At 45.3% G+C, this 454,748-nt stretch overlaps 5 protein-coding genes, 6 long non-coding RNA genes and 1 other non-coding gene across 22 annotated transcripts; 6 read left to right on the forward strand and 6 right to left on the reverse strand.

Moving 5' to 3' along the window:
- The first annotated feature begins 30,678 nt into the window (after window positions 1-30,678).
- CAPRIN1 (cell cycle associated protein 1) lies at window positions 30,679-67,518 on the forward strand. Of its 7 annotated transcripts, none has more exons than XM_081541661.1 (19): window positions 30,679-30,865; window positions 31,441-31,650; window positions 44,472-44,534; window positions 44,640-44,726; window positions 47,059-47,297; window positions 47,382-47,464; window positions 50,261-50,398; window positions 51,626-51,678; window positions 51,756-51,842; window positions 54,625-54,780; window positions 54,880-54,988; window positions 56,863-56,924; window positions 57,398-57,515; window positions 57,713-57,858; window positions 58,963-59,113; window positions 62,937-63,131; window positions 63,609-63,712; window positions 64,092-64,155; window positions 65,688-67,518. In XM_081541661.1, exons 2-19 carry the CDS (start codon window positions 31,441-31,443, stop codon window positions 65,750-65,752), a joined length of 2,130 nt encoding a protein of 709 aa, XP_081397787.1. In that variant the 5' UTR covers window positions 30,679-30,865; the 3' UTR covers window positions 65,753-67,518. The 7 variants fall into 7 exon arrangements, with proteins under 7 accessions (XP_081397787.1, XP_081397789.1, XP_081397788.1 ...); XM_081541663.1 differs by having other exon boundaries at window positions 57,398-57,512; XM_081541662.1 differs by having other exon boundaries at window positions 57,398-57,508; window positions 57,709-57,858.
- A 4,350-nt stretch (window positions 67,519-71,868) lies between these two features.
- Window positions 71,869-112,071, forward strand: NAT10 (N-acetyltransferase 10). Of its 3 annotated transcripts, none has more exons than XM_081541658.1 (29): window positions 71,869-72,503; window positions 74,434-74,556; window positions 74,897-74,988; window positions 78,081-78,252; window positions 79,637-79,759; window positions 81,429-81,490; window positions 82,895-83,009; window positions 83,106-83,213; window positions 85,716-85,849; window positions 87,838-87,931; window positions 88,069-88,167; window positions 93,261-93,397; window positions 95,859-95,983; window positions 96,417-96,567; window positions 96,851-96,947; window positions 97,824-97,940; window positions 98,802-98,903; window positions 98,999-99,073; window positions 99,642-99,758; window positions 100,605-100,738; window positions 100,904-100,952; window positions 103,740-103,836; window positions 103,923-104,033; window positions 104,941-105,113; window positions 105,633-105,752; window positions 106,056-106,154; window positions 106,535-106,608; window positions 107,537-107,620; window positions 111,252-112,071. In XM_081541658.1, the coding sequence occupies exons 2-29, from the start codon at window positions 74,449-74,451 to the stop codon at window positions 111,361-111,363; spliced, it is 3,081 nt and encodes a 1,026-aa protein (XP_081397784.1). In that variant the 5' UTR covers window positions 71,869-72,503; window positions 74,434-74,448; the 3' UTR covers window positions 111,364-112,071. The 3 variants fall into 3 exon arrangements, with proteins under 3 accessions (XP_081397784.1, XP_081397783.1, XP_081397786.1); XM_081541657.1 differs by having other exon boundaries at window positions 71,869-71,927; XM_081541660.1 differs by lacking the exon at window positions 98,999-99,073 and having other exon boundaries at window positions 71,869-71,927.
- Window positions 74,656-78,514, reverse strand: LOC145526304 (uncharacterized). The gene is made up of 2 exons (XR_014068836.1): window positions 78,429-78,514; window positions 74,656-74,961 (listed from the first exon to the last, which is right to left on the reverse strand). It is a non-coding gene; the product is annotated as an uncharacterized LOC145526304 (long non-coding RNA).
- Window positions 112,072-114,413: 2,342 nt separating the features above from the next.
- LOC145526307 (uncharacterized) lies at window positions 114,414-118,131 on the forward strand. The gene is made up of 2 exons (XR_014068838.1): window positions 114,414-114,481; window positions 114,807-118,131. It is a non-coding gene; the product is annotated as an uncharacterized LOC145526307 (long non-coding RNA).
- A 1,031-nt stretch (window positions 118,132-119,162) lies between these two features.
- On the reverse strand, window positions 119,163-303,735 carry ABTB2 (ankyrin repeat and BTB domain containing 2). The gene is made up of 18 exons (XM_081541669.1): window positions 303,573-303,735; window positions 301,264-302,820; window positions 169,539-169,685; window positions 162,075-162,288; window positions 139,185-139,337; window positions 137,717-137,882; window positions 134,772-134,861; window positions 134,098-134,199; window positions 131,770-131,866; window positions 131,374-131,509; window positions 129,057-129,286; window positions 127,164-127,342; window positions 126,655-126,760; window positions 126,431-126,533; window positions 125,808-125,898; window positions 121,431-121,499; window positions 120,676-120,789; window positions 119,163-119,422 (listed from the first exon to the last, which is right to left on the reverse strand). The coding sequence occupies exons 1-18, from the start codon at window positions 303,706-303,708 to the stop codon at window positions 119,225-119,227; spliced, it is 3,888 nt and encodes a 1,295-aa protein (XP_081397795.1). The 5' UTR covers window positions 303,709-303,735; the 3' UTR covers window positions 119,163-119,224.
- On the reverse strand, window positions 257,712-257,784 carry TRNAR-CCU (transfer RNA arginine (anticodon CCU)). Its single transcript has one exon. It is a non-coding gene; the product is annotated as a tRNA-Arg (tRNA).
- Window positions 299,667-306,811, forward strand: LOC145526306 (uncharacterized). Its single transcript, XR_014068837.1, has 3 exons — window positions 299,667-299,931; window positions 304,017-304,183; window positions 306,352-306,811. It is a non-coding gene; the product is annotated as an uncharacterized LOC145526306 (long non-coding RNA).
- Window positions 306,812-317,597: 10,786 nt separating this feature from the next.
- LOC145526308 (uncharacterized) lies at window positions 317,598-326,773 on the reverse strand. Its single transcript, XR_014068839.1, has 3 exons — window positions 326,103-326,773; window positions 322,143-322,317; window positions 317,598-319,729 (listed from the first exon to the last, which is right to left on the reverse strand). It is a non-coding gene; the product is annotated as an uncharacterized LOC145526308 (long non-coding RNA).
- Window positions 326,774-341,159: 14,386 nt separating this feature from the next.
- LOC145526310 (uncharacterized) lies at window positions 341,160-349,268 on the reverse strand. The gene is made up of 2 exons (XR_014068840.1): window positions 344,314-349,268; window positions 341,160-344,207 (listed from the first exon to the last, which is right to left on the reverse strand). It is a non-coding gene; the product is annotated as an uncharacterized LOC145526310 (long non-coding RNA).
- CAT (catalase) lies at window positions 341,179-374,746 on the forward strand. 2 transcript variants are annotated; one of them, XM_081541670.1, is made up of 13 exons: window positions 341,179-341,298; window positions 352,804-352,997; window positions 354,119-354,264; window positions 355,310-355,440; window positions 355,905-356,009; window positions 356,600-356,725; window positions 360,944-361,135; window positions 361,602-361,754; window positions 365,329-365,467; window positions 368,055-368,185; window positions 371,611-371,718; window positions 373,459-373,542; window positions 374,046-374,746. In XM_081541670.1, exons 1-13 carry the CDS (start codon window positions 341,233-341,235, stop codon window positions 374,109-374,111), a joined length of 1,641 nt encoding a protein of 546 aa, XP_081397796.1. In that variant the 5' UTR covers window positions 341,179-341,232; the 3' UTR covers window positions 374,112-374,746. The 2 variants fall into 2 exon arrangements, with proteins under 2 accessions (XP_081397796.1, XP_081397797.1); XM_081541671.1 differs by having other exon boundaries at window positions 352,804-352,975; window positions 354,154-354,264.
- A 7,569-nt stretch (window positions 374,747-382,315) lies between these two features.
- Window positions 382,316-414,153, reverse strand: ELF5 (E74 like ETS transcription factor 5). Of its 2 annotated transcripts, XM_081541673.1 has the most exons (7): window positions 414,095-414,153; window positions 406,855-406,979; window positions 395,088-395,321; window positions 390,912-390,962; window positions 384,396-384,464; window positions 383,232-383,427; window positions 382,316-382,550 (listed from the first exon to the last, which is right to left on the reverse strand). In XM_081541673.1, exons 2-7 carry the CDS (start codon window positions 406,973-406,975, stop codon window positions 382,454-382,456), a joined length of 768 nt encoding a protein of 255 aa, XP_081397799.1. In that variant the 5' UTR covers window positions 406,976-406,979; window positions 414,095-414,153; the 3' UTR covers window positions 382,316-382,453. The 2 variants fall into 2 exon arrangements, with proteins under 2 accessions (XP_081397799.1, XP_081397798.1); XM_081541672.1 differs by lacking the exons at window positions 406,855-406,979; window positions 414,095-414,153 and adding an exon at window positions 395,861-396,023.
- On the forward strand, window positions 396,472-441,829 carry LOC145526312 (uncharacterized). Its single transcript, XR_014068841.1, has 3 exons — window positions 396,472-399,789; window positions 440,099-440,194; window positions 441,093-441,829. It is a non-coding gene; the product is annotated as an uncharacterized LOC145526312 (long non-coding RNA).
- The last annotated feature ends 12,919 nt before the right edge of the window (window positions 441,830-454,748 follow it).

The raw sequence follows: 454,748 nt of genomic DNA on the forward strand, positions 1-454,748 counted from the left end.
TATAATCAAAATACAAAGCATATAATCAAAATGCTTTGTGTTTTTAGGGTGCTAAGCTAGTGTGCAACAAAATTAAGACCATATCCATTTTGTGCAACAAAATTAAGACTTCATGTGTCTGGAGTCAAAAGTTGATTATAGATTCTACCTAGATTGTAGATTCTATTTAGATTCTTCTGCTTTAATGGGTCACAACACTGAAATTAGATTTGCTAGACTTGAGTAGAAAGTGGTCATCCCACAAAGCAACAAAATATTAAATCATGAGATGCCATACATGTCTAAAGTATATATGGTTCAAGATCCTTAAGCTTCAAGATTTAAGTAATCAAATTGTCATTTGTTTAGATTTTGTTCAATCAGTAGTGAGATGCTGTTTACTTCCTTTTGGATGCTTTGCCTGCAACCAAAATAAAGTCATCAGTGAGCGGTTATGTCTCAGGTATCATCAACAGGTGTACATGGCAGGTCTTCCACCTCAGGTGTGGGTCACTGAGAGAGAGCAGCAGAGAGGAGCACTCGCCTTTAAAAGACTAAGCAAAAATTCTCTCTAAAATGACATTTATCAATATTGGTTATGTGCATTTGTTTTAACTTCAAAAGCAATTTTAGAAATCAGTATTGAAGTATAATTGGATTCTTGCAAATTCCTAATTGTCACGCCTTTTGGTCTTCTTTGGAAAGGAACGCTTTTAAGAAACAAGCACTGCAACTCACAGTGAGAGCAGGAGAAAAGTGTGTCAGAGTGGCCAAAAACAAAAGTCCCTTGTTCTGAAGAAATGTGTGGATTTGAAAAGATTAGCAGAAGACCAACTCAATTCACCTAATGGCATACACATTCTCCATAAGAATTCAAAATGCTTTGTGTTTTCAGGGTGCTAAGCTAGGGTGCAACAGATTAAGGCCATATCCGTTAGACTTTGTGTGTCTGGAGTCGAAAGTTGATTTTAGATTCTAAAGTTTTCTTCTCTGTTAGGCAGTGAGATTTTCAAAGATGAGTTTCAGGGCGCATGGTGACTCAGTTTTTGTGGGGATGGGTTGACAACTGCAGCTATATTTTGAATTCATTGAAGGACTCTTTCATTCTGGGGTAGTTGAGAACTTGAAACTCATCAGGTCAGGACTATCCATGTCTCATCATTCTGTCGTTAGATGAATAGCAGTGGGGAATGAGGCCAGAATACCAGCAAGGGAGAAGAGTCTGCTGCAATATGGATAAAAGAGGAAAAAACACCTGAAATCATCCTATTTGAGAAGTTGGGTGGGAAGTCTTGCGAGGGCAGGACAGAGTGTTTGTAGTGGCCATTTCTTCTGCCGGTAAGAGCCCTCAGGTTTTATTTTGAGGAAAGCACCCCTCTGCCATTATCAGCTGTGTGGTTTGCATGGGATTGACCCCGGCTTCAATTCTGGGATGGACTGTAATTGGTTTAAGCCACCCCGTGCCCTTTGGTCACCATCGTCTTTCCAAAATGGACACACAATGCAATCTTAGACTAGGTACAAAGAGATATTGTGATATGGGGGGGTGTGAGGAGCGGTGGGTTCCTTCTATTCACTCGGAACTCTCTTCCCCTGAAGAGTGATTATACGGAATTCCCTGGCGATCCAGTGGTTAGAACTCAGTTTTCACTGCCATGACCTGTGTTCAATCCCTGTTCGGGGAACTAAGATCTAATAAGCCACATGGCATTGCCAGGAAAAGAAAAAAAAGAGATTATAAAAGCTAGAGGCCTGGCCCACTTGGTAGTCATTTTCTTATCTGAGTTTGGTGATGCCCAGAGCTGCCAGGAAGCTACTTTATGGAGGATAGAGTCAGCCCAGCAGAGGGCAGAGGGAAAACGTGAAGAGAAACAAGTCCTTAAAGTCATTTGAGCTACTGGATCAAACTATCCGCAGTATCAGATACCACTGTACTTTCAGTTAAATAAACCAATAAACTCCATTTATTGCTTAAATGAATTTTCTATGACTTGAAACTAAAGAGTCCTAATTAGTCACTGATCATTTTATAAGGTTTGTGGATAGCCCTAAAATATGTATAAGATTAAAATGTTAAATGGTAAGTTGTATGTTGTGCTGTGCTGTGCTTAGTCGTTCAGTTGTGTCCGACTCTTTGTGACCCTATGGACTGTAGCCCCTAGGCTCCTCTGTCCATCGGGATTCTCCAGGCAAGAATACTGGAGTGGGTTGCCAAGACCTCCTCCAGAGGACCTTCCTAACCCAGGGATTGAACCCAGGTCTCCCACATTGCAGGTGGATTCTTTACTGTCTGAGTCACCAGAGAAGCCCAAGAATACTGGAGTGGGTACCCTATTCCTTCTCCAGGAGTTCTTCCCAACCAAGGGATCGAAATGTTATGTATATTTTATCATAACTTTTTAAATGCAGCAACATCTAGAAAAAAATGCCCAAGCTTATGAGTCTAGAGCTTCTGAGTGTACCTAAAAATCCCTGGAGAGGTCACCTAATTGTTCAAATTCACCTTTGCCAGAGTCCTCTGAAAAGGCTTTTTTTTCCCCAACAGGTCTGTATAGGCATCCCCTCAATGGTAGCAGCTTTTTTTTTTAACTATTCTTTTTTTTTATTGACATATAATTTACAGTGTTGTGATAGTTTCAAGTGTACAGTAAAGTGATTCAGTTATATATACATGCCTATAAATAAATTCTTTTTCAGATTCTTTTCCATTATAGGTTATTATAAGATATTGAATATAATCCCCTGTGCTATACATTAGGCCCTTGTTGATTTATTTTATATATAGTATTGTAATATATGTTAACGCTAAACTTCTCATTTATCTCTCTCCCTCCCTACTAATCTCTTTGGTAACCATACATTTGTTTTCTATGTCTGTGAGTCTATTTCTCTTTTGTAAATAAGTTCATTTGTGTCATTTTTTAGATTCCACTTATAAGTGATATCAACTGATATTTATCTTCCCCTATCTGACTTACTTCATTGAATATGATAATCTCTAGCTCCATGAATATTGCTGCAAATGGCATCATTTCATTCTTTTTATGGCTGAATAATATTCCATTTGTGTGTGTGTGTATACATATACTCCATTGTATATATGTACCATATTTTCTTAATTCAATCATCTGTCAGAGGATATTTGGGTTGCTTCCACGTGCTGGCTCTTGTAAATAATACTTCTATGAACATTGGGGTGCATGTATCTTTTCAAATTAGAGTTTTCTCCAGATATATATATGCCCAGAAATCAGGCTGAAGGATCGTACGGTAACTCTATTTTTAGTTTTTTTAAGGACCCTCGATACTATTCTCCATAGTTGTGTAGCTTTTATTCTTTTATTATTTCCAGACCATTTGGGCCCTGTAAAAACACACACATAGACACACAACAACAACAAAATTAGAACTAGCTCTCATTCAGTTGGGTGCTTTTTCTGTACAGGTACTGTGCTGATTAATTTACGTGTTATTCAATTTTTTTAGTAACCATTATACTTATTACCATACCTATTTTATACATTGAAAAACTGAAGATTGGAGGAACTAAGAAGCATGCCATGCTTGCACAGGAAGCAAATGACAAGGCTATCACTTGAACTCTTTCAGGACCACGTTGAAGAGTAAAAGCTCCCTCTAACAACGTTAGCTACCAATGGAAGAAGCCAAAGAGGCTGGTCCAAAGCCTCTGAGGCATAGAGATGATCTAGCCAATGTTTCCTCTTCTCTAGGCAACAAAAACAGAAAAGCAAACATTGGTTAGCAGCACACATACTTGCGCATAAATTACATGAAACCCCAGGATCATTTATTTCTGATTAGAAACTTCCCAACAAGCTCACTTTGATGAGAAAAAGGATTGAATTTCTTCTGCCTTTGTTACTTTTGTACAGTCACTATATGTGCTAGATTTGTGGTCAGCTGTGGGGTAAAGGAGATGAGAATGGGACAGGACAAGAGCTGGGAAAGGAGCCCGAAGAGAATCTTGAAGGGTCCTGAATAGCTTGCCGAGGTTGTAGATTTTGATCATGGTAGTGACTTGGACAGTTACCCAAGGACACAGGTGAATTTGAGACACTGCATGAGATGAACTGGGGATGCCTCAAATTCTAAAATGGGCAGATTCTGTAGCAGAGAATGGGCAGATCAGTGTCCAGATCTCCAAGTCTGGGTGTTGTTGTTTAGTTGCTGAGTTGTGTCTGACTTTTTAGTGACACCATGGACTGTATCCCACCAGGCTCCTCTGTCCATGGGGTTCTCCAGGCAAGAATACTGGAGTGGGTTGCCATTTCCTTCTCCAGGGGATCTTCTCTACCCTGGAATCGAACCCAGGTCTCCTGTGGCTCCTACATTGGCAGACAAACTGTTTACCACTGAGCTACCTGGGAAGACCCAAGCTTTACTTATCCTATCTCATTTAATCCTCATCTATGATGTAGGTGTGTATGAGGAAAGTGTAATTTAGAAATCCATTTAACTCACCAAGTTAACTCAGTTAACTTACGAAGATGCCCTATCTGTCTAGCTACAGACACCTGGTCCTTGACATAGTCTCCCTCGGTGAGGAACTGAGACGAGACCTTGGGACTAGGAAGAGCATCTTGACTATTGGTCTGGGGATGAAAGCTTGACTGTGGTTTTCAGTTAATGAGAATAAGTCAGACTCTGGAGGTCCCGATAATTGCAAAAGCAGAATTTATTTTTTGGGTAGTCGTAACTTTCATAATTTGACCAAAAAGAAATTGCTGAGCTGTATCATAGCCAATTATCATAAATTATAGTGCTTTGAAATTTTCTGTCTCTTGCATCATATGTAGGTGTATTGATTCATTCAGCAAAGATGCCCTGATGTCCTACTCTGTGCTGGACACTGTCCTAGGAGCTGGGGGTGTAAAGATTAACAGGATTCAGCCTCTGTTTTCAAGTTTACAGTCTATTGAAGAAAATAAATATTGTAGAGAATAAAATACTATGTGCCAAGTGCTACAATAGAGATATTTGAATAACTCTGTCACAGAAGCTTCAAAAAGGTAATGCTAGAACTGGGTCTTAAAGAATAAGCAGAAATGCTTCAAGAACATTGTTGTTGTTGTTTAGTCGCTAAGTTGTACCTGACTCTTAGAGACCCCATGGACTGTAGCTTGCCCCCTTCTCTGTCTATGGGATTCTCCAGGTAAGAATATGGGAATGGGTTGCCATTTCCTTCTCCAGGGGATCTTCCCAACCCAGGGATTGAACCCACATCTCCTGCATTAGCAGACGGATTCTTTACCACTGAGCCACCGGGGAAGCCCTCAAGGATATTACAGGAAGGAATAATGCTAGGCAGAGAGGAATTGGGGTCTGCAAGGGTGTGGAAGAACACAGTCTGTCTATAGATCAACATCAGAGCTTGTGATACTAGAGTATAGATTATATCAAGAAGGATTTGCTGGGGGAAATGGGTAGTATGGAGGAAGTAAAACTCCAGCACAGATCAGATGTCAAACGGGTATTAAAATGCAGTGCACATGTTCACCCTTTTTGAGCTGGCTGAGAGGTAAGAGAGCAGGGTATAAGTTGTGATTTGTATCAAGGTAAAGAAGTCTGGGTATAATCAAGGGAGATAAACCGTAGAGTAATTAGTAGGGAAAGTCTAATATAAAGAATTATTAACTATAACAGGGGTTTGGAGTCATGAAGATTGGCTCTAAAGAATACGGAAACAGTAGATTTAATGTATAACAGTATGTTTATTATATAATAGCCCTCACCCCTAGGATTGAGTTAGAGCACTGAAGGAAGAACCCCCACGGCCACCAAGGTTGAGATCCAGATCTTGCTGGAGAGGGCATGACCATGGCTCTCTGGATGGCACAGGAGGTGTTGGGATGCTGCACCAGCAGGACTTACCAGCTGTGTCATATCATTATGCTGGACACTTGCAACGTATACAGTGCAGTACGTTGCTTATATCTCAATAAGGCTGGAAGAAAAAGATTAAATGGAAAAAAGATGTGTGTCTTGAAGTAAAAAATAAACAGGTAGATAGATAAATAAAAGCCTCTTGAAGGCACTAATTACTCGCTGGCTAGGCCAGAAATAGAATTCTGGTTTCAAGTTTTAGTTGAATATTCTTTTTACTAAACCCTGAAGTGTGAAGAATGGTCATTAACTCACATTAAGTGTGAGCTTTTAAAAATGATCAAGGAGGGTAATTTTGCTTAAAAAGGACAATTCGCAGTTACTGCTGCTACTGCTAAGTCGCTTCAGTCGTGTCTGACTCTGTGCGACCCCATAGACGGCAGGCCACCAGGCTCCCCTGTCCCTGGGATTCTCCAGGCAAGAATATTGGAGTGGGTTGCCATTTCCTTCTCCAGTGCATGAAAGGGAAGAGTGAAAGTGAGGTCGCTCAGTCGTGTCCGACTCTTAGCGACCCCATGGACTGCAGCCTACCAGGCTCCTCCGTCCATGAGATTTTCCAGGCAAGAGTATTGGAGTGGGGTGCCATTGCCTTCTCCATTCACAGTTATATGGGTTTTAAATTAATATTCAATTTATTAAAATTATATATTAAAAACAATTTTCTTAAATTTTTTAACTTTACCTTATAAGTGTTATTTTAGATACAAATCTAGTAATATTTTTTGACACTCGATTACTTAAAGTTTAGCAGGTTTAATTCTCCCAAATAACTAGTCTCAAATTTACTGTGTGTTAGTCACTTAGTTGTGTCCGACTCTTTGACACCCCATGGATAGCCCGCCAGGCTCCGCTATCCGTGGAATTCTCCAGGCAAGAAATACTGGAGTGGGTTGCCATGCTCTTCTCCAGGGAATCTCCCTGACCCAGAGATCGAACCTGGGTCTCCCACATTGCAGGCAGATTCTTTACCATCTGAGCCACTGGGGAAGCACTTCAAATTTACACATGTAATAAATACTTTAAGCAGAATTTGCATAATATCTCCCCAAGCACTTCAGATAATTTATAGGGAAGACTTACAACCTTATTTGCAAGATCTTTTTAAGCACGTCTTACAAATGCAATAAATAAAATGCTTTAATGTAGTAAATCAGTTTCTCTTGCAAAGAGTAATTCTGTTAATAATTATCATATCCTTCAGTTTAAAATAACAAGTCTAAAATAAATCATATATTTCAGATAAAATAAGCTGTCTGATTCTCTGATATGCCAGATTCTCTCACTGTATTAGGCACTGTTATCAGTCAGGATATCCTCTACATTATTGCTCAGTAAGAAACAATTTCAAAAATCTTAGTGACTTCAAACAAGAATTTGATTTTTCACTCATATGTCATGTTCACTTTGTGTTGACTGAGGGGTCTGCTCCAGGCCCTGCTCACTCTTGGACACAGGCTGATGGTGAAGTCACTAAATGGACTGTTGCTGGTGGCAGAGTGAGAGAAAGTGGCAAATTGTGTCCTAGTTCTTAAAGCTGTCACACCAACGTGACATGTTATTTCTGCTCACATTTGCTTTGCTAAACAAGTTACTTGGCCACCCCGAATCCCAGAAAGGCAAGAAAGTACAATCTTGACCATATTTCTCTGCTCTGAAGTGGAGAGCTAGAAACACTTCATAAGGACAGCATCAGTAGTCATCATAGACACTCTAAATAGGAAATGTACATGTGATCTTAATGACTAAAAGCCACGATACTAAACTTGTTACTGATTTGACTTACCCAGTGGTCTGTTGGAGAAACCAACTTGTACCCACTTTTAGAGCTGACTGTTAAATTTACAGGAAATTTGCAAACCTATAGTTAAACAATCACTATGAAAAATTATTTTTTAAAATTAAATTATTTAAACTTACCATTAAATAAATTATATTTAAAACAGAAGTAATAAATACTCAAAACACTTTATTTTCAAATTATTTACATATTTTGATGTTATCTATTTTGTTGAGATTATTTCCATCTATTGTACCTGTAATGGTAGAAATAATTTATAATTTTGATGTTTTATGGTGCATCCTTTTCCAACTCTGCACTCAGTAACATCTCGTTAGATTATAATTGGCCATGGTGGGAGTATATACACCATGGAAATCAGCACACACTATACATCAGGGTTTGATTTATTGTTATGTCAATTATCTAGACTTAAGGTAGTGAGGGAACAAATGTTAGTAATGCAGTTTAAACTTCAAAGTATGTGATGTCTGTAACCATTACACTGTGACTAGCACCAAAAAAATTGAAGAAATATTCTTCCAGTGTTTTAAAACCATTATCTCATTCAGTAATGACGCCGTTAATCATGTTATCGACATGACTAATAAGAGAAGTCCTGACACACATCTTTTTTGTTTTGTTTTCATCTTACCAGTTCATGTGAAGGAAAATATTTACCAACATTCATGTTGAAACTGTACTTGTCAGCAGCAACCCAGTGGTTGGCTGTGGCTGTCAGATTTAGGTAAAAATCAACCAGAGCATTTTGTGACAATCCATTGTTATATAGAATTTAAAATAAGTATTATATCTCACTTATAGGTTGTGTTCTAGCCTTTTATAGCCTTAAAAATAGCAATAAAATATATCTATGTATGTATATAACATACACACATGCAGTCACACACTTTGTTCCAGAGAACTGGTTGTTGATAATTCAACAGCACCATGGGGCTTATCTCATCTCAGTATGCTGCTGCTGCTGCTGCTAAGTCGCTTCAGTCGTGTCCGATTCTGTGCGACCCCATGGACGGCAGCCCACCAGGCTCCCCCGTCCTTGGGATTCTCCAGGCAAGAACACTGGAGTGGGTTGCCATTTCCTACTCAGTATACCTTACTGAATTTGCAATCTTCTGGAAAAAGTTCATATCCTCAATTCTTTGAGTCTGACATTGGAAGTCATTAAAGTCTACCAGAGGGTTTAAAAAAAAAAATCTACCAGGGTGTACTTAGGTAATCCTTGGATTCTTGTGATAGGAAAAAAAAAAAAATTGCAGTAATAAAATTCTCCATGAGGAAAGAAAGACCCTGAACCAATGGACTTACTTCTGTGTCATGCAAAGGAAAGTGAAGATACTGGGTCCATGAGAAGGCCCTGACTTGCCCTCCTAAAGAAGCAGTCTTTAAAAGAATGACGGTGTAGATGACACAGAGGCTGTGGCATAGGGAATTCAGGGTGATCTTGGCCTAGAGCACCTTGGGGATAAAGACCAGCAGTCCTAGCCCTGACTCTGCCTTGCCGGGGTTTCAGCAGGCCTGGCCCCATGGCAGTAATGTTGAGCAGAAACTTCTCCACACACAGGGCCAGTTTTGATGCCAAAAACTTGGCCTCTGTGCGCTGGTGCTGATTCGATTCTTGGAGGCAGAGTTTGGGGTGAAGTAGAAAACAATAGCTTTACTGCTTTGCCAGGCAGAGAGGGACACAGCAGGCTGGTGCCCCTCAAAAACTGTGTCCCAACCTGAGAGGATTTGATGAGTTTTCAGGGTGGGATTCAAGGTTCGAGGGTGGGGTTGCTGATAAGCTTCCCAGGCCTGCAACACCTTTCATCTGGTCTCAGGTTCTCCTAATCTTGAAGCTCTTCTCTGGTTCCTTTAATCTTGCCTCAGGTGGTTTCTTGGCTGTTCTGCTCAGTATCCCCTCCCTTCCCCAACCAGCAACTGTTCGAATCTGCCCTTTGGAACTCAGGGAAGGTCACGTAGGCTGAAGTCTGTTTCCTACAAACGAGAAAGATAGGAAGGTTTCTGTGCGCAGGAGCCCCACAGTTTCAGTTTTAACTGAGTGAGCAGATAGCATCCAGGAGCAAATGTAGAAAACTTGAGGCTCCAGCAGGTCAGTCTGGCTTTCAGCTGCAAAGCTTCAGAAGCCAAGCTATGCTAATGACCCAAGTCCTGAAGGTTTTTGGCTCTGAATAAAGTTTTTGTGTCAGGTGAGATTCTTTTTCTAGAGACATAACAGAAGTTTGACTCTGAGAAGGAAGAGGGGAGGAGGAAAGAGAAAGAAGAGAAAGAGAAGTAGGAAAAACTTGGTCTTTAAGACCAACGTGAAGTTGGGATTGAAATCTAGCACCATGGCAAAGGGCAAGATATTCACTCTTTTTAATAAATTTTTTTTAAATTATTTATTTATTTGGCTGCACCTGGTCTTAGTTGCAGCACGTGGGATCTAGTTCCTGACCAGGGATCAAACCCAGGCCACCTACATCGGGAGCATGAAGTCTTTCTTAGCCACTGGACCACCAGGGAAGTCCCCAGGAGGTTCACTCTTAGTAGAATGGGAATGAAGGTACTCACATAGACAAATCTTGGTAGGTTGTCAAACAGCAATGTCCCAGCCTACAGGGGAGCTTGCTACCAAAGCTAGAAGTACAGAAATATAATGTTTCCTAAAGAAAGAAGTACTTTAAAATATATAGTCTTTTAAAAGAACTGTTTTCTTGCTCTCTAAATTCTAGCCCCAACATCAGAGAAAGCCTCAGTTACTCTGACCTAAATTATAGCTCTAGATCTTGCATAACTGCTCAGTCATGTCTGATTCTGTGTGGCACCATGGACTGTGGCTTGCCAGGCTCCTCTGTCCATGGGGTTCTCCAGGGAAGGATATTGGAGTGGTTTGTCATTTCCTACTCCAGGGAATCTTCCCGACTCAGGGGCTGAACTTGGTCTCCTTTGTCTCCTGCACAGGCAGGCAGATTCTTTACCACTGAGCCACCTGGGAAGCCTAACTCTAGATCTTAGATAAGTCATTAAACTCTCCAATTCTCCATTTTCTCATATTGGTAAAAGAACACCCACCTCACTGGATTATTGTGAAGATTCAGTGAAAACACATATGAAGTGTTTGCACATAGTTAAGTGGCCAATAACTGGTAGCCATGATTATTTCTATGTAGGCCTTTCAATCAGAATTAGACTAGCAATACTTCATACTACATTCTTTTTTAAGTCTAAGAAAGTACTTGACATTGCTCAGGGCTTATTTTTTAATTATTTCCTTAAAATTTATAATTGCTTCTTTAATGATTTCTAAAGAAAATTTATTAAGAAATCTTGGCAAGGACTTCCCTGGCTGTCCAGTGGTTGGGACTTTGGCTTCCAATGAAGGGGGTGTGGGTTTGATCCCTTCTCTGGGAGTTAGGCTCTCATGTCCCTTGTAACCAAATAAAACAAAACAGAAAACAGAAGCAATATTGTTGCAAATGTAATTAAGACTTTGAACATGGTCCACATCAAAAATCTTAAAGAGAAAAAAATAATGATTAGAGGAGGAGGTTACCTGGGACTTGGGAAAAACAACCCAGTTTGACATGTAGTCCTATACAGGTGCCATCACATCTTTTTTATGTGACCTAAATTTCACGTATAGTGTATAAACAGAGGGTGACAGAGGATGAGATGGTTGAATGGCATCATCAACTCAATGGACATGAGTTTGAGTGAAGTCTGGGAGATAGCGAAGGTCAGGGAAGCCTGGTGTGCTGCAGTCCATGGAGTCACAAAGAGCTGGACAAGACTTAGCGACTGAACAACAATAAAAAGGAAAAAGTAGCCTCTGAAGGACTGTGCAAAGCAAACTCATTAAGATGTGTGATTTTGGGGAAGAAAATACCCCTGGTGATTGTGATGTGTGCTCATAAATATTAATTTGAATGAATGGATTTCCAATCCCCTAGACTCCACGGTGGAGAACCTCTGGGAGCAAAGTCAAATGCTGTTGCCAAGTTGTGCTTAGTTGCCCTCATTTCCAGTTAACTTTATCATGCCCAGAGGGTACAAGGCACACTTCAGACCTTTTAAAGAGTTACCAGACAGGAAAAAAAAAAGACTTACCAAACAGATATTTTACTTCCTGGTAGGTCCTTGCCTCTGCAAGGGCTTGTCCTGCCCATGCCTGGAGCCAGAGTACACTAAGGTACTCAGGAGTGTCCCCTTTCTTTCCCATAGCCAATCAAGGGGAAGGGAGGGCCCAATATAAATCCAGTCTTGTCTGGAGAAATTACAGAAGTGAGCTTATTTTTTCTCTTTTCGTGGAGACTAACAGGCTAACTTAGTGTAATGTTGGGTCATCGGTCTCCTCTAAAGACCCCATGGAGGTTTTTGTGCCCCTTTAGAACACTGGTGTCGGAAGTGGTTGGGCTCTGACTCAAAATGCCACTCCTTTCTTTACTGTACTTCTTGCACTGTGCTCAGACTGAACTTCCAGCATTAGTTTGACTCACACGCCAGTGTTTCAGTCTGAAAGAACTCACATGACTTTTCCCTCTACCGGCTGGCTAGCAGCAAATGATGGCCAGGAGTGATTCACAGACATGTGTGATTTTCCCTGGGAACTTCACAAGTGTTAGGAGAGAGAGGGAAATCTGAGACGTACCATACCATCTTCATATCAGCTATTAATAAGTTAGGGTTTGGAGCCTGGAGATCCTGGAGTTTAGGTTCAAAGGTGTTGCTAGAATTCAAGTCAAGTGTCAAGTGTCAATGAGGTTACTCTTATATGAATATTCCAAATGTCACTTCTCCAATCCTTCTCAGATAGTTTCAGGGAAAACATTAGAAACTATTTGGGCCCCTGCCAATCAATTAGGTAAGGTCTTGGAGCATCAGGATTACAGTTATTGGTGTAATTGTGACTCCACTTATATAATCCAGCTTGTGAAGTCTGAGACCTCAGAGTTATCAGTAGTTCTTGGTTGTTCAGGCAATCTCACTGCTTCTTAGTGGAGCCAGACGCCTGATTCAATCACTGCTGAGACTTCACAATCAAAGCCCCAACAATTTCACTGGGATGCGGCTTTAGGCCAGCCTCTAATTCTACTGGATATAGTACTAGTCTCCTTTAATTCATTAGGTAGCACTGCTCTGTGCTAGGCTCCTGAGGCAGTTGCTCCAAAATATATCTCTGGGCTCCATAGTATATTCTCTGGAACTAAGCTGACATCATTTGAACCAAGACCAGATCCTCATACTGCCCCCAGCCTGAATGTATTAAGGTCATGGGTGTCAAGCTGATACCATCTAGAGTGAGTGGCACCAAGCCCTTTGCGCATTCGATCAGAACCTGACACCCTCTGGGACATGGCTGGGACTAATCTACTCTGAACTTTCATTCCTGTTTTCACTGCCACATTAGTGACTGGTCTTCCATTACATCCATAGTCTGAGAGTGTGGTCCTTGGATCAAAATAGCCACACCAGCTGGGAACTTGTAGTGCGAATTCTCAGCTACTCAATCAGAACCTGTGGGAGTGGAGCCTGGCAATCTGTGTTTTAACAAGCCCCCCGCCCGATTCTGATGCACTGGAAAGTTTGAGAATGATTGCACTATGCCATCACCCCCATAATCCTCCCTATTTCCTTGTTCCTGAATTGGTTCCCCACTGTTCTAATACACACCTCCCCACCCCAACTCTTCAATGTGCCCTCGGGAGCACCTGCCCTGCAATCAGAAAATCCCCCTGTAGCTACTACAGGTTCCAGGAATGTTCTCCACATCTCCTGTCATCAGTTGAAACCTGCTCCCTTCTAGAGCAGCCCTCTGTGATGGTGGATCAAACTCATATCTGTTTACCCGGGGACAGGCCCTTGTCCTCCTTCTCCGCATCACCATCTCTAGGCCATTACTTCTACCCCATCCTCTTGTAAAATCTCCTATTCCTTTGAGGCTCATGCCCTGTGGTTAATCCACCCTTCCCCTCCTCAGCATTTAAGTCTTTTGTACCAGGTTCATCTTGGGCCACTTCCAAGTCCATAGTGATGGCTAACACCCAAGCCCCTCTATTTCTTGACCATCTTATCTCCAATGACTTTCTCCTTTGTCCTCTACTATTGACTCCCACAGTTACATTGAGAACCTTTGCACTTTGAAATTGCTTTCCCTCTCAAATCACAAATATAAGTATCCCATTCCCCAACCACAGATTCTTGTGTTACAGTTTGTTTGGTGAGGTGTTTCCATTATGACCAGTCTCCACCCTCTTTGGGATACCTTGGCCCCAAAGCTCCCCTTTAACTCTCTTTACATTGTCGTCAACTGCTTGGTTCCTTACCCAACTTTGATCAGATGGTCTATCACTGCAATCAGTCTCTTGCAATTATCTTCATTTGCTTTGTTTTTCTGACCTTTCGTCACTACTCTGGTCAAACCCAACATCGTTGACATCAACCATTGATATATCACATATTGAATAAGCATCCAATTTGTGACAGGTGATTTTATAGACACTGAAGATGCAAAATGAACAAGACAGATCATGGCCCTGACCTTGTGGAATTTATATCCTGCAGAGGTGGGAGGGGTGCTGATGGTGGCAGAAAATAGACATACAGAGGTTTGATGCACATTACTTCATGATAAATGCTTCGAGAAAATATAATTTCTGGGAAAGGGGACAGAATGTAATGAGGATAGGAGGGCAGAGAGTGGAGGGCAGTGCTATTTTAGATGCAATAGTCTGGAAAAGAACAACCAAAGAAGTGGCTTTTGAGCAGAGAATTGCAGTGAGGTTAGAACCATGGCATGGGAGGACATTCTCAAGAAGACCAGGTGCAAAGATCTTGCAGTGGGAGTGTGCTTTGCCTGTCAGAAGAAGAGCAAGAAGACAGCTTGCCTGGAATGCAGAGAAGAGTAGAAGATGAGGTTGGAAAGACATCCAGAGGCCACATCATGAAGGCATTATAGACCCAAATGAGGACTTGGGACTTGGTTTGTCCAAATAAGCCACTGAAAAGTTTTAAGCAGCTGATCAAAATAGTCTGACTTTTCTTTGAAAAAAATACGGTGTAGAAAATATACTGTGGGGAAAGCATGGATGTAGCTGGGACATAGTGAAGGCAATGTCACTGTGGTCCAACTGGGAGATAAAGGGATTCAGCTGTGGAGGTAACTGTTGAGGCAGTCCCAGCATGGGTTGGAAAAGAATTACCAGACACAGGGCATTTCAGAAGGGAGTGAGTTAATTAAGAACAAAGAGCAGAGATAATGTGGGCACTGGGAGTACAGCGGGCTGACCTCCTGACAGACCAGGGAGAGTCGACTATCTTTGTGAGAAAATTCTTGCTTCAAGGTTGGCATTAGGTGATTGGTTGGGGCACCCTAGGGTGTTTACTGCAGTGGGCATCTTTGTCTAATTGGGAGTCAGGAAGCTTGTTAGTGATGATCCGAGGGCTTTTGGCAACAATTCCAAAGGAGTTCAGTCAGCTTTGGAGGCGTCCTTGGTTCTGGACTCCTCTTCTGTGGCCTTGGTGCAAGGCCTCGCACCTGTGGCCTGGGGCAGGACTCAACAGTACCCATGTGCTTTCTCTGTACTTCTCTCTGAAAGTGCAGGCCCTGAACTAGCTTCATCCATATCCCCTGGAAATTTATAAAGCAAATTCCTAAAGCACCCCCAACTCATTTATCTACATTTATTAAATTTCTGATCTCTTACCTCTCCCCTCATTCTCAGCAATTAGCCCTCACTTTCTGCTTCATGGCAGGCAGTGGGTGTGATAAAAGAATCTATCATGCAAAAATTCCTTCAATTTGTGGCTACCATATCTATAAAATTATTCCCCTCTAGTCATACTAAATAGGTATCCCTCCTAACTGTAGCCTTTCCTTCTACCTGTGAATGGCATTCATGAAGCCTTGTCTGCCAGGATGTTAAAAGTAAATAATTTCCCCCACTTCTACCACCAGCCATTAGTCTATCTCAAAGCCAAATATCTTAGAACATGTACTCTCTCTATCCTACAATCACCTTGCTTTCTTTTTTTTAATTTTTAAATTTTTATTTATTTATTTTTGGCTGCACTGGGTCTTCATTGCACTGGGTCTTCAAAGCACATGGGCTTTCTCTTAGTTGCAGTAAGTGGGGACTACTCTCTAGTGCATGGGCTTCTAATTGCAGTGCACCTTACTTTCCTAACCTGCTTGAACCTGGCTTTGATTCCCACCATTCTCCGGAAAGATCTCTCACCAGGGTCCCCACTGATCTCTTGCTGCTGAAACAATAGAGAACATTCAGCCTTGTCACACAAGTATGCCTGTATTTCAGATTAAATTATCGGAATAATTTTGTATCAATTTTATAAAGAGCTGCCACCCCAACTCCACCCCAAAACTTCCACTCTTCTCACTCAGACCCTTCCCCTTAGTTATCATCATCTAATAACTAAGAGGTTAATGCCAGGCCCAGAAAGGGTCTCCTTACCCAACTCCTGTGTCAGGCTAATACGCATTCTCCTTGGTTTGTGCCCAGCCACACCAGTTGTTAAACATTAAAAAAAATAAATAAAAACTCATCCAAGTTAAAGTCAACATGTTTTTCAGACTCCATCTTCACTGTTTAGAATTATTTAGCACAATCAACTGTTTAACACAATCTCTTCCTTTGATTTCTGTGATGCTACATTCTCCTGGTTTTCTCCCTGTACCTCTCAGTTTCCTATTTTGACTTTCCTTACTGACATCACCTTTATTTGTTTATTTTTATTGGAGTACAGTTGCTTTACACTGCTGAGTCAGCTTCTGCTGTATGGCAAAGTGAGTCAGCCGTATGATATATATATGTTAGTCATTCAATCATGTCTGACCAACTCTTTTCGACCTCATGAACTGTAGCCTGCCATTCTCCTCTGTCTATGGAATTCTCCAGGCAAGAATACTGGAGTGAGTAGCCATTCCTTTCTCCAGGGAATCTTCCTGACCCAGAGATCGAACACAGGTCTCCTGCATTGTAGGCACATTCTTTACTGTCCGAGCCACCAGGGAAGCCCGTATGTATGTATGTATCCCCTCTTTTGGGGACTTTTTTCCCATTTAGGTCACCACAGAGCACTGAGTAGAGTTCTCTATGCTATACATTAGGTTCTCATTATTTATTTTATACATAGTAGTGTATATATGTCAATCCCAATCTCCCAATTCATCCCATCCCCCTTCCCCTTTGGTGTCCATATGGTTTTTCTCTACATATGTGTCTCTATTTCTGCTTTGCAAATAAGATCATCTATACCATTTTTCTAAATTCCACATATATGCATTAACATTTAATATTTGTTTTTCTCTTTCTGACTCACTTCATTCTGTATGACCGTCTCCAGGTCTATCCACATCTCTGCAAATGACACACTTTTGTTCCTTTTTATGGCTGAGTAATATTCCATTGTATATGTGTACCACAATGTCTTTATCCATTCCTCTGTTCATAAAAATTTAGTTGCTTTCATGTCCTGGCTATTGTAAATAGTGCTGCAATGAACATTGGAGGGCATGAATCTTTTTGAATTATGGTTTTGTCCAGGTATATGCCCAGGAATGGGATTGCTGGGTCACACGGTGGTTCTGTGTTTAGTTTTAGAAGAACTTCAATACTGTTCTCCATATTGGCTGTATCAATTTACATTCCCACCAACAGTGTAAAAGAGTTCCCTTTTCTCCACACCCTCTCCAGCATTTACTGTTTGTAGATTTTTGATGATGGGCATCCTGACTCATTGAAATTTCTAAAAAGATATGTTTGTCATTCTGATCATTCAGGCCTCCTTTATTCTAATAATACCCACATGAATGGGCAATTTCACAACAATTTAACCTTCCTTTTCTTGCATGCAGTGGCAGGCTGTGGAGTCATCAAGCTCTAACGAACAGAATAACATTGACTTTATCTTACTTATACAGGTTTACAGTATTTCTGGTGGGAAAAAGCATAGATTGTATTCTTTAGCCACAAGACATCATCTTTAAATGTTGTTATTGTCCTGGGTTTTCTTCTCTTTCTCAATAGATCTCACTTATTCTTACCTCAGGACTTCAATTAATATCTGTACATGAATGAACCCCACATTAAACATTTAACTAAGACCTCTCCTCCAAGCTCCAGACCTAACTTAAATATGTGCTTAGCAAGTCATTTGGTGTCTCATAAAACCTACAAATGAAATGTACGAAATTGAACTTTTTATCTTTTGGTTTCCCATCTAGTCCTTCTGCAGAGATGGTTCTATATCCACCTAGTTGCACAAAGCAGAAACCTAGGAGTCATCTGTGACTTCTCTCTCTCCCTCACCACCCCCTCATATTCCATCAATTACCACATTCTATTTATTCACCCTCTAAGATACATGGAATATTTATTAAATCCATTCCCCCTTTATCTACTACCAGTCTCTGGTTCAAGCCATGATCACCTATTGCCTCACTGATTAAAGTGGCCTCTTGTATTCCTACATCCATATTTGCCTCCCTCCAAATCCATTTTCTATAAAACAGCCAGAGGGATCTTTTAAAAATGCAAATCTGATTAAACTTGTATATCCTGTTTCACTCCCCTGGGGTTCAAAATAAGGTCACATTCCTCTTCATGTTCAAATCAGGTGACTGGGAGCCTTCAACTTATCTCCCTTGTGTGATAACTTCACATTCCAAAGGTTCAGATTGTCTTAATAAATGGAACTGGAAAACCTGATCATATTCTTTTTTCAAATTTTATTTATTTATTTATGGCCGTGCTGGATCTTTGATGCTGTGTGCGGGCTTTTCTCTAGTTTCAGTGAGTAGGGGCTACTCTAGTTGCAGTGCATGGGCTTCTCATTGCGGTGGCTTCTCTTGTTGAGGACCATGGGGGTCTAGGGCACATGGGCTTCAGCAGTTGTGGTGCATGGGTTCAGCAGTTGTGGCTTTCAGGGCTCTAGAGCACAGGCTGAGTTGTGTTACACAGGCTTAGTTGCTCTGTGGCATGTGGGATCTTCCTGGACCAGGGATCAAACCCATGTCTCCTACACTGGCAGGTGGATTCTTTACCACTCAGCCACCAGGGAAGCCCTGCTCATATTCTTTTTGATTGCTGTGACTGTCAGTAAAACACCAGACTTCACTGGTCCTCTGTCCTTGTGTAGTCCTTATCTGTTGCCGCATGATCTGCCGTTCAGTTCAGTTCAATCGCTCAGTCGTGTCCGACTGTTTGCAACCCCATGAATCGCAGCACTGCAGTGACCAGGCACAAATGTCCACCAAATAGCCCCAGGTAAGCCTTATTCAGGAAAAGAGTATTTTGATGATCTAGGTTCAACAGTATTCAGTTCTGGAAATAGGGGAAAATATCTTTCTTTCCAAGTGTTATATTTATCTATAATGGCACAATGCCATGGTGGGCCTGGGACTCAAGTGTTCAAGCTCTTCCCTTACACAGATCATTTCGTTCATAAACATGGGTTAGGAGTGCTGGTAGGTGTCAGAAATTGCTTACATTTCCCTGGGGCGAAACCTCAATGCCTTTATGAATTCAGTTCAGTTCAGTTCAGTCTCTCAGTCATGTCCGCCTCTTTGCGACCCCATGAACCGCCGCATGCCAGGCCTCCCTGTCCATCACCAACTGCCGGAGTCTACCCAAACCCATGTCCATTGAGTCAGTGACGCCATCCAACCTTAGTGTATGCAAATTGATTTGTTCCTGCCCAAGTTTACTCCTGTAACATTTAAGGCCTAAATGCAAAGGGTGTCACCAGAGGCTGGCAGCGTGACGTCCGTCCAACGCTAATCAGGATGGACTTGAAGCTAAGGAGTTAGTTTAAGGGTCTACTTATTTCTGAGAAGTACTGTATGAGTTTAAAGTGTACAGCTTAATGAGTTGGCTTACATACATCATGAAATGATGATTTTAGTGAATAACCACCATCTCATATAGACACAAAATTAAAGAAATAGAAGACAAATTTCTTTCCTTGTGATGAAGATTCTTAGGGTTTACTTTCTTTCGTGGGTAACATACAGAAGTGTTAATTATGTTTATTATATTGTACATTACATCCCTAGTACTTATCTTATAACTGGAAATTTGTACCTTTTGACTGCCTTCACAAAATCCCCCCTCCCCCCAACTCTCTGCCTTTGGTAACCACAAATTTGATGACTTTTTCTTTTCCTTTTTTTCAGCCATGCTGTGAGGCATGTGGGGTCTTAGTTCCCTAACCAGGGATTGAACTCATGTCTCCTGCATTGGGAGCATGGAGTCTTAACCACTGGACCACCAGGGAAGTCCCTTGAAGTCTTTTTCTACAAGTTTGTTTTTGAAATATAGTTGACCTACAATACCATACTAATTCTTGTATACAACATAGTGATTCAATATTGCTATACCTTTCAAAGTGATCACCAAGAAACTCATTTTTAACCAAAATGTTTCTGTCACCTTCTAGTTCCTGTCTTTGGTAGGCTGTCTGATGACTAACTCACAGGAGATTCCCAGAAGCTATCACTTCCTTAACTTCTCACATCTAATCGGTCACTAATCCTTCCTTGATGATTCTATCTATGAATATCCTTAGAATTCAACTCTGACATTGTTTTAGTTCAAGCCTTTATCTGTTCTCTTACCTTCTAATAAGTTCCTACAGGTCACCCTGTCTCAACTTCCAATCCAACCTCCATGCTGCATTCATTGATCTTTCTAAAATATGAACGATCCCACCTCTGTTCCCTTTAAAACTTTTAAATTAACACCCAGTGCCTATTGCAAGGATAGGATTCTTAATCTGAGAAGCATGAAGTGGAAGTCCAAATGAATGGGCATCAGAGGAACTGTGGATTATATGCATATTTTATGTGTGCATTTTCCCAATGAGATGGCCCATTTTAATCAGAACTTCAGGGGAATATATTTCCATAGAAAAGCTAAGACCTACAGTTTGAGCTCAAGTTGTTTAGCTGAGATGAAAAAATTTTTTCATGACCTGGCCAGTCGTATCATCTGTATCTCCCTCCTGCCATCTCTCTCCAGTTCTACTCCAATGATATAGAACTGCTATGATTCCTAAAACACGCTATATGACTTTATGCCTCCATGTGCTTTTTAGCAAAGGTCTGTCTAGTCAAGACTATGGTTTTTCCAGTAGTCAAGTATGGATGTGAGAGTTGGACTATAAAGAAAGCTGAGCACTGAAGAATTGATGCTTTTGAGCTATGGTGTTGGAGAAGACTCTTGAAAGTCCCTTGGACTGCAAGGAGATCCAACCAGTCTATCCTAAAGGAGATCAGTCCTGAGTGTTCATTGGAAGGACCGATGTTGAAGCTGAAACTCCAATACTTTGGCCACCTGATGCGAAGAGCTGACTCATTTGAAAAGACCCTGATGCTGGGAAAGATTGAGGGCAGGAGGAGAAGGGGACAACAGAGAATGAGATGGTTGGATGGCATCACCGACTCAGTGGACATGAGTTTGGGTAGGCTCCAGGAGTTGGATGGATAGGGAGGCCTGGTGTGCTGCAGTCCATGGGGTTGCAAAGAGTTGGACATGACTGAGCAACTGAACTGAACTGAACTGTGCTTTTGAGCTTGTTGATCTCTTTGCAATGTCTTTCCTCTTTCCTTTATCAACTTTTGTCTGCTCGTAAAATTTATCTTTCAAAATCCAGCTCTGGCTACATCTCCAGAGAGCCTTCCCTGGTTCTCTCCTACAAAGAGTTAACCAATCCCAGTTATGAGCCACTTCTCTTTCATATACAGGCAACCAGTTTTGCCTATATTTTTGATTATAAAAAACTGAAATATTATAAGGAGACATTTTTTATGCTATATAACATACCTGCAAAAGTGATCAAACCATAAACATGTAGCAGCTCAATAATTTTTACAAAGTGAATTTTACCTGTGTAACTACACCTATGATCAAGAAATAGAACATTTCCAGGACACCCAAAGCCCCTCTTTTGCTTCATCCTAGTCATTACCTAACCCCAAATATAACCACTGTTCTGATTTCATCACAAATTAGTGTGCCCATTTAAAAAAGTCTCATACTCTTGTATCTAGTTTCCTTGATTCAACATTCTGGATGTTAGACCGGTCCATGTTGTTTCTAATGGAGGTGGCTTGTTGATTTTCAGGGCTGTATAGTATTTCTTTGTATGAATATACCACTTATATATCCTTTTTCATTATTGATGGACATTTGAATTGTTTCCATTTTTAGTTACTAAGAACAATGTTGCTCTGAACATTCTTGATCATGTCTTTCAGTTACCATATATATGCATTTCTATTAGGTGTATGTAAAAAAGTGAAATTTCTCCATTAAAGGGTATGTGAATATGCAGCATTGGAAGACACTGCCAAATACTGTTCTAAAATGGTGAGGTCAATGTATACGCCTGTTAATAGTGTATAAGAGTTCCAGTTTCTCTACATTCTCACCATTATTCATCCATTTGTTTCCAAATTTTAGCCACTTTAGTGAAAGTGTAGTAGTACCATGAGATATATTACATGTTTATTTCTTTATATGTCTGTCTACAACTCCCTCCTCTTTTTTCTGTCTATCCTTTTCAATCCTACTTTCCTTGAGGCCATGAGACTATGTCTCATTCAGCATTGTGTGTTAACATGGACAGTTTCTGGCACACACAAAGTACTGAGGAAGTGTTTCCTAAGTGACTACACTGTTTTCTGAGAAGTAATAAGGATCTGAGAAGACCTTCAAATGCCAAAATCAAGCTTTTTAGGTAACCGTCCATCTACCCTGCCTAAGTTTAAGTCAAGTGCTAATCATCAGACGTGTTTGAGTGTACATCCACTGCCAGTACTATTCTTCTGGTACTTTCTCAAGGATTCTCTAGTTAGGTACTTTATAGCATTGACCAGGAATGTATATACCAGAACTGTGACAGTTCTAAACACAGAGTTAAAAGAGAGCTTGAAATACAATTGTACTTTCCCTGCTTTCTGGCAAAATCTAAGCCAACCAAAGCAGGGAAGAAGCTATTCTTGTTTAAAGATACCCAATGAAGCAAATCAAACCCACAATGAGATACCACTTCTCACTGAGACACATTCACTAGGATGACTATAATAAAAAAGATGGATGATAGCAAATATTGGCAAGGACTGGAGAAATTGGAAATTTTATACCAGACTGGTAAGAGTGTAAAATAGTGTGGCTGCTTTGGAAATCAGTTTGGTGATTGCTCAGAAAGTTAAAGGTAGAGTTACCAGAAGACCCAGAAATTGTACTCTACGTATATACCTAGAGAATTGAAAGTATGTTCACATAAAAACTTGTAATGTGAATATTCACAGCAGCATTATTCATAATAACCAAAGAGTGGAAATAAGCCAAATGTGCATCAGCTAATGAGTGGTTAAACAAACTGCTATATGTACATACAATGGAAAATCATTCAGCCATTAAAAGGAATGAAATACATGCTACAACATGAATGAATCTTGAAAATATTGGGCTAAGTGAAATCAATGAGACACAAGGCTGCATATTGTATGTGTGTGCTAAGTCACATGTCTGACTCTTTGCGACCCCATGGACTGTAGCCTCCCAGGCTTCTCTGTCCATGGGGTTTTCCAGGCAAGAATACTGGAGTGGGTTGCCATTTCCTCCTCCAGGGGATCTTCCCAACCCAAGGATCAAACCAGTGTCTCTTAGTTCTCCGATACTGGCAGGCAGGTTCTTTTCTACTAGCACCACCTGGGAAAATGAAAGTTGCTCAGTCATGTCCTACTCTGTGACCCTGTGGGCTATACAGTCCATGGAATTCTCAAAGCCAGAATACTGGAGTGGGTAGCCTTTCCCTTCTCCAGGGAATCTTCCCAACCCCAGGATTGAACCCAGGTCTGCTGCATTATAGACAGATTCTTTACCAGCTGAGCCACTAGGGAAGCCCAGCGCCACCTACGAGGCCCCATCAATATTGTATGGTCCCATCTATATAGAATATCCCAAATCGGCAAATCCATAGAAACAGAAATTAGTAGTACCCAGGGGCTAAAGGAAGGGAAAATGGGGAATGATCACTTATGAGTACATGCTACCTTTAGAGTGATACAAATATATTAAAATTGGATAATGATGATGATTGCATTACTCTGTGAATACACAAAAAACTACTGAACTGTACAATTTATTTGACAGGGTGAATTTTATGGTGTTTTAATTATACTTCAATAAAGCTATTATACAACACATTAAATTTTTTGCATATTTTACTTATTTGTATAAACTTCTGTAATTTAAAAAAAAAGTTTAAATATATTTATGATTTGTATTTTTCTTCTTGTGAAGATGTTGCGCAAACATATTTCTTGACACATGAACACCTCTCCCTCTTCTCTCATCAAACCAGCCTGGAATCCTAAAGCACTGGTGCCTTTCTTTTGTTGGTGGTTATGTTTTTAATTAACTAATTAATTCTTGATTGTGCTGGGTCTTTGTTGTGGTACTTGGGCTTCTCATTGCGGTGGCTACTCCTTGTTGCAGAGCACAGGCTCCATGGGCTTTAGCAGTTGTGGCTCATGGGCCCTACAGTGCACAGGCTCCAGTAGTTGAGGTGCTAGGCTTCAGTTGCTCTGAGGCATGTGGAATCTTCCCAGAACAGGGATCGAACCCATGTCCCCTGCATTAGCAGGTGGATTCTTATTCACTGTACCACCAGAGAAGTCCTGGTGTCTTTTTTCTTTAGGTGGATGTTGACACTGCATTCATGAAGTGTCACCAGCTCTATCCCAGAAGAATGCCAAGGAATGTGATCTTGCAGTAGGACAAGGTAGCAAGCAGCATTTGGTTTATACAAGAGCAGCCCAGGCAAAGGAGGGGCTGGTTCCTTCCCTCAGTGTCCTCTGGAACAATGGCTTAGTGGAGTTTGACTAACCTGTCCAATATCCCCATCTGTTTAAAATTTTTAAAAAAATTATTTAAAAAAGATTTTATTGGAGTATAGTTGATTTATAATGTTGTTAGTTTCAGATATACAGCAAAGTGAATCAGTTATACACATAACCACTCTTTTTTAGATTCTTTTCCTGCAACATCTATTTTCTTCTCTTCTGGCTTCTTAAAGAGGAAAATACAAAACAAACAGCAGCAGAAACTGTGATATTCTAACATATTAGAATATATTACTGTCATCATTGATGACTTTTAAAAATTTCTTCTCCTCTAGTTTTTCTTTGCTCCAATCTTTAAAGAAAAAATTTCTCTAATCCTGTGCTTCTCAAAATGTGGTTTCTAGACCCACAGCAGCAGCACTAGAGGACTTGTTAGAAATGAAAATCATGGGCCTTTCCCACATCTGCATCAGGCTTCTGACACTGTGGGGGTGGGGCCCCGTGAGCCCAGTGTTATGAGTCCTCCTAGGGATTCCAAAGGACAGCCCACACTGTAGTACCACTAAATCGTGCCCCCTTTTCTTAGCCAGCAGCTTTTCAGTATAATATACAGCAGTAGGCAGTATAGACTTGCTGAGTCACCTCCCCTCCCCTTAACCCTGAGCAGTCCATTCACCACTCTGGATTCTCTCCAGTGAATGTTTCCTCAACATTTTCTCTCCAATCTTGGAATCCGATTGCTCCTTCCTGAATAGAATTTGCGGTGCTTTTCATTGTTTCTAGGGATTGCCAACAATGCCCTACTTAAGAGATCCTCACAGTACTTCCTGGCAAGAAAGATAAGAGGATGTCATGAAAAGAGGTATTTTTGTTTGAATGTTTATGAAACATTATGAAACATTTTTTTGTGAAAATAAGTGCCTCACTTCAATTCACAAACTTGAATGTGCAAAGGGGAATTTGATTTTTAAAATACATATCCCTAAGTCTCAGATTCTGGGATGTAGATGTACTATCTGGGGTGGATAGTCTTCACGCTCACAAGTGACCCTGGTGATTCTGAAGGCGGTGGGCCTTGCTCCTTTTGAGAAACACCACACAAAGCAGGAGATTTAGGGTGGGGGTGGGGCTTCCAGAACACTCCCCTTTGCAAAGTTGACACTCACTGGAAAATTCTACAGTTAAAAAAAAAAAAGTAATACAGGACCTACACCTTTTCAGGACCTTTTTCATATCTTTAGATTTAGTGACTTAATGTTTAGGAAATCTTTTAGTCAAGTTCTTAGACTCTCAAGATTTAAAACAAAAAAGTTATTAACACCTGAGAGGTAAATCATTAATGCAGCAGTTGTTTTTTTAGATGTGAAAGTTATTCTTGAATAATACATATCCTGACCAGTTGTAGAAACTATCCTGAATAAAGTACCTTTATTCTATACTTATATTCTCTAAGTAACTTTGAGACATAGAAAGTTATATTCCTTCTAAAGTTTGTGTGGCAGTTGTCACTGTGAAGGAAATTCTTTTTCTTAGATCATTGTTCAAAGTGGATTGTATGTATCAATATTAGTGGGTGAAATGAATATATGTTTATATATATATATATATATATATATATATATAGCCTGAAAGAGACCATGATTATGCATTTAGGATTCAAGGTGATTATCTGTTCCCAGTTTAGTGTTACATCCTTTCACACTTTCTAAGGATTTTTTTTCTGCCAATGTCATCTCAATATTTTTACTTGTAAAGCACTGGGAAAATGACTGCATTTTTAGTCTCATAAAATAGAACAGAGTTGCCAACCTCCCCATTATTGGCATTTGGACTTGGATAACACTGTGGGGTATTTAGAAGCATCCTTGGTCTCCACCCACTAGATGTCAGTAACACCTCCCCCTCAAGCTGTGACAATTTATAATACTCCAGACATTGCCAAATATCTTTAGGGGGGCAGTATCACAAGTTGAGAACCACTGAAATAGAAACATCAAGTTAAAAGAATGTACAATTCACTTAAGTAGTCATATAGAACATTTTAATGCCTGTGGTCAAGGTATTTTTGCTTTTATGTTGAAAATAGTGCATCGCTTCTAGGAGTGTTCAATAAGAAACACCACTATTTTGTGAAATCTGAAAAAACTATTCTGGACATATTGTACCTCTGTTAAATAAGAAGCGTATTTCGAAGCATAACATTACAATTAAGAAAAAGTGGACATCAGAAAATGTAAGTGGAAAAGATTATCACAATAGAACAGGGAAAAGAGCAGTATGGACCAGTGATAGCAATGTTGCAGTGATACAATGATATACTAGTAGGCAATACTGACAAAATATTTGTGCCAGGCATGTTATTGCTTCTGCAGATACAGAGAGAAAAACAAAACAACTGTTTTCTTCCGTTGAAAAGCTCAGAGTTCAGGGACACAGACAAATTATATTATCATACAAAAAGAAGGTACTGGAAAAATTATGATAGAAATGTCTACTGCTGACTTGCAATGACTGAAAAATAAGAATCCTAGCTGTGTGAGCAAGGTGATTCACACTTGGCCAGGTTTGTCAACTTGACACAGAAAATCAGTTAAAATAATTCAGACTAAAGTTCTCTTCTGCAACAAATAAGCTTGAAACATTAGCTTATTGGGTGATGTGAGTCGAAGCAGCTGAACTATTTTGCCAAAATGATCAGGATAAGTGGTTCAATTATTCACTTCACTAGACTGTGGAGATGTCAGAGTGCTATTGTCTAATGAATTAAACAAATGAACTTCAACTTGGGAGATTTGTGTTTTTAAAACATATTAATATTGGGTATAACTTTAATACCAGGGTTTTTGGAGAAAGTATTTTCCATTTTTAGACATATTCTGCTCTCCCACTGGCTTACTGGGAAAACCCTTTTAATTCTCCTACTTCTTCAGTGATACTATAACTCCAAAAACCACGTGGCTCTTCAGCAGAAGAAACAGCAAAAAGAGAAAGTATTAAAAATTCACATACATGTAGCTTCAGTTGCCTTTTTGTCAGGTGGGATATAGACAAATTTGGTTTGCTGGGATGGTGGCTTTGGGCTGAGCAGAGGTTAAAGATACTGCTTTGTCTTAAATTTGTTGGTCTTTCTGGACCTGTAGACCTGAATAAACAACTACAAGAATGCCAGAAAACCAAGGACATGGGACTGGGATAACACTGCTGGAAGTGAGAACACAAGAGCTATGTATGTCCACCAAATATTTCTGGTTCACCTGGCTTCCTTTTAGGCATCTGATGCAATAGCATCTCTTGGTTGGATGGGGTCATGTGATTCTTCTTAACTAATGAGGTGTGAGCACACAGGACACAAGTCTACCTCTCTGGAGTATCCGACTACTTGAGAAACCCTCAAGCTCTTTCTCCTCGTGGCATAGTAATTAGCAACACTTGAGACATGGTTTCCCCATCAGCTTGAATCTGAATGCTGTGAGCAGAGCCCTCTGCTGAACCATGACGGGTATGTGTCATGTTCTAAGCCAGAGTTTGGCAAAGTTCTTCTGCAATGGATGAGACAGTATTTTAGGTTTTGCACATCATAATGTCTCTATCACTATTCCTCTACTCTGTTCTGTGGCATGAGAGGCCTTAAAAAAATATGTACAAGAATAGATGTGGCTGTATCCCCTACCTCCCCGGACTATTTACAAAAGCAGACAGAGGGCCATTTGGTTCAGGGCCTATAGTTTGCAGATCCCTATTTTAAGTCACAGCTCTCAGGACTGTTACTGCAGCATATTAACCTAGCCTATCATGATATCCTGTGGGCTGAGATGAATCCCCAAATGAGAGTCTTTATCATGTGTTGTCATCTATCCTCCCTTTCAACAATCCACTTTCTCTTTTCTTGAAGCCTAATTTAACTGACCAGTCTCTTCATGTTTCAGTAACTGCTATTTCTTATGTGCCAAAGAAACGCAGAAAAGGCCTTTCCTTCTCAACACCTAATCACAAGACCTCTTCTGCTCAAATCTGAATCACCAAAGGTCTCCAAGTCACTGGTTCTCATATTTTAGCAGGTATCAGAATCACCCAGAGGGCACAGATTGCTGGATTTTACCTTAAGTTTTTGATTTTATAGGTTTGGCAAGAATTTGTCTAGTAGTTCATGTCTGATGTTAAAGACAACAATCAGGCTCTAATAAAACAGTAAAAAACTTTTAGACTTCACTGGGCATACAAATTGGCTGAGAAGCTTGTTAAAATGCAGATAACCTCAGTAGATTTGGGGTGGGGCCTGAGATTTTGATAGTGATAGTGGTCAGGCTGAGGACACTAATTGCTACAAGAAGCTAAAGAGTCTAATCTTCCTTTCTACCCCTAGGTTTAGCATAGTGTTTAGATTAGAGCCAAGTACAGTTCTGTGCTTAAGTCTTAAATAATCTCAGGTCAAATTTGACTTCACTCACACCTAATGAGTTAGCAAATCCTTTTGGTTCTGCTATCACAATGTATTTATAAAGCATCCAACCACTTGTCACCACCTTTACTGTAACACCCTGACCTTGGCCACCACCATCTCTGGGCTGGATTATTTCAACAGCCTCTTAATTGGGCTCCCAGCCTCCACTCTTGCTCCACCCTCCCTCTCACTTCTCACATTTACTGTAAATTCTTTATATAGCAGCAAGAGGGTTTCTTTAAAACCCAGGTTGATTAGGTTACTCCCCTGTTTAAGACTATGCACACAGTGACTCCCCATTTTATTCAGCAAAAGCCAAAGAGCTTCAGTGGTCTATCAGGCTTTACCTGCTGGCTCTCTTTTTATATCTTTGACCTCATCTCCTACTCTGCTCTTGCCACTCTGGCCTCCTTGCTGTTCCTTGAACCCACCAAGCACACTCCCATCTCAGATCCTGGCACATGGTTTACCCTCTACCTGGAAAATTCTTCCTCCAAGATGTGACCTTTTTCCTTCAGTCTTGGCTCAAATGTCACTAACGCTTTTCCTGACCAGCTTTTTTTCCCCCTCTACCTCTTCACTCTGATATATATTTACTTATCTTCTCCCGACTTAAGAATGTAAGCTCCATGCACATAGAAATTGTTTACCATCCCTAGCGTTAAAGAGTTCCTAACGCATAGTAAAGTGCCCTATAAATATTTGAATGAATAGACAACAGACTGCAGCTAACTGGAATATCTTGAGGATGTAGGCTGCTGCTTCTCCAGGCTCCCTCAGGATACATGTTGCCAACCAGTATTACTCATTTTATTTCCCAGTAAACAGTGGGTTTGGTAGCATCCTTTCCTAAATCCTTTTCTTGGAATTTAAATAATAAACTGAGTCATTTACTGTTGTCATACATTGTGCTGCTGAATTTTCCACTGCTTATATTCCTTTTAATACATTTTCCTCCAGCATTTGGCCTTTTGTTCACCGTCCACAACCCTACTGCAAGGCTGGAATTTATTTCCCTTGGAGGAAAAAAAAAAATCTAACGTTCACTTAACATTTGCTTAAAAGTTTTAGGTAAATCTAAAACAAAACAAAAAAAGTCTGATTCACAATACTCAGGCCTATTGGGTACATGTTATCTTAAGATAGCTGAAGATTATTTGTAACGTGAGTCCAGAGTTTTATAACTTAAAACCATCCATCTTGCTCATTTCCAGCGCGTTCTACAGAGAACGTCTAGGTTACCAGGTGATTGTGTTGTAGGGGAAGCGGCAACTTCTCTTTAGACCTTCTGAGGTGTGTGTTTGCTTGCTCTGCATATAAAGGAATTCTAGACGCTGGGACTGCACCACCCACCCCACGCACCCCTCACTTGCAGAAACCTCCCCCCCCAGCCCCCCCGCATAAGGGCTCTTCGTGGGGCAGTTGCCAGCTCCAGATACAGCTGCTTGACACCTATTGTCTCAGTTTGGACGTCCAGCGACTTCGCCTGAAGGACCCTAGCTTCGATTTCGCCCCAAACTCAAGCTACCGCTCCGGCAGCCTCCCCGGGCCCCTGCCGACCTGTCCCGGGCGGCCACCCCTCAGGCCAGGGCCTCGGGCAGGGAGGGCGGGAGGCCAGGCGGGCCCTTCCTCTCAGGCGTTCGCGCCGGGCAGCCCGAGCGGCCGCGAAGGCCCCCCGCCCGCCGCTTCTCCCGCCCCCTCCGCCCCAGAGGGCTGGCTGCCTAAGTCCCTCTCGCTCCCGGCTCTCCACCTCACTAGCAGCGGCTCTCGGTGCAGCGGGGACAGGGCGCAGCAGCCTGTACCCACGGAGCGCACGACACTGCTCGGAACGCACCGCCACCCTTGCCCCTTCAGCCGCCCACTCGGGATCTCCAGCGGCCTCCGCGCGCGCACGGTGAGCGCCACCCCGGGCGCTGAAGGGCAAGCGGGCCGCTGCCCCGAGTGTCCTTTACCTCCGGATCGTCTGGACCTGCGCGAGGGGCTTGCTCCTCAAGTCTCCTCTTCCCCACCCTCACCCCTACCCCCGGTCATCTCCAGGGCCCTTCTCCACCCTACTCCGCCTCTCAGCCCCGACCTCTCCCCTCCCTTCCTCGCAGGGAGGCGAGGGCCGGCCCTCCCCGGTGGGGACCGTTGCTCTGGCCGTTGGCGGCCGGCGCTGCGAGGCCCCGCCCCCGGCGCGAGTCTTGGTGCCCCGGGGCCGGTAGGCCGAGCCGGTGGCTCGCGCGGGGGAGGGGCGGGGCGGGGCGGGGGGCGGTACGAGGCCGGTCCGGGCGCCCCGCTGGCGGGTCGCGCGCGCGCCCGCGCCCCTTCCTGCCCCGGCGGCGCGCGTCGGCCCCGTCCCCACCCCCACCCGCTCGCGCAGGCTCCCGCCCGCTGCGCGTTTTGTCCCGCGTCTCGCCCCGTCCGCCGACTGACTCGCCGCTCTTGTCCTTCCTCCCGCTTTTTCTTCTCTCCCCTCACGATCTCAAGATGCCTTCGGCCACCAGCCACAGCGGAAGCGGCAGCAAGTCGTCTGGACCACCACCGCCGTCGGGTTCCTCCGGGAATGAGGCGGGGGCCGGGGCCGCCGCGCCGGCTTCTCAACACCCCACGACCGGCACCGGGGCTGTCCAGACCGAGGCCATGAAGCAGATTCTCGGGGTGATCGACAAGAAACTTCGGAATCTGGAGAAGAAAAAGGTGCCAGGAGCTGGAGGGGAAGGGAGGGTTTGGTGCTCGGACCCTGACTTGCCGCAGCCTTTACACTTCCAGTCTCGGACGCTTCCCCTTCGCCCAGGCCCGGCCTCCGCAGTCAAGCGGAGCTTCGAGCCCAGAAAACGGGCTCCGCGGGGAGGTGCTTGTCACCTGACGCGGACGCGGCGCTGGCCCCCAGGCCTCTTTATTACCGTCCTCCCGCGGGGGCCAGGCCTCCGGCCTCGGCGACTGGGTTGTGTGAGGGTGGGGGCCTGTCCCGTCGCCAGGCATTTAACTGATGCCCTGCTCTCGGTGGCGGAGGCCCCTTTTCTGTGACGGGCGTCAGCGGGGGGAAGGGAAGAGGTCCCGGGTCCCAACCGACTGCCTCGTGGAGTCGGGGCGGCCTACGTCCTGGAGCCTTGGGGCTTGTCCGCTCCGTTATCGTGTACTTGAGTCCTGCGCAGGGGCCCCTCTGCTCCCTCAAGAGGGAAGTGTTTGGGGTTCTTAAACGAGAGTCGCTTCTCCCTTCGGCCCCTCTCAGGCAGGCCTTGGATTTGCTACCCCCCCTCCCCTCTGACGGGCGCCCCTTCCTTCTTTGTTTCAATTGTCCGGGTGTCCCCCCGAGCCTCACGCTTCACCCGACCCCGAGAAGATTTTCTGCAGCCTCTCTCAGCCCTTTGGGGACTCACTGAAGAGGGCTGGGAGGGAGACTGCACAGGTCGGGACTCGCGGGGCGGTGGGTCCGGGTAGGACGGAGGGGCTCGCTGGGTCTCGGGGCACATGGAGAGCGCGTCTAACATGGCGGCGGCTGCGGGGAGAGGGAAGCGCTGTACGGGAGCTGCATTGTGAGCACAAAGCGAAAGAGGGGGAGGGCAGAGAGCAGGCAGTCGCCCGACTGGCCTCCCTCGATCCCCCCTCCAAAAGAAAAATCGAGCCACACCCACAAATTTTGGATTGAATATTTAACCATTCCTAGGTCACACTATTAGGTTTATCTTCAAGTTGGTCTTTTGTTTTATGCTTTCAGCGCAGGACTGTGCCGGCTCTGTTTAGAGGGACACGTGTGTGTGTGTGTGTGTGTGTGTGTGTGTGTGTGCGCGCCTGTGCCTGCCTGTGTGTGTTTGTGTGTACGCGTAGAGAAAGGGTCTTAGCAGAATGAATAATTCAGCCTTCAGTAAGATTGGAGGTGGAAAGGGAAAAAAATCAGTAGTACAAAAAAAATGGGGTAGTTATAGTTACATCAGTGACTATTATGCAAACTTTTACCTTTTACCTTAAAAAGGAAATAACTTGCTTTAGTAGCTTCTGTTTATCTGTCTCTAGTAAAACATTTATTATAACATCTTGAATTTTGAAGAAGTCACTTTAAAATGTTTATTTTGCCAGCCACAAAATAGTGTTAATTAAGATGTAATGGTAACTACTTGGCTAAAATTCGGGCTGTGGGAAATAACTTGAAAACTGGTTATATTTAGGCCTTAATTATTTTGATTGCTTGTTTAATGATTCATTTTACATTTTCGGGAGAGTTTTAAAGCATTTTTAGAGTTTTTAAGTTCTACTATGTTTGGAATTTGAACTTTATTTGAAATTGAGAGATGCGCTAGTTGTGGATTTCTACCTTTTGCTGATCCTTTATTTTGATTAAATAACTGTGATTTATTATAACTGTTTGAAATAATAGATTTGTCAGTACTACCAAAGCAACAAAAGCATTTTTATTGTTAAGGAGCTACATTCAAGTATGTAATAAGATAAGCGTGCCCAAGACCAGTGTCGTCTGAGTCTGCCATTTTTGTTAACTGTGTTTGAAATTGAGACTTAGCTACGTTATAAAAATCTCTTCATTCAGTAAATAACCCTGTCAATCTAGTACTTAATACCCGAATGAAGAACAGTTGTAATGATGTAATATTTTAAGTGTAGACATCTTAATATAGATATTTATGTTTTAATGACTGAAAAATGATTCTTGACATTTATAATATAAAGTCAGGCACTGATTACCAGGTAACTTGGTTGTGAGGTAAGTTGGATTCTAGTGTTCACGTGTATCTGAAAAAATTAGTAAGCTAGTTTTATGAACCCTATGAACGCCTGAACTGTGACAGTTCTTTCGTGTGTATAGGTTTGTAGTACTATACATTGCCTACTCCCTTCCCCCCAATTATAAAGGAGAAAATAATGTAGTTATTATTATAGAGATTATAGACAAGGCTAGTAAGTAGTGAAAAGTTCCCTTGTAATGATGGAGATTTAGTACACTACACAAAGCAACAAATGCCTTTCTTGTCTTTTTTCCCTGTCTTCCCAGTGTTAGGGTGCTAGGTAGCAGAAAGGTCAAATTTCAGTTACGTGAGGCTTTTTGGTAACTCACTGACTGAGCTACCTACTTGTTAAATAGTTGAGTTGGTAGTACCAATGTTGTGACTTACTATTAAAACTGTAGGTTTTAATTTTTGAGAATCTCGGGGCATTTGGGTTTTCCTCTATAATTTAATCACACCTAGTTTCTAGTTTAAATAGAAATTTTTCTATATCTAGATGATTACTGTATGAATGGATTTAACTAGGATCCATTTTTTAATAGTGCTTCTAATACACCTAAAGTAGGATTTACTTTACAAATCAGTTTTCAATCTTTTTATTTCAGTTTCTTTAGCAAATTATATTTGAGTTGTATTTTAGTTTTGACCTTTTCATAGGTGCCTTCTGGACAAATGCCTTTTTCCAGGGATTCTCAAATTAAGTATCCCGATAAAAATTACTGCTTGATAGGTAATACCACAAGACACACAGAATTGAAATAATTTTATTGTACTTCAATGAAAAAACAAAGTTATTTAGAGGAAAGCTAAGCATCTGTTCAGTGAGAATGCATACTTTACTTTGATGAAATATGATCCTGTTATGTAATGCAACTAAATAGGCGGGTGGTTTTTTGAAATTTGGGCTTTTAAACTATGTGAGTGTTCAGCAAAGAGAAGAAATGCAGCTATAATAAGCAGAATTATGTCAAATTCTATATCCCAATCTTTCAACTGATTAAAGTACAAGTAACAATGAATTGAGTGATTGTCTAGTTTTCATCAATTGGCATAGAACTGGGCCCTTGGCTATGCAAGATGATATTTTGAAACAAAGTCTTAATTTTAACTCAAGGTGGTGGGTTTAGTGGCTAAATTGTGTTCCAACCCTTGCGACCTCATTGACTGTAGCCTGCCAGGCTCCTCTGTCCATGCGATTTTCCAGGCAAGAATACTGGAGTGGGTTGCCATTTTCTTCTTCAGGGGGTTTTCCAGACCCAGGGATTGAACCCTGGTCTCCTGCACTGCAGGTGGATTCTTTACCAACTGAACTACCAGGGAAGCCTTTAACTCAAGGGAGAGCTCTTTTATCATTTTTATGAGCTCTTTTATCATTTTATCAGGTAATCATTTTTGAGGTAGAATAAAGGATGTTTTCGGAGAAGGCAATGGCACCCCACTCCAGTACTCTTGCCTGGAAAATCCCATGGACGGAGGAGCCTAGTAGGCTGCAGTCTATGGGGTCGCTAGGGGTCGGACACGACTGAGCGACACGACTGAGCGGCTTCACTTTTACGCATTGGAGAAGGAAATGGCAGCCCACTCCAGTATTCTTGCCTGGAGAATCCCAGGGACGGGGGAGCCCGGTGGGCTGCCGTCTATGGGGTCGCACAGAGTTGGACACGACTGAAGCGACTTAGCAGCAGCAGTAGCAGCAAAGGATGTTTTAATAGATGACATTTAAAATTGTTATACTCTTTTGCAAGTATAGTAAGTTTAGACAGTAGTGACTTTGGTAGGTGAAAGGTTAATCAGTGTTGTCTCGCAAAATGACCTGGCAGTTTTTAACCAATATGACCAGAAGTGATAGACAAGTATACTGGTTTTCATACTTCCTAAAGCCTTTTTGCTCTGTGTTAGTTTGCAGTTCGTATTATTCTGAGAAAAGGATTGCTTATTGTTAGGATAACATTTCTTTACAGACCAATGCGGTGTGCCTCTCAAGGATTTTCAGTGCAGGTGTCGTACAGAATTCTCAGTTTTTTGAAATAAAAACGTTCATAACTTGTATAAGCAAACCCTTTTCTTGGGGATAACATCTGAAGTTTTTCTTGACAGTTAAAATCTCTGAAGTGCTAGTTTCTCCATTGGTTGCATGGACTATTCCTCTGCAATGCAGAGAGCAAGACTGCTTTGTTTTGCATTCACCTTGTCACAGAAGAAAAAGTATAATGCTTAATTTGTTTCCCTCTGGTTGTCTGGGTGTGCCCTGTGAGTGTGTGACATAGAAAAGTATTTAAAAATTGAGTTTGAAAAGAAAATGATATGAATTATCTCATGTGATGACGCAAATACCTTTTCTGGAATGAGAGTAGAATCCTAAGTATGATAATAAGAATGTGTTGTTTTAAGCTGGCCATATTTTACTCTAGGATAATTCCTATGTTTGTATCAGAATATTTTTATCAGATATTTATATCAATAAATTTTGTCTGACTTAGAGATTAAGCATACAGTTTGTCATAATTTTATGTAATTAATTTCTTAGTTTACGTTTAGAACTAGACAAGGACTAACCTAGTACCACTTCATCTTTTAAAAAATTAATATTTGCAAAAGTTTAAACTTAAAACAGTGTGCTTTTAAGTTTATTATAATACTGTTATCGAATCTTTCAGATTTGTTAAGAGCTTAAAGCCATTTTAGAATTTATTCCAATTCATTTTACAGAGGAAGAAATTGAGATGCTCATGTAAAAGGACCCAGGTTGAAATAGGTGAATTCCAAGGTCTCTTGTAATGTTTTAGAGGGGTAATTAGAATTTGTAATGCTTTGCCACATAGTGTAATTTTTCAAGTTAAAGCTGATCCTGTGGAACCAAGCTTTTTACTTCAAATAACTGAATTTTATTATTATTTTTTAGATTTTTATTTATTTTTTGGCCGCACTGTGACATGCCAAATCTTAGTTCCCAATGGGATTGAACCCTTTCCCCTTGCTTTGGGATCATGGAGTCTAAATCACTGGATTGCCAGAGAAGTCCCCCCACATACTTTAATTTTAGAGTTACTCTATTTAAAAAAGGTGAAAGCAAAAGAAAAAAGCTTTTTCTTCTGTAGACCTATATAGTAACATCTCATTGCTAAATTTGTGTTTGTAGGCTGTCTAGGTAATGGCCTCCAGTGAGGAGCAGTACAGGTGAAGTTCCATTTAAAGTTTCTCTTCATGCTTAGTTAAGCCCCAGATGCACATTTGCTAGTCTCTACTCAAGCTTGGTATGTTATAGGCCAGAAAATCTGGGGATAGCATTACCAGTAGAGAGAAAGAAGTAGGGAGATGTGTCAATATTTACATCTTAATTCTCGTATTCCAAGTTTCTGGATTTTTTTTTTTTTTTTTTAATAATTGGTTCCTTTTGGGGGAGGAAATGAATAGTATGTATGCAGTCGAGGAGAATGAGAGAGGAGTAGCAGAAGAGAAAGTCAGTCAAAGTTGAAATTGTAAGGTGCTTGACTTCTCATCTGTTTATTTCTCCCACTAGCTATATACTAGTGCTTTAGTTGGCTAGAGTATGGGTGTAAAAACACAGATGAAAGAGACCTGATTGAGCCTCTGCTCAATTGGTATTTCTGAGGAAAGGGTAAGATGTGCTTCTTGACCATGCAATCTGTTTCCTTTAACTTCTTGTGCTACCCATTGTCTGTACACTTTCTTTGAATTTTATATTGTTTTATGTTCTCACTTTATGCATTTTTTCTAATAGGTAGTAAACTGCTGGAGGGCAGAGACTATTACTAGCATCATACTGTGCCTTACACATGGCATATGCTAAATAAATATTTGCTAGATTGACTAAATCATTACATAGCAATACTTGTATTTTCATCAATAAAATCCTGTTAAAATGGATTCATCCATGAGGGGGAAAATGCTTTTTTGTACAGAGTTGTTTACTTGCACTATTTTTTTTTTTTTAATTGAAATGGGTTTTTTCCCCTGGAGGATTTTATTTTTTTTAAGTGAGTAAAGTTGATGAGTAAGCAATTAGAAAACTCCTATCTTAAAATCTAGGTAGTGTAAACAAGATTTGTTAATAGTCTTGGGAAGGAGGACAGATGATTTTTGCTATTTGAACCATTGTAGATTATTAGAAATTTCACTGCATTCCCCTTAATACTCTTACCCAAGCATAGAGATAGCTGAAATATACTAATCATTGGGGAAAAAAATCTTTGGTCTCCATTTTAAATGAATTAACTGTTCACATCTTTCTATCAATAATTGAAGTCCCAACAGAGTATATAAACCATTTAGTTGTACCAACTCATCCCACTGAGTAGTTTGGCTAAAGCAACTAATAATTCAAAAGACACTTGTTAAGGTTATCTCTGGTCAATTGTTTCTTTCTTTTTTGGATTATTTGTTTTTCAAGTTCACAAGCTTTAGACTTTATAAGAATATAATTCAAAGTAGGTGATGTTGGAACTCTAAACTTTTTCATTTTCTTACTAAGGTTAGATGCTTTCTTTCATTCAGTCTTAACTACATAATTACTGCCATGGACAAGAAATAAGTTTTTACCGGATTGTCTTTTTTTTTTTTTTTTCCTCCAATTGAATAAGTGAAAATGAAAGTCGCTCAGTCGTGTCCAACTCTTTGTGACCCCATGGACTATACAGTCCATGGAATTCTCTAGGCCAGAATACTGGAGTGGGTAGCCTTTTCCTTCTCCAGAGGCTCTTCCCATTCCAGGGATAGAACCCAGGTCTGCCGCATTGCAGGCAGATTTTTTACCAGCTGAGCCACAAGGAAAGCCCAGTTGGACAAAAGTCTTGTCAAATTATAACTCCTGGTTAGTTACCTGCCTAAAAAATTATCTTACAGTGGGACGTTAGATAACAACTGATTTAGCATCCTTTTACTGTTTCTCAGTGTTCAGGAATCCTGCAGTCTTGATACTAGTGAGCTTCTGTATTAATCAGTCTTCTAGGGCCTGGTAGAATGCTCATTTCTCAGTGAAAGTCTGTTTCATTTTTGGACAACTCTTAAGTTCATAATGTTGGAGTTACATCCCTGCCACCACTGTTAAATGTTTTGTTTTCTGTAACACCTCAGACTCCTGCAACATGTGAAGGCTTCTAGCATTTGAAGAGAGCTGCTATGAATCATCTATGGATTGTACTCTGTGTTCTCTCTACCCTCCTTTTAAAAATTGAAGGAACTTGATTCTTGATGCCTTTCCTGTCTGCTGTGAATTTTACTAGCAACTCATTCTCATTTGAATTGAGGAACGTTTGTTGAAGGCAGAGTCAGCTGCCTACCACTATGTGGGCAAAGTCAGAACTCATGTTTCTAGATGAAGAACAGGAATGCAGGAACTGGGGACTTGAAATGCCTATAAAGGGCCACGGATGATTACGGAAAGATGAGAGGAAAAGAAATCTTTGTCTTGCTGTATTTACATTGTCATTCTACAGGTTCTTACAGTACTACAGAAGTGATTTATTTGGCCTGGAGAGAAAGTAATTTGAGATATAGCTAGGTGTTCCTACTATTTTTGTTATTTTAGGCTTCATTTTTTAAGTATTCTCCTATAGTTTAGAGATTTCCTTAATTGAGAACAAGAGTTACATGGTTTCCTAGATAGTGAAGCTAAAGATGGTGTCTCTCCTAATTTTTCTTGTTGTGACTGTTTACAGTTGTCTAGCTGGTAAAGAATCTGCCTGCAATGCAGGAGATCCAGGTTCGATTCCTGGGTTGGGAAGATCTCCTGGGGAAGGGAATGGCAACTCACTCCAGTATTCTTGCCGGGAGAATCCCATGGACAGATGGACCTGGCAGGCTACATACAGTCCATGGGGTCGCAAGAGACAGACACGACTTAGCGACTAACCCCCCCCCCCCCAGTTGTCTGGTTGAAGAATCAGTGGTTTTTTGAGTCTCTCATTTCTTTTGCTATTTCTTTTTAACTGTCATTTTTTTTCCAATTATTACTCACTTACTAACTTTGTTGGTTATAATAGGAAGGAAGGGAATCTCTGGAGAACAGTCATTTTGAATATTTATCTGGTGGCACCCTCATAACTTCCCAGGTGACACTAGTTGTAAAGAACCCGCCTGCCAATTCAAGAGACATAAGAGATGCAGGTTCGATTGCTGGCTTGTGAAGATCCCCTGGAGGAGGGCATGGCAGCCCACTCCAGTATTCTTGCCTGGAGAATCCCCATGGACAGAGAAGCCTGGAGGGGCTACAGTCCATAGGGTTACACAGAGTCGAACACGACTGAGTGACTTAGCACATGCCCCTGTAGCACGAAGTGAATTTTTGAAAAACGTTTAGATAAAGCAGCTTTGGTGATGAAAAAAATTTTGGGGGAGAATGGAAGATCTGGGTGTACTGCAGTTCTGGAGAAAGGAAGACAGCAGCAGGAGGGCAGAAATGAAGTGTAGCAATAGCTGGAACAGAGCGGAAATACAGTGCTGAGGCACAAGTGATTTTTCTGGGATATGTGACCTTCAGTTCATTTCAGTTCAGTCGCTCGGTTGTGTCCGACTCTTTGCGACCCCATGGACTGCAACATGCCAGACTTGCCTGTCTATCACCAACTTCTGGAGCTTGCTCAAACTCATATCCATAGAGTCGGTGATGCCATCCAACCATCTCATCTCATATATGACCTTAGGCAAGTTATTTAATTGCCCTTTCAGTTTCCATTTAGATGAAATGTGATTGATAATAGTGCCTTCATGATACTTTAAATTTGAATGCCAGTCATAACAAATACTCTGAACTATAGGCAGCAAAGAAACAGAAGAGTGGAACTGGTTTCTTGGTACTACATGACAATATAGGCTTTGACATGTACTGGGTAGTGTCTAATTCCATGGTTCTGCTTTAGAGATTCTGATTATGAGTAACCTGGAAAATGGCCCGATTTTTATCTGGCTCATGTGTGCTGTGCTCAGTCGCTCAGCTGTGTCCAACTTGTTGCCAACCCCATGGGCTGTAGTCCTCTCTTTGTCCATGGAATTTTCCAGGCAAGAATACTGGAGCGGGTTCCCATTTCCTGTTCCAGGGGATCTTCCCGACCCAGGGATCAAACCTCCATCTCTTATGTCTCCTGCATTGGCAGGCAAATTATTCACCACTGTGCCATCTTGCTCATATGTGGTGCTATAAATGAATTTTTAATACATTAGGGATGCTCAGTTGAAAAAGGAACCCTGAATTGAATTTTCAAGATGGATATTTCAAGATAGAATCTAAGAGGGCAGGTTTCAGTTATATCAATATTGTGGTAGGTTTTCTGACGAAGATATCTGATGCTAGAAAAACAACTCCATTCTGCTGGGGAAAAAAGTTAATATTCATTTTATGTGGACGATACGAATATTCAGCAAATTTGTCTGTAACACTGTATGTTAGAAACTGTCTTCGAGCTTAGGGAAGAAAAAAGCTGTGTTTGTCTGGAGTACTTTATTCCTGTCTTTGCCCCTCTGTTTTTGTGGGGGTTAATGTTTGACCCATCAGTTTGACAAGTAAATCCTTCTTTATGTAATGATCTTAGTTTGTACTGCAAATTTTAACTGCAAGTGGGCAATTTTTCTACTTGTATTTAATGCATAGATCTTTATTTTGGCTACACAGAGATCTTGCGGGTGACAGTATTTCAAGAATTTGTGCACTATGAAGCTGAGTTTCACATAGTAGCTGCTTTCTCTTTTCATTGATCTCTTAGCCGTCCAGTTATTGCTGTGAGACAGATTACTCCGGCACTTACCTCATTTCATCATGCACACAGATGATGCCTGTTAGGGATTCAGGGCATACAGTGGGGTTGACCTGCTCTGTGATGCCTGGGGTCTCAGCTGGGAAGACTCAACCTTGTTTACTCACATGTCTGATGCCTGGGCTCGAATGACCTAACGCTAGAATTGCTGACCAGAATTCTTATTTGAGACCTCTCTTCATAGCTTAGCTTCCTCATAGCATGGCAACCCCAGGGTTATTGGACATGTTAAATGATGGCTCAGGGCTCCAAACGTGATTGGTTTAGTAACCAGCAAACAGGGCAGAGATGCATTACTATTATGACTCAACGCTGGAAGTCACCTAGGATCATTTCCACTGTTCTCTTGGTTGAAGCCCGCTCAGTATTATGGCAGAGGAGTTAGACTAGTTTTCAGTGAGAAGTGCCAAGGTCACATTGTAGAACGGTACGTGGGAGTCGTCTTTAGAAAATGTAATCTGACGTAGATCTTGGGGTTGGATGAAGAGCAAATTTCCTATTGTGTAGAAAATTGGAGCTTTTCTACCATAAGATATCTTGTCCTAGGATAATATAGATTCATACTCAAGGATTATTGTAGGTGAAAGTCCTGACAGTATCCTGAAATCTGACAATCTTAACATTTTTGTGTAGCACAAGATTTTAATTTTTTTATCACTAGTATATAAGCTATGTCTTTGCAAAATAAGTGTACAAAACAGAAGGAAAAGATTCTACCTGTAATTCTACCACTCAGGTACCATTCTTAACACTTTAAAAAATCTTTATATGTATGTGTACATACATACACACACACAGACAGTTTTTAGGAGTTTTAAGGTCTCCAGACATTTAATGATAATACTAGGTATGTAAAACCATCCCATGTGGGTTTGTAGTACATTCATTGTGTGCTAATGTCCTGATTTAGCAACAGTTTTCTTTTTTTCAGTTTTCTTGAAAAATGTATAATGCCATTAAAAGGGGGAGATAATAAATGTAAGGTATAGCTAACAGCAGTTTTTCTTTCGCCTAGTTGCTAGAATTTTTACTGTGTACTGGCACTCAATTTCAGGCAGTACTGTTTGCATATCTTCTATTTATATATTTCTAAGTACTGGAATACAGGTTATAATGCTATTATTGCATCATAAATCATAATTAAAAGCAAATCTTTAACTTGTTTAGCTTTTTATTTTTTTAAAGTAGCCTGTCCTTTTAAAAACATGAACTGTCTTTGTTCATCCTCAGTGTTTGAGGCAGCTGAGCTCTCATATGGGGTTAGGTGTACTGTATCAGTGCAAAAATCTTGATTCGTTTACTTAAAAGACTAAGCTTTTTTTTTTTTTTTTTAAACAGTAAGTACCACAAAGTCTGACTTCCCTGGTGGCTCAGAGGTTAAAGCGTCTGCCTCCAATGCGGGAGACCTGGGTTCGATCCCTGGGTCGGGAAGATCCCCTGGAGAAGGAAATGGCAAACCACTCCAGTGTTCTTGCCTGGAGAATCCCATGGACGGAGGAGCCTGGCAGGCTACAGTCCACGGGGTCGCAAAGAGTCGGACACGACTGAGCGACTTTCCCTTTCCCACCACAAAGTCTCTCATGGTTGGAAGAAATTCAGAATAATATAGTTCACTTTCCTAAGGTGTCAGATTTTTTAGTTAAGACATGGACATGTATTAGTAAAGTTTTCTTTCATCTGATTACTAAAGAAAATCTCAAATTGGTGACAGTGTAATTCTAGATTTGAATTTTATATGAACTTAGTTGGAGGCTTATTTTTTTAATGTATACATTTATTTAATGTTTTAATTATTATAAATGTTATTTTTGGCTGTTCTGGGTCTTCATTGCTGTGCAGGGGCTTTCTATAGTTTCGGAGAGCAAGCTTTTCTTAGTTGCTGAGAGCAGAGGCTGCCCCTAATTGTGGTCTGTGGCCTTCTCCTGTTGCAGAGCATAGGCTCTAGGGTGCAGGTTCGGTAGTTGTGGTGCATAGGCCAGGTTGCCCCGGGCCATGTGGGATCTTTCTGGACCAGAGATCCAACTGGTATCCCTTGCATTGCAAGGTGGATTCTTAACAACCACTGGGCCACCAGGGAAGCCCTGGGGGCTTACTGTTGTGTAAATAGGTCACCTAAATAAGATTGAATAGTTTCACCATCCATTAATGTTTTAATGATTGTACTGATTTTATTTACCTTCAGTATATCTAAAGAAGTTAAGAATAGTAGCCTAGGAAACCTCCCGACTTTGGAGGGGTGGAGGGATGGGAGAATGATCTTAAACCAGAGGCTTAATTTTCTTCCCCCACTCTTGCTCATTTAGTTACGTTTGTGAGAAAATAACAAGAGCAAAGCTGTTGACTAGGGTACTATGACTGTAAGCGATACGATAGCTTGAAGTTATTTCATTTTTAAGGGAAATGAGTGGGACACATCAAAGACAATATGCACATGTGTTTATTCAGAAAAACAAGTATACAACATACATGAATTCTTTGGTGAGGAAGGGAGGAACAAAAATTTAACACTTAGTAAAATAAGGTACCTGATATGGTCACTTGAGTGTAAGTGGAATCCTCATTGAATTGTGGCTGTCACTCACGTGGATGGGTATCATATGCTTGGGCCGTCTGATGCACATCTTTTTTGGGAAACCCAAGGATGGGGGGACACACGTATACCTGTGGCTGATTCATGTTGATGTATGGCAGAAATCATCATAACATTGTAAAGTAATTACTCCAATTAAAATGATTTTTAAAATAAGCAGTAACTTGTCATTGACTTATAATACGATATTTGGTATCAGCATGGCTGGGATATTTAAATTCATTTTTTAAACTCACAATTAAACTAAAGCTATTTTACATACTAACTTAAACTGTAGTTTATCTAAAAAGTATATAAAAAGTATGTTTAGGGCAAGATTTCAGACAAACTTAGAGAATTATATGGGTTTGTTGTTTTATCATTGTTAAGCTGGAATATACTTCCAGTATAGAATATAATTATTTTTTTCTTTTAATATAGGGCAAGCTCGATGATTATCAGGAACGAATGAACAAAGGGGAGAGGCTTAATCAAGATCAGCTGGTAAAGATGTTATATTTTATTTAGGTTTTTATGTAACTTAATAAGATTAATTTTGTGTTTCTTTGTGTTTCCAGTAAAAGTTGGATTTTCTTTTTGTTATTTTAGGATGCCGTATCTAAGTACCAGGAAGTCACAAATAACTTGGAGTTCGCAAAAGAATTACAGAGGAGTTTCATGGCATTAAGCCAAGATGTAAGTAAAAGGTGGCATATATGTTTATAAAATATTAAAAATGAAGGCAGAAGATTTTGTTGTATTTTTTGAATTTTAGTTTTTGCATTACTGTTGATAAGTTCTCTGCAAGGCAGAGAGGATTGGATCCAATTATATCTAAGTTACTTTACAATTCTGTAAAGTTTAATGTAACACCTGGAAGATGCCCTTTAAAAGGACTGAGTTTCATATATGACGGACATGTATCATTGGTTTAAGAAATTATCTGTGCAAGTATATACAGTCAGCCTTCTCTATATCTGCGGGGGTCTGGATCTGAGGATTGAAATCCTAGGTTGGTTGAATCCGCAGATACAGAGGGTATACTGTAAGGTACTTGGAACATCTATAGATATTTTGGCATCCATGAAGCGCAGAGTAGTGTGTCCTGGAGTTGAGTCCCCTTGGATACCAAGAGATGGTTGTATAAACGTGGTAGATTTTTATCTTCCATGTGTTCCTTTATGCCTCAGGACTATCTTACAATACTGTTAACTATCAGAAAATAAAGAGGCTTGTTTATATAATTGGTTACTACTTTCTCCATTAGGGATCTTAAGGTATGTGGCTGGCTGATATGTTGCACTTGTTTCAGCCCTTTATGCAATGAACGAGTGTGTTTTTCCCCAACATCTTTTGATGTGACTGAAGTCTTTGGGAACAGGATAAAAATTAAATACAAGCAAAGTCAAATGCTTTCTTGAAAGTTGAGACCAGAAAGTTAATATCCTTCTGAATTAGTGTTGGCTCCTTGGAGAAAGGCTTGCAACAGCTTTGAAATATAAAGTTGCCTCTGATTTGTTGAAATAAACAGTTTATTATGTGATGAGAGACAATGTAGTACATAGATGAAAAGTTCTGATTCTGGAACCACATTGCCTGGTTTGAATCCTGATTCTGCCACTTTTACTTAATAGTTGTAAGACTTTAGAGAAAGGATTACTTAACTTTTCTATACCTGTATCAGTCAGGGTTTTCCAGAGAAAGAGCTGGTAGTTTAGAAAGGAAAGGGAGAAAGAGAGGGAAGAAGCTGTCACATTGCTTCAGTTTTCTAATCTGTAAAAAAAAAAAAAAATAATATAGTGCCTACTTCATTATAGGGTTGCGCTTAGAACAGTATTTGAAGCGTAACTAATGGCTCATGCACTTAATACTAGTGTTACTTATTAAATTTGATTGAAGGTGGGAAATATTGATGATACTCCTAAAAATGGAGTAGGGGTTATTTGATTTACATCCAAGTAGGGATTTGTTCCATTTAGCTTAGGTTGGAGCCTCAGACTTGAAGAACCTTGCCCAATTTCTTGTTTGTGATTTTTTTTTTTTAATGAGTCATAGAAGTAGAATTGCCATATACAATTTAACATAGAGAATCTATTTCTGAAGCTACTGTCACAGTGTAAATGAAAATACTTGTATCTTCCTTTGATTTTTTTAACACTGGTTGAAAAAGGAACTTTTCACTGGGCCTTTAACTTGGTTGGCAGTCTTTTATTTTAACTCTAATCCTTTGTTGCATTTTCCAGTTATTAAACACGTTTTTTTTGTTTTGTGGTCAAGAGCTTCTTTAACCTAGTTCAAGCCTACCTTTTCTAGTCTTCATATACTTCCCTACCTGAACTGCTCATTTCATCCAAAGTGGCTTTCTTTATTGTCATACTTCTTTTGCTTTCTCAACTTATTTTCTCATTCCTGCCTTTCTTCCTAGAATGGAAGTGGTGGATGGATTATTTGGGATAAGAGGGTAGTAGTGGGTTTGACATCTCCTTTTAAGTCAGTAGTAGGCAATTGAAATTAGAATTTTGAACCATGTTTTAGTAAAGATAGACATAGATAAGATTTTTTTTTTTAATTGTGGCTGTGGTAGGGTTTCTTTTTTAAAATTGACTCTGAACCTTAATGAAAATTTTTAGTTTATATGCTTTAAGAACTAAAGACTATAATGAACTTACATTTACCTATGCCTAGCTTCTACAGTTAGCATCGTTTCATGAGCAATTATATTTTACCTATACTCACACTTACTTCCTCATTCCCTGTCTGCTAGATTATTTTGAAGCAAATATTTGCTTCATTGGTACCATTTCCGTAGTGTAATACCTTTTAGGAAAAGATGTGTTCTGAATTTCTAATAAATAACTACTTAAAACAGTTACATTTATTAAACTTTTAAAGTTGGGAGTCATTCTTTTGTATGTCAGAGTCACATCTAAGTGAGTGAAATGTGTCTTCTTTACATTGGACCTGAAATTGAAGTAAAGGAGTTTTTATAAAATTTATTTCTATGTCTTATGTTTATGTCTTTATGCAGATTCAGAAAACAATAAAGAAGACAGCACGTCGGGAGCAGCTTATGAGAGAGGAAGCTGAACAGAAACGTTTAAAAACAGTACTTGAGCTGCAGTATGTTTTGGACAAACTGGGAGATGATGAAGTGAGAACTGACCTGAAGCAAGGTTTGAATGGAGTGCCAATATTGTCTGAAGAGGAATTGTCGTTGTTGGATGAGTTCTACAAATTAGCAGACCCTGAACGAGACATGAGCTTGAGGTATAGTGGTATGATAGAAACTTCTAAATGTTGTGTTGAGTTGACAACTGAAAAGTAATTAACCAGATATTTTATTATTATTAGGTTAAATGAGCAGTATGAACATGCCTCCATTCACCTGTGGGACTTGCTGGAAGGAAAGGAAAAACCTGTATGTGGAACAACTTGTGAGTATCACTGATAACTTTTGATTTTGTGACTAAGAACCTTTAAAGTTTAATTTCCTATTTAAAAGTAATGTTAATTGAAGAAAACTTTAGAAATATGTAAGTAATATTCATCCACTGTTTACTTTTTTGGTTTGTTTCCTTTTTGTATGTTTTTGTTTTTTGCAATTTTTTTTGTGTGTGTAAATCAAAACATCAGCATCAAACAACCAAAAATCGGTAAAGATGGGAGTCCTAAATTAACATGATTTTGTTCTTAACTTATCTTGTTTTAGGGGGACATATTAACACCAAATTGGCTTTCATTGTTTTTGGTGTGAAATGGGGACTGGTTTTTCCTTATGGATGAAATATTGTGAAAAACATTTACTCCACCCCATGCATTGTATTCATGGTCATTGCCTTAGTCTTTTTTTATTTTTTCTTAGACTTCTGCTAATTTCAGATATTCTTTTTTTTGTATTTTGTAAAAGCTAATTATCTAGACCAATATGCTATATATGAGCTCCTTAACTGTAAATATGCAGTTGTATTTTTTAGATTTTAACCACTTAGTAAAAGGGACTGGATTGTTAGCTGTTTTTAATGTTGATTTACGGAAGTAGATTTTTGAACATACTAAGGCAAAAGTATCTGTTTGTATGCCTTGTTTTTAGCTATTATGATTGAAAAGAAATTACAAGATTTTTTGGCAAAACTGTATGATATAATTTGGAGTGTATTTGCTTTAAGGAAATGGGTAAATCAAATATAAGGAGCCAATCCTTGTGAATCTTTTCATGTAAGAAATCCATTTTCTTGATTTGTTGACTTGTGTTGTTTGTAATTCTTGGTTAAAAAAAAACAAAAAACTTCTTGATTTAGTTCTGCTACAAATATGTACTCAATTCCCCACTTAAAGTTTGATTAGAAAGTAGATGACATGGGTATAAATTTGTTAGATTCAAAAGTAGCTTTAGGTCATGCCTAATAAAATGTTCATGAGCTCTGTTGAGTAATAAGGGTTAAAGTCTAAGCCTGTAGCTTGTTTTGATGTTATTTTCTACCTACCCTCATTCTCGCGTCTTAGGAATATAACATCTTTATAGTTAGTAGAAAGGTGTAATTTATTCAAATTAGTGTGTTTTTTTGCATTCAGTTTTTATAAGTTTTTAAAACAGCTCTGAGGCAGGAGATTCTGAAGGAGAGGGAGAGAGAACACGTGAAGTATTCTGTTCAGCATTCAAAAAATTGTTAAATAGTTTATTTGGCCATGCTGTCCATCTTGTGGGATTTTAGTTCCCGACCAGGGATTGACCCCATGCCTTTGGCAGTGAGAGCACAGAGTCCTATCCACTGGATGGCCAGGAAATTCCCAGTAGTTTTATATCAAAGGAGTGTAGGATTAATTTTATACTCCTTTGATATAATGTCTATGAAGTTTCTTTTTCTGTATAGTTACCTATTAATAGTTCTTGATCTACATCTACTATACAAGGCCAGGAAATTAACTCCTGACATAGACCTTCACCTGCTGCCCTGACACCTTTATGTACCAAGTTCTGACAATTATATTTGCCTTTTAAATATCTTTTGAATCTACTTTCTCTACTTTTCTCCTTTTTCTATTCTGTAATGCTCTCACCTGAATTTACCATCCATCCCTTTTTAGAATCTTTTAATGGTTTTATTTTAATTACATTTTTTATATATATAGTTTGTAAGACCTTACAAATTCTGACCCTTAACAGTCTCTTCAGACTCATCTTTCCTTATGCTTTTTCCTTATTACTTTTGCTTCAGCCTCAATGCATACTTAAATTGACTTGTATTTGGCACCCTTCTTTGTAAAGGGCTTTGTAAATGCTATTGCCTCTGCCTTGAAATACTTTTTTCCTTTCTACTACTCATCTTCCAGATCTCAGCTCTTGCAATCCTTACACCAGGAAAGCCTCTCGTGGTTTCTGCTTGATTAGGTCCAGTGCATGTAGTTCTGTGTAGTTGTTTTCACAGATGTTATTTTACTGTTTTTGTAAGTAGTTGAGAGCTCTTCTCTGTTGGGCTGTTGGCTTAGGGAAGACAAATGGTATATGTTTTACGTACCTTTCTGTAGCCCCAGTGCCTAGTACATTATCTAACATATAGTTAGGTGCTAAATAAATGCTTATTGAAGGAATAAATGATAATCAGGAGGGCAGATACTATGTCTTTTACATAGCTTTCTGTAGTGCCAGTGCCTAGTACATATAGACACTCCTTCATATAGTACTAGATGCGTAACATATAGTTAGGTGCTGCTGCTGCTAAGTCACTTCAGTCGTGTCCAACTCTGTGTGACCCCATAGACGGCAGCCCACCAGGCTCCCCCGTCACTGGGATTCTCCAGGCAAGAACACTGGAGTGGGTTGCCATTTCCTTCTCCATGAAAAGTGAAAAGTGAAAGTGAAGCTGCTCAGTCATGTCCAACTCTTAGCGACCCCATGGACTGCAGCCTACCAGGCTCCTCCCTCCATGGGATTTTCCAGGCAAGAGTACTGGAGTGGGTTGCCATTGCCTTCTCCGATATATTCTTATTGAAAGAATAAATGATTTTATTTTGGACTTTTTTTTGGACTAATTTATTTAAAATGCTTAAAATTTAACACAAATAATTTCTTGTTCTCTTTTATTCTGTAATAAATTTCTTTTGGAATTTAATGTTTTAATTTTTTTAAATTAACAGTTGATGGGTTTTTTTTTGTTTACTACTATATCTTGTAGAATGTTTAATCTTTTAAGTCAGATAGTCTAAGATTGTAATTCATAATGTGTTTTTAGATAAAGCTCTAAAGGAAATTGTTGAGCGTGTTTTCCAGTCAAACTACTTTGACAGCACCCACAACCACCAGAACGGTCTGTGTGAGGAAGAGGAGGCAGCCTCAGCACCTACAGTTGAAGACCAGGTAGCTGAAGCTGGTGAGTGGCTATGAACTTTAGTTTAGGTTCTTGGTTTTACTTTCCTTTTCCACAGGTTCAGGCTAGACATATATTTAGTTACATTTGTACACTTGTACACTTAGAGAAACTTGAAGCATGACCAAATACTGACAAAACACATTAAGAGTAATTCCCAGAGGTATTAAATATCAATTATTTATCTTATTGATCTTTATCCCTGTTACAAGTGTCTTTCTCTTGCTGTATTATTGCTCAGTTGGAATATGGATAAGGGGGCAACTATTGTATGTATGGCTTTTCAAATAGATTTTTGACTGATGTGTGCTCATTTATTGTGGCTTATTACCATGCCAGTATTTGAGGTGAATGATATGAGGTTTTGTTGTTGTTGTTTTCTATGATGGAGAGTTAACAACTATAAATTTCTCAGGCACCAGAGATCTATTCTGGCACCTAGTGTATCACTAATATGTAGATAAACAGTTACTATGAGGACTTTTATGATAAGTTGATGAGTAAAATTTTGAGTACTGTTGGAAGCATTATCTAAGAACTATTAGTTTTGTGATGGGTAAAAGCATGGATTCTAGAATCAGATTGCCTGGATAAAATCTTGGCTACAACACGTGTTAGCTATGTAAAACTTGGGCAACGTACTGAACTTCTCTACCTCAGGTTCTTCATTTAGGAAGTAATATGTATATGATGGTAAGCATTTCATACAAGTGTTACCTATTAGGTTGAAACTAGACAGGAATATTGCAGATTGGTGGAATTTATGGTTGCAGATCCATATAAAGCAAATTAAGTCAGGGGGTGTTTTTTTGTGTTTCTGTTTGGGGGCAGGGGGAAGGGGCTTGCAAGATCTTGGTTCCCTGAGCAAGGATTGAACCTGGGCCTTGGCAGTGCAAGCACTGAGTCCTAACCACTGGACTGCCAGGAAATCCCAAGTCTTTCCCACCCCACCACCACCACTTTACCAAGTAGATTAGTGTGGAGACTAGGATGCTGTTTTATTGGCATTATATTTGATCCAGAATAATTACTGCTGAAACTGAAGTAAGCCTGGAATACATGGTAAAAAAAAAATGTTTTCTACTATTGTAAGAGTAATGAAATACAGAAACTTATTATTAACTATAACTTTGTAAATTCAGACTATATGATGGAGAACTGGATTTAAATGAATTGTTAACTTTAAAAAATATATTTTACACTCTTTTGTATCATTTTTTAACCTTTTAGAACCTGAGCCAGCAGAAGAATACACTGAACAAAATGAGGTTGAATCAACAGAGGTATGATTTTTATTTTATGCTAGCTTTTCCTTTCTGTCTTTCAAACGGAGGTCTCAAACATTTACTTTGCTTTGCAGTATGTAAATAGACAATTTATGGCAGAAACACAGTTCAGCAGTGGTGAAAAGGAGCAGGTAGATGATTGGACAGTTGAAACAGTTGAGGTAAGAGTTCTCTGTTGTCTTTTGTCTTTAATTAGTACTTTTTATCTCTCCTAAGAACAAATTTAGATTTTTAAGTATTTTGCATTATTAGTACATTTATTCTAATAATAAACTCATGATAATAGGACTGTTCTGTTTAAAAGGTGATTTGTTTCTGTGGGTATTTAATATAATCACCGCTTTACTGTTCCAATTACAAGAAAATATACTAGAGATCTCTTCAAGAAAATTAGAGCTACCAAAGCAATATTTCATGCAAAGATAGGCTCGATAAAGGACAGAAATGGTATGGACCTAACAGAAGCAGAAGATATTAAGAAGAGGTGGCAAGAACACACAGAAGAACTGTACAAAAAAGATCTTCATGACCCAGATAATCACGATGGTGTGATCACTCACCTAGAGCCAGACATCCTGGAATGTGAAGTCAAGTGGGCCGTAGAAAGCATCACTACGAACAAAGCTAGTGGAGGTGATAGAATTCCAGTTGAGCTATTTCAAATCCTCAAAGGTGATGCTGTGAAAGTGCTGCACTCGATATGCCAGCAAATTTGGAAAACTCAGCAGTGGCCACAGGACTGGAAAAGGTCAGTTTTCGTTCCAATCCCAAAGAAAGGCAATGCCAAAGAATGCTCAAACTACCGCACAATTGTACTCATCTCACATGCTAGTAAAGTAATGCTCAAAATTCTCCAAGCCAGGCTTCAGCAATATGTGAACCGTGAGCTTCCAGATGTTCAAGCTAGGTTTAGAAAAGGCAGAGGAACCAGAGATCAAATTGCCAATATCCGCTGGATCATCGAAAAAGCAAGAAAGTTCCAGAAAAACATCTATTTCTGCTTTATTGACTATGCCAAAGCCTTTGACTGTGTGGATCACAATAAACTGTGGAAAATTCTGAAAGAGATGGGAATACCAGACCACCTGACCTGTCTCTTGAGAAACCTGTATGCAGGTCAGGAAGCAACAGTTAGAACTGGACATGGAACAACAGACTGGTTCCAAATAGGAAAAGGAGTATGTCAAGGCTGTATATTGTCACCCTGCTTATTTAACTTATATGCAGAGTACATCTTGAGAAACGCTGGGCTGGAAGAAACACAAGCTGGAATCAAGATTGCCGGGAGAAATATCAATAACCTCAGATATGCAGATGACACCACCCTTATGGCAGAAAGTGAAGAAGAACTAAAGAGCCTCTTGTTGAAAGTGCAAGAGGAGAGTGAAAAAGTTGGCTTAAAGCTCAACGTTCAGAAAACTAAGATCATGGCATCTGGTCCCATCACTTCATGGGAAATAGATGGGGAAACAGTGCAAACAGTGTCAGACTTTATTTTTTTGGGCTCCAAAATCACTGCTGATGGTGATTGCAGCCATGAAATTAAAAGATGCTTACTCCTTGGAAGGAAGGTTATGGCCAACCTAGATAGCATATTTAAAAGCAGAGACATTACTTTGCCAGTAAAAGTCCGTCTAGTCAAGGCTATGGTTTTTCCAGTAGTCATGTATGGATGTGAGAGTTGGACGGTGAAGAAAGCTGAGTGCTGCAGAATTGATGCTCTTGAGCTGTGGTGTTGGAGAAGACTCTTGAGAGTCCCTTGGACTGCAAGGAGATCCAATCAATCCATCCTAAAGGAGATCAATCCTGGGTGTTCATTGGAAGGACGGATGTTGAAGCTGAAACTCCAATACTTTGGCCACCTCATGTGAAGGGTTGACTCATTGGAAAAGACCCTAATGCTGGGTAGGATTGGGGGCAGGAGGAGAAGGGGACGACAGAGGATGAGATGGTTGGATGGCATCACCGACTCGATGGACATGGGTTTGAGTAGACTCTGGGAGTTGGTGATGGACAGAGAGGCCTGGCGTGCTGCAATTCATGGGGTCGCAAAGAGTCGGACACGACTGAGCGACTGAACTGAACTGATCCAATATCTATGTATAGTTTACGTGCTCAATCTATGAAAGTACACAACCTGTTAATCCGTTGCACTATGAAAATCTGGTCTCTTGCATGGATAGCCTTCAGAAAGACTACCTAACAGGGGATACGTTGAAATGTCATCTCAACTCTTCCTTTACCCTGATGCTGTTGATTACCAAGTTCTGTTAGCTCAGTATTGCTTATAAAGGAAATAAGGTTGTGACTTGCCCAGGCTTAACAGCCAGGCAGAGAGATATGTAAATTTGTAGTAATAAAAATTAGTGAGATTTCTTAGCAGAGCAGGGAATTACTTAAAACAATAATTAGGAGAAATTATTAGGAAGATGATAGGTAGAGTGAAATTTGGCTTCTGTAGCAGTTTAGACAAGATGTGATCGAGCTTGATTCTATGGTACTGGTGGAGAGTGAAATGATAGGAACTCAAAGCTTAATGATAATAATAGCTAACGTTTTCTTGAATGCTTAGTATATATCAGGTACTAAGATAGATATATATTTGATATAGGTATATAGGTTTACTTACTGTAGAAGGCTTAACAGTTGAAGCAAAATACTTGGTTTTAGGACATAGACGCAGTAGTCTTTTTTTTTTTTTTAAGCAGTTTACAAGGTAAACCTGAAATGCTATTAATATGTGGCAACCCTGTGGAATTGGGAACACTGTAGAAGTAAGAGCATTGATCAGAATGTTAACTTTGGCTTAATTTGGTCAGGTTGACTACATTCAAATCTGTTACTCTGTTTATAGTATACATGTATATGTAATTTGGGGACAGTCATGATGGTAATGGATGGAGCTCTGTCATTCTACCAACCTGTCCTCCTCTTCTGTTTTAGGTGGTAAATTCACTCCAGCAGCAACCTCAGGCTGCATCTCCTTCAGTACCAGAACCCCACTCTTTGACCCCAGTGGCTCAAGCCGATCCCCTCGTGAGAAGACAGCGAGTACAGGACCTTATGGCACAAATGCAGGGGCCCTATAATTTCATACAGGTAGGTCCTAGTCAAACACTACAACAGATGGGTTAAGTGTTTACATTAACTTAATTACATTATATTCTACCTAAACATTATACATTATATCCTACCTAGGATTCAATGCTGGATTTTGAAAACCAGACACTTGATCCTGCCATTGTATCTGCACAGCCAATGAATCCAGCACAGAACATGGACATACCCCAGCTGGTTTGCCCTCCAGGTTGGTAGTGATCCATGTTTATGTGGGAAATATAGAACCAATGTTTTTAGGTTATGTAAAGTTCGTGAAAATTAATCCTTTTATTTTTAGTGTTTACTTTCAGATCTTGTATCTTTTAATTTGATAAGAAATGTTAACTCTTTTTTCCTATAATACGAACCATAAATGTAGTTCCATCGTTTTTAGTGCTGGGTTTTTTTTTTTTTGTAACTTTATTGGCATATGGACATACAGAAACGTACATGCAAATTTATAGTGTGATGAGTTTTTACAAACTTGAACTCACCAGCACCCAGAAGTGGAACATTACTAATACCCTAGAAGCCTACTTGTGTTCCCTTGTAGTCATTAGTTACTACCTCTTCCCTTGCGCTATAGCAGCCACATCCTGACTTGTACAACTATAGATGTGTTATACCTGGTTGTTGTGGGGTTTTTTTTTGGTATGATGAAATTTTGATTGGCTTTTTAAATTTCAAAATTAACCTAGGAATGGACTTCCTGGTGGTCTAGTGGTTAAGACTCTATGTACCCAATACAAGGGGTGTGGGTTTGATCCCTGGTGAGGAAACTAGGATCCCACATGCTGCATGACCAAAAAAATGTTATCTATATTTGGAAAAAGGAAAGACCAAATTATTTTTTAAAAATTAATCTAGGAAAAAATATAGGTGTCTTTCTCTGAAGGATGATTGCAGCTTTCTAGGAGGATTTCTGAACATTTTATTACTTAAAAATGAGATGGAGTAGGGAGTGGGTGAGGAAATGCTTAAGAGGAAAGTAGAACAGATGGAGTAGAAGACAGCTGAAGTTTCAATTTCTCACTCGTCTTACACCATTATTTGAAACAGCAGCACAATAAAGAGGGTTGGTGCTTTTGTATTGGGTTAAGTGGAGCATCTCTTAAAGACCGTTAGTAATTTTGAGTCTTGTTTTTTTCTTACAACATGTCAGCATTAAGGGCATTAAAGTAGAACAATATGAAGTAACACATTTAATGTCAATCTTAAATGTTATAAAAGGAGTTGCTGGTAAAAGTATGTTTAATGAACATAGTTAATATGGTAAGTTAGGATTTTTCTAAAGGAAAGGGAGCTCATATCTCTACCAAGAGTTAGAAAACAGATCAGGGACTCACAGTTACTAGTGTTCACTTTTTGAGCTCTACCAGAGGAAGAAAATACATAGTTTTCTTAGCTACGCCAGTCAACACTTGCACCACTGATGTAACCTGTAAAGCTATTTAGATTTTCAGGTGATGGTAAGTCAGCTAGACTCTCCAATGAAAATGGGATGATTTCCAAATGACTAACCAAACATACTGTATTTTTGATTATCTGTTTAACCATGATTTGGAAGAGTAGTGAAAGAATGATGAAAGTTGATGATAACATGCACACTGAATTGAATATAGGCTTTTTAAAAATAAATTTTAATTTTTTCCAGTGGAAGCATTTGAAATTATATTGAAAGTTGATAGTTAAAATATTTCTGAGTGTATTATCTATCTCAAAGTTTTGACTAAGAGTAATGCTCCTTTGTAGTTAACTGCTTTAAAAAGCTCTTTTTCAGGGATAATTCTAGCATTGATTCTTATTCTGCTCTACACCTATTTGTTAGTATTGTTTCACTAACATTGCAAAAAAAAGTGAAAGGCATGTGACAGTTGATTAATAATGAGTATCAGTTAATTGAAAATGCTCACTTGAAAGCTAAAATCCTTCCTGTACTTCCCCATTTACTTTCATAATTGCTAAGTAGTTTATTAGGATTTGGCTATAGAAAATTGACTTTGGAGACTAAGTAAAAGGTATTTATACATCTCTGAAGAAATTTGATTTTGTATGACAGTATTTTTTTGGTCAATTTTACAGTTCATTCTGAATCTAGACTTGCTCAACCTAATCAAGTTTCTGTACAGCCAGAAGCTACACAGGTAAGACTGATAAATATTTTTGCAGTTTTTGTTTTTAATCAGTTCTTTTGGTCTCTTTCTTAGCTAGCTTATGAAAACCAGGTATGAGTTTGATCAGTGTCAAGTCTGGTATGATTAGCTATCAACTTTTATTTCCATGTTTACGTTTATTTTTCTTTTAATGAACTAATAAAAACAACTTATTTGTTAATCCTTGTGGTTTTTAATTATAATGAAGTTTTTAAATTTCAAACTGAGAATTTGAGAAGACATAGTTTAGATTTCATAATTTTAAAATTTAGTGTAGATATTATCTACATTTGTAGGGAAATTTGTAACTGGGCTTGGGTTTATTAACTTTGAGCCTTAATAATATATGTATTTTTCCAGTTGTTACATTTTATAGTCTCTTTAACATGAGTGTCTGTTTCTTAGCCCTGTATGGAATGAAGTTGGTTTATAACAGAGTGAAGCTTTGATTTCTTCTTTGTTAGGTTCCTTTGGTTTCATCCACAAGTGAGGGATATACAGCATCTCAACCCTTGTACCAACCTTCTCATGCTACTGAGCAACGACCACAAAAGGAACCAATTGACCAGATTCAGGCAAGTTGTGTTACTAGGTCATATAAACTTGATGAGGCACTTGAATTGGGTGGAGGCAAATAACTGTTAATACATTATCTCTTTGTGTTGGACCTAATGCATTCACTATATTATTTTTATTTCATAAAATACTTGAGTTTATTAACATATGTATGGGTCTTAGTTTACCACTAAAGTGCATCTATTCACTTTGTGTTTAGGCAGCGATCTCTTTAAATACAGACCAGACTACAGCATCATCATCCCTTCCTGCTGCTTCTCAGCCTCAAGTATTCCAGGCTGGGACAAGCAAACCTTTACATAGCAGTGGAATCAATGTAAATGCAGCTCCATTCCAATCCATGCAAACGGTAAGCAGATTAAGTCAATTGACATTAAGTGCCTGATGTGTACTATCTTCATGGTAGAGTCTCAGCAAAAAGTCTTTAACTTTGTGCTTGAGTCTACATCTACTGTAACTTTAGGGTATGTTTAATTGAACATAACTCATTTTTTTCTGTTCACAGAGATAGACTTGAATCTGGAGTTATGTGCCTACATCTTGTTTTGTAGTTTCACCCTTTAAAGTAACAGAATTTTAAATTTGAAAAAAGTAGATTGATATATATCATTGGTCTTCCCTGTGGCACAGTGGTAAAGAATCTGCCCCCCAATACAGAAGATGTGTGGGTTCAGTCCCTGGGTCAGAAAGGTCCTCTGAAGAAGGAAATGGCAACTCACTGCAGTATTCTTGCTTGGAAAAATTCCATGGATAGGAGCCTGGTGGGCTGCAGTTCATGGGGTCCCAAAGAGTCGGACACGGCTGAGCACACACACAACACAGATCATTACCTAGAGATAAATTGTTTACCCTTTGTCATATTTTCTGAATCTTTTAATTTATTGAATATATCTCAGAGTAATAGATGTTATGATACTACACTTTGGTTCTTCAGTGAGCATCTCTAAATTGCAGGATTTCTAGAAAATAATGATAATGAAAATACTGTGATCAATGGAATATAGCTAAAACATTGCTCACAGGAAATTCATAGAGTTAAATGCTTAAAATACTAATTTTCAATTAAAATATAATTAAATATTTAGCTTCAAGTTCATAGATTTAATTTATTCAAGTGATATTGTATCAGGGGTTTTCATCTTTTAAGATTTCTCATTTATAATAGCATTTCCAAGGATTCTGTTCTTGTGTCTTCTCAGATTTTTAATCCCTGTTTATACTGTGCTAAAAAGTGCTATATGACGTGTGTGTGTGTGTGTATTTTCCACACTGAAGTGCATGAACTGAGGAACTTGTGTGTGTGTGAGAGAGAGAGAGAGAAATAAATGTCTTGAGACTTTTGTGAGGCTCGTTTACATTTCAGTTAAAACCAGCATTGAGATCTGCCATGTTAAAAGTAGGAAAATGATTACCATAAAGGGAAGAACTAATCATATACTTTATTTACTTATAGGTGTTCAATATGAATGCCCCAGTTCCTCCTGTTAATGAACCAGAAACTTTAAAACAGCAAAATCAGTACCAGGCCAGTTATAACCAGAGCTTTTCCAGTCAGCCTCACCAAGTAGAACAAACAGAGCTTCAGCAAGAACAGCTTCAAACAGGTAGGAAAACCAGTGTCACCTCCTTGGCTACTTGCTTTCCACTACAGTGATTGACACTGTTAGGCGAGTTTGGACTTCAGAGTGGCAGTGACCAAGAGTTTTTATTTTGGTAGTAGTCCAAAACAAATTAATTTTTCATTGCTGATTCTGAGTACAATCAAGTCCATATTTGCTGTATGTGAATTATGTGCAGATTTTGGAGACCATATGCCCATTTTCCTTTGGTTAGTGAGTTTTCATAATAGCCTATTTCATTGGTGATTTTACTGGAATTAAACTTGTTATTTGAATTATGATCAACTTTGGTTTTAATCACTAATTAATTGAAGCCTGGTAGCATGATATCTGGCAGCAAGTCAGTTATACAAAGTTAAGCAGTAAAGGCATGGTGAGGCTACGTTTAGTAGACTAGGTTAACACAAAGTCCTTGCCAGCAAATAAGGTCATAATTTGGCCAGTTACCGTCTCTCTCAAAATAGTAGGTTTCTTACATTTGTAAGACATAAATATATTTTTTGGGGGGGTCTTTAGTTATTTAATTCAGATAATTAGAGATTTAATTAGAATTCCACAACAAACTAGCAAACCTGACTGATGTGAATAACTCTAATTGTCTGATTTCTTGACAGACTTGGGTCAACAATAATTTTTCTTACATATCCCTGTGGTAGTTAGCATCGCTAATTAGTAGAGTTTGAATCAACCATAGTCTGATAGAGATTTGGCAGTTATGCAATCTGTGCTTCTGAATGATAAAATTGGACTTCTCATTCTCAGGCTCCTTTAATTATTCAGTGCCACGTAAAGGCATACCTTGAGGAGATTGCAGGTTTGGTTCCAGACCACTGCAATAAAGCAAATACCTCAATAAAGTGAGTCATATGAATGTTTTGGTTTCCTAGTACATATAAAAATTCTCCTAACACTATACTGTAGTCTTATTAAGTGTGCAGTATTATCATGCCTAAAAAAACAGTATACATGCCTTAATTAAAAAATACTTCATTGCCCCAAAATGCTAACCATCCTCCAAGACCTCACTTGAGTTGTAACATCAAAGATTGCTGACTGCAGATCACCATAACTTATCTAATAATGAAACAGTTTGAAATATTGCAAGAATTAGCAGTATGTGATTTATCATATTGATAAATTGATTTATCATTTGATTTGGTTAGTTTTGCCCTTTGTGCCAGTTGAGTTCAAGCTATCTTATGTTCTACTCAGCTTCACTAATTGACTATGAAGCATTGGTTCTAGATAATCTTTTTTTACCATGTCAAAATATATGTTATTAATGAAAATTAACTTCAAAACATTTATAGATATTTTCAATAAAAAATAAATCAGCCCATATGCTTTGCTTAAATCCATCCACTACCACTGTAATCTAGGCAGCCATCAACTCTTATCTAGAGTATTGTAACTCTCTCCTTTGACTCTTATGTTAGCCCAGTCTGTTTTCCACACAGTAGCTAGAGTGATTTTAAAATGTAAATCCGATGTCTCTCTTCCTGTTCAGAGCCTCCCAGTGACTTTCAATTATATTTAGAAAAGAAACCCAGTCTTTACCTTAGTTTACGAGATCCATGATCGAGCCCCCTACCTTGATCCTGTTGTATGTCCTATTTTCTTCGTTATGTGCCCAAACAGCCACAGACACAAATTCTCTTCTTTCTTTAAAGAAAAAGTCCTTTATGCGTTGTTTTCTTTTTGACTGAAACTTTCTTCCACTGATGTTTGCATAGCTTGCTTTGTGACTTTTAAGCCTGTGCTCAGATACCACCTCACAGAGACCTCCTCCCTTCATTGCCTTGTCCAAATATAATGCGCTTACTTTAGTCCTTCACTTACCCTACTTGGTGTTTCCCTTAATCTCTTATTACCTGAAATAATATAGATGTTTTTTACATGTATGTATATTTTATTCACTTACTATTTCCTACTATTAAAACATCCTTATGGGCAAGGATTATGCATTGGAAACTATCTCATCCCTTGTGTCTAGGACCTGGCTTGGCACGTTGAGGGCGTTAAATGATATTTGTTGAATAAGTTAAGTGTATCCCATCGTTGTAGAGGTTTTTTCTTTTTTTAATGTTTATTTGGCCACACTGGGTCTTAGCTGTGGCATGTCGATCTTTAGTGGCAACATGTTGGATCCAGTTCCCTGACCAGGCGTTGAACCCTGGCCCCCAACATTTGGAGCGTGGTGTCTTAGCCACTGGACCACCAGGAAAGTCCCCCGTCATTCCAGAAGTTTTGAATTAGTATCTCATCAGGAACGACGTGAAAAAAAGATCTGGCAAGGATATTTGACTTTTTTTTATGGACTAAAAGTGCGTGTATGCTTTACATGCACTTAACTAGGATCTTTAAAATAAAGATCACACTTTAATTGTTCTGCCTTGAGTTTCTTGCAGTGAGATTTGACCAAGGACAATAAAGTTCTTACTGACAAAGTCAAAAATTGACTTCTTCTGACCATTTTCTACTTGCGTATGAATTAATCTTTTTATTTAAAAAATTTTTTTTTTGGCCACACTGTGTGGCATGGCGGGATCTTAGTTCCCCCTCTAGGGATCAAACCTGTGTCCTAACCACCGGATCACCAGGGAATTTCCTGAATGAATCTTTATAGATAGAAAATGTGATATTTGCTTTATAATTATGTTTTGAGAATGTAGTGAAAGATAATTTAGAAAGATCACATTGTGCTTAGCGTATTTGGTCCATTACATAGTTCAAAAAAGAGCCTTTTCTTCCTAGGCATTCTCTAGTTTTTTTCATTGCAAAATAGCATTCTAAGAATTCATAAACATGGATTTCTTGTAGATACAAAGTAGGTCAGATAGATTTTTTAAGACTCAAACCACCTTTTCTGTCTGCCCAAACAGGAGATTTGGGCTGACTGAAGGCTGCTGACTGTTTTTCTTCCTGGCGTATGGGCCTTCCTTTAGTCTATACCTTCCTTATCTCCCAAAGTTACTGTTAGCATTGTTTTTCTCTCCTGTGAATTATGAACATTGGGGTAATACCAGGAATGTACCTTGCTATTTTATTTTTTAAGGTTTCTAGATTTTAGGCTTCTCCCCATTGTGGAAGAAGGAGGGATCTAAGGTATAATAGTATAGACCTTGTAGAACCTTCACTTCGGGGGGTTAAGTGCCGGTGTGAGTACTATATAATTCTTTTCTAAATTGACTGTGCTTTAAAAATACTTGAAATGTACTCAAGTATGACAGGGTATATGTTGAAGGCCTCTGCTGATTTATCTTTGTAATTCAGTCTAGCTATAGCTGCTTAGCTATGGGAAGGTATGTTTTTGTATGTTTTAACAAATATCAAGGGAAATTTAGAGGAATAAGAAAACTAGCAATAGGAGCTTTATAATGAAAAGAAATAATTAAATGGTACAAAATCTAAGTATTTCAGTACATAAAATCTTTTGATTATTGTAGGTCATTTGTGCTTCACAGAGGTGCCTCTCAGAACATGTTTAAATAATACAGCCTTTCAAGTCATTTGGAAGGATAGAATGGTGTCCTTTCACACAATGTGTGCTCTAGAGGTTTGGAATTGGAGAATTTCATTCTCTTAGCTTAGTACAGGGGTAGGAGCAAGACAGGGATTTCATTAATGTGTCGTTTTCTCTGTTATTAATATGAAAATTTAAGGACAGAATTGAACTTTGAGGAGACTGTGTAAGACATTTCTTAAGCCAGAAAGCATATAGGAAATCAGGCAAATTGTAATGAGCTGTGTGTGTATCTGTGTGTGTGTGTACACATGTATATATGTATTTTTTTCTTTCTGTTAATAGTGGTTGGCACTTACCATGGTTCCCAGGACCAGCCCCATCAAGTGACTGGTAACCACCAGCAGCCTCCTCAGCAGAACACTGGATTTCCCCGTAGCAGTCAGCCCTATTACAACAGTCGAGGCGTGTCTCGTGGAGGTTCCCGTGGTGCTAGAGGCTTGATGAATGGATACAGAGGACCTGCTAATGGATTCAGAGGTAAAGACAAAAACCCCCAAAAGAAAGTGCACATTCTTTTCTGATTTGCGTAGTATACAGAAATATGTCATGTTTTTTATGAAAAAATTGTATCTCTCTGCATTAGCTTCTTACATACAGTGTAAACTTTTTTTTTGTATGTGTTGATGAGAGTTATTTAAATTGGCAGAATTGGGACTGAGTATTTTGTATGTAATAAACCCATATCTACCACTGTCCTGTAGGGGCTAGTGCTTTCTATAAATTAGGAGACCTTATGGAGATATGTTGGTTTTTGTGTGTATGTGCAAGGATGGGTAACTATTTCATCTTCTAAGGCAATAGAGACAAATTAGATCAGGATAAGAAATTAGAAATTAGTTTGAATAACTAGCATGACTTACAGTTTTTCAGTTCTTCCTTGGTCAGTAGTGAGAAGGTAAAAATTCCTTAAGATAATGAAAAAAAAAAATTCTTTTTTCTCATCCTAAATTGTAGGAGGATATGATGGTTACCGCCCTTCATTCTCTACTAACACTCCAAACAGTGGTTATACACAATCTCAGTTCAGTGCTCCCCGGGACTACTCTGGCTATCAGCGGGTAGGTGAAATTGTTTAAAAATATAAACCTAAGTACTGCAATAAAAGGGACTAATGTAGTTGCTTGATGAACTAGAGTAAGTAATTTGGGGCTAATTTTGAACCTCTGTGCAAGATTTTGTGGAGGATGACTTTTGCTTTTCTTAGCACTCAATATAGGGATTCATTTAATAGAGTTTGATAAACACTGATTTTTATGAGCAAAGAAGTGTATCTCATTATCTTGAAAATAAGAGAAGTACTATTACAGAATATCTTGTAGCAATGCTATGTTTAAATGTCTAAAAGAATAAAGAATTCTGTATTCTATAAAAGACTGTAAGCATAGAGTAAGCATTAAAAATTACCTTTTCTTGAGTACTAACTAGCTTGTCTTTTAGGATGGATATCAGCAGAATTTCAAGCGAGGCTCTGGGCAGAGTGGACCACGGGGAGCCCCACGAGGTAATATTTTGTGGTGGTGATCCTAGCTCCTAAGTGGAGCTTCTGTTCTGGCCTTGGAAGAGCTGTTCATAGTCTGCATGTAGGTTACATGTTAGGAATACATTTATCATTTCCAGAGTTGTTGCTAGGGATTAAATGAAATGCTCTGTTTCTAAAACTTCTCTTGAACCCAAATTTAATTTTTTGAATGATTATCCCTGTTACTATATAAACTGTCTTGAAAACTAGAACATTTCTCCTCCTCAGAAAGTGTTTTTCCAACTGCAAATTATTTTTCAGGTCCTAAAACCTGCTAAATGTTTTTAGGAAGTACTTACTGAAACATTTTTGTAAGACATTTTTGGAATGAGATTGAACATTTATATAAATTTATTATTCCTCTTTCATTTTTGAAACATGCTTATTATATTTTAGGGCCAGAAACCCTTTAATGGCCGGATAAGCCATAGTTACATTTAGAGAACCATTTAGAAGTGATAGAAAATTGAAATTTCAATGCCTTTTGGACCACTATTAGTGATATAAATGTCATTATTTCTGACTTTTAAACAAAGCCTCCAAATTCATAACCAACTTGCAGAATTATACTTTAAAATTATAGGTTTTAAGAGTTTTTTGTTTTATCTCTTAATATAGGAAAACAACTTCCTATTTGGGTAGGAAGTCAATCTGTGTAACAATTAGAGGTAGCATTTCATATGATCTGAAGTTCTAAATGGTTCTCTGATTTGAGGGAAGTTGAATTGATTTCCTCTAGACATTGGCCATAATATGTATACAAATGTATATTAAGGAGGAATTACAAAATTCTTTAATTTCAATGCTAGTAGAAACTGGCCAGCAAAAAAGGTGCATTTTTTTTTTTTAATTATGGGTCACTTGGGAATTACTGACTTGAAGTATCAAAGGATATTTGCATGTGAATGTGGGTTATGTTCTTTCTCACCCTGTAGCATATTCAATGAAAGTTGAGTTGACTGGTAGCTAAAAATCTGTTTTAACAGCATGTAAAAAGTTACTTTATCTGTTACAAGTCATTATACAATTTTGAATGTTATGTAGTTTCTTTATAACAGTTTAGGTAATAAGGTCTGTTTTTCATTCTGGTGCTTTTATTAATTTTGATAGTATGATGTTACTACTGAAATGTAAGCTAGAGTGTACACTAGAATGTAAGCTCCATGAGAGCAGGTACTCTTTGTCTGTCTTCACTGCTGTATCTATTTCCAACGCCTGATGACAGTGCCTGGCACATAGTAGGCACTCAATAAATACTTGTTGAATGAATGAATGAATGAGTACTGGTGGAATACTCCATTAGCTCTACTCTTCTTTTAACTAGAGAACATGAGCAAATTTGCGCATGACAACTTCCAGGACAGGTGAAACTTGAACACTGAAGAATTGACCTCTTAAACCTAATAATGTGGTGACAAGCTGCCCACATGCTTCTTGACTTCAGATGAAAATCTGCTTGAAGGCAAAACAAATAATATTTGAAAGAAAAACCAAATGCCATTTTTGTCTTCTAGGTCGTGGAGGGCCCCCAAGACCCAACAGAGGGATGCCGCAAATGAACACTCAGCAAGTGAATTAATCTGATTCACAGGATTATGTTTAATCGCCAAAAACACACTGGCCAGTGTACCATAATATGTTACCAGAAGAGTTATTATCTATTTGTTCTCCCTTTCAGGAAACTTATTGTAAAGGGACTGTTTTCATCCCATAAAGACAGGACTACAATTGTCAGCTTTATATTACCTGGATATGGAAGGAAACTATTTTTACTCTGCATGTTCTGTCCTAAGCGTCATCTTGAGCCTTGCACATGATACTCAGATTCCTCACCCTTGCTTAGGAGTAAAACATAATATACTTTAATGGGGTGATATCGCCATAGTTATTTGAAGTGGCTTGGATAAAGCAAGATTGACTTCTGACATTGGATAAAATCTACAAATCAGCCCTAGAGTCATTTAATGGTAACTGACAAAACTAAAATATTTCCCTCGAAAGGAAGATGGAAGGAGTGGAGTGTGGTTTGGCAGAACAACTGCATTTCACACCTTTTCCAGTTAAATTGGAGCACTGAACATGTAGATGCATACCAAATTATGCATGGGCCCTTAATCACACATACAAGGCTGGGTACCAGTCTTAGGCTTTGACACAGCACTATTCATCCTCTGGCCAGACGACTGTGGTTTAAGACACATGTAAATTGCTTTTTAACTGTAAGACAAAGCCAAAATGCAAAATTAGGCTTTGATTGGCACTTTTTGAAAAATATGCAACAATTAAGGGATATAATCTGGATGGCCGCTTCTGTACTTAATGTGAAATATTTAGATACCTTTCAAACACTTAACAGTTTCTTTGACAATGACTTTTGTAAGGATTGGTAGTATATATCATTCCTTATGACGTACATTGTCTGTCACTAATCCTTGGATCTTGCTGTATTGTCACCTAAATTGGTACAGGTACTGATGAAAATCTAATGGATAATCATAACACTCTTGGTCACATGCTTTTCCTGCAGCCTGAAAGTTTTTAAAAGAAAAAGACATCAAATGCCTGCTGCTGCCACCCTTTTAAATTGCTATCTTTTGAAAAGCACCAGTATGTGTTTTAGATTGATTTCCCTGTTTTAGGGAAATGACAGTCAATAGTTTCACTTCTGATGGTATAAGCAAACAAATAAAACATGTTTATAAAAGTTGTATCTTGAAACACTGGTGTTCAACAGTTAGCAGCTTATGTGGTTCACCCCATGCAGTTGAGTGTTAACAAATTTTATGGTTATCTTCAGCAGCTATTTCTACAGTACTTGCACTTATCTTTTGTCTAACCCTAACTGAATTATCTGTTTCACATGGAGGTATTTATATTCGAAGTGGTGATTCCTTCCCATAGTTGTATAGGGAGAGTCCCAAGTCTGATGACGATGGACAGTTTAGTAATTTATGTACGATGTTGAAATTTGTGCTAGCAGTTGGAGCACTAGTTCTGTGTGCCTATGAACTTAATGCTGCTTGTTGTATCCCATTTTGACTTCATGGGGAATTAATCCCACCTTATATTAAGCAAAGGCTACTAAGTTAATGGTATTTTCTGTGCAGAAATTGAATTTAGTTTTCAGCCTTTAGCTAAGGACTTTTTCCAGTAGGTGCTCAGCTACTTAAACCCATAAAACTATTCTCAAACATTCATCATTAGACAACTGGAGTTTTTGCTGGTTTTGTAACCTTCTAAAATGGATAGGCTATTGAACATTCCACATTCAAAAGTTTTGTAGGGTGGTGGGGAAGGGGGGAATCTTCAATGTTTATTTTAAAATAAAAGAAGTTCTTGACTTTTCTCATGTGTGGTTGTGGTACATCATATTGGAAGGGTTATCTGTTTACTTTTGCAAATAAGTATTTCTTCTGCTAGCACCTCCCCTTGTGTGCTTTAAATGACATCTGCCTGGGATGTACCACAACCATATGTTTGCTTTATTTTAGGCGGATAGATAAAATATTTGTGGTTTACTGGGTAATCCCTAGATGATGTGTGCTTACAATCTTTCTATATATAAAACTAAATTTGCTATCTGTGTAGAAAATAATTTCATGACATTGAAAATCAGAATTGAAATAAGTTCTTTATACAGTGATCTCTGAATCAGTTCAGAGATGGGATGGGGGAAAAATGCTTTCTAGGTTTCAAACTTCTATGCATTAGTGCAGATTTCGTGAATGTGTAAAGGTGTTAGTAGTTTGATTTTTTTTCTATGTATGTTTTTAAAAGAATCATTTGTTCTTTTTGAGATACTATATCTTTTTTTGGCATTCTACCATTGTAGTCTAAATCTAAAACTTCTATGACTCAATTCAGACTATATTTTTTAAAGGAGCACCTCTCTATGGGGCAGAGAACTTTTTAAAAAGTCCCATTAAGATCTGAGTCTTGGTACTAAGTGTTCTGTATAATTCGTGGATGCTTGACACTTGTCCTCCCTGCAGGAGGCCTTGCGTGGGCAAATGCATATTCTAGCAGAGTTGAAAAGAGATGGTTGTCACATGTGGCACTGTGGCTTGGTATAGCAAGGTGCCATATATAAAGTACTTTCATTTAAATGCACAGTATCAATCATCTCATGTGAATAATGAGACTTCTGTTTTAAAGCTTTAAGGTACAGTGTCATTGATGACCTTGGCTAGGGCAATTTTATTTTCAGATCTTAATATCCCTAAAGAATATTATTGAAAGAGGTTTTCTGATCATCGTTATCTTCATATTAAAACAAAATCTGTTAAGTATTTTTAATCAGCTAGCTTCTGCTGTTCTTTAACCTCCTATGTATATATATGACTCCGTGATGTGGGAGACGTCACTTAGAGACATGAGAATGTGTATTTATTCTCAGAAGGTTAATTAACAGATGTTCTGTTAACAACTAGTTCATAAAATGTAGAAAGTAGTTGAATATTAAGCCTCCTAAATGTCTTAGGAAATTTGTATTGTTCATTATATTTTCAATAATATATCTTAGGGGGAATGGGATACAGGTAAGCACAAAGTTAAAACCCATCATTTCATCTTTAAGTTTCTGAATCTCATCCCATTTGAGTTTTTATTAAGCACTCTTTGAAGTTTTATTGACTGTAAGTTATATAAAAAAAATCAGTATTGCTCTTAAGCTTATCCCTTCTAACGAGTTAATGGGGGGGAGGGAAAACCCTCAGGAATATGAAAATAATTTGTTAAGGCTCATTCTATACTCTTTCCCATTTTGAATTCTACAAAAATACTGGAAAAGACTAGTGAATGTTTTAAATTACATTAGATTAAATCATATTAAAACCTGATACCTAATTGTCCTTGAGTGAAGTTTGCTTTAGTTGTTTATACCACTGAGCAAAGCTCTTAAGTGAAGAAGTGCTACTTATGAGAAGAGAGGAAAAACCTTAAATTTCTGTTAGCCTCACCTTGTTAGACTACTACAATTCTTCTCAATTGGGATCTTAACATAAACAGCGGTTCTGAAGCCTAATCCAGTCTCATGCAGAAGACTGGCTCCTTGAGTATGTAAGTAGTGAAAGATAACCTGATTCAGTGAAGGCAATTTTTAGTGTTCTTTTTAGTACTGGTTTTTTCTAAGTACTGTATTTATATTAGGGAGCCACTGTATTAAGTCAGTACATCAAAGCTTCATTCAGCAAATTTGGGTCGTCTTTGCCAGGTTACCATTCCAAGCACTAAGCATTCAGTGGTGACAGAATCACTGGTTCCTGCTTTCATCAATCTAATCAAAGATGTATGTCATGATACTAAAATACAGCAAAAGCCATGATGCAGCAACATGGCTGATGATAGATGTTAAGGCTGTGACAGGATATGATCTAGTCAAAATGATCAGGAAAGACATTTTTGATGTGAATAGTTAAGACTTGAAGGATGAGGAGTAGTAAACTGGTAAAGTACGGGAGAGAACTGCATGTCCAAGTCCAGTCTCCAGTGACTGAGAAACTGGCTTGAGTGAAAGTATAGGTTTTATAGAGCTAGAGAGAGGCTGAGGCAACAGGTAAGGACTACTAAGAACAGCTTTGTAGTTATATTCCATAGTATGTTTTGTCTCTTGAGAGTTGGAAACTGGTAAGTTTTATGCTGTGTGTATAGTGGTTGGGATTGGGTGAGGAGAGGATGGTGGGTCACTTAATAAAATTGCCATTTAATAACACTCAATGTAGGGGATTCCCTGGCAGTCCAGTGGCAAAAGCAAAAACGAGTGTTGAGAGCAAAATAATATGGTGCAAGAGATGACTATCAGTGTAGCCCATGTAAGAAATGATTACAACATAAAGTGCAGGGTGGTTGTGAATGGGTTCTACACATTTCTCTGTAACTGGCCACTGCTCAGTATCCTTTACTGAGTTTTCCAGGATTTGGTTGCAGACTTCATCCCTAGCTAACATTCTTCCCTAGTTGATCTTAATCCCATGACTGGCTACAGTCATCATTTTAGTCACTCAGAAGTGTTTCTAGGTCCCAAACTCCCCCCGGATACACTCAAACTTGGTGTCTTGATTTGAATTTATCAGTATTTCAGATTTATCTCTTCATGAATGTATATCCAGTTGCTCAGGGCAAATACTTTGGATATCATTGGTTTCCTTTCATACCTTGTGTCTATAGTCCTTAAGCAAATGCATATGATTCTACCTTAAAAATATATCCTAAGTCAGCGAACACTTGTGACCACCACCATCAGAACAGGTAACAACAGTAGCTTATGATGGTTCTGTTTCTACTCTTCCTCTCCTGTAGTCTAGTTTTCTTGCACAGCAGTCAGATTGAGCCTCTAAGGCAAATCAGAGTTTGTCACTTCCCTGTTATTCAGACTCCAGTGGTTTCCCTAGAAACCGTGCCACACCTAGAATCCTAAATCTGGCCCATGTGCCCTTCAAATATTAGGCCTCCTTTCCTACAGTTTTCTCTCTTGCTTACTGTACTCTGGCCACACTGGATGCTTTGCTGAGACTTGCACCGTCCTGGAAACTTCATGTGTGAGAAGCTTTCCACTCAACTGTTAGTTAAGGCTCATTCTTTTTTAAATTAAGGTCTTTGCTCCAGGTCACCATTTCACGGTCCTTCCATGTCTTCTATGTGCGTTAGATTTTACTCACTGGATACTTTTTTCTGAACACATTTTTCTTACCTAGACTATGTTAAACCTCAAGAGGGATAGGAAAATTTTGGTCACTTTATCTCGTCTAGCATATTGACATTTTGTTGGAATTATGAAATTATGGGTGTTGGACCACATGGGTGGTGCCGATTACGTTAGGTTTGTAGCTACAGAATTACATTTTGATTTGACGAAGGAGTTTAAGGTAGAAAGGCAAATGAGTTCGTTGAGGGAGGCATCCGAGAAAAGTTAAGCAGTTAGAATGCGTTAAATTCAACGTTCTAGCCCCCAAATTAATGACTATATGTGGTCTTTTAAGTCAACTGCTTGACAGTTCATTTGGGGGTGGGGTAGAGGGAAGTAACCAAATAGCAGAATCCCAGAGCTGGTTTTCTTAAGAATTCCAGCATTTGACAGGCCTAAAGAGCCCGCAAAGTACAGCGGCAACAATAGTGGGTAGAAAACCTACGGAATCCCAGACAAATCTACGAGGTCATTACTGAGGATGAGGAGGGTCAAGTGAGCTGAACGAGAAAGGTCTGCTGATTGAGTTTCCCTATCTTGTCACATTAAAATAGGACGTTATTTAAAATAACAGGACTCAAAATTATGTACAAATCTTGGGAGCCAGTCATCTCGCATAACCAGGCTAACACTCAAAACACGGACCTGTCTGGGTACCCGAGCAGGCCTCACGCAGTGACAGGCCATGCAGGTGCGAACATCTACTTATTCTGCCCTCCGTAGCCACGGTATCTTAATTCTAACCTGAAGAGGCAAACGACGCCCAGCACCACCGCTACAGCCAGCAGAGAACCGTACAGCCACAGTTGCTACAGCTCCGCCCCGCGGGCTCTGACGTCATCACTCAGCGACCGGGTTGAAAAGGTCCCCTCTCGCCGTGGCCGCTCCGTTAGTGCGCCGGCGCACGCCCCGCCTTCAAGCGCCCGACCGAGATGCGCGTCGCGGAGGGGTGATCTGTGAGAGCCGGCGGCCAGGCATCCGCTAGTCTGCGCCCGCCTCTTCCGCAAAAGTTCGGTGTCCCCACGTGCTTCCGCTTTGCTGCTGGCTGGAGTCCGCCGGGCTCGGGGCGCAGGTATCCTTTACGGGATGGCTGGGGGCGGGTGTCGGTGTCCTTCTTGGGCCCGGATGAGACTGGATCCAGGACGGAGGCTTTGTATTAGTGCTGATGCCCGACACATGCCGACTGCCGCTCCATCAAGACTGCCGCCTCATCCGGGTGCTCCTAGATGACAGGACCCTCTGCTTCTAAGCGCTCTTGCGGGTTGCGTGACTGGATTGCTTCCCTCTAGGGTCTCTAGTTGGGATGGAGTGGGGTGGATTGAGTGGGTGAGTGACAACACTTTTGCTTTCCGTGGAGCTTGTCCACAGTTCCTGATGGCAGCACCTGGCGTTGAACAGAGACAATCTCATTTCATCCATATCCTCCAAGCTGGTAGCTACATCACTGTGCTCATTCGTTTACACTCCGTATTCAGCAGGAACACTCAGGACTTTATTTTGTTTACCAGTGCACCTAGAATGATGCCTGGCACATAGATAATATGTATATTTGTTTGACTAATAGATGAATAACTGAAAAATAACTATCTTTCTCTGCCATCAAGACCTTCCTCATCCATTAAGCCTTCCTTGGCAACTGCAGCCTACGGTAATCTCAGACTTTCACCTATCTGTAACAATTAGTTTTACATCTGATTTTATCTGTCTTTAGGCAGATTATCCCTCATTTCTTTCTCTTAAATATTTTCTCTAAGGAAAATGAAAACTCCTTGAAGTCAAGACTTTATTTGGTACCACTTCGGGGACTCCCGCAGTAACTAGAACAAAAAGCAATAATTGGTTGTTGGTTGGTGGTGGGGTTTTTGTGTGGCCGGCAACTGAGCTCACAAGCTGGTTGGTGAACTGGAAAGAGTTCAGACTTTGAAATCAGGAGGGCACCTGAATGTGAATCATGTCTCCCATCATTTTTCTTCCTTGGTGGTATTTGAGTATTTATACTGGGTCCTTTCTTTATAAAATAAGAATCATTGGTTGTGACATAGTGTTTTACAGTAAGAAAGAACTGCTAAAATCCATGTTTGGATTGAGAGTTTAGGAAGACAATGCAGGGTGAAGTTTTAGTTAATGAGTTTTGTGTGTAGAATGCAGCTAGCACTGGAGTTTCTAAGTAACATGTCATTTCTATTTTTACATTGTAGAAACATAATTGATATTTCTGGTGTTTCTTGGTGTATCTGTTATGATAATGATGCAATGTTCTATCATGTGTAATTACAATAACTTGAAATCTCTTTGTACATGCTTAGGTATAGCTTTCCTTCCCTTGAGGAAGCAATTGTACACATTCCATCATAGTAATAGTCATTGATTTCTTCTTCTGATTTTGTTAGTAATATATGTGAATTAGAAAAAAAAACAACCCAAACTCCCAAAATCAAAAGAACAAAGAATCACCCATTATCTCACTGTCCATTAATAACTACATTTCATTTTTTAAAAAATATATGTATATATAATGTATATACATATACACATATACATATCTTGCCGTGTTATCCTCTAATAAGCATCTATATCCATATCCTTAGCTAAATCTTGAAAGTGATTTTGAACAAATATTTTTGAAAAGTTCCTTATTTTTCCATGGATATATCATAGGTTTTAATCATTTTTTTTTTTTAACATTGTTTCTGATTTTTAAAAAGCTCCTCCAGGGGGTGTGAATTATAGCTTTCCATGCCAAGGGGACATTTTCTTCACCTTTCAAGCCTAAGTGAAGTGAAAGTTGCTCAGTTGTGTCCAACTCTTTGTGACCCCATGGACTATACAGTCCATGGAATTCTCTAGGTCAAAATAATGGAGTGGGTAGCCTTTCCCTTCTCCAGGAGCTCCTCCCAACCCAGGGATCGAACTCAGGTCTCCTGCATTGCAGGCGGATTCTTTACCAGCTGAGCCACAAGGGAAGCCTAGGAATACTGGAGTGGGCAGCCTAACCCTTCTCCAGGGGATCTTCCTGACACAGCAATCCAACTGGGGTCTCCTGCATTGCAGGAGGATTCTTGATCTACTGAGCTATCAGGAAGCCCAAAGGGACATGCCCTGGTCAACTATTTAGTAATGTTTTTAAGCTAAATATTAAATGGCTTATTATTAAGACTCTATCAAAACAGCTATTTCAAAACAATGTTATCAAAATGTCCTTAGCATTGTGATTAAGATTAAAAGCATGAAAATGCACAAAAGATACATAATGAAGTCGCACAGTTCTTTTAATCTATACATTTCTTGAGGTATTTTTAGAAGTTCTGTTTCCTGAATTTTTCTTCCTTCATCTCTTTTTTTCTGAGCCTCAGTGATGCTGTGATAGAGTCAGATTACACATTTGCAGTTACAAGCCTGTTTCCTAATATAAAAAACGAGGCTGATGTCTTCCCTAGGGAGCTGTTTGAGGGTTAAATAAAATAATAGTTATAATGTACATAGTTAAGCTCCTGTCCCACAGGAGGCAGCCAGCTAATGGTTTTCACCCAGAACCTGGATGTTCATGTCCAGTCGTGTTCCCTTTCCTTCTGTTTTAGTGATAATTTTTCACCATGCATCGGAAGAAAGTTGATAACCGAATCCGGATTCTCATTGAGAATGGGGTAGCTGAGCGGCAAAGGTCTCTTTTTGTTGTGGTTGGAGATCGAGGAAAAGATCAGGTAAGACCTGGCAAATGCTTCCTGACTTTGTGTCCTGTTACATAGAGTCAGCATGTTATGGACCATCTGGGGTTTTACACATAATGACATTAAGGTATCTTTGGTTTTCTTTAAGTGAAATGCCTAGTGGGAACATTCCTTTATTTCTTGAAAGTGATGAATACTCAGTATTTAGAATTATTAGCAAATAGGTTAACAGCTTTTGATACTGAGCACAAGAGTAAGTGTATGTGATCTGGTTTCTAGTCCCATCCTGGGCGCTGCTTGCCGTGTGGTCTTGGGCCTGGCCATCCCAAGGTCTCTTTTGGCCCTAAGATTCTGTGGCTTTTTTCTTTGGCAGGTAGTCATACTCCATCACATGTTGTCCAAAGCAACTGTGAAAGCTCGGCCCTCGGTGCTGTGGTGCTATAAGAAAGAGCTGGGCTTTAGCAGGTAAGCCGTGCCCCTTTGAATGCCCCATCCCATTTCCCATCCCTGCTCCTTAGTTAAATGCCAGGAAATGATTCTTTGACCTAGGTTTTAAGGGATTGTTAGTAAAGGTGCTGTTTCTGAGGACACTTCCCAGTAGAGAAAATAATAGAGCTGATGTTCATTCTTCATTCCTGACAGTAAATTTCAAAATCTTTTCATGCTTTTTTATGTTCCCAGCCCAATTCCTTGCTTTCTGCATGCCATTTTTCTTCCTAGTTTTCTAAGCTGATCGAGTGCATCTAATAATGCTGGTTCCACCTGATGCCCAATGCAGCAGCTTTTCTGTTTCTCCTTCTTTTCAGAGCTCTTCTACTAGTCTGCTGTCTGACAGTTGGCTTTTTTGTGTGTGTGTGTGTGTGGAACTTAAGACTTCTTATAGTAAATATGAGACCTCTAACACAAACATACTTAGGCACAAATGGAATCTATTGAAGTACAGTTGACCCTTGAACAGTGTGGGTTTGAACTGCAGGACTCCACTTCTATGTGGATGTTTTTCAGTAGTAAGCTCTACAGTACTCTGTGGTCTGTGGTTGGTTGAATTCTCTGGTACAGAGGAGCTGTGGTTACAGAGGGGCCTACTCTAAGTTAGACATAGGTTAACCCAGGTTTTTCAAGAGTCAGCAGTATTCGGGTTAGCTCCTGAAGCCTCCGGGGGTGCGATTTCAGCTTTGCCTGTGGGTGGTGTGCAGCCGCTGTGCTGACACCCTGGTCCTTGCTCTGCCCCTCGTCTTGGTGTCATCCCTCGTGTCTGCTCTATTCTTTCCCACTTCAGGACAGCTTTCTGCCTTCTGTGGTCCCCAGTGCAGAAATCGCCCTTGAGGTTTACATGGTTTGGGTTCAACAACACAGAAATCCGTCTTTCTTCCAAATTCTTTTAGAAAGATATCCAGCCCTGGGCCAGAGGAAATGGGGTGGGCCACCTAGTGGGAGCCTGGCAGTTCTACCTACACCCATATGTGGGGAGGAGTTTGGGGTGTGGGGTGCTGATCCTTGGCAGATACCCCACTATAGTGTCACCTCAGAAACGCTCTCCTTTTACTCCAACCACCTTCCTAAGCACTTCCTTCTCTCTGATCTCATCTCTCCCCACCACCTGTTCACCTGTGTGGTTCCGTCCTTGGGCCTCTTCCCCCTCCATTATCCCCAGATGTCAAGTTTGTCTCTGGGGTGGACTCTGAGGGTACGTCTCCAGCCCCGGCTGCTCTCTGCTCTGGCAAAGCCCCCTGCCTTTGCCCCTCCCTGCTCCTTCCTCTGCTTGGGGTGCCATTTCCATCTCTGTACTCACCTGCTAAGGGGCTCCCCTTGGATGCTCCCCTTTGTTCAGGGCCTGCGTCCTGCAGGAAGCTTTTCCTAAGGCCCTCAGACTTAGCGCACGGCCCCGCTGCCCTCTTTAGCCCTTGTCTCTTTGTACAGTGCTTGTCACCTTACCTTCTCTCTCCCTCAAGATGTGATCAGTTGCCCACTGGTAAGTAAGTTCATTTAGCGAGGAGGCCTCTCCTGCTTATCTGTATATTTTCATATTTTCAAAGGATCTGCCATGTTTTACTAGGTGCTCAGTTACTATTTGTTGAGTCTCTAACATTTTAATTTTACTTACGTACCAAAGGCTAAATTTGATTAGTTCTTATCCTTTGGTCTTTAAGAGACCTGCTTCTGCTTAAAAGAAACTAGATTTTGAATTAGATAGTTTTGCCTTTAAAAACATTATAAAAGCTTTATTGTAAGAATATGAAAAATACAGAAAAACCACAAAGGTGAAAATAAAAAGCACCATATTTTCAATACTTACGCATTGTTAGCATTTAGCTGTATATGCAGTATGTAGTTTTAAGCTGTAATTGGTGTATTCTTTCATAATGGGGCAGGTAAGCATTTTTAATGCAGATTGAGAATAAGGGCTGTTGCCTGTCAGCAGAATTTTAAGTTTCTGGTGCTCTGATTCTCACTGCTGTACACTTGGTAAATGTCAGAATGGCAGTTCAGGGTATTCTGGGCAGATTTGCCTTTCAACTTAACCGACCTGATCTCACTTTTGAAAAGATCCCTCCTGTGCCTCTTGTAGCTCTCCCAGCCCTGTCTAGATGTGGCAGAGCATCAGGTTAAAGCTGATGGTAAGTCACAGGCTGAGGAAGTGGAGGCCCAGGGGGAAGGCCTTGGCCCTACTTTTCAGTTAGAAAACTGTGATAAAATTTTGGTGTGCTGTACCCCTTGGTTCTGGAGTTTTCTTGTTCTCTGTTTTCTCTGAAAGAGTCGGGACTTCCCTGGCAGTCCAGTGGTTAAGACTTTGTCTTCCAGTGCAAGGGCTGCAGGTTGAGCCCGTGATCCAGGAGCTAGGATTCCATGTGCCCGGAGGCCAAAAAAAACCAAAATGTAAAGCAGAAGCAGTATTGTAACCGATTCAGTAAAGACTTTAAAAACGGTTCACAGCAGAAAAAGTCTTAAAGAAGTTAACTGACATTTGGGTATTCAGAGATCTTTAGGACAATAGAGAAGTTCAGGGATGTCTGGGAGATGTCCAGATTCCGTTCTAACACGTGTACCCTCTGTCGGTGTTGTCTTAGATTAGAACTGCCCTTGAGGACTTAATACAGCCATCTTGGAAGGAAGTGGATGAATTCATTTAGAAAAAATGAATAAAGTAACCCACCATCATGATGCCTCTCCCTGGTTCTCTGGGAAGGAGTGCCGTGAAATTGAAGCATTGGCTTGAGACTGAGATAATGAGCCCACCAGGGTTTAGTTTCAACCTCTGGCTAAATGTGGGGTTTAGGGACCCCCATTACCCTTCTTGTTAAGTGACGTATCAAAATGGCAGAGTTCACAAACAGACATAAATTATCTTCCTCTGAAGTCCTTTTCTTCTAACGCTTCTCCAGTTTTGTGTTTTTTTTTTTTAGCTTTAAAGCAAGGGACTTAGCCCTACAATTTCCAAGTTCCCTTCTAGCTCTGAAAGTCTTAAGTGGGTGATTGTTGAGTCTATTCCCTTCTCCCAACTCTAGCCTCTCCATTTAACTGGCTCTCATGGGATTGGGGGGGTGGGGTGATTGCAGTCATCGGAAGAAAAGAATGCGACAGCTGCAGAAAAAAATAAAGAACGGGACGCTGAACATAAAGCAAGATGACCCGTTTGAACTCTTCGTAGCTGCGACCAACATTCGCTACTGCTACTACAACGAGACCCACAAGATCCTGGGCAACACGTTTGGCATGTGTGTTCTCCAGGTGGGTGACTTCCCCCAGCCCGCAACTGGGGGCAGAGCACTGAGGGGCGCTCGGGCTGCCTGGTTACCCACGAGAACAAGTGTACAGAGAGGAGAGAAGATTCACGCGTATTCCCCTTCCCCCAGACTTTATCAGTGGAAGACTTGGCCACTTTCCCAAGGAACTTGATAACTCACCGTCATAAAAAGAACATTTTCTATCTAAAGCAGCACCTGTCCAGAGATACCCAGACTGGTAGTGATGTTCCATCACACCTGGGTCTAACCAGCTTGATAGAACATGGAACTTTACATGACCCTAGAACCCCAGACCTTGTTAGAACCAACTGAAGGCTTTTGTTTTATTAGAACTTATTGTCTTCTTAGAACTAACTGAAGACCAGACAGGAGTAGGACTTGTTTTAACTCACTGGGTACAGACCTGAGCACTCTTAAATCCTATCCAAAGTGCTTGGTTGAATAACTGGCCCCCACAGTCAACCTTCTAATCCTTAAAGTCTCCTCACTCCACACACTCCCCTCCCCGCAGAAAACTATCTGGTGAATTTCTTCACTGGCATGTATTTTCTCTTGCCTGGCAAGTTTATAGATGTTTCACATTTTTCTTTGTTTTGAGCTCTGGTGGTCTTTGTTTTATTCTTTGATACTTTGACACCTGTGATTTCATTCTTTCCCCCCACTCCTGCCCCCGAATGAAAAGATTTAAGTACAAATCTCCACATTTAAGCTCAGGTTCCCACTGTTTGATCATATATTTATTATATGCATGCACTGCTATAATTACATGTATTATAAAACATACCTTATAAAATATAAATTAAGAAATGAGATGGGAAATTCTGAATAGAAGTTCTGGTTTTTTCTTTCTGCAGTCCAGTGGGTTGTCCATGCATTGCTGGGTTACATCCCACCTTGGAGGCTGAGGAGAGCGTTTTGCCTCTTCTCACCCCATCACTGCTAGGGAGTTGCTTCTTTTCACCAGTTACCAGATGCAGTGGTGATGGCCCCCTTAGGCAGTGGCTCCCCCATGTGGTACAGTAGAGTTTTGTCAGTTTCCACCTATGAACATAGCAGAAAATGAATGTGAGATATTTCTGAAATTCATGTGAGAATCAATGAAGACTGGAGAACTTCTTTCCAAATAAGATTTTATCAGGGATGATGGGAAACACTTTGACATATGAAACCAGATACACCTGTTCTCCAGGGCTGGGCTATCTTCTGTGGTCCCCTAAATAAGAACTGTGTGTGTGTATGGGGTTCCTGGTGAGTTGGTAGGTGGTATCATCTTGAGTTTGTACTCTGAAGCCCTCCTTGCCTCCTGGTTAAGCTTCCCCGCCATGCTCTTTGCATCATCAGCTAGTTCTAAGGTCTCCTTCTTCCAGGATTTTGAAGCTTTGACTCCAAACTTGCTGGCCAGGACTGTAGAAACAGTGGAAGGTGGTGGGTTGGTGGTTATCCTCCTGCGGACCATGAACTCACTCAAGCAGTTGTACACAATGACCATGGTAAGTCCCTGTTTTCTTAAACTTGATTGTGGGGGTTCAAGTCAATCTATGTTTTTCTACTTTCTTTTAAGAATTCTTACTGAGCAACTGCAGTGAACAGTCAGCATCATTCTCTGGGCTGGGAGCTCTTTAACTGCAACTAAGGAAAAAGTGACTGCAGAGAAGTCTCAGTGGCCCTGGGTATGCTGGGGAATGTGAGTTGTGCCTTTGCTCTCAGGCATTTGCAAATACTACACCAGCAAGATGCAGATAGGATGCAGCTGTTGTGTAGTTAAATTTCTGAAGTAGTATTCCACAGAGAGCCACGCCAGGGCCTGCACTTATGCACTACGAAAAGGGGACCATGTCCTCCCCTGCCCTCTCTCAGTGGGTGATGAAGGAACACTGCCATCCCACTCCCAGGTTGGCAGAAACTTCGATTCCAAGCGGTGGGGGCGGGGTGGGGGGATATTTTCTGCCCAAGCTGTGGACCTGGCTGTAAGTGAGGAAAGTGTCCCCCTGGCTGCAGAGCTGGTCTCTGACTCATCGGCTCTGCCACGTCGGTGTCGTGTTCTGCACGGCAGGTTTTGAATCATGTCCACGGCCAGCTGCTCGGGAACTGTTAGGATTGGCCTTGGGGTTTCATGAGCTGTCCTCAGCTGGTGAAATGGGCTTTCCTCAGATCTGGAGCCCGTTTCTTGTCGCCTGCCCCCACCACCGCTTCACCTCACCCCAGCCCCTCTGGCCTCCTCAGAGGTCCTCAGATGTGCCTTCTCCCCTCAGCACACTCTCACCTGAAGGCCTTCCCACTGGCTCTTCCCACAGGAATGTCTGCTGGCTCACTTCCTCACTGCAGTCCAGTCCCTGCACAGATACCACCTCCTCAGCGTGGACCTGTCTCTCACTCCCTGTAGAATATGTGTTTCTCCCATCACTCCTCAACCTGTTTTATATTTCAAAGCATGTTACAAACCTCTAAAGTTAGACATTACTTGTTTATCATCTGGCTTCCTGTGCTAGTCTCCAGACTTCACGGGAGCAGGGGCTCAGTTTTCCTCTGTGGTATATTCCTCAATCCTGGAAGAGTGCTTAGCCTTTAGTAAGCCCTCCTTAAAATATCTGTGAACGAAGGTGTCTCTTTATTCTTCCCCCTGCTCTTACTTGGCCACCTGCTTACCCCCTCAGAGGGCCTTCCCTCACTGCCCTGTGTAAGTAGTCCTCATTCCCACCCACCCCCGTCAGCTATCACTACACTGTTTTTCATTTGTAGCGTTTGCCAAAATTTCTGTCTGTTTACTTGTCTCCTCCAACCATTTGATGATAAGCTTCATGAGAGTAGGGGTCATGCTTGACCAAACACCGGTGTGTACCCATTATGTCTGGTGTTGGCGTGTGCGTTTTGTTGAGCAAATGAATACATTTTGAGATGCTGGATAAAATGTGGGAAGAGCTAAAGATGAAGTGAGGGGATGTTTGTTGTGATGAGAAACACTGCATTTAACGTCTGATTCCAACTCCAGCAAATCGCACTCAGCCAGGTTAGCACAGCAGGTTAAGTAGGAGTGGATTTCGATTCTAGCAGCATCGCTGGTGCCTCTTTTATCCCAGGGCCGCTTGCTGAAACTTATTCACATCTGGACGCTGAGCTTCAGTGCCATTAGCCTCTACTAATGGACGTTGTCTCTTTTAGGACGTGCATTCAAGATACAGGACAGAGGCCCATCAGGACGTGGTGGGAAGATTCAACGAGAGGTAGGTCTGAGCACATTTTCCACTTCCTCAACTGTGGGAGCCACAGTGGGGGCGGGGGGTGTGTTTTTGTCTTGGACACAGCTGAAAGCCATGCTCTATCTGAGTGCAGGAGCCCCAGACGGTGAGGTCCCCAATCACAGCGGTAGTCGTGCAGCTCCCTGGAAGCGGTAAAGTGAGTGGAAGGCTAGGGCCTGGATTCTGTCTTGCTTCTGGCCCTCACCAAGTCGCTGTCCGCTCTGGCTCTTAGCCTGCGCAGCTGTCAGAGGGGTAATTTGTCTGGATCCCTGTTTCCCCAGATGTGTTTCACAGAACACTGGTGTTTAAGAGGGATCTTATGACAAAAGGGTTTTATGGCCCACTGTGTCTAGGAAATGGCTGATACAGTTTTTCCTTTCTGAAGAATCATGTGAGCCTGTTGTAGCCTCTGAAAAGTCTCACAGCACGAGGGACCCCAGTTTGTTTGACCCAGAGCCCTGTTTAGGGAATACCAGTTAGCAACTTTTGAAAGCTTTACGAAGGAAGAAGCCATGGCCTAGAGCAGTGGTTCTCAACCTGAGCAGTCTTGCCCCCGGGGAGACTTGGCTGTGTCTGGAGACACTTGGATAGTCAGGACTTGGCTGGGTGGGGCGGGGCGGGGTGGGGGATGTTGGAAGGTACAGGCCAATGATGCTGCTAAACAGCTGAAAAGGGACCAAAAAAGCACCACTATCCCCCGTTAAGAAAAATGATCTGGTCCACAGTGTTAGTACTGCTGTAGTTTAGGAATCTTGGCCTGGGTGAATTGTGGGGCCTGGTTTCAACCGCCTCTGAAGCTGCTCAGTAGAAGGTGTGGGTCTGGAAGTCACCCAGTGCTACTGGATGGAAGTGAAGCCTGTGCAAGTAGTGCGGGAGACCCTTTTCTTGCAGCTGTGGGAGAAGCTTGGATTTTACAGCCAAACACATGTTTTTCTACACGCAGAAATGTTTGTGCACTATAGCTAAAGAGAGCTGTCTTCTCCACCCTTTTCTTTATTTTTCCCTCCCTGTGGCAGAAGGGCTGTCCATTTGTGTGTTTGTTTGCCTCTGTGGTTGGTGAGAATACATGGGGTGGGTTTGGGGTTCCCCGCTCAAGGAGACAGCTAGTGCTAAAGGGTGAGCCTGAGAGGATGTGGGAAGGGCCAGGAGACCCGGAGCTGCGGAGCTCTGCACAGAAAAGCACTCATAATCAGTCTCTCAAGAGAGTTCCCCGTAACTGGTCTCCTCTGCAAAGCACGTTCAGGTGCCTTGCAAAGGAGGCGGGAATCATCCGGCCCTGCTCTACAGACGATGGTGTAGAGACGTGGGCTGGATAATTTTCCTGAAGAAAAACCCTTCCTTGTGTTGACATTGCTCCCAGCCCTTACCCACGGGGGTTTTGTTCCTCAGGTTTATTCTTTCTCTGGCCTCATGTAAGAAGTGTCTTGTCATCGATGACCAGCTCAACATCCTGCCCATCTCCTCCCACGCCGCCAGCATTGAGGCCCTGCCTCCCCAGACCCCGGTGAGCTGCCAGGGTCCAGGAATCTGGGGGAGGCTGTGTTTCCTGGGCTGACCCTCCGATGGCAGTGGTGAACCTTCTCCTCCTCCTGTCTGGTAGGATGAGAATCTCGGTCCCTCTGATCTGGAGCTGAAGGAGCTGAAGGAGAGCTTGCAGGACACCCAGCCTGTGGGTGTGTTGGTGGACTGCTGCAAGACCCTCGACCAGGTGAGTGTGCGTTCGGAACACCCGCATCCCTGTCTGAACCACGCAGAGGGAAAAGACAGCAAGCAGAGAACAACAGAAGCCAAGTTAGGATGAGGCTTGGCTCCTTGGTGGGGCAGGGGCCTTTTCTGTTGCTCACACTTGGGCATGCAGCAATAGCATAGCCTAGAAGTCTGGGATTACCTCCCCCTTCCCCCTTGTTAACAGTTCAGGGAGCTGGGGTTGGGAGGAGATGGATGACGTTTAAAGAGGAACCCCTCCAGCACAGGCTGATGGACCTGTGTCCTTTCATGCTCACTGAGTTTTGATGACATAAGATTTTTGCTTATGCCTTGATCTTAAGTGAGGAGAACTGGAGGCCCCTAGTACTCACCCTGCTCCAGTGTGAGCGCTGAGGATGGCCCTGTGATGACGGTACCTTGTCCACCTGGTCCCTAGGTACAGCTAGCAGGCTGGGAGGGAGCTTCCAGGATACATTTCTGTGCTCCCGGGAGTGGCCAGGGCTGGTAAACTTGGCTTCTCTGGTGGTTCTTGGATGGTGATGGGAACTGAATGGACATGGCCGAGAGACCTGCAAGCTGTAGGTGTGTTCAGAGTTCTGATCCAGCCTGAGCACACACTGGGCTCTTCCCTCATGATGGAAAACAGCTGTGGTGATGCCACCCACTCGGGGCTGAATCTCAACAGGCTGGTTTCCCTTTTCTTTCTGGAAATAGAATCACCAGCTATGCAGCGCTCTCTGTGGCCCAGGCTGCAGGCTCCAGGTTGCTCTTCAACTACTTCCTGGTACCTTCTTTATCATAAGAGAGGGGGAGTGAGAGAGAGGATGGGGAAAGGGCAGAAGTGACCACTACTGGCAGCACCCCTCCCTTCTCCTGGCACCCCCTGCCTTCTGTGCTGCTCTTCATGTCTCCCCGTGTACACAGCACCTTCTACTTTCACGACTGGGCAGTGACATTTAGGCCCAGGCAGGAGGAAGGGGAGGGGCTTGAGGAAGCTCAAGTCTGTCCAGATGGAAACACTCAGAGGGGATCCAGGTCCTACTCACCTTAACCTGGCCTTTGCTGAACCCTGTATCATATCCTTTTTTTTGCTCTAGAGTAGAGAAGTGAAGCACTCTGATAAAATGTACATGGAAAAATCCATGAACATAATAAAAGGGTATGAAATTTGGGCTAAAAATGTACTCTAAAATAATATTCTAAAATAAATGAAAAACCAGTCCAAAAAAGACAGAGTAATTTACAAACAAAATAGATAGCCAGTAATTGTATTGATTTGAAAAAGGTGCCTGCTTCTCTCATAACTGAAGTAACCCAAATTGAAACAATGATCCTACGTTCCCATTTCTGGTTGGTCGAGACTTACAAGATTAGCAGTACCCAGTGTTGGCAAGTGTGAGGAAAGAGCAGATTAGCCAAGATGGTGGTCGTCAGGCCCCCTTGCCCCACAGCCTCTCACTCTCGCCCCACGTTTTGTAAATACATGGTTATGTAACAGCTGAGTTCACTCATAGCACTGCACGTGCGCATCATGATGTATCTGCTTGGCCACGGGCCACTTTTGCTCTGTAAACATACGTAAGCTCCATCTGAAAAGCCTTTGCCACTACGTTGGGTCTGCATTATGGCTGTCTGACGGCTGTGTCCACTGGGTCAACCATGAGAGGAGCGTGCAGCATGTCTGCTGCTATGGCTGCTGTGCCAGTCAGGAGAGAATAAACGTATCTGCAGTTCCTATGACTCCTTGAGTTTTCTTCCAGCTTCCCTGCTCACGCCTTCCCTGCCGCAGGTTCAGCGAACAGTGTGAACAGTGGGACAGTTGGCGTAGTTGAGACAGCAAGGCTGCAGAGAAGGCCTTTCATACATGGGTGGGGGTTCCATAACTTGGCGTGACACCCATTTTAATGCACACGTACTCTAACTCAGCAGTTCTCCTGGAAATTTATCCTAGAGATAATGCCCACCGCTCTATCTGTAAAAATGGTGGCAGGACACAGCGGTGGCTTCAACCAGAGTGGTGGAGGAAGAGGACAGTGAAGAATGTGGGATTTTTATATTTTGAAGGACAGGATTTGTTGATGAATCGGGTATGAGGAGAAAATGGAGGTGACTTTTGGCCTGAACAGTTGGACACTAGCTGAGCTGGGGAAGATGGTAGGTGGAGGAGGGTTGGGGGAGCATTAGGTGTTGAGTGTGAGACGGGTAGTAGACGTAGAGGGGGCAGTTGCGTGTGTGGAAGAGTCTGGTGTGGGGGAAGAGGTCTGGATGGAGATGTGAACTCGGGTGTTATCAACATCTGGTTGGTGTTTAAAGCCTGGAAACTGCGAGGAGATGATCAAAGGAGTAAGAGTCTAGGTGCTGGTCAGTGAGAACGACCCTCTGTCCCCTGCTCTCCCCGACTCCCAATTTAGCCTCAGCATCAGCCTGACTTTGTGGTGATGGTAGTAAGTGGCTGGACCTTGGCCTTTCTCACAGCTCACCCAATACGTTTCTCTTTCCACAGGCCAAAGCTGTCTTGAAATTCATTGAGGGGATCTCGGAAAAGACCCTGAGGAGTACTGTTGCGCTCACGGCTGCCCGAGGAAGGGGGAAGTCTGCAGCCCTGGGACTGGCTATTGCTGGGGCAGTGGCTTTCGGGTACGGGGGATCACTGTCTTCAGGCACCCTAAGCTCTGCGGGAGCCGTGTGCAGGACGAGGGGTCAGGGAGGCTGCTCCCAGTCTGAACGAGTTCCTGAGGGAGTTCTCTAGATCTTGGGCACCTGTCTAGAGAGAGCAGGTGTCCCTGGGGGCTCAGTAGTAAAGAATCCACCTGCCAGTGCAGGAGATGCGGGTTCAATCCCTGGTTTGGGAAGAGCCCCTGGAGAAGGAAATGGCAACCCACTCCAGTGTTCTTGCCTGGGAAATCCCAGAGGAGCCTGGCAGGCTACAGTCCATGGGGTCACATAAGAGTTGGACACAACTTAGTGACTTGTTCAATTGTTGTTCAGTTGCTGACTCTTTTCGACCCCATGAACTGCAGCATGCCAGGCTTCCCTGTCCTTCACAACCTCCCAGAGTTTGCTCACACTCATGTCCATTGAGTCGATGATGCCATCCAAGCATCTCATCTTCTGTTGCCACCCCCTTCTCCTTCTGCCCTCAATCTTTCCCTCAGTTTTTCCCAGCGTCAACTTAGTGGCTAAACAACAACAGCTAGAAAGAGCAATGCTGTTACCCCAGATCCCAAAGGTACACATATATGTTTCCAGGCACACAGATACCAGGGCCTTTGTGATCACTATTTAGAGTTGAACAAACACACAAGAGCAAAGAAATGGAGGTAAGAAACTTTAAAACTCTCAGGAGATGAGCCTGTGTATGACCAGCTTTGCTGATTGAGAAAAATACAGGTTTGTCATTTTAATGATTTTGATCAATAGAAAATCTTGTTTGCATTGAGGAGCTGCCTTTGAGTGTGACATCACTTGCCATTCTTTTGTCCTGGACTGATGATTTATGCAGCTGCCAGGAGAGCATGTGCTTACAGCTTCACAGATATAAATAATGGACTGTAGGATTTACCATGTCCTATATACATGATCTTCCTTGGTGCTCCTCAGAGCAACGTTAGCATTTCATAGATGGATAAACCCAGGCTCAGGGAGTTGCAGTGACTCACCCAAGGTCCCCCCAAGTCGGTGCTGGTTGTGCTGGGACTGAACTCAGCTCCTGACTTTGTTACCCTGGCTGCTCTGGTGGTACCACTTGGCCCCTCTGCCTTTAGCATCCTTTACACCGAACAAGGATCCCTCAGAGGCTCCCTGTGGCCCTCGCCTGCTCACAATGGAGCACTTTGGCTTCATGATTTGAAAACCTCTCAGCACAGCTAGTGATGAGAGTGAAACCCTCTCTGGGCCAGGGGTGCAGGACTGGGGAGCCATGTGCCGTCTCTGACACGGAGGGAGCGGTCACCAGAGCATCCTCTTGTTGTTAGTCACTAAGTTGTGTCTGACTCACTAAGTTGTAGGTGACCTTGTGGACGGCAGCACACCAGGCTCCTCTGTCCTCCCGTCTCCCGGAGTTTGCTCAAATTCATGTCCACTGAGTTGGTGGTGCTCTCTAACCACCTCATCCTCTGCAGCTCTCTTTTCCTTTCGCCTTCAATCTTTCCCAACATCAGGGTCTTTTCCAGTGAGTCGGCTCTTCACATCAGGTGGCCAAAATATTGGAGCTTCAGCATCAGTCCTTCTCATGCGTATTCAGGGTTGATTTCCTTTAGGACTGACAGGTTGGATCGCCTTGCAGTCCAGGGGACTCTCAGGACTCTCTTCCAGCACCACAGTTTGAAAGCATTGTGCCCTTAGCAGGGTGCCTTCATGGATGCTGGTAGCTAATTGCTGGGACATGCTCCCTGCAAATTGGCAACTCGTTTTCATTAGTTTGGGAGCAAAAATACCCTCAGGTCTGGAGTTGTTTTACTTTTCCTCCTCAAAATGTGTGTCCTGACTTTTTTTTTATCCCCCGCCACTGTCTCTTGTTATCACCTGTGTAACAGGGGCAAACAAAAATATTTTCTTTTTTTAAATTCTCTTAACATTTCTTCAATTTCCTAATTACTTAAAAAAATCTTCCTTTTGTTCAACAGGTACTCCAATATCTTTGTTACCTCCCCGAGCCCGGATAACCTCCACACTCTGTTTGAATTTGTGTTTAAAGGATTTGATGCTCTGCAGTATCAGGTAGGAAGTTAGGATAAGAGCTTATTTTGATTCCATGCTGAGTATAAATCCAGGTGAAGTCTATAGAATGCAAACTTTTTTTCGTTTCGAAAGCTTGTTTCTGATGTTTGGTATTGGTTTGGCTCTTTCCCCGTCAGGAGCATCTGGATTACGAGATCATTCAGTCTCTAAATCCTGAATTTAACAAAGCAGTGATTAGAGTGAACGTGTTCCGGGAACACAGGCAGACCATTCAGGTGAGGCTTGTTCTAAATCCTGCCACGTGGGGCCAGTGTCCTGCTGTGTATAAATGTTCTAAGATGTCTCCTTTTAAAGCTGTTTTATGTGATGTGTAATTACGTATCTTTTAGACAGTGTTGTTGCTTTACAGTAAAGCGTGCTGTAAAGCATGTACAGTAAAATATGCTGTTCCATATTTTCAGCCTCTTCTAAAGAAAAACATTCAAGTGAACTAACAAATGTATGTAAGCCAGATCGAAAAGTTGTAGTTTTGTCCCTTGAAAACTGAGTGAGTATGCTAATCAACTAAGAGAAATGGAATCATTTTTCTCTGACATCATTTCTAATTCTGCTTAGTTACAGCAGGTTTTGAAATGATGCATCTATAGTTAGAACAATAATCTTACCATTTAAAAGAAAAAAAGGTCTTTGTGAGATGTACTCTGAATCTTTGTGGTTTAGCCAGTGGCCTACTTTCCTTTTTAAACAGTGTTTCCCTGAAAGCTCTATAAATCTCTTGTGCTTTGTAAGCCTGAATGGTCTGTACTTGTCCAAAGGCTACAATTTTGTTAAATCATGACAGGCTTGCAGAAGGGATGGGGCCCCATGGGCTTCTAATGGAGTAGGTCTATTGAGTAGTTTTTGGAGCTGGGCTGGGGTGGGAAGTGGGCCAGGTAAACGTGGCAGGTTATACCCTTGACCTTTGTGTATATGTCTGTCAAGGAGGTATACCTTTCATCAAAGATCTAAGCTATAAATAATGTTAAGTGCTCATGCCTTTTCCCTCAAGGACTGTAATTTTTTTTCTTGCTGAGTCTCTAGACTGTTCTTTCTGTAATTTCTTCCTACTTTGGTCTGGTTCTCTCAGCTGCGAGGAGGAAAGGCCAGTGTTGGGGTAGGGGTGAGGGGCAGGCTGCAGGCAGTGAGAATACAGAGATCTGTTGAAACTTAAGAGAAATACACAAACCAAAGAAGGGAAGCCTTTCCCTGAAATACCTGGCTCAGCCCTTGCCGCTCCTGGGGTCTGTCTTCAGAGACCTTCTTGTATTACCAGAGTCGTTTTGTCTCCAGGCTGGAGTTGAAGTGCAGAAGAGGTGACCTGACTTTATGAGGCTGCATTTATGTCCCTTTGAGGCCTCTTCTGGTTGGAAATTGAGATATAGAAGAATATTAGGTTTAAAGTCAGCTCCGCCTCTCCAGGATCTGCTGCTTTTAAGAGGTGCTTGTTTAATTCTTCTCTGTAAAAATCCAAGACATGGGGCCCCATTGAGGGTGTGTATCCTACTGTTGGAAATGAGTGGGGTCTCTGCCTCTTTGATCCTTCAGCTTCTTGCAAAACAGTTACAAAATCTTATTTGTAATGAAATATTTCAAACTATAGAAAAGCACAGAGACCAATGTAACATAATACTGAGGTGCCCAGCACTCAGGCTTAAGAAATGCTAGCATTTTGCTGCTTGCTGTGTTTGTTTCATATCTTAAAAGCCATTTATATTTTTGTTTTAAAGATCTAAAGCCTCAGTGTGGAAGTCCCTCTTGTACCCTTCCCCATCCGTTCCCTCTGTCACTTCCCTTAGATAACTCTGCTCTGAGATTGTATATCTCCTTTCAATTCATGTGTTTATATTTCCCTACATAATTGGTATCCATAAATGGTAGCATACCGTACTTGTCCTTTTTCAGCTTGCCTTTTTTCCCTCAACATTTGTTTTCGGGTTTGTCCAGATTGAAGGTTGAGATCTGATTGATTCATTTCTAAGCACTATGTGAGTACATTATAGTTTATATGTGTCTAGAATTGGAATTGTTGGGTTTTAGAGCATGCATAGATTTCCATCTTTCTCGGATTTTGCCAAATTCTCTTTTCAAGTGTTTGTGCAGAATTACCTTCACCCCGGCATTTTCTTGAGTTCTTGTTTCCCCATATCCTCACAAACATTGGTGTTTTACTGCTAATTAAGTTTTGCCCATATGCATGTGAAGTAGGATCTCCTTGTAGTCTTCAGCATTGTGCTAATTACTAGTGAGGTTGAATACTGTTGTTTATGTTAACTGAGTGTTCAGATTTCCTCTCCTGTAAAATGCCTCTTCATGGTCTTTTGCAAACTTGAAAAAAGTAGGAACCATCGAAGGAACTGAAGGTTCCTTCAGAAGGTTCCTTCAGGAACTGATGTTCCTTCGAACATTGAAGGTTGTTTATACGCGTAAGGGAGCCAAGTTCATGACGAGTTTGTGACAAGCTAATAATACTTATGTGTGAGCACTAAGAAGGCTATGAGTCTTAGAAGTGTCCCCACTGGTGCAGGAAGACTTGGGCTTTATATTGACGGTGTCAAAGCAGGACACACAGTACGCAGCGTGTTGGAGATGCTTGGGAAAGCTGAAGTCTTCCACTTCAGCCATTGCTGGGGCCAAGCTTGCCTCTGGCCCACAGGCCAGAGTGAGGCTGGGGGAAGCATGAGAAAGAGGGGAGAGAAAGGAAATGGAGGCATTGCCTATCACTCTCCAGGTCCCAGGCAGAGCATTGCTGCAGTTCAGTTCAGTCACTCAGTCGTGTCCGACTCTTTGCAACCCCATGAATCACAGCATGCCAGGCCTCCTTGTCCATCACCAACTCCCCGGAGTTTACCCAAACCCATGTCCATCGAGTCGGTGATGCCATCCAGCCATCTCATCCTCTGTTGTCCCCTTCTCCTCCTGCCCTCAATCCTTCCCAGCATCAGGGTCTTTTCCAATGAGTGAACTCTTTGCATGAGGTGGCCAAAGTATTGGAGTTTCAGCTTCAACGTCAGTCCTTCCAATGAACACCCAGGACTGATCTCCTTTAGGATGGACTGGTTGGATCTCCTTTCAGTCCAAGGGACTCTCAAGAGTCTTCTCCAACACCACAGTTCAAAAGCATCAATTTTTGGTGCTCAGCTTTCTTCACCGTCCAACTCTCACATCCATACATGACCACTGGAAAAACCATAGTCTTGACTAGATGGACCTTTGTTGGCAAAGTAATGTCTCTGCTTTTAAATATGCTATCTAGGTTGGTCATAACCTTCCTTCCAAGGAGTAAGCGTCTTTTAATTTCATGGCTGCAACCACCATTAGCAGTGATTTTTGGAGCCCAAAAAAATAAAGTCCGACACTGTTTCCACTGTTTCCCCATCTATTTGCCATGAAGTGATGGGACTAGATGCCATGATCTTAGTTTTCTGAACGTTGAGCTTTAAGCCAACTTTTTCACTCTCCTCTTGCACTTTCATCAAGAGGCTCTTTAGTTCTTCTTCACTTTCTGCCATAAGGGTGGTGTCATCTGCATATCTGAGGTTATTGATATTTCTCCCGGCAATCTTGATTCCAGCTTGTGTTTCTTCCAGCCTAGCGTTTCTCATGATATACTCTGCATATAAGTTAAATAAGCAGGGTGACAATATACAGCCTTGACGTACTCCTTTACCTATTTGGAACCAGTCTGTTGTTCCATGTCCAGTTCTAACTGTTGCTTCCTGACCTGCATACAGGTTTCCCAAGAGACAGGTCAGCTGGTCTGGTATTCCCATCTCTTTCAGAATTTTCCACAGTTTATTGTGATCCACATAGTCAAAGGCTTTGGCATAGTCAATAAAGCAGAAATAGATGTTTTTCTGGAACTCTCTTGCTTTTTCGATGATCCAGCAGATGTTGGCAATTTGATCTCTGGTTCCTCTGCCTTTTCTAAATCCAGCTTGAACATCTGGAAGTTCACGGTTCACGTATTGCTGAAGCCTGGCTTGGAGAATTTTGAGCATTACTTTACTAGCGTGTGAGATGAGTGCAATTGTGCGGTGGTTTGAGCATTCTTTGGCATTGCCTTTCTTTGGGATTGGCATGAAAACTGACCTTTTCCAGTCCTGTGGCCACTGCTGAGTTTTCCAGATTTGCTGGCATATCGAGTGCAGCACTTTCACAGCATCATCTTTGAGGATTTGAAATAGCTCAGCTGGAATTCCATCACATCCACTAGCTTTGTTCACAGTGTTGCGTTCTAAGGCCCACTTGACTTCACATTCCAGGATGTTTGGTTCTAGGTGAGTGATCACAGCATTGTGATTACCTGGGTCTTGAAGATCTTTTTTGTACAGTTCTTCTGTGTATTCTTGCCATCTCTTCTTAATATCTTCTGCTTCTGTTAGGTCCATACCATTTCTGTCCTTTATCGAGCCTATCTTTGCATGAAATGTTCCCTTGGTATCTCTAATTTTCTTGAAGAGATCTCTAGTCTTCCCCATTCTGTTGTTTTCCCCTATTTCTTTGCATTGATCACTGAGGAAGGCTTTCTTATCTCTCCTTGCTATTCTTTGAAACTCTGCATTCAGATGGGAATATCTTTCCTTTTTCTCCTTTGCTTTTTACTTCTCTTCTTTTCCCAGCTATTTGTAAGGCCTCCTCAGACAGCCATTTTGCTTTTTTGCATTTCTTTTCCATGGGATGGTCTTGATTCCTGTCTCCTGAACAATGTCACGAACCTCTGTTCATAGTTCATCAGGCACTCTATCAGATCTAGTCCCTTAAATCTATTTGTCACCTCCACTGTATAATCATAAGGGATTTGATTTAGGTCATACCTGAATGGTATAGTGGTTTTCTCCACTTTCTTCAATTTAAGTCTGAATTTGGCAATAAGCAGTTCATGATCTGAGCCACAGTCTGCTCCCTGTCTTGTTTTTGCTGACTGTATAGAACTTCTCCATCTTTGGCTGCAAAGAATATAATCAGTCTGATTTCGGTGTTGACCATCTGGTGATGTCCATGTGTAGAGTCTTCTCTTGTGTTGTTGCAGATTTACTTAATTTTACCTAATTTACTAGATTTGCCTAATTTTTTTCTTAAGCAGCCATCAGTATTTCCTCCATTTTCTAGAGAGGAATCTGAGGCTCTGAGACGAAGGGCCACACAGTCAGTGGTTGAACTGTTAGGACCCAGGCATCTGATTCTGAGCTGTCCCTGCTTTGTCCTACCAGGGAAGGAGGAATGCGAGAAAGAAGACAGAGGACTGGGGAGAGGGGAGAGAGACTCACCAGTGACTGCAGCCATGGTGTCAGGCGGCCAGGCTAACAATGTACCTTTTTTCTTCCCGCAGTACATACATCCTGCAGATGCTGTGAAACTGGGCCAGGCTGAGCTCGTTGTGATTGATGAAGCTGCTGCCATCCCCCTTCCCCTGGTGAAGAGTCTTCTGGGCCCCTATCTTGTTTTCATGGCATCCACCATCAATGGGTAAGCACCTCGGGCAGGAGCCATTGCTTCCTTTACAGGTTGTTGCCAGTCAGGTAGGATTTAATGAATGTGACCTGGGCCTGTGTGGATAGGGCTGATTCCTAAAGTTTGAGTCTTTGGGCCCACTTTGATCTCTCATTGGCGTTCTCCGTCACCCTTTCATAGTAAACTACAGCTCCTGCTGGTGTGAGCAATAGACCACCAGAACAGGCAACACCGGACAGAAGAATTTCATTACCCAATTGATGAATGTCTCCTGTCTAGGTCTGACCAGGTTCTAGATAGCAAATGAATGGCAATACCAATGTCTTGGGCTTCCCAGGTGGCGCTCATGGTAAAGAACCTGCCTGCCAGTGCAGGAGACATAAGAGACTTAGGTTTGATCCCTGGGTTGGGAAGATTCCCTGGAGGAGGGCAAGGCAACCCACTCTAGTATTCTTGCCTGGAGAATCTCATGGACAGAGGAGCCTGGTGGGCTGCAGTCCATAGGGGCACAAAGAGTCGGACATGACTGAAGCGACTTAGCACAACACTCACCAATGTCTTATCCCCTAGAATTATGTGAAAATGTAGTAGTAAAGTAACTGTGTAATTACCATAAGAAAGCAGACTTGAGCTTTTTTTTAAATTTTGAAATATTTAGTTGTTTGCTATGGAAAAGTGAGAAAGGGAAGGTAAGCAAAAAGAAATCTGGTGATCTGACCCTCTAGAGACAGCTTGTTAGAATTTTGGTGTACATTTATTTTACTTTTTCATTTTGAATAAGAATATAAACATAGTTTCCATAATGGTTTTGCATTTGGTTTTTCATGTAAAAATATACTGGGAATTCCTTGGTGGTTCAGTGGTTAGGAATCTAAACTTCCTCTGCTGGTGGCCTGGGTTTGATCCCTGGCTGGTCAAGGAGCCAAGATCCCACAAACTACACAGTGTGGCTAGGGGGAAAAAAAAAATACTATGACATCTTCCCAGGTCAATGAATACTTGCCTTCATTGTTGATTTCTATATGGAAGTCACATTTTGAAGAAATAATTCTATATTTTAAATTTATTATTTAACTGCTTTACTTACACTGAAAATAGTTAAATAAGATGGATTTTACTTTTCTGGTAACAACTTTATTGAGATATTATTCACACACTATACAATTTACTCATTTAAAGTGTGTAATTCAGTGATGTTTAGTATATTCATAGAGTTGTGCAGCCATCATGACAGTTTAAAACATTTGCATTTTCCCGGAAAGAAACCCCATACCCTTTAATTATCATCCTCCAATTCCTTCCTTTTCCTCAGTTCTAGGGAATCACTAGTCAACTTTCTGTATCTATGGATTTGCCTAGTCTGAACTCTTGATTTAAGTGGAATCTTTGAATATGTGGTGTTTTGTGATTGGCTTCTTTCACTAACCATAATGTTTGCAAAGTTCTTCCATGTAGCTTATATCAGTACTTCATTCCTTTTTTTGGCCAAATAATTTTCCATTTGTCTATTGATGGTCGTTTGAGTTGTTTCTCTTTTGGCTAGTACAGTGCTGCTGTGAACATTCATGTGCAGGTTTTTGTGTGGACACATTTTCTGTTCTCTTGGGGGTATATCTAGAAGTGAAACTAGTGGGTCAAATAGTAACTTTCTAACTGAAGAACTGCCAGATTGTTTTCCAAAGCAACAATACCATTTTACATTCTCACCAGTAGTGTGTAAGGGTTCCTTATCCTTGCTAGCATTTGTACTTCCTTTTTGACTATAGCCGTCCTGTCCTAGTGAGCGTGAAATGCTGTCTCATGTGATCTTCATTTGCATGTCCCTATTAGTTAACTGATGTGGGGCATCTTATCATGTGCTTTTTGGCCATGGTGTATCTTCTTTGGAGAAGTATCTATTCAGATCCTCTGCTCATTTTTCTAATTGAAAATTAGATAATTTTTCTAGTTTATGTCCTCTTTCAAGGGAAAGTAGTCATGAAAAAAATTACTTAGATGGTGGATTTGTTTAATCTTGATTTTTCCAAACTGGAAATGCTCTCTGTTCATTTTTCAAGCATGCAACTTCTTATAGCAGCTCTCATTAATCGACCATTCATCTTTGTTCCAGTCCATTATGCTAAAGGCTTTGTTTGTGTCCTCTTTTTGGTCTTTGTTTTTTAGTTCGTAGTACAGCCCTGTGAGCTGTGTACACTAATCCCCTTTTGTGGAGGAGGCTAAAAGAGGTTGAGTTCCTGGCCCAGAGGTACTAAATGGACATGCCAGGACTTGAGCCAGGCCTGGATAGCTCAGAGCTGAGCATGCAGCCCTCCTTCCTTTGGGCGTGCACATGCCCTGCTGTAAGTTCAGAGGTGAAGGGCTGTCCTCAGCAAGCAGGAGTCTGGCGTTTCATCAGGACGAGGAAGGTAGCTGTCTGTCTCCTCCTGGAGAGGTGATTTGGCACCTCGAGCCTAACTGCCTTTGCTTTTTCTCCTAGCTACGAGGGCACTGGCCGGTCCCTGTCCCTCAAGCTAATTCAGCAGCTCCGTCAACAGAGTGCCCAGAGCCAGGTCAGCACCACTGCTGAGAACAAGACCACGGCGACAGCCAGGCTGGCATCAGGTACCCCCGGAGCTCTGGATGGGCCTGCAGTGCACAGAAAGTCACTTCACACTCTTACTGGATCCTTCCCCTCATGACATTATGGGTGATAGCAGACCTTCTGACCATCAGGCAGAGAGGCTGAGTCCCCAAGAGATGAAGTTTCTTTTCTCTGAGGAACAGCAAACCAGTGACCAGACGGGGGGCTGACCTGGGCCTTCTGGTGACTGGATTCTTGTTTGTCACCATCTAGGGGCATTGGTTGCATTGACGTAGTGAGACCTTTGGGGATTGGTGTCCAAGCAAGTTGAACATCCACCGGAACAATTTAAAACCACTCAGTTTAAATTCTTGAGCTATATTTATGTGGGTATCACGTGACAGAGATAAAGTAGAACATTTGCCTTGATCTCCTGGACAAAAACGTATTTAGTCTTGTGTGTGTTTTGAACAGTGCGAACCCTGCATGAGGTTTCCCTGCAGGAGTCGATCCGATACGCCCCTGGGGACGCCGTGGAGAAGTGGCTGAACGACCTGCTGTGCCTGGATTGCCTCAACATCACTCGGATTGTCTCCGGCTGCCCCTTGCCTGAAGCCTGTGAGCTGTATCCTCCTGGGTTCCATTCGTCCTGTGAAAGGGAGAAGGGGTGATGGGAGAGTTAAACCAAAGGTTCTGGCCCTTTGCTTCATAGGCTGCTGCTCTGGGAAGAGGAGAAGGTGGAATGTTCTCGATTTTCCTTCTCTTCCTTCCCTAATATGTTTCTGCTTAGAACCAGGGCCTCCTCTTCCCAGGCTGAGGGAACCCACATATCCAGGTTGTCCTTGGAAGTAGCGTGTCCTGTTCGGGGCTCTCTTTGATTTGTTTTGGTTGCTTAACCTCTAATCCAGCTACTATGTTAATAGAGATACCCTCTTTTGCTACCACAAGGCCTCTGAGGTTTTCCTCCAACGGCTTATGGCTCTCTACGTGGCTTCTCATTACAAGGTAACTGAAACAAGCCCTCAAGTGGACTTCAGCAGTGAGTTCCAGCACTTGGCAGTGCCTTTTTACTTGACTTTTTGCATCTTGTGTTACCCAGTGGCTCCGGTGACCATTCCACTGGGACTAGAACATCCTGATGTTGGCAGGGGCCAGGGGTCCTACTTCAGGGTTGCATTTCCCGTTGTTGTTCAGGCTTGTCTTGGGCTCCAGCTTTGTATATGGAGCATGAGATTTCTGCATGTAGCTCCATGTGTGGTAGCTGGAGAGGGTGGTAAGTTTCACCCATTTTGAAAGGGGTACTTATATTTCTTGCCAGTCGGCTGAATGGATGGGCTGAGGTGACATAGCAGTTGTAATCTGGGGGGGTGCTCTGTGACCTGAGACCAGCCTTACACCCCCGGCTATGTTTAGGGATCAATGAATGAGAATTTAGAATATTTGGAAGTCTTAAAAACTAAAAAGATAACATTAGAAAGGACACTTTGTGTTTAGGTGGCATTTTTATGAATACCCTTTAATAGAAGGCTGAAGGATCGGTGTTAGAAGCCCTGAGACGTTTTCCTAAAATAGCAGCCTCTTATCAGGAGGAATTTCACTCCCCAGCTGCGAGGTACCTGGTGCTAACTAAGCGGTTCTCCGCCCTGCTCTGCAGCCTCAGCGCTCATGGTGAGGTGACAGCGAACACAGGAGGCTCGTCCCACTGAAGCCCTGATGGAGAGTGTCAGGCTGGCCAGCCAAGTTGCTGGCACGCGCTTTCCTGGGTTTCAGCACTTCACTTGGCTTCAGGGAAGGCAGTTCTCCAGTCATGCTTCTGGAGTAGCCGCTCGAGTAAGGACGGGATGAGGAGTGGTTCTCACTGACCGTGTTTGTGCTCCACAGAACTCTCCCAACGACCTCCAGATGCTTTCTGATGCCCCTGCTCACCATCTCTTCTGCCTCCTGCCTCCTGTGCCCCCCACCCAGAATGCCCTTCCAGAAGTGCTTGCCGTCATCCAGGTACAGAAGCTGAGGTGTCCTTGTGACATCGGTTTGGGAACCGCTTAGGCAGTCAAGGATTAGTGGCTCAGTAATGGGAGTGCGGAAGCAGAAGCTGTTGATTCCTGGGCTGGAGCCAAGTGACTGGGTGTATCCAGGCAGGCAGTTAGGGTGCAAAGGAAACCACCACCCTGACACACACCCAAAGCCTCACTGTTCACGGGTGGCTGAAAGGCAGAACTGGCTTCGCGTATTTTGACTTACAGCTCCTGAAACAGAACTTTGTTTTCCTCTTTATTTCAAAAGCAATCTGTGGTACTTGTAAAATTAAAAGACAGATTGGCAACATGTTTTTAGTGACTGGCATGTATTTATGCATTTCTTTATCGTTTTTCTTATTCACAAACATGGGATCATAGTATTTGGTGATCTTTTTTTCCAACACGTCAAATATTCATAAAGTGCATAATTTTTAAGGGTAACAATCGTATTTCATTACAGGCACATACCATGTTTAACTGTGTTTACCCATGAGTCATTGTGAATTTGCACAGTTCTGGGCAGAGCCATGTGACCCTCCCGAGTCTTAATCGATGAGCTCATGTGTACACTGTGTGTGGAGACCCTCGTCTAGTGTGGTCTTGCTTTCTGGGCCAGGAGGGTGTCAGTATTCTGCCTCCTTAGGTGACGGTGTCAGGATGCCCACGGGACGTGGTAATGAAACTTCCCTTGGAAACAGATGAGTTGGTTACAGAGTTAAGTGTGAGCAGGAGTGGAAACAGCTGGCCTGGTCAGCAAGGGCAGAGCGCTGGTGAGGTTCTGTGGGTGGGCGCTCGACCTGGAGCCTGCCTCTCTCTCTGCACCATCCTGCTTTCCCCACAGGTGTGCCTCGAGGGGGAGATTTCTCGCCAGTCCATCTTAAATAGCCTGTCTCGGGGCAAGAAGGCTTCAGGTGACCTGATTCCATGGACAGTGTCAGAACAGGTGAAATGCTTTCCCTGGTGTGTTTTGGGGGGTAAGCTGGCAATGTTGGAGGCTATCTTTTGTTGCTAAGTTACTGGCTTGTGCCTCCCTCACAGTTCCAAGACCCAGACTTCGGCGGTCTCTCAGGTGGAAGGGTGGTTCGCATTGCTGTTCACCCGGATTATCAAGGGGTAACGTGTCCTCATGCCTTCAAACCTGGCATGCTGTTATTAGTTGCAGGCGTGTTGCTGGCCGCTCATTAGGCTAGGTGTACTTGGTTGTTTAAATAGGAAGCTGGTCAAGGAGTAGCAGACTCAAGTGCTGTGGGCGCTTTGCCCAGGGGCTGGGTGGGCAGGCAGGATGCTTGTATGCGGTCGCTCTTCCCTTTGTGAGGACAGGGGGCTGGTGAACCAGATCTGCTTAACTGTCATGAGTGCCTGTCTTGGAAGTCTCCACTGAGGAGTTAGCTGGAGAGTCACCAGTTTGGAGTTGGCTGAGCTGTGGACCAGAAAGCGTGTCTGGCTGGCCTCCCACTCAGGTGGCAGATGGGTGGACTAGATGGTGCAAGAGCAAGGGTCTTGCTACACGAGGTCTTGAGGGTCTCTGCTTTGACCTTGTTGGGGGGTTTCATTGGTTCTCTTTGCCAAGGCAGTGTGACCTGGAGTGAGGCTTTCTAGAAGCGGTACAGGGGTGCAGAAGTGCTTAGACGCTGAGGACATCTCTGCTCCCCTCGCCCGTTTCCCTCGTGTGTGCTCACAGATGGGCTACGGCAGCCGAGCCCTGCAGCTGCTGCAGATGTACTATGAGGGCAGGTTCCCTTGTCTTGAGGAGAAGGTCCTGGAGACGTCACGGGAGATTCACACCGTCAGCAGTGAGGTAAGCGTCTTCTGGCCGGGCTCCCAGTTCCTGGCAGAGACCAGGTTTCTCTCTGGGTCTTCGGGATCGTCCTCAAGAGTGGTCTTGTGGTCTGGGCTACTCTGGCCCGCAGCAGCTGAGCTCCTCTCTGGTTTTGGAGATGCTTCTCTCTCTCCAGCTAACACTTAAACCGAGGCCCTCGGATCAGCGTCATCAGCCTCACCTGGAGACATGTTAAGACTATCAGTCCCTCAGTAGGGACTGGGGTAGGACCCAGTAATCTGGGTCTTAACAAGCTCCCAGGTGATGCTGATGCACCTTGGAGCTTTTAAAGCCCTGGCTCTGCAGCCTCGTCCCCTCAGTACTGAGCCCGGACCCAGGGAGGCTCTGTTTTCCTGGATATAACACTAGGAACTGGGGTGACTTTTCACACGGGTTCATTTGATTTTTCACAACGTGCCTGTTCAGGAGGTGAGGAGGGCTTATATCTAAGGTCAGGCTCAGAGGTTTATCACTTCCCAAGACACTAGAGCCATCTGGTGGCAAACCTAGATCTTCAGCCCCCGGCTTCAGAACCCTGCCTCTGTCTCTTTGTAAATGTGTTCAACGTTTCTAAATATGTGGCTATTTCCTGAATTCTGGGTTCTGAGAAGTGTGATTCCAGGCTTGTCTAGGGGTTTGGGATTCTTGGGAATGATCACGGGGCTTAGTGTGTTTTCATTTTAAAAACCATGGGAACAAACCTAGAAGCCTACCCCAGTTTTTGGTGTGTTCGTCCAGAGCCTGGGGTGGCTGGGGTGCTTGGAAATGTCGCTAACCTTCCTCTTCCTCTGCTGGGTGGACATGCCCTCCCCTGGCATCCTCCAGGCCGTCAGCTTGTTGGAAGAAGTCGTCACTCCCCGGAAGGACCTGCCTCCCTTACTTCTCAAACTGAACGAGAGACCTGCTGAACACCTGGACTACCTGGGGGTGTCCTACGGCTTGACCCCCAGGCTCCTCAAGTAAGGGTCCCCTGGGCCCTGGTGTCCTGAGAATTCAGCGTTCTGTGGGCTGTGTCTGTCTGTCTTGGAGCGACAGCCATCTGAGACTCCCCGTGGCCCTTCCCAGCCTTGTATGTCAGCCGCTCCCGGAAGGCGCACAGGGTGACCTGCTCTGTGTCTTTGCAGGTTCTGGAAACGAGCTGGGTTTGTTCCTGTTTATCTGCGACAGACCCCGGTGAGTGAGGCGTGTGGCAGAGAAGGGGCTGGTGATGGGTGTGTCCTTGCAGAGCCCTGGTTCCTCCGGCTCCACCCTGAGCAGGCGTCCCTGTGCTGCCAGGAGGTTTGCTCTGACGGCCCCCGGGGCAGCCGACCTCACTGAGAGGCCACGTGGTCACACTCATCTCCCCCCAACACACACAGTCTGGCGGCTTTGTGCTTGACTGAGATGGCGGAGGTGCATGTGGCCTTGTTCCCCTGGTTCTGGAATCCTGTCACTGGGGGCCTTCTCGAATTTGTACTTTTTAAAAAATAGGAAGGAAAGTGGTTTTAGCAATGCTTACATTAAGTTGGTATCTGAAGGAGGAATGCGATTGTGTGGTCAGCAGAGCTGTAGAGAATAAAGTGGAAGGTGAGAGAGCTAGTGAGGTCATTAGAAAAAATATTCAGCACCTGCAGTGAATCAAGCAGTGAGCAAGATAAGCCATGAAAGCTTGTTTTCTAATGAGTGGAAATAGGCAGCAAAAAGTGAGCAAACGACAAATGCTCTCAGGTAGTGATGGTGTGAAGAGTGGTCAGGCTTCTGGGGGTGACCTTTCAAGCTGCAGCCTGAACAGTCAGAGTGGACCAGCCGTGTGACAGTCCTGCCTGCAGAAAAGAGCGTTTCTAAGCAGAGGGCACAGCAAATGTGAGGACCTGAGATGGAAAGGAGATTGGTGATTTGAAGGAGACAAAAGGCCGGTGTGGCTGGAGGACCCTTGAAAGGGTGGTGGTTCCTGGTAGGGCAGCTCCCTGTTCAGGTGGAGGGAGGGATTAGAGGGAAGGTTCTGGGGCTGCCATGTGGCCAGTGGACCACAGTAGAGGCAGGGAGATGAACGGATGAAAGGGGTGACGTGGCTCAGGGGGACGTAGTAAGGGGAGAGAAGGGGCCAGATGTCAGGGGTGTTTGGAAGGCGAACTGAGTAGAGTTGAAGGGTGGAGATGTGGAAAGTGAGTGGACAGAAGGCTTCAGGGTAGTTTTTTGATTTTTGGCTTGAGAGAGACTGGGTGTTGGAGGTGCTGTTCGCCGAGATAAGACTTAGTGGGGAGGACCAGATTTGGAGGTGGAAGTGGGAACCGTTTTGGGGTCTAATATCTCCAAGTGGAAGTAGGGAATAGGCAGTTGACCACAGGAATCTGGAGTTCAAAGGAGAGGCTGGGCCTGGAGACAGAGATTTGAGAATCATCAGTGTCCTGTTAATAGAATATACTCCCGGGTAAAGGATTTTGGAGGGGTCAGTGTCTGTTTTCTTCACAGATGTAACCCCAGCACTTAATAGCATCTGCTGTGTATAATATGTGTTCAGTAAATACTTTTGTTCAGCAAATAAGTTTTTAAAGCTGTTGAAAGTAGGGGCTGAGAATAAAGAAGGTGAGTCCTTGGACGTTCCAGCGTTAGAAGAATGAGTCAGAAAATACAGCAAGGGTGGGGCCTGAGGAGGAATAGCTGTGATCTGTAGAAAGGGGCTGTGGTTTAAAGAAGGGGAGTCCTTGCCCTCAAGAGAAGGAATAAGTTGAGGACAGTTGACTGTTGGACTCTGGCACTGGTGATCTGAGCGAAGGTGGCTTCTGTGGAGGGGTCACCCTGACAGGAGAGAGAGGGAGGTGAGAACATAGACTGAATAGGTGGTTCCTACACGAGGCAGAGGGGCCAGAGGAATAGGTTGCTGGAGGGAGATTGGAGTTGGGGTGGGATCGTCAGCCGGGAGATTCCAGAACATGCTCGTCGGCTGCAGGCTGTGGTCCTGCAGAGCTCATGCAGACACAGGTGAGGGGGGCTGATGACAGAACTGCAGGCCCGGAAGAGGCTGGAGAGCAGGAGAGGTGGCCAGCGCATTGCCCACAACTGGAGGGCAGCGAAGAGTGTGGGCACAGAGGGTGTCGGGTGGCTGGTGGAGGTCGTGGCGGGAGGGTGACGTTCTCCTGATCGCTCTGTTTCGCCTGAGAGGGGAGGGCAGCAGCTCAGAGGGAGTGTCGGAGGTGTGGTTTTGGAGAGCTCAAGGTCAGTGTCCAAGGGAGATGCCCATTTGAGAGCCCAAAGCTGGACTGGTGAGGACCACTGGGTGTGTGGCTGCTTCCACGTGGCTGGAGGGGCTGGGTCCTCATCAGCGAGGCTGGTCGAGTCTAGGGTGTGGTCTTGGCCATCGACTGCAGGGAGCACACTGGAGCCAGTGAGTTCAGCACAGACCTCGGTGTGTCCCTGTGTTCTGGTACCGTGCACTGCTTGCTTGTGACTTGGTGGTGGCATTTTGTTACTTGAATGCCCTTCAGTTGAAATCTTTTAGATATTTTTATGGTGTTGGGCTGTGTGGTGGTTGTGTAGTAAAAAACTTTAAAATCTGTGGTCACTATTTTAGAACCTAAAGGAGCCTGCCCTTGTAAACCTGTTGCCAGCATGAGAACCCTCGCCATGCTGTTTTCTGGCCATGGAGTCTTTGCTGTGAGCACCCAAAACATGTTGACTGGGTCATGTGGTGTTTAAGCTGTAATGCCTCTCGGCTCATAGTCTGAGCTGGTGTGAGCCAGGGGCTCACAGCAGAAGGCGTGCTCTGAAGGTTCAAGCAGCTTTGCTCCATCGCGGGGGCCACCAGGACAGAGTAGCCTCTGGAAGCTGTCGTGTAGCCAGTGGACCCTGCGAGAATGAGGGTGAAGCCGCCCCTCCCTCTGAGGAGGAAGCAAGGGTCCGTAGAGCGTGCTTACCCATGAGCGTTGACAGGGACTTCATAAAAGGGGGCCTTGGTGCCAATCAGGGATCTGTGTTCCCCAGAATGACCTGACTGGAGAGCACTCGTGCATCATGCTGAAAACACTGACGGACGAGGAGGAGGCCGACCAGGGCGCCTGGCTCTCTGCCTTTTGGAAAGGTGAGTGGGGAGTGGACGTGGGGGGACAGCCAGGTGATGGGCCCCGGGCCCTGTGGATCTCTGACTCCGTCTGGTTGGACCCGCAGATTTCCGAAGGCGGTTCCTAGCCCTGCTGTCTTACCAGTTCAGCACCTTCTCTCCTCCCCTGGCTCTGAACATCCTTCAGAACAGAAACATCGGGAAACCCCTGCAGCCGGGTGAGCTGGCTGGGTGGCGGACCGGAGGGCTGGCAGGGCTTGATCGTGTGGAACGAATGGGAGGCAGGCATGTGGTCCAGGAGGAGGGCTAGACTAGGCATGGAGGGACGAGCTGCAGGCCTGTATCCCCCTGCCCCATCCCAGGGCCTCCGTCATGCGCTGTGCCTGTCATCCTCACAACAGGACTAGAGGCGCGTGTGACTTGGCTTCAGAGACACATGTTAGGCCTGCAGCTAGTCAGTTCTGGAACCTGTTCTAAATCCTGTGAGCTAGGGCAACTAGCTCAATTCTGAGGCTCTATTTCCTCATTCATGAAGTTGTAAGAAGAATCTGCTGCCAGCCTTCTGTAGCCAACACATAGAAGTGCTTTGGGCGCATGGATTCTGTTTGAATACTTAAAATATAAAAAAGGTGTAAGGGATCATTAGTGCTAACAGCTGTGAGGTTTTTTTTTTTTTCCTGCTGTTGGTTGTTATGTGAATGTATGTCTCTTTTGGGATCAATTATATTTGGGTGGAAAAATCTGTTTCTGGAGCTGGGGGGTGAGCGTGTGTGCTGCCTGTGAAGCTGGGTCCTGAAGAGAAGTGACAAAGTGGGGAAAATGCTGGGGTCCTCTAACCCCAGGGCACTGGTGCTCAGAGTCCCACGCCAACACGAGGGTCACACACCACTCGCCCCCATCACACGGCCCGAGCCGCCTCCCCTCTGCATGAGGAGGTCAGGGCTGCCCGAGGCGGGGTGTTGTATGGGTGGGCAGGCACTTTCAGGTGGTCCTCCCCTGCTCTGGCTGAAGGCTGGTGGAGGAACAGCTGCTGAGTGCCACCCGGGGACCCTTGTGCGTGCCATGTGGGAATTCCAGCAAGGGTGTCGGGCTGCCCTGACCCGTCTGGCTCTGTCGCATGTCCAGCCCTACGCCGGGAGGAGCTGGAAGCACTCTTCCTCCCCTACGACCTGAAGAGGCTGGAGATGTATTCACGGAACATGGTCGACTATCACCTCATCATGGACATGATCCCAGCCATCTCCCGGCTATATTTCCTGAACCAGCTGGGGGACCTGGCCCTGTCCGCAGCCCAGTCGGTAGGTTACCCGCTGCTCGTGTCCTGGTTTTGTGGAGCAGTTTATATGCTGGGAGTTGGTCAGCTGCTATGACATAACTTTGGGCATTTAGTTCTTCATGGTTCTGATAGCATTTACTTTTTTATGGTTCTGATGAGGGGGTAGGGGTCCCCTTTTGCAGGTAGGGGACCCTTGGGCTCTGCAGTCAAGCCATGCGCCCAGTAGAGCAGTTAGTAGAAGAGCTGCTGTCTGAACCCACATTCTCCAACCCCACCATGTGCCTCGATTCTTTCTCTGCTTATCAGAGGTCCAAGAGCACCCTGTACTTGTAACACAGCTGTGAAGCGGCTGTTTGCCAGGATAAGAAGTTAGTCTGGGGATTTTAGGAGGAAGGCGTGCTTCCTGGTGGATGAGCGGGAAGATTTCCCAGTAGTGCCAGTCGATGTTTTGACCAAGGGAGAGTAATTCTGGTTCTTGGTGCCATTTTAATGGATAAAAGCCTGTCCTGGCAGCCACTCCAACAGATTTCCTATCCCCTAGGCTCTTCTCTTGGGGATTGGCCTGCAGCACAAGTCCGTGGACCAGCTGGAAAAGGAGATCGAGCTGCCCTCAGGCCAATTGATGGGACTTTTCAACCGGATCATCCGCAAGGTTGTGAAGGTAACCTCAGCTGAGGGCAGGGTTTTGGCACATTTTCTGCCCAAAGATACAGAAATGTTAACATTTCGTTCTGATTGCCTCAGAGCCTCTCTTTCACACACACAGAAATGGGGGGCTTCAGCTGTACCATTCTTTCCCAGAGGCACCCCTGGTAGGAGTGTGACTTGTCTCCAGTCTGTTTTCCTGCTCCTGCCATGAGTGGCCTCCTAAACCACGCGGAGTGTGCGCTAAATGATTTAGTAACGAGTGGTTGGGTCTCGGCTGCTCCTTCATCTTCTGCTTCTCGGCCTTGGTCTTTTGTAGCTGTTTAATGAAGTGCAGGAGAAGGCCATCGAGGAGCAGATGGTGGCAGTGAAGGACGTGGTTATGGAGCCCACAATGAAGACGCTGAGCGACGACCTGGTACAAACATGGAACATCTTCCCTGTCCCTTGGAGGAAGAGCTCTCGGCGCTGGCCCAGCTCAGGGGCGCTGGGGTCCTAGGGGTGTGAGGAGCACACTCCCCATGTTTCCCTGCCTTTGTGTGGGCTCCCGGCCCTGGACGAGGCCTCCCACTGAGTGTGTGTGACAGCTGGCAGTCTGGCAGCTGCTGTTACAATACTTGTTTGTCCTTCTAGATTTTCAGAAGGCATGTTTTAACGTTCATATACACTTTAGTAAGAGCGTCCTCTGCAGGTGTGGGAGGTGGTGAACGTGGTGAAGGAGAGGTCTGCTGGTGGTCATGACGGTGTTCCTCCCCCTCACCTCCGTCTGATTTGTCCCCTGCCTAACTCTGACCACAGGACGAAGCGGCCAAGGAGTTTCAGGAGAAACACAGGAAAGAAGTGGGGAAGCTGAAAGACATGGACCTTTCTCAGTAAGGCCCCTCGGCTGCTTGCGGGAAGCACAGAGACTCTCCTCGTTTCCTCTAATTCACATCCTGGGTGCCCCAGAAGCTGTGCTTCATGGGATTGTTCTTAGAAGCAGTAACAGCTGAAAACCTCCCCATTCACTGTTTGCATAATTTTGAAGGATTTCTTTTCCCCAGGTCCGCTCTGCCACTTTGTAAGTCATGACTTGCAAATGGTATTGTGTCCCAGGCCCCTCAGGGGAGGGGGCTACTGATCCATGAGCACCCACTTTCAGTGACTACTTTTTAATACTTGGCTTTTGATGTGAATTTGAAGAATGGATTCTATTGCCAACGTTCCAACAAAACTCCCTTGCTCTCCAACCTTTTGTGCCCTGGAAGTTACAGTCCTTTTTGAGCTTTGCTACAACGGTGCTGCCTGCTCCATAGCTTGTGAATAATGCTTCAAAATTTGGTGGCCTCTGAGCCTTTTTGACCCGTAGTCCCATTGCCGGGTCAGTAGGGACGGTGGTTGGACATCACATGGAGGCAGCCTGGAGGTCCGAGCGCATGGTATTGAGCTTTGTCCTCGGCTTTGCAGCATCAGACCCTTGACTTGCCAGGACTGCTAGATCCCAGAGGTGGGGCGGGCAGGGCGCGGTCCAGGGGCTTGTGGGCTGTGGAGGTGGGAGTGACAGGAGGCTTCTCCTGGGTGGTTGGTGAGTCAGGTGGGAGAAGCTGGGCGGTTGCCTTCTGTGCCGATTTGACCCCCGCTGGCCCTGCTTGCTCCGGTGCCATTCCCGTCCCCTGCTCTCTGATGTACAGACGCTGGCATATCTCAGCCTGGCTTTCATGGCAGGACGTGTGGGATGAGAACATCACCACCCTCTTACTTTCTTTTAAGCTGTCTTCTCTTCCTTTGAGCAGACTTTGATATTTCCTTTTATTTTTTTAGATATGTAATCCGTGGGGACGATGAAGAATGGAATGAAGTTTTGAACAAAGCTGGGCAGAATGCCTCGATCGTCAGCCTGAAAAGGTGAGGGCCCGGCATCCACCAGGCAGGGGAGGCCTGCTGGCCTTCTCTCTGCTTCCCTAGTGGCTTTCACCTGGGAAAGGAGGCTGGAGCAGGTGCTTTGAGGAGTCACTGTTTCTCCTTTGAGGTTTGTTACTTTTATATCGTATCTCCTACTGATCAGTTGGAGGCTTGGATCTCTGCATCCCTCGTATTCCCAGACATGCCGGGGAGCCGGGCTTGAACAGCCTGGAGTTGCTGCTGACTGAGCACTTCCTGGGAGCTTTAATGCAGCTTTCCCTTCATGCTCAGGACAACAGAGGTGGCTTTGTTCTAACCATCGCTTTTCTTTTATTGAAGCCTGATTGACTTATAGTGTAGTGTAATTGACTTATAGTATTGCTGTACCACAGTAAAGTGACTCAGTTATACATATATATACTTTTTCGTATTCTTTTCCATTGTGGTTTATCACAGGATGTTGAATGTAGTTCCCTGTGCTATATAGTAGGACCTTGTTTATCCGTTCTATATATACCAGTTTGCATCTGCTAATCCCAGACTCCCATTCCATCCCTCTCCTACCTCCCTCCCCCTTGGCGACCCACAAGTCTGTTCTCTGTTTCTGTGATTCTGTTTCATAGAGAGGTTCATTTGTGTCACATTTTAGGTTCCAAATATCCGTGATATCATGTGGTATTTGTTGTCCTCCTCCTGATTTATTTCACTTAGTCTGATAATCTCTAGTTGCATCCATGTTGCTGCAAATGGCATTATTTCATTCTCTTTACGCCTGAGTATTATTTCATTGTATATGTGTACCACAGCTTCTTTATCCATTCATCTCTGGGCGTTTAGGTTGCTTCCCTATCTTGGCTCTTGTGAATAGTGCTGCTGTATACGTAGGGGTGCATATATGTTTTTGAATTATAGTTTGTCTGGATATATACCCAGGAGTGGGATTGCTGGATCATATGGTAATTTTTAATATGCTGAGGAACCTCCATGCTGGTTTCCATTGTTGTTCAGTCCGTCTCTTTGCGACCCCATGGACTGCAGCACTCTAGCCTTCCCTGTCTTTCGTCATCTCGTGGAGTTTGCTCAAATTCATGTCCATTGAATCCGTGATGCTATCCAATCATCTCATCCTCTGTTTTCCATATTGACTGCACTAACTTACATTCCCACCAACAGTGTAGGAGGGTTCTCTTTTCTCCATATTCGCTCCGGCATTTGTTAATTGTAGACTTTTTAATGATGGCCATTCTGACTAGCATGAGGTGGTACCTTACTGTACTTTTGATTTGCATTTCTCTAATACTTAGCAATGTTGGGCATACTTTCATGTGCCTGTTGGCCATTTGTATGTCTTCTTTCGAGAAAGGTCTCTTTAGGTCTTCTGCCCATTTTTTGATTTTTTTTTTTTTTAATATTGAGCTATATGAACTGCTTGTATATTTTGGAAATTAAGCCCTGGTTCATCACATCATTTGCACATGTTTTCTCCCATTCTGTAGGTTTCTTTTTGTTTATGGTTTCCTTTGCTGTGCAAAAGCTTGTAAGTGTGATTAGATCCCATTTATTTACTTTTGTTTTTATTTCTATTTGGGAGACTAACCTAGGAAAACATTGGTATGATGTTTGTCACAATGTTTTGCCCATGTTCTCTTCTGGGAGTTTTATGGTTATATCAGTGCTTTAAAGATGAAGTAATAACCAAGGCTCTCAGGTGTTAAGTGACTTCCCAAGAAGCATATAACTAGTAAGAGACAAGAGCCAGAGTCAGGACCAGGTCTGTCCACTTCGAAGCCCAGTTTTACCTGCTGTACTCTCCTTCTTCTAAGCCAGGTTCTCAATGTTTTGGGTTGTGGACCCCAAGTGGCTTTTGTGCATGTTGGTTGTATCTATCAATATTTCCCATTTTAGAAATGAAATACTGAGAAGTTAAAAAAAATTTTCTCATTCAAAATTAATAGTCGTGGACTCATGGGTTTTTAAAATTTTTTTAAATAGCTTTTTCATAAAAATTTCAGTAAGAGGAGTGGGAATGTTTTACATTTATGTTTTTCCAACTCTCTTTAATATCTGGGAAACTAGAAAGCAGCTGGATTCTCTTGTCTGCTTCTGCCTTCAATCTGCTGTGCTATCTATCATATGGCTTGTAGCCTCTGGAAAATAGAACAGTTGGGAGAGAATGAAAGTGGGAAAAGGCAAATTATGTATTAGGATTGTTTTGAAAATAGTTTTGACTTTGGGATCCACCTGGAGAGATCTTGGGGAGCTCTAGGACTCCCTGGACTGCTTTTTGATAAACCTTTGCCCCAGCTACTTCTCTGTAGAGCCATGTGTTTGAGGATGACAGTAGTTCTGTGGGCCGGAACCTTCACTGCAGGTTCCCTGGGGAACACGGAGAGGCCTCTCCTGCCCTGGGCCTCTGGAGATGAGGCTTCCAGGGCTGGCTTGGGGGTTCGTGGGGAGGGTGAGTTGTTGGCATTGCCATCAACAGGGTCCCCTGAAGAGTTCATTTAGATAGAGGACATCTTGTGACTCTAGGAGCCATAGACCCCCGAAATCAGATATCCTCTTCTGCCATCTCCATAAATCACTGTGCTGCATGGACGTTTCCATCAGTGCTGGCCTCGTTTTCATGATGGTCTCTGTCATGGCACAAAAGCCTACTGTCAGTGTGGCCTAATTTCTGGTTTGGACGAAAAAGCAGACGTGGCCCAGGGCTGATGGTGGCTGCCACCTTGACTGTGGTGGCTTTGGAACGATGCCGGCTGTGCACCCGGTATGTGACGGCCTGGTTGCGTGCTCCACCTCTCCTGCCTTTGGGTTGGCTGTCACTGCCTGGAGGAGCCTTCTGCATTACTACCCAGCCTGTGTGGCTATTCATGCGTTTGAGGTTCAGTGTTAACGTCAGAGCTTGCACTTTTGGAGGTGAAAACACTGATTGTCATTATGTATGCATTAGAGGCCTCTTTTCTTTGTTTTGTTAGCAGTGATGTTAATGGTCTCCGGACAGAATTGTTCACGGTCTCCTTCTAAGGAGGTGTGTGTTTCCAGGGCAGAATGAGACTGGGGAGAAATTTGTAACCTGTAAGGTGGAAGGAAGGTGGCCGTTTCTGAGCTGTTCTCATGTTAATCTGTCAGTGAGGGACCAGTGGCCAGCTGAAGTGTACCTATTGCTTTGGGTTTTCTTCTCACTTAGGAAAGATAACAGCACGTCAAAAAGGACTGTATGGTTTTTCTGGGAATTCCATGCTTTGTCTTGGGGACTATCTTCACGGTCACTGGGATAATATGTCTGGTTTCCAGGGTAATTCTCAGTGGTAATTGATGGGAACAAATTTTTCTTGTGATGCCTTGTATTTTTCTTTAAGTCTTAGGAGGGGAAATGTACAGATTTCAGGAGTTAAGGTGTAGGTTTTTTTTCCTCTATAGACTACGAGCTTGGTCAGGGCGGGAACTGGCTTGGTGCATTGTGTCCTCAGCCCCCAGCACAGTGCCCTGCAGGCTTACAGAGAAACACGTCTGTGTAATTGCACATTCTTACATCAAGTTTCAGATGACAGATTCAGACAAAGCAGAGCTATCTGCAAGAGGTTGCAGATCCAGCGTGTTTTTCTTTCGACTCTTGTTTTTTCATTTCCAGTGACAAGAAAAGGAAACTGGAGGCCAGACAAGAACCCAAACAGAAGAAAAAGTTGAAGAAAAACAGAGATACGAAGGACAAAAAAGATACGAAACTGAAGCGGAAGAAATAGTGGGGAGACACTTGGGCGTCGGCGGCTGACTCGCAAGGAAATACCCTGACTTTCTGGACTGTCTCCGACGGGACTGAGTGGCAGCTGATTGGACTATTGAAAGCAACAGGAGCCCCCAGGAAACCCAGAGGCTGGCCAGGAATTCAGTCTATGGGCTGAGCATGGCTTAAGGCAGAGTCACTTCCGAGTGGGTCTGCTTAGAACTCAACAGCACACGTCCGGGCCCCATCTCTCCTCCCCTAAGTCCAGACCTGCCTTTCCCATACGTTCATATTTCACTTTGGGCCCAGCTCTCTCTCTCCCTTCCTGCACGTGTCGAAGCCATGCTGGCTCTCGTCTCTTCTCGAGCATCAAGTACACGGCTGTCTGGAGACGCTGGGAGTGGCCGGGGGAGCGGAGCATCAAGGCCTGTCGTGATGAACTTGCCCAGGCTCCCTGAAGCCTGGAGTCCCAGGAGCGCTAGTCCAGCCGTACGGCCCTGTCAGCCACATTTAAGCGCTGGGACCCACACTGCCATATTCTGACCCTTTCCTCCCCCAGCGGTGACCCAGAAAAGCTTGACTTCTCAACCTGGGGAATGATATGATGTCTGAGTCCCCGATACCTGTTATTTCATCCATTTGGGAAAAAAATGTTGGGAAAGACCCTTTTGCTAGCAGGGATGAGGGGAGATAGAGAATCTATTTTTAATAAATAACATCGTAGAAAGACCAGCGTCCTGTGTGCTCGTTGACTGCACCTAGCTGGGAGTTGACTTGGCTCATTTCTTCTGGTGGATCTTGGCTGCACTTGGGAGGGTGTTGGCATTGAGGCTTAGGGGGGCCAGGGCTTACCGAGCCGGGAGCCCATGGGAGAATTGACAGTGCTGACCCGTGCTTGCTGTGGTCATTCCAAAGGACTTGGTGCAGTACCTGGAAGCCAGCCAACTGGGCCTCTCTTCACCCCGAGCTCCTGTCAGGTCGTTTGGTTCCCTTCGTCTCTCGTGGACAGGAGTGCAGTGGCTTCATGGGTACTTTGGAATGTTTGGTATCTATTTTCCAGTCCCAAATCTGATACCATTGTTACTGAAACCTGGACCCTGCATCCTTGACCAGAGATCGAACCCAGGCCCTCTGCAGTGGACGCTTGGAATCCTAACCACTGGAGCGCCACGGAATTTCCCCTCTGCTGGTTCTGTACAATCATTCCCTGTTTGCATCACCAAGCACAGGGAGAGTTCAGAGTGGAGGTTGGCGCCGTCGTGCTCTGGGTCTAATCTACCTTTCTCCTCACCTCTGCGTGTGAGTTGCTGGTGATCTTTCTGAGCTCCCTGAGTCAGATTTCAGCTTCTGTATTTTTTTTTTTTTTAATCTAAAAAATTCCTGCTGTAGCCTTGGTTACTGTTCTTCCTTGGTTTTTCATAGACTTTAAAAGGACTGTCTTCTGTGAGTCCAAATAGATCCTTTCCGCAGCCCTGGCAGGTTATCTGCTTCCTGGAAGTCTACTGTGTGGACAGGGAAGGAAGAGGAGCTTCTGGAGCAAAGAGGATTAAATGTGCAACTCCCAGGACAGATGGCCTCAGAGAGGGGAGAAGATTCTGACCGCCTGTGCCTGGGACCACCACGCCTTCTCCCCATCAAGTCTACAGGAAAGTTTAATGAGATGAAAAAATTTTTTTGATCCATTTTTCTCAGGTGAGTGCCTAAGCCTGCCTTTCAGAGAGGATTTTTTAAAAAATTTACTTATTTGGCTGTGCTTGGTCTTTGCTGTGAATGCTTTCCTCTAGTTGTGGTACAAGGGCTTCTCATTGCAGTGGCTTCTCTTGTTGCGGAGCTCAGGCTGTAGGCATTCTAGCTCAGGCTTCTAGTCTCACAGGCTCTAGAAGAGCACAGATTCAGTAGTTGCGATGCACAGGCTTAGTTGCTTTGCAACATGTGGGATCTTCCTGCATCAGAGATTGAACCCATGTCTTCTGTGTTGGCAGGTGGATTCTTTACCACTGAGCCACAAGGGAAGCCCATCAAAGAGGGTTTTCTTAAAGAGAGTGGCTAAAATTCAGTCACAGCCCCAAATGATCTGAGCTGGATGGTGTGTTAAAACCTCTCCAGCCACATCATCTTACAGGTGCAGGACCCAGATCGGCCGAGTCCTTGCTCAGCACCTCTAGTGTCAAAGCCTGTCCTCTGCTCTGTTCCATGGACTCTTTCTGGCCTTGATGCTGGCTCTGCCTGGCTCTTGCTGTGACCTGGAGCACACTTCTTTCTTCCACCCAGGTCCACATCTGTGTAAACTGCAGGTGGTAATGACAGCACTTCCCTGGAAGGGCTGCCGTGAGGAGCAGAGAACAGTGCATGGCGTGGAGCAGGCGTTCACCAAGCCTCTCTGCGTTCTGGAGCACGTGTAACCCCAGGGAGCTGCTCTGTGGCCCACAAGCGCTGCGATGGACTGAATGAGGACTGGCTTTGTTCTAAAACCACAGCCTGTGCTATGGCCTTCCCTGTGCACATGAGAAGGAAGTGAGCGTTCTGCCTACTGTGTACAGTCTTGGCCGTTATATTTGCCAAGTGTGTTCCTGAACAGGTCTCTGCACTTGGTGTTGTGATCTTGGGTTCTCCTTCAAACCTGAAAAAGCGCTCCTCCCCCAGACCTCACCATCTGGCCTCCAGACAGAGTGACATCTGTAAAGCTCGCTGTCTCAGGAAATCTCACTTGCAAAATGAATTCAGATAGGCCGCCTGTGAATGCTGCCACCAGGCTGGGGCAGGGGCCGAAAAAGCCTGAACAAAGAAGATTCCTTGATGGTCTCATCCCCCCGCCACTCCGCCCGAGCCAGGAGGGGGCCAGTGCTGGCCTGCTTCAGCGCTTCCACTGCTCATCTGTCCCCCGCAGTCCCAGAGGACCCTCGAGTGACCGCGAGTGACACAAAGGGGGCTGCTGAGGCTGGGGGAGGGGAGGAGAGGAGTGACCGTCACCTTGGATAAATGTAGACTCATTATCTGAGGCCGGCACACCAGCCGCCAGTCCCCCGGCCCGGAGGGGGTGGGACTGGCCTCCCCTGGGCCTGAATAGGCGACTCAGACTCCAGACATGGAAGTGGGCGCTGCCCTCCATTCCCTAAACAACTGGTGAAAGCCGAAAGGTGGTGTAGATTGTGCAGAAGGCAGGGGGTTGGTGGGAAAGGGAGATGCTGAGGTTCTTTTTCTTGGGCTTTCTGTGGTTCGGCTGAGGAGAAAGCTGTGATAATCCCGACATCTGGCTGCTGTGGGGCAACCAGCAGGAGCAGAAGGGAGAGGAAAGTATCAGGAGTGGGGCGGGGGCGGGGGTTGGGGGCAGACTCGGCTTTAGCCTTGGTGGCCCGTCGGGACGAGTTTCCTGTGGAGACTCCAGCTGAGTCAGCCTGGCTTCTCGACTGCCTGCAGGGCAGCTGGAGTAGAAGGAAACCACCCCCTCGTTTTCCCTAGCAGGTGGACCCTGCTAAGGAGAAGTTCACCGTCCTCTCCCCAGCCTGCTTTTGGCTGCTAACAGCCTGAAGTGGGCAGCAGAGGAGAGAAGCCCCCACGCTCCTGAGCAGTGGCCAGAGGAGGAAGCCCGGCTGCCGGGGCAAGGTAAGGTGACAAGACAGTCCCGTTTCCATGCTCGTTTCTCCGGCTCCTTGGAGAATGTCTGATTTTTTTTCTAGTTATTATTTAAGTGCTTGCTTTAGAATATGTTTCTGCTGCACGCAGGCTTGAAGGGGCCCTGCCCCTCTTCTGCTACCTTCCCTTCAATCTTCTGCCCCTTAAAAAGAGAAAATATGGCTGAGCTGTAAGGAGACAGCTGGTGACTAGACCTTGCCTCTTAGGATGCCTGCTTGACCGAGGCACCTCCTGCAGGGGTGGGGGAGCTTGTATGGAGGGTGGGCACAGACCTCTGAAGGGGAGCCTCTGGAGATGGCGAGTGCTGGGAGGGACAACGGACCCCCAACCTCCTTCGCAGCAGCCTCTGCCCAGGAGGATGGTGCCAAGGGGTGTGCCTCCCATGTGAAGCCACCAGAGGGCGCCATGGGTCCAGCGCAAGCCCTCTCCCCACAGAAGCCAGGGCCCCAGGCTGGGCCTCCAGCAAAGCCCACAGTGGGTCTTTCCCAGGACTGACTGACCCTGTGGGGTCTTCGGGTTGTCCCCCAACTCCAGAGTCCTGGCCTGTCGGTCACTGAACCACAGCCACTCCAGTCAGTGTTTTCAGTGACCTTAGGAATTTCTCCTCCTGCTTCAGACGGGAAACATTTTAAAAACCTCTATTTCTACCTGGACTTTGCACCTAAGACAAACTACCACCGACCCCAGAAAACCTTTGGACCTGAGTCACTGGCTTCCCGTCCTCGGTCCATTAACAAGTGACACAGCCAGCAAGGGCTCAGCAGGGCCTGAAGGCAGCAGCCACCAAAGGGCAGGTGTCCCTCATCAGGCCCTCCTCCTCCCTGTGCTGGGCCACACAGAATTAGATCGTGGAAAGATTTGCAAACTATTCTGACAACCCTAGCAGGAGTCCTGCACATCAGGGCTGTGGGGCCTGGGTGGGGCTCAGGGCACAGCAGAAAAGACAGCTGTCTTTTTAAAAGTTTTATTGAAGTATAGTTGATTCACAATGTTAATTTCTGCTGTGCAGCAAAGTGATTCAGCTTTATATATTCTTTTTCATATTTTTCATTATGGTCTATCATAGGATATTGACTATAGTTCCCTGTGGTATACAGTAGGATCTAATTTTTTATCCATTCTATATATAATACTCTGCATCTGGGAATCCCAAACTCCTAATCCATTCCCTCCCTGCACCGCTTGGCAGCCACAGGTCTGTTCTGAGTCTGTGTCATAAATATGTTCATTTGTGTCATATTTTAGATTCCACATGTAAGTGATATCATATGGTATTTGTCTCTCTGACTGACTTAGTATGATAATCTGTAGGTTCATCCATGTTGCTGCAAATGGCTTTATTTCATCCTTTTTTATGACTGAGTAACGTTTTATTGCATATACGTACCACATCTCCTTCCATTCATCTGTTGATGGACATTTAGGTTGTTTCTGTGTCTTGGCTATTGTAGTGCTGTTGTGAACATAGGGGGTGAATGTACCTTTTCAAATTAAAGTTTTGTCTGGATATATGCCTGGGAGTGGGATTGCTGGATCACATGGCAACTCTATTTTTAATTTTTTGAGCAACTCCATACTGTTTTCCATCGTGATTGCACTGACTTACATTGCTACCAACAGTATAGGAGAGTTCCCTTTTCTTCACATCCTGTCCAGCATTTGTTTGTAGACTTTTGGATGGTCATTCTAACTGGGGTGAGGTGGTACCTCATTGTAGTTTTGATTTGCATTTCTCTGATTAGTGATGATGAGCATCTTTTCATGTGCCTATTAGCCATTTGTATGTCTTCTTTAGAGAAATGTCTCTTTAGGTCTTACTCATTTTTTGATTGGGTTTGCTTTGTTTTGATGTTGAGCTGTGAAAGCTCTTTCTATATTTTGGAAATTAAGCCCTTGTCAGTTTCATTTGCAAATTTTTCTCCCAGTCTGTAGGTTGTCTTTTTGTTAATGGTTTCCTTTGCTTTACAAAAGCCTGTAAGTTTGATTAGGTCCTGTTTATTTTTGCTTTTATTTCTATTGCCTTGGGAAACTGACCTAAGAAAGCATTGGTATGATTTATGTCAGAGAATGTTTTGCTTATGTTTTTGCCTAGGAGTTTTATGGTGTTATGTCTTACATTTCTTTAAGGCATTTTGTAAGGGAGTGTTCTAACTTTATTGATTTACATGCAGCTGTCCAGCTTTCCCACTACCACTTGCTAAAGAGACTATCATTTTTCCATTTTTATTTTTTCCATTATTCTTGCCTCCTTTGATGAAGATTGACCATAGGTAAGTGGGTTTGTTTCTGAGTTCTCTATTCTGTTCCATTGATTAATATGTCTCTTTATATGATAAGTGCCAGTGCTATGCTGTTTTGATGATTGTGGCTTTGTAGTATTGTCTGAAGTCTGGGAAAGTTTTGCCTCCTGCTTTCTCTTTTTGCAGGATTGCTTTGGCAATTCTGGGTCTTTTGTGGTTCCATTATAAATGTTTGTTAGGATTATTTGTTCTAGTTATGTGAAAAATCTGACAGCTTATTCCTGGCATTGGGCTCCCGTCCTTCCAGTCCAGCTCAGTGCCATGTAAGTACTTAACAAATGGGAACACGCCTACCCCATTGGACAGATCAGGAAGACTCAGGCCCAGTTGAGGGTTGGATCCAGGCTCAGGTCCTGGGTGGGGCAGGGCAGGGGTTAAGCGGCTGGCCATGCATAGCTTCCGGCAGGGGCTTTGTTCCCTCTGAGACACAGGTGTCTCAAGTAAGCAGGGAGTCAGCTCTAGGTTCTCTTCCTGGTCCTAAACGGGCTCCTCCCTAGCTCTGAACTTTGGGTAACCCTCTATAAGGAGCTGTGAGGCCAAGGTCATTGTTAACAAGTGTTTATTGTTAATAAAACCATAGTACATTTACAATAAGTGACAACATTAATGTATAGTTACAGTATCATACAATATTACAGCAATAAAATAACGCCTATTCCTTTGTACATCCAGCTCAAGCAGCTAGTTGAAAATATTTTCCAGGGTTGCAAACCCCCAGGGTTTTTCAAGGTGACTGAAAGGACACCTCCTAAAGTGCCTGGGGCTTCTGGTGAATAAATAGTTCCTAAGGTACGGCCAGACAACCGAAGGGAACATCCGGCACCAGCTGTTCCGGAAGACGCCCCCGATGTCTGGTACATAAATACGACAAGGGTCCGGGCCCAGCAATGCGTCCCCACCCAGGAGAGCCTAGAGCCTAGAGGATGGCAGGGGCAGGTAGCAGGGAAGTAGAAGGAACTTTTCTCTCAGTCCTTCCCGTCTACCCACGCCCCGACCTTTAAGTTCCAAGTTCCCCAAGACCTGCAGTTCCCAATGGGAAGTCTGGGCCCTGCTCTCCAGTCCAAATTAAAGGACTCTTTCACTGGAGAGACTGGACCGGCGGGATGTTTAGGGCTCTGCCTAATTCTAGGCTTAGGATTTCAGAATCAACCCCTTTACACTGGCCCCTGAAAACAACAGCAGCAATAAAAGCTGAGGCCACCAGGCTCCTCCATTGTGCCCGTGCCACCCTTGACTCAGACCAAAAGCTTTGAAGACGCAGGTGGGGGGAACTAATCTGCCTTCTCTACTCCTCACTGAGCAGCCGGCGGTCCCTCTGCCCAAAGGAGCCCAGACACCAAGGAAATAGACTGAAAAGGACCGTCTTCGCAGGATCCTCAGGCTCCCTGGAGGCCACATCACGTCTTTCAAAGGCACAGCCTTAAGTTCAGGTTTGTCGGACATGACACTGAGGGAAAACACCAGCTTCTGACTGAAATGGCCCGGGGCCCAGATAGAACATACATTCTCTACATTCATAAGGATGCCCACACCCCCCAGGAGCCCCATGAAGGACAGACTGAGCTGCCCGAGGCCCCGAGGGTGGGCTGGTTAGAGCCTGGAGGGCACGACCAGCAGCTGTGCCGAGCAGAGCGGGATCGGTGCGGGCCTCCAGGAGGGGCACACGAGGGTGAGTGCATGGCAGCCCTCCAGTCCAAGCAAGCGGCAGGTGTGGGGAAGGGCCGCTTGTGGCCACACCTGCCCTTGGCTCATCACTGGTTGAACAAATGGTTAGGCTCTGGGCCTGCCCAAGTCTGGCTCCAAGAGTGCCGGTAACCCGTCTCAGCCCAGCAGGGCCCCAGCGTGTCCACTGGTCCTGGCTATGTGCTGACCCAGACACCCCCAGGAAGCTCGCAGCCTTCCTTACCCGCCGGGAGGCCTAGTGACAGAGCCCGCCGCCCCCCCAGCTCACACCCGAGAGGTGACGTAGAGCGAGTGCACGCGCTCGGCCAGGGCGCTCTGCAGGTCCTGCAGCGGGTCCAGGCCCTGCACTTTGCTGCTGCGGCCGTAGATGAGCTGCCGGAAGGAGTCCCGCTCCAGCAGGGCCTTCATGTGCTTGAGGAAGAAGCCCTCGCAGAACAGGGCCAGTTCGGGGGCGTTGTGGATCTGTGGGGGCAGGGAGAGGGGTGAGACCCACAGCTTCAGCACAGCGCCACCTGAAACTGCCCCCAAAGTGTACTCACGGGCAGAAGTCCAGCTTCAAGCCCCAGACCCAGGGAGGCAGGCAGGCCCTATCTCTGCATTTTAGGGCAACTGAATTCCTCATCTGAATTCCTTCCATGAGCATCTCCTCGGGTTAGACTGATGTGGGTTCAAATCCCAGCTGTGCCACCAGGAGCATCCTGGCATCTTGTTCTCGGCCTGGGTCCTGCTGTTGATGGCTTGCTGAGGGGCAGTCATCATCCCCACGGGATTGGAAGCTCCCTCCCTAAGGGCAGGGGCTGTCCACGGTGGGATGTGCAGCATAAGGCCCAGCACACAAGTGTTCATGTGGTAAAATGCTCACCGAACACTGAGCGCCCTCTCTCTGGGCTGGGCACCTGGCGCAGGCCCCGAGGCCCAGGTCTGGGGTGCTCACTGAGAACTGATGTTCCAGATCAGGGAGCCAAGAGAAGCCAAGGAACCAACCAGGCCAGGTGGCCACGGACAGCAGTCAGTGCTCTGAGGCAGTGAGAGCGGGCGAAGGGGCAGAGAGGTGTGTGACTTGGGGGCACCTGGGGGAGGAGACTTACTGGAGGACTGCAGGAGTCCTGGGGTGGAGATGAGAGAGATGGGGGCCGGGTGAAGGGAGAGGGAGGCATCGGAAGGGGAGATGTGAGAGGGTCCTGAGGGCCTCGTAAGGGGTGACAGATAAGGGCTGGGTCTTTAGTTTGCAGTGGGAAACCTTTGAAGAGTTTCAGTAGGGGAGTGGCGGGGTCTTCACACTTTTCAAAGAGCCTTGTGGACTGCAGGGCGAAAGCTAGGAAGTGTTGGAGGCCAGGCCAATGCGATCGTCCAAGAGCAGGGAGAGTGGAGGTAGAGGGAAGGGGAGGGGTGGCTGATGCATTTCGGGTGTGGGAGGTGACCGTGGCATCTGCTGCGAGGAGGAAGACTAAGGAGGGCCAAGCTGGGGAGAGACTCGAGTAGACTCGGAGGGTTTCAGCCCTTTGCCGCCCCAGGTCTCACTGCCCATTGCAGCACAGCTGGCACGGGACCTGGGGTCCACCCAGCTCAGAACTCGGCTCCCCAGCTGCTGTGCCGCCCCACTGGGCAGCCATTACCTCACCTCAGGCCACAGAGGGGGTGACACTGCCCTTCAAAGCTGCCAGGGCACAGCAGGGTGAGTGATGGGGGGCAGGGGCTGCAGTGGGCGCCCTCACCTTGGCATACTTGTAGGTGTTTACGGCGCTCTCCACGCTCAGGGTCTGGGAGCACAGGATCTCACAGTGCCGCTGCAGGGCGTCCAGCTGGAACAGGCTCGCAGCTGACAGCAACTGGCGGGAGGAAAAGAGGCCATGGGTGAGCGGGGCCAGGCCCTTAGCCCTGGTATCACAGAACAGAGAGCCCCTTTGTGCTGTGTGCCCTCCTCACCCCCAGGACCCTCCCTGCCCACCTGCCAGTTAAGTCCGATGGCCTTGATTTATTTCTACTCCAGGCCATCTAGATATTTGCTAGGACACCTCGGGAGTTATCTGATAGGTGACAGACACTGCTTGGAATTTATCACGTCAGGAGGCCCTCAACTATGAGCTGCCTGCTCATCTGCACGACCTTCTAGCCAGGCACGTGGGCAGCAGTGGGTATGTTCTCTAAGCAGTAACCTGGTAGGTGGGCAGGGGGCGGGGGGCACCTGCTGCCTTCTGATCCTCCCAAGTGGCCCTTTCTAACCCTGAGGAGTCGCCTGGGAGGCTGGGTTCCACAGGCGCACCATTTCCCACGTGCTCAGAAGACTGAGGACATGCAGGGAAGCAGGGGGTCCTTGCAGAGGCCCCCTTCCTTCCCTCCTCATGTCTCCAAGGCTGTGTTTCTGAGAGTAGGGTGGGTGAGACCTGGCAGATGTCTCAGGCAGGGCACAGGCATGGTGGATGGGCTCAGGGGCTCTCCCCTAGCCCAAGCAGACGGGCCAGGTCCTCACCTCCAGGATGTCACCAGTGGGGATGTCCATGGATTCTGTTCCTCCGTAGTACAGATACTGCATCATCATCTGCAGGAAAAAGGCCCCATGTGAGCGCCAGGTGGACCCACAGCACCAATGTCCTCACCCAGCGCCCCTGGAGTGCCCCCCACCCCCAAGTGCTGCTCCAGGCACTCCCGGCTGGTCTGTGCCCTTAGATGCCCACCCCCTGGCCTCTGTGTGCTGACATCGGCACACCCCTCAACTCTCATCAGGCATTTTTGTGCTCCCCCTGGAATGCGTATGGCAAGCTTCCTTCCACAGAGTGGCTTTGCCTCAGTCCTCACAACAGCCCTGTGAGCCCAGGAGGGCAGATACTCGTCATGGCTCGGGAAACTGAGGCCAGGGAGGGAGGCTGACGAGGCTGACCCCTCCCCCTCCTTCCAGCACACCAGGCACCTCACAACTCATTTTCTCCTCTTGCCAAAATTCTAAACATGGAGCTCTGAGGGGGTGACGTCCACCCTCAGAATCCCGACTCCTGACCTCCCCGTCGGTGCTAGCCAGATCCCAACTGCCCCCCTGGAAGCCAGTGCAGCGCTGGGGCCCGGGACCTGGCCCAGAGGTCACCCTGCCGACCAGCGTGGGCCCCTCGGGGTTCTTGAGAGCAGAGGCCCTGCGACACCACATGAGGTGGCCTGGGAAGGGGGCTATGTTTAGTTCTGCTGAGGTCTGACTGACAAGCTCTGCCATCACGCTAGAGACTGGGGAGTTTCCAGCTGGAAAAAGAAAAATGATTCTCCCTGGTTGGCTGAAGAAACGGCCCCAGCAAGGAGCTGGCAAGGGTATAAGTAAACATGGCTCCAGCCGGCACAGTTGGGCTCTGTTAGGACTGGCCCCCAGGCTGGAAGAGGCACCAGAGGGTCTAGAGGAAAGGAGCCCAAACTGGGGTGGGTGGGGGGATGGAAGAGGGCTTGCCAGCCGCGTCCATGCCCGAGGCCTGTCCAGGAGGCATCAGCCCGCCCCTTCCCCTCAGAGGAGCGTGGGCCCCCAGAGGTCTTGCGCAGCCCCTGCTGGAGCTCAGGTGGAGATCTTACAGTTACACAGATGTACCTGTGTCCCATTACTCCAGGCAGTGTGTGCCTCGGGTGGGCTTCCTCCACCATCCCCCACACTGGGAGCTGAGTGGGTGCAGGGCAGTCCCAGATGATCAGGGCAGACGCCCCTCACCCTTCCCTAGGACTGGGAGTGAGGCGGCTCCCATCTCCAGGGATTAATTCTTAGATGTTAGCCTCAGGGCAGCCCGAGGTGGGAAGGGGCCCAGGGAGAAAGGCGACAGCTTACATCTCATCTTCCTGGCCTAGAAGAGGACTTCTGCCTAGCTAGTCAGGGCCAGGCCCAGCTCTCATGGCACGTGGATCTCCCTGAGGCATCTGAATGCAGATGAGCCCACAGAAGTGGGACCAGAATCACCCTCTTGGAGCCTCGCTGGGGGAACTGGGCTGCTGTCAGGCAGCTGTGGACATTAATTTCCCATAGCCCAGCACCCCCCGGGCAGGACGTGCGTTACCTGCCTCCCAAAGCAGGCAGCCTGCAGGGCTGGAGCGGGCAAAGGACTGCTCCCAGTGAGGCCCCAGGCAGGACCAGCTGCGGGGATGGCCTCGCTTCCTTCTGCCTGGAGTGGGCCACCAGGAGCATGACCACAGGGAGGCCCTGATACTGCAGGGACAGGACTGGGGCCAAGAGCCACATCAGAATGGCAGGGCTATCCCCCAAAGGCCCAGGTTTAGTCGGCAGTGACCCTGGCAAGAGTCTACACCTGTGATGTCTAATCGATAGCCACTGGCCACCTGTGACTTTTGAGAATTTGAAACATGGCTGCTCTGAATTAATACGTGTTATGTCAAAACTGCATTTCAAACACTTAGTATAAAAAAAACATTTCATTAAATTTTTATATGTGGAAATGATACTATTTTGGCTACATTAAGTTAAAGAAGAATAAAATTAATTTCACCTGTTTCTTTTTACTTTTTCCTTCATCTATTAGGCAATTTTACATAACCTATATGCCCAGCATTATCTTTCTATTAGAGATAGCACTGCTTAGATCTCCTTGGGCCTCTGTTTCCTGTTCTAGAAAACAATGATCTCAAGTTGTCTTTGTGTTGTGAGAGGCAATGAGATGTCTGGGAGCTGCTCTGAAACTTAGGCTTTTTTAGGAGGCCTTGGCCCTGGACTGATGGCTTCAGCCGCCTACCCCACTTGCAGGATGGCGGAGCTTTGTTCCCAGAGAACCCACAGGGCCAGGCCAGTGGCTAACATGCCCCAGGCCCACATGTGCCCTGAGGTTAGACCTGTTGTCTCTGTTTACCCCTGTGACAACCCTGAGAAGTCATCAAGGGCTACCCAGCCTCTCCTAACACGGGCGTCATCCCCTGCTGAGCAAATGCAGCCTCGATGGCAGGGGTCACCCTTGTCACATGTGTGCCCTTACCCCCAGCTCCTGCCCAATCCCTGCTGCCCTTCTCAGACCCACCTCCTGTGTTGGGTCGTGACCCCATCTCACGCTCTAACTCACCTGGACTTTGGGCTTCTTAGCCAAGCAACTTGCTAGAGTTGCTCCCCTCCCCATGGAGTTTGGCTCAAGGGATGGGAAGAGGTGAGGGAAGATACCCTATGCCCGACCCTGGGCCTCCTCCAACCCCTGTCATCAGTTGATGCCAAGTCCCCCACTCTCCCCTCATCCACATCCCTTTATCCTGCTGCCTCTACCGGGTCGCCATGATCACTCAGCTGGATTATTCCTCAGCCGCTCACCTGGTCCCCTGGCTGCAGTCCTGCCCCTCTCAAGTCCTTCCCTCACCCTCCAGAGTGCGCGAGGTCACGCAAACTGGATCATTCCACACATCCTAAGATTGAATCCTGGCTCTATCACCTCCCAGCTGTGTGACCTTGGACAAGTTATTGAACTTCTCTGTGCCTGCGACACCTCATGGACCAAGGGGGGATAGTAACTTATGTGCACCTCCCTGGACTGTGCTGTGACGCTTAACTGATAAATGCACTTAGAACCATGCCTGGCTAAGTGTCAGTGATGGTGGTGGTCTCATAGTAGCTTCTAACTATCCTTGGGTTAAAGCTCAAGCCCTTCATGCGGTGGCTTCTCGGGGGCAGCCTCAGCCTCATTTCTGGATGTTCTTCTGAATGGCTGCCAGGACTTGGCCAGAGAGCGTTTCCTGAACAGGTTGTGGTCTCTGGTGGTCGTGGTCTCTGCATGCATTGCTCCGTCTACCTGGAGCTCCCGATACCTGCCTGGCTGACTACCCTGGTCGCCAGGAAACTTGCTCCTCCACAGCTTCGGTGCCCTTTCCTGCACTGCCAGGGCCTCCCCCACCACTCCCAGTGTCACATTCTTTCATAATCCTGTCTCCTGGAGGGCAGGGTCCCTATCCTATTTACTGCTGTCTCCATGGTATCCATAAGTGACTAAGTACTAAAGAGATGACTACAGGGAACAAGGGACAGGGACTAAGTCCTTTTAGATGGTGGGTTCCTCACGCTTCTGTGAGGCTGTGATCTCTCCTATTAGGTCATAAGCCTGTCCTGGGCAAGGCCAGGTCCTGGGCTCACATACCAGCTGCCTCTTGGCCTCTGTCTCAGCCCCTAAGGGTTACCCCTACAGCTTGAAAACCACTTTCTAGAAAGGAGCTCCCCACCGGGGCTCAGCTTAGACCCCAGCCAGTCCCTTCCAGACCTCGCCTGCCACTCCTGGTGGCCAGCCTGTGGAGCTTCCATCACGCAACCTCTGACGTTTTCTGAAGCTTAGAGACTGAAAGTCCTGACCTTCATCTCGCACAACCAGGATGGGCTCACCGTGGCTCTTTCTGCTTGGCCTGCATGGCCAGGGTCTGATGCCGGGGAAGGGTGAAGGGCCTACACCGGTTCACGTGCATGTCACCCTCCACCCACCTGGGGTCTTGTTAAATTGTCAGGGGGCCTGGAGTGGGGCCTGAGGCTCTGCATTCCCAACAAGTGCTCAGGCAGTCTGTGCGCTGGGAGCTCACTCAGGACAAGGGCTCACAGGCTGCATGTGTGGTGTGTGCCTGTCCTTACATGCCCATCAGGCTGCCCAGACCCCTTGCCCAGTGGTTAGAGCTCAGGGCCCATGAGACAGACTCTGAAGCTGCAAACTCACAACAGAAAGTCTACCTTGGCTGGGAAAAGCCTAGCTGCTCCAACCTGACCACCAAGTCAGCAAAACATAGAAGGTATTACGGATGAAGGGGAAGATTATGACCGACTCACAGCTGACCACACCAGATGGACCAGACAGGGTCAGGGTCCCGGGGGGGAGGGGCACCCCTAGAAAAGCCTGCAGCGCTGAGGTACACACACCTGGAAAATGTGGTACTTCATGTCGCCGATCTCGATGGTTTTACTGCTGTCACCATCTTGCTCTGATTTATTGGTCATCAGCGTCTTGAACCTGGAGCCAAGGAGATGAGACAAGGAGGGGCTTGAACATGACTTTTATTCCACTGCCACGTGGCAAAGGCCCCATCCATTGCCTGATTGGTCACCAGGGGACAGAAGCATTTTAAAAATCACTGCTGTGCTTGCAAAAGAATTCTGGGCAAGTGGCGTTTTACATTGTCCTGGGCTGACAGACGGCTGGGCTGAGCCCCGATCTGTCCCAGCTGCCCTCTAGCTTAGTGACCATGACACCTGTGGCTGGAAAACTGACCTTCATGCTAGAACATTCATGTTTTCTAATCATCAAAAGCAATGGCTTGACCAGAACAATGACCAGCTCCTCTTGGAGAACTCTGGGTCCCCTCGTGACTGTCCCCCTGCCCCCTGTGGGGTGGGTGGGTGGGTCCCCTGCTCTGTGACCACCCTCTTGGGGGCAGAAGCTCTTCTCCAGCCTGCCCGTCACCTCATATCTAAATGAAGCTGCCCCCCACCTCTCCCGGGGGCAGGGGGTGGGGGGCAGAGATTTTGTTATCTGGGCTGCCTACCTGTTAGAAGCCGTCACCAGCAGGACTTTGTGTGCATAAAACAGCTTTCCTTCCACGAGGAAGGTCACATCTGACATCTCCTTGTTGTTCAGAAAGTGAGGATCTGTCGGGGGGGGGTGGGGAGAAGGGGATGATGGAGGCGCCCACCTCCCATGCACTTGGGAAGGGGAAGCAGGACAGAGATGAGAGGGCGGGAGACAGGAGAGGAGGCAGGGAGGCCTCACCGAGCCTGGCTGGCAGCGTCTTGTGGAGCTCGGGGATGCGGGGGATGGGGCTGCTGCCGTAGCAGTGCATGAAGATGGCCGCTAGCTGCTGCGTGACCGAGTCGTTCTGTGGGGGGAGAGGCAGGGAGGGGCGTCAGCTCGACCCCCATCTGGTGGCTGTGTGTTTATAGCTCCAGGTACGCCCAGCCAGCTTCAAAAGTCCCTCAGGCCAGGATCGGTGCAGCGCTGCCCTTCATTCCCCCTGGATCTGGTCTGGCGAGGGAGGCCCGGTCCTTCCACACCGACTCCCCAGATCGCTTTCTTGGCCAGGCTCCGGCCCAGACAGACCCCTGGCCTCTGCAGTCAGGCAACGGGGGTCCAGGTGAGGGCTGGACGTCCACCTGCGGGGTGCCTGTGTCCTTCCGTCCCTGTGAGGGGGGTGTCCCTATGTCTGTCTGCGTGTGTATCAGTCTCCTGGTCCGTCTCGTGGTCTGTCCTGTGATCTGTCGGGGCCTCCAGGGCTGTCTCACCTTGCTGGTCTTGAGGATGTCGAACATGAGCGGCAAGCCCTCGGTCACCAGCTCCTCGTTGTACTCCTCTTCCTTGATGGAGCTGAAATCCCGCAGGAGGCTCTGCACCACCGAGTACCGAGACTGGGAGAAGGACGTCCTCAGAGACTCGATCCAGATGTGCAGCTTCCAGGGGACGCCTGGGCCAGGAAGGGGCAGGGCAGTCACCCCCTGGGCAGAGCGTTCCCCAAAGGGACCACTGAGCCCACCTCATGACAGCCCCCCTTTCCGGCAGGCCAATGCGCCTGATGCCTGCCCAACTGGGGGCACCCCCTCTCCCCGGCTCAGTGCAGCCAGTAAGGAAAGCGTTCGTTCACCCTGACGGGCCTCCCTGAGACATAAAAGGGTCTCCAAGTTCCCATCAGATGAGGTGGAGGGATGGCTTCAGGCCAAGTGCAGGGAGCCTGAGCTCTGAAAATCTACAGCTCAGCCTGGGAGCCTTCAAGTGCAGGCCCAGCACCCACATTTGCCCCACTGGCTTGCCGGGCCCTAGAACTACCTACTGGGGAGGAACCGTTATAATTAGGAGGGGTGGCCCCGGAGACTCGAACGCCCGGAGGATAGGCAGGGCGCTTGGGGACAGCAGGACCCCATGCCTGTCTAGAAGCCTGAAATGACCCCTGCTCTGTCGCCGAGGGCTTTTCCCAGCGCCTGGCTGCCTGGAGTGTTTGTGCACATGCAGTGCCACGTAATCACTGTTCACCAGCTCCCCGGAGTGTGTCACTGGGGCCGCAGAGTAATCCCAAACTACTCTGTAAAGGTCATGACAAAAACTAGCGATGTTTCCGATAATTAGAGATTGCTTCCTACTCCCCAGCCTCACTGTGGATTTAAAAAGGACCGATGGCATTCCCTGGGGACATGGTGTCACAGGTAGCATCGGCATCCCTGGTTTACTGACTGTGTGCAGGAGTGATATTCCTATTTCATGGAGAAGAGCACTGAGGCTGGCCTGCCACCAGAGGGCCGTGTGGCTCCCGCTCCCTTGGCCCAGCGCGGGGTGATCCTGTGTCGTGGCCCCGCAGGAGAGGAGCGATGCTGTCATCATGCACTGAGCTCCCACGGTTAGCGGGCACCGGGCCCTGTGCTGTGTGTGACAACCTCACATTCACAGGGGAGGAGCACTAGGGAACATAGCAGGGCTGGGATCTCCTCCAGGTCTGTCTGTCTGTCTGTCTGACCAGCTGCCTGGGAGGAAAGGAGAAGTCTGCAGGCTTGCAGGCCAAGGAGGTGGGGAGGTGGGCTGACGGACTGCAGAGCATCTCATTGACTAGCAATGTGGACCCTTGGTGCTCTAGACACTCCCACACATCCCCGGCCTCGACCAGGGAAGCTGGGGGCCCTGAGGACACAGGGCTGGGCTGAGGCTTTTGAGATATGTCCCCACGGAGGACTGTCTGAGGCTCAGGGCACCACCTGTCCTGGTTTGAGAGGACTGAGCCCCACCCGGCACTCCGCTGCCTCCTGGCCTGTCTGCCCCTGTGTGTGTGTGTGTCTGTGTGTGTGTGTGTGTGTGTGTCTGTGTGTGTGTGTGTGTCTGTGTCTGTGTGTGTGTGTCTGTGTGTGTGTGTCTGTGTGTGTGTGTGTCTGTGTGTGTGTGTGTATGTGTATCTGTGTGTGTGTGTCTGTGTCTGTGTGTGTCTGTGTGTGTGTGTCTGTGTGTGTGTGTGTGTCTGTGTGTGTGTGTGTCTGTGTGTGTGTGTCTGTGTGTCTGTGTGTGTGTGTGTCTGTGTGTCTGTGTGTGTGTCTGTGTGTGTGTCTGTGTGTGTGTGTGTCTGTGTGTGTGTGTGTCTGTGTCTGTGTGTGTGTGTCTGTGTGTGTGTGTGTGTGTACACGCACTCCACGTGGCCTCACCCAGCGCCCTCAGCTCCATGGTGATGTCCACGTAGCCGTGCTCCGCACTGTAGTACATGGCCTCCTGGAGGGCCTTGGTGCGCGTCCGGCTCAGTCGCACAGGCCCCTCGCTGCCGCTGCCCTGGCTGGACGCATCGCTCTCTTCCACGCCCTCAGCCAGGATCTCCTCCAGGGACAGCACATCCGCTTTGGCCTGCTGTGGCTGCGTCAGGAGCTTCCTCAGGACGTTCCTGCAGGGAAAGGGATGAAGGAGAGTGATGTCCGAGGCTCCCGCCATAGATGATGCTCGCCGAGCTGCCTTCCAGCGCCCTGTGGCCCAGATGGGCCAACTACGGGGCATCTGTGGGCACAAAGGGCTCATGGTCTTCCCTTCCCAGGCAGGCTGGGCCTCCGGGTGAGTCAGAGAAAGGTGCAGAAGACCTCTCCCTTCTGCCATCCGGGTACTGCTGAGAAGTCATGAGCTCTGGGGCCAAGCAGGCTCTGTCACTGTAGCATCAGGATTCAGTATCATCCTCTCCCAGTTAATGTGAGGCTCACGTGACATCACATGCAGAGCCTGATACACAACAATCGGCCTAATAGCAGCCAACGTGCATATTCCCACGTTGTTGTTCAGTTGCTCAGTTGTGTCCAACTCTTTGCGACCCCATGGACTGCAGCACACCAAGCTTCCCTGTCCTTCCCTCGCCACCTCCAGGAGCTTGCTCAAATTCATGTCCATTGAGTCGGTGATGCCATCTAACCATCTTGTCCTCTGTCATCCCCTTCTCCTCCGGACTTCTATCTTTCCCAGCATCAGGGTCTTTTTTCCAATGAGTCGGCTCTTTGCCTCAGGTGACCAAAGTATTGGGAGCTTCAGTTTGGGCATCAGTCCTTTCAATGAATATTCAGGACTGATTTCCTTTAGGATTGACGGATTTGATCTCCTTGCAGTCCAAGGAACTCTCAAGAGTCTTCTCCAACACCACAGTTCAACAGCATCAACTCTTCTACGCTCAGCTTTCTTTATAGTCCAACTCTCACATCCATACATGACTACTGGAAAAACCATAGCTTTGACTAGATGGACCTTTGCTGGCAAAGTAATGTCTCTGCTTTTTAATATGCTGTCCAGGTTGGTCATAACTTTTCTTCTAAGGAGCAAGCGTCTTTTAATTTCATGGCTGCAGTAACCATCTGCAGTGATTTTGGAGCCCCCCAAAATAAAGTCTGTTACTATTCCATTGTTTCCCCATCTATTTGCCATGAAGTGATGGGACCGGATGCCATGGTCTTAGTTTTCTGAATGCTGAGTTTTAAGCCAGCTTTTTCACTCTCCTCTTTCACCTTCATCAAGAGGTTCTTTAGTTCTTCTTCACTTTCTGCCTTGAGAGTGGTATTATCTGCATATCTGAGGTTATTGATGTTTCTCCCAGCAATCCTGATGTTACCATGTACCAGTGCATTTAACCCTCCCTGAGAGAGGAACCTCGGTATTCATGGGTGATGACTACATCTTGCTCAACATCACACCAAGCGGGATGCAGAATCAGACCCAGGGCTCCAGCCCCAGGCTCTTCTGTCGCATCCTGTGGCCTGGGGCTCCAGATGACTGTCTCATGGGCAGGCCCCCAGGCCACTTGGGGGTGGAGCCGTCTCCCTGAAGACCTGCCTGCCCCTCCTCCACCCCTTCCCCACCTTGTGATGGAGGCCAGGCTGTGCCAGACTAGGTACTCCGTTAACTCACTGAGCTGACAGAGCAACAGCAGGATGACCCAGGACCCTCAAGGGAGTCCATCTTTGTCTTCTACTCACCTCTTCCCTGTCGCCCTTTAACCCCAGAGCAGCCTAACTCTGGTCTCACCTTTGCCCTGTCACACCCCAAGGAAGGCCTGGCCCCTAAAAAGCAAGGTCCACCATCTGCTCCTGGAGCAGGACGTGATTTCTAGCAGAGCCACCAGGAGCATCTTCATGGTGGAGCTAAAGTCTGGGTGGAAGCCCCTAGCGCTCCAGGTTGTGGCAGGCAATGGAGAAGGAGCCCAGGCACAGGAAGGGATGGGGTCCTGGGGCAGCCCTGGCTGGCTGCAAGCAGAGGGTCTTCTGGGGGAATGGGAGGGCCTGCCCTGGGCACCCACCATTCCATGTCTCCGGGCCTCCACCCTCTGGGGCCCCCATGCTGCCTGAAGACCTGTATCTTCTTTCTGGCTGGTGTGCAGGCAGCTACCCTCTATCCACCCCTCCCTCCATCTCTGGAAAGATCTCCAGCCCTAGCTCTTCTGCTCCTGAGAGCCTGCTTCATGCCCCACAGAACAGGGGGCAGGAAGCCCCGGGTGGGTACCTGTGGCCATGGGCAGCCGAGTGGCTGAAGCAGTTCATATCCTCATGGAGGGAGGAGGCCATGCCGTTGGCTTCAAGCATGCTGAGGAGGGGGTCAGCGCCCCGGCTAAGCAGCAAGCTGACCAGTTCGTAGTTCCCTGAAAGAAGAGATGGGCCAGGAATGCTTCCACTACCCACGTCGCTGCCCCTCTGCTGGGCCTGCCTGGGCACTGAGCACTGTAGAAACACTGACAATGGACTGAGGGGCAGCCCCCGGCACCCTGAAGCAGGGGTTTCAAGGCTTGCCTTGAGGGTCTCTATGTGCAGCTCAGCCAGGCAGGGTGACACCGTGAGGAGGGGCAGGTGGAACCGCAGGGCAGTCAGGGACCCTGGCTGGGCAGGGCTGTGGTGCACCTACCAGCCGCAGAGGCCAGCTGCAGGGGCGTCTCCGCATAGCTGTCCTCGCCGCCGTTCACCGCCGAGCCCTCCACATGGGCGCCAGCATCCAACAGCAACTGCCAAGGCACAAGAAGGGCCCTTGAGCATGGAGGGGAGTGTCTGGGCCATGTGCAGGGGAGGCTTTGGGGAGGGACCTTTAGTTTCCTCCTGGCATGTGACCAAGAACCATCTTCCTTGGGCATCCAGAATGGTAGAACTCCTGGTTACCTTCATGGCTCTAAGTGTTCAGAATCGTCCCCTCTGCTTTTTGCGGTCTTGGACCAAGCCCCTGAGCTCTAGGGACCTCTGAGCTCTCTTCCCCTTTCAAATAGTTTCCTATAAACTGGCTGCAGTGATCTTCCTAAGAACTCACTGAGATGACCAGAATAGAAGGTGCACGTGTGCTAAGTCGCTTCAGTTATGTCTGATTCTTTGTGACGCCATGGACCATAGCGTACCAGGCTCCTCTGTCCATGGGATTCTTCAGGCAAGAATACTGGAGTAGGTTGCCACACCCTCCTCCAGGGGATCTTCCTGACCCAAGGATTGAACCCACATCTTTTATGTCTCCTGCATTGGCAGCCAGGTTCTTTACCACTAGCACCATCCGGGAAGCCCAAGAATAGAAGGGAACACCCTCCAATCAACCAGGGGAATCTGAGGCTCTTGACACAGCAGAGGTTGTGGGAAAGGCAGAGCCAATAGGGTCAGAGCTGAGTGGCAATGCTGGCCACCAGCAAGTGGGTGAGCTGGGGGAGGTATCTCAACTCCCCAATCCTCTGTCTTCCTCATCTAGAAAATGGGAGAGAGGCCTGCCCTGCAACATTGTTGGGGATTAAGTGAAGAGGTGCTCAATTCTCCATAGGGGTTCAGTAACCAGTGGCTTCTAGGGTTCCCTTCAAAGAGGTTCCATGAGCTGCCCAAGGCTGGGCAGTGCAGGGCTGGAGAAGAATCTGGCTGTCTGGGACACCAGGTGGCCTCTCCCAGTTCTGGCAAGGGCAGGCCTTGCAGGGCACAGACGGAGCAGGGCTAACAGATACCAAGCAGTTCCCACTGGGCCAGCTGGCTTTGCCTTGGGCGGGGGTGGTATCAGCACCACCGACAGGTAACTTCAGTCCATCTCACCTTTCCTGACTGGCTGCTCTGGAGGGAGCCGCCTTTCCAACCTCCCAGGTTTCCAGAGACTGAGCTTCCTCAGAAACTGTGCTTGACCAATTAGGGCAATCCTACCCACCCCTCACCTGGGACCAGGTGCGAAGGGTCCAGGCTGACCTTTCAGTCTCCCCACAATGTGGGTGTGGGGGTGGCTGTTGGCGGAAGGCTCTCATCAGTCAGACAGCAGCTGCAGCAGTGCTGTCTGAGCCAGAGCCCCAAAGCAGCGGAGGAAGACAGAGACCTGCCCGACAGGGTGAAACTGGGCACCAGTCCAGACAAGCCCAGGCCACAGCCCTGCAGGCCAGTCTGGGCCAGGGTGAAACTCTGCTCAAGGTCTCAGGAGGACAGTCACCAAAAAGCAGGCAGGATGTGGCAGCCAACCAGCTGACCACCGGCTACAGAATCTCTCGTATAGGCCAGGGCTGTGTGGACAGCAATGAACAGGCCGACATGACCCCTGCCCTCGAGGGACCCGCAATCCAGCAGATGGCAAGGGTGTCACGCGAACTCCCAGGAAGGAGTGCTGGAACCCTGCAGGCCTGAGGAGTGAAGGAGTCTGGGAGCCAAGTGGCAGTGTTGCCATGCCCCGTCCACGGCTTCCACTTCCAGGCCTGGCCCGACCTTCAGCCAGCCACAGCTACCGGGGCCAAGGTGGGCACGGTGTGACTTGGCTGACAGGCGAGCATTGCCAATCTGCGTCTTCTCTCAGGAGCTGAGATGCTGAGAGACTATGGCTGCTAACGGGGAGGGGCAGAACCAGAAGGACAGCACAGTATAAGCCATAGAATTCATGAGAGTAAGAACAGTTAAGGGTTGGAAGGATGGTTGGAGGAAAGAAACGGAGCACATCTGCACTGATTCCAGATTCTAGCAACACCCCAGGACTCACCCACAGATGCAGGGAGGCCAGGCAGGCTTGGTATTGTTTGGGCCTGAATCTTGTTCCCTAAAATCTCACATTAGAGCCTGCTCACTAGAGCCTGCTCCTTGGGGCAGACCAGTTGGGTCTCTGTCCTGCTGACCCAGTGAGCTGGCCTAAACCAGTACCTCTGGTGTCTCTGATCCCATTCAACACATGTGAGGCTGGGGCTATGCTTGGGGTTCAGCCCATCTCGCAAGCTGGGGGCACACGGCACACCTGGCAGGAGCTCACCTGGACCACAGAGATATGTCCGTGCAGCACAGCAAATGTCAGTGAGGTCCAGTGCCGGCTATCAGGGTGGATGGAAGGGTGCCTGGGAGAGTTGCTTGGAACCTGGGAAAATGCCACAAGGGATCAGTGTTTCCAAGGTGAGTGACATTCCTGGGCAGGTGACCCAGGGGCCTGAGCTAAGGGGGAGCCCTGCAGGGATGGTGGCTAGGGGTCAACTCAAGTGCTTTCTACATTCTATTGGCAATGTCTGCCTGGAGTACCTTGTGGACAAGGCTCAAAGGGATGTTCGTTCAATTAGTGATGTCTGCCCTGGGCAGACAGATGGCAGCAAGGGAACACGTTATGCCTTGGAGGGAAGTAGAGCAAGAAGTGTCCTGAGATGGTAGGGATGGCTGGGGACTAATTTGATAAAAGGGGAAAGGGGCTACAGTAACAGAATCATGGCCTTTCTCTCCAGTGGACTCCCCTCTGAGCTCACTTCTCTGGCAGAAAGCCTGAATCTTGAGAAAAAACCGTCTTTGCTAACTATGATCTCGGTGTATCTTATATTTCCAGTCCTCTGAGACATATCTACTCTGTTGTCCAAATCATCACATCCAGCATGGATGATGAAGACCTTGGGGTGTTCTCTCACTGGGTTGGGGGCCTGGTGCGGCCCTTTGGGGCTTTCTCACCTGGATGTCCAAGTTGGCTCCAGCATCAATCAACATCTGGACCATGGCTTCATCCCCAGCAGCACAGGCATACATCAGCGGCGTCATACCCTAAGTGAAGCAAACGCAGATGCTAAACTGTCTGGAAATAGAACATGAGGACATATGTTCCATAGGTGTCTGCCCTGGAAACCAGAGAGAGGTCTCCTGCTTGGCCAGCTGCTCATCTGGAACAATCTTGGGTCTTGTGCTGGACAGAAGGGGCTGGGCCTGCCCCCTCCAGGCTCAGGGGACATATGACACCTGAAGGATGAGTAGGGGACATTTCCATGAACACTACAGGTCACCAGAGGGGCAAAGGTCACAGGCCTTACAGCCAGACTCCAGTACAAAGGCAACCCCTGATGTAAACTTTGTACAAGTTACTTGTACTCCTTTGAGCCTCAGTTTCTTTATCTTAAAAATGGGAATAACAACAGTATCTACCTCACTGAGTTGTTGTAAAGAGTATGAGTTACTATGTATAAAGTGCTTGGCCCAGCTAACTAAGGATGAACTAATTAAAATAATACAACACCACCATCACGGCTACCTTGCTACACTGACACATCCAAATCTACCCCAGGCCCTGGGCTGGTAAATCACCGTGTGAAGTGGTTTACATGCATCATCTCATTTAATGACCATACCATCCCTATTGGGGAGGTTCTGCTATTATCCTCGCTTCACAGATGAGGAGCAGAGAAGGGGACTGACTTGCCCCACAGTCACACAGTATGTAAGAGGATGAACTCAGACGGAACCCAGGCCTGCATGAGCCGAGAAGCTCTTCTCCCCAAGGCATCTCACACAGGGTGGAGAGGTTGACATGAACGTCTTGTGCTGTGAGCAGTTCTGAGCTTTTCTGAAAGCTGAGGCCCAATCCCTACTCGAATTTAGGTGGGCGGTTAACAGAGCTGCCCCCTCGCCAGGAATCTTCTCTGTGGCCAGTAACAGCAAAGGCCACAGTGGAAAGCGTTATTCCACAGCTGGATGCTGGCAAGCGTTTGTCTGGAGTCCCGCGATGTTATTTATTAGGTTATTTGTGTGTAGACAAGATCTCCCTACCTCATAAATCCTTGCCTAGCACCCAGAGATAAAGAAATGGCCCAAGATTAATCATGGCTGAGAGGTCTGTCTACCCCACAGATCATTCTACAAACACCGAGGCTGAGGGAACAAACAGGACTGGAGCATTGAGAGAAAAGCCACTGAGTGAGAACTTGACTTTGTTTTATTCCCCTTGGCACAAGCTTGACTTCTTTTTTCTCCACACGTCTGTATGTGATTCAGACTGTAAGCCAGTCGATGCACCTTGTAAGGAGAAACTACTTTTTTTGCATGTTGGTCCCTCCCCCTCAAGAGGTTAAATCAAGAGACACTGAGGGACAGATTTCAAGGATAATCATCCTATTGACACCAATAAACATGGAGGCACCTTTACGGAGCATTTACTAGGTGTGATGCAGAAGTCTAGGGGGCAGGCTCTGTTATCCCACAAGTTGGAGGTGAGGAGACAGGCTCCAGGGGTAAAGCAGCTTGTCTGAGCTGCCACAGCTATGATGGGAGGACTGAACTCCAGGCCCATCTGAGGCTGGTGTCCATGGGCTTCCCCACCCTGCTGCTGGAGGAAGAAGAAGTCTCCCCCAGGCTGGAAGTCCCAGAGCCCGCATTGACAGAGGCACCTTGGGGAGATACGACCCCCAGCCTGTCACCTCCCAGAGCCCTCCTGCAGCAGCTCCCTCAGCCTCGTGGTTTCCTGTCCCAGCACATGCCTGACTGTCCCGCCCCGATGCTCTGGCTCCCAGCATCTCCCTTCCCTGGGATGCCTTCCCCCACTCCTCTCCACTGCATCCATCCCCCAGCCCCTCCCTCCAGCATGATTCAGGAAGATTCCTTCTTTGACTGCTCCTGCCTGACTTGCCAAAGTCCACTCTGGCTTGGGTTCACCAGGCACCTCATCACAGCCTCTACCGTGTCACCATCTCATCTGAGAGTGCTACGTGACCTCTATGTGACCTCTCAGCTGCCATTTAACTTCCCCCAAGCTTCCGTGTGGACTTCCAAACTACAACTCCAAACTACCCTGGGGAAGCTCATGCAACTGCATCAAATAAAAATTGCATCTCCCACAGGCAGGGAAGGGCCTGGGGTTGGACTGCTTGGGTTCTTCTAATCCCAGCTTTGCTCCTCATTAATTGTGTGAGCTCTGTACCTCAGTCTCCCTATCTATAAAATGGGGATGATTCCTACATAACAGGGCTGTGGTCAAGATTAAATGAGTTAATCTGTGCAAAGTGCTTAGAACAGTGCCTGGAACACAGGAAGTGCTGCATAAATGCCAGCTATTCACAGCAAAAACAAAAAAGAAAGCAGGTCAAAAAACTCCAGTTAAAGTCTGCCTAAAATTCCTCCATCACCTCCAACACTTCTTGTCCCCTTTTCTGGCTTCATTTAATGCAGCGGCACTTTTCACTAACATACTCTGCATTTCGTGTCTTTGTGTTTCTTAGTATCTGTCTCCTCCTCTAGCATGTTAACTCATGAAGGCAAGGATTTCTACTGGATTGTGGCACACAGGATGCCCTAATACAACGCTCAGTGATCATTATCCCCAGCTTGCTATCAAGCTGATTTCTCTGGATGTTCTCCCAGTCCTGCATCATCCAGGACAGCCTCCAGCCTTCCAGTGAGGGGAAGCCGAATGCCCGTTACAAACGATTTCCAAGGGGTGCCTGGGAAGTCTCTGAATTGGCCATCTGCGTAGATGGCAGAGTATGATTCGGGAGTAACCCACTTCTTAGAAACACAGCTGAGTGGGTTGGTCTCAGGTCTGGGACAGAACAGACTGAACCACCCGCTCCTGCAGTCGCTCATCACTGCGGACTCTGGTCCTGAGCCTGGCTGGCGGAGCACTCGGAACGCACCTGGTCGTCCATGGTGTTCACCCCGTCGGGGCCCAGGGCTTCGATTGCCTGGCTGATGAGGTCGGTCCTTCCGCAGTTCAGCATGCGGAAGCCCAGGTCCTGGTTGAATTTTTCAGTAGCTGCTCGGGCATCCAGCCTCCGGAAGGAACTGAAACAGCATTCGGGTCTGCGCAGAAGAGACCAGGTATGTAAGCCTGGCTGTTTCTGCTAGGACACGGCCTCACTATGAGAGGTGACACCGCTGTGCTAGGCTGATGTGTGGCGTGAGGATGGGGTGGATGGGAGGACTGGGAATTACTATCTAATCAGCTGTGACCGGCCTTGTCGTGCTCAGTGACAGGAAGAGCACATGCTTCAGCTTTTCTATAAACACGTTAAAGAAGTGCTCTGAGCTCTTGGGAGCTGTCAATGATCAGAAATGAAATCCCCCACAAAATGATCTCTCAGGGGACTTTCTGAGGAGGAAGACACCCTGGCTGGGGCTTGGGCCACACACAGTACTCGGTTGTATATTGTTTTTGCACGGAGAAGGCTGTACTCGTTCTCAAGAATGGTCACTGAGGCCAAGTTCCAGTCCTCGATGCTCCATCCTCTCCCCTTACTGCTTCCAGGTGAGGCCCAGAAGCACCAAAGAGACGGCAGAGAGTGGACCAGACTCCCAGTTGCAGCCAAGCCCTCCTACCAAGGACAGCCATGGTCTGCAGAGGGTGCACCATGGGCTTTCAATAGGTGGCTTTTGCCTGGAGCCTTGATTGGGCCACAGAGTAGAAAACACATCACAGGATGAGGTAGTGGTATTTACAATGGAGACAGAAGAGGGGGAGGGTGAAGCGAGGCTCTCCCAGGTCAAGGATGGCCAGGGGAACGTTCCTCTGGAATAACTTCAAGAGGCCAGTCCAACACAACAGAGGCACACTGGGAAGGAAACTAAGGACCCAGGCTTGGGGCCACATGGGCCTGGCTTCAAATTTGGGCATGGTCAGCTTGCTAGCTGAGCATCTGTGGGTAAGTTACTGTTCCTCCTGATCCTCAGCTTCTCCATCTGTAAAATGAGCATTAAAGGCCCTTCCTCTCTGAGGTTGTCAAAGGACTGAGAAAATGCACATAAAATAGCAGAGCTCAGCACCAGCCTGCAGCTAGGAAGTGCCCCAGAAAGTGATGGCAACCACAGGGAGGAGGGCCCACTCTGCTGTGTACCCCAAATAGCCCCACTGTGAGTGCTGTCTCACCCAAAATGCAAATGGGAGTCTGCTCTGTGCCAGACCCGTGGCTGCGGAGGATGCACTGGAGAGCAGCCCAGGTCCAGAACAGATCAGTTCTGACAGGTGGGCTCACATAGAGAGCGCCTTAGAGCAGATCCAACGAGTGGGCTGCAGCCCCTGCTTTCGGCTCCCTCCCGATCCAGGAGAGTGAGGGAGCAGCGGGTTTACCCAGGCCCTCCCTGCCTCACTCCTCCCCGGTTCCATACTTGAGCTGCCGGGGCTCGCAGTCCAGGCCGGGCAGCAGCAGCCGGGCCGCCTGCCGGATGTCGCCGCTGTCCACGGTGAGGCTGCGGCGGTGCTCCGCATACGTGATGGCCACACGCATCCACTCCATCAGAGGTGGCAGCAGCATGAAGGGCCTGGGGGGCAGCAGAGAGAGAGAGGGTCAGGCCTGGGCAGGGACCCCCTTCAGCACCCACTCTCAGGACAGCCATGGAGGCTGGGCCCACCCCCGAGAGACCTCTGTGAGGGGAGAGTCATGTGGTGTGGAGAGGACCTGACCTTCCTCCTCATGGAGACCCCAATCTGTCCCCTTCCACAGGAGCTCTGTCAGGGCTTGGACGGAATTCCTGTCATGGGCCACGAGCAGAGCCTGAGGGCCTTAGGTGGCCCAAGAGGAACTGAGGACTCTTGCCCCCTCCACAGAATTCAGGCGGGCTCTCCAGGGTGCTCGGATGCAGAGGAAAGAGTCCCACAGACCCTGGTGTGCAGCTGAGCCCCTTCATCACCACAGACAACACCCTGAGGCTGTTTCCTTCTTTACTTGTGAGACGAGGCGATCCCCACTTCTCAGCACTACTGGAAGGCCAAATGAGATGACACATATCACACTTTACATGCGTGGCTGACAGCCGCTCCCTCAACTGACCCCTGGGCTGAGGTGGATCTAGTCACTTTCTGTGGCAGGCTGGGAGGCCCCGGCCTGGTGCTCCAGGTCCTCCAGGGAGGGAGTCCTGGGGCGTATGTCGCATCCAGAACCCATGGCCATGGTGTGAGGCAGCTAGGAGGCTGGGAGAGGCAGTTCAGCAAGGCTTCAGAGCTACAAACTCAGGGGGCACTTGCCATGGGTGTTTTGTGGGCCACCAGGGGGCGCCATTCACAGGAAGGTGACTACTGCCCCCTGGTGGAGCACTATGGTGGCTCTGCCACTCAGGGCCAGTCCCTGCCCTCCCTACCAAGCTGTCCTACCTGTTCTGGTCTCCCAGTGAGACCTCAGAACGCTCCACAGCCTAGCAGACCTCACGCTGCAGAGGGGCCCTGACAGACGGTCTTGGCTTCATGTCTGCCATCCCCTATCCCCCCCCATCCCACTTCCTCTGATATCCTGGGCTCCTCATGCGTTAGGTCCCTCAGACAGGCAGAGAGGTACTCTCTCCAGAAGGAAGACCGCCATCCTTTCTCCTCAGCTCCTGAATAAACCACCTGCACGAAATCACCTAAACATGTCCTCATGAGACTTCTAAGGTTTCCAAAAGCTTAGGTCATCTTCAAAGTTTTCAAAGCTTCCCTCTTTGAGGGCAAAGAATGCCTTTTATTTATTTATTTAATAAGATAACCAGATGGGATTTGTAAAAGTGGCTCATTTGGAAGTTATTTTGATGTCCTGGTTCTGGCATTCTGAAAATATACCTAGATTTGAATCATTTCACTGGTATACTGTGTGGTTAGTCACTCAGTCTTGTCCAACTCTTTGTGACCCCAGGGACTATAGCCGACAAGGCTCCTCTGTCCGTGGGGGTTCTCTGGGCAAGAATACTGGAGTGGATTGCCATGCCCTCCTCCAGGGGATCTTCCCAATCCAGCGATCGAACCCAGGTCTCCAGCATTGTGGGCGGATTCCATCTGAGCCACCAGGGAAGCCCAAAGTGCACTAACTGTACCAATTGCTATGGTGACAAGGTGGCCATAGGTTGGGAAAGGCTTGTAGCCCTGGCCTTCAGGGATGCTCATAACGTCACCCCAACTTACTTTTCAGCCCTGACTCAAACCTTTCATCAGGACACATCAGACCACCAGGCATTCATGGCTCTCAAGCCCACCCTGGCTGTTCCCACCTCCTCATAAGAATGAACCAGCTCTCACCTCTGCCCATCCAGATCCTTTTTATCCATCAAGGACTGGTTCCAATGCCACTTCTTCCAGAAGCCTTCCCACATCCCTTCTCCAAAGAAAATACTCTTCCTTCTCCAAGATCCCTTAGAATGCTATTCTAGAATGAATATGTCTCATGTTCCTGACTAGACTATTCCTCTTTATGACAAGAACGATGCCTCCACCATCCCTGGTTCTCCAAAGTATACCCAGCACAGGGCCTGGACACAACAGATCCTCAGTTAAGTCGAATACTGAAAGGATGGCTAAGCATCAGGAATGTGGCAGAATATATCTCAATTTTCAGTTCTGGACCAAGTCCTCTTTCTGCCCAGAAAAAAAAAATGACATACACTTCTCAAGGGCACAATGTAGACTAGTTAAGAGTAGGAAGCCAGGACTCTTAATGGGGAGCTTGTAGAATCCAGGGAGGAACCACAATTCATTTGCGAATTACTCTCCTGTTTATAAGATCTTCCTTGGTTGTGAATGCCCATTTGAATTCCCCCCAAATATTTTGGAATTTTACAGTTCTTACATCACAGCGCTGCAACGCAAGCTTAGACACATACGTCTACATATCAGTCCTTCTGATTCAAGGGGAAGGCTTTATTTAAACCACCAGCACTGGAGATTAAAGGGTAAACAAAAAGATAGTTCATGGATGTGCCAGCCATTCTTCCCTATTGTGGCCAACAGCCAAGACAAAGAACCAAGTGTGGCCACAAACGCTCTGAGCAGCATCTCCCAGCTGCACTACGGGAAATCCGAGAGGGAACTCAGGAAACCATGAAGTCTAATCAGATGGTGTCATGATTCATTCCCCAGGCTTGTGCCTCTTACAACTCAGCACATGAAAAGATGCTGCTGCTGCTGCTAAGTCACTTCAGTTGTGTCCGACTCTGTGTGACCCCAGAGACGGCAGCCCACCAGGCTCCCCCGTCCCTGGGATTATCCAGGCAAGAATACTGGAGTGGGTTGCCATTTCCTTCTCCAACGCATGAAAGTGAAAAGTGAAAGTGAAGTCACTCAGTCGTGTCTGACTCTTAGCGACCCCATGGACTGCAGCCTACCAGGCTCCTCCGTCCACGGGATTCTCCAGGCAAGAGTACTGGAGTGGGTTGCCACTGCCTTCTCTGGGTGAAAAGATGGAGTATTGGTAACTGGTGGGCAGATACTGGGGGCTGGTTCAATAAGCCTCCAATTTACCAACTTAGCTGGAGATGTGGAAAACTGAGAACTACATTTCCCAGACTCCTTTGTAATTAGACTTTACCATTAAGACATTGCTGCATGAGATCTGATAAATGGATGTGAGGCGGAGGTCCTCTTTGTGTCCTCTTTGCTTGGTTCTACTAGCAGACCAAGTCATAAAACATGAGGTATTACTTCCCCCCTGTAGAGCATTCCAGGGTCCATTTCCCAACTTCCTGAGTGCTTCAGAGACAGCAGTACTGCTTCTGAAGGCAACAGCAAAACCTTCTCGACTCCAGCTTCAGCTCTGAATTGCAGTTTCTGGGGTTATCTCAGAGGGAGAAGCCTCCCTGACAGCAAGTTTTGTATTGTTCTTGGTTGGAGTCATTCCTGGAGGTTCAGCCTTAAACCTGCTCCTTGAGCCCATACAATGATTCTTTTGGCACATAATTCCCTGCATTAAATCCCTTCCTGTTTAAAACACCTAGGGTGGTTTCTGTTCCCTGAATTGCACACTGATTAATATTCTCAACAAATAAAAATACTCCAGGGTTAGGGCTATCACTATGCCTCTGACTGGTGCCCACTTGTCCACACCCAAGGCCACTGCAGCCCCCCAAATGATCCTTTCAGGCTTTTCTCCTTGGCCTACCCAAGGGCTGACCTGTGGCCCATAGGAAAGTAAAATGAAGAGCAATTCATGGACTTTCTCAGTAACATCCTTCCCTTGGCCTGTGGGCTCCAGGCTACTATTTCCTTTCAGGTTATTTCATCTAGCCCATTGGGCATGCTGAGAAGCTAGCCTGCATTACTGAACATTCTGGAAAATCCCTATAAAAACTCCCATCTGTACTGGCCATGGCTGTGTTCTAACACAGGGTGAAAGGGCTCCAGAGGAGCAAGGCTGGGAATGATTGGCTATGCATCATCCCCAGGGTCTCTCTGGTTCCCTCCCAGAGAAAAAGGCCTGTTTCTCTCCTTTTGCCTTTTCACCAGGCTGCGCTGGGCTGCGAGCCACTGACTGTCCCCTCTGCTGGGCCTGGCACCTTGGACTAGTGGTTCTCAAGTGCTTTGGTCTCAGGATCCCCTTTGTACTCTTACAGATTATTGAGGCCCTCAAAGAGCTCTTGTTTACGTGTGATGTTCTCTCACTAATTACCGTATCAGAAATTACAACAGAGAACTTCAAATCTCTGAATACATAGGCTCACATCCTGTCGGGCATCAGAGTGTTACTGTGCTTGCATGTCACACAGTCTCTGGAAAACTGCCTAGGAACTTGTAAGAAAATGAGTGAAAAGGCAAATAACATCTGATTGTTATGAAAATAATGTTGACCCTGGGGCCTCCTGAGAAGTCTGTGGGACCCAGAGGGTCGCCACACCACACTTTGAGAACTGCTGCCTTAGACAAATGCAGCCTGGCCCTAAGGTAAGGCTGCTCTCAGGCGTGGGGCTGGGAATCTTGCCCTAGTCCAGTCAATTCTAGAATGATGTGTGGTTTACATGCACACTCCTGGCTTAAGGATCTGAGGATTCCACACTGAATCTTCACTGGGAGAAAACCCTAGTTTCTAGAAGCCACTGAACTGAGTCTATAACCTTGGGCATACCATTACCTTCTTTGGGCCTGTTTTTCTTTTAAAGATGGGGTTAGGTTAGTGGTTTCTAAACACTTACCATCATGAGAAACACTTTTGCTGTTATTTCACAGCTTCTGTAAGATAAAAGCTGTAACTTCTGCACAGAGGTCAGGTACACGGGCTCTGGAAGGAGACTGCCCTAGGCTGCAATCCACTGCACTCTTGATGAATTAAATTATAATCCTATGCAAGTTATCTTCTCATTCTAGACTCAGCTGCCCCATCAACAAAATGGGTATCAATAATAGGGCCACCTCACAAGACAGCCAGAAGTATGTACATAAAGTGCTTAGCACATAGTAAGTTCTTGGTAAAGGTTAGCTGTTACTACCATTTTAGTGTCTGTGGATAGAGAAAAATACATAATAGCAGAAAAGGCTACTATTAAATGCCTCAGCTCCAGCCTTCATCAAGCCCAGCCAATTCCCTCTCCACAACCCTCAACCTTCCTGCAAGTATAAACATGTAAAGCTTGCAAAACCCTGCCAGCGAGCTGCCCACCACCCACTCCACCCCAGCTCATAAAACAGAGCAACAAATGCAACCACTGTGTCGACTGTGATCTGGAGACTATTTCTGGTGGTGCAGGGCCTTGGCCGTCAAGAACCCTAGACGGAGGAAGGGGCAAGGACAACACAGACCCAGGGGCCACGGAGTCATGAACAAGCAAGGGGGTGAGGCAGTGGGCATGGGATACTGTGAGGGAGCTGCCGTCCTTGAGTGCTGCTGGCGGCCTAACCTCGGAAACACCACACATACACTTGCAAACACATCCGGTCGGGCTGCTACTGTGACAAACAAGGCCACTTAAAAGGGTCACCGACTCCGAGCATTTGTCTTTGTGTGCATAAAATAGCAATTCATGTCATGTGGAGAACTCGTAAAACATAGCAAAGAAAGTGGGCCTTTAACAGGAAGTGGGGTGAAGAGGAGGAAACAGGCCCTGGGAGGCCCAGTTTCTCATCACAGAACCCTTCAGCAGCAACAGCGAGACCAGCCCCAAGTGTCGTGACTCAGTTTCTCTTTTCCCTCTTTAATCAAACATTTGAGCCTATCAAGCCAACAGGCTCACAAGGACCCTCACCAGGACCAGGCCTGCAAAAGCCATTTTTTCCCATTAAAAAAGAAATGAAAGAGAATAAACTTCTTAAGGCTTTGGTTTTAAGAGGTCCCTGCAGCCTGGGGAAAAAAAAAAAAAACCCTGCCCCACTCAGCAAGCGTATGATTTATTGGGATTACAGTCCCACAAGCAATGTCTTAACAACATGAAACAGGAAACGCCTCTGATTTCCAGCTCAAAGCAAGCTCTGTTCTTCCTTGAGGTGGGCAGGGGCCTTGGGGAGACAGTCAGGTTGGCAGATGGGGCACAAGCCTGGAACTGGAGGCCCAGGCATGATAAGACCTTGTGCCTCTGTCCCCACCGGGCAGGCCAAGTCTGGGGCCAGTAGGTATGTCCCCTCTGTACCCACCATGAGGACTGGGTTCAAGTATTCAGGCAGGGGGTCTGGAAGGTGCCCACTGGCTGGGTAGGCCCTCGACACCCGGCCTGAGCTCAGCTCTGGGAAACCTGGGCCACGGTTTCTTAACTTCCACTGTTGACTGGGAGCAGAGGGGGCCCTGGGGCACAGGCCTGGCTCCTGGGGCTGGGAGGGTTTTGGGGAGGCCCACGATGCCTTAGGCTAGCTCCGTAAGGAGATGTCCCCATCATTGTCTAAGCTCAGCCCACCCCGAGGTAAGGACCCTTAGTCTAGGAAAGGAATCTCACAAGGACCAGCCACACAGATGATGGTCAAGGGAGGGGCTGGCCAGATCTCCCACCCTCAGCCCTAAATTTTTGCACTGACTTTGCCCTGCCTTCAGCAAGGGCTACTGCTGAGCCCTAGGGTGACCTTCCCTCCAATCCTTCTCTCTGCAGGACCTTGCTCGGAAGCACACTGCTTCCGCACCCCACCCTGCCATGCTGCCTGGATTGGGCCTGGCAAGTGGCACCATCAGGAGCCTGCGAAGATGCCAACCTTTTCCCAATCAAGTGCCAGCTCTTCAAGCAGAGACTGCTCTGGGAAAGTCAAGGTTGGCTCTGCTTTGCCAACTCTGAGGCCCTCACCCCTAGGTCCCCCAAGATTTCCGGAGGGCTGCGGTGGCCTAACACCAAGCCAAAGTTTCATCGATGGAGAATGAAACCAACATTGTCCCAAATGAAGTCAGATTCCACTCCCAGCACAAAGGACGCGATTCTAGTCTGGCTTACATCTTGGACTAATTATTTTTCTAGAATGGCTTGGTAAACCAGAGTGGTTTGGCTCAGCTTGGAGTTAGAGCTGAGCAGGCATCTCCCTTCTGACTCCAAGGACTATCTCCCCCCACACCCCCTTGGCCTTGGACCCGGCAGCTGACCCCTGGCAGAATCTCCACCTGGGGTCAGATGACTTCTGTGAGAGGCAGGGCTTAGGGCTTTCTTCAGGGAAATATGCTTTTCTTATTAAAACCCATCTGGTACAGATTAGAGGCACCAGAAAAACCTCTACTTACTCAGATATGCATATGGATATAAATTTAGATTACAACCAAGTCATGATTAGCTGTGAATGATTTCCCTACCTCTTCCCATTGGTTGCCTGTCAGGGAACCTCAACATGAGCTATGGATGGGAGGCCAATAGTGTAGCAATAGGGGTATCCTAGGGTATCCTGGCCCAGCTCCTGAGGCAGCCAGGATTACTCGGGGAACACAAACAGCTAGTGTGTACAGAGCATCTGCTAAGCACCTGGCACTGTTTTAAGCCCTTTACATCTATTGACTCATCTCATCCTCATTGCTACTTTAGGAAACAAGTATTATTATTGTCCCCACTTTACACATGAGGAAACTGAGGCCTGTAGAGGTCAAGTAACTTGCTCCAGGTCACACACCTAGTAAGTGGCAGAGCGGGGAGGTGGTCCCAGGCAGGGTATCCCCAAGGTCCAAGCTCCCAAATAGTACCCTTCACTGCCACCTAGCTTAGTAAGTTAACTCTGACTTCCCATTTTCTGGACCCTACGCCACCTCTTTCATCTTGGGAATGATGAATATTAGGCACGGTAACTGTGTAATCTGTCACCAAGCTGGACCACATTTGAGAGGGAAGAGGAGTGCTCCTGCCACCAACACTGGAACAGCAGGCATAAGAGAGAAGTGTCTCAGGCAAACACAAACACCTGGTCACCCTAGCATTTAGCACTTGGGTAAAGCATCTTGCCTGGCTCATGGGTCCCCTCCAGGCAGTGGGAGGCCCTCTCTGCCCACCAGCCCTGGGCCTGGTCTCCATTCTGCTCCTGCACAGCACATGCACGCTAACTTGCTTCAGTCGTGTCTGACTCTTTGCCTCCCCATAGACTGTAGCCCACCAGGCTCCTCTGTCCATGGGATTCTCCAGGTCAGACTACTAGAATGGGTGGCCATTTTCTCTCCCAGGAGATCTTCCTGACCTAGGGATCGAACCCACATCTCTTATGTTTCCTGCATTGGCAGGCAGGTTCCTTAGCACTAGTGCCACCTAGGAAGCCCCAACACATACACCAGTTGTAATCATTTTGTTTGTTTGCCTTCTTCTTGTCCGCTTTCTCCTCAGACTATACTTTCTCTGAAGGCAGAGATTGCTGTTGCCCATCCCTCAGGACAGAAGCCCATGTTAGAGACTCAACTTTTGAATTTAGAAATGCACAGCACGTCTCTCACTCCTGGAGGCAGAGCTGTGAACATGTTCTCAGGGGTCCAACTCTTACTCTAGCGCTCTCTGCAGGGTCCTGGAGCTCTAGGTCAGCCAGATGAGCTCATGAAATGGGGAAGCACTTCGTCTTCCATGCTTGGAGGCCTGAGCTGACTTGGGTATTAACAAATGGTTCTCTTCAGAAAAGAAAGAAAATATTCCCCTGATGAAAAGATAACCATTTCACAGGAGAATTTTCTACCCAGGAACCGCTTCCTGGGGGAGCTCAGCTGACTGGGGCTAAGGCGGTTTTTCTGGGAGGGTAGAGCTGTCCCAGGGAGGGACCGGCAGGTGTGGTTCAGCAGATGTCCATGTGGCCTTAAGCTGAGATTCAGGGGACACAGCCATCTGTCTTTGATAACTGGGCCTGACTCCAGGGTGGCCTCTTATGTGGGTGGATGTTACAGATTTCAGTGGAGACTGCACCCCTCCACCCTCTCTCTCCCAACAGGTAGGGCTCCCAGTGCTGCGAGGTTCAAGGCATCTATCTGGCCTGTCTCTCAGGCCAAGGCCCTCCCACATGGTGGCCTGGCTGGTCAGCAGCTGGCCCAGCCGGCCGAGTATCTCTGCTTCCCACACACCTGGAATAGAGTAGGGTGAAAGCAGGCCTCTCTCCACCTGGCTAGGGTGTGGCTCCCTTGGCCTCCCGGCCACACCTCACCCATGGGGCTCACTGCTGCATGAAGATGCAAGAGATAATCACCTAGGCTCAGCATCTGCGATGGCTGACAAGAGACCACAGCTCTTTCACCATGTGAAAGAAGTCAGACCGGCAAGGGCCTCTAGCCCGTTCAAATACAAGCTCCCTCTTTTGAACACAACGCTTTCAAAACATGGTGAGGGTGCTTGTCACCACTCATGGACCTCGGCCAACAAGTCAGGCTTGGGGGGAGCCTATGGCTTAGCTGTTCTGCTCCATTTATCCTGCGGACACCTGCTGGGCAGTGGGGTGGGGGTGTGGTCTTTTATTTAGTCTCTGAATAGGTATTCCTGTCTGGATTCAGTTGGGAATCATCACACAGCCTTTGCCTTCTCCCATACCCAGAGTCTAAGGCAGAAAAGCGACCCATTCACACAGTCAGGTGAAGAGTTTTCAGAAGAAACTTTCCTAGTGGCCCAGTGATTAGTTAAATCTCCATGCTCCCAATGCAGGGGGCCTGGGTTGGTTCCCTGGTCAGGGAACTAAGATCCCATGTGCCACAGCTAAAACATGCCACACACAGCAATGAAGATCCCAAGTGCCGCAACTAAGACCCAGCACACCCAAATCAATCAATCCAACCAATGGCTCAAGTGGTAAAGAATCCACCTACAATGCAGGAGACACAAGAGACAAGGGTTTGATGCCTGGGTCAGGAAGATCAACTGAGCACGTGATGAATGGATTAAAAAAAAAGTTTCCAGAAACTTCTAGGAAGAGGTAGGGGGCGTGGCTCTTGAGGCCTGGCAGAGAAGCATGTGTGTAAGGAGGACATTCCCAACTGGTAACCAGTGAATTTGACCTGTACTGTAGAGGCAGTGCACTCCAACTCAGCCAGAGAAAAAGGTTCCCAGCATTTGATCATGCTTTCTGTACCTCCAGCCCAACTGCAGCTTCAGGGAAGATGCTGGCCTGGGCAGTAAAGCAGTAAAGCCACATTGCTAAGATTTGCTGAGGACCGGGCCACCCAAAACGGATGGGTCATGGTGGAGAGGCCTGATAGAATGCGGTCCACTGGAGAAGGGAATGGAAAACCACTTCAGTACTCTTGCCATGAACAGTATGAAAAGGCAAAAATATAGGACACTGAAAAATGAACTCCCCAGGTCAGTAGGTGCCCAATATGATACTGGAGATCAGTGGAGAAATAACTCTAGAAAGAATGAAGGGATGGTGCCAAAGCAAACAACGCCTAGTTGTGGATGTGACTGATGATAGAAGCAAGGTCCGATGCTGTAAAGAGCAATATTACATAGGAACCTGGAATGTTAGGTCCATGAATCAAGGCAAATTGGAAGTGGTCAAACAGGAGATAGCCAGAGTGAACATTGACATTCAAGGAATCAGTGAACTAAAATGGACTAGAATGGGTGAATTTAACTCAGACGACCATTTTATCTACTACTGTGGGCAGGAATCCCTTAGAAGAAATGGAGTAGCCATCACAGTCAAAAAAAGAGTCCGAAATGCAGTACTTGGATGCAATCTCAAAAACGACAGAATGATCTCTGTTCATTTCCAAGGCAAACCATTCAATATCACGGTAATCCAAGTCTATGCCCCGACCAGTAACGCCGAAGAAGCTGAAGTTGAACAATTCTATGAAGACCTACAAGACCTTCTAGAACTAACACCCAAAAAAGATGTCCTTTTCATTATAGGGGACTGGAATGCAAAAGTAGGAAGTCAGGAAACACCTGGCGTAACAGGCAAGTTTGGCCTTGGAATACAGAATGAAGCAGGACAAAGGCTAATAGAGTTTTGCCAAAAGAATGCACTGGTCATAGCAAACACCCTATTCCGACAACACAAGAGAAGACTTTACACAGGGACATCACCAGATAGCCAATACCGAAATCAGACTGATTATATTCTTTGCAGCCAAAGATGGAGAAGCTCTATACAGTCAGCAAAAACAAGACCGGGAGCTAACTGTGGCTCAGATCATGAACTCCTTATTGCCAAATTCAGACTTCAATTGAAGAAAGCGGGGAAAACCACTAAACCATTCACGTATGACCTAAATCAAATTCCTTATGATTGTACAGTGGAAGTGACAAATAGATTTAAGGGACTAGATTGGATAGACAGACTGCCTGATGAACTAAGGACAGAGGTTCATGACATTGTACAGGAGACAGGGATCAAGACCATCCCCAGGAAAAAAGAAATGCAAAAAAGCAAAATGGCTGTCTGAGGAGCCCTTACAAATAGCTGGGAATAGAAGAGAAGCAAAAAGCAAAGGAGAAAAGGAAAGATATTCCCATTTGAATGCAGAGTTCCAAAGAATAGCAAGGCGAGAAAAGAAAGCCTTTCTCAGTGATCACTGCAAAGAAATAGAGGAAAACAACAGAATGGGAAAGACTAGAGATCTCTTCAAGAAAATTAGAGATACCAAGGAAACATTTCATGCAAAGATGGGCTCAATAAAGGACAGAAATGGTATGGACCTGACAGAAGCAGAAGATATTAAGAAGAGGTGGCAAGAATACACAGAAGAACTGTACAAAAAAGATCTTCATGACCCAGTTAATCACGATGGTGTGATCACTCACCTAGAGCCAGACATCCTGGAATGTGAAGTCAAGTGGGCCTTAGGAAGCATCACTACAAACAAAGCTAGTGGAGGTGATGGAATTTCAGCTGAGCTATTTCGAATCCTAAAAGATGACGCTGTGAAAGTGCTGCACTCACTATGACAGCATATTTGGAAAACTCAGCAGTGGCCACAGGACTGGAAAAGGTCAGTTTTCATGCCAATCCCAAAGAAAGGCAATGCCAAAGAATGCTCAAACTACCACACAATTGCACTCATCTCACACGCTAGTAAAGTAATGCTCAAAATTCTCCAAGCCAGGCTTCAGCAATATGTGAACCGTGAACTTCCAGATGTTCAAGCTGGATTTAGAAAAGGCAGAGGAACCAGAGATCAAATTGCCAACATCCGCTGGATCATCGAAAAAGCATGAGAGTTCCAGAAAAATATCTATTTTTGCTATATTAACTATGCCAAAGCCTTTGACTGTATGGATCACAATAAACTGTGGAAAATTCTGAAAGAGATGGGAATACCAGACCACCTCATCTGCCTCTTGAAAAGCCTGTATGCAGGTCAGGAAGCAACAGTTAGAACTAGACATGGAACAACAGACTGGTTCCATATAGGAAAAGGAGTATGTCAAGGCTGTATATCGTCACCCTGCTTATTTAACTTATATGCAGAGTACATCATGAGAAACGCTGGGCTGGAGGAAGCACAAGCTGGAATCAAGATTGCTGGGAGAAATATCAATCACCTCAGATACGCAGATGACACCACCCTGATGGCAGAAAGCGAAGAGGAACTAAGAAGCCTCTTGATGAAAGTGAAAGAGGAGAGTGAAAAAGTTGGCTTAAAGCTCAACATTCAGAAAACTAAGATCATGGCATCTGGTCCCATCACTTCATGGCAAATAGATGGGGAAACAGTGGAAACAGTGAGAGACTTTATTTTTTCTGGGCTCCAAAATCACTGCAGATGGTGGTTGCAGCCATGAAATTAAAAGATGCTTACTCCTTGGAAGGAAAGTTATGACCAACCTAGAGAGCATATTAAAAAGCAGAGACATTACTTCGCCGGCAAAGGTCCATCTCATCAAGGCTATGGTTTTTCTAGTAGTCACGTATGGATGTGAAAGTTGGAGTATAAAGAAAGCTGAGCGCTGAAGAATTGATGCTTTTGAACTGTGGTGTTGGAGAAGACTCTTGAGAGTCCTTGGACTGCAAGGAGATCCAACCAGTCCATCCTAAAGGAGATCAGTCCTGGGTGTTCATTGGAAGGACTGATGTTGAAGCTGAAACTCCAATACTTTGGCCACCTCATGCAAAGAGCTGACTCAGTGAAAAAGACCCTGATGCTGGGAAGGATTGAGGGCAGGAGGAGAAGGGGATGACAGAGGATGAGATGGTTGGATGGCATCATCGACTCAATGGACATGAGTTTGGGTGGGCTCCGGGAGTTGATGTTGGACAGGGAGGCCTGGCGTGCTGCGGTTCATGGGGTCGCAAAGAGTTGGACACGACTGAGCGACTGAACTGAACTGAACTACTATGTGCCAATTAGGCATGAGGCCATCCTGCAAACTGTACCCTTTAACAGCTGCAAGGGAGGTATAACTATTAGTCTGCATTTTACAAATGTGGACACCAAGGTTTGAGAGGTTTGGGCACATGTCCAAGGTCACACAGCTAGCCAGTGGTGATCTGTCTGGCTCTAAAATGAGAGATCCTAGGGTGTTTCCAGAGACCAAACTGTCATGCATGAAATGCTCTGAGCCCCTGGCCGGTGGAGAATTGGAAGGCAGGCACGAGGAAGAAAAGAGTCACCGCAGTGCACCCACAGGCCTGCTGTGCCCACCTCCAGCCTCTGTGCCCACAGCCTCATCAGCACTGAAGGCAGGAGGGATCCGGGTGCTGGGCTGGGGCCCAAAGCCCCAAGGGAACACTCTGGACCCCTTAAGAGCCTTCTTTCGCCAAATCAGAAATATGAAAACAGCAAAAACAGCAAAGGAGGCGGCAGTCAGAGGCGTTGGTCTTGTCGGAGGAGGGAGGTCTGGGAGCTGGCTGGCAGGCAAGTAGGAGCAGGCCAGAGCCCAGCCCATGTGACTGTAGATGTTGTCTGAGATCCTATTCTGCCCCTTCCCCGGGGGTCTGGAAAGTCCACGCTCAGCCTCAGAAGCTGCCTTCTTTGAGAAAGCAAACTCCATTCCCTGGAGTTGGGACTTCCCAGCACTGAGGCTCTCTCTGGGAGCCTGGCGATGCTGTAGACAAAGGGGATTGTGGCTACGTGTTATAAAAACATCCCTGGGCCCGGCAGTTCCCGGTCCTCTCCTTCCCGGTGGGGACCGGTGGGCACAACAATGGGACAGGAAGTCATACGCAACAGGCAGCCCCTAGGGCACTTGTCAACGGCTGGGCTAGGATCCTGTCTCCAGCCCCTGTTATCTGGCACTGCTACTTCCTCTGTCTGCCTTCATCCCTGGCTCACTCCTTCTCGAAAGCTGGATGGATGCCCACCTGTGCTGGCCACCCAGAGCCAGCAAACTCAAGCCTGTGGGGGAAGGGGCTCGGAGTAGTTGAGAGCAAGCAGCCCAAGTCACAGGAGGTGCTGATGGAGGGACCAGCTTCTGGGGTCCTGTTCTCTCTCCCCTGGAAGGCAGAAGGAGGTATTGCCTGCAATACCGTGAATTCACTGTAGCCTTATCAATGGCTTTCCCTGTCTAAGCTCAGAGCTGTCTCTTTCTAGCTGTGACTTTGGGTGTCTGTCTTGCCCTCTGCTGAGGGATAAGGCCTCGGTCTGCTCCTTCCTTTGAGAGCTTGTAAGGAACTGCTAGAGAGCTGTGGTTATAAAGTGCTTCATAAGCCAGAAAGCTTTGTCCAAGCCTTCCCTGACGATCCAGTGGTTAAGAATTTGCCTGCCAATGCAGGGGACACAGGTTTGATCCCTGATGCTGGAAGATCCCACAAGCCATGGGGCAACTAAGCCTGTGAGCCGCAACTACTGAAGCCCATCACACCCTAGAGCCTGTGCTCTGCAGCAAGAGAAACCACCACAATGAGTGGCTGATGCACTGCAACTAGAGAGTAGCCCCCGCTTGCCACAACTAGAGAGAGCTTGAACACAGCAACAAGACCCAGTGCAGCCAAAAATAAAAATATTAAAAAAAAAGGTTTTGTCCAGATGCTTGTGAGGTGAAAGTCGCTCAGTCGTGTCTGATTCTTTGCAACCCCATGGACTATACAGTCCATGGAATTCTCCAGGCCAGAATACTGGAGTGGGTAGCCTTTCCCTTCTCCAAGGGGTCTTCCCAACCCAGGGACTGAACCCAGGTCTCCCACATTGCAGGCAGATTCTTTATCAGCTGAGCCACCAGGGAAGCCCCCAGATGCTTGTAGCCCATGTAAATATATATCAGTTCATACCACTCCCACACTTTACACTTGACGGTGGCAGCCTGTCCTGTGTAGGCACTGGGACCAAACCAGCAAGTGAGGGGCCTGGGACACTAGTATACCACTGACTTTGGAGCGTTTGACTTGCTGCTTGGTTTGCGAACCAATGGGTGGATGAAATCCAGTTTTTAGAGTTCTTTGAGATCCTTGGACGGTGGGTTGTGATAAATCCAAAGTTTGTACATATTTCTGCCCAAAACAGTCCTCACTGAATTAGTCCTCTGGTCCATCTGGTCTACCTCCCAGTTGAATTAGTCCTTTGGTCCATCTGGTCTACCTCATCTCTGTCACTTGCCTGGTTCACTGGCTACTGTCAGCGTGAGTTAAGAGGGAATTAAAGGCAGAGACTAGGGGAGGTATATAGGAGAGGAAAAGAAAACAAGCATTTTGAGTAGATGTGATTTTTAAAATCACCATTGTTTTGGGTTATTTAAGCATTAAACACAGTTTAGTTATGAGTCCTTTCACAGGTTTATGAAAATAGTAATTACACAGCTAATAGCAGCTACCATGTATGAAGAGCTTACTCTGTGCTAAGTCCTTTCAATGGATTACCTCACTTGATCCCGACAAAAACCTTGGCAAGCAGATCAAGCCATTTTTCATGAAAATCTGGGGAAACTGAGGCCTGAGAAATTAACGTGCCCATAGTCACACAGCTCATCAAGGGCAGAGCAGAGACCCCATGGATGGTCTTTCTAACTCCAAAAGTCCAACCTTTAGGCTCTATAGCCTATCCACTGAACAAAATACATAACTGCCTACTCTGTGCCAGGGAATGTACAATGTGCTGGAGTCACAGTGGTGACACTGCCCCTTGGCATTTACCTTCTAGGGGGTGAGAAGAGGGAAGAAAAGGAAGTAAGCAAATCCATAGACAAGGTAGCTTCAGACAGAGGAGGGTGCTTGGGGAAAAATAAAAAGGAGACAGAAGGATGGGGAATGACTAGAGGTGGAGGGATGGCTCCCTGTGTGCACTGCAGACCATAGACAAGTGGCTTCAGAGGTCCCTGGACGCACCAGCCCGAGGAGGGCATGGAAACAAGTACTTAATTCACCCAATAGCTATTTTTATTTCTTTTACTTCCATTCTGGGTAAACAGATGGAAATTTAATGCACAAAAAGGGGGAGTAGAAAGAAAAGAGCTTAACATTGCAAATCTTCTTGAAATGGTATTTAAGGGAACCACAAGTCAGGAGCACAAAGCCATCACTGCCATCATCTCTATTATTTGATAAGAAAACACTTTCGCAAGCTGAGCAAAAGATTAACGAGCCCATTTCTTCAGACTGAACACTCAGCCTATCTGCGGGTGGCTCCTATTTATGTAAAGTGCTCATCTGAGGGGAAACAGCCCCCTCCTGCATCCGGACTGGAACAAAGAAGGGCCTCTCCTCACTGTGGGCTTCATGTGTGTTAGGAGACCTGCCCCAGGATTTTGAGGCTCCCCCAGGAAGCAGGTACTGCTGGGATCTTCACTCTACACAGGAGGAAGCCAGGGCTCAGAAGGTAAGGAGACTTGTTCAGATCATGTGGCTGGAGGAGGAGGGGCTGGCTTGATCCTCACACACCTCTGAAAATGCAGGTCTCCACGGGAAACCACTCAAGTCGCACCTAGAAGTATCTGCCTAGACAAACAGCAACCAGTGATGACTTAAAAATACACACATACACCTATTATGTGTTTGAAAAAAAATGTAGATCCAGACTTTCCTGGTTGTCCAGGTCCTAGTAGTTAAGAATCTACCTGCCAATGTAGGGGCCACAGGTTCGATCCCTGGTCTGGAAAGATCCCATGTGCCACAGAGCAGCTAAGCCCGTGCACCACAACTACTGAAGCTAGCATGCTATAGGGCCTGAGGGCTGCAACAGCTGAGTCTGTGTGCCTACCTACAGCCTGTGGCTGCAGCCAGAGAAGCCACTGCAATGAGAAGCCTGCGCACTGCGATGAAGAGTAGCCTCCACGTGCCGCAACTAGAGAAAGCCTGCACACAGCAGTGAGAGCCCAGTGTAGCCAAAAAAAAAAGTAGATCCATGTCACGAAATACACACTGTGAAGCAACAAAATCCCTCTGTGACTTCTGCTGCCCACACCCCATCTGTCCCAGTGTCTTGTGGCTGCTCTTTAAGGCCCAGTTAGAAGCCCAGTCTGTTCTAACATGCCCACCTCCCTCCAAGGATGCCAGCCTTCTCCAAGATCTTCTGCAACAGGATGGTGAGTATGATGATGGAGAAGCAGGAAAAGAAGATGATGATGACTGACACATACAGTGTGCCAAGCGCTGATACTTTGTACATACTAACTCAATCCCCACGACACTCCTATGCAGTCTGCACTGCTGGTCCTGTGCTGAGAAGAAACTGAGGCATAGAGGCTAAATGACTGAGGCCACCAGCTCGTAAGTAACACTTAAGCTGGGATTGACTCCAGGCCAGCGGCAGGGCCTGAGAGCTGACCTAACGAAGTACCAGACAACCAAGTTTCCTCTAACACTATCTGCTGGTTCATGCTTATTTTTTCCGCCTTGTCTTGTTTTTGCCTCTCTTATTAGGCAGGAGCCTCAATCACATAAGGCACTCCTTCATAATTCTCTTATATCCCTTCCCTGCTGATCAACAGAAGTATAGCGAGAAATGTGAGTTAATAAGTGAAGTGCTTAAGATGGTATCGTATCTGTCACTTAATATGTGCTCTATAATGCTAGCTATAATCAGTAGGAGTGTTTGTAAGTAGGAGTAATATTAGGAGCTGCATTATTAATTATTATTATCGGCAGTGGCAGTAGTTATCTTAGTAGTATCAACAGTAGTAGTAGTAACTGTATGAGTTGTAGTCATATTACTAACCCAGATACTGCTGGAGAACCACTTTTAAAGAAACATCATCCTAGGTCAATGAAGAGAGACTAATTCTCAATGTCAACCATGTCATCTAAGAATGCTGATGACCATTATAATGGGGGGGGCGGTGCACGCAGGGCGACAGCCACCGTTTATTCTCACGGACCGGGCACAGCTTTACTGTACTCAATTCATTTAATCCCAGTAGCATCTTATTATCATCACCATTTTACCATTAAGGAAGCTGGAGGCCTGGAAAGATGGGCTGACAAGTCACACTGCTAGAAGATAGTAGAGATGACACCTCCGGGATGACCCGGCTTGTGGAGCCCGCAACCATGGGCAGTACCTGAGGTCATGGTGTGGACTTTAGGTGGAGTGGGCCAGAACCCTGTGGGCTCACATCTTTGCTAACTCCAGCTTTTCCGAGTTCTGTCCACATACTTGCAGGTACCCTCTTGACCAGCAAGACACGGATCAGGGCACCCAAGGGCTGGGAGGGACACACAGTACCTCCTTCTGGGATCCCACCTGGAAAAGGACTTTGAGCAAAAATAGCTCCAGGGAACTGAGGACTACGTTTGGTATTAAACCAGCACTCTGGGCCCCGTGTCACTTCTGACCCTGCCGGGGGTGCATGACCATGTACCAGACAGCTCTGGGGTGGCTCCCAGTAGGAGGGCCTCTCCTCACAGCAGCATGGAAAGGGCTTCCGAATACCTTCATTCTCAGAGCAGCCCAGGTGCTGAGAGGGGTCATGGAGGGAGAGGGCAAGTGGAAACCAGTCAATCCCAGAGACCATGGAGCTGGACAGTGGGGCAGGGCTTTTCAGACCACAGGCTCAGCCCTCCACTTGCCTTGGCCCCTGAGGTCCCACCCCCTCGGGCATCATTCTGGACTGTATTTCCTAGTTCTCACACAGTCTCTCTCTCTCTCACCCTCAGGTCCCCCCTCTCTCTCCTGCCACATGATCTTGGCATTTGCTTGTTCCTTCTGCCTGATACTAATCACCATAGTAGCTAATACCGAGCATTCACAGTGTCCAGGTCCTGCTCTAAAAAAGTCCTGCCTGCATTAGCTCCCTAGCACTCATAACTTACGGGTGGCTATGAGGAGTACATGTTGCTTGTCTATAGAACTTGGGCTCTGCGGAGACTAAGGGACAGGTTGAAGGTTCTAAAATCCGACAGTGAGAAGTGAGATCTCTTTGAATTGCAGTTTTCCCCATCGATTGCACTCCATTGGCTAAGAAACAGGACACCAGATGTTTCTAAGCTGTGTCCCAAATCAGACGCTCCTCCTGGCTCAGTGTCCTGAACACCAGCAGGGCTCAAGCCCTTGGAGCGTGCTTCTTTCCACAGAGGGGCACCATGCAGGGCTGGGGAGAGGGAAGCCAGGGGCCAGGGCGTGAAGCTCAAGCAAACGGACTGGGGTGTAGACAAGTGGCCCACCTTTGTGCCCAGTATTCCCAGATATTCCGCAGGTGTCTGGCTTCTCTGGGCTGCTGGCAGCACTTCTTGGGGAGTCTGAGCACCCCCAATGCCCAAGGTTCTGAGGCAGAAAGCCAGGTTTCCGTCCCCTCCCCACCTCCACCCCTTCTGCATCTCTAGTTGTATCTGTCTCCCTCCATGTGCTCTGCTATATGATGTTCTTGTCCAGCAATTCACTGGTGAGACAGCAGACCTCCCTCCGCTCCTGCATGTCTCCACGACCTCCCTCCCCACTTCCACAAACTCCTCATTCCCAGGAGGACCATGCCCTCTGTTCCGGCTCCCTGTCCCTCTGCCTCCAGGCACAGTGAGCGAAGACCATGCTGAGCCAGATGGTTGTCTGTTCTCCTCCATACCATGGTAGGGGGCGGGGGGAAGGAGGCTCCCCCCATCTCCCTGGGTAACTCTGCATCTCTGACAGCAAGTGCTTTCACTTTCCAAGCTCGGTCACGGGTGATGATGTGCCCTGCAGGGTGGCAGCTGGGACTAATCCTGTGTTTGAGACCCTGCCGTATGCCTCGCTGGTGCCTGTGATGCAAAGCTGCCAGCAAGAAAGGGATCCTGGGAGGGTGCAGGGAGGTTCCAGCTGCAGGAGCCATCCCCAGGAGGCGAAGGAGGTGTCCTGGGATAGGAGAGGCTGGTGGGGCCGGAATGGCCCTGGAGGCGGTGGGTCCCGAGGGCTGGGACCCACCCAGGTTTTCTTAGAGCTTTAGAACTGGGCCTCAGCCGCAGCTGGGAATGCTGTAGCCTGATTGGTGAAGGGTGAGGGCCTTCAGGTCAGAGAGACCTGATCTGAATCCTTTCCTGGGTACTCAGCAGCTTGATGCCCCCCGGCCCTGTGCCCTCATTTGTAATGTTAGCACACACCTTGCTGATTCATTGTGGGGCACAGAAGAAGCAGAAGTAGGTAGAGCTGCCCTTTAAAAGGAAGAGGTGGCTCCTTTCATGTGTGTTATCTTACAGCCCCATTTTACAGATGGGGAGCCTGAGGCATGGAGGGGCTTGTGTGGGAGGCTGGATCTGAGCTCAGGTCTCTGTCTGAAGCCTGTGCTCCCTTCCCCACTGCTGCCCAGCTCACTGCAGTGGCAAATGGAAGCACGTTCGAGTGCCTCCTTGCGCCCCTGCAAAGCTGCCCCCTTCTAGTCCCTACTTCCCTTCTCCCTCCAAACCCAGAGCAGGAGGCTGTGGGGAGGATGGTCCGGATGGAGAGGTACTTGAGCCCCACCGACTAGTGTAGAGGCGGCCTGTGGCATAGCAGAGACCCAGGATGAGCTTCATGGAGGGATGAATGTATGACCCACCCGCCCTTTGTCAGCATGCTCGTGGTCACACACAGCCCCCAGCAGAAAGGGAGAAGGGCAGTTTCTTTAAAGCAGAAATCTACAAGCACATACTGGAGTGGCACCATCAATGGTGTCACGGGCCAAACCCAAGCCACCGAACTGAGCTCCTTAGTCCACGTGTGAAAGGTCATGGAAGAGGTCCCTTAATCCCAACAGAGCCAGACAAACCATCGAATCCCCAAGCAGACCCAGAGGTTCTGCCCTATTCTGGTTGGAAGATTTGACCCTGTGCTCCAGACCCGGGACAGAGGGAGGAACCTCAAGTGAATGAAGTGGGGGAGGAGGGAGGGACAGAGACACTGCCAGACTCACAGAAGAAAACTGCGTCTCCCTGGAGCCCTAGCAAGCTCCAGCCCCTTTGTGCACAGGAGCGAAGAGGGTCCCCAGAGCTCTGCTGAGGGTGTCAGAGCGGCAGTGCCTCATAGGGACACGTGGCCTGGCTTGCGGTGGTGGGAAGGCCAGCCAGGCTCTCAAAGGGTGGCAGGGCCTCTCTTGGGTGGCAGGGCTACCAGAGGAAGCACAAGTCCAGCAGGATCTGCTTAGCAGCCAGGAGCTGGGCCATCAGAGAGCTGTCGAGCCGTGCACCCGCCTGGGTATTCTTAAGGTGTCCTCCTTACTGTGCCCAAATCTGACATTTGGGGATTCTTTTTTCCTCACGGTGGTTCCAATTTTCCATGTGTCTAACACTCATTTGAAATGATTCATGGAAAAATGCCTTTGCGACCAACTTCTTTGTGCCACAGACAGTGCGGTTTGTAAATAATGGGCTATCTAAACACACACTCGTGTGAATGTTACCACTCCAGCGCAGCTGTGACAATCACATACAGACCAGCAGCTTGGGTCACACAGGAACCCTGATGCCATGTTTCGGAGCATCAGGCCCTGGGAATCCTCCCGGGAGGAAAGGCAGAGGGTGGCCACAAAGACATCCCAGGGGTTCTGGGCACCGTGCCCGCAGAAGAGCACCTCCCCGGCCAGCGCCGCAGCCAATGGCCACGGTCACAGCCCGAGCGCCAAGCCGTCCAGCTTGGGGCAGTGGGTCCCAGGGAGTTACCTCCGCCTCCTCTCCCAGTCACCTTTGCTTGGGTGACCCAGCCTCAGGCTCAGTCCAGCACCCTCGGGGACCTCACCGACAATAAGCAAGCCCCACCCCCCCTCCATCCCCGCCCTCTCCAGATGTCTTCTTGGCCCTTTCGCCTTCCCAGCCAAGCTTTGGCAACCACAACAATTTCTCCTCAAAGCAGAAACAGCTGGGACGGAGGGCCCGTGCTCTGACCCTACCTCCCTGCTGGTGCTTCCTTCAAGGAAGCTGGGGCCTCCACCTGCCACCTTCTTGCTCTGTGTCAGCCCCTGCCTGCCTCGGCCCTGCATTCGTTAGATAGCTCCCAGAGGATTAAGACGATGATGATCCAATTCTGTCAGTTGGGAAAGGGCTGGGCCCCTATGGGAGAGCACTAGACTGAAGCCAGCAGGCCTGGGCTCTGGGGCTGTTCATCCACTAAGTTGCTGGAGATCAGATAATCGGCCAGAGCCATGACGTTCCCATCTGTAAAATGAGTGGACGGGGCAAAACGTGCCTGAGATTTCTAACAAGAATGATGGTAACAGTGACATCACAGTCAATCAACCGAGGTGACCGCTACCACTGATGGAGGGCCAGTTACCACCCAGACCTTATCCTAAGTGCTTTTTCTCAGAGCATGAGCTCACACACATCTTACCGTCCACCTTTCTAGGTAGGTGTGAATACCTCATTTTATAAAAGAGGCAAGTGAATTTCTGAGAGCCCAGGTGGTGAGTGCTAGGGCTGAGAGGGGCCAAAGCCCAACTTCTGAGCCTCAACAACCCCATACTACATCAGCCCACAGTCATCAAACCCCGCTGCACTCCAGGGCCAGACCTTCCTCCATCTGAATGCAGTCCTCGCCCGTGTCAGGCCACCTCCCCACAGGCAAACAGGCCAGGGTCAGGGTTCTTCGGCCACCATGTCAGTCACTCCACACACACACGGGGTCACGTGGCCCACCAGGTATGCAGCCCAAGGCAGAACCCTACCGTTCATTGTTCAGGGCCATCCTTGGGGGGTCCAGGTTGGGGTTCTCCATGGACTCCATCTGTGGACACCGCAGGAAGTAGTACAGTGTGTGGAGGGCGTCGGGGGACCAGGTGATGGGCTGGGGTGGCTGGCGGGCCTGGCGGGCAGGGCTGGAGCCTGGACACAGCGGGTGGCGCCCCTGCATGTGGTGCATGGCGCGCGAGACCAGGTCGCCTGGCGGAGGAGGGCAGGAGAGAGGGGGAGAAAAAGAAAAAGTCTGAGTTCCCAGTGCACATCCTTCCAAGGATCCTTGCTGGCTAGAGGAACAGTGCCTAAGCCGGCATGCATAATTACTGTTTACCCAGAGGCAGCAGGCGGAGGTGGCAACTGTCACCCAGACGCACAATAGCAATCTAGGTTCCCTTTCACTTCCAGTCCTGCCCTAACAGTTGAATGAAACACTTGGCAGAGCCCGGCCCCACCAGACCTTATGCTAATACAGTTTCTTTTTCAACATCCCCACTCTCTCCTCCAACCCACGGGCCTTCTCCCCGGTCCGACCATGGGACTCTCCCTGGGCCTCTCCTCTCAGCCTCCAATTTCTGTGCCAGGCTGTGTAGTGGGTTCTTTCCTGTGCTGTCTGGGGCAAAGTCCAGGTACTTCTTTTTTAAAAAATTATTTTTAAAATATTTGGCTGCGTGGGCCCTTTGCTTTGGTGTGTGGGCTTTCTCTAGTTGCAGTGGGGGGCTTCTCTCCAGTTGCGGCCCTCGGGTTTTACTTGTTGCAGAGCATGGGCTCTACAGAACACGGGCTAAGTAGTTGAGGAGTGAGGGGTTAGTTGACCTGGGGCATGTAGGATCTTAGTTTCCTGACCAAAGATGGAACTCACGTCCATGGCATTGGGAGGCAGATTCTCAACCTCTAGACCACCAGGGGAGCCCCCAAAGTGCAGGTACTTCTGCAGAAAAGGGCTTCCCTTTCCAATGGCCCCAAGGAAAACTCTCACCACCAATGTCCACTATGCTTACTATGTGCTGGGTGTTCCATTTTCTAGAAAAAGGATTTAATTTGATCTGTACATTGCTGGGGTCCAAGTATATCCCCATTTTACAGATGAAGAAACTGAGGCTCATCCAGTAAGTCAACATTTACTGACCTAAACATTTCCCTGGTCACAGGGATGCCACAGTGTACAGAGGTTAAGTATATGGCAGCGTCTAGATTTGAATCCACATCTGTGTATCACCAAAATCCATGAATTGAGAGGAGACCCAGGCCATGGTCTGCCCTCCTGAAGGTCATGGGGTCCTAAGGTTCCTATATCCTGTGCTGTGTTTCTTCCCCAGTCAAGTCTTTTCAATACCCCACCAGCCTAGGACAGGAAACATCCCATCATTGTGTGAGGCCACAATGCTGAGAAAGGATGGGTGAAACAGCCCCAGGCACCTGCAGGCCCCTCATTCTAGCAAAAGTGGCGCCTTCCATTCTTCTCAGGCCTGAGAACTCAGGGGAGCGTCCCCTGTGGGTCAGCTTCCTACACCCCAATGCAGTTCCTCACAGATAGCCCCTTGGCTAGAAAGCCTCTGAGCAAAGCTGAACCTACGGAGGGAGAAACCAGCAAGTTTTATTATGGCAGGTGAAGTGTCATCTGATGTTCGGCAGGACCAAATCATTCACTTATTCCCTTAAACTTCCCTACGGAGCATCTGGGTCCGGTACTCTGTTCCACGTATCCGTGGCGCCCTGCACAGGTTCTATTGCACAACAGGTGCTCAGCAAACATTTGAAGAATGAAAACGTAGCCTTACACATTCACTTCATTCTGAAACATTTCTGGTGGTACTTGACTTGAGCTCATTAGATGCCAAGTACTCCCATGACCGCCAGAGTGACAACATTTGGTTTCCAAGCAGGGACAGTGACAGCCCTGGAACTAGAGCCCTCCATGCAGGGAAAGAGCCCTCCGTGCCCCCTCACCCCTGGGTTCTCACTCCTCTCTACACAGCGGACCCTGCTCAGCCCACAGCTGGAGCTCGGGTGCCTCCTGTCAGATCCCAGGGCCAAGAGGGCTGAGAGCACAGAGTCCCTGACATCTGGTTCCATCCCCCAGACTGATTTAATTGGCCTGGGGCAGGACCCAGGTGTCTATATTTTGTAAAACTTCCCTTGCTGAATCTAATGTCCAGTCAGATTTGAGAATCACCAGGTAAGCGGATTAAGAGTATAGATCCCAGAGTCAGACCTGCCTGGGTTGCAAACTAACTGTGTGCCTTCTGTAAGTTACTTATCAAACCCTCAGTTTCCTTATCTGTAAAATAATCACTTCTAACCACCATGTTCTGAGAATTCAAATAAATAACCAATGTGAAGCACTTAACATCATGCTTGGCACAAAGGGTTTGGTAAAGTTAAATACATCACCATTATTATTACTGTCCTTTGTTGTTGTTATTCTTCTAGACTACAGGCCACCTTGTCATGCTCTTCCTTCTGGGACCTCTGCCTGAAGTCAAGTGCTGCTCCACATTTCACAGGACAGGAGGAGTCTAGCCCTGCAATGTCAGATTCCAGCTCTGCCCTCAGGTCCTGGGTGGTAGAAACTGGTCCCAATAACCCCAGGCCAAGCCACCTCCCAGAAGCTAGTTGTAGAGCTATGTTGGCTGCAATAAGTTGAAACTTGGCTCCCGTGTCTCCAGGTCCGAATGTCATAACTGTTGGCACGACCACAGGACCATGAGGAGGAGAATTCAGAGTCCCTGATAGCATCAAAGAAACCTTGGTGAAATATCATTTCAAAGTTCGATAAGGTAGAAGTCATTACCACTCATTACGTTTAAGATTATTGCGTTGTTACTGGTATAGACTCCTTGGCAGCACATTTCCAGTCAGAATGCAGGCAAGAAAGTCAAGGAAGGAACAGACATGCCTCTTAAGGGTTCCCTAAAAGGGAAGCCAGGAAGAGAAGGCTTTCCGAAAGCTCGGAAAACCATGAAGGCATGGGAACTAGAGATGGAGACCCCAGATACTTTGCTCCAAGACAAGCTGCAGGCTACCAGTCTCTCTCAAAGACCAAAAAGACAGATGCCTGCAGACAACTCTGAACGGGTATCTAAAGACTTAAGCTGCACTGCGGCGCTGTTTAACAGGCAAAGACAGCCACCTGCTCTGGATGTTCTCCCTGAGAGCCTGTCTTCCCTGCCACTTTCTATTTTCTAGACTTCGTGACAGACCTGAAAAGATACAACAAAATCTCTAGTCTTTACAACCACCTCATCAGTGAGGCATTTCCGTTTCACAGACGAGGACACAGGCTTACATGAGTTAAATGTGTCCAGGGGCATAAGCAGCAAGGGGACCAGCCAGGATTTGAACTGCGGTCCCCTGTGTACCAAACACATGCTCTCAACCATTGCAACATTGCTTACTCAAAGGGTGGTGTGCAGACTGGAACAGGTCTGTGAAACTGGTGGTTACTGGTTCAGAAGTTCAGTTCAGAAATGGAAAGTGAGCTTCAAAAAATTTCCAGAGCAGTCTGACAGTGATTTTATGCCTATTTAATCTATTAATAAAATAAGATGACTTGCATCTGACCTGCACTTTATTTTGTGTTTCTGGACACACCTTTTAATTTATTTTATAAAAGTTTAAGTTTGCAATAGAGCTATGCTAAGTCACTTCAGTTATCTCCAACTCTCTGTGACCCCACGGACTGTAGCCTGCCAGGCTCCTCTGTCCATAAGATTCTCTAAGCAAGAATACTGGAGTGGGATGCCACGTCCTCCTCCAGGGGATCTTCCCAACCCAGGGATCAAACCCACATCTCTTGCATCTCCTGCATTGGCAGGCAGGTTCTTTACCACTAGCACCACCTGGGAAGCACAATAGAGCTGAGGATATACCATTCCTGGCCCGTCACTACAGTGAGTTTGAGAAGCTGTGGCCCCACGGCACTATGTTCTTGGTTTGGCACAACTCGGCTCTCGGAGCTGCTTCTGAGATGTTTTTGTATTCAAGAATCAGTTGACCCTAAGCTTGATGAGACCTCAGTCTAAAGCCCAGGAACACCCAGGAGCAGGGAGAAACACCCTTTCTGCTTGCTAGTCATGAGAGCCTTGATCAGAGGTGCTATGGGTTCCCTCTGGCCTGTCTAATGCCCATCAGGAGCCATTGGATAAAAAGAGCAGGGGAGGGACTTCCCTGGTGGTCCAGTGCCTAAAACTTTGCACTCCCAATGTAGGGGGCCCAGTTCAATACCTGGTCAAGGAACTAGATCCCACATACCCACAACAAAGGGCTTGCAAACTGCATCTAAAGATCCCACATGCTGCAACTAAGACCTGGTGCGGTCAAAAAAAAAAAAGAGCAGGGTAACCTGGGATTTAACACTGTCTTCGAAATGAGGCCCACACCACCTGGTTCCCTTTAAAAAAGTATTTCATTTCTTTCTTATTCCCTCCCATTTACATTCTCATAAGTAGAGAGGGACAGAGGAAAAGACAAGTGGCTGGAGCTCCCTGTGCAGCTGGACCTGATACAAGAGTGAGACTTCCTGACCTACCTGGCAGGCTGGTCCTGGCGAGGTGCAGTGAGAGAATGCATGTTAAACCTGGGGTAAACTCGCAGGGACGAGGTACTCAGTGCCAAGTATCACTAGCCTCATTAAGTTCTTTAGTCTCAGAGGGAAAACCTGCAATATCTGCCTCCACCTTCACCTTCTTCCTCCTTCATGACGATTAGCAAAAACACTGGTTTCATAGTGAGAGAGCTTGGGAGTCTTGGCACATGACACAGCCAGTTGGGTTGTTGGTGAAAGATGCTCTGGGCATCCTTCTTACCTTTGGCCTAAGGAATGGCTGAGCCAGAATGAGGACCAATCCTAGGTGGGCTTTAGGAGGCAAAAACTGTATGACAGAGGATTCATTGGGTTTCCCAAGTGGCACTAGTGGTAAAGAACCTACCTGCCAATGCAGGAGACGCAGGTTCTATCCCTGAGTTGGGAAGATCCCCTGGAGGAGGGCATGGCAACCCACTCCAGTACTCTTGCCTGGAGAATCTCATGGACAGAGAAGCCTGGCGGTCTACAGTCCATAGGGTCACAAAGAGTTAGTCACTTCGACCGAAGTGACTTAGCACGCAGAGAATTCATTTCTACAAGCACACACAAACACATGGCTCAGATACTGTTCTCAATGCTAGTGATACATACTCCAGGGGTACAACAGAGATAGTCTCCATTCTTGTGATGGTCACTTTCTAATTACATGGGAGAGAGGACCAACTATTTACCTGCCAAGTGTCCATTAGCGCTTGGAATAAACCAAAGCCATAAGATGGGACACAAAGGAATGAGGGTGGGACCTTGAGTCTCTGCAGGGTCTGTGAGGAAGGCCTGTCTAGTAAGTATTATTTGTCAGAAACCTGAAGAACGTGCCATGATTGGGAAGCTGGGGGAAAAGGTCACAGGCAGAGGAATGACTAGTGCAAAGGCCCTGGGGTGGGAGGACTTTGCCCAGGCCAGGGTGGTTGCAGGGCGGTCAGCAAGAGAAAAATAATAGGTGATGAAGCCAGATCAATGGCATGCCCAGTCCTGGATTTCACTGAGTGTGTTAGAAAGCCATGGGGAAGATAGAGGGGATACTGAGCAGCGGAGTGACATAATCCAATTTGGGTTTTAAATAGCCCTGGTTTGGGCTGAGTTGTTGGAAGTGAAAGTGGTGAAAGGAGAAAACCAAAAATCGGGATAGTTTTAGAGGTAGAAACAACAGGACTTGGTCCCTGGGCTGAATGACAAGGACAGAAGATGACAAGCCTGTCTCCCGAGAGTAGTTTCTGAATGCCGCCCTTGTGTCTGTGGTTTGTAACGGGCATGGAGACTATGACAATAAAAGGCTCTATGATAAAAGTCAAGATCAGATTCCGATCTTGAACTCAGCTGCCTTACGATGCTGGTGGCTGCGCCGTTAGCCACGTCTAGGAAGCCCATGAGCGCGTGCGTGCATGCTAAGTCACTTCAGTCGACTCTTTGCGACCCTATGGGCTGTAGTCCACCATAGCCCTTAAGTAATTCAGAGCTTTGCTAAAGCCAGACACAGCAGGAGTCAAGCCCTCACTCGGATTCTTCCAATCAGCAGTCTGACGTGGGGGCAATGACTTTTCCTCTCTAAGCCTCAGTTCCCTCATCAGGACATACCTTGCTGAGCTGTTCTGCAGAGTAAATGAGATCACGTGACTAAGGTGCTTCATACAGTGCCTTGCACACAGTAAGTGCTCACAATGTTCCGAATGCGAAACAAAACCCAAGTGCTCTCCAGTGGACAAAGGCCTACAAGTGTTCCTCATTGTCCTTGGGCCAGGAGAGTTCATCACACAGACTCTGCATAACTCCAAAGACAGCCCCCCCACACAAGCCCACTTCCTGCAGGGTCCCCAAGGGGCAGAGGACCCAGGTGGCCATGCTGAAATGCCCCTAGGGGACAAAGAGCCTGAAGTCCTGCTTTCTGAACCAGCCTTTTTACCAATCTGCTCTATGACCTTGAACAAGGCACCTTCACTTCCTGTCCTAGGGAGGGAAGGAAGACTGGCAGCAGGAAGGGAGGAAGCTGTGTCCTAAAGAAGCAGAAAGGCATGCCATTCACTATTCAGGGGCCAGAAACCTCAGAGAAATCACAAGCGGAAAAGGCGGGAGCAGAATGAAACTCCATCTGTTTCCATGCTGTGTGCTACGACCCTGGGTGTGTGCGCCCACCCTCTGCTGGGTGGGCTTAGGACACAGGAAGGGAGAACTGAGGAGGCCAAGGGTGCAGTTTGATTGCTCAAATAATCAGGATAATGAGAGGGAGAGACTGGGGGGGCACAGGATCCCTTGCCTCCTAACACGCTTTTTTGAAGCAGCTGTCAAGCGGTAATGACCTAGACCCAGGGGTTTCCCACCGTGTTTCAGAGAGCCCTGAGGTCCTGGGAGATGCCCTGGGCGCTGCAGGGCTGAGTCCGCAGACCACACCCGCCTTCTTCCAGGCAGAGAAGTTCTGCTTTTTTCTTTCTTTTTCTATGTTGAGGCTTCAGGACATGCGTTCTTTCTAACACTGCTATAAATTCAGAGTCTTTGGGGCCAGGCAGGTAAAATAAATGCATGAGACAGGTCAGCTATGAGATATGGAGGTATGTGGCAATGAAGGGAACACCTGCTGTCCCCTTAGCTGCTGCTCAGCTCCCCTGATCACCGGCATTCAGGGCTGGGCACAGTGCTGTCAGATGGTCTGATTTCTCTAGAGAAACCAGAGATCTGGGTTTGGATGTGATTAAACGCACCTGCTGGTCAAACCACGCATGTCTGTGGGCCACTGGTTTGCAACCCCTGGCCTTAAAGGACGGACAGTTTTCAGAGAAGGCAGGACACGTGCAGAGGAGGAGGAAGGCAGGACCCAGAAGGTGGGCTCTTCCCCACCTCTCCCTCGGAGCCGGCCAGCTGTGGGGGCTCCACTTACTCAGCTCGGAGATGCTCCCCACACAGGTGGCCAGGAGGGACTGCTCCAGGGTCCGGAGCTCCAGCTGCGCGTAGGCATCAGCTCGCTCGTCGTGGCCCAGGGACCCCCCGTTGTAGGGGCTGAAGTACGCGGGGAGGGAGAGGACACCTGTGGGGAGACAAGGTGGCGTGTCAGTGAACACAATCAATAAACAATCGATGATAAGAATAAAATAGAGTTTTATTTGAGCCAAACAGAGGACTAGCCTGGAAGTGTGCTGCCCAGGTTACTCTGAGAAACTGCTTCGGAGAAGCACAGCCTTCAGCACAGTTTTATATCTTGTCAGAATAAAGAATATTAAACAAGTCAGGGTTACATGTCTTCAAGGTTTGAAAAGAAAAAAACAGAACAGACCAGCACATACACATTAAGAGCGTCATTAAGGCCTTCGCACCTGGGAAGGGGGTCTTGATCATCAAAGGAGAGCCAGGAGCACCATCCCAGGAAGAGAGGCATTTCATCTTTAAAATTTTTTTTAAAAGATTTTTTTTTGGCTATGGGCCAGTTTTAAAGTCTTCACTGAATTTGTTACAACACTGCTTCCGTTTTATGTTTGTTTTTCAGCGTGTGGGATTGTAGTTCCACAGCCAGGGATCGAACCCCCACCTCTGCAGTGGCAGGTGAAGTCTTAACCACTGGACTGCCAGGGAAGTCCTTAATCTTTAACATAGACATTATTTACTTCCGGTCAATGTGCCCTTTTCTTCAGCAACTAAAGCAGATGTACACTGTATGTTTGATAGGCCACAGGTTATTTTGGTTAGCATAAAATGCAAGTTAGGGACCTTCCTGGTGGCCCAGTGGCTAAGACTCCAAGCTTCCAATGCAGGGGGCCTGGGTTTGACCCCTGGTCAGGGAACTGGGTCCCGCATGCTGCAACTAAGAGTTCATATGCCACAACTAAAGATCCCACATGCCAAAACTAAAACCCGGAGCTGCCAAATAAATAAACAGCAGCAGCAACAACAAAAGATCAAACTAACTCATGTATAAGCCACAGAATGACTTCCCTATATCTCAATATCTGAAAATGTCTTTTATCAACAAGTCACCTGAGGAAGGAAGCAAAGCTGGAAGTCCATAGCCCTGTTTCCCATCTGGTGGAGTAGGGGATGGGGAGTGGGCCAATTGCAAGGTTCCACTTAGGACAGCTGACTTTTAACTGTGGCCGGTGCTGTGGGAGCCAGAATGAGGGGTGGCCCACCTGCATATGTGGTTTAAAGCAGTGGTGACCACCCTTTCCTGAAGCTGCACAAGGAACTGGCCTCCAGACACCCATGGGCCACATAAGCATTCACTCATTCCTTCCCTTCTTCACTCACTGAATATTCAGAGTGCTTCCCAGGCATTGGGCTGTCTTCAGGATTCCAGGGTGACAGAGACCTGGCTTTGTCCTCTCATTGCTTAGGGAATGGGGCATCAGATATAAAGGTCCACCCTGCCCACCCAAAGGCCAGCATCACCCCCGGAGTCCTCTCACTTCCTCATGCTGCCCACACACCACCCCCTTCTCCTTCTTCAAGCCAAGAACAGGACTAAGAGAAACCAGAAAAAAGGATTCTGGCTTTCCCCACTCCAGCCACTGGCCAAGGCCAATTAGTGTTTTTCATTAGCACTTCAACAACAGAGGAGCACAGCTGTCAGAATCAATCCCAGAGGGTGACAGCATGTAAATTTCTTCAACTCACTGTGTGGCTTCTTAGAAAACACCAGAGAAGCAAAATCAGACTGGCTTAAAATTGAGGTGTTGGTTAAGAGCATGTGGCCACAGAGATTCCCAGTTTTTGATAACCGCTATTCCTTTGATCAAGGCATCTTTGTCCAACCCCTTTGAACTTTTTTTTTGAAAAAGCAAAATACCCACAGGAATTTAATCAGTCACTTTTGGGAAAAATCTCTCAAAATTCCTTGAGATAATGGGAGAGCCCCTGGGATGTGGCCAAATCCAGGCTAGAATTCCCTATCCTGCCCACAGAAATTGTCACAAGGATGACAACCGCCATGGGTCCTGGAGCAAAGAGCTCAAGACAGGGCCTTGGAGCTGGTACCTTTGGCTTCACGATTCTGGCCCTGTCACTGAACTAGCTGTGTGATCTTGGGCAACTGACTTCACTTCTCTGTGCCTCAGATTCCTCATGTGTTAACTACAGATAACAAAGGTTACTGAGCTTACGGTGTGGCGGTGAGGAATGACTTGAGTTGTTGAATGGCAATGCTTGGACTGCTGTGTGGTTCAGAGTTAAAGGCTCTTCAGCTGCTATTACAGGTATTTTTCCCATGTGCTGGGAACGCAGACTTCATGTATTATTGTTTCAACAAGGTGGGCACCTCTGTCTCCATTTTAGATACTGTGCAGAGAGTTTCAATAGCTTGCTCTACTAAATGGCAGAGCTAGGATTTGAATCCAGGTCTGACTGGCCCTAGACTATATGCATTTCATCCCTCTGTGAGCCCAGATTCACACCACCAAGCTCACCTATGGCTGTCCTGATTCGGTGCTGTTGTTACTCCTGCTCGGTTCACTCCAGGAAGTCCCTGTGCCGGGCCTCATGCACAGAGCGGTCTTCCTCCTGCCCAGATCCTGGCAGCAGTCTTTGACCAGCCTCGAAGTTCAGCTGCTGTGCAACCCTTCCCTCCAGCCTGCCCTGCCCCCAAGCCAGCCTCCATGCCTCCTCTGTGCTCCCTCGCTGCCTTGCTGTGTGCCTTAGACCTGCACCCTGAATCTCCCTTCAACCCTTCCGGGATGGCAGTGGCAACTGACCTAGCAAAGCAGGGCATCAAAGCACTTCCTCAAATCTCTGTTTCCAGTGGGGGCAGGAGGGTATGACTGGGTTCCCCCTCCCCCATCTGTGTCCCCAAAGCGGAACCTCTCCCTGACAGCTAAGGACCCAAACACATTAGGAAGAGCTGGCTCTGGCCATTAAAACAAGTAAAACAAAAGACAACCCCCACCCACCCACCCACCTCCTCAACTGAAAAAGCTCAACCCCACAGACAGCCCAAACATTTGGGAGGGTCTCTAGGCAACTACAGGTCCTAACGCAGGCCTCACTCTCCCCCTTCTCTTCATTATTAATCCACAGAAACAATGCTGAGGACATGTGGATCAAATTTACAGTGCTTAGGGCAAGGGGATAGGAAGGTCAGCTGATTTGTCAAAGGATTCCCAGAGAGAAATATTATGTCAGTGGATCTAGTAACAAGAGCTGGCAGCTCCATTAATAATTGTTCCCATTTTCCCAGTCATCACCCACCCAAAGGGGTTTTCACTTAATACTGTGGCAAAGGTAATTATGGGCCTCTTATTAATAATAGTAATTGATAGCATCACAGCTTTTGCATAGTACCTTTTGCTTTTAAGAGACTTCTAACACCGAGTACGTAATTTATTCTCCTGGCAAGGGAGGTAGGGCGGTCATTATCAGTAACAGCCACTGCTGACTTTTATAGAGGGCTCGCTATGTGCTAGGATTGTGGTAACTTTGTATGCAAGATCACATTCAATTCCCAAGGCTTCATGAGGTAATGTTTGCACCCATCTTATAGATGAGAAAACCAAGGCCCCCGCCCCCAAAGTTAAGTGATCTTCCCAAGGTTATTGAGGGTCAGGAACTGAACTGGGGCTAGAATGTCAATCTCTTGAGTCTCAAGATGTTGAAATAAAATGACATCCTAACTTTGACCACCTTGTCCTTTAGTTAGAGAGAATGAGGATATGTGCGAGAAAAGGAATTCTGTTCTGTTTGGGCCTGAAGTCTGAGAGGAGGAAATATAAAGATCCAGAAAAATGACTTTCTTTTTAATGTGTCTCCAGGCACTGCCTGCCAAGGATCCCTGGAGGCCTTGCGTGAAGCTCTACGGACAGAAGGCCGTCTCTCTTATTCCCTCTGATCTTTCCAGAATACAGTTCTACAGCTTGCCTTCTGAATCTGCTGAGTCTGTCCCCTAAGAAAGCTTTTTTTTTGTCAATGTGAAATTCTTCTCTCTCCCACATAAGCCTGTTCCTCAGCCGTTCTCGCTGGAGATGGAAAACGTTTGCCTTAAGTTCTCTCAACACTATGCCTTCTTTGCCCACAGAAATTCCCAGCTTTATGATATGGGCCCGGGGCAAGGTTATTCTGGAAAAAGGGCTTTCCAAAAAAAAAACAAAAGAAAGGCAAAGCATCCCCTCTCCCTTTACTAAAATCCTTAGAAAAAACTGTTTATATCAGTCATGATGGAAAAGAAAGAAAGCTGGAGTGAAACCTTTATTCCTTTACTAGTTAATAAGGACACCCAAATCAATCCCTATTGAACGCTGTAAAAGTTACAGAGAAAACCCACATGCATGGCTCAGATCGTTGCCGTGAAATGAACTACTGCGTGAGAGGCAGGGAAGGAGTAGATAAGATCCAGGCATCCTCTGCCTCTCTCATCTCCAAAATCAGCATTTCTGTTGAAACAAGGTTCCACCCCATCTGCTTTGACTCTATGTGAAGACTCTAGGTTTCTCAATCTACACACACAACCACAATCGTCTCCGTCACTCCATTTTTCTCAAGCAGGTTGCCCAACCCTTGAATCTCAGAACTCATTATCTCATTCCCCAAAGCAGCCTGTCCTTTCTCTGAGCACAGTACCGCATCCACCCAGTTGCCCAAGGACAGACCTGTGAGTCATCCTTATCAACTCTCTCCCTCCTCCCTCACACATCCAATCAACCACCAAGCCCTGCTGCTCTCACCACCTTCCTATCTCAAAACTCTGTCACTGCTGGTTTGGGCTTCCCTCTGGATCCTGCAAGCAGCTCCTCCCCTGTCTGCCACCTCCATCTCACCAGTCCCTGACATCCCTTACTCTTGGCTGTGGGCGCCAAGTCGCTTCAGGCCTGTCCGACTCTGTGTAGATCGCCAGGCTCCCTTGTCCATGGGATTCTCCAGGCAAGGATACTGGAGTGGGTTGCCATACCCCCTCCAGGGGATCTTCCCGACCCAGGGATAGAACCCCCTGCGTCCCTTACATCTCCTGCACTGGCAGGCGAGGTCTTTACCTCTAGCGCCACCTGGGAAGCCCAAGTAACCACCGTTACTCTGGTCACACACTCTTCTTTTCTCTGGCTTTAAACTCTTCAATGACTCCCACCTCATGAAGAGGTTCAAACACCTTTCCACAGATAAGAGTAGATAATATTCTTCTTTCTATGATACTTAGGCACGAAAATAGTTCTGCCAGTAAAGAGGGAAATTCCCAGCACTTCTCAAGAAATCAGCACAGTTAAGGAGCCTACACACACCTGATCCTGGTTTCTCAAGCTGTTTTCCGCGTTTGGTCGCTTGGCTCTGCTTCAGTCTCAGCTTCCTTCCCAGGTGATTCTCCACCAGTCCCCAGAGAGGGCGCCATTGAGTCAGATGGGAAATTCAGTGCCCAGAAGACTGGGAGTCCTGCCTTCTCGCTGGTAGTCAACCAGGAATTCAAGCTGGGTTTCAGCTTGCAGAGGTGCTGGTTCCTCCAAGCAAGCAAGCAACAAGGCAGAAGCCAGTGGATTGTACACTGGGTGGACAGACCAGACTCTCAGTGCTAAGGTTTTGCAGAAGCAGGACTCAGCCCAAACACCAGATCAATGGGGATTTCATTCTCTCCTCTGTAAGATAAGGCGGTCAGTTGGATGGCCTCTTAAGTCTGATCCAGCACTGAAGTACACCCTTCAAAACCTTTCCCCCCACTTTCATTCCACTGTTTAACTTCTGAATTGTCAACAGTGGAAACAAATAGGCCCTGATAGTATTATTTCCTTTGATTTAATTCCCCCCAGTTATAACAGCCCCTCCCCATACATACATATACACACAAAATTGTAATGTAAAGATAAGCTTTTTTTGTGAAAACTAGATAGATTTACAGTTCAGTTTTTCTGACCAGTCATCAACAGGCCATCAAGATGAACCTATTCGCAGGGGAGCAATGGAGATGCAGACATAGAGAAGAGACTTCTGGACAAGGGTTGGTGAGAGGAAGGAGAGGGTGAGATGAACGGAGACAGTAGCATGGAAGTATATACTAACACATATAAAATAAATAGCCAGTAGAAATTTGCTGTATAACTCAGCGAACTCAAACTGGGGCTCTGTAACAACCTAGAGGGGTGGGAAAGGGTGGGAGGTGGGAGGAAGGTTCAAGAGGACCACCAATGACTAATCCATGTTGATGTACGACAGATATCAAGCCAATATTATAATGCAATCATCAATCAATTAAAAACATAATAATAATAAAATAAAAATAAAAGTGGGGAAGAAAAAAGGCCATCAAGACTATAACTTAACTGTCCCCTCAACTCGACATTCCACTCCCAGAGTTCTGTGCAGACTTGCAAATGTTTTTTCCAGGGAGCTGTGACTGTGGTGGAGCCAGACACCTGTGTAAGCTCGTGTGCCTAGCACCCTCTCCTGTCCCTGGCTCCTACACACTTCCCCCTGACTCGCTAGCCAGCTCAGGGAAGCTCATTTGTGAAGACAGCAAAGGCCACCATCCATCTTCTGCTTCTTTAAAATGAAACCCAGCATGCAGAGGATTGCTCTTTTCCTGCCCTTGAGAGGAAACTTGGCAGGGCATCTTTTTGCCAGTTTTCTTAGGAGCTGGAAGCTTGGGTGGGGTTCAGTCCATAAGCTTCTGAAAAATAAAAATTATACTGCCCCACTGAACAGTTTCCAAATAGCTCACATAATCCAACCATTTTTATTTTTTTTAAAAAGTGTTTCCATTCTCTGATCTGGAATTTTAAATATAGTACGTTTAATGCCCAGTTGTTGTATATTAGTCACACTGAACAAAGTGCTGAAGAGTTAAAGCCGGAATATTTTCCAGAGAGACCCAAATGGACTATGAAGACAGTCGATTTAAAAAAAAAAAAAATAACTCACTTTACTGAATGGTGTCTCTCCTGATAGTCTAAGTTCAAAGAGATTGGGGGAGGGGTGTTGAAGCTGGGGAAAGATGAAGGAAATAAGGAGGAAAACCCAGAACTGGAATGAAATCTGCTTGACTTGATGAACTGTCAGTCTTTCCTGTAAAAATGATTCCTCAAGAGTAATCAAATGCTCATGTAATTCTCAGCCAGCACCCATCTAAAGATGAGAGTACCATACTCTGAGACCCAAGAGTTCAAGTGACAAGCAAAGGTGGGGAGACGGGAAGGAAGAAGAGTGGGGGTCCAAGCTGAGTTTGGGAAGCAGATTTGAACCACGAGTTAGTAATGAAGATGGCTGACCCCACACTGGGCAGCACTTTCCGCTACTAGTCAGATGCAGCAGCATTTGAACCCCTATGAAGACCCAATGTTCAGAAAACTAAGATCATGGCATCTGGTCCCATCACTTCATGGGAAATAGATGGGGAAACAGTGGAAACAGTGTCAGACTTTATTTTTTTGGGCTCCAAAAATCACTGCAGATGGTGATCGCAGCCATGAAATTAAAAGACGCTTACTCCTTGGAAGGAAGGTTATGACCAACCTAGATGGCATATTTAAAAGCAGAGACATTACTTTGCCAACAAAGGCCCGTCTCATCAAGGCTATGGTTTTTCCAGTGGTCATGTATGGATGTGAGAGTTGGACGGTGAAGAAAGCTGAGCGCCGAAGAATTGATGCTTTTGAACTGTGGTGCTGGAGAAGACTCTTGAGACTCCCTTGGACTGCAAGGAGATCCAACCAGTCCATCCTAAAGGAGATCAGTCCTGGGTGTTCATTGGAAGGACTGATGTTGAAGCTGAAACTCCAATACTTTGGCCACCTCATGCGGAGAGTTGACTCATTGGAAAAGACCCTAATGCTGGGAAGGATTGTGGGCAGGAGGAGAAGGGGATGACAGAGGATGAGATGGTTGGATGGCATCACCGACTCGATGGACATGGGTTTGGGTGGACTCTGGGAGTTGGTGATGGACAGGGAGGCCTGGCGTGCTGCGATTCATGGGGTCGCAAAGAGTCGGACACGACTGAGCGACTGAACTGAACTGACTGAAGACCCTGGGAGTGGTCTCATTACTATCAGCCAGTACTGTTACTAGCCCCTTCTTACCAATGAGGGACACTGTGGTTTGGATGGCACTGGTCACTTGGCAAAGGTCACCAAGTTAGTGGCAGAAGTGGGATTCAGACTCAGCCTGCCCATCCTTTGAGTCCACAGTGTCTCTCACACAGGGCTCCGTCCACAAGCTCAGGGACAGAAGACTTCTTTACTGCTTACCAGTCCAATTAGCACTGCCCTTTCCCCTTCTTCCTCAAGGTCAGGAAATTAAAAGCAAACACAGCCATGCTCTGGTTAACACCCCACTCTAAGTTATCAGAACACCACCAGGGCTGAAGGTGGTCTTCCGGTTAAGAGAGGCCCAGAGGGCTGGGAGCTTACCATTAAACCGTGAAATAATAACGGTTCATGACTGCCCAGGGAGCCAGGGGCCAGAGAACCCAGGGCAAGATCAAAGGCTGATGAAGTACAACATGCTTGTTGCCAGAGCCAAATTCTCTTTAAAAAGATGGTTAAAAAAAAAAAAAATGGTAAAAAGCAAACCTCACAGTGAATACTGGGCTGGAATTCATCTCTCTTTGGAATCCTTGACGGTCTTGGGCCTGCTGGTGGGGCTCCAGCTTGGGGAGCTGGCCCTGGGCTGCCTCTTTTCCCTCCAGTTGGCAGCAGCACCTCTGAACTCAGGGCTGGCTCACCCAATTCCCAGGCGGCTCCAAGCAAGGTGAAGATTTAGATGGGGAGAGGGGCCACCAGAAGAAAAAAAAAACAGACCAACAAAGCAGTGGGGAGGGGGTGGTGAACTTGAAATCGCCACTAGGAATGCCACCTCAAAGGCATTTTGGTGATTTGTTTAAGTAAAGTTCATATCAGTTCCATCCCAGACCCCGAGGACGAATATGCCCCTAAAAGAACGAGTCAAGATCATGGACGGCTGCTTAATTGTTTTGAAGTAAAGACGTAACAAAATGCAGCCTGTTCATTGCCATTCCCCTCCTTTGCAAGGGAGTAAAGTAAAGCCAGAGTTACCAAGCAGATCAATTTCAGGAAATTAAACCTAAAGGTGAACTCTGGAAAGCCCAGCAACAGTCACAACATGGGGCAGTATGGAGCACAGAACTCACACATGGACCACTGAGCTTTTTCCTGTGGAATAAGATCCCCGTGGTGTTTAGAGTACTTTTTAAGAGATTCTGGGTGGCCTCTCTCCAAAGTATTGATGTAACACATCAAGAACTTGAGTGACCCAGGAAGCCTGAATCTTGCAATCGCCGCCTCTTAAAAAAAAAGGAAAATCCACCACGTGACCATGGTCCTTTGTCAAATGCCATCCTTGACCCATGGTGACTGAGCACGCCAGTTCCTATGAGCCAAGGACAACATCCATCCACATTTGTATAAAGGCAACAGCACATTTAAAATGCAAACACACACAATCATCACCCTGAAATATCAACCCTTTCCCCAGCTCATGCACACACCACCACGGTGAGAGGGATTCTCCCTATGCTAGGGCTATAAAAATGTTTTGAACTACTACACTTTTTAAACTTTATACAAATATGATTTATTGGTGTAGTAAAAGTGACCGTTATAAGAGAAATAGGGGATGAGATGGGAGAGATATACTTAGAGGGAGAAGAGGATGACAGATCATTTCTTCTGAGTACAGGAATATCCATGATTTCAAATATGGCAGAAAGTTAACGGAAATTAAGTTTTTATATAAGCAAACAAATGAATGTTTTGGAAAAAAACAAAACTATGATCTAATTACTTATAAAGAGCCCAGAACAAAGGTCATTTAACTTAAAAGTAATTTCTGCACGGGAGAATTTGAGATGGTTTTTTTCCCTCCATTATTCTTCATACTTTTTTTCTACTGATTGAAAAATGAACATACATATTTTAATAAAAATAAAACCATTACAATGGTTGTGAGCTCATGGAGGCACAAAAAGCGAATAGAACAAAACCTAATTGTTTTACATAAATATTAATAAAAAAATAAGGAAAAGAAACTCAGAAATTGTTCTATATTCCTAAGCAGGAGGTGAGATTTTGTCTGCAAGTCTCATTCCAAGAATCAGCCTTGCTAAAGGCCAGCTCCTTCACCTGGCCAGATGGTGGTGACTGAGGAGCCATCTCCTGTGGCATCCTGCCGACACTCGGCCCAGCCGTGCACGCACTCAGCCTGCGTGATCATGACGCAGCTACACAGCGGCCTCACCCGTCAGTAGAAGCTGCAATGTGCTGGGACTGAGAGGTCCCAGAGCTGTGGGAAATCCTTATGTCACAGGGCCGGAATCACCAAGCGTGAAAAGGGGGGCTTGCTACTGCCATTGCTGGAGTGGGGGCAAAGGCAGCCACATGGCTGGGAGAGAAGGCAAAGCTCCTCCTGGGAGTGACCCCTGAGTTACATCCCCAGCAAGAGCACTGCTGCCAGCAGGTAAAAGAGGAGGGTGGAAGATGTCTCCACGTGTCAGCCCAAAGGAAGGAGAGGGATAAATCAGCCTGAGCACAAGTCATTCCTTGGGGGTTAAGAAAAAAGAGGCAAGTATCATAAAGTCCAGGGCAGACGGCCAAGATATTTATTAATAGAGTATGAGCACATTAGTCAGAAATGTACTTGCTACAGTCCTTCTAAAAATATAACCTGCTTTGGTTTAGATCTTTCAGGTGATTTAAGAACATGAATCAGAGGGAAGAAGGTTTAAAACTCAGCTATGAATCTTATTAACTGTGTGACTTTGGACTAGTTACTTAACCTCTCTGAGCCTCAATTGTTCATCTGTATATAGGTCCATCTAGTCAAAGCTATGGTTTTGCCAGTCATCACGTATGGATGTGGGAGTTGGACCATAAAGAAAGCTGAGTGCCAAAGAATTGATGCTTTTGAACTGTGGTGCTGGAGAAGACTCTTGAGAGTCCCTTGGACTGCAAGGAGATACAACCAGTCAATCTTAAAGGAAATCAACCCTGAATATTCATTGGAAGGGCTGAGGCTGAAGCTGAAGCTCCAATACTTTGGCCACCTGATGTGAAGAAGACTCATTGGAAGACTCATTGAAAAAGACCCTGATGCGGAGACAGATTGAAGACAGGAGAAGGGGACAACAGAGGATGATATGGTTGGATGGCATCACCAACTTGATGGACGTGAACTTGAGCAAGCTCTGAGAGTTGGTGATGGACAGGGAAGCCTCACGTGCTGCAGTCCATGGGGTTGCAAAGAGTTGGACACAACTGAGCGACTGAACTGAACTGATATAGGCCTAATAATAGCTCCTAGTTCACAGGATTATTTGAGAATTAGAAGTTAAGTAAGCATTTAGCAAAATGCCTGAAACATTGCAAACATGTAATAAATGGGAATAGTCTTATAAAAGACTTCACTGATTCCGAGGGCCAACAGCTTTGGGATAAAGCCATCAGATACTATATAAAAGTAATATCACTATTTGCAGGAAGTAAGGAACCCAAGGTAAACCTATCCTATTATTTTCCTAAAGGCCTGTGCTGATAAAGAGTCATGCTTTACTCACCATAGATGGACCATTTATTCTGCAATCATCCACGCCCTTCTTCTGTTTACTGATGACCTAATAATCTGCCAGAAGTGGCTAAATTCTGGGGATTGAAAAGTAAACAGGACATAGTCTCGACTCCTGATGTTTGTAGTCTAGTGAAGAAGCAGACAGTATACCAGCCAAGTCAATAATATGTGAAAAGGGCTACATGGAGTTGGACCAAAGAGGCCGGAGGAGGGTCTCTAAGTGGACTATGTAGGCCGAGTAGTCAAGGAAGGCTTCCTGGAGGAAGAGACATAGCTGATGAGTGGACATCAGTTGGATGGGGCTTTCAAGCAGAGGAAGGGCCTGTATAGGGAGGTTCTGGGGCAGTGATAGGTTTGGGAGGGGTCCCCTGGGACTTGTCATGAAGTTGTATTTGTAGAGTCAGCACGTTATTCATACTTAGACTATGTGTTTATTTGGGGCAGCCTGGGAGGTGGCTAAGGGAGATCACTGTCCTCCCTCCACCCACCCTTGGAACCAATATGAAGGTGGGATCAGTGAATTTTTCCCGCAAAGGGTCAGAGAGTAAATATTTTTGGCTGTGCGGGTCTCTGTTACAACCGCTCAGTTCTGCCAGTGTAATGTGCATACACATAAACAGATGGGCACAGATTTTTAAAAGATAATCTTCCCTACTTTTAAAGTAATTAAGAAAAAACTATTTGGCTGCTCTGGGTCTTAGTTGCAGCATTCAAACTCTTAGTTGTGGCATGTGGGGTCTAGTTTCCTAATCAAGGATCAACCTGGGCTCCCTGCATTTGGGAGTATGGAGTCTTAGCCACTGGACACCAGGGAAGTCTCCACATGGGCCCAGATTTGGAATTTTATATCACCTTCATGTGTCACAAACTAGTCTTTTAATACTTTTTCAAACATTTAAAAATATAAAACTAATTACTGGCTTGCAGGCTATACAGAAAAACAGGTGTCAGGTGGGATCAGGCCCCAGGCATGCGCTTGTTCACCTCACTACTAATCCAGAGCCCCTCAGAGGGATGGAGAGGGTAACTCGAAGCGATGGCCTCCTGGGGAGGAACCAGGGAGGAGGGCACTGGTCACAGGAATCTAAGGGGCTGGGACTCTGTCCTGAGAGCAAGGAGGACTCATTGAAGGGGTTTCAGCAATTGAATGATATAGGGTCATACACACATTAGGACAGATAAATCGGGCAGCAGTGTGGGAAAGGGGTGGGAAGGAGTATCTAGATTAGAGAACCCCACTGCAGGCTGAAGACATCTTCTTTGCCAAGGAATTCACAGTATAAAAATCCACCTGGGCTACTGCTTTGACTCTTATTTCAACAAAGCTGCTCATTCCTTTTAGCTTTTGCACTAAGCACTTAAACACCAAAGACGGAGGTAAAATTTTGGAACTAAAATTCATTAAGGAATCATTTTTAAGACCAGAGAAGTGAAAAACATGTTCAGTTCAGTTGCTCAGTCGTGTCCGACTCTTTGCGACCCCATGAATCGCAGCACGCCAGGCCTCCCTGTCCATCACCAACTCCCGGAGTCTACCCAAACCCATGTCCATCGAGTCGGTGATGCCATCCAACCATCTCATCCTCTGTCGTCCCCTTCTCCTCCTGCCCCCAATCCTTCCCAGCATCAGGGTCTTTTCCAAGAAAAACATGTTGGACTACTTTTAAAATTGGTGATGTTTCCGGATCAAATTAAAGCAGTTAGCAAATTTCAGTCTCAGTTGTTACAGCTCCAAAAGGTAATTCACAAAGAATGAGAGAATTCAACACATGCTTTAAAACCTGGGCCAACAAAAGACACCCCCATGCCAAGTGGGTTGGGGCACGAGTCCAGTGTTGAAGTCACTCTTTTCATCACCTCATATATATGGCACAAATGGACATACCCATGTACCACCCTGCCTTCCCATCCCCAGAAAGGGCGGCTTGCAGGCAGTTAAAGGCCATGGGACCTTCTGTCCCAAGGTGGACTGATGACTTCAAATAAGGAACAAGTATCTAAGTAGGCTCAGGGAATGTTAGCACTGTGCTTTTCCCACCACTCACTCACTCACTCAAACCTTCATCACATGTCTATTAATTACATTGAGCTTAGTGCTAGAAATACAGAGGTAAGATCCACGTCCCTGACGCTAGAGGAGAGGAAAAACATGTAGACAGATAATCAAAAGGCACCATAATAAATGGTAGAGGAGAGGGGTCTGCAGTAGGTACTAGAAGCTTAGAAGGAATCTGAAGAGGGCCTTTGCTATGTGCTGTCATCATCAGCAAGGGAAGAAAAACAACAGGATGTTTCACAAAGCCTCTGCTTTGTGAAAGTACTCCAAGAACCCTAAAGGGACTGAAAAGACTTTATGGGTTGCAAATAGTCCCTGGTCATCTCGTGGCTGGGCAACATCACACAACACGGGGTGGGCTGAAGGTGGGGAGGAGGTGTAGGGAAGGATGTCCCCACAGAATGTCCATTTTCAGGATGGGGACACCCAAACCTCACTGGGTCTCTCCCAGGAGCCCATGATCTTCCCCTGCCAAGATGCATGAAAACTTCCAGCCACTTTTCTGGATACTTGAAATTGCACCGATTTTCTCAGTGACCTATCCAATGCTGTCCTTCTCCCTGGCTAAGAGAACCCTGATTCTGTCCAGGATGACTTGCAATATAAGCCCTGGGGGGCCCCCTTCCCAGACTCCCTTACAGCTGTGCAACATGATTTTGGACAATGATACACAAACTCAGGACATCAGGGGTTCTGGAAAGTGCTGCTTTTCCTGATCTAAAAGGATAGGCTGTCCAGCTGGCAGGACCTTCGTGTTTCTCCTGGTCTTAAATGTGACACGCTGTAGCCATTTGGACAGCAGCAGCCATTATGCAGGAGGCAGGCCACCATGCTGGGCGTGGAGCTACAGGAAGGGACAAGACCAACGCCTACGTGCTGAGGATGGCAGAGCAGAAAGTAGAAAGTGCCTGGGTCTCTGACCATCTTGCTGAGCAAGCTAGCCACCACCAGGAACTGCCAATCTCTGAACTTGTTACAGGGGAAAAATACCACAGAGCAGGTGGCGTGAACAACAGAAATCTGTTTTCTCACAGTTCTGGAGGGTAGACGTCTGATATCAAGGTATGGGGAGGGCTGCTTTCTTCTTCTGAGGCCTCTCGCCTGGGCTGTCTTCGCCCTCGGTCTTTATGTGGTCTTCCCTGTGTGTCTGTGTCCTGATCACCACTTCTTATAAGAACACCAGTTAGACTGGATTTGGGCCCACTCACAGGACTTCATTTTTACTTTTCTTACCTTAAATACAGTCACATTCTGATGTGCTGGGGGTAGAACTTCAACTTATGAACTTTTTGTGCATGCATGTGTTCTAAGTCGCTACAGTCGTGTCCAACTCTTCGTAACCCCATGGACTGTAGCCCACCAGGCTCCTCTGTCCACGGGGATTCTGCAGGCAAGAATACTGGAGTGGGTTGCCAAGTCCTCCTCCAGGGGATCTTCCCGACCCAGGGACTGAACCTGTCTCTTATGTCTCTTGCACTGGCAGGCAGCTTCTTTACAACTAGCACCACCTGGAAAGCCCCAGTGAATTTTGGAGGGTCACAATTCAGACCACCACAGTAGTTTTCTCTGACTTGCAGATAAGTACAAGATGGTTTCTGTAAATCATTAGTTTGCAAAAAAAAATTTTTTAAACCATGGAACCGTTTGTTCAAATGAAATCATATAGTGAGTCCAATGATAAAGCTGTCTCCCCACTCCCGGGGCCCCTACGTCTCTATAGAGATTGAAAATGCAAGCTTACCACCTTCTCTCTGTGGCACTGACTGTGCACATGCCAGACGGGAACTCTGCTAAGAACAGAGAAGTTCTGGCCCATGTGGTCTAGTTCCCCAAGAGCCTGACATGGCTGCAGTGACTCCAGCTCTTATTTTGTTCAGCATAAGGGTTGGAATCTCCCTCCAGGGGGGAATCTACCTGACAGACCATCTATCGGCAGAATGCCACTCACAGACTTTTTTCTTTTCTTTTGGCCATGCTACATAGCTTGTGGGATCATAGTTTCCTGACCAGGGATTGAACCCAGGCCCTTGGGCATAAGAGCATGGAGTCCTAATCCACTGGACCACGGGGGAATCCCCACAGCTTATTTCCATTTAAAAAAATGCAGATAGGCAAAAAGAAGAGAATAAAAATAGTAATTTTACCGCCCTGAAATAATCACCATTGACATTACAGTTTAATATCTTTTTGTACTTTTGAATATGCACCTCTGCTTTGGAGTGCGCATGTTATTTTTCTGCATGCTTGCATACTTTAAATTTCAAGAAATTAATATTTTGATCACCCTTTTTCACTTAATATTTCACAGACATCTTTCCAAGGCCCCAAATATGGTTTCTCATTAACCCTTTCAATGGCTACAGCGCACTCCATTCTAAAGGCTCACAGTACCAAGTGCTGTTATTTTGGGTAAGTCAGGCGAGTCCCACAATATGACTTCACCATGGGCAATGGCCTCCTAGTCACATCAAACCCCAGTGCTCGAGCACTGACAGGACCCCTGTTTGTGGTCCCAGCCCTAGAACTGAGCCCCAAACATCCACGTGGGACCTGCTAGAGAGAGGTGACTCTAACAGGGCCTCATGATAGATGTCAGCATCATCTCATTCTGAATTTGAGAATCGGTCTCACAAAAACTGAACTAAAGCGGCAGGAAGAGGTGGCGTTTCTTCACAGGTGTTTGTGGGTTGCAGACTCTGGCTCCCAGACCTTGAAGGGCTGGCTATCATTCAGTCAGGGAGCAACTGGGCCATCTGGTCTACTGACATCCGCCATGGATGTGCACCACAGGCCTGCTCCTTTCCTCCCACCAGGAAAGCTAGGACCCCCCTGTGCTTTCCACGCAGAAGCCAAATGGGAAGGTCTTGCTAAGCCTCTGGGGGTTTCTGCAGCATGCTGCTTGGGAAGAGAGGCCTGTCCTTAGGGAGTGCTTTTGCCTGCTGTCCTGGGTGCCTAGAGCCATGGCCCATCTGCAGAGCTGGACGTGACCCTGTGCACTTCTTCGGGCTTTGGCCGGAGTCCCTCCCTGTTTGTTTTACAAACTCCTACTTAGAGTCTCAAATTAGGCTCATTAAAAAGCCAGCTCCCCACGGGGCTATAAACGTCACATAGACAAGCAGAGCGTGAGTTTACGAGGCTGGCGTGTGATCCGCCCACCACGATGGTGCGGACCTGGTGGAAACAGTGAATCAGCCTGTTCAGGCAGTACCCCCTCCTCCACTAAGGCTGTGTCAGCCATCGGCCAGAGAAGAGGCAGGCCATGGACGGCCTTCCAGGCCAGCTGGGCTGGATCGCACTTGGATTTGAGCAGCATAACTAACAGCAGGGAAAGAACTGCCTCTCTGACAGCCTCTGCTGCTCTCAGCTTTTTCTCACTTTATTTGCAGCACCCCAAGTCTGCGTCCAAAACCCCTATAACTATCCTTACAGGCAGAGGCGGTTGCCAACAATATAGGTCCCCACATTCTCACTCATACCTTGAGCAGATTAACCTTATCTTTCTATGGGGGTGTTTCTCCTGCCTGGGTGGCTCCAGTGGGCTCCTCTTCTAGCTCTGTCAGCTCTGCTTTGCAGCTCATGCCCCTGTGAGGGGTTGTGCCCTACAGGTGGGAGGCTGCAGTGAATGGAGGGCAGAGAAAAGTGGACTCCTGCTTCCCAGCATCAACCTCATTATTTGAGTCACTGACCAGTCAGCATGTCACAGATGACTCCGAGATGGAAGCAGTGTCACCTCAGAGACCTTACTGTCCACCCCCAGGCCCCCTGCCAGATGGTCGAGGTGAGAAAGCATCAAAATCTTAACTGCCTAGACTAAAGTTTCAGGAGATCACTTCTCTGTCCCCAGGCTTTACTATAACACACATGGCATCTCCTCCTTCCAAACTCAGAAGAGCCTGACATGTATTTATTAACAGCCAAGGCTGGAAAGGACTACAGAAACCACACAGCCTCTCATTTTGCACATCCCCACGATTCATCTTTATTTAATATGCTGCCACTATGGTATCAATATTCACCACACCCCCAGTACAGATGGCACTGTCTTATCAGTCCCTGATGTTTGACATTCCCACATGACACCCTGAGTAGCTGCCTACGGACTCAGTTCCAGTGACCAGGAGCTCATGTGCAGTCCCAACTGCTAGAAAGTTCTTATTTAATCCAACCTGTCTTATCGCAGCTTCCGCCCCTTGTCTTGTGTCCACACCAGTTAACCTACTCCGCTTTCCATGTTGGGGCCCCTTCCTCCATCACAGGTCCTCACCTGGTGTGACTCTAGCCCACTAAGATCTGGGAGCCCAAGACTCAAGCACACCCCCGGACTAGGTTGTGTGTGTCTATCTTGACTGGTTCAGAAGAGCAGAGGATGGTCCACTCCCCTTTCCAGATTCTGAAACACTCATGATTGCAGTCTCTGCATTGGTGGCATCCCTCATTCCTGTCCTTACTCTTTCTACCCAGTGACTGCTCAACACTTTCTTCCCAGAGCTGTCGCAGACCATGGCACAGTGGTCACGAGTACAAGCTTACAGGTTGGGCAGACCCAGCCTCAAATCTGGCTCTACCACTTACTCACCCTGTGGCCTTGGACCTGTGACACCTTGTCAGAGCCTCAGTTTCCCCATCTGTAGAATGGGGATAACACCTGCTATCAGAGAGCACCAGTGACAGTCAGCTGAGACCACAGGAATGCACAGTGCTGGGCACATGATACAAGGACAGTATCCTTGTCTGTGCCATCATCCCCATCATGTGCGGATGTGGTCTTTTACCATCATTGCCCTCGGCCCTCTCCCAGGGTTCTCAGGCTCCCACAGGAGCTACCTGTGATATCGACAACCCTTTTACCAGAAGCTTATGAAGGGCAGAGGCTTATGCTTTTCTCCTTGCTACTTCCCTCTCTCTGTCATCTCTGCAGTTCCAAGAACTTGATAGATGCTTCATAAGTAGGAAAAACCCATGTTCAGAGAACATGAATTTATTTTAACTTTAAGCCTTAGTGAAAACATTAGACCCTCTCACTAGTAAAGCAAACCACAGAATAGCTTTGGCTTCAGAATAGCTTTCTCTTGACAGCGCCTCCTCCCTTTGCCTGGTCTGTTAGGGGATGGTCGTCTGGGGGACAGATGTCAGAAGGCCGGGCTCTGACTGTGCAGGCCCAGACACTCAAGCAGGATGGAAAGAGAGAGGGCAGGTCAGTCTGCCCTCCACCTCCCCACTCCAGGTCCTGGTCCTGGTCCACAGACGAGCTGGAGGGGAGCGCGGAGGTGCAGGTGGGGAGGCCCTGCGTGGTCACAGTGACATCACAGCTCTAAAAACAGCTCTGACTCCACGCTGTGTGTGCAGATTACAGAGCCCACCCTCAGCTCCTAGCTCCCCTACTCCCTTCCCTTAAGAAGAAAGAGGAAAGAGAAAAGGAGAGAGGAGGGAGAAAGAGCGAGAAGAAAGTGTGTCTGAAAAATAAACATGTACTTTATGAGTGCTTTGAGCTCAGAAGCCCCGTGACACCTGCATTAACTACACATTTCAGAAGAAGTCACCTATGAGTAGTTGACTTTTATTTCTTCAAACAAACACCGGAAACGGCTTGGTAGGATAAGCCATCCCTCTGGCTCCTACCTAGAATCCCCGTCTCTTGGAAGAGGTAGTTTTAATGCAGGGGCTTTCCTGGGGAAATGGGAAGCAAAACCCAAGGTCCCCTTACATGAATGACGACCCCATCTTGTTAGCGAGTCATTAACAGTGGCAGGGTAGGAGAGGACATGGAGGGGGAGTATGGGGTCCACACAAAACGCCCAAGGACCCTTGGTAACGTAATGGGCCCCATCTTACTCAAAGAAAACTGACACTGGGACTTCCCCGGTGATCCAGTGGTTGAGAATCTGCCTGCCAATGTGGGGGACACACTTTCTGGTCCAGGAAGATTACACAGGCTGTGGGGCAGCTAAGCCCACATGCCGCAATCACTTAGGCCTGTGCTCTGCAATGAGAGAAGCCTCCGCAATGAGGAGCTTGTGCACCACAATAAAGAGTAGCCCCGGCTCGCCGCACGGAGAGAGAGGCTGCACAGCCACGAAGACCCACCACAACCATAAATAAATAAATAAAAGAAAACTGACACTGTAGGAGGTTCAGCAACTTGCCCAGGATCCCAATTCCAAGCCAGGAAGCAACAGGGTCCACCACGCTCCGCACTGCTCCACTGTAGGGAGTCTGGGCCCAGCATCGATAAATCAAAACTGAAGGTGTTTAAAAAATCTGATTTTAAAAATCACATATCATTAAATCTACCCTTTGAATACATACAATTCAGTGGCTTTTAGTATATTCACAGAATTGTAAAACCATAACGACTATTTAATTCCAGAACATTTTTAATAGCCCCCCAAAGACACCCCCATTCCCTGTCTTCCCCACCCCTGCCCAGCCCTGGCAACTAGTAATCTACTTTGTCTCTACAAATTTGCCTACCCTAGGCATGTTATGCTAATATCATACAATATGTAGCCTTTTGCGTCTGGCTTCTTTTACATATGTGGCACGGCGTTTTTAAGGGTCATCCATGTCGTGCTGTGTCAGTGCTTTACTTCTTTTTGTGATTTAATGATCTTGCACTGTATGGATAGACCACACTTTACCTCTGCATCAGTTGACGGACATTTGGATTCTTTCCACTTTTCAGCTATTACAGACAATGCTATTTGTGAGCATGTACTTACAAGTTTTGTGAGCACATGTATTTTCATTTCTCTTAGGTATACACCTAGGAGTGGAATTGCTGAGTCATATGGTAATTTTACATTTGACTTTTTGAGGAACTACCAGAATATTTTTTCACTCTGCCTGCATCGCTACATTTCTACCAACAAACAGTACATGAGGGTTTCAATTTCTGTACGCCCTGCCCAATATTCGTTATTGTCTGTTTGGTTACTAGGGTGCATGAAGCAGTATCTCATTATGTGATAATCTTTTAAAAAAATTATTTATTCTTTGACAGTGATTCTATGTCAGAAAGGACTTCCTTGAGGGCCATTACAAAAGACATGAAAGAAGTACCTAAAAAAGAAGACAAACATAGCTAACAAAAAATCAGTCACAGGAGATTAGATGACCCTGAGAATGAAACTCACTCAGTGGATTCACATTACATTACTTTTATCATTATAATCAATGCATGTTGACTGCAGAAAAATATAGATAATATAGTCAGGTCCAAGGTAGAAAATAAAAATCACCCATAATCCCATCACTTAGAGAGAGGTACTGATATATTTTTTAAACATACAGTGTTGTTTCATTTTACTTACTATACACTATTTTCTTGACATTAAATGTATTTGAAAAAGTCTTTAAGTGTCTACGCAGTAATTTCCACCTGCTTCCGGTTTTGCTGCTTTGCCTGACATTTGCTCTTCTACCTGTGTCCACTTTCTTGTAAAACTTCCCAACATTCAGTTCATGAAGCAGAGCCTCTGGTTGCCCTGGAGAGTTCATGGGATGGACAGCTACATACCAGTGAGAGCGTACATGCATGCCTGAGAGTATACATACACACACACATACACACACACACACAGCCTTCCCATTTCCCTGGGATGCTGGGCAAGTCTTTAGTCTTTCATCAGTAAAATGCGGCTGACTAGTGTCTACCTAAAGATGCTGATTTGGCAGAAGGCTTAGTTAGTAACCACCTCTTCCAGCCCCTTCCCTTTATTCTCATCACAAAACTATTATACAGATTTGGCTATTATTTCCCCAGTATCAACCAGCACATCCCACACCCAGATCCTGGTTTCTAATACCACCGAAAGGACCCAGAGCTCCCTGGAGAAATGGCAGATTCTAGGAATGGAGCAGGAAATACACAAGATGAAACTGAAGTATCTTGTAATGCCAGAAAGTAAGAGAGTGCTAAAAAAAAAAAAAACAGAATGATGGGGCATGTCAAAGGGGTGCAGGGATCAAAGAAAAGAGCTCTCAATGACCCGGGAAGGAACAATTTCAGCAATAGAGGATTAAAGTATAAACTAAATATCCATATATCCATATGATTAACAATAATTGAACAACTGACTGAATGAGTAATTGAGGGGAAAACAGACAAATCTTCCACTACTTCACAGTAGAAAAACCTGACCAACACCCCAGGGGGCAAGGTGAACCTCATCAGTGGTAAGTCACGTTGATAGCATGTACCTTGGACATGACGTGATGAGAAGGGCACTTCACTTCTGTGGTCTTTCCCTGCAAAAACCCACAATCCCAACCTAATTATGAGAAAAACCTCAGCCAAACCCAAACTGAGGGACCTTCTAAAAAACACCTAACAGCAGCAGCAAGGAAAGGCTTAGATGACAAACTGTCACAGCTGAGAGGAATCTAAGATGATAGGATGACTAAATGTAGTCATGGGATCCTGGGACAGAAAAAGGACATTAGGTAAAAACCCAGGAAGTCCTAATGAAGTATGGACTTCGGTTAATAACACTGTATCAAACTGAGCTATGTGTTGTGACAAATGTGCATGTGACAAATGTAAGATGATAATAGGGGAAACTGGGTTTGAGGCATCTCGGGACTTACTGTAATATTCTCGCAACTTTTCTCTAACTCTAAAACTATTCTTAAAAATTAATTACATGTTAATAAATAAGTAAATCCTAAAAACAAACAAACGAAAAACAAAAGGAATGTCCCAGAAATGGCATACTGTGGACTTCCCTAATTCCTAGTGAGGGGAACAGCATTGAATCTATTGGGGTTTTTTAATTTTTTTGGCTGCACCATGAGACTTGTGGAATCTTAGTTACCCGACCATGGATTGAACCTAGGCCCTTGGCAATGAAAGCTCAGAGTCTTTACTGGACTGCCAGGGAATTTGCACAGTATATCTATTGTTGACATAACTTTCTAGGCCCCAGATGGAGCCACTCCAGCCCAAAGTACCACGTCAGCACACTGAAACTTTGATAACTTTTGCATCCCTGTCAACGCTCCACTTGACCAGAAATGCAATATGGATCCAGTCATTTGATCCCCAAGTGCCAAGCCAACTCTGGGCTTTTTCACCCCAAACAAGGCTGACCATGTGGCTCTGGCCAATCAGCTATTTTTTTTTCCCCTCCTCCTTGTTCTTTATTCCATAAAAGCTTCCTTCCTTCCACCCTATTTTGCAGTACTCCAAAGGGAGACTGTCCACTTAATCAAGTGTTAAAAGTTTGTATTAGCTAAATCGTCTTCTTCAATTCTTTTTTAAAAACTATTTATTCATATGTCCATTCCAAATAAAACATTTCTACTGAGCCCTTACTGGAGGCCAGGCACCGTGCTGAGCCTCAAGGATGTACTGGTCCAGAGAACAGGTGTTTTTTTCTCTCTGCTCTGCTGGGACCATGAGGGGAGATGCCCTGGGGAATTGACTTGTTCCATCTGTAGCTAGGGAGGCAGCTGATGCTTGCTGGGTGAATGTTAAGTTCACCACAGTCACTTGCATATAATGGTCACCCTTGGGTCACTGTTAGGCATTTTTTTACAAGGCTGTTATGTTTTAGGATACTTGGGTTTGGTTTATTTGGATTTTTTCCTTCAAATCTTTTTTCTGATTATAATGATAAATATGATTATTATTTAAAAACCAGAAAGGCAAATGAATATAGAAAAAGAAAGTTTTCTGTACTCTTACCTCCAAAGATAATTGCTGTATACTATATTTTTTTCATCAAATAGCATTTCTTTTGGTGCATAAATTAACCATATCGATATTCCCTCCCCTCACCATAAATGGGATTCTGTTTTTTTTTTTTAAGGCCATGCCCCTCGGTATGTAAGATCTTAGTTCCCTGACCAGGGATCGAACCTGTGCCCCCTGCATTGGGAGCTCAGAGTCTTAACTACTGGACCGCCAGGGAGGAAGCTCACAGATAGGGTTCTGATGACATTACTTTTCACCTAACACTGAATCCTATATGTTGTGGACAATTTTTTCAGATCAATATATTTTAAGATCTGCAGTTTTCTGCTGTAAATGCCTCCCCAAATTTGAACTGTGCCCACAGCTCCGCCCACCCCCCAGCCCCCGCCATCTCACAGGCATCTAGTGAAGCTGCCAGCTCCAGGGCACCTGAAGCAGAGCCAAGCTGGGGCTGCAGGTATTTCCCACAACAGGTGCCCTAGTGAGGGATTTTCCCCTTTTCCTGGCTCTTCCCCTGCGGGGGTGGGGGCAGAGCCAAGAGCCCCTCCCCAGGGAGATGCCCATAGCAGGCCATGAGTCAGGCAGATGAGCTTCCGGTGTGAAGTCACACTGAGGTGCTATTTGTGGACACCCAGCAGGGCCAGCTGAGTGTGACTCAGACAGGCAGGAGTGAATGGAGGGGGTTCCGTGTCAGGCGGGAACAGGTATCAGCTGAAAATGAGAGCTGTTGTGCTCACCCCTCCCTGCCCTTCCTAGAGCAGAGGCTATAACCAGAACTTCAGAACCACAGTAAATTCCCCAGGCTTTCCCATCAGGGGGATTTCTGGGTTACTTTCACTGAGAACAAGGCCATCTATGTCCAGGGTGAGGATGGGTAAGCGTGACTCCAGGGCTCGCGGAGGAGAGATGCAATTCAGAGTGCCAGCATCATGAGAACTTCACTTTTCATGCCAGTTCTGGCTCTGCCTCTCACAAAACAAGGCACACAATCATTTCCTAACGCAAACACACAGCTACCAGGGAGGGCGAAGCACCGTGGACATTCAGGTGAGTTAAGTCTGGCTGGTGAGGCCCCTGAGATCACCAGGTGATGCTGCCTGCTCTTGTCAGCCTCAGAGCTCTGGGAATACTGACTCTGCCATGGACAAGAGTCCTTTTAGTTCCCTGGAAGCATTTATACAGAGCTTCCTGTGTCTATGTATTTGCTTAGCTGTTCAATGTCTGGTGCTCTCCTCCAAAATGCAAACTCCTTCTGGCAGGGGTTACCTGAACAATGAAAGGCACATAGTAGATGTTCAATAAACACTTTCTGGGGGTAAAAAAAATGATTGCCATCAACCTGCTGTTTGACCATGACCCTGCATTTGTTACTTGACCTCTAGGACCTCAGTTTCTTTCTCTGTAAAATGAAGGTGGTTTCTTCTCTCTAGTGGTTAGGGTGAATACTAAAAAGGGCAAATGCACACAAAGCCCTAATGGCCTGACACATGGCAAGAGTTTGCCAATGAACCAATAAGCGGGCTCTGTTCTATTATTATCATCAGAGGTAAGGAACAGATCTGGGCCCCTTCAATACATGCCACATTTCCAATATTTAATGAGTTAGTCTTTGTTCAACCAGCCACACAGGAAGCGAAAGATCAAAAGGACCTGGTCCCTGTGATCCCACCTTCCTAAATGGATTTGCCCATCAGAATCATCCAGGACCCTGTTGAGGGGGGCCCCAAGGTTTGGGGGCCCCAAAGCTAGTGAGCCATGAGTCATGGGTCCTGCTGACACGACCCCTAGGAAGCAGCAACAGGCAATCCATCACTAATTGTCACAAAGCTTGTCCTGATCCAGGTTGCTCAGGCCGGTTAACAGCACTAATTAGCCGCAAGAGGCCAGCCATTAGCTAATTGAACAGTCTTTGTGCCCCAGGTAACAAAGACAGGAAGGCAGAGTAGAACCGTCTCCTCTTGACATGAACTTTCCAGGTAGCAAAGCTCTAAACCAAGAGAGAGTGGTTTGATCGAGGCAAGTGTAGTACCTGTCTTCTCCGCTGCCCAGACGCAGGGCAGGTCCATCTCCAGGAGGGGAAAGAGGAGCTGCAGGGAGAGATGAGGGCTAGTGGAGACTGCTCTGCCATGGAGAGGAGAGCTTCCAGTTGGGGAATCCCTAGAGACTGTTGTTGGGCGAGGGAAAGTGGAAAAAGACAGAGGCTGGAGAAAAAGGGGGAGGAAAAATAATCAAAATAGAGCAAGTTATATCCCTTGAAAGAAGAGGTCCTTTGGAACAATCCCTTCATCTGAATGCTTAAAAATACATTTTGAAACAGCTGAGAAAATGTGGAAATTTTCTCCTTCCTTAGCTCTTGCAGTTGAAGTTTAGAAAATTCACGCTTGCCTTCCACCTTGGCCTTGTGTGAAGGGCAGAAAACACAGGATTCAGTTTAATATGCTTTTTAAAAACAGAATTCTCCCTGACTTGGGTTTCTTTGTCTGATGGGTTTCAGAGACCTAATTTCTAGGGCTGGAGAAGGACATTTTCCCTCCAGATTTCCTGGAGGGCAGCTCCTTCTCTTCCTTCCCCTGCCCCCGCGCCCGGGTCTTCAGGAGAAGCAGCACATGACAGGTAGCTGGCAGCAGAGAGGACCCCATTTTCCTTTGATCCCTTCTCTGCCCCCCTCCTCCCAATTTACTGATTTACTCTGGGAGGCCTCAGGGCCCAAGGCCGGGCCTTGATCTCTAGGGGAAGCAGAAGTGATTGAGATGCCGATACATCAGGCCTGTGTGCAGGGCTAGGAGGGGGAGGCAGGATAAAGAAACAAAGAGGAGGAAGGGGGATAAATGAATTCACATCAGCAGCAAAGAGCCTCTCCTTGATGGATGAGCCCTTTCCTCTGCCCTAATCACTCTGGATGGCCTCAGCATCTCGGACCCTCCAGAGCCATCTGGGAACCCTCAGGGATCCAGAGTCTTGGTTCCCTGGGAATGTTTTGGCAGTTATGATCTGTGATCCTCAAGTTTATGATAAAGTTGAATGTAAACACAAAGACAAAATACATCATTTAAATTGTAAGAAGGAAGCAAGCTGTTTAGAGGTATCTTAAGGAGTTGTGGCCAAGAGCATGGGCTCTGGGGATAGATCATCTACCTCTGAATTATTCTGGGCAAGTTACTGAATCCTCCTGTGTGTGTGTGTGTGTGTCCGTTTGTGTGTGTGGTTTTCCCCATCTGTAAAACAGAGTCCACAACACCACCTCTATAGGATTGCTATAAAGAGTAAATGGGCTAACGGATAAAGTAAACACTCAATATTGGCCGTTTTTATAACGATTACCCTGACTATACCCTCATGATATTTCTTCATTTTCTTTTTTGCAGCACCTAGAAGCATGTGGGATCTTGTTAACAGTTCCCCAACCAGGGATCAGACCCGTGCCCCTGCCGTGGAAGTGTGGAGTTTTAACCACTGAACCACCAGGAAAGTCCCTATTTCTGCATGTTCTGATTTCAAATTGATTTCCTGTTATCTCTAAAATCCCTCTGCCAGATTATTTATAATTGCTATTGTGATTAGAATATGCTCTTTGTGAAGAATATTCTCACTCTTTGAACTCTCATTTGTGTAAATGTGAACTCGCCCACTTAACGCTGTGAAATGGGGCCCCAACTCAAGAAGAGCCTGAGGCCACATAGTAAAGAAGTCAGGAGTCCTCGTAGAGGTGTGGATAATTCAGGACCTGCATCTCCTTCTAGAGAGGACAGCTGCTGGTGGGGGAAGGACAGGACCGCAGGCATAAACAACTCTGAAGGCTCAAAGACCCCTCAGTGAAAACAAAGCCCCAGCCAAAGGAATGAAATCCTGGACACACCCACATTCCAAGGTCAGATCAGGTCCAGCCCACCTGTATTTCTGTAGCTCTTTTCTTATTTGGGGAGAAAAAGTCTGGTCTTGACTTTCTGAGCTACTCTGGTTTCCTCAAGGCAAACTGGCAGGGAGCCAGGGCACTCTAGGATCAGGGCACTGTGGTTACCATCAACTTCCTCTGGCATCTAAGAAGGAAGGTCGCGACGGAATGGGGCAGACACTTCTATCCAGAAATGTACTCTCCTTCCCTATGAGGTCAATCTTCCTCTTCCAGCCTTCCCTGATGCCATGTGGTCCAGGAAACCATCCTTGCTCACCTGGCTTTCTGTAATAGCCTAGCTGATCTCCTTGCTTCACTTTTTGTGCTCCATTCCCAATAGAACAGAGAGAGGGATCCTGCTCAAACCAAGAAGCCAAGTCTGATCATGCACTCTTCTATTCAAAGCCCTCGGGGGCCCACCCTGTGCCTATCCACCCTTCACCCAACACAGCTTTCTCAATGAGTCTTTAAATTGACCTCAAAACCCTTTGTCACCCTCCATACCCCCACATCTCTGGCCACATCACACTGGCTTCCTTGCTGTATTCAAACACACCAGGCGTGCTGTGGTCACAAGGCAGTGGAACTTGCTGTTCCTTTTCCTGAAATGCTTCCCAGGGATCTGCACTGGCTAGCTCCCTCACCCCTTTCAGGACTTTTCACAAATGCTGCCTTTTGGTGAGGTTTTCCCTCCCCTTTATCTGACCACCTCCATCTCTCCCTGTTCTCATTCCTGGTAGTACTTGTTGCCATCAGTTCAGTCGCTCAGTCATGTCCAGCTCTTTGCGACCCCATGGACTGCAGCATGCCAGGCTTCCCTGTCCATCACCAACTCCCGGAGTTTACTCAAACTCATGTCCGTCGCATTGGTGATGCCCTCCAGTGATCTCATCCTCTGTCGACCCCTTCTCCTCCTGCCTTCAATCTTTCCCAGCATCAGGGTCTTTTCTAATGAGTCAGTACTTCGCATCTTGTCACCATAACGCCAAGCATACTATGCTTTCTACTTAATTATTGTATTGTATTATCTGTCTTCTCTGAATACAGCATAATCTCCAAGAGGTAGGACTTTTATCTATTTAATTCATATTTTAAACATCCAGAACAATGCGTGGAATATAGGAGGTGCTTGAATGGAGCTGTTGAATGGAAATTTGCTATGAAGATATTCATATTCATCTGTTGTTGTTGCTGTTTAGTTGCTAAATTGTATCTGACTTTTTTGTGATCCCATGGATTGCAGCCCACCAGGCTCCTCTGCCCAACTTCCTAGGCAAGAATACTGGAGTGGGTTGCCATTTCCTTTTTCAGGGGATCTTCCCAGACCAGGGATGGAACCTGCATCTCCTGCTTGGCAATTGGATTCTTTACCAATGAGACACCAGGAAAGCCTGGATATTCATCCTTGGGTTTGTATAAATATTAATCCAGTACCTACCATACAGCAACTACTTAACATCTACATTCCCAGTTAGCCTTGCAACAGCCTGTGAGGGGAGATCTGGCCCCCACTTTATAAATGATCAGACTGACATGTGGAAGCTAAGTGACTTGCCTGAGCTGGGCTGCTCTCTGCCATTGCATCTGATCTCATTACTCATCATGTTCCCTTGTGATCACTGGCATCTATTTTCCCTGCTGGATTTGAAGCTCCATGAAGGCCAGGGCTGTGTCTGGCCTGTTCATCACTCCATCCCTGGCACTCAGGAAGTATCTGAATGAATCCCTTTGATAAGGAGTGGAGGGGATTCACTGCCAGGCCCTTTATACAGCTCCTAGGTTTGCCTTCCCATTTACAGTTTTTCAGAGCATGTAAGGCAGTTTACCCTCAGGCTGAGCCAAGCCAAGAATTCATTCTCAGGCCTCTACCTCTTTCCTATCCTGCCCACCCCCACCCTGGGCTCTCTGCCAGCAAAGAACAACTACCCAAACAGAATATAAGACAGGCTGTAACTCTGACTTTGCAGTAGTACAAGGTAAGTCCCTTTGACAAGTCTATGGGAAGAACTGACCTTTGGGGGGCTGACTGCAGTTGCTACTCTCCGGCCCTGTCCCCCTCCCCCATCACCTCCCAACCACTTGGCAAGGATCCACCAGAGACCCACTGCCATCCGAAGAGCAGGATGACATTCTACTTTGAGTTGACCATTTTCCCAGAGAAGCAAGTTGTCAACTGTCATGAACACTGCCCACTCCCACCCTTCATTGCATAAACAGCCAAGAGCCTGGGGGACTGAGCTATCATGTAACAGTCCTTCTGAGTTTCTTCTTCCAGCTACACAATCAACTTCCTCACCACAAAAGATAGTTAATGGACACAGAAGATCTGACAATTCATATGAAAATCATCATAACCTCAGTTGCTACTCATTACAGACCTTTTTTTTTTCCCCCAGGCTTCTGAGAACAAATGAAAAGAAAAAGGTTGTGTGTGTGTGACTCCCACCCTCCCCCCATCCTAAAGCCAAGTGAACTCTTAAAGAGCATCTTCCTTCCCACAGTTTCTGAAATGTCTCCATCTGATGAACTGACTCCATTAGCCAGCAGGGAAGCCAAGCTGCTGACAGGAACAGCTCAAAGGCTGGAAACCACGATTCTAGGGACTTTCTGATGATCCAACCTAGCCAAGGCATAAGGGATGACCTCATCACTGAGGGAGTCCCAAGAAAGGGTTTCGCTTTCTTCATTTCCAACCAGTCCCCAAAGAGGGTCCCACCGATCAGCACTAGGTAATCAGAGATAGGAGAGATTTTTCTCATAATAAACGAATAATGCATCCACAGATGTTCAAGTCACAGATCTCCCCTGTCCCATCTCATCAGAGGAGCCTGTCCGTGACTACTTGGGCTGAAATCTTCAGAGAAGCCAAGTTCTCAAGGTTTGGGGAATGAGAGGGGGGAGGGAGTTGGAGACTTTTCAGGTCAGAGTTACTCTTTTTCTAGAAGCAGTGCATTATGGCATGGTGGTAAAAGGATTTGACAGCCAGCTGGTGTGAGTTTCAGTCTCAGCTCTACCAGTTACTGTCTGACTTTGGGCAAATTATTTAACACTTCTATGCCTCAGTTTCCTCATCTGTACAAGTAGTGAGTAATACTCCTTCATGGAGTGTTATAAGGATTAACACTTCTGCTTCTAAAGCATAACAGGGGTGGGGGACAGAGAATGTAACTAGGCATTTCTGGGATGAGGTAGGAAGGTGGAGACAGGAGGCAGTGTTCACCCAGGGCAGTCCAAGGGTATCTACCTCATCCTCTGGATTCCCAGCCAGATGACATCGGTGCTGCCCAAGAATCACGAAAGGGGTAAAGAAATGGGAAGGTACTGGAAGGACACCATGAACCACAGAGCTGTCTCTGGGAGTCTAGGACTGAGAGGGGAAAAGAACCACTACTGATGGCAAACTTTTAGGATCCAAGGCTGCTGTGGGAGTTAAACCCTTCTGAGGTGTCTGATGAAGGTTCTACAGGTTGATCTTACCTCCCAGACCCTCATTTGCTTTAACAAACCAGAGAATCACAAAGCAGAGTGAACTTACCCAAGCCAGCATCTGAATCTCTCTGCAGAGACACTATTCACCTTAACTGTCCTCTTGGGGCCCCTTGCCTCCCTCCTCCCTACCCAACTGCCAAGACTGCACAACGACTCTGTGCAGAAAGAGTGAGTCTTGGCTTTTATACATGAAACAGGAATCCACAGGGGCTCGTGCTACTGCCTTCTGATTAGGACTGCAGGGCTGTGACGTGCCGCAGTGTCACCCATGAGTCAGACCTTGCCATGCCCTCCCGGTCTAAGGCTTTATTACTGAACCAAGGGGGCCAAGAGGACACCATTTCCCACTGGGAGGAACTCTCAGGCTTATGCTTTCCCAATGGTAGGAGCTCCCAGGCTTATGACTCAAAGAATTATGTGGTCTGATCCTCAAACGAGACGATGACTGTCAGGTTCCTGATACACAGAATCTGACACACTGTCCTGATGGTGATGGTGGTGAGGCAGACACCTGCCCATTGCCACCTCTGCACACAGTCCTCAGTGAGTGGAAGCTCTTGCTGGACTGTGGCTTTTCTTTCTGGGGGACGGGGTGGCAGGAGGGGTAGGGACACTGTAAGAGGACTCCGTAGCAGGTGTACTTGTATTTTTTTTTTTTAATAGCTTATGGGCTTCCCTGGTGGCTCAGATGGTAAAGAATCTGTCTGCAATGAAGGAGACCCAGGCTCGATCCCTGGATCAGGAAGATCCCCTGGAGAAGGAAATGGCAACCCTCTCCAGTATTCTTGCCTGGAGAATCCCATGGACAGAGGAGCCCGGCAGGCTACAGTCTACAGGGCTACAAAGAGTCAGACAGGACTGAGCAACTAACTTCACTTTCACCAGATTTTATTTCCCTGACCAAGGATTGAACCTGGGTCCTCAGCAGTGAAAGCACGAGGTCCTAACCACTGAACTGCCAAAGAATTCCCCAGGTGTTCCTGTCTTAACTCTGAGGAAAGAGAGGGATTGGTGTCCTGGGGGAGTGTGCACTTGTGGGAAAAAATGGCCAGGTGGGGTCTTCGGTCCTAACCCCTGTGGTGTGGTGGAGCTAGCTAGTCCCCACAGGCTTCTGAGTACCTCTGCATTGAGCTGAGCCATTCCCGGGTACGCCCTCTCAGTGACTCCTCACCAAAGTCTCCACGGGACGGGCACCACTGTGTCTTCATTTTCCGGAAGAGAGAACTGGAGCTTGGAGGTCAGACAACCCTCCCACTTCCTGGTCCCTGAGTGGAGGACTCCAAGTGCTTACTGAGGGTTTACCTCGGGCATGGACCCAGGTGAACCAAGAATTATAACTGAACCAAGGGGGCCAAGAGGACAGCATTTCCCACTGGTAGGAACTCCCAGACTTAGGACTCTTAAGAATTATGTGGTCTTCAAACAAGATCATCAAAGCTGATCTTCAAACAAGACTGTCCTACCCCTTTTAGCCCTCCCCTTTCCCTTCTTATCTCTTCCCCCTCCACCCGGCTCACAGGCTGCCTGTGTCAGGGAGCCTGCGGAGAAGCAGCCGAGGACTGAAGAGGGGAAATGGCTGTTGGTAGAAGTTTCCACCTTTCCTATCACACCCAAGATAACCTCGGCTTCTCAGGAACACTCTGCAGCTGCAGGAGGGGGGCTGTTACCGCCCCACTGAAAGAAAGATGTGTGAGACACAGCCCCTGTCAAATCCTGCTTCTGCTGAGGACAAGTCACTTAACCCTTCTAAATCCCACTTTCATAACCTCATCCATAACCACCACTCTCTCCCTCCGCCTCCAACCACAGAAATCACCAACTCCGGATGAGTCCATTCTAGTCCATTCTAACACCCTTGCTCAATATACCCTGTTAAGTATCTCATTTAATCCTTAAAAATAATCCTAGCCTTAATCCTATATTGTGGTGGTTTAGTCACTAAGTCGTGTCCGACTCTTGCGACCCCAGGGACTGTAGCCTGCCCGGCTCTTCTGTCCACGGGATTCTGCAGGCAAGAATACTGGAGTGGGTTGCCATTTCCTTCTCTGAGGGATCTTCCCAACCCAGGAATTGAACCCGGGTCTCCTGCACTGCAGGTAGATTCTTTACCTACTGAGCTATGAGGGAAGCCCTATATTACAGATTGTTATTATTTATAAGAATGAGAGCAACAATACTGATCCTCTTAGATGGCTACCATGAAGACCTGATAAGATCTTGTGTGCAATGCACTTAGCACAGACTTCAGTGTTTGAAAGGTGAAAACTGGAAGTCCAGGGACAGCCCTGAGGTCAAACGTCAGGCTGGATAAGAATGGAGCCCTGAGGGGGTACAGACAGAGCCCCTCAGGTTACAGCCCCAAGGGGCTCTTTCTTCAAGAGTCCCCCATGCCCCAAGTGCAGTGAGCAGAGGGCATTCTACTGACTGATAGGAAACTGTCTGGAAAACCCCATCTGCCTGCGACCAAGACCCTTTATTACTGGAGGAGAAGAGTGGACATGTCTGGAGAATGGACGGAATTTGAAGCTTTGGGTCCTGAAGCTAATGCTGTTGTTTGGGGTTGTAATTCGCAAATCACCTGTGTCCTTCTGTGCTGATGCCATGCCAGGCCCTGCACTAGCCCTAGAGATACAAAGAGAATCCAGAGTGGCTACTCTCTGTGCAGCCATCCTGCGTACTGGCAGGCCACAGCAGGCCTGTCCTGGGGACCTAGATGCTCATCTCTGGAGATGTCACTGTTGGCCAAAAGAGGTGCTTTCTTTCTTTTTAAAAATCACTTCTAGTCGTTAAATGAATAAACAGCTCTAAAACACTTAGGAGATAAGACGACACTCTATCAGGACTTGCCTGACCTTTGACAGTTCAAAGTGAAAATGCCAGGAGGCCTCAGCTGGCTGGCTGAGGGAAAAGCAGATAACCAGCAGTTTCACCGGCAACAAAGAGACTGAAAACCCTGCACATTTTTAGCATGTGACTAGAATAATCCACAGCTGGGCCCCTAGCACAAAATGCAGGATAATAAAGCATGCAGAAATCAGGGACAGCCTTCCTTCGGACTAAGTGAGGCTGGCTGTATTGTCTTTCAAGCAGATCATCCCATTTAAACTTATCAAGTCTTCACTGTAAAGGCCAAGTTGGGTTTAGAGCCAGTCTAGCTGTGTTACTCTCAATATTCACCCCTGTTCACCCTCCCCACCCCCACCTTCCTGGCTGGACGACCTTGTTGGTAGTGGTTTAGTCGCTAAGTTGTGTCCGACTCTTGCAACCCCATGGACTGCAGCCCACCAGGATTCTCTGTCTGTGGGCTTTCCCAGGCAAGAATACTGAAGTGGGTTGCCATTTCCTTCTCCAGGGTATCTTCCTGACCCAGGGATTGAACCTGACAGGGAAGCCTGGTGTGCTGCTGTCCATGGGGTCACAAAGAATCAGACACGACTGAGAGAATGAACAACAACAACTCCTGTGCTGTAGGCAGATTCTTTACCATTGAGCCACCAGGGGTGAAGTTGGGCACCTTGTTTAACAACCTCTTTAGGCCTCAGTTTCTTTGTCTGTAAAACTGGGATACTAGAACTTACCTTAAAGATTGTTCTAAACATCAAATAAATAAATCCGCAGAAAGAACTCAACTTAGGATCTGGGACACGGTCCTCCAAAAATGTTAGTTTTGCTGTTAATCTGATGACTGCAAACAGCCCGGTGACAGGCTATGTGTCATCTCTGTATTTTACACGTGATACAACTGAAACTTCCCGAGGTCAGAACCAAGTCACATTTGTGTAGTTTCCTGACGCTCGCACCCAGCTCACCAAACGGCCTCCCCAGGGACAGTGGGTGAGACCACTGAGGCCACCTCCCCCGAAACCTGCCACAAGGCCAGAGGCCTGTAGATTCTTTGGGTTTTCCCATTAGGAAATCACCTCCTGAACAGGAATGCATTTTGGGGTCTGTGAAAGCAGACTGCAAACCAATCACTGGAAATGTGTGCTAGGCAGACCCGAGGTGCTGAGACAACCTGAGGAACTAGTGGTGTCTGAAAGCAATTTGTCTCCAGCTGTATTGGTTTCTGTTTGTTTCCTCCTCTGATCCAAAGGGGGCTGGGAGAGGGCAGGATGAGCAGGAGCTGACGTCTGGGTTACTCACAGGGAGGCCATCTTCTGGCCACAGCCCACCTCCTCCCTGTGGCTCCTCATACATGTCTGCACACCCTGGGCTCCTTTCCAACACGCCGAGTCTCATAATGAAGACAAACAGACACTTTTTGGTGGACTGCTTCCTCTACCCTGAGCCGGGGACCATAGCTTGGCTGCCGCTGGCAGAACCCAGCCAGAGCCTCGATGTTAAGCGTGAAAGCCCACGCCTCCCTCTGCTGCTATCACACCTGGGACCGAAGGCCCCAGCACAGCCTTCCTTGATTCATTCCTTGAGAACAGATGATGGTCTGCTGGCCTTAGAGCAGCAGAACAAGACCACAGGGGGTCTACGATCCAAGAAGAAAGAGATTTGGATCAAGAAATGCCAGCGAGGGACTTTCCGGGTGGTCCAGTGACTAGACTTCACGCTCCCAATGCAGGGGATCTGGGCTTGATCCCTGGCCAGCGAACTAGATCCCCCATACTGCAACTAAAGATCCCACATTCTTCAACTAAGACCTGCTGTAGCCAAATATTTCAAAAAAAGAAATGCCAATGAAGTCACTTCCCATCTAGATAGCATTTCATTAAACACCTCAGATGACGTCACTCCTCTGCTCAAAGCCCTCGGAGGGTCCCCCGTCTCTCTGAGTCAAAGGTGAGGTCTGAAGATGTCCTCTCAGGCCCTACAGGGCTGCCCTGGAACTCCCCAGATCATACTGTCTGTGTCCCCACCAGAACTCGTCAGGCCTGTAGGCTGTCATGCAGGCTGTCCTCTATGCCTGGAATATTCCTCTTCCATTTTTCCACATGGTAAAAACCTCTCTTTTTCCTCCAGCCTGCGTTTAACAGTCCTAAGACCCACCCTGAGTAACCTGTCTCAAACTCCAACTTCACTCCTTGAACTCCTGTGACCGCACCCCCTGCCCCCCACCCAGTCCACCTCACCTGACTCATTCCCTCTTTCCACCTTCTGGTTTATACTTCCTGTGTCCACTGTGGACCATCTTCCCATCTCCCCCTAGCCCCACTAGGATGTATGTGTTTTATTTCCTGACATGCCCTGAGCACCCAAAAGTGTCTGGCACCTCACAGGCACTTGGCAAATATTTAGTGAATGGGTGAATAAATGAATGAATGAATGAATGAGAGGGGGAGCAGAGGTGCTGCGAACACTCAGAAGAAGAAGAGCTCACTCTGTCTGGGGGCCAGGGGAAGCCTCTCTCCCCACACCCCAGATCGTGAGGGGCATAGGGGAAGGGGAGAGGAGAGGAGGGAGTGGCTCAGGACAGCCAGTCCTACCTGAGGGAGGGTGAATGCACTGCTGCCGGCCCCTCCCCCGAGAGATAATCCCACCTGTGGGTGGGCGACACCAGGCCTGATGCTGGCCATCCCAGGAACTTCTGGTTGCCTTGAGCATCTCCACTTCAGAGTCTGAAGACTCCATTGGAGACAGCTGCTCTCTAAAGCCTGGATCTCTAGAAGCTCTTATCAGTCAAATCCTTGCTGAGGTTTCTCCAGTTCAAGAAAACGTCTAACCCTAGCTATGAGGCAGAAGGGCAGAACGGAAGCACCCAACAGCAAATTAAAAATAAATGATATTTGTTGAAAGCACATTTTGACCCAGGCACTATTATAAATTGTTAACCTGCTTAATTACTGATGAATTGTGTACCTTCAATGTGGGTGATAGGTAGACCGACCTCCACAAGGTGATTGTGAGCAATGCAGGAATTAGAGTGTGAAGTATAATCCTTAGAACATATAGAAAGTGCTCTTCAACAGTTTGCTACCCCATTCCAGGTGGCAGTGTTGGTAAAGAATCTGCCTGCTAATGCAAGAGACACAAGAGATGTGGGTTGGATCCCTGGGTCAGGAAGATCCCTTGGAGAAGGGAATGGCTACCCCACTCTAGTATTCCTGCCTGGAGAATCCTATGGACAGAGGAGCCTGGCAGGCTACAGTCCACAGGGTCGCTGTCGGACACAACTGAGCACACACACGCACACACATACACTCCATCACTATCCTCAGCTTACAGGTGAGGAAACTGAGGCACAGACAGGTGACATAACTTGGACCAATTTCCCCAGCTACTCAGAGGCCAAGCCAGATCCAAACACTAGCTGTCTGTGTTCAAAGCTGATATTCTTTGCCCGTATTACAGGCTCCTCACAGAACACTTCTTTCTAAGACAGGATCCTCCAAGCAGAGTTTTTTCTGAAAATTAAATTGTGCTTGTCCTTACTTGTAGAAAGTCGGCTAAAAGATCCAGCAGCTCGGTATGGCTGAAATGCCCAGGACCCACCAGCTCCTTCCAAGCCTGTCCCCTCCTAGTGTCTAGAGCCAGAGTGCTGTTCTGGACAATATTGTACACTGAGGATGAATCCTAGCCCTCAATGCTGCAGACACAGAAACACACAAACCCCAGCAGAGAAGAGAGGTCTTCCTCATCCCGGGGCCACAGATGTCTGTCGTTTATGGATTGGTCATTGCTGTCAGTTCCTGGCAATATGTGTCCACCAGCAGTGCCCCCATACAAATGGCAGTGGAGGGGCTGCGGGGTTGGCTGGGAGCCCAGGTTTCTTGCTCCCCCATCCCCAGCAACCTGAGTCAGTTGCCCTTGCTACTCCCGGAGCACCTCCTTACTGAGGCTGCCCTGGTCATATCCACACCCTCGGGGTCAGCCTTGGTGTGGACGATTCCCCACCAGACATGCTGGAAACCAGATGTGAGTGAGCTCTCCTCTTGGCCCAATGCCCCCAGCAGGACTGGCACAAGCCCCAAGGAGGACTTGAGGGCTGTGGGTGGAGTGTGCTGGACCAGCTGGGGCTCTGAGAGCCCAAGCCACAGGATCCATCATCTGGTTCTCAATCCTTACCTCCCCTCCTAAATGGAGAGAATTCTGTTCAAATGAAGGCTCTTCAGCCAAATAAGAAACCAGTCAGGCCATCAGGTGGGTTTCTTAAACAAGTTCAGCAAGAGTGGCCAAGGTTAGGCAGCCTCTTGTCCAATCTGTGATGAAAGAGCTTTCTGTTGGGTTTTTAGAAGATGAATTTGGCCTCCTTAAACCTTCTTAATATCTACACACCCAGCATCTCAACTTGCTCTGTACCCTCTTACAACAGAAAACTCTATAAAATAAAGTTCATATTGATATTACACGAATTAATTTATTTATATTCAGACTAGAAAGGCTCAACAGAGCACTTTTTGCCAGAAGTTGTTAAAAAAGTCAGGCCAGTGTCTCCTGTATGAATTCGCCTTGGCCTGTTGAACAGTTGGTGCTCTGGGCACGAACAGGCTGCCAAGCGGGCTTCTTCCCCCACCACCACCTCTGCTGTCCTCAACAGCTCTGAAAGAAGTGCTACAGATCCATCCACCGAGGAGCCAAGGATCACCAGGGCCACAGAGCAGGCCCAGAAGTCTTAGCAAACTGGCAACTCTCACCACTTGCGTCAGCAAAGGCTGGTGGCGATTGGACATTTACTGCAAACCAGACACCCTGCTAAAAACTTCACATGCATCCTATCATTTAACCTCCTGACAGCTCTGTGAGATAAGCTATTATTGGCACTATATTGTACAGGAAGAAATAGGTCCAGAGGTGTAGGGGAGAAAGAAACTTAAATTGGAGTATCTCAGGGCTTTATGTTGGGTGAAAAGCATGTGTATGTTTGGTGTGTACCGGGGCATGGGAGAAAGGGCCACACCGGGGGCTGGGGTCCCGCTCAGCTGGGAACCCGCTGTGGAAAAACCCACATTTACACAAAGGGAATGCCACGGAGTAATGGTTCATTCTTTCAAAGGGTTAACTGCCAGTCTCCTATTTAAAAAAGAGACTTCCTCACAATCTTTCATTACCACTCCATTCCCATTCCGCTTTCCTAGACTCCAGGGCAGCCGTGACCCAAAGCGGGAAGGATTTGTGAAACAGAATTTCCACCCAGTCTGCTTCAGAGGTGGCTCTGATTTCGGAGAAGGACCTGAAGGCATTGCTCAGGCTCCTGACGTGATCATCACACCCTCCCCTCAGTTCACTTAAGAGTGTGTAAAAAGAGTGAATTAGTTCACGAGTGTGGTTTTCATAAATGAATCCAAATGTACAACTTTAAAAAAAGAAGGACATGTTGAGTTTGGGGACAGTATTTCAGCTGCAAAATCCACCCATATGATGTTTACTTAAGTCATGTTATGACGTTTGTTTAAAAGCCTAAAACTTCGCATGTATTACAGAAATGACGCTTGCAACACAAACCCACTGCAAAGGTGACCATGACCTGCATGTCTGCGGATGCTGGCCAGAGTTGGGACCCAAGGACCAGCGCTGACTCAGTGATGGGAGCTCAGCAGTGTCCTGCACCTGTGTGGATTGTGCCCTTAGGGAGAAGTCTGAGTCTGGCCCCTGAGCTACAGTGGATGTGTTGATGTTATCACATAGGTATCAGAGGGCAACTGAACACATTGCAAAGAAGTGGTGAAATACTAGGCATGCTCAGTCGCTAAGTCATGCCTGCCTCTTTGAGACCCCATGGACTGTAGTCCACCAGGTTCCTCTTCCATGGGATTTTCCAGGCAGGAATAGTGGAGTAAGTTGCCACTTCCTCCTCCAGGGGATCTTCCCAGGGTTCCTTCCCACTCAGGGATTGAACCCATGTCTCTTGCATCTCCAGCATTGGCAGGCAGATTCTTTACCACTGAGCCACCTGCTGCTACTGCTGCTAAGTCGCTTCAGTCGTGTCCGACTCTGTGCGACCTCATAGACGGCAGCTCACCAGGCTCCCCGGTCCCTGGGATTCTCCAGGCAAGAATACTGGAGTGGGTTGCCATTTCCTTCTCCAGTGCATGAAAGGGAAAAGTGAAAGTGAAGTCGCTCAGTCGTGTCCGACTCTTAGCGACCCCATGGACTGCAGCCTACCAGGCTCCTCCGTCCATGGGATTTTCCAGGCAAGAGTACTGGAGTGGGGTGCCATTGCCTTCTCCGACTGAGCCACCAGAGAAGCTCAAACTAACCATAATTGGATGGAAATTTAAATCAGATTCTATAAAAGCAAACAGCTTAACCACCTTTGACCAGAAAAATCCCTGAGGCTTCTCAGGGAGTCAGAAGCACTTTGGCATCATCCTCTAATAGGACAAGGCCTTAACTGCTGAGGCCCAGAACACTGGCTAGAGGACAGGCCACCTGGCTAGGTCACTCCATGACCTTCTGAGAAAGGCAAGGGCATCTGAACCTGATCCCACCTGAAACCTAGCTCAGAGCTTTGTCTTGGTCAGGAAAATACTTCTTCAGTACCGTCTCTGCACACCATCGGCAGAGCGGAAGAGACATGACAAGGTTTTGGCCAACTGAGACAACTCCTCAGATGACCTGGAGGGTCAGTCCTCTGCTTATGTGAAGATGAAACTCAGTTCAGGGAGAGGACAGAATGATGTGGAAAGTGAACAGTCATCGCACAAAGAAACTACAACCTTTCAGTCTCCATACCAGCTCCTTTCACATCCTCAGTAGCCTTGACTGAAATCCCCTCTCAAGAGGGACAGCATCAACTCCAAGCATCTTTCTGCAGCACGTAGATCAGGGGTCTCCTTTAATGAAACGGCGGCTGCCATTACTGCAACCTTACCACAGGGCAGTAGTGTAGTGTTAGCTGCTGTCAGTTGTGTCTGACTCTTTGTGACCCCACTGACTATATCCTGTCAGGCTCCTCTGTCCATGGGATTCTCCAGGCAAGAATACTGGAGTAGGGTGCCATGCCCTCCTCCAGGGGATCTTCCTTCCAGAGATCGAACCCGCATCTTCTGCATTGCAGGCAGATTCTTGACCGTCTGAGCTACAGGGAAGTCCCATACCGTATGTCAGGTACTCTTTTGTCAGGCAAATCAGTTTTGGCTCATTTAACCCTCAAGATGATGCACAGAGGTAGGCACCACATCCCCATTTTACAGATGAGAAAACTGAAATTCAGAGAGGTTCAAGTAACTCAGAAGGTCACACAGCTGGTTAGGGGCAGAGCAGGACTAATACTGGTCTGACATCAAAGTACGTGTCCTGGATCTCTATACTTATCCCTCCCGAATCTCTGACTTTACACCAAAGAGGAAAGGAAGGAGGGCAGGTGCCGGAGCACTGGCAAGGAGAAGCTGGCGGCAAAGAAGTGGACATTCCCCCTGGCTTAGGAGCAGGGCCCAGCCTGGTTGTGGGACAGAGGAGGTAGGAGAGGCCTCTCAGAGGCAAGGAGGGTGACTCCTCCCTTCTCCTATGACAACCACACCAAAATAGATGGGGCGAGGCTGCCGGGGGCATGGGAGTACATCGCTCCCAAGTGAATCATGCCTGTGAAGGGTGAAGTGCTGCTCAGACAGTAGACACTACTGTCTCAGACTCTACCAGCCTGAGGGCTGGAGGGTGAGAGGCAGGCACTTTGTTAAATGGAGAAATACGGCGTCCCCCACCCCAAGCACCAAAAGGATGTTGGGGTGGCTGGCTTTGTGGAAGACCCTGTCTGCCTCTCTCCCCTCTGTCACTGCTGACCAGGTGCCCACGGCCACGCCCAGCAGGGTGTTAGGTGCTGGGGGCAGGGGAGCCACATACCGTCCACGAGCTGCAAGAGAGATGGTCGTGCTGGAGGGATAAAAGGAGAATTCTTTACTTACTTTATCTCATATTACGCACATCTCTGTAAGAATCCTTAGCATTCCACCACCCCCCGACCCGCCCCTGGGACCAAGCGCAATGCTAACAGGTTAAAATGTTCTTCCAGTCAGACCACTGCCCAGACAGACACAAGGTACATGCCAAAGGAACTATAATGGAGTTGTCACAACTGTCCCTTGTGAAGTAACTAAAAGACAATACAAGGGTATTGACAGGAAAATGAGAAGTGACCCACAGCAGAGTGAACCGTAGTTGGGAAGATGGAAGAAGAGTGTGTAGGCTCCTGGTTACCGTCACTCTGCTTGTGTTCAGGGAACTCGGGAGCCGACGGAGGACTCTCCTCACCCATCCCACCCGGAGTGCTCCTGGAGCGTGGTGTGCAGGGCGCTTGCAGAGCTAAGAGTCCCAGGCCATCCCTCCCTCCTGCCCCAGCCTCTTCCCTCAAGGAGCTCCCAGCTCAGCTGGGGAGGAGGAGACTTCCCTGAGAGAAGCAAAGCCTGAGTTCAGGTTCCGGGGCTCAGAAGAGAGGGGTGAGCCACCTGGCACAGTCACCCACGGCGTGGGTCCCCACGCCGGAGCCCCACGATGCCATACTGGGGAAGGTGATGACTGGGGCCACAGTAAGGGCCCAGGGGCACAGGGCCCTTCCTGAATCTCCACGTTTCCCCGCTTGTTTGTGGTCTATTCCTTGAAGCGGCATCTGTGCCCTTGCTGGGCAGACCTCCCTCAGGAGCAGCACCTTTTGGGGTGTGCGGGCAGCTCGTAGCGACCACTGTTTAACTAGTCCTCCTTGTCACAGTGGGAAGGTGGAGTCTGGGGAGCGGGACCCCAGCCGGGCTGGACCACGGGAGGGCCGCCCACTCCTTCCCCGGGAACGCAGAACAGGGCTGGAGGGAGAGTGACTGGGTTCCTGAGAGTGTGTTTAGAGCATTCCCTGACCCCACTCTTCAGTTGATCCCTTTTTGTTATTGAAAAAGCTCTGGAAGAGAGGAAAGCAGAAAGGAAAAGAGGAGGCAGGAGGAGAAAGGGGGCGTTATCCTTCCAATCCTGGGTCCCAGGACTGTCCCGAGGCTCAGCTCTCTTGCCCTTGGGCTCCACCTGCTTCTAATAAACCTTTTTTCATTTTCACCTTATAGTCCAGTATGTTTCTTATAACTTGCAACCACAAGAGTCCTTCCTAACCTAGTGCCAGGGCCAATGAAACTACCAACTGGGCCAGAGGAGGCGGGGTGGTCTCCAGGGAGCCATAAGGTGACTGGACATCTGGCCTTCTCCTGGCCTGGGCACAGCTCAGGACCTGACTCCATCCCTCCACCCACAGGAGGAAGAGCCGTTTCCACAAGCTGCCATGAGGAGAAAAACCATCACCTATTAGTGCTGGCCCTGTGCTTCCTGAGCACCCCCAGCTAAGCCCCATGTCCACCCTGGGGAAGACCCAGCTCTGTTATCTCCTCAGCATTCTTCCCTGATGACAACAGGACTTGCTCACTCTAAGTCAAACACCCCGGTCCCTTCCAGGCTGGGAGCATCACCGCCACCATCTCTCATCTCAGCACCTACATCTGGGTCACTTGCATGCCTAGAGGCCTCACCTAGGCCAGGAGACCCAGATAACTGGGATTTTTCACTTCCTTCTTTCAGAAAGACTGGGGGCACCGCTCATGATACAGCCCTCCCCTTGCCCAGCCCCTCCACCTAACCGCCACCCTCTGTAGCCACCACTCCACAGGAGCCCCAGAGGAAGCTGAAAGTCCCAGTTATCTCAGCTTCTTCCTACCTGGGATCAGGGCCCTCCTCCCAGCCCCACCCTGGAAGGGAGTCAGTGCCGCCTTCTGTGCCCGAAGGATGGGCTCCTTCTCTGGTTCAGGGCACTTGAGACAAAACCACCTTGTCTGGCCGTCACCACCTTGAGCTTAAGACTACCACTCCCCTCTTTCAGTCTCCCACAGTGAAGTCTGCCGTTCTCCCTTGGGGAAGGTGTAAGGGCAGTGAATGCGCTGACTTGTATTTTCCCGTATGCTACAGTATTAGAGTGATAGTGGCACCCACAGCTCAACAAGTCATGATTTCAATGATTCAAGAAATTATCGGAGCACTTATGACATGCCAGGTACTGAGCTGACTGCTAGGCAGACACGGTTTCATTAAACCCTCACAAGAACTTTGGGAGGAAGGGACTGTTATGTTTTCTGTGTTACCGATGAGGAATGGAGGCTCAGATAGTCGAGGTATCTTCTCGTGGCTTATGGTTGGTGACTGGCAGAGATTGGAATCAAACGCCTGCCTCCCTCGCTGAACTTTCCTCATGACAGCAAGCTCCCAAGCCCCTATTCCTTCTGACCCCAGAATGAAGGAAAGCTTCTATTTCCACCCCTTCCTTACATTCCTCTACGACGTGCTAGTGAATGTGGTAGTCACTCACTACTTAAAATAAGGCCAGTGAGTATCAGGAACCACATATTTATTTTTATTTAATTTTAATTAAATTTTAATAGCCACATGTGGCTAATGGCTACCACACTGGAGAACACAGGTATAGAATTGTATTTTGTATAAAGTACTTCCATCCCTATCATAACATTCAATTTTCAGGTAAGCAGGTTTAAGTACTATGCACCCCACTTACAGATGAGAAAACTGAAACTGAGATTTGGTCAAGTGAAGTTGAATCCTTCACTCTCTAAGTTCCCAGACTATTTCCATTACACGACCTTTACACCCAAACTTGACCTCTGACCTGAGGTCCAGCGGGATAGTTCTGACGGAGGCCCAGTCTGGCTCCGTCATTAACCTGACAAGTCACTTTCGCACCTTTCTTCTCTGTACTGAGAAGGAACATCACGGAGGGTTTCAGAGAGCCTGGGGCATGGTCTCCTCAGACCAGAGGGACTACCATGTGGTCAAGAGTCAAGATCCTTCTAAGTTGCTATGTGGTTACAAGTGACTTTTCTAAAAATGAGGAGAGGGAGGGAGAAATTAGATTAATTCTTTTCCCTCTTCCAATAGTCTTGTCCCAGGAGCCATAATTAAAGGAGGAAAAAAATAGTATGACCCTGTGCTGGCCTCCAAAGCCTCCTTAAATGAAACTAAATTCCTGATCATTTCCTTTAGGATCAATCCAGTCCTTAGGATATGGCCACTTCGTCAAAAATGGTATAATGCACTGGGTGGGCATTCCGGTCCTTACCAAACACCCCGGCACTAAACCAATATTCATTCCCATTCCTGTTCCTTTGAGAAATCCAACTGATGATCTTAGCTAACTGTGACGCCTACATTACCATCAACTTAAAATCTCTTGGTGGGGGTGGGGCTGGAGGATATCTAGAAGCAGAAATAAATCACACAAGGAAAAGTCAAATGGAAAACACAAATTTAATAAAACACAGACAGAAAATAAACCATCAGCCCAGCCGCTGGTGACCAGTGCAATGTTATTTTTTTCCCTCTGGTCCCTGGTGAATGCCCCCTGATTCTGGGAAAGGCTCCTTTTCGTTTTCTGAGTCAGGCTTGAAGGCATACTGCAGTATTTCAGCCTTGGGTTTCTAGCAAAGGAACAAACCCAGTCTTGTCATACAATTTTCGGCACCTCTACTGTAATAACACATCGTTTGTGGATCTACGCTAAAGCAAACACCATCTGGTGGCTGCATAAAAATCTGTCCGGGGTTCTGACCTTCACGATGTAAGGGGTTTGTTTGGGGAAAGGAGGCCGAGTGTGGGGAGGACCAAGTCAGTAATGAGACACGGTGTCAGCAACCTGCACGGTGTGACATGTGGAGGCTCAGTGGAGGAAAAAGAGGCCGGTGTCAGGTTCCAGACACTCCAGGCAAAATTGCCAAAGATTCTTTTTTTGTTTTTTCTTTCCCAAGTAAAAAATGTTTCAAGAAGTGTCTTTTCTCAGTGTCAGGCCACAACACACACATACACACCCAGTCACTGGAGAGGGGATGGTCCAGGGGAGCCCTGGGCTACCCCAAAGGAAAACCATCTCCTGCAAGACCTAGCTGGTGAGTTCTCCATTTCTGTGGACTGTCTGAGCTGCGCAGCTGCAGGAACGAGATAGAATTTGCCTTGTCGGCAGCCCCACGTCTCTTGTTGCTCTGAATCACTAACACACCGTTGTTCACCCAGATACAGGGCACTCATTAGACTCAAATGCCTTCTCAGGTGTTTAGTTGCTTCAACAAGAACATACTTAAAAATCATAACTATGCAATAAAACCCCATTATTCCTCACATATGAAATGATGAAGGGCAGCAAGTCCTGGTCCCGTAAGCTGACTTCTCATGAAGATAGGTCTTGACGTTGACCTCTGACCTGTCCGTTCTGACTTGAATAAGCAGAGTCTGTTCTGAGCACATGTGGAGGACAACTGCTCCAGAATGAATGAATATCCCTTGATCCCTCAACATGGGATGGAGAAATGAAAAGAAAATGAAGCTGGGAGTCATGTGAGGCTCAGGAAGACCTGGTTCTACAGCATCAGGGAAGAAAACACATGACTAAAACATTTAGAACTGGTCAAAAGCAACTCAGAACAACCAAATCTTCAAGAGACTTTGGGACTCTAAGATATGCAGAAGAGTTTTTAGATTAAGGGCTTCCCTGGTGCTCAGCTGATAAAGAATCCACTTGCAATGTGGGAGACCTGGGTTTGATCCCTGGGTTCGAAAGACCCCCTGGAGAAGGGAAATGCTACCCACTCCAATATTCTGGCCTGGAGAATCCCATGGACTGTATAGTCCATCAGGCCACAAAGAGTCAGACACAACTGAGTGACTTTGACTTCACTTTTAGACTAAAAGGGGCCACAGAATTCAGCCTGGGAAAGAGCAGACTTGCTGACATACACCTAGAAGAAGCAGGTAACTGCTAGAACTTTCCATAACGATGAAAGTGCTCTGTCCCTGTGCTGCCCTACACAGTGGTCACTAGTCACATATGACTCTGGGCACTCGAAATGCAACTCATACGACTGAAGAACTGAAGTTTTAATTTTATTTACTATTAATTAAAATGTAAATTTAGTCTCGCAAGTTGAGCAGCACAGTAAGGTCAAATCACAAAGCATTATTTATGGAAAAGTCCAAGAACTGTCTCCAGCAAAGTTATCTGACAGTTACTCTTTTTCTTTTCTTTTTATAGCCCCTGGCCCTTGAAGGCCTCTCAAACTCACACCTTCTCACACCAGGGCACAGAGCAACAACACCCAGGAGGCCGACTAGGGAGAAACCATCTTCCAGCCATAATGGACACCTAGGCATGCCCTGAAGGAGACATTCTCCACTTGAGGGTTTGTTATCAATCACTAGACACTGACAAATCTCTCCAAAGCACATCCCAACCACGGACCACGGTGCCTGGCTCTCTCCCACCCCTCAACTCAGAGTCCCTGGGAGACAAGGCTGGAATAAAGGCAGTACCCCAGCTCCCTTTCAGGGCCTGCAGGAAGAGTGCTCTAAGGACCCCCCAAACTCCATTGTCCATCAGAAACCCAACCTGTTTTGTTCCACAAAAACCTCCAAGATGAAGTCCCATGGCATACCTTATGGATTGTCATGTTATAAGCTTTACGCCACTCATTTCAGAAGTTACTGATCATTACAGTATATCTCTCACCTGCTTTCCCTGCAGGTCATTTGAATAAAGGAAAACTTGCCAATTTCTGTCTCACTTTATTTTCTTCCCCCATTTGATCCTCACAATGAGAGAAGCAGAGGGAGGTACGATCACACCTGTTTTAAGCACACCTGTCAAGAGTTCACAGAGGTGGAGTTAACGACCCAGCGAAACACTGAGGATGAGCTTGGGTTGCTCTGGACACGTCACTGAACCTCTCATTGCTTCCAGGTCATCCGTAAAAGGGGAAGAACTGCAGGGTCTGCCCCTTAGGATCTCTGTGAGTCAGAGTATATACGCTGCTCAGCCATGTGCCCAGCACAGGGAAAGCGTTACAGAGGCATCTGTTCTTGGTGAGAAGGGTGTTGTGTGTGTGTGTGTGTGTGTGTACATGTGTGGGGAACATAACTGTATGCTTATACACCTGGTTGTAGAAAGCCTCTGAGGCTTCCCTAGAGGCACCAAGAGCTGAGGATGAGGACCTGGTTGAGTGGACAGGGAGAAACAAACCAAATAAAAAATGAGGATTTTCTGAACGGAATAACCCACCTGATCCCAGCTGATAAAGTACCTGCTCTCACAGGGCAGTGTGCTGCCTCCTGAATAATCCATGCACGAGGTCCCTGCCGCTGACCACGGTGTAATTCAATGAGCGGTCTCCGGAGAGGACACACCACTGAGCTGAGGTTCTGGGACCTTGAGAAGGCAGAATTCCCAGATCAAGTTTCTCCCCAGACCTCTGTCCAGAAACAAGCCTGTATCTTCTAGGGATAAACCTGTACTGATAACTGGGAGTAACAGTTTTTTCTAAAGTGACATTTGGCCCAGCACTGCTTCATAGGAAGAATTTCACAATAGTTTCTTATCTCATGGCTTTTCTTAAATATTCAAATCCTCCTATTACATATATAAAAGCTGATGCCCAATGAGACCAAGCATCCTGCCCAAGGCCAACCAAAGTTGACAGCAGAGCTGAGGGGACACCAAAGCTCCGAATTTCTTCTCCAAGCTTCCCACCATGCTCTTCACAGCCACACGTCCTCCAAATGCCTTTTCCTGCCCTGTCTGGCTTCACAGCATCTGTACATTTAAATGACACTTCATAAGGCACATTCATATCTTCTGTTTCAGTTACCGTCACCTAGGTTTAATAACCTGAAAGATTTTTTCATAGAAAAGATGTAAGTTGATAGGAAAAGAGAAATACTGCTGGAATGGGTGACCTAGCCACTTGAGTGCACACTGTAGTAACTGTGGATGTGAAAAACCCAGATTTACCTAAAAGATAAATACGCATTTGCTTCTTTGCTAGATGAAACTATTTGCCATAGGATTCTAATAAGTGGCCTGTTTTTCTCATGCACTTGAAAGAGGATTTAACCTACAAAACCCTCCCCCCTCCAACATTTTTGGGTTTATACCAATTGTATTATGTGGAAAACGTACTTTTTTCTCCTGCCTGGTTTTTAATTTCTGAGAAACCAAGGTGGTGATAAAAGGACTTAGAAGGTAGGTGATGATTACTGACAACAATGATTAGATTCCCATCTTTTAGATTAATAGAGATGTCTGAAGAGAATTATAAACCCCAAAAGAGAGGTCTCAAGGAAACCTGGAGCCTACTTAGCTGTAATCATTTAATCCACGTAGACCTCATGCATAATGGGCATTATGATACATTTATAATTATCAGCATTTTCACTCTTTTAAAATGCTCTCACCCATTCTCTTCTGGCTCCCCACCCACCCAAGGCACAGCCACTTTCACAGATTGGTGAATAAGCTGCATTCTTCTGGTTTTTAACAAACACTGCACAGTGCTGTCTGTACCACCCCCCAAATTAAATCAGACTTGTTGCCACACAGCTGCAACAACCGGCTGCCAGCATCTCTGGGGGACAGCGGGACTTCCGACTTGGCAGGGTGGTCTGCTGGTTTTCACAGAGCCCGTCCAGTCCCAAAATGCGACCACACCCCCTGGTACGGTGAGCGCAGCACCCAACAAGAAAACAACACAGCCTCACATCCCATCTGAACAGCGGGAAGGCCATCATTCTCACGACCGTTCTCTCACTGAGAAGTAAATGAGATCTAGCAATGCAGCAGGCTCGGTGCTTGGCACATGGCTCTCAATAACAGTGCTGTTAGTTAGCTGTCAGCACTGCATCTGGATTCTCTCTTTTAGGGGTGCAAAGGCACTTCCAGCAAGTCCTCTTTTGTACCTCTCTTACTACCCGGTCTGGGCAGCTAGTATTCCCTGAGCGAGGCATAATCTCCAATCTGGGTGCTCCCCTGCAGGTGGGAATCAGATTCAGAAATAAAGGAACCTGCCCAAGGTCACCCTGCTGTGTCAGAGGAAAGATGTAGACCTGAGTTGGCTCAGTGTTATCCTCTCTCTTCTCAAAGCCTTGGAGGGGCTCGGATCTGGTGAAATAAAGACAAAGGAGGGGCTGGAGATACTCCTGTGACAAAGTGACCCGGGATGCACAGTACGGCCAGGGGCATTGTCTAATTATACCTCTAGCAACTAGAGAATCTATCCCACCCCACCCCCACAAGCTGCCCCAGTGGACCTGTCTTCCTCCACCAGCCTTGATAAATTACAAGGCCCCACAGCAGGGATTGTTTCTTCCTCTCAGCTTTGTTTGGAGCATTGTCCTAGCAAGGCTCAAATAAAGGGCCATTATTAATAGTGACAATAACGCAATACTGTTTTCTCAAGGGCCTCCGCGAGGGCAGGCCAGACCAACGCCAGGCCGCTCCCCACCACCTTTTGCTGGCGGTTCTCATCTGCAAACCCTCAGCCGCCCGGGGCCCTGTTACCCAGCGCTGCCCTCTCCACATGGTATTGACTGAACTACACCTTTACAGGTTCTCCAGGGCCCTGAAAACTGGACAGGCGAGAAGGGCCCAGCGCAGCACATCAGAGGCCTGGCAGAGGAATGGTCAAGGCAGCCATGGGGGACAAAACCAGGCCAAGGAGATAATGCACCCCAGGTTTGTTTGAACTGAGCTCACTTGCAGCCCAGGGCCTAGAGCTGAACGGCTCTGGGGTGGGTGAGCATCAGGAATGCTCTGGGGGAACTCTGGTTTGCATTTGACACCTGGGCTGGCGGCAGCTGTGACAAGTTAAGGGTGCATCTCTGGAGAACCTGTGTTGATGGAGAGGACACAGAGGGGAACCACTGCGCATCGGGGCTCCTGTGTGGGAGTCCCCATGTACACGTGTTTGCATGAGAGCCTGGGTTCTCATGAGTTCAGAGAGAATCCTTGGGGTTCTGCTAGAAATTCATTAATACAGGCTCAGTGGGGGAAACCAGAGGCTTTTACAGCTACGAAGGCCACCAGCAGGAGGAGGCAGAGTGAATGTGAAGAGGAGGTGGAGTTTGGACAAAAATTCTTTCACAGGTACTCAACTTTTAATGAGCACACCTCTGGGGACAGAGTCCTCACCTCCACTCCCGCACTGACAAACATAAGGTCTCCTCATGCTTTACTTTTACTGTCACCTGGGACAAGCCCAGGTAACCAAGTTTATCTGAATCAGAAGAGCTTGGCTCTTCCCTGAGGGTCTCCTAGGTGTGAGCTGGCGTGTTCTTGGGGAGGCTGGAAGGCAGGCGGGCTAGGCACACACCTGCACAAGACTAACACACTCCCGCTCGTTCTCTGTAAATCATGAGCACCCGCCATGGACAGAGCTCATCTCCCTCCAGGCCCAATGGGGAAACACAGACACACGAGCCCACATTGGACCTCAGGAGTCCTCTAAGTCCAAAGAGCAGGGTCTTAGTCAGAAATTAGAGGCATATCTAATATGCACAACACAGCTGCCACTCTGCTCCACCCCAGCCCTCCTGCTGACATCTGTGTGTGGGTGGGGGCTGTGATCTGGGGGCCTGGGAGGTAGACCTCAAAACTGCCTGCCAGTAAGGCTGGTGCGGGGCTTGCTGCAGGCCCAGGCAGCTCTCCTTTCCACATTGACAACCTTACAGATTCTGGCAGTTGATTGGTTTTGCTCTGTAAGCTCAACAGTCAGTCAGAGGGTCCCCAAGCCCACCTGATCCTTGAGGAACAGCTTGGAGGGAAGCACTGGATGGGGAGCCCAGTGGGCAGGGCCCAAGGCTGGGATTCTAACCTCAACTCCCCCTTGGTACCATCCTCTCTAGCTCTCTGTCCTAATTTCTCCCTCTATGAAATGAGTGCTTCAATTTCTGCTGCCCATACGACTAAATGGCAGCACATCAAGAGCACGTATAGTCAAAGCTATGGTTTTTCCAGTAGTCATGTATAGATGTGAGAGTTGGACCATAAAGAAAGCTGAGTGCCAAAGAATCGATGCTTTCTAACTGTGGTGCTGAAGAAGACTCTTGAGAGTCCTTGGACTGCAAGGAGATCCAACCAGTCAATCTTCAAGGAAATCAAACCTGAATATTCATTGGAAGGACTGATGCTGTAGTTGAAGCTCCAATACTTTGGCCACCCAATGCAAAAATCTGACTCATTGGAAGAGACTCTGATGCTGAGAAAGACTGACGGCAGGAAGAAAAGGGGACGACAGAGGATGAAATGGTTGGAGGGCATCACTGACTCGATGGACGTGAGTTTGAGTAAGCTCTGGGAGATGGTGAAGGACAGGGAAGCCTGGCATGCTGTAGTCACAAAGAGTCAGATATGACTGAGCAACTGAACAACAACAGGCAAACCTTGAGGATATTGCAGGTTCGGTTCCAGGTCACTGCAATAAAGCAAATATCTTAATAAAGTGAGTCACCGTATCTTCTTTATCCATCTCTCTGTTAATGGACATTTAGGTTGCTTCTATGTCTTGGCTTGTCAGTAATCATTCAGAGTGCTGCTATGAACACTGAGGTAAATGTATCTTTCTGAACTATGGTTTTGTCTAGATATACGCCCAGGAGTGGGACTGCTGGAAAAGAAGAGTATTAGTTGCTCAGTTGTGTCTGACTCTTTGCAACCCCATGGACTATAGCCTGCCAGGCTCCTCTGTCCATGAAATTCTCCAGGCAAGACTACTGAAGCAGGTATCCATTCCCTTTCCAGGGGATCCTCCCGACTCAGGGATTGTACCCGGGTTTTCCACACTGCAGGCAGATTCTTTACCATCTGAGCCACAAGGGAACACCAGGGATTTCTGGATCAAATGGCAACTCTATTTTTAGTTTCTTGAGGAACCTCCACACTGTTTTTCATAGTGGCTGCACCAATTTGCATTCCCACCAACAGCATAGGCAGGTTCCCTTTTCTCCATACCCGCTCCAGCATCTGTTAGGAAAATATCTTTTTTGAATGGAGGGGGCCGAGGGGGACACACTGACCATGAGGTGCCAAGGCCTGGGATCTGGTCCTACCTCTGCCACTAATTCATTCTAGGACTGTGCAGAAGTCACATCCCCTACCCAGCCTCAGTTTCCCCATTTGAGAGCCAAGCTATTTGATTGGAATGATCCCTTCTTGCCGACACTGCGCTCTTCTCTATGGGGCAGGAAAACAGTAGTAAGTCTTGTTGTTTCTAAGCAAAGGCCTTAATTGTTCTCTACAGCATGAGTTCCTCTATCACAAAACCACAACCTCTCCCTTCCCTCCCTCCCCATGGCCACCCCCTTCCTCTGAGATCCACAAGACTGCTACAGAACATTCATTTATTTTTCTTCGGTGCTGGGGCTGAAAACTCTGATGACTAAGCCATTGAATTTTAATATGCTACTGTGCTCCTTGGAGGATTCCTTCATTTCTCAGCTCCCCCCTCCCTGCCCCCTGCGCCCTCTGCGGACATGTGGTAGTCGTTAGGAACAGTTTGATGAAGTTTAGATTCACAGAGTAAAGGAGAGACGGGGGAGAGCTGGGAGGGAGGCATGATAAATGGACATAACAGTCCAGAGAGCCACTCAAAAAATAAACAGAAAGCTCCTTTTGAGTGAGCCCACTAAAAACAAATTCCAAAAAAGCTCTTTCCTCCTTTTTGGGGGGTAGATGGGATGCTAGAGGTAGGAGAGAAAAGTTCTCTTGATGTTAAAAAACCACATTCAGAGAAAGAGACAATTCTCTTTCAGTGCAGCCACCAGAAGACACAGGGACTGCTGTCAGCCATAGGTCATGAATGCTAAGCCCTCCAAAGCTGAAGTTGGGCACCTAACTCTCCAGTGTCCCAGAGGCAGTGAACCTCATGACAGCCAGCCAGTGCTGGCAGAATTCTATGGAGAAACCTGGGTCATCAGGGCTGAGGGGGAAACACCCAACGGCCAGGAACGCCCTGCTTGGCCTCAGTCTTGCCCACTTTCTGAAAACCCCTGCAGTCCAAGAGGACTTGCTCAAGTTCTCTTTCCTGGACCTCAGCCTCCTACCTGTCCCTTGGGCATCACTCCCTGCCCCATAGCCCACATTTCCATTCATGTAGTTTAAAAACTACAGACTTGAACTCTGGACATAACCTGGGTAGCACAGGCTCCAGAGAATCTCTGTTAATGTGATTAGGCACAAAGATGAAATAGTGGTTATAAAAATGACAATTTTTTTTTTTAAGAGATGCTCACTCCAGTAGGAGGGGGTAAGATGACATGATACGTGACATGCTTTCAAATACTTAAGCAACAACAAGGACAAAGCAATAGGTGAAGTGGGGCAAAAATAGAAGTGGGAGTTCTGATCCTGGGCAGTGGGAACATGGGGAGTTTTTCATACAACTATTTATGCTTCGTACATTTGAAAATAGTCACAATAGAGACAAAGACCATCTTAACTAATCCCAGACTTTCAACAGTAAGATTTCCTTCACAACTTGAGTTTCTTCTCTAGTGTGTGAGCTGTGAGTTTTCAGGCAATCGCCCTTGTACAGAGAAGCACAGCATCTCGGGAGCTTGGGGTGCTGATTTCATTTGTTTGCCATACAAATGAGCTTGGCCAACTAGATGCTACCTAAGAAGGAAGTATCAGTGCTCTTATGCTTTCCAGGAGGTCACTGGAGACTTCCCTTATTAAATCGCCTTCCACACTGGAGTTTTATGTGGGGTATCTCCCCAAGGATCTCTCAGGCACATTCTTCAGATGCTCTGAAAGTTGGTTATGAAAATGATAGTTCACTCTTCTTCCAATTTTACAACTGTAAAAAGCACACAGATGTATGCAAAACATATCTTCACCTTCATTTTATTTATTGGCCATGCTGTGAGGCAGGTAGGATCTAAATTCCCCAACCAGGGGTGGAACATGCACTCCCTGCATTGGAAACATGCAGTCTTAACCACTGGACTACCAGGGAAGTCTCTTTTTTTTTTAAGCTAATTTTTCCTCTTACCCATTTGAGAGCCCAAGTGAATAAGCTCAGATAACCCAGTAAAGAAATACTCTCTGCAGAGCTCCTGGAATGAGAAACGCAAGGCAGGAGGCTCCATGATTCTGAGGACCTGCCCTTCCCTCCACTAGAAAGCTGTGGACCAGGTAGAGGACGGCCATTCCCAGCAGCTTGGAATCAGAAGGCCCGGGTTCATATCCTGCTCTGCCACCAGCCAAAACCTCGGGCAGGTCATTGAAACCTGCAGTGCCTCTACAGCCTCGTTTGTAGAATGTGGATAGTGCCAAGAGCTTTGAATGGCATTAGAAGGTGGCAGCAGGGGTGGGTGAGCTGCCTGCAGGAGTTTCCTAGGGCTGCTGTAACAAAATGCCACACACTGGGTGGCTTTAAACAACAGAAGTGTATTCTCTTACACTTCTGGAGACTAGAAACTGGAGATTAAGGCGTCAGCTGGGCCATGCTTTCTCTGAGACCCTGGGGAGAGGTCTTTCTGGCTCATTCCTAGCTTCCGCTGGTGGCCACCAATCTTTGGTCTTCCTTGGTGTACTGATGTATCACTGCAGTTTCTGCCTTCATTTTCAAAGGTTCAAATTTCCCTCTTACTATAAAGTGTTGGTCATGTTAAGTCCAGAGTCCACCCCACTTAAGTAGGACGTTGTTTTACTTAATTACATCTGCAACAACCCTATTTCCAAATCAGATCACATTCTGAAGTGACAGGGTTAGGATTTCAACCCATCTTTTGGGGGGCTTAAGCCCTAGGCTTCCCAGGTAGTTCAACAGTAAAGAATTTGCCTCCAATGCAGGAGACGTGAGTTCTATCCCTGGGTCGGGAGGATCCTCTGGAGGAGGAAATGGCAACCCACTCCAGTATTCTTGCCTGGACAATTCCACGGACAGAGGAGCCTGGTGGGCTACAGTCCATGGGGTCACCTTAAGGAGTCAGACACATCTGAGCACATAAGCAATTCAGCTCTAACACTACCCTCATGAGCTTATCAGAGCCATAGCTGCCCTCTTTGCGTCCCGTCAGTCCCAGTCTGAGGGAAATTCTGCGGACCAGACCCACTGGATGGTTAATAGGCTGGAGAAATGCCCACTGTGACAGGAACAGCCTCTTCTCTTTTTGTGGTTGTTGCTGAAATGGAGATTGGTTTAAGGAAAATGCTGTGGTTTTCACCAGGAAGTACCCCTAGCTGGAGCCCAGATGGAAGTGTTGCTCTATGGCAGTTAAATGGAGAGAAATTCTTGGTTTTACATCTGAAAATACCCTTGGGCCACCCATTTGCAACAGCACCTGCATCTGGGTGGTAGAAGAAGTGAGGGAAAGAAGAGGAGGGTCTGAGTCACTGCCCCCCCTCCACCGTCTACAGTAGGGGTTGGCCAACTTTATCTGTAAAGAGTCAGAGGGCCATCTGGTCACTGTCACAACTACCCAGCTCTGCCAATGCCTGGAGAAGGCAGCCACAGATAATACCTAAACTCATGGGTGTGGCTGTGTTCCAGTGAAACTTTATATGGACAGAGAAATTGGAACTGCATAGAAATTCTGCCCACCATGAAATGGTATTTGTCTTTCGATTGTTTTTCAAGCTTCCCATATAGAGGGCAGAATGTGTCCTGTGGGTCACAGCTTGCTGATCCCTGATCTACAAATAGCACAATCCTCTACAAATAGAGGTTGTATTGTGTGTTCATCCATAGCACACCATTCTGTCATATCACCTGAGTTTTCAATACAGCTTTACATTTTCATAGGATCATGTAACCTGATCCTCTTATCTACCCTGTTTCGAGGCACACTTGACATTATTCCCATTTCAGCAATGAGAAAACAGACTCCAAGAAGTCAAGTGCTCAGTTAGCAAGCAGTAAAGCCAGACTGTAACTTATGTCTTCCAACTCCTTGTCTGGTACCCCAGTGAATATTTCACATCATACAACTATACTCCAAGTCAACTACTTCCCCACAGATATATGTACACCACCCAAACTTCCCAAGGCTGTATGTGTCATCCTTCAGATCACTTTTCCTAATCCTCCCACAATTAGGGTGTTGGTACAGTGCTGAGAATTCTCCTTGAGAATCCCAGGTTCCTACCTAAGACGGTCAGACATGACACTGACTTCACAGAAGGAAGGACAATGAGCAGCTGCCTACCGCTTCTACTGTATCTGCATACAGTAAGAAGCAGAGTCTCAAGATCAACTGTGGACCAATTAACTCCCAAAGCATCAATAGGCTGCACCTTTGGAGACAGAGTTCCTTCATCTATGTCAAGAGTCGACAACTAGATGCTTGTGAACGCTGAGAGTGCAAGGTAAATGAGTGACCCTGGTGGAGGGGTGTGAGGGGTGGAGGCTTACAGCAAATTGGATAACATTTGCTCCTTGCTCCACCCAAAGGAGGTAGATGCTACTCAGGTTTAGCCAACAGTTGCCAGATCTGGAAATCTCCTAATATTTTAATGATAGCATAAGAATTTTTCTTTTAAGAGTATCAGGTCAAAAGATATCCATAGGCCAGCGTGTGCAGCCTTTGCCCTGAGGCTGGTCTCTAGACTTTGAGCAGCTGTTGCCATCTTGTAGTACACATAAGAAGATGATTCTCTTTCCTAACAACGCTCATTACTGGCAGCCAGAGAGGCAAGGATGCATGCATTTTTTTGAGAAACAAGCAACCACATGACCCTGAATAAAGCAGGATGGAAGCTAGGAGGCGTGGAAGCTTAGTCTTTGGAAATAGCTAGAGACTGAATTATTTAAGACAGTTTTGGCCCAGGGCAGAAATAAAAAATATATCCTTGCTGGGTCCTGATTCAGACTAAATTGAACTTGACAATCCCCTGTCACAAGACACCTTTGATGGAAATGAAGATGATAATCACAGATGTCCTCCAACATGGTGATTGATAATGTTCCCTCTTCCAAATCGCAGCAATGTCCTTGAGTCCCAGGAAGGTGCCTGGCTTGGGTCCAACACCCAGACTCCGTCTGGATCCAGAGGAAGGCACTCTAGGCTGGATAGGTACCCTTTTCCCAGTTCACACTCTGTAGCATCTGGCAGGGCTCCATGTTTGCTGAGCAAGCATGTGGAAATCAACAGTATGGAATACCCACGCACCAGGTACTTTATCTCATTTGATATTTGTAAAACAAAAAACGAGAAGGTAGGTACTGCTATTATTCCTGTTTTATTCTAGGAGTTTAACTTTCTCAAGGTAAGAAAGCTAGTGGGAAGTCAAACTAGAGTGTGAATCCAGGTCTGAACCCAAAGCCTGCTCTTTCACTGAGACGTGAAGAGCACTTGCAGTTCAGATCCTAAAACATACATCTAGGGTGGCTGAGCTCGTATGGCTCCTTCACGGAAAGGAAGGGATGATGGGGAAAGAGAAAAGGTGATGGCAACTGACAGGTGTGATTCCTTACTGGGGCTGCCACGGACCAAACAGGGTTGCAAGGCTGCTATCACCTGGGGAGCTTGACCCACTCTACATCTGAGCCCGACACAGAGCTAGGCCCCCACATCACACACCTTCTAAGTATTCTTATATCTAAAAAAGCATCATGAGTTTATGCTCTGAAGTCAGAAAGACTCAGGGGCCTCACCGCTTTCTCCTGAATTTATACAACTTATTTAACTTTCCATCCTTCGATTTTCTCATCTGTACCTGACGATAATAAAAGCACCTGTACCTCACTGGACTGCTGGGAGGATTAAATAATGAGTGTAAAGTGCTTATTAGCACGGTGCTTGGCATAAAATCCTAGTTCAATACAATGTTGGCCATAGTCTGTTTGCTGGAAGCTCTTGTTTTGAAACAATTATAGATTCATAGGAAGCTGCAAAAATCATACAGAAAGATCCTATCTATCCTTCATCCAATACTCCTAGACGGTTATGTCTTACAGTACAATAGCAAAACTAGGAAACCAACATTGGAAAACTATTACAGCTTTATGCCATTTTATCACACATGTATATGGTTTATTTTTATAATAATAACTATTTTTTAACTATTATGAGAGGCAGTATAGGACTGTGGGTAGGGTGCAGCATCTAATGCCAGGCTGGATTCTCAGACTGATTTGGCCTTTCCTAGCTGTGTGACCTTTAGCAAGTTACTTCACTGCTCTGTGCCATGGGCCCCCTTCTCTGTAAAAGGGGAACAACAATAGTAGTACTTCTCTGACTGGGTTACTAGGAGGATTAAATAACCTAATATATGTAAAATGCTTAGCAAGCAGGCACTTAATTAAAACTCCATGATTCTTTAAGCTACTATTATGTTCACTAGTTTCACCATTCCTGGGAGCCAGGAAGGGAGTAGGGAGAATAATTTTGGTCTAACTTCTGTCTGGTGCAAGGCTCAGAGCTTTTTTTCCTTTGTTTAATGGTCACGATGTTTTACAGAAGTGAGCCAAGGAAACACCAGGGGTCTGCTTTTGTTATTTTGGAATAAACCCATGTTGTAACTTGAAGAGAAAACTCCGGGCCATCTGGGGCCTGAGGAGCCTGCCTTTGGAAGGGCGGGGTCTCTGTTGGGGAGCCTCGGCTGACTACGGGTTCACTGCTTTGGAGGGTAAGCTGGCAAGGGACGTGGGAGGGGCAGAGCCGGCAAAGGCCAGCACTTGACCCAGGATTAACACCAACACAGAGTGCTCTTGCTTCCTCTTAAAGACTCCTTCATCCATCTGAATGGTGGTTCCCTAGACGGACTTTACAGCTGAGTAGCACTAGCCCACCTCAGAGGAGACTGATGACACAGGACCCGATCCTGACAATGGCTCCCATGGGAGGGGAACTGGTCCTGGCCACAAGGTCTGGCTTCAAGGTCAAAGTTCCTAAGAACTTACATCCCCTTATGCACTAGTATTAGAGCAAAGAGGTAGAAAAGAGGAAGGAAATTGCCCACATTGAGCTGCATGGAGGGCTTCACCCCCAAAACAGGCTGTTGCTGTGGCAGAAGGGATGACAACCATCATGCTAACAGTTCCCACTTAGTAAGCACTCAGTTCTCAGGCCAATTTATGGTGTAGTACCGTCTTCCCATCTTTTAATTTCTGTATTAAAAATCTTTTTCAATTGAGGTATAGTTGTGGTACAATGTTACAGAAGTTATAGATGTACAATATAGTGAATTCACAGTTTTTAAGGGTTATACTTCATTTATAGTTATTATAAAATATTTGCTATATTTCACACATTGTACAATATATCCTCATGGCTTATTTTCCTACCTAACAGTTTGTACCTCTTACTCTTACCTCTATATTATCCCTCCCTACCTTCCTATCTTATAGTAAGAGAACAGGAGGCTGGAGAGGCCAAGGTCACAGCTAAATATGCCAAAGGGCCAGGATCCAAACCCAGGATCACAAACTCCCAGACTGGAGCTCTTAGCCAGCAGGCTGCACTCTCTATTTCACGACCACAGCTCCTCCTGGCTGGGCTCTCATTTTGTGCTTTATTAATGCTATGGTTCAGTTCTGGTTATAGCCTTTCTACAATGATCTTATGCACCCATCCTTGCATTAACTGGTGCATTGAAATGGTTATACTACATCTTTAAAACAAATAAACAACAACAAAACAACGCACACCTCAGTTAGATAACATTAAGAAAAGAAAGAATATTTTCTTTTCTGGCCAAGCAGGTCTCAGTCTGCGAGCTGAGAGGTACAAAGTCAGACCAGTGGCTTCACAGAACCCCATTTCTGTCCTGGGATCCCATTAGATACGTGGGTCAGTTCACATTGGCTGGGCCTGGAGCAATACTGTGCAAATGTGCCTGGAAGCCTGTCTTGAAACGTTTCTGTCCCGGAAGTTCCTGCTTCTCCACTTTCAGCCTGCTCTCATCCTCCGTCCTTCTAGACTACACGAGGCGATGACGCCAGTGGAGAGAACTGAACCGGCAGCTCTGACCGTCTACTTCCTGCCTGGGCTCCAGTCCCAGGCTACTGAGCCTCGCAGAGTGGACTGCGATGACTCACCTGAGCTCTGTGCCGGCCCTGCACACGGCTCTGCCCCACTCTGTCCAGAGCCCCAGTCTGCGCCTGAACATCAGATAAACAAACCATGGAGGCCTGATCACATCCCACACTGACTCCTTTACCTCAAAACCCAACGGGAAAAATCAGATTCCATCATTTGGAATCTGTTTGGCTTGGAGCCACGACCGCATGCCTTACCCAAGACCTGAGTCAGAAGGGGGCTGCAGCCCACAGACTGAGGCTCAGCTCAGGAGAGCCCCAGAGGCAGGCATCGTCCTCCTAACCCTCCTGGAATCAGGGCTCTAAGTTATGACCAAAGAAAAGCTGGTGCACCCAGTGGAGAATGTTCCACTCCTGCTGTGGGGACAGCCACATTAGACTTTCTCCAGAGCCGTTTGGTGAGGGGGAAACAGCGGCAGGCCACAAGCTCCCCCTGAAGCTTGGACATTGTTTTCCTTTTATCCTGCCTTCAAAGGGGGCTAAAAGAGCAACTGGATCTCAGATTTCTCGCCTAGAATAAGGACAGATGGCACGGGTACCAACCGCAGCCTTGGTTTCCATGAACATCCAGGTCCTCCGGAAGTCACTCCACTAATGTGGATCCCAGCTCTCTGCTTCCCTCTCTGTATCATTGTCATCTGCTACCAGCTGGCATGACCAGTTCTCCCTGGGCTTCTGGTTAAGGGCAGACGCTAATTACACACAACAAGCGTAGGACTAACAATACGTTCTGCTCTCCTTCCGTGCCAAGGACACTAAAACTTAGGCCCCAGGTCTCCCTGTCAGGTGAGCAATGTGAACTAGTTCTATCCGCTAGACAAAACCCCGCAGTCGTCTGTACAGGTAGGCAAGGCTGTGGTTAGGGAAGGTGCCTGTCCTGCTAGAGAGTACAGGGGCCCCTGATGGGGGCTGGAGAAGGGGGATGCTGGACAAGCCCTCCAACCAAGGCCACCATCAAACATCTAAACAGAGACCTTTCTACATTTAGTTCAGCTACTCAATGAGCTTCCGGAAAATAGAAATGGCAACTGGGCCTTACCAATGTTGGGGGCTCAGAACTGACAACTCAGGGGTCAAAGCCCTGTTTCCAAGCGGGGGCCTCCGAATGACCCCTCCAAACAGCCAAAGGCCCTCCAGTGAGGAAAACGGTACATTCAAATAGAAAACATTTGACGCTAAAGAGAGCCACATCAAAAATCCTGACTCGGCGTGACTAACCATTCTCAAGACCACACCGCTGAAGGGTCCTGACCAATTTAAGAGTGTTTAAAAAGCACTTAAAATAGATCACCTTCCTGCTCCCCCAAACTTAATCAGTTATTCTTGGCTGTGAATAAATCCAATGGTGGGACTTACTTAAAGCTATACTTCATAATCCAGTTATTATTCTTAAGGGAAAATATTAATGCATAAAATCCTTCTTGGCTATATACCATGTGGAAAAAATATAGAGCAACAAGATTCTTCCGCGCATGCACACACACTCCCCCACCTCCCAACCCCCTCCCCGGCCCAAGCCTGCCATCTCATCTCTGCTCTATTGGCATGCACATCTGGATTATATAAATTTCAAGTATGGTTTTCAATATTAGTACCGCTTAGGGTTACAATACTTGACAAATCTCGAATGCCAGGACGTCAAATCAAATTAGCTTGACCAGCCACAGGAGTGAGGGGGTGAGAAGGACAGACGACTGCAGGACTGTGAACACAAACAAGAGCTTGCGGGGGGTCCACTGTTTCTTGCTGGGCTGGCACAGAGGTTTCAGAGGTGACCTAACCAACTTTCAGATCCGGGATCATGGTGACGTGCAGACCCACACTTCCATTTCTTCCCAGAACAATCTGAGCAAGCAAGCCATGAGGCTCAGGGAGGCCTGGGGGTGGGGGGCGGGGGAGGAGGGGTCTGCTCATCCATCCTGATTTCCATGGTCCAGCATTGTGAGGACATTGACATTTTCAAATGATTCTTGTTAAAGCAGTTCCATTGTGAGGCAGTTTTGTGGATGAATGCTATCCCCCAAAGACACAAAGTATATGAAAAACACTTTTCAGGATAAATTGATGACTCCGGATCTTTCACAGTGCTCCAATCTCATACTTCTGGATCAAGCTGGAACAGTTAGACCAAGGGTAGGCTCAGGAGATGCTCATATGTCTAAAAATATGTGTTTAAAGTTAAGAAACTACTCAAATAAACAGCCCTAATTAATCCAGTGTCTCATAAAGAGCATCTTCGAAATGTCAGAATTTACCTCTATCGCTCAAGTTAAAGTCTTACCCCCACTGGAGGCATCTCCTAGCAAGTCATGACCCTGCTATTTCAAGAGGGCCATGGGTCGGTGAAATACTGAGTATTTTATCATCAAATCTAAAAGTGACCAGTTATCAAAACAAAATACTCTTGCCAAGTACTTTTAATTCTACCACTTTCTAAATGTCTTATTTAAAAAATAACAGATTCTCCTTTCTTAATGTTCACATAATCACTTGCTATAAACTCTTGTAGGATAATTAGATATCTTCAGTGTTTTTACCTAGCCTCTAGGGATGCTAACATTAATAAAATGCCAAGAAGGAAAGGCCAAGCAATTCATTTCCCAAACATATTTGGCCGTGGAACCTTTTCCTGTGGTCTGTTTCACATGACCAGTATTCTGAGAATTACTCTGGGGATCAGTTGAGGCTGAAGTAAGTCCTCTACTTAATAATCATCATGCTAAACTCACAGATACGGAAACTAAAGCTGTCCAGTGTGCTGGCTTCCATTCTGATGCATTTAGGGAATGGCTGAGTGTCATCAGGCCCTGTGGGACAGAACCACGTCTTCTCTCTGACTCCCTATAGCACCCTGTAGGGTCTGAGCTTGTCAGTAACACAGCTTACTGTCTTCTGTTGGTTGTTGTTTAGTCGCTAAGTCGTGTCTGACTTTTTTGCGACCCCATGGACTATAGCCCACCAGGCTCCTCTGTCCATGGGATTTCCCAGGCAAGAATACTGGTATGGGTTGCCATTCCCTTCTTCCCGACCCTGGGGATCTTCCCGACCCAGGGATCAAACCCACCCCTCCTGCATTGGCAGGTGGATTCTTTATCACTGAGCCAGCTAGGTCTCCCAAATTTCCAACATCCTTCTGGGAGTGGACATGGCCAAGACGCCTTCATGAGAACTAAATCACTATACACACAAAGCCATGTGCTAGAGACTGAGCACCAACTAGGAAACCAGAGATGTGCTCCAAGCCAGGCTATCATCACAGAGATGTTGGGAAGATGCCCAGTGATCTTGGCCACTACGAACACAGAGTGGACTCCGAAGGCCACCGTGAACCTCCAGGGTGGTCCAATGTCTGATACTGGCTTGTGTATGAAAAGAGCATCCAGAAAAGCCGCTCTACGGGTACAGCTGTGGGAGGTGGGAAAGGGTGCCTGTGCACTGGTGTCCTGTTTTCCTTCCTGTGTCTGACAGTCACTGGGGAAAACTAAACAGAAACCAGAAATCATCTTTCTCCTTCAAAATGAAACCTGAAAATATGCAGCAACCACCTACTCAGTGTGGTAGAACGAGCCTTACTGAGGCACTATTTCACTCATCAGCATTGGAGCCACCGTTTCCTGAAAGCTCACTGCTGTCACAGGCTTTGCCTGTGTTCTTTAATCCTTTATACAATCCTAGGACAAGTCTCTTCTACCCCATTTTAAAATGAGGTAATGAGGCCAGCAAAGTCAGAGGTCCACAGATGGGGCAAAGTCAGAATGTGAAGCTGGGTTGATCTGATATCATAGCTTGAGCCTCCCCTTCATCCATCCAACGAATATTTAGGAATCCCTATTAAGAGGGGGTTAAATGGATCAGACAGGGTTTCTGCTCTCAGGAAAAAAGAAGAGGTTAAGATGAAAGGCCCGAGGCAGACAGAGTCACTGGCAAACACTGATAAAGAAAATGCCTTCTGTATCCAGTCACTATTCTAAATCTTTTTGTGTAAATAAACTCACTTGACGCTCATGAAAACCCTATGGGGTGGGTACTATTATTCCCATTGTACAGATGAGAACATTGAGTCACAAAATGGTTAAGAACCTGCCCAAGTTCACACAAACAGAAAGGATGGAGCTGGGATGGGACCCTGGCATGTGTGGGCTTGACCACTGCACTACTTGGCATAGCAAAGAGAGGCCAGGGGCAAGCCTGGAGCTGAGCTGATGAGACCAAGCCAAGCTCCTGGACAGTGGCTCTGCAGCCTGCCTGCTGAGCTGTTCTGGTTGCAGGTGTCCAGGTCGGAAAGGAGACCCTGTGCCAGGTCAGAATGCCCTTCTCAAGCTTCAACCACCAGACCCAGGGCCCCTCTTTCTCTCTCACTGCCTTGTCAGAAAGGCACAGCTCAATAATCTGTTGGCAGTGATTGTTTTCCCTCAGCCCTGTCCTAAGCCTTTTGACCTCAAGGCCCCTATTACTAACCTAACAGGCATGTCTAGTGCGATCTGCCCACAGACAATGATCCATCAACTCTTACAGACTAGACTATGTTAAGCCCTCAATAAAAATGGGCAATTTAAGCACTTACTATCCAGCCAGCTACTAAGGGGATACTTTCTATGTTATTACTTCTAATCCTTACGATCACCCTATTTTGTAAATAGGACCCTTAGGCTCAGAGAAGTAATTCACCCAAGGGTGACCCAGGAGGCAAAATGCTAAGTAAAAAGCTTGGTGGACTCGTAATCCCTGGGAGATCCCACCACACCGTGCTGCTTTTCCCGAGACATGCATGAAACTCACTACAGCATAACGGAGAAAATGGGAAAGGCCTGGTGGTGACAGATAAAGCAACACTGGAGAGGTTGCTTCCAGCCCAGAGGAGGTGGTGGCATTTAAGTGGTTGCAGCTGCCTCTCACAGGGGAATGCTGGGCTGAGCAGCTAAGTTCTTGGCACTCCAGGAACAAGAACCTCCACCCCAAACCACAGTCTCAGCTATAGTATGACACCCAGAAGACTGTCTCCCACACCAGGAGTATGCACCGAGGTTCTGATGTCCCTTCTGCATTCATCTGGCAGGAGATCTCCAACACCTGCTCCCGAGACAGCTCATCCTGGTTCTACCCAGGCTGCCTGGCAAACCCTTATCTGTCCCTTGGTGTTGAGGCCACTCCCTTTTCCAGTGCTGGCTCCCAGCTCCACCCTGGCTAGAAACCACCTCTAGTTCCCCTTTTAGCACAGCTGCCCACACCCAAGTCTCGATCTCTTCTGGCTCCTGCTGAAATCCAGGGTGTGGCCCCAATACACACATAGGGCGTCATGCTTCCCACTCACTCACAGGAGCCTCCTCCGTACCTCCCCTGGGCCTTTCTGTCGAGACAATCCTGTAACTATCACCAATGCCTTGCCAACCAGACTTCGGAATTCTAGCACAGCCTTCTGTGGCTGCCTGATACTGCACTGCAGAACCCAAATAATTTGCTTTCTTCAGAAAACCCAAAGAATCCCCTGGGGTCCAGTGGTTAGGACTCCACGAGCTCACTGCCAAGGGCCCAGGTTCGATCCCTGGTAGGGGAACTAAGATCCCGTGTGCTACAAGGTGAGTGGCCAAAAAAAACAAACCCAAAAAACAACAACAAAAAGCTAGATGATTCCACAGTGAAGCTGCACCACATTGTTTCAGCATATTGATGGCTTATCTCCTGAGGTCACCATTAAGACACAAAGCTACATCGCAGGATGGAGTCAAGACTCACAGACCACCCTCTCATTCTTGGAGCGCTGTCTTTCTTTTTATATGTACTTGAAGAGTTAACTATATAAATCATTAAGACCATGTGAAAATAAATAGCTACAGATGGCAATGCTGATATAACAAAAAACACTGTAAACAAAAACGTCCAGAAATAGGTGATGAATTACATAAATCCATTATACAGAACATTCCATATGAAATAATTTGTAAGGTATTTAAAATGAATATGTAGAAGAGCTCTATTTACTGACTTGAAAAGATGTTGCTTATTATTGAATTGAAAGCAGATTATAAAACTGTGTGAAAAAGTGAACATGTTAGTCGCTCAGTCATGTTCGACTCTTTGTGACTCCATGGACTGTATCCCACCAGGCTCCTCTGTCCATGGGATTCTCCAGGCAAGAATACTGGAGTGGGTAGCCATTCCCTTCTCCAGGGGATCTTCCCAATCCAAGGATGGAACCTGGGTCTCCCTCATTGCAGGTGGATTCTTTATGGTCTGAGCCACCAGGGAAGCCCAATTGTGTGGAAAATAAAAGAAATCTCTGCATGTGAAATGAAGCTCTCAATACGTGAAGCAACATCTTGAAGATATAATCTTCAAACAGTAAAAATACAGATGGTTTCATCTTCTTTTTTGATGACCCATATTTAAAAATTATGTCTACACTAAACATATTGGTTGTACAATAAAATTATAAAAAATTTTGTTTTGATTCAAGAAGTAAGCATTATTTGTTCACTTAGCAAATGTTAAAATATACACTGAGGGGAAAAAAAATCTCATAAATCCAAACTTCAAAGTTTCAAATTTGACCAAAGATAAGTAGTAGCAATTTAGGGCACAGATCAAGACAGAAAAACTGTCACTAAATACCAATGAACCTAGAGGGTACCATCCAAGGTGGCTCGAGAGGACACTATTTTTCAGTCTTTCAATACCAAAATATTTTCTTGAGAGTAAGGAGAAGCTGCTGCCAAGAAACTTAGTCCCAGGGGCCCAAGACCCACATTTAGTTCCTTAGTCTTGGCAAACATGCTTTAAACTGGTTTTCTTGTTTCCTGACAAGGTCCTTCACCAGGCCAGAAGGAAGGGAGACTGTTTTACCAGCTGGCTTGAGGGATGTTGCTGAGTTCTCTTACTTCTTGGCAAATCCACAGGAGGGCTTCCCTATCAGATTCATGTCCTGGCACAGAGTTTCTCAAACTGCACTGTACACACAATCCTACGGGTCTTGTCACAACCCAGACTCTGATTCAGGAGGTCTGGGGTGGCGCCCGAGATTCTGCATTTCTAACAAGTTCCCAGGTGAGGCTGCAACTGGTCCAGAGATCATGCTTGCAGTAGTAAAGCCCTCGCCGTGCCTCTCACATAGGAGAATTTGACTCAGCCCAGGGAAGCTGAGGTTAAGAGACAATGGGCCAAACCCCATCACTCAAGAGGGGAGAAATGGCCTGGCTTTTGGAAAACTCTTACCTTCTCAGGATACTAGCAATCAATTAGCAAATGGAACCCTAAAGGACCTTGGTGATTCAATGTTCCTATCAAAACGGGTCATTTACCACAGTTACCAGAGACAGCAGCCCCAGTGTCTGGGCTGCCTTCCAGGAACTCTGTGATTAACCAGAAACAGCCTTGGGTGCCTGAAAAAGATTGGCAACCCCAAAGATTCCCTTCAGAGACAGAAGGCTCATGACCCCAATGAATCAACCCCCAAATAGGAATTCTGACTGGCTGCTCTGAGAGCTGACACTGGAAGGAAGGTAAGGAGGGTGGAAGACCACCTTCTCCTCCTGTGGTAGGAGAGAGGTCACAGGTAGGATGGATTAGAGAAGGATGAGCAGGAAGCAGAGAATGGGTAATGGGAACCGGAAAGGTGCAGAAAGCAGAGGACAATGAAAATGTTAAGAGACGGACCCGAGGAACACTGCTGCAGCTGGACACCTGTCCCCCAGGGCCGTGAACAATGGCAGCAGGCGCTCTGCTTGCACACATCCCACTTGATACTGTCTGGACCCCGAGGGGCGTTAATGAGGCTGGGTGGTGTGGCTGACTCCATTTTTCATCACTGACACTCAGACAGGCGGTTCCCAGCCCAGGATCCTGGCCAGTCAATCAGCCCCCGGCTTGGCTGTGTACAAACACCTTCCATCCTCAATCAGCAAGGAAGGCAGGTGCTGGAGATCTGGTCACGGTCAGTTGGACAATCTGATAAAGCCTTCCTGGGGTCCCGTGGCCTGAGAATAGGCCTAGCATAATTAGACCAGGGGAGAGTCTGTCAGGCAGCCCAGGCGGAAATAACAGGGCCTCTGCCAATCAAAGGGAACTGCGACTGGGGTGGCGGGTGGGGAGGGGGCGTTTGCTGTAGAAGTGGACGCTGGGGGAGGGGAGGTTTCCCTGAGGCTGGCCGGTGACTCTGGTGGGGCTGCGCAGCTCATTATGCGAGCCCTGGAGCTAGGCAGGCGCTATCGATCACTATCGGGGGTCTCCGGGGACTCGTCATTATGCAGCATGACCCAGTGTGCGCTTTGCTCCGGCAGTAACCAGAGGAACACCGCAATGCATCCTTGCTAATGGAAAAACAGGTTGGCCTTTTTTTTCCACTCCCCTCCTTTAATTATCTGGCATGCCTCTTAGCCATGAAGGTGCAGAAATGGATGGTAACAATGAAAGGCCACAATAGGTTTGTAGTTTACAAAGGCTTTCTTCACAGGTGATATCAGAGAAGCCAGGGAAGGGTCAATGCTTGAGCAGCAGCTCTGGGCAGGCAGGGGCTCATGCCCCTGCCCTTGGGTCCTGTTACGTTCACCTCATCACACGTGTGCACAAACTGCTCCATTTACTGAGGGATTCAGGCTTTGTCAAGAACTGGGCGGAGCAAACCAGCCCCTCTCCCAGCCTGAGACTGCAGCATCCGGCCAGCCAGCCTCTCACTGCCTTCAGGAACGTGGACCCAGGACACAGTGAGACACCCTCTCCCCCATCCTTTTATTCCACTGTTTCCTGTTTAAGCCAAAAGTTGCCCCCCTGCAGCTTGTATTTTGGATAGCTTGGAACCCAGTGGGAAGCGTCTGTCCTTGATCCATGTGTACCTGGCAGGAGTCAGCCAAAAAGCCCCAAATAAATTCAACTCCATAGCCCATCCTCCAGTACTGAAGGTTTCTTGGGGAAAATCAAAGGAGATTTACATTGCATGTTTATAGAAGATAGCTCAATACGATCTCCCTTTCCATACCAGGTTAATTCCTTAACCATCCTTTCCCTGAGCCTGCCTCTCTGTCCCCCACTCCGTCCTCGGTTTTCACCATCCATTGCCATTTTCATGTTGCTTCCTCCCCCTTCCCTCACTCCCATGAAAACAAAAGCCATTTGATTACTATTCTCAACATGTCCTCTTGGAAGCTTAAAAACATATTCATGGGCATTATGCTACATGAAAGAAGCCAGTCTCGAAAAGTTACATACTGCAAGATTCCATGCGTATGATCTTCTCAAAGACAGAACTATACTGATGGAGAACAGATCAGTGGTTGTCAGGGGTGGGGGAGGGGATGATGTGAGCATTAAGTATAGACAGGGGGAGCTTTTTGGGGTGATGGAACTGCTCTTTATCTTGATTGTGACAGTGGTTACTCAAATGTGTACAACAGAACTGTGTAAACATTCCCCAGAGCTGATGTTGCCTGCTCAGATGTTAAGTTGTATCCGACTCTTTTGCGACCCCATTGACTGTAGCCTGCCAGGTTCCTCTGTCCATGCGCTTTCCCAGTCAAGAATACTGGACAGGGTTGCCATTTCATTCTCCACGGGATCTTCCTGACCCAAGGACTGAACCCATGTCTCCTGCACCAGCAGTTGGATTGTTTACCATCAAGCCACCAAGGAAGCCCAAAGCTGATTTTACTTTACGATAATTATAGATATATATGCACCAACAGAACTGAGCTCCTGGGATGGGGGTGGGAAAATTCTGCAATTATGCATGATCAATTGATCCTCGTCACCAAATAGACCCACTTCTTCAAAACTCTTCCAGTTTCTGAAGACAGCTTTTACACAACACGCACAGCCTCTCTGCCCAAGCCAGGGCCTCTACATGCATGACTTGACTTTTGGGGACCCCCTTTCATCATATGTAATGTAGCTGTACCACCCCACAGGATACCTCCCCCATCTTGACTGCTTCTTGCAATCAGAGGAACATTCTAGGCCTTTCTTGTAAGCCTTTGGCTACTTCCCCCTCCCCTCCGACCTGCCGCTCAGCTACTCCGTATCTCACGCACTGGCTTTCTTTCCTTTCCTCCCATCTACCGAGTGTCCACTGCCATGCCTCTGTGGCAGCTTCTCCCCACCAGAACTGCTCCTTCCTTCATCCCTGCACAGCAAGGGTCTTCGGCTCACTGGGGTCTCAGCTCAGATGCCTCCTCAGAGGGGAGAGGCCTTCCTGAGCCCTCAGTATACAGCAGCTCTGCTTGCTCCTCACTCTTGTGTTTCCACGGCTGTTTTTAAAATTTTTCTTTTTATAGAACTTTTTACTCTCGCTTGTCTGACCTCTGCATGAAAGAATGAAAGGGTGTGTGTTCCACAGTCAGAGGAACACCTTACTCACTACTGAATCCACATGACCAAGAACAAGCCCCTGAATGCCCCAAATGGAGTGAACAGGCCATGAAGAAAGAGCTTGAAAAAAGTTAGAAAACAATTTCAGGGGAGTAAAGGGAGAGGTGGAATTCCAAATCCATGAATTCTCTTATGCCATTTTCCAAAGGTTTTACACTCAAATACTTCATGTCATTTCCTACTTGATTATTAAAATCTTCAAACAGACCGCAACATTGAAAGTGTTTTATAGTGAACACCTGTATAGCCACCATTTAGAGGCTATCACTAACATTTTGCCATTCTTATTTATCACCTATCTAGACATCTGTCTGTCTCACTGTCCATCCTTTAACCTATCTGACTTTTCCTCCACCAATTTCTATTCAGTCATCTAAAAATGCCCATTGCATAAACGAAGCAAACAAACCAGAGAGGGGGCACTCTTGGGGACAATCCTAAATGCAACAGTCATCCGAGATTTCCAGTAACTGGACCCCTGGAAGCCGGGCACCCCTCCCAAGTTTCATGAGTGCTCTGAACTGGATCTGAAAGCACAAGACAGAAGGACAGAGCACTAGATGTGTTATTATCCCATCATCTCATTAGTCTTTTAAGTGGTGTTTCCAGCTGGGGGGGAGGCGGGGACAGGATGGGGTGATTAGAGACTCACAGGTCCATCAGAGGGTGACAGTGAAGGATGGCCCCAGCCACACAGCCAAGATCCTACCCTAGAAAGCCAGATTTCTGTGTTGCTGCAGAAACTCGCCCCCAGCTGCACGAGGAAGGTGGAAGGAGGGGTCGAGGCAGAGCGTACTGCAAGAAGTTCCACCTTACTGCCCCGACATGCAGCACAGCCTTCCTCAGCTGGCCACTCCTGCATCTGGTCCTAACATCAGCAGTGACCGTCCCATTCCCTCACCCCTACCTTCAAGTGGAAACCCAGCTCCACGGCCATTTTTACCGAGGTCACGTTGGCTGACTGAGAATCTGCTTTTCCAGTTTTGGTGTCGGCACTGCCTGGAAAACTGGCTCTGCTCTTGGAGTAAGTGGGTCAGCGGCATAAATCAGTCAAGCCCTGCCTGACAGCGATGGAAAGAGCGAATCAAACCCGACTTTGTGCTTCCAGGCCCAGGAGGACCTGCATGCCAGTTCTCCAACATCCGAGTTCTGTGACTCTTCCTCAGCATCCCTGAGCATTGGGGTCCCTATTCTACCATGGCTGAAGTTTAGAATCTGATGGAAGGTAAGAGATCTTCTCCCCAGGAGAAATAAAGTGTTCAACAACACAACATTTTGCAATTAATTTTAGGGTTCACCATGGTACATTCGTTAGGCCTCTATATCCCAAAAGTCATGGTTAATGCTAATGTAGCATTATATGACCACGTGCTGGGCACTTTTCCTATATTGTCTTATTCAGTCCCACGAAAACCTTTTATCATTCTACCATTCTCAGAGGTAGAACATGAGGCTTAGACAGGCAAAGCAATTGCCTCCTAGAAACACAAACTGGTAGAACTGGTACACAAACTCCAGAAACTGGTAAGTAACCTACCCAAAGTTGGAATCTACCCAAACCTGACTCTAGAACCACCACAACACTCATGGCAGCTGGAGACTCCCACAAACCAACTCTGCTCAGGCCATAACTTGCAGCTACCCCTGGCCCCAAATCTTCCTTCCCATCAGATGGTTTACTAAAGTCAACTGATGAGATGGTCCTTCTGGCAGGAGGCAGTGTGGGGCCCGGGCCATGAGCCAGGAGCACGAGAGCCTAGGGCCTAAACAAGGGAGGCCTGGGGGCAGGTAACTAAAACCTGAGAGATGGTGAACCAACCCCCAAGGCAAACAATATCCCATAAAGAACCACAATCCACAGCAGATGTCAAATTGCACCCACGAGCCCAATTCAAACCAGATGTGTGTTGTTTGGCCCACACAGCTTTGCTTTCATTAAACCTGATGTTTGAACAGTCTTCAGGCAGGACCTGCAGCTGACTGGAGTCCCCACTATTCCCAACTGCCTCACCTCCAACATCTTCATTAAAACAAATCAATAGAGATGAATGTCCTAGCCCCCGAAGACAGTTGAATGGAACTGCTAAATCACAGCAAATCAGCTGTATTGACCCTACCGTGGAAATCTGATACAGGCCCCCAAATGCTCTTCTTAGTGTCTTGAATTCTACATGTCCCAAAGCTCCTGCCTTGGACTTTCTCAGAACACCAATTTCCATGTTAGCTCACAAGCTAACAAACACTTCTCTAAGTAAACCGATTGTTGTTGCTATTTAGTCACTTCAGTCCTGTCCAACTCTGTGTGACCCTATGGACTACAGCCCTATAGTCTCTTCTCTCCACGGGATTGTCTGGGTAAGAATACTGGAGTGGTTTGCCATTTCCTCCTCCAGGAGATCTTCCTGACCCAGGGATCAAACCCATGTCTCTTGTGTCTCCTGCATTGGCAGGCAGATTCTTTACCACTGAGTCACCTGGGAAGCCCAAAGTAAGTAAACCAATAAAAGTCCACAAACAAGCAGATATTAGTTCACTCCAATTTTTGTTCTCCTAAAGTCAGAAAAAATGTGAATTAATAAAAACATTGTGGTATCAAAATTTTTTATTATAAAAAATTTCATACACAAAAATAGAATTAAAAGATGATTCCAAATGGATCCACTATAACTGTGGTTAAAAAAATACCTGGTCACAAACCAAAACAAAATCCAACCTTCTGCTTTAGCTTGTTTTATTCCTTTGACACTAAAGAGTTAAAATATTTACGTAAGTTAATAGGTTTTTACAAAAATATAGCAGGAGAGAGAAGTCATTTTATACACAGCACATATAATTATGATTACATTTATGTTTCAAAGGTGCATCTACACAGACACACAAAGACAGGAAGGATATACGACGTACCACCTCACACTCATCAAAAAGGCTATGATTCAAAAATCAGAAAATAACAAGTGTTGGAGAGGATGTGGGGAAACTGCAACCCTTGCACACTGTGGTGTGACTGTATAATGGTACAACCACTATGGGAAACAGTATGGAGGCGCCTCAAAATATTAAAAACAGAACAGCCATGTGATCTAGCAATCCTACTTCTGAGTATGCATCCAAAAGAACCGAAAGCAGTGTCTGGAAGAGACTACTTGCATTTCCATGTTCTTAGCAGCATTATTCTCAATAGCCAAGAGACTGATGCAACCCCAAGTTCATCGATGGACAAATGGATAAACAAGCTATGGTCCATATATACAACAGAATGTTATTCAGCCTTAAAAAGGAAGGATTCTTCGTCACATGCTACAACATGGACGAACCTTGAGGATATCAGGCTAAGAGACATAATCTAGTCACAAACAGACAAATACTGCGTGATTCCACTGACATGAAGTATATAAAGTAGTAAAATTCATAGAAACAGAAAGTAGAGTGATTATCAGGGGCTGGAGGTAGGAGGGCAAAGGGGACTTGTTTAATGGGTACAGAGTTTCAGATATGAAAGATGAAAAATTTTGGAGATCTATTTTACAGCAATTCAAATATATTTAACACTACTGAGTTGAACACTTAAAAATGGTTAAGAAGGTAAATGCTAGGTTTTTACCACAGTTCAAAAAACATTAAAAATGAAAAAAAAAATTATAGATGATAGGAAGGATGAATACTGCTCATGTCTGGGTGTCCCTGGGGGTAGAATCATTGAATCCATTTGTACCCTCAGGGTTGCTTTTTTTCTTTTTAACAATGATTGGATATTATCAGACAAAAATAAGGAGAGATCACGCTTTTCACACACAAAAAAAAGAATGTCATGTTTATCAGGGTTCTAAGGCTAGGATATGGGATTATTCATTAATAAGGATTACCTGGGTGATGTACTACTCAAGAATAGCTGGCAAATAGGCTCCATCTGAGACATCTGGGCCAGGGTGCTGGCCATTGAAGTTATGCTTGTTTGAAACAGAATGAGAGCAAGAGAGATCCAAAAACACTGAAACGCTTCTCTCTTGAACCATGCTTATTAAAAGCTCTGTTTTTTTATACTCAGAGAGGGCTCTGCAAATTCCTGACTTTTGCATAGAACCATATTGTTATGTATAGATGATGTTCATATCTGCCATGTGTGACTAATGAGCTGCTTAAAATATCTTTCTTTTTAATAGGTGGCCACCTATTACAGAGAAGAACTACACTCACAAAGTTTAGAAAGTGTTTTCCTGGGGTAACTTGGATTCGCAAAGATTGCTGAGGTCAGGGAGGAATTGGATATATTCTTGACAAGAGAAAGGTGAGCTTTCAGTGCTTCCAGTCCACAGTGTAACCCCTAACTCCAGCTGCCAACTTGAAAATGCAGATTATGGACCTTAAATGGGACTGAGCAAGGGAGGGTAGCTATTATACTTCCACCCAAATTCAATCTCCCTTTGCAAAGATACATGCACATGACTCCTTGTCTTGAGTTTCCATTTCTGAAATCAGAATGGGGCGTATCATCTATGTATAGTCTAAATACAGACTTTCTGATTTCCTCAAAATAATATCTAAATCATTATTTCAGACAAACAGCTCTTATAATAAAGAAATACTTCTTAATTGCAGTGCTGAGAAATTTAGTGGTACTTGGATTAACATGAAACAAAAAATTTTAATGTATTAGGAAAAAACAATAAGCCCATCAAAAACTCAGTGTTATGGATGGTATTACTCAGAACAAGGCTGGATTTTAAAAAAATTGATTTCAAGAGAAATATTGAGTAGAAGAACGTAGTTAAGTGGTATTTAGATATAGACAAAATGATTGTGAAATCATTAGAGGATTAAAGTATTGAAATCAATGGACAAGGGCATGTATCTTTGCAAAGGGAGATTGAATTTGGGTGGAAGTATAATAGCTACCCTCCCTTGCTCAGTCCCATTTAAGGTCCATAATCTGCATTTTCAAGTTGGCAGCTGGAGTTAGGGGTTACACTGTGGACTGGAAGCACTGAAAGCTCACCTTTCTCTTGTCAAGAATATATCCAATTCCTCCCTGACCTCAGCAATCTTTGCGAATCCAAGTTACCCCAGGAAAACACTTTCTAAACTTTGTGAGTGTAGTTCTTCTCTGTAATAGGTGGCCACCTATTAAAAAGAAAGATATTTTAAGCAGCTCATTAGTCACACATGGCAGATATGAACATCATCTATACATAATCAAGGATAGGCAGCCTTCAGAAAAGCTTCAGAGGGGGAAATAAAAGTGGAACAAAAGCAAAGTGTGTGCCAGAGAGGGCAGAATAATTGTGACTTGAACACAGATGGATAAGTGTCTCCGGGAATTCCACAGTCAGGACTAATGGCTAAAATTACCAGCTTAAACTGTTTCCCATGCTCCTTCTCTGAAGTGCTATAAATGGAAACAGTTATAAATTTTTTTCTCTAATAAAGTGTTCATATTCTCCTTTCTAAGATGCAAGAGACTAACACTCACTTAAGACCAACTGAGGAAAAACAGCATTTTACAGCCACTGTACAAACTCTGAAAACCTCGATCTGGTGAGTGGAAAGGAAGCGGTGGTGCAGGGTTTCCCAGGCTCCCTGCACATAGCAGAGACTGGGGTCTGTTGAGATGTGTGCATATCAATGAGCTTCGGATCTAAGTCAATGCCACAGCAATCCCCAAGGAAACGGGCTAAGTGTTCATAACAGCCTGCTAACTTCAGGAATTCAGAGGACAATACTATCTTTTTCTAATTGGATCAGAATCCGCTTTGATGTCTTCATCCCAAGTGGACCAGTTTCTGCTTCCCAGCCAGCCTTTCACCCAGCGGGTGAAGGGTCTGTAAGCACACTGTCAGCCCGGAGGGAGCCAGAGCTGGAGACCCCTTTGTTGGCTGAACACACAGGCTGCAAAACTGGTGGGTCTGCTTGGTCAGATCACAGGCTGGCACAGAGATGGCTCCGTGCTCTCTGTGGGGGGACACAGGACTGGAGACTGTTCCATTAGCTGATCTTGACTGTATCTGCTTTCGAAAATTGTTTTTAATATTATTATTTAATGCAAATGAGCTTTTAGTTGGGCAAAATGGTCTGCACAGCACCATCCCTACTAGTAACTAGACTTGGGTTTTTTTCAAGGTTTTGAGTGGCTTACACAAATAACAAAAAGGTACATTGAAATGAATGCAGTAGGAATCCGAGCCCGACTGATTTACGCATCTAAAACATAGGCCATAAATACTAATTTGCTGAGTCCCAACCCCAGTCCATATATTTTCTAGATCTAATGAACTGGGGAAGGTGGGAGGCGCATCTAAGTAGGCCTTAAAGCAAATAGATACTTCAATCTGTATGAAGCCTTATCTACAGTCCACTGGATTCCTTCTGTTCATCCAATAACCCCACTCCCTTCTCAGTAATGAAGGCAGGGAAAGCCACAGCGTCCTAAGAGAGGACTGGGAACAATTTAGTGAAGACTTACTTGGAAACTTTTTAAAACAGCTGCAAGAAGCTACATGCCTTGTGGCACAAAGATGATCTTTCCAACTCTGCACTGGTAAAACGTTGGCCTCGACTGAAACCAGCCCGTTTCCTTGAGGATTTTTTTGGTCATGGTCTGTGAAGATGGCAACCAGGCCAGGGTCGCTGGTCATTACTCTTCTCAGAGACCAGTCAGTCATTTTGCCTTCGCCCCTCTGGAACACGGTATATTTCTATGTGCCAGGGCATTTGCTAGTAAACAGAGCAACATCCTGTCTCAAGGGTTTGACAGACAATAAGCAAATACATATGGCAGTGAGCAGCTGCTGAAACGAAGAAAAATTAAGCAGAGAAAGAATGGAGAGGGATGAGACACGGAGCTCTCTTAAGGGGAGGTCAAGGAAGGCTTCCTGGAGCAGGTGGCAGGGAAGCCAAGACCTGCACCAAGAAGCGGAGCCTGGAATGGGGCCACTTGAGTGAAGGTAACAGCACATACACAGCCCTGAGGGGTGGTAACAAAGGGGTCACCCAGGAAGGCAAGGGCCAGATCACAAGGGCACAGGGGTCACTGAAGGACTTAGGATTTTATTCAAAGTGTGACGAGAGGCCTGTGGCCAGCGGAGGGCCACGGTCTGAGCTGGTTTCCAGGGAGCAAGAGTGGGGGCAGGGAGACAGGAGGATGCAGTGGAGGAGGAAGAAGACATGGTATAACTTAGAGAGAGACCAGGGGAAACGATTCTTTGAAGGCAGAGCCAAGAGGCTGGCTGATGGACTGGGTGTGGGATGAGAGACGGAAGAATGGGGCATAACTGCTGGGGTTTTGGCAGCGAGACCAGAATGTGCCATTGATACAGCGAGGCCCTGGGCTGGAAGCAGGGTCTGGGAAGATGAAATCAGGACCTCAATTTTGGGCGTGGAACATTTGATGGAAGCAGAAGGAGAGTCTGGGGTGAGGGAAGCAGTCCAGGCTGCAGGTATAAAATGAGATCTCAGAACCAAATGAGATTACCCCAGGGATCAGGTCTCAGGGCTAAGTGCCAGAGAGCTCCCTCAGGAGGAGGAGGAGGAGGAGGAGGAAGAACTCACGAAAGGGACTGTGAGGCAAGAGCGTGGGGCCCCAGAGGCCTCATGGGAAGGAACTGTTTCAAGAAGGAACGAGTAACCAGCTGTATCAAATGTTGCTGAGACACCCTCGAAAGGTGGGGGAAGAAATCTGCGCGTGTGCATGCACACACATGCACAGTCAGAGATGGACGGAGGTAAGGATACAGGAAACGTGGTAAAATATTAATTAACAGCCAGAGATCTGGATGAAGGATGTATGGGGATTTTTTTATTCTGTTCTCGCCATTCTCCCTACATGTGAAATTTTGTCAAAATAAAAGTTAAAAGAAAAAAAAAATGATGCTTCTGAGAGAGCCCGTAAGATGAGGACTAAGAAGGGATCAGAGTCTGCCAAGGCAGAAGTTGCTGATACCTTAACAAGGCAACTTCAGTGGGGTGCTGCTGCTGGAATCTTGCTTGCCATGGGTGAGATTGCCATGGCATTCTTGCTTACCAAAGAATGAGAACTGAGAAACTGACAACACTAACCATAGACAACACTTCCTAGAGGTTTCCTTATACGCTGGAAAACAGAAATGGGAGGGGACAGTGAGCAAGGGGTCAGAGGAAACAAATTAAAGGTGCTACTTATCTAAGATGGTGTATTTGTCTGCTGATGAGAGTGACCCAGCAGAGATGGTAGAACCACAGAAGCAGAGCTCTTCCATAGGCTACAGGGGGTGGGGCGCTGATGCACATGTTGGGGGTTGGCACTAGTTAGGAGAGAGAGGTCAACCGCTGGAGGCGGGGCAGAGTGGGGGGGTTCAGAGGTTCAGACACAGGGGGATCTTCAATTTGGCAAAGGAAAAATAAGGAGATTTCCTCATGATGACTTCTATTTTCTCAGTGACGCATAAAACAAAGTCACCAGCTGAACATGAAAGAGAGTAGGTGTTTAAAGTTTCAGAGAGAAGAGGAGGTGTGGGAAAATAAAAGAGTGAATTGACTATGGAATGTAGTAGGTGTGCCAAGCAAAGCAGAAGGATCAGCTGAAGTATGTGGCCATAAACTTAACGTGAATCTAATCATCATGGTTGTGTACATGTTCTTCTGAGCCACGTTCAGCAGCTTGGGTGATGGCATGGAGAAGGCAGATTTGGGTTCAACCAGGGTTCGAATTTTCCAGAGAGTGTAAGATAGAGTGAAAGGAAAGTCAGTGATTATGATGATGAAATCTAAGGTGAGTAGGGAGAGAAAAAGGGTGAAGGGTGTTCATAGACAGTGCAGTCAATATAGGCTGGAGGTCCTCCTGGAATGGAGGAATCACTTGAGTGTTAGGACCAAGAGAATGAGGCTGGAAAGACAGGAAGTGGTGGTCAGAGGGAAGGAAGCTTAAAAAGATGATTTCAGAGACGTTGTAGTTATTCTTGGTCATAAAAAAGCTCTGGGTCTGACCCTGGGAGCAGGTGACTGAAGTCAGATAAAGGACAAAACCACTGGAAGTGAGGGGGTGAAGGAACTGAAATACCAGCATCCTTTGTGGATGTTGAGGCTGCCCACAAGGAGGTGGGAGTTACTGTCAAGAGAGAGGCAGTGAGGCTGCGGTGGGGTCTGAAGACATGAACAGAATTGAAGGAAGGAAAGCAGGTGACATAACCTGAAGTGCTGTACACTTCAAAGAAACGGGATGTTCTTTTCTTTTTCAGGAGAAAATAAGGGAGAAAGGGTCTGGAAATGACAATAAGGAACAAAGGAGAGTCCTGACCTGTATCCAAACTCTGTGTGTACAGGGTACGAAAGAAATAAATAGCCATGAATTCAGAAGGCTGTAGGGATAGTAATGCACTCCAGATTCATGCAGATTTCCATACAGCAAGATGGAAAAAGAACTTTTTTTTTTTAAGCCCTGGATTTCTGGATAACTTTCTCAAAGATCTTGAAAAATTTACCACCATTCATAATGAGTTTGAAGAAGACTCTTAGCAAGTTAGGCTATTATTCATATGTACAATTTAGCTTTGTGTATATGGCGTATTATGCAAAAGAAGGAAAAGAAAAAAGCAAACAAAAAACCCACTTTGTAAAAGTATTTAGCTAAGGAAAATAAGATTTAGCTTTAGCCCCTTGTGTACACATTCATTTTATATCTCAACTTGTTACTCTTGTACCTGGCACACAGCAAATGCTCTGTGAATTTAGGAATATATTTGCTTTTCCTTAAAGGTCCCTGCCCCTCTGAAGCTTTTGCGTCTTGTGCTTATTCTTTCTCTCCAGTCTTTTAAGTAGTTAAAGAAAGACTGCCAAATTCTGGTAACTTTTTCTCATGTGCTGTCAAGCAGAAGAATATCTTAGTATGAAAACAAAACCACACTAGAGAATTTTCAAGCTGAGTGTAAACAGACAATTTGTCCTATTTTTATCATCTCACTCAGCCTCAGAGAGGCTAAGTGACTTACCCAATATCACACATGGTGTGCAAGAAATCGGACCAGAACCCAGGACTCCTGGCTACCAACCACCCCAACATACATCATAAAACACATGCTCACATTTCACTACAACATTACTGATGAGACTCAATCACTCATGGCATACCTTTGGCATAAAACTCAGGTCTTAATTTCTACCTTTAAAATAGAGACGATTACAGAAAAAAAAATTGGCAGGGGGGGTGGAATCTCACTTCTTTTCTCTTTTAAACCAATTACTTTAAAAAACCATTTTAGTTTCTGGTCTTTCCATTAAAAAACACAGCATTCGGCTTGGGTACACCAAAGCAAAAAAGTTTATAGAGTTTCCTACGCATAACTGGACCTGCATAAATGTTTAAGTTAATAAAGATCCCTGTTCTAATTTTATTCTTGGTGCTTCTTCACCCTCTTTCAAATTCTGATCCTTGAAAGGTTTGAGTGATTGAAGACGCAGCTTAACGTTTCATAGAAGCTTTTCAGGGACGTTTTCATTAATCCTCTGCTCTGTGCAATGTAGAAAACATTAAGTAAAATTGTCTGAAGTTAAAATATGTACTTAATTCCCTCTACAGTGGATGGATCTTTTTAGCAGATGTTTTTCTGGAATGGCTGGTGATTGTAAAATAGGAAGAACTAAAAGACTTAGAATTAAAGTAGGTAAAGAGACTGGATTGGGCAAGGGTTTGGACCAGGAGGCAGGAATGGCACATCAATCAAATTTCCAGATGATTGCTTATGAAAAGAAGCTGTCTTCGGATTGTTTCTAGGACATGGCTATAGACGGTGGTCATGGACCAGAGAAAGTGAACCTAAATTGATGTTTAAAAAAAAAAATCGTTTAAGCAAGATGCTCCTGTGAAGTTTAAGCCAAGATCTCTGAGGGTATTATTGGGTTCCCTGGTTTAGAAGGACCATGTGTTTGGGAAGTTGTGACAGTGTAATCCTCATGGAAAACAATGAAGGCAGAGTCTGCAAAGCCCAGGGAGGCTGCAGGTCCACCAGGGACCTGCCAGCCCACTGCTCCTGGTAGGAGTTTTTGACCAACAAATGAACCCTGCCTGAGCCTAGGAGATGGGCCTTTCCATTTGCAACTGGCATTTTTTCCCAGGCTCAAACTGATAGCAGCAACTTTAGGTCCTCCTGTCAAGAGTGGACTCATCTGGGGCGCCCCCTCTGCATGGCTCTTCCATCGGAAGGAAGATAGAAGCAGGGCCATCTGGGCAGGGTGGCAGAGTGTGGCCAAGGTTGGCAACCTGGCTCTACCACTCACCAGCTCAAAGAACTGGGGTCAGCTACTTAACCCCTGTGTTTCAGCTTTGTCTCTGTGAAATGGGAATAACATTACTTCCTACTTCATAGAGTCATTGAAAAGATTAAATGAGACAAGAATAAAGTAGGTGGTACAGTGTCTGATGGGTTTCCCAGGTGGTGCTACACCTCCAGGGTAAGGAAGGGGTTTCCTGTATGGCTCTTAAAAATACATTGTTTTCTTTAGAGGAGCACTGAATCTAACTGCCATGCTAGCTCAGCATGGATACCCCTACATTAAGAATCATGTCACACGCTTGTTTCACAAGTCACGGAAACCCGAATCAGACTGCATTCAGCTTTGGGTGGTGGGAGACACACTGAAGGCTTTTCAATTTCCCAAGCCATGATCAGAATGAAATGTTCTCGCATCAGGCGTTTCGCGATTTAGAATTCAATTACAAAACCCTACCATTTAGCTTGTTAGGCTGGCTGCCCCACCCCAGAAACAGTGACAAAAAGACAATCTTTATAGCCAGGCTCCAAGTTCCAGAGCTATAAATCACTGGTTATCGGATGGAGTGGAACTCATTAATATAAACGAGAAGCCTGAAAGGCCCCTATTAGCATGCTATTAATTTGTTTGACGATCTACGGCATGGCCAGAGCTAAAATCGTTAGGCTGGGCAACACGGCATCTCGCGTTGAAGAATAATCCAGTCCCATTAATTCTGGTCTTGGGCTTGCCAAATGTAATTGGGCATAATCAGAGCTCATACATCTCCTCGTAGCTTTCTTGTCCTTTCTTTCAAAAGAAAATTGGGGGTGGGAGATGAGCTCAAACTCTGGGTGTTCAACAAAGGTAATCAACGAGAAGAGGTTGCCACAGCCCCATAAGGACTAGACGCTTCTTTCCACCCTTCTGTTTCCCTTCCTTTGCTCTGCCTTTCTTGTGTGTTCCGTTCCCATGAAATGACCGTGAATCATAAACTCTTTTCGAGTTGGGTTGTGTACATTTCCTGCCCATCAGAAAGCTAGAATAAAATAAGCTACAAGGATATACTTTACAATGTAGGAAATATAGCCAGTATTTTGCAATAACTATAAATGGAGTATAACTTTAAAATTGTGAAAATCACCATGTTGCACACCTGTAACATATAATACTGTATATCAACTGTACTTCAAGTTTAAAAAATCTAAAGGGGAAAAAAAGTTAGCATAAACAAGCTTAAATTGGTATAATCACATCAACCAACAGAGCATGAAGGCCTAGCCTCAAAGCTGAAAGGGAGAGAAGGGGGGAAAGGCCTGTGAACTTTGTTGCACACATGTGTTTTAGCACCATTCTCTCTGTCTACAACCCAAAGAGGGATCCACCTCTGAGGATTCAAAAGTCTTCCATTTCTCCTCGCTCTAGAACCCTTAACATTAGAAAACATTTCAACATGTTTGTATGCTCAGGGCACAAAATTTGGCAAATCGCAGAAAGCATAGGGAAGAAAACAAAAACTATGTGTTTCCACCATCCTGAGATAATCACTGATAACACTTTGGCCTAGTTTCATACATAAGACATTCATGTATATTTTCCTAGAACTGGACCGTGGCATATAGTGTCCTGTCTCTGCCCTCTTGTCTCCCATCTCTGGACCTTTGGGGAGCATTTTCCTATGCCATGAGGCTTCCATCAAAAATGTATTCTTTAATGGATGGTGGTCACAGATGTACATCATTGAGTGCACCTAATGCCACCAAATTGTACACCTGAAAATGTTTAGGTTTAAAATGGTAAATTTTATGTTCTGTGCGTTTTACAACAATAACAAAAATAAAAAAATAAAAAAATCTTTCCCTGACTTTACTAAAATTAAACTCTTACCTTCCTATCTGAAACCCATGACTAGATAAATTCAAACCTGACAGTGGACATTCTACTGGGGCAACTTGACAGCAGGCATTCCTGCATAAACATCTCTGGCATGAGAAGGCCTGCTGGTTCTCCACGCCCCAGAGAGGGGCTCACACTGCAGCCAGAAAGATTACCAAGGCCTGAAATCAACTTGGTCTGCCTGCTATTTCTGTCACCAGCTTGTGCCAGGGTTTGTGAAACCTGGGGGCAGCAAGCAAAGCAAGATGCTCCTTGTGACCAGCTAACACTATGGAGCCTCCAGCCCTCAGAAACCAGATCTGTTGAAGCCTGGTACCCAGAGCCCCAGTCAGAAGGAGAGCTGGGACATTCCCGGCAGTTGGTCTATTACCCAGAGGCATTACAGATTCACCAGGGGGTTCTAAGCTACCCAGGGGTCTGGAGCTGTCAAGCCTCCAGTTGTAAATGGAACCTTATCTGCAGATCTGTATCTTGGGTTGTTGGTGCTTCTCTGGGAGGGTTAAGATGGGCACCTGATAAGGCACCTCCAATTCAATTTCCAGTCTCTGGCGGATATATTCCTGATGGGTTTCATTCTCAACATTCTTGTCCTCTGATTTCAGGCAGAGGCCCCAGGACATTTTCTCAGGTCTTTCCCAAATAGACAGACCACACACTTAGCATCTCCCCCTCCCCACAATCTTACTGGACTGTGGTATTTATGTATATGACAGTGGTCAACTCACTTCATTGGTCAAGAGGGAGAGCCACAGGAAGGGGTGCAAAGGTCACTTCCTGTGCTGAGTGCTTCCTCGGAGCGGCACCCAACCGCAGCCAGCCAACCATCAACCGAGGATTGCTTACAAAGGTTTCCTTTTTAACTCCATCTTCGTTTTCTATCAACCAGTCAAGCACTTTACACCATGATAAGGGGATTGGAAACAGTCTCCCTACATCCAAGGTGATAGGAATCGACTGCAAGGAAGATGTGAGTGGCATAGTGTGGAAGCTTCCTGTCAAGAGGAGGAAGAGATCAAATGCTTTCTTTTTCAATTGCCAGCGCTAATGCACACTCTATCCTTCTCAGTGGAGTTGCACTTTAAATGCATTTAACACACATGAATGCAAATACAAACATGTGAAAGAAAAAACACTAGTAGTAAATACTTACATGAATCTAATGGTGTGCCAGCACTGTTGCAAGCACTTCCTACAAGTGAATTCATTTAATCTTCCTAATAACCTATTAAGTAGGCATGCTTCCCATTTCACAGATGAAAAAACAACATAGAGATCAAGTAACCTGTCCATGGACACGTAGATCAGAGGTGGCAGGGCCAGGATTTGAACCCAGCAATGCAATTGCAGAGGGTTCTTAACCAACCACGTGGCCACAGAGGCCCTGCTGACTGGCGTTTGTACTGCCCTCCCCTTCAAAGGGCGTAGGCCCCAGGATGAACATGGACAGGACCATGAACCTGTGCTCCCTGTTGGTCCAGTTTCCAGGTGCCTCGCGTAGGATACATTCCAAGCCACTGAAGAAATTTTCTGCAGAAAAATGTTGGCCATGTATGATTTCTGCTGTGGGTACTGACATCAGAGCCTCACCCCTGAGTAAGGTTAGGACTCCTGGCAGAGCATCTGAGACATCTGCAGTTAGGGCTAACCGCAGAGCACCCACACTGGAGCACACATCCCAGGCTCATGAAAGCATGGACTTTAAATGAGAGTGCACCCCACAGACGTGCACTTGATGTGGAAGAGCTCCTTGCATCTGCAGGTTAAAATCAAAACGTCTAAAGTCTCCACGCTAAATTCAGCGACACACCCGAGAGACCTCGGGGGCCCATCCATTAATGGCAGTGTTTTCCTGAAACATGTGAGAGGGGAAGCCCCTACCAGACAAGCTGATCGCTTGTGCGCACACGCTGTCTCACACGTGGCTGTCTTCTCTCCAAAAAAGAACACCTTGCAACATTTGACATGATACTCACAAAAGCATCAACACGGAAGTAGTAATACCACATGGACCTCTTTTCCAGCAAAGTGAAAAATTGAGTCAACAGAGCAGTTTTTTTTTTTTTTTCTTGCCTTCCTGGCAGAAAATAATCTTGCAAGTCACATAAATGAATATTCTACTGGTGGCTTTGAGGCTTCACCGGAAATGCCTGAAGTAAAGGAACAGGAGGCTTATGATAAAGACCTGTTATCTCAGTATATTTCATTCATGGTGATTTCTGCCTTCAGAGACGGTTAAAGGACAGGACAAAAGGACTAGAATGTTACTTTACCCACACACCCTTCACCTAGATTCACAAGTTGTTAATAGGTTGCCAGGTTTACTTTTCCTTTTTTTGCTGAACCATTTGAAAGGTGAAGACACCCAGTTTCCTCTACTGATAATGTAGCATGTATCACTTAATATGAGAGACATTCTTCTATGTAGGACTGCCAGGATGTCCCTGGTGGCCCAGTGGTTAAGCATCTGCACTGGCATTGCAGGAAGCATGGGTTCAAACCCTGGCTGAGAAGCTAAGACCCCGCATGCTGCACAGCGCAGCTGAAAAAATAGACCGCCATTCTCAAGAAAATGCATATTGACACAGTAATGTTATCTAATATTTATTTCTACATGATGTTGACTTGTGATACAATTATAATTAATGATATATTAATGTTATAAGGTAAATATATGTACTTGGAATATAATTATATTTACTTCTGAGAGTCAGTAAAATCTCACTGAAATAAAATGAAACAACTTGGATTCACTTAAACTATTAGAAGGAAAAATAATTCTATAATGTACCAGAGCGCACTAAGTACAACAATGCTGCGAGTAAAATAACTTTCATACGATGGATAAATATTTGCATGATTTTAAACTAATTTTCTCATTATTCAACACTGTAGACCCCACACGGGGATAAGCTCAATGCACCTGGACCCCACCACGCATCTGGGAGATTGTTTTAAAAAGGCATTCCATCATTTGCTTGTATTCTTGCCTTTAGCTATGCAGTTAAAAAGTACTTCTTCAGAGAAAACAAGACGGGAAGATGAACTGTTTCCTTTAGCTGTTGTTTTTCTCCTTTTTATAAATAAATATTACTTTATAATATTTAGAAAATCTCGCTATATGAAGAGTTTGGACGAGCTCAACACATAGGGGTACTCAGAAGGGCCTCATGACTGACTCACAGCTGCGTGCTTAGTTTTCCAGCCACGGGAATAAATGACAACTAACATGTTAATAGCATGAGAAGATAAGAGAGGACTTAAAAAAAAAAAAGGAAAAAGCAGAACAAAGCTTTAATCATGACTCTATGGGGCCACTGAGAGTGAGGTTGACTTTCCTGTAGGCAGCCCTGAATGATCCACTTATTCAGAGCTTGGTATCCTATGAACTCTTACAATGACATCCCGAATCAGCAGGCATCATCCCCCAGACTTCCTCCTGGTGTTGCCTGAAGACTGTGACAGCATCCCATGCTCACTCTGCTTCAAAAGGGTCTCCAACAGGAGAAGTTCAGAACAACCAGGTCACTTCTCTAAAGTACCCACAAGATCAGCACCAAGAAATGACTAATACCGTTCTCTCACCCAGGTCACACGTTTATCCCTCTGTCTTCCCTGATCTCTTCATGTGTATAACCCACATTACCTCTACACCCTAAAACTCTTGCATAACTCCACACCCCATGTACCTAGAACCCAGCTCTTCAGCAGTCTCCACCATCCAGTACCCAGCCATGATCAGGAAACGATGGAAAAGAGTCTAAACGATCAACAGAAATGCCATAACCAGACTTGCCTGGTGGTCCAGTGGTTAAGAATCTGCCTGCCGATGCGGGAGTAATGGGTTTGATCCCTTGTCTGGGATACCACAGGACAACTAAACCCATGTGCTACAACTATTGAGCCTACACTCTAGAAATATGCCATGACCCCTATTCACGGCTCTGAGAAAGCTCTTCAGACTCACACCACAATTCTTTCCTTTCACATATGTTCACGAGTGTGATTTCCTTGGGGACACAGATCACGCTCTCTGGGTCTGAGTCTTAGATTATCAATGGTCATGAGTTTGGCCCCACAGTAGATGAATCTCTAGGAGTTACAACACAGTGGAATAAAAAAGCTGGGTGTTTGGGAAGTGACGTCTTCAGGAAAGTTACTTTACTACTCTGAGTTTTCATTTCCTTATTCTTTTTTTTTTTTTAATTTTTTTTTTTTTTTAATTTATTTGGCTTCATTGTGTCTTAGTTGCTGCGTATGGGATCTAGTTCCCTGACCAGGGATCGAACCTGGGCCCCCTACATCAGGAGCTCAGAGTCTTAACCACTGGACCACCAAGGAAGTCCCCATTTCCTTATTCTTAAAATACAGTCTAAAACTTTTTTCTAAGGGTGTTGTGAGATAAGAGATTATATGCTGAGCCATGGGGCACTGTGGTTAAGGCTGTGACTCCCCAGACTGCCTGCCGGGGACTGAATCTCAGCCCGGCACCTTCTGCTCTGTGACCCTGGACAAGTTGCTTTACTTCTCTGTGCCTCAGCGTCCTCTCCGGCAGGATGGGGATAATAATAGCACCTACCTCATAGATGACAATGAGGATTACCTGAGTGGACACATGTGATGAGATGAGAACACCTATTGCAGAGCAAGCAATCAGTGAATGCCATTACTAACCATTATGAGTACATGTGGGCTTCCCTGGAGGCTCAGCAGTAAACAATCTGCCTGCCAATGCAGGAGATGCGGGTTCAATCCCTGGATCACAAAGATCCCCAGGAATAGGAAATGGCAACCCACTCCAGTATTCTTGCCTGGGAAATCCCACACACAAAGGAGACTGGTGAGGTACAGTCCACGGTGTCATAAAGAGTCAGACTCAACTTAGCAACTAAACAACAACAACTAGTATATAGTACATGTACACTTCCCAGCCGCTTATTACCCGACACACAGCAGATATTCAAAAGAGTCTATTAACTGAAAGGAAGCTGGCTGGTTTTGTTTCTCAGACCACAGCTTGTTCAAAGCAGCCAGAAATGGTAGCTAACAGCTTTATAAGGGCTGAAAAATGAGACAGCTAGTATAAAAACATAAAACAAGACTGAATGTGGGGCTGTTTGGTATTGGAGTCAACCCTGGGTCACACCTTGGGGTCCCTGAGTGAATCACTCCCTTAAAGCAAACACAGGGCTGTAAAAATACTCATACAACAACCTTGGGTCATCGAGAGCACTCACATCTGCTCTGTTCAGTCTGTTCAAGAAAACAGAACTGTGTGAAATGCTTTAAAAAGCCTCTGGCCCTCAAGAGTTAAGCAGTTTTACTATTAACAATGAAGTGTGGTCACTTATAAGACATGACTGTGCAGTTGCCCTGGATGATGGGCATCCCTATGGTCTCCTGGGTGGAAATTTCAAGCTGGGGTAGATTTACTGCAAAGCTAAGGCAGTTTCAACTTTGGGCAGCACCTACTTGTAGCAGTCCCACCCAAAACCTTGAGGGGGGTCTAGCAATGTGTTCAGGTGAACATGTGCTTTCATAACTTGTGACCAATGTAAGATTAGGGCTTAGGTAACATAAGATTAGCTACATCAGTTAGGGCTGCCATGTCTCCCCACTCCAACTGACCCTCCTTTACATGTCCCTGGACATCAGGAATGCATTTCTGGGAGCTGGTTGAAGGGAAGCTGAGTTGGGGAGACAGTCAGTTGAGTTTAGTGGTTGGTAAGCAGTCATTTCCAAGTATAGTTAGTATATTCTCATAGAAAATAGTAAATTCTATTCATTGTCTATGCAATAGTATATTCTATTCATTGTCATATACAAAGGCAATCAAAGCTCCCCAAAAGGAGGGGGAAAACATTGTTGAAATTGCCATGCACTTTAATGAAATGATTTTTCTCGATTTTGTGAGACATGTCAGCTTTTGAAATGTGTTGGGGGACTTTCCTGGTGGATCAGTGATTGAGACTCCACCCTTCCACTGCAGGGGGGACGGGTTTGATCCCTGACTGGAGAACTTAAGATTCCACATGCTGCATGTGGCCAGGCCAAAAAAAAAAAAAAACCAAAAAATGTGTTGCAATATTTTTCTCATTCTAAATAAATATTTACTTTCACGCCTCCCCTTGCATTGCAATTTTGGGTTCTTTTTCTCAACTGGATAAACTTTAGATCTCACAAAATCTGAATTGCCCCTGACCGTCGAAGAGCGTGAGCCTGATTCTGAGACTGACTAACCGTGTGGTGTGCGAGGCTCCTCCCTCCACGGAACTGTGCCTCCACTCTCCTTCCTAAAAGGGGGATAAGCACAATGAGTGTCTCTGCTTCTCAGTGAAATGAGATAAAGCACAGAAAGGGCTGAGAGCCAGGATGGACTCCAGAAGTACCTTTAAATGTGGCTCATCTAAATGCTGATGCTTTTCCAGGCATGATCTGCAGATTCAACTTGTTAGTTACAGTTTGATGTAAATATGTCACGGACACCCCACTCTGGACATGGCCCAAACCTGCTCCTCTCCCTAGCTGCTGCTCCCACCCCCATCTCACACCCCTGTCTTGTGAGAAGAATCACTTCCTAACTCTGCCTGTCAGCTTGCTCCAGGACCCTGGTCTTCATTCCAGCGGACCCAGACAGGCCTCACACACACCCTGGTTTGTCAGGCCCTGGAAGGGCTGCCTTGTGCCTGAGAGCAGGGACCTGTGAGGGGAGGCTGGACAGCAGCACAGCATTTCCAGGCTACAGACCCAGAGAGGCACACTGCAAGTGCTTCCAAATTTATCTGCTGCCGAGAGGTCTAAAAATACCAAAAGTGATGCTTAATCATACGAGTCTCAGAGTGGCTTAGATAAGGCCTCAGTCCTCATGGTTCCCCTTAGCTCTAAACCAACCCAAACTGATTTACTGTAAAAGAAAACTATAGGCTCCAGACACACACAAGCTTCACACCGATCACTCAATCACACCCTAAAACTAAATCAAGGCTGAGACCTCACCTAAGTAGAAATTCTGGAGCTGCCACTGACATTTTAACTGAGGACAGAAAATGTTTCTCTAAGAGTAATAGCTGACATCATTCTCCAGGGCTGAGTCTTTTTTTAAAGATTTTTTCCCAATGGGATGCAATTATTTCAGCACATGACTTAGTGTGTGTTGAGAGGTGTGGTGTGACTGTTGTTCAGTCACTAAGTTGTGTCTGACTCTGTGATCCCATGGACTGCAGCATTCCAGGCTTCCCTGTCCGCCACTATTTCCTGGAGTTTTCTCAAATTCATGTCTATTGAGTCAGTGATGCTATCTAACCATCCATCCTCTGCTGCCCCCTTCTCCTTTTGCCTTCAACCTTTCCCAGAATCAGGGTCTTTTCCAATGAGTCAGCTCTTCGTATCAGGTGGCCAAAGTATTGGAGCTTTAACTGCAGCCCAAGTTACTAGCTTTCCGTCTCAGCGTAATTTCTCATTTGAGAGGAAGCATAAAGGAAGGACAATCAATCCCTACCTTGTGCTGAGACAGGACTTCTGTCAGTTCATTCAGAGAAAGTGACTCAAAAGGTGGGTCTGCCCAGAAGGGCATCTTCAAATGGACGGTACACATCCAGATGGACCGTAAACACTCCCCTGTTTCGGTCAACATTGGCATCCCAGGAGAGCCTGTACTGTCCACCCACTTTCAGAGGACCTCTGAGGCGAGAAACACTGGACTTGGGGGTCAGAAGCTTCTGGTTCAAATCTGCAAATGGGGCAAGAGTTCTCAGCTCTAACTGGGGGTGCTGACTACCCTCAGGGGTTTGCTGCAAGGGACAGTGGTGACCTGCAAACCCTGCACGTGTGTGCGTGCTAAGTTGCTCAGTCGTGTCCAACTCTTTGCGACCCCATGGACTATAGCCCACCAGACTCCTCTGTCCATGGGATTCTCCAGCCTGCACAGGATTGGGCAAATATCTACTACATTGGAACCTCGTCTCCAGCTTTTGTTTCCAGTACAGTGTTCAGTACTTTACTATTTAGACCAAAAAGACCACTCCAAAATGTTCCCTGCTCCCAAGTGGTTTGCAGTCCTCAGAGTTCTCATTGTTTTCCCCTCTCAACTAATTTAAGAAAAATAAGCCTCCCCAAGAACAGTCCTTTATCTCAGACTATGCTTTGCAGCAGCAGCACTCATGTTCACTGAGCACTTATCAATGGCCATGAGCTATGTAGATGTGTTTCATGCATTATAACATTCAGTCTCCTTGACAGTCCTATCTCGTAACTTCTATTATTTTCATTTTGTGGGAGGAAACAGCCTCTGAGAGAGTATGGAACTTGTGTTGCATTACAGGGCTAGCAAGTGGCAGAGTGGGGCCACAAACACAAGCCTAAGTGATTATAAAATCCATGTTCTTAAAAAAAAAAAAGTCTTCCCTAGTGAAAGATGCACAATCAAATCAAATTTATACTCTTGATTTGGAAATGGGCCAAGGACTGAAAGGGTTAATAGCAGCTCGTCAACGTCAGCGGGGCAATGTATACAGGAGCCCATGTGCATTTCTTGCTCAAGAGGTTCTGGAGCCTTCTGTGGAGTGAGGTCAGCTTCTGGAGAGCAAGCAGCTGGCAGAGAAAGGAGTGAGGGGACAGCCAGACGCTCCTCACAGGCGCTGCTCTGAGGGCTGGCTCCCAGACGGACCGCCCTATTGGCTGACTCCTGGGCACACCAGCTGTCTCCTGGGGAGGATGTGGTCTGACCAGATTCTTTCAAGTGTCTGGTAGCTCCTTGCAGGCCACCTGGCTCAGAAAGCGAGCCAGCACCTGAGCGGCAGCCTGGGTCACTGTGAGAGTCACTCACCTCTTGCCCCAGTGGGGCCAGTGTTTCCTGGTTAAGTCAAGGCCCTTCCTTCCCCTCATAAACACGCTCGCCATTGTGACCAGGATCATCTGATAGGTGGATGTCTGGAGAAGCCGTCTCAAACACCCAAAGAGACAGGGCAGTTGGTACCACACACATTGGATGTTATCAGCCATCCCATGTAAGTGAGAGCAATGCCACTGTGAGGACTTGCCTACCTCAGTTTCCTCCTCTTTAACAGGCTTAAGAGGAACGCTTCACTCTCTATGGCGAAATGTGTAAGCCCTCACTCAGAAAGTGCCTGTGCTTACTATAACATTCATCAAGTGTTGCTAGCAATTGTTACTACTCTTATTACCCTTGGGATGGGTAGCAAGAATTCATCGATTCACTATGGAAAAACTTCAACCCCTGCTGCCCTTGGAGAGGGACTTCCCCCAGCACCACCTCAGGAAGTTCTCCTCCAAGCTGGGGGCAGATCACAAGGGCATGACCTGGTTGCCACACAGTGCAGGGAGGGGAGGGCAAAGGGGGGAAGGGGAAGGGTCAATGACTCAACACGCTCAGAAACAGAGAGGACCCCAAATCTACAATAGCAAAGGGGACTGACTGATGCCAGCGACAGAGTGAAGATGGAAAATACTGCCTGGAATGGTCCCATGCATATGGCTTTGTTTAATTCTTGGATATCTAGCATCCCAAACCCAGCAAGGGCACCCTGGAGGGCCAGGGAAGGCTGGATGAACAGCCGTTCCTCATGCCCTGAGGTCCCATGGACCAGCTGGTCCCATCAGACTTCAAAGCTGTTCTTCTTGGAAATATTGAGACAGAACAGAGACTTCTGCAATCTGTTCAGAGATGGAGGTGGGGGTCTGAATTTATACTTCAATCCTGATGAAGGCAAGGACCATGGACATTTTCTTTAATGAGCCTGACCCAGTGCCTGGCACACATGTGCTGTATTAGTCAGCCAGGGCTGCTATAACATAACACCACAGACCAAGTGGCTTGGACAACAGAATTCAGTTCCTCTCAGTTCTGGAGGCTGGCAAATCCAGGATCAAGGTCCAGCAGGGTTTGGTTTCTGATGAGTGCTTTCTTCCTTCCTTGCAGATGACTGCTTTCTTGCTGTGACCTCACATGGCAGGTCTTGCTTATCCTCTGTCTCATTCTCTCTCCATATCTGTGTCTCATCATCTCTCTCTCATCCCCCCAACCCCCGCTTCCTCTTATAAGGTCACCAATCCTATTGGATGAGAGTCCCACCTTCATGGCCTCATTTAACCTTGATGACCTTCTCAAGACCATACCTCCACATTGAGTCATTTTTGAGGGTTAGGGCTTCAGCATATGCACTGGGAGTGGAGGGACTCACAGTTCACTATAGAGCATATGTATTCAACAGTACTTGTTGCATGGAGAAAGGAACAACTAGAAAGGCAGGCCAGATATGTGTTTTCCAGGGTCTACTATGCCACACACCATGCTAGGTGCTACAGGGCATAATCTCTTCTCTCCCCCAGCAGCTCTAGGGCAGAGATGCCAGGTGGTTCTCATTTGAAAGGAAGGAATTGAGGCTAAAGAGATCAGGGTTGCCTTAGAACAAGACACCTGGCTGATGAATGGCAGAGTCCAGCCTTCATCCCAGATACCCACCCTTGAAGCCTGAACCCTCTTGACAAGGCTGACTACCCGCCTCTGGGGCACAGGGCAAAATGAAAATGGGGGCCCTCCGCATTTAAAAATTAAGTATTTCACAAGAATTCAGACAGCAACGACAGGTCACTAAGCTGAGTGTGCACGACCTGTGAGACCCCACAGGTTGTATACCCGTGAGGCCGGCCCTGCCTCTTGGGGCTGGTGCTGAGAAGTTGAGGGCGACACGGAGTTTACAAGGCTAATGAACCCTGTAATGGTCCCAATGTTCATCTTGCCAAGTTCCAGCCCATCTCTCCAAATGACTTCTCCAGAAAGGCCGCCACGTATTATCTTACCCTCCTTTGAAAAAGGGAAGACTGGAAAATTCCCTGCCAGAAGACTTGGAAATTCCACATTAAGAGGAGGCCTGCACTTGGGCGAGTCTGTCTTCTGGAGAGTCTGCGTTCGCAGGAGGCCACGTGAGCAGCAGACACTCTATCCGTAGAAACCAGCCTGCCTGGCATTTGGAAGCCTAAGTGGGACCAGAGCCTCGAGGGCTGAGGAGCCTCAGTTACCACAGAGCGAGCGGTGTCCTGATTAAAACCAGGGGCCTGAGGTTGCTGGATTTCACTGAGTAAACACACCCAGTTCAGGGTTGCCTGGTTTCTGCTGACGGAGAGAAAAGAGTATCGGAAATCACCTGTGTCTGGGCCCTTCCTGACCCCGGGCCCTGAGGGGTCGGGGAGTTGGCTCCCTGGGATTCAAAAATGCATCTCTGGAAAATTCTGAAATAAACTCCAAAAAGCTCTGGGGAATACAGCTCCGAATATTCAGGAGAAGGAATGGAAACAATTGGGCTGATTCCAGAGCCAAGTCCTGGGTTCCCATTCACCCCTTTTTCTACCACCCAGCTCCCTCCTGCTCCATCCTGCTCCCCCAAACCCCAGATCACAGCCCTCCCACAGCCAAGTGAGGGCTTGACTCCCTGGCTGGCCTTGGCCTAGAGACTTTTCTTCACCAAGAGTTCAGTTCTTAAGTGCACAAGTGTCCTCAAATTCAATTTCCCTTTTCTTATTAGAAGTGGGAGGAGTAGCTACCCTAAATGGCTTAGACCATCTTTCGTGGCAGAATCTGTGTTCCTGACACACACACAGAAACCCCAAACCCCCATACTGGTCAGCCCCTTTACAGAGAAGGGACTTGCTGTGGTGTAGGATAATTTGTCCCAGGCCAGCTTACACAGCAATTTCTAACCAAGCCATGTCCAGCTGCTAAGTAAACACGTGCAATTCAAGTTCAAAGGGAAGGGAAAAAAAAAAATCTTACTTCATCCTACAACTTGATGTGACCAGAACCAACTCTGGGACCAAGTGGCCAGATTTGTTAGAACAGGGCTAAAAATGTCGCCAGCACTGTTTTACCTGCCCAGCAGGATGGAAATGACTTCCAGCCTCCAAAGGGTGAGCCCTGGGGCAGGGTGTGAAACCAACCCAGGGCACTGAACTCGAGGCTGTGTCCTGCGGTCAGCCCCAGACCCTGCCCCTCACAGGAGCACTTGTCACATGAGTATTCGAAAAGCTGCAAACTGCTCCCTTTTATCCTTTTTGGGAAGCAAAGATACTCTTTGGATTAACTCCTACAGTCTTCTCATTTGCTCCCCTAAAACCCACAGGCTTAAGTCAGTGACCAAGGGCAAACATGTGTTTGCCACAAATATTTCATCAACTACAAACACACCAGGCCAGAGTGGTGAAAATAGCAAGGCCAAGCTACTATTTCCGCTGGTGCTGGGTTGCTAAAACCCAACTTCACAGATAATCTGTGAGCTTCAGAATATACATATATAGATACAGACATAGTTTTGTTTCTTCAAATACACTGTGTGCTCAAATATGACAAAACTGTAACAATAAAAACTACACACAAAACATTTCCAAAAATAAAGCTGGACTGGGCCTGTCCTACTTGACCATATGATGGGTATATGTGCCACATGTTCAGTCACGTCCAACTCTTTGCAACCCTATGGACTGTAGCCCACCAGGCTTCTCTGTCCATGGGGATTCTCCAGGCAAGAATACTGGAATGGGTTTCTGTGCCCTTCTCCAGGGGATCTTCCCAACTCGGGGATTGAACCCACGTCTCCTGTGTCTCCTGCATTGCAGGCAGATTCTTTATCCACTGAGCCACCTGGGAAGCCCCTATGACGGGTATACCAAGGACCTATATGGGGCAGTGGGCCCAAGGATAGGTGAGCAGCTTATGACACAGTTTCCACAGTTTCTTGACACAGTAATGACCTCTTTGGGGGAAGCCTAGAAAGGCACAAGGGATAGAAAGATCTGGGCAGAACACCCAGGCCCAATCAGCATTAATTCCAGACTTCTTATGCAGGAGGTGCTTAGAGCAGGAGAGGCATAAAGGCCTGTTTGATTCTCTGCCACTGGCAGCCAATTCTAGAACCAACAGAGCTGGAGCAGCTGCACTCAGAAGTGTAGGGGAGAATCCTCCGTTATGTGGAGTGGATTTTCAGGTGTTTCATAAAACATGATCCGTCTTGGGCAGGTTAAATGTGTCACCCATGCGATTGGTTTCTACTCTAGCTCAGCTTGACACAGCCTAGCTCAGGGAAACTTTACGCTTTGATTCTGCTGCCCTCGCCTCAGATGGTCATCAGAGTCACTACTACGTTGCTCACAGCCCTCTCTACCCCAAAGACTACAATCTTCCTGTGGGCAAGGGGGCTGGGACATGTGTCCTTTGTTTTGTATTTTCCTTCCAGGACAGCACTTGGCCCACAGGTGGCTCCATGGGGAGGTGCTGACTGGTAAGGAGAAGCCCTGACTAGTAAGCAGAAGAGCTCATCAACAAGATTAAGAATCACTGAGACTTCCCTGATGGTCCAGTGGCCAAGATTCTGTGCTCCCAATGCAGGAGGCCTGGGTTTGATTCCTGGTCAGGAACTAGACCACACATACCACTACCAAGAGTTCGAATGCCACAAGGACAATCAAAGATCCTGAGTGCCACAAGTAAGACCCACCACAGTCAAATAAATACTAAAAAAAAAAAAAAAATTGCTGATTTTAAAGGTAACCAGAGACCACCTAGAGAAGTCACACCCCAACACTTCCCCAAGAAGGAAACATAGGCTCTGAGGGGTCGAGGGACTGGCAGAGATCACTCAAGTCAGCTGGTGGTGGGGCCAGGACATGACTCTGAGTCTCAGCCACTAACAACAGGATGGAGCAGTCATCAAAATCCAACTTAGATTTCTGGGCAGTCTGAAAGAAGGTGGTTTTACTGGATTGTGAGTCACCAAGTAAATACAAAGTCCAAGAGCCCAGGGGACTATTTTCCATTCAGTGCTGGCTGAGGAGTCAAAACGCAGTGTTCCGAGTTGGGAGGTGACCCCTAATGTGATAAGGATCCAACAAGCTGCTCTCAGGTCTTCTCGAGAAATCCATAAAGCCCACTGTTTAGAGAAACAAGATGCTTTGATGAAGGAATACCAATTATCATCTCATGGCCAAGGAAAGAAGCTGGCATGCCTTTCAAAGGGCCGTCCCAGTTATTAGTCTTGAGTCAGCTCAGCTGCCAAAGGCACCTCTTCCCAGGCTCTCCTTCCAGAGTCAGCCACCAGCACTGCCTTAGCAAGAGTGACAGCAAAGGCTCCTGAAGCTGGGGACATCTTGTCAGCCTTGCAGAGCAACAGGATCGTCACTGGAGTAGAGATCACCCCAAACTCCAGGAGTACCCAGCAGGGGGCAAGGCAGTGCAGTGAAGCTCTGCTGCCTGGATAGGAAGCCTTGATTCAAGTCGTCTTTCTCACCATCCCACTGACTTCAGGTGGTCATTCCACAGCCAAGTGGAGAAAGTCACAGAGTCCTTAGCCAAGGCTCATTTGAGCTTTCTTCCAACCTTGTCATAGAGGAGCAGGTCCAATCAGGACAAGTTGACGCCTGGGCTGGTCAGTGTCTAGGAGGTGGGGCAGGGAAAACCTAAATTTGAGACAGCTCCAAGACAAAGATGGGCTTTGGGCAAGAAGGGAATGGCCAACACAAACCAAGTAGTTGCCATGCTGCCATCTTTGGGAAGTGGTTAACAAGGTGGGTTCTGGAGTTAGCTAGACCTGGGCATGAATCCCCTCACCATCACTCATCACCTTGTGATAAGTTAATTAACTTCTCCAAGCCTCAGTTTTGTCATCTGGAAAATGAGTCACTTGATCTTAGAGAGCAAGTACATTACAATGAATTAATAGGTATCAAACATTTAGTCCATTACCTGGAACATAGAAAGCCTTTAACACATTACTTATTTTATTTTTATCCTTAATACCCAACTTCTTCCTGGAGATCTCTACCAACAGAGTTGGATCTGATTCAGTCTCCCTGTGTGTGTGCATAGGTGACCCAAACAGGAATTATTAACAGTCTTAGCTTTGGAAGGCACTGGTGTTTTCATTGGATGAAGGAGCAGATTTTCTTTCCTAAGGATGTTAGACTTGAGCTAACATTTAAATATTTTGCATTTCCTGGACAAGCCATGTCAGACGACAGAGTCTTAGATAGAAATGTACCCAGTGACTGAAGCAGTTCTAGCAGATGATCAGAAACGAATTTTCCCTGGATGATTCCCCAACTGGAAAGGCCATGGGCCATTGCAACTCTGCACAGATATAGAGATTTATGACAACAGGTCACTTGAATGGACATGCCTCATTACAGCAGAATCTTTTCTTTGTAAAGCAGAGTACAACCTAGAAACCCAAAGGGTCAATTCTGGTAGACTGAGTTGAATGCCTTTCCCATTCACTCACCTTCTTTTCACCAAGTACTTATTCCATAAGCACCATGTGTCCACATTAGAGCGTTGCCAAATTCTAACTTTATTTCCTCTGGACAAGCCCTAACCATTGCCTGCCGTCTCCTGAGGATACCTCACTCTATCGGCAAGTGGTACACGCAAGTTTCACCAATCTCCAACATGGTTTTTTATCTTTCTTGCAGCCATCTGTGCTAAAATCTTCCATAAAGTTTTACTTTGCACTATATAAAGATATTTCACTTTGGGTTAAGTCTTTGCAAGGAGAGAAGGAACACACTTCCCATTCCAGGTAAGTCAAATCTTCATAAATGTTTTTGGACAAATCATAAGAGCACCGTGTACCAGGAGTTCAAAGAAAAAGGGGAAACATTAGTCAACTAATTTGAAAATAAATAGTAAATAAATAGGCTTAAGCAGGAGGGTACAGATAGGGTGTGAAGGTCAATCCCCCTTTTCTGATCCAAAGAAAATCAAACATTTTGGAAATGATATTTCTTTTTCTAGAAAGACGCCTATGAACAGGATGCTTCTGAGCACAAAAAAATGGCGTTGTCTCATAAAAAGACATCCCTGGAAGAGTGGCTTCAGGATGGTTAGTTCTGTCATCAAGGACTCAAGCTATTTCCCTTTTTACCCCTTGGTTTGCATCGGGATAGTGAAAGAGAAACTTAGTCGCTCAGTTGTGTCTCTTTGTGACCCCATGGACTAGCCTGCCAGGCTCCCCTGTCCATGGAATTCTCCAGGCAAGAATACTGGAGAGGGTAGCCATCCTTTCTCCAGGGGATCTTCCTGACCCAGGGATCGAACCTGGGTCCCCCACATCACAGGCAGATTCTTTACCGTCTGAGCCACCAGGGAAGCCTCAGGATAATGGCTTCTCCCCAACTTCCCCTGCACAGTCATTGGATGACTGCTGCCACAGCTCTAGATAGCCCCATACAACACCCAAAAGTCTGAAAAGATGACCTCAAACTTGGGTCACCCCTTTAAGAGAGGCAAGTCCTCTAAGAAGCCCCACCTAGCAGACTTCTCTCAACAGCCTGAGCTGGGTCACAGGCCCATTCTTCAATCAGTCACTATCAAGGGCACAAGAGCCACAGCTGTCAAGATAGTCAGGCCTCACATCTGGGCCAGGAAGAAAGGCCCAGACTCATAAAGCACATGGCTTCTCATTCCTGAGCAGAGCCACGGCTCCATTAGCAAGAACAAAGGATGGAGCAGAGGCTTCTAATGTCGGTTTGGGAGACAATCCAACAACATCTACAGTAGTTCACGGTCCTCTGGGGCTCCTCACAATTTAAAGTACGTATTGACCCAGTAAGACATGCAAAAACTATCCCACTCGCACAGGTCTGATGTCAAATACCTTTCCCTTTGTGCTTATCATGAAAACACATCTAAATTAACAACGATTTACAATGTGAAGAACATTTTTGGAATCTGATTCAAACTAACCAACTTCATCTAAGATATTTCTGAGGCAAGCAGGTAAATGTTAATATGGACTAGGTCCTAGATTATATGAAGGAATTATTACTATTATGACAATGGCATTGTGACAATTAAACGTGAGAAATTACATTAGCAGATAAACAAATCTTGTTTTAAAGGATGCATACTGCAGGAGACCCGGGTTTGATCCCTGGGTTGGTAAGGTCCCCTCGAGAAGGGAATGGCTGCCCAATCCAGAATTCTTGCCTGGAGAATTCCATGGACAAAGGAGTCTGGCAATTTACACTCCATGGGGTCGCAGAGAGTCGAACACAATTGAGTGACTAACACTTTCACTTTGATATCATCATATTTATATCATATATCTTTGTAGGTAATATATCTATCTTCCAATAAATTTCCTACTTTGTTAAAGTGAATGAATAAAATTTCTTTACCCAATAAAAAACAAGGAAAAAAAAGATGCATACTGACATATTTAGGGATAAAAATACTACGACGTCTAGGATTTGCTTTAACCTATTTCAGACAAAGAGAGGAAGCAATGAAGAAAGCATCAAAATTGTAGTAACTGCTGTATCTGAGCGATGGATATACAGTTGTTCATTACATAAGTCTCTATTCTTTTTTTTAAATTAATTTAATTTTTTTTAGCTGTGCTGGGTCTTTGTTGCTGCATGGGCTTTCTCTAGCTGTGGTGAGTGGGCTTCTCACTGTGGTGGCTTCTCTTGTTGTGAAGCAAGATCTCCAGAGCACAGGCTCAGTGGTTATGGAGCACAGGCTTAGTGGTTCTGGAGCATGTGAGATCAGGGATCCCATGTCTCCTGCACTGGCAGCCAGATTCTTGACCACTGAGCCACCAGGGAAGTCCCCCTACTCTTTTTGTTTGAAAATTTTTCATAATAAATTTTTTTAAAGTATTTCATAAGTAAGGAATGACATCTCTGAGCTTGCCTCCTGAAAGCTTACCAAGCCTTCAAGTTGTTCGTCCTCAAGACCCTTTGCACCTTTTCTTCCATCTTCCTTGAATGTTTTTGCCCAGATCTTTGCATTAGTCAGCCCTCAGTGTCCATGGATCAAAAATATTAAGAAAAAGAAAAATTCCAGAAAGTTCCAAAAAGCGAAACTTGACTTTGCCACACTGGCAACTATTTACATAGCATTTACATTGTGTTAGGCATTACAGTCATCCAGAGCATCCTCAGATTCTGGTGTCCATAGGGATCCTAAACCAATCCCCTGCAGACACCAAAGGATGACTGTACTGGCTCCTCCTCAGATTCAGGACTTTGTCCACTTACCATCTTCTGACTTTACCAGCTCTGTAGTCCTTCTCTACCTTAATCTGATTTTGTAGTCACTGTGGTTCAACACTCTTACCACTACTTGAAATTGTCCCACTTGTCTATTTATTAGTTATTGTCTATTTCTTCCATATAGAACAATCTCCATGAGAAGAGTGACCTCATATATCTTATATAATCTTTCCCCAGTGCCAAACCAGCACCAGGCATAGAGAAGGTACTCAAATACTCAAAAGAATAAACTGAACTTTCTTTCCACTGAGTCTGGATTCATCAAGGGCTCCAGGAAGTGGGTATCATTTGATTAGGTGTGGCCCATGAAGTGGTATCTACTTGTCACTCTCATACTAGGTTTTGTTATTAAAAAGCAGGTGCCAGTGTGACAGAGTTGCCCCTCCAACAGTTCTTTCTGGGGTCCATTCCTGCTTCTTCAGGAAATGCAAAACCTAAGGCTCCAATTAAACCTCAGCCTTGGTAAGCAATACTGCCAGACCACTGGATCAGCCTACAGAAGGTTATTAAATAGCAGAGCCCAGCTGCCAAAGTCTTCTGAGGCTTGGCATGCAGGGAAGGGCTCCCCATGGGGACCGCTGGCTGTCCCTGTCAGTTACAGATCAGAATTTCCAGCTCTGCTGCTCTTTGGCTTCCCACACTCTCCTGCCAAGAAAGCACACGGAGGCACAAAGACCAAAAGCTGGAGTCAGGAGACCAACGTCCAGTCCAGGCTCTGCTTCTACTGGCATGCCCGCGGGGCAGCCTGCTTCATCACCTCCCACCTCGGATTTCATGTCTGAAAAGTGTACAGCTTAGGCCACAGTTGGAGTCCCTTATAGTTCTAACCTCAGATTCAAGCTCCATTTTCAGAGCTTTGGTATTATGGGCATACATCCTGCCAAAGAGAAGGTCTCCTATCAGCATTCACAGGTGGTTGGGGAAGTGGACCAGGTTGGAAACAAAGGACCCTCTGAAGTGGACCATTAGCGGGCTCCAGCAGAAGGACTGAAGATGGTGGAGAGCACGGGATCCTCAAGACAGATTAGGAGCTCCTATACCTTCTGCTATGTTCTTCCCCCATGAGACCTTCTGATAATGGGATAAAACCCATGGGTCCAAAATCTGCTATTTACTGGCGAGGTGACCCTGGGCAAATTAAACTCTCGATGCCCTAGTTTCCTCATTTATAAGATGCACATAATTATAGTACCTACAGTCTATGGTTGGTGGAATATAACGTAATGCCTGTAAAGAACTTATTTAGAACAGTACATGACTCAGAGTAAGTGCTCAAAGCTAGCTATTACTACTGATGAAATAAAATTCATATTTTATGGCAAGACAAGAAAAAATTTTTCTTTGCCTATTTGCGCCTCCTCCCTCCCCTTCAGCATGTATTGTCCATCTGTATTAACCAGACCTCCTTAAGAGATACGGAGAAGGCAATGGCACCCCACTCCAGTACTCTTGCCTGGAGAATCCCAGGGACGGTGGAGCCTGGTGGGCTGCCATCTATGGGGTCGCACAGAGTCGGACGGACACCTTTAAGAGATAACCTTGCCTCTTAATCCCATCCGAGGTCACCACTCCTTAGGAGATAACCTTCCTTCTTAATTTTGTAAGGGGCCACGACCCACTACTCTTTGTACATGTAGATCTGGGTTATGTAATCTGTCAGTAACATGTCATTTAATGTATCTTCCCCTCTTTCCAAACCTTATATAATTGCTTTGACCTCTAACAGGCAGAACAGTTCTCAAAGCTTTCTGAAAGGCTGTTCCAGGGTTTTAATCCTCAGTTTGGCTTAAGTAACATTTTCCATTTCCTTCTTAGATTGACTGATTAGTTTTTTCATCAACATGATTAATACTCTTACTATTGATATTAGTCCAACTACATACTAGACTACCCAACCCAGAAGGGAGAAGATTCTGTTGCCTGCTGGATAAAGTGAATGAATGAATGAGATAAAAACAAACTTCATCCCTTCCAGGTTTGCCTCCTCTCTCTACCCTGTCTGATGGGTTAAGGATGGTTTCTTCCAAAACAGATTTTATATGGAGCAACCTCTATGGTGGTAAGCATTCCATACCACACTTGAAGTAGGAAAATATTAATTCCAAGTTGATTGTGAAAACATATTTCTTAAACCTTAGCACACCTACTTAAAAAGAAAAAAACTACACAATAAAATACAATCAAAGGAGGAAGAAGAGAACAAACAAAAAATGGTAGAAGCTAGATCCAAATATATCAAAAGTTACATTAAATAGCCTAAATGTACCAATTAAGAAAGAGATTATAAGAGTAGATAAAAAAGAATATGCAACCCTATGCTGTTTACCAAAAACTCACTTAGTAAACGATATAAACTAGTAATATTAAATGTATGGAAAAATTCACTAGGCAAACGTATCAAGAGGAAAGTGCAGTGGCTATAATATCAGATAAAGTATACTAGAGCAAAGACAATTATTAGGGACAGAGATAGATACTACAACTCTAGCTTTTATATAAAGCATCAGAGAAGATGAAGTTTCTACAGGATTGGGTGGAAGCATGCAGAAAGATCCTCTTCTCCCCACTGGACACTCCCAGCTCCCTGAGGACCCAGGAGCAGAAAGACACCAGCTCTCCCTCTGGGGCCTTAAGCACAGTCACTCATCTTCACTTGCACCAGATTCCTTTCCAAACTCAATTACCTTTAGAGGGACACATGCATGTGTGCTCAGTTGTGTCTGACTCGTTGCAACCCCATGGGCTGTAGCCCGCCAGGCTCCCCTGTCCATGGAATTTCCCAGGAAATTCAGAATACAGAGTGGGTTGCCATTTCCTCCTCCAGGGGATATTCCCGACCCAGGGACTGAACCCGAGTCTCTTATGTCTCCTGCACTGGCAGATGGGTTCTTTACCACTAAGCCACCTGGGAAGCCCACCTTTAGAGAGAAAGCAATGCCAAAAGAGATAGGAGTCAGTGGCTTTGTTGAAAAAGTCATCCTTTCCCCAGGATTATCCCCTCATTCCTAGCAGTAAATTCTCAACTCTATAGCATCATACTACTCACATCCCTATTGATAACAATGAGGGGCAAAAAAATTCCCTCACTTCTACTCTTCCCCCCTCCCAAATATATTCCTCCCAAGAGAAACTAGATGGGGGGCGGGGATCTTCAAAACTCAACTGATCCTGCCCAGGAGAAAGGGTTCTGGATTATGTTTTCTGCTTCCAAGCCCCCGGCAGTGTGCTGCAAGGGTAAGATGCGCTCTGTCTGCTGTCTGGCTTCCAGACCCAACCCCTCACAGTCTGTTTAACACCTTCTATCCCCAGACTGCTTGAGACCTCAGATGTGTCATCCACCCATGTGTGAAAATCCGAAGCGCACGGGGGCCTCCGCTACTCTGGGCAGCTCTGATTCCGCCCGATTCCAGAAATAGAGATTTGGTTCGTACTCAGACTGGCCTTGCTGTCCTGACTGCAGATAGGCTGGACTGGCAGCTCGGAGTCAAGTCAGACAGATGGAAGTGTCACGTGGGTCAGACAGGCTGGCAGGAGGCCCACCCAGTATCTTCCTTCTGGAAAGGCACTGGTCTCAGCCGTGAGGCTATCTTCTGTCTTCCCAGGCCTGCAGTTTCACAAGTGATGAAATCTGCTATCGGGGGAGAACTCAGTTTTTTGACTGTGAGAAATCTTGCAATGACAGTCTCCGTCCACAGCACTGGGTGAGGGATGTGGGATTTGCAGCTGGAGAGAGCTCGAGTGTGAGTCTGGCTTTGCGGTTTGCTTGCTGTGTGACTTGGAGCTGGTGGCTTAACCTCTCCAAGCCTACATTGCTTCCTCTGCAAACCAAGGACTTAGCGTCTGCTCTCCTATTGGTGTTATGAGAATTGAAAAAAAATGATGTATGCAAAATCCTTAGCATAGGGCCCTCTCAGAGGAACTGTTGAATAAACAGTTCCTGTTAGAATTGCAGCAGGCTCATTCATTCCTCCAGGGCAGAGACCACTCCTTCTGTGTCCACCATGATGGCTATAGGATGCCTGCCACAGGACAGGCACTCAGGGAACCCTCGTCAGCTAAACGTTCCCACTATCTGGATCCAGTTAGCTGTAGGTACTTCCAAAGGAACATTTAATAAGGCCTCTCCTTGTCTGGTTTAGTTCTGAAATGAAAAGCAAGTGAGCCACCAAGCCATCCAGGATCCTGAAAGCATGTGGTCTCTCATATTATCACACCTTCCATTTGCATCTGCAGCTGATTAAAAACAAAGATCTGTGAGATGAACCTGTCTGTATTACTTGACAACAAGCCACTCAGACGAAACATTCTCACTAGACCTTGAAGCACAGCAAGGTGGCATCAAGTTGGAGACAGACTGAAGGAGAGAAGTGGCACTCAACTCATCTGGCATGATTTGAAGATACCATTAAGACAAAAACATGCCTAGTCACCAGCTATTGAGGACCTAAATGGCTCTCTCCCCCAAACCTATAATCTGAATATTTAAGAGGTACTCCAAAGAAGCACTTTTCTTCCAGAGAGGAAAGGTTACATTAGAACAAATACATACTGAAGTCAGTGGCTATAATAAATAATAATTGCCCTAATAGCTGCAACAAAAGCTACTGGTAAGCTTCCCGTTCTCATTAATGGTCTGTTGAAACTCTTCAAATAAAACATTTACCCTTCCCAGCCTTAAGTGGCAGATGTCTTTCTCTCCAAGACTGGTTTTTTTCCATTATACTTTTCCCTCTGGATCTCACCGTCCATCTTCCCCCTGCTGTACCCCTAGGTCTCCCAGTGTCTCATTTCCACGACATCCACTCTTCACTCCTCTAGAGCCCACTTGTGGTTCTTGGACCGGGGCGGGGGATGGGGGGTGGGGTGGGGTGGCTCCCAGCACGGGGCAGGACTACAGTGACTGGGTCAATGGTGGGCACGTGACCTAAGTCAGGCCAATCAGAGCTCATACACTTTTGTTTGAGCTATTGGGGAAGCTGCCCTGTCCCCTTTGCTATTAGGCTTTGAAGCTTAAGCTGCTGCAGACAGTTTATAATCACAAGAGAAAAGCCGCTGGATAATGGAGCCAACCCAGGAGCAGAATCCAGAGGAGCCAGCCAGCAAGGGGAAAAACAGGGTCCCAAAGACACCACTGAAGCCCTGAATCAATGCACCCCTGTGGCCAATGCTACCTTCAGAACTTTCAAAAAAGCCAGCAAATGTCTTCTTCCTTTAATCGGTTTGAAATGTGTCTGCAACCTGCAGAGTCCTGATGTAGAAATTTTAAATGGAAGTGCACTTATAAGTAGCAGCGTTATGACTTCTTAGCATCAGTGAAATTACTTAGAATGTAAGCAAATGCACTGGATTCCCAGAATTCCTTCCCATCTGCCTGCCCTGAAGAATGAGTATAGGACTGGCCGTTTCGGACCAAGTGGTAGCTGACTTGGAAATGTGGATCGTCTCAGTTGGGCAATATTTTTCAGGTTAACAGGTCTTGGGTAATGACAAAGCACTGGTCTCTCAGGAAACCTGACTTCTGGTCCCCACTGGTTTGCTTTTGGCTCTGTGATCTCAAACAAACCTTTTCAATGGAGAATGAAGCCATCTGCCTCTAACATCAGGAGAATGGGAGGCTACCTGGTGCTTAACAACATGGTCTTTGAGTCAGGAAGCTTGGGGTTCAAATCCCCAGTCCACTCTCAACTAACTAGGTGATCTCAAGTAAGATGCTTCTTTATCTGTGAAAAGGAAATAATCAGTATTATTATGCAGGGTCACTTTAAAGATTAAATAAGATAAAATGCTTTTGAAATGTGGTGCTGGAGAAGACTCTTGAGAGTCCCTTGGACTGCAAGGAGATCAAACCAGTCAATCCTAAAGGAAATCAACCCTGAATATTCTTTGGAAGGACCGATACTAAAGCTGAAGCTCTAATACTTTGGCTACCTGATGTCAAGAGCTGATTCATTAGAAAAGACCCTGATGCTGGGAAAGATTGAAGGCAAAAGGTGATGCTTAGATAGCATCACTGACTCAATGGACACGAACTTGAGCAAACTCCGGGAGATAGTGGAGAACAGGGAAGCCTGGTGTGTTGCAGTTCATGGGGTCACAAAGAGTCAGACACAACTAAGCAACTGAGTAACAACAAGATAAAGTTTGTGAAATGTTTAGCAATGTGCCTGGTATAAAGACTCAATAAATGTTAGCTATAATAGCTGTAAGACCAAATGAGAAAGACTGTGAAGTACTTTGTAAAAACCATTAAGTGCTATACCCATGTTAGGGATTATCATCATCACATCCCCTCACTCCTGAACTGGTCATGGGCTATAAGGTCACAGTGTGGGATAAAAGCAATAAACTCAATAAAATGAATTCAACTGATCAATTTTACTCGATCCAGCAAAGAGAGGGAGAGAGAGTGTGTTGTCAGTGGGGCATGAGGGTGCAAACTCCATGCTCTGTCATTTTGTCAACAGGGTAGCACATTCCCCAAGAAACACACGGGGGCAGTTCATGGAAAATGCGATCAATAGCGACCTGTTCAACGTTCCTCTGGAGGCCTGGAACTGTTCCCGAGCTATGAACAGTCTGGCCTGTGCTGAACTTTTCCAGAGCTACATCTGCAAAAAGAACAAGATCCCCTTCCTGATTTTTCAATTTAACAGCTTCACAGGCAGGATGAAAATGTGCTTCTTTATGAATGAGAAATTTCAGTTGCTGGTCTTGGCAGCACTGATTTCCAAGAAACCCAACCGTGAGGAGGGCTTCCTTACAGTGGACCCCTCCCATTTTCCACTGGCACATCCCATAAAATGAGTGAGGGCTGGGTTTACTAGGCCTGCTCACAGAAGAGAGACAGCCCTGGTAAACCAGAAAGATATTCCTTCCAGGTGTTGGAGGAACAAGTCCCCCCCAGACCAAAGGGATGCTGGTTCTTTTTCAGTTTGGGAGCTTTAAAAAAAAAAATACACAAAACAAGCTTAAGAAGTACTCACTAGGAACATACAAAAGGGTCACTGCAAATAACCTAAGTATTGCTTAATGTGGAAAAAATTAAAGCTTGAAAATCAGGTCCATAAAATGTAAGGAGTCTTAGAAAAACAACCTCATTTGATTTTGCAGTACGCATTCAGGAAAATAGATAGATTGTTCTCCGACTCTCTTTTCTAACTGCAGCCTGTATACCCGCCGTGTGTATTTTGGACTCTTTCCCACCCTGCCATGATTTCCTGTCTAAGTCTGGGTCCCATGGTAACTGGAGAAATTTGGCGTGTTGGCTCCGTTCGCAAGGACTGGCCCCTCGAGGGATGCCAAGTGGGTATCTTCTTCCATAACAAACACATCTCTCATCTGGTTCTGTGGCAGGGTTACTCTCTTACTCATAAAACCTTACTAATAAAGTCTTCAGTTTGCAGATGGATCTCTCCACCCAGACTTTCTCACTCGCCTCGAAGGGAAATGAAAATCTTCTGCAGAATCAGAAGAACTGTGGATTCAAAATTCCATAGCACAGGAGAGAGGGGCTACAAGATTGCTGAGGGGAAAAAGAAAATCACTGGTCTGGCCATCAGCAAAAGAGTCAAACAGTTCAGTAAAAACAAAATCTCATTCATCGGGTGGGCAGAAGTTATCCTTAGAAATGTATTTCCTGAGAGTCCCAAGGATGCACTGATGTGGGTCAAGCGTTTTGAGGGCTAACTTCTGTTTATCTTTCAGATCTCAATGCAAATGACACCACCTCCAGGACTGCAATAATCCTGTGCCTCCCCTACCCCCATCTGGATTCGGGCCCAGGGTCTTCCAAGTATAGCACATAACAAACTGTGTTACAAATGCCCCTTTAATTTTTGCCACCCAACTCAAAGCTTCTCCCTGAAGGGCAGGGACTATAACTTTTCACCTGCCTTCTGACACAACACTTGACGTGACGTAGGTATCCTGTAAATGTGTGTAGAGGTTCCTGTGGCCAGACTGAGCCCTAGACCACATCATAAATACAGAGAATTTGCCCTCATAAGCTCTCTTTGCCTCCTGTGTCATCACTGTACCCACCAACTGCACAGAGCTACCTCTTTCTTCATAAAGACCTCCCCCGAGGAAACGACATAATAAAAACCATTCAGATCAAATGGAATCATATGTCATTAAAGTATGCCCTCCACTACACACAACTCCCCACCCCCAGACCTTGACACCTGTGCTTCCCTCCATGCCCTCTACCCTAGACCTAAGGAAATAAATTATAATTGTTGAATTTCAGGTAGTCACAGGGGTAGATTGTTTGGCGTGATTTGCTCTTTAAAGGATGAGCTGGAAGAGGTGGCTCTTCCTCTTGCTCCTGAAACCTCACCGATGACCCCTGACTCCTGGCACTTGGGCAAGCCTGGCATCCGGGGACCCAGGGACATCCGTCCAGTGCACCCCTTGCCAGCAATGCCTCTGTTGATTTTGCTAATAGAGCAAATAGACCCTCTTTTAAAAAGAGGCAGAAGCAGCAGAACTCCACTTTCCTGCCCATTTCCTCTGCTTATTAAGCAAGAAGGACTTGTTTTACTATGAAATGCTGAAAGCCACAGAGGGCACAATCTCAGAAGTGTGTTGGGGGGGGGATCCCAGAGTGTGATAGGTCAGAGGGTGGAGGGAGCATGGCAATTGCAGTGAGACCCAGGGAAGGGCCTATGTCCCTGGGTGAAGAACAGGCAAAGGCTTAAGTCAAGCACAGAATAATCGACCATCACCAGCTCTACCTGACTGTTCCCTGTTTTACAAATGTTTCACTAATGGCTTTACACACGTTGCCTCATTTGATTCTCTCAACTCAAAACTGCAACACAAGTGCTACAATTTCAGTTTTAAAAATGAAGAGACTGAGCTGGGGCTCAGAAAGATTTCATAACGTACCTAGCCCCCTGGAAGTTCAAGAACAGGCAAGCTCACGGATGGCGACAAAAGTCCGAATAATGGATACTTGGTGGGGAGGAAATGGAAACTGACAGGGAAGGGTCCCAGAGGCACCTACTGGGATGGAAGTGTTTTGAATCTTGATCTTGACCTGGATGGGCCACACAGGTGTGTGTGCCTGGCAAAGATTTCATCAAGTTGTACACTAAGATTCTACCTTTCATGTACCTCCATTTAAAACTAGGGAAAAAAATAGAATGCCTCAATCTCAAATCACACAGTGAAGATCCCCACACTGAAGCCAGGTCTCCTTACCTCCAAAGCCTACGCTCTCATCTCCTCTACTTTCACATATTCAGAGGAGAGGAGTGAGACATAGGATCTTTAATGCCCAGAGGCCAGGGACTTACAAGCCCCCCCACAATGCTTCCCCTTTCCCTTAAGAGAGGGAGCCACAGGCAAAGAAAAGCCGCAGGCAAAGGTCACGATGCTTGGGGATGGCAATGGAAGCAGAGAGGTCTCAGATCATACCAAGGCAAATACCATCAGGTCCAACCCAAACATTTCCTTCCCTCGGAAAGAAAATCTCCTGGCTAGCATGAGTGCTCAAGTGGTTCCAGTGAAAGCCTCTGTATCTAGCATAGCATGGGCAGAAACAAACCTGTCTTTGTCCAGCTGCTTTAGACACACACGGGAGCTCATGTCCAAGACTGGCCCAGAAAACCTAAGAAACAAGGCAGCTTAAATACCCACTCTGTTCTGTGTCACCATGTGGAAGCCACTGCGGCTGGAGGCGGAAAGGCATGGTTCTCGGGCTATTTTGCACAGATGACAGGCAATTTCAGGCGGTATTAATGGTGGTCTGTGCCATGAGGTGCTTCACAGGGTCATGATAATAGTTACCACCTATTGAGAACCCACTATTATTTTAGCCTCAGTTACACAAATTGAGTGTACCCTAATGCTTGGTTCATGACCATTTTTAGTGAGGTAGAATAATGTGAATTCACCTCTAAAACAAAAGCTAGAGCCTTGACAATCACTTCCCTCCCCCTCACCGTCAGTTCATCCCTTTCCCTCTCTAGACCCAGCGTAACCATCATTCTCTCACCTGTGTTTTCCATCCCTTACCTTCTCCTTTGGGGCTTCCCGGTGGCTCACAGGAGCCGCAGGTTTGAACTCTGGGTCACGTAGATCCCCTGGAGGAGGGAATGGCAACCCACCCTAGTATTCTTGCCTGGAGAATCCCATGGATAGAGGATGTAGCAGGCTACAGTCCATAGCGTCTCAAAGAGTCCAGCATGCCTGAAGTGACTAAGTATGCACACACCCAACTTTCTCCTTTATGCAGTATTTATTGTAGCTGTGATGAACTTTTCCACTACATTTTAAAAATTTAACTTTGTAAAACTTGTACCAGACTGTATATAATCTTTTGAGGCTAATTTTTATCTTCACTTAATATATTTCTAAGGTTCATTCAGCTTCTAGTTTTCCCTCTATTCATTCATTGCCAGCTAAGCCCATGCACCTTGTCAGAAGCTTTGCTTACATTTTTGCATTTCACCTTTACAACAGCACAAGGCAGCTACTGTTGTCTCTACTTTATAGATTAAAAAGCAAAATAAACAGGAAGAGGGGCTTCACATTAAAAAAAAAAATCAGCTTAGTTGGGATTAAACCCAGATTTGTCTCCAAGCCCTTGATCTTTCCACCATAATGCTCAGCATGTGTTCGTGGGTGAGCGGGCTCCCCATCACAGTACAGAAAGGGTCACCAAAGACGTCCTACCCCAAACAGTCACTGCCATTATCATTATAATGGCCACTGCACTGGACACTTCCATGCCAGGCACTGGTTTCAGGCATCTTAGAAGGTAGAATTCCTTTAATTCCTGCACCTATCACATGAGGTAGGTAGTATTATTTCCATTTTACAGACAAGTAAACTGAGGCATGGAGATGTGAAGCAATTTGTCAAGGAAGCTGTGGATCTAGGATTTGAATCCAGGCAGCCCAGCTGTACATCCAAGCCCTCAATCACAAAGCTGTATGCTTCTCAGTCTAGACAGGAGGATAGCCGTCTGAGTACAAGTGACTAAGAAGGATGCTGGCAAAGAGGGGGCCTGCGCTGAGTCTGCATCTGGGTGGTGAGTATGGCACACCCAGAACCTGACTGATCTATCTATGGAGGCCCTGACCCCAGGCCTCTTTCCCAGAAGAGCTGCATGCAGGGGCCAAGTAGGGAAGAAGGAAACGGGGGGCGGTAGGTGGGGGAGATGACCAACCTCTGAAAACCAGGGCTAGCAAGGCCAAAGGACAGGGTCTTAAAGAAAGATGGCACAGAGAATCCCTACGGAAAACCTGACATTCTGCTTAGAAGATTATTTGATATACTCTCAATAACGTAAGGATTATGTTTAAAACTCTAGCCAGCTTTCAGAAATGGAAATTATAGGCTCTGAGGTCTGGTCACACTAACCTCAACCTCCAGTTCTGTCGCATGCTGTGTGTGACCTTGGAAGTGAAGTGAAGTGAAAGTTGCTCATTCATGTCCGACTCGTTGCAACTGTAGCCATGGACTGCACCCTGCCAGGCTCCTCTGTCCATAGAATTATCCAGGCCAGAATATTGGAGTTCCCTTCTCCAGGGGAACTTCCCGACCTAGGGACTGATCCCAGGTCTTCCACATTGCAGGTGGATTCTTCATCATCTGAGCCACCAGGGAAAGCCCATGACTTGACCTTGGAGATGGTTTGGTGGTTTAGTCACTAAGTCGTGTCCAACTCTTGCAACCCCATGGACTATAGCCCTCCAAGCTCCTCTATCCAAGGGATTTTCCAGGCAAGAAAGCTGGAGTGGGTTGCCATTTCCTTCTCCAGGGGATCTTCCAGACCCAGGAATCGAACTCGGGACTCCTGCATTGCAGGTGGATTCCTGCATTGCAGCAGATTCTACCAACTGAGCTACCAGTGAGGGAAGCCCAAGTCATTTAAACTGTCTCCAGGCCTCAGTTTTCCTTATCTGTAGAGTGGGAATACGGAGAAGGCAATGGCACCCCACTCCAGTACTCTTGCCTGGAAAATCCCATGGACGGAGGAGCCTGGTAGGCTACAGTCCACGGGGTCGCTAAGAGTCGGACACGACTGAGCGACTTCACTTTAACTTTTCCCTTTCATGCACTGGAGAAGGATATGGCAACCCACTCCAGTATTCTTGCCTGGAGAATCCTAGCGATGGCAGAGGGTCGCACAGAGTCGGACACGACTGAAGCGACTTAGCAGCAGCAGCAGAGTGGGAATAAGTAATAGAACCTACACCTCTAGGCTGTTGTGGGGATTGCATGAGATAATCCATGCAAATCATTTAGAATTGTCCTATCTCATAGCCAAAGATAGATAAATATCAGCTTAAGATGAATATCAGCCTGTGTTCTTATCTCCACCACCTCACAGCTTGGTTGAGATGATTAAACAAGATAGCATTCCACAAAGGTTGGGTCTCCTTTCCAAGGCAACACCCTTCCCCACCTCCTCCTGCTCAGTGACCTAAATCTCCATCCCGCTGCTCCCAGAGGAGACCCTCACAGACCAGCCTCACATGCCAGCTCTAAGGGAGCTTTTGCCCAGTTGTTGTTTAGCTGTTGCTCAGGTTGCCATTTGCCCAGCGCACGTTCTCAAAGGAGCCTCGAAGGCAAAACCCAAGTCTAAGTGACAGAGGATGGGATTCACGAGAGGTGCATCTTAAAAACACAGATATCCTGGTCCCACTTTTTACTTAATACATCCAAGGTGGGTTCCAGGTGAATTTTTAAAGTATTTCGGCAATGAGCCAGGCCTGGAAATGACTGATTTAAGTGGTTTCTGTATCTTAGGAAGGAGGGGAGGATGTGTGGACTCGTGCTATACACACACACATATACACACACACCCCACTGGGTTTTTTTGAGGTTTGAGGGGCCCCAGTGCTAACAGAGGGCTTTTCTTGGTGACTCAGTGGTAAAGAACCTGCCTGCAACGCAGGAGATGCAGGAGATACAGCTTCAATCCCTGAGCCAGGAAGATCCCCTGGAGGAGGCATGGCAACCCACTGCAGTATTCTTGCCGGGAGAATTCCATGGCCATAGGAGCTTGGCAGGCTCTAGTCCATGGAATCGCAAAGAGTCAGACACAAATGAGTGACTAAGTGGACAGTGGAAGAGAACACAGTACAGATAACTAACAAGATGGCTATTTGCCAAGAAGAGTCTAAGTTATCCGTTAACCAGGGGTGATCTATCAGTGCCTGGAAGCCACACAAAGGACAAGGGTTCGGTCAGCCTGGGAGGGCCCACGATGGGGCCCATGTTAAAGAAATGTCAACACAATGATGTAATATCCTGGCCCCCAACTTCCTTTCCTTGGAAGCTTCCGGTTGAGAGTGGTGCCTCCCCCAGTAGAGCCATGAGCAGAAGGAAAGCAGGGATGTCACCACCTCTAGTGGCATCTGGATCCCCCTGATTTTAAACCCATCTTTGTAACAATTGTGATGAAAATTACTCGATTCCCCACATATGGTTCCAAGCCATTTGGATTTTGTTACAAGAGACAGATTTAGCACATTCTGGATGTGGGCAAATGAGTGGTAATTGCACAACTACTCCCTGGGTATTTCACACCACAAATTAATCCTATAGAAATAATCCAGTTCTCTCAGATTATACTGGTTGACTGGTGCTGCTGGTCACACCACCAGCAGTAGGGAAGCAGGCTGGTGGATACCAGGTGAGGTACTGAAACGACAGTTGCACAGTCATGCTGTTTATCCCTACCATCTGAAAGACAGACAGACAAGGAAAGGAGAGAGGGAGGGAGGAAAGAAGGGAGCAAGAAAAATACAAAGAAAAAAAGACCAGAGAGAGATCCGTGGTATGCAAATTTAACTTAAGACACTCAAAGAACTAAGATTCATTTAAAGACCACTTCTGACTAGATAGCTAAGACACTCTCAAGCAGAAAATGCAAACAGCACCTGAAAGTGAAAGCGCACCAAATGCCACTGCCTGGAAGCAACGATGATGAGTATGGCAGAGATGGCGATGGGCGGCCTACCACCATGCCAGGTAAGCTCTTATACTGTTCCCATTTTAAGGATGGGGGAAACTGAGGTGCAGAAAGGTTAACTAACTAGCTATATTGTAGGGAATATGCTATGCACAGGCCTGTACTATAATTAACAGGGCTTATTTGAAAAATAAGAATGACTTTCTCATCACCCCCAAGAGAAGGGCTGGGAGCAGTAAAGTACATCATGGAAAGACATCTGGTCCCGACACTATGATTTGGGCAAGTGAGTAGTAGTCAGGGGTTGAACCCAGGCTCCAGGGGTGAGCAAACATCCTCTCAGACCCCCTCTATTCATCACATCAGATGATGGCCATGGCCCTACTCTTTACAGAGGATATTCCTTTCAAAGTCCTCCTATGCCCGAATTCTACTGAGGGCTCTCTCAGGCTCAGTCCTCATACAGCAAAGGATGCAAAAGGGCCACAGGGCAGGTAGAGCACTAACAGCCTTAATCTCTTAGATAAACTTCAACCTCCAAGAAGCCAAAGACTCTGGAAGGAGCTCGCCTGGTGGCAATGCTCCAAGTGGACATGATGAGCAGGCTTCAGGCAAAACACCTCCGAAAAGAGTTCACCTCAAATGGTAGACGAAGAAGGCAATGGCACCCCACTCCAGTACTCTTGCCTGGAAAATCCCATGGATGGAGGAGCCTGGTAGGCTGCAGTCCATGGGGTCACGAAGAGTCAGATATGACTGAGCAACTTCACTTTCACTTTTCACTTTCATGCATTGGAGAAGGAAATGGCAACCCACTCCAGTGTTCTTGCCTGGAGAATCCCAGGGACGGCGGAGCCTGGTGGGCTGCCGTCTATGGGGTTGCACAGAGTCGGACACGACTAAAGCGACTTAGCAGCAAATGGTAGAAGGGATAGGCAGTTCCTGAATGAGAGTTTCTAGTTCAGACAGACCTCCTCTGACTTATGACAGAGGGTTACCCAACCAGCCCCAGAGGAAAGAAGAGTCTTGGAGGAGAAAAAGCAGAACTCAAGTTCAAGTCCTATTGCTTGGTACTAGAGCACCAGCAGGGCCAGGGGCAATAGTGTTCCTCCAAGCCTGTTTCATTGTCTTGAAAATGACAACAGGACTCAAATGAGAAAGCCATGAACAACTTTGTAACACATGTAAGTTGTTACCATGTGTCAAGCATTCTGCTAAGTGTTGTATGTATATCTTTTTATTTTGTTTAACCCTCACAAAACCCCTACAGGGTACTTTCAGATCACCAGTTCACTGATAAGGGACAGTGATAACTTCAGAGGCGGACTTGCTCCAGGCCAGGCAACTTGGAAATCGTAAAAGCTGACCTTGTGTCAAGGGTCTAGAGGTTAGAGCCAGACTCCATGGCCTTAATCTCCACATCCATGAATCTTGTTTCTGCACACTGATGGCTTCAGAGAGGCTGGATAATGGTTAAAATTTTGAGACCTGTGAAAATTCAGCTGGCCCCAAGTGACCAACCAATGACTCACTTTAGTGGTCACATGCCCCATGGAATGTCTGCAGTGATGGAGATGGTCCATATCTGCCTTGTCCAACCTGATAGCCACCTGCCTCCCATGACCAGTGATCACTAGAAATGTCACGTGCACGATGTTTTAACCATATTGAATTTTATTAAATTTCAATAGCTTCACAAGGCTACTGGCTGCTGTGTTGGATAGAGCAATTCCTCTCACTCATAGTATGTCAGGTGTCCAGGCTCCCACACTAGGAAGGCTGTAAGAAAACATGCGCTTCCCAGGGCAGGCCTTAGTGTGAAGGAATAAAATAATTCCTCCTGCCCCAAAGTAAACATCATCACTATGATTTTGGAACCTCTGCAGCTGGAAGAGAGAAATGACGGACTGGAAAACAAATGGCCTTGTCTCTTTTTTTCCCTTTTAAAAGAAAAAAAAATGTGTATAGAGCCTCTGATTAAATTACTTAGGAAAGGTTGTCACTTTTTGGGTGACGAACTCTTTCGTCTTACGATGACACAAGGGCTAAAATATGGTAGAAAGAAAAAAACAGAGGGTAAACAAGAAGAGGCCCGGCATTCTCTAAGGTGTCATAAATCAGGAGGAAATAGACTCGAGAAGCTAACAGCTTCCAAACTCTCTTCCTCTGAAACTATTTTAAGCAACCCACACAATCTCTCAGAGGTTATTTCATTCACAGCAACAGAAGACAAGCCCCATGCTTCGCAGAATATGGCTTTAAACTCCCAGAGAAACAAATATCTACACCACAGCCCTCAGGTGGGTCAGGGTGGTCACCCCTCTGAGCGATGTTACTATTTTAAGGTACCTAACTGGCTCGGTCCTTTGGAAGCCATGAGGGATGCTTTTCCTCCAGTCTTCTTGGACAACCCATTCATTTCTTTGCTCAGGAAATCTCTGCACGTGCTTCACCCTCACCCAGGCCGCCGCTGAGGACAGAAGCAGGGGAGGACAGAGGCAGCCTGGTGAATGAAGACCTCGGAGCCCAGCTGATCTTCCAGCTACGCTATCTTGACCTCTCTGAGCCCCAGTCTCTCCAGCTGTCAAATGAGATTAAGAAGGATACCAACCTCACTGGGCAATTATAGAGACTACTCAGTACCATACACATGAAGCATGTGGCGAGGGCTGGGACTTTGTAAAGACTCAACACATAGCAGGTATGTGCCGGAGATCGGAGCTGGGCATCGAGTCTCTCAGTCTCTCTGGGTTAGGGCAACAGGGCGTGACTGAGTGGGGAATCAAGGGTGAGGCTGCTGGCATTTGATTATGGGCTCCACCTCTCACTAGCTGTATGACTTTGAACAAGTGACTGAAATTCTCTAAGCCTCGGTTTCCTCCTCTGAAAGATGGAATTAATCTCCCTCATTTAGCAGTGGGCTGGGTAACATCATTACACGGTGCCACTGCCATTCTGGATCTAACCGTGCTCTTTTCACGCAAACCTCACAGCTCAAGCTTCTCTTGGGTGTGTGTTGGTGATCCCGCCAGAGGAGCAAGCCAAATCAGCATGGCTGGGAAGTGAAGCAAAGTCACCATCCTGGGTGGGGCAGACTCGAATGCTCTAGAACAATGATTCTGTTTTACCACGAATAACAGCTAATGTCTGAGTGCTTATAGAGCATCAGACTCTCCCAAGAACTCTACCCACACGGTCTGGGCCCTACTCCAGATCATTTATATCGGAATTTCTGGAGGTGGGGCCTTCACACACACACACCACTTTTTCTTTTTAAAAGCTTTCCAGGTGATTCTAGTGTGAATCCAGGGTTAAGAGTCCCTGAAACAACTCTAAGTTAGGAGCCATGGTATACCCATTAAACAGAAGAGGAAGACTGAGGTTCAGAGACGAAGTAACTGGCTGGCTATCAGGCAATGGTGACTCTCAGATTCCATCTCTCAGCCACCTGTGTCACCTGATCAGCAGGGGTCAAATCATCTCTGCCACCTGGTTGCTCCCAAGGCCTTTCTGAGACCCCTCAAGGCCCCTGTGCCCTCTCAAAGCACCCCCAACGGTTCTCTTTCCAGCTAAGTTTCTGACCCAGACTTGACCTCCAGGAATCCAAAGCTGCTTGGAAGTGGAAACTCGCTTTCCCAGAACTGAAGGACAGATGCATAAAGTCACAACAATCCACAGAACAACTGGGCCTAATTAAACAGACCTCACAGTAATGACAGGAAACAATGGATCTGATGATCTTCATTAAAGGCTGCTGCCTGCCTGTGAAGAAGCTAGAAGGCAAAATTTAGGGGGGCTCTTAAGGCCATCAACCAAAGAATAATAAGACCGAAAATTAAATCTCCACTGCCTGACATCCTAACCAGCCCTGCTGCACAGGGCCTATCCTCGGGGAAGGCAAAGGAGGGCAATGCGTCAGTCCATCGTGACTGAAGATGTTCACGGAGGCCTTTCCTCCCAGTCAAGGAGACAGGAGGCCACCCTCCTGCTTGATCTCTGTTTAAAGTTTGAGACAAGCCAACCAAAACTACACTTGGGTCTCTGGCTCAACCCTGCTTCTTCCATACAGAGCTGTTCCCGTTTCAATCCATGGCCACTCTCTCCTTTCAGCTGCTCAGACTGTATAAACCTTGGGGGTCACATGGATTCCTCACTCATCCCTCACATCCAAGCTACTGCCAAGTCCCGCTGACTCGAACTTCAAAATACACCACTAGGGACTTCCCTGGAGGTCCGGGGGTTAAGACTTCACCTTCCAATACAGGCGGTGTGGGTTCAATCCCTGGTCGGGGAGCTAGGATCCTGCATGCCTTGCAGCCAGAAACCCAAAACATAAAACAGAAGCAGTATTGAAACAAATTCAATAAAGACTTTGAAAATGGCCCACATGAAAAAAATCTTAAAAAACAAACAAACAAAAAAACCATCAGTAACCTCCTCCACTGACACCCAAGCCACCATCCTCTCACCTGGATCATCGCAAAAGGTCCTAAGCAGTCATGCTGCGCCCCTGCTTGATGGTACAGATCATTTCCAACATGGCAGAGAGTGTGATCTTGTTAAAATGTACATCAGACCATGTCATTCCTGGGCCTCGGCCCCTCCAGCGGCTCACAGCAGACTTAGAATTGGAAGCCAAGGTGCCACGCAGTGGCCTCCAAGGCCCTACCTGGCTGACCACTCCCTCCCTTTTGTCTCTGATCACATCTCCTAATATGTATATACCCCGCTCCTGTCACATGTCCCGCCGGCCTCCAAGGCCTCACCCCACACTTGCTGCTCCCTCTGCCCAGAGCTGCCTTCCCCACCCTGGCCAGCCTCACCCGGTCTCCTCCAGCAGGCTTTCCTCCTCCTCACGATCCGCTGGGCCTGCACCCTCCCCTCCTTCGAGTCGCTCGTATTCATTTGTTCTAACACCGCACACAGTAAGTCCTCAATACTTATATGCTGAACAAAAAAGTTGATGCACTCAAAATCAAACTCTTAGCCTCTCCCTGGATCCCATTCCCCAGACCCTCCCACCGTAACCACCCTGTGTCCTCCAAGACCAACATGGTAGAAAACACGGCAGCCTCTCCCAGGATAGTTACAAGCATCTGGGGGGCGTCTCTGTCATCTTTTCAGAGGGAGCTCTACCCCGGAGGCCCTCTCACCTGCTACTGAACTGGGTCCCGGCACAGCCCTGGCCTGCCTGGCTCGTCCTGGAAAGATCGCACATCCAAGAGAACAGCTGCAAGCAACTTGCTTCCAAATGGTGTCCCCACGTACATCGTGATTTTCCCAGCTGCTGAAATGAGTTAAAGCAGCAGCACCGGGCCTCTGGTTTTCACAGGAGCCACTCATTTTTGGCCACGAGTGCTGCTTCTCCAGCACATTTGATTCACCTTGAACTTGGGAATTGGTAGAGTAGACCGGCCGGGGTGGGGAGAGGGACAAGCCGCCCCACTCACCCGGCTCTGGTGGGGACCTCCCCAAGCCCTGCTCAAACTCTGAGACTGAAGGAAATCGGGGTTCAGAACCTGTACCCCTTGGGGTGCCGAGCTTCTCGTCTCAATTTCAGAATTCCTGGCAGCCTGTCATCCTCACTTACTCTCACTTTCCCTGCCTTTGAAGAACGGGCCCTGCCAACTGCAACAAATAGCATTTAAAAATATCTTGTTGGATTATACTGCCCTGCCTTCTAAATTCCTCACAATGCCTGTCTCTGTCCCACACAGTATAAAGAAGGGTGTAGCATATTTTAATTTTTTTTTTCCCCCTAGCTGCTCTCTGCTATAAATATCTGAGGCTGGGTAGGAGGGCTGCAAACACTGGCTGCATGAAGTCATCTCAGGGCTGATCCCACCACCCAGCAGGCCGTCCAGGACCTGGACGCAGCTGCCGAGTGCTGGAGGGGTGGGTCGGCCAAGAGTAGACAGAACTCACCTTCTGAGGAAAGTGGGGGAAGAAAAACTCTAAGCAGAGTAATCACAGTTAATCCTAATATAAAAAGGATGGTGTTTGGTCCTACTACCCGGGCCGTCTTTTTAGAGGTTGGCCGGCCCCATCCCAGGCCATTTCTTTCCCAAGGATACTAACTACAGGGCTCGACCTTAGGAAAGTGACTTCACAACATCCACGTGGGGTCTAGAAATATTATCGGAGACAGAGGGGCCCTTGGAGAATCTAGTCCAACCTCTTCACGCCACAGATAAGTAACAGAGAGCCAAGAAGAAGGAGTGATTCACTCCAGGTCATGGAGAGGCCAAGCTCCAACCCAGAATTTTCTGGATCCACAGCCTTCACTCTCTGAACTGGACGGTCCAAGATACTTGTACACATACACTTGCTTGGTCTGTGAAACGAGTGTTCAGGAACAGCTCTCCTCACTGCAAATAATGCTTTCAATATCTTAAAAGATACAGGAGAAAGTTGTAAAAATTTCAAGAAAACTTTGCCTCAATTTTAGGGATGATTTTCATGCACTAAAAGACCTGTTTCACTCTCCTTGTGGTCCTCTTTAATCTCTCCCCACCCCTAACCTTCTACCTCTGGTACTTCCAAATTCAGCTTTCCTATGTAATTTTTTCATCACGGACCTGATCGCTCCCTACCCCCCACCTCTTGCCTAGTTCAATTTTAGAAAACAATGGACCTCAAACCATTAACCATAAATGATTGTGTGTGTGTATATATATATATATAGAGAGAGAGAGAGAGCAAATGTTCATGAGATTTCTCTTTTTCAAGTGACAAACTTCTTTATAACACTGGGGTCAGGAAAAGATCTAATCCCCAAGTTATGGGCAAAGCCATTGATGATATATCTCATTTTACTACTGTCAGCAGAATTCAGCTGAACTCTAAGGAGTTCAATCCAGGTGGCACTGAGCTCGAAGGTGGTTCCACAATATCAAACAGTTAACAGGACTGAAATCTTTATTATCAGTGCTCTGGAAACACCTTCAGCAAGAATGAAAAGGTGACAATCTCTCAGAATTGAGCGGTTATTTTCCAAAATGATATGCTCCAAACTGGAAGCTGAACATACCAAACCCGACTCTAAAGTTCTGGGACCCTCTTATCCTGTTTTCTGTCCCTCTCTGCCTCCACGTTTGAGAATCCTGCCTTGGCAAGAGTCAGGCCAACAGCCTCATTTAACCGGTGTGCCAGCCCTAGTCTTTATTCCCTACTGGGACTGCTTTGGCTTAAAATGCTACGTTCAGGGCCTTGCGAGAAATGCCAGGTCAGAAGTCCAATTGCACGAGGGAAGTAAAGTTGATGGCAGCCTTGCTCTCCAGGCCCTCTCAGCCCAGGTCTGCTGGGGTAAAAGTCTTCTTTCCTTACTTGTAGTCTTAGGACAGAGGCCGGGGGCGTTTCTGAGGTCAAGCTTTCAATCAACAAGAGGGGTAATGGGAGGTCTGAGGCTGTGGTTACGATGCGCTGGGGAGCAGACACACTCCATTTCTGAATTATAAAAATGAGTTTTGGAAAACTCTCTTCCTGAGCTCTGGCAGGCTCCTTAACATCTGGATAAAAGATGTGGGAAAGTTTTCCTCTCTGCTGTGTTATCTGCCCTGCTCCTCCTCGTCATGCGTCTGAACCTTCCAGCCAAAGAGGGTCACTTTTCCAACACACACACGCTGGCTTCCAGGTCTTTGCTCACACTGTTCCCTCTGCCTGGAAGCCTGCATGCTCTCAGCACCACTTCCCCTTCCCCGTCACAGCTCTGCCCGCTCAAGTGCCCCTGGACCACATGCCACATCCTCCACAAAGCAGCCCCGACTCCCACCTAGGGCTCACCTCTCCCCTTTGAGCTCTCCAGTCACCCAAAGCTTCAGGGTCGCCATCTATGGGGTGGACAGTATATCTATCTTACAGAGCGGCTTGGGAGGATTAAGTGAAACAGCTCAAGAAAAATACCCCTGATGGGTGGTGGGGAAGATGCAGCTTTAGCATCATCTGTCATTTGAATGTAGGGACCCTAAACATCCTTGGAAGGATCCACGGACGTGCTTTGCTTTCCCAGCATGCATGCATGGTCACTCCGTTATGCCTGACTCTTTGTGACCCCATGGACTGTAACCTGCCAGGCTCCTCTGTCCCTGGGATTTCCCAGGCAGGAATATTGGAGTGGGTAGCCATTCCCTTCTCTAGGGGAATCTTCTCAACCCAAGGGGCGAACCCAGGCCTCCTGTACTGCAGGCAGATTCTTTACTGTCTGGACCACCAGGGAAGCCCCTTGCCGTCCCTACTAGATTCTAAACTTCTTGATGGGCAAAATCCATTCCCATCCTCCTCCCATTTGTCTCCGTGGCCTTGGATGTAGCTGGCGCTCGGCTAGTAGTTGATTAACGAGGCCTGCGTGGCATTCCTCAGGCTTACTGGGGTGGTGTTTCTGAAGCTTCTCCCAATTCGGCAAGCTGCTCCAAGCCTACCGCCAAAGTTGCAAAACCATTTAGGCCTTTTTTAAAACAAGCAAGAAGACCACAAAGTATGTTTACATGACAGGCCGGCAAACACAAAACACCTGCTGTCCTGTGGCTCAGGGCTTGGCAGCTGCACAAGGCGGGGTCCCAGACACAGAGCAGAGTGACTCCCCAGCAAAATGAGCACAGCTTTGAGTTTGCACCATCACTGTCCTCCCGGCAGGGTCAGCCTTGAGCTCAGAGGGAGGGTTGGCTCTCACTGCCCACTGCCAGCCTGCTTCACCTTGAGGGCAAGAGGAGCCATAACCGAGCAGGGTGCAAAGGTGCTTTTTCCAGATTCCGTAACTTCCTCCTCCCGATTAGTCACCCAGGAAAGCTGTGTGACTCATCCTTTTCACGCTGGGATGTGGGTCACGGTCCTCCCCTGCACTACCAATGCCCACTTCGGCAAAAAGTGAACTCGACGAGTGCATGCAATAGTTTGCAAAAAATATAACACTGATTAGAATGACTATTTTATGTGCAGGCCCAGTGCAAAGTCCCTTACAGAGACCTTTAGTAAATCCTCCCAAACATCCTACGAGTTGGGTACTCTTTTCAGCTCTACTACAGAGCAGTATTTCTCAACCAGGGGCAATTCTGCCCCCCCTAACAGACATCTGTCAGTGTCTAGAGACATTTTTGATTGTCACAACTGGCCAGCTGGGGTGGGGAGAGTGGGGGAGGTAGGATGCTACTGGCATCTAGTGGGTGGGGGCTGGGATGCTAAGTATACTTCAGAGCACAGGACAGCCCTGCAACACAATGTACCCAGTCCAGGGACTTCCCTGGTGGTCCAGGAGTTAAGAATCCGCCTCCCAATGCAGGGTATGCAGGCTTGATCCCTGGTCGGGGAACAAAGATCCCAAATGTTGCACGGCAACAGAGCCCTCGTGTCACAACTAGAGAAACCCCCATGTGTGGCAACTAGAGAAAAGCCTGTGGACCACAACCAAGGCTCAGTGTGGCCAAAATTAAAAAAAAAAAAAAAGTGATGCAGTCCAAATCCTGTTACAGAGGAAGAGACCAAGGCATAGTAGTGACCCTGCCCAGGATCACGCAACTCACAAGGGAGGGGGCCAGGAATGATACCCGGGCCACCCCACCCTGGACAAGTTCTCAACGCTCAACCCAGCATCAGCTCTGACGTCCTGGGAGCAGTGAGTATTCACGGGGCATAACCGCCTGTGGATGAGAGCCAGCCCCGTGCTTGATAGTCAGGGACTTGAAGTGACTTGCTCCAGGCCCTGGTAAGAGGCAAGGCAATTTGGGGCCCAGCTCAGACTTCAAAGCCGGAGCATCTCAACGCTTGCCACGCCAATTCCTTCTCTCCCTGTGCTCCCTGCTCTGAGGTTTCACCAACGGCCCAACACTGTAGGGAACTCGGAGGAAATCAAAGGCCCCTTCACAGAAGACTTTCTGCCAGCTCCAGAGCAAATGAGTTGAGTGTCTTGAGTCCAGTGGCCTAAACATGGGCTCCCTGTGGGTTCTCTCCTGCTGGGTGTCCTCCTCCAAGCTGGCTCTCCCACCTCTTGGAAGACGGAGGCGGCAGCTTTTCATTCGGCTGAGCCTGTTGATCACTCAGCAGCTGACACTTGTAAGGCCCTCCCTGGGTGGTAGAGGTCCCTGCCCCTCAGAAGTAGCAATAAAGGTGCCTTAAAATGGATGCCACCTGCGGGACACTCTGTAGCCACCAGCAAGCAGCGTTTAAACAGCATAACACATCCTCTGGAGGGAGAGCCGTCCTTGGGCCTTGATGCCTGGTTTTCACCTTGGTTGTGAAGATTCTCTGGCCTAAAGGATGTAAAGTGCCTGGACACAGCAGGCCATTAACAAGCAAGATCTACAATAGGTACCACTGAGTCTGTGAGTCTGACCCTCGCCTCCACTGGCAGAGGGGCAAATACTGCCCTCACTACCTTTGTTGCTGGGACTCTTCACAGAAGCAGCACAGGCCTAGGGCATGAGTGACTTGGGGCTTGGTCCTGGCCTGGCCATTACCAAGCTGTGAATCCTGGGTTCCCAGAGACCTTCTGTGAAAGAGCATCCCACTCGATGGGTTTTTATAGGCAGCGGGCAAGATCCCAGACGGAAAGGTTTCTGAGCTGTGCAGAGGTCAGGCCTGTTATTACAGCTGGAGGAGTGTGGAAACAGAGCACTCGCCCACAGCCCCACCTGGGGGAAGGACAGGTACTGATGGGGAAATGGGGTAAGGACCAGCCTGAGGACTCGCAGCCCAGTGTCCCTGGCTTATTTCAGACATGAGATGTTGTCCATGCATCCCTGGGATGACTAGGTAGTTGAATGCCTCAGTGCCATCCTCAGACTGGAGGCAGATGAGGCACAACACAGATGCAACCTCTTCTGAGCAGTGCTGTGCTATGCTCACTCAGCCGTGTCCGATTCTTTGCGACCCCATAGCCTGTAGCCCACTAGGCTCCTCTGTCCATGGGATTCTCCAGGCAAGCATACTGAATGGGGTTGCCATTTCCTTCTCCAGGGGATCTTCCTGACCTAGGGATCGAACACGGGTCTCCTGCATTGGCAGGTGGGTTCTTTACCACTGAGCCACCAGGGAAGCCCTTTCAGCAATAGTCATCCACAGACTGCCCTCTAGGGCAGCTCTGCAGGCAAGATGCTATTGCTATTCTTAGGGGAACTGAGTGCCTCTTTGAACTCAACCTTCCTGTGGGTCTATCTGTGGCCAGTTAGACGGCTGCTGCAAAACCCCCACTGTGGGTACTGCACACTGAAGGAAGCCTCCGCAACCCCAAATCTCTATTTACAGTGACTCATCACAGGTGACCTTGGGAACCCCGCTCAAGACTAGAGGATCAAAAGATTGAGTGCTGTCCCTATGGTCTGGGTACCCTCCAAAGTGCTGCCTCTCTTCACCAAGAACTTGAAATTCTCAGCCACGGTAGAAAGTGGGGAAGAGTCTTCCGAGGGGGTCAAAGGATTTCAAATGAAGTTTCTGGAATTAAACATTTTGTATGGTGGGATCAATCATTTTGTCCGACTGCCACTCCGGGAGTGAGCACTGTGTGCCAGACCCCGTGGGAGGCACAGGGGAGACACGGGTGCCCATGAGCCCACAGAGCGATGGGAGAGACACACACAGGAAACGATCCAGGAATCTGCCCCGAGTGCTGGGGAAATTCACAGAGAGGTAGCCCTGCAGTTGGTGGGGAGGCAGGTAAAACTCCTGGAGGAGGCAGAACAACCCCACCTTGTTCTTCTAACAACTTAAAGCTGGGTTGCATTTCTCAGGCATTCAAGGGGGAAAAGAAAGCCTGCATTTCCACAAGCCTGCTTTGTTTCTGTTTTATTAGCTCTCTTGGCTTCAATAAAACAGTTAAAAAGGAGGGTAGCTGCTCTCCCTCCCCAAACTACGCAGGTGTGGAAACTGATTAAACAGCAACTAGCGGCTCAATTAACCCTTGCTCGTGGAGTTGATTATCATGATGGAAACCCATCCTATAAGCTCGGTGTTAAATTGAGTCCTACAACTAGAAGAGCTTTCTAGACACAGCCCTTTCATTTCTCCACTGCAAATGAGATTGTTGGGATTTGCCTCAGCTGATAAATAAGCAAATAATTCAGAAAGGTCCTCACTTTTTTTTTTCCTTTGAGATCCTTAGACAGCAGCAGTATTGATATATTATCTATTCCTAATGAAATTTCAAAAGGCCTTCCTTGGCCATCATTTAAATTAGCCCCAGTCATACTATCCCATTACTTTGCTTTGGCTTTACTTACTGCTAAAAATAAATCCCTAATTGTTCACTTTTTTCCTTGTCTCGGCCATTAGTTTGCTTCATGAGAGGAGGAGCCTCCCCCTCCCCCAATTAATCCACAGTACTTTTAATAGTGGTGCAGACAGGGTCAGTGGTCAATAAATATTTGTTGAATGAACTGCAACTATTTATTAAACATTTACTATGTGATTCAATCTTTAAATCTATGCTATCATCCAGTCTTCACACCAACCTGAGGAGTTAAGTGCTGTTATTATCCCTCATTTTACAGATAACAAAATTGAGGCTTACAATGGTTAAGAAATATGGCCCAGGTCACTCATAGAAATAGCAGAGGTGAGCCTCAAATCCTTACTGCGATTCCAAAGTTTTTGCTCCTTACCATTATGATGGAGTCATGTACATCCTGGTTACTGCTTTGGAGTAGGAATATTCTCATCAAAACCCTATCATTTAACTTAGCATCTCCGAATGGAAGAGAATTATCTCCAAGGCCATGGACATTCATGAACATTTAGTAAGAAAAATGGCCAGGGAGAAACCCCAAAGCAATGCTCAGCATCAAACTGACATACAACAATGAGCAAGGGAAGGAGGGAGGGAGGTGTGGATGAGAGAAGCTTCTATTTTCTGCCAGCTCCCTGTTTATAAATACCACTCTATTAAAGTGGTTTCTCTACCTCTCTTAAGGAAGCCACAAAGATAGCATCACTTAATGACACTGCCCTGGAAATAGGCACATCGATACCAAATAAGCAAGCAATATATAACTCCTGCTGCTCTATGAAGCTGAGATCATGTTTTATAAACACCATAGAAGTTTTATCATCCATCTTGGGTTGAGCAAAACCATATTTTCCCAGTACTCTGAGTAATGGACTGGACTAGATGGATTAGGGCTCTTGAATTCCCGGCTGGAAGGCGTTAAGAGTTTAAGAGCCCTATATAGCTGACTCAAATGCATGTGCCCTTGCTGTATAATTAGCAGGCATAACAACAATAAATATATAATTTGAAGGGAAGACCAGCAGGACAAGACTGTGAGCCAGCAACTCTCCCTCCGGTGTGCTGCCATTTGCCACTTAAGACTTCAGCTGTGTAGATGGTAACCTTGCTGGCCTTGGCTTATTTCGGTACAACAAAGGTTTAGGCTCTCTCTACTTCTTTCCTAGGCAGTTTGTGCTTCCCTCTGAAGTCAGCTTTCAGGCATAAGTAATTCACTGCCTCTCTACTAGACATTCATTTCACTTTGTCTAAAGGGACTTAATAAATGAGCCTGGTTATTGTTTACTGGGGCCACGCTTAGGTTTTCATGTATAAAAAATGAGCATCCATATTACTCAGGGGAACCAAACGGTCACCTGTCTCGCAGGAGAGCTCCCTGGAGACTGAGAAGGGAACAGAGGCACACGCTTGCTCTGGGCATCCTGGAGATGTGTTGTCTGTCACACAAGAGTCCTGCTGTCTCAACTACCATGGCTTAGGAAGGATTGTTTGGGGTGCGGGATGGAGGGGAAGAGGTCAAATCACGGGGTCAAAACCCCACCCTGTGAAGAAAATACCAAGGAGTGATGACCCCTAGATAAGAAATAAGCCCGTTCATGAACGACACCTGTGTTCTAGCCACTTCTCACATTCTGAATGTTCAGAGGGCCCTGAAGAGGCAGCTGCTCTTAACAGCTTCAATTTACAGTTAGAAAAACTGAGAAGTCTCTCAACCTGAGGGGCACCAGTTCTGTGTGAAGGGCATGTTTTGTTTTGTTTGTTTGTCACCTATTATCCACCTTAGGGCCCTGTTTTTTTCTCCTAGGAGTCTTCCTTCTTTGAGTTCACTCTGGGCCTCCCCTCAGCCAAAAGTTCAGACTGTTTTCCCTGGGCTCTGACAGCCGTATGGAAATCCCCCTGCCCTCCACTTCCTCTCCTGGAGCCTGTGTTCCCTGTGCTGATGCCACAAACCTGGAGGGCAAAGCACAATTATCAGCTGTGACATCATCAGCTGAGATTCTGGACTGACCTCAACTTTGACCTAAGAGAAGGAAAATTAAAAGGCAAATGCTGTTCTTTCCATTCCTGGCATCTCCTTTCAGCTGTGCCAGAATTAAAAACAAAATCCAAGAAAGTCAGTCAGCCATGCTGGTAGAGACAGACTGTCTTCAAAATGAAGTCTTTAGATGTCAACTGCTCCCCTTGGAAATTGGATCAATGAAAACAAAGCTGCTTCCTCTCCTCTAGTGGCTAAAAGCTTGAACTCTGGAGCCTGCCTGGGTTCAAATTCTTATCACTTAATATCTATGTAAGCTTGGGTTAATTACTTGACTGCTGGGTACCTCAGTTTCCCATCTATATAATGAGGATAATACTATAGGTACCTACCTAATAGGGTGGCTGGGATTACTTGAGTTTATATGTTAAAGTGCTAAAAACAGTGACTGACACAGTGTTAAGTGCTAATTTAAGATTTTAGCTATTATGATTATGAAAAACCACACTTAAATATGACTCCCTTTATGCCTTTTCCATACCCACCTGGCCTCTTCCTCTGTACTACTAATTTGCCACTGAATGCAGCCCCTAAAATGGCCTTCCGATCAGACTGTAAGGATGTTTAGCCAAAGTATCATTCTAGAGAACTGATGGTTTGCTGACTCCTGAAGCTGCAATCTGGTAGGCAGTTTACTGTTGAACCCAGGTCACACGGTAACCTTTCCAGTGAAAAGGTCAAGTGCTTCCCTACCACTCTGCACTGAAGCTATGTCCTCTTTCAGAGAAATGCAACTACCCAAAGGTTTCTTTCCGGCACTTGACACCATGCTGTCTGCCCATCCCCCACCCCTCTTCCCCCTAGCTTGGTTGATGACTATGGGGGTCATCCTTTCTTTCAGCAAAGTCCAGAAGGTCATGCAGTTAATACAACATAGGGTTTTAATTAATTGCTCACTTGATTGGTGACAGCTTGGAAAGTCAGGTCTGGGAACTGGTATGTGATTCCCTTTCTGGGAAGGGGATTCAGAAGTCACCATGTTCCATCACCCTGGGCTCAGAGTTAAGAACTCACCACTATCACTCCACCTTCCCCCAGAAGGCCCTGAAAGGCATCCTTCAATCCAGCAAAGCCTAAGGTGGCAGGGCCAGGTCCTGGGCATCCAGTTCCCCTTCTTCCATCCCACTCAGCCAAGACTTAGCAGCCCAGACCCTCTGGCTGCTGATACTGTACTCGACAGAACTAGGACCGAACCACAGTTGATCTACTCAGTGGTCGGGGAATGAGGCCAACTACAGACCCATCAAGCAAGGCAGAGGGCCATAAGGCAGTCCGCTTCACGCCGAGAGGTTCAGGGATGGCTTCATCAAGAGGTTCAATCAATGAATGGCCCCCAACAGCGACAACACGACGCAGAACAGGGAGCAGAAGATCAACCACTACTTTGCCCTCCTAAAGTCAGTCGCCGGAAGAACAACCTCAGGAAAGACTCTTTAATGAATTCCTCTACCGAAAGACCAAACGCTTTCTCTCAGGTCTTGAATCTAGGAAATTGGTCCTAGGTCCTAGGAAATTCACCCCCTGCGTAGCCCCAGTCAGACTTCTCCCCTACCCAGTCCACGGGCCCGGGACCCGCGCGCTTACCATTGGCGTTCTTGCCGCAGATGAGATGCTCATAGGGCTGCAGGACGCCCCAGAGCTCGGCGTCGTTGTTGATGACCATCTCCAGGGCCTCAGCGGACACCTCCCCGCCTCCGGCCCCTCCGCCGTCGGGGCTCTGGCTGGCGAGCACCCTGGCCCGGATCTCTTCCACCAGATTCTCCATGCAGGCGGTGAGCGAGATGGCCGCGTACTCGTGGATGCGCACGGAGATGCGGGTGTCCACCATCCAGCGAAAGAAGCGGCCCACTGAGAAGGTGAGGCCGCAGCGCGCCGACTTGCCCCGGCGCAGCCCGTCGCCCGCGCTCATGCTGTATAGGGACAGGGCCTTGACCGCGGCCAGCGCGCAGCTCTCGGCCAGCGCCCAGCTGTGCACCAGGCGCACGGCGCTTTGCACCTCGAAGCGGGTGCACTTGGCGTGCAGCACGCTCAGGCGCTGCGCCTCGCGGGCCACCCGGATAAGCGCCCGGCGGAGCAGCCCCGCCAGGCGCCTGACCGCCTCGGCGGAGAACAGGGGCTGCCGCCGGCCGCCGGCACCTTTGCGAAGGACCCGGGCCACGTCTCCCTCGGTCCAAGGGAACTCCTCCAGCTCCGGCAGGCGCGGGCAGCGCGAGAAGAGGTCGGCCACTTCGGGGTCCTCGGGCAGCACCGTGTTCACCGTGTCCCAGCTGTTGTGGCGGCTGTTCATGGAGCCGGAGTAGCACCACCAGGCCGCCCCGCGGTGTTGCTGCGCGGAAGAGTTGAGCGCCTGCGAGTTGGACTTGGAGGACGAGAGGCTGAGCGAGCGGCACGAGTCCCCGGCCCCATACCCGGAGTCCAAGGTCAAGTCCTCCAGCGTCTTCAAAGTGGAGCTGTACGTCCCGGCCATGGGGAGCCTGCCCGAGGCGGCCTCGCCGAGCGAGGAGCGCTCACAACTCCATGCGCCCTTCCCCAAGTGGGCAGAAACAAGCTCTAGGCTCTCCGGGGCGCCCTCCTTTCTCTCGGCACCGCGGGGCTCGGCGGCCGCATTGCCCGCCCGCCTACCCGGCGGCTGCAGGAAGGTGGGCGAGATTCGCGGCGGCCAGAGCCCCACGCTCCCGGGGTCCCGACTCCGAGCTGTCACTGGAACGATCCTCCGCCGCTCCTCCTCCGCAATCCCTCTGGTCCACCTCAACTTCCCTGAAGCAGAGCGTCTATCCTCCGCAGAGAAGGGATCCCGAGAGAACAGGGCGGCGGCGATCGAGGGAGGCGGCTCCAGGCGTTGCGCGAGTCCGGGACCGACCGGCGAGAAAGCGCTCTGCAAACTTCTGCGCGGAGCCAGCCGCCCGCACAGCTGGGTACTGAGCTGCCGCCGGCATGCAAATAGCCCGGGCGGCCCACCAATCATCGGCCGCGACGGGCGGGGGCTGCACCAATGATCTCCCAGAGGGGCGGTCACTTTGCTGATTTCACTCCGCCGCCGGTGAAACCCAGCGCGGGCAGGGGCGGGGCTGGAGGCCGAGGGTCTGGAGGAGCCGCCGAGGGGGCGGTGGAGGAGGGGGAAAGAGATGGCGAGTGAGCGACCTGGCGGGTGGGAAAGCTGGGATCGAAACGTTAGGCTCGGGAGCTGACGAATTAAAGAAAGAGGTAAAGGAAAAGCCACTGTGCTTTGCCACCTTCCCGCCGTCCAGGCTTTGGGCGTCCGAAGCTCCCTTTCAAACCCTTTTTGTGCCGAACACCAAAGCCAGCGAGTCGAGTATGGGCAGGGGAGCAAAAGGGGTTGGGACTAGAGGAGGGGGCCGAGGCCTGGGGGAGGGGACCCAAGTCAGGCGCCCCACCTCTCTCAAGACTTTCGTCCAAGCCCCTCCCCCTTTCCCGAGACGAAACTCCAGTTGTATTTGGAGGGAGGAGTTTGCCCCTGTTTGCTTCTCTTCCCAAATCCGTCTGGTTTTCCTTACGTTGCTTTCTAGGCTCCAGTCAGAACAGAAATTCTTTATCTGGCATCTGATAAATGGACAGCCTCCAGAGGGCTGTGATTCCGGCCTCACCTCTCCCCGCCACTTGAAATATTACACACGCAGTAGTCTCAGTACTACTCCAGGGAAAAGGCCGTAACTGATCAGATTTGCAAGAGTCGGTGACTTTCCTGTTGAGGAAAGTCGACTACGCCCTCACTCGACTACGCCGCATGCTGTGTTGGATCCTTCTTGTGCTTCTGTGTCCGAGTGTGTGTGCTGGGGGGGGGAGGGGTGTATTACACACGTGCGTAATGGGTGTGCGAAAATGAGAAACGTCCCTAGTTGTGGCCTGCACTTGGAACACCTGGTTGAACGCACCTCTTCGTAACGGCGAGCTCTCTGCCCGGCTCAGGACTCCCTTTCCTTCCTGGGTAAAATGAGGGCTAACTTCCAAGCAGCACCGTTGTAAACCTGTCTCATGCACATGTCCAGAGGCAGTATCCGGCAGATCCATGCCCGGTCCCACCCCGGCCCGCAGCTGTCCTGTAACTATTCACAGACACGTGCACGAACGTGGACACGCCTCCTCCTGTGGAGCCACAGAAGTAAGGTGGAGATTGTGCAAGCATTCCCCCCCAGGTCAGCCTCCTCCTGCGCTCTTGAATAGCTGCTTTGTACTATATCTCACAGGGTTTTGACCTTGGACTGTGAGTTGCATACGAAATAGAAATGTCTGGTTTGTCTCTCTCCTTCTTAAATTAATTGCCCTTTCCCGGTGAAACTCCTTTTCCTTCGGCAGTTTGATTTAATTTTGCCTTCCAGCGCATCTTTAGTTATGCAATACCGCCGCCTGGTGGTTACAACTGGGAATGGCGTCAAAGCTGGAAGTATTGATGCTAACGAACGATGCTAAGTCCGCAGGGACCAGATCAAGAGAGGACACAAGATGTGACTACATCTTGTATAACAGAGATACGAAGTCGAAGTAGGTAAGGATGTTCAATTTGTTTAAAAATGTGAAAAGAAATTTGATGCGATTTAATTCTTATTAGAGGAAATATAATAGTAAAGCAAATGTCGCCCTCTAATGGACATTTAGAGGAAATAAATTCGGCAAAGTTTTTTTGTCGGATTTTCTTTTTTTTTAAATCATTTTGTTGTGTGCCTCCTTAAAAAGTTAACCCTAAAATAGGTAGTGACTGGGAAGCTGCTATATAACACAAGGAGCCCAGCCTGGAATTCTGTGAGGACCTAGAGGGGTGGGATGGAGAGGGGGAGATGGAGGATCAAAAGGGAGGGAACATATGTATATATTCAGACCCCCCACCCCCACCCCCAGGCTGCGCTTGCACGGAAGACTCAGGCGACCTCTAAATGCTGTTGGGGAGGAAGCAGTTCTGACCCAGCCGAATGTGCTCCATAAAGGCTATTTTCTATATTTATGTTGGGAAAAAGTCACTTTAAAGACTAGAGTTGTTTGGAAGCAAAGCTTTTTCTTTTTTGTTAATGGAATGCAGTTGTTGTAACTATTAAATCACAAGGAATAACAGATGCTGCGATCTCCTCTTTGATAAAAGGACAGACTGAGATTTGAAAGAAGTTTGCACAAATCTGTGAAACATAACCCTTCGTTCATTTACTGCTGAAGCCTAGCTTGAAGGATTTTGAGCATTACCTTGCTAGCATGTGAAATGAGCGCAATTGTACAGTAGTTTGAACATTCTTTGACATTGCCTTTCTTTGGAATTGGAATGAAAACTGACCTTTTCCAGTCCTATGGCCACTGCTGAATTTTCCAAATTTGTTGGCATATTGAGTGCAGCACTTTACTAGCATCATCTTTTAGGATTTTAAATAGCTCAGCTGGAATTCCATCACCTCCACTAGCTTTGTTTATTATAATGCTTTTAAGGCCCACTTGACTTCATACTGCAGGATGTCTCACTCTAGGAGAGTGACCACACCATCATGGTTATCTGGGTCATTAAGACCTTTTTTGTATAGTTTTTCTGTATATTCTTGCCACCTCTTTTTAATCTCTTCTGCTTCTGTTAGGTCCTTACCATTTCTGTCTTTTACTGTGCCTATCCTTGCATGAAATATTCCCTTTATATCTCCAATTTTCTTGAGATCTCTATCTTTCCCATTCTGTTGTTTCCCCCTATTTCTCTGCATTGTTCATTTAGGAAGGCCTTCTTATCTCTCCTTGCTATTCTCTAGAACTCTGCATGAAAGTGAAAGTGTTAGCCGCTCAGTGGTGTCTGACTCTTTGCTACCCTGCGGACTGTAGCTGCCAGGCTCTTCCGTCCATGAGATTCTCCAGGCAAGAATACTGGAGTGGGTAGCCAGATCCTTCTCCAGGAGATTCTGCTGTCCCAGGGGTTGAACCCAGGTCTCCTACTTGGCAGGCAGATACTTAACAGTCTGAGCCACCAGGGAAACTGCATGTCTACCAGTAAATTTCAGAATCCAGTGAATGTTAAATTGCACTGCAAGGATTTGTTCGGCAAAATTCAGTAGTGGGAAATGCTACTGGACAAACAACTGAGTTTCATTAGTGAATTACAAGGAAATGGAGAGGAAACCTGTACAGTGAAAGAGACTTAGAAGACATATCAGCCAATCACAATGTGTGGAATTTATTTGGAATTTTTTTTTTTAAATCAATAAACATTTGACCTTATGAAACAATTGGAAATCAGGAACACTGTCTGGATATTTGCTGTTATGAAATCATTGTTAGCTTTTTGATGTGGTAATGGTAGTGTGGTTACATTTATTAAATGTTTTTATCTTTTAGAGACACACACTGAAATGTGTTTTGTAATTTTTGCCTTTCAAAAAAAAAAATGAGAGAGACTTCCCTGTGGTCCAGTGAGTAAGAATCTGCCTTCCCATGCAGGGGATGTGGGTTCGATCCCTGGTCAGGGAAGTAAGATCCCACATGCTGAGGGGCAATGCAGTCTGCACAGGGCAGCAAAGACCCAGCACAGACAAAAAAGAAAGAAAAATCTCTCTGGAAACATCTGGTAAAGGGGCTAGAAAGTCATGACAGACGATTAAGACCGTAGATCGCTTGTCTTTGATATATTCCCCAAGGAGTTCTATAGTCCTCTTGAGGACTGGAAATACAAACTAAGCCCTGTCTGTGTTCTAGGTGATGGAGGAGAGAGAAAAAGAGGAAGAAAGATACTGATAGAGAACAAGGTCACGGAACTCTCTGAAAAACGAACCAACTGACCGCAGTTAATCTTTTGGGGAGTTGGCAAGCCAGATAAAGTACAAAACTTTGAACTAAGAAAAGAATGGATGTGGCTTCTTATATATACGTGTGTGTTTAATGAAGGCAATCTGGTAGTAATGTGCTTAATCTTAAGAATGCAAATTATATCAGAAAAAGAGAAAGCAGACCCACTTTCTTAACTCAGGCCTGGCCTAAACATAATCTTTGAAGAAAAACAACTGTCATGTGGCTGGACAAGTTAAAAAGAACATGATGAAACCCAAGCAAATATTGGGAGAATTTCCAGTGGAGTGAGCAATTAGAAAACAGATTTGGGATTACCTATGCAAAAGTTATACAAGACAAGAGCTTGAAATAAAATGTACGAACTTTACCTTGGGCAATGTCTCATATTTGTTACACAATTTCTTACAAAATAAAAAAACAATGTGAAGGTTGTTGTTGTTCAGTAGCTACACTGTGCCCAACTCTTTTGTGACCCCAGCATTGCAGCACACCAGGCTTCCCTGTCCTTCATTATCTTCTGGAGTTTGCTCAAGGGGACAAAATACTATAGAATTTATCTTGAAAGAGAAGAGGTTAATATTATTTAAGTACAGAGAGAACTCTCTTGGGCTTCCCTGGTGGCTCAGTGGTAAAAAAAAAAAATCTGCCTGCCAATGCAGGAAACTTGAGTTTAATTTCTGAGTTTGGAAGATCCCCTGGAGAAGGAAATGGCAACCTCCTCCAGTGTTCTTGCCTGGGAAATCCCAGGGACAGAGGCGCCTGGCGGGCTACAGTCCATAGGGTCACAAAAGAGTCGGACACGTGCTAAGTACCATGAAATTACATGGCCAACATGTAGAAATGGGCACATGAAACTAACTCTCCTGCACAACAAGCTTTGCAGTGCTTCTCAAAAGCCACTCACCAAGGGCCATTACCAGTTCATGACTCACCACATGGATTGATGCATTTAAAGGAGGAATGGTACAACCACAAGGAAGGAAATACCAGAATGGAATGCCAGAAGAGCTGAAAAAGATGCTGATAGATGAGTGTGCCATGGTTAGCAGAACAGCTTGTGGTAGCTGAATTTCAAGCAGAGCACTCAGTTATTGAAAAAGCACTGATGGTGTAGAAATCGTGAGGTAATCCTTCTATTTCTTGTGACCCAAGGTAGCCCATTCCTGACACAGGTATCATTTTTCTGGACCTCAATACTAAAGAGACAGACAGGCAAAACAGAAACAGACCCACAGACACAGAAAACAAACTTATGGTTACCAAAGGAGAAGTGTAGTAGTATTTTAGTAGTTTAGTGGCTAAGTTGTGTCCGACTCTTGCAACCCCATGGACTGCCAGGCTCCTCTGTCCATGGGATTCTCCAGGCAAGAATACTGGAGTGGGTTGCCATTTCCTTCTCCAGGGGATCTTCCCCACCCAGGAATTGAACCCGGGTCTCCTGCACTGCAGGCAGAGTCTTTACCAGGGAGGCAAAAATAAGGAGTTTGGGATTAACACATACACACTATTATAAACCAGGTAACCAATAAGGACCTACAGTACATGATGGGGAAGTATACTCAATATTTTGTATAACCTATAAGGGAAAAAAATCTGAAAAAGAAGAGATGTGTAAGTGTATATAAATGAATCACTTTGCTGTACACCTGAAACTAACATAACTTGATAAATCAACTGTATTTCAACTTAAAAAGTTTTTATGTTCTTGTACATGATAGTGCCAAAACCTTCCAAATAAAAAGTTCTACTTGTAAAAAATAAAATTAAACAGACAAAAAACAGAGAGACATACAGATCATTTGATTTGAAATGAAGGACCCCAAGTTGACTAAGGGGAAATAAAATACACTTTTCCAAAGCATGTTCTGCTGCAGAGTCTCACGAGATGGTCTGTGAAAACGGATTCAATGGTTACGTTTGGGAAATACTGCACTCTTTCTCCCTCTACTATGTTCATGATGCAATATTTTATTTAAGACTCTGTTTATATGGTTTTGACCTAGTATATCTCGGGCTTAACTAGGCAGAGAACTCCAACCTGCCTACAGAGTTGCTGTAAAGTGACTGGGACTTTTTATTTAACTTGAAGCTGAAAAGACAACTCCATTGTTTATGTATCTGCTCAGGCAGTGGTGGTAGGGCAAGACCCTTGGAATGAATCCAGATAAATCCCAGAACAGGTCAATGTTCATCTGACCCCTGCACAAACCTGGAATTTGATGATTCTGTTGAACACAAGTACTGTTCCAAAGATAAACATAAACCTAGGGCACTGGTCCACAGGGGAAAAGGAGGTGGTGTGTGTGAGGGTGCAGGCACAAGTGAAAAGTTCACAAAGGGAACAAGACGGGGGGAGGTATCTCTCCAAGAGGGAGTTCTGCCTGTTAGGCAGCTGGTATCTTAGATGTGATAGCTGTTATTAGAGATGCAGCCATCAAGATGTTAAAGGCAAGAATTTTAAGGGATGGGCTGAAACTTAAAGCTACAAGGCTGCATTATAGCTACAGGACAGAAAACCCAGGAACTGTTGCCAAATCCCCCATCTGGATGTTCTATACACCCAGTTATCAATGAACTGCAATTGTGCTCTTGTATCTTGGCATGGAAAATATCTACAGTTAAGTATGACTTTTAAGTAAGTAAGTAAGTAAGTTCAGTCGCTCAGTCGTATCCGACTCTTTGAGACCCCATGGACTGCAGCACTCCAGGCTTCCCTGTCCATCACCAGCTCCCAGAGCCTACTCAAACTCATGTCCATCATGTCAGTGATGCCATCCAACCATCTCATCCTCTGTCGTCCCCTTCTCCTCCCGCCTTCAATCTTTCCCAGCATCAGGGTCTTTTCAAATGAGTCGGTTCTTTGCATCAGGTGGCCAAAGTATTGGAGTTTCAGCTTCACCATCAGTCCTTCCAATGAATATTCATGACTAATTTCCTTTAGGATGGACTGGTTGGATCTCTTTGCAGTCCAAGGGACTCTCAAGAGTCTTCTCCAACACCACAGTTCAAAAGCATCAACTCTTTGGTGCTCAGCTTTCTTTATAGTCCAACTCTCACATCCATACACGACTACTGGAAAAATCATGGCTTTGACTAGACGGACCTTTGTTGGTGAAGTAATATCTCTGTGTTTTAAATGCTGTCTAGGTTGGTCATAGCTTTTCTTGCCCACAAACAGTATGAAAATGACATTTAAATTTGCGATATTTACTAAACATTCATCTCTCAAGATTCATCTGGCATTCTTATTACACATTTAAAGTCTCAGGCACCTTTCCTGGAGTTCCTGATTCAGTTAGCCTGGAGTGTGATCCAGGTAAAAGTATTTGAAACAAGCTTTCTCAGGTGATTTCCCATTCCCCATACTGTGTATGTATGTATGTATGTATTTGAATTGAAGTATATTGACCTGCAACAACACTCTCTTCGTCCTGAGTTCACAATCTAGTGATTCAATATTTCCATGTATCACAAAATCACCACCACGATAAGTCTAGTTACCGTCTGCCACCATACAAAGTTATTACAATATTATCGACTGTATTCTCCATGCTGTACATTTCATCCCCTTGACTCATTTATTTGGTAACTGGATGTTTGTACCGCCTAATCTCCCTCACCTATTGCTCTCACCCTCCCACCCCAGATGATTCTTATCAGGGCCTGTCTTGTATGTCCTGATTCCATAAGCCTGGAGTGTGATTCAGGTGAAAGTATTTTAAACAAGCATTCCCAGATGATTCTTATCAGGCAAGTTTGGGAACTAAGGCATTTGTCTCTTGTATAAAATATAAAATTTTGAGCCCCACCTTCAGGGACCCTGATACAACAGGTCTAGAGCCTAGGAACATTCCATTTTAACCAGTGGCACTCAGGTGATTCAAACGGGTGGGGCCCAGGAGACTCACTCTTCAATATGCGAGTTAGGAAGTTCTCCTGTTCCCAGCAGGTGGCACTCTCATTCATTTTGCTAAAAGCTTTCACTTAAAAAGTCTAGTTCTTTAATCATGAACTGAATCTTAATTTTATTTTTTTAAGTGTAAAATCTCCTGAGTGGGTAGATCTGGGACCAAAGAGCTATTCCTATTGATGAATTTCTTCCAAAGTTTGAAGATGTCTCTGTCTGCCCTTAAGAAAGGGCAACTCCAAACCCAGGGATAGCTGATTTGTAGGTGGGACTGGAATAAATGATTTTCAGAGTTCAGACTGTGGTCTCCTTAGGCTTTTTAAGGCTGAATTCATTTGAAGACAATTAAGGCTACAAATATGACGGGAATATATCTTAATTTAACACCAAAGGGTTAAAAATTGAACCTCTATTTTATTTATTTTTTGGCCTCCCCGCTTAACTTGCAGGATCTTAGTTCCCCAGCCAGAGATTGAACTCAGGCCTTGACAGTGAAATTGCCTAATCACAGCCAGGGAATCCCCTATTTGAGTCCTCTTTAAAAGCACTCTGAACTTAAAGTAAGAAACCAACTTAGAATTGAAGAGGTTATTGGATATTAGGGATGACCCCTGTATTGTAGATGAACCCTGAAGCACATAAAATTTCTTGCCTCAATTTGGTCAACAAATCAGGACCAAAAACCTGATGAATAACCAAGATTTATAACTTCTACTTGAATGATCTGATTTAAACACTTTTAAAAACCTTTTTATTATTGAAAATGCCAAATATATTAAAAATAGAATTTTATAATGAACCCCCATGTACTCATTATTCAACTTTAATAATTATCAATTTATGATCAACCTTCTTTATACTGTCACCTACTTCCCCATCTCCAATATTTTTTAAGCAAATAGCAAGTATCATGACACTGAGCAATGTGCATCTAAGTCTTTGCTGGGCTGACCCAGTGGTTTCAGGCAGTACTAAAGGGACCATTCTTTTTTTTTAACATGTTCACACTGCTATATTTATTTATTTATGGCTGTGCTAGGTCTTCATTGCCGCACAAAGACTTTCTCTAGTTGCAGAGAGCAGGGTCTACTCTCTAGTTGTGATACACAGGCTTCTCACTGTAGTGACTTCTCATGTGGAGCACAGGCTTCAGAGCTTAGTATTTGTGGCTTAGCTGCTCCTCAGCACGTGGACTCTTCCCGGACCAGGGACTGAATCTGTGTATCCCCTGCACTGGCAGGCAGATTCTTATCCACTGTGCTAACAGGACCATTCTTATGAATCCTGCTAGTTTCACATTGAGAAATATCCCCTGGGGTCACAAAAGACATCTCTGATGCCAAGAAGACGCTTTCACTTGTGGGCTCGCCTTAGGTTATGGGGTTCAGGGTACACTTTACTAAGTACTAGTTTCCCCGCTGATGTGAAAATCTCCATGGTACCAGGATGAACAATTACTGTTACTCTGTTTTCTTAATTTCTGAAATAAAGCCAATACACCCAAACATTTATCAACAGGACATTGAAGGGAGCAACTCTCTAGTAATTATTTTCCCTATGTATGGGTTTTGGTTTTTAAATCATCACCACCCCAGGCAAAGCTAGAAGAAAGATGCCTTTAAAGTTTATATTAGCAATTTAGGATAGTGCCTTTTTTAATAGGGCAGGAGGAGAAGGGGATGACAGAGGACGAGATGGTTGGATGGCATCACCGACTCAATGGACATGGGTTTGGGTGGACTCCGGGAGTTGGTGATGGACAGGGAGGCCTGGTGTGCTGCGGTTCATGGGGTCGCAAAGAGTCGGCCACGACTGAGCGACTGAACTGAACTGAACTTTTTTAATATTAACATATTTTTCTATATTTAAAATTTGTATTTAGAAGAATAAAATGAAAGTTACAACCGTAAAACCATCACTTAAAGTTTACAAAGTAGGAAGTGAAAGTCCTTTGTTTATTCTTTCAAGCTCATGCCTCTTAACTGTTGAGCACTCGGAATTTTTCCTTAAGCTTAACACACACATCTCTCTACGCACACTCACTGCTTTTTCTCTTTTCACAGAAATGGGTTTATGTAATAAGTAAGTTCTACAAGATATCATGGTCATCTTTATAAGTTAGTCATGCATTTTACTGCAGCCTTTTAAAATGACTGAATAACATTCCATTGCATGGTCATTCCATTGCATGGTGTACCTTACTTTCTTCATCTAGCCCTTTATTAAGGCTTTCTATTGTGGTTTTTTTCTTTATTTGCTTTCTATTGTGTTTTTTCTTTATTGAGGCTTTTTATCATGTTCTTTCTTTCTTCATTCCTTCCTGCTTTTTCTCTTTCTCATTTTTTCTTTTTTTCTCCTTTCTTTTTCCCTCTCTTCCCTCCCTCCCTCTTGTCTTTTTCTTTCCTTCCTTCTTTCTTTCTTTTCTTCTTTTCTGTGTTACTCTTTGTCTGTTTCTTCTCTTGCTATACAAACAACACTGTGAGGAACTTTCATACCTAAATCTTTCACCAGAGTTCCTACTCCCAGCTTCTCCATGAAACTGTCCCTTGTAGTCTAGCCTATTTTAATTTCCCACTTAGTGCTCTTACCTGTTTCATACACAACTGTTCTTAAAACAATGTATTGGGTTGGCCAAAAAGTTCGTTCAGGTTTCACATCTTATGGAAAAACTGGAACGAACTTTTTTGGCCAACCCAATACTTTGCTGGAGGTAGCTAATGAACACACCTGATACCCTCACCCCCAGGCTCACCTCATACTTTCCCTGCTCCAGACCTGGCTCAGTCATTTCTCCACAGATCCCCAGTGCCTTTTAGTGGGGTCTCCTGGAACCACGTCCTCCATGAAGCTTTCCATCACTTTCCAGACCCCACAACACTCCTTGATCACATTTCTGCTGCAACCATCTCTCCTCTAAGCAGTGCAACTCTTATTCACTCGTCTGGTTTTCCCATTTTACTACCGGCACCTTGAAAGCAGAGATGATTTCATTTAACTGTGTATCTCCAGTAACTACTCAGTCACATAGAAAACATTCAACATTTTTTTTGGAACAGATTGATGACTGACACCTATCATGTATGCCCAATAATGTGATCGAATTGTTTCACAGGTGTATGTCTTTTCTTTCCAACTACATTGCCTATTTCTGGAAATAAAGAACTCTGATTTATATCTCTTGCTCCAAACCCTTCCCCTTCCACCCAAGAGCAAAGTTTAAACCCAGAATAGGCACTCAATAAATATTTGTTGCATTAAACTCAGTGGAGTTAACACTGAATTATGCAACACACATTGCTCAAAACCAGAAAGTTCTATCCCCTTGTAACATGTTTTGCTTGTTAAGACTGAATGGCAAAGTATTTGTAAATAGTTACAAAATGCTACAGTGTAGGACATTTAAAACACTCTTTCTCTCTCAGGCAAAGAAGATTCAAGATCGGATAGATTAGCTAGAAAGAAACCAGGATTGTAACAAGAAACACTATTTAGGCCAGTGACTGGGATGAGTTACCTCAAACACTTAGTCAACAATTGAAAAACAACTTAGTGAAATAGCTCTTCCAGTTACCTTACAACCCCACACAAAATCTGCACTTACAGGGAGCAGATGAAATAGAATCAATATTCTTTCTTCTTTGTTATTGTTGAAGTGACAATTGTATAAAGTGATGACTCAGATTGTGACTGTTTTAACATCCATTCTGGCAGTTTAATAACAAGAGTCAACAATACTGACAGCATCATCCCCCAGAGTTCATAGTTTACATTGAAGTTCACTCTTGGTGTTGTACATTCTATGGGTTTGGACAAATGCATAATGACATGTATCCACCATTTTAGTATCATACAGACTAGTTTCACTGCCCTGAAAGTTCTCTGTTTTCCACCTATTTGTTCTTTATTTTCCTTCCCCAGTCCCTGGCAACCACTGATCTTTTTATCATCTCCACAGGTTTGCCTTTTCCAGAATGCTGTGCAGTTGAAATTCATCTGCCTTTTTGGAGTGTTGGAGAGGGAATAAAATTTGCTCTTGTTCAGACTTAGTCTAGAAACTGGTGACTTAAAGGGACCCAGTGGAACTCTTGGGGTATAATCTTGGGGATCATATCTTTCAGTTCTCTGTAATCTGATTCCTCAGTTGTTTCTCATATTTTATAACTGGGGTCTAGTGTTACATCTAGTAATACCTCAGATACCTTGGAAACTAGAAGAGCCAGATAAGCTGTGTTGGAATCATCCTACCCTCATGCCCTGGTGGTTCAATGGTAAAGAATCCTCCTGCAATGTGGGAGACCAGGGTTCAGTCCCTGGGTTGGGAAGATCCCCTGAAGAAGGGAACGGCTACCCTCTCTAGTACTGTGGCCTGGAGAATTCTGTGGACTGTATAGTCCATGGGGTCACAAAGAGTTGGACATGACTGAGCAACTTGCATTTCACTTCACCCTCATGCCCACATAGTGCCTGCTACAGAGTCCCTGGCTCAGTGCTTCTCAATGAAGGAATCTCCCGCCTCATTATTCTGCTTCTCATTTTCTTTTAATAAAAAGATGACCCCCAGAGAGCAAGCTGCTCTTTATTTGAGCAAAGTTAACATGCTGACAGTCAGCTTGCAGTAGACCAAGATCGCGTACAAGTTTACAGCAGGAAATATACCCATGGTTTTGGCAAGCCACAGTTAAATGTAGCCCAAGCAGAATCTTGCCAAGGGTGCCCTTAGGTAGTCTGAGATACAAACACTGACATCAGAAAAAAAATATCTTGGGAAAAAAGATACCCAAACAAGTGGGGATGTAGCCTTCAAGTTATCCCAGGCAACTTGCCAATTAGGCTTCAAGAAAACATTACATTCAGAACTAATCATCTTCCTATGTTTTATAGCAACGTTGATACCCTCCACCCTGCTGCGGTGGTAAATGCCATTGAACTTTGGCCCATGGTACATGCCCTTTTGATCATGTTTAATTTACAGCAGCTAAGACTAAAATCCAAGAGGGCAAAAAGCAACTGAGCTGGAAGATACCTAATGTGGCCATTTATCTCTAAATCTGACTACAGGTAAAGCATTTCAAATATTACGTGACTTCACTTAAGTTTGTGCTGAGGAAATAGCAATGAGCACAGATATTTAGCAACAAAAAAATTCATCATAGTATTGTTCAGTCATTTCAGTCACTCAGTCATGTCCAACTCTTTGCAACCCCATGGACTGCAGCACAGCAGGCTTCCCTGTCCATCACCAACTCCTGGAGCTTACTCAAACTCATGTCTGTCGAGTTGGTGATGCCATCCAATTGTCTTATGGATGAGGTGTATTGTAGTATTGTTAGTGATTGTAAAAAGATAGAAAAAGATAAATGTCTAACAGTAGCAAGTTGCTAAAATAATAGACTCTCCATATAGTAGAATACGGAGCCATTTAAAATAGTGCTGTAGAAATATATCTTTTATCTTGAAATATGTTTACCATATATTCAATGAAAAAAGTAGATTATAATGTTTTGATCCTACTTTTGTTTTAAAAAAAAACAGAAAGCAACCTAGAATACTGAAGTTTGGGAATTCCCTGGCAGTCCAGTGGTTAGGACTTGGGGCTTTCACTGCCAGGGCCTACGTTCTATCCCTGGTCAGGGAACTAAAATTCCACAAGCTTTGTGGCAGAAAAAAAAAAAAAAAGTAAATGAAATTACAGTTTCAAAGTATCTTTTTGGGAGGGGGCCTTGTCTATATTATTTGATCCTTCCGAAATCAGTATGTATTACTTTGTTACAATAAAAACAATACATTTGGAAAATGAAGGTATAGGGCCTGAACTTCCCTGGCACTCCAGTAGTTAAGACTCCGAGCAGCCAGTGCAAGAGACACAGGCTTGATCCTTGGTTGGGGAGCTATTATTAAGATTCCACATACTTGTAGTGTGGCCAAAAGATTTTTTTTTTTAAGTACAAGGCAGTATTTTGGAAGTAGATAGATGAACCAAAAGTTACATAATGTTCAGTTTTCCCCATAGAGCAATTTTTGCCCTGCTGACATGTAATGAAAATGTTTCAACAGCATATTTCACATCCCAATGTGATTTGTCTGTCTATCTGCCTCTCCTTCAGCCCAAGCTCCTTGAGAGCTGGGATTATTATTATTTATCATTGTATGCCTAGCACATAGGTCAGGAATCGATTGTGTGATGAGTAAATGTTGAATAATTGAGTAAACAGCACCCTGAAGAGTGTTGAAAGATTTCAGCTTTAATTCCAAGGCATGATGTTGATGATCACACCATCTGTCTTGCTTTAACCTAGGAATGTAGTCAATGCATTTATTTATATTAAAACAACATTGAAAAAAGCAGCGGTTCTCACACTTAGATGATGACCAAAAATATCTGGGAGCTCTATTCCCAAACAACCAACTCAGAGCTTGACATAAAGAACTGTAAATATCACCAAGGCAAAAATCTAGCCCACTACAGAAGTCCTTGAGGCAAAGTTAACATAAAGGGTCCAGGGGCCATGGGCTAAAGGTAAATAATTCATAGAAATCACACATATGTGTTGTGGGTACTACATCAAAGAGTATCAGGTTTGGGGATCTTAGAAAGTATTGCAGGAAAATGGCAAACCAAACAATAATAATACTCAGTGCTTTCAAGGGTAAGGAAAGGCGGGACTTCCCCAGTGGTCCAGTGGTTAAGACTCAGAGCTTCCTTTGCAGGGGGTGCAGGTTCCATCCCTGGTTAGGGAAGCAAGATCCCGCATGCTTCACTATGCACTGACACCTCCCCATAAAGGGTAAGGAAATGAAAATATACTTGGATGCATTTTTTTCTGGAGATAACCAAAGCATACCGATCAAAAGCCTTAAAAATAAGCATAACTTTTGACCTGGCTATTTCATTGTGGATTTGCACAGGAAATTAGCTCTAAGGATGTTCAACACAGTGGCATCTATCACAGGGAAAATCAACAAAACAAACAATATCAATGCCCATTAGCAGAGAACTGGTAAGGATAATAATCATGGAACACCCATCTAACAGAATAACTTGTGACAAGTAAAAAGATACTAAATACTGTACAAATGTATTTCTAGGTATGGAAAAATGTTTCTAATATGTTATCACATTTTTTAAATAAGTCATATTACAGGGCAGTATGCAAAGCAGACCTAATTTTTATAAGTGAAAATATACAAGTGGATCAAATATAATTGGTAATGGTTTTCTCTGAAAGAAGGAGATTATTGATTGTCAAAATTTTCTTTTTTTTTTTCTATCTTTTCTCAGTTTTTTGGAGTAAACCTCTGTTGCTCTTATAAGAAAAAAAGAAAAAGACTTTAGCAAAAAATATACATATGTTAAAGCATCATACAAATAGGATCAGAGGAGAAAGGGTTTATTTTTATATTTTGAAGCCAGCTCTTATATAGCACTAACTATACACCATGCATGATTTCAAGTAAGTTACATGTATTAACTGTTCAATCCTTCTGAACACCCTATGATTAAGTCACAGGGCTAATAGAGCTAGGATCTGGTCCCTGCGAGCCTAACTCTGGAGTCTGCCCTCCTAATGAACACCCTACCACTAGGGAACAAATCTAGGTCTGTGTCTCTCTTCTGACATACCTTAATGATGTCCGTTTTTCATGTCTCATTGATTCTTGACAGCTTGGAAGGAGCAGTGGGTCAACTTTAATGGCACATACTGGAGAGGATCTGCCTTGCTTTTTAGGAGTTGACTTTGAGAGTGACTCTAGGCAAAGAACAGTGGGTAAACTTTCTCTCTCACTGCCTCTTGCCCTACTTGCACCACTGGTTAGATGTAGTGCCTACTCCTGATTATTGATACTAAAGATCCACTCTCAGTGTCTAGAGTTTTTCTGATAGATTTCTCCTATGATAAGACCTGCTTTCCCTAGTCTTTTAGCACTTGGTGGCATACTCAGCAACTCCTAGCAAATCTTCAGAAACAAATTATTGCTAATAGGATAAGGGACATAATGTGGTGATGATATGTCACCCTTCCAGGCAACATATACATATACAGACCTTCTAGAAATTATTCCTACAACCAAAGAATTCTCATTTTCATGGTAGGTATTTTGGACATTGCAGGAGACATAATTCAGGCATTAAGAGTTCAGCAGGCTGAGCTAACAGCTGTTTCTGGTTCCCTCATCCCCTGTCAGCTTCCCTACAAAGTTTGCAAAAGCAAAAAACTCCTGTCCCCAACCTATTTCCATTCAGGGGTGGCCAGGCAGCACAGTGCTAGCCACTAAGTTGTAAGTGATAGTCTGTTGGGGGTTTAGAAAGATTATTCTTTTCTTTCTTTCAATTTTTCTTTGAGTGCAGATCTCTATTGGGTCTTGTGGGATCTTTGGTTGTCCAGCCAGGGATCGAACCCATGTCCCCTGCATTGCAAGGCAGATTCTTAACCACTGGGCCACCAGGGAAGTCCCAGATTTTGCATTTATGATAAAAGCAAAAGGTTAATGTTTGTGTGCTCCAAAGCCTCCTCTCGCCCCTCAACAAGTACCTTCAACTTGATACCTGGAGCTTTTTTTACTCATTTGTGATGGGAAGGAAAAGGTCAGAAGATACCAGCCCAGAAATGACTGAGTCATTGAACCATCACCAGCAGCTTCTCAAGTCCAGACTTTTGTCTAAATGTGTGAAATACAATCTCTACGTGTTAAACCACAGTTAACCAGTTGTCTTTCACTGTCAGCCAAAGCATTCCTAACCGATCCATGCATCTTTAAAAACAAACCGCAGTTCCATTTCACAGCTCTAGTTTTACCCAGAACCTTGAAGAGCAGTCCCACTATTATAGGAAGACAAACAAAATAAAAATTCCACACAATTGTGGGGTTTGTCCACAACATTTCTGGGCATGTTACATGTCTATTTAATTTGTGGTTACTTTAAACAGAAAGATATTAATGCTCAAAGATAGAAGCTACTGTCTAAGGCTCATCATGGGTTCAGAAATACGATATACAGCTTTAAAAATTCTACTGTTTTACTGACTTGATAAAAATATTTGATAATGTGAATTTACTCAGATATTTGATTACTATTTTTCAGTTTAGTTAAAGCCAGTGCATAACACAGGTGCTAGCTGGTCAGGCCTGATTCTGTTCTTTCTTACTCATCTTTCTTTTATCTTTCCTCATTTCCTCCCCTCCCATCCTCCTTCTCTTCCTCTTTTTTTTTTTTTTTCTTTTGGTAAACTGTAGTCCCATACCAGAAAAAATAAAAAGGTATAGCATATAAAAATACAGGAAATTCCCTGTCAATTCAGTGGTTAGAACTCTGAGCTTTCACGGCCGAGGGCCCGGGTTCAACCTCTGGTCAAGGAGCGAAGATCTCACAAGTGTAGCCTAAATAAATAAATAAAATAAAGGTTAAGTGTGATAAATAATAATGAAGCAAACAGGTCAAGATTAAGGTGCTGAACAGACTTAGAGAATGAACTTATGGTTGCTGAGGTGGAAGGATGGGGGGATGAGATAGTTTGGGATGGATAGGTACACACTGCTATCTTTAAAATGGATAACCAACAAAGACCTACTCTATAGCACATGGGACTCTGCTCAGTGTTATCTGGCAGCTTGGATGGGAGGGGAGTTTGGGGGAGAATGGACAGATGTATATGGATGGTTGAGTCCCTTTTCTGTCCACCTGAAACTATCACAACATTGCTAATCAGCTATACTCCAGTATAAAATAAAAAGTTTTTTTTTTTTAAAAAAAAGATCCACCTGCTGGAGATCTTCTGTTTATCCCCACAGATCCACTTTCTATCTGCTGTTTGCCTGGAGGCTGACCTGTGTTACCAGTGAGCAATTTGGCCTTCATGGCTGTCTCTTGGGTCTGCCCGAGGGGAAGCCACGGCAGGAGACCCTTCGGAGAGACACTGGGAGTAGGGACTCTATTCCTTTGGCTCCTAATAGGAGGTCATCTCAGGCTGGCTGTGTCTTTCCACTCCTGTTAACTTGGTAGACTCGACTTAATTTTCTGTCCCTTCAGCCCCAGGGATCACGCCCTCCCCTTGTCCCTTCAGGCTCAGGTGGTAACAGCGTGGCTGCCACTAACTCCAGGTTGCAAAACCATCTCCTGTACTTCCCTACACCTGCACCTTTGTAATTATCATCTTTTAAATGAGCCCTCCTCAAATTATGCTGTTTTGAGTAAGCCCTCTGTTTTCCAATGAAAACTTGATCCAATACAGTAACTGCTGACAACTTGTAATATTTAAAGTTTATTTTATTTTTAGGGGCTTACCATTTTTGAACTTTTTATTTTGTATTGGAGTATAGCCAATGAGGGCTTCCCTGTTGACTCAGATGGTAAGGAATCTGCCTGGAATGTGGGAGACCCGGGTTCAATCCCTGGGTAGGGAAGATCCCTTGGAGAAGGGAATGGCTATCCACTCCAACTGTAGAAGGAAAAAGCAACCCACTCCAGTATTCTTGCCTGGAAAATCCCATGGACAGAGAAGCCTGGATGGTTGCAGTCCGTGGGGTCGCAAAGAGCTGGATACGACTGAGCGACTGAGCACACCCACTCCAATATACTTGCCTGGAGAATCCCATGGACAGAGGAGCCTGGCAGGCTACTGTCCATGGGGTTGCAGAGTCAGACACGACTGAGCAACTAACACACACACACATACACACAAAGCCAATTTTAACAACATTGTGATAGTTTCAGGTGAACAGCAAAGGGACTCAGCCATACATATACATGTACCCATTCTCCTCCAAGTAGTTATTTAAATTTTAAATGAAATAATTTTATATTCTAAAATGAAATAAAATTAAAATTCAGCTCTTCAGTTACACTAGCCACATTTCAAATGCTGGATAGCACCACATGACTAAAGGCTATGATATTGGCCAGCACAGATGTAGAGAATTTCTGTCATCCCAGGAAGTCCTGCTGAACAGCACCAACAGAATATTGACAGTCCCGAGTCCCCAGAGGCTCTTTCTCCATCATACTTCTTCTTTTACAGTAATTCCACCCTTGCTTTTCTTTATAATTTTACAACCTTTGTAAACTTTCTAAACAATACATTTTGTGTTTTGCCTATTTTCGACTTTAAAATGTAATTTTACAGCATGTTGTCTGGTTTCTTGACTGTTTTGAACACCCACTTGTGTGGTAGACAGCTAATGCTTGTTCATTATCATTGCTATATAGGGAGATAGTGACAGATGGGGAAGCCTGGCGTGCTGCAGTCCATGGGGTTGCAAAGAGTCAGACACAACTGAGTGACTGAACAATGACAACCTGCCACTATACAAATATATCACGCTTTAAAAAAAACCCATCTCTTCTACTGTTGCTGGATGCTTGAGAACATGGACACATTCCTGGAGTGGAATTGAATGTTTGGGTCATAGGGTGTGCATTTCTTTGCCTTTAATGGATCATTCCAATCTGTTTTCCAATGTAATTGAACCAATTCATGCTCCCATAAACAGTGTAGGAAAATACCTGTTACTTCACTCCCTCTCTAGCCCTTGGTACTTTAGATGTTTACCTTTCAGCCATTCTGATGAGTATGGAATAGTATCTCCTTGTGATTTTTAAATTGTATTTTCCTGTCTACCAATGAGGTCAGTATTTTTCCGGTCAATTTCATTTTTCCCCCCATATATAGTTAAGTATTTCAGCATCATTATTAAAAAGTACAATCCTTTTTCCATCCTTGTATTGCCACTTCTGTCTAATCAAGTTCCACATATATGTGGGTCCTATTTTTTTTTTAGGATATCCTTTTCTTACCCATTGGTTTCTTTGTCTATGACTGTATCAATTCCACACTGTTTTAATTATCATAGCTTTGATATCTTGATATCTGTTGAGATAAATCCTCGGCCATTTTTCTTATTTAAGAATGTCTTGGAGATTTTTGGCCCTTTGCATCATCACATATGTTTTTAAATTAGCTTGTCAAGTTCTAAAAACAAAACAACACAAAACAAACCACCTAAATTCTATTGAAAGTATTGGTTAATGAATATGGTATAACTTCTCATTTAATCAGACCTTCTTCAATGTATCTCAATATTATTTTATCATTTTTCCTATAGAAGTCTGTCTTATGCCTTTTAAAAACAATATGTTTCTATGTACTCAATATTATTAATGCTGTTGTCTGTAGTATCACTTTTCAAATTTCATTTTCTAATTTTTGGGGGAGTATTAAAATGCTGTGGATTTTTCTGTATGGACTTTTTATCCTAGGAAGCTTGCTAAGATCTCCTACTGCCCTAATAATGTATGAATAGATTCTTTTGGATTTTTTCCATTATTGTATAATCTGAAAATGACATTTTCTTTCTTCTTTTTTCAATTGCTGTATCTTGTATTTTGTTTCTTCCTTTATTGCACAATCTAGGGCCTCCAGCATACCCAACAAAGTTAAGCAGAGGCTGTGATAGGAAATGTCTTTGTCTTTGCAACCTCCAGGGGAAAGATTTAACTGATTCACTCAGTTAATTATTTGCCTTCTTCCCCCCAATACCTTTTATCTGAATAAGGAAGATTTCTTCTATTCCTATTTTAAAGCATTCTTTATTATTTTTTAAAAATCATCAGTGGATATTGAATTTTATCAAGTCCTCCCTTTTGTTGCATCCATGGGAATGACCTTACGCCTTTCCCCCCCTCTAATTCATTTATATGGTGTGTGTATACTAAGTTGCTTCATTTGTGTCTGACTCTTTGAGACACTGTGGACTGTAGCCCGCCAGGCTCCTCTCTCCATGGGATTCTCCAGGCAAGAATACTGGAGTGGATTGCTATGCCCTCCTCCAGGGAATCTTACTGACCCGGGGATTGAATCTGTGTCTCTTATGCCTCCTGCATTGGCAGGTGGGTTCTTTACCACTAGTGCCATCTGGATGAATTGCCAGTCTATTTCCTAATACAAATATCTTAAAATATGTATCTCTGGGTGTATCAGTTTAGGCTCTTTTGATTGCAAAAGTAATGTAAGCCAACAAGGGAACTTACTGTCTAATTTAATCATAATTTTAGCACAGGTGAATTTAGGCATCCGTTTATGTCATTACGCCTCTGTTTCTTGCTGTCACTGTGTCTGCTTTCCTCTGTATTGGCTCCCCTGCTTCCCATGCCCTATACCCTTATCTGGGGCAAGACGACTGCCAAAAGCTACAACGCATCTTCTTCAAGCTTCAGACCCAACAGAATAAGGTTAGGCTTCTTTCTCTCAGCTTTCCCAGCAAAACTGTCATTATACGTGACTGTGTCATGTTCCCATACCTAAAGCCATTGCTAAGCCAGTGGAATATAGTGACCTGATTGCTTAGGTTTTAGTCATGAGTCCAGTCCTGCAGCTGGGATGGCATCAGTTATCCTGATGCATGTGGATGGGGGCAAGGGCAGGATATAGGGGATTCCTCAGAGGAAAACCGGATGGCTACCACAATTAGCATAAAAGGATGCTTCCTACAATAACCTAGATCTTTGTTGCTACCGGTACCCTGCTACATCCTAATTTGATGATTTTATTTGGCTTATATAATTTAATTTATTAGGTGCTAGGCATTGTGTAAGTGCTACAGATAAATTGCTCCTATAGTTCTCACAAAAACCCTAGGAAGCGAGTACAAATATGACTCACATTAATAAAATGTAGCCCAAGTGACACAGTTGAAGGGACAGAGCTGAGATTGGAACTCAGATACATTTATCTCCAGGTCTAGGTTTTTTATATTCCCCAACACTGTTTCGGAGAAGGCAACGGCAACCCACTCCAGTACTCTTGCCTGGAAAATCCCATGGACAGAGGAGTCTGGTAGGCTGCAGGCCATGGGGTCACTAGGAGTCGGACACGACTGAGCGAATTCACTTTCACTTTTCACTTTCATGCATTGGAGAAGGAAATGGCAACCCACTCCAGTATTCTTGCCTGGAGAATCCCAGGAACCGGGGGAGCCTGGTGGGCTGCCGTCTATGGGGTCACACAGAGTCAAACATGACTGAAGCGACTTAGCAGCAGCAGCAGCAACACTGTTTCTCTGATCATCTAACTCTAAATTATAATGATATTGAAGTGGCGAATCTAGTTTTCTAGATGTAAGACCCTTTAGCTCATTTCTACAGAACTTTGAAACATTACCCATGAATAATGTCTTGTAATTTAACATACCCCAGAGGAATATACAAGTGGAAGTTTACACAATTCATCACATAGGATGTACGTCAACAAGAAAGCTAAATGAAACAAGGATTAGTACTAGCTTGACTTATTGCATGGCATGAGGCCATTTCTGAATTTAGGTTGCTTGTGCATCAGCTGCCTAATCCCAGAGTTTCACATTAAGGAAGTTGAAACATTAAGGAAGTTGTCTGGCTGGTAATCATGGCATAATGAGGATACAAGGTCCCTGAGGTCACATAAAATGTTCTTGTTATGCTTTCCATGCTGCTGCATGAAGCGCTCAACTTCGGAGCGTCTGGTGCTTTGTGGACACCCATGGGTGGGATCCCTGTGTGTCCCAATGTGACCCACCTTCTCTAGTCCCTGGCTGTCACCTTCTGCAGAGATGCTTTGATAACCATTATATTCAGAGAATGAAATTCTATTGCTGTCCACTACACTGCTTCTTTCATCAAAATCGTCTTACATTAAAAGAAGCTGGGCTCCAATTAAAATAGACTACGCGTCGTTCTGCTATATTTCCTATCTCCAACTCATTGCTTCTGTTATTCTCTATACCTAGAATGATGGGAAACTGGGTTAGTTTAGGTTTGCTAGAATAAACTTTGCAATTGCATAGTTTTTTCTTTGGGGGTGTTGGTCTTTTTACTTTTTTTTTGACCACTGAGCTGTCAAATCAAACCTGCCCTGAAATAGGCCCTGCTTATTTATGGGCCTTCCTGTTATTATGTGACTGATCATTTCCTTTTATTGTTTAGACCAGTTAACATGTATTTTCTGTTACATATTTGCAGCTGAATATATCCTAACAGATATATTAAGATGCTCTAAGATGACAATTTAAGAATTTCATCTCCCTGTGCTTCAGTTTTATCATCAGTAAAATTAATGGATTGGAATATGTCAGAGGTCATTTAATCTATTTTTAGCAGTGAAGTCCATTTCTCAAGCAAAGTCTTGCATGGAATATACACATATACAAAATGCATTTTAAAAAATCAAGAAGTGAGCTCCTCATTCCATAATTCTCATTATTGGTGGCAAATATTTTATTATTTGTGCAACCTTTTATTTCCTTGGAGCACAATTTAAAACCCACTAGTACAGATAACAGAACATATGTAATCTATTATGTATAGTAAAATATGAAATATGTAAATATATATTAAATAGCTGACATCTCTTGCTCTTACTTCGTGCCAGGGATTGTGCTGAGGGTTGTTTTTTTTTTTTTCTCCTGAGGGCTTTTTTAATGCATGGTTTTCTTTTAAAATCATAACTTCATGAAGTAGATATTTGTATTTACTAAACAGATTAATAATACCTACCTACCTCAAGGGATTCTTGGGAAATTAAAAGAAGATCCTAGAAAGCTGAGTGAGTGATTGAGACATCCTGCAATTTCCTTTCATTGAATTTGAACCTGGGAAGAGGTGCCCCTGAAAATGTTGCTTAGCCATGGACTTTCTGATTCCAAGTCAGGAAATTCCCTCTTTCTGTTTAAGTGACCTTAACTGATACACATTCTTTTCGAACTTTAGTTTCAGTATTCTTACCAGTAAAAATGAGATTTGATGTAGAGTCTCCTCTTTCATTCTTTGTGATATCTTGGTTCTTCCAGTGGCAGAAAATAGTATCGTCAAGAACAGCACCATAAGAGGAAAAATAAAGAATGCATTCAGAGATGCCCTAGAATGTGTGTTGAAACCCACAGAGTCAAATTAAAGATGAGTCACAGAGAGACTTAATGGCTTCCCCGGGTCACACAAGCTGTTAGAGTCTAGAACTGAGACTAAAATCCAGAGATCTCCAATTCCCGGGTCAATGCTCTTTATACTTCATGCTGCCCCTAACCAACGTTGCTGATCTTGGTCTCTAATAACACTGAATTTAGCCAACAGGAAAGAAAATCTGATGGGTATTAAAAGCAAGTGTGTTCTATATATGAACTTTGCTGCACATCTGAAACTAAAACAACACTGTGAATCAACTATTTTCCAACATAAAATAATTTTTTTTAAGTCAGAAAAAGCAAGTATGTTCTGAATTTGACTGGTCAGGACTTCCTATGGCCTTGTGAAGAAAAGAATATTAGCACGGTGATTTTCTGTGTCCATAGAAGTGTGACTGTAATTTTGTACTCTGACTGTAACCCTTCACGTTGAAAGTTCATGTACAGAACTACTGAAATATATTTGGTAATTCTGCTACTGCTGCTGCTAAGTTACTTCAGTCGTGTCCAACTCTGTGTGACCCCATAGACGGCAGCCTACCAGGCTCCCCCGTCCCTGGGACTCTCCAGGCAAGAATACTGGAGCGGGTTGCCATTTCCTTCTCCAATGCATGAGAGTGAAAAGTGAAAGTGAAGTCGCTCAGTCGTGTCCGACTCTTTGCAACCCCATGGACTGCAGCCTACCAGGCTCCTCCGTCCATGGGATTTTCCAGGCAAGAGTGCTGGAGTGGGGTGCCATTGGCTTCTCCGAATTCTCTCTAGCTTTTACCATTTCTCTGTTAGCTGGAAAACTAAAAATGATGCAATACTCTCAATGTTTTAGATATTATTTAATTTGTTGAGTGGTCAGTGGCTTCTCTCACACTTCAAAAGATGAAATAACCTGGCTAAGGTTTTACTTGCCTTTTTCTCTAAAGGTTCTCTAAGGTTCACATTCTCTAAGGTTCTTGTAAGTTTTCTGGGAATGAGGCCCCCACCTTTTTATCGAGGACAGCCTTATCATATTGTGGTAACTTCTAAACATTTAAATGTAACCCAGATGTTACCTCAAGCCCCCCAAGTCACCTCCTTGAAAAGATGGGCACTTTTCTGATGAAATTTCCATCATGCTGGATCCAGCTCCCACACCACTCTTGTTTTGGCTTGAGGCCTGTGCCTTTGCAGGAACCTGCCCCTAACATTTGCAAAGCCCAGGGCAGGACAGAAATAATAAGAAAAGCTCACACAGCAGTTGTCTAAATATCTAACGAACTATTAAATACTAAACTATTAAGTAAAATACTGTCCTTCTACTTTGACAAATATGTCTTCATAACAACATAGAAGGCCAGGTTGCAATTTATTCGTTTTGGCTGTGCTGGGTCTTTGTGGCTGCACGCAGGCTTTCTCTAGTTGCAGCGAGCAGGGGCTTCTCATTGTGGTGGCATCTCTTGTTGCGAGCATGGGCTGTAGGCACACGAGCTTCAGTAGTTGTAGCACTCTGGCTCAGTAGTTGCAGCTGGGGGCCCTCCAGAGTGTGGGCCCAGGAGTTGTGGGACACAGGCTTAACTGCTCTGCGGCATATGGAATCTTCCTAGACCAGGTATCGAACTCATGTCCCTTCCTTGCATTGGCAGGCAGATTCTTATCCACTTATTCTTCCCCATCAGGGAAGCCTCAGGTTGCCATTTGGAATTGCAGTTTAGAATTCTTGGACTCCTGATTCACCCCTGGAATTTGGCAGTGTTGGGAAAGCTGAACCCTGCCAACTGAATCCCTCTGCTCCCTGTCCATTCTCCAGTTTTCTTTTTCCTGTGCCCCCTCCTCCACCATCTCACACCATGGAAAGGTTTCATGTGTAGCCATGGACATTCCAGCATGTCTAAGTTCTGTGTGCTGGCCCTCAGATAGCAACTCTGTGGGGAAAACCTTAGTCCTACTGGCATGCACAGCAGCCAGATGGGCTATCATTAGGAGGATGGACCCAGCGGTGAAGCTTGTGCAGGTCCTAAGCGTAGGCTGGGGTCCTTTGGGCAGGGTACTGGAGCACAGTCTGGGAAGGCGGACGGTGTGGTCGTCAGACCAGCTGCATCAATATTACCTAAAAGCTTGTTGGAACTGTAGAATCTCAGCCTTGCTTGAAAACCTAACAAGCCCCATTTGGGTTCCATTCACTCGGCAATGGGATTAGCTCTGCTTTAGAATGGGGTTTGGAGTCTGAAGCTGGATCCCTCTGGCCCAAGTTTAACGAGAATACTGACTTTTCTGTTACTTCTCTCTCACTTATGACCCTGGCATGTGACTCAGCCATGTTTTTCTTGATTCCTATTATTCCCCCATGAGAAAAATATGTTATTTGTGGAATCAGATGTATGATGAGGATTTGGAGAAAGGGGCAAGGAGGATTATGCAGCAGTGCTATCCAAGACTATGACAAAATGGAACCAGATTCTCTTGTTCTTGAAAATTTCCTTGGTGTTTTCTAGGTCTTTTTCCTTCTGATCTCCGTATCACTGGATCTCAATAGCTTAAAATCCCTTTTGCTTTACTATGCAGCTCACTCTCCTGCCCCCAAACTCAGCTTCAGGATCCCTTTACTTAGTTAAGGACTCAATGATACTTCTGCTAAACCCTGGACTTAATTTCCCTGTCACTGTCTGCAAGGGGGTGGGTATGGTATAAAGATAGAACCATTCGTATTTTATATTACATGGATATAAGCTATGCCTCCCCCCAAACAATCTTACAGATGAAAGAGAGGACAGTTAAGGTCTTAAATACTAGCTGTCTTCCCCTCTACCAGGTAAGGCTAAGTAATTGTTGTCGTCTAGTTGCTAAGGTGTGTCTGACTTTTGAGACCCCATGGGCTTGGATAGCCTACCAGGCTCCTCTGTCCGTGGGATTTCCCAGGCAAGAATACTGGAGTGGGTCGCCATTTCCTTCTCCAGGGGGTCTTCCCAACCCAGGGATCAAACCCAGGTCTCCTGCATCGGCAGGTGGTTCTTTCTCACTGAGTCACCTGGGGAGCCCAAGGCTGAGTAGACTTCTTCAAATTAATCATGTCTTCGTAGCTTGCAATTTTTTTTTTTTTATGCAATCATTCATCACTAAAGGTGCATTTAATTGCTAAAACCTCTTTGTACTGGTGAAATGTTCACCTTTTGAATCTCAATATGTATATGGTTTCCTGCTACCATCCTTAATTTTAATTGCATTTCTAGATATACTATTTTTAAATGCCATTGGTATAAATGGTTTCTTCTCTCACTTCAGGACCAAATGACTCTTTGTTTTCAAGACAAGTTAAAGAGGAACAAAAAGAACCTGTGGAGGAAATGTTGATCTCTGTTTTCTCATGGAATGAATAGCATCGGTCAGTATTGTTTCTTGGTTCCATGGGTGAGACTTCTAAGGACAAAGAGCTTTGGGGGACATGTTTTATTCTTTATAAAATTATCCCTTGCTATCCAAATGAATTCAGTTCCTGGGTTCAGAAAGTCTGGTGAATGAATTTGGATAACAAGGGGAACCTTGTGCGTTACAGCTCTGAAATCAAAAGGTCTACATAGCTAATTGTGACTTTTAAAATCTATTAAAATCTATACTATTTCTAAGCCATTTGGCAGTCCAGACTCAATGCTGATTTAACTCCTGAGAGCAAAGCTCTGATCAGCGCCATATCCATGGCATCTGGTTAAGAATTTCCAGAGATTCTTACATTTAAATTAAGCAATCACAAAAGACACAGAGTTACTAGAGCAAAGGAATTACATCAGGCTCAGGGGGAAATGCACTTTATTTTAAACAAATGCAAGAGTGAAAGACATTACATAGTATTCAAAAAAATGACCATTTTTATGAAAATGTTAAAAGAGTTTCCTGGAGAGAGCTATGCTCTGTAGAGGATTCAATTTATTAGTAGAAAATCATTCCCTTGTCAATGAAGCTTCAGGACAACTCTTGTTGCTCCTAATGCCAATCCGCTAGAGCCATTAAAGGGCTTCCCAGGGGGTGTTAGTGGTAAAGAACCCTCCTTCCTGCCAATGCAGGAGAGTAAGAGATGCAGTTTCGACCTCTGGGTTGGGAAGATCCCCTGGAGGACGGCATGACAAGCCCTCTAGTATTCTTGCCTGGAGAATTCCATGGACAGAGGAGCCTGGCAGACTATAGTCCACAGGGTTGCAAAGACTCAGACATGACTGAAGCAACTTAGCACTCAGAAGAGCCATTAAAGTCTCTCCTACATGGAAACCCCAGAGCTGCAACTGTCTTGATATATCAAGTAATGTTCTGATAGTTTTTCAGTTGGAATTATCATTGCAGAAAAGAAGTGTGGTCTTATAATTGGCAATGAATTTTCGGTACAAGTGAAGGAGAGTTGTCATTTGACATGAGGACACACCAATCCAGGGGCAAATCCACCTGTTTGCCAAGACTTTGAAGGTTAGGATGATTATAAATGTGAACACAAATGCCTGCACTGAAATGTCACTGCATGACTTGATGATTGGGCTTCTGGCAGGCTACTCCGAATTGTCACTTTGGCATGCGGGTGATTTCCAGCTGAAACAATCAAGGCTCAATAGACTCAAGAAGAGCTTTTTTATCCCTTCCTCTACTGCATTAGAGAATTTAGATAGGGGGCTTGTACCAGAGAGAGAGAGACATGAGCAACACTAACTTTTTTCATTGGGAGGCTTATCTGCATGATTCAGCAAACATTTGTCTACCAAACACTTGCTCTTCCCATCTTTCTGTGAATTGCCTTCCTTCCCTTTCGAGTGCCAGACCCCAACATTCCTCTTCTTAGCTCAAGGATGGCCTATAAGCCTCTATTCCCAGGCTGCTGGGGAAGTCTCATATTTGGGGGGTTCTTGTATGTATGAAATTAAATCTGTTTTTCTTCTGTTCATCTGTTTTAAGTCAATAGATCAGCCAAAGAACCTAAGAAGGATCTAAATCTATCTAAACCTCGAAGGATCTAAACCTAGAAGCTATCTAAAATATGCTTCTATTAGATCTTAAATATTATCTTGAAGATAAAAAAAATTTTAAAGTTCTCAAAGAAGATGTTCAGGCCTCTAAAAATAGGTTCACCGACTCTCAGGGTCTGTTTGAGAAACCCTGAAATACTAGGGCAGAGCTTTGCATGCACATGTTTACTCAGGGCTCTCTCTTTTACTGTGGGGCCTTGGGCAAAATGACCTAACCTGTCTGAGGCAGCTCCTTAATTTTGAAATTGAGAACAACATGTGTCTCATGGGGCTGTTGGGAGAATTAAACATAGCTATGCCACGCATGGAACAATGATAGAGCAGTAATGCCAGGGTAATTTTTTTTTTTTTTGGCCATGCCATGTGGCATGTAGAATCTTCCCCAACAGGGGCTACAACCCACACCTCCTGCAATGGGAGCGAGGAGCCATAACCACTGGACCACCAGGGAAGTCCAACACATGGGATTTACAATAATGAGCATAAAATCAGATCAGGCTTTGTACTTCTGGTTCACGTGACCCTGGGCAAGTGACAGAAGTAAACTTTGTTCTCCTTCTCCCTGACTGAGGAATGTTATCAGTCTCCTCCCTAACTGGCTTGACAGCCTGTAGAAGTAACGCCGGTGCTGTGCTTCTGCTAGACCCCTTCACTCTTCACTTCTCTCCTGTCTCCCAACTACTCTGTCTTGGCTCCCTCCACCCTCTTTACCCCTGCAAAATGCACCTTCTGAGTGCTGCCTGAATTCCTCATGAGCAGTCAGTACTTTGTATTGTTGGTGTTTTCCCTGCTTTTTTAAAGGTATTTTTTTGAGTGATGACTAGAACATTAACTGCTTGACAGTTTTCTCATGAACAGTTGTCAACTACTCTAGCTGGTACACTAAGCTGAAGGAAATTGAACCCACTGGGTGCCTGAAAGAAGAAGAAAGAAACAGGAAACTTTATTCTGCCTTTCCATTCCTAAATAAATTGACATTTCACAACTTTCCCTTAGTCTAGCATATTTTAAAAAATCACTATTACATACTTTCTTGTAACTCACTTTGTAAACTAGTTATCTCTGTAAGTTTTGAATGTTTTAACACAATAAAGTACTCATGAATTACTTGTTTAATTAAAAATACATCTTAAAGAATCACTATTACAAACGTTATGCTATATCTTTTTGGAAATCTGAAAAGCCAACTTGAATAGTACCTGTTTATGAAAGGTAAATGTTGATAGGACTTTTCTGAAACACATAAAATAATAGAAATTAATGCCATTATTTAATATTTATCATTTTAAATCTATCATCTATCAAGGTTATATGTGAAATCCTTCTCATGTGATCAGCTTTCTGCTGAACTTTGGTTTTAAAAACAGAGACTGTTTCATGAAAGCAAATTTATGCGACAATTGTACTCTAGCATTTGGCAAATACACAGGACAAACAACATACTGCTTTTGCAATAAGGCCAGGAATCAATGGCCTTTGATTGCCTGTGTGTGATTCTAAAATGTGGAACTAGGTTTTTTGTGTGTGTGGGGAAGTGGGAAGGAAAGTAAACATCACCAAAAACGAAAAATCTGGAGTGCATAGAGCTGGGTTCCAGTCCTCGTTTCTAGCTAGTTTTGAACGCCGGATACACAGATATAATAATCCATGAGGACCTCAGTTATTTCTTTTTTCCAGCCTGTTGAGGTATAACTGGCAAATAATGATTGCATATACGTAGGGTGTACCGGACAAGGCAATGGCACCCCACTCCAGTACTCTTGCCTAGAAAATCCCATGGATGGAGGAGCCTGGTAGGTTACAGTCCATGGGGTCGCTAGGAGTCGGACACGACTGAGCAACTTCACTTTCACTTTTCCCTTTCATGCACTGGAGAAGGAAATGGCAACCCACTACAGTATTCTTGCCTGGAGAATCCTAGGGACGGCGGAGCCTGGTGAGCTGCCGTCCATGGGGTCGCACAGAGTCGGACACGACTGAAGCGACTTAGCAGCAGCAGGGTGTACACAGTGCTGATTTAATATGATTTAATGTATGTGTATGTTGTGAAATTAGCACCACACTCAAGCTAATCACATCACCTCACGGAGTTGCCATTTCTCATGCATGATGAGAATACTGAAGATCTACTCTTTTAGCAAATTTCAAGTGTATTAACAGTGTTATTAACTGTCATCACAATGCACATTAGATCTCCAGAATTTAATCATCTTATAACGAAGTTTGTATCCTTTGACCAACATTTCCTCATCTCCTCCACCCCCCAGGCCCTGGCAACCCCATGCTATTTCTGGTTCTACGAGTTTGCCTTTTTCAGACGCCACATGTCAGTGAGATCATACAGGTTTTCCATGTCAGTGAGATCGTACCGTTTTTGTCTTTCTGTGTCTGACTTGTTTCATTCAGCGTAGTGTCCCCCAGGTTCATCCTTGTTGTTGTAAACAGCAGGATTTCCCTTTGTGTGTGTATATGTGTGTGTTTATAAAGAGCTGGTAATATTCCATTGCGTGTGTGTGTGTGCGCACCACATTTTCTTTATCTACTCATCTGTCGACAGATATTTAGGTAATTTCCATATCTTGACTGTTGTAAACAATGCTACAATAAATGTGAGACTGCAGATATCTCTTGGCAATACTAATTTCGGTTCCTTTGGATGTATACCTAGAAGTGGGATTGCTGAATAATATGAGAGTTCTAGTTTCAATATTTTGAGGAACCTCCATATTGTTTTCCATAATGGCTATACCAATTTACATTCCTGCTAATAGTGTACAGGGGTTTCCTTTTCTTTACATCCTCTCCAACATGTACTATCTCCTCTCTTTTCGATAGCCGTCTTTAAAGGTATTAAGTGATATCTCTTTGTGGTTTTGATGTTCACTTCCCTGATGATTAGGGATGTGGAGTACCTCTTTATATTGTTGTTGTTTAGTCACTAAGTCGTGTCTGACTCTTGCAACCACATGGACTGTAGCCTGCAAGGCTCCTCTGTCCGTGGGATTTCCCAGGCAAGAATACTAGAGTGGGTTGTCGTTTCCTTCTCCAGGGGCTCTTCTTGACCCAGAGATTGATCCCCAGTCTCCTGCATTGGCAGGTGGATTCTTCACCACTGAGCCACCAGGGAAGCCATCTCTTTGTATACCTGTTTGCTATTTGTAGGTTTTCTTTGGGGAAAAAACGTCTATTCAGGTCCTTTGCCCATTTTTAAATTGGTTTATTTGGTTTCTGTTTGTTTGTTTTTATGGGGTCGCACAGAGTCGGACATGACTGAAGCGACTTAGCAGTAGCAGCATTGAGTGGTACGATTCCTTATGCATTTTGGATTTTAACCCCTTATTTTTAAATTGCTAATTTGTAGACGTTGGATAATTCCTTCCAACTCAGGCACTTGTCCTTTCAGAACAGTGGATTAACTAATTCCTGAAACTGTGATCTTGCTAACTTGAGAAAGACTAGAAGATAGGGTCTGTCCATAGGGCAGGGACCACGATAATTTATAGACTACTGAACCCCAGAACCTGTATAGGTTTTACTGATACCCAATAAAAACCTGTTGAGTGTTAAACAGCTGAGGGCTTACCAGCAGGCAGATTTCGATGTTCAATTCAGAGCTAGCTCTGACAGTTCTTAAGCTATAAATCTAAAAGTTAATAATTGGTGCACATTTGGGGGAACCACAAAGGGAACTAAATTCTGCAGTGACAGCTTTCACTGATGTAAGGGATGAGCCTACCACCTACAGGTTAGATCATTTTATGACTTATACCAAAAGCTCCATACATTAAACAAAGGTCTTTTCTCAATGGAACAGATGTCTATTGTATTAAAGTTGCCCCTCCTAACAATAACGGACTTCTCCAGTGTATTCTGACACTCTTTCTTCCTCCTTCCTCCTGCCTCCTACTACCATCACCACCTGCATGCCAGTGGCAGTTTGGGGGGGGGGGTGTCCAGATATAAGACCAAGGCCCAGGAAGAATTAAAGAAAGGCAGGGATGCATCCTTGGTGCACGCTGCTCTCAGGCTGACAAAGTCTAGCCTCAGCTCCACCCCCCAGGGAGCCAGTTTAACTGGATGTTCTATAATAAAGCCGCCCAATGGGCTGGTCATGCTCCAGAAAGGGTGCGGAGAGTTACAAAAGCCAACCCTGCCCTTAGTTCAGCTCAGCCAGTAAGCAGTGGAGGGATTGTTTTTCCTAAATTCAGTTCTCAAAAATATGAGAACTTCTGCCATCAGTATTTAATGATACTGTTTTTTCCACAATTTTCTGTTTTAGAGCTGAAAACATTCGTGTCAAGTATCTTTGAGGTTGGTCACATATTTGTAATTCTTTCAGCTCCCAGCCAATGGAAATTGGAAGCCATTGCTGTAATTTTCCCAGGAAGCTTACCTCATAATCACACCCTATCTTAAATGATGTTTGGCAGCATTGAGATTGAGAGTTCCAATATGCATACTGTTTTATCAAAAAGTAAGTCATAATTAGGCATATTAGTTTTTCTTCTTTATTTTTCTGATATGTGCCTTCAGAAGTGAGGTTCAACACCATGGAACTTGGCTTCCATGAGTATTAACATGGACCTTACTGACATCTCATTAGCTATCTTCTGAAGTGGCTCGAAGACAGCTATTATTTCTTTTCATAAACAAGTCACAAATTGAAGAATCTTGCTATTAGTAATAGTCTTGGTTTTTCTGTTTGGCTGTTTCACTTAGTAGACGTGGAAACCATATTCTAAAAAAGTTAAATACTGATTTACTGCAGACCACATTGCTAGGAGATGTCAGAAATAAAACCCAAGGATTTTGATTTCCAAATAAGAGTCCATTTTTCTTTACCAGTGATTCTCAATATGTGGTCCAGAAATTTCTGTTGATCCTTGAGGGCCCTGTCAGGGGGTCAATGAGGTTGAAATGATCTTAATAATGCTAAGATGTTGTTTGCCTTTTTCACTGTCATTCTCTCATGGGTATACAGCGGAGTACTCCAAAAGTTACACGGTCTGATACTGCATCAGACGGCATGTGAAAGCAGATACGAGAATCCACTTGTCTTTTATGCCAGACATGAAAGGATTTGCAAAAATGTAAAACATACTCTAATTTTTTGAAAATATGGTTGTTTTTTTTTTACAATACGTCATTTACATTAACATATATTGGGCTTATTGTTTTTATTTTAAAATAATATTTAAATATTTAAAATTTATCAGTTATAATTTCTAATCATATACACATATGTATTTCCAACATTAACAAAAGAAAACTCTTTGGAGTCCTCAATAATTTTCAAACATGTAAATGGGGGCTAAGGTCAAAAGCTGGACACCATGCTGTTTGGATAAGTATTGAGCGATACAGGACTGTAATATCTCCAGAAAGTGTCCTTTTCTGTTTTTTTCAGAAAGTGTCCTTTAAATTGAATCACACTGAAGTAAGCCAGACAAAGACAAATATCATGATATTATTTGTATGTGGAATGTAAAACAAAATGATTCCAATGAATTTATTTATAAAACAGAAGTAGACTCACATAGAAAACAAACTGATGGCTACCAAAAGGGAAAGGGGAAAGGGATGGGAGGGATAAACTAGAAGGTTGGGATTAATATTCATACACTACTATATATAAAACAGACAACCAATAAAGACCTACTGTATAGCACAGGGAACTATACTGAATATTTTGTAATAACCTATAAGGGAAAAGAACCTGAAAAAGAATATATATATACATATATAAAGGACTTCCCTGGTGGCTCATATGGTAGGAATCTGCCTGCAACTTGGGAGACACAGGTTCGATCCCTGGGTGGGGAAGATCCCTTGGAGAAGGAAATGACAACCCACTCCAGTATTCTTGCCTGGAAAATCCCATGGATGGAGAAGCCTGGCAGGCTACAGTCCATGGGGTCGCAAAGAGTCAGTCATGACTGAGCAACTTCACTCATATATATATATATAAGTATTTACATTACTTCTCTGTACACCTGAAAGTAACACAGCATTGTAAATCAACTGTACTTGAATAAAAATTTAAAAAATAAAATAAGATTAAATGCATCACATTGTTTTGCTTTTTATGAGTTGTATCAGTCAGAACCCCTGCAAAAACCAGCACACTCTGAAGGGACAATTGTGGAAATTTTCATGAAAGGACTGTATAAAACGGCAGAAGCATCTGTGACTACAGGTAGGCTGCGTGCCATTCCTGCCTCTGAAGAGGCAAAGAAAAAGAGTGGTTTTTGGAACCAATTATACCTACAGCTGTAGGACATGGCTGTTTCCAAGAAATCAAGGAATCATGGCAGGGTAGGCAGGCAGTGAGCTTGCTAAGAGTGGATTCCCAATTTTGTGGGATTCGAAGCTTATATGTATAATTTGCACTGTCTCTATAAGGAAAAGAACACATACTTAAGTATAAAAATCCATCTTTGTTTACAATGGTAAAAAAATCACAACCTACAAACTTGAATAATCAAAAAAGTACCATAAAAACATTACAAAATTCCCCCCAAAAAGCATAATACTTTATTAACAGCCTGACATATCTCTAAAATACTTTTTTCATTTTGAGTGCATACTTTTTGATCACCAAAAGAGGTAAAAATTTTCAATAGAGAGAATAGAAAGGTAATTCAATCTTCCTTCTAGCATAGTTTATCAAAATTTCATTTTGACTTTACTTTCATTTTGACTTACTACTGATAATGCCATTTAAAACTGATGAATTATAGGATATTCCCTGGTGATCCAGTAGTTAGGACTCCACATTTTCACTGCCGCAGCCTGGGTTCAATCCCTGGTCAGGGAACTAAGATCCTGAAAGCCATGCAGCATGGCCAAAAAAAAAAAGAATCTTAGCTTAGCGGAGTGAGGAGGACAGGTAAGGCAGTGGTGGGAGATAAAACCGAGGGACAAGACAACAGAGTGCTGGAGTTTGGTGGGGGAGGTGAGAAAAGAGGGTCAGATGTTGGCCAGAGGCTGAGCATGGGTTTCCGTGCATTAGAAAGGGGAATCAAAGACTCAGTGATGCTCACCAGACAGAGGAGAGGCTACAGAGATACTTGGTATCAGAGTCAGACATAACTCTACCGCTCTCTAGCTTGCGAAACTTTACGAACAATAACTAACTACACATGGAAGAGACTGCAAGTCAACTGTATTCCACTAAACTCAAGTAAATAATCCCCAACTCAGTGCCTCCTTAGCAGGATGCCAAAAATAACCACAGTCACTCCAATGACACTTGGTAAGAAAGGTAGTGTGGTGAAGGGGAATTTGGATTCGAAAAGATGATGGTTATATCAATTGTGGTTAAATACCTCACTCATTTTATGAAGACTCATAAAAGTGCACATAAGCACTTTGTGAGAACTCCTCCCAAAAGTTTGGAAGGAACATGTGTAGGTGAGGAACTCTAAATTTAAGCTTCATTAACTTTGTGGTAAATTCAACTTTGGAGCTAATGTAACGAATAACTTAGTCCCTCTTTCCGCCTAAGCTCTGATCTCACGCCAGCCCACCACTGGCTGAACTCAATAAGAAGGCAGGGTATCGTGGGGCCAAGCGGATGATAAAAATCAAGATTCCTGGAGTACAGATTAGAATCAAGAAGGATGGAGAGTAAATCTGGAGTAGCAAACAAACAAACAAACAAAATGCCTATTTTTCAAGAGAAGCAGATAAGCCAAGTGATGACCTGGAGAGAGATTGCATTAGATCTAATTCCCAGTGAAAACTAAAAAGATTCAAAAGTTCTACCACTTGAAGACACTGTGCAGGTTTGATCCCTGGTTGGGGGACTAAGGCCATGTGGTGCAGCCAAAAGGAAAAAAGGAAGAAAAGTCCTACCACTGAGCAGCTGAGGCCCAGGAAACAAAGGGCCTTTAACATAAGGAGACACATAAATCAGCAGGTACAGGAGATGAGATTTACACAGAACCACTGGAGGAATCATGTACATCATTCCATAAATCATGTACATAAATACTTGAAAGTTCTCTATGGGCACTGTGTTTTCGTTTCTTCTTTAGGGTCTTTTAATAGATCCAATGATCATAATGTGACTTGGCAAAAAATTTTTGGTAGCCCTCCCTAGCTCCTTCTACTTAAGCTTGAAAGACTTATTCTCATGCAAATAATGTTATAGACAGTGGTTAGATTTCCAGTTCTAACCACAAAAATCCTTTTTTCATACAAATGTGACTGAGCTAGACCCCCAACAGTAGGAGTACATTTCCAAGGCCAAGCTCAAGCATAAAAAGTGATATGAACCAGAAGTAAAAGAAAAGAGTGGCAGCCTATCTGGAATAAGGCAACTCCTGACCGCAAGAGGATGGAAACGTCTAGGGCAAGGGAAGATCCGAAGAACGAATGCGATGCCCTATGAGTGGGAGGTTCACACAGCGGAAGAAAGATCTATAATGTGGCCTCAGGATGAGAAGCTGCAGGAGTACAGGTCTCTGTTGAGGTCTAGGAGGACCATTTCCCCCCAGCTTTATTACGTCAAGTCTCAGACTTTGTAGACAATCTCTCTAGCTGGGTACAACCAAGTCTCTTTTCACACTTTATCAATTTAAACGTCTTGACAAGAGTAAGACACCAATTGAAGATATTTTCACAGAATAAGCCATTTTTGCACTGTTGAACTCTTCAGCAATTTTCTTCTGGAATATCACAAAATATATTGTTATTTCACTTATTAAAATGCATCACTGAAACACCTCAAAAATTAGTCACATTGACTTACGGAAGACATTTTCTAAACTCTAGGGCAGCATTTCTGTTAATAAATAGTGGGTTTGGACACCTTAGTTAACTTAGTTAATTATTCTACATCAGGAGCAAGCCAGCCTCTTCATGTTTGTTTATACTCTGTCATGGTGGAGAGAGCTCATTGACCTTTATATTCTTTTTGTTGTGAAGATTCAGTGGTATAGTTTTGCAACCATCAGCACTGTCCAGCACATAGCAGACACTCAAAAAAGGGGAACTTCTAAACCAAAAAGGTAATCTAAAGGACTGAGTTTTCATCCTATGTATTTTAGACTCTTAAGATTTAGAACTTGCAAATATTTCGCTTTTCTGTGTTTTTTATTTTTAAAAGCTGTTTATTTTATATAGGAGTATAGCCAACCAACAATGTTGTGATAGTTTAAGGTGGACAGCAAAGAGGTTCAGCTAAACATACACACGTATCCATTCTCCCCCAGATTACCCGCCCATCTAGGCTGCCACATAACATCGAGCAGAGTTCCCTGTGCTATACAGCAGATCCTTGTTCGTTAACCAGTTTTAAATATAGCAGTGTATACATGTCATCTCTAATCTTCGACAAAGAAAAAATTATGCGACATTTGAGAGTGTGATCACTGGTCATACATAAATGTAGAATCAGTGTTTGCATTTATTCCAAATTCCACCAATAATTTCACTTGTAAACAAAATTATTAACATTACAGCATGAGAAAACTTGCTCAGAGGAACTCAACCCTGTATTTCTTTTCCTCTCTTTTTTAAGAGCTGAGAGCATATTAACAGAATTCAAAGCCCCACCCCAGCAGGGCCTAAGCGTTCCCTCCAAAAAACTGGCAGGCCACCAACCGCCACCTCCCAGGGCACCCTGAAGGATACTGATAGGCCGAGGCGACAGTCACATCCGAGTACGCGGGGTCCAATCCTAAATTAGTTAATCTGGGGTTTGGGGGTCGGAGGTGAGGAGGCTCCGTTCCTTTTCCTATCTCTCCCCAGCCTCTCCTCTCCCAGAGTCCCTGCTCCTCAGCCCCGCCCCTATTTGGCTTCCAATCCACTCCGCCTGGAGCTCAAGCGGCCAATCAGGTGGCGGTCCTGCCGAGGGGGCGGGACGAGGGGGGGCGGAGCTGAGTGGCGGGGTCTGAAGTCGCCTATTTCAGCAGCGGCGCAGGAGACGCGTGAGCCGAACCCACCTGTAAAGTTCTGCAGCGCCACTCAGACACCATGGCGGACAACCGGGATCCAGCCAGCGACCAGATGAAACACTGGAAGGAGCAGAGGGCCGCGCAGGTACACCCTGCGCTCTCCGAGCCGGCCCTACGGTCCGCGTAGGAAGCTGGGTGTCCTCGAGTAACGGCCCCTGCTGCCCCAGCGCTGCGGTTCCGGGGAGGGAGGGCTGTACCACCGATCGCGGGGGGGCTAGGGTGTGCCTGTGCTTGCTTTGGGTCTGCTTGGACTGTTACATTCGCGGGCGGGAGGGGAGAGGGTTCTGGACCGCGGGGCAGCGGTCCTGCAGGGTTTGTGGTAGGCTGCAGGTCGTGGGTGGTTGGCTTACAGTTTTGCGCCTTTGCCAGCTGGGACAGAGGTCGCAGTTTGAGGCAGGAGTGAAGGCTTATGGGGAAAGAGGCAGAGAGCTGCAGCTGCAAGAAAGGAAGTGACGGGAGAAGTGGGAGCCGGCTCTAGCTTTGCCTTCGCTCAAACAATAACTACCAGCTTTCGTATTTGGGGTGGGGGTCTTGGGGACAGGGAACGTGTTTTATCATCTCCATGTCCCCAGCACTGTACATAAAGCATTGTTTGTGTGTTTGTTGCTCAGTCGTGTCCGACTCTCTGTAACCCCATGAACTATATATAGCCCACCAGGCTGCTCTGTCCGTGGAATTAGCCAGGCAAGAATGCTGGAGTGGATTGCCATTCCCTTCTCCAGGGGATCTTCCTGACCCAGGGGTGGAACCCAGGTCTCCCGTGTTGCAGGCAGATTCTTTACCATCTGGGCCACCAGGGAAGCACACATACAGCATTAAACGGCTAAATAAAAAGATTTGTACACCCATGATTTCTTTTGCACTTAAAAACATCATCTAGCATTTTAGAGCTAGAAGTGACCTTAGTGATTAATTAATGCATTTATTTACACCTATGCTTTGAGTGCCAGCAGGTGCTAGGCACAGCTCTGGGGCAAGTGGAACAAATTCCAGTGAGGCTGAAAGCTCAAAGTTTGCGAGACAAGACAGGTAAACAGATGGTTACCTTCCAGCGTGGCCAGGGCACATTATCTGCAGAGTGTAAAGGGAGTGACTGTCCCGGTTGGCAGGCTTCTCAAAGCAGGTGACATCTGAACAAGAACTTCACAGCTGAGTAGGCATTCAGCCCAATAGTGGTTGGCCAGTCATTCCTGGCCTTACCCCTAGGATGCAGAGCATTAAAGGGCATCTCTGAGCAGGTTGGGTGGGATGGGAGCATTTCTGTTTTGAGTCTTCTTTTGTCAAATTGGCCCAGAGAGTCTTCGAGACTTGCCCAGTTCCCATGGCAGCTGGTTAATGACAGAGAGAGGACTAGACTTATGCTTTCCTCATCTTGTCTAGTGCTCTTTCTTCTTTTTAAAATTTATTTATTTTTAATTGGAGGCTAATTGCTTTACGATATTGTGTTGGTTTCTACCATACATCAACATGAATCAGCCATAGGCAAACATATGTCCCTTCCCTCTTGAACCTCCCTCCCACCTCATGCCACCCCTTTAGGTAGTGACAGAGTACTCAGTAGTGCTTTTCCTTAAAACCGGGTTAGTGTTCATGAACTAGTATTAATGCTGAGTGCTCATGGATTGCCTTGTAGTTCCCTGTTTGTGAGAAGGCTCCCATTCTCTTTAGAGGGCCTGGAAAATCTCTTTTCTCATTTTGTTCCTTATTATGTGCTACTAGGGTATTTGGCTTTTCATGAGTTCTTAGTCAAAGTGAACCAGAGAGACTTAGTATAAGTGGCTAGTCAGTGGCAGAGTCAAGATTAGAATCTGCTTCCTAGAGCCAGGACTCTGTATACCCAGTGGTTGCTGCATCCTGGTTCACATGGAGGCTTTCACGAATACTTGGTGAATTGGAAAAAATATGGGCAAATGAGTTTCTCATAAAACAAAATTCATTCTTTTGAAAGGACTCCCTTGAGACTAGCTTGCCTCGTCACTGTTTGGGAGGATCATTAACTGTTGTTAAATCATTAAGATCTTGCTGGTGACTTGCTCTACATGGTCACCCATGTGAGAAACAGTTGGCCTGCAAAGCACATCTGTAATCTGGGGACTCCTAGTTGAAATATTTCTATCTCCTCTGCCTGTGCATCTCAGTGCACTGTTTACATTGTCGTGATTGACGGTCACATTGGTGTCTGTTTTTCCTTACTTGAGCTGCTCTGAGTGAAAACGGCTTATTTTTATGAGGAGACTGCCTGCTTCCCAAAGGAATTTTGCATCTGTCACATAGCCTTTGTAATTTTCCAATGCTTTCTTTGGAAAATTTTCAAACATTCAGAACAGTGAGAAAAATTATGCTGTGTATGCCTATATACCCACCACATTTTTTTCCTTTATTTCTTTTAACATGTTATTCCATATCTGTCTGTCCCCTCATACATCCCTTAACCTATGTTTTGGAGGGGGACTTCAGAGTATGTTGTAGACATCAGTAGACTTGATGCAAATTACCAGAATTCATTGTTTATTTATGTTTTTGAGGCAACGTTTATATACAAAAATATACAAATATGAAGTGCACCAATCTGTGCCTTTTGACAAATATAAACACCTGTGAATCCGATTCTTTTATCAAGATGTAGAAGATTCTCATCACCCTGAAATGCTCCCTCACGCTGTTTCCCATCTTTCCCTGCTACTCCTGCAGTCCTGCTCCAGGCAACCACTGATGATTTTGCTTTTTAACCGTTGATTTAGGTACTTTTTGTGTAACGCTGCTTTCATTCAGCAAATATGTTTTAAGATTAAAAAACGTGTTTTAGGATTCATTCCTGTCATTGCGTGTATTGCCGAGTGGTGGTAGTACTGCTAGTAGTAGTAGTAGTCCATTGTCTGATGAGAACACCGTGTGCTTATCCTGTTGTTGGGCACCTGGACTATTCCCAGTGTGTGGCTGTTGTGAATAAAGTTTCTATAAAGAGTCTTATATAAGTCTTCTTGTGCACATATGCTTTTATTTCTCTTAAAAAATGCCTGTGAGTAGAATTGCTGAGTAAGTGAATAAGGTAAGTGAATGTCTTATGAGAAATTCCTAAGCCTTCTTCTGATGTGTGCACATATGCTTTTATTTCTCTTAAAAAATGCCTGTGAGTAGAATTGCTGAGTAAGTGAATAAGGTAAGTGAATGTCTTATGAGAAATTCCTAAGCCTTCTTCTGATGTGGTTGTACCATTTTACACTTCTATCGACAGTGTTTGAGAGTTACATTGGTCCACATCCTGCCATCCTTTGGGATTGTCATTCTTTTAAGTTTAGCCTTGCTGGTGAATAAGAAGTGATATTTCCATTGCTCTGATGACCAGTGATGCATCTTTTCATGTGCGTATTTGGCCATTGGTATACGGTATTTCTTCCCTGGTGGCTCAGATGCTGAAGAATCTGCCCACAATGCAGGGGATCTCGGTTAGATCCCTGGGTCAGGAAGATCTCCTGGAGGAGGAAGGGGCAACCCACTCCAGTATTCTTGCCTGGAGAATTCATGGACAGAGGAGTGTAGCGGGCTACAGTCCACAGGATCACAAAGAGTCAGACATGACTAACACACACATGTATTTCTTTAATGGATTTGTTCAAATCTTTTGTCCTTTAAAACAAAGGAATTGGATTGTTTGTTTTACTATCCTTGATTCATAGCCCATGTTTTAAGTCCAGTCACGCATGGGCTACGTGCTGTAATAATACATCCCAAAGTGTATAATGGCATAAACATATTAGAAGTTTATTTCTCTCTTACATGTTTAGCCAAAATGGTTTGAGGGTGAAGAAGGAGGTAGTGAGTCCTCGGCAGCCCACAGTTACCCAAGGCTGCAGGCTGAAGGCGGCTTCTCCTGTGTCAACGCATGGTTTCTTAACGTTGCCCTCCACATCACTGTCTAGTCACAGATGATTAAGAGCGTGGAGGAAAGTATGCGGGAGGTTTAGATGCCAGGCTGGAAGTGGTGTATGTCACCTCTACCTGCATTCCTGTGTCTAGAACCCTGTCACATGGCTGCACCCGCTGTGAGCGAGGCTGGGTGACAGTCTCCCTCTGCATCCAGTTCGCCAGCCCTTGTACACTGTGTCCAAACACACTTTCCATGTGGTGACAGTCTCTCTAGCCATTTTCTTCTGATGTGGTGATGGGCAAACAGGCGTAATCTCTTTTAAAACGGTATGTTGGACTTTAAAAATATTCTTTCTGTTAGAAATTTATGACAGTAAAGTGGAGTATTTATTTATTTTTTTCAAATCTTCACTTCCTTGGCAAGTGCTTTTTTAAAAAATAAGTGGGCAGTTCTGCATCAGTATCTTGCCTTCCACCACTCACTTTGTTTATATTTGTTCTGGACTGTGAGGCTCTAAGTTGTGGAACTGCTGCTGGAGGGCAACCTACCGTCTCCTCCCTCAAAAACCAGATGTTGAATGTCTGCTGGGTGTCTCCTCCTTTGGAACCAAGGTCAGCCAGCTGGAAAACAATTTATGGGGCGTCTCTCCTTGTGGGCATATTTCACTGCTGACAAGTGAATTGGGACCTTTGTGAAATTTAATAAGCGAGTGACAAATCAAATACGTTCATAGGTATATGACTTGGATCTTCTTAAAAATCTTTATTTTTCCTTCTCTCAAAGTAGGTTTAGGGGAGGGAGGTGGTTCTCCAGATATTTCCAGTCCCTCTGAATGGAACTTGATGGAAAGTTTGTTTATTGCTTGGAATGCCATTAGCTCTTCCTGTAGGAAACTTAAGGTAATTAGTAGCCTCTGATCCCTTAAAAACTGGAGAATCTGAGCATTTCAAGCCTTACCTTTTTAAACAGTTCCTTATTATTTGGAAGAGAAGTTGGGTTTTAGACCATCCACTCCTGTCAGTGAGTCATAAGACAGAACCTTTGAGGGTTTATGTATTTTTTTAGGGTTAACTTGGTAATAGCTGCACTGATGTAACATTGCCAACATTCAGGGGGCTGGAGAAGAGGTTATTCAGTCACCTCTTCTTGTGCACATGTGTTTTCATTTCTTGTGGAAACCACAATGAGTAAAGTAGGACAAGAACTCATTCTTGCCTCTTGCACTTAGAATGACCAACAGTTCTTGACTTATACTGAGGCACCTGGTAGCTTAACCATGGTGAAGTCAGCTTACAAGATAAAGTATATCCTGGTGATGAAGTCACCACCTGGAGCCCAGAAAGCATAGTTTTTAGTCTTTAAGGCAGGCAGAAACGTTTCCCAGTGTTGTCAGTTCACTGATTTTTGTGCTAGAGAATCCCTTCAGTGTGGTATTGAGGTGAGTCACTCTCTAATGCTTCTGATGTTTTAAGACAAAAAAAAAAGCACATCCTATTGAATTCAGAATTTAGGAGTAAATGACCTGCATGGAAGTTAGGATTCTCCATGTTTTCTAGTGACAATAAGCCCTCTCTGGGCAGGAGCCTGTGGCTCAGTAAAAAATCTGTCTGCAATGCAGGAGACATGGGTTCGATCCATGGGTTGGGAAGATCCCTTGGAGAAGGGAATGGCAGTCCACTCCAGTGTTCTTGGAAAATCCCATGAACGGGGGAGCCTGATGGGCTGCAGTCCTGCAGGGTTGCAAGAGTCGGAGACGACTTAGTGACTAGATCACCACCAGGAAGGAGCCAGCGTTAATCACCTGGTCTGTTGTATATTTTGAGTACAGTGCTGAACTTGCCTGTTCTTTGTCTTGACCGAATGTTTTGATGTAGGAAGAGTATTAACACAGAGCCTGCCCAGGGTAACCCCTCACGCATGATGCAGCCCTCTATTTCTGTCCCTTGTTTCAATTCTCCCTCGTTTCTTTTCTACAACATTGCTCTTGGATTTTTCATGGAAAAACAACAAAAAACAACCCAAACTTTATACTGTGGAAAATTTCAAACCAGAACTGAACAGAAAAGATGGTATAATGAAGCTCCAAGCTTTTGTCTGTCAGCTTCAACAATGAATTTTTGTCCCACCGACTCTCCCCCCTGGCGAGCTCCCCTACAGAACAGCAGTTCATGTGAGTTGCCACGACTTGCTGGAGGAATTAGGCGTGTCTTGTGTGGCTCCTCGGGGAGAGGACTCTTGGAAGCTTCTGCTGGTTTCTTCTGACTTAAGGAGCCTTTTCTCCTTGCTTATTTTGCTTTGTATCTAAATGCCGTTAATAACTTATGGCCTGAGGATGGCTAGATGCTGAGTTCTGTGAGTTCTAGAGAATCACTTAGGGGAGGTCTTGGGGATCCCTGACATTGTCTATCTCTTTTTTTTTTAACACTTTGTTCAAATCTAGATGCAAATAAGGTTCACACACGGCATTGATTGATATATCTAATAAGTCCATCTGTCTCTTCCTTAGGGTGGTTTTAAACAAAGTTTACAGTGGTTTATGAACCAGTGAGGGGTCAAGCTTGAGGCTTGACCGCTGGGCAGGTTACCTCACCTCCCTCCCCTTTCACTTCCCGTATTGAAAATGGGATAACAATTCTCCTTACCTTGTAGTATTGCTGTGAGAATTAATTTACCTAAAACATGTGTGTAAACTAACACATGTCAACTACCCAGCCTGTAGAATATGTGCAGATGTAACCTATGCTGTTCTGAGAGGTGCTATAGTGTGTGCTTTAGATTTGGGTCCTTGAGCCAGTCTGCTTGGGTTCAGACTCTGCTTCTGCCCCATTTCAGGTGGGTAGCCTTGAGCCGGTTGTATAACTTCTGCATGCCTCAGTTTCCTCTTCTGTATAGTGAAAATTATCACAGTCCTTACCTTGGAGAGGTGGACTAAATGTGATAACCTGAGTAGAGTGTAGAACAGTGTCCGCAGAGCAAGCTGATATTTGTTATTCTGAAGCTTGAGTGTGTCTAGTAAGGCCTTTCACACCTAGACAGAGAGAGGCAAAGAAAGAATCAGTGGGATGACAGGAGATGCAGGCATCGTCTTCATTATAAGCTGAGGCTTAACTGGAGAATGTGGCTTAGGAGTTTTGGCAAAGAGGGCCTGCTGAGACCGCTCCCCTGATGTGAATTTGAATTTATTTACGCCTTGTGTTTAGGCAACTCTGGAGACTACCAGAGGAGTGGATGCTGCCTGTGGCCACTGGCTTCCAAAGGGAATAGCGTGGGGCCCTGTGTAGGGCTGGGTGCCTTTCCCAAACTGCCCCACAAGGGGAAGTCTTCCCACTTCCTTGCACTAAGGCAGGAGGCCTGGAACATCACCCCACTGTCATTCCAACTCTCTCTACCAAGAAACTCAACGACCAAGGCAGTCTTGGGTTTTCTGAATGAGGTGTATTGTAGGCAGCGATTTGCTAGAAAATGCAAGGTATATTCTGTACTGATCTCTGAGAATATAAAGCTGTCATTATAACTCTATTGGGATTGAAAGGTGGGGCTAGTTTGTATGACCCCTCTTTTTCAATTTAAAAAAAGAAGCCTAAGATAGTTAGCAAGTTCTTGGAAATTCTGTGAGCAGGGGGCACTTACCAGTGGCAACTCTGTTGACAAAATATTTCACCAGAGAAAGCCATCTGGACCCCTCCCAGGAAAATTTCTTCATCCCTGTCTTAGTTTGAGCCAAAAAATACAAACAGCAAAGCCAAAGTGGAATTTTACTTTAATCTCGAGCCTCTCTCTCTAATCATGGTGCTAGCCTTTAAACCAGGCCAAAGTACTTCTTGCTGATTGCTACAGCAGTTTTTATGACAAGTTTGTTTAACGGGTTTTCATCAGAATTTGAAAGTACAGGACTTCCCTGGGGGTCCAGTGGTTAGGAATCCACCTGCCAATACAGGGGACGTGGCTTCCATCCCTCATCTGGGAGGATTCTACATGCGATGAGGCAAATAAGCCTCTGTGCCACAACTCCTGAAGTCTGAACGCCTAGAGACCTTTCTCTGCACCTAGAGAAGCCAATGCAATGCGAAGCCTACATACCACAACTAGAGAGTAGCCCCCGCTTGCCGCAACTAGAGAAAGGCCCTGCACAGCATGAAAACCCAGCATCACCTAAAATAAAAATAAATAAAAAATAAAAAAAAAAGAATTTGAAGCTGTAAGTTCAGGTATTTCCCTTTTGTTTTTTGGAGGGAAGGTGCAGGGAGAGGCATAAGCTATTGTTACCTTCTCCTCCTTTTTAGAAATAATCTTTCTTGGCCATTTCATATCGGTCCATAGTTGAATTCTTTCCCTTGTTGAATCCTCAGCCTTTGTTGTGTACTTGTGCCAGGGCTCTAGATGCAGAAAGAGTATACTGTCTTGAGAGAAAAAACCATAAAGCACTAAGGCGATGAGATTATCTGTTCTGTGGGGCACAGGAAGATGTCCTTGGCCCAGCTTGTGGGGTGGCATGGGTGTGGCAGGAAGAGTGGTCCAAGAGAAGTGTGTACGATCGTCAGGAAGAATTGGCAGCCAGAAAGATGTTAAACATATTAACAGGTAACTGATGCTGCTTTTCTAGAGCGGGAGCTCTTAGAATTGTCTAGCAAAAGAAGAGCTCTTCTGTCCTTAAAAAAATTCTAGTTCTAAAGTGATCTTGCACTGAGTTAAAACAGGCCCTTCCTTGGCAGTCCAGTGGTTAAGACTCCTCGCTTCCAATGCAGGGGGCACAGATTCAGTCCCTGTTGGGGAACTGAGATGCCACATGTCACATGGAGTCGCCAAAAAATTAAAAAAACAAAAATCCTATAACCAGCAAGTTGGCAGATATATCTTTGCCCTTCCATACTTTCACGTGTGCTGCCACACAGAAATCTGCGTCAAGTTACTTAAATACTCTGAGCATGTGGCATCGACCACTAAACGAGTAATGACATTCCTCTCACTGGTTGTTGGGAGGCTTGAATGAAGATAGCTAGAAAAAAAAGCCTTGCATATGGCAAGTGCTTAGAAGTGGTAGTTACAAAGGGAAATGAGAAACTAGGTATAGTTCCATCAACGGTACTGATTCTGTGTGTTTGTCCTTTCTGATTAGCTTTGGACCAGGGTAACCACCCTCCATCATATCCCTAGAGAAAGCCCAGAGCTTGCGTCACGGGATGTTGTTTCTTTTGTTTGATGCTTGTGAAAAACAGGGGCACAGGCTACAGGGTGTGGTTATATTATGGTTTTACTGGCACTCACTGTCCTCAGGAGCCCTCTGTCCACCCCCCTCTGAGTGGGCAGACCTCTACCCTTGTGTGTGCAGGTCACAGGGATACATCCTGCCAGGTTCTGTGGTCTGTAGGGACCGGGAGGACAGGGACCATGGCTGGTGAATGAGTGACTTGAAATGAGTCACCTGAGGGGCCCTTGTGCTAAATCTGCTCCCCCACTGCCCCGCCCCTACCATCCAGCCTGCAGAGGGGTCTGCCTTGGGACTGTTGAACTTCTGATGTGACCCAGGTGCACTGTGGCTGCTTTTTATGTCCTTGACCAACAGACAAGCTCCCTCCTGCCCTGTCTTTCCCGGCCTCTGGCTGAAGTCCGCTGACCCGTTGCTCTCATCACCACTGCCAGATGGTTGCTGCCTCTGCTATTGGTAGGCTTTTCATTTTTTCTCTCTTCTTTACCACTCCTCTCCCCTGTCATCACCTCTTCCTTTCTCAGCACGTGCAGGGAGTGGCTTCATCTGACTGTACTCGTCTAAACAGGTACCATCTTCCAGGTCTTGCTGTTCTGGGACATTTTTGTCATTGCTTGTAGCCCAGGAGGGCTGGTTTTCACTGCTTTCTACTTCAAGTTCAGTTCAGTTCAGTTCAGTTGCTCAGTCGTGTCCGACTCTTTGGGGCCCCATGGGCTGCAGCACGCCAGGCCTCCCTGTCCATCACCAACTCCCGGAGCTTGCTCAAACTCATGTCCATCGAGTCGGTGATGCCATCCAACCATCTCATCCTCTGTTGTCCCCTTCTCCTCCTGCTTTCAATCTTTCCTAGCATCAGGTTCAAAATTATTCTAAATGTTTGAAAATGCTGGAAGTTTGATTTAAACAAAAATCAAAACAAATTGTATCTATTCTGGGGTTAATTGCAATGCTCACTGCATGGAACTGGCTATTTTTCAGAAATGACTTTTAAAATTTTGCTTTTGATGGTCCATTTCCCAGCTACACCTTCACTTACTTTATTTAGTAAAGCTTCATTGCATTAACTCTGTTAACTCTCACCATCTCAGTGAATATACTGTGTCCTTCTTTTCATCTAATGAATACTCTTTGTTTAAATTCAGTATCTCTTATTTGATGTTGCCCTAAACACCACCTGAAGTCAGGGATCTTTTCCTCCCTGATCTTTGACCATGACCTCCATTCTATCTTGCTGACTGTTGAAGCCTTTCCTGCCACACTTGTTTTAAAGACAAATTGCATATCCATTGGCTTGGAAAGGTGTTAAAAGAGAGGACAGTTGATCTATTAGACCAGGGAATTAAAAGAGATGCTGAATGTTACTGACCTACAAACCCAGGTTTCATTTCTTGGGGGGATGGATGTCATGGAGGAGATTCCTACATTGGGTGGGCAGGAGGCCCAGTGATGGCAACATTCCAGCATTGCCACACTAAGATTCCATGATTCATTGTCATGAGGCGAGACCATCTCGTTCTTTAGTCCTTCAACTCGCTCATCCCCGCATCCAGCTGGCTCTGCATCTGCCTCCTCTGGGCGTAGTTTTTATTCTTGACTTTTATCACCCTGACCTGATCGTGAGCAGGAGTCTTGTGATGCGGTCTCATTAGTTTCTTAGCAGCAGCGCCTTCCTGTATTAGGGATGCAGAGATGGAAATGACCCTCTGACCTGTTTACCTTTCCTCTCACCAAGTTTGGTGTTCTCACACATACTCTTCTCCTTTATGGGAAGTCCCTCCCACCCACTGGCCCCCCTCCCCTGCCACCCTAGAGAAGGGACAGCTGAAGGGCTCCTGATGTCATAGAAATGGGAAAATTGGGTGGATCTAATTTTTAATTGCAGTAAAACAACCTATCTCATCTCATAGACATTTGGCATCTTTAGAAAATTAGTACTGTAATCCATCTTACCAGTAACTGTTTATTTTCGGTGATGACAAAAGCCGCTGACTTTTGGAATTGAGAAGAGATGCTGCAAATGGCTGGTACACACTGCTTGAGAGAAACATTGCGCTGTGCAGGGTGACTCGCCTTGACGTGTCCAGTGGTCAGGAAGCATTTGGAAAATCTGGGTAAAGCAGGTGGAGGCATAGCTTCCCTGGGGACCATCTCTCATTATGAGTTTGGACATTCAGTGTTAAACGCATATGACATATAATCCCTTTTAGGGGGATCTCTACCTAGGGTTTCCTGTGTGGAGCCTGGTGGCTATACCTAGAATAGAGATGGAGCAAGTTGGTGAGTTATCTAGATATCATCCTGCTCCTGAGAGCAGGTTTCTTAGGATTTCTGCGACCCAATTATAAATTTCAGGCACCTGCATATTTTGTAACATTTCAGCACTTTTCACACAGGAAATTTAAAAAGAGTTTGAGTAGAAGATGTAAAAATGCAAAATGATGTGCCCTGTGACAGTGGAAATTGAGGGTGTGATGGTCTTGACTCTCTTGCACATTTTTCCTCTCATGTTCACTTAGAAGCCTGATGTCCTGACCACCGGAGGCGGTAATCCAGTAGGAGACAAACTCAATCTTCTTACGGTAGGGCCCAAAGGGCCCCTTCTTGTTCAGGATGTGGTTTTCACTGATGAAATGGCTCACTTTGACCGGGAGAGAATTCCTGAGAGAGTCGTGCACGCCAAAGGAGCAGGTGAGAGCTGTGTTCATTTGCTGTGAAAGGACTGTTTCATAACACCTGGGTTAAAAATTACTTCTCAAAGGATCAGAGTTCCTTTAAGAGAAGTGCCAAATTTCCATTCCTTGGAGAAAGGCAAAAATGTCCATCAATAGAGCAGTCAGTAATTAAATGATGGTTATTTCCCTGGATTGTACCTTCCATGTAAAATACTTTATTTTGCTGAAAATAAAAGTAATCTTCCTTTTATTCCATTTTACAGTTTAGTAAAGAATGAAAAATATAGAAATATAGACACAGACATACTGTAATTATAACTGGATTAAGATGGTGCACTTAACTGGATAAATACTGGAATTAACTGTGCCACGTCAAGACAGTTGTGTAAATGTGCTGGGTTTGTAGTGATTTTTCCCTTTTGTCTAAAACTTCTGTAAAACGTTTATCACAGAAATGAAAGATGTAGATGGTATTTAAAAGAAAGCTGAAAACTCAAAAGGAGGGACTTCCCTGGCAGTCCAGTAGTTAGGTCTCCCAGCTTCCAATGCAGGAGGTCTGGGGTCCACTCCTGCTTGGGGAGCCAAGGTCTCACATATCACATGGCACAGCTGATAAATAAATAAATTTCTTAAATATTGTGAATCTTTAAAAAAAAAATAAGAAAAAGAACGCCTGATAGAAAGGAAGAAGTTTTGTTGGACTCCCGTTCAGGACTTCCCACTTTCTTTATTTCCTCTTCTATCTTCTCCAGCCTTTTTTTGTGGGGCTTTTCCATCATGACTTTGATTTGCTGTTCAGTTTGTTGTGTGGCTGTGTGGCGAGCTTCCTAAGTGGTCGGCCTTTCCGTGTGTCTTCCCCTCCCTTCCCTGTTCTTTCTCTCCTAGATCCTACTTGTACCTGAAGGGCCTCTCAGACCCTGTGTTCTTCTGGCAACCCTGACTCGGTCCTTCTGGCCCCACTCCCCTCCCCTTTGGCTCCGGCTCCGTAGCTCTCAGCTTAGCCCTGAGTGACGGAGGGCTTTGCATTTTGCTCTCATCATTTTATGTTTGGTTATCTCCCCTTCTCCCATCACTGGAAGCTCCCAGAAGGCCAGTGCTAAGTCACCGATTTCTCTTGTCACCCAGATACCTATTGAGGGCCTAGTGACCTGAGTGATAGTTTTGTGATGCCGATTTCTGTGTCTTTCTCCTTAGGGGCTTTTGGCTACTTTGAGGTCACACATGACATTACCAGATACTCCAAGGCGAAGGTGTTTGAGTATATTGGAAAGAGGACGCCCATTGCAGTTCGCTTCTCCACTGTTGGTGAGTTGGTCTGTTTGCATTACTGGTGTTGCTTGACTCAACCCTGTATTTTATCTGAGGCATTTATAGCTTAGTCTCCAGAAAAAACTTACTAGACAATAGGAAGCAAGCACTTCTCCAAAGTATAGCAACATTTTACAGTAGAAAAAAGATTTTAAGACATGTAGAAGTTGCTTAGAATTCTGTTTGTTGAGAGGTCTTAGGAAATCATACTTATGCAGAGCTCACGCCTGCAACTCTGTGACATTTGGAAAGTTTTTCCTATGAGTGGTTGCCTCAAATGGAACATGAAGTGGTAGTCTTACTCAGTAGCCATGAGAACAGCTGCCCTTTATTGAGGGTTAACCCTGAACCATCCATGGTTAGTGTGGTACTGATACTGTTTGTAATCTGTAGATGTATTAATGCTTCGCATGGTAGGGTTATTTCAGTTTCTAAGAGAGTGATTTTTCTCATGTTACAGAGCTAGTCAGAGTTAGAGCTATCAAATTGCATCTCAGCACACCACAGTGCCGGATTAATTCTGCCTCTGCATGAGTCTGTGTTTCTGCATTTTTATAATACTGTGAAATGCAAAGGGAAATGAAATTAAGGATAAAAATTTTTGTCTTGACTCATTTTCTTAATATTAACCTCATAATTTTGACAACTTGCTTATTCTCTTTGTTCAGTGCCTTAATCTTCATAATTATTCTCTTCCCTTATTTTACTTCAATTTTTAATTACCTGTTTGAACAAAACTATCTTCCCTTATTTTAATTAAAATTTTAATTACCTGTTTGAACAAAGCTATCTTATTACATTAAATGGATAATCTTTTCAGCTGTTATTATATATACTGTCTTATTTCTCTCAGCTAATTTCTTTGTTTACTTTTTCAGTCTAAATTAGCTGGTGGGTGGTAGAAATAATAACCCAGGCACTTAAATACCTAATGTACTTCTAGAAGTTGGGAAGGATAGATCCTAGTGTTTTTATGACTTGGGGCTTCCTGGATGCAGAGTACCATAGTGGAGGCTTCATTTTCCCCATTTGAATCTTCTAGCTGGAGAATCAGGCTCGGCTGACACAGTGCGTGACCCTCGTGGCTTTGCAGTGAAATTTTACACGGAAGATGGTAATTGGGATCTTGTTGGAAATAACACCCCCATTTTCTTCATCAGGGATGCCCTATTGGTAGGTGATGAATTATTTTGCACTCTGTAGATATTTGTTGATTTAAAATGATTTCAAGTACTCCATATAGATTGGCATTTGAGGAAAAGCCCTGGGAAAAGCAGAAAGAAGAGAACATGGATTGGGATTGGCTGGATTGCCTTTTACATTTTTTTCTGTATTTAGTATCTTTTTATAAGATCAGATTACAACAATTATCATTAGTCTTAGTTTGGCATTTTGGGGTTCACTGACCTGATGGGAATGATCCAGTTTTCCTTACAGCACTTGGAAAATGAATAAAAAGAGGCAGTCTGCTCAAAAATGTGTAGAGGGTAAATTTCATTTTAGGATTTTGCAGCTTAAAATTTTAAAATTGTGTTGTTCAAAATGATAATCTGTAAACCTAACAATAGGCAATGTATAAGACACCATAATTCCTGTAAACTTAATTTTTGGATTTTTTCCTCTCTTTTTCCATCTAGTTTCCATCCTTTATCCACAGCCAGAAGAGAAACCCTCAAACACACCTGAAAGATCCGGACATGGTGTGGGACTTCTGGAGCCTGCGTCCTGAGTCTCTGCATCAGGTGGGAATGCCTCTTTTTTTCACTATGTCACCTGATAAGGAACTGTTAATTATGCCTCATATAGTTTTCTCCAGTTTTGGATATTTTATTGGAATTGATTTTTGACTTTCTTTGGGGGAGCCTTCCTCAGATTTCTTGGTCCTTGAAGAGTTTTATAATGACGATTTTGTTCATCTTTCCCCATTCATGGACCTTACATGATACTAGAACCATTATCAATTGATATTTAACAGTATTAAGGATTAAAGTTTCTTGTAGGAAGTCAAGCTCTTTGTATTAGGGAAATGAGGGGAAAGTAGTACCAAACAAATTTTCTGTTAAATTAGAATGTGAACAAGTTAGGCTAGTTTTCAGATTTGTTTTAGCTTTTCTTTATAGAATTTTGAGTCAGGACATTAGTGATTTATGTTTAATCTTTCTGCTTTAAAATTCTTCTGTTTGCTATTTTTTTCAAATGGCAACCCTTCCTGTGAGCACTTGGCTAGTATGTTCCATGTCATTAAGAGGTTTTTCTGGAAACTTAGGACTGTCTTAAAAATATGTTTTGATTTAAACTGAACAATTTGACCCTTGATTTTTCTGTTCCTTAGGTTTCTTTCCTGTTCAGTGATCGAGGGATTCCAGATGGACACAGGCACATGAATGGATACGGATCGCATACTTTCAAGCTGGTTAATGCAAATGGAGAGGCAGTTTATTGCAAATTCCATTATAAGGTACAGCTCATCTTTGGTGAAGGAGGTGGAAGGCTTCTAACACCCACGTCTCCTTACTTCTCCTGAGGATTGGGCAAGGATCAAGGCCTGGCCTTCTCCACCTTTCCCTTACCTCCACCCCCAAGAATGACAAGTATCTGGTTGATTAGGACCGTGATTATCTTATTGGCCACTGCCTGAGTAAATACTCAGGCTGCCCAGTGAGAACAAAGTAGTCTCTCTTTGGTCTCTTCATGTGGCTGAGGGTCAGAGCACACAGCTGCTATCAGTAGTCAAGCTTTTTCTTTCTGGACCCTGGGAGCTCTGGCATAAATATTTGGGCAAGTGCTCATTTGGTGCTGGCAGGTGCATATTGATATACATTTTTTTTCCCCTGGAGAAGGAAGATCTAAGGTTTTAGATCAAAGATAAAGAGATAATAGAGGCCTCCAAGCTAGGTAAAAGGAAATTCCTCCCTGGTTTAGCCTAGAGTTCTTTATTGGAGTTTAGAGTCAGATGTTAGCAAACAGTCAAGTGTTACGTTTTTGCTTTGCCTTTCCTAGCCCTGAGTACGTTGTTCTGAGTACAGATACTTTTGGGGTCCAGGAGGGCTTTAAGACAGAATTGGGACATTCTTGTTTGTAATAGCAATCTCGTTCTCATTTTCAACATCTGATGCTGTCTTTCCCAGAATATTTCTCCTCACTTTTAAATTCATCCATCTATTTTTTTTAAGGATTTATTATGAACACCACACATAAAAAAAATCAGTTACAAATTTCAGGGAACAAAAATTGTTTTTTTTCTTTCATAAATGAGATTTTTATTGGTTTTTTTGAGGATCAGTACACAGACATTTCAATTTGTACACAATTGTAACATATGTACCAAAAATCTAAAAATATCATGTAGTTGTGATCCTTTTCTAAACGTTTCAGTGATTTTCTAGCTTAAAATTTAGAGGCAAATTTTCCTTAACGGGATATCAAGTACCAATATCTTCAAATGTTAATATACTGTTATATCATAAGTCCTACTAATTCACAATTTAATATCATATATACTATATACTTGAATTTTCAGTCATTTGTAACACGTTAACAAAGTTACTAGGAAAACTGGACTTCCACAACCAAAGATGTTACAGGATGCATAAGATTCTGACAAGGAGAGCCAAGATCAAGGAGTGGTTTGCTTTATTTAGGGAACAATTCTACCAAAAACAACAAAGGAGAAGTGATTTAAAGTGTTCATGACATTAAGTGCGCAACTAACTCCAAAGTGCTATATAATATGCTTTGTATTATAGGATAGAAAAGCTATCCCCATTTATGGAGTTGTTTAGCTGACACCCAAGACAATCAAAGCCTCCCATATTCAATATCCCACTATTTTCTGGTTGTACCAAAAAATAACCAACCAGCAAATGATTTTTTTTTTTTAAGCATTTATACTTAAAAAATTGGATGAGGTGGGATACTTTCCTTCTTTTAAAAAAAAAAATATATTTATTTACTTTTTTGGCCATGCTGAATCTTTGTTTTGGTGCATGGGCCCACTAGTTGTGGCAGATGGACTTAGTTGCCCCACAGCATGTGGGATCTTAGTTCCCCTATCAAGGATTGAACCCACGTCCCCTGCATTGGGAGGTGAATTCTTAAATACTGGGAAAGTCCAGGGAAGTCCCAAGATTCCCTCCTTCTTAAAACTGTTTCTAAAGCTACTAAAAAACTTGCATTTACCAAATAGTTGATTAAAAACACATCCCTCTGGATTGTACAAGAAGGGAGACAGGGACCACTGATAGGACTGGGTGTGTGATATTAATCAGACTTGGCTTCTCTCTCTCCTACTTCATCAGAGGCTGGGCTCTCCTCGTTGTTTAGTGTCTCTGTTTTCTGCAGGTAAATCATCTTTAGTCTCTTGATTGGCCACTTTGTCCTGTTTTCCCCTTGTTCCTCCCCATTAGCCTTTTGTTGGCACGTTTTTGTCTGAAGATTTATCCTTTTCTGCTGCCTTTTGGGGCTTCAGTTCCACCTTTGCAGGAGCAGGTTTAGCTGACAGCCTTGCAGATCTCCTCTTGGGCTCCTCATTCTCCCCACCCCTTCCCAACTTCTGAGCTGACCATCCTCATGGCAGCAGTGGGAGCTGGGGAGGTATGCTGTGCCACCTGGCCGCTGCTGCTCCTCCAGCCCAAAATTTCTTTTTTTTTTTTTCATTTGCTTTCATACAATCAGATCAGATCAGTTACTTTTGGGGAATATTTTAAGAATCTTTTAATTGAGGTGTTTTCATGGGTTCTCTTAATATGACTTCAGCGTTGGTTAAAATAAGTAATATTTCCAGAGAACTCTAGAAGTTATTTAAAAAAACCTCTGGTTGCTTAAGAACTTGTTTCCAAATACTGCTGCTAAAATAAGCAGAGACAGAAGTGGACTCATGACATATACAGGCTCCCACTTAATGATATCCCAAGGACCTATTTTGTTCTGTCCTATTTAACCATTATCTGAACAGCTTCGGTGGGTGTATCAAACAGGAAAACTGTCATCCCTGTTTCTGTTTATGACTTGGATCTACAATCTTTGGCAAGGAACAGTTACCGGAAACGGTCAACCCATTGGTTTGTAATTGCCAAAAGAAGAAGCGTAGTGTCACTTAGAGCAAGACTAAGTGATTGTATCTGGGACAACTAGTGTGGTCGTGGCTTTGCAGTTAGAACAATCTGAACTCTCATCTTCCTTCTTCTAGATAATTGTCTCTTGGCACATTATTAAATGTTCTCTGAGCTCCAGTTTAGTCATGGTGAGATTGGGTAATAGTGCCAGCTGTCAGTGGCCCTGGAAAGATTGGGTTGCTTATGGGTCTGTTCAGCCAAGGGCTCTGAGGTAGCATGGGATCTAATAAATTCATCAACCTGGATTATTCTGACCTAAGGTCATGCTTTTCTAAACCCAGGGGATTCAGTTAAAATCAGAAAGGTATTGCAATAATATTGTACAATTTAGTGTATTAGCTGGGTTATCTGCAGATGGTGACTTCCATTTTCTAATTCTGAAGATCTAACAGGCTGAAAAAAATCCTGCCACTGGCTAGAGAGAGCTGGGATTTCCGTGGTAGACATTGGCCAGTCTTCTAGAGGTGACTTTTGTGAAGGAAATATTTACGTGGTGCCTGACTTGTTGGGGATCTTTCAAAATAAGATAGCAGTGGGAACTCTATTGAAGAGCAGGATGGGATGATAATAGGAGCTCTGGTGAAAGTGACTTAACGTCTTTGGGGCTTAATGGCTTGTTTGAAAGTCAGAATATTAATACTATTGGGTTGACCAAAAAGTTCAGTTGCGTTCATCTTGTGGAAAAACTTGAATGAACTTTATGGCCAACCCAGTACTTTTGGTTGCTCATAGTTGGTGAACTGCTTGAGTGGCTGTACTATATTTCTTTTCAGCTCTATAAACTGTGATTCTATGATTTCTTTAAAAAAAGTTAAAAAAGGAAGAGAGTTGGGATGGAGGGATACTAGCTGAGCACAATCTCAGTAGTTGATTTGAGATATTATAAGACAGGGAATTTAAAAAATTACTTCATGCAAAAAAAGGAGGAAAGTCCTTTAATTTTATTAACCATTTGCTTACTTTTAAAATATATTTTGATTTTTTTTTTTCCTGATCTGAAATAGCATGAGTATAAACATTCAAATAATAGCCACTCTGGAAAACAGTTTTGAAATTCCTCAAGAAATTGAACATAGAATTACCATATGACGCAACAACTCCATTTTATGATATGTACTCAAGAGAAGTCCACTCACTTGAACACTTTAAAATGGTTAAAATGATAAATCATACGTTAGGAATACTTTATAGAAAAAATTGTTTTGGCTTGTCTGAAGACAGTAATGTAGCATTTTCTGTATGAGCGAAAAATTGAAAGTGAACTATGTGTCAACAATTTAAAAAATTCAAATAATGTGGAATACGTAAAGGGAAAGAAAGACTAATTTTAAATATAACATGTGTAGACAGATTCCCTGGACATTGAAAAGAATCAGGGTAAGCAAATAGAATTTCTTACTGATAAATTCATACTTGTGTCAGGTTTGAAGAGGGGAGTTACTGTTACAAGGAAAATCCAGTCTTTGGATAGTGTCACTCATAATCCCTGGATGAATTACTGATTGAAGTTTGATAACTTTGCCAATACGCTTCAGTTTGAGCTTCTCTGTTTTCTCCTATAGACTGACCAGGGCATCAAAAACCTTTCTGTTGAAGATGCAGCAAGACTTGCCCATGAAGATCCTGACTACGGCCTCCGGGATCTTTTCAATGCCATTGCCACAGGCAACTACCCCTCCTGGACTTTATACATCCAGGTCATGACATTTAGTGAGGCAGAAACTTTTCCATTTAATCCATTTGATCTTACTAAGGTGAGTCAGTTAACAGCTAAATTGTTTTCTTTTTAAAGTGTCCTCACACCTAATTTAAAATATATGTAGTCAAGCATTTATAAGTTGTACAGAACAGTTGGTGCCACCTAAGAGTTTCCTAGCCTGTGCATGAGGGCTCACCAGCATCTCCCTTCCAGTTCCTGTTTGATAACTTTACTGAATGAGTTCATCTGGGTGGCCTGATATATTGTTATTAGCAGAGAACAAATTTTGATGAGATGATGTACTTTTGCCCAGTGAAAATGTCAATATTTACTCCTGTTTACTGTTGCAAAAGATTCAACCAATGCACTCATCTTAAGTTCTTACCATTTTATTAGATTCAAAAATGTTATTTTCACTTATTATCATTGGCTTCATTGTATTTGAAAGCTGGTATTTTAATGAGTAATTTAATTTCCTTCTGTTGGTTGTCTGGTAATTGTGAATATGACATTATTTTTAGGTTTGGCCTCACAATGACTACCCTCTTATCCCAGTTGGTAAACTAGTCTTAAACCGGAATCCAGTTAATTACTTTGCTGAGGTTGAACAGTTGGCTTTTGACCCAAGCAACATGCCGCCCGGCATCGAGCCCAGCCCTGACAAAATGCTTCAGGTAAACCTAGTTGATTGAGAGGTTCTGAGGCAGGAGTGTGTGTACATGCCCGTGTGCCCTTGCACGTGTGTGTGTACACATACACACACACACACAGTGTAATTTGGCTTGATCTTTATATGAAGAATTAACTAGGACATCACTTAAACCTTGGTCTGGGTCTTTAGTTCCTGTGGGACTGAATGAAACATCTTTAAATGAGCGTTACAGGATAAAACAAATTTCACAGTGAGTCCCTCAATATGGTAACTTTGATATTTAGGCTCTTACTTTAAAAGAAGTTGTAGTAGAATTACCTTAGGTATTTGTGGGATATTCTTTTCCAGTCTCTAATCAAGGATGGGGAATACCATTAATTGATTATAACATTTGATCAGCATAACTGTATTCATTTTCTCTCTCATGTAAAGAGAAAATGATGGTACGTGTAAGAAGAGACCCAGAGATGATTTTTACAAGCTCAGTTTATGTTTCCATTGATTAAAGGCAGTGGGTTTTACCGTTTGTTTTGGTAATGTTCCTGCTGCTGCTGCTGCGTCGCTTCAGTCGTGTCCGACTCTGTGCGACCCCATAGACGGCAGCCCACCAGGCTCCGCCATCCCTGGGATCCTCCAGGCAAGAACACTGGAGTGGGTTGCCATTTCCTTCTCCAATGCATGAAAGGAAAAGTGAAAGTGAAGTCGCTCAGTCGTGTCCGACTCTTAGCGACCCCATGGAATGCAGCCTACCAGGCTCCTCCATACATGGGATTTTCCAGGCGAGAGTACTGGAGTGGGGTGCCATTGCCTTCTCCAGTAATGTTCCTAGGCATTCAGTATTTTTTCACCACTTTCCAGTATGTTTTTTCAAAAGTGAAAAATTCTTATCTGGATCAGAAATCAATGGGGAAATAACTGGCTTAATAATTATTGAGTAAATCAATCTTTTGTGTCCTTAGACTGTGATCATGGTACAAAGGTTAAAGTTTTTACCCTAGATCAGACCACAGTGACTGATGGCTATTTCTTATGTAAGTGTCCAGTTTGGGTGTCACTGTCCATGGAGGTGAACTAAGTTTCCTTTGTCTTTTTAAAATAATATTTTTTTTTGCTTTGACATTGGGAACATTTGAACCTTTTATAGAAAATAAATTTATATTAATTTTAATATAATTTGTCTGCTGTGAGTTGAATACCTGTATACTGATAGACTGTCGTGGCTGTTATAACAGGAGGCCATACAGCAGGAAGAACTATTGTACTTAGTTAGCCTTTTGATGACCATTGAGGAATTGTCCAAGGTTTTTTGAGTAGATAAGTAATAGAATCTGCATGGGGCCTTAGGAAGAGTCTTTTGGCAGAAATATTTAGGGTGACGTTGTTGGAGGATGGCTCGGAAGAGGAGAGCCAGTGAGGAGGGCTTGGAAATCACTCTGATGGGAACTAACGCATGCCCAGGTGGTACTAGTTGTACAGTAATGGACAATGTTTTCGTTGCCTTTCAACATTATTGTTGAACATTATTAAATCTTAAAACTTTGGGATACAAAGTGTAAACTGGACCATGGTGAAAAGCACTCAGTGGTATGACGTGAGTCACAGAGACTGTCCCCTGAGTGCCTGGTGATGCAGGGGCAGCCCTTCTTCACTCCCATGCTTCACAGCCTGTCAGGCCTGGAGAAGCTGACTGCTTGAGTGGGAGAGCTTTTCTCTGTTTTCTCACCCCAGCCCAGCAAGGAGCTTGGGCACAGGGCCCTGGGTAAGGCCTTCATTCAAGTTGGGGTCAGGGTGTGGCCTTGCTGTATGCATTTCTCAGCCTTAACTTGGAAGGTCTCTACCTGCAGGTGGGATGGGGATTCCTTATAAACACAAGGTGACACAAAACCAGAATCATATGATGGCTCAGCTGTATCTTCTGTCCTACTGGTATAGTTAGAGGACATCTTAGTCCGTTTTAGGCAGAAAGAGGCAACCAGCATCCAAACTATAGGCGCTTTTGTTCATGGTTGCATGGCCAGTCATCTGAATATTACTTTATTTTTAATATTTTTAAAGATTCTTTTTGATGTGGACCATTTTTAAAGTCTTTATTGAATTTGCTACAGTGTTGCTTCTGTGTTATGTTTTGGTTTCTTTGGTCGAGAGTCATATGGGATCTTATTAGCGCCCTGACCAGGAATCGAACCTGCACCCTCTGCATTGGGAGGTGAAGTCTTAACCACTGGACTGCCGGGGAAGTCCCCAAATATCACTTTAGACTCATGATTATGGGAGGTAGAGTCACTCAGCCAAGAGCAGATTATGGACAGAACAGCAAGACTGGGCTAAGCATGTTGGCCTGAGTGATTTGGTATGAAATAATCACATCAGTTGCCCTATTCAACTTGATTTGTGTTTTGACTGGCCCATAGAACTAGTGATATAAGAATATTCTTTCAGGCTTCCCTGGTGACTCAGATGGTAAAGAATCTGCCTGTAGTGCAGGAGGACCTAGGTTCGAGGCCTGGGTTGGAAAGATCCCCGGGAGAAGGGAATGGGTACCCAGTCCAGTTTTCTTGCCTGGAGAATTCCATGGACAGAGGAGCCTGGCAGGCTATAGTCCATGGGATTGCAAAGAGTCAGACATGACTGAAGTGACTTAGCATGCATGCATGCATGAATATTCTTTCAGATTCAAGGCCAATAGTAAAGTCAATTAAAGAAAACTGCTTATGAGGAGAGCTTTGAATAATGAGAATATTTAAATAATTGGATACTAAGATTTATATGGAGTTAATCATCAAGGTTTTTGTTTCAACACTAATTGAAAGAAATTGCACAACCTCCTGCCTTGGTAAATATGTGATTTAGTTTAATCTTGATTGGGGCCCTTGTGTCATTGTGGGGCCATCGTCCTATACCATGGCTTTCTTTGTTAATATCTAGAAAGTCTCAGAGCTCAAAGTGTATCTGACATAAACCAGGCTGCAACACAAAAGGTGTTGTTTTTTTTTTAAATAATTTCCTGTACAGTTGGTTTTGTAGAAATCTGCTTCTTTTTGTTAAGAGCAAATGGTTGACCCCCCCCCCCACCTGGAGTGAGAGAGTGGGGAGGAATGGAATTAGTTCATGACTACAGTTAGTCGGGTTCTAGCAAGTTTGTTTTGCAATGTAATGTGTCCTTGGAAACAAGAAATCACTTTTTTTTCTTATTTTTTTTTTATATTTTGGCTGCACCACTTACCATGTGGGATCCTAGTTCCCCAACCAGGGGTCACACCTGTCCCCCTTGCATTGGAGTCTTAACCCCTGAGTTGCCAGGGAATTCCCAGGAATAAGCAAGCCTGGGCACTAACTTGTCATTTGAGGAAAAAGGAGTTATGATCTAGAAGAGATGTGAAGATTTGTGGCTCTTTGGCTGCACGATGTAGAAGATTAAGGACCGTTCAGTTAGGGAGCACTCATTTTGTGAGAGAGAAGAAGCTTTGGTCTTTACTGGGCGGACAGTCAGGGCTTGGCGGCGCTCTGCGTGTGACGCTTGCCAGTGAAGTTCACGGGCTATTTCTCTTTTGTCTGTTACTGCACATTGTCAGCGTCTGTTCCCTTTCTAACTGCAGGGCCGCCTTTTTGCGTATCCTGACACTCACCGGCACCGCCTGGGACCCAACTATCTCCAGATACCTGTGAACTGTCCCTACCGTGCTCGAGTGGCCAACTACCAGCGTGATGGCCCCATGTGCATGATGGACAATCAGGGTAAGCCTCAGAAGGTGGCTCACTCTGAGGGTGCCGGGGGCACTGCTTGGCGGGGGTAGGGGCGCCCCGTCAGCCCAGGGGTTTTCAGGCTGCCCCAGGGGCCTCCTACTCTGTGGAAGCCCCACGTGGCTGCCTGTGCCCACCACGTATTTCTTGCCCAGCAATGAAGGTTTCAACTGCCTGAGGACGCTCCATACATTTATCTATTTTATATGTTTTATTGAGAATTCCCACCTCAGAGTTTACTTGCTGTCCATCTGACAGTGAAAGGCAGGGAGAAAGACCTTTCACACTGGCTGCTGCAGGATATCATCCAACTTAGGGAGCAGGTTTTTTTTTTTTTAATTAATTTTATTACTGACATTGATTTTGCTGTATTTCTTGCCAGTCTTTTCTGTGAATATTTGTTGCACATGTAAGATTAGCTTATATATATATAATTTTGTGCCTTGCATTTTGTTACGATTATTATCATTAAGCCTCTTCCAAGTATTCAACAAGTTAAATGCTCACTAACTGAGTATATTGGGTGGTTGCAGTATTTCTGCTCTCTGAGGTTTGACATGTTGCTGTATGATTGCCCAAAGTAATTGGTACTTCTCTGTCTGTCTTGTGTGTTTTTATCCTGAAGTGATTTTTTTTCATTAATATTCCTTGATTCTTTTCTTGTTGAGCCTGGCTATATTAAGTGAAAGTCGCTCAGTCGTGTCCGACTCTTTGCAACCCCATGGACTATGCAGTCTATGGAATTCTCCAGGCCAAAATACTAGAGTGGATAGCTTTTCCCTTCTCCAGGGGAAACTTCCCAACCCAGGAATCAAACCCAGTTCTCCTGCATTGCAGGCGGATTCTTGACCAGCTGAACCACAAGGGAAGCCTGAGAATACTGGAATGGGTAGCCTATCCCTTTTCCTGATCTTCCTGACCCAGGAATTGAACCAGGGTCTCCTGCATTGCAGGCGGATTCTTTACCAACTGAGCTATCAGGGAAGCCCAGCTGTATTAAAGTGGTTCATATATATTTTGGGATGTCATTAATAAGTAATTGCTTTTGTATTTACCATTCTTGTCTACTATTATAGTGGCGTACATATGAGAAAACTACTTTGACACCTTTTGCCTAATTTTAACAGTAGAACGTTTGACCTGTCCCCTTGCAGTTCGATGAAAAAGCTTAATCTTTCCCAGTAGTCAATGACTTGAGAACAACTCCGACTTTGAGTAAAGGTCAGAGCTTATTTGGAAATAAAATGTTAAAGTTACTCAAACTGGCACATTTCAAAGAACTAATTCTTAGTACAGAGAATCCCTGTGATGGTTATTGGAGAATTTTGCTTTTCATGTGGATGTGGCTGACCTGGAATGAATTTCTTGGGCTGGTGACTGGACTCCATAGGAGTATGGGGCTCCTGTCTTCCTACGTGCTTTGGGTTCCTTTGTTAGTGTGGTAGACAGTGTGATGTATCCACCCCTGATTGTTCCAGCAGGGACCTGGGTAAAATTCTAAACCCAGACTGGTTTGTTCAAACCACTTGCTATGTTTTTTCAAGCCATCCTTTCTGTTTAGGCGGTGTGTACTCAGATAATGCAAGCTTCTGTTTGCATCAGCTGAAGCAGAGTATAGTTGGGAAAATAAACATGCCAAAAGAAAAAAAAAAAGCCTCAAAATTTATTCCAGAAGTCTTAATACATGTTTTGATTACATTTGTCATTATTTTTCCTAAGTCCAGAGAAATCAGTGGTGACATATTAGAAATACTGAAGTTAAAAAAATATTTTAAAAGTGTATCTGTAGAGAGAAGCAAAAGTGAAGCTATTAGGTTGGTTGGCCAAAAAGTTTATTTGGGTTTTTCTGTAAGATGTTAAACAGAGAACCCAAACGAACTTTTCTGGCCAGCGCAATAGCATTAAATAAAGTCGTAGTCAATAAAGGAAAGATACCCCAAGCATCTTAAATACCTTTGAGAAATAGTGAAGTAGAGTCCTGTGATGGGAATGTAGTATGTGCTGGAATGGAAAAGACAAAAATTCCGGATTCCAGATCCAGCACTGACCACTGCGTCACCCTGCAGCAGTCAGTGAGCGTCTCAGGGCTCAGTCTGTGCGCCTGGTGATTGGAAGAGCGGAGCTAGAACTTGGAGCTGCTCCCGGGAACTCCGTGCTTCCATGTTTGAACTGTGCCCAGGCCCAATCGAAACCCTTCAATTTGAAATGTGTCTTTGGGTGTCATCTTCTATGGGGGCCAAACCAAACTTATATAAATATATTTGTCCTGGTAAGCATCAGAAGATTGTAGAGGTGGGACCATCTGAGTGTTCAAAGGGAACTTGAGATCTCTCTTGTAAGATGCAGAGGGAGACGCATTCTTAGATGACAGTATTCTCTAAGAATCTGGGTGCTGTTTATAGCTAAATATGAGGAGTTAAAAATAATATGTGCATGGCATGTGCACACGTGCACGTATGCACACGCACACACGTATATATAATTGTCACTCACTTGAACTTATTTCTTATTTTGTTGACTCTTTGTAGACTTGCTTCATTTTTCAACTCCCCAAGTGAATGTATGTGGTTTTCATTTAAAGGTGGGGCTCCAAATTACTACCCCAATAGCTTTAGTGCTCCCGAGCAGCAGCCTTCTGCCCTGGAACATAGGACCCACTTTTCTGGGGATGTACAGCGCTTCAACAGTGCCAACGATGACAATGTCACTCAGGTAATGGGTCCTTTGTCTGCTGTGAGAGTTGCTTCATCATTCTTCTCAATGTCTGCATATATTCCCCTCTTAAAGTGTCTAATATGTCTCAAATTGAATTCAGGGACAACATCTTTATTCATAAATCAGTTCCCATATTAGATGGAGTTGAAAATAGAGTCTCAGATTATCTCTTTATTTTTTTCATGTGCAAATATCTAGCATTCAGTACTAAATTATCAGGCATACCCAACACTTAAGACCTTATATCTGAAAAGTCAAGAGGGAGAAAAAAACAAAATAAAACAAAATTGGCAAAAGAAGCAAACCTACTGGAGATCCAGATAGTGAAATTGTCAGATAAAGGTTTTAAAATAACTGCAAATAATACTTTTAAGAAAATAGAAAAGAGATGACAACTTGGAGCATCATTGAGAACTTTAATCTATAAAAAAAGAGTTGAGAGAACGTTCCTAGCAGTCCAGTAGTTAAGACTCAGCATTTCTACTGCAGGGGCTATAGGTTCGATTCCTGGCTGGGGAACTAAGATCCCTCAAGCTGTGCAGTGTGGCCAATAAAATAAAATTAAATTAAAAAAATTGAATGGACATACTGAACTGGAAAATGAACAACTAAAGTTAAGCATTTAGTAAATGAGTTTAAAAGATGATTAAACATAACTGAAGAGAGGATTACTGAACTGGCAGACAGCAGTAGATGTTATCAAGACTCGCTCATGAAGAGAGAAAAATAGACTTCCCTTCATTATGAGAAACCATTTAGAGATTGAGAACGCAAGCCACAGTTTGCTGCTGCTGCTAAGTCGCTTCAGTCGTGTCCGACTCTGTGCGACCCCATAGATGGCAGCCCACCAGGCTCCACCGTCCCTGGGATTCTCCAGGCAAGAGTACTGGAGTGGGGTGCCATTGCCTTCTCTGAAGCCACAGTTTGCTTTCCTCTAAATAACAAACACATGAACAGTACATATGAAGAACTCCCACACAGCAATAAGAAAAAGTCAGACAAATGAATATAAAAAATGGGCAAAAGACTTGAATAGGTACTTCACAAAAGTAGTATCCAAATGACTGGAAAACATATGGAAAGGTCATTTATTTCACTAGTTACCAGGAATATACAAAATAAAACTAAAAAGAGGTACTACTACAAATGCACAAGAATGACAAGACTTAAAAAGACTATGTATCAAGTATTTTTAAAATGAGAAACAGCTCTCACATAAGTGTAAGTTGGTTCAGGTGTTTTGGAGACCTGGTTGTCAGTATCCACTCTGATGTACGTGTCTTTTGACCTAGTAAGTGCACTCTTAAACATAGATTCCAAATAGAAATGTGTACATATGAGCAGCAGAAGACATGTACAACGGTTTCTTCATATCACCCAAGTGTTCATTAACGAAAGCTTGGATAAGTAAACCGTAGTATATTCCCACAGTGTACAGCAATGAAAACTAATGAAGTATTCCAACAAGCAGTAACACAGATGAATCTTACAAACATGAAATGGAACAATAGAACAAGAGTATAGACCACATGATTCCATTTGTGTACATTTCCAAGAGAAGTAAAGAAAAACATTTATAATAGTAGAAGTAAAAACAATTGGGGAGTCAGTTGGAGAAAGGGGACTGGGAGGAGGGGTACGGTAGGGGCATTTCTGAGATGTGAGTGATGTTCTCTTTATTTGGGTGGTTGTAACACATCAGTGTCCCCTGAAAAATCACAGTGAACTTCACACTTATGTTTGGTACCCTTACTGCAGACATATTACACTTAAAAAGAAAAAAAAAGTTACTATCTCACTTTGTATAGACTAGTAAAAATGTCACTTTTTTGTTAATAAGAATTTGATCCTGCTCTTAAAGGTCTGTGGTTAAAGTGTTGGAGTGGGTAGACTAGCTCAGCATCCTCATCTGGTTATAAAATGGAACAGCTGTCTCATTTGTGGAGTCCGTGCCCTCCTGTAGTGAGCAGCCGAGCTGTGTATGGTTGGTGGTTGTTAGCCAGGCATGTGCTGTGCTGTGCTTAGTTGCTCAGTCGTGTCCGATTCTTTGCGACCCCATGGGCTGCAGCCCGCCAGGCTTCTTTGTCCATGGGAGTCTCCAGGGAGGAATACTGGAGTGGGTTGCCATTTGCTACTCCAGGGGATCTTCCCAGCCCAGGGATCAAACGCTGCAGGGTCTCCCATGTTGCAGGCAGATTCTTTACTGTCTGAGCCACTAGAGTTTATGATATGGCCACTCAGACTGGAGTGGGGTGATACCTCATTGTAGTTTTGATTTGTATTTCTCTAATAATTAGCAATGTTGAACATTTTTTTCATGTCTGTTGGCCATCTGTATATCTTCTTTAAAGAAATGTATTTGGATCTTCCCACATGCAGTACTTTGATTGGATTCTGTTAATACCTAAAAGTCTAAAGATTTTTAAATTTTAATATCAGATTTAAAGTTTGCTCAAATTTTAAAAATAGTATTATATTCTGATATTTGGTAACTTACTTATAAAAACTGAAATTTTGATATTTTATAAATTCGCTACCTTGGATAATTTAATGTTTTTGGACTTTATAAACATTAGTAGAATAGTACATAGAATAGTGTCTGGTGCATTATAGGTATGTGAGTAATAAATACTTGCTCAGTGAATGAGTGAATGAAATGTTGAATAGAGTTAGAGCGATAACTGAGAAATGGCTGATTTCAGAAATGAGCAGAGGCTATTAGGACTCATATACGTATTACTTTGCTCTTTTAATTTTAACCTTTTGATATTCATTTTAGAAGCAAACTCAGTAATGTAAGCAAAATATCACTATTAACATCTGCCTTCTCTAAGAAATCTTGGCTTCTGAGTAGCTAAGAACCTCATGAATGAGTTAGGGTGTGTCCTCTTTGGTTCTGGGTGAACTGAACAAAGGTTGTATTGTGCTAAGCTTGCATTTGATGACAGCACATTCTGCACTTGTCAGTATTAAGGTGTGGTGGCATTTTTAATTGTAAGCTACACTGCCTTTTGTTTATAAGAGATTTATAAGCAGTGATCACAAAAGACACTATTAAAAAGAAGTTATGAGCTATTATCTTCCGTTTTTTTTTTGGTCATGCCCCCGCGGTATGTGGGCTCTCAGTTCCCCAACCAGGGATTGAACCCATGCCTCCCACATTGGAAGCATGGAGTCTTAGCCACTGGACGGCCAGGGAAGTCCCCTGTTATCTTCCTGTTTGACTTAAAACAAAGAATGAGGAACTCAACATGTGACAGTTTCATCTATAATTTTAAATTATTCTTAAAATCGCAAAGCCTTTCTTCATTGTTACAGCAATGAGAAATCTTGCATCTTCATTTCAAAAGTGGGGTTTGGGTCAGTTTTGTTCGTGAAAAAATATTTAATCTGAGTTCCTCCCCGCTCTTTTCAATGAGCAGGTGCGGGCTTTCTATTTGAAAGTACTGAATGAGGAGCAGAGGAAACGCCTGTGTGAGAACATTGCTGGCCATCTGAAAGACGCACAGCTTTTTATCCAGAAGAAAGCGGTAAGTGATACTTTGTAAGCCGAACAGTGACACTTGCTGGCAGGATGGGAGAGTGCAGCTGTCGGAGAGAAACCTTCAAAAGAAGTGTCATTTCTATTTTACTTGAGTTAAGCAAACTTAAAAAAATAGTATGAATCCCCAATCAACCTCTGATTCTTTTCTTTCTATGGCTTACCTCCAGTAGATACACCATATCCATTAATCCTTTACTCTTTGTCCAGTGTGTAATATTAGTTTAGGGCAAATTGTCTCCTAATGCTATTCAATCTGACTGTAGCCAAGTTCCATGTTAAGAGAGTAATGTCCAGTGTCAAAATGTGGGTCCTGCCACAATTTTGCTTAGACTTTAGATGATAGGAAATATAGATTACATCTACGTGGTTTGAAGACTGCCTGACGACTCGATGTTATGATACCCAACCTGCCTTCAGAAGCAACTAGAAGTAGTTTTCTGGGGTAAAAACTGAGCTGCTTCCAAAGCTCAGGCTGACCTTTTGAGCAAAGGTGTCCCAGGGTATTCCCGATGGTAGCTGGTTGTGCTGTTTGCTCACTGTTGGTTTCCTGGCTGCCCCGGGGTCAACCTCTCATAAGTTTAGGAACCGCTGCCCTTCCCTTATCTCTTGATTGCTGGTTCTCTGTTCATAAGGGCAGCTGTCTGGGGTATGTTCTAAGGCCTGGAGATAAGTATCTTGCAGGCTGGGCACCTTCTCTGCAGGCAGAGCTCTATAAACCGTGTTTGATGAGTGTGTGTATGAAAGATAACCCTTTGATTCCCTGGACACTAGCACTTCTTGCTGTCTCACTCAGCCAGAGAGCCTGACATTTGCTCTGTGAGATAGGTGGGGCGGGTTGTTTCTCATCTTTCTTAGAAGAATGAGTAAGACTGTTTGTAAGCAGAGAATTGGGCTCAAACTCTTGGCCTTCTCCTCTCACGTACGCTAAAGCTGCCCGGCCTCCGTGGGTTCTTGATGCCCTACCTCCTGCTGTCTGCTAGGGATCAGCCCCTGGTCAGTAATTCCTTCCTGAAGTGTGCCGAGCTACCCAGCACAGGCCAGTGTTTGTACACCTCACTTTATTTTTTATTGGCGTATAATTGCTTTATAACGTTGTGTTAGTTTCTGCTGTACAACAAAGCGAATCAAGTATATGTATACATATATCCCCTTCTTCTTGGACCCCCCAACCCAACCCCCGCCCCCATCCTACCCATCTAGGTCACCACTGAGCACTGAGCTGAGCTCCCCATGCTGGACAGGAGCTTCCCACCAGCTACCTATTTTACACATGGTGTATATAGCTAACTTTAAATTCAGGCAGTTTTGGGGCCCGTTTCTTAATACAAATCGCTGTAACTTGTTGCGTTCCTCTGAGGTCATCTCTTTACCTGCTGTAAGTGTAGCTCACCTCCTAATGCATTTTTCTCACAATACTCTGCAAGGTAGATTTAATCGACTCATTTGTTTTTATGTGAGTGGATACTGAACTCTATGAGATAGATTTGATTGTCCCACCTATTTCATGAGGAGTGGGTATTGAAGCTCAGGCGGATGACTTATCCAGGGTTGCTCAGCCAGGATACATCCCGGACCTAAGCCCTGCTCCGTACTGTTAAATGCTGTGTGGCTCTGCCTCCTGTGGACGTGTCCCTCCTCCCCCTGGAGTAAATCCCGTGAAGCAGACACTAGGGACTGGCATGGTAGGGGCTAGGGTGATGTTCACAGGGTTTTCATTTGGTTTCAGGTTAAGAACTTCAGTGATGTCCATCCTGAATATGGCTCCCGCATCCAGGCTCTTTTGGACAAGTACAATGAGGAGAAACCTAAGGTGAGCCCAGAGCAGCCCAGCTGTGACAGACGATGTGTCATGGATGGGCACACTTGGCTTCTCTCTTACGGTGATTCTCCTCCGGGACAGCTATTCAGTTTCTTAAGCAGCTGTCCACAATCTCAGTTGAGATATAAAGGACTCACCTGGAAAGCTCAACCTCTTCATTTAAGCCCTGGGCCATAGAAGACTGTTGTGTGTGTGTGTGTGTGTGTGTGACGTCTGACTCTTTGCGACCCCACCAGGCTCCTCTGTCCATGGCATTCTCCAGGCAAGGATACTGGAGTGGGTTGTCACCTCCTCCTCCACAGGGGCTATAGTCCATAGGGTCGCAAAGAGTTGGACACAACTGAAGCGACTTAGCACATATGCTTATGAGACAATCTAAGGTGGACAAATCCTGCATTGTTAGTTTCATTTGAGCACAAATGAAACCAGAAATAAGTATTGAGTCTCTGCCCGAGGGAGTTAATTAACCTGCTGGTCTTGCCCTTTTGAAACAGAACACAGTTCACACCTACGTGCAGCATGGGTCTCACTTGTCTTCGAGGGAGAAAGCTAATCTCTGAGGGTCGGGGGCCCGGAGCCTGCACCACGTTGCCGTCCGCCTATGAAGCAAAGCATGGTGTTCACACCTGTACCCACTGATCGCTGGATGGAAGATTCTCCTGCGCTAGATGTGCAAATGCAAGTTTGTGTCTGTAAAATGATAATCCAGATTCCTATAGCAAATGATGTAATAATGGCTTTTAATCCTACTTTCCTGTGGGTGAATGAAGGTTAGGGCTTAACAATCATTTAAAAGAAACATGTATTTGCTTTTGACAGCTGATTATTCACTTAAAATGACTAGAATGAAAGTTTCTAGCAGAAATATGATTTTATTTGACAAGAAGAAGTCTTAGTGAAATTAATGTTTACATATCATCTCATGGCCTATTTTATAAAAATATGACTAATTATATAAGAAGAAAAGATAAAGATAATTTACTGAGAAATTTTTCTAAGTTCCTATGAGGAAGAACACATTGGTATCTTTTGAAAATAACTTCAGCACCATCATGACTTGATGTTTATTCCGGCTTTGAATTGATCAGATGTTTTAAAACTTGGAATTACATTTATCCTGATACAGCACTGATATTGCAGGAGAATGATTTGTACTTGCTTTCCTTTTTCCAATAAAATAATCTGTAAATAAAAATAGAAGACTGGTGTTTGATTTCTTTAGTCTCCATATGTAACTTGAAATGTCTCAAGATTCTTAATCTGAATATCATGTTATTAGATTGTTATTGTTTAGTTGTTTAGTCATGTCCAACTCTTTTGCGACCCCATGGACTGTAGCCAGTCTGACTCTTCTGTCAATGGGATTTCCCAGGCAAGAATACTGGAACGAGTTGCCATTTCCTTCTCCAGAGGATCTTCCTGACCCAGGAATTGAACCTGTGTCTCCTGCACTGGTAGGCAGATTCTTTACTGCTGAGCCATCAGGGAAGCCCCCTGTTATCAGATACTTACCCTTAAAATTGAAAAAACTGGTTTCACAAGGATAGTATATTATTTGTTTAAACCAATAGCCTTTATACACAGCTTCTGAGGTACAGGGGACCAGAACTTTATTCTATTGAGAAAACAGCAAATTTCCCAGTTTTGAAAGTTACTTAGATCTCTTGTTCATTAGCTTGCTTCTTTTTATCTGATTATGAGTTTTAACTTCTTTGAATTTTATTTTTCCCTTTTTTTCTTTCCAGTTTTATTGATATGTAATTGGCATACAGCACCATATAAATTTAAGGTGTACAGTATAATGATTCAACTCACATAAATCATGAAATGGTTATCACAATAAGTTTAATTAATGGGAATTCCCTGGCAGTCCAGTGGTTAGGACTTGGTGCTCTAGTCATGGGCCCAGGTTTGATCATTGGTTGGGAAACTAATATTCCATACGTTGTGTGGTGAGGTCAAAATAATAATATTACATTAGTGCAAACGTAATTGTGTTTTTTGCATTGTTGAAATTTGCCATTTGATGTTGGGATACATTCTTAATGTGATTATGTTATACATAATTTTAATGTGAATTTCTCACTTTATGTTTTTTGATAATGATTTATTACTTGCTGTTTATTTTATATTTACATTAGACTATGGAAATAATGTTAGGCAAAAAGCAAATTTGAGCTGTTTTCTTATTTGAGTTCAAAATGGGTTGTAAAGCAGCAGAGACAGCTCGAAACATGAGTAATGCACTTGGCCCAGGAATTGCTAGCGAATGTACAGTGCAGTAGTGGTTTTGCGAAGTTTTGGAAACGAGATGAGAACCTTGAAGATGAGCGGAGTGGCCGGCCCTCAGAAGCTGACAATGACCAATTCAAAAGATCATCAAAGCCGATCCTCTTAAAACTACCCGAGAAGTTGCTGAAGAACTCAACGTCAGCCACTTTATGGTTGTTTAGCATTGAAGCAAATTAGAAAGGTAAATTAATAAGAGGGTGCCTCATGAGCTGACTGAAAATTAAAAATAAACTGTCGTTTTGAAGTGTCATCTTCTCATTTTTTGCAACAACAACAAACCATTTCTGGATCAGACTGTGATGTGTGACAAAAAGTGGATTTTATATGACAGCCAGTGACAAACAACCAGCTCAGTGGTTGGACCAAGAAGAAGCTCTAAAACACCTCCCAAAGCCGAACTTGTACCAAAAAAAGGTCCTGGTCACTGTGCGGTGGTCTGCTGCTGGTCTGATCCACTACAGCTTTCTGAACCCTATTACATCTGAGTAGTGTGCTCAGCAAATTGATGAGATATACTGAAATCTGCATTTTGCAGGGACAACTTTTTGCAGGGAAAATGCTTCCATAGCCAGCAGGATGCAGAAAATGCTTTCCAAGAGTTTGTTGAATCCTGTAGCATGGATTTTTACACTACAGGAAGAAGCAAACATTTCTCATTGGCAAAAATGTGTTGATTGTAGTGGTTCCTATTTTGATTAATGAAGATGTGTTTGAGCCTAATGATTTAAAAATCACAGTCCGAAACCGCAGTTACATTTGCACCAGCCTAATAATTTTAGTTAACATTCGTCATCTCATATGTATACTACACTAAAGAAATAGAAAAAAAAATTTTTTCTCATGAGGAGAGCTCTTAGGATTTACTCTCAACAGCTTTCATATATAACATACAGCAGTGTTAATGATATTTATTGTTATTGTTCCCTTTTTTTCTGCTCCCTTTTATTGAAAAAATGTCTTTTAAGAACTGCCTTTACTTGCTATCTTCACTCTCTGTCCTTTCTTGAACCTACAAGCAGACTGCCCTTGCCAAGGTCACCAGTGACTTCCATGCCACTAAAATCCAGTGGTCCCATCCAGGAGCCCAACTTCTGGGTATATCCCCAAAAGGGGTGGAAGCAGGGACTTGAAGAGATATGTGTAGGATGTGAAGCATTATTCATCAGGTCAAAAGGTGAAACAACTTCAGGGTTCATTAATAGGTGAATGGATAAATAAGAAGTATATCCAGATAATGGAATATTATTCAGCCTTAAGAAGGAAGGGAATTCTGAACACGCTGCAACGTGACTGAATCTTGAAGACATGCTAAGTGAAATAAGTCTGATACAGATGGGGAAGTATGGTATGATTCCACTTACACGAGTTACCTAGAATAGTCAAATACACAAAGACAGAAAATAGAATGGTGGTTGTGAAGGGCTGGGGGAGGGGGGAGTGGGGAATTCTTATTTAATAGGTATAGAGTTTCATTTGGAAGATGAAAAAGTTCTGAAGGTGGATGGTGGTGATGGTAACATACAGTGTGAATATATTTGCCACTGAACTGTATACTTAAAAGCAGTTAAAAAATGGTAAGTTTTATGTATGTTTTGCCACACACACATGTACACACACAGGCCCAAAGCCCAAAGTCCTTACCTTACGTAGCCTCTCAGCAGTGTTTGACACAGTTGATCATTGACACTTTCTTTAAAAAAAGAAACCCAGCTGTCTTTTGGTGATAGACTTCACATACCATAAAATCCGTCCACTTAAAGTGTATAATTCAATGGTTTTTAGCATATGCATGGAGTTGTGCAGTCAACACCACAATAAATTTTAGAACATCTCTGTCACCCCCTAAAGATCTCTGTACTCATTAGCAGTCACGCACCATCCCCCACCCCCAACTTAATCCTGCCCAGTAACCCTTGGCCATCACCGATCTGTCTATAGATTTGCCTACATTGCACGTTTTATCTAAATGGAATCATAACAACAAGTGATCTTCAGCGACTGGCTTCTTTCACTGAGTATAGTGTTATCAAGATTCTTACATGTTTTATCATGTATCTGTACTTCATTGCCTTCTGTTGCTGAATAACCTCCCGTTGTTTGGATAGGCTGTGCTTTAGTGATCCTTTCATCAGTTGACAGACATTTGGGTGGTTTGCACTTTTTTTGCCCACTATGAATAAAGCTGCTATGAACATTTGTGTATGTGTTTTTGTGTGGACATGTCTTTTCGCTTCTCACATTCTCACCTGCACCCTGAAGGCTTTAAAATCCCCATCAGAGCTTTTAAAGATATGAAAGGTTAATAGATGTGAACTCAAAAAGTTCTGTATACATTTGAGTTTTTGAGAATTTTAATCACTCACATGTAGAAAACTCCACTATGGTCTTTTTCTTTTCTTTCTTTCTTTTTTTTTTTTTTCAAAGGAAATACTTATTCTATCATTTGGCTGTTTGATAAGTGGTTTTTGCATTGTCATTTTTATTTTTGTTATTTTGCTTTGTTATTGTTTGTTTAAAGGTGGTATTTTAAATAACCCTTGTATTTTCTGCTCTGGAATGAATTACATTATGAAAATCTATGTTTAAGTAAAACTCACATTTTAAGGAGTATAGTGGATTGAATGATGGTCCCTAAAATAGTATATCCATATCCTAACCTCTGGAACATGTGAAGGTGACTTTATTTGGAGAAAAGGTTTTTGCAAATGTCTCCAGGTGAGATCTGGCTTCCCAGGTGGCACAGTGGTAAGGAATCTGCCTACCAGTGCAGGAGACATAAGAGACTCCTCTTATGTGGGTTCGATTCCTGGGTCAGGAAGATCCCTTGGAGAAGGAAATGGCAGTGCACTCCAGTATTCTTGCCTGGAGAATCCCATGAACAGAGGAGCCTGGTGGGCTACTGTCCATGGAGTCACAAAGAGCTGGACATGACTGAGCACTCATGCATGGCATGGCCAGGTGAGGTCATCCTGGACTGGATCATAAACTCCAAGGTCAGCTTTTAAGAGACTGAAGGAGAGGAGAATGAGCAACTCCTATGTAGATGCAGGCAGAGATTGCGTTTTTACAGCCACAAGTGAAGGAACCCCTGGAGACTCTAGAAGCTGGAAGGGGCAAGGAAGAGGTCTTCCTTAGAGCTTATGGAGGGCACGTGGCCAAGCCGATGCCTTAATTTTGGACTCAGCCTCCAGAATTGTGAGAGAATGAATTTCTGTAGTTTTAAGTCACCGAATTTGGTAACTTCTTTTGGGCAGCCTTGGAAACTCATACAGAGACAGTGCTAGTTTAATGGTTTTACAGAAGGAGAACTTATTGAGTAACAGAAGGATTCATTTTTTTGTTCTTTGAATTGCCTGAGGACCTCCGGTGAGGGGACAGCATCTCTTATAGTCCACCGCTGCCTGCCCGGCCCCCACCTCAGTCCCTGCCATTCCCTGGAGCTGCTTGGTTCTGCTTTTTCACTGCCAAGCTCATAGCCTGAAAGCTCCCAGCTCCCCTCCTGTTAGATAATTGCCAATTTCCTGGACAGTCTCTTCTTTCAACTGGACTGTGAGCTTTGATCCAGTGCATCAACATGGTACTTCCCTCTTCACCTGGCTAGGACAGGGGTCCCAATTTCAAAATGTAAAAGCATTCTGGTTATATGAAAAAACAAATGAGCAAACAAACAAAATGTGAATTGGTGCAGCCACCATGGAAAACGGTATGGAGTTTCAAAAAAAAAAACCAAAAAATAAGAAAACTACCATGTAACCCAGCAATTCCACTCCTACATATATATCTGAAAAAAACAAAAACACTAGTTCAAAAAGATGCATGTGCCTCAGTGTTTAAAGCAGCATTGTTTACAATTGCAAGATACGGAAACAACCTAAGCATCCACTGACAGAAGAATGGATAAAGATGTAGTGGATATATACAATGGAATATTACTCAGCCATAAAAAGAAGGAAATTTTGCCATTAGCAGCAACATGGATGGCCCTGGAGATCATTATGCTTAGTGAAATAAGACAGAGAATGACAAATATTGTATGATATCACTTACTTGTGGAATCTAAATAATACAAACAACTAGTGAATATAACTAGTGAACATAACAAGAAGCAGACTTATCGACTGAGAGAATAGCCTAGTGATTGCTAGTGGGGGAGGGAAAAATAGGGGTGGAGGGATGGGAAGCACAAACTATTGGGTGTAAAATACGGTACAGGGATGTATTGTACAACATGGAGAATATAGTCAGTATTTTGTAATAACTGTAAATGGAGTGTAACCTTTAAAAATTGTATTAAAAAATAAAAAACCTCAAATTAAACACAACAGGGTACAAACAAAGTTCAAAGTATGAGGTAGCATGAAGCAGTGATCAAACGCTTCTCCACACACATCCAGGAAATTACTGCCACAGCACTGAGAAATTAGTGATGCCAGATCTGACTTTTAAAAAGAAATTGGTAATCTGAGTTTGCCTATACATTTCCTGATTTTCAAATAAGGCAACTAATTCACAGTAAGAAACAAAACACCACCTCAAACACAAGCAACAAAAATGTGTGTGTGTGCAAACCAAACAATAACACTGCTGTAGGCCCCACTGGTCCATGCACTCCATCTTGTGAGGAGAACTCTGTCTTCAGAAGGAAATGTGGTGGGGTAGATCACTCCCCTATATCTCTTACATCTGTGGGGCCCTCTAGGAATCTCCATCTCCTAAACAGTAGGAAGTATTAATAGAAGGGCCATCAAAGGTCCATATAGTCAAAGTTATGGCTTTTCCAGTAGACATGTATGGATGTGAGAGTTGAACCGTTGAACCATAAAGAAGGCTGAGCACCCAAGAATTGATGCTTTCGAACTGTGGTGCTGGAGAAGACTCTTGAGAATCATTTAGACAGCAAGGAGATCAAACCAGTCAATCCTAAAGGAAATCAACCCTGAATATTCATTGGATGAACTGATGCTAAAGCTGAAACTCCAATACTTTGGCTACCTGATGTGAATAGCCGACTCATCGGAAAAGACACTGATGCTGGGAAAGATTGAGGGCAAGAGGAGAAGGGGGTGACAGAGGATGAAATGGTTGGATGGCATCGCCAACTCTGTGGACATGAGTTTGAGCAAATTCCAGGAGATGGTGAAGGACAGGGAAGCCTGGCATGCTGCAGTTCATGGTGAGCAAATTCCAGGAGATGGTGAAGGACAGGGAAGCCTGGCATGCTGCAGTTCATGGAGTCACAAAGAGTTGGACACAAATTAGCATCTGAGCAATGTTTGCTGAGTTGGCCTCTCTAAACTGAACAATCCAGAGACAGTGTAACACGTTAAATATTTTATTCACATTGTTTATAAACTGTATCCACCTGGGAAACACATGAATCCAAAAAATAGATTATTTTACAGTCATTCACATTTTTTAAAAACAAGTTACTTTTGATGTGAAACTCTAAGTTGGAGGCCCTCAGTCCATCTTGTGGTTCAGTGCCTTGTCACATGAAGCTTCCTGCTCTGGGGACGGGGTCCTGGGGGCAGTCCACCTAGCTGGAGTCACTAATGGCTCACCTACCAGTGACTGATGAGAAAACGTCAGTGCAGACTTTAACCCGTGAACATTCACTGGTGTAAATCCACCGTCACTATTTTTGTCAAGGAAATAATGCGTTTTAGAGCTTGCGTACCCATCAGGTAGGAAAACAAAACAAGAGACTCACAGTTAAATTGGCTATTACAGAGCCGTCAGGAAATTCCTGGCTCTATAAAGGTTTAATGTCTTGCCCACAGACAGAATCAGTGAATTATGATTTTATTGTGTTGAGAGCTTGAACCATAGAAACAGCAGTGGCTTGGAAACTGATGCAAGCGTCGTTGATTAACTCTTTGCACATCTGATGCTCCCTACCCTGGAGAAGAGGGGGAATAAATTCAGCAAGAATTAAGAATGTGCCTAATTTTAAGCGTGTTAGCCTGAATGGATGGCCATGGGGGTTTTGCTGAGCAGCTAAAAAGATATTCTGGTTAAGAAAATTTACTATGCTAAAGCCAATTATGTATCAGCTTGATGGGTTAGCTCCTTTACTAATTAAGAAACTTTATTATGGAATTTGACTTTAACAATTTAAAGTCTGTCTATCTTATCACATCTCACTCCCTCCTACTAGGTTAACTACAAACTAACCACTTTTTCTTTTTTTTTTTTTGCTTTGTGAGCTGCTACAGTTCCCTATGTGAAAACTTTGGAGCCTTTGGAGTGGCAGCACTGGATGAGCCTCTAAATGGCAGAACTGGATCCTTTTTCTCTGAGCAGCACTGATACCACTGGGCATTGTGGTTCTGCAACTCTTCACTAGGGAAGTGATGTTTGATCAGGGTACCACAAAAGGTCATTCCCTCCTCCCCTTGGGTTAAAAAAAAAAATTGCTTAAGGGTTGTGGCCATTACCCCCAAATAGACAACAACAACTCTGAATCCAAACGTAAGCTGAGATGTGGAGAAATTTTATCAGCACGTTGGCAGGTGTTTTTTTTTTTTTAAAAAAGGACTTTCCAATGTCTATTGCAATCTATTGTTTGAAAAGACAGAAATCCATTAAATGAGCTGGATGATGGAGCAGATCATAGCTTGTCTTCCTGCCACCCATGTGCATTTTTTCCGAATTTGTACACTAATCTTCGGTCAACCCGTTCCAAAATTCCGGTTTTGTAGTAGTACCTGCGAAGACAGCAGAAGAGAAACGTGGGAGAGTCCACACCACGGGAAAACAACAGAACCCAAGTGCCCCCTCATTCCTCTCACGTGAGGAGGCCAGGCTCTGGTTACCCTGGCATTTTCACACCCTCTTATCACCTTACACTTAAACCTTTCCCAGACATCTTGAAGACAGAACCTCACCACATGCAGTTCAAAATGTGTGTGTGTGTGTGTGTGTGTGTGTGTGTGTGTGTGTGTGTGATGGCCTCAGAGTGATCCCCGGGGAACACTTCCAAGAATGGCAAGGATGGCGTGTCAGTTTACAAACCCTAATCCCACCTGAAACTAAGACCCAGAGTGTAGTCCCATGACCTTTTGGTTATCAAGTAAAAAGAGCCGTGTAATTTTCTATGTGTGTGCTGTTGCTTCAGTCGGGTCTGACTCTTCTGCAACCCCATGGACTGTAGCCTGCCAGGCTCCTCTGTCCATGGGATTCTCAAGGTAAGAATACTGGGATGGGTCACCATGCCCTCCTCCAGGGGATCTTCCCGACCCCGGGATCAAACCCGCATCTCTTACGTCCCCTACATTGGCAGGCGGGTTCTTTACCACTAGTGCCACCTGGGAAGCCCAATTTTCTACCGCTGACCATTTGCTATAACTGTGCCGGCAGACTCAAGGCCTTGCATGCTGTTCACTCACCTCAGAGCTCTGCTCAGCTTTTCATACGTCATTCTGTCATTTTTCTTCCTTTGTCCCCACATCTTCGCCAGGGCTTCTGATTTAACCACCCGAAAAATACCTTGTTCCCTATCTTCCCATTCCAGAATGCCACAGTTTTCCTCAGGAGATAGAAGCAGGTCTCGCACAAATTCCCATAGATGAGAACTCTGGAGGCCTTTAGGGAAGCAAAAAAAAGTGAAAAATTAAAAAAAAATTTTTGAGTCATACAACTTCTTATGAAACCATGAGAAATGCTCCTTCATGGAGTTATGTCCCAAATTTATGACCGAGTACTCTACTTGGAGCCTTATTGAGCTGTGAAATGTTCTCTTCTGCTAAAACAATTACAAAACACTCACAGAGACACCAAATTTATGGCGACCAGCAACACTGGTTCACGAAGCTTCCCTGCTCTATGGAACTCCCGACCAATTCTTATGGAATTAATGACATGACAGTCGAATGATGCCTTCATTCTTCTTTCTGACAAGCAGTAAGGTTCTACTGAGGCCCCATAGCTACAACCATCTGGCTGGACTAATCCTACAGTCGTGTTTTTCATGAAAAACTGGTATTTCTCTTGTTCCATTGTATTGTAGTTAAAACTGACTCTGGAGCCTGGGTTTGGGTCCTGAATTTACGTTTTCTTGCTCTGTAACCAAATCTCTCTAGTTATTGTCTCTCTCAAATGGGTTAGTAAGAGTACCTATCTCATAGCACAGGTTAGAGGATCATGATTTAATACATGTTAAATGGTTAGACCCAAGCCCAGCAGGATTGACCCTGGACTGGGTAGATCTGTCTCAGTGCTGGGAAAGCTAACAGAATTGCTATTATCCTGGAGTACCTTTGAGAGAAGGATCCATAGCAGACCAGGAGAAACAAACCTTTGTTTAGAAATTCAATCTGGCTAATTCTCCTAATTAATTAATTAATTCTAATTAATTCTCCCAATACCATTTCCAAGGGAAAAGAAAAATTTGAAAACACTTATAAAAGTAATCATCAGTTTCTCTGCTGTGTTGTTTGGGAAATAACTAGTCCTGCTCAAACACTGGGTCTCAAAGCTTATTGAAGTAAATGACGATGTCTCATGAACGGTTTCAGGAAATTAGCAATGACAAATGACATCAGTACACTTACTTGTTCGACTATGACTGTGACAGTCTTGACTTTTGATGCCACTTGTTTTCAAGCAACTGGAATCAGCATCTGCAACAGAGTGATTTACAGCTGCAGGAAGAAGTCTAGAGGCCACATTCTGACCTCAAGTCACACCAAATGAGCAGCTATTAATTGGACACCTTTAGACAGCTGGTGCTGGCTGTTCTGGGGATAATTAGTAGGTTTCAGGAGAATTTGTATTCAACACTGGGGCCCAACTGTGTGTCAGATTTCAGGCTCTGAGCTGGAAACAGAAAGTGAACAAGGCAGACTTGGTCCTTGTTCATGTAGAGGCTGAAGACTATAGGGCAAGGAAAATACAAGTGAAACACAAATCGCCTCTGTTGTAAGTGTTATAAAGGAAGGAGGCATTAGATAGAGAATGGAGGCAGGCGAAAGCACCTGTTGCATCTAGATGGGGTGGCCAGGGCGGGTCTCCTGGAGGGGACATATTCATGTTAATGTCAGGAGGTGGGAGAGGGTTTCAGAGGGAAGGAGCAGCAGTGTAAAGCCAAGGGGACCGCAGGGTGCTTGGGATGGCAGGAGGTGTTTCCTCAGGGGCAGCGGGCTGCTAGCAAGTCATGTGGGCACCTGGAAAGGGCGAGGGATTGTATTCAACAAGTGAAGACTTAGGACTTTGACAAGATCCACACTTTAAGAAGATTCCTCCGGCTGGCGTGTGGAGAACAGACCAGAAGGGACACAGGGAAAAGCAAAGAGACTAAAGCTTATGAAGAGCAAAAAGCAAAGCATGAAATCAATGCAGGGTTAGATTAGAACTCAGGCTGTAGCAGTCTGAGACAGGGGTATAGTTTCATAATTATGTAACAACCTAAATGGGAAAAGAATTTGAAAAAGAAGAGATACATGCATAGGTATAACTGAATCACTTTGCTGAACACAACACTGTTTATCAACTATACTCCAATATAAAATAAAAAATCTGGCCTTCTATTTAGAAGCCACAACTAAATGTTCACAGAGGCTTCTAGCAGGGGGTGGTCCTTCTCCTGTCAACAGGTAGAGTCTGCGGTCCCCACACCTCCAATATGGGCCATGAACGGAGCCCAGAATTCACTCCCTGAGACTCCCAAGGCTGGCAGGAAGACATCACAGCCCAGGCCACAGCGGGGTCCAACTGCCAGCCCTGCAAGTGGAGTCTTGGAAGAGGATCCTCCACCCCTCCCCTCTCGCCTCCCTTCCCCCTCCCATCCCCACCTCCCTTCTCCAGGGCCTCCTCTCCCCCTCCTCAAACGCAGGACTTGGATGCCTTGCATGGTGTGCAAGCCTCCCAAGCAGAGCTCTGCCCAAATTGCTTGTTTGTGTGTAAATAACAAATGTTGTTTGAGCCACAAAAATAAAATAAAAAATTAAAAGAAACCAAAGTGTGTATGATTAAAATCTAAAAGGTGGCAGCAGACCACCCCTCTCCACCCCCACATCTCCTTGCTCCCTCCACTCCAGCCACAGTGGCCTCCCAGCTCTTTCTGAAACTCACAGGCACCTCCTCCCTCGGGGCACTTGCTCCCTTGGCCCCAAGTGCTCTTCCCTTTGGTGTCTGGGGGCTCATGCCCTCATCTCCATCTTTGCTCGAAGTCACCGTTTCAGGGAGGCCCTCTCTGACTGCCCGAGCTGGAAGTGCTCAACACTCACTCTACTCAACACTCCACATCCTAGTTCTATTTTTTGACACGGTTTATGTCACCATGGAACATATGTACTTATTTCATTCACTGGCTGACTCTCCCCACTAGAGGGCAGGGATTTGTGTTCCCATGTGTATCCCCAGAACATAACACAATGAGGGGCATACAGTAGGTGCTCAATAAATGCTGGGGAGCAGCCATGTACTGTACTGCATTATCCTCACCATCCCTGCTGCAGGGAGGCGATGCTATAACTCCTGAATGACAAAATAAGTATGCTGTCCAGGGAGGGAGTGGTGCCCTGTGCACCACATCACTGCCCAGGGTGGCTGGTCTCAGTGCCTGTGGGTGACTCAGCCTGCAGTGGTGACAGCCTGCAGTGGTGCCCTGTGGTCTCCCGGGCAGAGGCTGCCATGTTAGTCAGGCCTTTCACACCCAGACCTCCACTTGGTTCTCCAGGCTTATCTCTTGCTGCTCCTCAACTCCTTCCCTCCTCTTGGGTCAGACGGCCCCAATAGGGCTTCACTTTCTCCTGCCTCAGGGCCTTTGCACAGGCTCCCTGCCTCCCACTTCGACCCAACCGACTCTGTTCTCACAAAACTCTTCAGGAAGTCTTCTCGGAACCTACCCTTCTCTGTCCCACAGCATCTGTGCGTTCCTCAGTGTCCAGCACTGGTCCCACTATCCCTCTACTGTAAAGGTCCACCTCGACTGTTGGTCACCTGAACTGACAGCTGACATTCATGGAAAGCGGAAAGTGTTAGTCGCTCAGTTGTGTCCGACTCTCTGTGACCCCACAAACTGCAGCCTGCTAGGCTCCTCTGTCCGTGGGGTTTGCCAGGCAAGAATACTGGAGTGAGTTGCCATTCTCTTCTCTAAGGGATCTTCCTGACCCAGGGATCGAACCTGGGTGTCTGCATTGCAAGCAGATGAGTGCTTACTAAATGCCAAGTGCTTGGTGAGGGCTTCGCAGACAGTATCTCATTTCATCTTTGCCAAGACCCCTTGAGGTATTATTGCTTTTTCCCTTTATTGAGGAGCAACTGAAGCCCAGAGAGTTTAAGGGTTTCATCCAGAGAGGTGGAGCCAGGACTTGGACCTAAAGCAGTTCTGTTACAAAGCGGATGTTCACAACTACTGCTTCAGCGTGTCTCTTATGGCAAGTGTTCAACAGATACTTAATGAACAGTCATTCAAGTTTGTTGAGCATTTGCTGCAGCCGGTGGTCACCCAATCCCACCCACCCTTATGATGCATGTTTCTTACTCTCCCCACTTTACATATAAGAAGACAGACAGAGGTGTCTCGCTGGAGGTCCCTGGCTCACAGGCTCCTGAGGGACCACGCGAAACAGGTCCCAGTCTCTCCTCTCAGGGGACTTAGACCCAAGTGGGAGAGAACAGCCAGTGAACAAACCCATATTGGTGATAAACACGGTGGAGAAAGATGCAGTAGTAGTGGGGAAGGATTGAGGCGGTGGTGAAGGGGCTGAGCGACACTGCGATCATCACAAGAGCCAACAGAGAAAGCTCTTGGACAAGAAGACAGCTGAGTAGGACAGAGCAAGCCCTGGAGACATTTGGGAAGCCTGCCTAACGGCGGAGCTGAGATCACGTCTAATTTTCTGGCATCGGAGCCCTCAGCTCAAGTAACTGCAGTGCATCGTTCACTGGAACGAACAATGACATGAGCGCGTGACTTCAGTGTTCGGGGTCCCTTCGGCATCCCCTCTGCTATTTCCTACGTTACAGCCTAGGATTGTATCACTGTGGGAAAACAGGCCTGAGCGCATAGGCCAAACCACAATGAACAGTCAGGAGAGATCAGTTGACAGTGGAGATGCTGCCAGGTGGAGAGAGGTGAATGTAGGTAAGCAGGGCTGATGGCCAGTTGATCAAGACAGAGAAAGGGTTTCGCCCTCCTTTCAGGTCAGGTGCCATTCTCTGCGGCATCGTCTGCAGAGCAGACCTGGCCTTTGTTTTAATTTAATCTTTCAGGAAGAGAGAAAACAAATGGAGCAGTCAAGATAAACAAAAGTGAACTATTAACTGGGGACTGGACAACAGCTTTCACTGAAATGCCCAAATGGCAAGAACAGGTGGAAGAGAGTCACCTTTTTAATTCTTAAGATTTCTCCCGCGTGCTTTGGATGGAAGCTATGTGGCTGGATGGGATGGACACAGGGTTGATCAGCAAGAGGCGGGGTGGGTGGGACGGTGGGCGTTTCCACCTGTGGGTCTTGCCAGAGATAAACAGTTCTGCTCTATCCATTCCTACTTCTCAGCGGTGGACTTGACGGTAGTCAAGTGTCAGCTAGGTTGGAGGTCCCGCTTGGCTGGGGGTGGGGCTGGGGGTGGGGATAGAGGGACTGAAGCCATGACTGGGTGGCCACGTTGAGGGAGGTTCCCACATCCAAAGCTCCCCAAGGCGGCAGCGGTGGCAGCAGCACAGTGAACCGTGCCCCACCCCAAGCTTCTCTGCGTAGGTCCGCAGCGTCTGAGGGTCACTCTCCCTGACTCACAGTGATCTTCATCTGGAAAGTGTCCCCGTGGCGGGGGTGTGCCTGACATGGGCCAATGGGAACAGGGCCCCAGGCTCTCTGTTGTCTGTGGGATTTGGAGAGGTTTGCTTGCCTTGAAACTGGAGACTGGTAAAGTGTGGCCAAAGGATATGTTCCCTGTCGTTGACTGAAATCATGCTCACTGTCCTCCAGAAGCTGGGATAGAGCCTGGAGGGGCAGTGTCTATACTGAGCTTGTCATGCACACGTCCCCAAGAGGCCTGCAGTCCAGTCACAGAGCCTGCATCTCGGGCCAGCACAGGAGGTGCCCAGCAGCATGGCTGGGCCTGCAGGCTTGGTTCACTGGCTCTTCTGAGGCGGGGGTGGGGCAGGGTGGGGGAGGGGAGAGAACAAGTGGAGAAGGGCTGGGTTGCATCCCTTGGGCCCCTTCTGACGGTTTCCTAGCTTGTTGGGTGTAAGTCAAAAATCCCTTGTTCTCTGAATCATTGCGGCGCTGGGTCCAGACCCAGAGGAATCCTGAGTCCCAGGTCTCAACTGAGTGGACAGCAGAGTGAGCACAAGGGTCTGGGGGCACACGTGAGTGCATGTGTATGCACCTGTGGGCATGTGGTGCAGAGCGCAGCGTATAAGAGCACAGACCTTGAGGAGATGGGTTGGAATCTCAGTTCTGCAATGACTTGTGACTTGTGAATTCCAGCACTTCCAGTTTCCTCAGCAGCAAATGGGGATAATGCTACTACCTAGTGAAGTTATTCATTGGTAGAGATGTGGATGGGCCAAGAAACTATCATTCAGAGTGAAGTAAGTGAGAAAGAAGAAAACAAATGTCGTATATTAACACATATGTGTAGAATCTAGAAAACTAGTAGAGATGATCTTATTTGCAAAACAGAAATAGAGACACAGATGTAGAGATCAAACACATGGACACCAAAGGAGGAAAGCAGGGGATGGGATGAATTGGGAGATTGGGATTGACATATACACACTATTGATACTAAGTATAAAATAAATAACTAATGAGAAGCTATGGTATAGCTCAGAGAACCCTAGTCAGTGCTCTGTGGTGACCTAAATGGGAAGGAAATCCAAAATAAAAGAGGGGGTATATGTTTATATATAGATGATTCACTTTGTGGTACAGTAGAAACTAACATAGCACTGTAAAGCTACTATTCTCCAATAAAAATTAAAAAATAAAAATAAGTAGTGAAGTTATGATGAGGATTGTGGTGTTGGAGAAGACTCTGGAGAGTCTCTTGGACTGACTGCAAGGAGATCAAACCAGTCAATCCTAAAGGAAGTCAGTCATGAATATTCATTGGAAGGACTGGTGCAGAAGCTGAAGCTCCAGTACTTTGGCCACCTGATGGGAAGAACTGATTCACTGGAAAAGACCCTGATGCTGGGAAAGATTGAAGGCGGGAGGAGAAGGGGATGACAGAGGATGAGATGATTGGATGGCATCACTGACTTGATGGACATGAATTTGAGCAACCTTTGGGAGCTGGTGATGGACAGGGAAGCCTGGCATGCTGCAGTCCATGGGGTTGCAAAGAGTCGGACACAACTGAGAGACTGAACTGAACTGAAATAACAATGTACATAGGATATTTGGCCTGGCAGCATGCTGGGCACGTAGGAAGGGTTTCACAAACGGCCACCATAGCTATTAATTTAATCTTACAGTTACTGAAGATGGATGGGAACATTGCTTGAACCCCCCAGATGGATGCCACTTTGTCCTGGTTGGTCAGGCCCCCAGGCCAGGACTTTTGCGTGGGTCTCAGTAACCAAGAGCAATCATCATCATCAGCTTTAAAAAATGAAAGCTCCAAAGTTCCCTTTCCTAAACCTTCTCCATCTGCAGAAGTGAAACCATGAGGGTTAGTTTTCAGAGTCAACAAGGCCATTTGAGATTCTCCATTGCCTTATAATTATAAATATGATCTGCTTAATGAGCTCCGATTTTTAGACATTATCAACCACAAGGCCTCTAACGGCTGGTAATTTGTAATTATGATTTTTACTGCTAACGGGTACCAGTGTTTGGAGCAACTATGCTGCTGGTATAGGTTAGGCACTTTATTTGCACTGTTACTTGAACTCATCATGACCCAGCGAGGGTCCGACCATTTTATAGACAAAGAAATTGAGTCTGGGGGAGGATAAAGAAGCCCCATGCTCTGTCCACCACGTTTCTCCCTCCACCTTCTCTTCGTCTCCCACCGTTTCAGGCTATCAGCCTTTGAGTGAGGTCCTACAAGAACCATGAAGCCCATGTGCACCTCAACAGCCATGGCACAGCAGCCTGAACTTGGTTACTTACAGTCTTTGAGGGTGGCCTTGGTCTCATCAGGATCATTAAAAAAGGAGTAACCTGGGAAAGAAAAAGAAATCCATTAACCATGGCATACAACCCTGGTTTCCGTGGCCAGGCCAGAAGGGGAGGTGCTGGGGAGAAGGGGAGTGATTTTATCCTCTGTGGGGTAGTTTTATTTCAGAAGGAAACTTGGAGAGCCCCTGGCCCTTATAGGGCCACCCTGAAGCCACTCCTGAGAGATACAACCTCCTTGGTGTTTTTTTGGCCGCTGCACAGCTTATGTGCTTTTAGTTCACCAACCAGGGATCAAACCAGGGCCCCAGCAGTGAAAGTACCAAGTCCTAACTACTGGACCACCAGAGAATCCCCCAACCTCTTTGTTTTTAAAGGTCACCCGGGGAAAGCCCCAGGCCAGGCCTCCCAGCAGCTTCTAGAATTTTTTGAGTGGCTATTGGGAGTGAGTCCTGGCTTGGGGTCGGGAGGCCTGAGCTCTGCACTGGTCTGAGTCATTGACCCTTGTGCAGACTTGCCAGTCACCCAGCCTCCAGGCTGGTGTTCCTTCCTGGCAACATGTGACAAAACCACCCTGACCACCCTGTTGGGTCTGTCTATGATCTGGGATGTGACCTCTAATCCCTCGGGGATTTGAACACTTGAGACGTGCTGGTCAAGAATGGACACGAGAATGGACACAGGAGGCGTTAAGAAACCCGACGTGAGGATTCAAAGAGGAGTCTGAAGACTGTGTTCTCCTCTGAAGGGTGGGGTGGGTTGGGGCTGGATCAGGACTTTGAGATCACGTTTTCACGCAGCACCACAGGCCGGAGGACATCCATTTTCTAATGTGGCATCCAACGTGAGGGCCAGTTTCCGTTTACTGAGAAGATGGGAACAGGGCACAGCTGTGACTGCTGACTCCTAGGGCCGCCGGTTCTTAGAATGACTGGTTCTGGTCAGCCATACACTGTCCCTTCTTCCCAAGAACAGGCGGGGTTGCCGGGGGATCTTCCTCTCCTGCACTGGGAAGCCGCCTCCTTCCTCCTCCCTTCCCACCAACCCCACCCTCAGGGACCAGGATCCCTCTGATTCTGGGCCGTTAAATCCCACTGCAGTACCTGTGGAGCCAGACCACACACTGGGCATAGAGACCCCCTTTGACTCCTCTCCCTGCCAAAACTTGGTCTGTGTCCTTTTCTGTCAGAGCCCTAACCTGTGGGGTCATATAAGGCCTAAACCAGTCTTCTCAGGTGGTGCTAGAGGTAAGGAACCCTCCTGCCAATGCAGGAGACATGAGATGTGAGTTCGAAACCTGGGTCGGGAAGATGCCCTGGTGGAGAGCATGCAACCCACTCCTGTATTCTTGCTTGGAGAATCCCATGGACAAAGGAACCTGGCAGGCTACAGTCTACAGGGTCGCACAGAGTCAGACACGGCTTAAGTGATTTAGCATGCATATATGCATGCAAGGCCTAACCTAGGTAATAACCAGTTTAACGTATAACTTATAGTCCAAACAGGGACTCTTTTGAGAATGAAAAACAGGATAACAGGTGAAGACACTGTGTACTGGGCAGATTGGGACACTGGAAACTTTGGTCACAGTACCTGCATTTCAATACACTTTACACATTCCCACCCAAGGAACATTAAATAGAGATCTGAGAACAGAGCAGGCTGATGGAGTAATCTCACTGCTGAACACGACAACTGCCCTGGCCTGCATACTGCCTCAAAGTCCATCACTGGGGGTGGCTTTGTGGCTCCTAGGATACTTTAGAACAAGAGAGACAACTTGTGCCCTGTTTAAAAACCAGCTGGTTTTTCACTTATCCATTTTGCACAGATCTTGAGGTGATGGGAACAGGGATAGGTATGTTTCGATGTAATAATTGCCTGGAACAGAAGGGCCCCAGGGGGAGGTCCCAGCACAGGACCTGCAGGGGCCTGGAGACAAACGTGATTGACTTGACCTTTGACTGAGGCTGGCAGTGTCAAGCTGCATCTTCTCCTAGGATGGGATACTCTTCTCTGTGGCCCTGGGATTCTTGTGCAAGGCTGATCCCTTGGGAGGGTTCCAAATAGAGCCTACCTCATCCCTGAGACTCTGATTTGCTCAGATTTGCCTTGTTTCCAGGAAGGCCCACTCCGTGCAGACCACTGATCCTGGTAGGTCACTGGCACTGGCAATAGTCAAGTACGGACTGGAAATCAAGGGACAGCAGGTCTGTTCATCCCTCCCTTGCCGTCAAGAGGCCATGGTTCCTAGGGCAGAAGCCAAGCAGTGCCTGAGGGCCCCCGTCCTGGGCTTTTGTGCTCTTAGGCACTCGTGATGGGGGAGATCAAAGTGGGGGCAAAGAATCTTAGAGCTGGAAGGTCCTCTTTGGGTTTCTTCCCAAATAGGAATCCCTATCAAGCAAGGGCCCATTAGGTTGCTTGATTACCTCCAGTGATGGGGAGCTTCCTACCTATGATAACTTTGAAACGGACTTTTCATTTTTTTTTAATTTGATTTTTATGTTTTTTAAACACCAAAAACAATTTGTATTGGAGTATAACCGATTAACAATGTTGTTATAGTTTCAGGTGAACAGTGAAGGGACTTGAAACAAAAGAAGGTGCTTTTAGAACTATCTCCTTAAATTGGGCTGAAATGTGTTTCCTTTATGTATTAAATTATTTTTTCTTCTTGGCTATATTCATTATGACAGAAGCAGGTGTCATTCACTGTATTTGTTTCCTACCTGCTTGTGCCAGGTGATGCTTCACTGAATCCTGTCAAGAAGGCTGAGGATGTGTGTATCATTACCTCACCCGAGAGGAGAGACGATGGAGATTCACAGAGGTTTAACCATGTGCAGAGGTCCTGTGGCTCTGAGGTATTAGAGCCAGGGTAGGAACAACGGTCTTTCTGATCTCGCAGCCCTTGCTTTGTACTGACTTTCCACGAATCAGCTTTGTTTTCTGTGTGACCCTGGAGAAGTTACTTAACCACTTGGGACCTCAGTCCCCTTTATCTATGATATGGGGAAACAGAATTATATGTTCTCAAAAAGTCCTTCCAGATTTAAAAAACCTGTCCATATACATTCTACTCTTTCAGGGCATGTGTGTACATGCTAAGTCTCTTCAGTTGTGTCTGACTCTGCTCAGCCCCATGGACTGTAGCCCACCAGGCTGCTCTATCCATGCAATTCTCCAGGCAAGAATACTGGAGTGGCTTCCCATGCCCTCCTCCAGGGAATCTCCCCAATCCAAGGATTGAACTCCCATATCTTACATCTCCTGTATAGGCAAGAGTGTTCTTTATCACTAGCACCACCTGGGAAGCCCCTTTCAGGGCATGAAGTGGAAGTCGCTCAGTCATGTCTGACTCATTGTGACCCCATGGACTATAGAGTCCATGGAATTCTCCAGGCCAGGATACTGAAGTGGGTAGCCTTTCTCTTCTCCAGGGCATCTTCCTGACCCAGGAATCGAACCGGGGTCTCCCACATTGCGGGTGGATTCTTTACCATCTGAGTCCCACAAGGGAAGCCCAATAATACTGGAATGGGTAATCTATCCCTTCTCCAGGGGATCTTCCCGACCCAGGGATCGAACCAGGGTCTCCCCCATTGCAGGCAGATTCTTTACCAACTGAGCTATCAGGGAAGGCCCCCTTTCAGGGCATGTTATGTGTTAAATAAAGATACTGGCGCCACCTTGTGGCCATTTGATCCTTGACCATTAGGAATGTGATGAAAGTAAATTGCAATTAGTTGAGCCTCCCTGGAAACAGGGAAGGTAAAGGGTCTAGCTAATTTTCTTCTGCTGCTTAATGAAAGGTTAAGCCGAAGTCTCTTTCTGTCCACTTTTTATGGCTACCAGTCTTTATGAACATAATATTTTGTTGTATCAGCCTGGTTCCTGGGCAACCCTGAAGATGTTTTAGTTTTCTTTTTCTTTCTTTATTTTTTTAAAAAATGGACTCAACTTGCTTTCTTGGTACTATTTTACCTCCAATCTCTGTTTCTAGTGTGCTAGAGATTCTAGGTATGGAAAGGTCTGGTTAGTAGAGGATCTGGGTTAACAGTTGCAGTTAATAAAATATCACCATGTGGGTGGAGTGGGGCAGGACCTCAGAAGTCATTTGGTCCCAATCCCGAGCCCCTGTCCTTGAGGCCCCACGCTCTGGACACTGACCTTGTGAGCGGATGCTCTGGAGGATAAAGTACAGATACTCCCCGCAGACGCCTGCTGCCTCCATGAACTCCTCCTGTGTCATGCCGCACAGCTGCAGGCCGCTGATGTTGAAATGGCAGAAAGAGATGCAGTTGGCATCCAGCTTGTACTGGTCGCAGCAGAACTGGAGCCATTCCCAGACGTGGCGCTTCGTCCAGTACTCGGGGTGGACGGACGTCCAGTAGGAGTCACAAGCTGCACCAGGAAGAGACAAGTGAGGGATGACAGCTGGGAGAGGATTAGAAGCCCTCCAAAGGAGGCTCTGGTTTTGTTAACATCCTCATCCTCTGTCCAGTGAGTCAAAGGGGCCTCCAGTCCTGCGGTGTTTTCCTGGGACCCTAGTAACCTTCTATCCTGCAGTGAAAACGAGAAGCATCCTGTGTGTAGACTTATTGGCAGAAGAGAGAATGAGAGGGGTGAGAAACCTGATTATGGCTTGGGAGTACCTTGAAGAGGGGTCACTAGGGGAGAAGGAAAGAAAAAGGCCCTTCAGGTATTTGGTTTCAGACAACATGACATCAAGAGTACAGACTTTAGAGCCTGACAAGCCTGGGTTTTAATCTCAGTTCCATGGCTTTCTACTTGGGCAAGGTCCACAGATATTTAAGCCTCAGTTTCCTTATCTGCAAAATGGGGATAATCTGCTCCACTCACAAGGCTGTTCTGGAGTTTGTGGTTAATGTATATAGACTATATGGCACATAGAAATTTATCGATCAATACTTATTAAATACCTGTAGTGTTCCAGGCACCATTTGAAGCTGATTTGATTCCCTCTGCTTTTATGGACAGCTGCCTCACACTGGCTACTGGTTTGTGTGTTGTCTCTGGCCGTCTTGGGTTGTTGAGATGTTGCCCAAGTGTTTGGCAGACCATGGATCACCAGAGCAGGCTTCTCTAGGGGATGGGGGAGGTGGAAGTGTTGGTTGTATTGCCATTCTTGTGTTTTTGGTGGTTTTTTGAGGAATTTCTATCCCAAGGCCAGATCCTCTTCACTCTTTCATTGAAGACCCCTATGCCCCCAGACAGAGGTGGGTACCATCCTGTCCAAGAGGCTGAGAGGTGGCTGTGCCTGACCCAGGGGCAGAGATGGGTGCTCAACAGACTGTCCCAATGCCAGGAGAAACTAAAAGGTTGACAGATCAGGTGTGGAAGAGGTGAGGGACCAGGTTCTTGGTCAGGCACTTTGACAAATCTTGCAATTACCATGGTACTCATTCATTCATTTGTTCATTCATTCAAAAAGCTTCAGTTTTCTCATCAGTAAAATGGGGATAATGATAGCCCCTATATCATATGGTCATTCTGTGGATTAAATGAGTTAATACATATAAAAGTACTTAGAAAAGAGTCTAGAAGATTTTTTAATGCTATTATTAAGATTATCATTAAGCACCTTTGCTGACAAAGGTCCATATAGTCAAAGCTATGGTGGTTATCCAGTAGTCATGTACAAATGTGAGAGTTGGACCATAAAGAAGGCTGAGCACCAAAGAATTGATGTTTTTGAACCGTGGTGCTGGAGAAGACTCTTGAGAGTCCCATAACAGGAAGGAGATCAAACCAGTCAATCCTAAAGGAAATCAACCCTGAATATTCATTGGAAGCACTGATGTTAAAGCTGAAGCTCCAATACTTTGGCTACCTGAGGTGACAAGCTGACTCATGGAAAAGACCCTGATGCTGGGAAAGAGTGAGGGCAGGAGCAGAAGGCGGGTGACAGAGAATAAGGTGGTTGGATGGCATCGTCGACTCAATGGACAAGAGTTTGAGTTAACTCCAGGAGACAGTGAAGGACAGGGAAGCCTGGCGTGCTGTAGTCCATGGGGTTGCAGAGAAATGGACACGACTTTGCAACTTAACAACAACAAAGATTATCACTGAACACCTATTAGGTGTGAAACAACAAATTATGAGCTAAGATTCGTGATGAATAGGAGGTTTGGTTCTTGTCCCCCAGGAGGTCACAGATGAGGAACCTGAGGGTTGTAGAGGACCTACTGAATGTCCCACAGCCAGTGGTGGGCAGAGTTGGGATATAAACCCCAGTCTTAACTCGAAAGCCAGTGCTCTTCCCATTCTATCATACTCAGAGGTCAATACAGAGAAGAGAGGAAACACGGAAGGAGAATTGGAGGCCGGAGGGGAGCCAGAGAGAAGGAGAGGGCCGAGGAGAAAGGAGCAGGCAGAGTCAGGCAGAGGCGACTGGCTCAGGCTGTGTGGATGACAGTGTCTCTCACGAGTTAGACCCCACAGTAAACGGCAGCGAGGCTGTTATGATTCTCCCTTTAAATGCTGCATTTGCTGCCACTATCCCCAAATGAACTGTGGCAGTTCTAATATCAGGCAAGATATGGCTTCTCTGCCCCTAAGCATCTATTTGTGTTGGTCAGGCTGCTATGTGCCCTGATCTACACCAGCTTTGCTTCCTTAAATCCTCCCACATGGGTAATAGGAAGAAACTGAGGCTCCCTCTAACTCAGAGCCTTTCCAGAAATCTCTTTTCCTACCATGAAGTGGATTGAGATCAAATTTGAACATTAGGTTTGTTATAGACTCGGTCCTTGGACTCTTTAATCAATAGAAATTAATAAGAGACCAGACCAGGAATTCAGGCAAGTCTTTCTTATGACTTGTGCTGCAGCACGACGGAATGAGAACAAGAAACAGGTGTCCCTGCTAGATGCCGGAGGAGGGTCAACCTGGTCTCTTAAGTAGGGTGAGGGAGGGGGCGAATTGGTGGGTCAGGCTGGAGGGGTGGTTTAGGTGGTCTGCCCGTCCCCTTGGAGGAGCTGAGCCCAGCGATTACATCCGGTGCCCTGCTTCTGCTCCGGTGCCTCAGAAGTGGTGGTTGGGTTTTGGCCTTTTTGTATTTTATTGTTCATCATTTAGGGTTTCCCTGGTGGCTCAGGCAGTAAAGCATCTGCCTGCAATGCAGGAGACATGGCTTTGATCCCTGGGTCGGGAAGATCCCCTAGAGAAGGGAATGGCTACCCACTGGTTTTCTTGCCTAAAAAATTCCATGGACAGAGGAGCCTGGTGGCCGTGGGCTGCAGTCCATAGGGTCACAAACAGTCAGATAGGATTGAACGACTTTCACTTTCAGCCAGTTGCCCCAAGTATGGATGCCTACAGTTATTTTTAGTCCCTTAATAGTTATTATTATTATTTTTTATTTTACGTTCCAGATGTTTGTCTGGGTGTAAGCACTACAGCAAAGGATCCCAGATCTTAGGTTTGTTTAATTAAGTTTTCAGTCAGAGTTGATATCTGGCCAGGACGGTGGAGGCTGATGTTGTTGGATGAGGAGGAACCCCTATCAGTCGTGGGGTGGGGCTCCAGGATCTCCTGGGAAAATCTGACGGCCTTTTCCCATCTGGCTTGTGTTTCCATGTGCTGAGTTCTGGCTGGAGTAAACCCGGGGCCTCCCTGGTATTCCCATGAGAGACTTTTATGAACCTTGAAATTCTTCCGCCCCAGTCCTGAGCTGAAGCCCGCCGGGGGGTACCTATCTGGGCGCGGCCCTTGGAGGACACTCTTTCTTTCTTTCCATGGAAAGTGTTCGCCGCTGAGTCTCCAGGCCCCTCCCCGCTCCTCGCCTCCACCCCCGTGCTGTTTTCTTTGGCTCTGGGATATGGCCACGGCCGGCCGTGTTGTTTCTGGAGGCCAGCGAGGCCTGAAGGATTCGGAGAAGTGTCATGGACACTGGGAAGGCATCGCTGGCTCCTCCTCCTTCCCCTGGGCTTCCTCTGCTCAGAAGCTCCCCACAGAGCAGGCTTTGTGTGCGGCTGCCGACCCTGGAGGCCAGGGCCGGGGCCAACATGGCGGCTCTCCTCGCGGGCTGCGTGCCTCCCACGGCCCCCAGAGTGGAGAGAGAGGCGGCTGTTCTCGGCCCTGTAGAGGGCGAAGAGCCAACATGGTGGGAAGACTTCTGGTCGTGGGGTGTTTGCGCCATCCTGTCCTCACAGCGGTGAGGAAGGCCTGCTTCCTCCTCCTCACTCCGTCCGTCCCCAGGCCTCCCTCAGCATTGCCTCCGGCCCCAGGTCTTTTCACAGGCACGTCTGGTCACTTAGGATGGCATCAACCTGTCTTCTAATTCCTGCTCATTCTCAAGACCCCAGCTCGCTGCTCCTCTGAGGGAGGCCAGCCCTCCTCACCCGGACTCAGGGGTCCTCCTGTCACCTCCCTCCCCGTTCCCCTAGGTGGGCGGGGCCCGCTCTGCTCTGTTCAACCTGAGTGGGCTGGGAGCTGGCTTAGCCCCCTGCGGGTGCTTGGGGAGTGAAATGGCCAGCCTGGGGCCCGCTACTTATTATCATCGCTACACAGGGAGGAAACTGAAGGCCTACGAGGTTACGTGACTCTACTAAGGCCGCATGGCTGGTCAGTAAGGGAGTTGCTGCTGCTGCTGCTGCTAAGTCGCTTCAGTCGTGCCCGACTCTGTGCGACCCCATAGACGGCAGCCCGCCAGGCTCCGCCGTCCCTGGGATTCTCCAGGCAAGAACACTGGAGTGGGTTGCCATTTCCTTCTCCAATGCATGAAAGTGAAAAATGAAAGTGAAGTCGCTAGTCGTGTCCGACTCTTCGAGACCCCATGGACTGCAGCCTACCAGGCTTCTCCGTCCCTGGGATTCTCCAGGCAAGAACAATTCTTCCATCTTTGCAGGTGGGAAGTTTGCATCATATTTGCCTCCCTCTTCTTGGTTGACAGGGACCAAACTGGACACACAGGCTAAACAATTTGGATAAAGGTATATACATAGAAGGGGCTTCCCAGGTGGTGCTGTGGTCAAGAATCTGCCTGTCGATGCAGGAGAAGCAAGAGATGAGGGTTCCATCCCTGGGTGGGGAAGATCCCCTGGAATAGGAAATGACAACTCCCTCCAGTATTCTGGCCTGGAAAATTCCATGGACAGAGGAGCCTGGTGGGCTACAGTCCATGGAATCTCAGAGTCAGACACAACTGAGTGACTGAGCATGCATGCACATATATATAAATATAATTAAATTAAAATATACGTAGTTTATATAAATACTTATATAGTACAGTGTATGTATGTATATTTATATATTTTATGTTTCACATATATATTTATATATATAATGCACATATATAACCTAGGTTTGAAAAATCAGAGGAAGGATAGAGAGACTGATGATAACACTGAATGACATGAAGACCGTTTTACTACTTGGAAGAAATGAACTCAGAGAAAATAAAAGACAGGGTAATTCACCCAGAGAATATATTATCTTCAACAGGTTGTACTGTCTGGAAATGTAAAGTGTGTTCCTCAACATGGCTACTATTCACAAAATTATCTAGACTTTATAGAGAAACTGTGCCATGAGGCACTTCTGCCTATGTTTACCAGTTGGGGACAGATGACATCCTATGTCTGGTAGACTTAATCCAAAGGTCCCCAGGCCATGATTACACAGCAGGCTTGGCCAGCTCCTTTGAAGTTGGAACTAGGTCAGGACACTTGTTTAAAGGGTTAGCTGCACTGGGAAGAAGACTTATGGGGCTAAAGGGAGTTTTCAGCAATTCTGGGGGTGACGATGCTATAACCTGGGATGCATTCAAATTCAGAGGGAGGGCTTAAGCTTTTAGAGCTGGGCTAGTGCACTCAGATCCCCACAGGGTCAGCAGGTGATGTCCACGCCCAAAAGTGGCCCCCAATGGGGACAGTGAGAATGGGCAAGTTCATGCTAAGTGGACAGTTGTGGCCCAGCTCTGCTAGTTGGCTGTTGCCAGGCAGGAAGGTAGGCCTTGTGTTGCCAGGCCCAGATTGTTATGTGAAATCTCACAATTTTTAAGTGCTGATTTATTTAGTTTTTAAAAATCACTCCGAGGGGCAGTTAAAACTCTTCCACAGGCTGGCTCCCTCCCGGTGGTCACTTTTGAGGGAGAACTTAACAAGCTTCTGGACAGTTGTCTCCTTCCAGGCTATTGTTTAGAGTGGGCATGCTAAGATTTTATTTATTTTTATTGAAGTATAGTTGATTTACAATGCTATGCTAATCCATGAAAGTGAGAGTGTTAGTTGCTTACTGTGTCCAACTCTTCCTGATCCCATGGCCTATAACCTCTGTTCATGGAATTCTCCAGGCAAGAATACTGGAGTGGGTTGCCATTCCCTTCTCCAGGGGCTCTTCCTGACCCAGGGATGGAACCCAGGTCTCCCTCATTGCAGGCAGTTTCTTTACCATCAGCCACCAAGGAAGCCCAAAGTGACTCAGTTTTGCATATATACACATTCTTTTAAAAATATTCTTTTCCATCTTGGTTTATCTCCGGAGATTGGACATAGTTCCTTATGCATACAGTATGATCTTGTTGTTTATCCATTCTAAATGTAATAGGTTGGGGAGGGAGAGGGATGGACTGGGAATTTGGAATTGGTAGAGGAAGAATTTTTATTTTTTATTTTTAGCTTAATAGTATTTTCTTCAAATTGAGATTTATCTGGAAAAAAGCAGTGCTGCTGTGCTGGGAGCTAAGGGGAAGGTACTAGATGGCTTCCCCTCCTTAGCACCAGAAGCCTCCTTGAAAAATTACTGTTCTGGAGCTTGTTATTTGAATTCTCTCTTAAAGCTGAAAGTGTGTGTGATCTCACACTTAGGGGGCCTGCCTCCCAGAACTCGTGAGCAAAACAGGCATAATAGGATCTACCTCTCCATGCTGTTACAAAGATTAAGTGAATCATTGCATTGAAAGTGCTTGGAACAGGATAGGCAGAGAGTAAGTGCTCATTCAATACCATTAATGTTAAATATTAACATGTACTTGTTAATATTGGGGTCACCCCATACCACTATGTTAATTGCATTTCCTCCACTTGTTAGCTGTGCAATCCTAGTAAAGTTTCCTAACCTCTCTGGACCTCAGCTTCCTTCATCTCTAAAACAGGAATTCTAATAGTGTCTACCTTTTAGGAAGCTTGCTGTGAAATGGAAGAGAAATGATGCATGTAAAGAACTTAGCCCAGTGATCTGGATGACAATTCAGATCAACAATTCCCTGTGTCACTTGTAATTAGTTATTATTTGGGGACGACATTTGTTCTCAGGGAAATGAGGCTGTCTCCACCAGGGCCTCAGTCTAACTGAGGGACACGCAGAACAAAGGAACCCAAGGACCCAGTGAGAGGGAGGCAGACAGTCTGGGTCAGAGGAGACCTGAGTTAGCAGGCCTGGACTGTAATTAGCATGATTTATTAGCATGGGAAGTTGGGAAAGTCTTTTGCCTGGAGCAGCACTGAAGAGGGCCAGTGAATGAACCAGGTGGCACAGGGCACCGTCAATTGTGGTTTGTCACTGAAAGGAAGGACTTGACGAGGAGGGACCTGAAATGATATACTGCTTCCAGGTTTCCCTCCAGAGTTGGTCTAGCCCCATCTAATAGTCTTTCTTGACTTTCCTTCTAAGCCTGTGGGGTGATTTAGACCATGAGATGGAAAAAAAAAATAAAGAGTCTGGAGCAGTATAAGAACTTGGATGGGGAAGAGATGAGAAGGCCGGCTGGGTACCATCCAAAAGCCGAGGCCATGAGCGTGTGGTTGGAAAGGACAGAGAGCATCAGGCCCTAAGTGGTCCCAGGCCACAGCTGCCCAAAGGCTCAGATGTGTGCGGGAGAGGCTGGAGGTGGCCAACAGTGAGATCTCTCCTTGGGACTGTCCTGGGGTGTGACCACCGCCACGGGGCTCACCTTAGGCTTTCTGATGATTTTATATTTCATTATTTGGTTTGGATTTAGAAATTCCTCGACTCTCTTTGTGTCTGATCTCAAACATCTATACCTGGAATAGGAATCTTACTTAAGAAAAGCCCCCCTGGAACCCAGATACCTCTCTCTCTGATTATCTGGATGTTAATACCCAAGATCAGCCTTATGCACCTTTAAAAAAAATTTGTTTTCCTTCAAATAAAATCTCCTTGTGCTTGTGCTGAGTCGCTTCAGTCACATCTGACTGCTTGTAGCCCCATGGACTGTAGCCTGCCAGGCTCCTCTATCTATGGGATTTGCCAGGGCAAGAATACTGGAGTGGGTTTCCATGCCCTCGTCCAGGGGATCTTCCCAACACAGGGACTGAACCCGAGTCTGCTATACCTCCTGTATTGCAGGTGGATTCTTTACTGCTGAGTCACCGGGGAAGCCATAAAATCTCCTATAGCTAACATATTTGTTGAGCACTTAGTACGTGCCAGTTACTCTGCTACACTGTTGAGTTTTCTCATTCCATCCTCAACTCGAGGCCCTAAATCATGTAGCCTATTTTACAAAGTAAATGAAGAAAGAAAGGCAGAGAACGGTGAAAGCCCTTCTTGAGGTCACACAACGATTAAGTGGCCGGGCAAAGTGAAAGTGAAAGTGAAAGTCACTCAGTCGAGTCTGACTCTTTGCGACCCTATGGACTATACAGTCCATGGAATTCTCCAGGCCAGAATACTGGAGTGGGTAGCCATCCCCTTCTCCAGGGGATCTTCCCATCCTAGGGATCGAACCCAGGTCTCCCACATTGCAGGCGGATTCTTTACCAGCTGAGCCACAAGGGAAGCCCAAGGAGGAGGTCATATAGGTATAACCTAGCTCCTGCAGCCAAGCCTTGGTAACCACTATGCTGCACTGTCTTTGGAATCAAAGTGAAGGTGGGAGTGGAGAGGGGGGTCTAAAGCTTGTCCTTCTCAGCTGTCACTCCAGTTCCCCAAGGGACCTCCCAAGAACCCCTAGAGCTGCCCCAACCTAGAAAGCTCTGCTGCAAAGTATAAGCAAGATCCCAAAGCCAAGGTGCACTGCACATTGGCCTGGCCACCTTGGCCATCAGGGGAGGGGTGTGTGGGTGTGTGGAGGGTCAGGATAGAGTTCCAGAAAGTAGGTGTGAGTCAGGATATTCCATGACTTATCAGATGCTTGGCTACTGGAACTCGATTGGAGAAATCATCTTTTAAAAATATAACCTGCTGGTGAAATATACACAGCTCCCCACTATTCACCTTGGATAAATTTTCCAGTATCTGTAATTCTTTATTTTAAAAGAGCTGAAGGGAAAGTCAGGGTGAACTCATGACGTCTGTCCTAGAGCATTTTGCAATCTGCGACCATCCACTCGCCAGCCTGCAGGGCAGCCTCTAAGTGCTGGTTTTAAGAGAGGCCAGGTCCTGAGCTCTTAACCCACAGAGGGTGCAGGTTTGGCTGCCTCTGCTAGAGCCATTTAAGAGGCAGTAAACAGCTGGTTCTCTTGACCATGTTGCTTATTCCTCCCTGTACTTTTCGTTCATAGACATCATTTATCCAGCAGGCATACCATTTCTCTCTCTCTTTCTCTCCTTTTTGTCTCAAAGTGTCTAAGCTGCCAACAATTCTGAATTAGATAGGTTGAGATAGAGACCATGTCACTTTTGTTCAATATGAAAGGTGAGGCGAGGAGAGAGAAAGCTTTTTTTCCATGTGGTGTCTTGGCTGCAGTGACGACCTACCAAGTGCCCAGCACTTTGATCAACACATTATATGCAGAATCTCAGTCAATCCTCCCAACACCGGGAGGCAGATGCTTTGTTAGCCAAGGAAAACATATCTCAGAGATGTTTGGGAAAACCTGGCCAAGGTCATGGGGCCTGTCAGTGCCAGCACCAGCCCCATGACCTTGGACCCAAACAGGAAGCTGCCATTTGGACAACACTGACTTCAAGCTGGAATTTCCTAGGAGGTAGGCAAGGACCTCAGAAGAGATGGCCAGTAAGGTGGCAAGTTGGCAGAGCAGTGTCTGGAGGAGAACTTGGCTATCTCCTGATACATCCCTCTCAGAAGGTTTTTGCAGACACTCAGACCCATGTGTCACCTCCTGGGAGACAAAAAGACAGAAGGCCCTGCAGGGCATTCCTCCCACCAGTAGAGACCCAGGGAGCCTGGTCCTCACTGGGGACTGTTTCATACCCAAACTTGGCCTTTATAAGCTCTGAGACACTCAGCTCCTTCTGAAATCCAGAGTGCCAGAGGGCAAGTCCCAAACCTGGCCCCTCCCTTGGCAATGGCAGGAAGCTGGGCCACTCTTGGCCACGCCTGGCTCCAAAGTCTGAGCTCTTGACAACTACAGAAGCTCCTGGAACACTGCATGGGGTAGGCACCTGAGGCTCCCCTCTCCCATCCCCCTCTGACATCACCTGGTAGAAGAGGCAGGAAGAGGGGGCTCCCAGGATGGCAGGTCTGGGTTATGTGTGGGTGGGGCTGGGTTCCACCATCACGGAACACACAGGGAAGAGACAAGGACTCGGAAACCTCCGTTTTCCTCCTTCAGATTTAGCCTCGTCACCAAATACAGGGTGCGAGGGTAGGGAGAGATTGAGTACATTTCTCATGTCTTTCTGGGAACAAGGCGCTCTTTAGGCTTGAAGAAGAACTGTCCTGTGCAGCTGGATGAATCGGGTCCCCATGCAATTATCTGAACCCTGGTGAGAGTGAACCATGTCACAGGTACTTGTGTGTCACATGTAGGATTAGGAGGGGGTATGGAATTGGTCTGTGTAAGCATGTGCCTCAGGTCTGTCTGTGCAGTGCTGGTTTCTGGCCTGGAGTCAGGGACTCCTTGAGGGGGGCATTTCACAGTGTCCTCAGAGACTCACCCTCTGCTGGAGGCCACCTGTTTTCTGACCCTGAGTGTGAGCCCCGCTGGGCTGGAACACACAGGGTCAAGGCTGGCTGCTGAGGCCTGAGGGCTGCATCGGCGCTGGCATCACCCCCACTGCGGGGTGTGTACCTGCTGTGCTAGCAGTCAGCCAGGCTTGCCGTGATGTGCAGTCACCTGGCACCTGGGGACAGAGGCCTTCAGAGGGTTTCTGGGGCAAAGCTCAGCTGGCCTCGCTTTGGCTTATGGCCTGCACAAGGCCCCGTGCTTCCTACTTAGGTGGAGAGAACTGGGCTAGGAGAGGAGGAAGTGTGGGGAGGGTGGCCTGGGGGGACAATGAGGAGACCTCTGTTTACTGAGCACTTCCTTGGTTGCCAGGTTATATATCTCACAGTTTGGCTCTCTTGATCCTTATAGAACTCATCATCCCTGCTCTAGCGATAAGGAAATAAAAGTTCAGAGAATAGCTATACTATTAATACCGATAACCACAGCATTACATCATTTGTAAGATGACCATGTAGGATAGTTAAGGGCACAGAGCTCAAGTCAATGTGCAAGAGACTTAGTTAACTGCTAGACCTTGGGCAGGTCACGAAACCTCTCTGTGCCTCAGTTTCTTCATCTATAAAATGGGAATAATAATTACTAATTTCTCTTAGGGTTTCTGTAAGGATGAGATGGGTGTTTGGTACAGGGTCTGGGGCATGGCTAGTAAGTATTTAGAAAATGTTGGCTAAGCCAGGATGCTCAAGCAATCACAATGTACTAGGCTTCGGCCTAAGGGTTTCTACTATTTTGTTTAAATTAATTGCTCCAGGAGATTGGTGTTATCGCCTTTTTACCCATTAGCAAAATAAGCTCAGAGAGGTTAGTGGAGTTTCCCAAGGCCATAGAGCCGGGAAGAGGTTGTAGTGAGGATTCCAGGGCTTTCTTCTGTGCAGAAGTGGCTCTTCCTCCTGCCTTGGACTCCGGCAACCCTCCGTCCTGAACACTGGTGAGACTCGGCCTTTTCAGGCCATCGTGGCCTTGCCGCCACCTGAGGCCAGCACCACCGCCTGCCCCAGCCTGTCCCAGCTTAGATGGGCTTCTCCAGTCATACACACCTGTCTGATGCTCAAAGGCAGGGTAATATTCTTCATTGCTGAACAGGTCAGTCCACGACATCAGGGGGTCGCAGAAGGATGTGTTGGGCAGGAAGGTGCTGTGTGTCACTGAGTCCAACATCACCCTGTAATAGCAGAAGAGGCTGTGAGGAGGCGGCAAGCCACATTGCAGGAGCCCCCAGCAGGGCAACACTTTTTTTTTTTTTTTTTTTGACTGTATCACTGGCAGAAGGGATCTTAGTTCCCCACCTGGGGATTGAACCCATGCCCCATGTAGTAGAAGCATAGAGTCTTAACCACTGGACTGCCAGGGAAGTCCCTACACTTGGCTTTTAATTATGACAGCAAACACAAACATGCAGCCTCCCAGGAGCCAGGCACTCCTCTAAGTGCCTTCCATGGTGACATTATTTAATCCTTGCCACATCCTGTGAGGTTTGCGGGTACATCCCCATTTTATAGATGAGAAAACTGAGGCAGAGAGGTTGAGACAATTGCCCAGGCAACAAGGCCAGTAAGTGGCAAAGCTGGGATTTGAGGATGAAGGCTTTAATTGTGCAATAATGCCTTGTTCTTTACTTTTCCTGTTTTCTCTCACCTGGCCCCAGAACTCTGGATTATAATGTCTAAAAATATACTTCTGAAAACAGGGAAAGAATTATTATAAGTGAATATGCCCACAAACACTAATCCACAATTCTGAAACCTAAAAGCTCTGAAACTGAAAGTATATTTGTGTGTGTTTGGTGCCAACTTACTTCCCAGCAAAAACAGTCCTGAATTGATTGTTATAAAACTTTTATATATAATTATATCTATATTTCTATATATGTATGTGAACTAAATCATACATTTATTAAACATATATAACTATAGCATGCTATACAGTTTTATACCTATAGCTATAGTTTCATTTGTTCTACTTGAATGTTCATATGATACACTGCAGAAAATATGGATGCATTTAAGCAGTCCAAGCAGGCAATACCTTGAGAGGAGTAATCTGTGCTCTGCAGTATATACCCTGGGTTGCTTCCTGATACTTGAAGAATTCTGAATTCTGCAGCACGTCCCACCCCAGGGTTTTGGATAGGAGAGAGGGGACTTGTGATCACTGTAACGCACTTGCTTCACTGAGTGCCCTGGGCTGAGCAGTTTATTATTCGTGGTGTCCCCAAAACAACCACTCTGAGTCAGGGTCTGGTAGGCGTTTTGTCTTATAGATGAGGGATGGGAGCTCTGAGATTCCAGATGACATACCCCATACCACCCAGGTGGCACGTGATGGAGTTTGAGTGACAACTCAGGTTGGTCTATTTAAGAAATCATGATCCTAGTTGCTGTACATACCAGCGAGTGGAAAGCTTTGGGAAAAAATGTCTGATTGAGGTTGGAGAGGGAATAGAAAAGAATGGGCAAGCATTCTTGCCCACACTAGTCTCCTCTTTCAAATTTCCCTTTGTTGTTTTCCATATTCCCACAATGCAGAAAAAAAAAAAAAGAATTCATTCTTAGTGAATTAGAAAAATCTGTTCACCCAAATTCTCTTATTATTATTGCAATAATATTGACGAGATACTTGGTTCTACCCCTTCAGCAAAGAGGACACGGCAGCTCAAGATCACACAGCTGGGAAGCAAAGACTAGATTACAGGTCTTGGGTTATTAAGTGCATGGAATTTTAAGATGGTCAGGAACTTATAAATCATCTAGTCCAGTGTTTCCCAAACTTTAGTTGTTCTCCTGCCCCATGATAACTTACTTAATTTGTTAAAAAAAATCACTTCCCTTATTGTTTAACATAACTACATTTACCTAAAAGGAAAACTTTATATCACTACTATAAATGCAAAGCCAGTATTCATTTTAATATATATAAAAATGAAGACATAAGCTTTGAAATAAAAATTAGTCATCTGTGCATCGCCTAGATCAGAGGATCTAGGCACAACATACAGGCACAGTCTAGTCCACCACTTGTTTTTGAATGGCTCACAGCTGAAATTGATTTTACATTTTTAAATGGTTACATATTAAATGGTTATATAATACGTACATAATGTGCTTGATTTTGCCTTTAGGCCTTCAAATCCTAAAATATTTACTATCTGGTGCTTTAAGAAAATGTCTGCTATCCCTGACTGGATTTATATCACGTATCATGAGTGGTCTGGCATGTTAGAAATTACTGTCAGTCCAGTCTTTTCCTGCATTCAGACATTTTACAGTTGTGAAAATTAAGGCCCAAGAAATCTGTGTAACTTTGTCAAAGTCACACACCCTACAATGTAGGGAATTAAGTTTTTTCCAATTTTCAACCCATCTGCTTTCCTTTCTACAAACACTCACAGCCTCATCTGCTCATAGACACATCCCAGGCTCACTACCAGGACAAACAGGATCTTGATCCCGAGAGGATCAGGGACTGTGTTATTCCAGAACCAGAGATCAGTTCTTTGGGGATGTTTGCAAATCTGTCACGATCATCACTATCAGATATACACGAGAACTCTGCTCCAGACAGAGAAATAACTGAATTCAGATTCTCACGTGTAGGCACCCTCTCTGGGCATCACTGGAAAGTTGCCAGACCTCACTAGGAAGTCTCCTTCCTGAGGCCCGGAGAGGGTTAATGTGCCCAGCAGATTATCATGTTCCTGGATCTCCCCCTGGGAGCCGTATCAAACAGAGGTCAAGGCTGCCTGGGTCTGGACTCTGATTTTCCCACGGATTGACTGGTTTTATATCCCTGAGCAGGTGGCTGGATGAGGAGGGATGGGGGTGGGAGGTTATGAGGGAGGAAGAGGCCTGGTGGGAGCCCAAGCCCTTTCTGCTTTCTGGACTTGACCCCAGAAAAGTTCTCCTAAGTGACGGTTCAAGGTAAAAATACCCCCTACCCCTCTGGGTCGGAGGCTCAGAAAATGGGAGAAGAGGGTGGCAGACCTCTGACATGACTTTCACAGGTGGGCTTGGAGAAAGGAGAGGTGGCCTCCACGTGGAGAACAGTTCCCAGGTCTCCAGTGTTAACTAGAAATCCTCCAGATATAGGATGAAACAGTAGGAACGTGCTTCTTCATCTCTGCCTGACAAAGCTCTCAAAAGACATTCGGTAAATTGAATTTGATTGCGGAAAAATGAGGAATCTTTTTGAGCAGTACAATATTTACATCTTAGAAAGATTTCTTTTTTTTCTCTTTGCACCAGCCTACTCACTGGCACTGTCATCTCTTCAGGGCTGTACTTGGTGATGTCTGTATCTGATTCCCTTTGGGGGTTCCTTCTATGGCAAATTATATCCATTAAGTTTTCTTAAAGGGCTGTTTCCGGTATACAACGTGCTGTTTTTCTTCTGTAATTATTTTTTGCTTTGTGGAAAAATATGTTTTATAAAAGGTAGCAGCTTTTCTTTTTTCTATTGCAGTGGGAGGAGGGGATATTGTTAACTCTTGGACTCTCCACAAAAGACCTTGGCCACTTAACCAGCAGGCCCTAGGTGTGAAAGTTCAGGAATAATGGCTGCTTTGTATTCAGCAGCCCAGCTTCTTAGGCATTCTACAGTCCTTGCAATAACTGAACATTTTAGCTCTTCAGATTTCTTTAATGTAGGCGGAAGAGGGTGGTGGGCAACAACAGCTTTTGGGTTCCCTCTTCTCAGGGAGGACATTGAGGCCCAGTGATATATAGTTTTAGGCCTGAAGTTAGAATATGTATTCCCATGGGGGAACAGTGACCACAGAGGGAAAAAATTGGTAAAAAAAAAATTGGTCTTGAGGGTCAAAAAAATCTTAGCCATCATAACACTTTATGACCCTACAAAGCCCACAGTACATAAATGATGAATGGTAAATCTCTGATATTAACATTTCATGGAGTGGGTGAGATTAAGAAACAGTGATCTAGGGGACTTCCCTGGTAGTTCAGTGGTTAAGACTTCACCTTCCAATGCAAGGGAGAGTGGGTTCAATCCCTGGCTGGGGAGCTAAGATCCCATATGCGGCCAAAAAACCAAAACATAAGACAGAAGCAATATTGCAACCAATTCAATACAGACTTTTAAAAACTGTCCACATTAAAAAATTCTTAAAAAAAAAAAGAAATGATCTAAAAAGGGGGTGATAATGGAAAAAAAAAAGGTTGAGAAGCATTGGGTTAGACTTAGAGTCAGCAGCAGGAAAAGTAGGGGAAGCCTAGGGAGGGTCCTAGGCCTGCTGTTGTAATCCTACATTTTTGTTTTTTAAGAGGCTGGTTGACTTGTCCTCATAGAAGGAGCATTGTCATGATTCTGCCTCTTGCTTTTCTTAGAGCCTCAATACTTTATCGGCTGCATGAACACAACAATGAGATGGACACTAACACATACCCTAGCTGCGTGATTTTCTTCAGGAACCCGACCAGTTTGGCTGACACAGCCACACACGTGCACACATACACATAGGCATATATAACGGCTATAGTTGGATATTGCGGTCAAGTACACTCATCAAATTGGAGTACAATTCAATCATACAGAGATGAAACTTTTAGCTCTGAAAAATTCCCCTAATTTTCTCTTCTCCTTTTCCTCCCATACCCACTTTCAGCTGTGACCTCTGGACATTCTTTGCCTGGGTTAGCCAGATCCCTTAAGTATTCTGGATCTTTGCTCACTGCCCGTCTACAGACCCATGGTGGTGGAATTCAGTCTCCCCAAAGTGTAGTCAGCAGTTCAGCTGCCTAGTAAGTAGGAAAGAATCCAGCACTTTCAGCACGAGAGGGGCGAATCAAGTGGATTCTCTTCCGTGTACAAGAAAGGCTGGCTGGACCTTTGGGAATCGCATGGACGCTCAGGTCCCTGGTGCCTCCAGGGGCTTCCTAACCCTTCTGAGAGTTGGTTCACTCACCAAGGGTGCACCGGGAGGGTCCACACAGTCAGAGAGAGAGGCCTGTGGGCTTCTTGCCCTCACATGAGACAGAGGCGGCAGTCACAGGTGTGGTGTCCATGGCACCTCTGTTCAGCCTTCCAGAGAGAGCGGAAGGCGCAAACCACCCAGCCTTGGCCAGTCTGCCAGACAAGGAAAATTCCTTCCTGACCCTGGCAGAGATCATCAACTTCACTCCGGGCATGTGATCAAAAATTCACCCAATTAAGCACCTACACATTGGCTGTTTATGCACCAAAGCATCACTGCGCAGAACAGGCTGTGAAGGTGTATACCATGGAAAAGGGGGCTAGGGAGGGCCTTCCTTGATCCCACCATCGGGGCCATATCCTGCTTTTTGTGCTGGGAAGAATAATGCTTTTCCTCCTCTAAAGTTCCAGTGATACCCCGATGCCCACCAGGTCCCGAGCCCTACAGGCAAGGCAGGGTCCACTTCCTACCTTTTGGACCTCCCTCAGAAAAGACACATGGAGGAAAACCCATTGGTTGAACTATTTCAATGCTTTCTGCTAAAGGATTGTGGTTGAGTGCTTGAGTGTTTGCTCTTCTGGGAAAAACCAGAACAGCTATGAGGCTGCTTTGCTGATGTCTTGCCAAGTGATTCCTCATCTTCCTTTGGCTTGTATCAGAAGTTCGCTAGTTTGTTCATTTTTTAGTTGTTTTTCTAAAGGTGCCGCAAAGACTCATAGGAGTTGTGCCGAATAGCTTACCATGGGCTCCCATACAAGGCTCATTGGGTTTGGGTTAAACCCGTGTGTCTGTGCTCAGTTGCTTCAGTCATGTCCAAACTCTGCAGTGCTGTGGACTGGAGCCTGCCAAGCTTCTCTGTCCATGAGATTCTCCAGGCAAGAATACTGGAGTGGGTTTCCATGCCATTCTCCAGGGGATCTTCCCAACTTGGGGATGGAACCTGCATCCCCTGTAGCTCCTGCATTCCAGGTGGATTCTTTACCCACTGAGCTACCTGGGAAGCTGGATTAAATCCATTGGGATTTAAATCCTCCCTCTGCTACCCACAAGGAAAGGGATGTGGGACACATTTCTTACTACTCAGCCTGCTGAAATTTTAGTTTTTATTCTTTATTTTTGTTTCATATAAGGTGTGTTGTGTCAAAATCCATGACCCTCTCTGAGCTCATCTCTCAAATGGAGATTTTAACATGCAACACTCAGGATAACCCAAAGATTTAATAAAATTAGGTAATACATATAGATGAGCGGGCATAATACCTATGTCCATTACTGTCCCAGCAGGGCATGGGGGAATTAATTGTCATCAGTATTCTAAAAGGTTGTTACTTAGGTGACTTCTGAGAAAAGCAGACAACCAATCTGTGAAAACTCTTACCAAGAACACTTTGAATCACCAAAAAAGCCTCTCACAGAGAACATGAGGACAAAAGAATTAAGCTTTCACTCAGAAGGGCAAACGGCCTGTTTTGCTGGGTCTTTAGACTAAAACATGAAGCTGTCTCCCTGAATCACTTTACCTTGCTAGGCCTTAGTTTCCTCCTCTGTAAAGACAATTAGGGATCATTGTCCCTAATGACCTCTGACAGCCTTTCCAGTTTGTAAAATTCTCAGCACATCAGAATGAGCGTGGGTCCTTAACTCCAGCGGGAGAAGGGAGCATGTGCTACACCAGTCTGCCAGCAGGGGGCGAAGGCTCAAGAACCTCACATTGTGCAGAGTCTGAAAAGGTCTGAGAATACAGTGGAAAAACCCTAACCATTGCTTTTCTGGGAGCATTCTATACTGAGGAGGTGTGAGAGTGCAGAACGGGTTTCCTTTAAGCTGTTATGTTCAAACAATCTCCTGAAAAAATGCCCCAAACTGTAATAAGGCAACTAATTTTTTTCTGTTTCAAGATGGGGGGTGGGAGGGTGCTCCATGAGCAGGCCAATGGGAAAAGGAGGCACTTAGGCAGGAGGAGGTGGGCTTTTCTTGAAGCTGGATATTTTTTTGGTGTAAAATCCAGCTTCCCTTCCTCAGGTTAGCGTGAAGAAGGGTAGAGAATAGCATGCCCGTACGCATTCTCTCAGTGAGTTCCCCTTGGTTTAATCAAGTGACCCAGAGGGAGCAGGGGCTGCCTTGAAGGAGTTGGGTGGCTACACAGCCCGAGGAAGCAAAAACGTCTCTCTCAGGCCAGCAGTTAAATCCCAGTCAAACAGCTTCGGGGAGGTACTGTGACTGATGGACGTGGCAGGAGGCCTGGCCATCTGGAGCTGGGGACGGACCCACAGACCCAGGCCCCCTACCAGAGCCAAAAAGCCCTGACGCCCCTTACGATTTATCCAAAAGAGCAAAGAAAAGGTGCTTACGTGAGGACGGCAGTGCTGGGTCCAAAGAGGAGGTTTTCAAGGCAAGAGAAGGCAGGCACTCCCAGCACCAGCGCACAGTGGAAATAAAGGCACCCGTAGCCTTGTGATATAAGTAACACCTACAGACAGGTCCGTTTGGTTTTTCAGGTTTATGCACAACCCCTTTGATGACGGTGACATACAGTGTGACACGGCTCCTTGGAGGGGGAACGGTTCTCACACACAGAAAGTTTACCTTTATCCTGCTTTTGTGCCCAGCTCACCCCCCACCCTGGCTCCCCCGCTCCCCACCCCGGGGAGTCAGTAAACAAGCTGAGAATTCTCTCCTCTGGGAGCTTTGCTGGATCCTGCGTTTGCTGTGAACTCTCTTTTGGGCAAGCTGGAGAGGAAACTGGAATCTAACCCTGGTGCCCATCTCTGCAGCCCCAGCGGAGTCATCGTCCTGTACATCCTGTCATCCTACCCCTCCCCCACCCCAGCAGTAAGGTGGAAGGGTAGGATAGGGCAGTGGTTAAGAACACAGACTTTGCAGCTAGACGATTTTTTTTTTTGCAGTTAGATGACTGAATTCAAATCTAGGTGCCTCATTTTCTAGTCGTGTCACCTTGAACCATTTAACTAGTTAGCTAATAACTCAATTCCCTCTAATGCAAATAACAGGACCTACCCTCATATGAGGTCCTGCGAGTGAAGCACTGCATGAGCTTTGTTTCGTTCTGATTATAGTGTTTTCTTTGACAGAGCACGTTAATCAGAAAGCCCTGCTCCACCATTTCCTCTAAACTCATGCCTTCCCAGCAGATTGAAGGGAACAGCCAGTTTGTAGAACCAACATTGGGACCTTGTTTCTACTCTTTCACCCAAAGCATAACCAGCCATCGGACACCTTAACTTACTCAACTTCTAACCTCTTGGGACATAACGTGCCATGTGGTAGTTTTCTCCCCTACCTTCCCTTTACAGATGGAGAAACGAGGTTTAGGGGCTCAGTCAGGTGACCACAGCTACTAGGCTGGGGTCTGACTTGGATGCCAGCTCTCAGGTGTCTTTGTGAGAACTACCTGCATCCCTGTAAGAGCAGAAACTTGACCCAGCTTAGGCCAAAAACAGAAGTCCCCGGTCACCTGCAGGATGGCACTGACGGCCCCCTACCTTTTTCCTTGTGCTTCCAGCTCTCCTGGGCAGCCGAGACCTATGTCCAAACTGCAGACTCTAAGCTTTAGAGTGAAAGCAGGGACTGGTTTGTTAGGTTTTCTTGGGAACACCAGGCATGGATGCAAACACACAAATACAAACACACATACAGTCTGGGAAAACAAAAGGCAGTTCATTAGAGGACTCAAGTGTCATCATGGAAAAATTGTTGAAGGAAGATAAGAGGATTGCAGAAGATTCTGACTTGCTGTGTAACCTCAGGTAAGTCAGGTAGCTTCTCTGGGCTTCATATCCCCTGATGGTAAAAGGAGGAGGCTGAGTTAGAATAGTGATTTTCAAACTGTGCTCTGAGGAACCCTGGGGTTCCCTGGAGCCCTCATAAGAGCTGCTGGGGGAGGGGCGGGGGTAAGAGAATGGGATCAGAGTGGGTTAGGCTCCAGGCGGCTCCTCCCTGATTCAGTAAGAGCATCTCGGCTTTTATATCAATCTTCAGGATAAGATTTCTCTTGAACAAAAGAATCCGCACTTGAAAAGAGTTTGCAGAGAATGGGATTAGGTGGTCATTGAGATTCCTTTAAGCTTTAAAATTCTGTGATTTGCCTCTTTCTCCTCTGTGTCTAGGGGATCTGGTTGGTCATACACACTGTTTCCCACTGTTGGGTACTTTCCCATCTTGTCACTAGTCTCAGAAAGTCTTCTTATGTTTATATATGCACACATATGTTCTTCTTAGCAGAGAGAGTTTCATGGAAAAATCATATTATGATATTGCTTTTAGAAAAGAGTCTTTGGAGAAATTACATTTGTTTCTGTGCTGTCTTGGATCAGCTATTTCAGAGTGAAAAGTTTCTGGCAGTAGACATGCATGACAGCAAACTGTTTGTCTCCTGGTCCTGAGTGTGTAATACAGCATATCTGGGTGCCCGTGTGGGAAATTACAGGCTTCTGGGCTAGTGAATAAAAGGGGTGATTAAGATAAAACCAAAATAAAAGAGGAATTTGACTCTAATTAAGTCTAACTATCACATTGAACCTAAATTTGATTGGAGTGGAGATCTTGAAGGATATCAAACACTAAGCTCATAAAACCTGTATTCGAATGTCAGAGGAGGACCGAAGGAATGAGGCATTTTAGACTTTCCAGCCCATCCTCCCTCTGCTGTCTCAACCACATAGAAATACAGGGAGCATGAATTAGGCTTACAAGAGCCACAGAGTGACTAAGCCTGGATTCTATTTTTTTTTTAAGATTTTTTGATGTGGATCATTTTTAAAGTTTTTTTTTTTTTAATTGAAAGTGTTACAATATTGCTTCTGTTTTATGTTTTGGATTTTTGGCCATATGGTATGTGGGATCTTAGTTCCCCGGCCAGGGATCGAACCCATACCCCCTGCATTGGAAGGTGAAGTCTTAACCACTGGACCGCCAGCGAAATTCCTAAGCCCAGATTCTGCAGAGAGACTTTATAGGTTTGAATCCCGACTTTGCCATTTTCTGGCTGAGTGAGTCTGGGAAACTTCCTTAATTCCTTACATCCTAGTTCCCTCACGTGTAAAGTGGGGGGAAAAGAATGCATCACTTGTAGGGTGTCGGGTGAATTAAATGAATTGAAAGCTGAGAATGGTGAGAGCCCTAGAATGAACTCTGTTATCTACATGCTGTGTGTCCATGTGGTCAGTTGTGTTTGACTCTTTGCCACCCTAAGGACTGTAGCCCACCAGGCTCCTCTCTGTCCAAGGGATTCTCCAGGCAGGAATACTGGAGTGGGTTGCCATGCTCTCCTCCAGGGGATCTTCACGACCCATGGATAGAACTCATGTCTCCTATGTCTCCTGCATTGCAGGCAGACTCTTTACCTAGGAGCCACCACAGAAGACCCTTATCTACGTGCTAGCCTGTTACATTTGTTAAAGGAATTAAACAAGGAGGCTGTTTGACTGTGGTGCCTTTAATGCCCAGTTAGCCTATACAAGCAAACTGACACCTAAGCCAAAGTTGATTGTAAATGCACTCAGGTTCAAAAAAAAGAAATTAAAAACAACCGATGACAGACAGCCAACTAGAATTTCCCAGATAAAGCAGCTGCTTAAGCTATAGCCAATCAAATAATTTCCTTGCTTTCTTCCATGTCTGCACTATAAAAGCCATTCCTGGGACTTCCCTGGCGGTCCAATGGCTAAGACAGGGTGCTTCCACTGCAGGGGGCACAGGTTGGTTCCCTGGTTGGGGAACTAAGATCCCTCATGCCAAATGGTATGACCAGAAAATAGAAGGAAAAAACAGTCACCCCCCTGGCTCTTGCTGGTGGAGTGCTCCTAAACTCCTAATCACTTGCAATTTGGTGATGCCAGATTGGAATTGATGTTTGCTCAGATCGACACTTGGTAACTTTCATGTGCCTTATCTTTTCATGCATTCATTATTTTAAATTCTCATAACTCTCTGATGAGGATGCTACTTATTATCCCCATTTTACAGATAAAGGAACTGAGACATAGAGAAGTGAAGTAAGTTGTCCATGGTCACACAGCTAGTAAGTGGCAGAGTGGTATTTTCTGCCTCCAGAGCCCATCCTCTTAACCACCATGCTAACCGGTCCCTGGGTGCTCCTGGGGTGGTTGTGTGGGGACAGGAGGAGGGAACCACACATAGAGTATCTACCACATGCCAAGAATTTTCTAGAACTGCTCACCTGTTGTCCCGTGGTTATATTTCACTGCAATCCTTAGAAGTAGATATGACTACCTTCTTTTAAAGGATGAAGAATCAGAGTTGCCAGGCTTGTTGGGTGTCACCCAGCTGGGCAGTGGCCAAGCCTGGGTTGAACTCAAGGCTGCCCACTGTTAAAACCACAGTGTAGACACGAGAGTTCAAGTTGGCCTTTCTCCTTTGGCTCTGGTCTCAGATGGGGTCCTTTCCTCTCGGTTGGTTTAAGATCCCTGAGTCTCATGACTGTTGCAAGCACAGTCTGTCTCTCAGAGTAGAGTAGAAATTCTGATACCTCCTTGATTCTCTGGTGTCCAGTATGGTTCTTGGGACAAAGAAGATGTTCAATACATGCATGTATCATGGGAGTGAATTAAAAGGCAAGCCTCCTGACATAAGGCTGGAGGTTCCTACACAGTTTCTTTCACTAGATGTAATGGGTTCCCTTCTTCTCCTAGACCCTGCCTCTGGTTAACCTGAGCCAGCATTTCTTTAGTCATTTTTCTCTCCTTCAATCTGTCACCCTCATCACCCAAGGGGCAGCACAGGCTGAAAACAAAAGGGAGTTAAAAAATACATTTAGATAAATTCAGAGATGAGGCCATTAGCAGGAACAGATATTCAGGGTGAAGATAAAATATATGAGCTATGGATTAGGATCTCTGTCTCTATTATCTTAAAACCATTCTTTTTTTTTTTTTAGAAAAGAGTCTGTTGGAGAAATTACATTTTCTGTGCTCTATTGGTTTAAATATTTAAGAATGAGAGTTTTCTGTTTGTGGATATGTATGATAACAAGCTCCTGGCACCTGCCACCTGGGAGCCATTAGATGAGGCATCAGACTGTAAGGCTTCAGTTTCTTCACATGGACATACCTACTCTGATTCCTGGTACACATTAAGTTCTCACTGAATGGTGACACCTATGGTCTATGGAGAGAAATGTAGATGTTGATTTGAGATCACCCACCTTTGAGGATTACCACACCAAGTAGGATAATGTTGCCCTTCTGCAATGAATAATCACAATCGCTACCATCTATCTGGCATTTACTAGTTGCCAGACATTGCCTAGGCATGCTCCATGTATTAAATTGTTTAATCTTTGCATCACTCCTGTGAGGAAGGTACCATTATTATTATCTAAAATTTACTAATGAGGAAACAGGCATAGAAAGTTCAAGGGACTTGCTCAATATCACACAGCTGGTAGAATATGAAGCAGGATTTGAGTCTAGGTATGTCGGAGAATCCCAAGAGGAGCTTAGTGGGCTACAGTCCATGGGGTCACAAACTGAGTCGGTCACAACTGAGTGACTTAGCATGCACACACAGTTCACACTGGAGTCACAAGCTTCCCCATCAGGCCATCATTTGGTGCCTCTGGAGGAGGCAGAATCTAAGTTGTGGAGACACATTTTTTTTGGCTGTGCTGGGTCTTTGTTGTGGTTTCTCTTGTTGCAGAATGCAGGCTTAGTTGCCCTGCAGCATATGGGATCTTAGTTCCCCGACCAGTGATCAAACCTGCATCCTCTGCATTGGAAGGAGGATTCTTAACCACTGGACTACCAGGGAAGTCCTGATATCAATTTCTTAGGCATCTCAGGTTGCTGGGATCAAAATCAAGGATAAGGATTATAAACCTATTGTCCACGGAAACATCCAGGATGGACTTAAGCACAAATAAGTGCTGAAGCAACTCTTGTTGCTGGTTGTGTATTTGCTTTATTTCCTCTTCGGGTGTCTTTCCCCAGTCTCCTATATCCAGCTCATCCTTTAGCTATTCACGCTGTCTATTCTCCTGGCCAAGAACCCCAACTCAGCAGAGAGCAGCAGTGAGGTAGCTCCTTTGATAATCCTTCCATGGCTATGAGCCTCATGGAAGAAATGGATCTTTGTGTGATTTCCACTACAGAAGGCATCGTGGAGGTTAAACAATAGCAAAGATAATGGCTGGCTGAAGCATAATGAAAATGAGGGTAGGTATACTGATTTTGTCATTTTAAGGTTGAACTATGGTAACGTTTATGAAACAGCAGACACAATTGCGTGACTGTATTTTTAGTCTCCTCTCTTTCTGTAGAGATACTGGAGCATGCTGAGTTGCTTTAGCCATGTCTGACTCTTTGTGACCCCATGGACTGTAGACTGCCAGGCTCCTCTGTCCATGGGATTCTACAAGCAAGAATACTGGCGTGGGTTTTCATGCCCTTCTCTAGAGGATCTTTCCGACCCAGGGATTGATCCTGCATCTCTTACCGCTCCTGCATTGATAGGCGAGTTCTTTACTGTTAGTGCCACCTAGCTCAGTGCTATGTTTTAGGTGAGCCCAGTTGAATCTGAAGCCATAATGGCTATACATTAAATGCGTCTGAGAGGTCCAGCTAAGGGAAGCCTTCTCAAAGGAAGAATTCTTAAAGAGTATGTTCATTAGCTGTTTTCCTACCAAACATCAGTCCCCTGGCGGGCATGAGCTTGCTTCCTGAGAGAATTTCTGGGGGCGACAATTCAAAGAATGGCTGCCATTGACTCCTGTGGCCAGTTCATGATGTTGGTTGGAGGACGGTGTGGTGCTGTCAGTGCTGCCATTGACTGGTATTGAATGGACCAGTCCCTTCAGCTATGGCTCATTCACTTCGTTAATTCAGGAACCACATTAATGACGGCCTATCATTAGATGATCAGTCAGTCAATCATTGAAGACTTCCCCTTCCTACAGGTGAATTGACACTTGCTGGCTAAATTTATCTGAACTTCGGTTTCCTCATCCGGCGGTAGGAATGATCACACATGTAGTTTGATATTGTATGTCTTCACACTGATACCCGTGTCTCTGTACTGAACTCTTCTGTCAGTTGTCATCAAAAAGCGTGTCTATGGTCAAGGGACTGGGGGCGATGGCAGCTATGAGGATGGAGGCTGGCGTGAGGGGGGAGGCTAGGGGAAATCTGTTGTGGATCCGTGTAGATCTACTCTTATTAGTCAAGCAAATCTTATTTCTAAGATGCTGTTGATTATAATAGACAACACTGATTTAGGTAAACTTTGTGGGCAGAAAACATTATCTTAAATGTATAGGTAGATGGTAAAGCTTATCCTGATTTCAGAAATGTTAAAATGTGAACTTGGTAAATATAGTAATTAAAAAAATATAAATAGGCCAGTATTTTCAGGAATATTAAAAAAAAAAAAAGCAAGATCTAGTTGCATCCTTCAAGTAACAAACACGTTAGCAGAGAATTCAAAGAAAGACATTTAGAGCGAGTATAGAAGTCCAAGTCAAATTTTGAGTTAGGGACTGTAGGACTTCAGGGAGAGGGAGGTCAACAAGGGCTGAAACAGTCAGAAAATGCTTTTTGTGGGATGTGGCATTTGAGTTGGGTTATGAAAAGTTGGAATGACTTGATAAAAATGCTTGCTCATTATGTGCCAAGTACAACAACTATAAGAGTTGGGCCTGTTATTACCCCCATTTTACAGAACGGGAAACTGAGGCTCAGAGAGCTTCAGGAATTTGCCCAAGGTCATACAGCTAACAAGAAGCAGAGCCAGGGTCCCATAGCCTGATACAGAGCCCGGGCCATGGCCCACCATGCCCTGTGGTGTCTGGGATGGCCAGAAGGACAGGCCCTTTCAAACAAGAGCAAACTTGAGGTGTGCAGAGAGAATGAGCATGGGATAGCCCAGGAGCTCGTGGAAGGCTGGCTCGAGTCTAACACATGCCACCACATGGCAGTCCTGGAGGTACCTGGGACATCAACCACTATGAACTAGCAGTGGTCTCTGGCTAGTTGATGAGGGATTTTGAGGAGACCTCAGATCCTGTCTGCTCTTCAGGGTCAGATTTTTGTGGGTCAGCAATGATGCCTGGTCAACAACTTTGATTTTTCTCTTACTCTGTCCATGAGTTTTTCCAGGATTACACTGTATTTCTTATGAAGGTTCCTGCTGGGTTTTCTTCTTCCACTCATTTTGAACTAATATTGCTTTCTTCAGTTGTTTCTTTGCAATCTTCTACTATCTCCCACAATTTAATTTGCCATTGAAAAGTACAAAGGTCTGGACTGCACACTGAAATTTCCTGAGTTTGGTTTTGTTGGAGACTCATTTAGAGAAATGAGTTATCTCAGTTGTAAACACAGGATGGTGTAAGAACTCAGGCACTGTGCTTTTACAAAATTTCAGTCTTTCACTGCTATGAACTTTTCTGATATATCACCTTATTCTGGAGTGTGTAATCATATTCTAACTGAAATCCAACAATTCTGGTACTTATGAGTACTTAGAAATCTGAGGGGTGAGCCTTCAAATTTGGGAAGCTGCCTGACCTCACTGAGAGTTTCACATCAATGTTGAGTGGTTTGTGCCTTGAACTTGCAAACCTGGGGAGGGTCCAGTGAGGCATTTGTCACTCCTCAAGGTGTGTGTCTGGGGTCCACATTTGGGGAAGTTATCACTGAGCTGTTGGAGTTAAAGAGAAGACAAGTGTCTTCTTTGGTCCTGGACATCACTTGCCCTCATCTCTTTATGAAATGATGTTTTAATTCCTCTCAAAGTACAAAAGCAGGTAGGTAGGATTCAGTTTCATTCTGAGTCAATGGTTATCCTTTGGTTCCAAAGAACCAATATGAAATATGGGACTTGGCTGAACATTTTATTTCTTTTCCTTTTTTAATTTTTATTTTGTATTGGAGTATAGTTGATTTACAGTGCTATGTTAGTTTCAAGTGAACAGAAAAGTGATTCAGTTATATATACAGATATATCTACTCCTTTTCAATTCTTTCCCCCTTCAGGTTATTGCAGAATATTGAGTAGAGTTCCTTTTGCTATACTGTAGTCCTTGTTGGTTATCTGTTTTATATATAGTAGTGTGTATAGGTTAATCCCAAACTCCTAATTTATCTCCTCCCTTCCCCTTTGTTAACCATTAAGTTTGTTTTCTAAGTTGTTTCTGCTTTGTAAATAAGTTTCTTTGTATCATTTTTTTTTTTAGATTCCCCTGTATAAGCAATATCATCTGATATCTGTCATTCTCTGTCTGACTTACTTCACATAGTATGATAATCTTTAGGTCCATTCATATTACTGCAAATGGCATTATTTCATTCTTTTTTATGGCTGAGTAATATTCCACTGGGCTTGCCAGGAAACAGTAAAGAATCTGCCTGCCAATGCAGGAGACGTGGGTTTGATCCCGGAGTTGGGAAGATCCTGTGGAGAAGAAAATGGCAACCCACTCTAGTATTCTTGCCTGGTAAATCCCGTGGACTGAGGAGCCTGGTGGGCTACAGTCAGACACACATCTCAAAGAGTCAGACACGACTTAGTGACTAAACAACAACAACATTCCATTATATACATGTACCACATCTTCTTTGTCCATTCCTCGGTTGATGGACATTTAGATTGCTTCCATGTCTTGGCTGTTGTAAATGGTGCTGGAATAAACATTGCGGTGCATGTATCTTTTCAAAGTACGTTTTTCTCTAGATATATGTCCAGGTGTGGAATTGCTGGATCATATCATAGTTCTATTTTTGGCTTTTAAAGGAACCTTCAAACTGTTCTCCATAGTTGACTGTACCATTTGCATTCCCACCAAGAGTGTAGGAGTGTTCTCTTTTCTTCACACCCTCTCCAGCATTTATTGTTTGTGGACTTTTTGATGATGGCTATTCTGAGTGAGAGCTTCCCTGGTAGCTTAACTGGTAAAAAATCCGCCTGCAATGCATGAGACCCCAGTTCGATTCCTGGGTTGGGAAGATCCTCTGGAGAACGGATAGGCTACCCACTCCAGTATTCATGGGCTTCCCTGGTGGCTCAGACGGTAAAGAATCCACCTGCAATGAGGGAAACCTGGGTTCAGTCCCTGTGTTGGGAAGATCCCCTGGAGGAGGGCATGGCAACCCACTCTATTGTTTTTGCCTGGAGAATCCCCATGGACAGAGGAGACAGGCAGGCTATAGCCCATGGGGTCACAAAGAGTTGGACATGACTGAGTGACTAAGAACACACATTCTGACTGGTGTGAGGTGATATCTCATTGTAGTTTTGATTTACTTTTCTCTAATAATTAGTGATGTTGAGAATCTTTTCATGTGCCTCTTGGCCATCTGTATGTGTTCTTTGGAGAAATGTCTATTTAGGTCTTCTTCCCATTATTTGATAGGGTTGTTTGTTTTTTTGATATTGAGCTGCATGAGCTGTTTGTATATACTGGAGATTAATCCCTTGTTGGCTGCATCATTTGCAAATATTTTCTCCCAATCTGTAGGTTGTCTTTTCGTTTTGTTTATGGTTTCCTTTGCTGTGCAAATTGACTGAACAGTTTTAAATGATACAGTAACTAAACAGACAACTGTGGTGTCGCTAAAAGCAAAAGCCAGATAAGAAGGTAGCAGAGGGAAAACAAGAACAAGAAAGGGCACTAGGTTTTGAATCTGATGGATGGAGGTTCAAAGCTTGTTGCTATCACTCTGTAGCCAGTGATAATTATCTCCCCAAGACACAGTTTCCTCATCTAAAAACCTGGATAAATGAATTGTTACTTCATAGAGTTTTGGTGAGGATTAAATGAAATAATATAAAACAAGAAGTACTTAGCTCAATGCCTGGCATTTGTTAAATACTCAATAAATGATGGTTATACTTCTTACTGTATTATTATTTTTGCTGCTGCTGCTGTTGTTATTAAACTTATCCACCCCTCAATTTCCTAATCAGGAAAATGAGAATAATGTTAGCTATTCACTAGATTGATTGAAATAATGCAGGTGTGTGCACCTGGCACTTAGTTGATATTCATCCATCCATTTGTTCATTTTCAGTCTCTTACCTGGTGTCTATCAAAAGTGTACTAACCTTGGGAGTTAGGTGAAGGCTAGCATATCTGGCCAACAGTTATTAATTATGTTAAATACAGCAATACTTTTATAAGATGTTATAAGATATACTTTTACACTTACACTTCTTTATACATCTTATACTTTTATAAGATGTTCATTCTCTGACCCAAACTTTTTTGTCCTGAGCCCCCATGCACCCTTCTGGGAACAAAGAAGCTCCAAGAATCCCAACAACTCATTTTATAGAGTGGCCAACAGTTCTGCCACTTGGCCATGGCTCACTCTCCCATCTTTCTGCACAAGCCCTGTGGGTGGGCTTTGGCAAGTTCACCTTCTGCAGTACCTAGCAGAGAATGGATGCCACCTGCCTTTATGGGAGGGAAACAGGCGCAGGGTCTCTTTGATTTGGTGTTTGTATCCACCCCAGGCTGTAGCTGTCACTTTGAATAAAGTTCAGGCGGCACTAAGGCAGATGGCAGATTTTGCACAAGGCCATCTGAGGGAGGAAATAACCAGCTGGGGTCAAGTGTTCCAGCCAAAACAAGCGGTGAGTTGCACAATCGACCAGCAGAACATGGCTGTGCTAAGAGAGGCCATCCAAGTATTTAAGGTTGCGAGTAGACTGGGGGGAAGGGTGGAGATGACCAGGCTGGCTCTGGGCCTGGTCCACATGGGGATAGGTGCTCAGCCCTTGCTGTCGTGGGGAACCTAGCCTTGAAGTGTTACCTTACACCCATCTGACCACTAATGTTTGTTATTGTTGTTTAGTTGCTAAGTCATATCCACCTCTTTGCAACCCCATGGTCTGCAGCATGCCAGGCTCCTCTGTCCTTCACTATCTCCCAGAGTTTGCTCAAATTCATGTCTGTTGAGTCAATGATGCTATCTAACCATCTCATCCTCTACTGCCCCCTTCTCCTTTTGCCTTCAATCTTTCCCAGCATCAGTGTCTTTTACAATGAATTGGCTCTTCCATCAGGTGACCAAAGTATTGGACCTTCAGTTTCAGCAACAGTCCTTCCAGTGAATATTCAGGGTTGATTTCCTATAGGAAACCACTGATGTTTAATCAAGTTTAAATCAGAATTGAAGGCTTTCTGGAGGATCCATTTAGTATTGGGCCTTGAGGAGTTCATTTATTTTGAACAGAGGTGAGTAGAGTTGACTCCAGTCAGGCCACACAATATTCAGAAGGAGCAGTACTCTTTCAGGAGCCCTTGCAACTTACAAACTAGTTTAAGGTGATAGAGGTTGACGACAAGCCAAGATAGGTTTGGACGTAAGATTTGAAAATGTGGCAGACAGTGGCTAAAGAGGGCACTTGCAGGTAGAATTGGCAATTAGGAGCTCCATGAAAGTGAAAGTCGCTCAGTCGTGTCCGACTGTTTGCGACCCCATGGACTATACAGTCCATGGAATTCTCCAGGTCAGAATACTGGAGTGGGAAGCCCTTCCCTTCTCCAGGGGATCTTCCCAGCCCAGGGATCAAACCCAGGTCTCCTGCATTGCAGGTGGATTCTTTACCAACTGAGCCACAAGGGAAACCCAAGAACACTGGAGTGGGTAGCCTATCCCTTCTCCAGAGGATCTTCCTGATTCGGGAATCGAACTGGGGTCTCCTGCATTGCAGGCAGATTCTTTACAAACTGAGCTATCAGGGAAACCTGGTAGCTGTTGGATAGCTATCAGGAGCTCCAGAGACCTTATCTAAATAGAAAAATAGAAAGGTCCATTTTTTGGGGGGGAAAAGAGGTATGACAGATTCAACATAAAGGGGAGAACAGGCAAAATTCTACCGCTTGTACTCCCATCTGTCATGTACAGTCTTAGACACAACTCCCAACCACACCCTCTCTTATATCTTCCATGCCCTCCCCTAGACACCCTGTCCTCCCCAGCGACCCACCACACACAGCACAGATCCTCCCACGCCATGCACAGCCATCAGATAAACACAGTCTCCTTAAGAAGCTGATTAATAAAACTATTTTATCTATAATTACACTTGACTGATAATAATGTCCTCAGAGCCTGCATGGTTAGATTGGCTTAGATGGTAACATCCAGATTAGGACTGAACTCCCTTTGAACTCTGGACACACTGTTGGTCTCTCCAGCTCAGAGATTACAAATGGCTTTAGCTGGATTCGCCCCATGGAACTAGGAGGGTAAGTAGAATTCCAGCTCGCCTTGGTTCTCTTTTCTCTCTGAGACTGTACAGATGATATCTCTGAAAACACATGGCCCAAAATAGGAGGAAGGCCTGAATTCAATTACCTCCTCCAACTCACCACTGCATACTTTGGTGGCTCTACTTCCAAACCAATGTCAGTCTCAGGTTCCTCGGAGGAAGTGACTGTGAATGCTGTCTGGAGGACTGACACTTGAAAATAAACAGTTTAATTCCTGGATCTTAGGCTGTTGGGGATGGGCTCCACTGAGCCATAATTAACTCTTTAAAGTCTTCATGGTGTCCTGAAAATGTCTGATTCTTTATGATGTAACGCTGAATGGAGGCAGTGAAGAGGCCTTTTAGGCTAATTACATGTTGGAATGAGGTTAATGACGTGCTGAATATTCTTTGCATGGCTCCTCTGACATTGACAAGTCATTTGGTAATACGCTAGGGCTAAAGACACTGATGGCTTTTAAAGAAGGTAGGGGCTAGAGATTGAGCTAGACAGGCCCCTGATGTCATTCCTTAATTTAGTCCCTCCCCTGGAACTAGACCCCGTGTGCCCCCTCCTCCATTTCCAAGAATTAAGAGATCTTGATTTTCAACTGGCATTCAATGCCATGGGCCTAGAGATGGGGACTGCCATCTGCTTGGGTCTCAGCTCTCTCTTACACATTTTAGAGCAGCTGAATTTAGCTGAGGATGAAAGTAAGAGCCACTATCCAATGGGATGCTTTTCTGCAGAAGGCATGTCGGTATGAATAAGCATGATGCACACCACAGTGAACCACTGGACCACAGGAGAATGCCCAGCACACAGGAATGAGTCCTGATACCAGCCAACTGAAGGAACTTAATATTATTATGATCCCATCCTGCAGATGCACACTGGCATTTCAAAATTACCCAGGGAGATCCAACAACCACTCCTTTTCCATCCTTCTACTCAGGGCCAGGCATTATTTTAGTCACCTGCAGAGCTGTTTCAAGTGACTACAGCCTCGACCTAGGGGTGCCAAGTGCTGCTTTTCTGACTCCCCAACATTTCCTATCTGGATGAAATTGGGTAAAAATGAATCTCACGGCTTAGACTAAAGAGCGAAAAGTAACTACAAAAGGCCACCCGTGCTTCATGAGGATGCTTGTCCTACCCCCGAGGCATGGTGATAGAGTCTGGTTTGCAGGTTTGGTGGATACATAGGAACCTCTGAATTTTCTCAGCATGCCCTTTTCTCCACCCTTGGTGGAAGGATTGGAGCAAGGCTAGCCCTGCTCACGGGCTGTCTCCTCTCCCATCAGGTGCCCCTTCCTCTCCCTGCACCCTTAGACACGCGGCACCCACCTCTGCTCGTTTGTCCCACCAGGCTGGGCTGGGCTCTGGTCCTCCGATGTGGTCATTGCTTGGCCCCGAGAAGGCCCCAGTTGGCTGGGCTCCTCAGCGACAAGGATACAGCATGGCTGCCTCCAGGCCGGCGACACCGCCTCGGGGTGCCCCGGCCCCGAACAGCCTCCCACGTGCAGCAGGGCCCCAGAATGGCAGCCGGCAGGTGGCCCTCCCACCTCCACAATGCCCAGGTGGGAGCCGAAGGTCAGGCGAGTCTCCTGTTTTGACGGGAGCTTCGGAGAAGAGAGACACCTGCTGCCTTGCCCGACGTGGCTGAGGTCTGAGCGAGCAGCAGGGCTGTGTCTGGGGAGGTGAGGCACGGCGTCTGGAGGAGGCACGAAGAAATGTGTCAGACAGAGCTCATCAGCACCTCAGTACCTGGCCAAATAGTAATTACCAGCGCCTCGTGCCACCCAGGAGAGGGAGGGCAATATCTTTATCCCCATTTTATAGAAGGGTAAGTGGAGGCCCAAGGAGGTTACACAACTGCTTTTAGCCCATCAGTCAGAGGCTAATCTTGGCCCTGAGGGGGCCTGACTCAGAGGTTGCCATTGCACCATGGCAACTGTGGGCCCCAACCGATGTGGGGTCTCTGTCCTCCTAGGCGGGGATCCCTTATCTCTGACAGCACTGTCTCTCCTCTCCTCCTGAACCCTAATCTGACTCTGCCTTCTCTTCTGGCCCGTTTGGCATTTGTATACAGCACAGTTCCTGCTCCCGCCCCCATCCTCCCAGGGGAACACTGGTATCCCGTAACACCTTGCGAAGAAAAATGTCTCCGGGCAGCTAACTCAGGACAGGTTACCATCTATATTCCCTGCTTTGGATTCATGAAGCACCTGAGGGTATATTAAAATCTCTGAGAATCTGTATAATAAAGAAAACTCTTTAATTTTGCCTAACCCAGTCTTTCTCAAACTTGAGCAACTTTTTCTAGTAACACCTAATAGCATACCCAGCTAGTGTTCCACCAGACAGGTTGGGAAATTCTGAAGATGACAGTCAGCTCCCCAAGAGAAGGGACTGCGCCTCTTTCCTTGGGGTGTTCCCTGCACCACCCACTCGTGGCAGGCTCAGGAAACTGGGCTGATTTGAGCAGTGCCAGCGTTTTCCTAGTTGCTCAGGCATGGAAGCCTGAAGTCATCTTTAACACTCATTCCTCAGAGTCCTTCCCAAGGCTGGCCACCATGTCACACTGACTCCACACCACTGTGACATTTCTCTCCTGTCTATCCCTCTTCGTTTACAGTCAGTGACAAATGACCCACCACCTCCACAGAGAGGACTTCCTGACCATCCTTTCTAACAAAGCACCTCATGTCTGGGTGGCCAAGTTGCTCAACCCCAGGGGGCGCCCTCTCCACAGGCTACGACACCAGTGGTGCACGCTGGAGTATGTGCTAGGGCTGCCCTTCACTCTTGATGCCCTTGCTTCATGTTAGTTTTCTTCACAGGACTTTCCAATACTTAACACTGCATTTACTTGTATATTTATTTGTTTACTGATTATCTCCAGGATACCAACTGGTGGTTGTGCAGGTGGCTCGCTGCCCACGAGGGCTGGGCTAGGCATCACCCTGTGCTTTGTTTTTTTTTTTAAATCGTTCTTGAATCCATACCTAGCTTACAAAACCCCCTGCATGCAGTAAGCAGGAGGAGACAAACACCTAGCCTGAGCCCTGCCTTCTGAGTGTCCTGGGAGAGCCCGCATCTTCCCACAAAACTGCCTTTATTCAAGTTGCGTCCACCCAGAAAGGGATTCTGATTTATACAAAGGTGCCACATGGGCTCACCTTATGGTCTCTTCCATAATGTGAGCTCCATGAATTGAGTGGCCATTAGTTTACTATCCAAACCATGGAAATTTTGAGAATAAACATGGCAGTAATACTGGAGTGGGTTGCCCTTTCCTTCTGCAGGGGGACTTCCTTACCCAGGGATCAAACCCAGGTCTCCTTCATTGCAGGCAGATTCATTACCTGCAGGGAAGCCACCAGGGAAGCCCTGAATAAACATAGTACTATTTATTAATTGTATGGGGACAACAGACAAAAGTTGGGACTGTCCTGGACAAACCAGAACATATGCGCACCCTGTCCAGGTGGGGTAGACTTTGTTTTGTTTATTTCTTTGTGCTTGCTCTCTTGTGTCTGGCACATCCTATTTGTGGCATATGTTTGAGAGGATGATTCCTGCTATCATCCCCAGTGAGGCTCCCTCTTTTAAGCCTCTCTCCTTTCCTAATCTATTCTACCACACTGATCCTCCTAAAATATCATTGCATATGCAGAAACCTCCCATTCCAGCATCTCTAAAGATTCCACAGCTCAATTTTCCAAATTGTCTTCACATTAATGTAAACACTAAATTCAGTATGCTGCTTTTAATGAAAAAAATAAAGAAGAGAAAATGAAAGAAGAGTGCTATGGGATAATGCTTGGAGAATATTTGAATATCCACAGAGATACCGTGTGTGCGTGCCAAGTTGCTTCAGTCTTGTCCGACTCTATGCAATCCTATGGACTGCAGCTTGCCAGGCTCCTCTTTCCATGGAATTCTCCAGCCAGGAATACTGAAGTGGGTTGATGTATCCTCCTCGAGGGGATCCTCCTGACCCAGGGATTGAATCGCATCTAATCTACTTGTATTGGCAGGCGGGTTCTTTACCACTAGCGCCACCTGGAAAGATACAGTAGATGTGAAAGAAAGAATTGCAGAAAATAAACATGGTCAACTTTATTTAACCCAGTGATCCAAAAATGCATTCAATCTAGAATTCTTGTTTTGGGGACTTCTCTGGTGGTCCAGTGGTTAAGACTTCACCCTTCAATGCAGGGCATGCAGGTTCGATCCCTGGTCGGAGAGCTAAGATCCCACATGTGTTGGGGCCAAAAAGCCAAAGCATAAAACAGAAGAAATACTGTAATAAATTCAACAAAAACTTTAAAAATGGTCCAGGTCAAAAAAAAAAAAATCCTGTTTTGACCTAATACATTTGATGGGATTAGATGAGAAACACTTTGGAATACTTTTCCGTGGGCCCAAGTCCTTAGTTTGATATTCAGATGCAGTACAATCAAATCCATATATTTCTCCATATTGAGCACCTATAACTTCCCCTACAGGAACCCTTGGTTCATTCATTTATCCAGTAAATATTTTCTGAGCAACTACTGTGTGCCAGGCTCTCTTTTAGTAACTGGGAACACTGAGGTGAATAAGCAAGGTCCCTGTCCTATAGAACTCACAGTCTGGGGGTCCATGAAGAAAACAAAATCCCTGTTTTCACTGGTGTAATCCAGAAAGACCTCATCCAGGAAGTGGCATTTGAATTGAATGTCACCTGAATGACTTGGTATTAGCTAAGTGGGTTTGTTCTCCATTTCCCAAAAGTACCCCATGTATTCCTGTCTGTTCCTGAGCTCTTGATCACATTTTTCTTGAAGCTGGAATTTTTCTCTCCATGTTTTTTCACTTACCTAGATCCCATTTTTCCTTCAATGATTCCTTACAGTCTTAATTTTCTCCAGTAGCCTTCTTGAAGCTCTCATGTGTCTCCAGCAACATCTAAGTTCCTCCAGCAAGTCAATCCATCATGTGTTTGGCCTTTAGCACGGGCTACCTGGCATTGTCTTGTATCTCTTTTTCTTTGAGGCTTTCCTGAATTCATATCTAGGTTGTAAGCCTTTGTGCACATTAGGAAGTCAATAAACATTTGTTGATGATAAAGATATATTCTCTAGCATAGACTAGATGAGGGATGAAAAATGGCTTTTATCTCGCATACCAGATTGGACTGATGGCTATGACTGCCTGGGGAGTTGTGTTTAGAAGGATCCGATGCAGTGTGTAAAGAGTGCCTCAACCTATCAGCAATGCTTTCTGTGTGTGTGTTGGGGGGGGGGTTGGAGTTGGGGAGGGAGGGTGCTTGGGGTGATGGGGCAGAGCATAGGCACAACTATTTACTATTCTTGAGCTAGACTCTGCAGAGGTTCAATGTTATTAGCTCAGATGGGTTTAAGTGGTGCATAGGACTAAAGGAATTCTCAGGTAGAAGACTAGGTACTATACCCACTCTCAGTGCCAAGTCTGTGGATGTGGATCCCGTCAGGGTTCCCTGTACCAGGAGGGAGAAGGGCAAAATGATAGGAGAGAGCCTTTCTGAACATATCAGTCTCTGGCTCCATGTTGCTTTGGGGTGGCTGCTGAAGAGAAACTGTTAGAAGATAGGATGGAAGGGATGCAAGCTCTTCACTTGTTCAGCCTCTTAAGATGGAGCTCAAGACAAGAAAACTTGACTCCCCTCCTTCTGTACTATAATATGGGGCTATAGGAAGGTCTTAGCATCCTAAATTTAGAGGTACAGCTATTTGAATATGGGTAAAGAAAGACAGAAATAGCTTTTAATGGCATCTGAAAGTTATAGTAAGAAAAAATAACAAAGGAAAAAATAAAAGGAAAGAAATCATCTATGATTTCTCATCCTGAATGTAGTTCCTACTCTGGGCTGTTTATTCATCCCCTCAACAAATATTTACTTTGTGTCCATCATGAATCAGCCACTGGGTTCTGGGCCAAAGCAATGCATAAATTAGTGAGTGTGTTCAGTTCAGTTTAGTCGCCCAGTTGTGTCCGACTCTTTCTGTCCCCATGGACTGCAGCATGCCAGACTTCCTTGTCCATCACCAGCTCCTGGAGCTCAAACTCATGTCAATTGAGTTGGTGATGCCATCCAACCATCTCATCCTCTGTCATCCCCTTCTCCTCCTGCCTTCAATCTTTCCCAGGGTCAGGGTCTTTTCTAATGAGTGGGCTGTTCACATTAGGTGGCCAGAGTATTAGAGTTTCAGCTTCAACATCAGTCCTTCCAATGAATATTCAGAGTTGATTTCCTTTAAGATCGACTGGTTTGATCTCTTTGCTGTCCAAGGTACTCTTGAGAGTCTTCTCCAGCACCAGTGTTCAAAAGCATCAATTCTTGAGCACTCAGCCTTTTTTATGGTTTAACGGTTCAACTCTCAGATCCATACATGTCTACTGGAAAAACCATAACTTTGACTATATGGACCTTTGATGGCCCTTCTATTAATACTTCCTACTGTTTAGGAGATGGAGATTCCTAGAGGGCCCCACAGATATAGGGGAGTGATCTACCCCACCACCTTTCCTTCTGAAGACAGAGTTCTCCTCACAAGATGGAGTGCATGGACCAGTGGGGCCTACAGCAGTGTTATTGTTTGGTTTGCACACACACACATTTTTGTTGCTTGTGTTTGAAGTGGTGTTTTGTTTCTTACTGTGAATTAGTTGCCTTATTTGAAAATCAGAAAATGTATAGGCAAACCCAGATTACCAATTTCTTTTTAAAAGTCAGATCTGGCATCACTAATTTCTCAGTGCTGTGGCAGTAATTTCCTGGACGTGTGTGGAGAAGCGTTTGGTCACTGCTTCACGCTGCCTCATACCTTGAACTTTGTTTGTACCCTGTTGTGTTTAGTTTGAGGTTGATGTTTATTTTTTTAATGCAATTTTTAAAATTGTTTTAATTGACTGCTTTGATCTCCTTGCAGTCCAAGGGACTCTCAAGAGTCTTCTCCAACACCAAGTATCTAAAAGGAAAACATAAGATTTCTTTTTGTTGATTATAAAGTGTAGTGAACTGGAAGGTAGCTCCTCCCAAATATGTCCACATTGTAATTCCTAGAAGCTGTGACTATTACCTTATATGGTTAAGAGTGAATAAAATGTGATTCCATTCAGGATCTTGACAGTAAGAGTTTATCCTGGATTGTCTGAGTGTGATCACATGTATCCTTATAAGAGAGAAGGCTTCTAGGGCCAGACACACAGAAGAGGTGAGGGCGAGGAGATGGAGGCAGAGAGTGGGTTGATGTGGACTCAAGACGAGAAACATCAATGGCCACTTGAAGCTGGAAGAAGCCTACCATCCAGGGAGCCTTTGGAAGGAATGTGGTTCTGCCGACAGTTGATTTCAGACTTCTGACCGCTGGAACTGTGAGAAAATAGATTGCTATTGTGGTAAGCCAGGAAGCTTGTGGTCATTTTTCATGACAGGTCTAGGGACCAAATGTAGAAATTAATATGTATTCTTTGCAGAAAGTGCAGGCAAATCCATAAAAAGGAAATGTTATGGTGATCCCACAGTTAAGTAATTCTGTAGTTAAGGGACATGCACACACACACACATGAGGATTATTCTGAATATCTGTCCATGTTTTATTGTTATTTTCAAGTTGAAGTATCATTCATAATATTATGTCAGTTTCAGGTGTATAACATAGTGATTCAATATTTTTATAGACTATACTCCATTTAAAGTTATTGCAAAATATTGGGTAGGTCAAAATGTTCATTTGGGTTTTCTGTAAGGTGTTGGAAAAATACAAATGAACCTTTGGGCTAACCCATTAATAAGCTATTTCTCTGTACTGTTCAATGTATCCTTATGGATTATTTATTTTATACATAGTATAAAATATGTGTCTCTTACTCCTATATCCCTAACTTGCCCCTCTGCCATCCTTCTCCCCACTAATAACCACTAGTTTGCTCTCTATGTGAGTCTGTCTTGTTACATACAATCATTTTATTGTTTAGAGTCTACATATAAATGATAACAGAGTATTCATCTTTCTCCATCTGACTTACTTTGCTAAGCATAATACCCTCTAAGTCCATCCACATTGTTGCAAATGGCAGGATTTCATTTTTTAATGACTAATATTCCATTGTATGTACACATCACATCTTATTATCCATCCATCTGTTGATGAAAACTTAGGTTGCTTCCATATCTTGGCTGTTGTAAATGATGCTGCTATGAATATTAGAGTGAACATATCTTTATGAATTAGTGTTTTCACTTTCTTCAGATATATTTCTAGAAGTGGGATTGCTGCCTCATATGGTAATTCTAGTTTTTGTTTGTTGAGAAACCTCCATACTGTTTTCCATAGTGACTGTACCAATTCACATTGCCACCAACAGTGTATAAGATTACTATATAAATATCTGTTGCTTTTCTATGCACTAATAATGAATTATCAGAAAGAGAAAGCAAGAAAACAATTCTATTTAAAATCACATTAGAAAGAATAAAATACCTAGGAATAAACTTAACCAAGGAAATGAAAGACCTATACTCTGAAAAGTATAAAACATTGGTGAAGGAAATTGACAATGATCCAAAGAAATGGAAAAATATCTGTGTTCATGGATTAGAAGAATTAATACTGTTAAAATGTCCATACTACCTAAAGCAATCTATAGATTTAATGTAATTCCTATCAAAATACTCATGACATTTTTCACAGAATTAGAACAAGTAGTCCCCAAATGTATATGGAACCACAAAAGATCTGGAATTGCCAAAGCAATCTTGAGATAAAAAAACAAAGCTGAAGGAATCACACTTTCTGACTTCAGACTATATTACAAAGTACAGTAATTAAAACAGCATAGCTCTGGCACAAAAACAGACACATGAATCAGTGGAACAGAATAGACAGAAATACACCCACCCATTTATGGTCAATTAGTCTATGACAAAGGAGGAAAGAATATACAATAGAGAAAACACAGTCCTTCAACAAGTGGTTCTTAGAAAAATGCACAGCTACATGTAAAGGAATGAGATCAGAACATCTTCTCATACTATATATAAAAATAAACTCAAAATAAGACCTGAAGCCATAAAACTCCTAAAAGAGAACATGTGCAGAACACTCTTTTGACATATATTTTAGCAATGATTTTTTTAGATCTGTCTCCTAAAGCCAAAGAAACAAAAGTAGAAATAAACAGATGGGATCTAATTAAACTTAAAAGCTTTTGCATATCTTTTTTTTTTAGCATTATGTTAATGACTTCCATCCTAGTCTGTCTAATGTGTGTGCTATAATTTATTTAACCAATATCCTTGTGTTTGATGTTTTGGTTATTTCTAGTTTTCCAGTGCTACAAATGCCATTGCAGAGCTTTTTGATGGTAGCAACTTGGATAGGGCACCTCTCCACCGCCTGGAGTGAGCCTCCCAGAGCCAAGCCTGGGAACTGGTGACTGAGAGGTCACTGGTTGGGCTTGGGGTTGGGGCTGGGGATTTGGTGGAGGGGTGGTGATGGGGCAGGACAGGCCAAACTTATTAGCACAAAGGAGTGACTTCAAAACCCATAAAACTTTCCTTTCGAATATCTAGGATTAAGGAAAAATTTACGACCCAGCTGAGAAGAGCAGGAGAGTGTTTTCAACTTCGGATTCAGAGAAAGATAGGTGACTGGGTGAATGTAGATTTATGGCTATGCAATGGTGTCGATTGCAGTAAACATTGTTTAGAAGCTGCCTGTTGCTTCAGCCCTGCCACACCCAATGGGATGCATAGCTAAACAAAACCATTTTCTGTGGGAAACACATCCCTCCTCAAAAGGGCAGTGGGTGATGATGAAGACTTCAGAATTTGGAGCCATCACCAAATGTGGCATAGGAAAGAATACATTTGTAATCAGGAGAAAAACTTTTGTGTGTGTGTATTTTAATGTAGTCACTGTCTTGTACATTATTGTGTCTCCATGTTTCCATTTTGAGGAGAGGGTGACAGAAATTGAGGGAAGGAACAAGAGATGGACTTGAACTTGAAAAGAAATGGCCAGGGAGTGAAATTCAGATCCACGCTACAACCATGAAACATGAAGATGAACCTTGAGGATATCATGCTAAGCGAAATCAGTTAGTCACAAAAGGACAAATACAGTAGGATTCTACTCATATGTAGTACTTAAAATTGTCAGATTCATAAAAACAGAAAGTAGAACAGTGGTGGCCAGGGGTGGTAAACAGAGGTGTGAAGGAGGAATTCTTATTTAACGAGTGCTGAGTTTCAGTTTGGGAAGATGAAAAAGTTCTAGAGATGGATGGTGGTAATGGTTGCAAAACAATGTGAACAGGCTCAATGCCACTGAGCTGTACATCTAAAATGGTCAAAATGGGAAATTTTATGTTAGATATATTTAAAAAGAGCAGGTCCTGATGCTGGGAAAGATTGAAAGCGAAAGGAGAAGGGGGCAGCAGAGGATGAGATGGTGAGATAGCATCATGGACTCAATGGACATGAGTTCATGGAGTCGCAAAGAGTCGGACACAACTTAGCGACTGAACAACAAAAGGGGTAGCAGAGCCTGGATTTAAACCTAGGTCTGCCTAGATTTGGAGCCCATGTGAGGTTTTTCTCTGGTATACTGGCTTAGACTAAAGCTAGCTTCTGGGCAGTTTCTTATACACTGTTTGTCCAGTGTGGCCCTCTGCAGCAACAGGAGGACGGAGATTATTTGTTGGTTTTCTCTTATACTAAAATTCGGTTTTAAGATGGTCTCTGATTTGTAGGGTCTCTTTTCCAACTTCTTAGAAGTTGTACAAGTCCAAGCTTGCCTGCCTTCATTGCTTTTCTAAGAACTCCTGACATCAAGACAGCTTGTATTTCGAGACATTGTACTACAATGATTTATTGACTTATCTGTCTTGTCCACCAGGTTCTTAGCTCTCAAAGGGTGTGGACTTAGTCTGATTTATCTGTTTCCTCAGTGCCTAGCACTGTGCCTGACTCATAGGAGGGGCTTATTAAAAATTTGATGAAAAAATGAAGTCAGACAGACCAATGAAAAAGCTTTAAAAAATGAACTTGTCAAGACTTACCTGGTTCATCAGTGAAATGATCTATGACGAACAGTGCTCAGTTTAGATCCTCACCTTGATGTCCATCTCTATTTACCTGAGTGATAAAGATTAAGTCTTGGTAGGTTGGCTGGGCAAACAGAAATAAATATGATAAACTCCTATTGTTAAGGAGCTTAGAGTCTGGAAGCGTGGTGCAAAATTACACACAAATCCAGGGAATAGTGATTACAAGGTAAACAGTGTTGAAGAGGGATGAGATTTCTGGAGAAGGATGAGAAAAGAGACCGAGTGGAGTTGTTCAGATCCCAAACCTTTGCACAGAGGCTGCCTTCACAGGTATATAACTCTGGCACAGAATCCTCCAAGACTCAGTTTCCTCATGTAAAAATGGGAGGCTATTTTATGGATTGAACTATGTCCACAAGGATGTTAAAGTCCTAGCCCCCGGTACCTGTGAATGTGACCTTATTTGAAAAAAAAAAACCAAACAACAACAAATCTTTGCTGATGATCAAGTTAAGATGAGGTTATAACAGTGAGTCCTAAGCCAGTATGACTGATGTTCTTATGTAAAGGAAAAATTGGGGCACAAAGACAGACAGGTTGGGAGGAAGACGATGTGGAGACACAAGGAGAGTGCTATCTACATGCCAAGGAATCCTGCGGCTACCACAGCCTAGGGGAGAGACATGGGTCAGATTCTTCCTCGTAGCCCTCAGAAGAAACCAACTTAACATCTTGATTTTAGACCTCTAGTCTCCAGAACTGTGAGATAATACATTTCTGTTGTTTAAGCTACATGGTTTGGGGTACTTTGTTGTGGCAGCCCTAGCAAACTAATATAGGGGCAATAATAGTGTTTATCTCATGGAGATGTGAGGATTAGGGGAGATTAGCATAGTACTTGGTATGTAGTGTGGTGCTGGAGAAGACTGTGGTGTGAGATAAGACTGTTGAGAGTCTGTTGAACTGCAAGGAGATCAAACCAGTCAATCCTAAAGGAAATTAGTCCTGAATATTCATTGGAAGGACTGATGTTGAAGCTGAAGCTCTGATACTTTGGCCACCTGATGCAAAGAACTGACTCCTTAGAAAAGACCCTGATGTTGGGAAAAATTGAAGTTAGGAGGAGAAGGGGATGACAGAGGATGAGATGGTTGGATAGTATCACCGACTTGACAGATATGAGGTTGAGCAAGCTCCGGGAGCTGGTGATGGACAGGGAAGCCTGGCATGCTGCAGTCCATGGGGTCGCAAAGAGTCAGACATGACTGAGTGACTGAACTGAACTGAACTGAAGTGTTTGATAACTGTGGGTGGGGTGATCTCTCTTGATCTGGTGAAATGACGTGAGGCCTCGCAGAGGTGGTGGCATTTGGATTAAGTCAGGCAAGCTGGGTAGGATGTGCACATTGGGAAGAGGTATAGGAGGAGGGGTTCATGCAACTGCCATTTGCAATGAAATCTTGGTCCCAGGAGGACATACACTTAGCCCTTACGTTCTTGCCTTTGGCCCAGGCCCAAGTGGTTGATGGGTAATGTGGGGATTCTCGTTTTTTTGCCTGGCCAGCATTTCTTTTCTCTTCCTTGGATAACAGCTACTCAGTTTTCCTTAGGTAAAGTCGCCCCTCCCTTGCTCCAATGGTGGCTCTGCCCTTCCCCAGGCTGGGCGGGGGGCGGGCATATGCCCCAATCAGGGCCAATCAGAATTCTCATTAGGCATAGGTATGGATCCTGAGACAGGGAGGGTCCCTGTTCCTCTGGGATGAGGAACAGTAAAGACAATACACTTTGTGCTTCTTGGGGCTTCTTTTCCTGACTACATGGAGGAAGCCACATCTGGGATGGAGAAGAAGGCTAAAGTGCGAACAGGAATAAACCTGAGAGTTGGAAAGTGATGGAGCTGGATGGATGGATGGAGAGAGAGAGCGAGAGCGATCTGAAGGTAGGGAGGCAGTGTTTGAACTCCAGGGTCTAGCGTTCCTGAATAATCCAGGTGCCCTTGGACCTTTAAGTTATGAAAACTGATACATTTTGTTTCTTACAGATTTTGCATTGGGGTGGATTATATGCATCTGGACGAGTCCTGACCTAGTCGTTGTTTTCAGGAGCCTGCCTTTGCCCACGGGCAAGCAGCTCCCAGGTGAGAACACTTAGGAGGGTGGCGATGTGGTGGTCGTGGGGAGGTGGTGTCTGTTACAGCTTCTGTCCTCTCAGAGGACAGGAAAGACTCCAGGGTAACCTTGCATCAGGATTGGCTTCTGCCAATCACTTTCTCTCAGATGTCTACACCATGAGATGATTTGGGTCCTTTTTTGACCAAAATCCTCTTCGGGGACTAAGGCTAGCCCAGCAAAGAATTTCAAAGGAAGGCAGATCCCTTCTCAAATTTATTGGAGAATTCCAGGGGGCTGAGCTGGGAGACCCCTAGGACCCTTTGGGTCTTCTGTGAAGAGGTTCTGGATCCTTGACACCTTAAAGGGTGGAGGATGCCTTACAAAATCGGGGCCTGTCTTATCCTGTTTATCACTCTATTCCTAGCATCTGTGATCATGCCTTGACCATAATAGAGACTCTTTGTTCACTGGTTGACCAGATGAGTGAAAATAGGACATTACTTAGAAAATATCCTATATTTCTTATTATTTATATGACACAAATGACGTATCATTTCTTTGATTGAGGTATACACTTGGAACTTTGGAAAGCAAATATCAAATAAGTAGTGAGCCTAACATTGGTGTTGTGCTGGGCTTCTCAAATTTTGATGTGCACACCAGTTCCGTGCCCTGCAGACTATATTTTTTTTCAGATGGCTCAACATGAGATCTCAGTGCACATTCTCTTTTTATAATGCAACACTGACATTCTCCCATAGAGACATGAGGTCTATTTCTCTCCTGTTGAGTCTAGCTGAGACCATTACTATAGTGGAAGTGATTTTTTTAAATATTTGCTTTTGGGACTTGGCCAATAGGCTGAGAAGAGACTTAACATCAGGATCTTTCTTGAAGCTATTGGAAATAATTTCTTTCTCCTAGATTTGAAGCAAGAAAAGTGTAAATCTGGAGCTGCTAAGGGTCCATCATGTGATAGGAGACTGCTCAAGAGTGAAATCCTCACACAAGGAAGCAGAACTGACCCAGAGAGAAATCAAATCCTGATGACTGGTTGAGCCCCTGGATCCAGCCATGCCTGCACTCTCTTTAGAGATTTCAGTTAGACAAACCAATAATTTCTTTTGTTTAAAAGCTAGTTCATTTTGGGTTTCTGTTGTCTGTATCAGAGACTGATATTAGGCAATATGCATGGCAGCAGAGTTTACAGATCTAGTCTTTGCAAATTCTTCATTACTATAAAAAACCAAGGATAATGCTAATTCTACTTATCTAAGAATATCCTTGGCGTGGGGTGAGGGGGGAATCTTATCCATACATTACTATTAATGGAGCACATCCAAAATGCCAACGCTTTGATGATTTAGGCACCTTCATTGGGTATTTATGCCCCCTTCCATTCATGACCCCTAAAATTTCTCAGGCTGTGTTGACTCAAGGATAAACACCCTACAGCTAGCTGTTCTCAGCATCCCTTGCTGAGGGCAGGACTGACTCAGTCCTGCCCTTTAGGGAAACCCCTTAGAGCTCCTTAGTGACTCATCTTGAACAGAGCCCCAGGTTTGCCTGGGAACTTCAAGGGAGAAACTCGAGAACACACATGAATAACTAAGATGGGACTCAGTGCCAATTTGGAACGATTAAAGGATCCTGTGAAAGCTGACCCTCTGGAGAGATGTATACACTTCTGTTGTGTAATCCTCTAAATTCAAAGGGGCAGAGGAGTAGCCTCTTTTGATCCGAGCACCTGTGCACCCCAACTCTTGCCCCTTGGGTTCTTCGCATGAGCGAAACTCCTCTCATCATGGCGACCAGCCCCAGGCTTTTTCCTATCACCCTGGGAGTGCCTTATTAAGAATTCCTCCCAAAATCTGATTCTGGGCTGTGTTGATTACTTTTAGTATGTTTAGACCTGGCCCCTGGGTCTGAACAGCAGGAATAAATTGCCAGAAGGGTCAAATTCTTACTTCAAGACAAATGACTCTTCCTTCTTTTAGTAGGAAGCGATATTGTGGTCTTCCCTCCATACCTCTCTTCGTTGTCCAAATCCCCGTCTCCTCCCAAGGCTGTCAAACGCTACCTCATCAGTGAATCCATCTCTGACCCTGCTTCCTCACTCAGGCCAGTCTGATTTCTACAGGTTTAAAGCTTTTGGAACTCTTTATACACATTTAAGTTCATGAGTTTTTGGCACAGTGCCTGGCACAGGGCTCCTTAAGTATTTGGTGGTGATGCTCCAGGTTTCAGAAGCAGCTTCTTCAACCCCTATTTCTCGAAGACAGCCTCTCAAGACTGCCCAGGGGAACATATTAGAATCCAGTGTGAGTCTGATGTATGAAGCAGGGCACCCAAAGCCGGTGCTCGGTGACAACCTGGAGGGATTGGGTGGGGAGGGGAGAGGGAGGGGGGTTCAGGATGGAAGGGACACAGGAAATCGACCTATGGCCGATTCATATGTATTGCAGAAACCATCACAGCATTGTAAAGTGATTATCCTCCAACTAAAATAAATAAGTTAATTAAAAAAAAGAAAAAAAGGAAAAAAAAATCCTATGGGCTCCAACAAATGGGAAGTCAGTGACTCACCTTCCCCCCCTCTGGAGAGCCAGGTGGCTAAACTCATAAGACAAGAGATCAAGACTGGTAACCTGCTCCTTTCCTTTTTAGGTGTGTGATCTTGGGCATGTAGCTGAACTTCTTATGACCTGACTCTCCTTATTTGGGCAACAGTGATAACGACGAGTCCTACTAGTCAGCATTTATGTGAAGATTAAATAAAATGAGCTGGGTACAGCGTTTAGCACAGTACTTGCCGCATATGTTAGCTGTTATTACCATTATTATTCAATAAAGTTCTGTTGAATATCTAATAGGAGACAGGCCAGAGTTTTAGATTCCAGCCTCTGAACCTCACATGGAATTGACTTCTTGGTGACCTAAAGCAGTGTCAGGGTCTTACTGTGACCCATTGTACTTTATTTTGGTCATTTTACTCATTCACTCAGCAGGTATTTCCCATCCATCTATTGTGTGTCTACTCTCTTTAAGGTACAGCCCCCACAGTTGTGTTGTGGGAATCAGGAGTAAGGTCAGGAACAGACTTTGCAGTTTTGACTGAATGATGATGGATTAGCCTTCTAGACTATTGATTTCTTCACTACCTTTTTTTTTTGGTCAGCTCCCAGCCCTGTGGTGGAGGACAAGAGATCTTTGCTTTACTTTAAGGGAATGCCAAGGGTGAAAATAATACCTCTGTTTCTGCAACAGAGAGGCTGTAGAGAAAGCTTTAGAGAGAAGTGTGTGGGTTCAGACAATGCTTTCTGGCTGGTAAGGAATGAAACCACAAGGATTAGGGGGCTACACTGCCCTCCCCCTCTTTTTTTTTTAAAGGAATAAGCAAGGGACTTAACTCTTTATGTACTGGGCTGAAGTTCAGTATTTAAAACAGTCTTTGGCAGGTGGTAACATAGTTTTCGGTAAACACTTTTCTTCTTTGTGCTCCTTCAGGTACTGTGTTCAGAATACAGAACTCCGTGCCTGACTCTGGGTGAAGGGTTTCTGGGTATATGCCACACTTTGTCCCACCATAGAGAAACATTCTGTAATCAGAACTTTGCTCCTGAAATTCTTTTTGGCCCCAGTGATAAGCATCGTATAAAACTCTAGTAGGCTGTGGTTCAACATGCAGACGATTCTGTCTGAAACTGGTTCAAGGTTGATGGCATATAGTTTTTTTCTCTTTCAAATCTCAGGGCTTTAGGGGGTAGAAAAGCCATTCTTTTTTGCAGGGTTGTCCATTGCGTTCCCAGTAAAAGCCAGTCACAACTTCCAGTTACTGCAACTATGGAAAATACCTATCCCGGTTTCCGAAACCTCTTAGAGGCCCTGCACCATCTTCTGTTGAGAACCACAGGATCAGGGAGCATGTAGGTCATCTTATTTGATGATGGTGTGAAGTTGTGCATAGAACTTTCCCTACTAGGCTAAAAGCTCCATGAAACCTAAACAAACCCATGGTAGGTTTTAGTCTCTATTGTTTTCTGGTGCCTATGACAGGGTTTGACCCTTAGTGGATTCTCAAGAGTTATATGCACCCAGTTGATGGAAAGACTGCATAGTATAGCATTCATTTTGCATAACTTAGTCAAACTGAAGAGCAGAGTTTTTTTTCTTTTTATAAGTGAGGGGAATATTTAATTATTTAACAAAGAGTACTCGCACAAGTTTTGACCAATCAGAACTTACCCTGGAGAGTCTGGTGGTCCCCTTGCTAGGACAGCACCCTTTAGTTGCTGGTTCGTGAGGCAGTCCAGGGGCTGCCAGGAATATGAGTCAGGAAAGCAGGAACAGTCTGGGACAGTGTCTCTTTGCCAAACAAATTTTAACAGCTAGCAAGGCAATACTAGAACATACGTTAGAAAATCATCAGAGTGGCTATTGTGTAGAGTGCAGTATAAAGAACATTTTTAGGATTCCCTGGTAGCTATTCATTCATTGACCAAATATTGTGAAATTTCTTTACAAAAGTTCTCTGACTTTCAGCCTTTCACCACTTACTTTTTTTTAATTTTCCCTAAGTCTCCCTTCCCTTTGCTCAGGGAACGTTTATATTGTTCAAGAAAAGAATGAGAAAGAACATTGGGATTCACCTCGCATGGCATGGGCGTAACTGAGACAGACGCCTGTTTCTCAGGAAGCTGGCCAAGGTTTACTATGCTAACTAACAATGTCTTCTAAGCTCCTTTGCTCTTCCCATTGAAGCTCTATCCTTTTCTTCAGGTGAGCCCACTTTGATTTCTAGTTTCCAGATGTTGGCTGAGCAAATGACCCAGTGGGAATGAAGGGATGGTGAATGGCTGTTTGGATTCCAGGAGATCAGGAGACTTGGATTTTAGTCCTGTCTCTTTCCTTACCAGATGGGAAGCAAAGAAAGAAAAGGCACGTACACGAGCATTGGGTATCTGTGGACATATCACTTAGCCTCCCCCAGTTTCATCAACTATCAAATGAGGGGTCTGCCTTGGCTGCTCTCCTCCCAGCCCAAAATCCTTGATTCCCATCTGCTCTGACATCTCTAGGCATGGGTGGAAAGTTTGTTCCAGCCCACTGCTGAGGCTGCTGGTCACCTCTTCCCTTACCTGTGTAGCTGGGCCCCACCCACAGGAATCCTGGGATCCATCTACTCTGCCGTGATTGGGCCACCAGCCTTGGACCATCGCTCAGAGGGTCTCCCACATGGAACTACAGCCACAAGGCCTTTCCTCCTCCAGGTCCACCCCTGCCTTCCTCCCCTACTCTCACTCCCTCAATCTTTCTCTCTCTCCTCCCATCTGCTTCTCTTCTTCAGACTCTCAGCCTTGCTTCCCCCTCAGCTCACCTGCTTCAACTCCAAGGAAACCAAAATGCTAAGGCTTCCATGGGTGCAGTAGACGACTGCTTTCTTATGCTGAGTCCTTGGAAAGTTACTTAACCTCTCCTTGACTTGTTTCTTCATGTTTATATGTAATATTTGCTCCCACCTCATAGGGTTGTTGGGGTAATTTGATGAGATTATACGTGTGAAACACTACAGCAGTGTCTGGCCAGTGGGAGTTGCCCAGTGTTAGTATTTCTTTTTTTCCCCTGCAGCAAATTGACTTGGCTCATTGAATACATATGGGTGTGATAAAGTCAATTATTAATCTGCCTTGAGAAGTTTGCATTATCTTTCCTTCAAGCATTTAAAATATATGAGCAATTTACTCGCCAAGCTTTTTCCCCCCATTCAGCTGCTATTCTCTTTGCTTCCTACAAACATATGCATGCTTCAGCCTGACTGAACTCTTTGGAGCTCCAAGACTCGCTGGGTTTTCTCATCCTTCTTTGTCTTTGCATTTGTTTACCATGCTCTCTCCTCAGTCTATTTTCTTTGTCTTTGCTGCTGGTTGATCTCTTAATAATAAATGTTTCAGGAATTGGTTCACATTCCACCTCTTCCGAGAAGACTTCCCTGACTGCTGCCACTCCCCAAGGCAGAGTGAAGTGCTTTTATGAGCTTTGTAGACATCATTGTCACAGGGCTTATACCATGCCAATCTCATTATTTCTGTTTACTTGTCTCTCTTTCTAAACAGGCCAGTCCTTGATGCCAGGGACTATGCTTCATCCATTTTTTGTCCTCAACATCCAGCGCAGTTTTTTGGTACCTAACACAGGCTTAGTACATATTAAATGAATGAAGAGGATGAGAAAATATCTCACAAAAACTCACTAGAAAAGTAGCAAAGTCCCTGTACTAAAAGATCATTTTACTTCAAGGAAAACTTCTCTGTTCTTATTTTTTTCCAGATATATGTTCCTACTTTGGGCATGATTATAACAAGTTTGAATTTTAGAAAATCCATAGCTGTTAGAACACATTAGGAGGGGTGAGGAAGAAGCTGTTGGAGATAAACACGTGAAAGGAAAAATGACACTTGACCCTCTTACGATGATAGGAACAGAAAAAGTATAAAACACACAACTGGGTGCTCATAGATGCACTTGTTTGGAATGTGGGAAAGTAGTTGGACACAGGATATGTCACACGGGATATTTACACTGTCCAGCATTCAAAAGGAAAGCCCTAAGTTACTGAAAGATTATATTATACTTTGCATATTCTACTCCAAAATACAAAGTTGGAATCTATTGATTGGGTTTTTAATGGTATAAGCTTTAGCCACCTGAAAATGGTCTGGGACTGTTCATTAAGCTGCTCCTTAAATGTTTTATCACAGAAACTTCATTACTGATCTGGAGACAGTCTTGCAATCTCATAACTACTTTTGGATATGGAGGGCATCTTGCCAATAAACCATAGAATGGTAAATAAAAGATATCTTAGGATAGTGCTTTTCAGACGCTTCTCTTTGGAGCTCTGGGGGTTCTTTAGTGTTTTCTCAAATATTGATGCTAGGATGGGGAAGTCAGAGCTACATTATCTTCACTGACCACCCTTAGCCCCTATTTTCTATGCAACAGTTTAGCTGTCAGGGTGGAATTTTGTTTGAAGAAAAAGAGTCCTCTGAAAAATGTGAGGGTTTTCTTACAGTAAGTAAAATGGGTATCTGGATATAGATTCTTAGGAGGCAGTGACTGAGAGCCTCATCCGAAGGAGTTCAAGCCCTGGCTCCTGGACTTCATCTCTCTGTACCTCAGTTTACTCATTGGCCAAATGGGGACACACAGTCATGTGTCACTGGTTGTTGTGAGAATTAAATTAGTTTAAAATATGTAAGGTGCTTAGAAAACTGCTTAGCATGTAGCAAATCTATTCAAGTATTTGTTGTCTTCTATAGAGGAAGCCCCTTGATCAGGCATGCCTTATGAGAGATGAGGCAAAGCTTTGAAAGCCAGTTCTAGCTAAGCCTTGAAGAACAAGTTGGTGTTTGAGAGGGCCAGGGCATTTCAGTGGGGAGAGCAAGTCAAGGAGGGAGAGACATTATACATTCAGGCCCCTGGTCTGGACCTAACATAAAGGAGAGGCACCATAAGTGGCAACTGTGTTATTATTCTTTCTTTCTTTCTTTTTGACTACCCTGTGCAGCAGGTGGGATCTTAGCCCCCTGACCAGGGATTGAGCTGGCACTGCTGGCTTTGGAAGCGTGAAGTCTTAACCACTGGACCGCCAGGGAAGTCCCAGCAAATGTGTTATTATTTATTAGTGTCTCAGGTCAGCCAACGTGGTCAGGAGGTATGGGTGAGAGGGAGATGATGAGGAAAAACTGGAATGTGGCCTTCTCCGTGGTGTAGATTTCCTAGTTTGTCTGCCTCACTAACCAGACCTTTATTCCTAGTGACATCTTTGGATCTGGATTTTAGAAAGATACTTTGAAAGTGATGTGGAAGATAAAGAAATTAGAAGGATTTCTAATTTACCTTTCTAATAGAAAGGTAAAGTCAATGGCTGTTTTAGAGATAAAATTCCTGGGGTGGGGCATGATCCTGGCAAGAGAGAGGGAGAGGTCGAAGATGATTCCAGTTTCCTGGTTTGGGTAACCGGGTGGAGGTGATGCTGTTCATCAAGATAAGGGAGGCAGGAGGAGGAGCAGGTTTGGGTGGGGAAGGTAATGAGTTCACTTCTGGGACACCTTGAAATTGAAGTGCCTAAGGGAATCGAGGTGGCGATACTCAGTAGCCACTTGGATGGCCGAGTCTGGAGCTCAGAATGACAGGGAAGGGCTCGAGGTACTGATTTGGAGTCACCAATTTATAAATGAGAGTTAAAGCTTTGGGAGTGGCTGAGTTCACTCAGAGAAGGAACTTAAAGTGAGAGAAGAATAAGAATGGAAGGCTGGGGCACATGGACCCCCAGGGGGCCCGCTGAGGAAGGGATCAGCATGGGAGACAAAAGTCTTTGACTTCAGCAGACCAGCCTTCAGAGGGATCCTTCCCAGGACTTGCCCGCCCTGATAATTTATCTGAAAAACATGACTGCTCTCAAAGGGCAAGAGGGGATTTATGGTCTTGGAATCGGTGTGCTTTGGAGTTGGAAAGAATCTCAGCGATTTTATGGTCCAGTGGGCTTTTTTTTTTTTCTTTTTCAAGCAGACAAACTTTCTTTTTTTTGTTAAAGAAAACTTGTGCCAAATCCCAATAGATGATAGAGTGATAAACACAGAGCTACCATCACTGAAGCTGGGACTGGACGGCTTCTCTCAAATGTCTTGGAGCAGTCCATGCACTCATTCATCCCACAAATATTTATTGGGCACCGAGTGTACAGCAGGCCCTGTGCTCAGCTCCAGATACAACTGTGGACAAAACAGTTTCTGCCCCTGGGGCTCACTGGTTCTCAATTTTGGCTGTACTTTAAAATCACTCTGGGAAGCTTTGAAAAATTCCCAGTACCTGGGCAGTGCCCCGTACCAATAAAATCAGAATCTCTGGCAGCGGGGCCAAGTATCAGTAGTTTAAAAACCTCTCCAGGTGATTTCAACGTGTGGTTACATTTGAGAACCAGCTGTATGTAGACCATCCAGGGCACTCAAATCTTACCACTGAACCAATATGGCAGAGCTTGGGGCCAGCACTCTAACCCCAAATTATCTAGGAGGGCCAGGAGTTAAGTTGGCCAAGGTGGACAGTGAGGAAGCTGGTCCTGGGCCTCTGCGTTCATTCTACTCAACCACTGATCTTTCTCCTCGCACACTAAGGTGGCCTCAGTGGGCTCCATGCTGGGTGGCCCTGGGTGGCCTTTCACCTGGTTGGTCACCTGGCTTTGGTGTTAAGTAAAAATCTGGTGAATGATGGACATTGTTCTCTCTGTTCACCAGGCCTGTCTGTCTTCTTTCTCTGTGAAAAACCAGTTGAATTCTTTCTGTAAATGGGGTATTCTTTATTCAGAGGACACACAATGGGCTCCTTTCACTGGCAATTCAGTCTCTAGTAACAGAGACCGCGGGGCCTGCCAGCAATCTCCTTGTGAAACTGGCAGGCACCTGGCTTCTGAACATGAACCATGTCCACTGACTGCTGGAGAAACAGGGACCCCTCCTTGTGTGGGGCTCCCTGAGACCAAGGGACCGCCCTCGCGATGGCAGGGAGAGAGCTGTGGTCAAGCTTCCCAGCCTGCATTGGCGTCTGCTGGAGTTGCTCTCCACAGAGGGCAGCCAAGCCCTCTATGTGGCTGACTAAAAGCCTGAATCTGAAGACCACCATTTAAAGGTAGCTAGCTGTGTGACTTTGGGTTAGTGGCATAACCTCTCTGAGCCTTACTTTCAGGGATATACTAGGGATATAGGATTATTTTGAGGATGAAATGGCATAACGGATGTAAAATGTGGAGTACCTGCATGGATGTGCCAAGTGCTGGACTTCACCTTCCTGTGTAAAAGTTAAGTCCCTTTTATACATAATACGTAATTGAACCATAGAATTAAATCAGCAAACTAGCTGTTGTAGATTTTTATCTCTAGTTTATAATGAGGATACCAAAACACAGAGAAATGAAAAAACGTGTCCCATGTCACACAGCTATCAAAGAACCTAGACAGAAAGCCATCAATAGTGGGTTAGCTGTTTTACCAGATGTTGCTTAGTAATTCAGATGGGAGGAAAGAAAAGATGACCTGGAGAATAGGGAAGACTTTTTTAGAAAAATTACTTTGGAGGTTGTATTCATAGCCATGTCATTTAAGCCAGAAGCTGCAGTTTTCTACAGGAAGCAAGGGAAAAGGAACCAATTTTTGCTGGCACCAGCTATGTGCTAGGCACTGTGCCAATCCTCTTTGGGTACATTTGTGCATTATTTAGTTTCCAGGAATAATTTGCAAAGGAGGTCTTACGGATTTTCATACCTATTTTGAAAGTGAGGATTCAGAAGGTCAGAGAAGTTAAGCAACATTCCCAATGTCACAGAGTTAAGTGTTGAAGCTGGACTTTGAACCAAGGTCTGTCCGGCTTGAGTGTGGAAGTGTTAGTCGCTCAGTCATGTCTAACTCTTTGTGACCCCATAGACTGTAGCCCACCAGGCTCGTCTGTCTATGGAATTCTCCAGGCACTAATATTGGAGTGGGTCACCATTTCCTTCTCCAGGGGATCTTCCCAACCCAGGGATCGAACCTGAGTCTCCTGTGTTTCAGGCAGATTCTTTACCATCTGAGCCACCAGGGAAGCCCAGCTTCAGAGGCAACTACTGTTTTGCTTTTGCTTGAACCTTCCCGAATGTGTCCTGGTGACTCTGAGAAATGAGGTCATCTGTGTGTTTTCAGTTCATCCTTTCACTTCCTTGTGGATTTCGTCCTTATTTCCTGCTGCTACGTCGCTTCAGTTGTGTCCAACTCTGTGCGACCCCATAGGCGGCAGCCCACCAGGCTCCGCTGTCCCTGGGATTCTCCAGGCAAGAATACTGGAGTGGGTTGCCATTTCCTTCTCTAGTATTTCCTTCTCCTTATTTCCTAGGTCCTACAATAATCGGAAAGGGCAGTTTCCTAGGCACCATGTTGGGAGGAGAGTAGCACTGACACAATATTAACAATAATTACAACTAACACTATGTTTCAAGGGTTTAATAAGTTCCGGACACCGTTTTGCAAGAACTCACCAGATCTTATCTCATTTGATCCTCACAACACTCCTATATGGTTGACTTACTACCTTCCCTGTTTTCGAAGATGGGAAACTGGCTCAGATCAGTTCAGCAACTTGCCTAGGGTCACACAGCTAGTCACTGTGGAGCTGGGATTTGAATCGTGCACTTGGGCCAAGATACCACTTGGCAGAACTTTCTGGAAGCAGATGCTGTGGTCTTTGTGCCTCGTGACCTGGCTTCTGATTGGCAGCTGCCTCGAGAAGTGTTCCCATGGGGGGATGTCCACTGGGAAATGCTTTTCCTTTACTTCATTTTGAGGAAACGGTTGTTCCTGGTGGGTGGAGTTTCAGAGCAAATTTGAAACAGCTCTTACTTTTTTCTGCATGTAGGCTTCCATGGACTTGATGTTTATTTAACTTGGCCCTGACTGGCTTACTCAGTTGGGCTCTCGGGTCTACCAAGCCCTGCCCCGCCCTCCTTCAATGAGGGGGAGCTCCGTTTACAGAAAGTGGGTCTCCTGTGCTTCCTTGCCTTGTTTCAGGCCACACCTTTCTATGCAGGTCACCCCTGTGTCCCCAGACCTTGGATCCAGGTCCAAATCCTGACTTAGGGGGCTGGTGAACCCTTGGGTGTCTCCGGCCAACCAAGACCAGCAGCCCACTCTGGCCCTGGAGAGATTGGCCACAGGGGGTCAGCGTTCTGGCACAGGGCTCCATGCTGTGTCATAGTACAACTATACAACTGGGGTTTCTATTTCAGGGAAGGGATACTCTGGATTTTTCTTTAATTCAATCCTTTCACGTAAAAAAATTTTTTTTATTGAAGTATAGGTGATTTGCAATTTTGTGTTAGTTTCATTCGTACAGCAAAGTAATTCAGTTATGCATACACACATATCTATGTTTTTTTAGATTCATTACCCTTATGGGTTATTGCAAAATAATGAGAATAGTTCCCTGTGCTATACAGTAAACCCTTGTTTGTCTATCTTATACTACATAGGGCGTATATGTTAAGTCTAAACTCCTAATTTATCCCCACCCCACTTCCTGCTGTCCTTGTTGGCAGCCTTAAGTGTGTTTTCTATGTCTGTGAGTCTATTTCTGTTCTGCAGGTAAGTTCATCTGTATCATTTTTTTTAGAGTCCATATATAAGCAATGTCATATATTTGTCTTTCTCTGTTTGACTTACTTCACTTAGTATGATAACCTCTAGGTCCATCCACTTTTACAAAGGTACAAATATAGTAGCATTCTTTCTGTGTTCAGTAACCTCTGCTTAAAAAATGACTACAACAAAAACTCTACCTTAATAATAACGTGAGCAGCAGTGATTTATTGAGCACATACTGTGTGCCAAACACTCTACAAAAAGCATCTCATTTTAATCCTCTTAACAATTTCGAGAGGAAGGTGTGATTATCCTGTTTTCACGGTTGAACAATCTGAGTGTGCAGAGATTAATCTGCTCAAAGGCATACAGTCAGAAGTGGCCAAGCTAGGATTTGAGCCCAGGTCACTCTGACATTGAAATTCTTAGCCACTATCCATGTAACCTCCCACTTCTTTCCTTACCCACCTTTCCCTTTGTTCGTCCTGAAGCCTGAAAATTTCAGCATGGGTGAAAACTTGGACTATCTGGATGACAAGGGGAGTGAGGCTAATTGCTGTTTTCTCCGTGCCCACTGTGCGCCTGTGATCTCTTAAATCTGAGACCCCCGGGGTCTGGTGCAGCGTGTCTGGGGCAGAGTGTAAGCAGAGTGTCAGTGAGTCACTTGTCTCTTGAAGCTTGACAGGAACAGCTCGGTCATGAGTGAATGTGTATGTATACGCGTGTGTTCCGCCCTTACCTGCTCCTCCTGACAGATAGCTGGTTCTGTGCCTGAATTTGATTCATTTCTAGTGAAAAACAACCCCGACCTGAAGATAAGAATTCACTCAAGCAAGATTGGAGAATGAGATAATGTGAAGTTTGCAATGAGTTCATTTTAACTGGTGACTTATTCCACCCAAGAGTTCTCATGGGTGAGAAATGGAGTCTGGATCTAGGGGTGTGTATGAGGGAGGCTGGAAAAGCAGCTAAGTCTTCCAGGAGAGCCCAGGCCTTCTCATCACTAGGAGCCCAGACTCTGGGCCAGGAGCAGAGGGTGGGTTGCGGCTGCTAGGAGAGGCCTCTGGGTGCCATTCATCCTATGGGGGGCATATCCCTTGTTTGGCATCTAGCTTTTTTTGGCTTCCTTTCTTAGCCTGGCTCATCGTTCTGAGTCTTAATTCCCCAGTGCAGGGCTAGATGCCTGCTTTCTTAATCTGCCCATGCTCCCCCTTTGCAAATGAATGGGTTGCCATGACTTAGGCGCCTTCAGTAAGACACCCCCACAGTAGACGTTGATCTTGAAGGGGATCATACGAGGAAGACGGCAGTGCCAGGGATCTATTTTCAGGGGCAGCAATGGCTGGGGTCCTGGCAGAGTCACCTGTGGCCGGGTGTGTGGCCCAGTCAAGTGGTGGTGGTGGGGGTATCTCTGCAGAGGCGGGCTACCCAGGGCCTGGAGTGGTGTTCTTGTTGTTCTTGGTGGCAGAACTTCTAAGTCTGATTCTCTGAGCCTCCCTCCAGGAGATCTGTGAGCTCCTCAATGTCCTTTAAATTTGCTAATAACCCAGGACATGATCTCTCTTCGTATATGTTCTGTGAGTGCTTGAAAATGCATTCTGTTGCTGCTGGGTGTAGGGTTCTCTAAATGTTGGTTAGATTTCCTTGGTTAATAGTGTTGTTGGGTTTGTCTATATTTTTGATATTCTGTCTACTTGTTCTATTGATTGCTGAGGGGGGTGATGCTGATGTCTCCAACTACCATTGTGTATTTGTCTAGTTCTCTTTTCAAGTTTTATTGGTAATTTGCTCCACATATTTTGCAGTTCTGTTGATTGGTACATACCCTTTCAGGACTGCTATGTCTTTCTTATGAATTGACACTTTTAAAATCATTGTGTAATGTTCTTCACTGCCTCTAGTAATTTTCTTTGCTGAAGTTTACTTTATCAGATTTTAATATAGCCACCTGCTTTCTTTTGATTAAAGTTTACCTGACATATCCTCTCCCATCTTTTTTGACTTGCAACCTACCTATTTAATTGTATTTAAAGTAACATAGCATATAGTTGAGCCATGTTTTAAAATCCACTCTTATGATTTTTCTTGTTTAACCTCTATATTTAGATCATTTATACTTAGTGTAGTTTTGGGTATCATAATCTTTAAGTATACCAATTTGTTTCTTCTTTTCTGTTCTCTGTTTTTTGTTTATTTCTCTGTTTTATTTGCCTTCCTTAGGGTTATCTGAATATTTTTTTTTTAGAATTGCGTTTTGACTTGCCTGTCATGTTTTCGACTATGTCTCTTTGATAGCTTATTTAGTGGCTGCTCTAGATATTATAATATATGTACATAACAGCAGAATCTACTGGCATTGACATTCATCAGTTCAAATGAAGCACAGCAACTTATCTCCCTGTAGGTCCCTTTACCC

This window comes from Giraffa tippelskirchi, chromosome 11 (genome assembly GCF_054371585.1).
Source record: "Giraffa tippelskirchi isolate mGirTip1 chromosome 11, T2T-mGirTip1v1.2.pri, whole genome shotgun sequence".
NCBI classification, from domain to species: Eukaryota; Metazoa; Chordata; class Mammalia; order Artiodactyla; family Giraffidae; genus Giraffa; species Giraffa tippelskirchi.

Coding starts and splice junctions, on each gene's coding strand:
- CAPRIN1 (XM_081541661.1), top strand. CDS start 31,441: ATGCCTTCGGCCACCAGCCACAGCGGAAGCGGCAGCAAGTCGTCTGGA. Junction 44,535..44,639: donor GGCTTAATCAAGATCAGCTG/GTAAAGATGTTA, acceptor TTGTTATTTTAG/GATGCCGTATCTAAGTACCA. Junction 44,727..47,058: donor TCATGGCATTAAGCCAAGAT/GTAAGTAAAAGG, acceptor GTCTTTATGCAG/ATTCAGAAAACAATAAAGAA.
- NAT10 (XM_081541658.1), top strand. CDS start 74,449: ATGCATCGGAAGAAAGTTGATAACCGAATCCGGATTCTCATTGAGAAT. Junction 79,760..81,428: donor AGTTGTACACAATGACCATG/GTAAGTCCCTGT, acceptor TGTCTCTTTTAG/GACGTGCATTCAAGATACAG. Junction 98,904..98,998: donor CATGGACAGTGTCAGAACAG/GTGAAATGCTTT, acceptor CCTCCCTCACAG/TTCCAAGACCCAGACTTCGG.
- ABTB2 (XM_081541669.1), bottom strand. CDS start 303,708: ATGGATCTGCCGGATACTGCCTCTGGACATGTGCATGAGACAGGTTTA. Junction 162,289..169,538: donor GGGGAGCATCTCCGAGCTGA/GTAAGTGGAGCC, acceptor CTCCTCCGCCAG/GCGACCTGGTCTCGCGCGCC. Junction 139,338..162,074: donor ATGGCCCTGAACAATGAACG/GTAGGGTTCTGC, acceptor GCTGCCCCCCAG/GCCCTTCATGCTGCTGCCAC.
- CAT (XM_081541670.1), top strand. CDS start 341,233: ATGGCGGACAACCGGGATCCAGCCAGCGACCAGATGAAACACTGGAAG. Junction 341,299..352,803: donor AGGAGCAGAGGGCCGCGCAG/GTACACCCTGCG, acceptor ATGTTCACTTAG/AAGCCTGATGTCCTGACCAC. Junction 373,543..374,045: donor ACAATGAGGAGAAACCTAAG/GTGAGCCCAGAG, acceptor CTTTTGAAACAG/AACACAGTTCACACCTACGT.
- ELF5 (XM_081541672.1), bottom strand. CDS start 396,002: ATGGTCTGCCAAACACTTGGGCAACATCTCAACAACCCAAGACGGCCA. Junction 395,322..395,860: donor TGGTGCCTGGAACACTACAG/GTATTTAATAAG, acceptor TTCCTGGTGCAG/CTTGTGACTCCTACTGGACG. Junction 384,465..390,911: donor CAAGGCCACCCTCAAAGACT/GTAAGTAACCAA, acceptor ACTCTGTTGCAG/ATGCTGATTCCAGTTGCTTG.